This window comes from Peromyscus maniculatus, chromosome 1 (assembly GCF_049852395.1).
Source record: "Peromyscus maniculatus bairdii isolate BWxNUB_F1_BW_parent chromosome 1, HU_Pman_BW_mat_3.1, whole genome shotgun sequence".
NCBI classification, from domain to species: Eukaryota; Metazoa; Chordata; class Mammalia; order Rodentia; family Cricetidae; genus Peromyscus; species Peromyscus maniculatus.
In genome coordinates this window covers 208,343,918-208,920,633 of record NC_134852.1, presented here as the reverse complement: position 1 = coordinate 208,920,633, position 576,716 = coordinate 208,343,918, and the positions used below count along the sequence as shown (strand labels likewise).

Genomic DNA, 576,716 nt, shown 5'->3' with positions numbered 1-576,716 from the left:
ATTCACCCCAATAACTTCAGGTTTGATTTTATTAATAAGAACTTTTAAGATTCCTGCTACAGAGAGCACTAACTGAGAGGCACTGACCTGATCATGGAGGTGAGGGCCGTCTTCATAGGAAGACAAGAAGGACCATTCCAGATAGCAGAGACAGAATGTGCAAAGGTCCTGTGGCCGGAGAAAGCAGCTGTGTGTGGCAGATTTCATTTTCCAAAGACGGCTGCTCCGCTGTGAGCCTTGGCTTTTCTTACATAAATAACTTTATTCTCATCCATCGGAAGGTACAGGGTCCCGCTTTCCTTCTTTCCATGTAGTTAGGTCTATGACTACAGCAGTCAACATCACGCTAAGTACAAGTCCCTTCTGTCTCGTTTTCTTGCAGCCCAGCCTACATGCTGGGTGGCGGCCTCACTGCCACATGGAGATTCTCCAGCTAACACAGAACTGACAGATAGCGGCGTCGGGTGACTTGATTGTTTTTGCCGCTACAGCAGGTGCCAAGAGGAACAGGCCAGGTCCAAGCTGCAGATCTGCAAACAGAATAATGCCATCATCATATTAAGCCATTAAGTGTTGGCAGGATTTGTTCGGTGGCTGCAGATAACTGCACACGGGACACAGAGGAGGCCGGTGGGAAATGACAGACACTCGAAGTGTGACTCTGTGAGCCGAGGAAGGGAAGAGAGCCAGGGCTGACCCGGACCCTGCAGCAAAACCCAGCGATGCCAGAAGAGGCCCTGCTGTGGGCAAAGAAAGGACCGGCTGGTGCAGCCCACTGTCAGCCCTCCCCAACACCCCAGCTGGCATCCCTGCCCGGGCACGCGGCCACCACTGTGGCCCTCCTAGATGCCACAGGAGCAGTGAGCCTGGTGGGGGCCACAGCAGAAATGGTCTCTGTGGGTGCAGAGGCCCCCAGGGCACTCCCCACCGCTGCCTCCCACAGGTTTCAGGTTCTGTTCCCAAGGCGGAGCATTGGCCAGAAAAGTCAGACTTCCGCATTGTTTTTCTTACCAAGGTAAGGACAAATCCTGCCACACACAGGCTTGGCTCTGTGACCGCTCTCAGCACCGGACTCGCTCAGAAGAGCCAACAATGGCTGCAGGAGAGGGTAGTTCCCAGGCTTGCCCTCCTTCCCTCCTTTCCTCTCTGCCTTCTTCCTATTGTATTATTTTTTATTGACAAATCATTTTGTGGTTATAAACTTATGCAACATGATGCGGTGTTCTTAGCAGTGCTGACCAGAGCCTGCTTGGCATGCTTCGGCCGAGCCCATTCCCAGAAGCCACCGTGTGGTCTTTCCATTCATGACTACACTGTGAAATGGTCGAATAAATCTAATCAGCATGCCAATCACATCCGATATTTGTCATTTCTTCATGATGAGGCTCCTTATAATCCTATTAGTTATCTTGAAATAGATTGTACAGAGGCAAGGGAGATGCCGAGCGGGTAGACACTTGCTGCTGGGCCTGACCCTCGGAGCTCAGCTCCTGGACTCACGGTGGAAGGAGAGAACCGACTCCTACCAGTCGTCCTCTGACGTCCACATGTGCACCACGGCAAGCACCCCACCCCCCAGCAAACTAAGTAAATGAAATGTAAAAATGTAAAGAAACGTGGGACACATTGCTTTTAATTCCAACCACCTTGCTGCACAGCCCCGTCCCGGAAGCTCTGTGCCAGGCTGGCCTAGCTTCCTGAGCCCTGAGAGTCCACTCTCAGTTCCTCTCCCCTTCTGTTCTCTACTTCCAGGAGTTCGCCTGCTTCAGCCTCCATACATAACTGAGACAGTCCAGTATTTGTCGTTCTAGGCTTAGTGCATTTCACTCCTCATCATGTTCTCTTGAGTGTGCTGCTGGCCACAACACCCAGGGCCTTAGGCATGAAAGATGAGGTCTCTACTATTGAGTCACACCCCCAGCTCCCACATAATGATGTTCCCTAGATGGATCCAGGTTTTTCCAAGTCACGGAATCTTTTGGTTTTTCTTCTCAAGCCTGAACAGTGTTCTATCATGTCTATAAGCCACATAATATCTCTATCCATGGACAAACACAGACTGATTTCTACATCTTGGCTGTTGTGAATAACGGTTGTAGTTGTTCCACTGCTATGACAAGACACCGGACTCAAACAGCCTAAGGAGAGAGCTCTGTTCAGCGGACAGGTTCTGAGGGTGTGGCCCAGTGTGGTGGGGAGGTATGGTGGCAGGACTGTGGGCCGCTGGCCACGTGCATTGGCAGTCAGGAAGCAGAGAGGTGAAGCCCATGGGTCACATGCTTTGTATTTGGTCTCGGACCCCAGCCCATGGAACTCTGCTGCCCACATTCAGGTTGGGCCTTTCCACCTCCGTTTTTCTTTCTGGAAACACCCTCACAGCCACACTCAGAGGTGTGTTTCCATGGTGATTTCAGGTCCAGGCAGGCTGGCAATGGAGACCAACCATCTCAGTGTTTCAGTAAACATGAACTCTCCATCGTGGCTGCTTATTGCCAACAGAGCTGGAGATCCCTCTTCAACACCCTGGTTCTAATCCCCTTCCCCCTCTACGCCCAGAAGTGGGGTGGGCAGATCCCATGATGATCCCATATTGAGTTCTTTGAGGGACTTTCATATTGTTTTCAAAAATGGCTGTCTTTACCTTTTTAAGTCCTTGATCTGGTAGCATGGTTTTGACCCAATGTCCAGGACATTTTTGGTGTACATTTCTAATCTTCTTGTTTTCTCCTCTACTCTATGCTGCCCCCACTCTGTTCCTGGTCTTTAAGAGAACAGGCTTTGCTAGACACCGGGAGTCTGTGCAGTCCCTGGCGCCTGGCTGGTGCCCTCCTGCGCAGTGAGGCTCTCTAGGATAGAGAGTGATGGACACGCAATGGCATGGACTACTGCCTGGGTACTCCATCATCTCCTCTGGGTCTGGATAAACCTGCTTGGTTCACTTGCCTTAGTGACCACAGCTTCCAGGAACACTGGGCTACTCCTCAGCCTTAGACACCCGAGGTCTGACTGACCGAATGACGACAGTCGTGGTGAGAGGACTGTGTGAGTATACACAAACATCATTCTGCATTATTCTACGTATTTTATTTATCGTTTTAAGAAAGCACTTGCTGTACAACCCAGGTTGGTCTTCCACACGCACTCCCTGTTTTCTCTGTGTCCCCACAATTCCAGATTCTTGAATTGCTACCCAGTTTTCCAGCCATGCTTGCCCCAGAGGCAAGCCAAAGAAGTGGGGCTGGTGGCACCGGACCTCTGCCCCGCCCTTGGCCCTCTCCAGCTTCCTTTTGCCTCCGATTCTGTTCTTGCCTGCCCTCTGCTCCATGCCATCCACTGCCTGTGCTCACTCTGTGATGTGCGGCCTATGGCTCTTAAGGGGCTGACCGAGGAGCCGGGTCTTGGGTGGTCTCTCAGCTCTGACCGGGAGATTCCTTGAACTCGTAATTCCCGGAAAGTCAGGCAAGACAGACCATTTACGCCTCCTGTATGCCCACTTACTCCCCACACGACTCTCCTACAACCCAGGCTCCATCCCAGGAGAGCCTGAGGCACTAGGTTGAAGGTGGACCTCTGTCATCTCCTACAAGCTCCATTTCTAGGTGATTTTGATTTTAGCCATGGCTGTGAATTACTGACCAACCTGGCCATGCTAGGCACCTATGTGTGTGCGTGCGTGCATATAGTTGATGCTTTATGCACGATGAAACCTCAACCAAGAACACAGAGAGTGTGGTTGAAAGTACTTGTTAAACAGTGTTGAGATAGATGCTGGCCATCAGCGAGCTCCTCCCTTGGTGATTGACAAGGGCTCTATGAGTTGGGGATCATGTCCCTTTCAGAAGTTCTCAGACTCTTAAGAATGATGCCTGTAGTGATGTCTGCTGGGGTCAGCATGGGATTCTGTTGTCATACTTCTTTTGACTGACCATCCTAACCTTCCGGTAATCGATCTAGTAAATTAGCCACGTGTCGTACAGTGGCTTACTGGGACAGACATCTGGCCCTAGAATTCCCAGCAGAAGTGGTAAAGAATTCAGACAGGCATTTGCCCAGTGTGTGGATCTGCAATCAGAAACTGCAGTTGCTCCGGGTGGAATTCCTGAGTATGTTTAGAAGTGTTCCTGGGAATGTAGGCTGTCTGTGGCTCGCTCATGCTCTCCCTACAAACCAGTCCAACACAGTGAGCTGGAGTGTGGACTCACCAAGGCTGTGGGGATATCACAACTGTGGAATGTTGGGTTGAGGGGCTCGAGGTCAGACATGAACAAGCTTGGGTCTTCAGATGTGGCTCTGTTGCTCTGGAGACAGAATAAGAGGAGACTACACAGTCACGATTGGGCCTGAACCACCACCCCTCACCCCTCAAAAGAGAATAAAATAAGAAATAAAAAAAAGGTAGGACCTATTATCCAGTTCTCCAGATTTGGCCCTCAGAGCCTGCCTGAGGATTACCTGGGATGGCCAGGATTTACTGGTTCGATTTTTTTTTTTTTTTTTGAGTGGGAAGAAGGTTGAAATAGGATCTTATACTGTAGCCTATGCTAGTTTAGAACTAACTAAGCAAGGCTGGCCTCAAACTTTGTGGCAATCCTCCTGCCTCTGCCTCCCAAGTGCTGGGACCTATGGATGAGCCACCATGCCAAGGTTTTGTTTGATTGTTTTTAAACAAAGTCATGTTATTTAGCCCAGGCTAGCCTGAAACTCAGAATCCTCTTACTTCAGCATCCTGAATGCTAAGATTCTGTGTGTAATGTCATACCAGTGTGTGTGTGTGTGTGTGTGTGTGTGTGTGTGTGTGTGTTTCTTTCTTTAGTCCACTTTTTTTGTATACCCTTGTTACGTCATGATGGAATTCTATTTCTTCATTTAGAGAAGAAAAGGAAGAAGAGAAAGGGGGGAAGCTGACGGGAAGGTGGGGACCTCCCAATTCTGTCTCTTTTCCTTTGCTAAGCCTGTGGACTAATCCTTTATAGCATTTTCCTTTCCCTGAACTGGCAGCCATAAACAGCATCTCTTATTGTTATCCCTGAAGAGTCCTGGGGACCGAGCGAGGGCTCCTTGCGTGCCAGGCAGGGCTCAGCCACAGAATCCACTCCCCCAGCTCTAACAAGTATCTCCACCATTGAAAGAGAGCTAACATCCCTGCCCACGTCACCTTAAAGATGAGAAAACAATGTGAAAATGCATTGGAAACCAAAAACATCCATCTTTATCACAACAGTCATTTTCCAGACGAAGGATCTTGGGTTCAAAATTCCCAGCTAATTTTATTCCTGACTAAATGCTGTGTAGGCGTCATGATTTTGTTGTTTTGATTTTCAGTCCCAGAGAGGCAGGTGCTTCTATACACAATGAGCCATTGAGCCCTAAGCATAAACTCAGATGTGGTGAAGAAGCAGACAGTGGTCATGAAGCTGCTTAGCACATCCATTGAGTTCTGCATGGTTCACATCTACAGCAGTTAGGGAGGAATAAGGGAGGCGACTCAATAGGTTTCCCAAAGCGCATTGTGTCGATCCACAGTCAGGAAGCTGGGCAAGCTACAGTATTTTCGGCAACCAAAGTAGTGTCCACTATCTCTGACTGCTTGCCTGCTGTGGTTTTATTTTTCCTGTGTCAGAGGAAGAAAAAAATCAGGCTGTGGAACAAGCTGATCTGATGCATTTCGTAGCAAATCTTCCCTAATATTCTAATCTCTTAGGCCCCAGACAAGGGCACTCAGAGACACGAGGACTTAGTTCCAAATCTAGTGGATGTGGAAGAACCCTCCGTTTTCCACCTTTGGTGGTCCATCTGAGGCTTTGGTCTGCAAGAGGAGGCTGCCTACTTCCCAAGATGCATTCCTTGATGTTTCCAACAGATAAACGGAGCCCTGTGTTCAGGGGGCCTGTATGCAGTCACTCGCGTCTAGGTACCCAACAGATCTTCAGTACTGTGTCTCTGGCATAATCCTGCAGATGCCTGTAATCCAGGCCTAGGGCAGACAGCCATGGATGCCAGACTTCTGCAGATCCCTTCCCAGGCCCCCTAGAAAACGAGGAAAGGAGGAGCAGGAAGAGAACCAGAAGAGAGAAGGAGGAGAATGAAGCGATTGGATTACAGGAGACCTCACTGTCCTTCTGTTGGCCTGTCATTCATTCATTCCATTTATTTGTTCAGTAGCATTTACTGGAAGCCTCTGAGAGGCTTCTGAAAGTCAGGTACGCCACTGTAGGGGGAGGGACCTACACCCTCCTCAGGTGAAAGTCTCTTGGTTTGTGTAGCTGGCTTCAGTCCTTGTATTTACAAGTTTCCCCCAGCTTTGTTTGGAAGAACAAGGGAAATCCAGCCCCACCCAGCTCCTTCCCAAAGGTTCCCACTCCCATTTGTAGCGGGTGGGGGCAGACAGAGCCAGCCCCTACCCACTGGCTTGGAAAGGAAAAGCCTGGTGTCATTAGACTCAGCTCTGGGGTTCATTCTACCAGGAACTGGAAGCCAGACGGCGCCTTCCAGGATGTTAACCCTTTCGCTCACAAATAGACTATGTATGACCTTCAAGTCACTAGGGGGTCAGACATATTGTCATTGCATGCTCTTGAAAAGCTGACAATGATCCGTGGCTAATGTGCGTATCTCACCGCACCCTCTGAACAGTGCGAGCTAGAATGAGCTATACTGTGGAAGAGGAAGAGGACTGTGAGAAACATGAAGAATCTTCTTTGAGCCGGGCAGTGGTGGCACACGCCTTTAATCCCAGCACTCGGGAGGCAGAGCCAGGCGAATCTCTGTGAGTTCGAGGCCAGCCTGGACTTCCAAGTGAGTTCCAGGAAAGGCACAAAGCTACACAGAGAAACCCTGTCTCGAAAAAAACCAAAAAAAAAAAAAAAAAAAAAAAATCTTCTTTGATCACACAATTAGTAGGTGGTAGACCTGGGCCAGTGTTGGTCTCATTCATTCATTCATTCATTCATTCATTCATTCATTCAGTTTTTCGAGACAGGGTTTCACTGTGTGGCCCTGGCTGTCTTTGAACTTTTCTTTGAACCAGGTGGCCTCGAACTCACAGAGATTCACCTGCCTCTGTCTCCCAAGTGCTGGGATTAAAGGTGTGCACCACCACCACCTGGCCTGTCTTCTTTCTCTGCATTTTCCATCCTGACTTGAGTTATGAAATAATACAGGCTCATTTCTATTAAAAACTTCCGCGGAGCGCTGGGGAGATGGCCCAGTCAGTAAGGTGTTAGCTTTGCAAGCACAAGAACCTGGTTTGATTCCCCAGGCACTACGTAGCGAAAAGAGGAGGGGAGAAGTGGAGGGAGATGGCTCAGTGGATAACAGTGCTTACCGAAGACTCAGGTTCAAATCACCAGAACCCATGAAAAACAACAAAAACGCGTTTTGTTCTGTTCTGAAAACCTGGGTGCGGCTGTACATGCCTATCACTCTGCTCTACCACTCTCCACCTTATCCTCTAGAGTCTCCATATTTTCGAAGGGGCATTCCCTCCCTGCCTCTGGCTCTGACCAGCTCCCAGTCCACCATGCACAGGACCTTGTACTGTGCTCGAAGCATATGTCTGCTTCTTTGTCTATGTTCCTCATGAGACTGTGTCTTCCCACATCTAGTTAGGCACCTGACTTATACTCAACAACTTCTGTGACTGAATTGATGAATGAGAAGATAGATGGCTTATACAGAGACTCAGCAAACATTTGTGAATGAATTGATGAATGGGCAAATAGATGGAGGGATGGATGAATGGCTATAACCTGAATTAATTGGGTGGGAACCAAAACAACAAAAACGAGAACTAAAACATTTAGAATTTTTAGAGTAGGAGAATTGCTTAATGAACGGTGGGCTCCTATTAGAAAGTGAGTGAAGACTAACAGCAAATACAGTTCAGGATGTAAACATACATGAGACTCTGATGTCCCCAGGGGAGCAGTCAGGTTACCCATGAATTAATGCTGGCTCATGCCCTATTATGTGACTACAATAATAACAATACTACTTAGGATGGTGTGTTTGTTTTGATACATGGTCTTGTGTAGCCAAGACCAGCCGTGAACTTGCTAAACTGCCAGGAAAGACCTCGGATGTCTGCTCCTCCTGCTTCCGCCTCTCAAGTGCTGGAACCATGGGCAATCACAGCCGCACCCCATGAATCCAGGGTCTCATGCACTCTGTTGACTGAGCTGTGTCCCAGCCCCCACCTTGATTTTATTTAATCCTTTTTCCTCAGAGGGGTTAAACCACCCCTCAAAGGCCAGCTCCTCATTTTCCATTTTGAAGAACCTGCCCAAGCAGCAGGTTGTTCCACATCATCTGAAGGGAGGGAGGGTGGAGGGTATGATAAAGGGCACCTGGGCAGTGAGGTCAGAAGATCCCTCTCCATTGTTCCACAGGGACTCTGTACAAAGAGAAAAAGGTCTTGAAATATGGCAGGTCTTCAAGAGCAACATGGGGCATCTCCGAAAACAAAGAAGCAATAACCCCAGACAGCCTAAGTACCGCGAAAGGGCACAGAAGGAGGAGGACCGATTGGTCTTGGTCTAGGATGTGGGTGACTCGTGTCAAAGGGGCTCCTGGGGATGCGCTGACAGACAAGTCTTTAAGAGCAGTAAGAAGCAGGCCAAGAATGTTCCGAACAGGCCTGGGGCTTCAGCTCTGTTGGTGAAGTGCTTGCTTAGTGTACACAAGCTGTGTTTGATCCCCAGGACCACACAAACCAGGTGTGGGAGAGGCAGAAGCAGGATCCGAAGTTGAAGGTCTTCCCTGGTTATGTTTTGAGTTTTAGGCCAGGCTAGGATATTGGTGAAATTATTAAGGCCACTCCACGTAGTTAAAAGAAGATTTATTTAGTGGGTGACTTACAAATGAAGGGATAGGTAGATCTCTGGTCTGGGGAAGGTGTATCGCAATCCAGCGGTGTTCTCTGGAGCTCGGCTCGGTCAATCTCCACCGTCCAGGGTCCAGGAACAGAGAGAGCTGGCCCATCCGGATCTCGGGTCTCCAGGTGCCTCCCCTGGCCCTGCCTTGTAGGCGTGACAGTTGCCAGAGTCTCAATGGGGGTTGGAACTTCCAGATCAAAGCTGGAATGGCTACTCACTACACTAGACTGCATGAGATCCTGTCTGAAAAACAAGAAAAAAATGTTCCAAACCCTTTATGGGAGCATGTATCTCCATACACACATACATGTACACCCCTTGGTGTGGACTTCATCCCTAACTCTCTGTCCTTCACACCGCATAGCATGGTGTCTGGTGTGGAATTAAACCTGTTTGGAGGACCAGAGTGAAGATCAGCTCCCCTACCCCTGCAAACCAGAGCATTTTTCCTCATTAACACCTCACCGAGGCACCTTAAGGTGCTTACCATTTATGTAAAGATGTTGTGGGGAATGGGTCCCCTCTGCCTGCAAGGAAACATTACTGATGTTTAAGACCAGCAGTGAACGGATATTTGATGGTGTGTGTCTATTCAGAAAGGCACTTTCGTCTGAGGCCGTAAAATGGTCACTTTTCTATGTAGAGCTGGAAGTGAGTTGGGCAGGTGGTGTGTGGGGGATGAGGGAATTTGGGGAGCTTTGATTATGGCCACTGAGCCACAGGGGAGACCGGAGTCACTTGTGGGTCAACAGATAAGTCTGGATGGCTGAGTCCTGTAGTAGCCTCAGGGAAACGCAAAGAGGAGAGTGATTCGGGGCAAGAGTGTGAGAGCAAACGTTTCTGATAGGCATCTGCCCACTTAAGGTGCCACTTAAGGCCTCCATTGCTGCCGAGTTAAAACTCCAAGCTTCCAAACACGAAGTACTTGGGGGATCTAGGGTGGTGGAGAGATTCCTAGCCACATAAAAAAGCACCCTGGACACCACTATCCACATTTTGGTGACAGCCTCAAACCTGTGCACCCGTGTGTGTGTGTGTGTGTGTGTGTGTGTGTGTGTGTGTGTGTGTGTGTGTGTGCGCGCGCACCCGTGTGTGCGTGTGTTTGTGTGTGTGTGTGCGTGCACGCGTGTGTGTGCGTGCGTGCGTGTGTGTGTGTGTGTGTGTGCACCCGTGTGTGTGTGTGTGTGTGTGTGTGTGTGTGTGTGTGCGCGCGCACCCGTGTGTGTGTGTGTGTGCACCCGTGTGTGTGTGTGTGTGTGTGTGTGTGTGTGTGTGTGTGTGTGTGCACGCGCATGGAGGCTAGAGTTTAACCCTGGATATCTTCTCTCTCTCAACATTATTTCCATGAGACAGGGTCTCACTGGACCTAGAGTTCACCAGTTGGGTAGCCTAGCCTGACTGGCAAGTGAACTCCCAGGATCCTCCTGGACAGCAAGAGGAAGAGAAGGAGAAAGGGAGGGAGGAAGGAAGAGAGGGAGGGAGGGAGAGAGGGAGGAGGGAGAGAGAGAGAGGGAGGGAGGGAGGAAGAGAGGGAGGGAGGGAGGGAGGGAGAGAGAGGGAGGGAGGGAGGGAGAAAGGGAAGAAGGGAAGGAGGGAGGGATGGACCGACGGACAAAACAAAGATGGCTTCCAGATTAAAAACAACAACAATATGGCAGCACATCCCTAAAGGGTAGGAACGGGAGAAGGAACCAGAGCAGGCTTTGTGGTATGAGGTCAGGGAGGAGAGTGCTCCTGGGAGGCCGGAGCAGACCCTGCCTGCCCCTGGCACTCTGCTGAGCCTCCCCATGAGGGAGCTGGGCAAAGCAAACTCAGAAACTCAGCACTGTGACCTAAGCCAGGTGCCAGTTCCAGCCAGGACTCTCCTTGCTTCTCAAATTGCAGCATTTAATGAGGTAAAACATCAGATTACAGGGATTTTTTTTTTTTAATGAGTATTCAAGGAAGTTTCTGGACTAGCATAGAAGTATGAAGTATTTGACCTCTGTTCAGTAGTCTGCCCTTCATCATCATCTTCCCATCTCCAGTTGCTCACAAACTGCATGTACTGAAGCGAGGTCACCGTTTGGCGTTCGGATCTGGTTATAGCCAGACGGTGCGTATCACCATGACAGTGACAGCACATAAATCAGTCTGGAGCTTGATTTAAGGACCAGAGTGTTCAAGGCCAATGTCTGTGGGAAGAAAGAAGCAATGTCACTGCTCTAGGAGAAGAGGGTGGGTACCAGGACAGCAGGCCCCCATGTACAATGACCAATTATTTGATGGAGACCCTCTTCTGTCTTAGGGTTGGTGGTCTAGGATGTCCTCCAAAAATGCTACTGCATACCAGAATCTTTTTATTTTTTATTTATTTATTTATTTATTTTTAGACAGGGTCTCATGCATCCTAGGGTGGCCTCCAGCTTCCTACATAGTGGAAGGTGAACTTCTGGTCTCTCTGCCTTTCCCTGCAGAGTCGCTGAGATTCCAGGCACATGCCAACATGCTCGATGCTGATGTAATGCTGGGTATGGAAGCCAGAGATCTGAGCATGTTGGGCAATCACTCTGCCCTGAGCTGCATCCTGGGCCTGAAGAGCAGCCTTTGAGGAGCAGGAAACAGAAAAAGCACTCTGAGTTCCCAGGGTTGATCTAGATCTCAATGGCTATTTCTGAAACCAAGGAGATGCTGGGGATAGCCAGAGGCCTAGGGAAAAAGACAACCTCAGAGGAACCTTCAGCAGTTATTCAGTTCTGATCCTTGCTCTGGATTTGCAACGTCCATATGCCCCCTCCAGCCCCATGTGTACCCAAGACCTTCGAGCTACATGGAGGGGCTCATGCCCACTGAATACCCCACCTGGCTCCTTCTATTCCTGGGAAGCAGGACTTGCCATCACATTAATAGTCCATGTAGCCAGGCCTTGGAGTATAGGGACCACTCTCTGAGTAGCTGTAACTGAAATATTCCGCCACTCTCCTTTAGCATAAGAGCAAGATTCCCAAAGCATGGAATCTCCATGACTTAGAGTCTGGTACCAAGTCCTGAGGGGTGAAGGACAAACCAACCCAGAGGACCAAGGAGTCCCCAGCGACAGCTGCCAGTGCCTTCCCGCCAGCGGCTCCTCTGAGGCTCCGCTAGCGCTGCACAGGCCACCTTCTCCTCGACTCCTGACTTTGCCATTCACAGGGACCTGACTCCTGACACCTTCCTGGAGGGAAACGGCTCCCAACAGCTGCCTACTGCCTTGGTCTCTCACAGTGGAGAAGAACTCCACTGTGCTATTGAGTAGTCCTGAAGCCTTGCTTCCGTTTTTTTGTTTTTTTTTTGTTGTTGTTGTTGTTGTTGTTGTTTTTTGTTTGTTTTTTTCCCAACCCTGTAGTACTTTAGAGTACAGGTTTTCAAGAGGCCAAGTCTGAAATTTGGTTTTTCTGCCTGTCTTGTGTCTTGGGGCAAGTGTGTTGTTGACCTCACCGTGCCTCAGTTTCCTTGTGTAAAAAACCTGCTTATTCCTCGTGCCTCTGGATCCTTGTGAGAACCCGTCAGGCACATACTGGTGGTCTGCCGTCAGGGTTGCCCAGAAGTGCTGTGTCCAGCGTGGGCAGTGTAGTGCCGGTCTGGCCTGTGCTCTCTCGATGACGGCATCAGTGACCCGCAGAGAAACAGTGAGCTGACCACACTCCATACCCTCCAGCGGTTTAGCATTCGTTCGGGAAGACAGACTATTAAATCATTAGAGAAAACGGTACACATAGTTTCCTGCAATTAAATCACGAAGTGGGCAGCTTCTGACCTGCATGCTGCAGCCCAAGAGGGTCACAGAAGGAGAGAATTTAAAAGAGAGGGTGGGTGGCACCAGGTGCTGGGAGAAGGTGAGGGGACAATTGCTTGATGAGATGACAAAAATGATACTCAGCCAGTGGTCCAAGGAGAAACTCTAGAGAGAACCACCCTCGCCTCCTCATGGAGGGTGCGGGCATGTGGTGGCCAAAGGTCTTCTACCATGTGGGTCCCAGGGATCAAACTCAGGTCCTCGGGCTTGATGTCCAAGAGTCTTAATCTCCAAAAAATCTGGAGCAGAGCATTTTAAAAGATCCTGGGCAGAAATGACGGTGTACACCTTTAACTCCCAGAACTCAGGAGGCGGAGTGGGTGGATGGATTGCTGTGAGTTTGAGGCCAGCATGGTCTGCATGGAGTTCTAGGCCAGCTGGGGCTTCTTAGTGAGACCCTGCATTCTGCTGAGCCCAGTGACAGCCTAATGAGATAGGCATGGGGAGTCTCTCACTGTAAATCCCATACAGCAGGCAGAAAACTAAGCTCAAAGCCTGGTGTGGTGTTGAACACTCGTGTCTTAGTTTTAAATAATGTATTTCCATTAATTCTTTTATGAATTTATAATGTATTTTGATCATATTCACTCCACTCCTTCCCTTAACTCCTCTACAGTCCACTCCTCACCCCTTAGCCCCCTCATCACCATTATTTTGTATAATTTTGTCTTCCTCCTTATCCTCTCCCATTTCTACACCTCAACTCCTCCTCCTCCCCCTCCTCCCCCTCCTCCTTTAGCCTACCAAGTCCAATGTGTATTGTCCATATACTCATGAGTGTGGGGCATCTGGAGTGTGGTTGGCCTACCAGGGGCTGCAGCATTAAGAAAAACTGGCTCTTCCTCCCCCAGAAGCCGCCATCTCTCAGTAGCTCCTCAAGCAGTGGTGGCGCCTCGCAAGCCCCTCTCCCGTCCACGCTGGAATGTTGTCCGGTGTGATCTTGTGCATGTCTCATGCTGGCACTCACAGCTGCTGTGTGAGCCCAGGAGTGCTGCGGTCCTATCATGTCCAGAAGACACTGTTACCCTCTGATTCTCCATGAACTCTGACTCCAGCCTCTTCTTCCTCAATGGTCTCTGAGCCTTATGGGGGCAGGGTTGATATCAATGTCGCATTTGTGGCTGATCACTCTACACTTTGACCAATTCTATGTTTCTGTAAGGGATAAGCACTTGTAACTCAGACACTCAGGAGGCAGAAGTAGAAAAATCATGAGTTTGAGACTAGCCTAGACTACATAGTGAAGCTTTAGCATCGGGGTGGGGTGGGGTGGGAGTGGGTGGGCAGGAATGCTAGCTGAGCTGCAGAGAAGAGGGACTTACCCTAGGTCACTCAGCTGGAGTTTGAACTTTTATTCCTGATGGTAGAACAGTGTCATTTGGTTAGCCATCATCACAACCCCCACCACTCCCCCTCATCCCATCCCCCCACCCCCCACCCCCACCCCGCGCACGCACAGTGAACCCCTTGAGGGCAGGTCTATTTCTGTAAGGCTTGCTCTCTTACATTGTGTTATCTCGTTTTAGGCAGTGGTATGCTAACACTTGATTAGAAGAAATGGCTCTCGGAGGGTTGTAGTGTTTGCCCATTTCTGTAGTGTAAATACCCCATCAAGGCTAATTTTAACTGACCAACGCGACAAAATCCCCGAAATTTGATAACCCACCCTTATAAGCCGGCACGAACTGCTTGGTGCACACCACTGTTTTCAGAGCGTCCTGAGGGTAAAGCTCAGAGACAAGTTGTGAATTCAGTGGTGGGGTTGCCCCTACCTCCATTCAAGGTCACCACTTTATACTCAATGGAAGATGGGGGTTACAGGGTGTGGTGTCTCCTGGGCTTAGTCCCACAGGTCCGGCGACACTAGTCCGAAGTGCACGGTGCTGGCAGGGAGGGAGGGCAATGGATGTGGGCAGCAAGGACTGACAGAGCATGGATGAAAAGAGAAAACAGAGAGAGAGTAAGAGTAAGACAGGAAGGGAGGAGGGAAGTGTGGTGGTACTGTGTTCCCCAAAATATTGTGCACCCTAATAAACTAATCTGGGGTCAGAGAAGAGAACAGCTGCTAGATAGACATAGAGGCCAGAAAATGGTGGCACACACACCTTTAATCCTATCACTTGGGAGGCAGAGATCCATCTGGATCTCTGTGAGTTTAAAGCCACACTGGAAACAGCCAGGCATGGTGACTCATGCCTTTAATCCCAGGAAGTGATGGTAGAAAGCAGAAAGGTATATAAGGTGTGAGGACCAGGAACTAGGGCTGGTTAAGCTTTTAGGATTTTGAGCAGCAGTTCAGCTGAGATCCATTTGGATGAGGCCACAGAAGCTTCCAGTTTGAGGAAACAGGATCAGCTGAGGAATTGGCGAGGTGAGGTGGCTGTGGCTTGTTCTGTTTCTCTCATCTTCCAGCATTCACCCCAATACCTGGCTCCAGGTTTGTTTTTATTAATAAGACCTTTTAAGATTTGTGCTACAAGGAAGGAAGGAAGGAAGGAAGGAAGGAAGGAAGGAAGGAAGGAAGGAAGGAAGGAAGGAAGGAAGGAGAGAGGGTTGGAAAGAAGCAAAGGAGACAGGAAGGAAAGAAGGAAGGGCAGGGAAGAGAAGAGAAAAGAAAGGAAGAGAAGAAAGGGAGAAAGATTATAAGATGTGTACCGAGCCGCAGCACACGTCTTTAATCTCAGCACTCAGGAGGCAGAAGCAGGCGGATCTCTGTGAGTTCAAGGCCAGCCTGGTCTACAGAGCGAGATCCAGGAAAAGCTCCAAAGCTACACAGAGAAACGCTGTCTCAAAAAAACAAAATAAAACAAAAAAGATGTGTACTGAGTAGGATGTGGATGGTACATGCCTTTCATCACAGCAGTGGGAGGCAGAGGCAGGTGGATCTCTCTGAGTTTGAGGCCAGCCTGGTCTACATAGCAAGTTCCAGTCTAACCAAGTTTATCCACAAGACTTTCCCCCACCCCCCAAAAAAACCAAATAAATAAAATAAAAATTAAAAATGAGTACTGGTGAGGAGAGACTCTCCTGAGGCCACCTATAGATGGAACTCTATTTTTGCATCCATAGGTGCTCAGGGAGAGAGGGAAGACAGTCATCAGTATTGGTGGCCTGAATCCAGTCATGGGCTCTCCTTTTTTTTTTTTTTTTTTTTTTTTTTCTGAGACAGGGTCTTTCTGCATAGCCCTGGCTATCCTGGAACTCACTACATAGACCAGGCTGGCCTTGAATTCACAGAGATCTACCTGCCTTTGCCTCCTGAGGGCTGGGATTAAAGGTGTGCACCACCACACCAGCTATGGATATTACTTTTAATTTCACCACAGTTCTGCCAGGGCAGAAAACTGAGGCTCAGAATTTTCAAGTAAATTGTTCAGACTTGCATGGCTATTAAGTGAAGGAGCCAGGATTCAATTCTCTGCTCTTCTACATTAACTTGGAAAGAATGGGCAAGGTTTCTGACAAAAGAATACTGAGCTCATTTTCTCACCTAGAAGTCTCCATTTTCCTTATTTTCTATTGGAGTCATTTTTTTCCCATCTGTCCTAGGGGTCCAAAAGGAACATAAGTCTGTTGGTACAAGCATATAATGCGCATTCTCCAGGCCATCCTGTGTATACTGAAACTTAATAATAAGATATAACCATGAAATGCTATGATCATGAAATAGTGAGAGTGTGTGAATACTCCCTCCACCCACTGAACACAGAGTGGGCCTAGACACTTTTACCTTTTCCCATCGTGAGGTTTATTTATATAGTGCCATTGCCAAGAAACATGGGCGGGGGCATTTTGCCACCCTCTTTTTTACCACCAAGAGGCCTGAAGTTTCTTGGGGTTAAATAATCAGCTATACAGGTTGAGTGTCAAGGACTTGGGGCAGGTAGGTGAAGAGGAAGGGAGACTTTAGGCACTGCATGGACACATAGGGCTTAGTTCTTCAGGGGACTCGATGGAGAGTTATCTTCCCAGTATCAGCATGCACCCCAAAGGATTGAGCAAACAGAAATGCTCGTCCACCAGCCAGCCACTGAGCCTCTTTGAGGGACCTCTCTCTGGCAGGTCAAATCCAGGACACTCTGGTGGTCTGGCTCAAGGACAGGGCAAGTTCCCCTTGTACCCGGGAGAGCCTTTATGTCTTGAAATGGGAGAGCCCCTCGGTGCTGGACAGCTGAGAGTGTCTGCATATATGAAGAACTCCAGGTGAGCTTGAAGGTGAACACCCAGGTGAACACCCAGGTGACGATAGGAGGAGCCTAAGTGGGATTCAAGCACGTGTCTGTTTCATGCCAACACCACTTCCTTCCTGGTGAAGGGCAGGGGTCAGGGGCCAGCACTGAGCCGGGGCCTTGCCGGGATTGGATTTAGTGGCCAAAGCTCAGCCTTTGCTTCGGGAAGGAAGGTACCCCATGGCTGGGGTGACTTCATACGCGCAGGTGTCCCTTAGCTGTCCAAGGCACCTCCATTCTAGCCACATCCGCTTCTTTTTAAAAATTCAGTCTCTTTATTTTAAAGCCTAAATCCAGAAGCTAGAACAATAAAGCAGAAGCAGCAAGTCCACAAAAGCCACACGGGAGGAAAATGAACTAAGAATACAGACCTTCCCCCAGGCCACCCAAGCCTCTTTTGAAGTGTGCAGAATAACAAAATATCCAAAACAAAACAAAACAAAACAAAAAAAACCATGCACAGAAACCAACAGAAGCCAGAGACTGTATTTCTCAGGGCTCCTTAGCCAATGGTGTCGCTGGGCGGTTTAAATGGCACTGTTTGTTTAAGAGCCGAGCAGGTGCTCTTCTGTGTCATTCACAGGGAACAAAGCACAGCCCTGGCCTAGGCCACGGGGACAGCCATTAGTGAGAGCGGAGGGAAGGAGTGCGGGCAGCCTTTCAATGCGGAAAATGTCCTGTTTTGTTTCCTCCTTCTCTCCAAGTAATTTCTTCTTGGCAGAGCTGCCGGGTTGAAATATGACTAGACTCTGTATCCAAATTTGGGAGGGAGAGAGGGAGGGAGGGAGGGAGGGGAGGGAGGGAGGGAGGGAGGGAGGGAGGGAGGGAGGGAGAGAGAGAGAGAGAGAGAGAGAGAATTGAAATCTGAGGGAAAACAGTGAACAGACGTGGCAAGGCCCCTTGCGCCCTTTGCCCCTTGCCCTGATGACCCCTCTCACTGTCCTCCTCGGCCCTCACGGGTAGTTGGTTGCAGGTTGGTCCTTTGAGCTGGGGAAGCCCACCCGGAGGAGATCTCAGAATGAACCAGTCAACATTCCCCTTGTCCTGTTTGAATGAGCATGTGACAGGCCCATGGAGTCACCTGGAGGACTCTAGGAAACTCTTAGCCCTGAGTAGACAGATACCTGGACGCGAAGAACTGGCCCTCACACCAGCTTCTAGTCCCAGAGAGGCCACTTTCTAATAGGGAACTAACATAAGTCCCAATATGGGCCTCAGTTTCCTAACTGTGACCTAGATAGGACACATGTCCACCTCTTGGGCTGTGAGGCATCCCAAAAGTCAGGCTGTAGAAGCAGTGGGGCTTAAGAGTTTTTTGATCTCAGGACCTTTCTGCTTATAAGAACTATGGAATATACCAAAGACCCCAGAAAATTCTATCAAGTACATCTCGATGGCTACCAGATGGCATAGATCCTATGGAAGATTCAGTTTTATACTTAGGATACAGGTAGAGTGCTTGCCTGCCATGAACAGGGTCATGGGTTCAATGCATCAAGGGAAGGAGATGGGGGGAGAGAGGGAGGGAGGGAGAGAGAGCTCTGTAATACGAGGTACTGAGAAAATGTTTAACCCTGTAGACATGCCCCCACCCCTGGACTTTGGGGAACCCTGTACTAGCATTTTCACATAATGTCCCGCACGTGGTAGCTGCCAGCTCATAGTACCAGAAGCCAGTGTTTAGTGTTCAGAGAGTTGGGTTTCTCTGGTTTTTTTAAAGAGATATTTTAAAATATTGTTTATGTGTATCTTCTTTGGTATATGTGTACACACGTGTATAGGTGCTCTCGGAGGTCAGAAAACGATATCTGATCATCTGAAACTAAAGTTACAAGCAGTTGTGAGCCACTTGGTGTGGCTGCTGGGAACTGAACCTGGATTGGTACCTTCCGGCTGAATCATGGCACTGGTGTATGGGCCTCGTGGCCTTAAAGCTGATAGGTCAATGCCAGGAAGAGAGTGCCTGAGACAAGGATGGCACCAGAGAGGGCAGGCAGAGGGTCCGTGGGCAGGACTGGCTAGGCTCCTTCTCAAGTTCCTGTAGCTGCTCTGCCCTTCTGAGTCCTGCTGTTGGCTAGCACAGGAGGCCATGTGCAGGAGGGCAGCAAGGCAGGAGGCCATGTGCAGGAGGGCAGCAAGGCAGGAGGCCATGTGCAGGAGGGCAGCAAGGCAGGAGGCCATGTGCAGGAGGGCAGCAAGGCAGGAGGCCATGTGCAGGAGGGCAGCAAGGCAGGAGGCCATGTGCAGGAGGGCAGCAAGGCAGGAGGCCATGTGCAGGAGCAAAGAAGGGCAGGGCCTGTGTAGAGAAAGGACAACTTGAACTCCAGAGTGGCTGCGTGGATTGAGTGAGCTCACTCCTCCTTGATGAGAGGGCAAAACTGGCCAACAGAACGGACACTATCAGCTAATGTAGTTTAATGAAGGGTTCCCTCTGCTTGCCAAGTTCAACAGGTCACTTTCGCCAGCACCCAGTACTGTATCCAAGAAGGCAGGAGGGGAGGGCTTCCACTTTCTCTTACTCTTTGCTGGGAGGCGTCCGCCTTGTCCCCTCACAGCCTCACTGACGGCAGTTTGGGGGAGGGGGGGTGAAGAGCTGCCTTCTCTCCTCACCATTCCTCATCCACAAAGGCTGCCTCCAAGAAGAGCTGCCGCCTGTGGTGAGCCCAGGCCGTGGGTTTGCCTTCAGGCCTCCTCCGTTACCCTTCACACCTCTGCCTTCTTCTTTCTCACCCTCAGGTTGACATCTGTCAAGTGATTTGGTGGCCACCAAAGTCAGAGCCCACCTAGTCTCTCGTAGTAAGGGTGAGACCCTCCGTCCTCAACAGCAAAGAGAGGGCTAGACCTGAAGTCATCACTGGGATCAGATTGTGGGTGGAGGCAGAGGTCATGAGCATCAGCCTCACTTGTGGAGCAAACAGCATCCTTCTAAAAACCAAGGGTGAGAGCAAGCACGCCTATCATGATATGAGACGCTTAAGCTAACACCAGGCCCCACCTGGACTGATCTCAGGGGTCAGAAATATCGTCAGCAGTACGTCTTTATTTTAGGCTTTACTGCCTCAGAATCTCCACTGGACAGCTCCACTACTGCGGCAGGGAGCAGTCACGGACAGGAAGTCATTCAGTGGGGGGTGTTTTCCAGTTGAACTTGGAGCTGTATCTAAAAAAAAAAAAAACAGGTGTCAGAAAAATGTGGCCCAGGAGCCATAACCTGCCATTCCCGCCCCACCCCCACCACGAACACCGTTCAGGCAACAATTCTGTAAAAGCAGTGTCACCTCAGATCAGGAATGAAGTCGACCGGCTCTGCCTGGGCAAGCCACTTGTGCGAGCTTTAATAGCAAACAGTGACTAAAACAGTGTGGACCCTGTGCGGACTGAGCTCTAAACAGACGGTTCAGCTCCCAAGCTGCCTCTGTCTAGATGTGCCATCAGTCTGAGAACACACTTGGTTCTAGGACAGCCAGCAGAGTGGACGGCCCCCAGGTGAGACCTGAGGGTCCCATCTCCTTTCCTGGGACACCCCAGAAAAGCCAGATGCCATCAGCTACTGCCACCTAGACTCCATGTCTTACCAAAAGGGAGGTGGTCAAGACTGAGTGACAGCTCCCACGCTGCCGGGATGACGAGGCGAGAAGCAGGGCTTGGCCATCAGCTTCCTGGCGCCCAGTTAAACTTTTGACTTTCCAAATTAGAGAAGTTGAAAGTTCTTCTGGGTACTTTTTTTTTTTTTTTTTAAGGGAAACATGTTTGGTTGTTAATTATTTACCAGAAATGGCTCTCCTCTCTCCTGCCCCAACCAGGTTCTGTTCCTTTCCATTTCCCGCCTCCCAGGCATTTAACACGGTGCGCAGAACTGTCAGGGGTTTCTTCCTCTCTGACCAACGAGGGGTGGGTGTGACTAGGGCCAGGGCTGGCGGCAAGGGCTCAGCTCTGCAGAGCTGCTTTTGCTCAGCTGCCTCGAATCTGATGTATAATTTAGCCACCCAGTTCCTCCCGCTCAGTTCCTCTGTTATCTGAGGTATTTTATGGACTCTCTCACCCAGAAGCTACATGGGTGGGGGTGGGGTGGGGAAGACGCCTGATCCCATTGTCACCGAGGTTAAACATTAAGTTGAGCTTGCTTCCTTCCCACCCCCACCCTGCCGCCTTTAAATCCCCTTTTGGGCACACCTCCCAGCCAAAGCAGGAGGTGCTAATGGCCTGATTTACACCTGTGTAAAGTCAAGAGCCGCTTTCTGGGACCCAAGACTATGAGCTGAGGCCACCATGGAGACCCACAGCCAAGCCCAGGACAGAGGCATGGAGCACAGCTCTATAGCAAACCCAGTAAACCGGCTCGCGATTCCCAGGCAGCAGAGAAGGAGTTAAGGCCCCTCCCCACGCAGCTCCCAGGGCACAGGGGCTTAGGCTGGGATCATGTATAATTGATACCGCCAGCCTCATCTATACCCACTCCCCCACGCCGGTAGGTAACGAGGGGACGTCCCATCGGAGGCCGGAGCTCAGCATCCTAGGCTGGGTCATTCACTAAGCATCTTTCAGAACATGAGGACCAAGGGGTAGTAGAAGTCAGGCAGGCCTGGCTGCTCTAGGTTCCAGTAGACTGGCGGGGTCAGATTTCTTTCTCATGGTCTCTGCTGTGCTGTGTGACCTTGAGACAGTCACTACCTTTCTCAGCCCAGTGCCCAGCCTCGTGACCCCTCACTGTTTATGTGGGAGCGGGCTGTGACAGTCCCATCTCTTTCGGGGTGTTAGGGAGATTGTGTGAACTGCTACATGAAGTACAAAGATATTTCACTAAAATGCTTAATTAAAATAATTTCACTTGGGTCGGGATGTGGCTCAGTATGCAGAGTTCTTGCCTAGCATACAGAGAGCTCTGGATCTGGATCCTGTGTACCACATAAACCATGCATGGTGGCGTACACATAGAATTTCCATACCTTGGAGGTGGAGGCAGGAGCATTAAAAGTTGAAGTGGCATTAGTCAGAGAGGTGGTTCAGTGGTTAAAAGCACTTACTGCTTTGGCAGAGGACCTGGGTTCCATTCCCAGAACTCACATGGTAGCTCACAACCACCTATAATTCCCATTTCAGGGGATCTGAAGGCCTCTTCTGACCGCTGTGGGTACCAGGCATTCACATAGTGTACATACTCACATTCAGGCACACATTCATACACATATACATAGTTAAGCTTCAGACACAGAAGGTCATCTTTGGTTTCATATACTGTTTGAGGCTAGTCTGGGCTGTGATAACTCTGTCTTAAAAATTAATTGATACGCTATCATACATATTTATGGATAGAATGTGATATTTTGATACTTTCCACAATGTCATCCAAGTATTTCTAAGGAGACATCCTAAACAGAAATAAGGATAATAAGATCTCAGGGAGAAGAAAAATAAAATGGCAAATTAAAAAAACAAACAGACCCACACACAGCCTCACAGAGAGTCTAGAGGCTCCCCAGTGGGGTGGCTTGGGCTAGCCTTGGATCAGGCTCCCTGCGTTCTTATTCCCTTCCCCTGAGGGTTGCAGGCTTCCTGAGTGCTACAGAGTGAGGGAACTTTGGAACTCATAATCTCTTTATGTGAGGGCTAATTTCGCTGTCAGCACCACAGGGCTAAGAGATGCCCAGATAGCTCTGGGTGTGTCAGAAGGTGTTTCCAGAGCAGACTCGCATGAGTCAGAGGATGAGGAATGAATACCTGTCTTCCAATCTGCTGCGGGCCGGAGGTGAACAGCATGGGGAAGGGCCTGTCTGCCCCCTTCCCATTTTCTCAGGCTTCCAAACTTAGGCCAGGGCTAAGTTCTCCAGTTCTCGGTCTTGAATTCAGACTTGATGATGTGTTATGTTAGTCTTCCTGACTCTCCAGTTTGAGATGGACAGAGGAGGGGATTTCTGAGCCCCTGTAATCACATGACACAAGTTCACTCCACTCCTCCCTACACCCAGCCCCCTCCCTCCGTCCCTGCGTATACAGATCCCACTCCTTCCTTTGCGCTGAGCAGCCATTACATTCTACAAATGCAAGGGGCCGTTATCACGGTAACACAGATCACCCTTCTTTCCTGACAATAATGACCATAGTGATATTCACTGTGTGATTCTTAGTGATATTCTCTTGTGTCACCATCGACTCCTTCCAGAGGCCAGCACACAGGCGTAGGACCTGGGAAGTGGTTCATATCCGCATCAGAACCAGGGTTAGGCTGGCCAGCACTCAGGTGTAGGACCTGGGAAGTGGTTCATACCCGCATCAGAACCAGGGTCACGGTCATAGGCCAGAATCACCTCTCCACAGGCACTGGCAGGGCAGACAAAACCAAAAGCAGCCCCGCAGCCCCACCAGAAAGGTCTGTTTTTCTGGAACTATCTAGTGGCTCCTACCTCTGCTGAGGGCCTAGTGTCTTGTGTCTTCTCAATGGATGATAGCTGAATGAATGAATGGATGAATGAATGCCTATTTGCTGTTACTAATTAAATTCCTTCAGAATTATTATCCATTACCCACTGTTGTACTGTTATACAGCCTTTCTATTACGGGAGAATTTTGTGGGATTTTGTTTGCCATCTTAACGGTTTTTAAAAGACCACAGTTTTGATATTCCCTCTTTCTGAGCGACTGAATAACTGCCTTGACTCGCAGGGTATGACGTGAATGAAGCCTCTTGACTCCGCCCCCTTGCTCTCTTGTGCTTCCTTTTGGACCCTGCCCTCTGGGACCCAGACCCAGGCTGTGCGAAGGGTAGGGCCTCTAGGTTAGACACCTGCTGTGATTCATTCCCACAGCCCCAGCCTGGCTAACTGAAGAGACATCTCTGTCTCTAAGGAAGGGAGATAAACAAATGGCGTCTGGAATCTCCTTGGAGTGTCTCTCTGTTAAGATAAGGAAATAGACCCAAGTGATGTACTCTTCTTGGGATGCGGGTGGAACAAATAACTGCTAACTTGGGAAGCAGATGGACACAGATATGGAAGCCACCACTGTCCCTCGTGAACCATGGAGCCTTGAACAAGATACTTAGCTTCTCTAAGCCCACAGCCGTGACAGCATCCTACAGGCTTGGTTGAAAAGGAAAGGAATGTGTAGCTTTTTTTTTTTTTATTATTATTTTATTTTTTTTATTATTCTTTTATTCTTTTTTCCTTGGGAGCCTGCCACCCAGTTCCCAAATAAATCACACAGAGGCTTATTTTTACTTATGAATGACCGGCCTTAGCTTGGCTTGTTTCTAGCCAGCTTTTCTTAAGTTATTCCATTTCCCTTTTGCCTCTGGGCTTTTATCTTTCCCTATTCTATGTACCTTCCTTTACTTCTTACTCTGGCTTGCTGTGTAGCTGGGTGGCTGGCCCCTGATGTCCTCCTTTTCTTGCTCACAATCCTGCTCCCAGATTTCTCCTTTTTTATTCTTTCTGCCTGCCAGCCCCACCTATCCTTTCTCCTGCCTTGCCATTGGCCATTCAGCTTTTTATTAGACCATCAGGTGTTTTAGACAGGCACAGTAACACAGCTTCACAGAGTTAAACAAATGCAACATAAAAGGATGCAACACCTCTTTGCATCATTGAACAAATATTCCTGCTGTGGGATGTTCTGTATGTCCTGTGGGAGCCCTTCTTGGGTTCTTTGTGGCGTTGCCCAGCAGGTCCGCATAGAGGATGATTAGGACCATGGGCCAGAGTGCAGGTGTTTGAGATGGTCTGCACTTGGCTGTGCTGGGGGATGGTCTGTATGTCAAGTTGCTCTGATTGGTTAATAAATAAAACCTGATCGGCCGTGGCTAGGCAGGAAAGATAGGCGGGACTAACAGAGAGGAGAAATAAAAGGACAGAAAGGCAGAAGGAGACGCTGTAGCCGCCGCCGCCATGACCAGCAGCATGTGAAGATGCCGGTAAGCCACCAGCCACGTGGCAAGGCATAGATTTATGGAATGGACTAATTTAAGCTATAAGCACAGTTAGCAAGAAGCCTGCCACGGCCATACAGTTTGTAAGCAATATAAGTCTCTGTTTTTACTTGGTTGGGTCTGAGCGGCTGTGGGACTGGCGGGTGACAAAGATTTGTCCTGACTGTGGGCAAGGCGGAAAACTCTAGCTACACAGCTTCACAGAGTTAAACAAATGCAACATAAAAGGATGCAACACCTCTTTGCATCATTGAACAAATATTCCACAGCACAAACAAATGTGACACATCTTTAATATTGTGCAACAGGGATGGCACAGTTGTCAAGGACTGGTACATGAGTGGCCATCAGGGCCACCCTCAGGGCCACCCTCAGGGCCACCACTCAGGGCCACCACTCAGGGCCACCATTCCACTCCTGCTCCCTCTTCCCTTAAGGTGGACGACAATTCAGCTACTTTACAAACCCCCAAAGGAGAGTTCTTCAGAGCCGCATTTCAGAGGTTTGAGGGGCCATACTTGGAAGATCTTGGTTTCCCCCAGTAGGAAGTTTGTATTTTTTTCTTAGTGGAGACTCAGCAGAGGATACTAGTTGGAGTCACAGGAATCAGAGACATCTAGGTGCCAGTTAAAATCCCAGCCTCCAATCTGCAACTGACCATCTCTTTCCTGAAGTCAAATAAGCAGATTCCAGTCTCCTCATGCAAGTGAGAACCTTAAATCCTAGTACTAACAAAGCAAAGTTTAGTTTCTGCTGGAGGTGGCCTTCCGTGTGGCTCCACAGTCCTCCAGGATCACTGTCTGGACCCTTCACACCTACAGCCACACTGGAGAAAGTCACAGGCGAGGTTTTTATGAGCTTGTCTGGAACTGGCAGATGTTATCTAGCTGCCTTTGTAGTCCACTGGGCAGAAGCTAGTCACATGGTTACATCTCACTGCAGGGGCATCTGGGAAGTATGGTGCAGGAGGATGGAGATGAGGCATAGCAGTCTGCAATGTGTTATCAGCTAGACAAAGCACATTCTAGGTCCCACCCCAGAGGCTTCTGGGAGCATTCAGTAAGACAGTACATTCAGACGGTAGATCCTGCCCCAGGATCTGTGCCCCCAGCAGTTCCTCTGGTCATTGTGGCCATATGTGCCACCACCATTCTCTATCTACTGTGGAGGCCGCCGGAGTACACCAGCACGGTGTTTAGGGCAGTCCTTGAGCAAAGACTCCCAAAACACTCAGACATGGAGTGGGGGTCCACAGGGGATGAAAATGAACAAGTGAGCCAGATATGGTGATACATGCCTATAACCCAGGCCCCCAAAGAGGCAGGGGATTGCTGAATTTGAGACCTGCCTGGTCTAAGTAGTGGGTTCCAGGGATATATAGTGAGACTCTGTCTCAGAAACCAAACAGAAGGCTGGGGATGTAACTCAGTTGATAGAGTGTGCTTGCCTATCCTGCACAAAGCCCTAGGTCCCCGGCTCTGGTCTAGGTGGGGCCAGAGGGGCAGAAGCTCAAGGATATTCTCAGCTATGACTAGGCTGGGATACATGCTACCTCAAAGACAGACAGAGAGAGAGAGAGAGAGAGAGAGAGAGAGAGAGAGAGAGAGAGAGAGAGAGAGAGAGAGCGCTTTGTTCATACCTAGCTTGGTTTTACCATCAGGAGTGGACAAGGTTCCAATGCTTCCACTACAAGTAAAAGTAAAATGTGATAAGCAGCCAGAAGCAACTTTTGCTTTCAAAGACCAGGGAAGCCATTTGGAGAAGGTGACACCTGGCTTCACTATGTTGCTTCCAAAAGGTGAGGCCTCAGGAAGAAGCACTTCCGGGGAAGGAGGCAGCATGAGAGGGAAGGGCAGGGACAGATGGGCCTGGCAAATGGCTCACAGGAAGCACCGAGCAAAGTGGGGACCAGTAGGCCCCAACAAGGGAGACAGTGTGCCTGTGAGCAAGGCCGGCTGCCTTCTGTGCACTGGGAGCCAGCACTGGCTTGGAGGGTGGCATGATTGTGGATACCAGACAGACACCTGTCATTTCGTCCTGACCCCATCCCGCAGAGCTGGGGGAGGCGGCTTCTGTGTTTCTGTTTCACAGATGGCAGAGATATAGCAGAAACACTCACAGACAACTGCATGGCTCTGTTCACAGACGGGATAATTCCTTCTGCAACATCAGTGGGAAGAGCTGGACGCTCTTTAGGGTGTCCTTCGAGTCAACTAGCTCTTCTTCACCGTGAACAAGTGTCCCCTCACAGCCAGGGGTGAGCAACACAGGTGTGGCTTTTTTTTTTTTTTTTTTTTTTTAAGGTGAAGTCTCACTCTGTAACTCAGGCTAGTTTGGAGCTCACTATGTAGCACAGGTTGGCTTCCTCCTGCCTTGGAAATACAGGTGTAGCGAAGGCATCTCTTGCAGGAGAAGGTCTGAGTCGGTGGGTTGTCCTTGGGACTGCTGGGTAAAGTCCTTAGCACTTTCATGATTACTGGGCAGACGTGTATGCACCCCCAAAACACACACATACTTGTCCAGGAGTGTAGTGTAGGCTCCTGAGCCAACTGAAACAGACGCATTAATTGAGCTTATGCATCACCTCAGCCCAGTGTCTCACGTCGGTCCCAACTGCATGGAGGAGAACGTGAGTCCTGCCGCCTGAAATGCTCAGCAGCTACCTTCCTTCGGAAATCAAAAGGCAAATTGCTTCCCTTTTATTAATCATCTCCTTCCTTACAAGATCTCACCTTTTGTTTTTCTGCACTTTACAAGGAAAAGGTGTGTTTTTATGCCTTGTGTGGAGTTGGCAGTAAAGGAAACCCTTTGATTTTTAAGTAAGGAGGCAAGTCCTGTGTATGCAGAGGAGGCTCCAGCAGGCTGGGGACAGTACCTTTAGGTTCAAGCCTTCCCCGAGCGCTTGGATCGGAAGGATTGGACTGAAACTTTAAACATTTTGAGCAATACCTAGAATATGTATAATTTATAAGCCACACACCGTTGGCTGTCAAATCGGCGATTGATCTGACTCGGGTCTTGTTAATTATCTTCCACATACATTACTCCTTAACAGATCTTCAGTATACTGCGTATCAATATTAATAAGATTATAAAACACTATTGATAATTAGGAACAGAAAGAGCCCCAGCCTTTGATTCTGGCTGCTACAAATGCCCCCACTCTCCCCAGATTAGAAAGCGGCCACTTTCATTTAGTAATATCAGATCAGAACGTCTGTGTCCTAAAGTGGGTTATTAGGAGACAGCTAAGACTCTCACCGTGTGCACAAGGCTGCTTGAAAATGAACATGGCAGAACTCCTGACGGGGAGAAACCTGCCTCTCTTGTCCACAGGAGGCCTAATGGGGTGGGTGAGGCTCAAGGGGGAGCCCAGCTCACTTTGATCAGCCAAATTCTTCATTTTCTTTGTCCAGACTAATCAGAGTGGTTTGGTTTTGTGGGATATTCACCAGACTGGCATTTTATCTTGATTTCTTCCATTGGATGAAAGGGGGCCCCGTTGGGAAGCCAGAGAAAGGGGGCTGGTGAGATTCAAGGCAGATCTCAAGCCCAGCCCATCTCAATGGCACTTTATTTTCTATTTCCCCTCTTTGCAAGAGCCTCCTCTTTTATGTTTTTGTTGGGTTCACAAACTCATTAACATCAAACAGGCAGATCTGCCACTAACTAGGAGAATGCAAGTGATTTCACATATAAATAGAACGCACAGAAGCCAGGGCCAGGCTTCCTCCCTGAGGTCTCACCTGGCTGAGGGAGCAGAAGGGAGGCTCTGGGGACCAGGCTTGCCCCCAGGAGAGCAGAGACGAGTGGCTGGATGTGCACAGGAGGTTGGGGGACCACAGAGGGCCCTGTTTGTGAGGAGTCTTTCTACTTCTAACTCGACCCAAACTGTTTAACAAGATCGGCTCTTGCAACAGTCCAGGAGGAAGTCCGACTTCCTATGGAGTAAGACACAGCCCTGGAGTTTCCACCTCCCAGTTCCATCTTCTCTCAGGATGACTCCTCTGATGGCAAGATGGCTGCCACAGTGCCCATCGGTAGGGAAAACAGAGGCATCTCCTTTGAAGCATAGATGGAAGGCAGAGAGCGTCTCTCCCAGCAGGTTCTGAGCTGGCAGTCACGCCTCTTTGGTCCTATGGTTTTACCTACCTGGGCCTGAACTGTGCTGGTGACTGGTGATGATGGGCTGGGGCAAGTGACAATGGGGTGAAAGGCCCAGAGAGGTCTCCAGGGAGGGCAGGTGCTGTGGGAAAGACCCATAAAGCCACGTCACACTCACGGCTGGGAGACCAGTGGTGTCGACCTTTGCTGGGATCTCTCACTCACTGCCATGTTTGGGGGTGTTCTCTCTCTTAGTAAATTGCCTCTATTTCCACCACTACCCATGGGCCTCTGCTCCAGCTCTTTGTTCCTGGACACAGGAGCCAGACATCTCAAAAGGGACTTGCTTGGCCTTGATCCGTGCCTACAGCATGAGAATCGATCAAGCGTATTGGCTGCAGGTAGAGCTGGGAGATGAGAGATGCATCTCCAAATTACCAGAAGGAGAAAGTGTCCTAGGTTTAAGGCACAAGACTCTGGCATCCGGTCTTTGTAGGGGCATTTCCTGCTCCATAGCTGTCCTTGCAGTCAGTCTTTCTGGGAGCCCCTGCTTGAGTACACCAGTCTGGCTGCTTACATTGTTATCTCCTGTAATCTTCCAACAATGCCCTGGAATAAGCCATCTGGGATCCTGTCACCTGTCTGTCTGCCTGCCTATCTATCTATCTATCTATCTATCTATCTATCTATCTATCTATCTATCTATCTATCTATCCATCTATCTATCTTTAACATAACTTCTTTATTAAATCTTTGGGAATTTCACATCATGCACCCCAATCCCACTCACCTCCCAGTCCCCTCATATCCTCCTCTCCTCCCTGCAGTGCCCCCCCCCCATGAAAAAAAACAACAACACTAAATCAAACCAAAACAAGCAAACAAACAAAAACCAAAAGAACAAAAATAAGAGAGAACAACAACAATAGTTCCTCACTCCTCCATCTTTCCTTCTCTCCAACACCTCTTTATTTGTCCCGGTGGGATTGGGAGTCTCGGTGTGTCACACGGGTACCCTTTTGTCTGATCAGCTTTACTTGCAGATGTTCATTACAATGAGTCACTGGTCTGGTTCAAGGCCTCTGGTTCCTGGTACACCATCCTCACTGGATTCCCACCGGAACTCCTCTTGGGTATCCCGTGGCCACCCTGAGTCACGGAGATCCTGTAGTTATCATTCTACAGGATCAGTCCCTTCATGAGCTCCAACAGGTCCTAGATGGGGCAGATGTTAGGGTGGGCCAACCCAAGGCCTGGCTGTGGGCCTGGGTGGTGGCTGAGCTGGTCAGTCCGGGCCACTGGGCACCCCCACTCAGGCAAGGGGTCGAGCCAGCTACCCTATGCCCATGCCATCAGGGTCAGCTCTCCCTTGCCATGGTAAGGGGTGGAGACATTTCTCCTGAGTGCGGGGGGCCAGCTCCCATGAGGGTCGGGGCCAGGTATCCCAGGGCCAGTGAAAGGCAGAGCCGGCTCAGCGTGGCCCTCTGATTTCATCACGCATGGTTCCTATGGCCTCCTGAGGTGACACAGGCCACAGACATCACCACAGACCCCAGCTGCAGCAGGGCCACAGACTCAGACATGGTCCTTGGCAGCAGCTAGGGCCCAGATGACATCCTGGCTCCAAGTGGAAACACAGGCCACCCAGATCAGGAAGACTCCAGCTGCGAACACCCCCTGGACACCACCAAGGCCTCAGGTTGCAACCCTGACCCCGGGCTTCCATGTGACCTCTGGTGGCAACACAGACCTTGGCTACAGTGGGACCACGGACCCAGACCCAGCAGCCTGGGGTGGACACCACCATTGCCCCGGGGGGCAGTGCAGGCCACCCAGATGCGTACAGCCCCAGGGGCAATGTGACCCTCAGACACCAACATGGCCCCAGATCCCAGGCATTCACATGGTCTTCAATGGCAGCAGGAACCTTAGGCATCAACACAGACCCCGGCTGTAGCAGGGCCAAGAACCCAGGCATGGCCCTCAGCTGCCGCTCTGGCTAGACATCACCATGGCATCAGGTAGCAGCACAGGCCACTCAGATCTGCATGGCCCTTGGCAGCCAACATGGACTCAGGTGGCTGATTTGACCCCAGGCATCCATACAGCCCTCGGTGGCAACATGGGCCACCGATTTTAACACAGACCCGGCCGCAATAGGACCACGGACCCAGACATAGTCCTCAGTAGCAGCCCGGTCTGGGCCTCAGGTAGCTGACCCCAGGTAGCTGAGTAGGCCACTCAGCCTGGCATGGCCCCAGTGGTAGCACGTCCCTCAGACACAGACCCCATGAATCCACATGGCCCTTGTGGTCACAGGGGCCACGGACATCAACACAGACCCTGGCTATATTAGGGCCACAGCCCTGGGGCCCATCTTAAAGATGTATAGGGCATCATTAAAAATGGCTCCTCCCTCTCTCTATAAAAACGTAAGACATTTGGCACCTGATTATCACAGCCACATCCTCTGCTAACTACAACTAGACACATTCATTTATTGGCAGTCACAGAGAGAAAGTGTGTATTTCTGAATGTTCTGTATGTTTTTGTCAATTTGTCCACTTGGTATGTTTTGTCTGAGACAGTGTCTCCTTATGCAGTCCAGTTTGGCCTGGGATCCATGATGGGTCTACCTTAGCCTCCTACGTGCTGAGACTGCAAGTGAGGACCACCATGCCTGGTTATAAAGAGGGTGCAAGTTGATCTTTTTAAAAGCAAAGGAACTAGAACACAACAACCGGAGGATGCCATGAGGACACCAATGTTGTGAAAGGAGCTATTGTGAAACTTATTACCATTGGAATGCCTCTGTCATCAAGGAAGGAGGGATCTGTGTCAAGCTATAGATGTACATTCTCAGAAACTAGTATTATCAATTTAGCAGTACTGGGGATTAAAACTAGGTCCCACAGCAAGGCAGGCAAGCACCCTGCCACAGAGCTGAGTCCAGCCTTCTTCTTACTCACTAAGTTGCCCCATTGAGCTTTGAATTAGCCATCCTCATGCCTCAGCCTCCAGAATGGCTGGAAAGCATTATCGGATAAGAACACAGATGGCCCAAGAATAAACCTGGTTCTTCCTCATCCTTGCTTTGTGACTATGGGTACTTTCTCTAACAGTTTTAAGTCTCAGTTTTCTACTCTAAGAAATGGGTTTGGTACCCAAGGAACTTATAATGGCAGAAATAAATAAACACGCAAATTAGGAGGAAGAAGAGGCCAGGTCTTCCTTACAGTAGAATTCGAATTCTTAATCTTGGTGGAGATGTGGAAACAGGGTTAGTATTTGGCAAACACCACATAGCAATTGTTGTCAAGCTCAATCGATGTTATAATTAGTAGGCAGAGGCCAACAAAGTGCTTGTCTAGCACGCAAGAAGCCTTGGGTTCCATCCTACACCATGAAAACTGAGTGTGGTGTGCACACCTACAGTCCCACACTGTGTAAACAGTGTGGTGTGCACACCTGCAGTCCCATACTGTGTAAACTGAGTGTGGTGTGCGCACCTGCAGTCCCACACTGTGTAAACTGAGTGTGGTGTGCGCACCTGCAGTCCCACACCGTGCAAACTGAGTGTGGTGTGCACACCTGCAGTCCCACACTGTATAAACTGAGTGTGGTGTGCACACCTGCAGTCCCACACTGTGTAAACAGTGTGGTGTGCACACCTGCAGTCCCACACTGTGTAAACAGTGTGGTGTGCACACCTTCAGTCCCACACTGTATAAACTGAGTGTGGTGTGCACACCTACAGTCCCACACTGTGTAAACAGTGTGGTGTGCACACCTGCAGTCCCATACTGTGTAAACTGAGTGTGGTGTGCGCACCTGCAGTCCCACACTGTGTAAACTGAGTGTGGTGTGCGCACCTGCAGTCCCACACCGTGCAAACTGAGTGTGGTGTGCACACCTGCAGTCCCACACTGTATAAACTGAGTGTGGTGTGCACACCTGCAGTCCCACACTGTGTAAACAGTGTGGTGTGCACACCTGCAGTCCCACACTGTGTGAACAGTGTGGTGTGCACACCTGCAGTCCCACACTGTGTAAACAGTGTGGTGTGCACACCTTCAGTCCCATACTGTATAAACTGAGTGTGGTGTGCACACCTACAGTCCCACACTGTGTAAACAGTGTGGTGTGCACACCTGCAGTCCCATACTGTGTAAACTGAGTGTGGTGTGCGCACCTGCAGTCCCACACTGTGTAAACTGAGTGTGGTGTGCGCACCTGCAGTCCCACACCGTGCAAACTGAGTGTGGTGTGCACACCTGCAGTCCCACACTGTATAAACTGAGTGTGGTGTGCACACCTGCAGTCCCACACTGTGTAAACAGTGTGGTGTGCACACCTGCAGTCCCACACTGTGTGAACAGTGTGGTGTGCACACCTGCAGTCCCACACTGTGTAAACAGTGTGGTGTGCACACCTTCAGTCCCATACTGTGTAAACTGAGTGTGGTGTGCACACCTGCAGTCCCACACTGTGTAAACTGAGTGTGGTGTGCGCACCTGCAATCCCACACCGTGCAAACTGAGTGTGGTGTGCACACCTGCAATCCCACACTGTGTAAACAGTGTGGTGTGCACACCTGCAGTCCCACACTGTGTAAACTGAGTGTGGTGTGCACACCTACAGTCCCAGCACTTAGAAAGTAAGAGCAGGAGGGTCAGAAGTTCTAGGTCACCCTTGCCTTAGTTCTAGGTCACCCTTGCCTGCATAAATGAGTTCAGGGGTAGCCTGGGCTACATGACACCCTGTCTCAAGTAAAGAAGTAAAAGAAGGTAAAAAAGAACTGCAGAGTACAAGTGTGATGAGAAGCAGCTGCTTACCCAGGCTGGCGACTTTCCGACCAGCTACTCACTCATCTGTTGCAAAGGGAGGGAAGGACAGTGGCTTTGCAGAGCGGAGAGCTGGCAAACGCCACTGGCATCAAATAATCAGAGTTGACATTCCCAGTAATGACATAAATTGACATCATGTACCACTCAATCTATGCTCTGAAAGGGCATGGCGATATTCTTGCCGGAAACATGTAACCTGAGCCTAATCTTGAGGGAACATCGGACAAAGCCAAGTGGAAGCTTATCCAGTGAATTGTGGCCAGTACTCCCTCTTCAAATTGTCTCAAAGGAAACTAAAGATGTTGTCTAGGGCAAACTAAAGATCCCCGTCTCCACCTTTAGAGTTCTGAGATCACAGATGTGTGCCAGTGTGCCTGCTGGCTTAGCTACTTTTTTCTCTAGGTTAACTAAGTACTGTCGCCATGTTAATTAATTAACTAATTGATTTATTTTTGAAACCAGATCTCATGTATTCCAGGCTGGCCTTGAACTCCTGATCCCACCACCTCCACCTTCCAAGTGCCAGGCTTATAGGCATGAGCTGCCACACCCTGTCGGCATGATGTTGGGGCTCAAACCCAGAGTCATGTGCATGCTAGCTGGCACTATGCCAACTGAGCTACATCTTCAGTCCAATTTTTTTGTTTTTGTTTTTTGTTTTGACTACATTGTGATTGTGTAAAATGTTAGTGTTTAGGTTGTGGCTGGTTGAAGGACAGAAGAAGATTGTTTTGCAACTTTTCTGTAAATCTAAATCTCTTTCAAGTGGAAAGTTCACAAACGTCTAAGTGGGGTAGTGACAGACGGTCCTTCCGAGTGTTACAGAGGAGGCGGTCACAGAGCGTGCCCAGCTGTGTTCCCAGAGCAGCAGCCTGGACTGCACTCCTCCGGTCAAGGTTATAATCTGTCCTGCTGTGCAGGAAGGATCCCCGGCATGAATGGGTGCTAGCCATGCACACCACCCAAGTCCAAGGCCCCCACTAAAGCCGGGGTAGACATTGGAGCTTGGAAGCCAGAGGACACATTGGAGCTTGCGGGAGGAGAGACTGGAGGGTTTCCGTGACAAGCAGAGCTGGTAAACGAGCCATTTCTTGAAGAGAGTGCTGGGGCTCCCGGAGTTCCTGGCAGGGAGCGATAGTTGCTTTAGTGGGTTGGAATCCTTTATTTATTGGAAGAGACCCCAGTTAAGGAAACCTGAACCCACTAGAGCCTATAAATGACGGAATGCTTGTGCAGTGCCCTACCTAGTCTTCAATGTGAAGCCTGCTTCTTACATTCTCTTTCTTAGAGTGTACACAGGGTTTTTTTTTTTTTTTAAGTTTATTTGTGTGTGTGTGTGGTACACATGCTATAGTACCCATGTGGAGGTCAGAGGACAACCTGTGGGAGTCAGTTCTCTCCTTCCACCTTGTGGGTTCTAGGGATTGAATTAGGATCATTAGTGGCAAGTTCCATTATCTGCTGAGTCAAGAATGTGTAGGATTTTTTTGTTTGCTTGTTTCAGTATTGGGAGGCTGAACTCGAACTTTGTCCGTCGAGCTACCATTGAACCCAGTGCACACTCTGAATCTTTTCCCCAGTGAGACACATGGCCCACCTCACAGAAGCAGGGATCACTCTAGTGAGCAACAGTGCCTTTGAGAGAAAACAGCCAGATCTTAATCCGACTGGCCCCCTGTGATGGAAATTTAGTTTATTCTTACCTCCTCCAATTGTTCCTTCTACAGAGAACCTGTGGGCTGGCAGAGAACCCTCCTAGGTAAAGGATTTGCAGTGAGGCCTGCTTTGGTGGCTAGTGGAACAGTGAGTATTTAGAATCTCAGAGAATCCCAGCTCTCTGTGAGGACAGATCTTAGAGTGGGCCCCTGAAGTACAGTCAAGGATTCATGTCTTTTTTTATTATTAATTTTTTAGAATTTATTTTATATGCCAACCACAGCTTCCCCTCTCTCAAGGATTCCTGTCTTAAGGGATCTTCTACCCACTTAGTTATACAGTAGAAGCAGGTTCTCCCTGTTCCCAGGCCCCCACCACTAATACTGGCTTTGCCTGGGTCTCAGTGGCCTCCATGTTGTTAAATACAATGGATGCCACTGGTCCTCTTCAGCCTGAACTGCTCTTCTCTTGCATATTGGTTAGAGTATCATTGGAATGATAGGGAGCTCAGCTCTAGCTGGTCTCAACGACAATGGGATCCATTGGCTTGTGCTTTAGTCAAAGGGCCAGTGGGTGATAATCTTGGGTTCTACAGTTTTCCTTCCTTGGTTTCTAGGTGGGGTTGGCTCTGTCTATACTCTGGGTTCCCAAATTAGAAAAAAGCTAGGAAGGTGCTATCCACAGCAAATAATGCCTTTTAAAAAAAAAAAAAATGTCAGATTGGGGTGTGTGTGTGTGGGGAGAACAGGTCTTTGATCTTTGCTCTACGTGAGCCATCCTAAAGCAACTTATTCACTCAGCTCTAGCCTCTACAACAGGCTGCTAAGTCCCCATCCTAAAGCTACTGTGGTGATTAGAGCAAAGCCACAGGTAGATTGTCTTAGAATTGCTCCGTCTCAGTCCATTGATATGAAAGGAAAGATGGCCACGGCACTACACAAGTCTCTTTCTCTTTCTCTTTCTCTTTGACTTCTTATCAGTCCTTCAACTAGTTTTCCAGATACTTAACCTGTGATGAGCCCTCCACTGTGTTGGAGTTCCTTGTTTTTCCTCTATCAAATTACTCATCGTGCTTTATTAGAATTTGTGAAATGGTAACTCTCTTCCTCCTTAGACTAAGGTCCACGAGTGCAAAGTACTCGAGTTTACTGTTCAGCCTGCTCTGTATCAGAAAGACTGTGCTGTCTTCAGGATTCAGTAAACAGCCTTGCTGTGTTGTCTAAAGGCCTACTAAAATGTACGTAACTGCATTACCAATGCTGGTAACAGCCCCCTATTTGTTCATGGCGTATGAACAAGTCGAGGCTCAGAGAAGTCGAAATGTTGTGAAGGACCAAAGCCGACGTTTGAACCACTGTTCGCACCCTAGGAAGCATGTTCTTTACGATGGCCCTGTCCGCAGAGAACAAAAGATCTGCACTGAGGCTGACACTGTCCCTGGTAGAGGCTGGTTGTAGTGATGGCAACCAGAGGTTTTCATGATCATGGGAAAGGCTTCTTTTTGCTAAGGTTAACTCTCCCCTAACTCACATTATTCCCATCTTACAGCATAAGATGGCACACTATAGGACGTCAAAGGACAAAGGGTTCAGGAGGCGACACTGGCAATTTAAGAATGATAGCACCATAAAACCAGCCCGCCTTCCTTCCTTCCTTCCTTCCTTCCTTCCTTCCTTCCTTCCTTCCTTCCTTCCTTCCTTCCTTCCTTCCTTTTTTCTTTCCTCCTCCTCCTCCTCTTCCTCCTCCTTCTCTCTCTCTCTCTCTCTTCCCCTCCCTCCCTCCCTCTCTTTCTTTCTTTGGTTTTTCAAGACAGGGTTCCTCTGTGTAGCCCTAGCTGTCCTGAAACTCTCTGTAGATCAGCCTGGCATCACATTCACAGAGACCTGCCTGCCTTTGCCTCCCAAGTGCTGGAATTAAAGGTGTGTGCCAGCCCCAACTGGAAAACCATCCTTTTGTATATGTGTATATATATGTGTATGTGATGTGTGGTATGTGTGTGGTGTTAGTGTGTGTGTGTGTATGTGTGTGTGTGTGTGTGTGTGTGTGTGTGTGTGTGTGTGTGTGTGTGTGTTGGAACAGACTGACCATACTCCGTAGGCTATGGAGTATGTAAAATGAAGCAGTACACTAAAGAGAATCATCATCCTCTCTCTTCACCTACCCCTCTCCAACCTTCTTCTGTCTCTAGGCAACAAGTGAAAACCACTATGGTTTGTGTAGATTTCATCACAAAATAAATCTTTACTTTTTGAATTGGCTGTTTTAAAATATTACTCCCATCCCAGCAATCCCTATTTATGAGGAACTTGTTCTAGCTTATGCAGAACACTACATTGTTCCTGGGGAGACAGAAGATCAACCCAAAGAGCTTGGTGTGACGAGCAGAGAGTGAGGTCTTGGGATGTCCCCTGAGAGATGTGCCTTGCTTCAGATGCCAAGGAAGCCAGGAGCTCAGGTTTACCCGTCATTCCTGCTCTTCCCTCCCTCACTGTCCTCAGCCCCACTCACGGGAAGATTATTTAGCCCTGATGGATCTAGAAGCAAACATCTGTCAGAGGAGCAGAAGACATTGATGCTATGGGTCACAGACACTCTTCTGAGCCAGAGGCGACCTTACGGGAGGTGAGTTGGAGCTTACAGGGATGATGGGAGGCGGGAGAGAGCACACGAGATGACTGTAAGAAGGAAAATCAAGTCCTTTGCCAGAGGAAAAAGGGGTAGATGCTGGCCTGTCCCACGTGGTGTCTGCACACCATCACACTGCGCTGGACAAGAGAGGACAGGGAGAAAGCAACATGTCACGATGAGCAGAGAGCGTGTCCTCCTCTTCAGAGTGGCACATCTTGAGTAGAAGGGAGTGGCATTTGGGACTAAAGCAGTTATTAAAAGGGGCCTCCCATAGACCGTGAGGCTGCTTAAAGCTTGAAGGAAAATAACCGGATGGATACTTGGAGAAGAGAGAAGGCTTCCAGTAGGGGGCAGGTAGAGGTGAAGGCTTGGGGAGCAGGGGACAGAGATAATGAAGAAGTAGGGAGAAGAGAAATGGGGTGCATTTGCTGATTCTTCCCAACGGTGAGAGAAATTGGGAAATTGAGCTGCTTCCATTTTTAAAAAAGAATAAATTATTATTATTATTATTATTATTATTATTATTATTATTATCTTGTTTTTTGGAGACAGGGTCTCTCTATGTAGCCTTGGCTGTCCTGGAACTATGTAGGCCAGGCTGGCCTCGAACTCACAGAGATCTGTCTGTATCTGCCTCCGAGTACTGAGATTAAAGGCCTGTACCACCATGCCTGGTCCTCTTTTCACTATTTTTTAAAATTACGTGTACGTGTGTAGGGTGATATGTGCATGTGAGTGCAGGTGCCCTTTGGCCTCACAGGTGCTGTGAGACGCCCACTGTGGGTGTCCTTTGGACACTTGGGTCCTTTGGAGGGTCAGTGCTCCGAACTGCTGAGGTAGGCCCTCCCCCCCGGCCCCCCCCCCCCGCCCTGCTCCCTTCTCGGAACCTCTTTGCATATGAGAAGAAAGTGGAGCACTCTAGGACCAGCGGGAGAGTTCAGTTGGTCACGTGTGGATCTCTGGCCACTACACAGGTACCCCTAGGTACCTGCACTCGCCCCACCCTCCTCACACCCAAATAAGGAAATGTCAAGTGGTCACTAAAAACTCTTGACTTCTAATGATCTTTACATTTAACCAACACTTAACCCTTCCCACAACCCACCCAACATTGGGCCTTTAGACATCTAGAGAACACACAAAGCACACGATGCACACTGTGTAGGCTGTGTGCTGCAGTCATGGCCACACGGGAACAGTATAGAGAAATGACTGTCCTCTGTCACCTTGCCTCTGAACCTGTCTACAGAGATGAATTCAGAAATGACACCGAGGGCGTGGCCTCGTGGCCTGACTGCTGCACCAACTGAGGGCGTGGCCTCGTGGCCTGACTGCTGCACCAAACGAAGGCGTGGCCTCGTGGCCTGACTGCTGCACCAAACGAAGGCGTGGCCTCGTGGCCTGACTGCTGCACCAACTGAAGGCATGGCCTCGTGGCCTGACTGCTGCACCAACTGAAGGCATGGCCTCGTGGCCTGACTGCTGCACTAACTGAAGGCGTGGCCTCGTGGCCTGAGTGCTGCACCAACCGAAGGCGTGACCTCGTGGCCTGAGTGCTGCACCAACTGAAGGCATGGCCTCGTGGCCTGACTGCTGCACCAACTGAAGGCATGGCCTCGTGGCCTGACTGCTGCACCAACTGAAGGCATGGCCTCGTGGCCTGACTGCTGCACCAACTGAAGGCATGGCCTCGTGGCCTGAGTGCTGCACCAGCCGAAGGCGTGGCCTCGTGGCCTGAGTGGTGCACCAGCCGAAGGCGTGGCCTCGTGGCCTGAGTGGTGCACCAACCGAAGGCGTGGCCTCGTGGCCTGACTGCTGCACCAACTGAGGGCGTGGCCTCGTGGCCTGACTGCTGCACCAACTGAAGGCGTGGCCTCGTGGCCTGACTGCTGCACCAGCCGAAGGCGTGGCCTCGTGGCCTGAGTGGTGCACCAACCGAAGGCGTGGCCTCGTGGCCTGACTGCTGCACCAACTGAGGGCGTGGCCTCGTGGCCTGACTCCTGCACCAACCAAGAGCGTGGCCTCATTGCCTGACTGCTGCGCCAACCGAGGGCGTGGCCTTGTGGCCTTACTGCTGTGCCAACCCCTTCTAGGCTTGTCAGGGGTTGGCCCTGGGTGAAGGGGAGGACAGACTTAGCAGCGGTCTCTCCAGGGTGGGAGCAGTGCTTCCATGGTGCTGAAATCTAGGAACTACCATCTTTGTTCCATCCCTGGAACAGTGCCTTGAGTCATACCAGGGCAGAGCCTGCACGCTCAGTGAGGTGGCCCATGTGGATGACTGTGAGTTTCCAGCCCTAGGAGGCAGGACCCAGAAAAACTCTCCCCAGGGGCTGAGGATGGAGCTCAGTCGGTAAAGTGCTGCCTAGAAACCCTGAAAATGCTGGCTGTAAATTCCCAAATCATATAAAACCAGGAACGATGGCACATGGTGAAGTCCTAGTACTCAGCTCATAGGGGCAGGAGGTTGTAGAGTTCAAGGTCTCCTCACCTATCTAGAGAGGTCAGCCTGGGCTATAGGGAGGCCAGCCTGGGCTATAGGAAATCCTGTTTCATAGCGTCCCAGACGGGACTGATACACGCACGGCAGCAGGCACAGGGCCTGCACAGGTTCAAACCCCAGCACAGAGAGGTGGAGGTGAACATAAAATCCCGCCCCAACCACGAAGCTGTTTCGATTGGTGCCAGATGAGAAAAGGAAGCTCAGTTTCCTCCAATGGAAGGTGCCTGGGTTTGTCAGCCACACTTCACGGCAGGACACGTGTCCAGGAGGAGTTGGCCAGTACAAAACGGACTCCGAGTTTTCTTTTGTTTTGTTGTTTTGGGAAGGATATTTTTGTTCCATTTTGGTGTTTCTTGTCATACTGGTTTTTTTTGTTTGTTTTTATTTTCATTTTCTGAGTTTTCTTTTTGAGAGAGAGAGAGAAGAAAACACGAGGTTGGCAGGAAGGTGGGAGGATCAGGGGGAGTTGGGGAACGGGAAAATATGATCAAAATATATTTTATGAAAAAAATGTAATTAAAAAATAAAATTAAAATAACAAAACAGGGAATCCCTTTTCAAAAGTAAAAATGTTCAAGGTCATTCTTGGCTACATCATAAGCTCATGGCCTGCCTAGGATCTATGAGACTCTGTCTCAAACAAACATAGGTAGCCCACCAGCCACCGGCTTAGTTAGAGTTCCCAAACAGCAGAGTTCAGTTCTTGCCAACATCCAGTGTCAGAAACACAAACTGGCTGGGGTTCTCCACTAGCGGGGCCTCCACCAGGCTGTGACGTAATGACTGTAATTGGCAATTCCACTGCAGTCCACAGCCCTAAGTAGAAACGGAACGCGGTCTATACAGGAGAAGACTTGTCTGCTCAGGAGCGTCTGCCCCAAAACAGTGTGTACTTTGGAAGGAATTCCTAGAACCCTTTGGTTTAAGCAAATCCAATAATCGAAAAGCTGACTTTATACAAAAAAAGCTAAATTCAGGGGAATTATCCACTTTGCAAAATAATGCTTCACTTTACAGAAACATTCCCTGCGACATCCTCGTCAGCGTGTTTACAACATGAGATCCTTCTATAAGAATAGTGATGGCCTCACTGCTTCGGGGGGCACTGGTGGTGTGGCGATGAATCCAAGGACCTCTGCTGTCATCAATATGGCTCCCTTGACAGGTTCCGGCCACTCTGGGTGTGTTTCCACACTCATGCCTCTGAAGCCCCAGGGAGATGGCTGTGGGGCAGGGCTACCACACTGGTTTCATAAGAGGAAGGTAAATCCCGGCTCTAGGAGACTGAGTGACTCATGAAAAGTCACCAGTAAGTCACAGGGCAGGTCTCGACCCTCCCTGCTCTAACAGCTGGGCCCAGTGAACAGTGCGTTTTTAAAAGCCCGGAGGCTCCTCCCTCTTATTTAATGTCTATCTTCTTGAATGTGAGCTGGACTTAGTGACCTGCTTCTAACACAGTGAAGATGGAAATATAGTTACTCACAGGTGGAGAGACCCATAAATAACATCTTATCTAAGATTAGTATCAAGGTTCTCATCTCCAGTGATAAAGCCGATTGAGAGCTAGGGAGGTGGTACAATTATAAAGTGCTTGCCTTTCAAGTACCAGGACCCGAGTTCAAGCCCCAATACCCACATAGAAAAAGCTTGGCATGATGGGGTGTGCTTGTAATCGCATCATTTGTGAGGCAGACAGGCAGGTCCCGGCCGCTCACAGAGCAGCTGCCCTAACCTTAACTCGGAGCTCCAGGCCAGTGAGAGATCCTGCTTCAGGACACAAGCTGGAGGTTCCCTGAGGAATGACACCTGTTCGAGTTTGCTGTCTGTTGCTATGATAAACACCTCATCCAAGAGCAACTTGGGGAAGGAAAGGATTTATTCGAATTACAGGTTACAGTTCCATCTGAGGGAAGCCAAAGCAGGAACCTGGAAGCGGGAACTGGAACATGGACTATAGAGGAACGCTGCTCCCTGGCTTATTTGTCATGGCTTGTTCAGCCTGCTTTCTCAAACAACACAGACCTACTTGCCTAGGGGTGGTACCACCCACAGTGGACTCCACCCTCCCACATCAATCATTAATCAAGAACATGCCCCACAGATATGCTCACAGGTCAATCTGGTGGAAGCCATTGTTAGTTTTATGCAGCGCAAGGTTATTCATTAAGCGCCGCTGTTTACTGTGCAAGAAAAGCCACGAGGCACAACAAAACCCACTGTAAGAGTTTATTAGGAGAAGGAACAGGGGAGTGAGCTTAGTTCCATGGAGATTATGCAGGGAGAGAGAGGAAGAAGAGGAAGGGGGAGGAGTCTGTGACCCGCTTTTTTTTTTTTTTTTTTTGGTTATTCGAGACAGGGTTTCTCTGTGTAGCTTTGCGCCTTTCCTGGAACTCACTTGGTAGCCCAGGCTGGCCTCGAACTCACAGAGATCCGCCTGCCTCTGCCTCCCGAGTGCTGGGATTAAAGGCGTGCGCCACCACCGCCTGGCGACCCGCTTTTTTTTTTTATATTTTTATTTTATATTTAATTTAATTTTACATATCAGCCATGGATTCCCCTGTCCTCCCTTCTCCCACCCCCAGCCTTTCCCCCCAATCCATCCCCCATTCCCACCTCCTTCAAGGCAAGGTCTCCCCTGGGAAGTCAGCTCATCCTGGTAGATTCAGTTGAGGCAGGTCCAGTCCCCTCCCTGGTCCCCACACCAAGGCTGAGCAAAATGTCTCAGCATAGGCCCTAGGTTCCAAAAACCCAGCTTGTGCACTAAGGACAGGTCCCGGTCCCACTGCCTGGGGGCCTCCTAAATAGTTCAAGCTAATCGACTGTCTCACTTATCCAGAAGGCCTTGGCCCACTTTGTATGGATTCCCCCCACACACATGTACATATGGGCTCACATAGTTATGCCACACAAGTGCATAGATTGTGTGATCATGCTGTATGCAAATTACTCGATCATGCAGCACACAGATTATGTAGGACATAAGGCCCCAGGATGACCAAGCCTCCTGCCTGGCTACTGGACAGCGCATGACAAAAACCAACTAACCAGAACAGAATCTGAGGTTGTTCTCCAAATTACACACACACACACACACACACACACACACCATGTGCCTGCACAGTGTGTATGAGTACATATACATGCTCATAAGCACGTGACAGACTGATAGCAAGGGCCAGGAAAAGGCACACCAGTTCTATAGTGTTCTAGCAACTCCCATACCTTAGTTTAACTATGAGAAATACCAGACACTGCAATGGGGAGTCATGCTACAGAACACCTCACAACTACTCCCCAAAAGCTAGCAAGGTCACGAAAGACCAAAAGACAGTCACAGACCAGGGACACTGGTATATGACAACTAAATGTCAGTGGAGTCTGGGACAGGTCTTGAAATAGCAGAGTTAGTGGGAAAATAGTGAAAATGGAATTGTGTTTTCTGCCAATGATAATGTCTTTTTGAAGATTTTATTATAAAAAAAAACTAAATAAAATAAGTAGTACATACCAAAATTAACCAGATCCAAAGTCTATAAATTTCAATGAACTTTTATGCAGTTAGGCCAGGCAATGTCTTCATTTTGACAAAGGGACTGTGGTTGTCGGCGCAGGGTACATGAGAACTCTTCCCTCTGTCTTCACAACTCTTCTGTGAATTTGGAAATATTTCCAGAAAAGTCGCTTGTTTCTGAAGCTGACACAGGCACTTCCATTCTTGTTATTTTGGGAAGTTGGGGAGCATGACAGTTGGGGGACTGTTGGGGCAGCTTCTTTCATGGGAGAAACCTGTCTCACTTCCCAGATTCCACAGAATACAGTACCTCTCGTCTCCTGTCCTGAGATTAGCTCAGCTTCCCACTAGACGGTAAAGATGCTGCCGATGGGGTGTGTCAAGGAGGCCTCACCAGACAGCTGGCTGCAAAGCCAAGGAGGAAGATGAACCCAGGCCATGGGGGGGAGGGGGGGCTGATGACCTCCATGGAAGACTACCAGCAACTTCTCCCCAAGCACGCAGACTCTGCCTGGCCCATCAGTGGTCATATGGCATCTTTCTTACATTGATTTGCTTCGATCCCTTGGATGTGGCAGATGGCAAAAGTTCGGCTAGTTCTGCACCTACCATTTCAGAGTTTTAGCAGTTTCTGAAATCTCTCTTACATCCCGTTTTCATAGTAGTGATTCTGCTGGTCCTTAGATTCGGACTGTCATGTTGTGAGGAAGCCTGAGAGCCACAAGGAGATGTCACAGAGAGAAAGGATGAAGTTTCATGTGTGTATGTGAAACCTTCAAACCTTGGACCTCCCAGCCCCGGCTTAACGGCTGAGTGGCTCTGCTGTTATCAAAACGACAAGAACAACCACAGCAGCAGCAGCAGCAGCAGCAGCAGCAGCAGCAGCAGCAGCAGCAGCAGCAGCAGCAGCAGCAGCGTTCTGCTGGTTATTGTAAATGCACACAAGAAGTAGGAATAAATCTTTGGGTTGATTTGTTACACGGCAATGCGTAGCTGAGATGCTCATGCATATTCTTTTCTGTTACTCAACTTTTATATATATTCTTATCAATTTTGGTTCTTTAACCTTAAAATAAGGGTGAAGATGTGTCTCTTTTATAGAAAGTAGTTGTTTAGTACTTCAGGTATATATTAAATAAAGACTTGGAAATCACTCCGAATAAACGGCCTAGGAGACCTCTATGATGAATTCTCCACCTTTTCTTCCCTGACCTCAATTCACGGTTCATTGAAGATGGTGGGCATGGGCTCCTGAAGGACCTGCATTTCTGTTACTGCCTCTGCCTGGAATGTTCTTTTTAATTTTAAAAGACTTGTATTTTTATTCATGTGGATGCACGCACGTGTCTGTGTGTGTATGCCATGTGTACACAGGTGCGGGCAGAGGCCAGAACTGAGCATCAGCTCTCCTGGAGCTGGAGTAACAGGCAGTTGTGGGCTACCTGACATGGCTGCTGAGAACTGACCTCTGGCCCTCCGGAAGAGCAGCAAGTGCTCTTAACCACTGGATCACCTCTCTAGCTTCTGGAATGTTCTTGTAGATATTTCTGCAATGTTCTCATCTTCATCAGGTCAACTTTGAATACTGTCTTGTCAATACACCTTTCCTGGCCCAACTCTAAATTGGAGTCTCTCCTTATTTGACCCTCTGTGTCCTTTGTCTTGGTAAATTTTTCTTCCTCTCCCTTATTAATACACATATGATGTGCTATTTTTCATCTTATTTGTGTTCATTTTCTATCTATAGAAAATCACCTCCAGGGAAGCAGAGTTTGACTTAAAAAAATAAACTGATATAAATCCAGAACTTCACCTTGATGCGCAGAGCTGCCACTCACTGAGTCTCCGGGATGAAAAAGGGAGTTTGTAAGCTCAAAGGCTCCCGTCTGGAGGTTTCAGGCTGCTGCGGGGGGAGCCGTTCCCTCTACAGGCAAAGTGTGACATAGTGTAGTCTATCAGCTGGTTAGACAAAAGATCTCCAGCTTCCAGACAGGGCGTCAGAACCGGAGTTTCGGTAGGGGGTTACACGCTCTCCATCACAGCCCCTCCGCTCTGCCATCACAGTGCCAAGGCAGCCATTGGCAATACACACACAGGCTTGATTGTGCAGGAAAACTATCACTAGAGACTGAAATTCAAATCTCATGTCACGAGTTTGCTTTGCTTTTCATTTTCCACCACTTACAAATATAAAACCCAGGGGCTGGAGAGATGGCTCAGGGGTTAAGAGCACATGGGGCTTTGCCGAGGCCCCAGGTTTAGTTCCCAGCACCCCCAGCTGTTCATAACTCCAGTGCCAGAGAATCTGTTGCCCTCTTCTGACCTCCGTAGGCACTGCACACACACACACACACACACACACACACACACACACACAGAGGCAAAACGCTCATACACATAAAATAGAATTAAATGAATCCTTTTAAAACACACGAACAAGCAAAAAAAAACCAAAACCAAAAACAACCCGTGGCTGGAGAGATGGCTCAGGGGTTAAGAGCGCTTGCTGTTCTTCTTCAAGGACCCAGGTTTGCCTTGTGGGCTGTAGTTAGTAGAACACTGCTCTTGACAGTCTCCAAGTGACTCCAAGTGTGGGAGAGGAATTCAATTTCCAGGCAAATAGCCAGAGACTATTCATTTTTTGACAGAAGTATTATTCATGATATGACCTCATGAATATGCATAGTGATTTCTGCATTCCAGACACTTTATAGCCAATGTGACTGGACGAGAAGGTATCAGGTAGCAGCCAAAGGAAAGGAAGCATTGTAGGTTCAAACTGCTAAGTGCATTAACGAGTCCTCGTTTCCTTCCTGTAAGAAAGGCAATGGGCGTGGTGGGAGCCGCGGCGTGGTGGGGGCAGCGGCGCGGTGGGGGCCATGGCGTGGTGGGGGCCGCGGCGTGGCATCGCAGCTGGCACAGGAGGCGGTTGACCAGGTGCTAACACAGAATGAGCCTTCCACGAGCCAATTAGTTCTGCTAGGCCTCTTGACCGAAATATGCATCCGGGCCCCAGATAGCCATTTCACTCTTCAAGGTTCTCCATAGAAACGCAACGTGTAGGCTATATATGTAATCGTAAACAATTGGCTCACATGATTAAGCCCCATGACCTGCTGTCAGTAAGCTGGACACCCGGGGAAGCTCAGGTTCAAAGCCTGAGAAGCAGAGAGCCATGCCGTAAGACTGGCCTGGCCCAGAGGAGACCATCACTGCAGCCAGGAAGATGGCTCGTGGATCCCACGTTTCTCCACTCTTCTGTTCCACTCAGGCCTTCAGTGGATAGGGTTGAACCTACACACACTGGGAACGACATTCTCCTTTTCCAACCCCACCTCTTCAAGTCTCCTACAAACATCCAAGCAGACACAACCAAAAATAAGGCTATCTAGGTATCTTGGCATCCCATGGCTGTGGAGGCCTGCAAAGGTTTCCTAGTGAGATCTGAGCTAGCTTTACCCAGCAGAGCTGCATTAGAGGATTGCTTGACCATGTGCATGGTTACTAGGTGACTGGAAGGCTCTGCACTTGGTTAAGCTAGGGGGAGGTCTTTGCTCCACCCCTTGGCAGTCCTATAAATAGCCCTTTAGAAGAGACAGGAGGGGCCATTGGATATTGATTCAGGCCCTCCTGAGGCTATCCTGTGTTTCTATTTGTCTCTCTTCCTTCTATCCATCTATTTAATATCTCTTATCTCTCTCTTCTTAAGAGTACCCTATCATAACTATGGGAGCCGGTCACCCAGCTGGGCTCCCACACATGGCCCAATCACACTGACATTTAAAGCTACCTATCCCAACTATCACAGTAAGAAAGGGGTGTGCAGGGTGTGTGTGTGTGTGTGTGTGTGTGTGTGTGTGTGTGTGTGTGTGTATGCATGTGAGACACACACACATCACACACACACACACACACACAGACATGCTCAAACCTAGTACCTTACTGACCACAGGACAGGTAAGTCTCTCTAGAAATCAAAATACAAGACAATGCTAACATGACTAGATACAATGCTCATGCCCCTCGGCTCGCACACTCCACTTCTAGATATGATGTTCATACCCATGAGCTCACACTCTCAGCTTTTGTTTGGTTTCATTTTTGTGGTGCTTGTGGAAAATGTGATTTTGGTTTAACAAGAATTCATTTAGAGTTCTAGAACTACTCAAAACTTATTTTTAAAAGTTAAAGTTGGGCTAGAACAATAGCTCAGCAGTTAAGAGCACTGGCTGCTCTTGCAGAGGACCTGGGTTTGATTCCCAGCACTCACACAGCAGCTCACAGCCATCTATAATACAATTTCCAAGGGGTCTGACACCCTCTTCTGGTCTCCACAGGCACCAGGCATACCCAAGCATACATGTAGGCAAAACACCCTTATACATAAAAAAAAATAAATAAATAAAACAATAAAACACACAAAAATTTAGAGTAACAAAAAAACCTTCTGTCTGGATTTACCCCCATTTTTTCTTTATATCTGACTTCCTGTTAAAAAAGATTTATTTTTTGAAACTTAAAAAAGATTTAATTCTTAATTTTTTATTATGTTTATGTGTGAATGTCTATGTGTATGTACAAGTGAGTGCAGTATCTGCAGAGGCCAGAGGAGGGCGTCATATGCCAAGTTGGAGTTACAGGCAGTTGAGAGATGACTGACCTGGGTGCTAGGAACTGAGTGTGGTCCTCTGTAAGAATATTAAGTGTTCTTAACCACTGAGCCATCTCTCCAGCCCCTATTCAATTACATATTTGTGTGTGTGTGTGTGTGTGTGTGTGTGTGTGTGTGTGTGTGTGTGTGTGAGTCTGTGTGAGTTGTGTGCAGTGCATGCATGGAGGAGCCCACAGAGGCCAGAGGATAACATTGGATTCTTGGGAACTGGAGTTACACACAGTTGTGGCTTTGCATGTGGGTACTGGGTATGACCCGGGTCCTCTGCCAGACAACGGGCACTTAAGCCTGCTTCCCAATCCCCAATTAGTGAATTTCTAAAATTACCCCCCCACACACACACACACTTTGATCACATCCTTGGGGGTGAAAGGAAAAAGAACCCCCAGTTCACATGTCAGAAGATCCCCTTTCTCCATCACTTCCTTTCTCTTTCTCTGGTCAGGAGAAAAGGCATCAGAGCAGAAAAGTAAAGCGAAAAGGGAGGAGTCAGGGGACAAGCCACGCCCCCACCTCCAGGAATAGTCCTTGTTATGCTTTTCTCCCATATTTAAAAACAAAGTGTACCCCTTGTCAGCACAACCTTTGAAATGTGGGTTTTCCTCCTGTACTCAGACACATCTTTGCAGGCTGATAAATGCACACCTCCGTTAACGCTCCTAATGACACTGTGCGTATTCACCCGTGGACAAAGATTTATCTTAATACCATTTCCTAGCAGATATGTGCTGACTTTTGCTCTTATCTTCGAGTTACAAGCTTTAATTTTACCAAAATAAACAGTCCTCAGAGAGACTTATTATGTCATTTCTGATTACTTTTCTTTGGCTAAATTACCATTGGTAGAATTCTTGGGGTACTCACATACTTCAGACCCTTTTATTCATGATTCCCAGACCAACTTTTACTCACACCATACCAAAGCCAAACCAAGTACTCCATGAGTTCCTATCACCCTAAACCTCCCCAATACTGAGTTCAAGCATCCACACAGTTGTAAGTCTGATAGAGAGAAGCACATCTTGTCATTTTGACTTTGACTTGTCATGATTCCTTTGGTCACCAGGGAAGTTAAATATGTTTTAAATGTTGGCTGATCGACCTTGCAGATTAATTTTTTAACTCTGTTGTAGAGGATTTCAAAAGCACTAAAGAGAAATAATGCTCAGTTGTCATCCAGCCTCAATATTTATTAACCAATGGTCAATCTTGTTCCCCCTATGTTTTCCTCATAAACACAAATACATCAGAATATCTTAAATCCCAGATATCATATCCATTGCATATGTATTTTATTTCAAGGCTCGGGTTGGCTTTGAATTTGTTCTGTAGCTGAGGCTGGTTTCTTGATCTTCAGGCCTCAGTTTGCTGAGTGTTGGGAATACAGGCATGAATCACCATGTCTGGCTTCAACACGTATTTTGAAAAAAAATCTTCTTTTAAAAAATAATCATAATGTTATCAAACTTGAAATATAGCAATAATTTGTTTAAAATACCACAAGAATCTAGTCAGTGTTCATATATCTGACTCTCTCTCTCTCTCTCTCTCTCTCTCTCTCTCTCTCTCTCTCTCTCTCTCTCTCTCTCTCTCTCTCCTTTTTGGTGCTAGGGATCGAAACCAGAGTCCAGTCTATGCTAATCATGTGTTCTACCATAGCAGTGCTATGCCTCCAGCCCATGTCTTGTGTTTTTCCTTTTCCTGTCGCACAGCTGATGTACTGAATTGAGATCTGTACAAAGCCCACACATTTGCATGTGGTTGTTGTGTTTCTTTGATTTCCCTTCTTCTTTCTGTCCCCCCCTTTCTTCTGTAATGAGGTGAAACTCAAATCATTACCATCCTCAGAGCCCTTGCTTGCTTGAGAGAGGGTTTTGCTTTGTGTCCTGGTTGACCTGGAACTCAGGTCTCTTGCTTCCGCTGAGCAACCTCTCTATCACTGATTATGATCTCATCCCTGGGTTTGGTTTTTTTTTTGTTTTTTTTTTTTTTTGGTTTTTCGAGACAGGGTTTCTCTGTGTAGCTTTGCACCTTTCCTGAAACTCACTTGGTAGCCCAGGCTGGCCTCAAACTCACAGAGATCCGCCTGGCTCTGCCTCCCGAGTGCTGGGATTAAAGGCGTGCGCCACCACCGTCCGGCTCATCCCTGGGTTTTTTGAGTCAGGGTTTCACTATGTAGCTCAGGCTGGTTATGAACTCACTATGTAACCTAGGTTAGCCCAGACCTTGTGATTCTCCTGCCTCAGTGTCACGAGTAATGGGAGTACATGCATGCTCCATCACAACCAACTGCAATACTCATTTTAAAGAGTGTGATTTGGCGACCAGTTTATTTACAACTCTGTGCAGACACTGCTGACCTCTAGTTTGAAAAGTGTCATCATTCTGGGAAGTACCGAGCACCTGATGGGCACTCCTACCCTGTTGCTCTCCCACCAGCCCCTGGCAACCCTTGGTCTTTCTGTCTTTATGAATTTGCCTATTCTCTTATTTTACACACACACATATGTATGTATGTATGCATGTATGTATGTATGTATCTATATATCATCCTCCTCCTCTTCCTTCTATTGACTTTCCATTTTTGAATGAATTGAATCATCCTCCCCAGTGGGTTCCCCTATCTGGATTTTTCTGATTATCCATCCCCAGTTTCTTGTACTTTTGGCTAATTAGTGATCAGATTTGGCAACAAGTTCAAGTTCAGGTGTGATTCTGTTTTTATTTCAGGATCTTTTGTATTTAGTCCTGTGTATTTGTATGACTTTACATGAGGGGACATTTACCTTACTTTGTTACAAGATCAATCAGTGGGCTCAGATATTATTAGCTTGGTCCACTTAGTATCAAGCCCCCCATTATCTAGGGGTGTGTGTGTGTGTGTGTGTGTGTGTGTGTGTGTGTTCATTCAGGTGCATGCACACACATGTGCACTTGTGTGTAGAAGTCAGGCGTTGATGTTGGGTGTTTCAATTGTTGTGATGAAATGCCATGGCCAAAGCAATTTGGTGAGGAAAGGGCTCATTTGGCTACACTTCACATCATCATTCATCACTGAAGGAAGTCAGAGCAGGAACCTGGAGGCAGGAGCTGATGCCATGGAGGAGTGATGCTTACTGGCTTGCTCCTATGGCTCACTAGGCCAGCTTCCTTCCTTCCTTCCTTCCTTCCTTCCTTCCTTCCTTCCTTCCTTCCTTCCTTCCTTCCTTCCTTCCTTCCTCCCTCCCTCCCTCCCTTCCTTTTTATCTCTTTAAGCCTACAGCACCTGGTATTCCCAGGCAGTCTCCCATCCAAGTACTAACCAGGCCTGACCCTGCTTAGCTTCTGAGATCAGACGAGATCGGGCGCGTTCAGGGTGGTATGGCCATAGACTAGGCAAGCTTTCTTATAGCACTCAGGACTATCTGCCCAATGGGGGGCCCACCCATAATGGGATGGCCCATCCCCTATCAATCACAAATTAAGAAAATGCTCTACAGGTTTGTCTACAGCCTGATCTTATGGAGGAATTTCCTCAGTTGGTGTTCCTTTCTCTCACATGACTCTAGCCTGTGTCAGGCTGACATAAAATTAGCCAGCACAGGTACCTTCTTCTACCATGCTTGCCTCATTTTTCTGTTGCATTTTAACATTTATAAGGTATTCTGTGTGCATGCGTGTGGGCACACAAAGGCCATGGGATGTGTGTGAAAGTCAGAGGTCAGCTCTGAGAAAGGCTCTTTCCTTCTGTCCAGTAGATTCTGGGGACTAAACTCCGATCTCTGGGTCTACACGACCTCTCGGTTCAGCTTCCCAGTGGTGCCTGGCTCACTCCAGTCTTCCATATGCAAAGTCTCAGGTGAGAGAACTGACAAGTTGGGCTGGGTTCAGTGGCTGGTGGGGTGGGCTGGGTTCAGTGGCTGGTGGGGTGGGCTGGGTTCAGTGGCTGGTGGGGTGGGCTGGGTTCAGTGGCTGGTGGGGTGGGCTGGTTTCAGTGGCTGGTGGGGTGGGCTGGGTTCAGTGGCTGGTGGGGTGGGCTGGGTTCAGTGGCTGGTGGGGTGGGCTGGGTTCAGTGGCTGGTGGGGTGGGCTGGGTTCAGTGGCTGGTGGGGTGGGCTGGTTTCAGTGGCTGGTGGGGTGGGCTGGGTTCAGTGGCTGGTGGGGTGGGCTGGGTTCAGTGGCTGGTGGGGTGGGCTGGGTTCAGTGGCTGGTGGGGTGGGTGGGTGGGGGCATGTGGCGTTAGGACTTCTCCAGCTTCTCTGCCCCTTCAGGGCTCCTTTAGGAAGGGACTGCAGGAAGGGATTTGTGGCTTGGAGACATTAAGAAATGATTGACACTTTTAGTACAAGCACTCAGTAGGAGCTGCTTTCCTTTGTTCTTCGGTCACAAGCTCCTAACATTATTTTACCCCCAAGAGCCATCCTGCTTAGGTGCTGGACTCTCTTCCTATCATCCATGCTTATCTCTCTGTTTCAATATCATCGATTTTGTATCTTAAAAAACTTATTTATTTTTATTTTATGCCTTCATGTATGTATGTGTACCATATATGTGCACGGTGCCTATGGAGGCCAGGAAAGGGCATCAGATACCCTGGTTCTGTAGTTACAGATGTTTGGGGGTGCTGGGAACTGAACCAGGGTCCTGTGCAAGCACAAGTACTCTTAACTACCAAGCCATCTCCCTAGTCCCGGACTTTGCATCCCTCAATGAAACTGGTGCTGGGGTCACCTCCCCGGGTCTCTCGCCACTCTCTCAGGAGCAAACGGGTTGGAGCAGCTGCTCTTGCCCTGCTCCCCAAGGTCAGACTCTGAGCACACTGCTCTTGCTTCACTGCAAACTCCTTGAAGATGGGGCATCTGCCCTGCTTAGCTTTCACCTCAGTGCTTTGCACAGATCTCGACAGAGACTCAGCAAACGTGGGTGAGAAGCTTCCTGACCTCTTCTCCCGGCCTTGGAGATCTCCCTCACCTCCTTGAAAACCCTCTTACACCATCTAAGAAGCAAACCAGATTTGTCTTGGCAGTTGATTCCAAGCACCTTGGGCAGGAAGCAAGGCTTGTGCTATTGTTCTTCCTTTTAAGGTACTGGGAGAGGCTCGCTGGTACTTGTTTGTTTATTTTTACATTTCTATTGGATAGCATAAAGTTCTAGCCGCTCAAACAAAACTTTAAAAAACAATGGTGACAGAATCTCCTTGTAGTTCTAATCTAACCATTGGGGCGGGGGGCTGTGACAGAACTCTTTCCCACTGAGAACACAGCACTGTTAACCCATAACTTCTTACAGCCTATTGGCTAGTGCTTTCTACTCAACCATACGTAGCTGCAAGGTAGTCTAGGAAATGAAAAGTTGAGCTTCTGTGGAAGATGATGGAGAGGATGACATCAAGGAACAGCTTTCAAAGTCTCTTATGTACCTAAATATTACGGTCAGGGTCCTTTCTGAGTCTCTTCTTCAATAGACTAATTTTAAAACATTTAAATTCTAAAAGCATGTGCTTTCATCATAAAAAGTTTAGATGCACATAAAGAACAATATAAGAAAATCCCCAGCACCGTCAGCCATACTCCTTTTCAGAGCTAAAGGCAAGTAGCTGTTTGTATGTTTTCCTCCAGACCTTTGAATATGTTTACACGAGTGTGTGTGTGTGTGTGTGTGAACACACACATGTACACAAACACACATTCATATAGTTCCTTGTAGATGGAAGTTTACATATATGTATTTTTAAATAAAGCTATAAGAATAAATATACAATAGAACCATTTATTTTTCATTAGTAATTTGATATTTTTACTTTATAATCTATAATAGATATTTAATAACAATACACAACAGTAGTTCATGATATGGATAAATCTTTATTTACATATTCTTTGTTGGTAGACTGTTTAGAAAACTGCCATGGTATAAAATTTGACCTCTGTAGAGTTCATGAGCTCTCATCTTTCATTAGACACAAAACAGCAAGTCCAACCATTGACATATTATGTGACCAAATCATTATTTCTGCAGCTAGAAGGGCTAGCTGAAATGTCTCAACTGTCTCAGAGAGGGGTCTGGTTAATAATCAAATCTCTCACATTTGCTTAGCACATTCCTTAAAACATTGGGGACTGTTAACTTCTTCCTGTGTTCCTGGAAGAGAGTAGGGCAAGATTCATCATCCCCAAGCCCCAGATGAGTGGGAAGACCACAGGAGGCGTCTGGCTGTTGTTGAGAGCAGACCTCAGGAAGACCCATGTGTCTGGCCTCACACTCCACATGCACGTGGTTCCTGCTCACCTTGGGCTGGTCTCCTAAGTAGTCACACCTGCTTTCAAATCCTGAGGCCAGGAGCACAAACATTCTCATGAGCCTCCCAGTGATTGTCTCCTGGCCGTCAACGACAAATACAGATTGTCTACAAAGAGAGTATTCAGGTTAATGACAGTCTATCTGAAGACAAATAGAAAAAGGGTAAAAGTGAGCTAACCCAATCATTCAGCAACTCTAACATGAATCTTAAAAGGTCTTATTAATAAAAAACCTAGAGCCAGATATTCAGTCAGGGTGAAAGCTGGAAGATCAGAGGAATGGAACAAACCACAGCTAACCTCACCTTGACAACTCCTCAGCAGATCCTGTTTCTACAAGTCCTCAGACTGAAAGCCTCTGAGTCCTTACCCAGAAGGGATCTCAGCTGAACTGCCTAAAAGCCTCTAGTTCCTGGTCCTCATGCCTTATATACTTTTCTGCTTCCTGCCATCTCTTCCCAGGATTAAAAGCATGTGTCCTTACCAAGCAAAGACATGAGATCTCAAGTGCTGGGATTAAAGGCATGTGCCACCATGCCTGGCTCTGTTTCCAGTGTGGCCTTGAACTCACAGAGATCCAGATGGATGTCTGTCTCCTGAATGCCAGGATTAAAGGCACTTGGCCTTTATGTCTAATCTAGTGTCTGGCTCTATTCTCTGATTCACAGATAAGTTTATTAGGGTGCACAATATATTGGAGGACACAATATGTCACCACAAGAAGCTGTGTTAGAGGCCCAAGTGGGCTTGCCTGAATCTACCCTGTATGTTAGCGGCAGAGCCAGGACTATGGCATGTCTCTGATTTCTACTCTAGACCATTTTTTCCCTTCTTTCCTTCCTTTCCTTTCCTTTTCTTCTCTTTTGAGATAGGATCTACCTATATAGCCCAGGCTAACCTGAACTTGCTATATAGCTCAGGCTATCCTTCAATTCAAACTCTTACTGCCTCAGCCCTCTGACTGCTGACATTACAGGTGTATGGCACTACACCAACCTACTCTTGGCTTCCTTTTTCTGCAGCTCACAAATGCACTGGTAGAGGGCATTGTGTACTGGCAACAACAACCCCAGGAGACACAAAGCCCGGGAGGTAATCCAACAGTGCCTTAGGAAGGGCATGTGAGATGAAGCAGCACCGAAGAAAGTCATGTGTGAAGCAATCCCCATGCCGTACAATGTCAACGGGCCTTCACAATGGGCTCCTCAACACCTAGCTGCTCCTGCCTGCTTCCCCCCTGATGGTTTTTTAGCAGCGCTCTTAACCCCAAGGAAAAGTCCCGAAACTCGACAGAATCCACTAACAAGAGTTTTATCAAGACAAGGAGAAAGGGACAGATGTGATCAGGCCTGTGGAAGGACACGTGTGAGAAAGAGGGTGGGGGAACATGGGGCCCGTCTTTTAAAGGTCAGGCCACACCTGCACACACACGCATGTGCATAGATCATGTGGTCACACCTGCACGATTACGTGACCACGCAGTCATGGGGCATGGGTTATGTAGGGTGTATGACCTGGAAATGACTAGGTGGAGATGACTAACTGTCCCCCCAGGCATGCACAACCATGGGGGCATGGTTGGAATTCCTATTACCCCTCATCTAAGAAGTAGGTTCGGGCAGGGCTTGAGCTACTCTTTTCCCATTGGGCTCTCTCCTAGAGAAGGTCCAGTTATCATGTTCATAGACCCCCAATAACCACCTCACTTACCAGACTGGCTGAGGGCTATCATTACAGAAACCACAGTTTCTAAACCCACTATCAGAACCTGAAAGCTGATCTGTTCTGGGAAAGAGAGGAAAGGCCTGTGAAACACAGACATGCTGGGAGTGCAAGAGACATGTTGGGGCAAATGCAGAGGGAAGACACTCATTGAGCTCTAGAGAAGTAGGGAAAGATGCAGTTTCTTCTGCTAAGGCTAAAATCTGTGCTCCTAAGAGCACCCAGAATTAAATATCATCCATTCATCATCCATCCATTATCCATCATATATCATACATCCATCATCCATCCATCCCCCATCCGTTCATTCATCTATCTAGCCATCTCTCTACCCATCTACATATCCATTCATCTATCCATACACACATACATTCATTCATACATATATTTGAGCATCCATCTATCTATTAATTTGTCTAAGTTAGGGTTTCTATTCCTGTGAAGAGATACCATGAGCATGGCAACTCAACTCTTCTTTTTTGAGACAAGATTTTTCCGTGTAGACTTAGCTGTCCTAGAACTTACTCTGTAGACCAAGCTGTCCTCGAATTCACAGAGATCCACCTGCCTCTGCCTCCTGAGTGCTGGGATTAAAGGCGTGTGCCACCACCGCCCGGCGAGCCACTTTCATTTAAACCACCATACTATCCATCCATCTATCCATCCATCCATCCATCCATCCATCCATCCATCCATCCATCCATCCGTTAGTTCATCCATGTATCTGTCCATCTATCCATCCATCTTCACATCCATCTTTTCATCCATCATCCATCCATGCATGCATCCTTGCATGCATCCATCTGTCCATCCACCCAGCCATCCAGCCAAAGATGCAGATCTTCCTCCTTCACAGTGACTGGAGGAGACCCACACATAAACAAGACTCCACACAATGAGATAGTACAGGGTAAACTGATTTCTCCAAGAATCTGTCAAAGGCCTCCAGTCCCAACCATACCTCCCACCTTGTGAGTCAGAAATTAAAACACATTCATTAATCTCACCTGAAAGTCCCAAACAGTTCTGCTTCAAGTGGTAATAAATATTTCATGCCCAATTGTGTGGTGTTCCTAGCTGTGTTTATTAAATAGTTTCTCATAATTCCAGTTATTCATTTTAATAGGTCAGGCCTTGGCTGTGATTTAAACAGACCGCTGAGGAAACAGCCGTGGTTAAACATTGTAACAATATGGATTATTAATTTAATTGGCCGGCTATTACTTGTTTGGACTCTGAGCTAACACATTTAGTTCAGTCTCTAGTGGCCCATAAACCGCAAAGGTCGTGACTTCGACATTCAGAAGGATGGGGAAAAGGCGTTGAGGCTGAGATTAGGAGGAAAACTTAAGAGCAGCGGGGGAAGGCAGTGTGGGGAGGCAGCCGGCTTGCTGCAGGCAGGGCAGGGCAAAGGGGATTCGTTTGTCAGCTCCTCATTAAAGCCTCTTCGGCAGCCGCTGCCTGGGTTGGCAACTGCCAGGAGCCAGTCTCTCCCTGGGATTTCTGAAAGGGCCAAATCCTTAGCTATGAAGATGAGATAGCCAACCCCAGTGAGGCCTGGCCCTTTTCTGGATGCCTGAGCACGTGGCAGGCCCGTGCCTTGTAAAAAGCACGTGACTGGGGCAGGGAGTTCTTAGGGTAGCCCTGCCCACAGCCTTCCAAACCTTACTCTACCAAGCAAGGAGTCCTTCCTGGCCCCCTGGCCTTCCCAGACACCACCTAATGTCTACTGGGTCCCCAAGACTCTGGGATCTACATGAAATTAACTCAGTCCAATGCTCCATGACCTGTGAATAGCCAAAGTCCCGCCTGGAGGGTCTGCGATTGCCCACATGAGCCTTACCTCTCTCTGCTTTGGATTCCTGCTTCAGCTAAGTTGGTTCAATATAGAGAGGAACTCCAAATCCTCCTGAGAGGTCTGGGGAGATGACTTTGTGGGTAAGGCGCTTGCTATGCAAACAGGAAGACCTGAGTTTGAATTTCCAGCACCCACATAAGAGCACAATGATGCCCAACAGTAATCCTAGTGTGCCTAGGACAGGGACTCCCTGGCTGGCCAGGAGACAAAATGCAGGCATCCCCAGGCTTAGTCCAGTGTTGACCTCTGGCCTCCTCATACATTCCATCTTCCCATACACACATGTAATGTGTCTACTGCCCACCATCCGCCCCCCCCCCCCAAAAAAAAACCCAACAACAAAAAACCCTGAGTTGGCCCAAACATGCAATCCTGCCCTTTCCTCATTCACTTTAGGCATCTGAGAGTTGGGGAGACTAGATGGGAGGTTTTGTGGGAAGCCAGGTAGAGGCTGCATAAATGTAGTTCAAATGTCAGGAAAAGGAAGTTCATGGTCCCTCTAGGCAGCTCCAAGGGCTGACAGCATTCATTGGCCTGCCTTGGGGTTCCCCAGGCCACTGCCATCTGCTGACTCTTGCTTCTGCTCTTGGTGTCGGTCACCTCAAACAGCTGTTCCCATTCAGGACCTCTGGCCAGTCTAGGAGTTCTGTGGAGTCTGTGAACTGGGGGAGGAAATTACATCTTCAGTTTTTGTATTGGGTAGCTTCCATCTTAATTTCAGGGTTTCCTTCTCACGTGAGGGTAGGAAACAAACCACATCAGTACCAGGTGTCCCCAGGGCTTTGTCACCACGAGAGTCTGTTTTATATGAAGATCCTGGTCTCCCTTGGATTTACTCAGTTCTTGCTTGTCCTGGACTGCAGCATCTCTTCACCTCTCTTAGATGCTTGCCAGACTAAACTTCCCAACTCTGGAGAAACTCCGGGCTGAGGAGTTTAGCCGCTGATGGCTGGGCTATGAGTTCCCACAACCGAGGAAAAATGCTAGAAACCTTGGAGGATTCATGTGCTCCGTGTACAGCAAGCTGTGCCTTTTAGAAATGCATTTTCAATAATTCATCTTTATGACTAAGACATCCCAAGCCCAGGAAGCACTAAATTAAAGCTAATCCACTGAGTGGCCAGCATGTCATGTGTGTAGCGCTTTCTAGAACTGACCAAGAATAACATCCTTCATATGGATACCTTTGCTCGGTGAGATTCTGGGGTTAGAATGGAGCTCAGTCAGAAGAGTGCTTGCCCAGCATGCATGAAGCCCTGGATTCATCCCTGTGTACCACATAGACTAGACATGGTAGCATACATCTGCAATCCCAGTATTTAAGAGGTAGAGGAATGAGGATCAGGAGTTCAAGGCCATCCTCAGCTACATAGTGAATTCCTGAAATACATAAACAACCTGAAATACATAAGACTCTGTCTCAAAAAATCACTGAAAAATGAAATTTGAAATTATAATCTGGGTATGGTAGAATGTGCCTCCTATCTTAGCACTTGGGAGGTAATGGCAGGAAGTTGGATAGTTCAAAGCCACCCTAGGCCCCACGGTGATATTCAACATTAAAACAAAGCAAAAAACTAACTGCTCTAGTTTCATCTCTGTTGCTATGTTAAAATGCCCTGGCAAAAAGCAATTTTGGGAAAAAATGCTTATTTGGTTTATGATTCAAGGTTACAGTCCATTATTCCTGGGAGGTCACGTTAAGGACTTGGAGCTGCTGCTCACATCCATAGTCAAAAGGAGAGAAATAAATGCATGCATGCTTATTGACCACTTAGATCTTTCTAGTCTCACATGTCTGGGGCCCCAACCCCAGGAATGGTCCCACACACTCGCCTGCTGTGAATTCCAGAATCAATTAAAGCAATTAAGATGATACCTCAAAAACATGTCCATAGGCCAATCAGGACTAAAGAATCCCTCCCTTCTCAGGTGGTTCTATGCTGTGTCACTGACAAACTAACTGTCTGGAGTGGGAGAAAAGTCTCAGTGGCTGATTTCCTGGGGACTCAGGTTTGGTTCCCAGACCCCCAATTGGTAGCTCACAACTGTCTATAAGTCTAATCTCAGAGAATCCAATGCTCCCTTCTGGCCTCTGAGGGTGCTGCACATACATGGTACACATTTATACACCCAAAGAAAACACTCATATACATAAAACAAAATAAAAAACAACAACCCTAACTATTACATCAACCAACTAAGCAATAAACAAAGAAACTGAAGATTATGTGTCAACTTGTTACATAAATGAACTTATAAAACAACACACAGATTACTACACCACAATAATAAAACATTTGACAACAGCATTCTAATAATTGGCTTCCTTTTTGCCCTCTGCGTTTGGTTTTATTCATTTGAGGATATTAATCTGAGAGGGAGTCCCTAGTCTTCCCAGGGAATGGTTGGACCATGCAGAGCAATTCAGCTTCACTCAGGCTGCCTCAGCGTCGCCAGACTCTGGCCTTTCTCTGCGAAGGCTCCAGCTTGCAGTGTGGGCATTCTCCTCCCAAGCCCTTCCCATCGAGTTCCTCACTGGTCAGTCCTGTGCTGATGAAGAGAGGGGGAACACAGAGATGGGAAAATGTGCTCTTTGTGTTTAGGAGCATCGGGCCAGGCATTTGCAGCAGAAAGCGGTTGTTGCGTTTGTCCAAGCATGGCAAAGGTGGAGGGATGGAGCGGAAGCAGTGGTTTGGGGATGGCAGAACTGTGTTCATTTCCCAGCTCCCCTCCTGCCTCAAGGCTTACGACTTTCACAGCTCTTACAATCAAAGGAGAGAGGAAAGCAGAGAGATGCTCGGCCCCAGAAGTGGCACTGCCTGATGTGTGAGTCAAGCAGACTTTGTCATCCCAGCAAATGTGTGACCAGTGCCTGCCACTTGCTGTCTGCGGATCAACGGACAAATGAGGGAAGGACCAGTTAGTGCTGATTAACGGTGTCTACTTGCCTGGGCTAAGGGACCTTCAGGTAGCTAAGAAAATGTTTCCAGGCATGATTGTGAGGACAAGACCAGCATTTGAACTGGAAGACAGTAAAGAAGACAGCTCTCACCTTGAGGGTGGACATCAATGTACGCACGGCCTATGGAGGGCATGAAGAAGAGTGGGTCCATTCTCTGAGCTGGGGCATCTATCCTGTATCTTCTGCTCTAAACCAGTCCTGGCTGATGAGCCAGGGAGGCAGCTCCGTGGGGAAAGTGCTCGCTGCCCAAGGATGAGGTTCCGAGTCCCACAGTGCAGCACATACCTTAGTCACAGTGTTTCTGCTGTGGAGTTTGAGGGTCAGGCAGCCTGGCCTGTGTAGTGGCAAACAAGAGACATTGTTTCAAGGTGGAGCATGAGGATGGACTCCCAAGTGCTGTGGGATGTTCTGTATGGCAAATGTGTTGCTCTGATTGGTCAATAAATAAAACACTGATTGGCCAGTGGCTAGGCAGGAAGTATAGGCGGGACTAACAGAGAGGAGAAAAGAAAGAACAGGAAGGCAGAAGGAGACACTGCCAGCCACCACCATGACAAGCAGCATGTGAAGATGCCGGTAAGCCACGAGCCACGTGGCAAGGTATAGATTTGTAGAAATGGATTAATTTAAGCTATAAGAACAGTTAGCAAGAAGCCTGCCACGGCCATACAGTTTGTAAGCAATATAAGTCTCTGTGTTTACTTGGTTGGGTCTGAGTGGCTGTGGGACTGGCGGGTGACAGAGATTTGTCCTGAGTGTGGGCAAGGCAGGAAAACTCAAAGCTACACCCAAGGACCCCAGGTTGTCCTGACTTCTGTGCACACCCTGTGGTACACGAGTACCTGCACTCACAACACACAAAATACACACACATGCACATGCATGTGCACATCAGAGAGAGAGAGAGAGAGAGAGAGAGAGAGAGAGAGAGAGAGAGAGAGAGAGAGATTTTTTTTTAAAGAAGGAATAAAATCATTGCTATTGGTCTCGGGGCCTTTGGTTCACACCAGGCCTTGCTCCATCCTCTCCCTGATCTCAGGCCCTTGGGTTTGGGTGTCCCTGACTCTCTGGCTTACAAATGACAAATCATAAGACTTCCACAACTGTGAATCAGTCCCCAATAGTCACTATCCATCTACACATGTGTTGTGTATGCTACATCTGGATGGCAGAGGTAACCTGGAAAATGATACTGCCTGGTGACATCATCGTCTTAGCTTGTTCAGTAACTGGTGTTTACATGACCTAAAAACATCTAACATTGTATTTCTCAGAACATAGCATTGTTGCTGTGACACACGACTGTCCACACACACATACACATGCATGATTACACACACACACACACACACACACACACACACACACACACACGTACACATGCCCTATTGATTCTATTTCTCTTGAGAACCTTGACTAATACAAAGGATTGACATCATCGACTAAGGAGAAGTCTATAAGCAGCTTTAACCCTTAAGAGTTCCAAGACTGTCTCCCTTAACATGTATGTGTAGATGAAATGTGATTCCAACAAACACTGCAGATACCAAGAGAGGAAAAAATCACAGTATGGTGTGCACTTGTCCCACATGGGTCCTCGGGACTGAACTCAGGTCAACAGTACCTTCACCCACTGAACCGCCTGGCCCAAGGAACACCGCATTTTCCAACACCACGCTGCCTGTTAGCTCCTTGCTCTACATGCTGTCCACACACCTGGACCCATCGGAAAGGAAAAGCGGGCTTTGGCTTCAGGGCAGAGACCTCCGCCAGGGACTTGGCTCTCAGGATGAGACGGCCAGGAGCTTCCAGCCCAGCTGGGATTGAAGTTGGAGGAGAGAAGGTGGAAAGGAGGGCGGCTTATCTGCATCTTATATGAGAAGTGCCGTGCAGGTGCTCACATGGACACAGATTCCAAAACAAGTCCTCGAAAGACGTGGGACACGCTCACGGATTCCTCTGAGGCAGCCAGGCAGGCCTGTCTTATTCCCCTCAGATCCACATCCGTAGCATGCTAAGTACGAGTGCCACTGTTTCTGGAACGGTCAAGTGCATTGGTCGCTTTTCCTGTTGCTGTGACCAGCTTTGCTCCTGAGACAGGAAGGGTTTGCTTTGGCCCACAGCTGGAGAGGGCTGCAGTCCATCAAGGGACAGGGACAGTCGCGGCAGTGGCAGTGGGAGCTGGCAGCAAAGCTTGTTTGCATCTTGGTTGCCAACCAGGAAACAGAAAGCCCAGGGCAGAATCATAGATGTCAATCACCCTTTGACCCCTCTGCCATAGCCCTACAACTGATGGCTGAGCCTCATGTCCAAAGGATTCTGCAACCACCCCACACAGCATCAGCAGCCAGACACGTGTGTCAGTGTGGGCATTTCACGTTGAGCCTCACCACTGAGCTTCATAGGACTCTGAGGTCCTTTACCCTTCCAGAAAGAGTTGGAGACACGTAAAAGATAAGCCATTCCCAAGAGCACAGCCCTCCACACTGTCCCTTCAACCTCCTATGATGGTGTGTGTGTGTGTGTGTGTGTGTGGCCTGGTGGTGATGAGAACAGGAGAATGACAAGTCATGGAGTTTCTTGTACACCCAGAGAGGAAGGTACAAAAGTGGATAAGGAGGGGGACCCCGTGTGGACCTGAGAACCAGGGCGGCCCAGCCACTTGTTGACACTCTGTCAACAAGAGCTCTTTCTCTCTGTAGGCTGCCATTTTTTTGTGGCGATTACCTGACCTCTTGGTGCAAAGAGTGACTGTTGGCATGGCCTTGCCCATTCCACCAAGAACAGGCTGCAAAAAGTCTCTGGGTTTGGACATCTCCAGGTGTTTATTTGGTTTTTTCTTAGTTCTTGTTTTTAATTGGTTTCAGATGTGAGTACCCAATAGAGGCCCTGAATAAATAAAACAGATCATAAAATATGGCCAAGCAAAATGGGCAGGAGTAATCCCAGGGTGCATGGAAATGCACTTCCAGAAAGGCTCATAAATAATGAGGTGGAAACAGTAGTCTATTTTCTCTTTAATGGAAAGCCAATTAGGAACTCTCGCTGGACTGGCGGGAAGGAGCCAGGTTCCTTTGTTCTGTAATGAGCAGGTGGGGGAAGGGAAGCCGCTAAGCTTGCCAGAACAGGGCAGCAAAAATGCACTGGTCACTGGGCCCCCGTAGAGAATGATGGGCAGGAAGAACTTCCGAGCTCATGCCCACCGCTCTGACTCCTCCCCAGATGAGGCAGCGCGGTCTTCAAGGCCGAGCTGTGCTCAAACAATGCACTAGCAGAACTGTGGAAGTCCACGGCAGGAAAAATCCCTGTGAACTCACACAGTCTGCTCCTGCCCCAGCCTTTGGAGGTCCTGTGCGAGCCCTCAGATGGTGTTGCCACTCAGCAGCCATCACAGAGCATAAGACCGTCCACCCGTATCCCATGAGTCTTATCCTGCCCATGGCTTCCTGTTTGCCCTCCCTGTCTGTCTCCTCACTCCAGTGACTGTCTTCTCAAACAGGCCAGAGCCTTCACAGCACTTCCTTGGAGATCATTGTAGATGAAGACAGGGCAGCCCTGGTGCCTCCCACACTACAAAGGAAGGCTTTCTTTGCAGAGTCCTTTAGCTGCTGGTGACAATCCCAGGAACCGTTCTCTTCAGTCTCAGTGACTTCCAGTGGTCAGTGCCCACCTGGTGACTGTAGAAAAAGGTTATGGTGGCCTCTCCTGGTACCAGATCTACGTGTAGCTTAGTAAGTGTGTGGCTGTGGGGGGAAGGAGGCCTGGTGAGGAGCTTGACCACAGCTCTTAACAGCTGTGTGATCACGGTCAATGTTTCTTTCTTTTTTCCATCCCTGTCTCTGACTCTCTGTCTCTGTCTCTCTGTCTCTGTCTCTCTCTGCACATGCCATAGCATGTGTGTGAAGGTCAGAGGGCAACCTGTGCCTGCTTCTCTTCTCACATGCAGGTTCCTTGAACTCAGGTCATCAGGATTCCATCTGCTGAGCCATCTCTTCAGCCCCGTAAGTTTAACTGCCCTTAAACTGCAGGCATCTACAGTTGTCAAGGTGGTTGGGTGAACTTGGTTCTTACTTGACCGGGCTCAATAAACATCAAAGGTATCACTAGTAGTTAATGTGACAGGAAGCCACTGAGGCTGGCAGACCTCTGGACTAGCTCCTGTGGGTTCCTGCGAAGTCCACCATGGACTTAAGGAGGTCACTGCTTAGTCTACACCAGGATGTCAGCTTTGGGCATGGTGGGAACTGTGCTCTTTGGAGACGTGGCTCAGTGTGATTCTGGTGTGATTCTACCAAAGAAGTAGCTACCATGTTCAGCCACATCAGCTCAGGATGGAGAAGGAGGCCTGGAGACATCAGGGACATCTGTTGTGGCTTTCTGGGGGAGCTGAGGGTCATCGGTGATTGTCAGAGGAACACAGACACCAGGGGAAATAAGGTTTTTGCATATATCCTTCTTAATCAGACTTGGTTGTGCTTTTGCAGAGAGAGAAATCCACAGAGCACAACAGCTCTGCTGTAAGAGCCTGGTGAGGGCATGGACAGGGTCACAGCTCAGAGTCACCTGCATCCATAGGGCCACAGCTCAGATCCACCTGCATCCATAGGGCCACAGCTATCTGCATCCATAGGGTCACAGCTCAGAGCTACCTGCATCCATAGGTCACAGCTCAGAGCCACCTACATCCATAGGTCACAGCTCAGAGCCATAGGGTCACAGCTATCTGCATCCATAGGGCCACAGCTCAGAGCCATAGGGTCACAGCTCAGATCCACCTGCATCCATAGGTCACAGCTTTCTGCAGCCATAGGGCCACAGCTCAGAGCCATAGGGTCACAGTTCAGAGTCACCTGCATCCATAGAGCCACAGCTCAGAGCCATAGGTCACAGCTATCTGCAGCCATTCCACCTGAAAAGTTTTGGGCACATTTCTAAGGAAGGCTGGTTTTCATCACTGACATGGGTCAAGCACTGCCATTGTCTTGTGAGACCCCAAAGAATTCTTTGCAAATCAGAGCAGTCTAAAGGAAGATGAGGTCTCAGGAGAATTGCCTGGGGGTGTTTGCCACCTGTGGAGCATGGCCATGTTCATCACAGTTTTCAGGTCACTTGCTCAGCAGGGCAAGGAGAAAGGAGTGAGCAATTTGTGAGCCCACCATTCTACCGGTGCACTTTGTCCCAGTTTCTCCACGATTCAGGTGCAGAACCCGGGGTTCAGAGAGGTTACGCAGCAGTGTCTGCCTTGGATCCTGCATCCCATGCTGTTGGGTGGGTGCAAGCACTACGAACCCATTGGTACAGACCCAAGACAGCCACGCAGGCCAGCTGTGCAAGGACACAGCTGACATCAGCGTGGGACTTGGAGTCAGCAGGAACCTGTCACTCCACCCAAAGTACACTCTTGGGGCTAGGGGTGCATCTTGGTTAATAGAGCATCTGTCTAGCAAGCACTGAGCCCTGGGGTTTGATTCCTAGCACTGTATAAAATCAAAAGGATCATAAGTTCAAGATCATCCTTGGCTACATGGTGAGTTCAAGGCCAGATGGGCTACATGAGATCTATTTTTAAAAATTACCCATTTGGCAAGAGAGAGGTCCTGGCTTGGGCTGATTCGCCTGGCCAGACCTTGCCCACGAGGGTCATGGTGCTTTGGGGGAGGAGCCATTCCAGGAAGGATTCTGTGCTGGCAGACCTGTAAGCAGGGTATATGTCCATTGGTCAATCAGTTGGAGAGCTAGAGGGCAGGACTGGATTCAAACAAGTGACCTAAAGGCCCATGTGGGGCTAGTCATGTCCACATACCACCCTCCACCCCCGGGAGCCTCGACTTCCCTGTCCAGTCCTGTGGCTTCCTCTTTAGTGACCCCGTGATGCTGGCATTGCTTGGGAAGGGCTGGTGCCCTGCCTGAGAGGAGATCTCTGGCCAGGGCAGAGAAAGGGGAAGCGAAAAAGCATAGAGACAATTTAAGAGCAAGTCAGTGCCATGGAGAAGTGCGGCCGGTCTGTGGCTTTCTCATCGTGGGAAAATGACAGATCACCAGGAAGACTTGTGGGGGAAGAGGTCAGAGACCAAATATAAAGAAGAATTAGAGATCTGGAACTGTCAGAGTCATCTTCAGAAGCAGTCAGCTGGGGTAAAGTTCAGCGGAAGAATGCTCATACAGCAAGGCTCTGGGCTGGAGCTTAGTTATTTGTTCATTTTAGTATTTCTTTTTTCTTTCGTGAGAGAGAATCTCACTATGTGTCCCGGACTGACTTGGAACTTGCTCTGTAGACCAGGCTGGCCTTGAACTCACAGAGCTCCGCCTGCATCTGCCTCCTGTGTGCCACTCACCTGAAAGTCTGTGCTGCATGGCTGCATTTTTAAAAAGGATTCACCTTGTGATTCAAATGTGTTTGCGATAATAAAACATTTAATCAATGGAAGGATCAAGCTGGGGACTGTAAATTTAAAGGAATGTAGAAGGAGATAACATATAATTAAAGACCTATGTTTGGGAAGTTTGAATTTAGCTGAGAGCTTCCCGGAAGCTAAGACAAAAAGGGAAACACGAAACAATGATAGGTTATATAATTTTCATTGTCTTACAAGAGAAAGTGAATCTGAAAGTCAGAAAACAAAAATTTCTCCTAAATTGTTTTAGTTGAACATCAAATAGCCCATGGAAAGACTCCCCACTAATTTCACTGAGCATAAGAAGTATGATCTCTATGGTTGCCACCATGTGAATGCTGCAGAGCATTGTGGGATCTTGGTACACTGTGTGAAGATGTTGTTGTAACTGGTTTAATAAAGAGCGAAAGACCAATAGGTAGGCAGGAGGTATAGGTGTGACTTCTGGTGAGAGGAAGAAAGAGGAGGAGGAACTGAGGGGCAGGAGAAGCCAGGAGACACAGAGAGGAAATGGGGGGTGCAAGATAAAAGAGGTAACGCCACATGATAGAATGTAGATTAATATAAATGGGTTAATTGAAGTTATAAGAGCTAGTTGAGACAAGCCTAAGCTAAAGGTCAAGATTTCGTAAGTACTATAAGTCTCTGTGTCATTATTTGGGAACTGGCTGGTGGGACAGAGAAAGACTCGTTCCTGTGGAGGGTGACGGGGTGCCCATCAAGTGCCTGCCTCAGGCTTGGACAGGTCCCCAGAGGCTCTCAAGGGCACTGGGCCCCTCTCTCCTTTGTGCTGTGATCCTTCTGTGCAGTGTGGGCCTGATTGCTCCCAGACCCTCTCTGCTTCTCACCTCTCGGCCTCCTTCTAGAATGCTTTCAGAAGGGCTGCTTATCATGTGGCATAGCAGTTGGGGGGCAGGGTGTAGACAGGAGCACAGGACAGTTCTTCTCCCACGCTGCCTTGACCAGTGATATTAGCAGCATTCTTTTCTCCATGGCTCCTGCTCTTTTGGATACACCCTTGGAAATGCAGGATAGCCACGGTCCCTGGCTCACTCTGGTAACCCTGTCACTTCTCTTCTGTCCCTCTACCCTGGGGTCCTGGCGGTGGCTTCCTACGTTACCCATCATTAGACTGTCCATGTTTGCCTTCTTAGTTCTTTCATTTCCCAAAAAACCAATTCCTGCGTCCGAGCCCCTCGGTTTTCAGTCTCGGCCTAGTTCCTGTCTCTTGGGGACATGCTACCTGATGCACCCCAATTGCTATGCACCCTTGACCCTCACGACCCAGGGAGGAGCCCTCCCAATTCCCAGTCAGAACACGCATTCAGAGTACTGAATACGGCCCTGCAGCAGAGGACCTGAATCACAGAGTGAAGGCCTTCCCAGTCCAGGCAAAGCAGCACTCAGAGGCTTGCCATTTGTCCTGTATGTGGTGGAATCAGAGACTAATAAAGATATTGTCTGGTTGGAGAGAGTGTTTTTATGCATGGCGTGCAATGTTAGTATTTACCATGGCCTAGCATCTTGGGGGGACTGAGAAAAGAAGTGTGTATGTGCCTAGTCCCTCAAGGAGCCCCCTGGCCCAGTCCTGCTGAAATCTCTGGGACTTTTGATTGGCTCACAGCCTCTCCTGAGGGTGTTTCATTAGAAACCTTGAATAAACAATGGGAGTTTTGCCTGCTGCAGTTTCTGTTTACAGACTCAGTCTTTTGGGAGGAGAGGGGAGGGGAAGGAAGGGGAGGGGAGGGGAAGCTTGCCCAGCACCTGGGAGGGGCAGCCTGTGCTCAGGAGCCCAGAAGGACTAATCTAGAAGACTTTCAGGTGGGTGGGATTTATTTGATTGTTTTGGTAGTTCCTTGGAAAGTTGCAAGTACAGACATCGGTTTCGAAGGACATGAAAGCAGGTTGTCTCCACGGCCTTGTAAGCAGAGCTGTGTGCATGACAGTGCCCTGGGAAGGGACCTATGTCTGGGCTAATGTCTTTCTCTCTTCATGTTAAAGACTTTTGTCCATGGAGCCAGAAAGATGGCCCAGAGAGTAAAAGCTTTTGCAGTGTCAATCTGATGACCCAAGTTCAAGCCCTGGATCCCATGGTGGAAAGACAGAACCAGTCCTGAGTAAAGTTGTCTCTGACCTCGGGTCACATGGCGCGCACACACACACACACACACACACACACACCTGCCTCTGGGGTGGGGAGCAGGGTCTAACAGGCATCTATAATGTTCTTATGGGAATCCTGGAGCCCAGTGGATAAGGTGTTTGCTAGACCCCATCTTTGCGCCCCTGGTCCCAGATTTTTGTCCTCACCCACATAATTCTCCTTTGCTCTGTATTAAGAATTGAACTTCAGGGTTTTTTTTTTTTTTCCCCAAAGGGTCCTATGACTCACATAGTTTGAAAACCACTAGTTAGACACACCACACCAGGCTTTTTGTTGTAGGGATTCAGTCTTATTTCAGAGGGCCCCAGGTGACCTGCTGACCTGGGGTGTCTCCAAAGCTAGGTAATAATAGGCCATGCTCTAATCTGAAGAGACTCCACTGTATTTGCAGAGAGCTTTGAAATGTTCTGGGAAAAAGCTGATCAGATGTTCAAGGTATTATATTCAGGGAGAGACAACCCTCCCAACTCTTTATAAAATGGATTAAGCTGGTTTCTAAGGGCTGCAGTGTGTGTGATCTCAATCCCTCTCTGATTCCTGACTGGCCACCTTCCTCTTTGTTTCCTGAACCTTCCTGGCCAGGGCCAGGATGCCTTCTCCTGCAGCCTTCTCCCTGCCAGCACTTAGGGAGAGCTGAGGGGCACCCCTGCCCTCGCCCCCACCTCACCCAAGGTACAATTCATCCTCACAGGCTCAGATCTGATGGAGGGTCACCCGAACAACTATGGTAATTGTGCCATATTGTGCGCTTGGTAACTCTGACCCACTGGAGAAGTACATGGAAAAGTTGTGGATCACAACCCCAGAACAGTGGTCAAACAGAGTTTGTAGACAGCTACGTTCCTGCCGGTCTCTCTTTAAATGAACCGCCAAAGTTCCTTTTAAGAGACAGAAACAAGCTTGGATTTCTGTAAAAGGGTCATGGCTGCCATGGCTGCTCAGGCTGCCCCACCCATGGGCAGCAGACAGACAGCTCCATTCCCTGTTGTCAGAAGACAGGGTGTAAGGAAGGACCAGCCCAGGTGCGGATGATTGACAGCCTGTGCTGACCAGCGCTCTTCAGGGAAGCCCTGAGCAGGCACCATCTCTCATCAGTTGCTGGTGAGGAGCTTCAGATGTATTTATCCACCATGTGTGTGCATTCCTGTGTGTGTGTGTGTGTGTGTGTGTGTGTGTGTGTGTGTGTGTGTGTGTGCACATTCCTCTGTGTGTGTGCATTCCTCTATGTGTGTGAATTCCTCTGTGTGTGTGCATTCCTCTGTGTGTGTGCATTCCTCTGTGTGTGTGAATTCCTCTGTGTGTGTGCATTCCTCTGTGTGTGCATTCCTCTGTGTGTACATTCCTCTGTGTGTGTACATTCCTCTGTGTGTGTACATTCCACTGTGTGTGTGCATTCCACTGTGTGTGTGTATTCCACTGTGTGTGTGTGTATTCCTCTGTGTGTGAATTCCTGTATGTGTATTCCTCTGTGTGTGTGTATTCCTCTGTGTGTGTATATTCCTCTGTGTGTGTACATTCCTCTGTGTGTGTATTCCTCTGTGTGTGTGCATTCCTCTGTGTGTGCATTCCTCTGTGTGTGTATATTTCTCTCTGTGTGTGTATTCCTCTGTGTGTGCATTCCTCTGTGTGTGTGTGTGTGTATTCCACTGTGTGTGTGTGCATTCCACTGTGTGTGTATTCCTCTGTGTGTGTATTCCTCTGTGTATGTGTGTATTCCACTGTGTGTGTGTGCATTCCACTGTGTGTGCATTCCACTGTGTGTGTGCATTCCACTGTGTGTGCATTCCACTGTGTGTGTGCATTCCTCTCTGTGTGTGTGCATTCCTCTGTGTGTGTGCATTCCACTGTGTATGCATTCCTCTGTGTGTGTGCATTCCACTGTGTGTGTGCATTCCACTGTGTGTGCATTCCTCTGTGAGTGTGTATTCCACTGTGTGTGCATTCCTCTCTGTGAGTGTGTATTCCACTGTGTGTGCATTCCTCTCTGTGTGTGTGCATTCCTCTGTGTGTGTGTGTGCATTCCTGTGTGTGTGTGTGTGTGTGTGTGTGTGTGTGTGTGTGTGTGTGCATTCCTCTGTGTGTGAGCATTCCTACATATGTGAGGGCCGTATACATGTGTCGGTGTGTGCTTAGGTGTGGAGCCCAGAGGTAGATGTCTGGATGTCCTCATCCACTGTGTATTTTATTTTTGAGACACTCTTTCACTGAATACGGAGCTCACTCACTTGGCTGGATGGCCTGGCCTGCGAGTCTCTGGAATTCACCTTGCTTCACTTTCCCAGCGCTGGCCTTACAGGCATGTGTTACTGAACCAAACTGCTGGAGATGAAAACAACATTCTTGTGTTTTTATTTTATCAACTGAACCATCTCTCCAGCCCCAAGATGTGTTGTGTCTATTCTTCCTTAATTCTATTTATCTTATTAATGTTGCCATAGATTTACTCAAAACTCTACGCCCTTTGGGACAAGCCCATTGTGCCAACACTTGGGACTTTGAAGACTGGCTAGTCCCAGGGTCAGGTGGGGACCAGAGATGATCATGAACTCATTTCACTTCTCATCCATCATCACAACTTTGTGCTTCCATCTTTAAATGGGGGGGGGGGCGCAACCACAGACCATGGGCTGTCAGCTACTGAAGAAAGGTGAGCCCGAACTTGCAGGAGCTACAACACATTGTTTACCCTTCAAGACTCATCTCATCGATTCCTTCTCTTGGAAGCCTTCCGGAATACTCCAGAAACTGGCATTGGTTCTCTCAAGGGTGTGCTCTGGTCTGGGTATGCATTTTCATTTCTGAACTGATCACAGGGTACCGTAGCCTTCTTTCCCCTCTGATTCCCCTTGCTGGCTGTGGTCATGAAGCCTTAACAAAATTTTATGGGACTGAATAATGGAGTTGTTTATTGAGTAAGGTAGTAGCCTGAGTGACATTATCCACAGAAAAATGTATCATATCCTTGAACTATGGTGATCTCCAGTCTCTGGCACCAAGGATGATTATATCCATTTCTCACTCATTTCTCATGAGATCCCTGTGTATTGAAAATCTCCCTCAGACATTCCTTCTCTTCAGGGTCTGACCAAGGTCATTTGTGCAAATTCTTGTCTCTTCACATTTGTTCCTCCAGAAGCCATGTCCTTTCCTGTCTTTCCTGCTCACTGATTTACCTGGGACCCTGAGAGACCCATGCGGTGGTGGTGTCCCAAAGGGGAGCAGCTGTGGTCTGGGTCTGTGTCCTGGAGGTTCCTTGGTTCATGAATAAATGTGCCTAAGTCACCACCAGCTGTCAGCTCTGCATGGAAGAATGCAATGGAAGCCTTGGAGGGGACACACAATGTCCGTCCCTGTCCCTGCAAAGAGTGAGTCCTTGTTTTTACACACACACACACACACACACACACACACACAAACACACACACACACACACACCGGGGGGGGGGGGGGGACTGCTGCTGTGATTCTTACCTGAAGAGTAAGCCATGCTTCAAAAGAGCTTGCTGTGTCCCTCCGTGGTCTCCCAAATGGCCGGCAAAATGTGTTTCTTCCTCCACAAGCCCCACCTGAGATGAAAGAGCCTGATGGCTGTCACCACAGAGCAGCCACTCTTATCTGGGGCATCTGGCCAAATGGAAGCATCTGGAAGCATCTGTTCTTCCGGCTTGTCCTTGCCTCACTCACTCCTTGACATGTTGAGGGATTTGCTTCTCAGGTAGCACAGGCAAGTTGATGAATTTTGTCATCACCGTGACCAAATACCCAACATAAGCAATGCCGGGGAGGAAAGGCTTGACCCATGGCTGGTTCTGTTGTTTCTGGGCAGGTGGTAAAGCAGGGCGCCACGGAGCATCATGGCGGAAGGGGATGATGGAGTAGGAAGACACACTCTACCAGAAACTTACTGCTTCCAGCTCTGCCCTGCCCTAAAGTTTTCACTACTTCTCAAAATAGTGCCGTCAGCTGTGGTTCGGGAGCACGTGGGGAAACTTCATAGTGAAATCCTAACAGATAGGAAGCATGTTTGTTTTGGATGAGTTCGGTTGTCACGGCAGCCATGCCTTCAGCGTCTCCAGTGACTGACAGCTAGAGGTGGGGTTCTGTGTCTGCCATGGCCCCTGTCACACTTGCTCAGTCCTTAATGCCCCAGCTGCAAGGGCTCTTGATGAAAGGAGGAGACTGGAGATCAATGGAAATGCTTGTGTGGGACTAATTAATTCATTACACTCGGCTACACAAAGAACTGGTTGGGTAGGTGCTCTCAGCTCTGCACCACAGGTATCTGACGTAGAGAGGATGGGAGGGGCTGGGCCAAGAAATCAAGAAGAGCCCGAAGGTAGGGAAAACAACCCATCTATGTCAGCTGGAAGCTGGGTACAGAACGCTTCAATTATCCTCCATTGTGTTAAAAAAAAAAAAAGATGAAATAGAGAAAAGAAGAGGACCCATCTCTAGTCATCTGACAGAGGTTTGCTTTTTGTGAGTCATCCACCTGGACTGAGCTCGGCTGGAGGTTCTTCTACTCTCCCTGGAGTCTGCTAAAACATCCAGGTGGCAGCTTTATTCCACATGTGGTACCTCAGCGGCAAGATGTGTTTCTCCAGTACTGAGTCCACAGAAGCCTGAGGTTTGTGAGCAATAACAGCCAGGATACCTAGGTGTGTTACACAAGGTGTGTGTCCCGAGCCTGGTCAAGAGAGTGGTTGTGATGATTAAAGATTCACAAGAGATTTAGCACAGAATGGGCCTCACACGTCCAGATCTCCAGATGACGGCTGTGACCTGATCATTGTAGTCTTCCCCACCTCCCCCATCCTCCTCCCCTTCCTCCCCCTTCCCCCTCCTTCTCCCCCTCTTCTTCAAGACAGAGTCTCTCTATATAGTCCTGGCTGTCCTAGAACTTGATATGTAGACCAGACTGGCCTTGAACTCCCAGAGATCTACTTGCTTTTGCTTCCTGAATGCTGGAATCAAAGGTGTGCACCACCACATTCACCTCCTCCTTCTCTGTCCCTCCCTCCCTCTCTCCCTCCCTCCCTCCCTCTCTCCCTCCATCCCTCCCTCCCTTTCTCTCTCTCACACAGCTTGGAATGCAGCCTCTAGGGCTTGCTCAGACTACAAGGCTGGGGGCAAGCAGAGGGATACTGTCACCACAGGATTTTGTCATCATAAGCACCAGAGAGAGAGAGACAGACAGACAGAGAGATAGACAGAGAGACATACAGAGACAGAGAGACAGAGAGACAGACAGACAGAGACAGGTCCTTCCTGAGTTGGAAATGGGATTTGATTCCCATTCTTGCTTGCTCTTCTGGCTTTGGACCCTGACTTTGGGGAAGGAGGAAGGAGGAGAGAGCAAAGGAGGGTGTGTGCGGTGGGGGAGGGGAGGGAAGGAGAGTGCTGGAGGACGTATCTTCAGACCACCCAAGGCCCAGTGCAGAAGGCCACAGGGCAGTGGGAGGACCCAGCCTTAGAGCAGCGTCGGTCACTGAGAATGACCCACACAGCAGTCGGTGACCTGTTGGGCAGGACAGGCTGGTCAGCTGTGGGGCAAAGCATGCTGGAGGGAAGCGGACCTGCAGGAAATAAGCCTGGTCCTCCAGGCTCTTCCCTGTCCTGGGGGTGGCAGGGATCCCCTCCCCCTCCTGGGGGGGGGGTGTCTGCATCTACACTTATAGAAATGACCCAAATGCGAGGCTTAATGCAGCACAGATTTATCATCTTACAGTTCTGCTCTTCAGAGGTCTAGATCAAGGCATTGGTGGGGGCTGAATGCTTCGTGGAGACCATAGGGCCCTCTCCAATTTCTCTAGACTGATTGCCTTCCTTGACTTTCAGCCTCTTTCTGTAGTCACTCCAGCCTGTTCCCTTCATCACTGTCTCCTACCAATGACCCAGACCCTCCTGTCTCCTTCTCAAGAACACCCTTGTGATTTGTATTGGGCTCACCCCGAGAGCTCAGCATAGTCTTTTTTTTTTTTTTTCTTCCCCAAGACAGGGTTTCTCTGTGTAGACCTGGCTGTCCTGAAATTCACTCTGTAGACCAGGCTGGCCCTAAACTCAGAGATCTGCATGCCTCTGCCTCCTGAGTGCTGGAATTAAAGGTGTGCACCATTACCGGCCAGCAAGGGGAATCTTTTTTCAAGATTGTAATTGAGTCCTACCTTCAGAGTCCCTTTTGCCGTCTGAGGTCACATAGTGGCCATTAACTTTGTCTGCCAAATCAAAAAGAGAATGAGGTGGTTGTCCCTGCTTTGAAAAGCCCACACAGACTACCAGGGAACTCTGAGCCACAGGGATTTAACAGAAACTGGAGAAGTCTTGGGCGGGGTTCTAAGATCAGGGACAATACTAGGTGGGGACTCACATCAAATGTCATCATCATTATTATCCTGTGCCCAGAGGCTTACCTAGCAGACTCTCTTTTCCTGGTTGGCTGGGGTGAGCAGGCCACCTCAGAGAAGTCAGTGTGGCTAGGAGACCTTGCCTAGCCGGCATCTGTCCCTGAGACTCTGAGGAAGGCAGAAGCAGACGCCAAAGCTTTGGTCACTTTGATAAATGCTGACCTGGATGCTCCTTTATAGAGAGGACAAGGAATGAGTTTTTGTTTTTTTCAAATACAACATTATAAGAGATAACCAAAGTTGCACCTTCCAGGTCACCTAGTGAGGCCGGTCACACGATGAAACTCCCCAGAACAAACGCTACTGAGCGTCTCCTCAGGTTTTCTAGAACTGTACTGGCCAATATGATGACCAGTAGTCACCATGGCTAGTTTAATTAATTATTTAATTAAGACAAGATCTCGCTTTGCCGAGGCTGGCCTCTAACTCACTATGTAGCCCAGGATAACCTCGAGCTTCCTGGTCATGCTGGCCACTCAGCTGTGCAGTGTCGTGAAGTCCAAACCCTGGGCAGCCTGTCTGCTAGGCGAGCACTTCACCCGTGGCTAAATATTAAACGTTGGTTTCTTGGCGGCACTAACCAGAGTATAAGTGCTCAGCTGTCACACCATGTCACACAGTGCAAATCAGTTCAGACACCATCGTGGAATGTTCTTGTGGACGTGCAGCTCAGTCACCTGTGCCCTGCCCTCTGGTTCTCTAGCTTGTGCACCGTGAGTCTACTCCTCAGGCCAGGGGTTATCCATTTCGGTAAGATGTCACTTGCCAGGGCCCTCCGAGGACAGGGGAGCTCCAACAGGACACGGATGTTTGGTTACAGGATTCATGTCTCAATGTCTCAGGAGAGACCTCAGAGGAAATAGAAGATGCCTCACTTATTGGAGGGTAAACTCTCTTACCCACAAGGCAAGTTGCCACCATATGACACTGCCTGGAGCTCTTGTGTCTTCTATGAAGAGATATCAGGTGTGCTAGTCCTCTGGGGAGCAGCCCCACCCTCGATGAACCTGAGGCTGTCTGGGTAGGGAGGGACTGCCTCTGCTTCCACCTCCACGCCAGCACTCTGGAGACAAAAACCTCACACTCTAAGCAGCTTATAGAAGAGAGACAGCTTCCCTCCCTTGTTGGGTCACTGTGCCTCCTGGGGAGAGGGACTTCAGAGCCCACGGTCACTTGGAAAGTATCCTGATGGCAGCAGGCAGGGTCTCCTGATGGAGAGTCCACAATTAGGTGAGCCTGTTCTCCAGACGCAGACTCCGTTCTCTCTAGCAGCCGATGCCAATCTGAACCAAGCAATGGGGGAAAGTTCTCTGGGCTTCATCAGTCAGTCCCAGCCTGGCTCAGGACCTTCTTGTGAAGAGCTTGGGACAAAGACCTCAGGCAAGGTCAATTCATGCCTGAGGGTCCTGACCATTCGAGTTTTCCCACTTGGACCTGGTGAGGTGTGTGGGCGGGTTTTCAGGTCCAGTTTTCTTCAAGCTATGCCCCCATGGCCTTGGAGGATCCCAGGGAGCATGGGAAGAATGGAGCATTCACTGGACCCGCCTTCCAGGGCACTCATCACATCTGCCCACTTCCCTCCCGCAGGGATGAAAGTGAACTTGTCATAGTCCTGAATGGACATATTTTAGGGCTGACTCAGAGCCTTCTAGAGCAAGTGCTAATGGGACCCAGTGAAACTGCCGCAGAAAGAGGAACAGAAGTGAGCGAACTTCCCAAGATGCAACTTCAGAGCACACGCTGAGCAGAAAAACTAACTTGAGTGGTTCTTCCTGCCTCAGAAAAGAACAGGATAAAAGCCACAGGGTCGCTGCAATGTCCTCAAAGATGGCAGCTCAAGGCAGCTGTTTGTGTGGCAATTGTGCTGTACGGTTGTGGCAAAGCCTGTGTTTCTCAGAGGAAACAAACCCCAGGGGGTTGGGAACCGGTGGGAGGGAGAGCTGCCCCTCTCCTTTGTATGACCTCACGGCGTGGAAGGACGAGGACCAGGCTTCCAGCTCTGAGTTCAAGTTCAACCACAGTGGGGGAGTTCTTTAGGATGGAGCCCTTGCAGTTCGTTGTTGTAGAAGAGGGAGGAAGGAGAGACAAGGAGGAAAGGGGGTGGGAGAAAAGGAGGGGGAGGGAGGCAGTGCCAAGCGGTTCTCTCTCTCTCTCTCTCTCTCTCTCTCTCTCTCTCTCTCTCTCTCTCTCTCTCTCTCTCTCAGTTTTTAGAGAGAGAGACAGGCTGTCCTGGAACTCACTCTACAGACCAGGCTGGCCTCGAACTCACAGAGATCCGCCTGCCTCTGCCTCCTGAGTGCTGGGATTAAAGGTGTGCGCCACCACTGCCTGGATATTCTTGGTCTTTTAAATTTCTTTCTTTATAGATGCTCTGTGACTTACGGTGGTGTCACATGGGAGCGGCCCATCAGAAGCTGGCGATGTCTTAGTAACACTCACACTGAGCACATCTAACTGTGCAAATACCCCTCCTTGACAGCGTGACACACTGGCAAGGGTGTCTGAACTCCTGACATTGTGACATGGTGATCCCACCTATGGAAATGCTCGGCTTCATACATAGCTGCCGGGGGCTGACGCAGCCTGAAGGCCTCAGGCTGCACCCACTCGCTTAGACTGTCATCAGAATATCCTCACAGTCATAGCCCATGGTGGACAGTGTGGCTGACTGGGAGCTGTGCCTTGCTGTCATTGCTTAGCACTGTATCATACTGTGTGTGTGTGTGTGTGTGTGTGTGTGTGTGTGTGTGTGTGTGTGTGTGGTTTTGCTATGTTGTCCCCAAATTCTTGGGTTCAAACAATTCCCGTGCCTCAGTCTCCCAGGGAGCTCTGCCTCCCAGCCCATGCCTCTATGCCCAGATTTTCTTCTATATATTGCCACCTTGAGAAAAGGCCAAAATGCAAAATTCAGAGTGTATCGTGTTCATGGCATTGTAAAGCTGAAAGCCGAGGAAGTTGATCATTACTTGTTCCTATGGAAGCAGAGTCCACCACTCCTTCACTCCAGCTGTGGCTTAGGCAACAGCACATAGTCTAATGCAGATGAGTCTTGGGTTTCCTTTAGCCTTCCTTGGCCCCGGGCTCGTGGGAGCTTCTGGGTACCCAGTCTGCAAACCACAGATCTAACCCAACTCCTACTGTATCACTGAGGAAACAGAGACCGGAAAGGAAGCACACATCCCTGTTCTTCACCAGCAGCTCCCAATTCTGGATTTCCTTCTGAGGTCAAGGCTTAATGGGACTACTTTCACATGTGGATGGTTACAATGTACGCACTTGTCTCAGATGTGAGAACAGATGCAAATAGCAGCCACTGTAGACAGCTGTTCAATCATCAGCTTGGAGCATCAGAGCAAATTTGTTGCATACTATTCTCTGCTTTCATTCCTTATCCAAGACAGGCATTGCTAATCAATCTGCTAATCAGTTGTGGCACTTTTTCCTGCTGAGCCTAGATATGGCCTCAAAAATCATCCACAGCAAAGTGCTTCAGGCGGCCACTATCAGTTCATCGAGAGCTGGTTCTCAAAATGAACTCTCTTGTTCTTCCTGGTTCTGACTGGTTCCTTGGCACCAAGGCCACATACTTCCACAGTCCGTACTTGAGAAGAGACGTCTCTCCCTGCGCAGCTTCAAGCAGGAGTCCATTAGTGAGAGGCACTGCCACGAGAATTTGAAGTGGGTGAGGAGAATCGCTGTGGTGATAGATGTGACTAGTGCTCAGAGCGGCCAAAGCCGGGAATGCAGGCCGCGGCGCTTCGGTCTGGGAGGAGTTGCTGAGTCATTTGCAGGATTCAGTAGAGACCCCGAAGGTCGCTTACCTCTAGAAGGTGCTGGCTGGGACTCCGGCCCCCACTCCTTCCACGCACTGCCCTTCCTAGCCGGGCCCCTGGAACGGCTTTCATTTTCACGACCCACTCCCTTCACGGTTGTTTTCCAGGGGTACTTGGAGTAGGAAACAGCCTTGGCAGCAAGGTGGACGGCCCCACCTTACTGTCTTCCTCTTCCTGTTGTCATATTACTCAACAGTCCATCTCCACAGCGTGCAGACAGACGTTGGAGCATCACAGAGTTTGGAGCCGGGCAAGCCTTTGTAAAAGAAAATGTTGGTTCTTTCCTTTTTTTCCACACAAACAACTGAACCCCAGAGAGGTGACTGAGGCCAATTTGTCCCAGAGCTGGATTTAGAAGCCAGGCCTGACTGCCTGGACTAGTTCCTTGGGACCCCAGAGTCTTGTGGGAGGGTTCTAGAAGTAAGCGGACTGCTTTGGTGGTGGGGCTGTGGGGATGGGGGTAGGGTGGGGAGCTGGGGGGTAAGGGGGTTAGCAGGTTTGGGTGGGGTGGTGGGAGAGGTGGGGGTGGCAAACATCTGGCTGCAAAGGAGCCAAGGTGAGGGGAGTGATGTGTGCAGGTCTCTCAACAGCATGAGCTGTGGAAGCCATATTGCCCAGTTCTAACCCTGCAATGGAAACCCTATCACTTCTCCATGTGGAAACAGACCCCCTGGTCTTGAGCATTGTTTTTTATATCCAGTTGTTGAAAAAAAAAAGTCACAGAATTAAAATTAACATTGTCACTTTTTTTCTTTTTGTAAGTGTCCTCCTGTGTCCACTGTGTTGAGGTTGGATGGAGCATCCTCTCAGAGTCCCGGGGCAAGCTACTGATGCAAAAGACACTCACAAAGGATACAGGGACAATAGCACTGCCAGGGAGGGAGGAGGAGCCACCGTGGAAGCTGTAGATGCTGGCCGGGCTGCTGACATACTGAGGACTGATTTACCTTGTCCCATCGCTGGATGCTGGGCCTCTGATGGAAAAGTCCTTCCCCAGAGTCTGCGCTCCTGAGAGCCAGGTGACTTTTACGGTCCTGTGCTCAGCTGACCTTTCAGGGGCCAATTTTCTTCAACAGGTGGGAAGAAGGCAGGGGATCTCTCCTTAGGAAGGGAGGGAAGGACACAATCTCACTGAGCACAGATTAGCTGCTAAGGCCCCTGGGAGCTAGCCATCCTGGCACTGTGGAGATGATGAGGACTGACCAGCAAATGCAAGCAAGTCTATTCATCCTGAGCTGGCCGGAGTCAGCCACCATCACCAGTGTTTTGCAGAGATTCAAAGGCCGGAGAAAGCTTTTCCATGGAGTTTCAGATATCCCCTGACCAGAGGCCACTGGCCGGGGGAGCCTTGGGAGGCTAGCTACCAGTAGCACCCATGGGATCAGATATGCACTGGTTGTCCTAAACTGGAATTATTGACAAAAGCTGGGAAAACTGAGTGATGAATCAAGGTCTGGGTATATGGGCCATTGTCATGGAAGTTTTTGTTTGGCTTCCTGTATGGTCACTAGAGATGGCTATCTGGCCTCCTGTGGGTCCCATTTCCTAGGTCGATTATTGTAGATAAGAGATTGCTGCAGGTTGTGAGTCAGAATCAGTTTTGAAGTGAGATGCCTAGGGACGAGGCTGGCCTCCAATCCCCACTTGTGAGGGGCTCAGTAGGAGCTGCCCACGTCTACTGCCCCCAGCACACAGTGGCTCTGTAACACCCGGTGAACACACGCCAGTGGCCAGCGAGTTCCCAGAGCGGAGGCCCGCTCTGCTCTGTGGCTCCTGCCCGCAGCATTACCGCGTTCTCTCTTAGCCTGCTCTGAATGTCCCCCTGTGCCCACAGGTAAGTAGCTCCAGTGGAGAGTCTGGGCCCCCACCTCCCTTCCTTCCCTTGTTATTACAGGGGGGACTGGGCTCCAGGGTGGTTGCAACATAATTTTTGACACACCGCATAGACATGAGTCCTGGATGGAAACTCTGGATTCAGCGTCATTCTCGACGGTAATTTTTTTTCCGTGTCACGAGTACATTCTTAATGATTTGTCTTTAGATAATTACACCCACTCTTGCCCTGCACCTCCACGCCGTCCTCCCCACCAGTGTTTTTCTCAGGTTCATGACTCTGTTTTGTGACCCACCGAGATTAACCAGAGCTGTCTGTGTGCAGGTGAGTTGGGGTTAGCTGTTGAAGCCTGGTGGGCTCTGCCGGGGAACACAACTAAAGACAGTAGGCCGTCAATGGCCAATGGTTCGGAGGGAAACGATGGCCCGGTGAGCCCCTCCCATTCCTGACTTATTGGTGAGGGTCTCTTGTGTGGGCCTAGTTCAGGTGAGCAGAGCTGCTGTGAGCCGATGCTTAGAAGGGTTGTATTGACTATAGAGACCAGCATAGCACCGCTGGCCTCAGGCTTGGGGCCTGACCTCCATCTCTCAAGTGTTGAGGCTGCAGGCCCCCATGATCGTTATTTGTTTAATACAGGGTTTTTCTATGGAGCCCTTGCCAACCACAAACTTGATATTTTCCTGCCTCAGCCCCCTAAGTGCTCAGCTTATAGGTGTGTGTCTCCAGGCATGGCACACCTCAGTTCCTTGGCATTTTAAGTATTTCCATAATTTTTTTAATGTATTTATATGTATGGAAATAAGTATTTCCAGTTTTGCTTTGAACAAGAAATGTGTCCTGGAAGTTGTCTACTCTATCGTGTAGAAGGCTCTATCCCCAGGTCCCTAAGACTTCCCAGCAGCCATCATAAGGACCGCAGGTCCCGTTTCAGGGCCTTTCTGGGTGTCGGCTGTGCAGCCTACTGTAGGGTAGAATAGGAAGGTCCAGAGGGGTCTGGTGTTGTGACTTTGCCCTGGACTTCTTGGGGGTCTGTCTTTACTCTGGGCCAGGACTGAGGGTAGCTGAAGCCTGCTGGGCAGAAGGAGTGCCTCATGGGCACTGCCAGGACATGAGAGGTGTGGTTAGAAGTTCCTTGGTGTCTCGGAGGCAAGAACTCAGGTCCCGACAACTGGACCCCGGCTTCAGTTTTCCTGAGAACAGTGCCCTGGGAGGGCACTTGGAGGATAAATAGGGGTCTGACTCAGACTTCTGGCCCTGACCTGGATGTACACCACCACCCAACACACACACACACACACACACACACACACACACACACACACACACACACACACACTCCCATCCTCTGCCAGCAACAAGTGATCCCTCTTCTCCTTCCCTACCTCCAGCCTCAGATTGCTGCCATTTATCAGGATGCTGAGGCAATCCAAATGCAGATGGTTGATCCACCCCTGCTGTTTTAAAGACTTGTAACGCAGGAGAGTGATGAGTTCAAGGCCAGCCTGGGCTCCAATAGTGAGCCCCTCTTTTAAAAAGAGAGTGGATTGGGGAGATGACTCAGCCAGTAAAATACTTGCTGTCTAAGCAAGAGAACCCCAGCTCAACCCCAGACCTGACAGTAGAAAGCCAAGCACAGTGGTGCGGGGCGTGTTTGTATTCCTGGAGACAGGCAGGCAGATTCCTGGGGCTAGAGGGCAGCAAGCCTAGGGGAATTGGTGGCTCCAGGTCAGTGAGAGATCTTGTCTCAAAATCCAAGGTGGGGGGCTGGAGAGACGACTCAGCCATTAAGAACACTTGTTGCCCTTGCTGGGGAACCTAGGTTCAGATTCCAGCCGCAACACAGTGGTTCACAATCACCCATAACTTCAGTTCCAAGGGATCTTCTGACCTCTGTGAGCACCAGGCACACATATGGTACAGAGACATCCATGCCAGCAAAACAGTCAACCACACAGAAATAAAACAAATAAAAATAAAATGTAAACCAAGCAAAGTGGCAGGTGACTCAAGAAGACAGCCAATGCTGACCTCTGGCCTCCATGTGCACACTTGTATGACTGTATACAACTGAACACATGCATATATACAAAACACACACACACACACAAACACCAAACGCAAATATATGCAGAGTTCCCAATTCCCCAAGTTGGGCTTCAGCATTATCTGTGGCTGGGAATCATCTACTTGTTCCCAAGGACGGAGCTGAGACAACGCTGCCTGCCCTGTGTCCCTAATACTCAGCAACTACTCCCCTGGCAAGCCACGCTGACTGCAGCTTTCCAAGACACGGTCTCCCACTTTTCACACCAGCAGACTGAGGCTCAGAGAGGAAAGTCACTTAAGTACTTGATGTCAGGTGACTGAGACAGAACTGGAATCTGAAACCCAGATTCCCAAGGCGAGGGTGCCCCCTTAGGTAGCTGTGGTTCTGGTTCACATGAGAAGAGCCCACCCAGCCTACCTGGGAATCAGGAGCTGAGGATCACTCAGGACTACCTGAGTGAGACAGGACGAAGGGTATCACCTCGTCTGTAGACCTCCCTTCCTTCCCGGGTTCTTGATGACCTCTCTCCTGTAGCAACTTTTCTGTAAGGTTTATTCAATTGGAGACACCAACAGCTGAGAAGATCCTGGATTCAAGGAATTACCTGAGCATGGTGGTGCCCACACAACAGTCTGACACTATGGGTCCCCTACCCACTTCAATGTCCCATCTCTCCAGAGTGAGCTGTATTTTGTGTGTGTGTGTGTGTGTGTGTGTGTGTGTGTGTGTGTGTGTGTGTGTGTGTGTGTGCGCGCGTGTGGCTGTGGGTGCATGTGGCAGCTAGCTGGGGGATCTACTTGTCTCTGCCTCCCGGGCACTGGGATTACTGTGTGTCACCACAGGGCTCTTTTTGTTTCACTTTGTTTCACTTAGGCTCTGGGGACTGAAGTCCATCCTAATGATTACAGATTGCACAGCAGACTTTTTACTGAGGAGCGATGTCCCCAACCTCCGCATTTCATTTTGCAGTTGAAATCTGATTCCTGTTTCTACTTACTAGAGGGAGAGACATATTCCAGTCTTACGACCTACCCACGGCCTGATTCCATGCTTATGTCACCAACTGAGATGGGACACACTGTCACAACAGGGAGCTGAGAGCATGGGGGGGGGGGCTGCCCCAATTCTGCTGTAGCACAGCAAGGAGGGGAGGGCCTGAGGCAGGAGAGACCGAGAGAGAGTCAGGAGATAGCCTTTCTATTCTCAGTTCTGCAGTGAGCTCGCTGTGTGCCCTTGGGCAGATCAGTTCCTCTCCTAACCCTCAGTTTCCTCATTTTCTACAACCAAATGCAGAATCTTCAAGGCTTTCCCTTTCAATTCTGAAGAGGCCACAGCTCTAGCTGGGCTGTGGGCTGTGTGTGAAGAAATCGGAGCCTCTTGGTTTCATTTCGTAACTTGGGCCCCTCAGCACTTCCCAGCTAGGGCTGGGAACGGGACCATCATTCATTGACAAATGAAGGTGAGTTTCAGGGAGGTGGCTGGCAGGCTGGGCTGTCACAAACCTCTGACAGAAGGACAGTGCTGGGGAAACCCCCGTTTTCCTACCTGGGGCTCTGATTGGTGCACAGCATTTGCGCTTCCTTCAGCCTGTGGTCTCCAGCCTTTGCTGGCTCCCATGCCATCAGCTGCTGGTTCTGATCAATGGCAACAGAGTAAGCAACAAATAAGAAGTCCATTTACTGGCAATTTCAGTCATTTGTGGCATTTAATTAGCATAATTGACCCAAACTGGAACTTTTCCTTCCACCTGAATTTAAAAATACATCCCCGCTGACCCCCAGTACATCTGAGGAATATTATTTTTTTTAAATAAGGTTTTAACTAAAGCCCAATATCAAAACACCATATAATACTTTTATCTCATTGAAGACATTTGATGGTTATTAAAATATTACTGCTTTAAGGCTTATTTTGATTTTTTTTTTTTTGCCCAAGAGTGTGTGCAGAGCCTCGATCCTCAGATAATAACAAAGAAACCTTAAACATGAAAAAAACACATGAAAGGTAATATGTTCCCCATTAGTGCCAGTATCATTTCCCCAGGATTACTGCTTTCCAAATATAGCATTAGCTTAAAAATAAAAGACCGTTTACAGTAATGGGACACTCGGTACTACTTTGGAGCATGTGGGCTCTCCAAGGGCCTTGTACAACGGCTTCATTAAGTGGAAACTGCGGGGGAGAAAGGCTGGCTTAAAAAAATCCCAGCATGCCTCCTCAAAGGCCCCCCAGATAGGCCACCTACCCTGACCCAAGGCCCGTGTCTAACAAGCTCTTAATTCTGCTTTCAGAACTGCTTTTTCACGCGTTGTTTCTCCCAGAGATGAAAACATTTTCGAAGCTGACAAGCCATCAGTGGGTACCACCCGGGAAGAGAAGCCTCCTCGGTCCAGAGCTCTGCATTCTGGCCTCACAGGCAGGAGAACCTGCAACCGCCATCCATACCCAAGGGGTCGTCCTGGGCTTGGGAATTCTCTTTTTATCCGGGGAGCCAGCACGCTTAGGAGAAGTTATGAGAGCAGAAAGGCTCGAGGGCCATGCCTACCAGATTGTCTCAGTGGACCTGGAGCAGTGACTAGTGACGGCTTTGCTTGCTGGGGAAGGCTGGAGCCCATTGTACAGTTGGGACGGAGTCATCGTGGACACAGAAGGACCCTCCCAAGGGGCAGCTAGGGCCCCTCTCGTTTTCTTCCATGGGCTAACCTGTGTCAAGCCCCCACTGGAAACTGCCAGTGGACTAAGGGTACCTGAAGAGACTCACATTGTCTGTTTGCTGTTTTGCTCCAATATTGCAGGCCCTTCTGATTTGGGGAGCCAATCTCCTAAAAGCCCAGTTTTGAGAAGCTCCACAGAGTGAGGGAGCAAGTGTCTAGCCTAAAGGGAGAGAGATGTGCTCCCCCTGGTTTCAAATCCCCAACTGGATGCCAACTATACCTCAGCTGTGGGCAGGGAGGAGGAGATCCAGAGGGCACGTGGAGGGGAACAGCATGTACCTATTGCTCGTGCACTGGGTGGGGGTCTCTCCACTAGGCCAGCCTTTGTCCCCGGGGGCAGGTCCTTGGTGGGGATGGGGATGGTGTCACTATGGCCATTGTCTGTTTGCTATGAGGAATCGACTCACCCGGCCGTTATCAGCTGTGGACTTCCCTGGCCCTGCTCAGTTCAGCACTCTTGTCCTTGAAGCCACAAAGGGTCATTTCTCATGTTCCTGGCTCTGTGGCTGGCACCAAGCAGGCACATCTCCCTTGAGGTCAGAGAAGAAGTTAACCGCTCCCTTGTACAGACTATGCCCTGCTGTCCAGGGTCTGGCCAGGCGTCACGTGGATTTATTCTCTCGGCAGTCCCCCACAGGATCACCGTATCATGGCAATCCATGTGTGAGGGACTTGCGGAGAAGAGAGTCTGAGCCACCTGAGGAGGCTTCAGCAGCTAAGCGGGTAGATGGCAGGTGGTACGTGTGCTAGAGCGCCTGCCTGCCTGCCTGCCCTGAGTGCTGGACCTCATCATCTCTCAGAACTCACAGCTCTTGGTGTCAACGGCATCCAAGTCTCTCGTAAGATAGAAGCCAACCCTTGGTCACAACACTTGATTCAAAATCATTGCTTTTTGTGGGCTACTACTTCCTTGGGAGGTGAAGATTGACATTCTGGGGGCCACTCGTGGCACAGGTTGGGGCCGAGTCCTCTGCCCTAGAGAATCTGTAGTTCAGCCCCAGGCGGGGATCCTGTCCTCCAGGGCTCACGCAGTTTAAATGCTTTGGAGTGGGACAATTGCAAAAGGAATTTGCACCTACAGAAGAGGAATGAGCAGCTAAGAGGGAAAGCTATGCCCAAGGTTCAGACACAGGCCTGTGGCCCTGAGTTTAGAGTGCCGCTAAACCCTGGCCTTCTGCTCATTCCTCCTAGCCATACCAGTTGTCAAGTGCGCGGATCAGGTGGGTTTTTTTTTTTTTTTTTTTTTTTTTTTTTTTTTTTTGTCAACTTGACACAGTGAGAAAAAGGAAATGTCAGTTGATAAAATGCCTCCATCAGATTGGCCTGTAGGCAAGTTCGTGGGGTATTATCTTGATTAATGATTGATGTGGGAGGGCTCAGTCCACTGTGAGTGATGGCCCCTGGGCAGGTGGTCCTGGGTTGCATAAAGAAGGCTGAGTAAGCCATGACAAGCAGGCCAGTAAGCAGCGTTCCTCTCTCGTCTCTGCTCCAGTTCCTGCCTCGAGTTCCTGCCTCGGTTTCCCGAATTGATGTACTCTAAGCCAAATAAACACTTCTCTACACAAATTGCTTTGGGTCATGATGTTTATCACAGCAGTAAAAAGCAAAGGAGGAACGTGAGACCCAGAGGAATGTGGGAGCCTGTGAGCTGGAACTGGAGTGGCACTGGAGGGGCAGAAACAGCTCTGGGAAAGAGAGGGAGGAGCCTGTGGGGGATGAGTACCGCCAGCAGATGATGCGGGTAACAAGTCAGGCAGGCAATGCACAGCACCTCCACCTGTTTTCCCCAGGATGAGAGGATGTGGGAGACTCGGGGTGGAAGTAGGAGAGCCAGGCTCAATGACTGATGTCTGTCAGGAGCACAGGGAGAGAGAGGTGGCTTCCTGCCACGGGCTTGGCATCATGTGTGCTTAAAGGACAGAGACGTGTTACCTCTGCTACTCATGCCACACCTAGACACTCCTGCTCACTCAGACCCACCTGTCGCTGATACTGTAGAGTTTGCCGCCTGTTCCATGGGACCCACCAACTGTCAAGGCATCACCGACACTGAGAGGGGAGGACTGGCCTGGCTAAGTCACCATGGGGCCAAACCAGAAGGTCAAAGGTCCTGGCCTCTGTCACTTCAAATAGCCCCAGTACACTACCAAAGACACTGCATTCTTGTTAACTCGTGCAAATTCCATTGTGCAGGAGGAAGAATAGTGCAGGAATCTAACCGTGCTGAACGGAGGGGAAGGCCTAAGACAGTAAAAACCAGAAGCTGGGACTTCAGATTTGAGCACTGGTTTGAAATATTTCTGAAGCCCTGTGGAACCAACATGGCTCAGTGTGGTCCTCCCTTCTAACGAGCAGGGCTCAGTGTGGTCCTCCCTTCTAACCAGCAGGGCTCAGTGTGGTCCTCCCTTCTAACGAGCAGGGCTCAGTGTGGTCCTCCCTTCTAACGAGCAGGAGGCTGAGCCCGACGGGTCATGGGGCCCCTGGTAACTGTGGTGAGGAAGGGTGGGTAACTGTGGTTAAGATGGCTAACATGGTGAGGGTGGGTGGGTAACTGTGGTTAATGTGGGTAACATAGTGAGGGTGGGTGGGTAACTGTGGTGAGGGTGGGTGGGTAACTGTGGTGAGGGTGGGTGGGTAACTGTGGTGAGGGTGGGTGGGTAACTGTGGTGAGGGTGGGTGGGTAACTGTGGTTAATGTGGGTAACATGGTGAGGGTGAGTGGGTAACTGTGGTTTGAGGTGGGTAACATGGTGAGGATGGACTGGTAACTGCCGTAAGGGTGGATATGCACAAGGCTGAAGGAACTTAGACAGAACAAGGTCCTAAGTCTAAATTCCACCGGGACCCTTTCTAGCCCAGCCAGCCTTAAAACTCAGGGTCCCGGGCAGCCCTGGCAGGTCCAGCCTTCCCAGCAGAGCCTCTTCACAGATTTACATATTGTGCCCCCCCCCACCTGTGTGTAATCTGGTCTATCAATGTGAAGGCGTTGGAGTTTTTTTGAACGTGCCCTACATCAAATACATCCCCTCTCCACTGGGAGTAGCCCCCATCCACTATGCCGCAGACTCGGGGGACATTTGATTGTCTAGAACACATCAAACGGCCCAGGTCTCCCTTGTAAAAGTTTTACAAGAAAATCATTGAAGATCAGCCGAGCCTGCCTTTTCCTCTCCTCCTCCTTGGATTTCAACGCCGAGCTGATGTAGCCTCACCATACTTCGGTGCTGGCCTGTGAGAGCGCTGGGCTGGTGAGGCAGCGGCGGTAGGATTCTCAGCCCCCCGGATTGTTCGTTAGGCTTGCAGGCCACGGCTGTGGGATCTAGTGAGTTGGACATATTTTATTTAACCAGCTTAGTAAAAGGTAATATTCAGCAGCTGTGATCTATAGCAGAATTACAATTTTCAGGTCAAGGAGGGATTTTGATATTAGGAGGTTGGGCAGAATTACTATGAAATCTCATGAGCTGTCTTTAAAAATAAATGAGAAAATAGGTTATCCAAGAGTCATTGTAAGGGGAAAATCAATAGGCGGTGTCTATTCACTTGGGCTATCAAAATCCTTGAAATTTGAACAAAAGTTTCACGTTTAGTGTACTGGAGGTTTTGAAATACCAGCAGCGGAGCTCCGTGGCTGCACATCCGTGGTGCCGCACATCCAAATGAGGCAAGCCCCTGTGAAGCGGCGCGGCTCCCTCTTTAGATGGGGAAGGAGCTTGGTGACCGAATGAACCCGTAGAGACTCCTGTAGAGTTCTCTGTCACCCTCCACGGCAGGCTGCTACCAGCCCTGCAAAGAAAGCACTAAAAGGTCAGTGCAGTGCAGTTTGCCAGGTGGCCCCGCCCCGCCCCTTGCCTTGCCTAGAAGAGTGGAGTCCAGTTTGCCAGGTGGTCCCGCCCCGCCCCGCCCCTTGCCTAGAAGGGTGGAGTCCAGTTTCAGGTGGCCCCGCCCCGCTCCGCCCCTTGCCTAGAAGGGTGGAGTCCAGTTTGCCAGGTGGTCCCGCCCCGCCCCGCCCCGCCCCGCCCCTTGCCTAGAAGGGTGGAGTCCAGTTTGCCAGGTGGCCCCGCCCCGCCCCGCCCTGCCCTTGCCTAGAAGGGTGGAGTCCACACATCTCAGCTCACATAACCCACTGCACACACCTTGGGATGGAAACAGCCTCCGTGTGGTGAACTATCACCTGCTTAGGCTGTCAGAAATGACAGAAATTGTCTACCCCCGAAACATTCACCCTTGCAATGTCTATCCCTCCCTCCCACTGTGTGCCGTGCCAATTAGGGGGCAAAAATGGAGGAAAAAGCAGGCTGTGAGAAGGGACTAGCCTCTGAAAGACGATCAGGGAGACCTCCTTGGACTGGGGAGAGAGGGAGCTCAGATGGTATCACCCATCCTGGACCAGGGAGAAGACAGATGGGCTGGGAGCGCCTAGACAAAGGCTCCAAGTTGGGAAAGAGCTTGAAATGTGGGAGAAAGAAGTGAGGTGAGATGGGCCCGAGATTGAGGCCTGGTGGGGTAGGCCAGACCATGGGAGGAATTGTCATTAGAAACATTAGACCAGATGAAAAGATTTTGAATCGTAAGATTCTAAGATCTGATTTTCTTTTTCAAACCGTCACTCCAGCTGTTGTGAACCGATAGGAATCATGAATGCCACATGGGGACACCAAAGACTGGCCCAGGCAGGGGGAGTAGCGGCATGGAATGGGGTATGTGGAGGTGATCTTCCTTGGTGTTCCTGGGAGAGCCTGCACGCTTCCACTAATTGTCAATAAATACGGACACGGGCACTGCTTTCGCTCACTGGTGAGCCTTCCTGATTGGATCTCTCTGCCTACAGATCCCGTGCCTTCCTTCGACACCACTGTGGAGGTGGCTTCTTCAGGGATGACTCAGCCAAGCAGGGGTTCACGTGGAGCCAAGTATCAGGTGTAGCCTGGCTCGTGTATCATATACGTCCCACTTTCCAAATCTCCGTGGATATAATTCTTATGAATTCACTCAAGAATATTGTATCTTAGCAATAATAGTTTTATAGCTTCTATTTTCTCAATTAAAATATTTTAAAGAATTGTTTTAAATGTGCCCTCAAAATTCTCTTTGCTGCTTTTTTCTCTTTAAAAAAATGTTTAAATTAGCTGGGTGGTGGTGGCACTTGGGAGGCAGAGGCAGGCAGATCTCTGCAAGTTTGAGGCCAGCCTGGTCTACATAGTGAATTCCAGGACAGCCAGGGCTACACAGAGAAACCCTGTCTTGAAAAACAAAAACAAAGCCGGGCAGTGGTGGTGCATGCCTTTAATCCCAGCACTCAGGAGGCAGAGGCAGGCGGATCTCTGTGAGTTCAAGGCCAGCCTGGACTACCAAGTGAGTCCCAGGAAAGGCACAAAGCTACACAGAGAAACCCTGTCTTGAAAAACCTAAAAAAAAAAAAATAAAAAAATTATGCTTTGACAATTTCATTCATATGTATAATGTGTTTTAGTAGTATTCACCTCACCATTCTCTCTCCTTCTTCTTTCAGTTAGGCCCCTCCTACTTTTATGTCGTGTGTGTGTGTGTGTGTGTGTGTGTGTGTGTGTGTGTGTGTCCCAATGAGTTTATTTAGGGCTCCTTGCTTGAGCATTGGCCAGGCTTTATTTACCAGGGCACTGGCTGCTCACCAGTGGGAAGTAGAAATTTCCTTTTCAATACATTTAGCAATGGGTAGACTCAAACCAGTCAACCAACCCAGATGGTACTTTCCTCTGCCCCTGGGATGAGCTCCAAGACAGGAATTCCCAGGTCGCTGTTAGGAGACCTGGGGAAGGCAGAGATGATGTTATATGACTTGTGTTGTGTTCCTGATCCCTGATTCAACACTGGCCATTTAGTATTAAAAAGTAGTTTTAAAGCATTCTTAGAAAGAATATATATTTTTAAAACATTTACTTTGTGTGTATGAGTGTGTGAATGTGTGTGTGTGAGAGAGAGAGACAGAGAGAAACACAGAGAAAGACAGAGACAGAGAGAAACAGAGAAAGAGAGAGACAGACAGAAAGACAGAGACAGACATACACAGAGACAGAGATAGAGAGAGACAGAGACAAAGAGACAGAGAGAAAGTAGATGCCCAGGGGGATCTGGAGTTACAGAGGGCTGTAGCTTCCAGTGTGCTGAATTCTAGTCCTCTGTAGGAGCAGTATATTCTCTTAACTGCCGAGACATCTCTAGCCCCTACAAAGGCTATTTTGCAATACATTTTGGTGCTGGGAATTGAACCCAGAGCCTTGAGCTTGGCACATGTTCTGTCACAGAGTCACGTGTCTAGCCCTTGGTTCTGTGAGACAGAGTCCCCTTGTGTAGATGATGCTAGCATTCTGCTCGTCTCTGATGCATGCTTGGCCCAATATTTCCAACTCTTTCCTCCTGTGAAGTTCTTTTCCCCATGAGATAGGGTATCTCAAACTGGCCTCGTTCTCAAGATCCCTCAGCCTCAGCCTTCTTGGTGTGGGATTATAGGAGTATGTGGTGTTCTTGAAGTATTTTAAATCCTTGATCAGGAGGAATCTGTGTAGAAAAAAAACAAAGCCAAACCCCAAAGAGCTCTAAACAACAATAGCTCCACAAACAGTATGTCTCTGCTATGCTACAGATCTACACGTTTATATTTCCTCATGATTCACAGGACAGGGTTGGTCTGTTACATGTTTTAAGGTGGGTCCCAATGGGGCATCTACTGGGATCTTCATCTCTATGTTCCGTTTGAGTGCGATTTTCTCAGAGGCTCAGTGGGGAGATGAATTGATTACCCAAGGTCACCAGTGCAGGAAGCAGAGCTCAGAGTCAGGCCTGTGTCTCCCTGCAAGTTAATGGAAAACAAAATAAAATTCTGTGTTCAAAAAGCCATAGGGGCTGATAAGATGGCTCAGTGGGCTAAGGAGCGTCCTGCCAAGCTGGGGAACATGAGTTTAATCCCTAGGTCCACATGGCAGGAAGTGAGAACCAATCCTACACATTGGCCTCTGACCTCCCTACATATGTTGTGGCTCATATGTGGCCATGTATATAAAACACAATAAGTGAAAAAAGTTAATTAAAAGAGAAAAAAAATCTTAGCCAGGCATGGGAGGCTGAGGAAGGAAGAGCCCAGGAATGCTGAAAGCCTGCCCTATACAATATGGGGAGACGCTGCCTCATAATCATAGAGCAGGGCCAGGGTGATAGCTCTGTAGGTAAAATACTTGCCTTCCAAACATAAGGACCTCAGTTTGTTTCCCCACAACCTATTCAGAAAAAAAAAAAAAAAAAAAAAAAAAAGACTACCATGGTGGCACACACTATGTGTGCTTGGTGAGCTCCAGGCCAGTGAGAAACCCTGTCTCGGTAAGGTGGATGGCCCCTCCACATGGACCAGCACACACAGGTGCACACCAGGAAGACACAAGACACCGCATAAATAAAAGCCAGACATAACCTTGGGCACAAACCTCACAAGTGTCACTGTTTTTAAAAAGCGACAGGGTACTGTATTCACAATCCAGTGACAGGGTACTGTATTCACAATCCAGTGACAGGGTACTGTATTCACAATCTAGTGACAGGGTACTGTATTCACAATCCAGTGACAGGGTACTGTATTCACAATCCAGTGACAGGGTACTGTATTCACAATCTAGTGACAGGGTACTGTATTCACAATCCAGGATACTGAGTGAAGACTTACACCTGCCTTTCCACTGAAAAGAAAGCAAGAGAAGCAGCAGACTTTGGAATTATGCATTTTATTGAACTCACCCAGTGAGACAAGTTAGTCCCAGAAACAACCATTAAATGTGTTACCTGTAGTAATGGTAAGTAGAACCACATTTCCAAGAAATCTAACAAAAAATAAATGCTGAAATAAATTACTTTGTGGAATACAGCAAATAAACAGATTTCTATAAACAACCACTCTGTAAAAAAAAAAAAAACACTTTATATTAGAGATGAAGCATGAAGGAAAGAGGCACTGTGGAGCTGGGAGTCTATGGGACTTGGAACGAATTCCTGAGTGAGATGTAAAAACAGCAGTGAATTAATAGAATTAATAAGCACAGGCCAATCTACTTCCCCTCCTCCACCTGCTTAGTTTCAGTGTGATTTCTCCCCGTCCCCAAGATAGGCTCCGAGCACTGCTCCTACACCCCAGCATAAGCGATGCAGATAATGTAATCGCAGCATCATTAGGAACCATGAAATTGCAATTCCTCGGGGAAGGAGCGCTATCGCTCAGTTACACAAGAAGAGCGATTAATTAGCGGATCTCAGTGTAACAGACTATGTACTACATGGGTTCTAATCCTACTCTAGAGTGGCTTTCAGGCCTAATGAATTACTTTAGGAAAGATGAGCTGCAGCCAGAAGACATCAGTCAAAATGTAATACAGGAAATCATCCAAACCTACCCAGTGCTAACCTGAGAGAACTATCATCCGACACAGTAGGGAAAAATCAAACACACTAATTTCACCTAGTCCACAAGATGATGGTGCTGGATGGTCACTCCATAAACATCATTTTAAAGTGGTGGCCCTTTTCAGAGGGGCTTGATGTCACATTGGGTCTGTCAAACCTTTGAACAATTGCATCCTCAAATGTAAAGCAGATGGCAAGGCTGCCCTGGAACCTCCCTGGTGATGGCATAGAAAACAGTTCTTAAATGGGTATCTTTTCTTGGAAGGGAGCCATAGAATCAGGGCTTTTGCCATTCCCAGGAGGATGACATCACTTGCTCTGAACCCGGCAGGCACTCCCTCTCCTTGGTGCTGGGACATCCTAGGCCTGGCCTGAAAATCCAGTGGCTAGGTGAGAAGTCAAGGCTGGGTCTCTGCACAGCATTAAGGCCTCAGCTTTTGGACCAGATGAAATCTTATTACATCACTTGCTTGGATTCTAAATTGCATTTCTGGCACTTAAAGCCTCTTTGGGGTGTCTGTGGGTGTCTGGGTGGGGTTCCTAGTTCCAGGATATAACATCCAAGGGGAACCCCTGAGGCAAAAGCATAGTTAGTCAGTGGTGGCTAGACCCTCATGAGGCCCTGAGTGTTCTCTGGGTGCCCCTACAGATCTCCGTTAACTTGTTTTAAGGCCTGTTGGGCCACATAGTGAGAGCCTGTCTCAAATGCCAAACAATTCTCAGAACTGCACACAAACTAGGCCAAACAAAGCAAAAACCAACCAAAACAACAACAAAACAAAACATGGAGCTGGGACTCCAAGGCTGAAGATGGGCGTGCCACACTAGCTTTCAAATCTCTTTCAGCCTACTTGTTTCCTTTTTTGAGTTAGGGTCTCTCTCTGTATACCTGTCTGGTTTCAAACTCATGATCATCTGGTAAACACCTCTACACTCATGAGGCTTCTAGTCCGGATCTTACCCATATTTACAGACCTAAAGGGCCCAGGACTTTTGAGGGGCAAGCACAATATTGTGTCAGGTTTTCTGATGGGGTAATAGATGCACAAGAGAGAAATTCATTCATCTGGCCGGTCTGGCTACATAATTTGGGAGACCCAGGGCAAAATAAAAATGTGGGATCGCTTCTTAATAAAAGCAGGCATGCGCAGGAGAGATGGCTCAGGGTAGATGTTCTCTTAGCCCATGAGACATCTTCTGACTCAACCCCCGAGTCTTTTGCAAGGGATCAGAATTCAGTTCCCAGTACCCATGTCTGGGGGCTCACAACTGCATGTAACTCCAGCTCCAGGGGGAACCAACACCTCCAGTCTACATTGGCACCTTCACACACACACACACACACACACACACACACACACACACACACACACACACGGTGATATTTTATTTGTACTGAAATGTGATTTTATTTGTATGTTAATAAATAAAGTTGCCTGGGGGTCAGAGCTAATAGTAAGCCATAGCGGAGCTGGGCATTTGTGGTGCATGCCTTTAATCCCAGCTCTTGGTAGGCAGAGCTAGGTAGATCTCTGTGTGGTCAAGGATACAGCCAGCATTGGAGACACACACCTTTAATCTCAATACCAACCACAGAAGACCTAGAGGTCTGTACAGACAGGCAGTGACAAGGTGGTCGTGTGGTTGGGTTTACAACCAATGAGAAGGCAGAACAGAAAGTCTATATAAAGACAAACACACAGGAAGTAGGTCTCTCTTGGCTGAAGAGGATAGCTGAAGCAGGAAGGGTAAGCTCTGACCTCTTGGGCTTTTATCTTTACATTGGCTCTGTGTTTCTTATTTAATAAGACGGTTACTTCTACACACACACACACACACACACACACACACACACACACACACACACACAATTAAACATAAATCTTTAAAAAAGCAGACATTTCCAGGTTGTCACAGTGCTTTTAATTTGGTGATGTTCTCAGTCCAAATTTAAATTATTGTTGTGGAATGCTGGATTTAACTGAAAATGGGATATTTGACATGTATATGGAGCCATCCAAATTCCCCACTGCTTTTCATGGCTCATCTAGGCAGGGCCCTGAATGGGCCTGAAGAGACTGAAGGACTCGACGTGAACAGAAGAGAAGCCCGGTGGGCTTGGAGCTGGCTGCTGTGGTGTTCCCTCAGACCCTTAGAGGTACCAGGCCAACTTGGGGCACACACGCACTCCCAGCCACTGGACCAGCATGCTATACTACCCATCTAGGTCAGGTAGCCAAGCCTAGTATTTCTTATCTGAGTCCACAGCATGTGGTCAGCCCTCAGGGGCTCTAGCGACACCAGGCACCTGGATGAGGTGGGCAACAGACTCATCTATGTGGAGTTCTCCCAGTGAATGAGCAAAGACATTCACAGTGTGGGTGGGGACAGCTGCCACCAAGTCCCACCCGAACATGTTGTGCCTGATGATACTACCCTCTCTGTATCTATCTCTATGTTGGGGGCATGTTGGAAGCAGTTTGGGGGGCCTAGAATGTGGTGGCTAGGTGGAGAAAGGCTCCTGGCATTGGAAGAATGAACCACTGAGAAACAGACCAAGAGGTGGTAGGATGTCCCAGGTCCTCAGGTCACAGTCACTATCCTATCACACTTCCTTCAAAAAACGCACTTACAAAGCTCAAATTGTGAAGAATTTCAGTCAACCAAAGAGTATTTCTCTGTAAGTATGAGGCCCTTCTGAGCACAGGCTCTTCATGACACTAACTGTATCCACGACTTTTCAGAAGTTTAGTATGCCACAGGTCCTCATTTTCTAGAAGGTTCTATATCTAAGAAGAAGCCCCTTTGCCCCAAACCATGACCCTTATTTTGGAGCATTCCCTTTGTATTACTGTGGATAGCTGGGAGTTGCCAGAGATCTCCCTTCCTAGAGACGTTCCAGCCCCATTTTCCCATTCGCTGGCTGAAGAAATCAGGGAAGGCAGAGCATGACTTCAGAGTCCACACACCAGGACTGTGCATGGCAGGGTCTAGAATCCTAAGATCGGGTCTCAGGCTGGCCCAGAGGAGGTTGGGATGGACAATGACCAAGGTCTCATCGGTCTCCTTGCCAGTCTGTTATAAATGTTCATTTGCTGTAACCACCAGCTATCAGGACCACGCTAGGGAAGCAGCGCCCCTCGGCATTAGCAGTAGAGAAGTTTCCAGAAGTCTGTCCTGGGCAGCCTCACAGTGGAGCCCTAATGATATGAACGGTTTCTCACAAATTTTTAGGTGGGGAGAGTGACTGAGAATACACCACGTGGGACAAAGACCAGAGATGCCCTCCTCAGGGGACCTCAGGAGCTCCCCGAGATGTCAGCTGGGGCATTTCCCTGCTAGTTCCCTGGGAGCAAAGACCTGACAGTCAAGGAAAAGCCGACAGGGACGGAGTCAATGTCTCTGCACACAGTGGGAACTTTAGCACCAATGGCATGAAGGCGGCCTCTACCCAGATCACTAGCTCTGTGGATTCTGAGCCGAGGGTCATGAAAGTCTTAGGCTGTGGCTCCTGGGGTCAGGGAACGGGAGAAGGAATGGAGGATCACAAAGACAAAATCTGCAGCGTGTGCCACTGGAAGGGACACCTCTCTGTGCGGGGGGGTGGGGGGGTGGGGGGGGGTGGTGGACACTGAAGGCCTAGGGTCTACCCATGGCTCTGCTGTCAACTTGCTAGATCTCCAGGAAATGCTGTTCTCCCTCTAAAAGCCATTTCTCTATCTGGAAACAAGAGTGGGTTGGCCAGCTTGGCCCTGCAGCATGCACTGGAACTCACCTGAACACTCAGATGCTGCACGGTGGCCAGCACTGAGCTCAGAAGACACAGATCTGAGGAAGCCCATTGTCTCATCTCCTTCCCCCACTGCCTACCACACACTGTCCAGCTCCGTGGGTCTCTTTCTTCACATAGGAGTTCAGAGAGGATTGACATAGGCTGGAGTACGTGGTTGCATCTGTTGGGGTGCCCAGGCTCCTCCTGCCCCAATATCAGACACCCTAAGACCAGTTCCTTCACACCTGGGAGAGGGGGTATGTTGGAGGCTGATACAAATTCTGGTTCTGCCTCCCCTCTCTGCATGGGGACAGGGAGGAGGAGGACACAGAAGCCTTTGAAATGCCTCTTGTTCCGTTTCCTCCCTGTTCCTCACTTAGCATTAACCTTGTTCAAGCCCAGAAACACTCCCGTGGTGCGCCTCTTAGCCACTTGGCAACTTTTTTCTCTTTTATGATATTTTGGGCTTCTGTTACCCACCAAGTCAAACCTTAAAAAAAAAAAAAAAAACAAAAAACAAAAACCTCACCCTCCAAGTCAGGCCTGATCTAAACATTCCTGTCTCCCTCTCAAGGGTGGGTCCTGGGTGTAGAAACAGAGGCGATGGAGACCAACCCACCTGCAGGCAAAGAAGATTCCTACTTGCTTTCTCGCGGACCTTTGTAGTGCAGTTAGAGAAACCGCAAGGAAGAAGAACACCCGATGTTGCATCTCAAATGTTCTTTGCGTGCAAGTCCTGGGGAATGGGCTCTTGGTATCGGGAGCACTGACAAGGGCAGAGGCCTCTCCAAGACAGTTTGGGATCTTGAGAATGACGTCATCAGAAGGCAAACTGGGATGCTGGGAGTGCAAAGCTTTCACACCCCTGCCTGGCACATGAAGGCTCTCCGACTTCTCCCTTTCAGTGTACATCTTTGGGGCCTGGCACATAGTAGGTGCTTGGTAAATATTCATGGACCAGATGAATAAATCACATTCTTCTTCTCTTTTGAACAGGGAGGGGTTGGATTAGTCTTGTCCGGGACAATAATGAGTTCATTGGAACCACCTGCTTCTCCTCATGCCAGTGCCTCCCTTTTTTTTCCAGAAATGCTGCCTCAGGAGGGGTGGGCTTGGCCAATGCCAAGACATGCAAATCAAGCATGGCCAGGTCTCTCTGGGACAAGGCTCCTGGGCAGCCTGGAGATCTACTCGGGGCGTAAACAATCCATCTGGGACTCTTCTCCGTATGTTGAATTGCACAGTACAGAGGCCTGGGACTTCGCTGACCCTAAGCTGGGATGAGACAGGCTGGAAATGCTAATATGGAGGTAAACAATGCCAGACCCCAGGGCCACCTTTCCTAATCCTGTGACCTTACACCTTTCTTAAGGACCACCAGAGGATCCTCACCCCCTCATTCCTCCTTGGTAGAGCATATCCTCAGACTCCCTGTCAGCCTAGTAATCTGCCCAAAAGTGCAGGTTTGTGTGGGTCCCCAGGGCAAGACAGTGCCTGTTACTCTACTACCCCGAGGGACCACGACAGAGGAAGCTGCAACGTGTTGACTTACACCTCTCATCCCATGAACACCCAAGAGAGGGCCCCAGGAGATGGGCAGACACCTCTACCAGAGAAATATGTGGCTGGTGTGTAGCACGAATCTTAAAAGGTCTTATTAATAAAATCACACCTGAGCCAGGTATTGGGGTGAACGCTGAATGATCAGAGAAGCAGAACAAGCCACAGCTACCTCACCTTGCCAGTTCCTCAGCTGATCCTGTTTCCTCAGACTGGAAGCCTCTGTGTCCTCATCTGAATGGGTCTCAGCTGAACTGCTGCTAAAAGCCTAAAAGCTTAACCATCCCTAGTTCCTGGTCCTCACACCTTATATACCTTTCTGCTTTCTACCATCACTTCCTGGGATTAAAGGCGTGGGTCACCATGCCTGGCTGTTTCCAGTGTGACTTTGAACTCACAGAGATCTGGATGGATCTCTGCCTCCCAAGTGATAGGATTAAAGGTGTGTGTGCCACCATTTTCTGGCCTCTATATCTAGTGGCTGTTCTGTTCTCTGACCCCAGATAAGTTTATTAGGATACACAATATATTGGGGGACACAATATATCACCACACTGGTGCACCTGAGGCCACTTAGGAAGGCCGAATCCGCTTTCCCCAGCACCCTAAGTCAGAAGCCAAGAGTGCAGTGGTGGGATTTCAGAGTTTTTCTGTACAAGTGCCTAGCTGACCTCATAGTAGTGTGTCCCTCCAGAGGCAAAGGTCTTGGAACTTTCTGTATGGAGGTGAGATATAGCTGGGTGGGGGTGGGGCTGGGACAGGGGAAGGCAGAGAGGGTCCCCAGAGAGACTCAATAAGGTATGTCAGGTGCTTAACCCAAGGTAGGGCCTTCTTCAGTCGGCCCAGACACCCCTGTGGCTTCGGCCCTTGGCAGCCCCATGTGGAGAGAAGCTGGCGCCTGAGGATGTGTTCATTCTCAACTCTGTGGAGGCTCATCATGAAAAAAAATCTGTTTTCCTCTAACAAGGGCATTTTGTGGCAAAATAAGTTGAAAACAACAACTTTGAGGCATCGAAGCCGCCTGGGCTCCCTGCGCCCCACCTTTCCGGCACCGCCTCCTTCTGAACACACCTGGGGGAGGCCCCGGGAGGAGCGAGGCTGCAGCGCGGCCTGGTATGGTCCTGCCCGCAGGAAAAGCCCAGGCAGCCCTTGGTGGATGCGCAGGCTGCGGATCAATACTGGTGGAAAGGCAGCTTCGCTCCTTTCCAGCCTCCCTAGCTATTATTCATGCCAAAGGGCCTTGTTTGGATGAAAAGGGGGCGGGGGTTGGGAGTTTGCAGAATCACAGGCCTGCGCTCTGCCTGTAGCCGGTTCCCCCTCACCTGGATTGCCCCCCCCACCCTCGTTTTGTGGCACAAGGAGGCGATTCAGAAAAGGGCACGGGTGAGCTGGGCCCGGGCCCCCCGTTTTCCCTTCACTGGCTCCTCCTGAGGAAGGGCAGGATGGGCTCAGGATGCTACTTGCCGGGACCTCTCTTGCTCTTGTCCGGGATGACATTCCCATCCTGCTTTTGCCACTTGCCTCTGGTAAGCAAGCCCTGACTGGAATCATAAGGCTCCATGGTGGGAAGGATGCCCCTGGCTGCCTCGGCTCCAGTCACACAATCATTTTATGTCGGGCTGGATGCTCCTGGACACCTGTGAACATCTTGGTGTGGTGCCTATTGGCTCCAAGATCTTCATGGAGCTGTTCACCTAGTCACCTTGGCCCACGGATCACTATGTGGACAGACTGGCAGATGCCACTAGGCTGGGCCGGATGCATCACAGGAGAGAGACAGAAACAAGGACATTTATTTAAGCTTTGGGTCAGGTTTGAAGTCAGCGGGTCACAGCATTGGGTGAGGGCAAGATAGAGGACAGTTTCTTGTCTCAGCAGGGGTGGCTTACCACATGATCTTCCTTCCACTGGAAAAATGGTTCTAGTTTGTCTTCTGCTGGGGTATGGAGGTGACTCTAGGGAGGTGAGTTGTCATGTGACTAACGTGGACTAACCCGAGGCCCTCCAGACCCAGGTGTGGACACTATTTCTACATCCACAGTGATTAAGGAGACTCAAAACAAGATCTTACACCTCTTGGCTGGCTCAAGACTCCTGCAGGACCATCTGGGATCTGCCTCTGATAGGACAGGAGAGGGGAACTAGGAACAGGATGGAGAAGAGGTACCCAGCCCTGATGCTGTGGTTTCCATAGTTACACAAACTAAACAAAATGGTGATCAGATACAATAAGGGGACATGGCACGAGGAACCCTCGGACTTCTGATCTCAGGTAGCCATGATAGGGCTCCATCGTCTCTGGCCCCTTGAGGTCGCAGCATGGAAAAGCCCATCAGTGGCAAGTTACAGGAAGGGCTGCTCCCGTCACCCATTAGGGAAGCGTGGCTTGGAACGAGCTCTAGTTGACTGCACAGAGGCCGAGGCACCTCGGCCCACCTCCCGTGCCAGCCATCCAGACTCACACAGCTTCCTTTAAGCCTTCCCTGCTTGCCCTCACCACAGACCACCGTCTCCCATCCACTCACTCAGCTGAAGGGGAAGGCAACGGCCCTCGGGCTGGGGACTCAGTCGTTCCTTTGAAAGCAGTGTGGGCCACAGACAACCCAGAGTCCCTGGCTGTGGACTTCTCCGCTAGACATTTTGCCTCCTTTATTCCCGAGCTGGGAGTGCCCGGAGAGGCTAAGCAGTTCACACCAAAGTGATGAGGAAATCGTCACTTGTACTTAATTCTCAGCTACGTAGACAAACGACTATAAATATTTATGACGGGAAATTTCATTATTTAAAAATTCCCCCTCTAAATTTCTAGTGAGTCCACCGAAGAGTGCCTGCCGTACAGGTTGCAAATTAAGAACAATTATTTTTCTCTTCCGCATTTAAATATAACTTACAGCTGAAGTCATTGAAAGGGGCTAACATCAACCTTAATTAAATATTAAAGTGTGCCTGTACCTGCTGCTATTGCTGCCCCTTCGAATAAGATATAACCTATTTTTGACAAGTTTTCATCTTTCTCTGTGGAAGACACTACATGAAACCAAATCAGTGGCAAAGAGGGAGTAATGAATAATCTATTTCATATTCCAACAGTACCCAGGGCTCGGAGTGGAAAAATATTCAGTCAGATGATGGCAAGAGGCTGCTGGGTACCACATGACACAGCTAATGTTTAAATAATAATAATAGAAAAAAGCGATAAACAAATCATTAGCCCTTAACAGTTGTTTAATGCAATTTGTTAATGAACGTAATGGCGGGGACTGATAATGAAAGACAATAAAACCGTCTAAACAGGCGCCAAGTCGCTGGCCATGCGCAATTATTTCCTTGTCAAGTTTTTATGATTTAATGAGCCCCTCTGGGACTGACGGCTGTCAGTCAGTCGTGACTTTTTGACACCATTACAACTTCAAATACAGCAGCAGGCAGGCTGTTTTCCTCGGATTTGAAATACTGAAATGATCTGACAGTTTTAAAGAAAAGATGTGCAGAAAAAAAAAAGGAGAGAGGGAGAAAGGCGGTGCGCGCCTCTTCCTTTCTTTCCTCCTCCCTTCTTCCGTGAGTTGATAATCTCTGGATGCTGTTTGGTAATGAAAACCCAATCACTGAGGTCATTATCTGATGAGGTTTTTGGAGCAGGCAGGGCTTTTTTCCTCTTTATTTCTTTACTTAATGATAACCCTCAATGGGCTTGCCCCGCATGGGACGGCCAGAGCCGCACAATTTTGTTCGCCATTAATTTCAGCCTTTGAAGCTCAGGGCTCAGAGGCAGCAGCAAAGCAAACCCCCCACCAAGCTGGTTCCAAAATAAGACAATCCAGCCTGCCTGAAACAGAATAGCAAATGGCCTCGCAGCCCAGGCCTGGCCACTGACGTCAGATCCACTGCATCTGCAGGCATCCGCCTTCAACACGGAACATTTAAAACTCTTTACAACTTAAGAGACTTTAATTAAATTGCTTTTGATTCTGGAGCGGGGTTGCATCCGCTTTATTTATACTGTCCCAGAAACTGTTTAGTCTGCATGAATTTTATATGGCGAGGGCTTCCTCCTCTTCTTCCTCCTCCATGCTGCCATTTCGCCCTCCCCCTACCTCCCACACACTCTTAAACAAAGGCTCCCAACTTCACAAATATGCAACAACAGAAGTCTACATAATATGAACCTAGAAAACCTTCCACACAGACACCTGCTTCAGGTTTGCATACTCCTTTCCTTCCCTGGTGGGACGGGAGGGAGGGAAGGAGGGAGGGAGGGAGAGTATTACCCCAGCCCCAGGGCGCTGTGCTCTTCCCATGGCATCAGGAGGACAGAAGGGGGTCAGGGGACTTTCAGGCCAGTGCCCACTGCCAGTGGGCCAGGCCTGAGTGAGGTGGTCACTCTCTAGGGGATGCGATGGAGCTGCTGGGTCCAAGGGTTATATGTTCACAGATTTCCACTCCCCAAATCACTGGCAACAGCCAGAAAAGAACTGGGCAGAGAAAGCCACTGAGAGGTGAGTGGCGATTGCTCCCCTTCCTCCTCATTCATATGCTTCTGTGAGAATGCAGGCCTCAGTGAAATACTTGGGGGCCAGCAAGTGCCAATGCCCAGCTCCGCCCTGCTTGTTGGAGGTGCCTTGGGAAGACGCTGCCGAGTGGAAGATGGAGGCAGGTGGGAGAGACAGCTTAGAACTCAGTACACCCTTAACTGAGAACCCCCATTTCCAAGGAGGCCACCAGAGGCACTGGTCCACTTCAGCAGCATCAGCACTGCGGACGCTCGAGGCTGGTTTGTCTCCTTGTTTTTAATGGTTTCTTTTATACACTCAGGATGCCCAGATTCAGTTACCAGCAGCAGAGGGTCTCGCTGAGCTGCTCTCTTTAGCTGGCAGAAGAGTCAGCACGGCTTCCGGCCCTGCTCTGCTGTCCACTTCGTTCAGCCAAAATCCCACCCTTCCGACACAGAGACTACACCTTTATTTACACAATAATAAATGATTTATCCAAACACATACAGGCCTTGGCCAGTTTCCACAAACACAATTTCTCTGGTAGATTTTGCATTTCCTCTCTACCTTATGATTCTCTTCGGAGTATGTGTGTGTGCGCGCATGCGCGTGCTTGCACACACGTGCATGTGTGTGTGTGTGTGTGTGTGTGGTGGAGGTCAAGTACAGCGTGATTTTTCTCCACGAACACAGGTGGTTAGCATTTTTTATGAAGGGAACAGGTTGGCTTTTCAAGAATTCAAAGCTTCCAATTATATTTTAAAAAGATAGTACAGACCTGTAAGAGCCTATGAAGTCTTAAGAAAAACACATTTTGCTTCATGATAGAGGGAAATGACCTCACTTGGGCAACTTTTAAGCCTGATCACAAATGAACACATTCTGAACACAATTCCTGGTTACCTCAGACAGAAAGAAAGGGAAGAAAATCCCGAAGTGTGGCAGAGGGTGACTGCAGAGAACCGAGGCAGGTTTGCTGACAGTTGTTCCCTGTGGCACTCTGTGGTTCTTCATTGTTTGACAGGGGTTGGCGAACACTTCCCACCAAGGCTTGTCCTAGTGCACTGTCCTACAGGACTCTCTCATTTTATCACCCACCACATTGCTAACTTCACACCAGCAGAGGAGTCCTGCCCATGCTCTCTGAAATACCCATGCTGGAAGGGATGTGCAGAGAACCTTCTCAGACCTTTTGTATACACGAGGGCTGCTGCTGACTGCGCTCAGATTAAAACTGAGAAGATACAGACACGCTTACCCAGGTCAGGGAAGATGAGGTCACAATTAACTATTGTGCCAATTCTCACACTGCCATCAAATTCTGGGGAGTATGGCATTTGGAAAGGTGAGTAAATATTTCTTGCATATATATGTAGACACACACATACACACACACACACATAATAAAAAACCAGGGAAAGTGCTAAGTCAATTTCCTGCACAAGTGACAGTGAATCCTCTCCTTTGCAATAAAGTAGCCTAGGCAGGATGGCTGTATTCATTATGCTGGGAAGGGTGGGGCTGACCTCTGATTTTTCTGGCATTTTCTCCATGGACATCACAGAAAACCTTTCTGGTAAAGAGAGGTACATGACACACAGAAGCTCCTGTGACTGAGTCATCCTGTCCCCTCTCAAACCAGGACCCCAGGCATGTCCACAAGGCAAGGAGAGTGCTACCAAAGCTATTTTGGACAGCAGATGAAGTTACCTAAAGGCAAATGAGCATTCACCTTTACCTACAAAAAACAACAAGTCTGGGCAAAGACCAACCTCAGAAAGGGAATCAACCCACATGCAGACAGGAACAGAAAACATTTTTACACTCTCTGCACTCCAGCTGAACAGTGGGGAGGGAGAGACGGGGTCACCTGGGGCCTGTCAGCACAAAAGAATGATTCATGTGACCATTTTGTCTTAATTACTCAGAACAAGACAAGATCACTGTTTATCAGGGGAGAGCAGATGCATCAGTGTCCTTTGACAAAGAAAGTGATGGCCGTCAGGATGGTGATGACCACGATGATCCCCAGGATGACGAGCAGGATGCGGTTTTGGATGATTCTGCGGGAGAGAGAAGAAAAAGGCCCATGGATAAATGAACAGCATTTTGACGAACACTGCTCAAGCTAAGTTGGCTAAAACTACAGCCTGGCAGGTAGAGTGCGCATACACACACACACACACACACACACACACACACACACACACACACACACACACACACACACGAGCTACCAGTTCTATGAACAACTCCACAGTGCTTGCGGTCATAGAATGCTTACCAAAAAGCTAAGGGGAATCAAGGGCTTGCCAGGATTTGGGTACCATGTAGCCTCTTTACGTGATCAAGGGCCCCACGTGAGCATCTCTTTTTAATTTAGAATGTGAGACAAGCCTCACTTCTTCTTTTTTTTTCAGTGTTTCCCATGAAAGGAAAAGACTCCAAAGAAATATGTGTCAGTGAGGTACTTACCTGAGCAAAAATACCCCAGGAAAAGCGAGAGAGACTTCGCAGGGAGAGGAGAGGATTAAGAAGCAAGTGTCACACCTGCAGCTTAGGCTGTGAAGCCGTCACCTGTCAGTGTGGCTCATGGCTTCGTCAAGCCAGGAGGAAATGTTACATATGCTCCCTGGTGTAAAAAGATGGAAATGAGAGGGAACAGGAAGTCCTCAAGGTGCCTGGCAAGCAGCTGTGGGTGGGCCCTCTAGGGGATGATGGTCCCTTGGTCCAGCCCAGCCCTGCAGATGCTGACCTCAGAAAGACAAGCCGCGGAGACACACGCTCTGGATGCCTGCAGCGTGCTTCCGCTGAAGTGATTTCATAATTTGTTACCTCATTCGGAGAAAAGAGGTCGCACACCACAATGCTTTGTTGAGCCTTTCAAAGGGAACCTGGGTCAAACAGCCTCGCCCACGCTAGCTGCTCTCACAGAGCGCACGGAAATAGAAACCCAGAGAGGCTGGCCGTCTGGCAGGCTGCCCACCCCACCTGCTCAGAGGCACATGTGGGGTTCTGTGTCCTCCTATGCACATGGGACCCTGGACAGGGTCTTCCACAGGGAGGGGGATGTGAGGATGAGTCAGGCCCCACTTGAGCAGGGAGCCGGTCTTTGCATCTTTGCAGAGGAACCTTCACAGGGTCCCTGCAGCTGGGATGGAGGATGACAGCAGGTTGCAGTTTTGGTGGGGTACTCCTCACCCACCCTTCCCTCTTCACAGATGGATGGATGCCATCCCATTAGAGTGGCCCACTCCCCTGTGTCCCCTAACAGGACGGGCTCCCTCTCTCCCTGACAGGTTACAAAATGATCGCCATTTGCTGACACGTCTTCCGCAAAACTGCTTCAGTACCCATGTCCACTGTTCTCGAAGGAGATGAATGGTGTGCTCTGTCCTCATTTATCACATGAGGCTCGGGGAAGATCTGTCTTGTTTATTTCTTCTTGTCCCACTAGAAAGCCTGGGCCGGACATTAATTCTTCTGTGATGACAGCTAATTCAGACTTAACAGGCCATATTTACCCAGGAGGCAGGAAGGATTCTCTGTCCTACCCCATAAGTAAATAAGAACGGGGCGTCACAGTTTATTAAAGTGAAGCTAATTAGGAACACTGAGTGGTTCTACTTAGGCTTCATTTAAAACTCAAGTTGTTTTTTCTCCTTTTCTCTGGAAGGGAGGCAAGTCTTCAGAATGGTCCCCACAGCTCTGTTTGCTGAAGTCATTGTTCAAATCTCTATTTTCCACAGTCACCCATGTCAGATTTACAAAGGAAATCAGCAAAACTGAATCTCAGCAGTGAAACAGATTCAAAGCATGAAAACTTAACAAATTCTGCCATAGGTAAGCCGTGGTAGTGTGTCTTTTATACAGTGTGGGTGACAACTATCTTTTCTGTGGGATGAGAGCCCCAAGCACCCAAGATGGACACCTGAGAAGTTTAATTATGGGGGTTTAATCTGGAACACGGTAGTAAAATAAGCACACAGAAGTCCCCAAATCTTAGCTGTTCTTAATTGGGCTTTCCCCTTCTTGGTATCCCTATCATCAGCCCCCTGCTGCTCCGGGGCATCTGCCTGTAAAAAAACATGGAGAATTCACCTCTGAAGCTTGGACACCATGTAGTGGCCAGCACTTGGGAGCAGGACAGAGAACTAACTCTCTAAGGAAGGAAACCACAGACTGTGGCCTCCGGGAACTGTAACCCTCTCATTCTAAAGAGGATGCAGGAGAAATCTGGGCAAATTTGATTGGCAGGAAAATGTCAGGGTAGGAAAGGATGAAGGGGAAAGTTGAAAGGAGCCCCTAAGGATGGAGCTCCTCCCCACCACAGTGCCCTCTCAGAGCAGCCGTGGCTCTTCTCCCAGAAGCTAGAGGAAGGACTGACCACCCCGGCTCCTGGGGGTGCACTGGTGGAAGACATGGGTGCTTCTGTAGAAAGGGCTGCCAGACATTTGAGACGAAGGGGACAGAACGGTAAAGAGCTGGGCAGAGTAAACCCGACTGGCCGGGCCATCACCCAGCGTTGGGCTGCAAAGGACTTGGGCAAATATGTCTTTCTAGGGACAGAAAATGACCCCCCTGAGTGGATAGGGTTGAGCCGGCAGGGAGAGAGGAAAAGGCTGGCAGTGGCAGACCCCAGCTATGAGGAAGCCTGCAGAAGAGTCACTGGCCACTGCTGCTGGCAGTCCCTATTGCTCTGGCAACAGGACTGGATGCAGAGTTGTGGACTTGGGAGGAATGGGAAAAGCCAGCCAGGTCAAGGAGCGCTGAGAGCAAGGCCGGGAAGAGGTCTGGGGGCAGCCCCAATAACTTGCTCTTAACTCTGCGTAAGGGGCCATGGTGTTCCACCAGGCCAGCAGCAAGCAGTCTTAATCTCCCTTTTGAAAATGCAAAGTGTGTTTACCCAGTAAATAATTTAAGAAAGAGTATACACTTGAAAGAAGACATCCACTGAACCAGCCAGGCTAAATCGCCTCCAGGCAGAAACCCGTGCATTTGCATGCTGTATTTTATCAAGTGAGCAACTGTGGCTTTAAAAGAATGCAGAGGCAAATTAAAAGGAATGTGGGCCTGAAACATCAAAAATTCCCCAAGTTTACATTATGAATCACAGTGCTGTTGATATAAGATGAATTAACCATTTACTTTGAGGTTAAACTCACACAGTATTATTGAAAATACTGATCCCTGTGTGGAACCCAGGGAGCGGTTAATCTTCCATTGCCAGTCTCCTCCCCTCTGGAAACAGCTCCTGTGTGTGGCATGCAGAATCATGGAAGTCTGGTTCAAGTGAAGGAGGCAGGCAGCCACCTCATCTCCTGTGTGAGGGCATGGGACTACAGTGTAGCAGGCGCTCTTGAAGGCACTTCTTCAGATGCCCACGTTCCCCTCTGCATCCAGCACTCACCATCCTGCTGGGCCTTGGTGTTGTGTATTAGTACGGGATTTACTTTGGCCACTGAAATTCAGACACACACACACACACACACACACACACACTTCCCATGAGGAAGCAGCTGACTTCCAGCGGTCCATCCTCTAGTGGGATGGACTCCGGTCTCGCTATTTCAATGTATAACTGAGAGCTCGGTGACAGGACACAGGGCCGCCCCTCAGGCCATCCCCCAGGATTGCTGCCCTGTGGCTTCTCCTGGGCCCACAGGGGACTTGTTCTAAGGTGATGAGGTCTGGGGACTGCTTGTTACTTCAGCATAACTACTGCCCTTCTGAGTCAAGGGAAGGACCACTAAACAGCGGGGCTTGGGCACACATCCGGAAGCCAGGGTTTGATGAAAGCCATAATTCCTTTCTTGAAGATTGATTTTGGGCTCTTTATCTTCAAAAGTTTTTTTTCAATAAAATTCACAATTGCACTCATCTGTCTGTCTGTCTGTCCATGTGGAGGTTGGAGGACAACTTCGAGGAGTGGTTCTTTCCCTGCACCATGTGCAGCTTGGGACCGAACTCAATTTAGCAGCTTTGGCAGGAAGCACCTTTATCCACTCAGTCATCTTGCCAGTCCAAAGCTGGACTCTGTCTGCACTAGAAATGTTCTCACTGAAAACCGGAGCTTCTGCAGCTGGGCCTCAGGCTTCTGAGTGCTCACGAGCAATGGTGCCCACCTGAGGAGTTCTCAGCAAGCTGCCCAGGCCGCTCTGCGTCCCCAGAGTCACAGGTAAGGACTGGCTGCAATACCTCACGCCACCCGGCTCCACAGGTAGAACTGTGACCTAAGCAACGATGGGCAGTGAACTCCGTTTCCCTGGCTACAGTGACTTGAGCCAGCCCAGCATTGTTGTGAAGGCTGGGTCACCCAGACAGCTTGGGATGCCAGTGTTAGGCCACAATCCGTGGCAGTCATTTTACTTTCTGGAGGAAGTCAGCCTAAGGAACAAGCTGGCCCATGGAAGGGCAGACAACCAGGACCCCACCTGAAGGCATGATAAACTTCTATAGCAAGCCACCCTTCCTTTGAACTTTGATTAACATGAGAAAATAAATTAACTTCATTTTTCACGACTGTTTGCTTTGGGTCTTCTATTATTTGTAACCAAAAGGCACTTTAGGCCGAGTCGCTGCGCTTCCACACGGAGACTTTGATCTGCGGCGCCCTCTAACAAGGGCTTCCGGACTGTGCGGTCTCAAGCTTGGATTTCCCTGCGCTTTGCTTCCCACTACGCTAGCCACACAGGTGTCTGCTTTTCTGTTTCTGTGAAGTTTTCTCTGGTAAAAAGTGGCCCTTCCACAGCCTGAATCTCTTTCATCTTTTGTATCCCTCTGACACAGAGCTTGGCAGAGATGTTTTAAAAAAAGAAGAAGAAAAAAAAAAAGAGTTTGTTCAGGGTGTGGCAATATAGGTACCTAAAGTTCTGGCTACTTGTGAAGCTGAGGCAGGGGATCATGTGATCCTAGAAGACTGAGGTTTGAGTCCATCTGGGAGACATACTGTGACCCCAAAGGGCTTCTTGTACACAAGCATAGTGTAAGGATTAGCCACTGTCAGGAAAGGATGCCCGAGATACCCTCACCTGCTGGGGCACATGGGAGTTGGCACACCCAGCACCATCCCTGGACCTGCACTGGATGGGCTTCATCTTGGTTCCACAGGTAGAATATGGCAAGCCTTACCAACTATAAACCTCCATTTCTTGCACAAACACGTGTTCAAAAACTGGTCTGACTCCCAAACCACACAGTCTGCTGGGGATTTCCCTAGAGAACCAAGAGAGAAGTATAGCGTCCGCCCCCCCCTCCGCCCCCCGCTGGGTCTGATTGTGGGGCAACGGTAGCCCAGGGCTACTGAAGACAGTTCCACTCATGGTGCTAGAGAAGCAAGTCCCCTGCCAGTGGAGCACAGGGTCAAGGGACAGCGGAAAAGAGACGAAACCCTGAAGACATCACATCCATCCCTGGATCTGTCTGTGAGCCTGATACCTGAAGGGTCCCATTTAAACTTCTCGGTTATAGACAAGCAATGGCCTTTTGATGCGGGCAACTTCAGTTGGAAATTTTCAACCATACTGACTCTACTGATTGGACAGTGTCCCCCCATCCCTCAAAGCCAGCCCACCTGGAAGCTCATAGGTGACCTCGTTTGGAAGAAGGGTCTTCATTAAGAATCTTGAAAATCATGTATCCTTGTATCAACAGGGTACACAGGGAGACAGCAGTAAGGCCATGGAAGAGTAGACAGAAACTGGAGCTATGCTACCACAAGCCGAGGAACACCTGTAACACCAGGAACTAGGACAGCCAAGGAAGACTGTACTCTCTGAAGGGAGCATGGCCCAGTAAACTTCTTGGCTTCAGACTCCAAGGCTCCTGAAGCCACTTAGTGTAAGGCTTGTTGATTGGCAGCCTTGGAAATTATCAAGCCGGCATGTGGACCTGGGATCTTGTTTTGGGTATCATGATGGTTTTCCATGGCACTGTTCCCTTCGCCATTGCCTCCCTGCACCCTACAATGGATTTATCTCAAGTCCTTCCCTAAAGGACAAGGCAGTCCTGAGAGCATTCTCTGGAACCTTTGTATGCTGCTAGAGCACCCAGGGACTCCAGGAACTATGCATTCTTCTAGTTCTGAATGAGAATTTCTACTCATGAGCAGAGTGAGCAGCTTCCCAAAGCCACGGAAAGGTGGGAACTGAGGGTGCATGATCTAGAAGCCACCTCGGTCTGCCCATTGCTGGCCTGATACAGTTGAGCTGGACCATCCTTCAAAGCCATCACCAGCAGGTAACATTTGCTGACATCAATCATGATGTAGTCCAGGATCTGAGAGCCCTGAGGAGGGCCACCACAAGAACGGGTTTTGATAGATGGAGACACAAGCAAGCTCTCTAGCAAGGAATCCAAGAACAGGAGCTAGGACCTGAGTCCTGGCACAACTGGGCTCAGACCCCATTCCCAAATTCTACAAAGCTTAACGGGGACCTGCAGGCTTGTTCTGTAAAGGGCTAGACAGCAATCATAGTAATTTTATGGAGCTTAGAAATCCAGAGTCAAGGTGCTGTCAGTGCGGGCTCCTGAGGTCTCCAGGGAGACTGTTCCCACTGCACTCTTCTCTTCTTGTGGCTTGTTATCAATCTCTGAGTATCCTTGGTTTACAGTTACACTCTGGTCCCCACACTCCTCCTCGTGAGGTGCTCTTTGTGTGTGCAAACCCATAGGCAAATCTTTATCTTTCATAACATCAGTTACACTGGATTAGGGGGCACCCCATTCTTACAGGGCCTCATCTTAGCAAATGTCACAAGGAAGGTCACACTCTGAGGTATTAGAAGTTAAAAGCTCCACATGTGAACTTAGATGCTCTCAGCCACGTGGAAAACACAACCTCTGTCCCAATTATTCAGCTTTGCTCTTGTAGAGAGTAGATGTGACATAAACAAAAATGGCCTGCGTTACAACAGAACTTTAGGAATGTGTGAATTCCATATGATCTTCCAGTAACAAAAACTATTCTTTGAATGTTTTCAATCACATAAAAATTTAAACCATATCAGGGACCCAGAGGAATGGGCAGTGGGCTGGGTAGGCAACATTGCTTTGCTTTCCTCACACTCAGAGTGTGACCCTGAGCCTCAAAGCTATGAGCTGCTGAGACACGGCCCCTCTCAGCAGTCCTTCTGGATGTCACAGAAGCCACACTGAAAGCTATGGCAAAGTATGACCAAGTACCCCTGAAGAAGACAGGGAACCCAGTGCTCCTAGCACACAAGGGCTTTGGGCACCACAATGAGAACCTGTGACAGACGGCTGACAACAAAGGCTGTAATCAGAGCCTTGCCAGGGCGAGGACAATTTGTCATGTGCCCACAATCCTGGCTTTGCCTGGAGTGACCTGGAGCAAGCTACTTCATGACACTCGACTTTCAGTTTCTTCCCAAACAATGTCAATCAACTCATCAGCTATCAGGGATACTCATTAAAGATGTGACAGCACTTTGAGAGCTAAGGCCCTTTAATGCATGTGCAGTTGGCAAATAATTCTGTAACAGGAGGTGCCATTTCAGGGCAAATGAGAGAGTGGAAAGCCGCCTGGGGAACTTCCAGGGGCTGGTGGGGAAGCAGGGACAGGTGAGGAATTTGCTGCCTGTCCAGCTCACCAGGCTGTTGTTCCCACAGTTGCTGTGTAGTGGGGCCTCGTGTTGACAGTCTCCCCAGCAGGGCTGAGCCTTGTCTCCAAGGTGGGAGCATCAACATCAAAAGGGAAGGGAGGCTGTCCCATTGGCTGGCTCAGGATCCCTCCCCAGCCCGGGAAAGCAGCCAACAAGTACCTGTCAGACACACTGAGAAGTCCAAGGGGTTTTGATCAGTGATGTGTAGCTACGTCAAGCTCTGCATTGCTCAATGTGTACATCAGATTGCAGCCTGGGTGCCACGGCCACTGCCATCCTTAAATCTGGACTTGGTGACAGCAGGAGGCCCGGAGAGCAGCTTTGCTGGCTACCAGTTTCACATAGGATCAAGGCAGCTTGCTTCCATCAAAGGATTTGGAAAGGACTTGAAGAGAATTAAATAATGACCCTCCAGAAAGGCAAGGTGTGTGCAGTCCCTTCCAGGCCTGCAGGCTGCTGGAGTTGGCAAAGGTCTTTGGGTCTAGGCCTAGACTCTTCGTGTTAGAGGAGAGAACAGTGACGCCCTGAGAGGACTGAGGATGTGTCCAAGGAAAGCTCTTCGGAGCCCAGGACCAGTCTTAGTTAATGTGGACATCCCTCCTCACCAGAGTGGCTGGTGCTACTCATCCTGTGCTACTTATGGAAGAGTTCATGGGGCTTTTGGTTCCAGAAGGCTGGAGCTTACAAAGGCAGAGCAGAAGCAGAGGTGTGGCAGCTGGACCAGCAGCTAAGAGCTCACATTGTGAACCACACGCCAGCAGCAGAGACAGTGAGTCGGGAATGGCGAAAGATTTTGAAACCTCAAAGCCCCAGACAGACTTCCTCCAGCAAGGCTACATATCCTAGATCTCCCTAAACAGTGCCACCAACTGAGAAGCAAGTGTTCAAATGCCGCAGCCTAGAGGGGATATTCCCATTCAAACCACCACATGCATGTCTACAGACAATGGCAACTTGAATCTTGTCAGCAGTCTCCACCTCCATATAATGTGAAGAGCATCATGGGGTGCCTGGAAACAGTGGTCTTACACTCCAGGCTGAGGCTGGCAGAGAAAAGCAGAGGAGCTCAGAAGGTACCTTTTTCATGAAACACAGACTGCTCAGTTTCTAAGACATCCCGTCTAGGAGATAGATCCTCCATGCAGACCAGGCTGGTCTTGAACTCACAGAGCTCTGCTTGTCTCTGTCCCCTAAGTGCTGGAATGAAAGTTGTATGTCACCACACCAGGCAGTCTTATGCTCCTCTCAATCTGTTCCCCCTTTAGTTCTTTAAAGGATGAGGCCTGAGGTCTCTATCTCACCATTTCTGCTGAAGTATCCTTACATAACATTCTTGCAGCAAGAAGATTTTGGAATATTTAAACAGATCTTACCAGCTGAATATATTTAATACAAAAATCTGAAATGTTCTGGAATCTGAACCTTTCTGAGTATTGACATTTGTTTCAGGTAGAAGATTTTGGATCATGGACTCTCAGCCTATAATACATATGCTATGACCATTAACCAAAGTCAACCAGCTCTTTCCTCAGTGTCTAATGTAAATACAAAGTAAGTTAAGATGATAATCAATGGCCTGATTTGATACCATAGTGTGTTCTGACAGCTTTTATTCATTTATTTTTTCACTCACCAGCACATCGGTGTGTCCTTTGAGCCTTTCAAGGAATGTCACTCATCTACTCCAGGTTTAGGGGTGATCACCTGAGAGATGAGGATGGGGGAATGGCAGTCATCCTCGGAGGCAGTTCACTAATGTCTTCTCACAAGGGTCTGCACTGGCCTTGTACCATAGCCTGTTTCAAATTACTTCTGCCTAGCTTTTATAGGTGAGCAGCCATGTCACAGGCAGGCTTCAGATCTGCTGAAGCTGTAATTCAACGTGACTGCTGGAGTCAGAGGAAGAAGAAATCAGCTGGGGGAACAGGTTGTCCTCACTGATGACCACGGGAAAGGCTGAGACAGTGTCCTCAAGGAAACCTCTTCTAATTTGGGATGCTGATGCACCCATGATGTCATTTCATTTTCCCGATGACTCTCATTTATTAGGACCCCCATTGGATGGCTTAGGCCCACCAAGGGAGAAGATGACACCCACTACTGGGTGGCCCTGGCAAGGCTGTCAGCCTAGAGCAGACTATCACCAGTGTCTGAGCCAGCATGAGTTCCTCCACACCCACGGGTTTGGTGGTTCTCAGCCTTCCAGATCCTGCTGAGTATCCTGCAAGGGAGTTCCTGAAGGCTCCCACCCACCCCCGGTCCTCGAGAAGCAACCTTCCTGCCCTCCTGGCTTGAGAGGCCCCAGACTCCTTAGACTCCTGACAAGTCATGACTACATATGTCTGTCTGGAGGCTGAGCATTGCTCTTACCCTGGGAGCCAGATTACCTAGTCTACAAAATCTCACATTTGAAATATTGGCAACTAAGTCAACACTTTCTTAAACTGGTGGCCAAACAAAGCACCACTGTAGGGCAGACAGAATGTGTGGGTCTTGTCTGAGACTCCTAATGATGACTGAGAACAAACTGAAATGAAGCCAGGGAGGCTGTGTAGCAGCTGGGCCTTCCCCTCTTGGAGCCTGGAAGCCTAGCCCTCCTGACCCTGTGCCTCTCAGAAGTCAGAGAGGGTGAGCATCAGTAACCTGGTCCTGCATTGAAAGTTTCCAAACTTAGCCCATAACCAGCTTTTAAAAACCATGCCAAAGGCTAGGGAGAGGCCTACAGTATTCACAAACCAACCTGTATATCCTTTATAGACACTCCCAAGGTCATCAGAAGCCCAGACAGAGGTCAGAGGTCAGGCCCAGACTGCACATCAGTAGCCCCTTTGACCTTCACATCATCCTGGCTTGGAGAAGGCCTGCTAGTAGTTTCTAACAGCAGGCTGTTCCCCTTCTATGAAGTGTGTTAAAAGGGGTCTCTACTGACACTGAATGGCAAACAAGGTTTGCAGGATTGCCTCTACCCATAGTCTGTTGAGAAATCTATGTCCCTGTTTCTTTACCTGTAAAGAAAGAGAAAATATAACAAGGAGACCCAGGCATCCTTGAGGACTGGCACCTGGGACCGAGACCTGATATAATGAAGAAACTGAGCTGACAGGGAGGCTCTGTAGAAGTCCCTCTGCTTCTGCACCACGGCCCCATTTCGGCTGCAGCCAGGGGACACCAGTGACAAGTCAGAAGGACGTCTCGTGGGGCTGAGCTGAAGGCAGCCTGCTGGTTGCAAACGTCAACCCTTTGCTGTTCTTGGGGGACTCTGCCCTCCAGCTCCCAGCTTTCCTTTTCACAGTGGTGGGTGAAATCTGAACCCCTACTGGCTAGCAGATGACAGGATAGGCTCTGATGAACACTGCAGACTTGTCGAGGGTCCAGCTGACATAAAGGGCTTGCTGAGAAGCCTGAGGACCAGGGTGAGGGGTGTGTGTGGAGGCAGGGGTGCATCTTGCCTCTTGGAAACACTTGGGAGCAGACAAGCCAATTCTGGATATTTATGTCAGTTCACACATGTGCCCTCATCTGGCTTGGTCCACAGAAGAGCCAAGAACAGGAAGAAGCGACCAGTGGGACTCACAATGTGTCCTCTAAGGACACCCGAGGACACCATTTATTATCCAGCTCAGCACGTGTGCTATGGCACGGTCTCAGAGGAACCCGTTCTCTCTAGTTGTGGAAGGAGAAAGATCTAGATTTTATCTTACAGCTGTTGATTCAAGTAGCTGAACCCATTTCTCTTTGAGTTGGTTGCCCGTGGCCTGGGGATAAATTTGCGGTCCATCATTTACACATGCGTAATGTAGGTACGGCCAGTCCTGGCTTCATTTCCTATATCTATGCTTTCACTATGTTATATATGTATTTAGGCAAATAGCTGTAAATTCTTTTGGGACCAAGATACTACAAAGATCAGAAAATGGAAAGAATTCCTATCATTGTAGGCTGTCTGCTTTAAAGCATCAGGCCTCAGTTTCTCTCACATCCTCAACAGTTCTGCACCACAGGCTACATGGAAGGCCAGCATTCACACTCACCAAGACAGAAGGCCTGCCTACTTTTTCCTTGAAAATCCTTTCGAGGCCAGCATGGAGCAGTTTCTAGAATGCACCTAAAACCTGGGACTATTGGGTAGAGGTGGAAGACCCTGGGTTCACGTCACAGCCGACTGTAGTAGATGTGGAGTCCTCTTTGTTTGGGGGTGTTTACAGCAGTTGTCATAACAGTATGGATCCCTTTAGTGAAAGCTGAAGGCATTCCTAGCCAATGCTGGCCGCAAATACGCTACCTGAAATGTTAGTGGATTTCCGGCCCTTCCTTGAACAATCTGAAGTGTGTGTCTCTCTGTATACACACTTTTGCGGATGCTTTAAAACCTGACAAACAATGAAGCTGAGGCCATCTCTGAGATGCCTCTGAAAGAACCCATTCAGAGACAGATAAAAATAATGAGAATCTTTCTGTCAGGAAAGATTTAGAAAATATCATGGGCATTATTAAAATTTAATTTTTTACTCGGCTTTTTGGTTCCCCTTTCCAGTGATAATGAGCAGGATGGCACACCTCCGCCTCGCTAGTACTTGTTTTGTGCAATAAATTCAGCCTTGCAGTCTGAAGACATTTCAGACAACAGTTTTGACTGCTACAGGCTTAGTTTTCACCCTGTGCTGTGCTTTGCGTCTTCCCATAAAAACCAGTTCAGGAGATAATTTTCCACAAGGCCGGTGAACTAATAAAAATCAATTTTGCCGATCTGATTCAGAGAAAACCTGGGTCTAGCTGAGGCAGAACTGCAAAGTGGGAAGGAAAATAAAAAAAGATCAGTGTATTCACTGACGGTTTAGCTGATGGAGAACTATCAAATTAGCTGGCGAGAGGCGCTAGGCTATAGAAATGTCCCCCTTAGCCCCACAGAGATATCGTTTAAGGGTCCAAGAGCACCATTTTCCTTCCATGGTGGGAGGTACTCAGAGTAACAATTTTTCCAAGGAGTTGCCCATGCCCAGGCAGCAGAGTGACCCATGTCCTGGCAGCAAGGATGGTTTTGTAAAAGGCGGGGCTGGGTTTTACTTGAAGTGTTTCCAGGTCACAAGAATAGCGAGTCAAGGTTCCGTCATCGCAACTGACACCTGAGGTTCTCTCTGTCTTTTCTGTGTGCGCCTGAGCACTTTTTTTGGAATGCTTTTCTACTATCCTAAGTACTTCACACGAATTCATTTAATTGTCATAATGACTCTGATAAAAGCATCACTGTTCCTATTTTTAGATTAGAAAACTGAGGTTTAGGGAGCTAACATATGCAAAGTTGCTACATATCTAAAACCAGATCAGACTGCACAGGCCACATCCTGCTCTCGGCTCCAAGTGGCTGTCATAGCAGGCAGGTCACTTTGCATTTATGAATAAAGTCCGGAATAACAATGTCTGTCCTTTCCCCCCACCTCACGGCTTCTGAGGATGTCTGGATGAGGATCTACGTGCAGGAACAGAGCAAATGAAGCTGCTGTTCAAAGAGATATGGTGAGAACGATAATGTAATATCAGTGCCTTGAGAATCGTTGCAAATGCCACTTAGGTACTGATGACTGTCAAAGAAAAAAGCGTGCAAGTCCACCACACAAACTGAACAAATTCATTCTTGATGATCTGAGAGTGTACAGGGTTTATAGCCCAGTCACAGAGCAAAGAGTTAAGGTTGCACTTGTTAGCATGTATTTTAGGACCCCAGTTTTAGCAAAGGAAAATACATGCATAAATGTAAACCATTAGTTGGAAAGACACACTTGAAATGACTATGTCTGAGTGATAGGAGCATATAGATTTCTATAGTTCATTGCAGTTTGTAATTGCAAAAAAAAAGTGTTTGCATACTATGCAAGAAGGCAGGTCCCAGGAATGCCAATAAACAAACAAACAAACAAACAAATAAATAAATAAATACATAAAAACAAATAAAAATAAAAACATTACAAAATAGATTCTGACTGGAGTTGTTTGAAATCTAGGAAAACGAAACTTAATTTGAAATACATCTGAGGTCTTAAAAAATAACGAATGATGATATCAGGCTGTCTTGGAGAGTTTGGCAGGGTCTGCTCAGGGCTTTCACCCCACATTACTCAACTACAAAGAGCAAGGTCAAGCAGCAAGAAAGAACAGAGTGGACGTGGCAGCCTGTGGCCAGCTGTGGAGGGTATCGACGATCTCGTCACTGGCACAGAGACCTCAGAAGCAAAGTCATGCCTCCTGTTAGAGAACCATAGCTCAGCAGAGAAGTGTCACCCTGGCTGCGAAAACAAGGTTGGGTACAGATTTCAAGTGGTGCAACCAAGGGGGAGATTTTTAGGTATCTGATTACATTTGCAGTACCAGGCATTTTGCATGCTTCATTTTTATGACTTCTGCACGATGCAGGTTCCCCATGACAAACAAACTAGGGAGATTAAGTGTGGTATGTTGGAATCATGTTGAATATCCCTGGCACAGAAACATTCTAATATGCCCTAGAGATTATTCCAGGGCCAAGGGAAAACATTGCCCAATGTATAGTGCCTGAGACTGGGGAGCAGTCAGCAGTAAGAGCAGGGATTTACTTCATTTGTGAGGCTGTACACAGCCTCAGATGCTAACACGCACTGATGGGAAATGCCAACATTTCAACTTAAATCAAGACTGCAGCCCATAACATGGACACTTTGCCTTTCAGCTGAAGATCATAAACAGCACAAACCCGGGTCTCTTCTCCTAATTGGGGAGCTTTTCTAATATGCTTATGATAGCTGCCTCATGTCGAACTAATCTTCCTCCGGTTACCTCCTAAAGCTGTCGGAAATAATCTTCTTACCCCCGCTCTGTCTGCAGCACTTTGTATCAAACCGAACGAACTCCCTTGCTTACGCCGGCCCCAGCGAAACGAAACGGCGGCCACAGCTCAGCCAGGGCTCCAGCATCACCGAGAGGGTGCTGACTACATATGCACTGGACAGAAACCAGGCAAGGAAAGCATGCCACAAGGGCTCAAATGCTGAGATGCAGCTAGACAGCATGGATTCTCAACTGAAGGCCTTGTGTAGTAACGGTTTTGAATAGATAAACCCAGGTTAGCACTGTATGCACTACTTTTAGCACCCAAATTCATTGCAGACACCTTTCTGTCTAGATAGAGGCCCCTCCCCCAGTTTTAGAGACTCACAGAAGCATTCCTGAGTTAGCCAGGAAGCTTCCTTGGTACCCATGGGCGACACCATCTTAGTAGTGATCACTGTTGTATTCTGATTCAGTTTTAATGTGTAGGATTTTTGCAGTTTTAGAAACACAAATGTTCCAGTTTTCAGAAAGGGCCAGGAACTCCAATTCTCATAAAATATGCCATGAGTGTCATGAAGGTGTGTGTGTGTGTGTGTGTGTGTGTGTGTGTGTGTGTGTGTGTGTGATACCAACAAACAAAACCAATGCTAGTTGCAAAGTGAGAGGCACCCCGGTACCCAGAGGAGATCCAGGCTTTGGTCCCAGGAGGGCTCCAGTGTGTGCCTGTGACCTCGGGGAGAATGCCTTCTGTTTGTTGGCCCCTGATTCTTCTGTGTGAAGATGGCGGGGGTTTGCACGGATCAAGGTACGCTAAGGTACACTGTACTGAGGAGCCAGCCTTCCTGCTAACGGAGCTCGCACTCCGTTTTATGCACGTGTTTATTCTAAACAGGCAGGCACCGCGCCGCCGCTGACTTCCCCTCTCTGCTTCCTCAGTTGCAGAGGTGACTGAAGGGGAAGAAAGTTATATTGTTTAATCCTACTTTATAAGAGTTTGCTCTTTTATTGGAGAACAGGCTCAGAAGAGTGATCAGTGAGGTTTACGTACCCAAAGTGTATACGGAGAACTTAGGGGGAAGAAAAAAAAGAGTCTGCCTTCAAATGCCTCGTGGAAATATAGAAAACAAGCAGCGAGAACGTCCTTTGCCAAACACCATCATAAATTTTTTATTTGGCAGCTAACATTCTCACTAGTTTTCTTGGCAGCAATTGGGACCTTTAGCAAGAAAGGTGCAGAAGAAAAATACCTTGTTTAGAGATGTTTTCAGCACTTTCTGGGATTTTTCAGAACTTCTGCCTGAAGCACATTTTTACAACTAGAGTCTCCAATCACCTGATGAGTGGGTGGTGGGGTTTAAACTTTTTTCTTTTCTTCATATGGAGAAAACGAATAAGCAGTACTAACCCCTCTGGCTTTCCATCAAGCACATCTTTCTTGTTTTCTATGGTAGGTATTTTTGATATTCAAGCACTTAGTCTCCTCTGTCTAGACAAAAATCTGAAAATAATATCAGAATGTACCTTTTGTTGGGCCTGTTCCTATCTATTACATATTCCCAGATGATAGAGTTAAATGAAAGGTAAACAAGCTGCTGACTGGCCTTTTTTGTCTTAAGGAACTCTGCTCAGATCAGGCCCTGTCTGTTGCTGCTGGGTGAGTCTCACTGGTAAGGTGTGAGCCTGGACTGGAAGCTGCAGGGTGCAGATGGGTGCAGGGCAATGGCAGGCAAACTCTTGACAGTAGATGAGTGGACCATTACTCATGGGGCACCTCAGGAAGTTCTTGAGCTGGAATGAGGGGGTTGCCTTGGAAGTATGGAAACAAGGACCCCAGATCCATAAGGAGTCAAGGATGAGGTCCTTCATGACAAGCATGTCCTACACACTTTATACAAATACTGTCTACACATTGGCAAGAATCTCTCCATCAAGGAGACTTTCAGTTATAACTGAAGAGGCAGGTTGGCAAATGTTCCCCTTATAACAAGTATGAACTGGCCTGTGGTGTTTATTGTGTTCCCCAAAATATTGTGCACCCTAATAAACTTATCTGGGGTCAGAGAACAGAACAGCCACTAGATATAGAGGCCAGAAAATAGTGGCACACACACCTTTAATCCTAGCATTCCAGAGGCAGAGATCTTCCTGGATCTCTGTGAGTTCAAGGCCACACTGAAAACAGCCAGGCATGGTGACTCACACCTTTAATCCCAGGAAGTGATGGCAGAAAGCAGAAAGGTATATAAGGCGTGAGGATGAGGAACTAGAGCCTGGTTAAGCTTTTAGGCTTTTGAGCAGCACAGTTCAGCTGAAAGGCTTCCAGTCTGAGGAAATGGGATCAGCTGAGGAACTGATAAGGTGAGGTAGCTGTGGCTTGTTCTGCTCCTCTATCTTCCAGAAAAACATGAAGCACTGTGGAAGGATCTCCAAAGCTGGATACAGTAGCACATGTCTTGGCACCAGTGAAGAAGAAAAAGGCTGGTACCTGGGGCTCAAGGGCAGCTGGTCGAGCCAAACTGATGAGCTCCAGGTTCCATAAAAGACACTGTCTCAAAAAACAAGTTGGAGCAAGAGGCACCCAATGACAACTTCTGGCCTACACACACACACACACACACACACACACTCACACACTGTGAATCCTGGAGCAAAGACTGCAAATTACAACAAATACGATAGTTAAGGAAATGATAGGTCAATTAAAATGGTGTATACACACACACACACACACACACACACACACACACACACACACACACGGAGAAAGTGGAAAAGGAGAAACAAAAGAAATAAGAAAGACACGAAGCACATAGAAAACAAATAGTAAAACATCAGTCTTAACTCTAACAATAACAACAAAAATATCACACTAAGTGTTAATGCATTAAATACTGAAATCAAACAGTAGAAGACTGGGGGTGCAGCTTAGTGTCAGAGTGTTTGCCCAGCTTACCTGGGACAGGACAGCTATCTGCAGCACTGTGAAATAATAACAACAAACCATAACCCAATAAAGTGTCTGACTGGGTATATCTTACAAGTGGCTCATGACTGCCAGTAATCTGGCTCCAGGGGATCTGATGCTCTCTTCTGGTGTCCTGGGCACTCATGTGCACATATACCATGGCCATACAAATAAATTTAAAAAATGAAAATGAATCTTAAAAAAAAAAAAAAAGCACATGGGCTTTAAGGTAAGAAATAATTCTAGAAACAGAAAGCACATTAAAGTGTGTGTGTGTGTGTGTGTGTGTGTGTGTGTGTGTGTGTGTGTGTGTGTGTATCAGGAAGGCATGACAACAATGAACATACATCCATCTAACAACCAAGTCTCAATACTTACAAATCAAAAACTGCCAGATGAAAAGAGAAATAAAATTCAACAATTACACTCACAGGTTTCATTATCTTAGTCTCAAAACTGACTTAATAACTAGGCAGAAACCTAGCAATAGAGTTACAGATGTGGTCAACCCTCTCATCTGACTTGAATTAACTAATATTTGTAGAACATGTCCCCACTGGAAGCAGAGCACAGGAGCACACCCTCAGTACAGACTATTTATAGAACAGAAAAGATATCTCAACCAATAAACAAAAAGACAGAAATATATACATATATGTGTTTTCTAATCACAACAGGACTAAATTAGAAACAATATTATAGAGAAATTAGAAAAATCATCTAATATTAGAAATCCAAGCAATATATTTCTAAAGAACCCATTATCTTAAAAATTCACAATGCAAATCAGGAAAATATTTTGAAATGAATGAAAATGAGGTCATAATTACAAGTATTTCTGGATGTAACAAGAGTAGAGCTTAAAGGAAACTCACTGGCTAATTAGCAAGTTTTAAATCAGTACTTTAGACTGTCACATTACATTAGAAAATGAGAAAACTAAGCCACATGGAAACAGGGAAAAATAAAAAGAGTAAACATTAGAGCAGAAATCAATTAAACGGAAAACAGAAGGCAACAAAGGAAAAACATAATGAAGCTATCAGTGGGCTTTTGAAAAGATCAAGAAAATTTATGAAGTTTTGGCTGGAATGGCAGAAACAAAACAAAACAAAACAAAACAAAACAAAACAAAAGGAAGATGATGGGGTGACTGACTTCAGGCGTGAGAGGAACAACTGTGCTGATTTAAAAACTGAAATCACTAGGGAGTATTCTGAACAACTTCATTTAAGCCACAAGATTCAAGACCATATAGAAATCAATTGTGGATTTGTATATTAGCAAGAACTATCCTGTAAAGTAATATAAAAACAATTTACAGTAGCAACAAAAAAGAATTAGAACTTAGGAATGACTTTAACAAAGTAAGTATAAGGCCTAAATGCTTAAGTTTATGATACATTTCTAGGAAAGTTAACGATTCAAACAAGTAAAAAGAAACTCTATGTCCATGAATTGAAGGATTCGATATTGTATGAATGGCAGGTAAGTGCATTCCTCTTTAAAATTTCAGAACGCTATTTTAAAAGTGGAAGTTGAAAAGTGAATATAAAGATACATAGGAGAGCAGATTATTTATAGTCAATTATTATTTGACACAGGATCTAAGTACTTCAACGACTAGCAGCTGAATATCCATGTTCTCAAAGAAAAACATAATGCTGCAGTAGCATACTACAAAATTCAACTCCATGCAGGGATCCAAATGTAAAAGTAACACTGTGATATCCTAGTGTGATATTTCTAGAAGGAAATCCTTCACAGTCAGAATAGGCAAAGATTTCTTTTTTATATGGAATTTATCTAATTTTATTTTATGTGCATTTGTGTGAAGGTGTCAGATCTCCTGGAATGGGAGTTACAGACAGTTGTGAGCTGCTATGTGGGTGCTGGGAATTGGACCCAGGCCCTCTGAAGAGCAGCCAGTGCTTCTAAGCCCTGAGCCATCTCCTCAGCACCAGACAACGATTTCTTAAGTCAGATACTAAGCATAATTCATAAAGTGAGAAATAAACTGACTTCATTAAAATAAAAAAACTCACATTTTCAAACTTTATCACCAAGAAAATAAAGACAAGTCTCAGACAAAAACAAAACAAAACAAAACAAAACATCAGATATCCAAGAAAAGAATTGTAGTCAGAGATATAAAAGTCAAAACTATCAGCACCTAGTATTAAGAATACAAACAACCCAATTAAATATTAGAAAACCAGAAGAGAGGAACAGCATTTCCTTAAAGACTACATAGAAATGGCCAGCAAATACATGGGAGACTCGCCAGCTTCATGTGGTCATGGGGAAGCGGCACACTGAAATGAGAAAGCATGGCTGCAATCAGAGGCTGGTAATCCTGCTGGGGGGTTGGGGGGGACTCACATTACAACCGGAGAGAGAGAACAGCTGCTAGGCAGGTTTTCAAATAGTGTGAAATATTCACACACATATACAGGTGTGTGTGTGCGCGTGTGTGCGTGCGCACGCACGTGCGTGCGTGCATGTGTACACACTACATGAATCAATAATTCTGCCCTAGGTAGAAGTTGGCAGAAACTCAAGAGAACTGAGAACATTTGTCTTTATAACAGTGACATATTTATAACAGTCCCAATTAGAAACAATCCAAGCATCCATCAACTACTGAACAAATAATTAAGACGTGGTACACCCATACAACAGAATACTACTAAGCCACAGAAAGCAACATGTGCTGCTAAATGGGTGAATCCCAAAAAATATTACCATAAGCAAAAGAAGGCAGGCACAAAAGATTGCAAAGTGCAGAAAGGAGAATTTTGTGGTGACAGAACCATTTTAAAATTAGATCATTGTGATAGGTGCGTCACTATATGTTCAGTATAGTTATTGAACTGCATATTTACACTGAGTCAATTTTATGGTATATAAATATTTTCAACCATCTGTTCAACAAGAAGCCAATAGCCACTAACTGGCATTCAAAAGATGCTTGGGTCCTTCAGCTTGAAGTAGTCCACCCCTGTGTTCTCCCCATGTGGTAACACTGCCTGCTTATTTCTTTCAATCTGTAAATGTTTACCTTGTTTCCTTGTCTGCTTTTCTATGAGATGGAATTGTGTAAGAGGAAGGTTCAAGTCCATCCTGGTCTTTCTTGTATACCAGTGCTTGGAACATTAGAACTGTTCAAAAAACACTTGAATGACATAAAGAAATGAATAACATAAAGAAAGAAGACACACACACACACACACACACACACACACACACACACACATATGTGTGTGTGTGCATATATGTGTGTGTGTGTATATATATATATATATATATATAAATTTTTATTAAAAACTAATACACTCTGATACTATGATTATCTATAAATACCTTTACTCTGAATAGAGATACTTGGCTTCACAGCAAAAAAAGTCCTGACCAGGCGTCATGTGCCTAACAGAGAGCGAGACTAACATGGAAATGGGACTGTTCGCTGCCATCTCAGACTCAGGGACTCCAGAGGGAAGGAGGTAGAGTCTTGGGAGCCAGGAGCTCAACAGGCCAGGGGCTGCTGCTGAGCTTAGTTAACGACCTGCAGCCCGGACACCCGTGTGCTGCCTAAGGACTTGGTCCTTCTTCACGAAGATCAGCCTGCAAAGCATCCACACCTCAGCGCACTGTTCTCAAAACGAAGCCCAGCTCATCGGGGCCTTCCAGGGCACTTTCAGATGATCCACAAGGTGAAAGGACTTCTGTGAGAAGACTAAGACACCCTCTGTCTTTGCCATCCCTTTCTTTCAGGAATCTTGAGTGGCATTGTTCAGGGGCACCTTGATCTGTGACTTCACAACCAATTAATATAGAATCAGGAATGAGAGTCTGGCTGTGGGATGTGTGGTGTCTCTCGACTGAGTTTGTTTTGGAAAATGTAAGATTTTATTTTTATTTATTTAAATTTTCTTTTCTGGGGACTTCTACATGAGCACTGAATCTATACCACTCCCATCCCTCCTTCACTCCACTCCTCTTATTTCCCCATCAGATTCACAGTCTGTTCTTCTGTTGTTACTGGTGTGTGTGTGTGTGTGTGTGTGTGTGTGTGTGTCCAGGGCTGAACACTTGGATGGGACTAGGCAGGAAGCTTGTCCCTGGAGGAAGCTAATTCTCCCTGTCTTAGCAGCCCTTGACCACCTGTCACTCTTCATCAAAGGGTGGGACCATGTGGAATTTTTCCCGTCCACACTGACATATCAACCACGGTTTTATTCAGGCAACCATATTGTTGAGATTTCACGGGTGCATTTTTCCTGTCAGGCCGAGGGGACACCAGCAACAGGCGTCCTGGCGTCTGGCTGTAAGCATTTTTTTTAAGTAATGAAGTTTGCTAATGTAGAATAGATCTATTTTTATAATTTTTAAAGGACTTAATAAACGCTTACATTTCATGTTTGTTTCTAATAATGATAAATACCGACAGGCATAATCTTCATAGACAAGAGCTTTTGGGGTTCTCCACAGTCTCCCTCTCCTGACCTCTTTCCTTCCCGTTCTGTCTTTTCTGTTGTCCAGGGATGAAGCCTCCTGCATACTAAGCAGATGTGTGACCCTCGGTAATTTTTAAGAGTTGGGTGGAGGAGGGCTCCTGAGGATGGAGGAGGGCTCCTGAGGATGGAGGAGGGCTCCTGAGGTCCCGCCCCTCCCTCAGGGTGGAGGATGGAGGAGGGCTCCTGAGGCCCCGCCCCTCCCTCAGGATGGAGGATGGAGGAGGGCTCCTGAGGCCCCGCCCCTCCCTTAGGATGGAGGAGGGCTCCTGAGGCCCCGCCCCTCCCTCAGGATGGAGGATGGAGGAGGGCTCCTGAGGCCCCGCCCCTCCCTCGGGATGGAGGAGGGCTCCTGAGGCCCCGCCCCTCCCTCAGGATGGAGGATGGAGGAGGGCTCCTGAGGCCCCGCCCCTCCCTTAGGATGGAGGATGGAGGGCTCCTGAGGCCCCGCCCCTCCCTCGGGATGGAGGATGGAGGAGGGCTCCTGAGGCCCCGCCCCTCCCTCAGGATGGAGGATGGAGGAGGGCTCCTGAGGCCCCGCCCCTCCCTCGGGATGGAGGATGGAGGAGGGCTCCTGAGGCCCCGCCCCTCCCTCGGGATGGAGGGTGGAGGAGGGCTCCTGAGGCCCCGCCCCTCCCTCGGGATGGAGGATGGAGGAGGGCTCCTGAGGCCCCGCCCCTCCCTCGGGATGGAGGATGGAGGAGGGCTCCTGAGGCCCCGCCCCTCCCTCAGGATGGAGGAGGGCTCCTGAGGTCCCGCCCCTCCCTCAGGGTGGAGGAGGGCTCCTGAGGCCCCGCCCCTCCCTTAGGCACTGAAGTTGCTGGGGGAGGGGAGCCCTATTCCCTAGCAGTACAACCACTGTTAAGAGAGAAAATAACCCGGACCCACCTCCTGCAAGTAACACTAATTAAATGCAGACAAACATATATGTGCACACGCACCCCCCTCCCCAAATAAGACGGACCTTCTTGGGAACAAGGGGAGTGAGAGCCGGCTAGGACAATGACGGCGGATGGAGTCAATATGACTGAAGGATTTTGTCTATAAGTATGAAGTTATGAAATAGTAACAACGAAGAGCTCAAAATTACTTTGAGATGTAAAAATGTGGTATCTGTCCTTTGTTCTAGAGGGAGGCAGAGGACGGGATTTAGAGCATGTTGTCAGTGAAATCAAGATGCTGGAGGATATTGCCTCAGAATAACCAAGCAGCACGCAGGTCCCCAGACACAATCACAGGCACCATGAGTCAAGTGGGAGACAAGACCTAAGGCTGTCCAGACCTCACCCCAGCAGGTGTCATCTCGTGGGAAAATACTAGCTGAGCTGTCTGCTGACCCCAAGGACTGCAGGTGCACCACGAAACTGTAGGTGCGACCGCTTTGACAACTGATGAGCAAAACAGATGGAAGAACTGTGAGTTTCTTGAAGTCAGTAATTACCGAGAAACCCTTATACCCACTGCTAAGTTAATGATAGTACAACGGACTGTGAAAAGAAGAAGAAGAAGAAGAAGAAGAAGAAGAAGAAGAAGAAGAAGAAGAAGAAGAAGAAGAAGAAGAAGAAGAAGAAGAAGAAGAAGAAGAATAATTCAGATTAGGTTATGATGAGAGCCAAGAGTGGGTGCTGCTTAGATATGGAGCGTGACCTTCCATGAGGTTCAGTCTTGTTTGCAGTCTCACAACTGCAGACAGGCAGAGCTAGGACTGAAGCTACCTTCACAATCTGGGGCAAACTGCAGCCTCTCTCAGCCTCAGATAGTGACACGACCTATCTCAGGTGCCATTGGCGCTGCAGGAGGAAACGCCACGTTGGGCTGGAACCATCCCTTGCAACTCTGAAGCAGGGGCCTTTGGGCCTCCGCCATGTTAGTGTCTGCCACTGGGAAAGGGCCCAGGGAGTTCCTTGTCCTCACCTACTGCCCCGGGTCCTCTGCCCTTCTCCCTTCCTGAGTCCCAGTGCAGGCATCTGTGGGGAAACATGACTGGCTGTGCTCACATTCGGGGCACAGAGGGCTTCTTCTGTATAAGTTTACGGGCGGGAACAATGGAAAGACTGAAGGCCAAAGCCACCAGGGGCAAGGGGGCTGCCTACACGTTGGGCTCTGCCATGACGTGTAAACACATGTTGGGCCCTGCCATGACGTGTAAACACATGGCTCCAGAGTGTAACATGAGCAGCCCTGAGCTCTCCAGGGTGGGATCTAGGTTTTCAGCTATGCATAAATACTTACCACGGACCTTTAAAAAGTCAGTGGGAGGGCGTGTTACATGAAAACCAAGATAACCTCTCTTAGGCATGCTTTCCCCACACACTCGCAAACCTTTGGTGTCGGGGGGAAGAGCTGCAGAAATGCCCGAGAACAGGGGAAGCGTCCATTTTTCTGCAGCCTCGCTTGAGCTGGGCACTCTGGGGATGAAAGGGAGGCCTGCCATTTGTAGACAAGAATGAAGCCTTTTGTGAACATTTTAAGCACACTACCAACTCCCTTTAAAAGTGTGAAAGCTATTTTGGGAGAACATTTGGTTGGCTGCCACATGGACAGACACAGCCCGGCAGCATTAAAAGTCACAACTTACAAGGAAGACTACTTCGTTTACTCTAAATGAGTTTGTCAACACATTCCAACATGTCCATGGGATGGCAGGAAAAGCGAGAAATACAAGTAGTTGGGAGTGAGTGGCTCCTCAGTGGAAGGCCAGCCACACAGGCTGAAATCTGAGCTGCCCCACGGTAGAGCAACTTCTTCCCCCCACCCAAGAGATGGCTCTTGTTGAAGCTGGGCTCGTGTATAAGGCATTTATTCTCATGTACAAACCAGGAAAGGGTTTTATGGCTTTAGAGTAAAACTAGGATGAGAAACCCATTGGCAGATTCACTACGAATGTGGTCTCTGACATGTATGCATGAGGAATTGGCTATTAATCACGTTAAGACTGTGGTATTATAAAGCACAAGGCAGACAAGCCTTAAGTTCAAGGTCTGAACTGATAAAAATGAAGAGGAAAACATTTTTTTTTTTTGCCTTGTGTGCCTACGTCTGCCATTGTGTCTCAATGCCTTGCTTTAAGATACCAGGGATCCTTTTCCTGGCTTTGCCCCATTTTATCTCAAGGTTGGTCGGTCTTTTGTTTGGTCCTTTCTCTGAGACACAGACGGCAGCTCTCGGGGGAAGGGCAGCCCCTGGCAGTCCCGCTGGCTCACTGGACTAGGACAGGAATGTGCTTGTTCGGCATTTGTGGCATTTGTTCGAGGGCACCCAGACTCGGGGGACCCCGGGGACCGGGGAGCAAGGGGTGCATGCGGGGACCACTCTGCACCTAGGCCCCGCAGGCCTTTGTCAGCGCCTGCCTCGAGGGCTGAGGCGGCCACGGTAATTATGCCAAGGCCATGCATTACTCTGACAAAGTAATCCATCAAATTATTTCTCACAATTTCAATTCGTCCCTTGAATTTCCCTTACTTCCAGAGCCAGCTGGATATTATATTACCAGAGCTGTTGAAAAGGTGGAACACTAGCCACGAAGCCAAAGGCCATGGCAACTATGCAAAGCATCAATTTTTATTGTTTGCTTAGTACTGAAATCTCATTAGGGTCCATAACTCCTCTGTGCACTGCGGACACTTACATCCGCTGATCTGAGAGCCTAGAAGGAATGTACACCTTTGGGTAAGATGTTTTCAGAGGGCATTGTGTGTGTGTGTGTGTGTGTGTGTGTGTGTGTGTGTGTGTGTGTGTGTGTGTATGTGTGCAGGCACACATACACTCATATGTTTTCAGCCCCTGAACAGCTGTGGTTTAACTATCCCTTACACAAGCCAATTCCAACCTGAGTTTAAATACCCCAAAGTTGTTTTCACTTAGCAGTTTTCAGACAAAGACCCACTTTTCTTCGAGTCCAGCTTAATCAGTGTCGGAAAATTCCACTCATTGCGTGTTGGCCTTAATGCAGCTCGGCTCTGCTAATTACATCAGAATTATCTCAGAGATTACACGCCTTTCATTCAACCTATATATGTTTTTGTCTTCCCTTAATTATGACTTTGGAATCTACTGGAGAGAGGACACACAGCCGTGACTGCCTCTCCATCTAGACTGGCGTTCAGTTTGTTGTCTCTCTCTCTCTCTGCTTCTGTCTCTGTCTCTGTGTGTGTGTGTATTTTAACATCATTCCTACTATGTGTGCATTTTTATCAGCATTCCCACTATGTTCTGACCTTTGAACCCTTGGTAGCATTGTAATTTACAGGACTTTCAGCCAGTTAGTGAAAGCTGTATGTTGAGGGTGACAAGCAGGGAGTAGAGGAGCCTTAGGGAGCATCTAGCAGTTCCTGTTCCACGCAGGAGTCCTCCTAACAGCAGCCCGTGACAAGTGGCCCTTCAGGAATGCATCCATTTCTGGAATGAACTTTGGTGGCAGCTGAAAGGCTCTTTGCAAGCACTTGCTAGCGGTTCGGGAAGAGATGACGGGAACTGTACCCGATGAGCAGTGCAGAGGGAATTTAGGTAGACCAAATGTAACTGCCCCACTGGCCTCTGGCTGGGCAGAGGCTCCAAGGGCCCTGCTGTAATTCTGGCTGATGGCAGCGGCACCCGCTGATGAGAGTGTTGTCCACTCTAAGCTGCTCATCACTGGGACTCGGCTACCACACTTCGACAGGAACACCAGACACGGATGTTTCCAGTCAGAAGCCTCGGACATGGCGAAGAGCTGTCTGCCTCTCAAGGAGAAAGGGCATGTGAAAGGGCATGCAGTCCTGGTGCAGGAGAAGGAAGCCACAGACCCTCCACACAGGCCATTTCATCCGAGTGTCATTACAACAACTTTCCCAGCCTGTCCTGCACATTCACGTGGCTTCAGTGCTAAATTCACAATGTAGCTCTGAAGATCTCAGCAAGTAGTGAGAGCCAGCAATGTGGCCCTGGACCCATGGGGTCAAGAGAGCCTCAGAGCTGGGCTGGGAGGGAAATGATTTGGTTCTAATCAGGAACACAGTGACAGGCAGAGTCAGATGGGTTCCCGCCATCATGGAACTTGCCGACCTCCGAAAAAGCTGGCTGCACACACAACACAGTGGATATCATCCTCTCAGAGTCCAGAAGAGACACTGGAAGACCAGGCCTCCAGAAGAGACACTGGAAGACCAGGCCTCATACTGGAGGGGCTGTACTTGGTAGAGGCCAGACAGGGCTTCCCAGGGTGCTGGCGTTGATCTGACAACTGTCAGTGCCCACAGTTATTAAGCAGGAGAATGGTCGACTAGGTAGGTGACCAGCACACGCTAAGGCCCTCTGTCTGGGGTGGCATGGGGAGAAAGACGAGAAAGGAAATGGACGTAGGAAAATGATGGGGGGCCAGGGCAGGGAGCGAGGGGCAGAGGAAGTGGTGACCGGGAGGTTCAGCCTCGTGGACCACTGTAGTGATTTTGTTTTCTACTTATCAGCCATGAGGCTTTGAGTAAACCATCCACTTACTGATATTTACCTTCCCAATCTATGAAATGGGAGCCACAATGCAGGTCTGATAAGCTTAGTGCAGAGACTAAGAGAGAGAGCCCACGTGGAGCCACCACCCTGCCACCTGGGAGGTCAGCAGCTCTGGGAAATGGCCAGGTTTCACGCCTCAACGGACACATGCTGCCTCCAGAAGAAGGCCAAAGAAGAAGAAAGGGCTGACGTGTCCATTTTGCTTTCAAACCGTCACAAGTTGGATTCTGACATAATGTGCACCATTTAAGGAAGCTACAAACAAAATTGCTAAGCTCCTTTCCCAAGAGCACGACACTGCCCAAACACCCAATTATCAACATTCCAGGATCCAGGTAAGTGTGGAATTAAACAGTTAACATTGACAACTCAGAACTGAATGGTAATAAGTAGCTTGTAACTGAAAGCTAGTCTACAAGGAATGTAGAGATCAGGACAACAGCCGTACAACAGAAGACACTGCAGGAGGGGGGTGCGGCCCTACTGAGCAGCAGGGCTCCTGCAGGAGGGGGGTGTGGCCCTACTGAGCAGCAGGGCTCCTGCACACCAGCAATGGAGCCAACAGAAGACACTGCAGGAGAGGAGTGTGGCGCGGCAATGCTGAGGAAGATTGCCTTGCTCCAATCTCACCTACAGAAGGGAAGCAATCATCTGGATGTCTGTTTCAGAACACCCCAGTCCAGAAAGTGACACACACACACACACACACACACACACACACACACACACACACACACACCTGTGCACACGAGAAAACCCCCCATAAATAATGAAAACCACCTGCTGGCTGGAATGGCCGATCCCATTGTTAAAGCAAATGTCTAATCCACTGGTCATTTTTCTGAATCTGTGTGAGCACATGCTAACAGACTAAAGGGCCATTCTGAAACTGCTGGTTATCCCAAAAAAGCTGGAAATAGGTCTGGCTCCCATGCGCTGGCCTCATGAGTGTGCGCATGTTCGCTGTGAAAGGACAGGGAGGTCTCCACTTTGGAGAGCCGCGCCATTTTTTTTTTTTTTTTTAAAGTCACTGATTAGTCCTGCTGGGCTTATCTGTGTGTCCAAATCCACTCTCCATAGAAAAGATCATTCTGGTGGCCACTGTTTTACAAGCTCCAATGCCACATCCTTTACTTTTCAGCACCTGGTAAACAAGGCTATTCTTTCCCACCGCTTATGGCCTTGTTTACCCCACTAAAAGGATTCTGACCCTCATGGGACTGCGTAATGGACAAAGAGCTGCCCCTGGGCACACCTCTGTAAGAGCAGCCGTGGCTGTCTGTCTGTCCTGGTGCTGCCGTCTCTCCCGTCTGGTTATGACGAACACCAGCGAGGGTCCCACAGCCATCAAATGAACGTCTTCTTTGCAAACTGGGTTGTGCTCCACACTGGACTGGGATGATTATGATTTATTTATTATTTCTTGAGATGATTACTAATGGATTCTTTTAGGTAAATGTGCCACTCACTTCTTGAACTTCTCTTTCAGGGTTCTGCCTTCTGTCAAAGCTTGTTCATTTTGATATGTCACAAATGGTAGGACCACAGAGATGAACTTTAGCATACCAGATAGGAATTGGAATTTCTTCATTCAAACAAAACAACAAACAAACAAAACCCCAAAAGCCAGAAACAAAAACATGACAGGAAGATGCCTCTGTCTCCAAGCAGCAGCCCACTGGAATGCTGGATGCTGGATGACAGCACCATCTAAGTTATTTTTTACTTAAAAATTTAATTACATGTACTTTGGCATGCGTGGAGAGGTCGGACAATAACCTGTGGGAGTTGGTTCTTTATTTCTGCCACACGGGTCTTAGGGACTAAACTCAGGTTGTCTTGGTGGCAGGCACCTTCACCCACTCAGCCATCTTGCTGGCCCAGCAATGATCACATTCTTAGGAAAGGTCTGCATGCTTCCATTTTCTGGACGACAGATACCTGGGAGAAAGGTACCATGCTCCTGGACCTGTCACTGACATGCCTCATGCTGCAATTTCGAAAAAGCTTCTCACGTTTCACATTTTGCCATAAATTTCCAACTGATTCATTAAAGTAGGAGAGAGTGGGAAAAATTATCAGTGTTGCACAGAATAATTTTTTTAAAATATAAAGTCCTGTGAGAGATTTGCATTCAGTCTCCATCGGTCACTGGAGAGTCTGGTTGTCTGTGGATAACAGGCTCACGTGTTCACATTTGGGACTAACTCACTAAGGTAATGTCACTCATCAGGAAGACAGGGAAGGCAGACAGCAGCTGTGAGGCATTTGCTCTGCTCGCAGCCGTTTTGGTTCAGGGACACACAGCAGAACAGACCATCTAGTGCTCAGCGCAAGAGCCTGCCCCCCTCACACCAGCCCTGCTCCTGAACTCCCTGAGGTTGCAGCAGATGTTAAAACCTAAAGTTGAAACCTTTAAGCCGTAATGAAGGAGTTCACAGGGTTCGTAATCCCAGTACCCCACCCGATCCTCCAGCGATCCTGCTGAAAGCCTTCAAATGGTCCTCAGCACTAACACGGCGCAGCGCGTGTTGAACACACTGATCTGCCCATGATTACCCTCGGCTGCTGTAAAACAATCTTCCTCCTCCAGCGAGTGCGGGCTGCAGCAACAATGCGGTTATTGACTTGTTGCTCCAGCTCTATTTAGTTATTACCCTCGGGGCCACAATCAATAGACTTTGCACCAAGTCCGCCTAATAAATCCCAGGCTCTCACTGGAGGTTTGCCAAGGAATGGCAAGAAAAATCTATGGCAGGGAAACGCTTAGAGAGCGGAGACAGAGAGAGCCACACTGACAGCTGTATAAATTAATTAACAAGGCACTGTTTATTCTCCTAGAAGATCACATGGCACATTTGCCACCAGTGAAGAAGGCACGGATAGACTCACAAAGTTATCCGGTGATATTTAAAACCCATGAATTGAGATGCATGAACAAGACCTGTGCTCTGTGTTATTGCTTCTGTCTTTATCGTGCTTTAATTACTCACTGTTCAAATTTGCCTCCTTTGCACTAGTTCTGACCAGCCTATTGTTCCCAGTTTATCTGGACTAATGTGGTTTGCCTTGATAACTCCCTAAGCTTGGGGCTGAAAGAGTCAACATGGTGAAAATACAATGTTGATCATTAACCTGGTTAGGCTCTGAAAGCCCCCATTCCCCTTCTTGGGTTGAACCTGCTTGTCATACAGCGATGGAGAGAAACGACTTGCAGAAAGAAGTCCTAAAGGGCTGCTGAGAGAATGCCAGGCCAGTTGAGATCACTGCCAGTGTGCTAGGGCAGTTCCTTATTGAAGCAAGTGGTAAACAGATCTGGTGGCAAGGGGCCCAGGATCCCACTATCTTAGGTCACCTTAAACTAAGCTTGGGTAGCCCGTAGACAAACCAGTTTCTCACCTAGAAAGAGATCAAGAGGACCCTTAGACCCCATTTGCTACCGCAGGGTACCACCCAAACTCTTCCCGAAAAAAAAAAAAATCTTCCCTTATTCCAACACTCCCCATGATAGTTCAGGGTCTACAGCTTGATGAAAATATGTTCTTTCTAAATGCTAAGACATTTAGTTCTTAAGTTTCCTGTTGGAGCAGATAAGGTGGCTGGTGCCTATAATCCCAACACTCAGAAGCCAAGAGGCAGGAGGATTACCATGTGTTTGTTGCCTGCCTAGACTATAAAGTGAGTTCCAGGTCAGCCTGGACTATATAATGAGATCCTGTCTCAACTCAACACACACACACACACACACACACACACACACACACACACACACACACACAAATAAAATTGAAGGTAGTGATGTTAGAAAAAAATCTTCAAATAAGACTGCAGCCCCCCCACCCCACCCCCACAATCCAGCCAGATGACTAGCATTTGCTGAGTGCCTGTCGAGGGCAAGACAGTCAGTCCTGGCTGAATGACACAGCTAGCATTGTTCCCAGGTGTGGAAAACCCATTTCCTTGTTTTGGTCTAGCCTGGGGTATGTCAGTTTTGTTGCATGCTAACACGCTCCTGTGAACACAGAAGGGCATCACAATCCCTTAAACACATACTCTTCCACTTGATGAGTCCCCAGGGTTGGCGGGGGTAGGGGTATCCTACACACAACACATGAAACTCATTTGCTTGTGGGACTTCTAATTGTGTTGTTCCAATAATTTATTACCTCTTATAAATGGTTTCCAGGCAATAAGAGTTAATTGACTCAGACACTTTCATCCATTGTAATGACCTATATTCTGCACTAGGCCCAGGTACTTCCTATGAATCAGGTCAAATGTGTCACCTCAAAAATGGTAGAGCTTAGCATGATTACCCCAAACTTATTTCTGAAGATGCTCACTGCAAGTGCTTACTCTCAGATGGACTTGTGAGTGCAGGCATGGCTTGATGGCAGCTCTGTTAGCCACAGGACTTGGCCTTCACTGCCTCCACTTCCCTCTCATTCTGGGGACTGGAACAACTTGGCAGATGTCGCCAGCCCTGTCTTGCTCTTTTGCAACCAAGTTAATTCTCTCTTCTACCTACTTCTGCCCAAAGGCCAGGAGATGGCAGCAAGGTCAGGGACAGGTGAGTTAGAGATGCCCTGCCCATGGTTATCAGTTTATCTACTGAAGACATTTGGAGCTGTAGAACCACATGCTGCAAGCTCCTAACATGTGGAAATGATAAACGCTGGAAGAGGCGGAGTACATACTGCCCTGAATTCATCATCACACATTGTACATATGTAATGAACGAGCATACCACACCCCATCGAGATGCTCAAATGTTAAGCCTTGGCTAAGAGAAAAAGTATTTTACTACATGGATCACAGCTGGGCTCCTCTGTGAGCACGTGACCCAGCCAGTTCTGCTCTCACTGTTCTTGAGTTCCTGAGGGGCATGGTGCACAGGGTCTTGGTAGATGATGGCCACATCAACCCACAGTTCTCTTTCTTCCTTCAAAACAATGACTTTACAAGTAGGTATCTGTATGAACCATTACCTCACGCCATATCCAAGCACTAACTCTACATGTATCAAAGGCAGGCAAGAAAGACCCACAAGTCCAAACCTCAGGAGAAAACAAAGAACAGATCTTTGTGACAGTGGTTTCGGTAACAGGGCCCTCACACAGGACACTCGAATGCAGAAACATCTAGAGAGAATAAGTTGGTCTTTGCCAAAAGAAAACCCTTCATGCTTCAAAGCGTACTATCACCAAGAAAACAAGAAAGATGCAGCATGGGAGACCATGAGCCAACCATACACACATCTGACACATCCAGATTATATAGCTGAGCTAAATTCTCCAGAGCCATAGACCTGAGAAGTGGCAGTGCCTGTATTTGAACTGGGGTCCCCCTGAACCCAGGATCGGGACAAGTGAGCACTTCCTTATGTGTGCCACCTTGTGGGATGTGGCACCTCCTGCCTCCAGGTCCTGGTTTCCTGGTAGAGCCAAACATGCTCAGAGAGAAAGAATCTAGAAACTTCTCTATAGCCATGTCCCAGCTGTTTGATCCATTTCTGAAATTAATCATTTAAAACTGGGAGTGGGCAGTGCCCCCAAGCCCCAGCTGACACTCTGAAGCCCACAAAAGACAATTTGTGGTTACATGGTGACTTTTAAAATGTGGCAGAAATCAGATGCTAATGATAGTTAATTGCATTTCTATTAAAATAATGTTCCAGGTAAATTCTTCCTGTTCAGAAAGCTGCCATCTTTCAGCCAAATTTTTTGTTTATATGTCAAACAAAACACTAGATGAGGCTGATATTTTTCTTTCAAAGTATTACTTTTTATTTATGTGTGTGTGTGTGTGTGTGTGTGTGTGTGTGTGTGTGTGTGTGTTGGGGGGTATGTGCACATGCATGCTATAGCTGACGAAGACAGAAGAGGGGGTTGGATCCTTAAAACTGGAGTAACAGGGAGTTGTGGGCCACCATGTGGGTGCTGGGTTCTGAACCAGAGTTCTTTGCAAGAGCAGGAAGTGCTTTTAACCACTGAGCCACCTCTCCAACCCCCTGGGGTAGATATTTTGATGTGGTTAATATACAGGTTTCTGTCACTCACTTGCTGTGCAATTTCAGGCCAGCCCTTGCCCCTAGATGCCAGCCCCGTACTGAAAGTCAGTACTGTTTATAGAATAAACTGCCAACTGCAGACATGAGTAGGTTGGGTCAGAACAGAAGGTGCCAGCTGGCAATCCACGGCCGGATATTGCCTATAGATATACATTGCTTTGGCCTGCTCGGTTTTAAATAATAATAAAAAATTGCCAGCATTTGTAATCAGGGAGATTTGTAACACAATACAGGTATTCTGTAAAACCTGGAAGATCTGACCTTATCAGGCTCACAGTACCCATGGTAACAATGGGGTGGCTTCTGAGAAACTGCTTCCAGAAGCTTGAATGCCTTCCTCTTTCCTTCTTATTTCGGGGCTCTTTCACTCACTGTGGCTCCTCCCTGGTACCCATGTGAGAATGCTGCCCGCACAGGCCTTTGCCCAGACACCCAGCTGTCCCCCAAGACTGTGTGCTCCACCAGGAAGGCCGAAGAGACATCTGGTCTGACCCCGTGCTGAAGGCCATTCTGCCCTCTGCATCGGATCCACGGACTGTCACTGCTCTCCCCAGAGGCTTCACCACTCACTTCCCTAAGTGCACGGCCGCGGCTCCACCTGCATTAGACAGAAATCAGGAGGTGCAGGAATGCGGCACCAACCCCAGCGCCACGGTCCCACTGCTACGTCACCCTGCTCCACGACCACAAACTCCATGCCCTTTTCTACTTTGGTATCTCCTCAGTGCCTTTCACTGTGAAATCCCAACTACTCTGTAAAGATGCTTTAGGGCCAGCAGGAGGAGCGGAGGAGGGCAGTGCGGTGGACGGTACACGGTCATCGAGACACCAGACATTCCTGGGCTCGGCAGTCGCTCCAGGCATTCTTCTACTTTGGTCTGGTGCTTTCTTCGGAGCCTTGCTATTGCCTTCTCCAAGCCAGGGCAGCAGAGCTTTGTGGAGCCCTGATTACATCTCCAGGGTGACAGACCTGCTTCCCCAGCTGGAAGTCATTCCACTGTCCCCTAACAATGGGCTGTCACACTGGGCAAGCAATTTGTTTGAATTATGTAAATCACTTCATTCTCTTTGCAAATATCCATGAGGGGCTTCAAGGCACTATAGGTCACCATGGAATATAGAATATGTCTGAGCTGTGACAGCCTCTCAGGGAGGGCTGGCTTGTCCTTGAGGGGTAGGATGAAGGAGGACACTGGGACACAGAAGTCCTTTGAAGGGGAGGAACACAAGAAGGAAGTCACTTAGAGCCCGATGCTGTGACACAAAGCTGAAAGCAATGCTGAGGCTAGCACACTGCCAGAAGCGACCATGTCCTCCTTGTACTGTACCTCTGCAGAGACCCCAAAGCCACCCCACGCTGCGACTCACCTCATCTGTAACAGGACATCATCTCAACAGGCCGCAAGTGGGATTTGTGTTTAAGAGAATGTGGTTAGAGACCCCAAGTCTGAAAATGACCACTGATTTCATCGGCACCACGGGCAATCTTCCCCTCCATTGCGCTGCAGGAGCCACACTGTGGTATTAGTCAATACTGCCATGGCTTAAGGACAAGGACAAATAAAGTTCCTATAATACACTACATTAGTCTCTCTTTTTGTGCTCCCCGCATCTTTTTGGGGGGATGCTTGGTGTAGAACTCAGGGCCTTGCACATGCTAGGCTAGCTGCCTACTGCTGCCATGTGTGTCTACAGCTTTTTTGAGGTAGGGTCTCACTAGGTAGCCCAGGCTGACCTTGAACTCACAATCCTCTTGGCTCCTACGTGCTGGGATTACAAGTCTTGTTTCACCATGGCCAGGCCTGCTTGTGTTTCCAATCTCTGAGACTTTACTTCATTTTAAACACCGAACAGGCCATTAATTTCTTTTATGTATTAAGCTTGCAATTACCTGCTGCCCCCAGGGGAAGAAGGGACCCTCGGGAAGCAAAATGGCCAGTTGATTAAGGTGAGGATTAAAAAAGGGCAATAAAAGGCTTAGAGGCCAGCACTAAGGAAATGCTTGCTACACCTACAGCTGCTCTTGTTACTACTTCAGCAAAGGCTGCAAAGTCAAGTTTGAGCCAGGACTGGAAAGCTGGTGGACATCATTCCCTGTTAGGAAGATTTCATGGCTAAGAAATCAGCAGCTTTTAAATTCCGCTTGGGAGAATATTTAAAATATATGGGGCAAGACTAAAGACCATGTACTTGAACGCAATATTGTTCCATCTCTCGTCTTCTCTCATTCATTCCATGCTTTAGAGAAGCATGTCCTTGCCTTCTACCTCATCCAATTCACCTGCCACTAAACCAACCACACAGCTTCCTGCAATACTGATACAGTCAGTATGTGTGCATATCCACATGTGTGAATATTGCATGTAAGTGTGTATACTGGTATGTGCATAGATCCCTATGTGTGAATGTGAGGGACCCCCTTTAGATGAGGGTCCAAGGAGCAGCCAGCAGGTAAGCATCACATTACCAAGTTCTTACAGCAACAGCTTTGTTCAAAATTACATTTGAGCCTGTTTGTGGCATTTAGCGAAGTTTATAAACAGACATTTAAAGTTATGTTGTCATAACTGTCTTTATCAAAGCACTGGCTGCCACCTGTGGGGTCTTTCATTATTTATGTGCAGTCCCCACACTCCAGGCATCAGTTACAAGCAGTCAGTTTTAAATCTCTGCTCTTGTTTCTTTCTACAAAAGACTTTCTTCATCGCCTAAGGTTTCCTTCATGTTTGGCCTTCATAAAATGCCTTAGTGGTCCTCGGCACATCACAGCACATCACCCCCCAGGTCTGCCCCTCGCCTCACACAGACTCTTCTTTCTCTTGCTTTGCCAGTGCTGGCCTAGTGCTCTCTCTTGCACACTTCCTCCTATCACAGGGCTCTCAATCGAACTCTTGGCCAGGATGTCTTCAATCAGCCAAAGCAATGCTGTCTCTCCCACTCTGTTGTCCTCAGCACTGTGAAGAGTTAATCACACAGTAAATACTCAAGAAGTTAAAACTAAATAATTGTAACATTTCACAGGACATGAAAGAGGAGAAACAGGTTAAAGTAGGGCTGGCAGCCACAGAGAGCTGGCTATTGAGCTATTTTGACAAGCTCAGCCTCAGCTAGAGGAGAACAGCACACAGACATACGCACACGCACATGTTCCTACATGCATACATATACCAGCTACAATAAGGTGATGGATTTCCTTCTCACTGTCAGGTCAGTGAAGATGAAAGTGAATCCTAATGCCCAGTGGGCACACTGGAATAATCACTGGGTAGGAAGAAGGCAAGTGCAGTGTTTCCAGAATACAATTTGGCATTAGTTTAAAAACTTAAAATGGCTCAGTATATGCCAACCAAAATAGTAAGGATTATGATAGTTCATGTGCACACAGGAGTACGTGAACACCATCATGAGCTACAATCTCAAAATAATGCACATATTAATCATAAAGTGAATTATGCACAAAAACACTGAGTACTACATAGCCAACCAAAAATGATGTCGAGATGAGTTAGCAGATGTGGAACAATAATTACAGTATTTAATAACACAAAAGATCTGCTTAGTTAAAATTATACATATGTAAGTCCACAGAAAGCTGTTTTTATATACATTCAGCCCAAGGACTAGTGTTCCAATCCTTATACGCTAGTCTGTATAATATAAAAAACTGAAGTAACATTTTAAACACTGAGGTCAGCTTAAGCGGAACACAAGTAGGAAGGCAAAGCCCTTCTGTAAAAACAGAATCAAATGATGCTAGTTGTCAGAATGTGAGCCTTGCATTCTTCACTGTTTAGGATGAGCTGTGCTCTAAGTCACCTCCATTCCCAGACAGTGGAGAACTAACTGCCCAGACAGCTGGCTACAGCAACAACACACCAAGTACTGCAGGCACAGTACTGCAGGCACAGTACTGCAGGCACTGACTGGGATTAAGTAGCTGGCTCTGGAGAGCGCACATGCAAAAGGGCACAGCTAAGCATTCCAGAGGGCGCCCCTACAGGGTGGGTGAGAAGCAGCCTCCCCAGGGAATGCTGGGACACTGTCATTGCAGATACAGTCCTGACCCTCCCTCTGAAACCCTCCATGTGAGTGGTAAAGAAGAGCTGAGGCACAAAGCAAATGGAGAAACTTATGGAGATGACGTAATGGCTGCACAGGCCCAGGCGCTAGCATCTGATTGGTACCCAGGTCATCACCTGGCCTTGGGGGCACATGGCAGCAGGGAATAAAAGGTGAGGCTAAAGGTCATAAGCTTTAATGACCTTTGTGGTCATTATCTGGGAGCTAAATTGTGATAAGGTATAAATCTAAAGTAGATTCTAAACAAAGGGGACTAAAATCAGAAAATTAATGATAATAATAAAAAATCCCAACACTCCTGAGCACAGGGCTGTAAAACCTTCCAACTGGAAGAAGCAGGTCTCAGTGTTAAAGCAGGGCTGCGCGCTCCCAGCAAACTCGGCATGGTGGAGCACAAAGTTATGCCTGGCATGAGGCTTGTGACAAAGGCCAGTGGCACATTCTCACTTTACCAAAAGGCTGCATGCTCGGTCATTTACTCTCTGCTCACCAAAGTGGCACTGCTAATGGGCTTCTGAGCTCGGTGCCAAGTGAGTGAGCTGTGGCCGTGCAAGACCACCCTCTAGCTAGGACTCAGCATTACCATTTTAAATTATGTGTAGGTGTGTGTGTGTAGGTCTGTGCATGTGAGTGCAGGGGCCCCCAGGGGCCCCCAGGGGCTAGAGGACCCCTGGGGTGAGAGTTACAGACTACTGCAACATGGATGCGGATTCTAGGCATCAAACTTGGGTCCTCTGGAAGAACAAGTGCTCTTAACTCGGAGCCATCTCTCCAGCTCATTGTTATTATTACTAATCATCATCGTCATCACCATCATCATCATCACAGACTAACCTTGTGCAGATCTTTCAGGGGGCTGAGTTGGATCATTGGGATTTAAATGCTTTGATTCCTCACACATGGGGGAGACACACATGGTCCTGACACCTAAGGGAACTGCTGTCAGGCCCAGCACTCATCTCAGTTCTGGAGGCAGCAAGGAGAGAGAATACAAGCTTCAATTTCAAGTAAAAAAAAAAAAACAACCAAAAAAACCACCCCAAACCATTCATTTTCAGGCAACGGTGACAGACTCCCTTCATGCAACTCTCTTCTGGGTAGATATTAATGAGAACCTGGAATGCTGAAGCTAATGACTACGTGTCCCTTGCATAATTACAATGACCTGCAGTCCTTTCTAAATGCCAAATTAGCTGATTAAAATGAGTCCTGTTGAAGTTATAATACCCTAAGTCAAATCTCCTGCCCACTGGTACTTGCGGAAACTAACTGCATTTAAAGAGAGGTTTGGCAAACACCAGGAGACTCAGTTCCCAGTGCACGTAAAGTCATTTCAGACTTGCTCTGTCTTAACTATACTCCTATTCCAACTGTAGGGACCCCACATCAGCTTCCTGTTTCTGGATTGTTCGGTTTTCCATTCAAGAAAAAACAAACCATCAAGCAAGTGCTCTGCCTAGCTTCCTCTACCTTTCCCTTGGGAGTCGCTGTCCTCGAGCCCTGTGGCTGTGGAGATGCTTGGGGACCACTAGAGCCAGCAGCTCTGAGAGCAGCCACAGACACGTGGCTGTGACCTCGGAAGCCGCAGCAGCCTCAGGACCGTGGCTGTCACCGCTCACCCTGAATGCGCTTACCCACCAGCATGGAAACCTTCCAGTCCACTTGATTTAATAGGCTTTGGATAAAATTCAGGAAGTAGGAAGATGGCTCAGTGGGTGACTCGTGCCACCAAGTCTGGGACACACAGGGGAGGGGAGAGCCAACTCTCGCAAGTTGTCCTCTGACTCCAAATGCGTGTCTTAGCAACCCCTCCAGAGAAATAGTGAAACGTACTGAACCTGAAATCTAGGGAATAACATTCTAACATGCCCAGTGCAACAGCTATGGAAGAACCACCATTGGTCTTCTCTGGAGAGGAAGAAAAGAGACAGTATAATTCCGTCAGGCTGTCAAGAGTCTATCATGATGCTCAGGGTGAGACTACTGCAGTCACAGGGGCATGTTCAGAAAACAGAAAATCCTTACAGCAACAAACTTGTGCATGTATATAGATGCACATAGTTATCTTTCATATCCTTCATTCCCATCCATCCATCCATCCATCCATCCATCCATCCATCCATCCATCCATCCATCCATCCATCTTCCTTTTACCTACCTGCCTGCCTATCATATGTCTATTTACCTATCCAATATGTGTCTATGTCTACCCAGGTGAAGGAGAAAGTACTCACTGGTAAGAAACACAATAGAGTTGGAATCTCAGTTGTGTGGAATTGAATCGACTTGTCTAGCTCGTAGGATTAAAAACGCATTTCAACTCAGAGGCAGCGCACTGTACAGACGGTAAGAATGTCAGGCTGTGTAAATATTGTTTTAAGAGAAAAGGAGGCATTATTAGCGAGAGCAAGACATAACTGTTATGTTTAAGAAAGAAAGCCTTTATTTGTTCCCCACACAATCATAACTCAATCAACCAAACAGCCTCCCCCCTCAGCCACCATTATAATGGGAGTTCTGTGTAAAGCTACTTGTTTGTACAAAAGCCTGGTGATAGAGTCTTGAAGGGTAATCCTAAAGCTGTTAGACTGAAATTAAAACACATCTTACCAGTAGATCTGTGTTTTTAAGACAGCTCTGTGTAAGAGGGCCAAGCTGATCACCCTAGGAGATAAGCCCCACACAATCTCAGGGTGATCGCTTTGGCAAACATGGCCATCGAGTTGTAATTTTCTAGCTTTTTACCTCACAGGAAAGCAAAGATCTCATAATCACTGTTAAAATGCAGCAGCTTTATCAGTTTTGAAGTGGTAGACTTTGTTTTCTTTAACATAAAATTGAAAAGCAAAACCCCAATGTTCACATGCACAATTGGCTCAGTTATCACCAAAAAGAATAGGGTTGTTGTCTTAATTTTTTTTATTTATACATAAAATATAAGCTTAATATCATGGATCAACATATGTCTGGACTATTTTCAATTTCTGATTTTTCTTAAAATAAAACCTCATCTCTGGTCCTGCTCTAACAAACACACACACACACACACACACACACACACACAGAAGCAAATCATTGTACCACAAACGTAACCCTATGTGTTGAGTCTCAACACTGTCTTTTAAAAGTTTACAATAGAACAGGACAGACTGAACGTTTCCAAACATTTACTTTCATCTCCTTAAGGCTGTGATTGCCTTCATTTTCTTTTCCTTCCTTCTTTCCTCCCTCTCTCCGTCCCTCCTTTCCTTCCTCCTTTTCTCCTTTTTCTTGAGATAGGGCCCAACATGGAGCAGACTGGCTTCACACTCGCCATGTAGCAAAGTGGCCTTGGACTCCTGATCTTGCCTCTGTCAGCAAAGTGCAGGACGGCAGACAAGCACTACCCCAGGCAGATTCTATTTCTTCATATGGACTCCTGTGTCTTTTCTAGTTTGTCTACGGCTTTTTCTGTGACCTGGGATGAGGTGGCTCCAGCTTGCCTATGTTGCTTCCCGTGGTGCATTTTGTTGGTTGGTTGGTTTGTCTGGCTGTATTACAGCAGCCACAGGCAGGCAGGCACTCAGCACTCTGAGAATTCTGGGAGCCTAGGGTGGGCAGGGACAGGTGGGAGCACGGGGTGGGATGGGGTGGAGAAGCACACAACTTCTTTGATTCTGCTTCCTGAACCATTAAACACAATTCCTCCACACTTGGAGTGGATGATACAGCTGACTGGGAGGATCCGCTGAATGCAGAGGGGTTACTGCAAGCCTGAGACGACACAAACTGAAACCCTTGGGAAGTGTTTTGCAGCTGAACTGTCTGTTGTGTATTTCTAACAAAATGTAGTTTCTATCCAGTGCCACTAAGCATTGGCTCAGTATTGTCTGTGAACAGACTTAGCTCACTAGGGGAATAAGAAATAGATTTGATAAAGTTTATTAACACCTCAAAATAGCTGGAGCTAATAAGTGAAACCTAAAGCCAACATTTCCATCTGAAGATCTTTGGGGTCCATTTTTACACGATCTTGATCCAACCAGGAATGCACGCTCAAGCGGCTTCCGTCAGCCTCAGGGGCCTGGACTTTGTCCATTCCCACTTCTCCACATCAGCCTGACTCTTCCCTTCTGCTTTATCTTAAGTGACTTCCAGCCAAGGACACATTTCTAACAATGAGATGCTAGTGCTGAAGCTTCCCTCTGGCAGCCAGCTAAGACCAGGAACAGGGAGACTCCTCTCGGAGGCCACTTTCAAAGCAGACTCTCACTGGTGAGCTCAGCTGCAGCCCAGATGACAGACAGGCTATGGGTGATGCTGTTCCACGCTCTGGTGTTACAAAGAAAAATGACAAGTGTGAGCTGTGGATGAATTCTCCTAAACACTAGTTGGAACCAACACCTTGTTCCCCCCTCACACACTCTTCGGAAAGGTCTTCTCCTGTCGTCCTTTAGAGGAAGCGTTGCCCTCCTGTGCACACCACAAGCTCAGCATCAAGGCTGAGGCCAGTGTGTCTGCCTGCCATGCTAGCCTTGCATTTCTTGCCCTGGAATTGCCTTGAGGTGTGCCTTTAAAATACAGATTGCTGGGTTCCATCCCACAGGTTCTGACTGAGTGAGTCTGGGCCGGGGCCAGGAGCCTGTCTCTTCAATCTGCATGTAGGTGAAACCTCCGTGGCTCACTGAACTTGAACTTGAGATGTACAGTAGAAAGAAGTGATGGAGGTTGCTGGGGCTGAGCTGCTGGAGGAACAGTGGCTCCTAACAGACACAGACTCAGGAGAAGGGACAAGCTGGAGGTCTGGGACAATCTACAGCAACATATACCTAAGGACAGGACACTTGGCTCATGTCCTGCTCATCTGTGAGACGTGCACTCTGATAGCTCCCAAAGAAGAACTTAATCTCCAGATTTATTCAACTACAATATGGTGATCCACTTCTATTCTGCCCTGAACGGGGCATTTTTTCTTCTGTTTTACAGGTGGATACCACAGGCACACTATCTGCAAATAACTTCGGGTGTGAAGTAAGTGACCACTCTGTATACACAGGTGCTCAGGGCCACACTACTTTTACTGGTGAAAACTGTAAACAGGGAAGGTACCCAGCAGTCCAAGACTAAACCCAGGCTGGTGGTGTAGCTCAGTGGCGGGCACATGCCTGAGCACGTGTGGAGCCCTAGGCATCCATTCTCAGTGCCAGAAAATGACGACTGCTTCAACTGTGCAGACATTCCAAACAACGGTTTGAAGTGTATTTAATGATATGGAAATGTTCACATTATAGGGACAAGTAAACAGTAATTCCATGTATATAGTTTTACAAAAGCAAAAGAAGTAAAAGATTGGAATAAAACTTAGCTAAATGTTGGAGTGGGTGAACCAGATCACATGATTTTTCTTTTTCTTTTTTCCCTCTTCTTTTGTATGTGACTAATTTTCTGCAAGAAACATGATTTTCCTATTAAAAAAATCCCGGGGTGGGGTGGGGGGAGCAGAAGGCTAGAGGAAAAGTGACCGCCACAGGGAGCCAACACTTTCTTTCCCTCCTGAGCAGGCTGGACACGTGGCACACGATGCTAGGCTTTCTCCTCCCCATGCACCTTGACTTCCACCCTGCAACAGTGAAAGTGTGCCTGACCAAGGTCTCCCGCTGGATGGTTTCCATGGAGGCTGTGTCCTACTGGTCACCCCTGTACCTACAGTACCCAGGAGGACACCTACACTTGGGGTGCCTCTCAGGAAACATCTGTGGGGCTGGAAAGGTGGCTCAGGCAGTAAAGGGCCTGCTGTGCAAACATGAAGATCTGAGTTGGGATTCCCAGGACCCACAGGAATAAGCAGACATGGAGGCATAGTAACCCCAGGACTGTGTAGACAGGGACAGGAAGGTTGTTGGGCCTCATTAGCCAGTTAGTCTTGCTGAATTTGTGAGCTGAGGGTCAGTGCAGGAACCTTTCTCCAAAAACAAGGTGGAGACACATGAAGGAAGATGCTTACACTGACTTCAGGCTTCCACATGTACATACACACGTATAAGAACATGCACACACGCGCGCGCTCATTGGCTTAGCTGAGAATTAAGGTCCAGGTCCCATCTTCTTACGTGAGCTAATGGTGTGAGCAGGCTGATTTCATGCTATTTAGACACAGGATTTCAGAATTTCCTTGGATACCTGTGTTGAGCAGATCTAGGGTATTCTACAAATGCCTGCTTTTCTGATGGGGATCCCATCAAAAGGAAGCGTGCCCACAGAGCAGAGCTGGGCTCCTGGATGCTTCTCCTTGAGTTCAGGCACGCCTCTCTTCGTCGTCGGTGCCAGCCTGCCTAACTGTAGATGCTGGGTGGAACTGAATGGCTGATTTTGTTTGCTGAGAGAGCAAGCAAGTTACCCGGATCTTTATCTGCAGAAGCCGCCATGCTGTGACACACTGCTCCACCCCACCTCTTTTGGGGAAAGATTGATAAGCATAATGATGATGTTTTAATGAGCTTAATTGCACATTCCTTATGTTCTTGCCGAGTTGCCAGCCAGCTCCTTCACCATCCAGCAGTTTACCTGGAATAACTCCCCCTTCTCTGGGCCAGGAGTGTAATTATTGTGGTAACCCTGTAGCTCAGCTATTTCTCCCTCCCTTCCCCTCCCTCTCGCTTTTTCTAGCTGTTTTTTTCCCTTTCTGGGAATTACTCTAAATGGGTATCTTTGAAAGGAGGGTGGCAGGCTGCTTTTGGTACAGTACTTAACCAAGAACCCTTTCATCAAAGAGGCCCTTGTGAGCATGCTCTGGACACCAGCCAATCAGATCATCCCACTGTCTGTCTCGGAAGAAACTCAGGCCCTGGTATGCAAGGCAAGCCAGTCTGCAGACAGGCTGACTGCACTCCCAGCCCAACCTGTCTTAGCTGACTGAAAAAAGGCTGAAGGGAAAATTACCTGTTTGGCTCCAGACAGAATTAGCATTTTTTTTAATACACACACACAAGGATGTTTATTATTTTTTGTTTAAAAGCGTTTGCCTATCTAATATAGTCATTAATGTTATCTGGTCAGTACTTGAAACATTTTGAAATATGTGCAAATGCAATAAGGCTACAGGGCCTGGAGGCAAAATAAGATGAATTTTCTAATTAAACGACAGAAAACGGTTTGGGAGTAACGGATGGCAGTTCTGTAATTCATTTATGGGCGCTGCTTAGTGCAGGGACGTTTGGTCCATGTGCAGGTCTGGTGGGCTAGGAGGATCAGTAACAAGGACTTCTGGGCTCCCCAGTCTCCTACCCACAGACCCAAGTCAAACTGAAGGTAGACAGCATGGCCCTGGTCTTGGAGGGCAGTGAGTTCTCTTCAAGAAAAGTAGGGTCATCTTCTATCACATTCTGGTTAACTTCTTGGAGTCCCAACCCCCAGATTTTATGAACACATTGCTTTTTGGCATTTCAAGTAAAAGGCTGTGTCAAGAAATGTACTGTACAGTTTCTATTTGAGACAACTACGATGGATTTCTTTTCTCCTGAAGCCAATCTAAACCGCCGCCTCCCTCTTGGGCAGTCCCAGGTTTGTGGATACCGCACACACAGGTGTCTTCCGAATGCCTGGAGCCACGCCAGCTGTCAGGTGACTGGGACAAAGCCAGAGCTGTGGTTGAAGGGAGTGGACACCTGAGTCCCTTCCTTGCTGCCTTTGGTGTCGCAGGATGACTTGGGATATAACTAACAGCAGCTTGATGGCAGCTCAGCAGCGGCCTAGCTTAGCTGATGGAATTAATCCTGTCACATTTTTATTTTCAATATACCTTTTGTAATTCTCAAAAATCCCTTCCTTCTTTCTTTCCTTCCTCCCTCCCTCCCTCCCTCCCTCCCTTCCTTCCTTCCTTCCTTCCTTTCTTTCTTGGCTGGGTTTCTCCATGTTGCCCTGGCTCTGTAGACCAGGCTGACCTCAGACTCAGAGATCTGCCTGCCTCTTCCCTGCCCCCCACGCTCTGCACCCCCCCCCCACCCCGCCCAGTGCTGGGATTAAAGGCATACACCAATACACCACCAGGCTTCTCTAAAATTTCTAAAATGAACTTTTACTTTTGTAGATAAACAATGTGCTATTACAGAAAGAGGCTTTCTGAAGCCAGGCGTGGTGGCTCATGCCTATAACCCAGCACTCAGGAAGCAGAGACGGGAGAATTGCCACAAGTTCAAGGCCAGTCTGGTCTACATAGCATGCTCCAGGCCAGTCAGGGCTACCACATACTGAGACTCGAATCTTTGTGGAGGAACTGAACAGCACATTCCAGAATTACACAGACAATTGAGAGACAATAGGCAGGCGACAGTTAGTAATGGCAGAAAGGGGCCGGATGGAAAGAGGAGAATTTTAATGAGCAGGGGGCCCTGAGACTCACAGCTGGCGTGGGCTAAATTCCTGGAGTGTTAAATCAAGTAATAACAAAAATATGACTATGCTTTCCATAGGAGATTTCCTGACTTCCTGAGAGGCCAGCAGTCCCTCCTCACTTGTTTGTTCCTCTCAAGGAATGTCTGCGGCTCTGGGCTCAACATTTTCCCAGCTTGTCCTTGTTTATGCAGAAGCCCAAAGCCCCCTACAGAATGCTGCCCCAGCTGTTCTTGGTGGTCTTGCTGACATGCTCCTGTAGAATCAGGGCCATGACCAGTTGCAGGAAGAGATGTGTGTGTCAGGCCCTTCCTGCCTCCACCCTCCTACCTGTGCTGGCAGGATCCTCAGGCTTTTAGACTTGACCCTGGGAAGGATGCTTGGAAATTCTCTGATGGTTTGCTTCGCTCTGACCTAAAGGGTTTCTTCCTGGGAGGGTTTTCTTTCTCTTTTATAATCCCTACAAAGTTATGGATATAGTCTGAAATCGAGGCTTTCCCATCTATGGAGAGAAAGAAATATAAAATTCTTTTTATATAAGAATTCACAGAGAATCTTATTCTGCTCCTGGCTACCTCTACTCTGGGTCAGCAGAGCATAAATCTGAGTGTGTGGGTCTATATTTGCCTTTGTATGGTCTCTTTTCCCAGACTTGGAGAAAATAGCTAATTTTCATCACCAAATTGATTTGTGAATAGTCACTGGGAAAGTGATGGGAAAATTCTTATCAAATACTGCAGAGTATGCTATCAAACCCTTGATTAGATTACAGACAGTACAGGTTTTGTCTTAAGACTGAAAATTTATCCTAGTGGGAAACTGCTTGCTATTTTATTATTGTTGTTGTTTTGAGACGAGTCTCTGCTGCCCAGGCTGGTCCTGAACTCATCCCCTGCCTTCCCTCCCAAGCAGCTGGGCCACAGGCATGTGGACCACGGCTCCTGGCTGGCATGCTCATTTCCCAGCATTTGCCTATAGTCTATCCACCTGTGAGCAGCAGCTTACAAAATCTAAACTCTGCCTTTACAGAGCTGAGGACAGTGGTGTGGGTGAGTGATGTGGGTGATAGCTGCTCTTTCCGGCCGGGGGTTGTAGGTTCTGTTATTATAATATTCAAAATAGACAGGTTTCTGGGCTATTTCTTTTAGATATTAAAACTTAGCAAAGGATTTTTTCCCCCAAACAGCTTGCTAAGCCTTACAGCGATAACTGACTGCACAAAGACTCTATGGCTGTATGTCACAGGCAGAGTGACCATGAGCATCAGCTTTTATGTAAGGTACATACACATTAGGTCATGTCTTACTTGATTTGTAAAATATGTTTTCAGAATGTATAAACGATAGACCTTTCTATCATTAAGAAGGATAATTGGGGGGGGGGGGAGTCCAGGAAAGTGAGCTGAAGGCTCTAAAAGACTAAGCTCCCAGAGTGAGGGAGCTGAACTGTAATATCTATAGGCAATTGGTTTTAAGAAGGGGAAGGGTGACTTGGAGGTAGACCGTCTGCTTCAGCATTTCAACTAACCAGCACAAAGGTCAGGAAGTATTGAAACCACAGAAACGCAGCAGGTGAGATCTGTGGGTTCTCTTACAGCAAGTGCTAGAGCCACAGAAATGCAGCAGGTGAGATCTGTGGGTTCTCTTACAGCAAGTGCTAGAGCCACAGAAACGCAGCAGGTGAGATCTGGGGTTCTCTTACAGCAAGTGCTAGAGCCACAGAAACGCAGCAGGTGAGGTCTGGGGTTCTCTTACAGCAAGTGCTAGAGCCACAGAAATGCAGCAGGTGAGATCTGTGGGTTCTCTTACAGCAAGTGCTAGAGCCACAGAAATGCAGCAGGTGAGATCTGGGGTTCTCTTACAGCAAGTGCTAGAGCCACAGAAATGCAGCAGGCAGGTGAGATCTGTGGATTCTCTTACAGCAAGTTCTAGAGCCACAGAAATGCAGCAGGCAGGTGAGATCTGTGGATTCTCTCCTCAGCAGCTATACCTGGAGAGATAGAGACTCCCTGATAATGTTGGATCAGCTCAACTCCCAAGTTGTCAATAGTAGAATCAAGATAGTGGAGCCCAGGGAGGCACCTGGAAGATGGGAGGGCAACATGGCCTGGGAGACAACCAAGGGGCTGGCTGGAGCTTGGCTGGACTCAATGCTGGTGGCTCCTGTCAGTGGGGTTCCCCAGAGCACAGTGGGAAGGAACTAGTTACACTCTCATGCCTGCATGTTCTTGGGGGCTCCTCTGTATCTCCATCAGTTTGTAGTTCATGGTTACCCATGTGTAGCTATGGTGACATTCTGACTTTGGCTGTTCTTGACTTTTCTTGAGACACTTGCCTTCCCTGAATTCTGTGTTTTAAAAACTCCACTGTTACAGAGATGACTTGAACATCTGTAACCTCTTCTGGGTATCTGACTGGATAAGACCAGGTACATTGGAGCCACTGTAGAATGCTTCCACTGTCACGGGAACTTTCCTGAGCAAAGAGGCTGCCACGTGCATGGATGTATGCCCCCCCCCCCAAATGGTTATGTAAGCAAGAACAGGTGGAGATGGATGCCATTCCTTTCTGGGGACATGGTATGAAACTATGCTTGCCGGTGGCTTGCTTTTCAGAGGTTTTACAGTGCATAAACTCTAGAGCCTACAAGGAGCCCTAGACTCCTGCTCTATGTCTTTGCTTCTGCGCAGAGATGGACCATGCCCATGTTTTAACTGGTCCTAGGTACAAAGGTGACTACAATTCTAAAGAAACCACCTGTTTAGAAGAAACAAACACTTTACATTTCTCACAGGGCTCTTGCTGGGTAGTTTGGTTTGCCACATGGCTGTTTCTCCTCATCTGTTGAGGGCCACATGTCAATAAATAAGACAATGGCTCCAATTACCTAAGTGATTTAGAAGAACATGTTCTATAGATCTGAGGAATGGTGAGATTTCTGTGTGTCTACAAGGACATGCACAGCAGGCACAGGAGTGACTAACCTGTGTTATTGCCCTCTCTTACCATACAGCAGCATCTTTCTTCCCCCTTTAAAGTGCTTTTTAATATTCTCTCAAGGTACACACCTTACTACCACATAAAAAATTGCCTAATGCTATTAAAATGGCAAGGTTTTGCTTAACAATTGCAATCATACTATTAAGTTGTAATTAATGGAATGAGTAAGATGCTTTTCCCTAGTTCAGCCTCAGCGAATCCTGGGCAGAGCATCTTCAGGTATCCCATATATTCCAATGGGAGGTCCCTAGCCTGTAGTTTTTGGAGCCACAATCTGTGGACAAAAGGCTGAGAAACTATTTTGTATTATGGATAAGACTTCCCTTTGGTGGGAGGGTTAACCAGAACATCTGGGGTCACACCAGGGAGGCAGTGATGGACAGAAGGAAGTGGCTGATGGGCTACTGTTTCAAAAAGAGTTTGAAGAGCCCATACCTCTCAGTAATCACTGGCCCACAGACTTGTCTTCACCTTTAAGCTTGGGCTACATTACTAAGTCTTCTTTTCCCTCCCCAGGCTATCTTTGGCAGACAGTGTGAATGTCTTCAACTAGAGACCAGTCTTTTGAGATGAAAAGTATAATGCTTTCAGTGTCCCCTATAGGGTAAAAAGCAATTTCCCTGCACAGATGCCAGTTTAAAACTGGTACTTGGTGGGACTAATTCTTCATCTGCTTTGAACTGGGCCCTCTCTCACTGGGAAAAACAAAACAGAAAAACCCAACAACATATTTTTCAATTAGCTTTCCTGGTAGGCTAAGCAGAAATACAGATTAATGGGCTGTGTGGCTTATCTGGTATTTCTGAAAAGCTTGGACTAGCTACTTGGACTAGATAGGCCATGTTCAGTTTGGTTCAGTGAAAGCCCTCTACCTCCTGCTGTGTGACATCTGGATAGCCTTGTCCCTACATGTTTCTATGTCCCCTCCACTTCTGCAGGCATCTGGCGTCTGATCTAGAAACAAAGGTACCCTCTGCAGGGTCTTTTCATAGTTAATTATTAGGCACTGCCATTCCTATTAGCTGATAGCAGGGAATTATGAGCGCCTACTGTGTGCCTGGCAATAGTAGATGTGGGGTCTCAGAGGTGACCAAGGCCACCTGTACCCTTTAGGGGCGTGTTTTCTGTTAACATCTGTGTTCCCTCTGAAGGAACACAATCCACATTCTCATTAAAAATCACTCCTTAAGCCAGGCGGTGGTGGTGCACACCTTTAATCCCAGCACTCAGGAGACTGAGGCAGGTGGATCTCTCTGAGTTCAAGGCCAGCCTGGGCTACAGAGTGAGTTCCAGGACAGGCTCCAAAGCTACACAGAGAAACCCTGTCTCGGAAAAAAAAAATATCCCTCCTTGGCTTCTGAACAGAAGGTGCCCATGACACTAATTCTTCCTCAGACAACAAGCATTTTCCAGCCGACTCCAGCTACAGCACCAGCATCAATGCACAGGACCACACAGCCCCCAACACCCACATTCACAGCTTTCCACAGACAAGGGAGGAGCAGCCAAGCAACACCCAGGAGGTCATAGTAAGGAAGAGAACAGAACAGAGCATGTATTTAACAACTATTCTTGGAGAGAGAGGGAAGCCAACTGGGAAGTTTTCATCCTCTTCCTGGATGTGTGTATAAGCAAACCCACATGACACACGTGTCTATGGAAACCATTGCTACCTCAAAGATAGCGGGAACTGAAGCCCACCGTTGCCATGGAATGGGCCGTGCTCATTCTTCATCCCACTGCACAGTATCTAATTACACAGATGCTGATAAAATTATGCATTCCTAAGCACAAATTAAGACCATTCTCCAGGAGCCTTCATGTGCACACTTGGTCAGATTTCATTAAAAACCAAACAACCGTGGACGGCTCTGCCGAGTGGGGTGACCAGATGCAGTATTTCCCACACTGGAATTGGGGTGACCAGATGCAGTATTTCCCACACTGGAATTGGGGTGACCAGATGCAGTATTTCCCGCACTGGAATTGGGGTGACCAGATGCAGTATTTCCGCACTGGAATTGGGGTGACCAGATGCAGTATTTCCCACACTGGAATTGGGGTGACCAGATGCAGTATTTCCCACACTGGAATTGGGGTGACCAGATGCAGTATTTCCTGCACTGGAATTGGGGTGACCAGATGCAGTATTTCCTGCACTGGAATTATCTCGACAAACCCCTTGCTTTCCCCAGGCATGCTCAGCGTAGAATTCTTGACCCATTTCCCCACTGGGCGATGCTCAAGACCTGTGTAGAGAAGTCAGTCTTTTTCCTTCCTGGATGCCATAAGCAGTTTGACCGTGAAGGCTAAGCTGCCTTTGGGAAGGAGACTGTGTTACCAACGCAGTCCCTGGGTAACCTTTCTATCCCTAGGCAACCACTAGCGGGAAAATGAGTGTTTCTGCCTGTTTTTAATTTTCTTTTTTTTACTACATACTTATGAATCTAAAAACATGCATTGTATTCAACATGCAGAATGCTGAGTGATCTTGAATCAGTGGGAAGTTTTAGGATGCACCTTTTTTTTTTTTGGACTGGTCTGTGGTATTCTAGTAGGAAGCCCTTCTTGCAATTGATGACTGTTCAGGTCACTTCTAAACGTCTGTTATTCCAGTGTTGCTAAGGATGTCCTGGTGTCCAGCCTCCTGTCAGCTCCTCAGAAGACTCTCTTGAGGTCTGCAGTACAGGTAAACTTATGAGTATCAGTCCCCAGGTCCCCCACCTCCTGACGTATCTGTGGGGAGCACACCTGTGGCCAGGCTCTGTGCAGCCTTCCAGCACCACCTTCTCACTGGGCTGTGTTCTCAGCCCTGAGGTACACAAACACTCAGAGTGAAATGAAGAGACAACATGAACTCCGCTGGGAGTTGTTCAGAAACACAGGGTTGGCCTCCAAGTGAGTCCGTCTCCAAGGACTTCCATGTCACCCCATGGGGGTAAGCGGAGCTCAGTGTGTGGGGCCAGGTTCAGAGTCACGGGTCATCGCTGCCTTGTGAAGGTTCCACTTACAATCCTGATGTGACAATGGTAAGAAAGTGACCGGGCCACCAAGGTGGAATCTGATCCTCTCAGCAGTCAGGTGAGTCAGCATTACATCATGAGGGGAAGGACCAACTCACTGCGTCATGTCCCCAGCCCAGGAGGCTCCCTACACAGCCTGGGTGTATTAAGTACATTTTGATTGGTGATGATATTTTCAGTTTATGAGGGGCCTCAATTGAGGAGCACTTACACTGTGGAATGTGGTGTGCGAGTCTTGACATGCTTTCTCTGCTCCATCTTCAACTTATCTTTTTAAAGAATGCAGCTTTTCTGGGTCATGTGACTATGGAGCAAAGTGAGAAGCTGTGGATGTGGCAGAACCTTGTGTCCCTCGTGACAAATCTGCGGGCAGGGACCATGGATCCGGATGTCTGACTGCCCGTATGTCTGCCTAAGCCTTGCTTGCTTGCTTCTTACCCATGTTAGAGCTGGAACAGAAGTGACATGCTGTTCTCTTGGGCCACCAATTAGTATTATTTAATAAAGAAATGAAGCCAGACTTTCCCCATCAGAAAATGAGTCTACTTTGGTGGCAGTGAAGACTGGTCTTAGTAATAATTGGCTCACACGGTGGCTGCTTCCATAAGTTGAATGAGTTAACTCTAACTCCAAGGTTAGTGATATATTTAAAACATAAGATGAAAGCATTTCCTAAAACATATTCTACTGGCAAAGATGGACTGATGTGAACAATAGTCCAGTTTTTCCAAGCCTCCCCAAGCACATTTGTTTCAGGAGTAAGAGGGTCCTTGGTGGGTGAAGCACCTGCTTGTGTGTAGTCGCTCGGGGCACTTGTTTTCAGGATAAGAAACAAAGAGCTTGTTGAACAATGGGAACCCTCCCTGCACCTCCGCTGTGGACCATCAGTCTTGGAGAAACTCGCATTGGCTCAGGGAACACATTACTTAACCAGTGCTACTGTAGGTGAGTCACCAACTGTACAAGTGAAACAGAATTAATTTAAAGAGCTTTTATTGCTCTCCACTGACACTAACCACCTGAGACAAAGGGCTCAGCCTCTCTGGCAGTCAGTCTCCTCCGTGCAATGTTCTAATGCAACCCTGAGGGGTTACAGAGTGACTAAGCGGGCATGAGGAGGTTCTGTGGGTAGGACCTGTGTGGGTGATGTGCCTAAGGCAGACATGTCAGCTGTCTGCAGTGGAAGAGCGTCTTGGAAGGGACCCTAGTGTAGGTTCCATCCCAGCTAGCTGAGTGTCTCGGTAAGTGACTCCTCCCCAAGCCTTAGTTTCTCAACCTAAGAGATAAGGAGCAGAGGCAGACACTCTCCTCAGGTCCCCTCCCAATGTCTTGGCCTATCACCTCCTCTACATAGGAAGGTGTTGTCCCTTGAACCTGTGGTCTGGGCACTGCAGCTGGGTCACATAAGTGTGTCTGCTCCTCCTGGGATCTTTTCAGAGGCAGCCTGGTGAAACAGTCATGTATCAATGGGCAACACACAGGGAACCCTGCATATGACTGTCAAGGCCACAGGGCCTGACCTCAGCTACTTTGTGGGAACCCAAGTTTTCATGTTCTCTTCTCAAGGGACTTCCTCTCAGCTAACTCAAGACTCTAAGGAGGAACAGAGAAGAACTGAGCCCAGCCAGAGGCTGTCATGACCAATGTTTATTTTGATTCCTTACAAAATATTCTTACATTTTATTCTAGGTGTCCTGAGAGAAAAGGAGAACCAAGCAACAGTAGCTAGCAGTAGCTTTTGTGGTAAATGACAAAGAGTTGCCCTTAGGTACTTCACACACAATGCAGAGGACCATTCCCAGAGCATTTCTGAGCATTCTTCCTTCTAGGTACCTTTTGGAGGCAAGGCAGAGTCCCCAGGAAGGCTGCAGATGGACTTCTCTGTATTACTGGGTCAAGTACAAACTGTCTTGACTCAAGCCTGGATTCTGCCCCTTGGTGGCTGAGTGGCCAGCTGGGGCAAAACTACGAAACTCTCTGAGTCTTACTGTCTTCAAATATAAAATGAAATAGCCCTAGTGGGTTCTTGGGGGGGGGGGCATCAAATGAGATAAGCAATGTAAACACACTTGGCCCAGGGACTCAGCCTTGCTAAGAATGGGACTATTATGATTAACATATTTTTACCATGCAACCTCTATTTTAGACCTCTGAGAAAGTAACGCCCTCGATTCCTGTGGTAGGAAAGTCAAGCAGATCAGAAGTCAGATCCATCATTCATGATAGCAGTGATTGCTGACTTTTCTTCTCTTCGACATTTTTCCATTATAAAATGAGAAGTCAAGTCACATTTGCTCAGTTAACTTTGGCTGGGAGGTGCTCTTCTGACCCCATGAGGGCTGGGCTTATCAGCTCACGCTTGTTAGTGTGAAAACCTCCTTTCCTATCACAGCCCCCGCCACTTCCCTTATCCTGTCTTCCTCCTGGAACAAGGGGCCTTGCAAGCCTCCCCCCTGTTTGGCAAACACTGGTTCTGAGAGACAGAGTTCCGCCCGTGCAGAGCAGGGGCTACAGACATGGAGGCTTTACCAGGCAAGAGCCTTTCTTCTGCAGGTGCCCGCACACTGAAAGCCGGCCACCCCCTTCTTGTTAAGAGTGCCACACCATTCCCACACCATAATAAAGCTAGGAGGCCTTTACCGTTGCTAGATGTTGGGGACGGACGGAGACCTATTCCGAGCTGCAGGAAGTGCAGGAAGGCTCCAGGACAGGTTGGGTGGAAGCCCTAAGTGTCATTTACTACAGTTATCTGACATGCGGTGCCATGAGAAATGAGTTTGAATAGAAGTTAAATCCTCGTCTCCAACGTGGCTCATGGGTGTCTAGGAACAGAACATTCATTTTGAGATTTTTTTGACATCCGTTTTGTGTGTGCATATGCGTACATAAGTGTGCTTCTATGCATGCATGTGTAGGTATAGAAAATGCTGATCAACCGTCATATGCTGAGCACTGAACTTGGACAGGTTAAGAAATGAAGTACAGTGATGTTTTTAAGGCATATAAACTTACAAACATCAGCATAACAGGTAAGAGCATGTCTGGCAAACGCGTCTATTCTCACTTCGTCACTTGCTGAGTGGTCTTACACTCGTCTTCTCTAACATGAATGCACCCTCTCCCATCATCTGTGCCTCAGGGTTGGTCTCTCAAGTACACTAGTCCCGGCGAGAGGCTCAGCACTGTTTGTTTGGTCATATATTTTGTAAACCTTGTGAAAATAAGATCCATCAGCTGCAAAGCGTCAGTCGATGATCTTTCTTTCTTTTGTCCTGTGATGGTTCTGCTTTGTGTCCTTAGGACTGACATGGCTGTGCTCTTTCTGGGACCTCAGTAAGAGGGAAATGGAGTTAGGCCAGTCAGCGCTGGATGAGGTGGGCTACAACTGGGCCTAGCCTCGGCTAAAACACTGCTAACCTCTGGCACTGGAAATGGGACCTCCTGTACTGAGGAACTCTCGGGAGCAGCTCTGGATGCCCTACTCTGACACGGGCACAGAGGGAGACCTGGAACTGGAGGTATTTGGGCAGCGGAGGAAAAGCAAATGCTTGAAGCAGAAATAAAGTCATCTGAATAAAACGCCAACTCTGTGCTTAGAGACGGAAAGGAAGTCCAAGAGGTTTCCTTGATAACAGATCACAGCAGTTCCTTCTTTATAGTTTCAGTCATGTCACAGTCTGAAAATATTAGATGGAAGGTTCCAGAAATAAACAATTTGTAAGCTTTAAAAATTATGATAATGTAATGTTGTAACTGCCTGTTTTTTTTTAAATCATACTACTAATCTCCTACTGTGCCTGGTTTATAAATTATGCTTTTATCATGGGATTATAGAAAAAAAACTAGGGTATATGGGGTTTGGTCTTACTGGGATCTTGGGACATATTCCATAATGGACCTGGAGACAGTCTTGTATTACTTGGGAGTACTTATGTGAAAGAAGCTGTTAGAAACTCTGTGTGTGTGTGTGAGTGTGTGTGTGTGTATGTGTGTATGAGTGTGTGTGTGTGTGCGTGCACACGCATGCCAGATAAAAAAATGAGGTATTATTACCCTTTTCTGTTCATGAACACTATCATAAAATAGTTATATGAAAAAAATAGCCAGAGACTATGTAGTTAAAACAGAGAGAAAAACAATTATAAATATGTATATGGCAGTTGTGGTTTTCTTGATGGTGTGGTGTTTGTAGAAACTTTATTTCTTGACCTAAACAAACATTAACTTCTATAACTGACTTTGAACTTAACTTTTTTTTCCCCAGAAGGGACCCAAACTATCTAGTGTCAGGTCCCACAGAACTCTGAGCTGTCCCTGGAAAGCTCAGGTTTCTTGGGGGATAAGTGAGGCAGCCTGTGTGAGAACATGCCCAGTGCTAGTGGCTTCCTCCTTGTGGCTGGTTTACAGAAGATTCCTGTGAGGAGGGGGCTGGCGAGCAGGTGTGTGACCACACGGGAAGGAGTCACACGGATGGGAGTGGCCAAGAGGCAGGGTGCAGGCACGAGGCAGGAGCAGGAGGCTGGACAAGGACAACACAGGAGCTCTGGGCTAACACTCCTGCTCCCCCATTTGCCTCAGGCATCTGAAATCGAGAACTTGGGAGGGATCTCTTCCTTCCCTCCCTTCCTCCTTCCTTTCTTTCTCTACTCTTAGCCCAGGCTGGCTTGGAACTTACTGTGTAGCCCAGGCTAGCCTTGAACTCACAGCCTCCAGAAGTGCAGAGATGACAGGTGTGAAGTACCACACCCAACTGATGATCACAATGCATATGTCATGTATTCCACACTGACAGTGGGAATGTGGATGACACTCTGTCCCCAAACACTAATGTTTCTACAGGAAATAAACATGTAACCATTTTAAATTGCTACTCAGATTTATCTGATTTATTTGGCTGTGGCAAGAGGGTGAAGTATGAGTCTGAGAGAGACTCAGGGTAGGGAGGTCAATTCTGAGGCTAAGTGAACAACCTAGATGAAAGCCTGACTCCAAATCCTCGTAATGTGCCAGGGCCATCTGTCTCCCTGGTGTGAGGCTGGATCACACAACACCGCCATTTTGTAGGTGAAGGGACTGACTATTGGCCATTTCCTGTGGTTCACATATTTGGAAGAAGAAAAACAAACTGAGGGAAAGCACATTCTCCTGTCCAAGAAAGGCAGCCCCCTGCCCTCTCTCTCCACAGGGTAGCCTCAGTCTTGGTTCTGGGTTTCTTCAGGGTGTGCACGGTTGGTCTTTTGAATGAAGTTGGACCAGGGGCTTCATGCAGTTGTATCAAATATTAAATTCTTAAGCTTTTGGTGGGAAAGGGGTTGCCTTTATATAATGTCTGAAGGTTTTACTTCTGACATATTTTACTAAGAAATACTTCAGTTAAGAAGCCCCTTATAAGGGAGAAAACTAAGAGGCAGCAGAAACATATCTGATTATTCCACAGGGGCAGGAAGTTCAGGAAACTTAGTTTTTTGTGTAGAGTTGAAATCTAAACCTTGGGGACCCTACCTTCTCCCAGGCAAGAGGTTGGGCACGAAGAGATCACTTCACCCCCACACACCTAGCAGGGCACTGTTGAGCCCACAAGGAAGCGAAGGCAGTGGAGAATGTTAATGATTAATGGTTCCCACTTCAGGAGAAGCCACATGGCAGGAGGCTCTGCTCCTGCCCTCCCCAGTCCCACAGCCAGCCAGAAAGTGAAAGGCTACAGAGCTGAGGGAAGTAATGAAATCAAGGAAAAGATTACTGTGTGACTCATTGCTGGAGAGCAGGAAACCTTTTAGGCGGGCGAGTTTCATCTTATGGAAGGGCCAGTGAATGGAGATTTGTGAGGCTTCTGCAGTGTTTCAGGGCAGCACATGGACCCGGGGGAGTGGGGGTGAGGTGCACAGTTAACCTCTGAGCCCTGACAACAGGCTGCTTTCCAGGCAAACTCAGGCTTGTCATACTCTAGGCCTGGAAAGCATAAATGGTATTATCTTTGTACATACACATAAAACCCAATTCATTTTCCAATTGGTTAACTCATCCGCAAAGGGACGCACGCAGATCTATATCCCAGCTAAATCAACAGTGTTAGCGAATCTCTTTGTGCTCATCAAATCAGTATATATCAGGCTCAGGAAAGGTGCTCAGCTTATAAATCTACAAATAAACAGCTGCTTTCTGAACTAGCAGCTTGATTTATTACCTGAGGATGCGTTTCCTGCTCATTTATAATGGCGTGTTATAACTCCCTCTGAAGTACTAGCAAGCAGCATGTCTCGAAAACAAAAATAACTCCAATGACATTCTCTAGACCACCTAATGGGACATTATCTTCCTGGGAAAATGCTCACAGCACAGAAATGCTCCCTGGAAATTTTTCTCCATCTTACTTTGGAAGAAAAATGAAAAGCTGTATTTTTTTTTTTTTTAAGGGACTGGCATCCTGAAAAGGAAAGCCGAAAGAAACACCCAAGTTAACCCGCTACTTGTCATTTACTGCAAACCATCTAGCAGCCTCTCGTCCTGGAACATCTCAGGCAGTTTATGGAGTCCCTTTCCAACCCACTAGACTGGGGTGGGAAGCACTGCGGGCTGGCCGCTCGCTGCTGCCCCGTGCGACTCCAGCCACCTCAGACCCTTCCAGTGACGGCGATGACCTGACCCGGCGGCCGCCGGGGTGAGGAAGACAGGGTTACAGATCAGGCTGTTTACTCAACACATGCCACATCTAAAATAAGGATTGCTTTGGCTCAAAAAGCAAGTCATTTATAAATGTGCATTTATAAGGGCAAAGGTCAAGGCAACTGTGCAAACCACTTGTCAACATATTTAGAGGAAATTGTGTAATCAACTTAACATACCAGTTAGCCTTTACCTGAGAGGTCAAGCTCAGAGTTCCTGTATGTCACCACACCAGCCAATTAATCACTCTGCAGGAAATTCCACATTTTTCTTTAGATTAAACTATAGAAAGTGGAGTGCGGACAGGATCTGGAAAGGGTTCCCTATCTGTCTTTGTTTCCTGTGACTGGCCTGGTGTTTTACTATTTAATTTTTTTACACTTGCCTGATACAGAATTTGAAATAGGTTCAAAATGATACATTTCGATACATGTTGCCAATGGGCATGTTACCACACACAGGTAACTGTAGCTATGAGATGGTTGGGTGCCGCTTACTACTGTAGATTCCAGTAAGACAGACAAGCATGGATGCCGTTAGATGACACCTTTGCAGAGAAAGAAGGAAAGAGAAGAGATAAGCTGCTAGATTCACCACCATTTCCCTTCTCTTTCATGCTGCCAAAAAGTTTAGGTATCTGATTTTTGAGGCTATTCCTATTTTAAGTCCAGTTTTCAAAAAAAAAAAATTATTTCCAATATATTATTTTCTTTTTTGCCTGAAAATGTCTTCATTTTGCTTTTATTTTTCAACAGTGTTATCGAGGTATAATTCACATACCATGCAATCCATCCACTCGAGGTTTAAAACTCAAAGGGTTTGTGTGTATTTACTATGCAGCTGACGTCACAGCCTATCTCAGAACATGTTCATCTCTCCAGAAAGAAACCCAGGCCTGAAGTGCTGCTCAGTGGCAGAGCGCATGCTGACCACGTGCAAGGCTTGGGTTTGGTTCCCAGTAACACCACAGCCCAAGAAGGTCCATATCCACCTCCTCCCCTGAAGCCCTCTACTGCAGGTAACCGCCAAGCTGCTTTGTCTCTGGAGATCTGCCTATTCGAGATATTTCTGAGAATGCATTCATGCAACATGTGTACTTTTGGGTCTATCTTATCTCACTGACCATATTTCTAAGGTTCCCTTATTCTGGATCAGTTCTTCACTCTTGGTTACAGCTGTGTGCTTTGCCACATCGGTCCTTTCAACAGTTGATGGACATTTTGTGTACCATGTATACTGATGTTATGAATATTCATGGCCAAGTTTTTGTGGGGACAAATGTTTTCCTTTGTCTTAGCAGATAACTAGGCACAAGAATGCTGGGTCCATGCTTTGTATTTTAAGCAGCTGCTCATTTCCCAAAGTAACTATCCCAGTTTGCATTCTTTTCTATCTTTGTGTGTGCCTACTGCTTGGGTGCAGGGGTCAGAGGGCAACCTCGGTGTTAGTCCTCGCCTTCCGCCTTGTTTGAGATAAGATCTCCTCTGTTGTTCACTGTGCACACCCAGGTGAGCTGGCTCAAAAGCTTTGGGGGATTCTCTTGCTCCATGTGTCACGGGGGTTCTGAGAGGACACACGTGAGCTGTAACATCTGACTTTACACAGGTTCTGGAGAGTCCAACTCAGGGCCTCAGGCCTGCTCAGCAGGTCCTCAGAACTGCTCAGCAAGCTCTCTGCCCACACAGCCATCTCCACAGCCCTCCTTCTGCAGCGTTCTTACTACTAACTAAGAGGGCTCCAGGTCTCCAGGTCCTAAACAGTATTTCCTCTCTGGCTCTCTATCTTTGCCATGCCAGTACACAGGGCATCATGTTGCCACTCAAACGTTTTTCAGGCAGTGTTCACAGAGGGTTACTGCTCTCCTGTGCCTAGGGTTGTGGCCATGTGGTGGTCACGTGCAGCAGAAGGCTGGGAGCAAGGGAGACACACAGCCCATGGGGAAGCCTGGGGCTACTGGGGTCTTATCTTGAACCCAGAATCCTCTTAATTTTTAGATATTTAAAAAAAAATCGAACCCAAAACATTCAATTTGCATATGTTTGTTGCTATTTAGTATTTTCTTTGTATGACTGACATTTAGGAGAACGAATTCAGTCTTCACTGGAAAGAATAACTTTTTAAAACCAGGATTAATTTCCTCTGAAGGGCCGTTTGGAACTGCTGTGCTGAGTCGCTTCCACGCTCACATCTCCACTCTCTGGGGGACTGGCCCCAGCAACAAGAAAGATAATCCTCCTCTGTGGACATTCCCACAGTTAAGTCCACACACATCTGGATGGCAGTTCAATAGTCCACTGTTAGTCAAACAATTTGTAATGACATGTTCTGTGTGTCAACTAACAAGCCAGGGTGTGTGGCTTCTCAGCATTCCGTAGCATGCAGCACGCACAATTTACAAATAAAATAAAAATCTACAGTAGAGACAATGGCACATTCTTCCCTGAATAACTGAGTGGAAAGGCTGTCTCTGCTGAGACACAAGACACTGCTTGTTACTTTGACGGTCAATGAAAAGAGGTTCGGAAAACCGTATTTCATCTGCTAAGTCCCGTAGATGAGGAGAACCTTCTCTGAGGTATGGCAGGATCTGGAGCCGTATGTTTCTTTAGGCTGAGCTTGAAGCAGAGACGGCACAGCCAAAAGTCTGAACTACAGAGGACAAAATTCCAAAGTCTCGTGCCTGGTGTGCCGAGGAGAATGAACTGATAGCCGGCCATCTTTTCTCTTCTGCTTTTAACTTAGAGGATGGAGGGACAGAGAAGCTGAGTTAAAATCTCCTCTGCCCCCATGGCTGCTTAACAATTTTGGAAATGAAGAGTTTGATAAGGCCAGAGGAAATGAAGTTGAGCTTGTCCTGAGAAAAGTGGCTGGGGACAGATCTCTAGAGGTGTGACTGCTGAGTCCCAAGACAGCACGACAAGGTGACAGGCAGTGTGTGGATGAGCAGTCACCACGGGAGGTGTCAGGAAATGTAACCAGGGACCAGCTGCACGACATTTCACCTGTCTAACTGGCGGCACAGGCACTGCTCACCCTGAAGGCCCCATGTATCGCAGGGCACCCGGAACCCACGCCAAGCCAGCTCAGGCCATAGAATGGCTCAATGAAGTGGGCCACTGCTGAGTTCTGGAAGAGTCTGGGTCCAGATAATGCAGCTCATTTCTGAGAGGGACTCCCCAGGCTACTCTTGCTGCCTTGTTGCCACAGCACAAAACTAACTGTGGCCTTGCTGGAAACCTAAGGCAGGACAGCTCTCAGTCCAAGGTAAGCAGAGCTCTGTCATACTGCAAATGCAACGGCCTTGTAAGAAAATAACCATTAAGACCCAGGTGGGTGTGAGAAGAGGAAGCTGTCACCGGCTAACCAAGGGAGGAGGATCAGTTTCCCTGCACTCCAGGCCTTGCTTTCTTCCTCCACACAAGACGTTACTTGTGACAGCACGAGTGTGCAGTCACATTTCCCTTTGCTTTCCCTTTCTTTCTGGGGAAGAGTTTCAGGTAGCCAGGCTCCTGAGGATCAGGGCTACGGTTCTGCACCATCTGCCCTGCGAATTCTGCAATTCCTCAGGCATTCCATTCTGCGCCAAGCGCTGTGCTAAGACCTGGGGATAAAAAGTAAAGAGGAGAAGCAATCCCTGTCCTCAAGGCTCACGGTCTTGGAGGACGGCCAAGTCTTCATGGAATGATCTAGAACATAAATTGATAAATGGGATATAGAGGGAAGTGAGGAGGTACGGAGGGAATGATTGTTGCTGTTCCCAAGGCCTGGTAAACGGAGTGGGCTCTACCCCAAGGGCAAGACTCAGGGGCTTTGATCAAAAGAACAGTACACTTGACCCAGTCTTCCTCAGTAAAACTATAATCCTGGTTGACAAGAACCCAGGAGAGGAATCCAAACTCCCAGTTCACCCTCCACTGCATCAGTCTCTAGTGTTGACAAGGATAAGAACTCGATTATGGTGCAGTAACAATCCAAGTGTCATTAACCAGACAAAACACGACTCTTGCACCTGCAAGGGCTTGCTAGACATGTCCTGCCATGCTAGGAGTTGCCCACAGGGGTCAGCCCTCCACTCGAGCGCCAGTCTCTCCCTCATACCCGCTGGAAGGCACCAGATCTACGGCTCAGTTAGAAAAGCAATCGTGACGGGAAAAGCAGAAGGCATCACAAGAAAGTCCCACCGCAGCAGCAGGTTATCCACTTAGAAATACAGTTTTGATCTCCAGAAGTATGTCCTGAAAAGAAAGGTGGCCTCAGCCAGCTACAGTTTGCCAAGATCATTGTGGGCCTCAGTGACCCTGACAGCTATCTTCTCATGGATGGAGTGCTCTTGTACTATTTTTGGGGAACCACTCCATTTCATACACAGAGGCTCTGCCTTGAGATCAGAGGGTTGGATTATGACCTTCTGTGCCATCCTGCCACCCCCTGGAAATGCTGGCTCCTTCCCCACAGTGTACCTAAAATACTACAGACCCCTATCTAAGGCTTCCCAGGGAACACACAGGCAAAAGCCTTTACAAATTCAGCCTGGTTATTCTGCTAGGACATCTGTCATCTCTGCCGTCTTCTGAATGAGAAGGCAGCTCATGGGGAACCCCACGTACTTAGAGAGTGTCTTGCCTGCTGGATCATGGCAGACTTGTAGATTTGGGGACGAAGAGAGACCATGATGTCATCTGGAGTCACAGCACATTTGATGCCCACACAGCATCTTTGCAGATAGCCTGTATTTATGAATACATCCACCAACATCCTCCTACTACCTGCTTTCTAGTGGGGGCTGTTCTGTCACCTTACTGTGAGCCCCAGTATGGGCCAGGTCATTTCTAGCCACCAGCCCTAAGTCAAGCGTTTGGGGGCTACAAAGGAGGGTCTCATTGTTCTCCTACAGAGCAACGTTTGTGAAGCTGAAGAACACTTATGTGGCACTGCTAACATCTGTCAGAATGCACCGAGTAGGTACAGATCTCTTCAGTTTTGCAATGTAGATCTGATTTTGGTTTCTTATCAAACCCACACCCTTTCCTAGGCTTTGGTTTTTGTCTTAACCCTGCTGCTTGTCCCAACCAACACAACTTCATCCATCCACCCACCCATCAATCCATCCACCCACCCATCAATCCATCCACCCACCCATCAATCCATCCACCCACCCATCAATCCATCCACCCACCCAACAGGTACTGAACTCTAATATACCGGGCATGGTACTGTTCTAGGGGATAGAACTGGAGGACAGACCGAGATTTTGGCAAGGCGTCTGTTTGTACAACTTATACCCCAGTTACGGGAACTCAGAATGATCAAATAACTATACAGCCAGAGAAGGAGACAAACGTTATTAAGAAAGGGAGAAAAATCTTCCTTCAGAGAGGCCTTGAAGTGAAAACTGAAGGAAAAGAAAAAACCAGAAAATGAAGGGGAAAAAAAGGGAAAATAGCATTCCAGACAAAAAAATTACACCCACATCTTTTTCAGGCTTCAGTATGTGTATTTTAAGTGTGATCGCCACAAATAAAGGCATTTGTAAATTATATGTCTCCCACTTTGTAGCACCTCAAAGCCACTTCGTGACCCCATTTCTCTGTGATCCATGAACAGGCCACTTTTTACCAGAATTTCAGTTAAGGAAGGTCTGGTAGCCCTTGGAGTGCCATAGGGAACTCAATGACCAGACCACAGAATATTAATCTCAACTAAGTCAAGTAGAGGAAGAACAGGATATTTAAATGAAAAGCCAGTTCATAGACTCCATGAACAGGCTTTGTGTATTCTGACCCATTAAACCTTCTCTCATTTTTAACAGCTCTGTTTATGAAGCCTATATTGAAAATTAAATGTTTATGACGATTTTGGGGAGGGGAGGTCCAGGACTTGGCACAGAACTGATTAATAACTTGTGGACAGCTGGTGTGAGGAAACCATTTTGAATCCAGCTGTAAACAACACGTTGGTAGAGGCTCGGCTATTTGTAGGCTTGGGCTTGCCAATTTGTAATTAGTTGCAGATTTTCAATTTTGTCTCTGCAAGAAAAATAGTTTTATTTGCATTGTTTACTTGGCATTTAATTTGAGAAGAATGCAACTGATTGTTTTTAAGACACGACTTTGGAGGGTTAGGAAACAATGAACAGGGACATTTCCAAGTAGGCCACACATCTGCATTTTTGTGTAGAGCGGAGCAAGTGCACAGAACCTGGCCCCGATCCAATCAGCCTTATCAGTCTCAAAACGCCTCCTGCGCAAGCTGTCAAAAAGAAGAGTTCTGGACACTGAATATAAAGCTCTTGAGATTTGTAATGAATATAGTCGGGGTGGGGGGCACGTACAGTTGCATTTGCTACTAATTGAAACCGGTAAACCACTGTGGTAACTTAAATTCAACAAAAGACCAAAATAATTAGGATTTGGAAAGTTGGCCCTTGTTACTGTAACTTAGAGTGGTTCTATCCAGGATTTGGGCTCCTTATGAGCCATAGCTTTTCCTTTGGAGTAGAAAATTTAAATCCTGCAACTAAGTATTTATTGAAGACCTACACAGTAGTTAGTGCTAGAGACACGAAGATGGAAGATGGGGAAAGCAAGATCTGGTGGGCAATGGGCAGATTTACAAAGACCCCTAATTCCAGTCTGGCTATTCAAGTGCAGTGCCAACTTAGACACTGGGCTGCAGAGAGCTCATTCTGACCAGCGGACCAAGAGGGAGGTGAACTGCAGCAGCCGCAAAGGCAAGCAGACTCTTGCAAGAAAAGCATTGCTGGGGAGGGGACAGGCTGCATCAAGTGATGCAGGAGCAGGTGAGCACCGCATGTCAGAGCGCTGTGAGCAGTCTAAGGTGCTCAGACCAGTGTCTCAGAGGAGAGCTGTAAGGCCAAGGAGGGAAGGAGGTGTACCTTGTAGAGTGCTGTCTGCAAAGTGGTAAAGAGCACGGAGTTGGTTCTGAAGACGGGGGTGGGGGGGGTGGGGTGGGGTGGGGTGGGGTGGGGTGCGGGGCGGCCGCTGGAGAGAACCCAGCAGGGCAGTGCTGTGGTTAGGTTGTCTTTGCTGGAGAATGCACGGTGTCTGAAAGAGGGCAGCAGCGGGCAGAATGGAGATGCCAGCTGACTGGAGCGATTTCAGAGCTGGACCCCACACACCTTAAGGAAAACTTAGACAACAGAAGAAGAAGAAGAAGCTGGTGATGACATTATCCAAGTGGAGAAGAGATGAAGAGGAAGAGCTGACTGAAGGCTAAACACACGCACATGCTTCCGTGCACCGCCCCAAATGCCACGGGAAAACTAAGACAAAACAACAACCAAACTCCACTGCATTGAGAAAAGGAGGCCAGTGGCAAAGGTCACATACTGTTATGACTTCAGTCTATGCATCCAGAACAGAGAAACCCACAGAGACAGCAGCTGGTGGGAACGGAGAGAGGTCACGTGTGGGCACAGGGTTCCTTCTGGAGAGAGAAGAATGTTTGGAACCAGAGAGAAGTAATGGTTGTCTAACACTGCAAATGTACTGAATAGTTCACTTTTAAACTGTTAATTAAAATTGTGTTCATGCAATACATTTTGATCATATTCTTTCCCCTTCCCCAATCCTCCCAACTCCTCCCCATCTTCCTATTTCTTTCTCTCTCTCAGAAAGAAAAGAAACCCACAAAACAAAAAAAGAGTCAAAACAAAAATCACAAGAAACCAATAAGACAAAGATAAAATGATTTATTGCAAGCAGTTGTATTTAATTTATGATGTTTAAGTTTAAAAAGATAAAAGCAAAATCAAATTACAACAAAACAAAAGTAAAAGAAATTCACCATGACAACCTGTGGTGCTTTGCAGTCCAGAAGGTCCGCTTAAACCCAGACACACCAACACAAAGACCCGTGAGAAGGCAGGCTAGTGCCCGATGCGGTGCCCGATGCGGCGCCCGCTCAGTGAGCTTCATTTCTGTGGGGTCCAAGGTGAGAATGGCTTTCTCCTTGTTATCACCCACACTTTCCTTGGGAGACAGCATTGGGAAAGGTAACTTGGCAATAACCTTGTTTCTTGTGGTTCACCCTCTACGTGGCGACCTCCACCTTTGCTATATCAAACTCTGGCTGACCTGGTAATATGAGCAGACCGTCTGTCATGTGGAGAGAGACCAGGGTGGGGAGGCACAGGCACACACACAGAGCGGCCTGGCGCAGGGTCAGGAAACAGCAAGCAAAACTTTCTGCCACTCGTATTGGTCATCAGCAGCTCAGGGAGAATAAAGGCTCCCTGATGCTCAGTGCATCGTCGGGAAGATTAATTAACATGTGTAAAGGCCACACACAATGTGAGAGGCCCAGTAATGGATCTCCAAAAGCCAGAGCCCCTGTTTTCCAGAAGGGTCATGAAACAAGGAGCGGACAATATTCCCTAGAAGACAGAGCTGGATGACCCCGGCCACGAAGAACACAGCAAAGAAAGGACTGGGCTTGTCTGGGGTTCTCTTCATTCTCAAGCCGAATCTGATCTGACAGATGTGGTGAGTAATTAGACCCTTGTCCATTCATAGTCTGAATGCTTGCACTGCACGGAGAATGGGGCAGGAATAATGAGAGGCACAGCCCTGTGGGACTATTCAGGAGCGCTCAAATTTGCATGGTCACATGAACCCGAAGGAAGTGGATTATGCTGGCCTGGCCAGGAAGTGGAGACCGCCAAAGCATTCTCATTTGCATAAATCATACGGTGGAAACCAGAGGGCTTACGCTCCCTCAGAGGAGCCCAGCTGCAGAGGTCTGTCTGTGCATCCTGCCTGTCCGAAAGTCCTGCACTTCTCTGTGGCTACAGCCTACTCAGAAAGGCTTCAAGTGTCACGCCCTTGTTAGGTCATTCCATCTGAGGGTCTGTCAACGTGTGCCTTTACAGTTCCAGAAATGTGACTTTTTTAAACAAGTGAGGTCGCTGCACAGTCTCTTAGTGAAGGGATTTCTTTAACCTCACAGGGGTGGGGAGGGGAAGGTGATTTGGTAAGGGTAATGCCTTTCATTATGACTGCTGCTGTCAACACATTTCTAATTGTGCAACAAGGTACTTAGGGAAGAATTGTTTGTGGCTTTAAAAAATAGTTAATGCCTCTCAAAAAGGATTACTTTCATTTTAAGCTTCAAATGAAGGCTACCAATTAATTAGTCCATTTACATAAAAATGTCTTGGATCGGTTACCTGCAAAGATAAAGGGTGAAATCTACCCTCTAATTGGGGGAAAAAAGCAACGTGGAGTAAACACGTAGGAGTCCTGGGCCAAAAGCAAGTGGGAGTTATTAATTAAAAACAAATGTCAGAAACTCATTTTATTCTATGTGATATGGGTGATATCGATATGTTAATTGAATAACTTTTCCTTCTGTGCTATGTCACACAGTGTCCCCACTGCCACGCAGCTAGAGATGACACACCCCTGCAGTCTCGGCAGCAGGCAGGCCAAGACAGAAGGACCTCAGTTTGAGGCTAGCCTGGGCTATAGATCAGGATCTAGACCAGCCTGGCTTACATAGTGAGGCTCCGTTCAAAATGTACACACGAACAAAAAGACACGCGGAGCTTCAGGATGGCTCCAGAGAGGAGATGGAAATCCCCCTCAGTCCTCCATTCCAACACAGAAGACGAGCGGCATGCTACCTCCTCCTGTCATAGGCCTCAGGCCATCATTCTTGGCGAAAGAGAGAACTTTTACTCCCTTCAGCAAGTACTGTGTGAGTCCGACAAGAATTCAACATGGGCAGTCAGGACAGACTTCAAGAGACCTCAAGGGCAACAAGGAAGGCAGATAGTTACCTCTGAAAAAACCAAGTTTCTTAATCACTTTAAAATATACAACAGAATGGAAAGTATATATTACCCAGACTAATTACATGTAATTTCTTGGCATTAGGCATAAATTATTCAGATGATCCCAAGGGGAAAAAATTAAAGATTCTTCTTTACAGGGGAATTTTCATTGTACAACACAGCTCACTGCATGTCCATTTTTCTAACAGCCTGTCCATCTTTAAGATGCACATCTGTTTTCACAGGTGGAGGGGTATTAGGGAAACTGCTTTGCTCATGGGGTTTATTGACATAGGTGACCAAGTAAGATGCTGAGGAGAGGAATGGAGAGAGAGTGAGAGAGAAGAGGAGAAAGTCAGAAGGATGAGCAGGAAAAGCGAAGGAAAAGAGCTGGGCAATGGCTCAGTTGGCTTGCCCAGCATCACGGGTAGGGGCGGGGCCACACAGCTGCACCCCCAGCTCCGGGGAAGTGAAGACGGGAGCAAGGGGTTCAGAATCACTCTGGGATACACAGAGTCTGGGGTCAGCCTGGGCTACATGAGACCTGGTCCAAAGAGAAAGGAAGAGCAGAAATAGAACAAGAAAAAGAGAAGAGGCAAGAAAGAGCAGGGAGGGGGACAGAGTGGGAAAGGAGGGCAGGGGAGGGAGGGGAAGAGGAGGGCAGGGGAGGGAGGGGGAGGGGGAGAGGAGGGAAGGGGAGGGAAGGGGAGGGAGGGGGAGGGGGAGAGGAGGGAAGGGGAGGGAAGGGGAGGGAGGGGGAGGGAGAGGGGGAGGAGGGAGAGAGGAGGGCGGGGGAGGGAGGGGGAGGGAGAGGGGGAGGAGGGAGAGAGGAGGGCGGGGGAGGGGAAGAGGAGGGCAAGGGAGGGAGGGGGGAGGGAGAGAGGAGGGCGGGGGAGGGAGAGGGGGGAGGGAGAGAGGAGGAGAACGGGGGGGGGGGAGTGGGAGGAGGGGGAGAGGAGGGCAGGGGAGGGAGAGTGGGAGGAGGGGATGAGGAGGGCGGGGAAGGGAGAGGGGGAGGAGGGGATGAGGAGGGCGGGGGAGGGAGAAGGGGAGGGGGCGGGGGGATGGAGAGAGGGAGGTGAGGAGGACAGGGGAGGGAAGAAAAGGGGGAGGGGAGGGGGAGGGGAGGGGGAGAGGAGGGAGGGGAAGGAGAGAGAGGGGGAGGAGGAGTGGCCCTGGGGGTGGAAGGAAAGGATTAAAAAAATTCAATAAAACTAACCCCCTAAATTTACTGCAGGCACAAGCTGTACTGGAGTAGGAAGACAAAGCACTCAACCTTGGGGAAGATAGGAAGCGAACTGGCGGTGTCCACAGGTCCCTGTCAAAGATGGCAAGAAGTGACACTCAGGCATGCTGGCCCCTCACCACCCCTCGCTCTCAATAAGGAGAGGTGGAGTGTGTGAAGCTCCTCTTCTGGGCTGACAGGCTCATGCACAAGGTGCCCATCAACAGGCAGGGCTGAAAGGAGGGATGTGCTGACCTCTGGAAGAGGACTCTCAAGTTCTGGTAAAGTCCCCCGAGAAGCCAGGACATTCATGGTGGAATCTCTCTTCCCTAAAGAGCCCGCTCTACCTGTGAAACCGGATCACTCCGGTGTTTTCTCCATGAGCTCCGCATCATCCCACCCTCCCGTTGAAGAGGATGCCCTCTGGAGACCCAGCTACAGGGACATCAAAGAGCTTAACCTGGTGATGCTGCTGGGTGAGAGGAAGACATTTGAAGTTTGGATGCTCAGTCTTTGGCCTCACAACTCTGTGTGGTGGATGGTGGTATGGAGTTTTCTTTTTTAATCCACAAAGAAGGTTAGAAGAACTTTCTGGAATCAGGCAGACACAAGTATCCATCTATTTGTGTGTGTGTGTGTGTGTGTGTGTGTGTGTGTGTGTGTGTGTGTGTGTGTGCGCGCGCGCCCCAGGTTGATTCTCTTCTTCTATCCTGTGGGTCCTGGGGATAAACTCAGGTTGTCAGGCTTGGCAGCAAGGCCCCTGACTGCCTGGGCTCCGTCTGCTGCTCTGGCATCAGTGACAGTGGGGCACAGCACAGGAGGGTCGTTTCTAAGCTGCTGTGCCTGGGGACGGTCCTGAGGCAGCCCCCGACCAGCCCCTGCACACTCTGAATGGTCTGATACCTGGAGGGGAAGCCCTTCTTAGTTTCTACATAGAGATGGAACTTCTTAGTCTCAGAGTTTCAGAATTTTCAATGGTAAATGGGGACAGATGGCAGTTTCTGTCTTTTGGGGACTGTTGACAATTATTGGTGGGCACATTACTTGGCCCAGAAAAGGCCCCCAGCAATGCTAATTCCTGCGATTACTAACACAGAAAAAGGAGCAGAAGTCTTTAAGGCTATGGAAACTGATTATTCCCTTGTTTTTCTCCCCTGAGGCTTCAGCGACTGAGGTCTGTTTGCACTTCTTGGTCTCTGCTGATATGAACACACTGTTGAAGGTGTGTCAGAAACGCTATCCATGAGAAATGCAGGCCCTGCGTCACGACCTTGTTAAGTGACACCTTCTTGTTAATTATTACCTTTTTGTGACTGTACAGTGACTTTTCTATTCCTTCACATGACTTCTGTGAGTTCTGGGGTAAAAGGTGGCTCAGAAACTTTCTCACCAAGGCTGTGTGGGCCCTTTTTAAACCATTAAGAAGAAACAAAAAACCAAACCAGAGAGGAACCCCACGAGGGGCCGCATGATCCTTAAGGCTGAGAAGTTAGACTTGTAGGCTTCTGGGGCTGCATGGCCACCTAAGGGGACATGATCAGAATTTCCTCAATTACAGAGGGGACAGTGAAACCGTCTCTCACTGAGGGCCACTGTGAAGACTTTCAAATGTCCACTGACATCAGCAGCAGCCACATGGAATGGATGCCATGCTCACGTGGCTGTCAGTGTACAGTTCTCATGCAGGAGTCAGTGTTGGACACCACAGGAAGCATGGGGGATCGGAGCCCCACCCACCCCTCAATAGGACTCTCTTTCTCCCATTCCAGGAAAGTGGTGCTTGAAAATTATCATTAAGCTCAGCCCTTTGTGCTGCCTATACTTACAAGGTGGTGACACCGGGGTCATCAGGTTTGTTTGTGAAGACAAAGGTCACCTCAGACCAGTGACAGTGCATGTTCCGACCTGTCTGACCAGGTCCTTCGGTATGCCTTGAGTGGCAATCAAGGCAACTTTCTTCTTTCTTTTCATGAGCTAGAAAAGCTGCCTGGGTAGATCACAGGGGATGCTAACAGCAGAGGCATTTCTAGAAATTTCTTGCTCATTTATTAGTTGTTGATGAATGTAAACTCTTCGTCACTTAGACACATACCAATGACAGTTCCACTGGTTGTGTGACATACTCAATTTTTCTCTTTTCTTTTTTAGCTGGTGTTTCCACTTGTATTTAATAAAAAGAAAACAAGAGTGCGCGCACGCATGCGCGCACACACACACACGGAAGCTTGACTCTCCACAAAGGCACAGCCTGACAGAATGTGAGATGGCTTAAGATGGTTAAGAGTATATACTGTGCTTGTAGAGGATCTGAGTTCTATTCCTTAGGACGCTCACCACTGCCTGGGATTCTAGCTCCAGGAGGGATCTGATAGCTCTGGCCTCTGAGGGTACCTGCACTCACATGCACACCCTCACACCCTCCCTACACACACACTATTACAAATAAAGTAAATGTTTAAGGATGTGAGAAGTCCCGAGGCAGAAATCCCTCTCTCTGGTAGGTGAGACAGCTGGGGACGCTACCATCTCCCCTGCTGCCTGCTGGGCCCAGGGTGCTCTGGATACAGCCAGTCTCACCTGCCTCCAGAAGCAGGGCATGCTGGGAGTGCAGTGAGCTCCACTGGGGAACCATGCTGGCTGTGGGAAGGATGGGCAAGACAAGACTCAGATTCAATTCCTTGCTGACTCCCAGTCAGTCAGGAGGCAGGAGAGCTAAGGTGACTTTCACAAGCCTGGTTTTTAGTGCCCAATTTTGGATCCCTTCGAAGAGTAGGTTTCATTAATGCCGAGTCTTCAGAGAAGAAAGGAATGGCAGAGAGGAGCAAGGGTAAAGAGCAGTAGAGAAGACAGGCACATGGCTTCCCTCCATCGACAGCCTCACTGCGAACACTGAACAGTGTCTTCTCCCTGGCTGCTGTCGCTGTGGCTTTTCTGCCCTGACAATGGGTCACATTTGTTGCTATGACTCATTTCACACAGTGTGAATATGAATCGACACCTACGGAGTCTCAGTGAGGTTCAGCCAATGGTACTGATTTCATGCTCTAGGAGAATCTTCAGTGTTAAAGAACAACTTGCAATTATTTCTTGTCAAAATTTCTTTATGTAAGACATTTCAACTTCCTACAAATGACTAGACCCTTCTCCCCAATCCTTTCCCTAATGGATAGTAACTTTGTTCTGTTCAGCTTTGGTTCAGCTAAGGTTTGCAGATGAGTGCCACAGGTCTTGTTCATAGGTATTTGCTGGAGAGGTCTCTGGTGGAGGAGGACAGATAGGCCACACAGCGTGTGTGTGTGTGTGTGTGTGTGTGTGTGTGTGTGTGTGTGTGTGTAGTGTAGAGCACCCTGGCCTTCCCCGCATCTGCTTCTCAGACCGTCTGAGATGAGTGAGGGGTTCCTGCTTTGTTCATAATGTCCAACTGTGGAGCACGGAGGAGCCTCAGTCCTACCTGCATGAGGGCAGGTGGAGCCTTGAAACCAGGGGTTCTCACCCTTTCTAACGCTGAGACCCTTTAACACATTTCCTCAGGATGTAGGGGCCCCAACCATAAAATTATTTCATTGCTAATTCATAACTGTAATTTTCTACTGCTATGAGTCATAATGTAAAATAGCTGATATTCTGGACATCTAATATTCGACCCCTGAAAGGGTCAAGATACAGGTTGACAACTGCGGCTTTAAAAGGTAACAAGTGGTGACCTGAAGGGGCCCCACTGAACAACGCAGAGCACTGAGGATCAAAAAGAGTAATGGACCACCACATATGAAATGGAGAAAACACAAAGATTTACAATGATTAGCCACGTTAGAGATTCCTGTTTAATTCATTGATCAGTGTTCTAAAAACTGTTAGATGGGCAGAAAGCTGCTTGGGCAGAGGACTCAAGAAGCTGATCACATGTTCTTCGATAAAGAAGAACACCAACAAACGAGAAAGAAGCAGAAGCCAAGTCTACCAGTGCACTGCTGTACTGTCCTGTTGCACTGCTGCACTGTCCTGTTGCACTGGTGTACTGTCCTGTTGCACCGCTGCACTGTACTGTTGCACCACTGCACTGTCCTGTTGCACCGCTGCACTGTACTGTTGCACCGCTGCACTGTACTGTTGCACCGCTGTACTGTCCTGTTGCACTGCTGCGCTGTCCTGTTGCACCGCTGTACTGTCCTGTTGCACTGCTGCGCTGTCCTGTTGCACTGCTGTACTGTCCTGTTGCACCGCTGCACTGTACTGTTGCACTGCTGTACTGTCCTGTTGCACTGCTGCACTGTCCTGTTGCACTGCTGCGCTGTCCTGTTGCACCGCTGCACTGTCCTGTTGCACTGCTGTACTGTCCTGTTGCACTGCTGTACTGTCCTGTTGCACTGCTGTACTGTCCTGTTGCACTGCTGTACTGTCCTGTTGCACTGCTGCACTGTACTGTTGCACTGCTGTACTGTCCTGTTGTACTGCTGTACTGTATTGAAGCATACTACTGTACCATACTGTACTATTATACCGTGATGCACTGTCCTGTTGCACCACTGTACTGTCCTGTTGCACTGCTGTGCTGTCCTGCTGCACCACTGTACTGTCCTGTTGCACTGCTGCACTGTCCTGTTGCACTGCTGTGCTGTCCTGCTGCACCACTGTACTGTCCTGTTGCACTGCTGCACTGTCCTGTTGCACCGCTGTACTGTCCTGTTGCACTGGTGTACTGTCCTGTTGCACTGGTGTACTGTCCTGTTGCACTGCTGCACTGTCCTGTTGCACTGGTGTACTGTCCTGTTGCACTGCTGCACTGTCCTGTTGCATTGCTGCACTGTCCTGTTGCACTGCTGCACTGTCCTGTTGCACCGCTGTACTGTCCTGTTGCACTGCTGCACTGTCCTGTTGCACCGCTGTACTGTCCTGTTGCACTGCTGTACTGTCCTGTTGCACTGCTGTACTGTCCTGTTGCACTGCTGTCCTGTTGCACTGGTGTACTGTCCTGTTGCACTGGTGTACTGTCCTGTTGCACTGCTGTACTGTCCTGTTGCACTGCTGTCCTGTTGCACTGCTGTCCTGTTGCACTGCTGCACTGTCCTGTTGCACTGGTGCACTGCCCTGTTGCACTGCTGCACTGTACTGTTGCACTGGTGTACTGTCCTGTTGCACTGGTGTACTGTCCTGTTGCACTGCTGTCCTGTTGCACTGCTGTACTGTCCTGTTGCACTGCTGTACTGTATTCAAGCATATACTGTACTATTATACCGTGCTGCACTGTACTGCAGTTTTAACCTGTCCAGGCATCGCTGAGAACGTGTGCTTAAAGCCATCTGGTCAACAGGCTGATAGAGGACGCCACTATAGACCAGCACAGTGGGTATAATAGAACCCACTGATTAATCTTGAAATCAATAAAAGTGATGCAACCGGACACCAGGCGCCTCCTGGAATGATGAAATTTGTATTTCATTATGTCTTTAGCAGGCACTGCTTGTTTACACAGAGTACAGAGGAAGAGGAATGTCTTCAACAGCACCACAGAGATGCCATAGGCCAGACCTACAGTGGTGACATTGTTGTAGAGCATGGGTCTGACTGATTCACCAAGTGAATGCAAGGGAAGAGGAAGAGGACCTGCACACTAACACACACTTGGGTGTGTCAACCAAATGTGAAGGAAGAGGACCTGCACACTAACACACACTTGGGTGTGTCAACCAAAAGTGAAGGTATGCTGGATCTCGATTTAAACTGCCCAACTGTGGACAATTTTGAAGCAGAATTTGTAATTAACATTAAAGCTGTTAAGTGTGAACAGGGCACCGTGCTTGAGTTCCTAAGCAGTTCAGCTGCATGCACCGGGGCTCTGCACTGGAACACCTATAGGTAATGCCCCGATAAACAAACAAAAAGATGAAACGGAAGAAAGGAAGGAAGGGAGGGAGGGAGGGAGGGAGGGAGGGAGGAAGGAAGGGAGGGAGGGAGGGAGGGAGGGAGGGAGGGAGGAAGGATGGAAGGAAGGAAGGGAGGGAGGGAGGGAGGGAGGGAGGGAGGGAGGGAGGGAGGGAGGAAGGATGGAAGGAAGGAAGGGAGGGAGGGAGGGAGGGAGGGAGGGAGGGAGGGAGGAATGGAAGGAAGGGAGGGAGGGAGGGAGGGATGGAAGGAAGGGAGGGAGGGAGGGAGGGAGGGAGGAAGGAAGGGAGGGAGGGAGGGAGGATGAACGGAAGGAAGTATGGGAGGGAGGGAAGGATGGGAGGGAGGGAGGGAGGGAGGGAGGGATGGAAGGAAGGGAGGGAGGGAGGGAGGGAGGGAGGAAGGAAGGGAGGGAGGGAGGGAGGATGAACGGAAGGAAGTATGGGAGGGAGGGAAGGATGGGAGGGAGGGAGGGAGGGAGGAAGGAAGGGAGGGAGGGAGGGAGGGAGGGAGGGAGGGAGGAAGGATGGAAGGAAGGAAGGGAGGAAGGGAGGGAGGGAGGGAGGGAGGGAGGGAGGGAGGGAGGAATGGAAGGAAGGGAGGGAGGGAGGGAGGGATGGAAGGAAGGGAGGGAGGGAGGGAGGGAGGGAGGAAGGAAGGGAGGGAGGGAGGGAGGATGAACGGAAGGAAGTATGGGAGGGAGGGAAGGATGGGAGGGAGGGAGGGAGGGAGGGATGGAAGGAAGGGAGGGAGGGAGGGAGGGAGGGAGGAAGGAAGGGAGGGAGGGAGGGAGGATGAACGGAAGGAAGTATGGGAGGGAGGGAAGGATGGGAGGGAGGGAGGGAGGGAGGGAGGGAGAGGTAAAACAAGAACGGCCTGGCGGTCCACACCCGTAACCCCAGCACTTGGAGATGAAAAGCTGGGCTGTGAGGCTGTGTGGGCTACACAGCCAGATCCTGTTATTAAAAAGCAAAGCCACACTCAACCCACGATGATAATGTTAGTCGCTACTGAAGGCGGGTAGTGGAGACATGTGGGCTCCTACAAGATTTTCTGCCTTTTCACATATACATTTTGGAAATAAAGATGTAAAAGAAGCAAGGAGTCTAAGACAAGGCGAACAAAATGAGCAAGCTAATGGAATTGCAGCTCTTATCTACTGGGTCAAGTTCATGGCCACATGTGGCAGGCCTAGGACCCGAGGGAATGAAAGCACAGATCACACAAGAGGACTCAATCTTGCCACCTTCTCTTGTTCAGGACAGCTAGGAACCTGGGGACCAACAGGAGGAAGCAATCCTCAAGAAGGGATGGAGGCTTCCAGAATCTGCCTGGGACAGGCAAGCCTTAAGATCTAACTATGGGCCACTGTTCTTGTTAACCTCATCCTCAAGGAAAACCCGAAACAAGGACCAGCAGAACCATATGGTCCCCAAATCTATGATTTTCAGTTAGCAATATGTTGTGGACAGGATCTTCAGATGGTCGAGGGCCAGTGTATTTCAAAGCCACACGTCTTTTCTACAGCCCCCATCTTCTTGCATTACTATGCATTTCTGGAACTGTAATCAACTTTGCCTTTGAGGGAGTTGAGTCAAAATCACTATCAATATATTTGACACACACACACACACACACACACACACACACACACACACACACACACACAAATCGACTTCCTGGGACCTTTAATATCCCCATGCCAGCTTTTTTCAATTAAGTGACCACAACTAGCAAACAACTATTACCATGGGTACTGTGTGGGGCACTAAGATATGCAGTGTCTGCAACAGTGAACCACAAAATGCTTGGTCAAGAAGGGAATAGAAAGTTTCTCATATAAATTCTTAGAGCATTACTCAGACTTACAATCCTTCTCGCTCTTGCTAGGAGTGGTCCACAGGCTTCCACAACTGCACTGGGAGGCTGTCTTGGTGCAGCTCGGGCTGCCATACCCACATGATGGCCACACCGCCCCAAATTCCCCAGAAGTGGGGACTCTCGGTTACTGTTGTACTGTCAGTGGTGACAGGAGCTTCATCTCATTCCTCCCTCAACTGAAAACTACACAGAAACCACGCCTAACTGTGCTCTTTAGTTTTCTCTGAGGTTATCCCACACATTCAGACTATATTTACTTCTTGCATAATTAGTCACTGCTTCCTAATCAACAGCAACGATATTTTTGGGAAACATGGGTCAAATCATGCAGCAGGAGTGGCCATCTGAACTCGAGTCTGTGCTGGGGATTCAGAAGTCAACCTGCCACACGTGCACACAGTGTGTGCCTCCCTAGTTATTAAGCAGAAGGCCAGCACGAGCCTTTTGTCCAGGCACCCTGGCAAGCTACAGCCCATCTTACTGAAGAATGACGCACTGGATGCAACTTCAGGTTGCCAAGCTCAGGGCTCAGTTGTGGTCCCACCCACACTTCAGCCCTTCAAAGCATTCAGTTCGCCGTGGCGCTGTGGACTCGAGGAAGAGGCCACTGTTGCTGAGGCTCGCAGTTTTCGGTTCAGATAAGATCCTGTTTGTCTCCCTACAGGCCAGGCTGTTTTTCTTTTGCAACGCTGTAAGCGAACAGGATTTATTTCTCCCATCTACCTGTAATTTGGTTCTTGTTGACCAGCTTTCCCCATTTCCCTGGCTTCTGGTAACTGACACCCTGTCCTTCTATTTCGGAAAACATTATTTGTGTTTTGTATTGGCCTGAATGTGTGTATGTGCACCAAAGGCATGCCTGGATGCCTGGTGGCCATGGAGGCTGGGAGAGGTGTGGATTTCCTTGAACTGGGGACACACAAGGCTGTGGGGGAACAAAGCCAGGTCTACCGCAGAAGGTGCAGGTGCTCTAACTGTCTAGCCGTCTCGTCAGCCAGTGTGCACATTGAGTCACTTGGTTTTTGCTCTAGAACTGTTTGAATTCCTCCTTTACTTTCACATGTTCAGTCTACAAACACGTCCTCCCAATTCAGGAGGTTGTCTCCTCACACTGGTGATTATCGGCTTTGTTGTGGGGGAAGCTTTTGTTTTATTTCATTCCATTTATCTATTTTTGCTTTTGTTTTCTGTGATTTTGGGGTCATATCCAATAAATCCTTGCATAGCCCTGCAACATTAAGCAATTCTATACTTTCTTCTAATGGTTTCATGGTTTTCTTTTGTATTAATCATTCTCATTTGATTTTTGGACATGGTAAAAGACAGGGTCTAGTTTCATTCTTTTGCACGTGAATGTCCAGTTTCCCCCAGAATCATTTGCTGAAGAGACTGCCCTTTCCCCAGAGTATGCTCTTAGAACACTGACTGAAATTAGCATCTGTATTCTTTGAAAGCTCCTCTGGTGATTCTTACCAGCAATCAAAGCTGATGGCCACTGTGTTAAACTGACTCACGTTTCCGAAGGACTCCACGCAAATAGAAGGAGACCCGGCACTGCTGCTTCCTCTTCCTCCCAGTCTCAGGGACACAGCACCTCGGGAGATTCCTAGTCAAACTTATCTGAACACGAGGCCACGTACAAACGTCGATTAATAACATAGATGGAAACTGCTTTTGCACCTCCAGGGAAACCAGTAATGAAGGCTGATAACACTGGCTACACCTTTAAGCAGAAAGCCCACACTGTTAAGTGTGAAGGATAAAGATTAAGCCTTTTCCTCAAGAAGGATAAAGAAGACCTCTAGCTATTCTAGGCTCTTAACTAGAGACAAAGATACATAACCTCACAGTTACAAGGGATCTCACATGCTATGTCACACACACACACACACACACACACACACACACACACACACACACCCATCCCCGAGCATCCTCTCAGATGGTCATTCAGCCACAGAGTGAGTTGTTCACCCACAAAGGGATCTCACTCCTTCACAGGACAACACATTCTAGTGTTGGGCAGATCAAGCTTTCTTTATGCTGCCTCACCAGCAGCCTCCCTCTAACCTCTACTGTTCACAGCTAGGCTGGCACAGTAGCGGAAGGCCTCCCTTCTTTCCCACTGGTGTCCTTCAGCGCTCCAGTAAGGTGGAGCATGGCGCACCACAGCAAGCACAGGGCTGTAAGGGGAGCCCAGAGACTTAGATTTGAGTTGCAGCTCTGCCTCAGACTTTCTGACATAGCAACTAAAGCCCTCAGGCTTGACTTTCATCATGAGTTTAAAAACTGCATGAAAACAAAGACAATAGGAAACCGCATACTTGTGAACCCTGAATTAAAAGTGCAAGTCAAATGCTTTATAATTTCCAAGCACTGTACAAAACGAGCTGCTCTGTTTGTAGTACTTTAAGGGACAACATTTTTTACGTTTGAACAGATTTTGGTCAGTTGACTCCTATGTTATCCTTGTCTGCTGAAGCTAGGTACATTCAATGCTAAACAAGATTGTTAACGATGCCCATGAGAGCTCCACAGCGCCCTCTATCGGCCACTTGCTTCACTGAGTCAGTGACTCCCAAGCATGCACATTATTGTGGGATAGCCTAGGTAACTGTGTGCTGATACCACCTGCTAATTTGTGAATAGACTAGAAAAAAATAAAAAGCAATGGTCTCAGAACCAGAGTCGGGACTAGAATCTGCCATTCACTATGTAAGTGGCCTTGGACAAATTTGCTTACCTCAGTTTCCCCACGCATACAAGGAGAGAAGCAAGATATTTTATATGGTACTATTAAAACAAAAGAAAATGTGTCAAGCCCCCAGTAGAAAATTTTGTTCATTTGATTGCAGGATATTTTAACCAGGACAGTTTTTTAAAAAAATCAATGAAAAACCTCTTTGAAAAGTCTACATATCATCTAAAGCAAGCAGAATTGTAGGGCCTTCAACTGCATGGAGACAGAGTTCCAGTTTATTGTCAGTTCTCCGTAGGACCCACATACATCACCTCTTAGGCCCTCCTGTCATTGAGAAGTCCCTCTCTGTAAAGGGGTGCATTTGTTTCCAACTTAGTTCTGCTAACTACACTCCTGAGGTCAGGAAACAGCCTTTGTAAAAACTCATAGCAACAGGTATTTCTCCAAAGAAGAAATACAAACAGCAGTGAACACAAGAAAAGATGTCCTCCGTCATTTGGCCATTAGGGGGCGACACTGGAAACCACAGACCGCCCTGTGTCCACTGAACAACTCTAACAAAAAAGACAGACAGTAGCAAGTGACAGGAGAGCTGAGGAGCTCAGACCCTGAGGTACAGCTGATGGGAGTGAACAGAACATTCTCCTCACCACACAGCTGGCAATTCTCCAATCCTTTAACAGGGAGTTACCGTAGTACCTACAATTCTATTCTTAGGGACACAGGAAGAAGAAATGGAAAGATATGTCCACAAAAAAGCTTCTCAACAACATTAGTCATACTATTCAAAAGGCAGAGAGAACCCAAAAGTTTGTCACTTGATAGACGAGCAGATGAATAAAAATTTTATGTACACGTGTGTACATGCATGCATATATACAACAGAAGGCTATTTGCCAACCCAAAGTCACCCAGTGTTAACACATACCTCAACATGGATGAACCTTGAACAAACTGTGCTAAGTGAAAGAAGTCAGATACAAGAGACCACCACATCACGTGTGGCTCCATGTATGCGGAATGTCCCAAACTGTCAAATCTGTAGACAGAAGACTAGCCGTGGTCAGGAAATGGGGAATGACTACGAGTGGGCACCGGATTTCTTTCGGGTGATGAAAATGTCCTAGAAATGACTGTGGCGATGGCTGTGTGACTAAGTGAACATGCTAAGAGCTAGAGAACTACACATTCTAAATGGGTGAATACATGGTATGCAAATCATATCTCAATAAAAGCTATTAAAAACTCAATGGAGGCACACAATCATTAAACCATAAGGCTCAAGGATCAATTAAATTTGAATCAGAGTGCAGGGAACACGTATATTTTTACAAGGGCATTTTATGTGGATAATTGCTTTATATGTTCAATTGCTTTAAATCCACTTTTTTTTTTTTTTTGCATTTGGATTATTTTTTTCCAGGAGCAGCTGAATTTAAGGAAGTAAATAATAAACAAGGCTATTGTGGCTTAAGAAACGAATTTCTTTTCTTTTACTACCTCGGACTGACTCGATGGTGTAAAAGTCTATTAGGAAAAAGAATGGTGAAGTCTGAATGAGAAAATGTATTTCATCGGGGAAGATAAAAGTCTTTTTTCTCTCTAGTGAATACAGGTAATTTCAGAAGCAGCGACTCCTAATTATTCACTGTTGAAAAGCTAAAAAAAAGGTTCACATTGAAAACAGTGACCTCCAGTTTGCTCTGTGAATGAAGACAGACACAAATTCTCATTTTCCTGGAATCCTGGTTGATAAGTGAGTTGGGGAAATGCATGCATTTCTTCATTACAGTGCAGTCGACTGTTCATTTAAATAACAATAGCTGGCATAAAAGCCACGGAAGCATTATCTAGCAATTCTACTGTGTTGAAACGCATTATTAGAGTGAACAATGCCAAGTACAGTAAATAAATGACTGCCCCTCATTTCAGCATTACTCCTGCTTACTTAGCTTTGTGAGAGGTACCATCATTAGGACTGGTGCATTCAACACCTCGGCCAACACCATTCGCTTGGCTAACTCTTGAACTGGAAGGGATTTTAAAATAGTTATGGTCTTTTCAAGCAATGGAAGGAGAGGGAAAAGTCATCCAATCCAGTACTTACGTATCAGGTATTTTCAACAGAAAATAGTTGAAGAAATCAATGTCTATTCACTATGTCTCTGTAAAAACTAAAGGACAACACACACAATAGACGGGTTTAAAATTGTAAAATCTGCACCAGTGGTTTAACTTGGAATCAGATGCTTAAGAACCAGCTAATAGTTCTGCCTTTTAGGTTCCTTGTGCTCCAAGTAGATGCCTTTCTTTGCTTTCTGTCTTTTTATACTTGAAATGTCTAGCATCCCACCCAAAGCTCCCAGCAAACCTGGTGTATCTTCTCTCTCCCAAATGTAGGACAAATGAAAGAAGCTATTTGAAATCATTTCCTCTTGAGCCCCCAGCTTGCACACAAGGGTGATGTGGTAGACAGTACATGACAAAGGAAGAGGAGGAGGAGGAGGAGGAGGAGGAGGAGGAGGAGGAGGAGGAGGAGGAGGAGGAGAGAGGCCTGAGTGGGAGACACCCATCATGAACCATACAGAGGCCTTGGAACATTTGAAGCCAAGTCTTTCCATCCATGTCCTCCAGACATGCGCATTAAGTCACAGACAAGATTCCTTATAAATCAACAAGCAACATCCTAATCGAGTCATGATTCAGAGTTTATAATTTGTTAGCAGTGAGTCACTTCCCCCACAACCTCTTGGAACCTCTAGGATTTCTATACAGCAAAGCTCAGGGCGAGAAGAGGTACAGGGGCACAGCTCTGAAGCTGTGTTTGGGTGGTGAGAATTGTCCTGTTATTCTCCAGTTTCCAGAGTGCCCACCCACAGGCCCCACCTTGCCATTCTGGGCTCCAGTGGCTAGCCCTGAGCACTACGCTGCACTAATGCTCCCAAGTCCAGTTCCTTCCTGTCAGGCCAGGCATCCGACTAGAGCAAGTACAATACAGCTAAGAACACCTTGCACATGCCTGCTGCTATCCCACACCCTAATTTACAATGTTGTCTAGGGCTGATTCCCACTCGAGAGATGACTGGATTTTTTAGCACATCTTTACTATGTCTGGAGATCCGTGAATGTGTGTGAAAGGGGGAGTAGACATTGAGACAAGTCGGCTGCCAAGGACAAGTGGGCAAGAGCAGCCCGTGCATTTCAAATGCTTCTTGCTCTTTCCTGATCCCAGCTGGAACTTCTCTTTATCCTGTGGACTTTTAGATAAATGGTACATCAATTTCTTTTCTGGTATCTTCCCTTGGATCAGACCTTGTGGGACCAATAACTTCTTCCTTGGACTCATCTCACTTGGGATCCCTAGGTGGTCCACTCCCAGCTGGCGGATTCCTGTACTGATTCACATCCTGACTGCCAAGACTACCTCTTCACAAGTTTGCAGCGTGTTTGACAAAGCCGTGTGCCTTTCCAGGCTCAGTGTATTTACAAAGTAGTTAGTGGTTCAGAAATCTCCTCCCTGGGGTTAGCAGTCTGCCTCCAACAAGTCTACAACACACTGGCCTTAGATATGTGCAACAGGTGACATGAAAATGCACAGAAATGATACAGGGTAACCTGCCAAAGCCTTCAGAAGCTCACTGTGCCCTTGAAGTGGGTCATCCTCAGGAGCTGCTGCTTTTCATCTACCCAGCAGGTGTGTGTCATCAAATAAATATCATAAAATGTCTTCCAGCCTGGAACAAACATCCGGCAAGGAGAAGAAGCTCACAGGCCTGCTGCCTATCGCGCTGACGGAGGGACGCCTCCTGAGATGCCCTTTCTTAACCCTGTGAGGAGCAATATTTTTATGAACAAAAGGTTTACTCTCCCTATTATCTCAGTCTCCTCTCCCATTTGTCTATTCTCCTCATCCTCTCAGCTAAGACGTTTCCAAAAGAAAGCAATCGCAACTCCACAACTCAGTGTTTAACTAATAGGACCCTTGAAGTGTGGTACCACAAATCCTATTTCCCCTCAAATTCTGTGAGATTAAAAGACAGTAACAGTAATAAGTAGGCTAACTGGTTTTCTTAGGCCCTCCTGTTTCATCACCCTGGGTTAGTGTTTAAATTATTGATGCCCTCTCCTTTATGTTGGAAGTGTTAGGAGATAGTGAGATGTAGTAGCTTATAGTTTGCAGAGTTCTGTAATAACAGGCAGGGAGGTAGGAAATAATACTTCACGATTCTCATCGGATATTCTTAAGCTTACCTCATTATTACATGCTCAAATACCCGACATCACTGAGCCAAAACTATTTTAAAAAGAAGTTATCCCTGAGTTCAAAACTATGAGAAGAAGTTACACTAGAGGAAACATTTGGATCCTAATGTGTTTGCCTTGCTTTCAAATTTCTGTGCATCACTTCTCACCCCTGAGCCCAGACGATTCTCACAGGAGCACGGGCGCTGTGCACGTCATGGGAGGAGGCAGGGAAGCGCAGCGTGACCTCGGGCGAGCTGTGTGGATCACTATGATGTCTTCATACGCACGAAGGTTCTCGAGCACTTCCATGGAGTTTCCTTTGTTATTTCCCGGTCCAACGGTGTTCCCCAAACTCTCAGATCACAAGCAGCGGTGGAGCTGTCACCGACTTAACCATGTTTCCTTCATGTCAACTCAACAGGGGTCACCTCTCTCTGGATAATATTATCAATAAATTCATAGGTTTGATGACTCCTTAAAGTTGCTCATTTAGAAAACACTGGGTTATAAAAGCTATGTAGCTTAGAAAGGGCATGAGAACAGGCTGACACTTGTGTGGGTACCAGACCTTGCAGATGGTGAGCTTTTCATTAAGTACTGAGAATTTGTAGACATTGGGCTTGCAGCACCAAAGGATAAATAATTCCTTCTCCTATGGAACCCACATTTTAAATACGAGGTGTCAGTGAACAGATAACTATCCACTGACTTAGTAGTATCCCTTGTCCAAAGTGCTTCTAACTGGAAGTGTTAGAATTAGGATTTTGGGAACAGAATTTGTCTACATGTGAAAAGAATTTATGTTTTATATTATATAAATATATACACACACATATATGTTTTATACACATAGTGTATCATACATCTTATATTCATAGTGAGATGATAATTTTACATAGAATGTTAATTTGGTGACTAAGCAGAGTTTGATGGTATGGAATTTTCCCCAAGGGTGTCAAGCTGACGTCCCAGAGTTTCCAAGTTTAAAGCAGCTGCGTTTTGATTTGGAGGTCTGGGAGCTCTCGCTGTAATATAGTTCCAGACAGTGACATGTGCAGGGGGAGGTGTCAAGAAGGGAGGAGTTACACTGAGCACAGATGCACACAGCACAGAGAAGAGCAAACTGTCTATTGCGTTCCCAGAGGACCTGTGTCCTCTTGAGCAGTCCCTATAAAATGTAGTTATGGCCTGAACTAAGTCTTCATGTGCTTGGGCTTCCTCAGATTGCAGTCTCTCACGGACTAAGAGTTTTCAGCAGAGGATGCAGTTCTGGGACACAGCAATAAATGGGAATAACGGAAGGAAGAAGAGATGCCAAAGACCTGGGAAGGACCAAGCCCTCTTTTGATACTGCCTAGGGTTTCCGTGATGCCACCGCCTTGTGCCGTAAGAAAATGAGTCTACACCCAACACTGACATGCCCACAGGACAACTGCAGCACCCTACCCCTTACTGCAGGTCAGGCTTGGCGAATGTGCTCTGGACAATTTGTCTTAAAAACTAAGGCACAGACTGAAACTAGAACTGCTAATGTGAAGACAACACACCACTGAGGCACAGTCTGACCTCCATACACTTGTGCTTTGACTACATGTAGACTCCTGTTTCTGGAGGCTGACTAGTAGGAGAATGCCGCTGTGCTCCCAAGGCTGATGCACAGGAGCTGCAAAGCTGACTCTGACATTCAGTGGTTATGTCACTGTAAGCAAGTTATGAACTTTTCTAATCCTTGTCCATAAAGGAAAACAGTAACGCCTCCCTTATGAGTTCGTTCTGAGTGTTAAATGAAACCAAATGAGACCATGATTACATAGCAATTAGTGTTTAAGTGCTCTTAAAATAAATGGCAATTAAGAGGAAAGTAATCAATGATAATGATGATTCAAAAATGATTGGCTTGGATCTTCAGTTAGAAAACCGAGGCAGAAAGCCTTGGCATCAGAGAGCTGAGTGTAGAGGAGCAGGCAATCATTTCACGGAAGAGTCTGTGTGTGCAGCGCCGGGGTAAAGACACAGCAACCAGGGAGGACAGAAGGCTCCTCCCTGGACCACGAGCCACGCCTCAGAGCCAGCAGCTAGTGTGGGGCAGGCCGTGGGGCCACTCCAAGGAGTCTCAGTATACACAGAAACAGACAAGGGCTCCCTGACCTGTGACAGGAACTGCAGATCCAGGAGGAATCTGGAAGCAGGACATCATTGGCACGTGTGGCTTTGGGCTCTTTGGAGGCTTTCCCACACTTGCAACAGCTTTTGCTCCTCCTCATTTTCAAGCTGTCCAGTATCTGCCACCCTAAATTTACAAACAACAGCAGCTGCGTGTACCTTGACAGTCTGCATCCATTACATCTGCATATGGCACAATGAGCTGTTATGTACTCAAAATCCCAAACTCACACCCGTCTCCACTGGCAACAGAAGCAGACAAGTTCACATGTTTTGAAAGAGTGGTGGAAAGAGAGGTGGAGGTGGAAAATTGGGGTGGGCATGCATGTCCTGATGCATGATTTCCTTAATCAGACCCATGCTGCATGTCAACACATGCATGTCAGCGCAGGTTCTCTAGGGAGGAAAAGCCCCTCCATATCCCTACCCTCTCTATTTAGTCTGTCACTTTTCCTTTCCTCCCCTTAGGATTATACGTTTAGCTGGGTCTGGGGAGGGAGGGAGGGAGGAACAGAGACCGAGAGAGGGATGCTCTAACAGTTTGCATCATGGAGCCAGGTTGTATCACATAGCCCTCGTAGAGTCTTAAGCACAATGTGGTTGAGTGGAGAAACAAATTCTTAGGAAGGGAGCCTAAGTAGATTTTTTCCTGTCCACAATCACGAGGTTCTACTGAATACACATGTGAGGTATCCACCTTTGTTCTGCTTTGGTCCAATAAATAACAATTTCTAAAGTAAGACTTCAGGTTGGTGTCTGGCCAGCCCAATACAAAGTGACTCTCAGAACCTTCTTTGCAGAAATGGGAGAAGAATGAAGACACCCAAGGAAAAAGGTGGCATCTGAATAAGACAGAGCTGTGTGTAGGTCGTGAACAGAAAAGCAGCCTGGAATGAGGAGTCCTAGGCTTAAGAAACTCGGTCATCCTTCCAAGTACTGAAAGAGTATCAAGGCCAGAAGATCTGGACTTCTCTTCCTGGGCAGCTACAGGGAGCCATCAAGCCATACTCCTCAGTTCTTGTTCTTAAAGAGAAATGTGACAGGTGTCTTGGGCTGGAGGGACAGAGTTGATTAGGATGAAGTCCTATGAGGAATAAAACCATACAGAGGTGACTGACTGTGGGAAGTCCCAAATGATACCGTGTGTGTCTCTCCTCAGCTGTATCCTTGGTCTGGTGAGAGTTTGCTTTCTGCTGTTGTCCAAGGAGACAGCGTGAGCTGTGGACTGCACAGGACCAAGTCAGTGACTCATAAGTCATCACTTGGGGCATAGTCTCCATCCTGTTCCTCACAGAATCCAAAATGGTTTACATGAGCACACACCAGTCATGTGTGAAAGGTCACTGTACTAGGACTTAGCCACCTCTGGTTCCTGAGCCGGCTTTGCCATTAACTTGACTGAATGGCTAGGGAGTGACCTTGAAGCTCACCAGGCCTGTGGACAGTGCATGCAGGAATAGTTTGCCAGTGAGAAGCTGATAGGCGAATACCAAGGATGTTTATTAGTAGTGGGAATGCTTTGTGCTTAATGGGTTAAACAAACACAACTATGATTAAAGTATGACATCCAACCCACTTGACTGGAAAGGGCCCCTAAACCTTAACAGTAGGAAGATCTTGTCCTGGTGAGCAAGGCTTCACTCTGGTCCTAAAAACAGTAAGTAAACTTGTTAAACTGCAAATGTTCGAAATGACTCCCAGAAAGGGCTATTTTGCACAATCTGATGATTTGGGATTTTGTCAAATTACTGTCACCAGATATGCCCTATAATTAGGATAAAATATTTTAAAAGTTTTAAAATGAAGCTATTCATTAACTCATTGATTTTTCTACAGATTGGGAACCTGAATTTAAATGATACCCAAAAATATAACTAGGTACACTCACAAAAAGAAGAATGGGTTATGAGTCTTTAAATGGAATGTAGAAGTTAAAAATGCTATTACTGTTGAGATTCTCTGAGAACATTAAAACTGCCCATTAAATAAAAATCTAGTAATTGGCCCACTGAATTGTGACATTTTGTAACCTGTACAGGAATGTAGGAAATTGTGGAAGAAAAGTCCTTTTGAGGCAGAATTTGATTTGCAGTGTAATATTATTCTAGAAGCCAAGGTCTCATGCACACAATCACAAAAGAACAACAATGCAGACTGCCTAATGAGGCCAAAGAAGGCTCTGGAAATCAGAGCACATGCATACGACTCACGACTCCCCAAGGTGAGTTACATTACTGCTTAAGAAAAGTCAGGCAAATACATGAGCTCAGAGTAAACCCCAACTTGAAACTGGATTCTTATTAGACACTGTTTATAAACATAACCAAGTCAGAGTGACCTACAGTTGACAAGCTTACTCTGCAATACCACTAAACTAGCATGATACAGCGGTGTCGGTCAGGACAGAAACCTGAGGTTACCCTGTGCCCTCTATGTGTGGGGGACTATGTCACGCACTTTCCAAGTATGGAAGGCATATTCCTTGCTCTCGAGGGGCTGGGCATGTAGACAGCACATAAGACAGACAGTACTGATGTGTTCAACAGGAGCAGTAAGTCAAGGCAATGGTGGAGTCCAGCTTGTTAGTGTCATCTGGACACTATAAGTTATGGAGCTGATGTGGGTGAGCTTTTGACAGGAGAAAAAGAGGACAGCAAATGTTCTAGCCAGAGGACCAGCAAGAATGAGACAGAGCCAGAGTCATTTCTCAGGAGGAAGATGGAGTTCAGTCTGGGCAGGCTTAGGAGAAGAAATGGGAGGTGGTTGTAGGAAAGACCACACACACACACACACACACACACACACACACACACACACACACACACACACACACACGGAGCTAGGAGAGCAGCAGTGGTCCTGCCCACCGACCCGCACCACAGACACTGCTATGGGCTTTTTGAATTGGCAGAAAAACTTTCATCTCTCCTTTTTTCTTTTTTAATTCCCCAAGACAGAGAGTTTTGCTTTATAGCCCAGGATGGCCTGGAAGTCATGATCCTTCCACCTTAGCCTGACTAGAGCTTGGATTATAAGTATGTATCACCACACCTGGCTTCTGTGCAGGTTCAACAGTTAAAAGCACTGGCTGCTTTTCCAAAGGACCATCCTGGTTCAATCTCCAGCACTCACATGGTGGCTAACAACCATCTATACCTCCAGTTTCAGGAGCTCTGACACCCTCTTCTGTCAGCACTGTATGCAGGTGATGTGCAGACACACATACAGGCAAAACTAACTTACTTTCTCTCTCTCTCTCTCTCTCTCTCTCTCTCTCTCTCTCTCTCTCTCTCTCTCTCTCTCTCTCTCTCAGTTTTTGTCAGAAAAGCCTCCAGACACTGACACAAGAGCGGACACCCAAGAAAGGCCGATGATCACTAGGGCCTGGCATTAAAGGAAATAAAGACAGGGAATAACCAGGATTAGAGGACACCAGTGAGTGGGAGGTGAGTGAAGGGGATGAAGGGCCACTCTGGAGAGACAGTAAAAGGCCTTTCCTCATGTTCCCCAGGCCGAGTTCTAGGGAAGTTTCTGTAGAGATCAACCACTGGCCACCATGGTGACTACACAAGCCTGGTAGCTATGAACTTCTACTCATGAACTAAGTACTTTCTGCGATCTTAGGAGAGAAACCGTAACAACCACACAGCTTTGCATCAGAATACTGAATGCCAAGGGGAAATGCTCACAACAAATGAGTGGGGATACATGTGCAACATGACTCCATCTTTCTTCAGCTCTTACTTGGAATATTTGCTGAGACTTTTTTGTTAAAAATATTGCTTAATGCTTCAATGAGAGTGTAGGATGCATTTCTTTGGAAACATCTTTGATAAGAATGAAAACAAAGACAGGAGGCAGTTGGCACAGCATAAAATATTCGAGCAAATGTTTCCACTTTCAGGGGATAGTCTTCTGTGTAAGGATATACAAAACCTCAGGTGATAAATCACCAAACAAACAAAACCCCCCAAACAATGGAACTACCCACACAGACACCTTAAGTGTATGCTAGCACTCGCCATCTAGGTGACCTGCTCCCATCAACCTGACATTCACCTTAGGACAGCCCATCAGGTGCAGAGTCTGGGAAGGCATATCAGTGTACGGTGAGGCCCATTCCCTGCCCCACCCCCATGGGAACCTTTAACGCTTATTTTATATTTCATCCAGTTCACAGTAATGCAAATTCCCCATTTCTCCCTCCTAGAATTACTCCCTTTGCTTTCGAGACGGCACACATTGTAAACGTGGCTGGCCCACTGGAAGGGCCTTTGTGAAAAGCAAAGCAATGAGTCTTCATAGCTCATTTCTTGAATGTTATCAGGATAAAACTGTTTAACAGAAGACAAGGTAAATAAAGGCACTTTGTTCTTTTTCTGCAATGAGGAATGTTATCAACTCTTTTTACTTAAATAAACTTCACCAGAGAACAAGGGTAAAAAAGTTTAAGGCTAGGCATGGTGGTGGCACACACCTTTAATCCCAGCACTCAGGAGGCAGAAGCAGAGGCAGGTGGATATCTGAGTTCGAGGTCAGCCTGGTCTACAGAGAGAGTTCCAAGACAGCCAGGATTGTTACATAGAGAAATCTTGACCAGAGGGGGGAAAAAGTTTGGCGACATACTCTGAAGAGAGCAACCAAGAATACGGCCACAATTCTGGTCAGCTGTTTCCAGGTGGAAGTAGTGAAACAAGTATGTGGACGGCTGACCTCAGAAACACAACCTGGCTTAAGATGGATCACTTGCCACATTAGAACAATTTCAAATTCTTATTCAAAGTAAGAGTAAATTATAGACAGGTTGTTTCCCAACTTGAAAGCCAATAAGATGTTCAATTGTTTACATGTAAAATATGCATAGAAAAAGGGAAAATATAAATGAAAATGTTAACAATGATTCAACAGGATGAGTCAAAAAGGTACTTGTATTGTATTGTATTTTTTATGGCTTTCTGTACTTTCAAGACATTCAATAAGAAGAGAGTAATAGGTTTTCAATTGTTTTTAAAACTTGTTTTTTTCCTTACAAGTACTTCAATGTACTTGTCACATTTCTGAATGTAAGTGCTTTGTTTACCTCACACCAGGCCTTACATTCTACCCCTGTTCTGTAACCCAACAGCATCAAGGACAAAGCAAAACCCAAACCACCTCCAACCCCCACACAACGCACACACAAAATCCCCACCCAGACCTAACACAAATAAAGTCTCTGAAGCCAGCTGAGTAATTGGAAGGTCATGGTAGACTTGAGTCCTTAGGGAGAGCTTACACTGGTTTAAGGGAATAGGCTTGTGCTGCTTGACTGTTTCCGAGATGATAGAACAGTCCTAGGGTTGACACATGACACATGGAGAGAAGGCAGGACATCCTGAAGCCACAGAGCAAATGATACAGTGTCAGAGTGAGAGTAAAAGCCCAGTGCAGGTGGGTCTGGGGCACTTAGTCAGGCTTCAGGTGGGTCTGGAGCACTCAGTTAGGCTTCAGGTGGGTCTGGGGCACTGAGTCAGATTTCAGGTGGGTCTGGAGCACTTAGTCAGGCTTCAGGTGGGTCTGGAGCACTCAGTCAGGCTTCAGGTGGGTCTGGGGCACTTAGGCTTCAGGTGGGTCTGGGGCACTGAGTCAGATTTCAGGTGGGTCTGGAGCACTTAGTCAGGCTTCAGGTGGGTCTGGAGCACTCAGTTAGAATTCAGGTGGGTCTGGGGCACTCAGTCAGGCTTCAGGTGGGTCTGGGGCACTCAGTCAGGCTTCAGGTGGGTCTGGGGCACTCAGTCAGGCTTCAGGTGGGTCTGGGGCACTCAGTCAGGCTTCAGGTGGGTCTGGAGCACTCAGTCAGGCTTCAGGTGGGTCTGGAGCACTTAGTCAGGCTCCAGGTGGGTCTGGAGCACTCAGTCAGGCTTCAGGTGGGTCTGGAGCACTTAGTCAGGCTCCAGGTGGGTCTGGAGCACTCAGTCAGGCTTCAAGTGGGTCTGGGGCACTCAGTCAGGCTTCAGGTGGGTCTGGAGCACTCAGTCAGGCTTCAGGTGGGTCTGGAGCACTTAGTCAGGCTTCAGGTGGGTCTGGAACAGTCAGGCTCCAGGTGGGTCTGGCTGTAGGACTATGGTGGGTGATACTCCACAGAGTCTGTGAGAAAAGCCACCCACATACTTCTAAGGATCAACATGTATGTAGGTATGGCTGAGTGTTCCTTATCAAAAATGCTTGGGACCAGAGGTGTTTTAAAATTTGAGACTTTTGGGTCCTCTAATATTTGCATAAACTTACTGGATGAATAATTGTAATCTGAAAATAAAAAAATTTGAAACCTTTGGACTCTCACACAGGTGCTCAAGATATCTTGGATTTCAGGACATTCTGGAGGGGGGGGGCACACCAGAGGACAACTTAGGTGTCCTCAGGGCTGTCCTCCTTATTTTTGAGACAGGCTCTCTCACTGACCTACAGCTCATCAAATAGGGAAGGCAGGCCAATGGGCCTTAGGAGTGGGTCTGCCTGTCTCTGTCTGCCCAATGCTGGGTTACAAGTGCCTGCCACTGCTCCTGACATATCATGTAGGCTCTGGGGACTGAACTCAGGTCCTCATATTGACTGAGCCATTTCCTCAGCTGAGATTTTGGGATTTTAGAGATGCTCAACTGTGTCTTTCTCCTTAATTTAGAGACTGTGGTTTGTGGTAAAACACTAAAGCACAAAATCCCAGGTAGGTAAGACTTACTAAAAGCCCTGCACCATCTGAAACAGGCCTAATGGAGAGGCACAACAGTTATTTAATTAGCACACACTGATTAACTTAACCCCACGCAACCACCGTCTTCTGCTACTGCTAATTTTGATTTTGAAGTCAAATGAAATAAAGTAGCTGAAGAGTAATTAATGTGTCCAGTCCCTTTACCCCATGGCTATGATGACTTGGTGGCCCTCCAGTGCAGAGGATTCCTGAGAAGATGCTGGAAAAGCTTTGAAACAACTCAAAGGCATGTTCTCAGGAGGTGGTGACTTCACATTAAAAACTCTAACCCGAACAGGCCTCTTAGCAGCACATCCTCCAACGATGATGTGAGAGATGAGATTAATTTGTAATCTTTGCAATGATTGGCTAGGAAAATGAAGATGTTCTGTTAAAAAGCCTATTAGAGAAACAAATCCTAGTCTTTATTTCTGAAAAGCTACCTAACATGAAAAGAAGCAGTTAGGAAACACACTGACACACACACACACACACACACACACACACACACACACACACACACACACACACGTCACAAACAGAAAGCAGAGAAGAATGCTTTTCCTGCAACAGTTACAGGCACACTCATGTGATGCCCAGATGAATGGGGAGCTGCCCTAGATGAAGTCAAGTCTGTTCGGTCTTGTTCATTTCCTTAACAATCCTTATGTGGGGCAATTTTAGGGTTCACTGGAACACAATTTGAGAGTCACTATTTTATGTCCCTATGAAGATGTGTGCAGTGACTTCTTCCAAGGAAATTTGATTGTTTTCTGCAGCTTTGTTTTTGACAGACAAACTAGAATTGAAGAAGTACATTCCTAAGATACTCTTGGAACCACATTCTACATTGTAGCTCAGGCTCTGCTGAGTACTGTGTAAACTTGGAAAGTGGATGTGATCAGTGTGAACCAGCTATGCACAAGAGAATGTGTGTGTGTGCACGCACGCGTGCGCGCTCGAGAGAGAATGTTCCTCTTGGGACAGCTCTGTAGACTTCATGGTGTCTAGATCCTAGTGTCATGGGCACCATGTAGGTAGGACTGAGGCAGTGAGACCTCCCAGAGCATTCTGACTGGCCTCTTTTAAGAATGCATCCATTCATGGCAGTGTTACATCCAAAATGCATCACTGAATTTCCAATGTAAGACTTTAATAAACCTCCTTTGTAAATGAGCTGGATGAGTCTATCCTCCTGAACCTAAGAACCTTGGCCAATACTGTGGTGATATATTGTGTATCAAATAAAGCTTGCCTGAGGATCAGAGGATAGAGCCAGCCACTAAATTAAACACAGAGGCCAGGCATTGGTAGCACACACCTTTAATCCTAGCACCGGGAGACAGAGATCCATTTGGATCTCTCTGAGTTCAAAGCCACCCAGGACTACATGAGATTGACTCAGTCTAGGAGAGAAACAGAGTCAGGCAGTGGTGGCACACACCTCTAATCCCAGTACTTGGGAGTCACATGCCTTTAATCCCAGCACTTGAGCTCGCCTGCCTCTGCTACCAGTATTTGGGAAGCACACACGCCTTTAATCTCAGCACTAGGAAGGAAGTGAAATGGCTGGGCGGAGAAAGGCATATAAGGTGTGAGGAGACAGGAACTAGAGCTGAAGCCTTTTTGGCTGAGGACTCAGAGGCTTTCAGTCAGAGGATTCGTGGAGATAGGGATCTTGCCTTCCATTTGGCCTGAGGATTCGGCAGTGGTGAGAAGTTTCTCTAGTATCTTGTTCCTTTATCTCTCTGATCTTCCAGCATTTACCCCAATATCTGGCTCCAGGTTTTTATTAAAAGACCATCTAGGAATTCATGCAACACAATATAAGCAGCTCCTAATGACCTCTTGCCAGACCAGAAACCACACCACCCAGCACCATATGCACCCACGCCACCGTCTTGCGTCCCACTGTAACAGCACCGTTTGTCACATAGACACTGAACAGATACGAGTTAAGACACACTGCTAGAGTCACATTTAGCTCTATTTTGTTTATTTTTAAAGATTTATTTTATTTACCATGTATACAGTGTTCTGTCTGCGTGTTTACCTGCAGGCCAGAAGAGGGCACCAGATCGCTTTCTAGATGGTTGTGAGCCACCATGTGGTTGCTGGGAATTGAACTTAGGACCTCTGGAAGAGCAGCCAGTGCTCTTAACCTCTGAGCCCTGTCTTCAGCCCCCGCAGGTTTAGTTTTAAAGCCATTCAACTGCCTATGAACTAGTGAGAGGAAGCTGAAATAATGTGGGGAATTGGCACCTGAGTAATCATGGGTGGTGTCATTATAATTTTGACTATGTTCACTTATCTGGGTAAAGCAAGACACACACACACACACACACACAACAAACAAACAAACAAACAAACAAACAAACAAAACCCCTCAATTTGTAATCATTTTGGAAGGGAAGACAGAAACAAGTCAAAAGCTGTTTTTAAAGATACAGCAGAAAAGAAAGGAATGTAAAATTATTACGATGCTTAACATGAATCTGAGTTTGACTACTGTAAATGACATGCTCAAACTTTGTTTTGGTGAAAACTAAGATTAAAAAGGGTGGAAAAAGACCTTTATTTAAGTAATATTCTGTCCCCGTGAGCACCTCTGCACATGTCTACATAACTATTTGATTACGTGATTATTCCTACCACAGGCGTTCTTCATTTAGAAAAGACTGACACATTTCTTTCTCCTGTTTTGTACACAAGCTTATTTTCATTTTCTGTGAGTGGTTAGACAGAGGGTCAGATGGTAACTTTAAATATTTAAACTGGTCAATGACAGTCAAGTAGCTAAGACTCTCTCTAGTTTATTGTTAAGTACAGATTGCCTTAGAGGTAACCTCGAGTACATGGCATAGCTTCCTAATGAGTTATTACTTATGAGCTATGAAGTAATTCTGAATTTTAAATATGGCTGAAGAACAGACCTGGGTATAACAAATTAAAAGCACCACAATTATACAACATCATGCAATGCATTAGACAGCCATGATGCATATATAAAATAGGTTAATAAACCTAGCATATTAATAAAGATCTAGAGCTGGACCTTCAAGACCTCAACACTAATTGGCAGGGTTTTTGACAGAATATCTGGAATAACTCTCATTATCAGTTTGGTGAGCTATTTTTGAGCTACCTAAATAATGATTACTTTTGTACTCCATAGTGTGTCGATCAAAACCCAAGATCTGAAAAATACCATTAGAGAGGAGGAGGGAAGCAGCAACGTTTAGATGCCATGGCCTGAGTCTGAATTTACTGAGGTGATATACTGTATGTACGTATGTATGATTTCATTATCCTGTATTTTACTTTTTTGTTGTCCATTCAAAATACAGCATACATCCACAATTATATACACATAAAAATACATATCCTGTATACTGAGTATATAGATTAGGGACCACATTCCAAATTTTAGCAATACTTTTAAGACCATAGATTCTGGCCACCTTAAAAACATTTCAAAATATAATGGCTTAGTGGATTTCTTTCCTGAGGAAAATATTTTCCAACCATACAGGGGTAGTTCAAGCTCACAGTAAGTCATATAAACAACGGGACTGCGACAAAAGGCAGTTTTGTCTGTCAGAGCTCGCTTCTTTCTGCAAGCAACAGATTCATCCACCAGTTCTCTGCTGTCAGAATTAAAGGTTGGATTTTGACAAAGAACAAGGCCTTCTCTTATGAAATGCCTCTGGTCTTTTCTTCATACTTGCCTATAAGTGCCATGTTTGTTGATGGATATTATTTTATAAATATGTAGGCTTTGACTTTCATTAAAGTGGAAGCCTAGCTCCATCTAGAAATAACCTGTCCAGTCATGAAGTTAAACATTAGACGAACAGGACATAGTGCAGCCCAAGCTGGACTGCACCACTGTACCATCCCCACCCAAATCTCTCTGGACAAGGAGGCCTTTGCTTCCTGGTTCTTCTTACTGTGCCTCTGAGTCCCAGGTCCTCTCCTCTCATTGCAAGGCAGTGTTACAGATCAGGCCCAGGAATGATGTCTTTCACCCACTGCCCGCTCTCTCCCCAGTGCTATCCGTAACCATGAGCTGCAGGATTTTCAAAGCTGAGTGATTTGTAATGTAATACTTCTAGAATCTCCAGAGTAATTTCAGCATTAGTTACTAATAAAAGTCGACTCTCTGCATTTCTTAACCTTGGGAACATGAACCTTTAAGACTTAGAGATCAAATACCAACATCCCCCCAGGACTGCTGTGCACATCTGCATTTCTGGATGTAGGAATTTTTTGTTCCTAATCAAGTATAATCTCACTTCATAAGTTCAGATTTTGGCTCAGTGCTACCTAGATTTCCAGGCAAGAAGAGAAATGAAGGCTGAGGAGTTTGTGCTTAGAGGTTTGGAAATCTGGCAAAGACTATATTAAAAATGCACTGATTTGATCTTGAACTTTAGCACAGTAAAGTGTGGCTAAAATACAACAAAACCAAGGCCAGACTTATATATTGCAGAACTGCACCTGCTTCTGGACATTGCCAGGTAGTGGTGCTAACAATTCTATTTTTAGAGCCAAACAGAATGAAGAGCCCCCAAATGTCCCTCTAGGGTCTTGCAACCCTTCCAAGTAATCACTAATTCCCGCTTACATTTACAAGTCAGGCATCCACAGGTGGCTCTTCCTGGCTGATCTTCCTGGGAAGAAATATCTATCTGCTGGTCTCTGCATCCAGATCCAAAACAATTGAATATGGAAAGTGAGTTCAAGCATTCCAGTCTCCTTTACATTATCTTTAAAGCCATTTGTGAAGATAGGCCAGGTAATTGCTATACAATTAAGAAAAATGCCATCTGACTGGCCAAACTCAAGAGCACCATTCCTTACACAGTTTACTCCATTTTGACCTTTTAGAGTCCTGTCAATAAGGTAGAATTCATTTCTAAGTAATTTAATTTAGCAGCCATTAGTCCTCTTGGAAACTCAAAGTCTCAAAATATATAATTTTCTTATGTCCAATAATTTGCAAGCACAAGTTAACCTGAGAAACCGAGCTTGTATGGATATTGGCCAGGACAATGCATGCTCTGGCTCAGCTTGTAAGAGGCACAGGCTAAGTACAAATGCTTTCCCATAATGTCCATAACCTTTACTTTTTGTTACATCGATTCACTTTGTAATGTTAAAAATGGAAAAATCCAATCACAAACCTCTGTAACCAGGAATGATTAGGGAAATAATATATTTTATCCCAAGCTGCCTCTTGTGATCACTGTGGCTTGTCTATGAGCTCATTTATTGTTGTTGGTTGGGAGCCAATGAGCAATGGTTAAGAGGTTGGGTTTGATTTCAAATCGGGCTTGCACTCAAACCATAGCTTTGCAACTTATTAGTTCTTTGACTTGAGAAAGTTTATTATGATTTAAGGCCTTAGTTTCCACACCTGTCAAATGGGATGTTGGGATGATTAAGGAAGAGGATTCAATATAAGTTCCTGGAATTAGATTGACTCAAAGGCTTTCACAAATAGGCATTATTTTGATCACATCTTTCTTGCTCTGTACACTCCTTGATAGGAAAGGCTATTCCAGGTATCTTCTTAAATGCCTTACAAGAGCTGGCCTTGTCAGACAGCAGGAAAATTTTTTGATTTAGATGTGAGGGAACCTCACTGCCTACTGGCTATATGATTTGTAGCAGAGTTCTGAAGCCATCTAGGTCTTCATATGCCATTCTATGAAGTGGAATTTGTGGTGGTTTGAATAGGAATGACCACCTAAAACTCATGTATTTGAATGCTTAGCCCATAGGGAGTGGCACTCTTAAGAGGTGTGGGCTCATTGGAGGAAGTGTGTCACTGTGGGGGTGGGCTTTGAGGTCTCATAATGTTTAAGCTATGCCCAGTACACAGTTTTTCATTCTGCTCTCTACTGATCCAGATGTAGGACTCTCAGCTTCTTCACCAGCACTGTGTCTGCCTGTGTGCCACCATGTCTGGCCATGATGATAATGGGCTAAACCTCTGAAACTGTAAGGCAGCCCCAATTAAATGTTTTCCTTTGTAAGCGTTACCATGGTCATGGTGTCTCTTCATAGCAATAGAAACCCTAAGACAGGATTCAAGAGTTACCTCCCATTCTAGTAGGGATCAAAAAAGAAACAGTGACACATCTTGTAGGCTGTAAAGCACTGCTGAAATGTAGGGTCTGTAACCCTGTAGTCTGACTGGATAGAGCTACTATTTACTCTGCTGTCTGCCATGTGAGAGCTCAGTAAGAAAGTCACCTGTCAAAGAGGAAGTGGACCCTCACTAGACACTGTGTCTGCCAGCACCTTAATGTCGGACTTTTCACACTCGAGAACTGTGCAAATCAGTATCTGTTCTTTCAAGGTACCACTGCCCAAACCAATGAAGACAGCATGGATGGCAAGTCTATGCGATGAGAGTGAGGAGACATTCCCCTTGCTTTAAGTGATGGTAGCTGCTGTTTGTGTGGAAACTGACAAATACGACAGAGAATTTGAGCCAGTGGCTGAAATGGAAGCCTTGTTTTTAATTCTACAGCTGGGCCTGTGTTAGGCTGAATAGCTTCAGTATTTGGAAAAATGTAAGTGGACTAGTTAGGGTGCAAAACAATACTGTGAGACAAAATGTAGCCACCTGTTGAAGCCCCTGAGGAGGTCAATAATCAGCAGGGCACTGACAGACGTCCATGGCTGTGCCCATCTCTAGATGGACTGAAAATGCACACTTGTTTGTGTCATGCAGCAAAAAGAACTGTGACTTTATTAGTGAGGCACTGATCTTGGACTGAATGCCACCAACCGACGAGCCTTTGGAAAAAGAACCCAGACAACAATCTGCTCACCCCTCCTGCAGACCACAAGAGTATCAAAGCACATGTTCTAGCATGTGTGGACAAAGAGCGTAAAGATGTGTGAGGCGGGTGTTAAAACATCAGCTCAAACACGTGTTTAACCATGTGTGAGCAGAAGGGTGCTAAGCCATGTGGTAAAGCAAGTGTTAGGGCATATTCCATTACAAATGTTTCTCGTTTGGGACCTTCAATTATTTTATGCCTAATCCAGGGTTGCTAAGCAATAGCTCTGTTTCCTCAACTTAACACAATAAACTGAAAAACTTCACAAAACCTGAGCTAGAAGTCTTTCTTCATGTCTTGAGTTGATCATGAAGAATTTATGTGTATGTTATTGAATAAATACAGTGGCACTCAGACTTGAGTAAGGTTCCTTATGCAGGATGGCAACAGAGACCAGGGACAGATTGTAGTCAGATGGTGAGAACACAAAGTGTCTTTTGCCCAGGCACAGTGACATCCTGCAAAAACATCAGGTTGGACAAGCTACATAGTCCACCAGCTCAGGTGACTAATGAAACCCAAGTCTTGAGTTGACAGTTGTTCTGTTTTCCATTTTACAACAGGCACATACATAATAGGCGTATCACCTAGCAAACAAGGGTCTTTGGCAGTTCTTATTAATAGTAAAATGTCATCGAGATTGGCTTTAAGGTATGCCTGACAATATTTGCTAAATAGTATAGTTTATGAGTCAACATTGCTTTTGGAAGCTTGCATTCCAAAAGAAATGAGTCATCTGAATTTAAAATATAAATGTACAACTTTGGATGAAACTTTGAGAAAGAATGAGAACAGGCAAGAATCGGGGTGTTTAGATGCCTTCCTACGGTGTAAGAAGAGGACAAAATAAATGTACATGAAGAGAGAGAATACCTCAGGTTATCTATTTCATTTTGTGGCTATGAAATAAAGCTATAAAACAAACCAATATGCCTATTTAAGTCCATACATTTCTCTTCCAAAAGTAGACACACAATCAAATATTGTTTTGAAAAATGCAAAGTACAGAGCTGGGGAGACAGCCCAGTCAGTACAGTACAAATGTGGACTGGAGTCTGGGTCCTCAACAACCGTGCTGAGCCAGGAGGATGTTGGGGTCACTGCCCAGAGAGTCTAGCGGAATCAGTGATCACTACGTGAGAAGTTCTGTCTCTAAATAAGGGGAGAGTAACTGAAGATCTTACATCAACCTTGCATGTGCGTATGCATGCACATACACACACAATCATACACACATGCACACATGTGCACACACAGGCATACATGTGCACACAAACATGCACATACACATACAAATGTGCACACACACGCACATGCAAGGTACATGTATGCACACACAGGAACATGCTCACATACCCATGCATACATACACACAAAAGAAAATAAAAACTTCAAAGAATAAATAAAAGGAGAAAGGGTATTGGATTAGTCTGGATTAAAACAACAACAACAACTTGATCCACCATTAGAACACAAACCCTGCCTTCCCCATCACCTGCTTAGAGACCACCAAATAAAATCCACAGAGAAAGAAGCAAACAACTAAGGCCGTGGCTCCTGCCAGGCACCCTGCAGCAGAGCCCAGTGGGTCCCTGCGGATTCTCTTCCTGTTCACTGTGTCACTCAATGATTTGTGCAGTACACACTCCAGACGCACGGACAGAGCAGACCCAGAGATGCATGGACAGAGCTCTGCTTACTGTTTTCATTGCTCAAGAAGATATAGCCCAAGTCAAGAAAACAGAATCTGATCAAGTAGAAAACAAGAGAAAGTTGCCAACAAGTTTATATTTAATAGTGTAGATATGAACAACACAGACAGGAAATCTGTCCCACAAATACACTGTTTCTTCAGTGTTAAGCCATTTCACTTTGAATAGTGAAACCAAAATACAGTTTCTTAATGCTGAGCTGAAATCTGAGGGTGTCTTACAGAGGCTTGTGCCCAAATGCATGTCAACCAGGCTCAGGAATAAAGCCCTGCTGCAAAAATCATAGACGACCTTAGAACAGAACCTGTGGTATCTGTCAGTCCAGCTCACGGAAAGGCTCAAATTCCAATGGATGGACACTGAGATAACACTCCTTAATTCTCCTCGCTGTGTCCACTGACACATGCAGTTGCATTTCCCTTCATTCTCTTTCCTCTGGCCATGCCTACTCAGTCAACACAACATGCTAGAGGCATGGGGAGGAGAGGGGCTCTGGTAGGAATCTTCCCCAGAGCACACCAGACAGCTACTTACAGTACATGGCACTTCGCAATTTGTACTTTCAATCAAACTTTACTGAGGACAGCAATAAACAAAACAAAACAAAACAAACAAACAAACAAACAAACAAACAAACAAACAAAACCCGATCAGAGGCAGAGTTTAGCCTCTTCTTTCTCTCTGAAGTTATCATTGTTAGCTTCAGGAGTTGGATCACATGTGGAGTGGAAGGGCCTTCTAGAGACTCAGCTTCCCTATTTCCACAGCCTTGGGCATTTCATTCCAGGGCTGCTGGGTGAGGGCAATCGAGGGCATTGTCTGCCTGTGGGCACACTGTGCACCTTCAGTGTGACACCTCCCCCAGCTCTGCGTTTTCCCTTGAATGATCCTGTGAAAGATTCCAGTGTGAGGTGGAATTGTACATAATAAGCTGGCATCATATTTAAACACAAGGACGTTTAGAGTCTGCCAGAGAATAACACAAATTTGAGTGTCCCAAAGCAAGGTTGGAATGTTGCCTTGGATTTGGCATCGCCTCTGTTTTTATGAACAAAACAACCATAGCTATTATGGGGAAAAGTAAGATAAATGCAAACAACAGCAATGATTAAAAAGAAAAAAAAAAGACCACCTCCCTTCCCCCAAGAAACAGGCCCTTCTATCTTTTTACCTTAATCATTAAAGACAATAATCTTTTTTAAGGACAGGGTCTAATGTATACCAGGTTGGCCTCAAACTGCCTATGTAGGCGAGGATGACCTTAAACTTCTGATCTGCCTGCCTCCACCTCACAAGAGCTGGGATTACAGGGGTGCAACACCACACCTGGTTTATGTGACATTGGAGGTCAAACCCTAGGCCCTGTGCATGGAGGCAAGCGCTGTACCAACAGAGCTACAGGCTCAACCTCCCTTACCCTGCCAGTGCCATTTAGAGACTCAAGAAAATGAGGGGAATTTCATGTATCTCTGTCCCTGTCCTTTCCTCCTATTGAACATGGGGCTTTAGGAACGCTTATAGAATCAATCAACTCTCACGTTGAAATCTCCACCTCTGAAAGGAAGATGCTTCAGGGTGGAGCAAACACTGCAAACGTCATGTGGAGAGAGGGTTCAAGGCAAGCACAATGTCAAGGAGCTTCCTAAATGTAAACTTTTCATTTATGGAAATCAGTAGAAAGGCAGACTTCAAACCCTTTCCTGTGTTACACTTTCTCACAGGTGAAACATGAGCGCATCGCTTTGGTCAGCTGACTTCTTTGCAATGTTTGCTCTCTGAGAACAACGTCAAATTGATACACATACTTTTAAGAATGACATCATCTACTTTGTTTCGGGGTGTTTGGAAGTAAAAACCTGCTCATATTAATGAGATTAATACTGCCCCCCTGCCTTTTCTAGTTTACTTTGGGAAGGTGACTTGATGTATTTGTTTACAATTGTATGTCACTCAATGCCCCTAACACTAGGAAATGACAGGAACAGGGGTTTTAGGTTATGAAACGAAGGGATGGGCAAACCAGCCATACTTCACTTCCAAATGTTTGGTACCTACGCTTTCCTTCATGTTTCTGTACTTCAGGAGTTTATCGGAGGTTAGGAATCAAATGAGGGAAAACAGACAGGAAATGTTTGTATTTGCTGATGGTACTTTGCTTGGGCTCACAAGGGAGATATTCATTCATTCATCAAACATTTATTGAATGCACATTATGTACCCGACTCACTGACAGGGTGATGCAGAGATGAAAGCCAGTCCCTGCCCTCCAGGGTCCCAATGTCGAGTGGGGAGATGGGCCAGAAACCCAAGGACAACACAGCAATGGTCCCCAGCATGCTGTGTGAAGACCGCTGGAGGGAAGGCGCTCCTCTCAGGCAGCGTGGAGATGGCTTTTTACGTGACATATTCAGTAGTCCTTCAGACACTTTACTTCAGGTTTTCAACTATGCATTTATTTTGACGTATATAACCATTATGTGCATTAAACCAAGACTCCATGGGCAACACATGTGATCAAGTGGGGAGACTGGTAGGTCGGTGCCAGAGCACTGACGGGTCCAGTGCATAAGGCCTGGCTTGAACCCGACACTGAAGAAGAAAGTGTGTTGAACAGAGATGGACGGACACATATGCATATGAGACGGTGGCCCCTCAACTCAGTGAGGCTTGGGAGATGAGGCCAGGCCATAGGGCAGGTCACAGGGCCATCATGCACAGTTGAAATCTCCGCCGTGTCCCTGAGCCACACTTCCTTGAGGCCACGGAGGGAAGGCTCCACCACGGCCTGGGGTGTCTGCATGCTTTCCACCAAGTGGAGGCCAAGGCATGCGAAGTTCTGACTGCTCAGCACATTGGACCCGTCACATGAAGAGCTGTTGTGTGCACTGCAATTATCCTTAAGAACACTTCTGTTAGAGAGTAGCTGTGCATTAGTTAGTTTTAATGTACACCCTAGGGTGCTGAGTGTTTGACTGGAGTGACCAAATGGGACTACATCCTCCCGCAGGTATTTAGATGATGTTTGAAACACTAATGAAGAGTAGAATTCCAGAGGCAGCTAAGACTGTGTGGCAGCTTTCTTTACCTTATTAATTAGTTACTCTTAATTAGCATAGCTAATAATGATGAATTAATGCATTAGAAATGGGACTGGAATATGAGGACAGGCTTGAGGTAGTGTCATTAGCATGCCCATCTCACGAGTAGAAAGGTTATCAGCATCTCAGGGGACCCTGTTGGGTTTCTATGAAATGCTGTCCTTGACTGGATGGCTTAGTCCAGCATCCATCCACTTAGCAGGAAGACTTTACCACTAATTTTGACTAGAAGTTGAGGTGACTTCTATTTCTAGAATACTCTCCCTTCTGTTTCTAGAATACTCTCCCTTCTGTTTCTAGAATACTCTCCCAGCAGCCTCCAGGGAGTCTCTTGAGCAGGCTGTTGCCACTCCCCCCACCTTTAGGAAAAATGGCAGGGACTTGGATGGGCCTAGAGGACAAGGTGTGTAGAGTGGATTGGGGGCCTGCTTGCATGCTGAAATTTAGCTAAGATTTGCCTGTGTTCTAACATTTTTCTCAGGAAACAGGTATAATCTCCAACCATCTCCAAATCTACCCAGGAAGAATTTAATAGCTGTGGAAACCAAATATGCTAGCATTGGCTGTTTGAAAAATTAGTTCCCAGACAGGGTAAGTAGTTTGTCCAATGTCACATTGCTTTTAGATAGCGTACATCTTTGTGTGCAGCCTGATGATTGGATTTTATAGGCAAGCTGGGGTAGTAGCACAGGTGTGTGGGGTTACTCCGATACACACACACACATACTATGGAGAGTCACTGGGCTATTCTAGACACTTGTACTGTGTTTTCCATGGGCCTGGCCATGTGGTAGGTGCTTGACATGGTCTATATAATTTTATTTTTACCACAAACCATTGAATAACACCTTGAATCTTACAGGTGAACACAGTGAGTGCAGAGAACTCTGTTCGGGCAGTGCATCACTGGCAAGAGACTGCCATTCCAACTCCAGTCTTCTCGTCCCCATAGACCCAGCTCTTGACCACAGTTCCCTGCAGTGTGTGATGAGGATATAAAATTGCTGATAATAACTTGTGTGGCTGAGGTCATGAATGTACAGATAACAGGTGGGCAACATGCCAACAGCATGAATCAGTCTTGTAGTTTGAATGTGAAATGTCTCCCAGTACTGTTCTGGCAAGTTGTGGAGACTTGAGGAGGTGGAGTCTTGCTGTGGGATGTTTTGTATGTTAAGTGTGTTGCTCTGATTGGTTAATAAATAAAACACTGATTGGCCAGTAGCCAGGCAGGAAGTATAGGTGGGACAAGGGGAGAGGAAAATTCTGGGAAGTGGAAGGCTGAGTGAGAGAGACACTGCCAGCCACCACCATGACAAGCAAGATGTAAGGTAAAGCCACGAGCCATGTGGCAATTTATAGACTAATAGATATGGGTTAATTTAAGATATAAGAACTAGATAACAAGAAGCCTGCTGCGGCCATACAGTTTGTAAGTAATATAAGTCTCTGTGTGTTTACTCGGTTGGGTCTAAGTGGCTGCGGGTCTGGCAGGAGAGAGAGGTTTGTCCTGACCGTGGGCCTGGCAGGACTGGAGAAAACTTCAGCTACAGAGTCTCTTTGGAGGAAGTGGTCACTGGGGGGTGGGTCTTCAGGTCAAAATTTATAGCCTTACTTCCTGTTGGCTACTTGAACACAGATGCCATGTGACCAGCGGCCTCACCATCCCTCCCACCGCGCCTGCCTCGCCATGATGGGCTGTACCTCTCAGACTATAAACCAGAACAAACCTTTCTCCCTGAAGTGCTTCATGTCAGGGACTTTGTCATGGCAACAAGTAAGGCACATAGTAGGACAGAAATTCTGGTGATCAGGAGGCCATGCACTATTCAAAAGGTTCTGAGTTGTTGAATTCTACTTGGACACAGGATGAGTTAAGTGTGAAGGGCAACTAGGACTCTCCTACACTGCCACAGAAATACAAACTTGGTCAAGTCCTTGTAAAACTAAACGTGTATTTACCTTATGACACACTAATCCTACTCCGAGATATTTACACAGGGAAAAGAAACCCATGCCTGCACAAAGATGTGTACATTAATGTTCACAGTGGCAGTATTTATACTAGTTCCAAACTACAGGCAGTCTATAGTTCTCATTACCTAGCTATAAATAAATAAATTTAGCACACCCTACTTTGGGATATTACTCAGTAATTAAAAGACATGAAATATTTACTCATGACAAAACAGGTGGATGTCAAAAGCTCTACAGTATGTGGAAGAAGTCATAGCTAAGACTACATATTGCTCAATTCCATTCACATGGGACTCCAGCGACAGCAAAACCGCTGTCAGGAAGCAGCTGTCACATCAGTGTGGGGACAACTGAGTGCAATGGAATGGGGACCCGCAATGGAGGGAGGGACTGTTTTGTCTCTGTGGGTCATGGCAGTTTTACAACTGTACCGAATTGCCAACTTGAACGCAATACTCAAGTTGGGTGAATTTTATTGTATGCAAATAAATTAAAACAGAACTATGCAGATGCTAAGAATGAAAACAAAACAAGAACTGCAGCTGCTTCTGGCCTAGACTTCCTCTGAAGAAATATAGAACAACAAGGACTCCTCGGGTTACCTTCCCCAGGACCAGGCTCAGGAGAGTGAAGTGAAGTGGACATTAATTACCCTTTCTTCTGTCAGATGGAAAATGCTCCAGCACTGCCCCCTGGCTGCTCAGCATCCCCCACCACACACCCCTTCCCACACCATCCTGGAGTCCTCCTCTGGACGCCTTCCTTCAAGGGCCTCCTTTCTGCTCCCTGAGGTGCAGACCAGTTTTGCTTGCTTAGTCCAAGACCCAGTAGGTGGCCACGACCTACAACTGCAATACACTCTGGTACCTGGCAAGCACACACCAGATCCTTCAACCAAATCTAGTTACACCTTCCAGTGGGACGATGCTGACCACAGACACTCTGACCACGGAGTGAATGGCAACATTTGCTTATATATGCATAGTGTCATTTAGGTTATCTGCAAACGCTTACCATTTCTATATGCAGGTGGCCTGAATGGACGATCTAGAACAGGACAGGCATGTCTCAGAAGCCAACCTAAAAGAGGGTCTTCTCAGACAGGCTGGGGACCTCTGAGACATGCTACAGACAGCCCTTGCATTTTTGAAAAAGCCGACGAATGCCGAGCACATGCTGCTGGGCTTTCCTGAGCCTCTATAAATGTCATAATCATTTTATGTAAAAGACTCTACTAACTACAATATCAAAGTAATGTTAGCAGTGCAGGCTATAATGTTGAGTTAAAAAGAAAAAGCCAGAATGTAAAATTCTGTTTACATTGGAATTAGAACCACATAAAGAAAATGTCAACATAGGCATCAATGGCTAAAAAGGTATATGTAGAGAACTGCAGTCATCCTGGGGTATAGCAGGTTTTTTCTTCTCTTTTTAAAAATATTCCCTTCTGCACTGACACTGCTGTATGCATAAAAACTGAAAATCAGAAGAGAAAAGATAAATGCCAAGGGGTCCTAGCAATGATGCCGTGCTACATGCTGCCCCCCCAGTTAGGGGTGTGGACAGCAGTCATACTTCGCCTCACAGAGCTGAAAGGTCGGGGCCCTATGAGTTCTGCCAGGTGCATGCAAGTATTTCATCAATTCTTTAAATCATGCTGATGGGGACTGCAGACTGGGTTCTTCCAGGCCAGCTGTGGGCCATTTGCAAGAAAGGATAATAAAAGCCAGAGAACTTGGTTCACAGGCAGGTGAGCGTGGAGACAAAGCGTCAGAGCCAAGATGACTTTCATCCGGAAAACTGTCAAAAGCTGAGGCCAACAAGACCAATGCTTAACATGTTTTCCCTCACAGAAAACTGTGTTGAAATTTCAAGTCCAGTTAAAGAAAAACTGTTGCTGAAAAACAACAACCAACCAACAGTTGCAGAGCCTGGCCATGCTGCTTCCATCAGGATGGAGGACTTGGACTCCAGTCCAGCCTGCCCAGGTTCTCTGCTGGATTCTTCCAGACTGTAGGTTTGGATCTCCTTGCCCATACACTAACTCAGTCTTAGAGAGGAGAACTAGGATGCATTTGCAGAGTTGAGGGAACATGTCACACCAGAGCAAGTCAAGGTCAGCATTGCAGAAAAGCCTAATAAGACTTCAGCTGCTTGGGGCCTTACCTCAGGATGACATGGTTCCCAAAGAAAACCCAGTGTTTACCAGAAACCCATGCTGTCCACATACATGGCTTATTGTACTGTTCATGATTCTCTGAAGAACACATGAAAGAAACATGGATGGGCTACATGAAGACCATGAAAGAATTCAGCTCTTTAGTACTGTCCAGAACACAGAGGACATGCTTGGTAAATACTGATGTTAATACGAACTGTCATGACTCTACAATAACATGGGGAATCTGAACGTGAAAGGCAAAGATCAGAGACTGGACAGCAATCAGCCAATCAGAATCGCTAGCCATGACCTCCTTATAAGACATTATTTTCCGATCTTTGTTCCTAGTGTTCGGTTGGCCTGGTGTCCTTTCTAACTGTGTCTGTGCGAAGCACAGCCCTGCAGCAAGGGCATTACAAATGCCAACTTTTTTTTTAAAGTATTTTAAGTTTTACATTTAATTTTATTGATTTATTATTATTATTGTCATTATTATTATTCTTTGTGTGTATGTTTATGTGCACGTGTGACCATGACATGGTGTGCTAAAGGAGGCCTTTGCAAAAGTTGCTTCTTTCCTTCTACCATGCAAATTCTGCAGATGAAACTGAGGCCATCAGACTTAGAGACAAGCATGCAATCAGCACCTTGCCCCCAAATTCCGTGTTTTCTATGAAACTCAGTTGGCTGCTTTAAGCTGGCAGTGACCCCCCAAGTCTGGGACTTGCTCACAGAATTCTCACCATTCATTCTGAGTGCTTTTTCTCTGATCAGGAACCAAGTTCCTGGAGGGTGAGGATCTCCTTTGCTGCATACCTAGCAAGGCATTCTCCAGAATGTGCTGACTCAGCAGGACAGCAAGGGACATCAGTTCCTGGAGGTAAGCCATTTTCATTGTTGGAAGAGAGTCTTGTGCCCAGGAAGGCCTGTGGGGCTGCTATTATGGCACATGACAGCCATGCCTCAGCTTCAACATGCATTAGCAGACTCCAACCAGGAATGCCGGGGCTGACTTTGCCAAGCAGAAGAAGAATGGCCTCCTAACTCCTGCTTTGCTGTATCACTTAGAGGGACACTTACACCTCAAAGAAGATTCATCTGAAGAAACTAGAACGTGAGATTTCATTTTCCCTAAGGCTTCTACGCCTTGTGTCAGTAAACCATCAATAATTAAACAGCAACAGTTAAAAGAAGACCACCCAGGCATACAGCCCAAGGGGTGGGCTGCAGAAATGGTTTGTATGGCCCCTTTATTGAGGGCGACTTTAAAGATCCCTCATAGTCCCTAGTTTAAAATGGTACCTGGTCCATTTATCAAAGTATTTCATTAAATTTGAATGAACAACAACAAAAAACCCAATATACTATTAAAGTCTATATCACAAATGGCCAGAATCTGGGAGGGTTTTCTACTACACACACACAATCCAAGACACAAAGAAAGACAATTAGTTTCCTATGGTCTATGCAAAGTGAGAGAAAGTCCTCCCATCCAGAAAGGCCATGGGTAGACTGACTTCAATTCCCCAAAGTGACAAAACTCAAAATAAACCAATGAAACTTATAAACTCACACTAGAGAGCCACAACCTGGTCTACCCTTCAGCTAATCTGAAACACTCAAGGCCAGAAGAAAATAGTTCAACAACTATAGAGTCCTAGAAGGACAGTATAGAAATAAGACAGCCAGCCAAATAAACAGATGTACAGACACATCTGTTATGTGTATGCAAATGCTGGCCACTCCTACACATGAATCACTATATCCCAGTCACGTATCTTCACTTGAAGTAGACTCCAGATGACAAAGTCCTAGGAAGTTAAGAGGCCAAGGATATGGGAGTCGTAAACAAGATGAGCAATTATTCTCTTCACGGATGCCACACTAAAAAGATAATATAATCTATGGACAGAGATACACACCATCAATGTATAGCTATAAGCTACAAACTCTGAGATCGTTTAACACAAGAGATATTCTAGTGAGAGAATACTATAAAAATCATCACGAGCAATGACTACAGCTGTTACTGGCTTGGGAATACATTTTCAGTATAATGAATGCAAAGAGCAGAATATAAAGTTATATGTTCTCTGTAAGCAAAATACTTGGGAAAAAGTTGTAATGAAGTGTACTGAAGTTTTGCCAGTTGTGATTTCTGGCCAGTGTGAGTACAAAGAATATTATTCCAGTTTCCTTTTATCTTAAAGTGTCTACCACCATGTGCCATGTAAATTAATTTTTTAACTGATACATAAAGAAATTAAAATGGACTCTAGCAGGGAAGCAGATCAGTGCCTTGCTTAGCCATCACCAAGATAAGTTTCCTCCTGCAGCAGATGGAAACAAATACAGAGAGCCACAGGCAGACATTACACCGAGAGTGAGAGACCTTGGACCACTCAGCCCTAAGCAGATCTCTCCATCAAACGCTCAGGGAACCCTGCAGAAGAGAAAGCAGAAAGAATAAAAGAAACCTCACCTCTCATTAAGGAAACTTCTCTTTGCAACAGATGGAGAAGACCACAACAAATCAAAATGCAGAGTTGTGGACCTCAGTCCCAGTGGATACATCTACAGTACACTTCAGCACCTCAGCCAGCATCTAAGGCTTGGGGATCATTACTGAAGAGTGGGTGGGAAGACTGTAAGAGTGAGAGGATCAGGGAGTTTTCTGTGAAGTTGTCACCTAGGAATGTCAGAAGTTCCACCCATAAAGTCTCACCAACACGACTGCCTAAACAGACGCTGAACAAGGGGGATCCCAACAGACACAGCCAGCATCCATGACTGTTGTCAGGTCAAGTCAAGAGGGGTCATCCCTACACAAAGAACTACATGCAACTGAGGAGAAATAGTCTTCCCCAGGGAAGATCATATCAACTGTTTACCCAATATCAAATGGTCAACCCTGAAAACATACACACAAGTAACATTATACAGACCGAGCAGGTTGTATTTATGCATTTATGAATATACTCACCACCTCCCCCATATATGTAGATAAAAACAGTTAAAAAAGAGGCGATGAATTTGAAAGAGAACAAGGAGGGGTAGATGGGGGTGTCTGGATTTAGAGGGAAGAAGGGGAAGGGAAAATATGCTATTATATTATAATCTCAAAAAACAATTATGACAAAAGAAAAAAATGTACATATTTATAGGGTGCCATATCATATTTTGGTAGCTTCATGCTTCTTGATAATTTTCCCTATGAAGTAAAACATTTGTTTTAAAAAATCCTTATTAGAATTTAAATAATTATGAAAAATTACAATTATGATAAGTAGAAAAACACACCATTGAGAAAATAAAATATAGCCCTAGACTCACGGCTAGTAGGGATATTTAAAAATCAATAGAAGAGTTTGTTTCAAGAAAGAGGAATTAGAGGAAAGAATTTTAAAATGTAACCTGTTATTATTTTACATTTAGTTGAAGAAGTGTAATTTTAAAAGAATACCCCAAATGAAACCTGTGGTTTATATCTTCATGTGCTGCTATTACAAAAGGAAATGTCTGATGTCAGCAACTGCCTTCTGCCCAGTCTCCCCAAGACCCTCAGGTTCGCTTTCATGTCCAGACCAAGTATGATGACCACACCTTAGCCTGAGCATCTTGAGGGCAGCCCTTCCTACACAGTCCACTGTTTCCAGCACTTAATTTAACTCCACGATTTCAGAAAGCCCCAGTGCTCAAGAAGCATTTGGTGAGTAAACAAAGGACCGGCATAAGGAGAGATTATTGCGTCCCAGAGTGCATACATGGTGCAGAGGTCTCTGCCTCCCACCCATCCCGCATCCCTGCGTCTCCACTATGGGAAGCTGTACTGACTCTGGCTCCAGGCTCCCTCCTTCAGCCTAGACTGAACACTTGACGGAAATCCAGGAGCCCAAACCTGGTGCTCTAGTTTTATTTCTCTTTTCCTGTTTCAAAAGAAAGAGCTGTAGTTAATTCTGATTTTCCTGCAGGAGGGAAGGGGCACTTTTATGTGTATGAAAGAATGGCATCCCCGCCCCCCCCCCCCCCCCCCCCCAGCCATCTGAGGATGGCTCTTCCCAGGAACACCTGTTGGCTCCAACTGAAGCCTGTCCAAATCGAGTCCCCTAGATCTGGAGCTTCTCTTCAAATGCCCCACTATTCTACAATATTTATTCCCCACCTGTCTGATGGCTGTGATAGCTTGGGAATGCTCCAGCCAGGGAAAGCTGTGCCTTGGCCCTGACATGGCAAAGCTAACGGCTGCTAATGTTCTCCCAGAATCTGGTCTGGCCCTGGAGGCCCTTGGGTTCAAACATGCCCTTCTTTTTCAGTCTATGAGGCTTCGAAAGGCCTCTAAGAAGAAGAGGTAAATACTTTTCATCTTCACAGTAATGTGTTACAAAACCAGGTAATGCCTTTCACTCTGTGCTTATTAAGACTGGTTAATCAGCTTTTCGGTTCTGCTTAATATTCAGTATTCTAGTCATTAAATAGTTGCCTGACACTAAAAGTGAGGATTGGTAAATCAATTTATCCAACAAGGGAACTGTTGAAATGCAGAGGGTAAAATGTAGTTTAAAAAACAAACAAACAAACAAAAAAACCCAACCTTAAATGCATAATTTAACATGTAATTCAAAGCAGGAAAAAGATGCCTACATCAGACTCTGGTTTATAATAGTGAAATAATGTTTTATTTTAAAAATTCTAGCCATGAGAAAACTGCAATGGAAAAGCTTACATAAAGCCTTATAAAATAAGAGACCTTTTATCTTCTCCAGATCCATGAGCTTGAAACTACTTTATCTATGCGATTTCAAGGCGCATAAAAAACCCCGGTGAATAAATAAAATGTTCTTTTTCCTTTTTATACAGAAGCTTTAAAAATTATCCATATAAATAGCTTGGCCTTGAACAAACAGATTAAAAGACCTAAAAGGCTGTAGCTTCAGATCATGTCTACGGAACAGAAAATGAATGGCTTTCTTTATTGACTGGGCAAGTTTTCAACGAACTTATTTCTATACGGCCATTCAGTGAGAAATATTTAATTGGAATATATGGAAAAATTCAGTATTTTAAGTGATATACTTATCAAATCAATACTATAACATAATAAACCAATTCACATAGTTTGTCAATGTTCTTTGCATTTTCTCGTGAATCACATGCATAATACAGATGGTCAATGTACAGTACTATTCCAAAGGCCAGGAAGTTTTCTAGATATGTTACTTTAGTTAGGCATGTGAAAATTCCTAATATTTTTCTGACATATAAAAAGGTTTTTACTTTCATAATTGCTTACATTAGAACTATTTAAGTGATTACAAGGGGTCCGGACTCTTGTAGGAAACCTTAAGTTCCATCACAATTAAAAAGCTTTCTTAGCAAGCTAAGTTTAAGGAAAGCCAACCTGAGTTGGATTGTTAACTCTGTGAGCAGATGAATAGTTTCCTACGTGCCCTCAACAAGGTTGCTGCCATCAGAGCTGGCCAGCACCACCCTGGTAACCGGGATCTGCTGCCCAAACAGGGGCTGGTGGGCTCCATATGTGGGTGGAGAATTATGTCGTGATTCTCAAGTCAGGTGGTCATCTGCGTCTCCTTCATGGAGTCTCCTTTGCCTACTCAGGGACAAAGGATGTTCTCTCACTGTCATCTCCCATGACATCTGTTTCTCCCTTGATCTCTCACTCACCAGGTACATCAAGTTACTATGAACTTCACCCATGTACATAAAGTCAGATATTGAGCCACTCAAGGACACAGGTCTGAGAGAGTCTGCAGGGGACACACTGACATCTGCATTGAAGATGATGTTGATGCTATTACAGCGGACACGATGCAAAGCTGGCTGAACCCAAGATGGCTGGACCACATTTTGCCCTACCTTGGTGGGAGGACATGGATCAGACTTAATTTCTGTAGGTGATGTCTGTAACAGCTATGGTTTGAATATGTTTCCCAAAGGTCTATGAATTGGAAGCTTAGTTTCATGTTGGTGGTATTTGTAGGTAAGGCTCTTGGGAGTTAGCCAGGATTAGGAGTCTAGAAGATGGGGCTGTCATGAGCAATTAGTGGCAGAGCAGGAATGAAAGGGACTCAAGCTAGCACACTTGCTCTGCCATGCCACATGGTGCCCTCCGCCTGTTTCAGAGCAGCAGGGCTCCCACAGGTGGAACCTGAGCTTCATAAACTGAGAGCCACATACATGTCCATTCTTTATAAAATTACCAGTCTGAAGTACTTGGCTATCAATATAAATATAAAGATAATAACAGTGCCAGTTTAGTTTTATAAAGACTGCCTTAGATGAAACAATACACAGCCCCATTGTATTTTACTGTCATGACAGAGCTGATGATTCTTCCTGATGGCGAACTGTTCCCAAGCAAGGCCTCCCGCCTCTGCAGAGAAATGGTGAACTTTCAGGACAGAGTAGACACCAGTGCTTCTTTTATTCCAGCACACTTCAAAGGATCGGGCGGGGTGGGGGCATCAGAGTAATTGAATGCTATCTAGCTAGGACATGGGCACCGTCAATGATTCTGCCTCATTTCTCAGGAATTTAGGAATTGTTTGGGACTATTTTGAGATTATGGAAGTTTAGAAGAACATTACTGGAGATGCACGTGGACATGTACACATAGGTGCAGGCACATGCGCACACACACACACAGACACACACACACAGACACACACACACACATCCAGTGCTTCAGAAACTCAGGGAAGCTAGCCCAGGAGAGGAACTACTTTCTTAAGGCTTGAGACAGAGTGTGGTTTCTCCAGGTATGTGGGGAGCTCATTCTGATGCATTAACCCATTAACCGACTGGAGAAGAAAATGTCAGCAGGACTCTCATCATAAGACCATGAAGGATCAGAACACTGAGGGCTTCAGGGCTTTGTCTAACACTATTTTTCAAACTCAGCTCAAATTTATCATCCTAGCATGTTCCAAAGACATTCACATGCCAGATCTAAAGTTCTTTATATAACTTTACCAAAGAAGACTTTTCAGTGTTTTGCAAATTCTTTTATGAAGACTATTGGGGTAAAAAAAAAAATTCTTCTTTCGTGTCATGGCCACCTTGTCAAGGGTTGTCAGAGACATTAAAGAGGAAAAGTCACAACCTCAAAGTTTGTAACTTAAGAAATATTTTAATTTCATTTTTGGATATTAAATGTGTTTCTGAACAAACTGTTGCTTTTTTTTTTTCCTAGCAAAGCAAAAAATTCTTTCTTAATACCTAGATGACAGAGTCTCCAGTGGTCCCCAGTTGTTTCTTATTATGGCTTCCCTGGAAACCATTTCTGGGAAGGCACAATTCCCAGCACTTAACTTTGTTTACAACAGACAAACCTGCTTGTGTGGTATAAATAGGAATCTGTCTTTAAATGCTGCTGAAAAAATAAAAGGCAGCCATGAAAAGGAGCCATTTCCTGCCCTAAAGGTGGCTTTAAAAGATTCTTAGCTACTTTAGGAATGGCAGTGAAGCATAAATAATAATTATCAATTGCCACACAGTAAGATACTAATTTTATAGAAAAAATTATATAAAGAGAAAACAAAACCAAGCCAGAGATGCCCTGAGAACTTGTCAGCGTTAGGTTCCTTTACGCTGTGAGGCTGTGAAACGCTGCTTTGTGCCCCAGTTTGTGATGTATAGCTATAACCCGCTCTCGTCGTCGTGCAGATAAACGTCGCCTTGTCTCCCTAACTGCACTTTGAAAAGCAGCTTCGCAGTTGTTTGACTTTTGATCTGGGTGGCAGCTAGGCTTGACCACCTGCACTGTGCACGGGCCGTTACTGAGCTGCCTTTGTGCCGTCTCATAACACAGCAATCCTTTTAGAACTGATGTATGAATACGCTAATCTACAATGTGAGTGTTCAAATAAAGTGTATGTGGTGGTCGGGGAGGCAGTGGTGGTGGCAGCACAAGGGGGTTGTGGAGGAGACACTCTCACCCTGGATTTCTCCAGTTGGGCTATTGTCCCCACCCGAGCATTTAATGAAACAGGTGTGAAAGGCCTCCCGCAATTACAATGGAGCAGGCAGGGGTGGGATGGCAGGGCCTGGAACTGTAAAATGTTGTTCAGTGATGGTGCATGTTAATAAATAGCCATTTACAAGCGGGGAGGGCGAGGGCTCCATTACTTGTTTATAAGGAAGGCCTAGGGCGCCTTCTTCGAGTTAACAGCTCAAGGCTGCGTTCAAAGAAGGCATTGATGGTGAAGGTAAAGCGCTCGTCACTCAGTCTCATTAAAGAATGGCATGCATGTGGGAAGAAAGGCGGAAGAAAAAGGTAATTCAAGAATCAGGTCAAATTGTGGCTCACAACAGAGAAAAAGTAGAAGATGCCTTTCTCCTGAGATGAGACAGTGGGCAGAAATCTCAGTGCAGAGTACAGAGTGTACCTCCGGATGAACACGTTTACGTGCGGCCAGAGAGCAAGAAGGAGACACTTGCATGGTTTCAACTAAATTAGCCCCATAGGAACTGGGGTTCGCACTCATTCTTCCAAAGGTGGTTGGCTGAGGCTTTGTCATGGAGAACCACGGCCCCATGCTGAGTATAAACTGTCATCAGGAGGAGTGGGGCACTCCTCCAGAAAAGCTCCCCCTCAGGCTGCCAGCATGTTCTCACTCCCCAGTAGACTACTGTCCACCAAGGGCCCACTTCTGTCCTGTTTTCAGCCTGCGTGTGAACCTGCGCTGGAGTCCGGTGGGAATCCACACTTGCTGAGCACTGCCCTCCCCTGGTGTGGGTGTGAACCTGCGCTGGTGTCCGGCGGGAATCCACACTTGCTGAGCACTGCCCTCCCCTGGTGTGGGTGTGAACCTGCGCTGGTGTCCGGTGGGAATCCACACTTGCTGAGCACTGCCCTTCCCTGGTGTGGCGCACTTCTCCTCCATTTTATTCCTCCCTGGCCTATTTCCGTTGGTTTTACCACACAGTGGGGAGGGAGTGGGTAAAACAGGTCTAGCAGAGAACTGAGATACAGTTGCTAATAATACACATGTAGCTCATGTAATGAAGTGAGACGATGCTAGTGTCTTCTAGGAGGATTCAGCAGGACCATGTGACTAAGACCTGGGCCTGGTGAGGAGAGATGGATGTTCCCTTGGAGTATGATGAACATAAGATCTGTGCTGTGTCAGCGGGCTCTCTTGGAGTCCCACATCCTCAGCCATGTGTCTGTACCCAAGACAGGATCTCTTTTCTAGAACATCAGATCATGGATATGACTTTCATCTGATCAGAACCAATCAGATCCAACTTGACTCCACGCTGTTACCTCAGATGGGATGATTAAGAAGAACCACGTCCCACCAAACCTCAGACATAGTTCTTTTCATTAAGTGTCATAGCGAAGATAGAGAAGGTTCCTGCAGAGGGACAGACCCCCTCCCAAGAGAGGTGAGAGTAGCCAGGATCAAGGCCCAGCACTAATGGCACCATTTGAACCTTTAGATTACAGAGCACCTGTTATCAAAGCTCTCGGTCTGTTCAGCCATACACGAGGCAGTATATATATCCCTTCCTTTATGTCTAGCCAGTTTGGTCTGTGTTTCTGTCCCTCACATCCAGAACATTCTGTCCAGTATGGATGACAACGGGAGAGCATTGTGTGGAGGAGTGACCAGCCGAGCAATAAAAATCAGGGAGGAGTCTAACTAGTGCTGGGGATAAAATCATCAGCTGCAGTGAGGACCTGGTGTTTGCCCACGGGTAGCTGCCAAGAGGCTAGTCCCTCCAGATCGTGGAGGTGAAGCTGAGTGGGAAAGCTGTGTCAGCAGGTGCTGAGGGCGGCAGTGGCGGTGGGGGTGCGGGTGGGGGGCTTCTCCAACAGGAAACCGCTGGTTTTGCATTGTGGTGGATAAATCAGCCAATCATACATTAACATATAAAAGAGGAGGGAAGGAGGCACAGAAACAAGTCGGGGGATCTCCCCCACCAAAACAGTTACTGTGGGAAAATCAGGTGCTTTGCTCCCATGGAACTCTGGGAACTCTAGGGGAGTTCAGCACCGTGGCCAGCTGAAGGCCCTAGATAAAGGAAGAGCCATGGCTCCACAGAAGGAGGGCTATCAGGAAAGAATCATAGGATTTTATTATATTACCAGTAATTTGTAATTATCTAGAAATCCTTTGGGAACCCAGGAAGTGAAAAGAAGGACAATTTAAAATGTCAAGTTAAAATTTACACACCTAGAAAACTCTCTTAATTCCCTCTCAGATTTTCGCTAATGCTCGGAGGTTTGGCTGTGTGTTTCCGAAGCACTGATGGTAACAGTGATAACAACCATTTATTGAAATCTTCACAGTGCCAGGCACCGTTACATGCACTGTCTCACTGACTCTCCTAAGGATTTATGAGGTAGAGACCTGTCACCCCTATCTATAAGTGAGGAAGCTGAGGCAAAGAGAAGATGCCCACAAAAGGTTAATCATAGCAAACAGCCAACTGAGCCTACCATCTAACTCTTACGCACATGCCTCCCCAAGCCTACGCAGAATGTCGTTTTTAATAATTAAACAAAACCGGGACTGTTTTCTCCAGTGAGGAAATGGCCCCAGGTGATGTAGCACTAGACACAAAAATAACATTTTCTTACCATGATATTTGCCAAACACTGGCAGGAAGAGGGAGCATAGGCATTCCTGCTACACACTGTTGGTTTTTATTGGCTCCAATTAATGCTCAAAAACAACAACCCTAAAGGCTCCCCAGGAGCAGAGTCGAAAGAGACGCTTCTGGCACACAGGGGCTATAGCACATCCCTAAAGCAGGACCTAGTAACGTTCATTCTATGCTCTTCGCACCCTCACCAAACATCTGTAATGGTCACCTGCCCACCGTGAGGACACGGACGCTCTGCAGAGGAGCAGGAGGGAGATCCAGGCACAGCAGGTACAAGATGCTGACACTGATCTAATGGTCACCATGTCCCCTCCATCGTGTGTGTGTGTGTGTGTGTGTGTGTGTGTGTGTGTGTGTGTGTGTGTGTGTGTGATTACTATGTAGACTTGGCTGGCCCACAATGTAGTATGTAGACCAGGTTGCTTTCAAACTCACAGAGATCCAGCTTCTTCTGCTTCCCAAGTCTCGAGACTAAAGACCCACGCTCCACACCTCTCAATATGTTTCTTAAAACGAGAACAAGAGTCATTCTGAAGGTGAAGCAAGCCCATGTTAACCGGGTATCTACCACATGGTAGTACTGTACCTACTGGTTAGGAGGGACCAGTGAGGCCTCAAGCTGCAGGTGTTGACTACTAACAAACAGGAACAATGTGGCATTTTCAAGACCAGTGAGGATAATAAGAGGAGATGGGGACACCTGCCCACACATACTATCCAGGGGTTTGATTTCCAATTTACGTTAACAGTGTCCTCACTTAAGGGATTTGTTTAGTGTGTAGTTGGTTCACAGAAGAAATGGAATCAGATAAAGCCCTGCAGTGGCAGGAATCAGCACTGTGAGGATTGGCCAGTTTGTTCTTGTTTGCCACTAAGCCGTGAACTGCTCTAAGTACAGCCTGCCATCAGGAACCTCCAGGAGTCTGGACCAGCTGGCCTCACACCCTAGATCTGCTCCGTGCTGTAGTCCTGGGGGACTCGATTCTCTACAGTGGTGACAATGCCAGGTGGTTTAGGCTAAACCACATCACAGACATGAGCACGACACAGGGTCAGACACATGTGAGGACTTGCTCCATGTGAGCTAGCCACAGGAGACAGCCTTAGTGTCTCACTCTGTGAACCTAGAGCAACATTCTGAGGTTAAAAAAAAAATGGTTGTTGCTTGTTTTCTGAGGCAGTGTCTTTCTTCCTCCTCTTCCTTCCCCCCCTCCCCTTCTTCTTTTGGGTTGGTCTCACATGATCCTTGTGGTCATGTTCCCCCAAGCAGCTGAGACTAAGTGTGTGCCCTGGGCCTGGCCTCGTGCACAAGTGGTTATTAGAAGAATCTGAATAAGGAAACAGAGAGTTGTTCTTTAACTTGTTGGCCTTGGCGAGGCCACAGAACAAAGGCAGCAAGCCAACTGATGAGCGGGGCAGTTAGTCCCACAAACAGGACCAAGACGGAGGCCTCCTTTTCTCGTGGCTGCAGGCACTTAGCCCAGGTCCCACCTGGGAAGACCGAGAATGAACAGAAGTTCAGTCCTTTTATTTGGAAGGAGGAACATTTGATTAAGAGCTGAAGAAACTCCAGGTTGAGACCCTGAGACCTTAACCAAGTTGGTGTCCACAGCCGTCACTACTAAGTGAGGCAGTCGGGAAGGGGGCGGTGAGATCAAGAGGAGAAAGAGCGCAGTCCCCTTGGAGAGAGGACACCTTCTACGTGTAAAGCATGACCACATTGCTAATGCCCTTCCTTACAGTCCTGAAAGCCCTGCAGAGCTCAGATATTACAATAACACCTAGAACCAAACCCAGTGCTTCCTGCACAGTGAGGTCAAGGAGGAGTTAACCTCTAAAGCAGCCTACACTTCTGGTCATGGCCTATGTAAAATAAGTCTCTTCACTTTGACCTCACCCCTATCCTTACAAATGTCTGACTGTACATTTATATTTACCTGTCATTCTACTAACCACGTTTAATAGAACAGGTGATTTCAAGGAAAAGTCCCGTTGTTCCCAGACTGAAGTAACTAACAGCAGCACACTTGTCAATGTGTTCTAAACAGTACTGGAGGGCCCTGCATTTGCGACGTCTGCTTTCTTCATTCACAGGGGAGTTGCAGAAGACACACTGGCAACCCCCTCTAGGAGCGGAGTCCTAGATGCCACAAGGATGCAGAGCTCACTGGGAAGGAAGCCTCCCGACAGTATGCATGGTAACCGTTGTCAAGTATATGACACTGAGCTCGTCACACAGGAGCTGTCTCCTGCTGAGACCCTGGCACCAGCATGGATGATGCAGTACCCTTGGCATATAGCAGTAACATGTCTTCCAACTTCATGCCAAGAGAGCTCCCAGACTACACCTTTGCTACATTCTATGGGAATCTAGGTATTGCTAGAAAAGAAGCTGGCAATGATAAATTATGAGTTATTATTTACTTGAGAGGTAAAAGAAATAGAGTCGTAATTTTCTTTCTTATTGAATGAAAGTCTTGAAAATATCTAATTTCATTTTTGTTGACTCTATCACTATTTGATATAGTAAGAATTCCCATTAAAAAAGAGAGAAAAAAATAGAATTCCCAGTGAAAATACACGTGCTTGCTAACACACACATGGACACTCACATACACATACAGGAAGGGACACTTGAGCCCCAGTGATACCCACCACACCTGAGGAGAACCATCAGTAATCACATTTTGGGACAGTCAGTGAAAACTCCATTGCATGGTTCCAATTACCACATGAGTGGCTATTGTTTTGTAGCTATGTTCAGTATTTTCTGAATCTCACTTTATTTAAAGTCTGTCTAGAGAGCCAGGAAATGAAGTCTGTCTGAGGTAGCTCTCCATCTATGTCAAGAGAAAAGAAAAATGACTTTTCAGGAATCAGCAATGGCTTCATTCTGATGTCATGTTTTCCTCTTATAATTCTGAACAGACCAATTTTCTCCTTTGTTTTCTTTCTTTGGCAAGATGGTGCAGCTACATGAAAGAGAATTTCTGGTTGACTGGACCAGTTGTTATCTCACTAACAGATATGTCAATATTTTCTGTATAACTTCATTTTTTGTAAACCATTTTTCACTTTTTGATTAAACCAACCTTATTCTATTTCCCTTATTTTCTGCCATTAGGTTATGTTTATAAGCCATTTAAACCATAGCTTGCATGCCCCCCACCCCCACCCCCAGCTGTTAGTGCTTCTGGGAGTCCTCCTGGAGGATCTGCAAGGAGTCACCTGAGAAGGAAAGTCAGAGCTGCTTCCTCAAGAGTTAGGTGATTCCTACAGTACATTTGTGTGCACACATTCTCTCTACACTGAAGCATTATAAAGGCAGAGAAAGATGTGTTTGTATTTCTGTATCCCTGGGCTGTGCACACAGACATTAAATATTTACTGAAGACATGAATAAGCAGTGAAAAAAAGGAAAGAAAAGACAGGTACATGGAGGGAAGGAAGGAAGGTAATAAAAGATTAAAAGGCATGGGTGGTGGGTGGTTTAGAGGCAGCTGGGTCCTGTAAACTTTGTTGCTTACTTATTTTGGTCAGTCTCATAGATAACTAACTGGACACAGGTAGAGACTCTACAGATGAACATGGGCCCCCTGTCTTTGTGACAGACCAGTCACTGTTAAATAACCTGATGCAAATTATGGATGATGTCCTGCAATTTCTGTTCACTGTACAGATTTAAAAACGAAAATTAAAACAACCAGTAATCAATCTGTATAAGAATTGGCCTATGGCCGGGCGGTGGTGGCGCACGCCTTTAATCCCAGCACTTGGGAGGCAGAGCCAGGCGAATCTCTGTGAGTTCGAGGCCAGCCTGGGCTACCAAGTGAGTTCCAGAAAAGTTGCAAAGCTACACAGAGAAACCCTGTCTCGAAAAACCAAAAACAAACAAAAAACAAACAAACAAAAAGAATTGGCCTATCTGTATTCAGTCTCTGACACACAGAATTTACCATAAAAAACCAACAGGCTTGTTTCTTTATAGGTAAGTGCCCTGCTCAAGGACATTCTCTTCCTTCACACACCTGTGCAGATGAACTGTGGGTGCAGTGTTCCATTCTACACGCTCCCTTCAGTCAGAAGCACCTGCTGCCACACAGTGTGGCTATGTAGTCTTAGTGAGAACCAGGGGTAGAGAACGTGGCTCCCTCCACAGTACACCTCCTCAGAGTTGGGAATCAAATGCCACGTGAGCAGGGTGATGGAATGGGGACAAAGCGTCAGTCAGAGCCTTGAGTGACTGTGGCACACAAAAGAGCACTGGTCCCCAACTGAAGAGACTTACTTTTTAGGAATTAAGTACCAAATAATTAAGTCCCATTGGCAAAATGTTTGCATTTCCCCCACAGAAAATCAACTGTCCAACATGTGGGATAGTAATTAGAAACAGAACCCTAAACCACCACTATGCATTGGGTCCCAAAGTCTGAGTGACAGCACTGACTGCAAGTGCCTTCCTAGTGTCTTGGCTGACCCCACATGGCAGCTGTGTCAGGAAACAGTGTCCTACATGGAACACCAAGAGACCCTAGAGCATCCTCGGCCCAGGCACAGCAAGGTGATGCTCATCTGGGGATTTTTAGTTCTGTTTATCCTCCAGACACATCCTGAAAGGGGGTGAGTCAGTGGAGGACCGAACATGCCTACAAAGGAAATCCCAGGTAGACACCCCAGAGTCATTTTCTCAGCAGGCATGTGAAGCCTCCTTGGGAGTGTGATTTCCCTCCAGAAAGCCCAAAGCCTGCCCAAGTTGCTTGCATTTTCACCCTCTCTAAATGATTTGCAAATTTATTCAAACACAATATGAAAGGATGCTCTATTTGTTGAGGTAACTGTCTGCAGTGTCCTATACTGAGGGGTGAGGTACATCAAGCAGAAACATGGGCAGAAGCACATTGGCTGAGAAAGCCATAAATCCTTATTTGAATCTGCCAACCTGAAAGCCAGGAGTAGCCGGAATAAACTATTTTTCTTAAATGCTACATCTGATTAAGCCATACCATCAAGTGACAGCTGAACTTTAACATTAATATGATATTATTTAAATAACCACATGATTTTTTTTAACACTAAAAATGATGAATGATTTCTGGACAGCTCAATGGACAGAAAGCAGGAGGACTCTTTAATGAGATTTGACAAGATGGAGACATATGCAGAATGCTCGTTACAGCTCACATGGCAGGGCCCTCCCCGGGAAGCAAGAGAGGCAGCTCTCCGTTCTTTGTGTTGTCTCTAGGCACTGAAGCATTCCCTTAGTTGCCACAGTCTTCTCTGTGGACTAGGAGTTGTTTTTAGGTCAGTTAAGTGCCCACAGACTTTTGGTTCTGGGTTGGGATGGCCCTCCAGGGAAGGGAAGGGTGGAGGAAAACTTGGTTGGTAATGTCCTGGGAACTTGGGGCTCACCACTGATGGGGTCATAGAGAAATCACATCAGCTCGAACATGTAACAACCACACATTTACTTGGTTCTTACACGATAAATGTTTAGCCCCACAAACATAGCTTTTGGAAAGTACTGTCCACGGACGCATGGGCAGAGGAGCTCTCCCTTTTTACTACAGTTGTCTGAAGAGAAGAGTTTGCTCTTTCTAGGCTCATTATCAGCACTCCTCATCCATCTCACTCCTCAGCTCCAAACCGACAAAATCACAGTAGACGATCTTTTTACTTTGTATAGCATAAGTGAAAATAGTAAGTTCAGAATAGACTTAGACTATTACCCATCTTCATTCATTTACCTTTTTATATTCTTCTGAATATTTCCTATCAGTCAAAGCTTAGTGACACACAGTACTTAAAAGATTACTCTGATAATTGTGGCATTCTTATAAATCATCTTTAAGTATGTACAGGAAGCCACATGCTTCCCTCAGCAACCTCCTTTTCAGCAGTGAAACAAGACAACAAGCAAAGCTGGTACCCAGAGTTCCCCGGATGATGGCAGGCCTGCATTCCCTGTCAGAACTGAGAGGGAAGTCAGTATGCTCCTGCCATGGGCCTTCCTCAGGCTATGAAAAATGCTTCTTGTCTAACCCTAATGTTCCCATAGCTTGAGGTAAGCCCTCCAGCTCAAGCCTTGTCTCTAATCTGAGTTACTCACTGTGTGGGTAACTCAAAAAAGGGTTAAAACCAGGGTTCTGTATTTCAAAAGGGTGTTGACACAGCCTAGGAGGGAAGAGAAGGACCCAGGAGCCTGTAAAATGCCCCATCCCAGTGGGACAAAAACAGTTAAAAAGAGAGAAACAGAAGATCACTCCCTACCTGGCTCTTACCTTCGCAACATCCCCGTCAGGATCCTGGAACTTTTCCCCAAGTTTGCATCCGTTTCCCGGAGCTAAAGGGGAAAATGTGGTGGGAACAGAAGAACATGGAAGGAACGTCAGCACTCAGAGGAGTTTACAGCACCTGCTGCTGAACGGTAACCAAATTCCACAGCACAGGAGCCCAACAGTAAGATGCACTTGAGACACTCACACAGACAGACACACTTGGGACACTCACACAGACAGACACACTTGGGACACTCACACTGACACACTTGGGATACTCACACAGACACACTTGGGACACTCACACTGACACACTTGGGACACTTGGGACACTCACACTGACACACTTGGGGCACTTGGGACACTCACACTGACATACTTGGGGCACTCACACAGACACACTTGGGGCACTCACACTGACACACTTGGGACACTCACACAGACACACTTGGGGCACTCACACAGACACACTTGGGACACTCACACTGACACACTTGGGACACTCACACAGACACACTTGGGACACTCACACTGACACACTTGGGACACTCACACAGACACACTTGGGACACTCACACAGACACACTTGGGACACTTGGGACACTTGGGACACTTGGGGCACTCATACAGACACACTTGGGACACTCACACAGACACACTTGGGATACTCACACAGACACACAGTTCTTAGATTCAGAGGATGACACAAAAAGATTAAAGGTGGATACTTGAACAGGATATAAAAGCAAATGCCTCATGGACAGTCAGGGTTTAACATTCCTGTGGGAATTTATCTTTAATATATGAATGTGCAAAGTTCTACAACTATAAATGGAAACAAAATGAGGGTGAGGAAGAATGAGGGCATTTTTATAATCTTTGTTCTGAAAGATTGATGCGCTCCAAAATCTCCCTCAGAGGCCTTTTTCTTAGCCATGGAGTTAAATAAAATATTTACCTGAGGGGTATTCTGAGATGAGGGGAAAGCCAGCTGCTTGTTCCTCCATCTCAAGCCCTTGTCTTCTCTTCCTATACTGGGCCCTTGCTCACCCTAGTCATTCTTCAACACCTGTCCTTTCAGCTAAGATGTTGCTATCTTGTGTCCACCCCAGGGGCCTTTTATCTATGTCTTCTCATTTATGAACATGTAACTGATGGCATGATCCATACTCACTCGGTCACGTGCTCGCTGTATCTTTTCTCTGTCATGACTAAGGTTTTCCAACATCTCTTGGCCAATTTGCTCTATGGAAAAGAAAAGAAAACGTAAGGAATGGTAACAGGGTATATGCAGAGCCGACATACCCCCACCCCCAAAGTACCAGAATGATCATGGATATAGAAGCAAGATTAAAGCGGTGTGTCCTTACATACCAGATACATTTTAATTAATGTATTTGAAATATATAAACAGTATTTGATAAATTTACCTATCTTGAGGATGACTGGGTGCAATTAAAAAGCAGGCTGCAGCCATGATAGCATCAATGAGTTAATGGTGATGTGACTTTTCAAAGGCCACTCAAATAAATTCCCAGCAAAATGGAGAGCCCAGGTGTAGTGATTAATTACTTTCCACTGTGGAGTACATTCTTTGATTTTACACACTGAGAGTAACATGGGAGAGTCCTGTCCTTCTCTTATGGCATTGTTTACCTATGTAAGCCAATATATTCATTTACAACAGTTGTGATTTTAATGCATGTAATCCTCAATTTCTTCCCCTACTGCATTTAGTGGTAGTGAGACTGTCTCTTTGCCTCCACTCTCCTGGAAGCAAGAGCTCATTTCATGTGTTATTAGCTGCTGGAGATTCTTGAGTCAAACCAGGCAAGGAGCACTTTACCTTCCAAATGCTCAGACTACTACCCAGCACTTAGCTCAATTCATTAAAAGCCACGCTGTTGACTGAAATGAAGACTTCCCCGTCTCAATGATCTCACTTGCTTGTCACTTGGCAGTCTCTCCTCTGACTACAGCCATTTTATCAGACACGAAGTATGACCTGATCTTGCAAATACACAGCTACTTAGAATGATTTTTTTCAGTTCCATTCACCATCACCAGGAGGTGCCTTACTTACAAAAGAAGAACCTCAAACTGCCTTTGTCAGCATTCGCCACCATAAAAATGGTCACATGCATTGCTGTACATAGATCCCTACACTTTCTCAACTCTGAGCATGCCTTCCCAGCCCATGATTTTCCACATAAAGTATTTCTTCTTGGATGTATTTCAACTCTTTATCACAGACCTCCTAGTTTCTCCTTACGGTACAATTGTAAGACATACATGGTTTCCAGCAGACACATCACAAAAATAAAGACAGTGAATGAAGCCACCAAAGTTGAACATCTTTCATCCTGGTTTTGCATCAAAACTACTAGAAATACTCAACTTTGTCATACTGTTTCTACTGATTCTAGTTGCTTTAATCATTAAAATATAGCAATTATAATTAATTTATAACAAAAATCTATAATATGTATGATCACCACAAAGTCATTATTTCAGGAAAACACTATTCAATACTACTTCCTATCAAAATAGATCATATTATGATACATGATTTCAAACAAATGGAAAAGAGAATATTGATACTGTGTCTAACATCCCAATTAGTATTTATGGAAAGAATAAAGAACCGAAGAATGAGGTAGAGAGAAAAACGAAGTCCCAGCAAGGTTCAGACTGTTGTTCTTCCAAGGCCTGGAAGCACAGCCCCTGAGCAGGCAGTCCTGGATAGCAAATGCAAGAGCCTCAAGCCTGTCAGGTTTGCTAGGGAGAACACCACTCTGAATTGATCTGTAGTCCTCTACTCAAGGTATCAAGGGAATAAGAAGTCAAGAGTTGGGCTGTTCTTGGAGTCATAAGCCACACCCACAAACTCCTTATTTCTAGTAGGTGACTCAGCAGCACAAGTATTAATCCCATCTTGCAAGAGAGTAGATACTTGCAAAAATGTGGCCCTGGTCATCTTTGTTGGGAACAAAATCCTTCATTTCTTAGCCACTATCTTATATTTTAATACACTAATAAAGAAAATCCCAGGTAGATATATTAGAGATGATCAGTCTTATGGACAAAAATATATACAAAGAAAGTAATATTTGTATATCAAATAAAGCAAATTAGAGGAGATTGCTTTTAATACAATCCTTTGTCAGATAGCATTAGATATTTAGGGATTATTTAATTTAAAAATTCTAAGATGGTTAGTTTGACTTTTCTTGAATTATTTAAGTTAAAAACACTCATCAAAAACACCAGTAAAGCATTCAAGAGGGCTGGAGATATGGCTCCGTGGTTATAGTGCTACCTGTTCTTCCAGATGATCAGTCCCCAGCACTCACACTACAGCCTACAACTGCTTCTGTAACCCCAGTCCCAGATATCTGAGCCTACCAGGCACGCACATGGTGCAGAAACACATACAGACAAAACACCCACACACATAAAATAAAACTAAGAAATATTACCTGAAAAAAGGGAGTTCCGGGGCTAGAGAGATGGCTCAGCAGTTAAGAGCACTGGCTGCTCTTCCAGAGGTCCTGAGTTCAATTCCCAGCAACCGCATGGTGGCTCATAACTATCTATAGTGGGATCTGATGCCCTCTTTTAGCATGCAGGCATACATGCAGTTAGAGCACTCATATGCATAAAATAATTAAAAGAAAAAAGGAATTCAAGCTCACAGACTTGAAATAATGGCAAATGTGACATGTCATGTCTACAATTTTAATTCCTTAAATTTTCTTGTGGTCTTTGACAGGAATAGCTAGCATGCACCTATGATGCAGTTAGAGATGCACACTTTATAGTATCCTTGCTGACACTAAGCATCTTCCTGAGGTTAGGAAACAATGGGAAGCACAAAATAATGCTGATTTTTGCATGTTGCAGCTCTACATGTCAGTGTGACATGATGAATGAATTCCTGGAAGGAAGACTTCCTTCCTGTCCTTCCATTTTCTCCAGAGAGGTCCTGGGAATCATCCTGGGGATACAGCACTCAAACACATAAAATGAATTGTTTTTACAATTGCACAGAATCAATCATAGTGTCCACCCACAGCCCTTTTATTTATAGGGCACGCACTTGCAGAGGGTCTTTGGGTAACACTGCATCCCCTCTCCAGCCTTTTGCATTCTGTATACAATAGGCATTCAATACTTTCCTGTCTCCAAGTGAGTAGAACTAAGAAGGAAATATGTAACACAAATCTAGCAGGACACTTCCTGCAGGACCTGCCTGGCATCTCCAATGTAGATAAGATCTAGGCTGAGGAGTGCATATCTCGGAAAGCCTTTTCATTCGTAAAATAATATTTGACAAATTGTATGCACTCATCATGAGGTAAACACAAGTGAGTCTTGAAAAGAAATTGGACCTGTACTTTAGCAATGAATGGATTAAAATATTCCCTATGAAAAGTCAGATGTGACTGGAGCTTACATCATGTTACAAATATAGCCGAAGAAAAAGGTGCCTCCAATCTAATTCAGCACAAAATGTTCCATCTGATAAATTCAAAATATATATTTTTAAATTGAGCCATTATGCTAGGAGCAGAACGGCCCACTCTCCAGAAGGTACTGATTACTCCTCAGCATGACTGTACTTAACTTTCCCTTTACAACCTTTGTTAAGGATGTGGTTTCCACAAAATTATTTTTAAAAGTGAAGGACACCAGTTGAGTCTTCTTTAAATTGCCAAGAGGAGACAAGGTTATTTTCCCAACACTTGAAAATGCCATTAGCAACCCAGGAGCATGGGGAAGGCACCCACAGTGACTTGGCACTTGTCATCTGGACTGTGTCCTGGTGCACCCAGACTTAAGAGCTGCACTCGGTACTGAAGAATCTTTGGTGCTCCTGACACAGGGAAAGTAGTGTGCCACAAAGACAATTTTTCACCATCTCTCTTCATTTGAAACTCAAGACATGTGAGGGGCTTCTGCTTCCACTACGATGTAGAAAGTGCACAAAAGACCACTTATCCAGACTGCCTCTCACTGCCTATAGGCTTTAACACCCTTTCCAAAGTAAGGGAGAATTTCACTTTGGGTTAACTTTAAGGAAAACATTTCTGTGAGCCTTAGTTTCCTTCGAAGTAAAGTGAGGATCAGACTGGATGACCTGGCTCTAAAATATTAGGACACGACGGCTCTAGACACAAGGTAGAGCACGTAAGCAACAGTGTAAGAGCCAAGTCAGGGCTACTGATGCAGGATTCAGATGCATGCCTAGAGAAACAGCAAACTAGTAAATACACTTTAGGCTTGTGTATGCCTGTGTGTGTGCGTGTGCATGTGCGTGTGCGTGTGTGTATGCATATTTTAAGGGAATTACGTTTGAACATTCTCTCCACAGCAGCTGAGTGTATATTCTATTTTGCTTTAGGATGGTCACATCTATCATTAAGCAATTAAAAAATCATTAGTGTTACTTTTATCATAGTCATAGTACCAGAACCTCCCCTCAGTTACTGGTTTCCTGCAGATAATTAACAGATACTATTCCCAGGGCCCAGAGACATCAGTCAGAGGAGCTGTGCTCCCAATAACTATGCACTGGAATGAGCAGGTACTATGTAAATTGAGGTTGTTAAACAAAAGCAACAATGTTAATTACAGCTCCATTCAAAAATAAGAGTGAATGGGCTCTATTCTGTGAACCAAGACCAGGACAGCAGGAAGAACGCTCCTTCTCACAATTCAATAAAGAACATAAAAGGCAGGAGATGAGGGCAGAAAACCTGAATGGGAAGCTGTCAAAGCATTCCAAAGGCTCACATGTGGAATTCACCCAACGTGTGTTTACTTAGTGTGTTCAGTGTCATCCAGCTTCCCAGGGTGAATGAATCACTCATTCTAAAGACAAAAAGAGAGAAAACAACAAAACCCCAATAGAACAAAAAACCCTAAAGTGCTGCAAAAGTACTGACAATTGACTGCAAAGTAATTAGAAAGCCCTTTTAGAAATCATTATGGGCTGAGTCAATCACTTCCTGTACTCCACTGAACCAAGACCACATTTCTGCCACTGCTTATATCGTATTCTAACCATCTGCTCATTCAAGAAGTCACTGTCAGGCTGGCAAACATTTTCTTTTTAAATCAAATACCATTTTAAGCATTTTTCAATTGACTGGAAACAACAATGAATTAAAAAATAAACCTCTCTCTCTCTCAGTGTGTGTGTGTGTGTGTGTGTGTGTGTGTGTGTGTGTGTGTGCATATGTGTGAGTTTATCTGCATGAATGGGCATGCATGTCTGAGAGCAAGGATGCACAGAGGTCAGAGGACAACCTCTGGTAAAGGTTGTGAAAGGACCACCTTTTACTTCCTTTGAAACTTCCTTCTTTGCTACTGTGTCTGTCAGGCTAGCTGGCCCATGAGATTGAGGATTTTCCTATCTTGCCTCCCATCTCACTGCAGGAATGCTGGGATTACAGATGTACACAGCCATTCCTAGCTTGACATGGGTCCTAGAGATCCGAACTCAAGTCCACAAGTGAGTGATTTCCCCACTAAGCTGTTTCTCCCGGCCCCTCAATTTATTTTTTAATGGTAGACCTCATAGAAAATGACAGACATTCAGCTTCTTTGGAAACGTGAACTATCAGGCAATACGGAGTCTCCATGTTTACTGGCAGGCACGAGCCAGGACTGAGAAGGGGTGCCCTGACAGAGGAGCTGATCACGCCCCACTTACCACGTCCTCCTACCCCACCTCAGTCTTTCATGTTCCCTACCTGACTAGGAGGAATTGGAGAGTGTGTCTTGTGGCTTTAATGTTATTTCCATCGCACCCGGGAGCTCCTTTAGAGACAATGTCATGTCTTACTTCTCTCGGTGTATGTGGCAGACCTCAGAAGGCAGGCCAAGGCAGATGTTCAGGAAATATTTGTTTGTGAACTTGGAATATATCCAAGTTGTCTTTATCACACTTATAACAGAATCAAAGGTATTTTAGAAAAAAAAGTAGGTTTTAAAGCAACTGCAGAGATGAGCATAGGAGCAGCAGACGAGAGTGTGTGTGGTGGGGTGGAGATTACCCAGAGAACAGTGTTAATTACTGATAGGGCTGCAACCACGACACACATCTCTGACTGCTTGGGTCAGTGAGCTTTGCAGTTACAAATACGGGAAAAATTAAAAGTCCTCTATTCAAAATAGGTTACAGCGCGTGTGGAGCAAGGCAACTAACACAGACAACAGAAGCATTACCAGTGTTCAAGACAAGCCTTCACAACAGCTTCGGCAAGAGAAGGATGGGGCCAACTCCATCTAGGACTCCATCATTCCTATGAAAGAGTCCAGCATGCTACTGATAAATACTTTCTGTTTCCTGAAAATTATACAATGAACAGAAGAACATCCTGGAAGGATTGAATCCTACCTTAACTTTTTGAGGATCATCCCATGACCCTTCCATCGGGCCATTCATCATGGCAGGTGAAGGAGCAGGGCAGGGAGGGGAGCCGGCTCAGTAAGGAAGCACTTGTTCTGCAAACACGAGGATGTGTTGCAGTCTCCCAATACCAGTGTGAACAGCTATAGCCTGGTACTGGAACAGCACACACCTATTAGCCTAGTACTGGAGATCAGAGGAAAACGGAGAAGCTTAAGGCCTTGCTGCCAGCCAGTCTAGTTAAAATGACATGTTCCAGGTTCCGTGAGAAACCCTGTCTCAAAAACTAAGACAAACTGGGAAGTAATTGAGGAAGGCCATTTATACGGACCATCCACGTGTACCCATATGTATTGTAAGTATCTATCTGAGTACTTGTTGTCAGGCGTTCCAGCTGCAGGCCTAGAAGTGGACTGCTGGATTATGTGGGAGTTCAGTGTTCACCCCTCTGAGGAAGTGCAAATTTGCTTGCATAACAGCTATTCATTTTATGTGATGACCAGCAACACCCAGGAGCTCTAGTTTGTCTTGGGCCTTGGCATGGACTTGAGGGCATTCCCAGCTGAGGAGGACTGGCACTTTACTGTAGTCAGGGATGCTCCCACCTGAGAGCAGCCAAGCACCTTCTTATGTGATTAATGGCCATTTGTAGGTCTTTGGAGAAATGCACAGTAAAGTATTTGTCCATTTAAGAAGCTGTACCATCTTTTTATTCTTGAACAGTAAGAATTACTTATATATATTCTAGAGGTTAGACCCTTATCAAAATGTGACTTGTGAACACTTTCTCTCCTGCTGCTGACTTTTCACTTTGAGTTGTTTTTTGATATGCAAAAAATCTTTAAGTCAGACAAAGTCCGATTTGTCAATATTTCCTTTTGTTGTCTGTATTTTGGGGATCATATCTAAGAATTCACAGCTACCACCAGATTTCGAAGATTTCTAATTCTATATTCTTTTAAGAGTTTTATAGTTTATTCTTACACCTTATGTTTTGACCCATGTCGACTTTACATGGTATGGGGTAAGGGGCCACAGGTATATTTTTGATTATACAAAACATTTACACTCAACTGGAAGTTAACTTTTATAACAAATATTATGTAGCTAGACACAGATATGCATATATATATTCATAGTTATCATGCAAAATAATGAGTTACTAGTATTTTTAAAATAGAGCTTTTATTTTTTACTATAACTGGACAAAGAGATTTAGAAATTAAAATATGCACAGAAAGCAAGCAGATATTCAGACTGATGCAAGAGGAAGAAGCATGTGTGTACTAAAGAAATGGGAAAGAGTTATCAAGCCTGAAGAAATACAAGACAATGGATATAACAGACAATACATTTTATATATTAATGCTGCTGGATTCCAGCATTAAGAAACACAAAGCATTGACCTACTGGACGATAAGCATTGAGGAAATACCAGCTATAACATCGGTCAGACAGGAGAAGAAAAAACTAAAGAAGTGACAAGATGACATTAAAGGTGGCTTAGAAATTAGACAAATGACTAATGCTTGAAAATTACGGGGATAAGTCAGTTTCTTTAGTTTTCCACGAGGCACTATTTCTTCTGAGCACAAGGTCAACAAATACATACCATACAAGCTACCACTCCTTAATACTAAATGTCTGGCAGACAGCACCAATCAATCACAGTACCCTGAAACAAACTCCTTAAAATGCTCCAGACAACTGACTTCCATTGAGCACAGTTGTCTTCAGAGACTGCATCTATTTACTATCCTGGATCTGCAGCACCGGGTATCTTTTCTCAGCTGACAACAGGAACTGGGCAACTGCTAATTCTGTCAACTCTTTACTCCTTAGCTTCCAAGGAATGTCCTGTTCTTGGACTTTCTGCACCTACTTGCTTCAAAAGTCTGAGAAGGGTGAAGTTTGAAGGTCACAGTAAAGGGCCTCGTCTGGCACCATGCAGCAGACTCACCTGTGAGATGCTACAGAGTTACTCAGACTTTACTGTAGGCTGACTACATCAGGAATCCCTAGCAGTAGGTAACTTTTCATAAACCACATTAAATTCTTTACCATGGCCTACTGGCATCCATTTCTCATCAGTCTCTAGCTCAACATGTATGACTCTAATGCAGATATCTCTAAGTTTTGGTACTAAGAAGATTTTCTCAAGAAATTCAGAAACAGGCTGGAAGATGGCTTGGTCAGAAAAGTGCCTGCCACGCAGGCACCAGGACAAGTTCAGGTCTGCAGCATGCACGTGGAAGCAGGTGTGCAGTGTATGCCTTGTGACGCCATGCTGGTGCAGCTGCAAAGGTAGTCTATGGAGACGAGCAGGTCTCTAGAGCTCACTTCCCAGCCATCCTCTCCAGTCAGTGAGCTCTGGGTTCAGTGTCAACAGAGTGGAGGGCAACTGAGGAAGGTACCCAGATTTGATTATTGACCTTCAGTCTCAATACCATACTGGCAAGCACACACACACAGAGAGAGAGAGAGAGAGAGAGAGAGAGAGAGAGAGAGAGAGAGAGAGAGAGAGAGAGAGAGAGAGAGAGAGAGAGAGAGACTGAATAACACTACATGGCAGAACAGCCTTCTATTTTAGGCACTGAAAGTCTGGAAGGTTTTTGAGCGTTAGAAATTAATAAAATTCAGGCCAGCAAAATGGCTCAGTGGGTAAAGGCACTTGCTGCCAACCTGACACCCACATGGCAGGAGAAGAGAACTAACTCACACAAGCTGTCCTCTGATCTCTACTCACATGCATGGTACTCGAAGACTGCCTTAACTAGAAATTATTAACAAATTCAAGACAAAGGAAAGAGTGAAAAAGGGACAGTGACTTCATGGTCTATTTTGTGGAACTTAAAGGTCCCATGATCTCAGCATTATTTCTCAACTTCAGATGTCTGGATGACAGGATCTCTAAACTGAGCCCAGATTACTGTCCTCTCCACCCTAGTCCAGAATGAAAGAGACAGAGGAACCCAAGAGTCCCCTGTGACACTAAAGAAGGGCCAGGTAACCACACTGTTGGAGACTCTAGCTGGTCAGATAGCAACGGCTGCTGACTCCAGGTGATGCACACTAAGTACCTGCCACTCTGAGAACTTAAGTATCAGCCTGAACTCAGAGGGACCATCACAGCCACACAGGTGAGGCTCTTGGTAGAATCCTAGAGTTCGCTCTTGTGTTTTCTTAGCAAGCACTGAGACGGGGGGTTTCTAGAACCCAGAGCGAAAAAAAGTCATTATTGTTTCTAAATACAACAGAGAATTTATTAGACCTCATCAGCAAGGCTCTACAGAGAACTTATTGGCATAGTTGTAGGAAGAATTTTTAATTATATTTGAATAGGCTCCACTAAAATCAAGTCTTTTACTGAACTTCTACACAAAAGTCTGAACAAGTTGAGATGGGAATTTCTGTGGAGAGAGAAAAGGCATCCAGGTTTAAATAAGCCTTTGTGGGTAAAAATGAGTTCACTCATTCCATATATATGCAACAAATGTTTATTGCTGACAGGCTGCACACAAAACTCTGTGATGTCCACTTTGTTCTAGGTTAATTTTACTTAAGTTTTGATGGCTGTTTATTGTCTGCTTCATTTTATGTCATGGCACTGACTCTTCATAGTTTATAGGAAGGAGATTACTATTTACCTGTCATACAGACAGGGTCCTCAGAAGCTCAGAAAAGCTAAGTGATTTATCCAAGGTTGGCCGGTACTCCAAACCCTTGGCAGAGCCCTAAATGGATGGTTTGGGCCGGTGGCAACCACCATGCTTTCACTAGCCCACCGACAGCTAGCAGCACAGGCAGAATTCTGGCTTGGCAATTTGGGGCTGCCCTTTGCAAAACCAAGTAAGAAAACAGGAAGCTCAAGAAAGCCTGGACAATTCAACGCTATAAATCCAATGGACAGAGCACAAGGTAAGTGGAAAAAGCAGGCGAGCAAGGTGAGTTTTCTAAGCACACAGCCTCTCGCGCAGCTGCCCTCAGGCCCAGCCAGCTCATTTTTCTAACTTTCTCCTACCACCAGTGCAGAAGCCCCAGGCCTCTTTTTGGGATTTTGTGCACACTCAGAGACTGCTGACAGGAGAAACACAAGACTCTGAGGACAGAAGAGGGCTACTGCTGCACCATCTTGTGCAATGTTCATGGTGTCCGGGGGGTGTCAGGCTTTGATTTCACTGTTCTAAGTAAACACCACCCAGACACACTCTAACACCTTTACTTCTTGTTCACAGACTCGCTCTTTTTTTTCTCCCAGCCTAAGTAAAGACAGCTCAGCACTGTAGAATTCTTCACAGAAAGCTATTCCCAGTGTAATGTCGTATCCTGGTGATGACTTCCACACTGTAAGACACGGGATGCAGCTTTGTGGACAAAAACTTTTCTTGAGCGAAGCAGTGATGGATACACTTTTTTCTAATGGATCTTTCCCCCCCTTTGGTCAAGGGAGTTGTTGAGGAAGAGTCTGGCTACATAGCCCAGGGTGGCCTCAAACTCATGTCCTTCTGCACAAGTGCTAGGATCACAGGTGCTTATTTTAACTTTTTTCTTTCTTGGAGGGTCCATTCTTCAAAGAAAGACGACAAACTGCTGTTCAAAGCCCATGCATTTCCTCCATGTTAGTCAGCCTTCTGTGACTCTACTCCACACTGGAGATAACCCCTTACACGGAGAAAAGGTGTGATCTGTCACTATACTCCACACTGGAGATAACCCCTTACACAGAGAAAGGGTGTGATCTGTCACTATACTCCACACTGGAGATAACCCCTTACACGGAGAAAAGGTGTGATCTGTCACTATACTCCACACTGGAGATAACCCCTTACACGGAGAAAAGGTGTGATCTGTCACTATACTCCACACTGGAGATAATCCCTTACACAGAGAAAAGGTGTGATCTGTCACTATACTCCACACTGGAGATAATCCCTTACACGGAGAAAAGGTGTGATCTGTCACTATACTCCACACTGGAGATAACCCCTTACACAGAGAAAGGGTGTGATCTGTCACTATACTCCACACTGGAGATAACCCCTTACACGGAGAAAAGGTGTGATCTGTCACTATACTCCACACTGGAGATAACCCCTTACACGGAGAAAAGGTGTGATCTGTCACTATACTCCACACTGGAGATAATCCCTTACACAGAGAAAAGGTGTGATCTGTCACTATACTCCACACTGGAGATAACCCCTTACACGGAGAAAAGGTGTGATCTGTCACTATACTCCACACTGGAGATAATCCCTTACACGGAGAAAAGGTGTGATCTGTCACTATACTCCACACTGGAGATAACCCCTTACACAGAGAAAAGGTGTGATCTGTCACTATACTCCACACTGGAGATAACCCTTACACAGAGAAAAGGTGTGATCTGTCACTATACTCCACACTGGAGATAACCCCTTACACGGAGAAAAGGTGTGATCTGTCACTATACTCCACACTGGAGACAATCCCTCACACGGAGAAAAGGTGTGATCTGTCACTATACTCCACACTGGAGATAATCCTTACACGGAGAAAAGGTGTGATCTGTCACTATATTCCACACTGGAGATAACCCCTTACACGGAGAAAAGGTGTGATCTGTCACTATACTCCACACTGGAGATAACCCTTACACAGAGAAAAGGTGTGATCTGTCACTATACTCCACACTGGAGATAACCCCTTACACGGAGAAAAGGTGTGATCTGTCACTATACTCCACACTGGAGATAACCCCTTACACGGAGAAAAGGTGTGATCTGTCACTATATTCCACACTGGAGATAACCCCTTACACGGAGAAAAGGTGTGATCTGTCACTATACTCCACACTGGGATATCAGTGTACATAGTTAAAACCTCATCTCTAACCTGCCTAATAGTCACTCAAGCATCAAGGAGACTAGTGACAGAAATGCCCCATCTGACCTCCTGCAGCCCAGGACACAGCCCAGACCCCAGCTGAGAGTGGCAGGTCAGCCAGCCTCGAGTGCTGGCTCAGCCTTACAGCAGCAGTACCTAAAACTGTTCAGCACTAAGAAGAGGAACAATGACCTTATCACATAAAAAAAAAAGGACTGGAAAAGAGCCCCACTCAACCCATTGAAGCACTGCCATATGAACACATCAGAATCACAGGAATGTAAGAAATAGCATCTATGTATCTAATGTAAGTCAAATGTCAGTAAACAACAGTAAGCTATTTTAACATGAGAACTCTTCAGTGAGGAGACATGCTTCCTATAAAGGCAGATAACATTTCTGATTGCAGCCAAATTCATGGAGGCATGACTTGAAGAGGCCATAAAAAGTATGTAAGGTCTCTTCTAGGAGAGAGAGTGGGTCTTAGGGTCCTGCACCCACCAACATTTCCAGGGGGTTGATGAGCCTACAGCAGTCCCTAAACTAATAATATACAAGAAACAACACCATGGCCCACTTCAAATTATTGGTACCAGTTCAGTTCTGGGGCTGCCTCACCTTGAGAATCTAGACGATAGTAACACAGAATGGAAACTTCCTTTTTTTGTACAGACAGAATCTCAGGAAGCCAGTGAATGGCTCAGCAGCCTAGAGACTGGCTATGTGCAGCATTCTTTGAATACGAATTAGCAGCGGGTAATGGCAGCATATTTATGAGGCCTCTTGCCGGGTCCTTTCCTCCTGTGAATGCTGTATAATTCATTGCGTGCGCCCTGACCCCAGTGCGCTCCTGTTCTGACAAATCATACTTGATTAAGACAAATCTTTATTAGTTAGCTAGTCAACTTCCCCATTTATCACTGGCAAATCCCATTCTCCTCTTCAGGTGTAAGAAAAGTGACTGAAACCCTCACAAACAACAGCCAAATCACCTCGAACAGCTAAATAAGAATGATGTATTTCTCATAGACACTGAAAATAAACCTAAAGCTTCAGAGTCTTAGATGGCTAAACAAAGAATTCAGGAGGTATATAGTACACATACTGATAGACTCAAATCCCCTACACATCTCACCCAAGCCAAGACACTGTTAATTGTGTAATCTATGTCAGGATTTTTATCTCCTACTAAACTTATTTTAAAAGCAAAATGCTATGTTCTTAAACACTGTATTATAAAGCTGGAGGCTCGAAGCTCTGAAACAGTAAAGGTAAGAAGACTTCCCAGCATACAGAAAGTTTATGGTCCCTACCAAAAAAATAATAACCACCACCACAATCTCTAAAGAGTAGAACTGGATATGGTAGAACGAACTCAAGATTACTGTTGATCCTCTCGTAGGGTGGAAAATGTGTGTACTCTGAACGGTCTGCTACACTCTTGTGAATTTCAGTGTCATTCACCCTAAATGACGGCATGTTTGTGTAAGAGCTGATTCTCACTCGGGTATCTAGTGATCCCAGGACTGCCCTCAGACCCTAGCAAGGAAGCCATTGGTTACAAAGCCATACATCATGCCCCAGGACGGCCACTCAACATTGAAAACAGTGTCCTTCCAACAAGTTTCAGAAATTCTTTGGTCTCAGGAAGGTAAACTCGGTACAGCCCATTACCTTTCATTTCTCAGTGAGAGATGGAATGAAAATGTTCATGCCAGACATTCATTTCTCAAAATTTTACTCTTGTGCCTCATTCCAATGTAGGAGAAACATCACTTTTGGTTTTTTTTTTTTTTTCATGTTACCAAATGATTCCAGATATGTAACGGTGGTGTAATGCTGTGGGATGGTCTGTATGTCAAATTGCTCTGATTGGTCAATAAATAAAACACTAATTCGCCAGTGGCCAGGCAGGAAGTAGGTGGGACAGGGAGAGAGGAGAATTTTGGGAAGTGGAAGGCTGAGGTAGAGAGACACTGCAGCCGCCGCCATGACAAGCCGCATGTGAAGACACCGGTAAGCCACCAGCCACGTGGCAAGGTATAGATTTATGGAAATGGATTAATTTAAGCTATAAGAACAGTTAGCAAGAAGCCTGCCACGGCCATACAGTTTGTAAGCAATATAAGTCTCTGTGTTTACTTGGTTGGGTCTGAGCGGCTGTGGGACTGGTGGGTGACAAAGATTTGTCCTGACTGTAGGCAAGGCAGGAAAACTCTAGCTACAGTGTAATCTCAGAATCCCTTAAGAACAATCCAGAGACAATGTATCAATATTTCATAGTATTCCCATGTGAGCTCCTATATGTTTCACATTGTTAATAAACAAACCTATTTATTACCCACTTTTGCTCCTGATATCATTAACGAAATACCGGTTACACTACATGGCACAGATACAGTATTTTACCTTGTTGATGCTCTTATGTGTTACATGGGAAGCATCACTCAAAACATTTTCCATGTGGGGGCTGTCTTCTGTTTGCCAAAACTTCCCACTTAGACAATGTGGATACATCTTGAGAACTGAGGGCCGAGCTTGGTAGGAGAAACTTCCACAGAACACCCACTGCAGTAGGGAACAGTGTGTTGATGGTTTAGAAGCAGACAGGCTCTGACTGGATCCAGGGCTCAGAAGAGATCACATCTGAACACACCTCCCCTGCCTTACAGGTCTTTCATCAGAATCTTAAAACAGTGAACAACTATTCCAAAAGTGCAAATTGCCGTGGTCTTTTTGGAAAACTTTTCCTTTAGTTGGAGGGTAGGCTGGAGAGTTATCCTCTTTATGATGTGTCCACAGAAATAAGGGGAATGTTTTGAAATTGCTTTTAATCTATTCCATAGATTCACTACTCATTTATATTTATTTATTTATTCATTTAGAAAAGTTGGTAAGAATAAATTCTTCTAGAAAGGCTAAACTACTTGCCCATGGAAGCCAAATTTAGGTGATAGGTAAGGTTAGAAATCCAAGACAACAGAACATTTTTTAGAGCCAACACCGTGGCAGGCTTTGTGAGGACGCTAAGAAGGACCAAGCAAGGCCCAAGAACTTAGCAGCTCACAAGCAAATGGGACGGAGTGACATGAAACCTATCATTAAAACAACGTGTAAAACAAGCTACAAGTGGTCTGTGGGAGCGCGTGTCAAATGTGTTGGATCAGCCAACATAATGGTCTTCTCCATAGATTCCTTCAGCATCGTTGTCTTCAGAATCCATGTCTTAACTCCCTCTCCAGCTTAGCTTCTTGCCACATGAAGCTAATAGACTGACAATGATGTTGACATCTTTTGATATTACTTAAAATCTCAGTGTGATTTATACTCCTCACCGTCCCCCAAAAGGAAGGAACCAAGAAAACAATGCTCCTTCTTTCTTTTGAGAATCTATATCACACTGACCTGAAAGTATAACATGTGATGGGTATTTGGATAATATACAGGAGAGGTTACATTTCTAGCAAAATTTGTCAGTACAGAAGTCAAAAGGCATTTGGGACATACCTATTGAGCGAGACACAAGCCAAAATGAATGATAAGGATGATAAGATATTCTCCAGTTTTGGAGGTCAATCCCTAAAAATGTCTTTTTATACTTTTATCTATCTATCTATCTATCTATCTATCTATCTATCTATCTATCTATCTATCTATCTATCTATCTATCTATCTATCATTGTTTTTGTGTGGTTACATTGTCACCGTGTAACTACTGTGACTACTTCTTACCAGAGACTATACATGGCCCTGGGGCATGGCTTCCAAACAGTCTGATCATTTTGCAATGGTGGGTGAAATCCCGAGGCCAGCTTCTACCAGAGCATGGTCTAGACTCACCGTGTTAGTGAGGCTATCTGAAGCTTGCTGGAGATACCAGCTATGTGGCCGTGCATGCCCTATAATGAGGACGGGGTTGAAACAGGTGGCAGGGAGGGAAGGAATGCACTTTTCCCTCACAGCTCACTTATGTATGGCCTTACTGAATTCTGGGAACAAGTTAAGCAGTGTATCTACTTAGGTATGGTAAACTGATCCCCCATTCACTGAAAAAACTATTAACTGAGTGCTTATTACGAAGCAGGCATGGGAATAGAAACCAAACATGACATCAGGTGATGACCTGTGTGCTAATAGGCAAACAATGATTCTTTGAAAAGTGGAGGTTAAGAACATTTATTGAATACTTTGAGGTCATTTTCTTATGAATGCATTATTAACAGAACAGGTTCACGGGAGTGTACACGAATGCATACATTCCTATGAAGACCAACAAATGTAAATGACTATAGTGTTTTGTTGTTCCACTAAATGAGAGGGAAACAAAACTATTCCTTAGTAGAGTATAATTTTGTCATTGTACCAGTATAATCTGATATTCTATTGCAAACACTTAGTAGAGAAACCTAATTCTGCTGCAAATTTTCAGAATGTGTTAAAATTGATGTCAATGTCTCAGTAATTTCGCAGTTTAAAAAACAGTTAGAATGTAATGACTACACTCCACTTGATTAAAGCATTTACAGCTCTAATCAAAAACTGACAGCAAGATCAAAGATGTTAACTTAAATCTCTCCTCTAATTATGTTTAAAATGCCACACCTCAGGCCTGTCTCTCCTCTTCTTTTTCAAACCAAATTCTGCTTAAGAAAGATCTAACACTTCTTAACAGTTCATTATCCAATAAAACTATTCAAAGCTTAAAAGCAATCTACACAATTAGTCAGGACCTCAGGGAGTCCACCGGTAGTCTTTATTACAGGACTTCATATTAAAACACCTTAATTATATTTGTCAAATGGATTTCATTAAAACCCATCGTCACTTTAATTTTCATATTTTGACAGTGCTGGCATAGGCATTATTACCACCTGCCAGGCTAGGAACTACAACAAAATTGTCAAATTCCTTCAAATCCTAAGCAGTTTCTTTTGTACCTGACTGATGGTTTTCCCTGTGTGGGGGAAGCTGTTGCAATTAGGAAAATTAAAATTTTCCTATGTAAATTCCACTCAGAACACACACACACACACACACACACACACACACACACACACACACACACAATCTATGTATGTTTCTTGCGGTGCCGGGTTGCCAGTGTGCTCTGCAGAGGATGATGCACACACTTTGCCGTTGTGCATCTGAATAGCAAAGCCGAGACATCAAACAGAATGTACTATGATTCAATCACATCACAACCATCAGGACTTGAAAGCCAGGACATTTTTTTTTTTTTACTTCCTATTCATTATGCTGCCATATTTCATAAGATATACGGTGTTCCTGGCCATTCACTTGAGATTCAATTGTATTTTCATTTGCCACCACGACTTACACTATTGAAACAGCAAATGGGAAAGAAAAAGTGCATGCATCCTTCTCTTTCCAGCTATGCCGTGTTTCATGTCAACAGAGATGCAATGTTTGCAGGCATTTTCCTTATTCAGCTGGTTATGCAACTTTAGGAAGATGGAGGTATGCACAATAACATGCAAAGCATTTCTGTGCTTTTCTGTGGATTTTCTAAGTTTTTGGTAGCATATGAAACACTGAAAGAGAATTTCATAATAATCTGTTTTTCAAAATTTCTATGTTTTTCAAGTATTAAACATAGAACAAGCACAGCAAAAAAAAAAAAAAAAGATAAAAAACAAAACAAAACAAACCTAACAGACTTGTAAGATATAACAAAGGAGCTGGACTTCTGGCTTATATCAACACACTTCTGGGCTTGGTGCAATGGTCTCTCGAGTAATAATCACCTTGCTTTATGAATACTTTAAGTCATAGTAAATGGTCTTGGATTATTTTGAGTGGATCTGGAATTTTAAAGATTTACTTACAAATTCAGAAGACATTAAAAAATCATAAATGATCACTGATTTATGTGCCTCAAAATTTAATATCAATGAAATAAAAAACATGCTCTAAGAATTAGGTGTACAGAAAAATGCATTTAAATACAGCTCCACTGCTGCTGCCTGGAAGCCTTCCATGATCAACTTTGATGGCAATGCTTCACCCTCCTTTGGCCTCAAGTCGATTCATTGCCTGGGCCACTGTTGTGGCCCATATCTTCAGGTGTGTGTTTTCTCCTTTTTCTCTATACACAGAGCCTAGCAGAGTGCCTAGTCCTGTATGCACAGTGCCTGTCGTCTGGGCTTCTGGCTGTGTTCCCTAACCTCTCCATAGTAGGGGATGTCTTATTAGTCTTCTTCCACATGCTGCTTCATAAACGGTAGGCATTTGAAGCACATGCATGTATATGGCATGTTTGAGTGTGTATATATACCTGAAGACATGAAATTCTATGGATATAAAATAAAAATCCATGAATCAAAGAATGTAAAAATCATCAATTCTTTAAATTTTTAAATAAAATGTTACTACAATCTACTTTTGAGTATATATATACACACACACACACACACACACACACACACACACATATGTGTGTGTGTGTGTGTGTGTGTGTGTGTGTGTGTGTGTGTGTATACATGTGTTCGTATGCATGTAAGTATACCTGCAGAGGCCGGAGGTCAATATTAGGGGGTTTTTCAATTGCTCTCCATTTTACTTTTTGAGACAGTTGCTTTCAATTAACTTGGATCTCACCAACTGGCCACACTGGCTAGCTGATAAATACCAGGGATCATCTCAGCTGCACTTCCCAAGTGGGTATTGGACATGTGCCCAGCTTTTACATGAGTTCTGGGGCTCTGACTTAGTCCTCACGCTCTGTAGCAAGCACTGTACTGCTGAGCCATCCCCCAGGCCCATAGACACTGCTATACCCTCAAAACAAATCCTTCACATTTGTCCCACCCTTCCATGGTTAGCCCTTTAGCAATTCTGCCTTGGATGGCTCACTAACGGAAGGGATGGAGTGGACACAACAGAGGAATAATTCAAACTCTGTCCAGGAAGTGCCTCGGATGACAGAAAGCACCTTCTATTGCAACCAGTCAATGATTTATTTGAAGATATTATTAATAATAACAGAACACATGGATTTTTCCCATTACAGGGAAAAAAAGAAAAAAAGACTATTTTTGAAATGTTCCTAGATCATTTTGAAAATGAGGCCAGGTGCAATGTCCATTGGAAGACCTGAAGCTTATTTGATAGAAATAGAGGCCTACAGAGGCCTGCTCACATAAAAAGCACTAGGCACATACAAGCTCATGAATCCTGCAACAATGTTAACTTGGTGCTCCAAGCCCAGTTTGGGCAATGCTGAGAATTCTTCTGCATTAGTATGGTGTACTATGTCAGATTTTGCTCGGTGGTGCCCTGGTTCTGAAGACACCCAGCTCCTATATCTGTGTGCAAGAGCAGGAGCTAACTGCATACTCAACACGGTGTGCACAACAGATAAACAGGCACTGTGGACGAGAAAAGTGTAGTCTGTAGAACCAGGCACCTCGGGCAGCATAGAGGACAGCACGTCTGGCTCACCAGTGCTTCACCACACCCAAGTGACTAGGGACAGGAAGGAGTCTGGAGGGATGGCAGGAGCAGATGATGGATACAGAAAAACCACTTACGAGTGTTATTTGTAAGGTGGGGGCTTGGCAGTGAGGCTAGGACCATCATCAGTAGCTTCTGGGAATTTCTTTTGCATGTCTGTGAGAGCGAGCATGCTTGTGCAGATGTTTACAGGTATATATGTGTATTTGTAGAGGCCAGAGGTCAATCTCTAATATTGTTTCTCAGGTACCGTCCATCTTGTTTTCTGAGACAGGCTCTCTCATTGGCTTGGAGCTTGCCCAGTAGGCTAGGCTTGCTGGGCAGAAAGTCCTAGGGCTCAACCTGTGTTAGCATTCCCAGAGCTGGGATCACAAAAGCATGCCACCCTGCTTGGTTGAAAAACAAAAACAAAAACCCTCTATTTTTATTTATTCTTTGAGAATTTCATATATGTATATAATATGTTTTGATAAGACACACCACATCCTCCAACTCCTTCAAACCTTCCCATATGTCCCTCTCATTTCATGTCTTCTTCTTTCCTTTACACTTCCTCTTCCTCTTCCTCACTGATAACCAACTAAGTACAAATCAGTGCTGCACAGGCGAGGGCCACCTACTGGAGTGTGGGCCACTAACCAGGGGCCACACCACAGAGGAGAACTAACTTTACCACTGGGGCCTTCAACTATTAATAAACAGCTCCTCGGGTAAGACTGGGGCTTTGTGAGCCCAGTGGCCCATGACCTCGGCACCCAAAGGTTCTTGGCCAGGCTTAGAGTACCAGACATGAATTCCATCTTGTGGAGTGAGCTTAAATCCAACGAGAAAGTAGTTTTTTATTCCCATAACATTTGTGACACTATTGTACCAGGCTGTTGATGACTTTTCTACCCCCAGCAACCTGTGTAACAGCTTCAGGTACTATGAAAGACAGCAGTCAGGGAAGAGGCTTCCTGGGTAGTATTAGCTTGATTTCTCCATGTCCTGTGACCCAAGTGTGTGGCATCTTCAGCGAAGGGGTCTTACCAATAGGTTTTTGTGGCAACCAAGAGAAATGGCAATAGTCTGTATGGTTTTGGGGTGTTTAAGGGATCCCCTAGCCAACAACTTGAATGAACGTGTCCCACACCTGGTATAGACACAAGCTTTTTTAAACAAGGGTTCTAGGGTCCAGGTTTTCACAGTTAAACAGCAAGCCTTTTACTTACCTCGCTGTCTCCCCAGCCTACTGGTGGGAATTTCTGCTTGGGACCATGCTGCTTCTGTTCCTTAGGTCACCTGTCCTCTGGAGATCATACTCTCATGCAAATCTTCCCTACGTCCTTTTCTCTGGCCTCTGCAGTCCTTCTAGATGCCCCAGTTTTGGAAACATGGTGACATTTTCAACCTTTCTACAGCAAATAAGGAGAGTGGCTGTTCTGATTTGTTTCTCTTAGCATCAAGCTTGGCGTTGGCGGAACGGAGAACTGGGTGGTGATGGGAGAAATATGGGATCACAGGAGCCTGCAGGACTGAAGGGAGTTGCAACGGCTTTCGGCGTTCGAAGCACATGATCAGAGAAAAAGCCTGAAGTGCCCAACTGACAGCTAGCTCTGCAAGGCTGTTCAGATACTGCTTGCCCAACAGGAGGGAAGCTGTGGCTTCTGTGGCTCCCCAGGCCCCTCTAGAATGATTGCCCTGGAAAAAAAGATTGCTTTTCTATACTGGTCTAGAGAGAGAGCTAGCCCTGCACACCGAGTGAGACTATGCCCGATTCACTGTCAGCCAGGACAGAGAGCTAGCCCTGCACACCGAGTGACATGGACGATAACCCAGGACATCTGTCAGCATCTTTCTAGACCCCAGACTGTGAAGGACTCCAAGATGTTTTGCATTCAGACCATCCCCAGGGTTGCTGCTCTCTCCTCCACAAGAGATTACTGACTCACTTTGCATAAAACGATAGCTAATTCAGTAGTTGCCCAGTGGTGATAGGGTGATACTAAAATGCTTTAGCTATTTGTTTCTCTGGGAATCAGCACTGGGCCTTTACCACAGTATGCATCTATACAGCCTCAGTTACTAACCAAATCATTTACAAAGTGGAGCTGCCCAACCCTCTGAAATATTTATCTAGAGGAGCTGGTGGGTTTTTTATTGTTTGTTTCTTACTTGGAGTGCCAAGAACCCCATTACCCACCTCCAGGCTCTGCAAAGCCTGGTCTTCTGTAGCACGAATCTTAAAAGGTCTTATTAATAAAAACAAACCCGGAGCCAGGTATTGGGGTGAATGCTAGAAGATCAGAGAAACAGAACAAGCCACAGCCAACCTCACCTTGCCAATTCCTCAGCTGATCTTGTTTCCTCAAACGGAAAGCTTCTGAGTCCTCACCTCAGCTGAACTGCTGCTCAAAAGCCTAAAATCTTAAAAAGCTAAAGTTCCTGGTCCTCATGCCCTATATACCTTTCTGCTTCCTGCCATCACTTCCTGAGACTAAAGGTATGTGTTACCATGCCTGGCTGTTTCCAGTGTGGCTTTGAACTCAGAGATCCAGACGGATCTCTGTCTCTGGAATGCTAGAATTAAAGGTGTGAGTGCCATCATTTTTTGGCCTCTGTATCTAGTGGCTGTTCTGTTCTCTGACCCCAGATAAATTTATTAGGGCGCACAATATATTGGGGACACAATATCGCCACAGTCCCCAGATGTGGGTCTACTCATTCTCCATCAGAAGTAGGAGACAGGCAAGGAGAGGATGGGAAAGCTTTAGGCAAAATAAGACTTTGGTCAGGTTCAGAGTGATTGCTGATTATTTTCTTCAACTCTCACATTGCATTCCTGAGACAGAGAAGATTTTCTGCTTCTTAGGTAGACAGTATTTTTTTTTTTTTTTTTTTTTGGTTTTTCAAGACAGGGTTTCTCTGTGTAGCTTTGCGCCTTTTCCTGGAACTCACTTGGTAGCCCAGGCTGGCCTCGAACTCACAGAGATCCGCCTGGCTCTGCTTCCCGAGTGCTGGGATTAAAGGCGTGCGCCACCACCGCCCGGCGGTAGACAGTATTTTAATGACTGATAGATATTGCTGCTTACAAAACATCCTAATGTGGCTTCAGCACCTCTGCTGTAGTGTTTATGCAGATATACTTTATACTTTAATATCCTGATTGTGTGTGTGTGTGTGTGTGTGTGTGTGTGTGTGTGTCTGTTGCTAGGGGTCCAACCAAATACTCTGTCACTCAGCTCCATCTGTTGAATTTTGGAATAAGCACTCAAAAATAAACTGCTCAGGAGATATTCTCATAGTCTGTGAACTTCAATTTTGGCTAAGAAAAATAATTTCATCTTTTAATTTTAACTTCAAGAGGCCCTTGGGTCATTACTTTTCAAAGTCTCCAGCAGATGGTGGAAAGCAATGATTGGTCCTAATTGCCTGGCGAAGAAAAGCTACAAAAGGAGTTGAATTGCTGCTTTTCTACTGCTATGAGTCAGAGCATTGTGAAATGCTATTGTGTCTCCTGGTCTACGTTTTAGTCTTCAAAGCAGACAACTAACATGAGCCACCCTGGGACTAGGGAGGACATGGGGGCCCCAGGTGACACTTTTTCAGACTCCCATATTTCATGTACTCCTTTTCAATGACAGCAAGTGTCTTCTATGCGACACAGGGTCCGTGTGGGAGGAAGCAAAGAAGGAGGAAGCGAGTCGGCTGGTTTAGGTTGCTTCGGGCTCGTAGACTGGAAGCATTGGCATGGCCGGCTCTTGTTCTTCACTCACTCAGTGGCAGGGTAGCTTCTGGCAAACTCACTGCGAAACTTCACCAGGGCCTCAGTCAGGAAACTTCTGGATCTGAGGTGAACTGCTGGGGGATGAGGCTCACCGAGGAGTGGAGACAAACACCCTCAAAGCCTGCAACCTGGAAGAGCTGGAAGTCAATACTGCTACAGAATACTTAGAGTTTCCTAAGAGATCCACCAGAAAGAATAAACACTGGAAAAATCAAAGGCTCCAGTAAGTCTAAAAGCTCACTAGTTAAGTAATATTTGCTTTTTTCTATTTTGTCAACTTTGATTATACATTTTATACTGTCAGTAAAATTTGGTAATAAAAAGAGAAAGCCTTAATTGAAATGCTTGTAAAATTCTCTTACTCAGAGAGTTTGTGTGCACTGATTAATTAAGAGACTTTCACAGTTTTCATATTGATTGCCTTTGTGTTTCTGAACTTCTGTCTGTTGCTCAGTACAGAGTAAGAGTAAGAAATCAAGGATGTAACAAGATGTGCGATTTCTCACACAGGCGTCCACTTTGAAAAACAAGGCTTTCCCCTCCCTCCTGGACCATTTCTCTGTTCTCTCATGCTGGCTGGAAGAAATAGGCTCTTCCATGCTAATTTTTTTTCTCAATGTCCTAATTTCACTAAATATTTCTACAAGATAAAATCTGTCATGATTGCAATTTGTATTTATTTTAGTAAACTGTTTAAAAAAAGGAAGAAGTAGTGAAATCCAGCCAATTTGCTCTTAGATCGAAGGAGAAGCTAATATTTCTATTTTAGATCTCTGTTGAAGGAAACAGATCTTCTTCCTACATGTGGATGCTGCAGCGTAACACCTTAACACTAGGATTTTTTCCTAATGACTCCGAGAAAGAAGGTTTGAGGGCTGGGAGCTCAACCCACCTACGAATCAAGTCATCTTTCTCCACGGCGTCACTAGAAAAGGTTTCATGGGTTTTTATGTAACAAATTACATTGTAATGAAAATACAATAGGGCTTTGGGTTTTTAATTAGCCTTTCTCGTCTCATTCTGCAGTTAGTATGTTACTTCAAGCGAAAATAACTAAAATCTGGAGTGTTTCTACAAGTTGGGTAATTTTTAGGATGTCATTAAAGAGATAAACTCACATATTCTCTACTTTGTTTAGGAATTTCCCTGTACCAAGACAAGATCTGCCTCTCTTCTTTTGAGCATTTCAGCACATTTGTCCAGCATTATTTTTTCATTCTCTTTTATCCCCGGGGCTCTCAATGTTTAAATAGCTCCCTCCCACGTAAAGCTTTGCACCGATATCGATCAGCCTAGGCTAGAAGCTACTATGAGGCATTTTCAATAATCAGCCCAGCTGTTCAGAGAGTTGCCTGAATAAAACCCTTAGGTAAATAGCACAATGCTCTGAGAATGCTTTGCCAGCAATCAGACCTTCTCGGCAACCAAGGATTGCTGCTAATGCTTCGCCAAACAAAGGACTAATTCTGACTTCAACAATGAAGGCTACAGGGTAATTCAAATAAATCCCATCTTTGATTCACATATGTACAGACCATGAAGGGTCCTTCCCCCAAACATGCTTGCATAGCTGATTAATTCCAAAGCATTATGTGTCAAGTAAACTGTTTTTACAGAGCTCAAAAAACAAGTCCATGCAAGGTGTTTGCAGTGTTACCATTTTACCATTTACTTCTTATTCTTCACCTTCAGATTTACATCTGTTTACTTGGATCTTTGAGTCAACTATATTATGTACCTTTCTGTAATATGTGCCACACAGCACAGAAATAAAGGAGCAGGTGTACAGTTATAATTTTACCTACCGTACGTTTAATTTCATTTCTCCTGACAAGCCAGATGCTAAGAAACGAGACTCCTATGGAAAGTCCTAATCATGATTTCTTACTGCTATATGGAAGTCTAGAAAGAAGTACCAAAAATCTGACACAGCACAAAGGACAAGGGAAAAGCTGAGGACCATCCCCTTGCAGAGTGGCCCCTCGTGTCCACACCCTTGAGGAGGAGTATGAACACACACACACACACACACACACACACACACACACACACACACACACACAAACAAACAGCACCCAAAGAGATGAGTCTGAAGACATCTTCTGATGCTTTTGGAGCAAAAAAGTAAAACCAAATAAAAGTAGGCACAAACAATTTCAAATGTTCTCAGAGGAAGTGCTGAAAAGGCTTCCAGGTCATTTTTAACACTGAACACATCTTCTGGTCAAAGTTAACCTGTAACATGACATGTGAAACTTCTGAGAAATTAAGAAAGCTAATTTGTTTCATGTGGTGATATATTCTGTACCCTAATAAACTTATCTGAGGATCAGAGGACAGAGCCAGCCATTAGATTAGACATAGAGGCCAGATAGTAGTGGTACACACCCTTAATCCTATCATCTGGGAGGCAGAGATTCATCTAGATCTCTAAATTCAAGGCCACACTGGAAACAGAGCCAGACAGTGGTGGCACACACCTTTAATCCCAGGAAGTACGATGGCAGGACACAGAAAGGTAAATAAAGCGTGAGGAAACAGGATCTCGCTCTCTTGAGGCTGAGGATTTGAGAGGTAAGAACATGGCTGGCTTGTTCTGTTTCTCTGATCTTTCAGCTTTCACCCCAATATCTGGCTCCAGGTTTTTTTTTTTTTTTTTTAATTAATTAGACCTTTTAAGATTCAGATTACAGTTTCATCCCATTTATTATGTAATTTATCATGAATTCTATATCCACAAAAATAAATCTGAATAAACCTTTCCTGTCTTCCTATTATTCATTCAATCATTCATTTATTTATTGACAGAGACTAGCTTAGACTAGTCTCAAACTAATATCCTCCTGCCTCAGCCTTCTTAGTGATATGTACCACCAAGTCTGGAATCATTTTATTAATTTTGCTTTGAATATTGATTGGTTGCTTTTCCCCTTTAGTTTGAGATAAAAGAATAGGCTCTAGCATTTAGTTTGGGGTAAATCCTGTATGTAGCAATGAACCAAAGAACAAGAGGCGATCTATGACAGATTCTGTAATGTATTTAGTAGATAGGATGCCCCTAACCTGCCTTCAACACACTGCTCAGAGACAGAAGCAAACAAAAACAATTATGATAGTTATAGATAACAATATTAATCACAATTTGTACACTTATATAAATTTTTGGCATTAAAATAGCAAATGCATGAGTTTGTTCAGTATTCTTGTTCTGCAAAACCCTCCCAGACACAAAGCATCATCATTCTACAGAGGGAAACATCGTGAAGAGTGCTTGGCTTTGATGCGGACAACCATCCATGTGCAAAGGAATCTATGCCGAGGCTGCTGGGAGAGACAGACCTCTGCCCTGCAGATCTTTCTTCACTGAGGGCGTCACCACCTTACCTCAACCTGTGGGGTGTCTGAACGCCACTAGCCATCTCTGTTCTCACCATGTGTTTCTTCCTACATTTTCCTGGTTTTCTTTGAGAGCCTCATTCACTGTTTTGGTTTTAATATCATCACACTTCTATACTTGAGCCATTAACCTAGGCCAAGTGTTGCCCCCTGGTCTCAGCAGCACCTTAAAGTCAGCAGGGTATCAAATGCAAACCCAATGAAGAGGTCTCCTGGATGCTGGGTGGTGGTGGCAGACGCCTTTAATCCCAGCACTCGGGAGGCAGAGGCAGGCGGATCTCTGTGAGTTCAAGGCCAGCCTGGGCTACAGAGTGAGTTCCAGGAAAGGTGCAAAGCTACACAGAGAAACCCTGTCTTGAAAAAAAACCAATAATAATAATAATAATAATAATAACAATAATAATAATAATAGGTCTCCTGGGATGGGCACATAACAATTTGTTTTGAGTCTTCCTTTATTCTGTTTCTTATTTTGGATCAGTCATCAAATGTTCTCAAATGTGCTTTGAAATTAGTGGTGATGTACAGACCAGTGGAATTATCTCTCTGCCTTTACAGCTATGGCTACATCTTTATCACATAATCTTCCTAGAACAGTGCCCTGGTCATTCTTACCAGAGAAAGATTTACCTGTAAGCTAGCATTTACAAGTGTCTAGAATTTGCTTTTACATAGTCCCGTAGGCTCTCCACCACCCCTCACCCCCTAACCCCCCTGACAATCTTCCTTGGCATCTACATTGGATTAGAATCCAATTCAGCATTTTTCAACTTTTTTGTCTATGGATGTTTTGGGCTCAATACGTTTTACAGTTCGTGCAGAAGACTCTGGTTTGCGCACAGAGGGACAGTCATCAGTATTCCTGGACCCTAAACAAATGTCAGTAGCAAACTCTTCTCTACTAGATGTGATAACTCTCCAAAGTATCCAGATACTACCACCCATCTCCTGGGGAATAGGGCTCAGTTCTGAAAGAGAATTTTCTGGTCATATTGAATTTAGCTATCTCTGAGCCTGTCTCTGCCTACGAGACTTTCTGCAAAAAGCACTAACGGTCTACCACTTCATGAGTCTACTCACTGTTGAGTTCAGATAAAATGTCATGTCTGCCACAGATTCCTTCAAGTATGCCACTCACAAAATGACTCCTCTCTTCTTGTGTCCCCTCCTCTCCTCTCTCGAAGAGTGAACCTAGGACCTCCTATATTTCAGACAAGCATTGGACCAATGGACTTCATCTTTCCCCTGAATCTTCTAAGCATTCTATCGTATTTAATAAGATCATGTATACCAACCAAAGTGCAAGCTGCTTGAAAGTAGAAACTGTGCCCCCCTTTTCCTCTAAAAATATTAAAAATTTGTATGCATGTATCCATGAGTGTTGGCCACCTGTGTGTGGTTACCTCCAGAGGTCAGAAGAGGGTATCAGATTCTGTGGAGCTGGAGTAATGAACTGCTATCAACCAAACAATATGAGTGCTGGGAACTGAAGCCAGGTCCCCTGAAAGAGCAGTCACCACTCTCCAGTTGCTAAGCCATCTCTCCAGGGACAGCCTTCTTTATTCATGCAGAGTGATTAGCCTGTGCATACCAGGAAGGCAGGTACTTCCGGCCCCATGTTTCCGGCCCCAAATGACAAGAAGCCAGAAGCTAGCAAGTGTCCTTAAGACATGCCTAGACTTAGCTTCATCTGTGCTGATGTTTCTCAGCTTGCCTATTTGAAAGGCGAAGGATGACCAGAACAAATTGTGACCATGCAATCTAGGGTTCACTCGCATAAACAAGCAGTTAGACTGTGAAGGAGACAATGGGCAGGGACTGAGTTGATGGCAACTTAATGAAAAGTAGACAAAGCAGCATTAGAAGGCTTCAGTGCCTTTTGGAACATGGCAGGGATATAAAAAAGTCCTAAGAAAGTTTGTAATAAAGAAAAAGAATGTGGAAGAGTGAGAGTCAAAAAAGATAATTACACAGAAGGTTTTAAACAGCTCGCCTATTGGAGATGTTGAGTGATGAAGACAAACGGCTTGCCAAACTACCTGGTCACAAGGACATAAATCTGAAAAAAAAGTGGTGGATTCTCCATACATATTTAATTTAAAAAATCATGGTGTGTGTGGGGGGGGGTGTAGGAGGAGGAGAGAGAAAGACAGAGAGAGAGAGAGACAGAGACAGACACAGAGACAGAGAAGAGAGTTAGCAGGCTGGGGATGGTAAGATGTTGATAATCTTGGAGAGAAAGAAAGCATCTGTATTATCAAATGGCTTGAGACTTGAGGCACAATCCAAAGTGAGAACTGGACAGCACAGCACACTGTAGTCAGCCCCAGAGGAGGGGGTGCCTTCAGGGCAACACACACCGCTGCTACAACACTGACCAAAAAATGGACAATCAGTATCTCAAAAGAGATGAGTCACCCAGAGGGTCTCTGTAGGACTAGTCTAGTCTCTCGGCCTTGAACCGAAGTGGTCTTGCCGCAGGCAAGGAAAATGTTGCTGCTCCACCAGTCGATTGCAGTACACAGGCCACAGAAGCCTTCTCTCCCCAACAGAGAGAGGCGAGGAGAGATGAAGGCTGAGCAGGGAGAGCAAAGGCCCCAGCACAATTGCTTAAGTGGACAAACTTGCATTAATTACCTCCAACAGACAGGGAAGAAAGCCCCATCAGTCTGGAAAAAAAGAACGTACCACCAAAAAGGGAAGTCTGACTGGGAGAACGACATTTTTTATTTCTGAGTTAACTGTGATTTGTTTTTCTTTTGCTAATTGATGGTATATTCTGGAGACAGTCTGAGCACTTTTTTTCCTTTTGAATTTCTAGCTTTGTGTCAATTTGATAAGGCTATTCAAATGACGTAACTGACAAACATCACGCTCACATCCGCAGGTGAGAGAAGAACTGAGACTCACGAGCAGGGATGAGATGGGAAGGACTTAGAGTGCCGCAATGCTGGGCCACAGCCATGTGACAACCTGGGGCTTCTCTGGGTGGGGACCTTTCTTTCTGCTGTAATGTCCTTTTCCTCCTCATGCTTCCTCCAACCCTGTGACTTCCTTTTGGGGTCCCTGGAACCCTGTGGTGTTGTGCCACACATTTTCTTCCTGCTTGTATGATCCTCCAACAGGTGGTGTGGGATCCCACTTCATAGTCATATGCTGGAGGAGGGTGGTCTGAAGTGTGAGCAAGGGTCTCCAACATGCTTAAATGAGGAGAGTAGCTTTCAGGTGACAAATGGGCATTCCACGATTTCCTCAGAGGCGTCAGGTGCAGCTCGCAGCAAGGCTCATGTCTAGGGCTGAGCACAGTCCCTAGTACATAGGGAAGACTCAATAAATGCAAGCCCCTCTTCCTAGCACATAAGTTCTATGACTTTCTAGGACCTACCGTCTGTACTGGATGATGCTTCACAGTTACAAAGTAGATCTCTGCAGCATGGACCCCTTTCAATAACAAGGATTTCTCGATGTTCTGTGACTACACTGAAATGAAATACAAGCCGATATAATCTATAGACACCCATGGTTTAAAAAGTTTATATAATATTCTGGTTGTAATATAAAAAACTCCAGAAAATAATTTATAATAAAACAAAATGTGCTTCCATGTGTCAATATATGGGTAGGGTTATACTAATACATACCCTTAGGCATATGCTTGAATCCAAATATGAAGTCAGTACACAGGTGACACACGTGTTTCAATACTTGAGCAGAGGCATGCAAACATCACAAGCACCCCAGGGCGCTGTATCTGCCGACTCTCGGCCAGTTCCTCCTCCTGAGGTCCTGATGGTCACGTGGTAACGCAACTACTCCTGACCACTGGGCTGTGCTCACAGGTGCTGCTTTTTAGTTCTTGAGACAAAGCCTTGAAAGCATGGTGTGCAAACACTTGAACCCTGCTGAACTGTCCAGCAACACCCCATGGTGCATGGGGGGTGGGGGTGGGGGAGAACACCCATTGAGACAAACACCTATGGGAAGCCTGTCAATCAGGGTCCTTCAGGGGGTAGAGCAAAGAATGCCTTTGCTAATGGTAGGAGGATAAAAGTTTTTTTTTTTTTTTTTTTTTTTTGCTAGATGTATTACACACACACACACACACACACACACACACACACACACACACACACACATGAGAGGGAGGGAGGGAGGAAGGGAGGAAGGGAGGAAGGGGAGAGAAAGAGAGAGAGAGACAGAGAGAGAGAGAGAGAGAGAGAGAGAGAGAGAGAGAGAGAGAGAGAGAACAGGATCTACAGGTTAACTTGTCACTGCAGTTATATCCCATTGATCTTTCAAAAGTTAATCACTTTTTCATCACACAGACTGATTTTGTGTATGTGGAAAAATCATTATATATTAAAACTATACAAACTATTCAATGCTCATGGGGGAAAACTATGTTTAGATATAAACAGGGTGTTTACTTACACAATGCCTACACATTTTTATCTCTATAAGTACTGCAGGGCACCTGAGAGTTTTATATAGGACTAAAAGTGTCTGTGTGGGGAGAGGGTCTTACACACTGCAGGATGTCTGCAGCCTTTCAGTTATGAGGACAATCAAATGTTTAAGAAGATTCAGAGACTATCACCCAACTGAGCTCGACTAAGCTAGGAAAAGACCAGCATGGGCATGACTCACCAAACTCCAAGGCGTGGCATGTCATCATAAGGCCCACAGGCCACAGTGTTTCAGAATGTGGGACTGTGTCTCACAGAATGTGAAAGAAAGAAAGAGGAGAACAAAGTGTTTTCTGGTCACAGACTAACGAGTGAAACTTCAGTTCACGGAGCCCAAGTTTCCACAAAGGGACAAGGAATCCCTGAACTGAGTTAAGCCACACGCCTTTTATTGAAGAGCTTCCTGCAGAATTTCCTTTCCATGGTGCACCTGACCTTTACGGTTACAGAGAGGCTAAGAGGCTGGTGTCACACTGTCCCATGTTAGTGGCATCGCTCCCTCAGAACCTTCGATTACAAACCAACACACTCCGCCACAAACAATAGAGAGCTGATACATGCTGCAATGCGGACACACCTTGAAAACATTCTGCTAAACGGAGGGGGGCAGATGGGAGGTCTCAAAGGTGCACATGTGTAGGAAGTATTTAGAACAGATAAATCCAGAGAGTAAGGGCGACAGGGATGGGGAGAGAGACCTGGTGATCACCTTACAGAGGGGAGCAGCCGCCAAGAAAAGAACTTCTTGTTAATGGCCATAGCATTTCAGTTTGAGGTTTTGAAACTAGATAAGAGTGGTATTAAACACTGTACCAAATAGCATTGGTTAGTACTTTGAAATGGTTAATTGTATACAGTGTGAATTTTACCTCATTAGAAGTAAAGAGGGCTACTAACACTTCCTCTATCCTACGCCCTTGTCAGCTTTCCAACATATGGTGTTTTCTTTTTCCTGTGCTCTCTCCTAGTATTGTTACAAATGCCATTTTAATACTTTCCATTTTCTAGGTATTGGGGGAGGAGGGGGAGCCTCCATCACTGATGATGAATAGAATTTGTGGGGAATGACTGCTGGCTAAAAAGAACGGAGCCCGAGATGGAGGAGAGTGGTTCTCACCTGTCCATCTTAAAAGCCTGAGTCTATTTTGCTAAGCAGAAATTTCAGGGCATAGGGTTCAGATGAGCAGAAGTTCAAATCTCAAATCTACCACTTCATAGCTGTACAGTTAGAGCAAGTCATTAACATTCTCTGAGCTTTGAATTTCTTGTGTAAAATAGGGAGCCGTGCTACCTACACCACTGGGTCACCAAGGGAGTTAAATCAACGGAGCAGAGAAAATGTCTGGAAGGAAACCTGATTCTGTAACAGAAAAATCACCTCAAGCTCCAGTCCCTCCAAATGTGTTATTTCCCTGGCGAGCATACCACTGCCACCTACCATCGCCTTCAGAGGGACAGAGAGGTGACCCAGTCCAGGCTAGGGGTTTTCCTTCTGAAGCCAAGGGCACATTTGGCTCAAGGAAAGGATTTCAGAGAAAATTTTTCTTTGTTCTGTGACTCCATGGGATGCTCTGTTATACTGTGCAGATCAGAAAATGGAAGTGTTGGGCAGAATATATTATGCATATGCATATGTTTATAAAATAACAAGTTCTCTAGAAGGAACTCCTACATAATCAAGTCTGTCAGAAGAAAGGCTCCCTGGAACCGTCATCCTTTGATCAACTGGGAAGGAAGTGGGCATTTCAAGAAAAAGCAAATACATTTAGGCACAATTAATGTGTTTCCTAATACACTCTGGTCCTTCTTACCCGAGCCCCACTTGTAATAGTGTGAAATGGTATTTTGGAAAAAATAGAAAACTGTCTTCACACAACAGTATCCAGGAGTCACACAATTGTGTGTGGTACCACACAGAAGGACTCAGAACCACATACAGTGTGCTTGTGGGACTCAGCTCATGTGCATGGTATCACATGGGGAGTAGCTACATCTCCATCTGCAAACCAGAGAAGTATCCAGGTAAAGGCAGTGTGTAAGCTCACTACCTGCAGCCACCGGGCACCTAGCAAGCTCAGCACAGTGCTGTTTAAGCCATCCCTGAAACTGGAGTGGAAGCTAAATAGACTTCATCCTAAACGGCTGTTGTCCATACTCACTTTCAAGTAACAATTTCCCCACATCAAATAAGCATTTACCCAAATCAGAGTGTTTTCACGGCTCCGTCTTGGCTTTGAAGGGTCCCCAAGGGAGGGAGCTCTTCCTAAGGGAGGTCTAAGTGGGCAGAAGGTCCTTTGTTTCAAACGCTCCTTTCCTTAAGAGTCTAAGATGGGACACTAGAGGCAGCCCTTCAGTTAAAAGCCAGCTCCCCTCTCAGGAACTTTTGGTAGTAAAACAGGCAATGAGAGGATGAAGGGGGTATGAGAGCAAACAAAATTTTCTATGAAAATCTGAAGATGCCCCCTACTGGGCCTGGTAACAAGAGAAGGTCCTACACTGTTCCCCAGGGAGAGAGGTGAACCCTGGCACACATCCCACATGGGGTTGAGGGCTGTGCTGAGCAGGCAAGGTCTACAGCCAAGATGAGAGCCAACAGACAAAGACCCAAGGGATCTCAGTTGAGACAATCTCACCTGCTACCTCAGAAGCCATTCACTTGGCAAGAGCCTAGAGAGTGATGTCTATTAGGTCAACAACACAGAATTGTTCAGCATAATGTGAATAACTGGAAATCGAAAGATGTGAAGGAGCCAGTGGGTCAACTCTTAGTCAGGACCACCAAAAAAGGCTGGTAGAGCTGGGTAGCCCCAAAGAGAAACTTGACTAGTGCTAGCACATGAAGATGTGGCCATATAATACAGTGAAGAACACCTAGGAGGATAGACCCTGAAGGGTCAGCAGTGGCTAACCATACATGATATGGAATTGCATGCATTTCCTAACTATTAAAAATTTTAACAAGAAAATAGTATAGAACAATATTTTCACATATTTTCAGAGAGTAACATGAAGGTACCAATACTAAAGCCCAGGTAGAGATGGTCCAGGCTGGGGCTATAGCTCAGTGGTAGAGTGTTTGCTAAGCATGGCCCAGGCCCAGGTTGAAGCCCCATACAGAAAGAATGAACCAGAACTTCAAGTGGCCACTGCAAGCCTGCAAATGAGAGCCAATCAGTGTCCAGGAAGTTGACAACAACTTTTAGAAGTCCGTTTGATTTTAATGATAAAGACTTGATTCAGCATTCTTCAAAGGCCCAATTTAAAATGAAAAATGGCTAAGTAAATCTTAGTCTATATATATAAAATGAATAATATATGCTAAAGTCAGCCTGTTTTGTTTTGTTTTTGAGAAAAAGTCTCATTATGCAGCACAGACTGGCCTTGAATTCACAGCTACTCTCCTGTCCCAGCCACTGAAGTGCTGGGATTACAACTATGAGCCATCACACCTGGCTGGCTCTTGCATTTTTGAATGGTAACTCTGTATTTTACTGAGAGGATCCAAAAACTTAATCAAACATTGAACAAAACTGCAATATTAATCCTCTAATACCTATGTAAATATTATAATCCATAGAAATTTACTCTAGTATGTATAAATACCAAAAATAAAGAAAATGCCTAGTATTGATCAATGGGGGAGAACCTAGCCCTTGACAGGTGGGGCCATCCCTGGGCTGCTGGTCCTGGGTTCTATAAGAAAGCAGGCTGAGCAAGCGATGGGAAGCAAGCCTGTAAGGAGCGCCTCTCCACGGCCTCTGCACCAGCTCCTGCCTCCAGGTTCCTTCCCTGTTCGAGTTCCTGTCCTGACTTCTTTCAGTGATAAACAGCACTGCTGAAGTGTGAGCCAAACAAACGCTTTCCTCCCCAGCTTGCTCTTTGGTCCTGGTGTTTCACTGCAGCAACAGAAACCCTGACTAAGACAGTGCATATCAGTAGCACATCTTATATTACATCTTATTGATTTTTTGTCTGTCTATTAGAGTCTAGGTCTCATGTAGGGAATTCATTCATTTGGTCATTGTATGTTTAGACATATATATGTACATACAAATGTACTATGTATATATAGCTTCACATATAAATAACTCACACTTATTCCATTTCAGCTTCACCAGTCTGGGATTACAGGTGTGTATTACCACACCCAGCTGGCATCTTGTTTCCTAACTGGACTGATCCACTGAAGATATTTTATTAATAATCTAATATGACTTCAAGTCTATACTTCAGTAACAGTTCTTAATCAGTGTGAATGTGGCACTTATCTAGTTCGTTCAAGTATAGAAATATCAAGCATAAGTACCATCTATACAGACAAGCCCTAACCAGGTGGTGGGAGAATTTGGTTAAGGGGAAAGGAGAAAGCTCATTAGTTCTTTTCTTTATTTCTATTGTTTGTTTTATGTGTATGGCTGTTGGCTTGCATGTGTATATGTGTACGGCATGTATTTCTGGTGCCCACAGAGGCCAGTAGAGGATCTGGATTCTCTGGAACTAGAGTTACAAGATAGTTGTGATCTGCCATCTGGGTGCTGGGAAGCAAAGCCAGGTCCTCTGGAAGAGTACCAAGTGCTCTTAACTGCTGAGCCATTTTTTCCAGCCCCAAAGAATTAAAAATTATTAAAACCCAAACCAATTGTTATGTGAGGAGCAAGGAAGGTTTATTGAATTTACACAGTAACTTCAAAAATATCTGGGGATAACATTTATAGAACTTCCTCCCTCCCTCCCTCCCTCCCTCAGAGTCTTACTGTGCACCTCAAGCTGTTCTTGAACTTACACTCATTCCATTTCAGCTTTTCCAGTCTGGGATTACAGGTATACATTAGCACATCCAGCTAGTATTTCTAGTTTCTTAACTGGACTGATCCTCTGAAGGATTATTAATCCATATTAATAATCAATTATAATTTCAAGCTTATTAATTTAGAAAACAGTTCTCAACTGGTATGAATGCAGCACTTGTCCAGTTAAAATACAGAGTTCCAAGGTCTATTCCAGGGTTCTGCCTAGGGCTGGAGAGCAGGAATTTGCACACACACATACAAAACAAATTAAACCACCCCAAGTGACTCAAAGCCTGCCATTTCAGAAACCTGCCCAGGAGAGAAGATTGTATCAACAGGTATTTAATGAGGACCAACTGTCTGGGAGAAAACTGTGATAATAAACATTAGATAAACTTAATTAATTAGCTATTAGCAGATGAATATTTCAGTTAGCTGTATTGCAATTAAATTCTAAGTGGTTACACACCATAACAGCCTGAACAAAGCAAAACATTCGGAAGTGAAATTTCATGGTAAAGGTATTTGTGGTCCCATTTGTGCAAATTTTTACACACATATACTTAATAAAATTCTCAAACTACACCTTCATCTGTATATATGAAGATGGAAAGCACATCTGAAAACAAAGGTCAGAATATGTTCCCAGTAGGTACTGGGACAGGTGATGTATATTAGGACCTGCTGGGGACTCAGGTCTAGTTTCATTTGTCCAAAATCTATCTGTCCCTAGGCCAGGCCTCTGATTTCTCCTTAGTAAACATAATGGTGAGTTTTAGGCCTTCCTGGCTCTGTCAGATGATTTGTATAAACTACGTAAGTGTTTCCTTTGCATTGCCCAAGATACTTGTAATACAATGTTTCCATGTGTGGTGGTGGCTGATGTGCTTTCACACACACACAGACACACAGACACACACAGAGACACAGACACACACACACACACAGACACACACACACACAGACACACACAGAAACACACAGACACAGACACACACACACACAGAGTATTCACATCCAAATCAAAACACATTCAGCCTTTGTTATAAAATAGTCACTATGATAAATAGTAAGTGAAATTCAATGAGAAATCATTGGGGATTATTAGGTGGAAAGTGTCAGAAAACTGCTGACTCAGAGCTGAGACAGCAGCAGCTGTGGTAAAAGCCTCAGGCCTGAGCTGTTCAGTGACCTCACACTGTGTCTAGGACTTTTGCTAACATACTCGTGACTTATCCTGATTTTTTTGCCCTCACAACCTTTTTTTTTTTTGCTTTTTCGAGACAGGGTTTCTCTGTGTAGCTTTGCGCCTTTCCTGGAACTCACTTGGTAGCCCAGGCTGGCCTCGAACTCACAGAGATCCACCTGCCTCTGCCTCCCGAGTGCTGGGATTAAAGGCGTGCGCCACCACCGCCCGGCCGCCCTCACAACCTTTTAAAGGATAAAAAAAATGAATGTATTAATAAAAAGAAAGGCTTTTCATAAGTGCCACAAATCTCTAGTCAAACGAATCACCGATGGCTACATCACCCCAGGACTCACCCCAGGACTCACAACACTATCTCAGGAGCCGGGACACAGGGCTGGTCTCAAACATTCCCCTCAGTGTCGCCTTCTAGATTACTCAGGGGCACACCTGCTGTGCTACCAGAACATCCCATATTCCATTTAGTGTGGCCGAGGCTGGAGAGGAAGGAGATGAAATGGATGCTTGGGGAAGTCGGCTTGGGAAGATCATAAGGACGGTTAGTGCTAATTAGCAGCAGATAATAACTATGGGTAAAGGCGTGCATCCTTCAACTCTCGAGACCTTCAAGTTCAGATTGCAGACAGAAGTGAAAATGCGTTTGTCAGAATCATGCTGGTGTCCCTCTTGAAAGATGATGGGCAACTGTGAGCTGAGGCTGAAGGCCTGGGCTGAGCATCTGCGGCTGGATGGGCTTTGCAGCAAAGACTGACTGGGGACCACGGCAGCTCCCTCCTCCCTATGTAACTCATCATCAGGAGATCTCAAATCTTAAAACAATCTGTTCTTTCAGCAGAAGTCATCCCCTTCACCCTGCTTAGTGAGCACAGCGTCTCCATTCTGAGTCACAAGTGGGGAGCTCTCTCCAGTAGAGGCCCCAGCCTCCCCTGAAGCACTGAAGGCTTGGGCTGAGGAAGAGGAGTCCTCCAGGAATGGATTATACAACACCTCCAGGCTTGAAGCATAAGTTCAATTTATAGCCCCAATCTCTTGTTCTAAGACAGTGAGGGAGAGCAGCCCCCTGGCCACCTGGGAGCCAACCCTGCATCTGCTTAAGACTAAGAGGGGCCCCAAGGAGAGTTCCTAGCCTAGGCTGTAAGTAACAGTGAGGCAGAAGGTGGGCCGGAGGAAACAGGATTCAGAGTGTTCTTGGGGGAAAAGAAAGTTATTTTAATGCTATTTAGAAGAAGGAAACTCCCCACCCTCCCTCTCTCTCTGTCTCTGACTTCTTTTGGTTGCTCTAATAAAATGGGAACATGGTGTTTTTAGTTTTCTCTTAAAAGCCTCTAGCTTGTCTCTTTCCTGCTGGATTTACAATGCTAAAAAGCAAAACCCCAGAACCTATTTCTGTTTACTTAAGAAGGATAAAGTGTTACCCCAAACAGAGGAGCCTTTTACACAGACTGGAAAACAAATGGTTTAAGGGCATTAACATCTACATATCTCTCATGCCAGCACATTTAAGGTCATCAATCATGCGTGATCCTGAACATACGAGGTGTAAAAGTGCTAAAAAGGCCCCATTAAAATCCGAGTCTTTTCAGGTGCACCACCCGACCCTGAGAATTATACGCATGCTGAAAGAGCTCGGGCTTATACACACAATACCATTAGGGACAATTTATCATGTCTTTAAAAGTGATGTATAGTACATTGTGAAATTGCTTATTAACTCCAGAAATAACAAACCCAGATTGTCTAAATGCACTTGAACACCCATAATTGGTATTTTGAAAACCCAAGTTAGAATCTATTCGTATTTACACAGCCTACATTTTCTACTAATCTACTTCTCATTTTCACTTAGATGGCTTTAAATTCACATTTTTATCCAGCATGAGAAGCTCTTGCTCTTTTCACAGAAAGTTTTGTAGTGTTTGAAACAGGTTTGCTATGCCTAACACTTAAAGTCAACAAAGAAAATTATAAGAACAAATTGACTTTGGGTAAAAATCTAAGAGCAAGTCATTTTTTTCATTCAAATCCACCTTTTAAATTTTTTTTCAAAACATGACCAGTCTGTACTTACTTCCTGATTTTCCTTAGTCTATTATAAAGACATATTTATGTGGCTGTTAAAGTCTTGACTCTTCTACCTGACTTCACTTATTTATTATTAAGAACTATTTGTTCTTATAAATAAGAAATTTCATACACAAAAATAGTCTTCTTGGTTTTGCTTTAAGACTGAGGAAAGTCAAAGCTAAGCAAGGCAACTCCAAGAGCAGACTCCTGGGAAAACAGCTCCATTCTGAGGTCTGTCAGAAGCAGGGCCGGGTTTCCAATTTGGTTTTGAATATATTGACTGGCTTCCTGCTTCCTGTGGAGACATCTCTGTGTTTACATTTAGGTGGTGTTCTTCCTCGAGCATCAGCTTGCCCTAGGACACACCATCTTCGTGTTTCCAACCAAGATGACCCAGCGACATGGTTAAGGCCTGAGCCAGACGTGGCAGGCCTCTTTCTCAACGCTCAGTGCTCTAGAACGCTCTCATTCACATGTTCACTCTAAGAGCAACAGCACTGACGGCCATGCGGGCCAAGAACTGCACAGAGCTGCAGCTGCTCAATGCACAGTGTTTACGGAGCACAGAGGCTGGGAAGTGGGGACAAGTAAAGCTACCAAGGATTCAGGAGTGGTCCGTACTGTGTGAGAGATTGTCACAGATTTAGGGTGACAGTCACGAAGACTGCAACAGTCAGGATAGATGTGACAGATGTAATATATCCTAGAGGTAAAGCCAAGAACCGGGTGAGAGGGGTGTACAATCTCACTCTTGAAAAACACCAACCGGGTATGACATGTACCCTGATCCAACATTTCCTTCATCACATTTTGAGAGACATTAACAAGGTGAGCAGGATCCATAACCAAATATATCTGAACAACTCTTTATTATCCATTGTTAAAAAGAACTTTACTTCTTGAAGACATTACTTTGTGGTGTCTGATCTGAATACCCCAGAGAGGGGAGCACTATTGCAGCCATGCATATGGAAACTGGACTGTGAAGCCCTCCTTCGGGTGGAGTGTATTGCTCTGCTGGAAGCACCCCATGGGGTTAGTGTCACATCTATTAGTGTCAGTGAGCGCAGGGACAGATGCCACCTGGTGAAAATTACCACAGAAAGGGAGACAAGGTCATTTTCTAACAGATTTCATCTTTGATAACAAACAGCCATCAATAGGGTCTCTGATGTTTCTGTTCAGAAACCGGGGAAAACCCACAGTGCCCTAGAGAGCAGCAGGTCCAGGCCCACAGACAAAGACTTCTGCTGCTGGTTTCAGCCCTTCCACTGCATCACTGAAGACAGAGCCTTAATTCTACTTCCAAGGTGGGACACACTCCCAGACCCCATCTTTCAAAGGAGCTCGAAGTCTGCCTTGTCGCTGTGGCTTCCAACAGTTTCCAACTGACCCCCAGCCAGAGTCCACCCACTCTTATCCCAGTGGACTCTCTTCCTTCCTCTCCTATTGACAAATAATACTTTATACTTACATTACAGCTCTTGGCCTACCACGCAAGCCTTCCCCAGAGCTATTCTTTTATTATAGTTTCCACTAAACCTTAAACTCCTTGGAACAGGGATTGTGTCCTTCCTTTTTATATCTCCATTGTGCCTTGTATTGCACATAAATGAGAAATAAAATGCTTGTTGGATCAGACTGCCTCAGCGATCAGTAACAGTAATACTTCAGCGAGTTAGGAGTCCAATACCGAGATGCAAATCCCAGTGCAGTGCAGTGACACTTAAGTAGAAGTACAACATGCACTGCTCCATTCCACGGAGTTCGGAGACCCGGAAACAGCATGTTCTTTACCCATCACAAAGATTCCCACACTGTTGCCAGAATGGCTTTAGTGCAGACTTTAAAAAGTCCCAAGAACACTTCCAGATTGCTGCTGAGTAGTTTCAAAAGTAAAAATACAACCCAGTGGGTTGAGACCTTCCCCAACTACCTGGACAGCTGGATTCTTGGTTCCCAGAGCCTCTCAATCAGGTCCTCGAGCGATGTAGTCTCCTCTTTCACCTTTACGTACACCCACCCAGCCCGTCCCACCACTCACTAGCTCAGAAACCCCTTCCATTGTCAGGAACAAAGGTAAAGGAGGTCCCTGCACACTTCATCCCAAGCCTCACTCACAGGACGGGACCTAATTAAAGTCGCAGGCATTCTTCCCCCAGCTGGGTCTAGTCAGGAGCAAAATGATGACTGTGCACGTCTGGGCCAAACATTAAAGAGAAAAGCTCTGTGAAAATTAGGTATGGTTGGAAATGAGAAACAACGGTCTGTATACTCTGCAGAAACAGCACTAAAGAAGTTCAGGGCCTCCAGTGGGGCAGCGAGGGCTTCCGAGGAGAGTTGCTGGGAAGTCACACAGCTCTTGAGAGGACTGAGGCCTTCTTCCACCCTCCACCTTGGCTCTCAGATGCCCAGGCACGGGTTAGACGGCTGCTGTATCTGTATCTCTCCTATTTCCACATCCTCTGTCTCAGGACGCCCTCTTTCTACTTCTTCCTACAGAACCAGTTCACTCCAGATGCAATGCATGGCTCAGACCACATATGGAAACTTGACTGAGAAGCCCTCCTTCGGTGGAGTGTATTGCTCTGCTGGAAGCACCCCATGGGGTTAGTGTCACGGGAGTCATCTGGAAAAATCCCTAGGTTAGTGTGGCATACATAACACAACCAGTATGACAATCTTCTGAATCCACCACTCGACATACTTGTTATTGTATGTAAAAAGAAGACATTGTGACTGTTCCAGAGGAAGCATTTACCTTTCCTTAGATTATTCCGTGGCATTTCCTTGTTATCTGCAATTAGTTATTCCCTGGTCGTGATGTGCTGTGTAGACAAGGCTCACTTGCATGATCCTGGTGTGTTTCCTCTGATCTATCCTTGGAATCTTGCTTTCTTTCAGCCAGTCAACTGACTGACGCATGGCTTTTACTTTGAGTGTCCTGACAGGATCCATGCAAGACGGATTCAAGAAGGTACAGGAAGGAAGCATGCCTGCAGCTCAATGTTCTCACAGTAGGCATCTTGCTCTACCAGTATTTTAAGGATGGCCTTGAAGACCATCTGTTTCTTAAAGTTCTGAGGGCTCATGTTTCCCTAGACCTCAATTTCTTTCCCCTGTCTTCCAACATTAATCGACTTTATAACAACTATCTGTCTGTTGTGTGACCACGGTTGGGCCCTGAGATCCTGGGCAGTGGGACCATCACCCTCACAGCTTCCAGCATGGTGTCTGATGATGATGGTGGTGGTGAGGCATGGTCTTACATGCCCCATACTATACTGCCATGATTACTGTGTTACAGATAAGAAATTGAAGTTCCAGCCCTGTGTGGTGGTACACACCTTTAATCTCAACATTTAGGAGCAGAGGCAAGTAGATCTCTGAGTTCAAGGCCAGCCTGGTCTACAAAGTAAATTCTGGGACAGCCAGAGCTACACAGAGAAACCCTGTCTCAGAAAAACCCAAACCCAAACTAGAACAAAACAGAAAAGAAATTGAGGTCCAGAGATTAACTTGGCTATGATAACAGCTATTAAGCAAAGAATTCATTCTTACAGGTCTCTGGTTAACATCCGTTCTATGTCACTTCTGTGGCAGCCATGATTTTTTAACTCATTTCTTTTTGGCTATTATATGGAACTACAGTGTTTTTGAGAAATAAGTTCTAAACGCTGACGCTGTACCTTTTACCCTTTAGTGACTGTACAGGGCAGCCCCTCTCCTGCTCATCTGGGACTGAGCTAACTGCCTCACATACACTAGCAAGTGCTCTACTACTAAGCTAGCTTTAGTTTCCAGTTCTTTTTTATTTCAACCCCCCCTTCACCCAATGAGATGTTATTGTTATTAATTTATTTATTTTGAGGTGCGGTGCTCGCGTTGGAATTCAGGGCCTTGTACATGCCAGACAAGCACTATATCACTGTGTGGTAAATCTAAGTTAACAATGGTCTTCGTTAAATTTCACTTAGAGTCAGCAGTTTCTTGGTTGCTTTTTATTCTTACATCACCCACCATCTATCTTCAGTCTTTTGTGGCTTGCTTGCTTGCATTCTTACTTTCTTTCATTTATTCATTCATTCCTTTTTTTTTTTTTTTTTTTTTTTTTTTTTTTGTGGTGGTGGCGGCTGGGGGGCTTATACTGGAGTCCAGAGTGGCCCAGAACTCACTATCTACACCTGGCTGTCCTCGAACTCATGACAATGTTTCTGTCTCAGTGTCTGAGTGCTGCTGGTCTTATGAGTCCCCAGGCTTGGTGATGTCTGTGCTTTCTGAGGACTTGCTGGCGTTCCTTAGTGCAGAGTCCTGGTCATGGCCTCTGAGCTTCTGATCATCTGGATCTGCTGTGTTATTGCTACTGGAAGGCCATTTGCTTAGAAGACAGTTCTAGGCTGGAAAACATTTTCTTTTAGCTCCTGGGAGAAATTACTTTGCTGTCTTTTCAAGTCTCATTGACATTCCACTTTCCATCTAATTTATTGTTTCAAGGTACTGTCTTGTACATTGTTTTTACCTCTCCTTGGCTTTGGTGTTATACAGTCTTGGAACAATGTATCTAGACATGAAAGTCTCTATTTTGCTTGCCCTGTTTTGTATATCTGTTAATTTTTTTCTCTTGCCAAATTTGGGGAATTATCAGCTATTAATTTTTTCAAATAGTACTTCAACTTGACCTCCTGGCACTCAATACTGAGGTCTCTTTACTGCTGTTTGTTTTCTGAGACAGTTACACATCCCAGGCTGGCTTTGAACTCAAGATATTGCTGCCTTAGCCTCCTCAGTACAGGGATTACAAGCAAGTACCTCCAGGTTTTTCACGTGTTATTGTTTTGATCTATCCAATGTCCAGCTAGGTTTAGAGAGGGAGATTGCCTCTGTCTCAATCAACAGAGCTCAGACTCTCTTGTCAGAAGGAGGGCTCTCGGATGGTATAGTAACCACTTCCTGCCATTTTCCTGTTTTCTGGAGACCTGGGTCTTCCTTTACTGAAGAGAATAGTGGGCTAGACTAGAAAGGTACCACGTGATTTTTTATTTCAGTGTTTTCCACTATAGGCATTATTACTAGTTGGGCTAAACAATTCTTTGTCCCATAGGGCTTTTTAAAGTACTGTAAGCTATCTAGCATCCCTGGCCTCTACACGCTAAAGTTAGGTAAGTGAAAAGATAAAAGACCTCTCATGGCCAGTGACCTACATGGCGAGTTTTGATGTTTAAACCTTTGATTTGTTTTTTCAAGATGGAAATTGTCCAAGACAAGGCCCACAAAATCTAAATGTGATCTAGCTTATCCTGGCTCCTTGACAGAGACCAGGACATTCTACCACACTCCAGCACATGGCCCACAAGTCCTTGGTACGCCATGCTCCTTCCCCCCAGAGGCCTCTGAACTTGGCTCTTTCTGCTGATTGAACTATCGAATCCCCATCCGTCATACTTCCGACACCTACTCAGCTCTGATGCTTCTGGTCACCTATCTAACCAATATATTTGAAATGTTCTCCTGGCTCTCAGACTAGAAATAGATCCTGTTATAGATTCTAACAACGGTCCCTCTGGGATCTACTTACTATAAGTTAAAGTTTTTGTATTTTAATGACTATTTGCACCACTAGGCTATGAAGTCCACTGAGGAAAGGGTGTCTATCTTGTTGCCCCACTGACACATAGCTCACGAGTATATGCCATGTAAGGTATCGCAAGTATTTAGTAAACTAAGGGCCTAAGCACTGATGTAGGACTCATCCAAATAAGATATGTGTTCTCTAGGAAAAGTTAACTTGAAGACCTCAGAGATGTCCATCAGGATCGGACGTATAGAACAGTAATAGTCCGTGGGCTAGGGAGATGTGTTAGTTGGTAAAGTGTTTGCTTTACAACTGTTAGGACCTGAGCCTGTATTTCCAGCACCCATCTAAAAACGTGTGATACGTGTGCCTGTACCCCAACAATGGTAAGGTGGATCTAGAGATGGAGGGGTCCCTGTAAGTCTGAAGGCCAGTTAGCTTGGCCTATGTTGTGAAGTATCAAGACTATGAGAGAATGTGACTCAAACGAAAGGTGGGAAAGACACCAAAACTGACATTTGAGGCTGCCCTCGGATCTCTACATGTGTGCCACATGTACCTGTTCAAACACATATGAATACATACACTAAAAAAAAAACAACAAAAACAAAAAATCCAGCATGCATATATAAACAAATGTGCATGCATGTACAGTATAATATGAAGAAAGACAACAAGAAAGGCTAAGTACAAGGGGATGAGGAAGGGCTGAGTGCAGGTGATAGACAAGTTATGAAAGAGCATAGATAACCAATTGTTTTTCTAGCTCTAATTCTGTCATGGAATTTCTGTCGGTGGAGAATACGTGCATAAAATATATTAGATACTGAAAGTGTAAAATTTAATGTGATTTCACACTTTCCATTCTGAATGCCTATTTTAATTGTAAAGAGGTTCATTAAGTTGTACAGATTTTAGGTTGGGTTAATGCTGATATGTGATGTCTCCATTTATTAACAAGTTTTTAAAAGATAATGAGGTTTATACAATTAACAACAAACAAACAAAAGGAAATAGTACTAGATACTGGTTTACACAACCTCTCTGCTGCCACCTGCATTTCCAATGCAGACCACTCAACCTATAGTATCTATCTCAGACTAGAGTATCTTGCCCTTGCCAAGCTGCTGTGACACTTGGTTCTTGCAAACAGGTTTTTTTTTTTAAAAGGCATTCAATACGTGCATATTTGATGCTAAAATCTATCTCCCATAAAGCCGATATCATGGACCGCCATAGCACCTTATCAGAAATCCTTAACCCATTACCAATATGAACTTGGGGAAATAATGGATTTTTAAGTTTTCCGGCTTATAATCTCAACCATGACCCAATTGCCCCATATTTTGGAACTCTGAACTCCATTATCTGTCTACTCCATATGTTTCCTTGGACCGACCTGTCAATGTGGTTCTGTTTAAGAGCCGCTTACCTACAGTGGTGGTGGCTCATGAAAACAAAAGCGCAGCACACATTTCCCCTTCTCCTCTGTGAACTGACCTTGCTCTCTGCTGAGAACCTTGTCTGCTGCCACAGTCCTCACAGGATTTAGAGTGTTGTGATTTATTTCATGCTGTGACTTGTCACCAACAGCCGACAATAGCCTTGTGGGTTAGCCAGACTTTACAAAATGACCAGGTCCATAAAATCTCCATAAACCCTTCAAAAGGTCCAACTGTCTGGATGGCTCACTGTCCATTAAAGTGCACAGGGGTCCTTTGAGTGTTTGATAGGTATCAAGAGAAAGAAAAGAAAATTCCCTCAAAGCTGCCTCTTTAAGTTTTTGAGAATTCCCTTTAAAAGACAATTTCTTCTGAAGGCACTAACTTGGCTGGCTAGCCACCCAGCATGAAGAAGCCATGGGTGGTCTTTCTGTTTTCCCCTTAAACTTATGGTAAACCACAAAACAGTGAACCAAATATAAACTGGTGCTGTCTACACTTTTTCCTTTCCTCCAATGCAGTAAGATTTCATTTTCCTTTTAAAATAAGAAAGCCATCCTCCCTCCCAACGGCAGGGTATGTGAGTTCAGGCTAGGCCCGTACTTAAGCAGCTGACCGCGCTGCGGGTCTGCTTGCTGCTCTGCACTCTTGAGAAGCCAATGGGAAGTTGCTACTTGGGACTCAAAACCAAATTTGGCAGCAGCACACACTGTCAGCTGGGCTGCCCAGCATTGCCACCTGTAAATAACAAACTTGGGTGCTACACTCTTGTGCAAACTTGTGCGTATTTTTGGTGTAAAGTCTGTATCTTGGACTCTGCATGATCGGCTTCCTGTGAAACCCACTTCTCTTTGTAAAGCCTTAAAATACCATGAACACATAATCACCAAATGAAGCCCGGGTTTCTGGAAAGAGCTGAATGAGAAAAAATTGGAAGAGGAAAATAAAAAAAGGAACAAGAACCCAAAAAATGGTTAACAGGAGGCTGCTGAAATTCCCAAGCCCGGTGATATGAGCTTAATTGAGGCTGACGCAAGACAGACTCGAATGTGCGGTGTGGCTGGACTCTGACTGAAGCTGCTGACAGAGGGTAAATGGGGCACGGCAGCAGGGCTCGCCCTGGCCTGGCATGGCCACGAGGAGCACGGAGCCTGTCAGGAGCTAGCATGAGGGCTAATGAAGGGCAGCCCTTGTTTTTAAAATTCTTCTCACTTAGTTTTGGATCAGACTCTACACCATGAAGCCTTCTCAACCTTTTAGTGCTCATTTAAGGATTTGTGACACTTATTTAAAAATTAATGCATTCTAATCAATTTAAAGTTAGAAAGTCTAGAGCCTGCAAAAGAGGGAAGACAAAAAGAGAAAAGGGCAGAAGAGGAAAAGTAAGTCTGGGAGGTAATGGAACCAGGAGACACAAAAAATACCTAGGCTCTGGATATCTTGGAGAAAGAATTTCAGGAAGACAACCATGCAACCCAAGAAGTTGGAGGGTAACAAAATGTGTATTTCTGTATGTTCTACCAAAGGTATAAACATTCTAGGAACCTGCTAACATTTCTATATTTAAAAAGACCAGTTAATTCTCTCATAGCTACAAGGCAGTGTGTCCCACTATAGAACACTAATTATTCCAGTGTGGGCTGTCTTTCAAATGATGGGCTAAGAGAACTAACTGTACACACACTTTAGTAGACAAAACACACTGCATGCTCTGTTGAATCGCATTGTAATAAGGAAAAAGATCACCATTTTAGGAATCACACCTCACATATGAAACAAGGAAGAAAACAGCCTGCTTCCTACCTCCTGGTCATATCTGTGAAATAAACAGCAAACTGAGTATTGACTAAAGATCCACACACAGACAGATGAACGCATGGCCCCTCCCTGCTGCTGACACAGGAGAAGGCTTCTCCGCAAATGTGGCTTGTGTTTTAGGTCATAGAAAATCAGAGTTGTGAGATCTACAAATTTAAACTTTTAACCAATAAAAGTTCATTTCAGAGGAGTATGATTTTAGTAAAACTAGTGGAATAGAGGAAGAATCACCTGGGATAAAATGTAGAAATGACCAACTTGATATTGTGCAAAGGGCCGTCTGAGACAGAACCACTCTGTTGCCCAAGTTTCTATTCATCCCGATTGACCACACCATGTCCACTCCCCAGACCACTCCAAGGACAATTTCTCTGACAACTTCAGGTACATGGCATTAGGATGTGAAAGCGGCCACAACTTGACTCACATCAAGATTGCAATGCCTCTGTCTTCATACTTTGGACTTTAGAAGCTGATAATCACTGAGGCTTGTTCACAAATACTCTCCACAGTTGCCCTTCCTTACAAGCATGCTCTATCACAAGTGAACATTTATTAGGAGAATTTTTTCTTTCTATATTTGGATTTTATACAACAATTTAGGATAATGATATTAAAAATAAATGTGTGTGGTGTTATATGCACGTGTGTGTGTGCAGGTGTGCATCTTTGTGGAGCCCCGAGGACGTCAGGTGTCCCGCCCTGGAACTCTCCACCTTGTCACTTTGAAAATGGGTTTCTCACTGAACCTGAAGCTCTGCTGGTGGCCAGAGAGCGCCAGTGGTCTTTCTGTCTCAGTGCTGGACTTAGGGGCAGTCATCCAAACACGCCCAGCTTCTTTTATGGGTCCTGAGATCTGAACGTGGGTCATCATGCTTGTGCAGTAAGTGCTATTAACCATGTGGGCATTTCTCCAGCCCCCAGTCAAAGTGTTTTCTAATGAAATAATTTTGACTGCTTCTTAATGACTTGAAAACTACTCCCTTGAATCTTACCTTCACTTTTACAACTTGCACCAGGAAAGACAGTACACAAATAAATTTCATAAAAATGACCAGACAGGTTGTTTAAATTTCCAGAGCTCTTTCTGGAAATTTACATGTTGGGTGCAGGAGCAGTCCATCAGCATGTGCAATCACTTCTCAGGTTACAGCTCAACAGCAGAACCTGGAAACAACAGAGCTCAATGTCGAGAAGAAGACAAGAGGGCTGGCAGATGCACATCCCACTGCTTCACCAAGTGTGACTTCTATGTGAGTCACTCTGACCCAACCCACTGGCCTTCAGTCTAAGGCAGCAGTACCACTCTGGGCCAGTACTGTGCTGAAACAGCTCCCATTACAAACTCCCAGTTTTCGTGACAGGCAGCATAAAGAAATTTAGGAGGAGGGTGGAATAAACCCTTCCAGGGAAACACCAGAAATCAGTCTGATTTTCATTTTCATTTCATATTGAACAGTCCATGTAGTCTGGATCCATCTTAAAACCTAGAGGAAGAGAAGTCCTAAAGCATGCATTTTCCACAAATGCTCAATGATAAGCTATCAAGTGCAACAAGAAGGGAGAAATTTATTTTTCCTTTGGTTAAAATGACTTTATTTTTATGCTATCAAATTAGAATCAGTTATCTTCACAAATGAAGGTAGGAGGTAGAAATCGGACTGGATAGTGTCATGGAGCATGTCCAAACCCAGGGCTCTGACTTCTGCCATGGTTTGCTTGGTCTGAGGGTGGGAAATGCTTCTCAAGAAGGCTCATTTTGTGGAAGCCTCTGCCCAAAGCAAAAGCTGTTGGTCCTAGGCCCCTTAATATTTTGTATAGATGCTACCAGGGCTGCCCATGTCTTCCACAGATCTGGCCACAGTGGAGGAACCTAAGTGGGCAGTATGGGGGCATGCCTAATGAAGAAAATTAGAAAAGTATACTTTCCATGATTCCCCCATTGCACTAACGTGGAGTTTAACAGGCACAGGACCAGTTAAGTGCAGTTCATGTCAAACTGACACTGACATGCCTGTGCACAGTAAACACCCTGGCAATGTCCAAGTTGATGCACATGTCTCAATCCTGTATTTCTGTGAAGCGTTAGCCTTTACTTTTGTCTACCAATGTTTACCATTTCTTTTCCTGCTGTGAATATTTCACTTAAATGCCAGGGCTGAGGCTTCTAAAAATGTCAGGAATAAACTGGTTCTAGTTTGTGGTAATAAGGCTAAACTTTGCTGTCCTTTCACAAGTGAAATTCCAGAGTGGAGTGATTTGTTTATGGGTGCAGTAACTTCACTGCAAGCTTGCTGCACAGATTTGGGGTGACCACTCTGCCGGGCACCACCGAATCTTCAATTAAAACGAGGTGCAGTTAATGCAGCAGTGTGGCTTCAATTCTCTCCAACTGAGGGAGACAAGCCTGGAGGGTGGGGCGCACACCAGACGAACATCGAGGATAGCTTTGCGACACACCAGAAGTTTCTTTCTTTCTTTCTTTCTTTCTTTCTTTCTTTCTTTCTTTCTTTCTTTCTTTCTTTCTTTCTTTCTTTCTTTCTTTCTTTCTTTCTTTCTTCCTTCCTTCCTTCCTTCCTTCCTTCCTTCCTTCCTTCCTTCCTTCCTTTCTTTTTCTTTCTTTCTTTCTCTCTCTCTCTTTCTCTCTTTCTTCCTATCTATCTATCTATCTATCTATCTATCTATCTATCTATCTATCTATCTATCTATTTAATGTAGCCCAGGCTGGCCTTAAACTAGTGATCTTCCTGCTATAACTTCATGAATGCTGGAAATAAAGATGAGAGATTCACCACATCCCGAGTTAAGGGTATCCCTTCAAACAAGCAAATTGACTCTGTGCAAATATAAAAATGTATAATTACTAAAGCCTGTCATATTATGTATCTGCCTATGAAATATTTATTATTGCTTCACTATACCCAAGTATTGGATTCAAAAAGTCTTTAAGAATTAATAAGGTACGGGGCAGCATAGATGGCTCAGCAGTTAAGAGCACTGGCTTGTAATGAACCTGGGTTCAGCACTTGGGTGAGCACCTAGATGGTGGCTCACAACTATCCATAATTCCAGTTCCAGGAGATCTGACACCCTTTTTGAGTTTTATGGGTACCAGGTGCACATACACGCATGCAGTCAAACACTCAAACACATAAAATAATAAATATATTTAAAACAAATAATAAGACATGATCTCTGTTTTCACAGAATTTATACTCAAAACACTGGAGTTTTTCTATCATTATTTTAAGACTATCCACTTATTTTATGCGCATGGGTGTTTGCCTGCATGTAATTCTACACAGCACATGCATGACTGGTGCCTGCAGAGGTCAGAAGAGAGTGTTGGATCCCATGGAACTGGAGTTATAGATGGTTGTGAACCTTCAGGTGGGTGCTGGGAATCGAACCTGGGTCTTCTGCGAGAGCAGCCAGTGCTCTTTATCTTTGAACCATCTCTCAAGCTTCTTCATCATTATTCTATTATAATTATTTTTAAACAACTTTAACCACTCCTAAAGAAAATTCATTTTTCTAATGATCTTGCTCTACACCTGAGTAACTTAATCAATATAATAATTTAAATTTACCTTTTAATTGTATTTTATATTTGGTTGTTGTGTAGATCACAAGGGCCGTGCACATGGGAGACAAGCAATAACTTAATCATTTAAATATCTGTTCACTACTAACTCCTTTTCTTAGAGTTGGTGATTTCTTTAATGAGTTTTCTTTCAGAGAAATGCACTCCCCCACTCCCCCTTTCTCTAAAGCACATCTGTAGTTTTCAGTAGGATTGAGTAGGACAACCTGCGAAGAACCTCTTACTTACTAAGATTTAAGTAGGAGTCAGTAATCTTTATTACTAACTAAATGTGCCACCACTCCCTCCCCCCATGAGAATTCTTTCTACAGAGTTTGACCTCCAAGTCTCCTACTCCTTTTTTGGGAGGGAAGGTCTTTGCCATGTTGTCCAGGCTGGCTTGAACTTCTGGGCCAAAATAGTCTCCCAGCCTCAGTCTTTGGAGTAGCTCCAGACATGGGTGCATACCACCATGGCCATGTCAACTCAGGTTTGACCAGGTGAAAACTTCCTCAAATGACTTCCCAAGTACAAAGAGCTGATTGATGGTACCTGGACAGCACAGGGTCTCATCCCCAACAGGTGTTCCACAGGGAAATGCTAATTAAAGAGACTAAAGAGCAGAGATAGATCCTGGTCATCTAACACTGAGCTGTGGGAAAAAAGCAAGTAAGAATAAGAAACATGAGGAGTTGATGTTTATTTTCCTAACCATGAAAGGTCAGATACAGTGGGGCAGAATGCTACATCTTAAGAAAGTCATTATTTTAAATGCTGAGATTCCACTGAATAGAAGAGTTTTCAAATATTAAAATCTCTGTGGTAGGCTTTGACCTCAGAATAATAAGAAAATGGCAGGCGCTTATTTTTCACATATAAAAATGACACTTATTGTAAGGCCATTATATAAAAGGGCTATTTCCCGTCATAAAATAAACAATTGTGCTGATGATTCAATATATCTGCCAGCATGTGTACTCGTGGCTTGAGTGGTTATTTCACAACAGAAATATAAAATAGAGCTACTACCTACAAACTTAAAGCCCATGGTACAAGCAGCCGATAGTCCTTGTGTCATCTTTCCTTCTATCTATTTGTATGTGTCTATAATCACTTTAATTTCAGCAGTACACTCAGTCCTCTAAATGCAATGAGGAAAGGGCCATATATGTAAGTTGAACACTCATAGGACTCTCCAAGAGGCTGAGTAAACGATTTGCTAAGGAAAAATAATACAAGGTTGGTCTATCAAATCAATGAAGTGCTGCAGAAATAATATGGCTAAAAGCAGCCTGGAATACAGGAATTTGCCCAAATATTTCCCCGAGAAAGAGAGTGTTATGTAGACACAGCCACAAGTCTTGAAGGAAAAACACTTGGCAATACCTGAGTCACCTGATTCTCACTCAAAGGCCTGTACATGGGCAGGGGCAGGGAAACATACACACACTTGGCAACCTATTTATTCAAAGGCTGGGCTGGGAAGACAGTTCACTGAGTAAAAGGCTTTCTGAGCAAGCATGAGGACCCAAGTGCAGATCCCCAGAAGCCAGGCCGGAAGGTGTATATCTGTAATGTCAAAGCTGGAGGCAGAGGTGGGAGGGGTCCAGAGCATACTAGCCAGCCAGTCTAACCAACCAGTGAGCCCCGGTTCAAAAATTGAGATGTAAAGTGATTTAGGAAGACACCCAACCTCAACCTCAGACAGAGGAAGAACAGTGAGTCAGAGAAAGAAAGAGAGAAGCCAGGAGGTGGTGGCACACACCTTTAATGCCAGCACTGGGGAGCCAGAGGCAGGCGGATCTCTGTGAACTCAAGGCCAGCCTGGTCTACAGAGTGAGTTCCAGGACAGGCTCCAAAGCTACACAGAAAAACCCAGTCTCAAAAAGCTAAAAAAAGTAAGAGAGAATAGGATAGAGAAGCAGAGACTGCTCTAACCATCCTACATCACAGAAAGCTGACTTTGTGTTCGGTTCTATTATATTCCATCCACATACAATCCTTCACAGTGTCTTCTTAACTGCCTAGGATTTTGTTGAAGTCCATATTATAATGAGGAAAAGTCAAGCATAAAAAGTCTGGACAAACTACCCAAACTCACCCAGCTAGTTTTAAGTAATGCTTGGATTCTGATCCTGGCCGTCTATCCCTGTAGCACGCACTATGTAAAGTCAATAATTGGATTATATGATCTGTCTCAGAGACAATGGCTTACTTATTGTTGAACTGCTGGCTGACCCCAAGACCAAACACCACCATGAGTTTATTAACTGAACCATGTAGGTGTGGCACTGACAGTCTCCAAGCTAAATGAGCTCTTCAAAGCTTTGTGATTGTTACTAGGTACTGTTATTAACCAACACAAAAAGCTTCCCCCAAATAGGTAACTAGCTAGTGGTTATCACTGTTTCAGTTGGGTGGGGGATAAGGGGTGAGTTAGGAGACAGGCGGTTGGTGAGATGGTTGATAACAAGGCTAGTCTTTATCATTTACTGGTCTGGTTTAAAGATGTAATACCCCTTTTAACTGCCCAAGAAATCTGTAAGTATCCATCATATAAGTGGGGAGGAATGGTGGAAAGGCCTAGGGTATATTTTGAGATCCAAAATGAGAAGAAGCTAGTTTAAAGTCAAATAATACTTAGCTTCTGCAGCAGAAAAATACCACAATGAGAAAAGTCCCAACAAAAGTACTATTACTACTGAAATAATGAAAGACCAAGGCAGATATAAAACAATAAAATTAATTAATGGTTTCTTTCTTTCTCTTTCTTCCTTCCTTCCTTTTTTTTTTTTTTTTTTTTTTTTTTTTTTGGTTTTTTGAGACAGGGTTTCTCTCTGTACCTTTGGTGCCTGGCGGTAGACCAGGCTGGCCTTGAACTCACAGAGATCTGCCTAGCTCTGCCTCTCAAGTGCTGGGATTAAAGGCGTGCGCCACTGCCACCGGGCAATTAATGATTTCTTACACCAAGAAAAAGATTAGGCATTATCTTCCATTGGAAAGTTAGACAAACCCCTCTAGATCTGTTCCTCAGTGCCCAAGAGCAGCTCCACACTGTAAGGACCAAGGGTCCTTTGTGGGACAAGCGCTTCTCAGAGCTTCAGGATTAGGAGGACAGGCTGGGAATATGGGTGCACTACTCTTAAGTTCCTGTCTAATCATTGTCCATTTATGTGAGTCAAGCGTGACTGGCTTTCAATTCAATGCCTCAAGGTGCAAACTGCTTGATCGTGTCTTGGCCCCAGTATGCCTGAGTTACACTACCAGCCTGACAAGAGAGCTGAGTGAAACAAGCCATAATGAATTAGCAGAAGCCTGAGAGAATGCAGCCACTGGACCTTCAGTTTACTTACTGGATTAAAACTTGTTTAAGTCTATTGACAAAGAAGACTTTGGACCTTTGATAATGATGTCATTAATAGAGCAACGTCTTAATCATGAACTACACTTAGAGGGTAAGCAGCCTTCCCTAGCAGGCTATTTGGACAATACTGTCAGGCAGTTCCATGTGACCAAACGATTTGTAAAAATATTGATCTTCAATAAGTTTCCATAAAGGTTTTTCTCTAAAGCTCAGGCTATCATGAAAAATCATCCAAATAAATGTTTACAAAATTAACATAAATATTGATGTGAACTAGCTTGAACTCTGCTGTCTATTGTTTGACATTTTGACCACAATTTCCCAGTGTATGCATCCATTATGAACATATGTGAGTAGCTGCTTCATAAAGGCTATCATTAAATACACTACCATAAGTCTATTGGAGTGTTTCAGAAATTCATTAGTGCCAATATTTCTATACTAAGACAACTGGAGTTTCATATTTACTTGAGGTATTTAGATTTATTAAAAGTATTTGTAGGTTTAAGGATTTAGAGAAACATTTCAAGGTTGAAGGATCAGCCTAGAGAGGATCTGGGCTAGTCTTCATCTGCTTTAATTTTTAAAGCTCTTACTATTTAAGCCCTAACAAGCCTTAGCTCAAACTTCTGCATATCAATTGTTCATTTTTAAAAGCAATATCCAGTGTATGAACTCTGCTGTTATGGACCTGCCTAAGCAAAAGACCTGAGAAAGGAAAATTTATTCCCGAAATGAATATCAGGTACTGGGCATCAAAGGATGACTAAGGTCTGGCCCCACTCTTAATTAAGAAAGGAATATGCTAGAATTAATGATTTGATTTTTACTTGCTATTCTGGTGCTCATGCTAACTTTAGAATGTTCACATCTAAGTATACTTCAAGGAAGTCTTTCATTTGCTGTACCTGGAGCGAATGCCTGCATCTTTCTGTTCTTCCCACTGTTTCATAAAAAGTTTATTTTATCTTTCTTTGTGTTTGCGCACATGTACATGTACACATCAGTGTAGTATACACAAAGGCCAGAAAAAGGCATCAGATACCCTGGAGTTGGAGTTACAGGTGATTGTGAGCTGCTCACCATGACCGCTGGGAACAGAACTCTATTATTTGTTTTTTTTAAAAAAGTAGCAAGCGCCGGGCAGTGGTGGCGCACGCCTTTAATCCCAGCACTCGGGAGGCAGAGCCAGGCAGATCTCTGTGAGTTCGAGGCCAGCCTGGGCTACCAAGTGAGTTCCAGGAAAGGTGCAAAGCTACACAGAGAAACCCTGTCTCGAAAAACCAAAAAAAAAAAAAAAAAGCAGCAAGCATCCTTAGCTACTGAGCCATCTCCACAGCCCCAGTTCTTCAGAGGCTTCATCCTCAGAAATGGTTTGCAAGACTGTAAATGATGATCAGAGCTCTGGGGACAGCCAGCTCAGGACATAAAGTCTACTTTATTGCCCACAGACTCTGTGCCCTTGGACACAGTTTTAAAATTTCTCTAAATGTTAGTTTATAATTCTATAAAATCATATAAAATATCCCCATGTGAACATGAAGCACAGAGTATAATTTATTCAAGAATATTTATAGGGTTGCCATCTATGTGCCAGGTTTGCATGTGATTATTTATTATTATTATTATTATTATTAGTGGTGGTGGTGGTGGTGGTGGTGGTGGTGGTGGTGGTGGTGGTGGTAGTGGTGGTGGTAGTGGTAGTATTTTCCTTTTGTGAGACAGGGTCTTGCTACATAGCACTGGCTGGCCTCGAACTTGCAATCTCTGTCTCAGCTGCTGGCGTTAATGAGGTGCGCCATGCCAGGCCTGCTGCAAACTCTGGCACTGAGAACCTTCTTCCAGAGCCCTGTGCAGCGCTGCTGTTCACTTACTTGGCATTCGTGCCAATACCGCATGGTCTCCATCTCCAGTGTCTCACTTAATGCCCTAACTATGCTGCACTAGAAGCTCTGCTGAAAATGAGTGAAAGCAAGCTAGTCTGGTCCACCTGCACCCTGTCTGTTTTCCTACAACATTCCAGCTAAACAGATCTCCAAATCCTACTTTGTCAACTGTTGCCCACTCCAGGCCTTTTGAGCCACCTGAACCTTGGCTTTCCACAGTGGCCTGGCCTCCTACTGCTCTCACTTCTGTTTGTCAGACCAGTCCCTGGACCCTTGAAACACAGTCGAGAGGAACTGGTCTTTCCTGAAGAGACAGTGCACAGGACTGAGTGAGGGGGGAGTGGGACAGATTTCACTGCTGTCTGCCTTCCGGGATCACAGACACACATGGCAAGGAGAATGAGTCTCTCCTCTTTAAAATAAAAGCACAATTCTAGGCAGAGTGGTGCACACCTGCAGTCCTAGCACTTTGGGGCTGAGGCAGGAGGATCATGAGTTAAGCTACACAGCAAGACCTGTTATAAACAAAGAAACAATCATGTCACAATAGCAAAGTCCAGGAAAAGCAAATAAGCCAAGTTATACATGAACACACAGAAGGCCTCTACATGTCAGCACACTACGGGAGCCCCCGGGATCCAGGACACCAATCATGAGTCTAGCTTAGCTAAAAGAAAGAGATCCATGTTTCAACTAATGGTGGCAGCAATAACACAAAAACCAGCTTTGTGAAGTTTCTCCTCATTGTTCTCCAATGATTGGGTCTTTGATGTCTCCTACATTATGAGCTATCAAAGCAGAAACAGCACTAATGAAGAAGACCTTAAAGGGTTAGGCTTTCCCCTAGTACTGCTGTCTTCCTTGCAAATGGCTTTAAAGGTCACTTTAAAAATAGCTCGGAGAGCCACAAAAGCCTGTAAATATTTAAATAACACACTTCAGTTTATTTTTACATAGTGTTGTAAATGCACATCACAAAATCCTCCACAGAAATGTCAGCCAAAGGCTACAGTGAGTAGAAAGACGAGTTGAGACCAACAGGAGAAAAAGGATGATACAGAGAGGAGCAGGGACATTGAGTATGTGAGCCATTGTCTAGCTGCCTGAGTGAAAACGCAGCCACACACTTGAGAGTAGAGAAATCCATGAGGAAAGACTATAGTTGGAAGTTTTTCTGTGTCCCGCCTGGCCCGTGGTCAGGACAAATCTCTTACCCACAGTCCTGTAGCCTTTTAAAAAATAATCAGAGACTTAATATTATTTATAACTGCTCAGCCATTACCTCAGGATTATTACTGACTAGCTTTTACACTTAAATTAACCCATAATTTTTATCTTTGTTTAGCCACATGGCTTGGTACCTTTTCTCAGTTCTGCCTTGTCATTTTGCTTCTTCTGTGTCTGCCTGGTAACTCCTGTCTCTGCCTTTCCTCTTCCCAGAATCCTCCTTGTCTGCTTGTCCCACCTATACTTCCTGCCTGGCTACTGGCCAATCAGTGTTTTATTTATCAACCAATCAGAGCAACACATATTCACAGTGTACAGAACAACATCTCCATCAATTCCCCTTTTCTTTCTATTTAAAATGAAGGTTTTAACTTCAACATAGTAAAATTACATATAACAAAACAGTTATCTAGCAAGAATTACAGTTACAATATCTCGTCTATTTGCATTTGGCAAAAATATTTTATCTATCCTATATTTCTGAGTCTAAAGTTTCATATCTAATATATCTTTTATCATAACCAAGGAAAATTTTATAACTATCTAGTCTTCAACTACATTAAAGACCTCAGAAGGATACAATATTAACTAAGTAAACAGGAAGAACATTGTAAAGCAACTTCCAAAAACCTAGAACGACAGAGACAGCTGCCTGCCTTGACAGTCATCCAAAAAGTTCCTCTGTAACATTGGGGCATCCATCTTCAGCCCATAGGCCTAGTCTCTCAGTCATTTTTTCCCTCTGTGTCCTATAGAATGTCGGGCAGTTTCTTCTGAGAAGCAGGAACCTGAAGGACCATCTTGCTTTGCAAAGTTCAGTGGTCACCTTCCTATGTGTCCAGCATGTCCAGTTTATATGACATTTTGTCAAGCAGTTCAGGCAAGAACAGTTTCTTGCCCAAATGGCTATTTTTGCCAAGAAGAAGATAAACTCCATATAGAGTGACTTTGACGCCCAAAGTTAGTAGGTAGTCATTACAATCAAAATTGTAGTCATATTAGTTACGTTTCAAGGTCAAGCAAAGATATATTTTAGATAGACAGGTCATCTTCAAAACCTTCAGAGATCTATAGAATATGGCATTTAAGATGTTTTAATAACTTAGATTTTTGTTTTTAATGACTATGAGACATGTCTGCTCCTGGCCGCACCAATCTACTTCAAAAAAGATATGGGCATTGAAGAAACTGCATACTTTCCCTGTGGCAAAAGCTAGCCACCACGCAAGAAAGTGTCCTCCCACTGACTGCTGACAGTATGCTGTCCAAAATAGGCAAGATGAAAAAAAAAAAAAGAAAAAAGAAAAAAAAGGACTACCAATCCTTGCCAAGACAAGAGTGGTTGAAGCTTTGGCAATAGGCATCCTCTGAGGCCAGAACACTCTGACACCATTGCTGAAGGGGCTTTGCAATCTGGAAAAAGTACAGTGTCCCTTCTTTCGAAGGCAGCTGAGCAGGCAGTGGGCTGATGGCTCCTGGTGTGCAGTGGAACAGCAGCTGCAACAGTTATTCTTGAAGAGTAACTAGGCTGGCGGAGTCTAACCTCTCAATGGTAGACTGGCAGTTAATAAAGGAGATGAAGCCACCCACAAGCCGTGATGAATGGAAAGCCAAATTCAAAAAACACTAGCAACTTTCAGAATTTAAAATCCTGAATAATTACATGACACTGGCAGAATTCAAGTTTATCTGGTACATGGAATACTCGCACCAAATGTGGGGTCGAGCTGTAGGCCTTATGTATATCCTACTTCACAAATGAGTCTGTCAGATACACTAAGCCTATAGGCCAAAGATGATGCCCCAGCATTGCAGAGAAACCTCTGGTGACTGTCCAGGAAACTGGCTGTTTCTGTCATAACTCATTTTTTGGAAGTCACTTGTTTGCACTTCCTGTTTTACTAGGTAATATTATTTCCTTCTTGGGTCTCTGAGGGAGTTTAAGATTAGATAGTTGTAGTTACAGTTTTCCTTGTTAAGAAATTTAGAAAAGAAACTCACTAAGAGGTGTTAAGTATATAAGTTTGAAAGATATCATAAGAAAGTTTTCTGTTGGTAATACTTTAAGATAGGATAGAAAGTGATTTAGGTACATTTTGGACTCACCAAAATAGGTTAGATAATGGAATATTTTCTCTGAATTTGTCAAATACAAATGGACCAGACATTGTTGATTATTTATTGCTTGTATATATTATATGTAGTTACTGTATTTTTTGTATATAGTTTTTCTTATATTAGTTATAACTTTAATTATTTTTTAAATTTGTATTAGACAAAAAAGGGGGAAATGTGGTGGTATTTAATTTGTTCTGAAATATGGTGATATTTTATTTGTGCTTTAATAAATAACGCTTGCCTGGAGATCAGAGGAAATAGCAAGCCATTTTAAGCAAACAAAGAAGACAGCAACAGTAGCACATGCCCTTAATCCTATCACTTGGCAGGCAGGATCTCTGTGTGTTCAACGCCACACTGGAAACAGCCAGGTGTGGTGGCACACACCTTAAATTCCAAAACTAGTTAACCATGGAGGTCTAGAGGTCTGTACAGACTGACAGAAGTGACAGAGCTGTGTAGGAAGAGGAAATGATGTAGCTGGACAGAGAGAGCAAATCAGATGGCAGAACAGCAAGGCATATAATATGGGTAGACAGGAAATAACTTGCAATGGGAAGCTGCTGAGTTGGTGAGGTGAGGTTAGCTGTGGCTTTCCCTTTTTCCCTGATCTTTCCCAGGCTTTCACCCCTATATCTGGCTCAGAGTTTTTTTTTTTTTGTTTTGTTTTGTTTTGTTTTTCGAGACAGGGTTTCTCTGTGTAGCTTTGCGCCTTTCCTGGAACTCACTTGGTAGCCCAGGCTGGCCTCGAACTCACAGAGATCCGCCTGGCTCTGCCTCCCGAGTGCTGGGATTAAAGGCGTGCGCCACCACCGCCCGGCCAGAGTTTTTTATTTAATAAGACTGTTTAGAAATTCATCTACAGAAGACAGCATCAACCAAGTGGCTAGAATTTACTGAAGGAAGCTCAGTGGGCCCAGAAAGAGTTCCAGACTCAAATGCTACTCTGATAATGTCACTATGAAGGAAACTCTGGAAAAAGTGACTGTATTCCTATTTTGAGCATTTACCATGTGTCAGCCCCCATGTTCTCTACTTTCTATGCCTCCTAGCTAGAACCACACAGGTTCAGATTTACAATTCATTCTTATAAACAGCCCAAGAGAGGTGCCCTAAGTTCCCCAACAAGAATCTCAGATGTGTCTGATTCTCAAACTTCGACTTCAAGTTCACTTCAAAGGGAAACAGTTCAATAGGCAAAATTTAATAAATATCATGTAATTAAAAGGGAAGTGTGAGCATGTTTCTGATCTTATTTAGGGTGGAGGGTTTTCCCGAGCACAAATTCCAAGGGAGATCCGTAAGATTTAATTGCATTAAACTGAACACTCTATAAGAGAGAAAAACAAACCTCCTGACAGGTACACCTGAAAGAGGTTGCCTGTAAAGACCATGTGCAACCTGGTTATTTAGCAGAATTCTTCAGGAAACCAAGAAGAAAAGGGAATCCCTCAATAGAAAAAGGTAACTCGCAGAAGACAGATAAAAGAATCCCAACAATTAATAAACACTAAAGAAAACATCAGGACAGGGAAATGTAGTAGAGACCAAAAGCATGTTTGCTCAGTGTGATTGAAGACTCGGGGAAAGGGAAATGGACTATTTAAAATGTTCAGGCTCTTTGGCTCAGCAATTCTACTTTTCAGAATTTATCAAGAGGCCATCATGATTTATAGAAAATGGACATAGTATTAAACCAACTCCTAATGATTTGTGTTTATAGCCATAGATCAGTGTGTCACTCAACCCTCATCAGAGAAGCTTCATTTGCAGTAGACAGTGATTAACTGTTGAAGGTGCTGAGAATAAGAGACTGAAGAACACTCAGCCATAAATGGAACATATACGGATGCATCTTTCCTTCACTGCAGAAGGGGGGCAGAAAGAGTGTAAGAGCCAGAGGAAACACTGTCTTCTGGACACAGTCAAGCAGATGCATATACACACTCACAGTGGCACCAAAGCATGTATTGCAACACCATTGCAAGCCCAAGCCTGATCAAACCTCAGAAAGCAGAGGGGCTGCGGCATGAAGTCTCATACCAAGCTGAGGAACTATGGGCAACTGTCAGCTTCTGGGAGAGGGAGAGTCAGTTTTCTCACAACATTACAGCCCTGGTGATAAGTTGGCCATATTCCAACAGACCACACACTCAAGAATATCTGAGTAGCACAAATTGGTCTTGATGGGTTAAAACATAAAAGGGCAAAATTTAGGTGGGTAAGGAAAGGAGGTAAGTCCTGGAAAGGGTTGGCAGGAGGCATGAATATAATCAAAACGGGTACGAAATTTTCAAATAACAGAGAGGGGGGTGTTGTTCGAATCTTAGATGGTCCTTTAAAAAACTCAGAGCCAGATATCAGGGTGAAGATCGAAAGATCAGAGAAGCAGAGCAGCCAGACACTAGTTCTTACCTCTATGAAATCCTCAGCCTAAAGAGAGCGAGTTCCTGTTTCCTCACACCTTATATTCCTTTCTCTATCCAGACATCACTTCCTGGGATTAAAGGGGTGTATGCTTCAGAACTGAGATTAAATGCCTGGCTCTGTTTCCATTGTGGCCTTGAACTCACAGAGATCCAGACAGTGGTCTGCCTCCCAAGAGATAGGATTAAGGGTGTGTGCACCAATGCCTGGCCTCTGTGTCTAATCTAGTGACGGGCTCTGTCCTCTGATCCTCAGGCAAGTTTATTCCGGTACACAATATATCACCAGAAGGGGGGGGGAGGGAGAAAGAGAAAGAGAGACAGACAGACAGACACACACACACAAAGACAGAGAGACAGAGAGAGAGAGAGAGAGAGAGAGGGAGAGGGAGAGGGAGAGGAGAGAGAGAGAGAGAGAGAGAGAGAGAGAGAGAGAGAGAGAGAGAGAGAGAGAGAGAGAGACTGAATTACGATGAGTTAACCAGACCCTTTTTATAAAGAACCTTGAACAGGCATCAGTACTGCCTTAGTATACTTAACATGAAAATGAGGAAGACCTGGGGACTAGATCAGTGGGTGAAGTGCTTCTTGTGCAGTCCCGAAGACCAGAGTTCAGATCCCCAACACACATATAAAAGCTCTTCATGTCACAGCTGCCTATCTTTGACCACTAATTGTGAAAATACACTAAGATGCTAAAAACAGTGCTTCTCAGTCTTTATCAGCACCCAAAACATCTGGGAAGATGCCCAACAGCCCATCCTTGGAGACTCAGATGGAGCTGGACCAAACTCATTTTTGAAACCTTTCCCTGACTCTAATGTTGAGCCAGGTGGACAGCTACTGGTCTAACCTCAGCTCTTGGAGGGGAGTTTCATTTCGCTTCTCATTACATCCTTCAGGGGAATGGAAGCAGTCTTCTTCATTGCATCCTGTGTTCAGTTACTGAGTTCATAGTCTGAGTAAAAAAATAGTGTTTCATGAAGACTAGAATCTACACTTAAATAGCACCTGGTCATTAAGGTTTGGTCCTTCAGACCCTGGACACACTAGATCTATAAAAAAGAGAGCCACAGCCACACCTCGAAGGAAACACAACTGCACATCGCATGAAAACAGTCCAGGCTTTCGTAATAGAAACTTTTCTCTTTTTGTGGCTTGAAATTTGTGTGGAGTGATAATTTTCACAAGAACTTAGATTCTGATGTCACATGCTGGTTTACATTCCTATTCTAGCATTTTCTGCAGTCTCACCTTCAGCAAAGACTTTACCAAAGTCTTAGCGGGCTCCTTGCTTTAAATGGGGAAAAGACTAACATTACCGGGGACAGGGTAAGGACTAACACATGCTGGGCCCGTGGGACAGCGCACGACACGTGTCATCTACTCCCACCGCCACTATTTGTAGCTGTAGCAGATGCTTCTATAAACAATTTGTTTCTCTCTCCCCACCCCATTCCCTGCTTATTAAGAAGATAAAAGTTTGGCCTGAGGACATGGCGCAGTTAAGCAAAGTGCTTGCCTTGTAAGCATAAGGACCCATGTTCAAAGCTCAGAGCCTACAAAATCCAAACAACTAAACAGCAACAACCACCACCACCAGGAGGATCCTGGGGCTCAGTGTCCAGCAGACCAGCCTAACCAGCAAGCTTCTGGTCCCACGAGAAATCCTGTCTCAAAAGACAAGCTGGATGGTCCCTGAGGAACTACTCCAAGGTTGACTTCTTGCCATGTATGTAAACTATTCTCAATTTTACACACACACACACACACACACACACACACACACACACACACACACACACACACTTCCCAAATAGGCTTTAGTTCTATGGAGATAAATCCATTTCTAGATACCACACAAAGCCAAGCATTGTCTTTGGGGACAGATACTCCACTTTTCTAGGAGTGAAAGGCTGAGAACTGCAGAGCAGTTCATGGAAAAGAGCACAGATGCTCGCAAAGGAAGCCAGGAGCTCCACGCGGGCCAGGGACGGAATCCCACAAGTGAGTGGAGGTGCTGGGAGGGGTGAGAATGGTGGACAGGCCTGAAGAAGCAGCAATGTGACTATGCAAAACCATGGCACAGTGACTGCTTGCCTGGGTGTTAACGCCACCAGTGATGGCATAACACACTGTAGTCCTGCACAGTGAGCGCCTGTGCATGGGATGTGGCCCTGCCATGCCGAGAAAGCTCATCCATGTTTCCTGCTTCCTGTCTTCAAGGCTGACTTTTACTTGCAGGTCTAAGATTTAGGAGAGACTCCACTCCCCCACCCCCCACCCCGCACAGAGTGAAGCAGAATATACCCTCACTTTGTAAGAGGGTATCATGGTTCCTTTTAAAGGAAGGTTCATGGAGCTTCCAACCTATACACGAGACAGTAACTTCCAAAGTGCTCCCACACACCTCCCTCCAGTCCTTACTGAGGAACTTCTAATGCTCAACAAGTAGTCTTTCCTGTGAATGCTTGACTGTGAAGTTTTACTCTAAAACTCAGGCAGAAATTAGCGATTGGGAGGCTTTTCTTCTTCAAAGGGGAAAGATAGGGCCTAAATACTACAACTATTTAAGATGAGCTAGAAAAAAATGTATTCTATTGTTTTTTGCTCCAGGCTACTCATTCTTCCTTCTCTATTTCTGTTGCTTGTCAATCATTTCCTTTTCAGAGGCTGAGTTCCACATGGAGACACACTGCATAGTGCTTTTAGAATCCCATCAAGACCCCAGCACACATTCCCCCAGCTCAACCTACTCCACGTTCTTTCCTGACACCCCAGCAGCGTGCTTGTTAACTTCATTTCACTGTGGGTGAAGGATCTTTGAAACCACATTCTACTAAAACTAACAAAGCACAAATGAAGGGCAGAAATCTCTCCACCAAGATGATGCCTTCAGAGTGGAGGAAGCAGCTGAGGGTCGTTTTTCTGCTTGTGACAGTGAAGAAAAACATTCTACTGGTTTTTCAACCATTAAACCACTCCCATTATATTACCTGGAACCTAATTGCGAGTCTTTGTTGTATCTGTATATTTTAAATTAATGTTCGAGTTATTGAACTACACCTAGAAAATGTGGCCATCCCACTAATTTCCCTAAGAAGTATTCCTCTAGTTAACCCTCACGCTTTCTGCAAAGGTCCCTTTTGATATGAGTATGGGGGAGTCTATGCAACACCCATCCCCCTTTGCTGTTCTCATCCCCTCCCCAGGCCCATTAGTGTCCAGCAGGCAGTACAACAGCCTTTCCCCGGTATTTTTTCTGATGCCTTTTGTTGGTTACTGTCACATTTATTTAATCTGATATTTAACACTTTCCTTCTCGTACGTTATAAGCTCCTTTTTGTTACATCTATTCATTTGATTGTATGTTTGAGGTTTGGGGCTGCATATGTGTACATGCACCATGTGTGTGCTTTGGTGCCCACAGAGGTCAGAAGAGGGCACGGGCAACTAGAGTCGTGAATGCTTGTGAACTACAATGTGGGTGCTTGGAATTGAAGTGGGGTCCTCTCAAAAGCAGCAAGTGCTCTTAATTGCTGTGCCATCTCTCTTTCCATGTTATAGGCTCCGAAAGGGCAGAGAAGATACAGATTACATGCCTTTAAAGTTTCCATGGTGACTGATGACCAAGGGCAGTGGCACATTAAGTATTACATTCGCTAGGTGAATTTTTGGAAAACTGTGTTTACTCAGAATATTTATAGAGCTAAAGAACCTTAAATACATTTTGAGACACACGACAAATAGAAAAATAATAATTTTCTACAAATTCTATTTGAGCATTTTCAAAACAACTAATTTTTATTGCTTTGAAAAGAAATAAGTATTCTACAAATAGTGTCAGAGCACATTAAAACACTGAATGGCAGTCTGCATCAGCTAAGAACATCAGACAAACAAGTGAAAATGTTAACCTACACAACCATATACAAACAAGCTAAGTTTATGGATGTGCAGTTTCAGAGTTTAAATGTCAAGGTCTGTGAAAGAATAAGACATGTTTGCTACTAAAAACCACAGACCATTTTTAGCCAACAAAATCACCAGTGGTTACTCTGAAACTAAGTGCTGTAATAGTAGGATGTGTAAAACGGAGATGTTGGAGATATGAAATTGAGAGTGTGTTTACTTCGGTCTTTTGAGCACGGCTGTGAGAGTCCCTGTCTGGGCTTCTGAACTGTTTCTAAGGTGACAGCGAGAGGAGGAAGAGGCAGAGAGCAAAAGAAGGGATAAGGTGGACAGGGTGTGAGGAAGCCACTGCCAGTGACCGAGGAGGGTATTACCCTTTGCTTCTGGGTATAAGGGTCACACACAATCTCAAAATCAATCTTTATTTTATTTGGTTGAAAAAAAAAACTCATGAAGTCTCCAATAGAAGTCAGTTTCATTCAGAGTCAAGCAGAAAAACAGTAACGCTCATTTATTCTTATTCATTTAAACTAATTATTTAACAACCCCGATTTCCCACTATTAAATATTTTACGGGCCCTATTAGCTCTCCTGAAATAATTCAAAGTAGATTTTTAAAAATTTTAAAACAAAATAAGTACACAAAGGATCTGTAATAAACATCAACCTAGGAGGGGATGTAAAGCTTCCTTGGATGATTTTTTGGCTGCAAAAAAGAATGCTGCCACAGAAATCTGTTTTGCATCATCTGAATGCTTGAAACAAGAACACATCATTCTGAAGGGGGAAAAAAAGAAAGGAAAGAAAGAAAGAAAGGAAAACCAGTGACTGCACTTAGCCAGAAAGAGCAAAGTTGTGCTGTGTTAGAAATAGCTTCCTATGATATTTTGGTAGGTTTCTGGGTTTTTTCAGCAATCAATGTAATTATGCGGTGTGAGAGGGCAGTGTTTATCCACATTACCATTTATACACTGTACACAACAGAGGACTGATGAACACGTGGGTTTGTGGCCACATCCCTGACCTCAGCCTCAGGAAGCCCAGGGGGTTGAGGAGAAGCAACTGCAATCTTTAAGCTGGAAAGTATTGATTCCCAGATCAGCTTTGTCTGTGTCCAATACCCAGCACTTCCTCCTGCATGGAGGGGGGCCAGAGCTGCAGAAAACTGTCCTTAGCAGGAAGTCAGTATGCTAATTCTTTCCAAAGTTTCTGACATGATGCAAAGGCAGAGTGCTCCCTCCCTCCCCTCCCCCTCCAGGCATCTTTCCCCATGGCTACTTTGCTAAGCTTAGAAAGTCCTTTCTGGGAAGCAGAGAAAGGACACTTTTGCCTATAAGAATATTCCAGCTTGGTAAACCATTGCATATATCAAGAAGAATCTAAATGCTAACTTTATACAGAAAAGTTCTTTCAAGAAAGTGACATCCGTTTTGTTTTGTTTTGTTTTTTTCTGTGTAGAGCCTCCTTCAGATGCAAAACTGGCACAAAGAAAAGTACCAAGCTGCAATGCTGCTCAGTTCAGTCACAGCATAAACCACATTTTAACTTTCACACAGTGCTCTACTAGCTGGCATCCTCGTAAGCGGCATGCCTGTTCCAATGGGCTGATGGCCAAAGTCCTGTTGCTGTGACTGGCGGAGCGGCGGCGGCACACCTCACTCATTCACACTGAGGACTATGGCAGCACCACTTACACAAGCCAAAAGATGTGAATCGGCATTTTGTGACATGCATTTTGTTCTGTGTGGCTCTTTATTAAAAAACTAGGCTGGCTCCCAGGAACATTATATATTCTACATAAGCTGATCCACCCATAACGAAAAGAACAAGCCAGTGGTCTCTTAGGAACACAACTGGTAGGGTGAGATGTAGACACTAGCCTATGATGGCATTCTAGAGCCTTTGACTAGTTTGTATAATTACGCTTTCAAAACTCATCAGATATAATTGTATTGTGGCCACTTTGCTCCCAAACTCTGTAGAATTAAATGTACCATTTCGGCAGACATTTCTTTCCATATATAACCCTCACCTACAGCAAATTCTCTGTATAAACATAGAATGTGAAGATGTTGATCAACCTGCTGGACATGAGCTACAGACCCCTACAAACCTGTCCCCATGCTGAGAAGGACAGTGATTCTACCGTAGCCCACAGGTCGGTGGAGAAGTCAGGAGGAAGAAATGCGTGGCCCACGAGATGTGGTCCATACGCAAGCCGAAGAGGCTCACTTTGCTGTCACTCACAGTTGACGTGTAGAAAAGAATGGAGGTGAATAAGCCGGCATCAGGCCAGGGAACCGCCACTCCAGATGGCACATTCTATACTTCCTAGGCACAACAGACATGGCTCAGTGTGACATAAGTTCTTTCATAAGTGAACCTAGGGCATACTTTACCTTGGGAATGCAAGTCATTTTGGTGTGTTTGGTTTTCTCTTTTCCTATTTTCTTCTTCGTCATTCCACTCTTAAGTACGACTTGGTAGTACCCTGAAAGATAGCTTGACTTCATGAAGTCTTAAACAGACTGGGGAAAAAATATCTAAATTTGTTCTCACTATTGGTTCTATTACCCATCACCTCATGCTCCAGTTAGGCCTCAATTACAGTGACCAACAACACTGTTGGGTTTTGGAAGTAGCAGCAAAAATTGTCTATGAAGTTAAAGTAATAATAAAGAGTGATGATGACGATAAGACAAGCAGGACCAATAAAGGCAAGGATATATGTACTTGTGTCTCTTGGGAGCCTGTGCTGGCCTATGTATTCTTCAAACACACTGCGGACTGCAGGCGAATGGTCTTCTCACACTGCAGTGCACCTGCCTCCCTGACAGCTTGCTGTGAACTGTGACACAGCATGCTTTACAAATGGGAGAAGACAAGAGGACATTATATGTGACTGCCATGTGACAAGACGACTTTGCCTGGGTATTCTGAAAGGGGAGAATAAGCTGTTTGGGCAGCAGGAAAAAGTACTGCCAATGTGCACCCATATAGCTCGTCTGTCACTTTAAGAGCTGAAATAGGAAAACCTGTACCATTTTTGTGCTTCTGTTCATTCTTTTCAACTCGTTCTAAGTTGCCCCCTGGGAGTCAGCCCTCCACCAAAAGTCTCTTTCAGCCCACAACCAGCTCTCTCTATTAAGTGTGCCCACCCCTGCTCTGCTCTAACACTGCCCCCTTTGTACTTGCCTGGTGAACTGACCAGCCATACAGTACAATGGCCACAATTACTAAATTACACTGCCTGTCACTGCCTTTTGTATTACACCTCTAACAGGTGCCATTACCATGATAGGCAAATTGTAATAATCCATTCACAGCATCCACAGCCTTCATAATGTATTTTTTTATTTTACATAATCTGTGTGAATGCCACAAGGCATCTCAATAGTTAGTAAACACACAGGCCTGAAAGACTGAGCCCCATGGAATGCAGCCACCAACAAAGGCACACAGGACAACAGACCTGAATGCAACCACGTTCCTGATAAAGCGGATATACACACAAATACACCCAGTGGAGAAATGGCCTCCAGACTTCAGAGTTTTCTAAAACAAACTTAGGAACCTGAGAGAGTAGAAAATAGGGTATTACCAATCTGAAACTGGTGTCTGTGCTTACAACTCCATATGGCGGGTAGGTGAGTAAAGCCATACAAATCCTCTGCTGTTCTCAATGACCAGTGCCACAAAGCACAAGAGAATGGTGAGGGCCTGACAGGGGCCACTGCTCATGCAGGTCCTGTGAGCACTGCCTGTCCTTCCGTCATGTCCCTTTGGGTCTTCATCTCTGAGATGTGCATGCAGACTCGGCTCCACTGCTCAAGCACTCCTACTTGCCAAAGCCACCATGTCTTACCTGCTAGAATAGTCTCTGGTCTTCTGCAGCATCTGGTTACTCTAACCAGCTTCTTTTTCTTTGGCTTCCATGACACCACCCAGAGTCACCTCCACATCCTCTATCACTTCTTCCAACTCCTCCTCTGCCTCCAAAATGCAAAGTCCCTGGGCTCAGCGCTCTCGTTTCCATTAACACGCTCTTGGAGATCTTGTCTTACCTGCTCCAGGGAGTATAAACATGCCTCCACAAGGCAGCAGCAAAGCTCAGCTTTAAGTGGAGTATGAATAATTTTCTTCCCTTGGCTACTTGTTTAATCTAACCTTGGACAGTGACTAGGTGCTCCCCCCCCCCTTTATTCCACACTACACAGAAATTGGCTGCCAATTAATTTATGGCACAATGCTTTCTTACTACTTAAACTTTTAATTCTAAACATGTAAAGATCTCTTCCTGCTCACTTAGAGAGATTTCATCCTGGCACACACATGAAAGGGGAAATATAAGCAAAACAAACAAGCTGAGTTTTTTCATGAAATACTCTCACACATCAGTGGTCTAAACTTTTGAACTACTGTTCTTCATCAATGTCTCCGAGGCCTCAAACACATCACTCACACCCTGACAAATAGTCACCACTACTGTTTAGGGCTCAAAGTCTTCCACATGCCAGTAAGTAAAAGACTCCTTAATTTCAGAAATGTTAAATTATTAAAAGGTGCTATCTCACAGTCATAAAATGCAGTAATCATGCAGTTCATTTATTGGGTACTTAAAAACTATATGCACCACATATACAGACTTCATAGACATTTAAAATGAGATTATACTGTTAAAAACCATGATATTTAAAATAGTTAAACATTAACTCAGTAAAGAAAATAAGTTTCACTCAAATACAGTAAAAAGTATTCAAGTGATTAATATTAGATGCATTCATTCATCCTGCTGAGGACTAAACCCAGGGCATTGCCTATGTTAGGAAAGTGCTCTGTCACTGAGCCACATGCACAGACCGGAATGCATATGCTTAAGTCATAATCACTCAAAGAACAATTTATATCTAAGAATCTAGGCACCACCTCATCCTCCCAGCTCAAACAAACAACAGCAAACAAGCAAACTGCAAGAATTAGGAGATATCCAGTCTCTCTTCCTGTGTTCTTCATCTGCTAACAGAAATAGTAAACAGCTAACCACCAGGTGACATTCCTCAGATTTATCTGATATGAGTTGTTTCTTAACTTGTTTTTGAGATTTAAATATCTACAACAAATAATTTAAAGTGTAAAATGAGTACTATAATTTAAGTAACTTAGAAAAACAATTAAAACTACAGTATTTGCCAGGAACCTGCAGAGATTCATAAGAATGAATGGGTACACGCAGGAAAAGAAGCTGAACAGTCAGGCATGGGTTTTTATCATCCTCCGAAGGTTCCAGGGACCATGGTAAGCATGGAGAACACTCCTCCCAGAAGCCAAGGGTAGCAGAGAGCATTTGTCTACTCCTCTACTTCCTTCCTTCCTGCCTGCCTTTTATTTTTTCTCTTTCTGAGACAGGCTCTTCCTATATGGCTCAGGCTGGCTAGAACTTGTAATCATCCCGTGTTAGCCTCCTCAATGATGGGATGACAAGTACGCACTATCACACCTGGTCTCTAGTTCATATTTAAGTGACAGAAATCTATCTCAAATAAATGAAAGAAAAACTAAAGTAGGGAGAGGGAATATAGATTATTGGTTAATAATATGTAATATGACTGGTCAGTTGGTCTAAAGGGCCTCTTAGCAACTAGATTTTGGATATATATTACCTAACATCCAACTTTTATTTATTACTGAACTTGCTAGAAAATGTGGGGAATCTTCATGAAAACTAGAAAAGGCCACATATATGGCATAGTGAGAAATGTACCCTGACTCTGTCTGCACCATCCCCAAGTTAAGAAGCACAGCAGCCACATAAATCTCCTTGGCAATCCATATTCCCTTTCCTTGGGGGTCGGGGAGTGGAGGAGGAAAATCTTCACCCACGTGCAAATATCACTGTTCTCTCACGTCTAATAATGAAAGCCAGTCGGAGGCCACTGTTTGGTTTTTTCCCAATAACATACCCTGTGTTGTACCCAGAACTGCAAGGCCACTGAGTGTAGGAACTGAGTAGGAAAAGGGAGATAGAGGAGACCCAAGGTACCTGGTCTACTGTGTGTCATAGGGCAGACTGCACACAAGAACATACACAGAGGTACAGAGCAGGAACTTAGGGCCATGGGCATGACTTGCTCTTGGGGCCGTGGACTTTGTACTGAATGTGGGTTCTAATCACATCTGTTTGGCTAGAACAGCTGTTTAAAACACCAGTGCTTTTGGCGAGGTGCATGCTCCCTCAGGCCAAGGACCCTTTCCCCCACCTGTGTGGGTCTTGTACCATTTGGATCTGTCACCACTGAATACATCAGAAGCACTATTGGTGTTGAAAAGCATCTCACTGGTCTCATATTATGGTGAAACGGAGTATTTAATTTCAAAATTAATCATTTAATAATGTGCCACTAAAATACATTTCATTGCCTCCTTGAATAATGGATACTATTCCCTGTTTTATTGACTTAAAGTTACTTTTACAAATGGTCATCACTGGGCTGAGTAGTACCACTTTTCCCGTAATGACCATTTTCTGACTGTGATGTTAAGGCTCCTTTAGCTCTTCTGCTCAAGATTAAGAGATAAAATAAGCAAACAAGTGCAGGCCTGCAAAAACAAAACTCTTTTAAGAACTGAAATGTGGAGATACCGATCAGCAACACCCAACACCACTTACACCCTCCACTCTGAGCTTATCAGACTCCCAACAACGCTGGCTCTGTCTTCCTTTGATTAACAATGGCATGGAGAGACAGACACCTTTCCTAAAGTCACAATAACTGACAGACCTAATTCTAAACCTCTTGCTCCCAACAGCTATCTGCATTTTTTGTTATGAGCTTTTTTAAGGCATCCTAGAATATTTGTCCAAGACTGGTGTGGTATGTTATAAATGAGCTTCCTTACAATAGATACTGATTATGTGGAATACTCCTAGTTTTCCCTTTAAAGTTTAAATTTGGAAGGAATCAGTGAGACGGGAAGATACTTACATGGAGCTTGGGACGAACAAAACAGAACAGACCTGAGAAGCAGAGTCTCTGCTATCTACCCATTACGGGATGTTGAACAAGCCACTTGGTCTCATGGTGAAATAAAGAGAACTATCCAGTTAACTCCAACAGAATGCTTGGGAAGTCAAGACAACACCGGGAACAGTGGTCTGTCAGCACAGCTCAGCAAATACTAGCTGAATTTGCCCTGGGTTATGCTACCTGTAAAGGTGAGGATAACAGTCCTCACAGGGTTGTTTCAAGTGGGAAATAATACGTGTGAATTCTTTTTAAATTTCTTAATATTTAAATTCATTTATTGTGTGCGTGATATAGTATGTGTGCATGCATGTATGTGTATAGTGCATGTGCACATGTGTGCAGGGATATAGTATGTGTGAGAGATATAGTATGTGTGCATGTATGTGCATAGTGCATGTGCACGTGTGTGCAGGGCTAGAGGAAGAACTGGGTATCCTGCACTATCCTTCCATGCCCTACTCCTTTGAGACAGGGTCTTCCACTGAAACTGGAACTAGGTTGGTGGCCAGCAAACCCCAGAGACCCTCCTGTCTCTGCCCTTCCACCCCTGGCACTGACCATGCCTGGCTTTTGCATGGGTGCTGAGGATTTGAATTCAGCTTCTCATGTTTGCACAGCTAATGCTCTTATCTGCTCTTATGAGCCATCTCCCCAGCTCCAACAAAGTGGAAATTCTCACAACATGGTATCTGATACACAGAAACCACTCAGTATATGTTGCTAGGGCTGCTATAATTGTTCCAATTCCATTCTTACCAGAGTTCTTTTAGGGTGAATGTGCAAAAACAGGATGGGGGAAAATGCTGAAAGACAGATGATTCTTTATTGACCCAGGAAGTGGATATGAAGGTGTCCCAGACAGTGTGCCTCAGTGTTGAAGTGCTTGCCTGGTGTGCTCAGTGCCACTTGGTTCTAGCCTTAGCACTCAAAACATGCATCCAGCTAACAACATAACATGCAACTGGCATCTTAGTCTCTTCAGAGAAACAAACTAGTACATGAACAATAGCTTTCCTTGACGTTTATTTAAATAGTTGTTTTTTCTTCATGAAAGGAACAACTTTAAAAATTGTCCTGTGTCAAAATATGGGCCAATATCCATTGAGCTTCAGTGGATTATATTTTATAGTAATCCACCCAACTGGAAATCAGAATCTCCCAACAGGGCAGTTAGCATTCCTTTCCTTAGCATTCCTTTCCCACCAGGATGCCAACAGGAAGTTTCCTTCCTTAATTTTTCCACAGGAAGGGGAAGCCTTGCCTTGTTCTTTTTGTCTTTGTCTTTGCAATAGGTAAAAATAAGAATTGAAAGGTACCTTACATGTGCAACCTTCAGGCAGCTGCTGGTTTTTGAACAAATTTCTTTTCTCTACTGAGTCAGCATTATACTTTGTTAAGTTCCCAGTGTTAAATTCCCTGCTTTAATTCTTCACAAAAGGTAACTACATATTTGAATATGAGGCTCTTTAGGGCAACATTTCAGCTTACATTTGAAAAGGGACCAACGAATTTAAATTCGACAGTAAGTCACCTAAGTTTGTGGGATCCCAGGCTGTGTGTGTCTGCAGAAGTGACCCCTTACGTGGAGTGTCTCAGGGACACAGCAGAGAATGGCACCAACCCGACCCTCCAGAGTAGACATTTCTCTACAAAGAAGCGGGCTCTGCAGACAGGCACGGTGTGCTGCACAGCATGGCTTCTGCCAGGTCCCGCCACTTTCCCCCACGTCACTGCTTAGAGAGGAGGAGACCCAGGCCACACAGCGAGAGCCCAATCCAGTCCCCTTGGCTGTACACATATGCAGGCTTTCATCTCCTCTCAGAGCCACGTGCTCAGCAGTATCACATGGCTACCTTCCCAGTTGTCCCCAGACACCTGCTTTGTTTGGGAGCCTCATTCTCAGCAGTGTTCAGAGACCCGGGGAAGGTGGGTCGGAGGACACTGTTTCTAGCTCACTCTATGGGGAGGGAAAACACACCTCGGTCTTTTAAAAAGGAGGTGCAGCTTAACTTTCAACTCTGCTCTCTGAGTAGATGTCAACTGGGATAATTAAACACTCTGGCATGCGATAATGAAAATGGAAGAGATCTGACTTAAGTCAGCCCTTCTTTGAGACTGAGAACTTGACCTCCACAGACCTCAGTGTTCTCATGTGTCAAATGGGGACAGTAGCAGCGACCCTAAGATAATTATGAGGGTCAAACGCGGTGCATGACTCTACCACAGAAGCCAACAAATGCTGTTCCCTTTCATGACGAATCTATTTGGGTTTCTAGAAAACACACAGCTAATCAATGGGTTGCACATCTTGAGTGGGTCTCTTCCATGGAATAGAGCTACAAAGATGAACAAAGAAGAGAGAATGTAGGAGGCAAAACATGAAGCCTCTAACCCCCCGCCCCACGCTAAATAAACAGTACAAATAAGTAAAATGTGATCATTTGCATGGTTGTTCAGAGGAAGAGCATTAAAGCAGAGCAGACCATTTTTAACTGTTGGGTGACTGTGATAGGACAGAATTGGTAATTGTGTTTGGAACTCTCCAGACTTTCCAAGGAGAACCATTCGCCATCCTTTAGTAAATGTCCCTTTTGCTGCACACATGGAATGCAGTTCTACTAAAAGAAAAAGCAGACTGCATCACATCTCAGCATATTTAATTCCTCATGGGGCTTGTAACATGGTTCTTATATTTGAGACCACACACTTTCCCCCCTCTGTATCCACAGTATAGAGATATATAGCATATTTCTCTATATGTAGTTTCAGCAGTTATGAATAATATCTTGGGCTTTGAAATGAATTCTGAGTATATTTTAAGAAAGATGATTAAAAACATCATTTCCAAATACTGAAAATCCATCTATTCATTTTGAGATCCAGTACCATATAAATACCAACCTGGCACTGCACATTATAGATTATTGCCCACTCAAACACCAATTCTTTTCTTTATATTCCTCTTTAGTCAAAGCAGTCTGTCTTTCCACAAAGTTCCACAAAATCTAGGGTCATTTCCAGAAACAATTCACCAATACTTGGGAAAAAGCTGTGCTATAAATCAGTGATGACTACTGCATTTGGCTAACTCATCACACAGATATTGTTTATACAGTCTCTCACATTATATATGTGGACAATCAGACTCCACAGATTTAATAAATCAGAGACTGCCAGTGTCTATTATCCAACTGGGTAGAGTCTTAGATAACAGTTTTGGGTACAAGAAAAAAAATCAACTAGTCTCCCCCCAAACCCTCCTGCCAGTGACACTATTGATGCTATGATCACTATGATCCGGAAAACATTTGATGATATAAAATATACTAAGAAGAATTGTTAGCCTGTGCTCTACACTGCAAACTGCCCTGCTCTAATGTAGTTGTATGAAATCATAGACACGAACGTCATCAACGATACATTTCCATGTATTATTTTCACAGTAAATAAGATCTGGCATCATTTGCATGAATTCATAAAGAATTAAATTCTATCCCAACAACTCACACTTTATAAATTGTGTTATAACATTTGAAGCAGATGGTATGAACTATAAAATGGAGTTTTGCAAAAAATTATGCTATACTACAAAGAATATGACTTTATTTGTTCTTAGGAACATTTTAAAATGATAAATTGAGATATCCTACAAGAAAGGGTAAATCAGCCTCCATCTAAGCATTGAGGAAAACGTTCCCAACATATAACTAACCGACTGACATTTTTTTACAAACTGTCCTCTGAGGAGTTGTGCGGGTAATGACAGGTGTTCACAAGGTGGATTTTTGGACTGAGGCAAGTGAAGGCTGGCACACGGGAAATGCAGGCACAGCTACACGTGCCGATTAACACTTGTGGAATTTTTGCCGTGAGGTAACTGTCAACCTCATGCTCACATTTTTAAGCACAGCTTCCACTCTCAGCACACAGATGCAGTTCACAGTTCACAGTGAACGACACAAATATTTACAAAGTCTATTTACACAAAGAGAAGACTCCAGCACACCGTGTTCAGAGTCTGCCAATTTACACGACACACACAGGTGAATTTTCTTGTACATTTAACAAAAATATTTAATTAATCTTAAAATTTGCTTTCTAAAAGATAAAAACTAAAACATCAGAAGTGAGATGTAGTTGAAATGTTACTTTAAATCTATTCTTTTAACTTATGCTTGAAACAATGAATGCAACAGACATTAGCACAGATTCTGCTGTGAGCTGCATTCATGGGGATAAAGGAAAACGTGCTGCAGAACAGCCACGGCAAACAGTCCTTCCTTGCATTTCTTTCAAATTCTGCATTAGGAAAGAAAAAATGTCTGACTTCAGAAATTTGTTATGTAGATATGTTGAACAGATTTTAATATAAAATATCTAAGTACATATTTATGTTGATTATATTTACACTTTACAGTTATTTTACTATTATATTTTAAAATTAAGTAATCTTCAAAAATTAAAATAACTTCAGACATTTAAATTACAAATATTCTTTAAGAGCTAATTTTTTTTTAATGCATTTACTGGTATCTTTAGAAAATAATAATGAAAACATAATGTGTTCTTGAAAGTATGAATTTAAAATGCTTATATCTTAAAATTTGCAGAAGAGTTCTATCAAAATACACTCTTTTGCTATAGTAATTAGAGTAAGACACATTAAAAATGATGGTCATCTTCACTCCATGTACTACAGGCCACACAAGCAACGTTTGGGTGACTGGCAGCTCAATGGCGCAGCCTACGTGTGGAGACGTGTAATAACACGCACAGTGCAGCCGGCGGCCCCAAGCTCCGACTCGGCGTGAGCAGACTGTGGCTTTGGAAACATCATAGGCACATGCACCTTCTACTGCACCACGGCTTCCACTGTGATGTTTACAACTATTTAAAGTAAATGAAAGTAAAGACTAATAAAAACATAGAAGTAAAAAGATTATTTCTTTAGTTTTGAATGGCCTCTGAATAAAATGGAGATTCTTTTCCCTCCACTTAAACACACACACACACACACACCAAACAAAACCCCCAAAACTAAAGAAGCATAATATTTTCTGGCTAATATTCTTTAATAGTTTATATATGTTAGGCTAACAAACAACATTGGTATTTGTGATTTCTTTCAGGTAGCATTTTCCTCAAAAATAGCAAACATACAACACTTACAAATTCTAGTCATAAAATCATTCCAATTTAACAACTCACCTGACTGATTAAACAGGCAGTGCCTGCTGGTTTACGGTACAGGTGATAGGAGGGCTCAAGAAAATCTGTCCTGCTATCTCAGGCATGAACTTGATAAATACATTAGCTTCCCTAAATTCTTTTCATCTCTATATAGCATGGATCTCCAATTAAATATGTTGGGCTTCCATCTAAGGCAGTATAGTCTTTCACTTCCTACAACCTTGTTAAATATATAAATGTATGTTTGAAATTTTAAACTGGCCAATTTTCACAAAATGTATTTACGAACAGCCACTGTTAACATTAGAGTGAGAAAACCAACCTGAAGGAAACAAGTTTGCAGGTGTGCCCTGAGCGCCAGCATTCAGTGTGTATAGTTGCCTTTCTGGTTATTTATTTACCTCTCCCTTTCAGAGCCGGGAGCATCACTTAAAGGAAGACCTCACCCCAGAGCCCCAACTTTGCTCCTGTTGTGCAGAGCTGACTGTTAATTCTAACACCGAAAAGAGTTGTGTGATTAAGATTTGAGCTCATTCCTCTTCTCCATTATTATGAAAAGGGGCGACCCTGTAAATTTACTCAAGCTGTTTAAACACAGAAGCCGCGCAACCACTCAGACAGGCCGCGTTACAGAGTGAGGGCAATCAGGAAAGCTGCCTTAGTGACGCTGCAGCGCCCTGGTTCCAACCTCCCAGTACGGAAGGCTTGTAAAACTGTACTTCAATCACGCAGTAGAGGTCTCATCAACGTGACACGGACTCCAGGAAAACAAACTGGCAGTGGAAACAAGTACCATGTGCTGAAAAACAGTTTCTGCAGCGCACTGCTGCTGCCTTTTCTGCAGCGCACTGCTACGGCCTGTTTCTTTTCTGTTGTCTTGTGAGAAATCAATGAGCGCTGAACAAAACTGAAACAAAAGCCACTGGAATGCTTGGTTACCTATTTACAATTTAATTCCAGAAGCTCTTTCCACTCGGAGTTGTGGTTACACTGTTTGTTTACGTTCTCTCTTTCTCTGGAGGTCAGATTTGCTGATTAAAAATGGTTTGTAAACTCCTCTCAAGACAAAATTGGGATTTATTCCACTCGATCATTTCATGAACCACAGTTGTTTATTTTTCTCAACATTTTAACCTCCTTAGAATTTCAAAATAAACTTGATGATCTCTTACATTTTAAAATTATATTATGGAAGATTCTAAAACTCACAAAGCTACATGCTAAACATGAAAGTTTAGCTGACATCTTACACTGTGCCATAGAAACAAATCTTGTTGCCAGCTCACTCTCAGGTAGGATGGTCAGCCCAAGTCTGATGATAATTCTGCTTTGAAACAGAGCTATGGATATGCTAAGAACAACCCTTGGAACAAATTAAAATGAAATTTACCAGTAAGTCCACCTTCAGTAATTTTCAACTTAACTGTGTGAAAACATAAGGGTGCTAATTCGACGTGAATAAATTCAGACCATTAGAGACAGTCTTTCACTGTTGCTCTTCAACAACTGTCGATGACACTATTTTCTGTTTGCATTTCCTCAGGCGTGTTAATGTATCTTTGTTTAGGCTCACAAGTGAATGGCCAATGTAAACATAGTCAGTGAAACATTAGGGCTGGAAAACAAGTCCACTGAGTGGACCTATGGAAAGGCCATTTGGTCTATTGCCAAGTATGCAATGAGGCTACAGCCCTGAAAGGCTAGAGATTTTTATATATATATATGATAAATGAATCACTCTTTTAAAAAATTCTCAGAATTCTTTGTTTTGCATACAAAGCCCATAAAGGAGGAAGGCGGTCTGCAAGCTGAACTTCGTGCTACATGGGTTATAGTCTTTCTTTGTGGTCTTGACTAGGGATTGTACCTTAGCTACCGCAGCTCAAGCGTAAAAATACTTTGTCTGTAATACTATATACTGTTGCTAGTGACCCTCTAAATCCTTGAACCAACTGTGTCTTCTGGTGTCACAGAAGATAATGCCAATTTATTGCAATGTGTGGCTTTTTTACTGATTAAAATTAAGCCGTAAGCACGTGACAATGGAATTAGCACATTTGGAGTCTGTTTTCCCACATCCCATTTTGCGCCAGTGTGGCTGGTCCCTGCAAGTCTACGCGGGTGCAATTTTAATGACTTGACTGTGTTTTGATGTTCCTATGAAAGAAGCATGGCTTGGTGTTTGTGGAGAAGGTAGATACGGCGGGTGGAGAGCTGTGATGGGGACATGGTGACATCGGTTCTGCTTTCCGATAGGATCGGTGTCATTTTCCTCTCAGCGATAAGACGCCTCCACTGACAGTGGCTGATTAGGGGAAATTTTATTATAAAATTCACTTTTATCGAATGAGGATAGAGTGATAAATGGTTCAGCCTCAGGGAAGGAACAGGGACACATTTCCCTCTCTTCAAATCCCACCTTTCCCCTCTTCTCGCTTTCTCTCTTTGGAAGGAGGATTCCATTTTAGTTATTATTAATGGCCTAAGAGAAGCCCCAACAACATGTGATTGTGAGGATAAAACTACCCGAATCAAGAGGCGCTTAGATGCTGTTATAAAAGAAAGCCTATTTTATATAGTTGCAAATCCTCTCCTCTCTTCTTCTCTAAAAGATAAGGCTCCTTTATAAACCTTTTCCCTATTTTCTGGAAGTTGCCTGATATTTGTTACTTATGAACATCTAACACCCTAAAAAAACCAAACTGAAGCAGTTATGGCTCAGTTACCCTAAATATCCCCCATACCCTCGGAAATAAGTATTTGCCAGGCACAGCTACGCACAGCACAAACAAAAGCAGCGGGATGGGGCTGCCTGACTCTTGCCTGCATTCTAATATTCCAAGGAGAGAGAGGGCAGGAAGACACAGGGACATGTCATCAGGTAGGCGATGACACTTCAGTCCCCAACGGCAGAAGTGACTCACTTACTCCTGGGAGACCTGATCTAACTCTGAAGCACTGTCCCACAATGGAAGTCACCTTGGAAGTCACCTAAGGAACAGAAAATAGGAGGGATCTGCTTTGCTTTCAAACACTTCTTCTGATGAAAAGTTCACCAGTGCCTCAGAGTAACCATTCTACTATCATGAAACATCACACGGTGTCATGTGGCTGAGAACCCCATAGTGGCTGTGAATTTGAAACATTAAACATCTAAATTGGGGGGAGGTGAATATTAATGATAAAAACAATTCAGAAAACTATTTTTATTGTTGAGGGAGACTGCTTTGAGGACTGCAGCCTCCAGGTTATAACTGTCTCCATGTGGTCGTAGGGCCTCTCAATACTTTCTTTAAAGACTTCTCTCCAGAACTTTCTCAAGTGCTGATTCTAGTATGATCCATTCTGGTATACAATTACATATACTACCCCAATGGAGTATTTCAGGGGTCAGTGAGCAGAGTCATTTGTGCTAAGAGAGATGAAAAAGGCATCGGTTTTTCAGAATCAAGCACCATCAAAACCATGCTTACGTTTTGACGTTGGTTAATTTTAGTCTTTTTTGTTACTTTCTTTAAGTAACAAACAAGAATGGTTCTGATGACAAAGTGGCAGTTAGCTAATGGTCCTGGTCCAAGCTTTGCTCTCCATACTCTGTGCCAGGCTTTCTGTGACACAAGCACTATACTGAAACTCATGATGGAGCCCCATTCTCACATGGCACCCCGACTTTCTCTGTTAATTTAATATCCTATAAACAACTTCCAGAGTAAGTCTGGGAAACAGTGAACAAGGACAGCACAACAACAAGAAGCAGCAAACTGAACAGGGTCCAGACTCGCTATTGGCTTAAAACATTTACAATCAAAGGCTTATTGAGAAGCCCATGTAAACGCCTGGTGGGCCGACTTAAGAACTCTTCTCTCAATTGTAAGTTTGCCAAGTAAGATGTATGACCTTTAAAACAACAACAGTATTTTTGAGAGAACTTCTGAAATGCATTAAAATTATTTCATCACAATGAGAGGCACATAAAAATTCAAAAATGCCAAAAAACCCACAACATGCCTCCGTAGAGGTGGTCTGCGGAAGGACTTGGTTGGCGTGATCCGGTGGCGGTGGGAACTGACGCAACATGCACCTCTATCTGTAGTAAAGGAATGCAGCTGCCTATTTCTTTGAATCATCCAATAAAAATGCCCCTCAGGAAGCTCATGATTGTTTGGAGCAGACAAGCAAAAGTGAGCACTGGATTCGCGGCACTTATTAAAGACAGCTTGAGAGGGTGGAGCCAGCTTTGGGCAGGATGGTCATCCCTGACAGGTAATAGTTAGATAGAAACCTAACTAATACGAAGGCTTTCTGTCCAGACCCTGACACAAACAGAGACACACATGTTCAACATGTATGTGCAGCATCATTTCCTTTTAAATGTATTTCTGGCAAGCTACATGTTAACTTTTAATTATTTAAAAAAATTGCAAGATTGTAAAGACTTTACCACTATTATGATAAATCCAATAATAAAATGTCCTAAAAGAAAAGAGCTCTGAATAGAAAATCTCTCCATATTAATCAGCGATTACTATGCAACACTGACTTAGACAGGGGAGGTCAAGGTGTCCAATGGGCTATAATCACAATGGGAATGACCCTGTCAGGAACAATAAGAAATACATCTGACCAACTGGCTTTGCACATCTCACATGGCCTAAGAGCAAGACACATGCTCACCTGTAGGTCCCCATGAGTCCAGTTATATACAGTGTGTGTTTGTTATGCCTGATCAGTACTAGATAAAATGAAGTTTATCTTTTCCAGTTCAGAAAATGTTGCTGTCTTTCAATTGTTTTCTCTCAGGACACCTAAATAAAGGAGTTGTATTTTGGGGGACACATACAAATAAAGGTATATGTCTCAACAGAAGCTTTCTGTTCTGTCACAGGCGTCACCTAGAATGGCCATGCGCATCTGTGTGTACAGGACGAGGATGTCACTGAAGTCCAAAGGCTCCCTGATTGGCTAGTGTCAAGTGGCTGGCGTGAAGGGGAATAGCTGATGCAGAGATCTTCACTGTGGAAAGGTGGCTGACAGGACTGCAGCCCTGGGGGTGCACAGAGGGAGGGAGGGAGAGGAAAGCCCCTTTCTGTGACTGCACTGAAGTGGGAAGAGGCCTGCAGTGAACAAACTTCAGATGTGAAGAACAAAAGGCCAGGTTTTCCCGGCACCACCACTCTGCCTGTTCCTCAACTGAGATGGAGAGGTCTCAAGCTGAAGCCCTGCAGAACTGCCCTTGACAGCCTATATTTATTAGTTAGGTTGTCCTCCAGGAATACAGGGTAAGGTGTTCATTACTGTGTATAAAAAAATTAAATGGAATAATGCTACCAGTCTGTACTTGGAAATTTAGAAGTGCCTCTGCTCTTTATAATCAAATCTGTGCATCAATATAACCCAAAACCAAAACATCAAGTCACTTTATAAAAATTTTAAAATTGTGCTCAATAATCATTAATATGGCTTAGGTCAATTTACACCCCCACTCCATTCCCTTAAATGAATAATTTGGAGGACGGTAGTTCCTAAGCTGATGGTGGATCTGAGGTTACCAGTTACAGGAGTACTTAGGCGCCCATTGGCACAGCAAGATTCAAAGCCCTGGTAGGCTTCAAAGAAACACTTTTCCCCCTCCTTCTAGAACTCTTTGCTTTCTAGTAAAGCTGCAACCACAATGTTCTCTCTCTTAATGCCACCATAAAAAAATCAAAACACTTTAAAACAAATTGATGTCCTCTTTAATACAGCCATCACATCATCACAGGACCCTTGCGCCCTGCATGGGGACAACCGTGGGGATGCAAACCACACATCTCTTTCTTTGTTGCCTGCTTCAATGCTTAAAGAAAGATTGAGAGAGTGTGGGTCTCTCAATCGAGATATGGGCACCTTTGAGTGACAAGACCTAATCAGCTTATCTCGACACTAATAAAGTTGGGGCCTGTGGTGCTGGTCTATGCCCAGCACCAATGAACTTCTAGTAGCCAGAGCCTCCCGGGTCAGGCCTCAGCCTCTGCTTCTTTAAGCTGGTTGAAATCAATTCTTAATGGGGTATTTTCATCTTGATAAATCTCTATAGTCTTCATTCATGAGGGCTGGGGAGGCAATTTAGCTGGATGAATTGCCTAAAGTAATGGCTACACAATCAGTCTATGATAAGTATTTGTGTACATGGAATCAATAAGCTATCTTTTCCAAGCTCTCTGTATGAAGCAAAAAGTGACTTCTTCTGAAATACCATTTTTCTTTTAAGTGACTTTATTAATGGGATTTTTTTTTCAATTAAAGGATGACAAGATCCTCTGCACATTAGGAAACAAACAGATCTGTTTAATAATTTCTGTCAAGTCCTTGCGATGGAGCTCCACAGCTGACAGCCCACACTGTGCTTCCCTGTCTCCATTACTCTGACATTGTTGTGACACAGACCTCCTCACACTAGACATTTGCTAGATGTCCCCACAAAGCTGAGAAATACACATGGCTGGAAGGAGGGGAGGGATTATACAGACACACAGTAGTTTCTTCTTTGAGTTGACTTGTAAGGGGCCCTTTCAAACCAAGGACTAGCCACCTAATCCAAGAAAAATGTGATTTTTTATTATTGCTTTGTAATTGCTATATAAACTCAAAACTTTGCTTGTAAGGTATCAATATGTGAAGCCCTGAAACAGAAGATTCTCTTCAGATGTGTGGGGTGAGAGTCACAGACACAATGGGCATTTTCACTTTACCTTTCCTACACAGTTATCTGAAGAAGTCACTGAGCTCTCTTAATAATGCAGCCTGTTGAGAAAGAGTCCAGTGTTGGCGAAGCACTTTGAAATGATAACAACTGTCTAAACAGGATCACACATCTAGATACGTATGGATAAATATATCATATATACAAACTGGTCCTTGAAGCCATTCAGAAATGCTATTTTCAAACTGTAATCCATCTGAAGAATTATAATCACCTGTATAAGATGCAACAATTCTCAACACGTTCCCAAATGAAGTTTCCACAAACGAAAGGAGACCTTGAGCGGCACTTCCCACTGACTCTACTCTTCACGCCGTAACTGCTTTACACAAAATCCACTCCAGCCTTATCACTCTACACTATCTCTACTACCGAACAGCGGAAGATAATTTTGCAATAAAATTTAATTTACAGAGCTTATTTTCCACTAATCTCCTAGCAGAGGAAAAATGAAACTGGCTGTTACCCACTCCATGCTATGACCTGAATGGTGATGTTTATTTCTTGAATAGTAAGACCCCAAACATATCAATTTTATCATATTGAAAGGCTGGAATATTTTAATTGTCAAAAATTTACATCCTAGGAGAGAAAGTAAAATAGGCTATTAAGAATATATAAAAATAAGACTCTTCAAGTGATCAGGGCCCTTTGGAGAAAGCTTTTACTCGATAAGCTATGAAACAAAATACTTAATATAAAATCCAACAAAGGTATTTTTTTCAAATTATTAGTGTCTCAGTATGGTCAACGATATTTGGAATTTTCAATAAAAATGAAAGCCAGTAATGACCAATGGGATTAAGTATCAAGATTCAGTTTCCTGTGTAAAATGACTACCAGGTTTGCAGTCTGCTGGGCTCACTGCTGCTCTCAATTTTAAAATCTGCATGTACAGACGACACACAAGTTCTGGACGAACAAATTAACAATAGGTCTATTTCAACAGGCCATCGGCTTTAATGGATGCTTATGTTTTATAAAGCATCAATTTCTTTTCTTTTCTTTTCTTTTTTTTTTTTCTTCCGAAGCAGGGTTTCTCTGTGTAGTTTCGGTGCCTGTCCTGGATCTTGCTCTGTAGCCCAGGCTGGCTTCGAACTCACAGAGATCCACCTGCCTCTGCCTCCCGAGTGTTGGGATTAAAGGTGTGCGCCACCACCACCTGACTAAGCACTCATTTCTTAAGGGAACTTTTTAAAAAAAGTATGGTCTCCATGACAATGAACTAATTTCACAGAGTAAAAAAGCAAAGCCATTCTATTGCTCAAGACTGAAACTATGCTGTTTTTGTAATGCTGCAAATATTTGAAAAATTTCTGTGGAAATTCAAATACTTTACTAAAAATCATTGCATAATTTAAGAAAAACATACATGCTGCTCAATGAATTGTGATATTAGTGCTTTATACTGGAATGAATGAGACCACACCTGTCTGGACCAGATTCAAATCCCTTTATCTTCTTTCAAAGTTGTATCACAATAAGGCAACTGAATCATTTACAAGGTCTTTATAGTTGAAATAGCAGAGTCATGTATCAGCAGAACTTCTGTTCTAACATTTTAATTTTGGGAATAGGTAATTCTAAGACATTTTAAGCTATGTGAAATTTGACATTTCTTTATTAATACACAAAACTATTGGTTTGAAAAGCACTTCTTGATCAATCCATACATCTTAGATACTTAATAAAACTTTTGATGCATAAGCCCCTAAGATACGACCACAACGACTTTTTGTTTAAGTGTTTACTCACATGGAAAGTGTGTGCTAACCATTTCTCTACATTGTTGCTGTATTTATATAGGGAAGAACAAAGCATCATCAATCACTCTTCAGATCACACATTTAAAATAACTTAATTTCTCACATATAGTTGGAATACCTTTAAATGTTTTCTGGAATGTTAATTACTAAATTAAATGAAATGCAACAAAGTATATTTCATTTTCATGAATAGCACGAATCTTGGCCAGCTTTGATTTTATAAGACACTAAAATGAATGACCTACTTCCACACCAATCATCTCTTTAAACCCCCAAACTAAAATGTTGACGTAGACAGGGTGAGCTCCAGCAGCAACAGGAAAGACTTTGTAAAAGATGCTGAAATAAGTAGGACAATAATGAAGAAGAAATGAGGGACATTTTACAAGCCTCCAATTGATGAGCAGGCATTGGCTTTTGTTTGAGACCAATAACAGCTCTTTATCGATCACAAAAGTTAATACCTAGTAAGGTCAATATAGGATCTCAACTGTCAACAATTCTACTATGGAGTTTCTTTGCTTCTCCACAGAAATACTATGAAAATGGGCATTATGTGTTTGGAGAAACCAATAAATTATCATCATAATGATAGAATGCTCAAAAGAAACAGGGCAAAGAAGTTACCAATGTAGAGGAGGTTCCTAAGAACATGGTCCTGTAGTTTGAGACACTGATCTTCAGCTACAGAGCCCAGAACTATGAGTTGGGCAGTTCATCAAAGGGAAACAAAATAATAACTCATACTGACAAACGGAATCTCTGTGCAGTGTGTGCATCTGAAAAACCAGGATGTCCATAATTCTCCCAGAGCAGGCTTTTGGCACTATTCCAGTTCCCATGCAGGTGTATGTCAGTATCACACTTGTAACAACACATTGTGAGTGTGTTCATTCCTTCTACCTTTTCCCATTTCCCAAAGAGTTCCTACCAACTTTCACGTTGTGCATGTGCCCGAGCATGTTTGTGATTACAGCAGCCATGTCAGATCCTCAGACAGTGTACTGTCCTCTGGCTTCCACATGCTTCCTGCCTTCCGTGTGCTCTTTGGCTTTGGGGGAGGGCTGGACAAACTGCAGTTTGTGGTGCTGGGGACCATTCAAGCAGGACTTTACACAGGCTGGGCAAATGCTCTACCATTGAGCTATACCCTTAGCCATTAAAGTTATCTTTTGTAATTGTAAAATTTTACAGTAACATTTCAGGAAATTATGAAGTTAAAAAATCTGTAATCCTATTATCCTTAGGTAATCATTTCATTGTTATCATATTGTCTATTGTGTTTTCAATACTGAAAAAGAATGTCAGCTTTCATCTATGTAATGAGTAAAGTGGTCTGTTTATTCCCGCACATCTTAATGATGATACACAGGGAAGAGCTACTAGACCTTAGGACCATGTCTCTGAGAAGTCAGTTTGTCCTGGAGTCATGCAATTGAGGAATCAGCCCATCTTTCTAAAAGTTCACAGTGTTCTTTATGGAATGAAGAGAAGCATTTACGAAAGGGGAGAGGGAAGAGGCTGCACGCAGTGTTTACTAATGCCAGACTCTGGGCAAGACCACCGCATCGGCAAGTTCCCCTGGTTACCGGAAGGAACAAATTATCGACAGAGGCAGAAACAAACCAGAAACCCCAAAACAACAACAAAAACGCTTAAGAAGGAGAGGCCAAGTCAGGAGCAAAGGAGACCTGACAGTACAGATACTGAATAACAAGAAAAGCGACACTTTACTTTAGGACAGTTTTAGATTTAGAAAAATCACAGTTGTAATACAGAAAATTGGAGACATAACTCCACACCCACCTCTATTATCAATCTTGCCTTGCTATGCTACATTTACCCCAACTAAGGAGCCAATATGTGTGTGTGTGTGTGTGTGTGTGTGTGTGTGTGTGTGTGTGTGTGTGTGTGTATGCATGTATGCATCTATGTGTATGGGTATATAATACATGTGGCAGCCAGAGACATCCTCAGGTAACACCCCCAGGAATGATGTCATCACTTTTTTGTTTTTTAATCAAGATAGGTTTCTTACTGGCCAGGAACTCTCAGGGAAAGCTAGGCAGGCAGGTTGGAGACCTCCGGGGTCTGCGTGTCTCTACTTCTCTCGTGCTAGGAGTACAAAGGTGCATCATCACTTTTGAGGACAGTTCTGTATATTGGATTCAGGTCTTCCTCTTTGTGCAATAAGCACTTTACCAACCATCCTATCTCTCCAACCCCAGGTCTATTTTTTATTAACTGAAATCAATATGGTATAAGCATTTCCTTTGTTTTTAACTAATGTCCTTTTCCTGTTTCAGGATCCCATCAAGAAAAATGTATTTCTTTTAGTTATCATGTCTCTAGTTCCTTTTGTGACAGTTTGCAATGTACTTCACACATGCTTTAGAAATGGAATATGTAAATTTGCAGAGTTTATCTATTGTCAACAGTTAGACAAAAATACATGCAGAAGAATTATCTTTTGTTACAGATCTAAGGAATATAAATAAATTTGAGAAGCAAATAAACAGAAGTTCCTGGTAGAAAAGAAAGCAAACAAGATTGGAAGTCTTAATGCATCTATTAATGTAATATAGACACCAGGTGTTAAAGTCTTGTTTGTCACAAATGCTAGAAAAATTCCAACCACAAATATGGCCTGTCATCTATCTACTCCATCCCTTCCCCACTGCACTACTAGTAGCTAGGGTTTTAAGAACTGCTCATAAGGCAATGCAGTAAGCAAGAAATAAATAGCATGTTGGGGAGGGGGCAGTCAACTCCATCTCTTAAATAATAATAATAATAATAATAATAATAATAATAATAATAATAGGTAAGAACGTGGTCTTTCCTACCTCCTTGCTTCTTTGGACACCATTATCCCATGCAGCCATTGCCAGAGGGCTACAGGAAGAACCTACGTGGAACTGAAAAGTACATGCATGTGCCTTCTTCATTCTCTTGGCTTTGCTGTTGGTTTGCCAGGGCAGAGCAGAGCCATAGATAGGAGAAACTTGGGTTCTGAACCACTATGGAAGGCTGTCTGTTCACTTGGAACAATTGTATTGGATTTCTCCAAAAGAGAGAAACAAATGCTACTGTATTGAGCCATTGGGCTAACGACAGTCTATTGGTCATGGCCCCGAGTGCTACTATGAAGGTAGTACAAGGGAGAATGTTTACTGAGCACCTGCGCAGGCTGTTTATAGTTCGCTTTCTCTACCTCGAAGAAAAGCCTCCACACAGGGGACCTGTAAAGCTGTTTCACATACTAGGAAAGAACCAGAAAAGGCTAAGGAAATTGTTGTGCCTCAGCTATTAAGTGGTAAGTCTATCAACTGAACCTGTGTCTGTAGCTACAAAGCTCAGTGCATATTCCACCTTGTTCTCCTATAGGTGAAAGGCAGGTGCTATAACCTGGCACATGGAAGTAAGTCCCATGCTTCCTACATGCACAACTTTAATCCTCAAAGGAGAATGGAAACAGTCCATGTTATGTGCCCCACTTCTTAGGTGGAAGACATGGAACTCCCAATTTACAAGAGGCAGGCGTGAGGCGATTAGCTTGTCTGATTTTGTTAACATTTTTCAGATCAAGACAACGCTATACAAAACTTTGGAGAGAGAGATACACTGCACTTTGTAACCTGCTGATAATCTTATGGTGTTTAATTTGAGCAGAGTCTGGCAACTTGCGGAGGGCACGAAAGAGCTGCTGCTCCACAAGGTTTACAGTTAACAAAGGGGAGAACAGAAAGACGTACTTGTTCTCGCAACAGTATGAATTTAAAGAACTATATGGGGTGTGCATTCTACAGGAAGTCCAAGTAGGAAGAAAAATGAAACACTGTACCGTGCACACAGCAATCAAGATGAGGGATTCATTGTAGTGGGAAGTCACAGCTGGCAGGCAACGCGAGTGAAGCAGTAAGACATCTGGTCCATCTTCACACTTAACTTTTAGAGAAAGGTCTCCTTTTCATATTAACAAAGTCACTCCAGTCAGTTTCTTTAACTTGCCCACATGAAAAATTTGAATGACTTTGTAAGAGTCTTCTGCTAACAAACTACCAGTCAGAAAAACTAGTGTGTCCTTTATCCAGTGCAGACGTCTCAGGATGGGTTGTTACCGGTGTGTCCTCTATACCTGGGCAGACCTCTCAGGACAGATGGGTTGTTACTGGTGCGTCCTTTACACTGTGCTAAAGCAGGGATTTAACCAGGCAACTCCACATAGTGTAACTGGTACTTAAAAGGAGGTTTATTTGGCATAACTTTCAACCAGTAAAGGGGTCAGTTACAGGATCTGGGAGAGGTGATGTGCAGTCCAGCCTGGTTCTCTGGAGAACTCTAACTTGGTCTGTAATCCAGCATCCAGGATCACGAGGAGCCAAGAGGGCTGGCCCATGTGGATCTTGGGTCTCAAGGGCTCCTGTCTCAGCCATACCCCAGGGGCAGGTCATAGGCAGGCATGGCACTTACAGGCTGCCTCAGTAGGGGCAGTGCTTCAAGATCAAAGCTGGAACAGCTACCTACGACATCTCCCCCTTTTGTCTAAATAAGAAAGTTCTAACCTAATACAAAACTATATAGAATAGGAATGATTATCAAATGTTGTCCAGGAGGAATAAAGGATAATGACCTAGACAAGAGGGAACTACAACCAACACGAACAATATCAAACAAGAGACACATATTAAAATCTAGAGAAATCTGGAGCATAGGTAAATGGCATATTACAGAGATCATTCCAAAAGGTGTCCTATCCTGAAGAACCTGAGTCTAATACTTAATACGTTCTAGCTAAGATACAAGAAGATTGTAACTATAACTGTTACTCTTCAATCCCATCAAAGACCTGAGAAGAAATATAGTAATACCTGAGAAACAGGAGAAGGACACAAGCAACTTTCGGGAGTCTTGTAAGAGTAGACAGAGACAGCTGGCAGCCTGGGTAGTCACCTAAAGTTTCTCAGCATCGTTGGTGTATTCAAATTGGCTACAGGCCTAGAGTATCTGTCAGACCATTTTACTGTCAGCAGTCGAGGTAAGGGCAGTTCTTTGTCCAGTAGGCCATTTTGTGCCAAGGTGAAGACAAACTTCCAAACGGAAATGTCTCAGAAGCCCAACATTGTCTCAGGATCAAATTGGTGCAGCCAGGAGCAGTTGTGTCTCACATCAACAGAATTCTAAGTTATCAGAACATGTAAATGCCATATTCTCTAGGTCTATGAAGTGTTTGAAGACTACCTATTCATCTGACATATGTTTCTGTAAGTCTGGAGAGCCTAACTAACATAACTACAGAGATGACAAGCATAGGTGACTATAAATCTGTAAGTCTTATCCACCTAAATAACCTAAGGACTAAGGCTTCATGTAAACAGGGTCAACAGTCTGTAAGCAATTGTACAATAAAAGGACAATGACCTCAAAACTGTGACAATACACAAAATAGCTAAAGCAGAGGTAGGAATGTATACTACAATATGCAATATGACAATAATCCTAAATATGTATCAATATACCAAATATCCTAGACAGAGGTAGAACATACATACAGTATGACAAATATAATTTTATATTTGTATCAATATACAAACATTTCAAGAGTAGAAATATATGTACATTACAACAAATATGGTTCTGTATTTGTATCAATATACAAATTATCAGTCGGTAGAGCATGAGGCTCTTAATCTCAGGGTTGTGGGTTTGTGCCCCACATTGGGCACCAGATAAAGTGGGGATTTAACCAGGCAACTCCACATAGTTTAACTGGTAATTAAAAGGAGGTTTACTTGGGGTAACTTACAACCAGTAAAGGGGCTAGATACAGAATCTGGGAGAGGTGATGTGCAGTCCAGCCTGGTTCTATGGAGAACTCCAACTTGGTCTGTAGTCCAGCATCCAGGATCACGAAGAGCCAAGAGGGCCAGCCTGTGTGGATCTTAGGTCTTAAGGGCTCCCGTCTCGGCCACACCCCAGAGGCAGGTCATAGGCAGGCATGGCACTTACAGGCTGCCTCAGTAGGGGCAGTGCTTCAAGATCAAAGCTAGAACAGCTACCCACTATATCGTGCAGACCTCTCAGGATGGATGGATTGTTACTGTGTGTCCTTTATACTGTGCGGACCTCTCAGGATGGATGGATTGTTACTGTGTGTCCTTTATACTGTGCAGACCTCTCAGGATGGATGGATTGTTACTGTGTGTCCTTTACACTGGGCAGACATGTCAGGATGGATGGGTTGTTACTGGTGTGTCCTTTGCACTGTGCAGACATGTCAGGATGGATGGGTTGTTTGCTTGGCTGTTTTTGTTTTGTTTTGTTTTGTTTTTTGGGGGGAGAGGAACTTGTTTGTTTTAATTACAGGTCTGCACAGAACACTAAACATTACAGATCATTCAAAGACAGACTGGTGGGGTGGTGGTGGTGCATGCCTCTAATCCCAGCACTTGGGAGACAGAGGCTGGTGGATCTCTGTGAGTTCAAGGCCAGCCTGGTCTACACAGTGAGTTCCAGGAAATGCTCCAAAGCTACACAGAGAAACCTTGTCTCAAAAAACAAAAAACAAAAACAAAAAAAAAAAAAAAAAAAAAAAAAAAAAAAGAAAGAAAGAAAAAAGAAAAAGAAAAGAAAAGAAACAAAGACAGGCTGGTAGGAGAGAGGAACAAAACGCCATTTCCTCACGAAGTCCAGTTAAAACTTAATATTCCTTCCAGTTGGCAAAGGGAATAGCTGTTGGGGAAGTAGTTAGGAACCAGTCTACTCAACCTAATTGAACAATTTCCACTTCAGGTAAGTTCACCTGTTGACTGATATCATGAAATAACAGGAGCCTGCTGAACAGGGTTTGCTGCTATTGCGTCCCAACAGGTGCTTCAAGAGTTGACTAACAGGCGTTTGCTCCTTAAGCCCAGGACAGAGCCAGGGCCCGCACCCTCCTGGAAGACAGGTCACTTTCCCCTTGACAGCAGGGCAAGTTTCTCCTCTGTTTCACTTCCAAGTACAAATATGGCTAATAGCATTAACTTAATCAGCAGTTTTCTTGCTATATTAGAGATGAACCATAACCCAGTGGGTGTCTAACCCACTCCATTAAAATTTCTTAGGGCCCCAAACTGCTAAGTAAGTGTCCTACTGTGGTCTGTTTAAGCCCAAGTGCTGTATGTGTGTTGCCAGTAAGTAACTTTGAAAATGGAAATAAGGAAGATCAGCTGCACTGTGAAGATGGTTCCTGAATGCAGCTATGGAAGCTTCTACCACAGGCTAGGACATTGGAGGGTGAAGGCAAAGGTCTGAGAGTGTGGAGGGAGATGGCAGGGTTACCCAGCAACAATGAGCGGTTTCTATTGGCTTTCTCCTTGTCTGGCTGTAGGGTAGTTTCTTCCTTTCTTTAACTCAATAGGCATTTGTTTAACTATGACTTAGAATTGATTCTTGAGACGCCAAGTGGCAGCACAGTGCCGTGCATGACTGCGGCCCACGACAGCCTCTGAGATGAGGACTTTACCTGGAAAGATGCATCCTTCTATAAACAATTTCTTTTGATGTTCACTCTGCTCTCTTGTGACAACGTTGGAAAACACTGTAGCCCAACAGGAAATACAGACGAAAGCTTCAAATGTGGAGCACACATACAAAAAGCTCATGTCCATCAAGTTTCCTACTCCATGTAAGTCATACACGAAGTCTTAGACCAATGCCAACGCACACTGTGAAAACTCTGAAGTATCCACTTCAGAAAACTGTTAAATACATAAACACAGCTGAAAAGAAGACTTCTGGGTCCTAGATGTCAGACTCAAAGAAAATATAAACCTGATTAAAAAAGAAATCCTAAAGAAACTTATATAAGAACTGCACAACAAGGTCATAAGGTCAACAGCCCTTTGCGTTCTATCTGAGAGCAAACTGGCACTGTCACCATCTGCTCTGGCTTTTCTCAGGTCACAGAGACTCATGGAATAAGGATGGCTCCATGTGTACCTTACAAACCAACTGGAAAAGTGAGAGGCATTATGAGATAGGGTACCTTGAAAAATGAGTAGAGTGCTTTTGAATGGATTACAAATAAATGCTATGAATTTGCTTGGACCACCTAAGGAGAAGGGTCTCCAAATAGGGTTCAAATGACATCTGTTTTCTACCAGTATGGAGCTCTCCAATATTCCAGAGAATCTTCTGGAATTCTAATTTATAATAAATAAATTTAAGTCCAGCTTAACAATCCTCAGGGCATCACTCCAAGTGACAACCTCCTCTGTGCCCCCTGTGCTGGTCCCAGTTCTTAGAGGTGGAAGATGTCAACAGTTGGTAATTATAAAGTCCTTGATTAATACAAATTTAAAAATGATGTTTTTGGTTGTTTGGTTTTACAATTGGGTAGACTTTTAAAGCTTTAATATGGCAACAAGCAATATGCTTTTCAGCATCAAGGAAGAAAAAACTCTTTCAGCAGAAATGTTCTTAGGATTCTGAAACACTCCACCATCCACAGTAATGACTTAGGGATCTGAAAACACTCCACCATCCACAGTAATAACTTAGGGATCTGAAAACTCTCTACCATCCACAATACTGACTTAGGGATCTGAAACACTCCACCATCCACAGTAATGACTTAGGGATCTGAAAACACTCCACCATCCACAGTAATGACTTAGGGATCTGAAAACACTCCATCATCCACAGTAATGACTTAGGGATCTGAAAACACTCCACCATCCACAGTAATGACTCAGAGAGCTGAAAACACTCCACCATCCACAGTAATGACTCAGAGAGCTGAAAACACTCCACCATCCACAGTAATGACTTAGGGATCTGAAAACACTCCACCATCCACAGTAATGACTTAGGGATCTGAAAACACTCCATCATCCACAAGAATGAATAGAAGACTTTCTCTACAGATAACTTTCTGCATCAAAGAAAGTTTGTTTCCTTTCTATAGAAAATGATTTTCTCTAAACTATGCATAGTTGGGTAAAACAAATGGCTAATAACAACCCAGCCGTAGAATCCCATTCTCTGTTCTCACCTTACAGAACAATACTCAGTACTAATGTGTTATTTCGGCAATAATTTGGACATGACAGCTTTCTGATTTACAACCTGCGCTCAAATCAAGTGACCAAGGCCAATAATTGGAACCAGTGTTTATGGACATAATACCCTCTACTCAGACAAGCTAGGACTGTAATGCTGGACATGTCTTGTGTCCCTGTAAGTCTTGATGAAAGTTTGACAAATGAGAAATAACAACATTCGCCTTTTCACACAACCTTACATTCTTACCGACATTAGATAATTAGAGATCACCCCTCTACCACATGACAGCAGTTTTGAGGACAGGGCCACAGATGGCATCCCTCTGCCTCTAAATTCCAAGGTCAAGTGCATTATCAGTATACGATTGGGGGAAGGGGTTGACATTCTGAACTTCCTGCAGGAGGTATTGGCTTTGCTACTAGCTAACTTAAAATGGTTTCATAAATTGCTTTCTATCATTATGCTTTATTTTACAAACTAGTCTTTTCTATGGATAATAAATGAATATATCTGATGATTTACTAAACATTTTTTTTTTAACATTTACTTATTTGGGGGAATACATGCAATAACAAGCATACTGGGGATGGAAGACAATTTGTGGGAGTCAATTCTTACCCTCCACCACATGGGTTCTGGGATGTAACTCAGATCCCAATGTGGTGACAGGTGGCCTTATCCACTCAAACAACTCATTAGCCCACATGTGAAGATTTATATTTTTGAGTGAAATCATTACACTGTAAATAAACACACCAGTAAACAACTCAAAAATATTTCTTAAAGGGGAGAATGAGATGGGAAAAGAAAAGAATGAAAATATATGAAGAAGTAGGGGAAAATGTTAGTAAATATGAAGGTTAAATGACAGAGAAAGTCGCTTTAAGTATGGTAAACGTTCTGTCTCAATCAACACTTCTTACCCTAGCTACAATTGCTAATGGCCTTGCAGTGTGTCAGTCAGAGTAGTCACAAGGAAGCAAGTTCAAATCCAAGGAGGCAGGTGGGTTGCAGTACTGTCTCAGGCCCTTCCATCTTCTCTGCAGAACCCCACAAAAGTCTCAGGGAGAAGCCATCAGCTCCTCAGCTGGAGCTTTCAGATGATATAAAGGAAATTATATTGGTTTGTTGTCACTGCTGCAAAATGTCCATGATAATCAGCTTCTAAGGAGACAAGGTTAATCCTGGCCCAGGGCTTCGTCCACAGCTGCCTGTGGCTGGAAGGGTATCATGGCAAGGGTGCGGCCAAAGAACTGTTCACCCATGATGTAGGGCACGAGAGACAGGGATTACCATCTCAAAACCACCCCACAAGATACACTGCTGTGGATATTGCTCTATATATAAATAAAACAATGATGGCCAGTGACCAGGCAGGAAGTAGGTTGCCAGGCAGGAAGTAGGTGGGACAAGGAGAGAGGAGAATTCTGGGAAGCGGGAGGCTGAGGAGAGAGACTGCAGCCACCGCCAGGACAAGCAGCATGTGAAGACGCTGGTAAGCCACCAGCCACGTGGCAAGGTATAGATTTATAAAAATGGGTTAATTTAAGATATAAGAACAGTTAGCAAGAAGCCTGCCATGGCCATACAGTTTATAAGTGATATAAACGTCTGACTGACACACTGGAAGGCCATTAGCAATTGTAGCTAGGGTAAGAAGTGTTGATTGAGACAGAACGTTTACCATACTTAAAGCGACTTTCTCTGTCATTAAGTCCAAGTGGATCAAAGACCTCAACATAAATCCAGTTACTCTGAACCTGATACAAGAGAAAGTGGGAAGTAGTCTTGAATGCACTGGCACCGGAGATCACTTCCTAAATGTAACATCAGTAGCACAGACACTGAGAGAAACAATTAATAAATGGGACCTCTTGAAACTGAGAAGCTTTTGTAGGGCAAAGGACATAATCAACAAGACAAAATGACAGCTTACAGAATGGGAAAAGATCTTCACCAACCCCACATCTGACAGAGGGCTGATATCCAGAATATATAAGGAACTCAAGAAATTAGACATCAAAATACCCAACAGTCCAATTAAAAAATGGGCTATAGTGCTAAACAGAGAATTCTCAACAGAAGAAGCTCAAATGTCCAAAAGACATTTAAGGAATTGCTCAACATCCTTAGTCATCAGGGAAATACAAATCAAAATGACTCTGAGATACCATGTTATACGAGTCAGAATGGAAAAGATCAAAAACACTGAAGATAGCTTATGCTGGAGAGGATGTGGAGCAAGGGGAACACTCCTCCACTGTTGGTGGGAATGCAAGCTTGTACAACCACTTTGGAAATCAATATGGCACTTTCTTAGAAAATTGGGAATCAGTCTCCCTCAAGACCTAGCTATACAACTCTTGGGCATGAACCCAAGGAATGCTCAATCATACCACAAGGACACATGCTCAACTATGTTCATAGCAGCATTATTTGTAATAGCCAGAACCTGGAAACAACCTAGATGCCCTTCACCTGAAGAATGGATAAATAAAATGTGGTATATATACACAATGGAGTACTAATTAGCAGAGAAAAACAATATCATGAGGTTTGCAGGCAAATGGATGGAACTAGAAAAAAAATCATCCTGAGTGAGGTAACCCAGACTCAGAAAGACAAACATGGTATGTGCTCACTCATAAGTGGATACTAGATGTAAAGCAAAGGATAACCAGACTGCAACTCACAACTCCAGGAATGCTACTTAGTAAAGAGGACCCTAAGAAAGACACAGGGATCACCCAAAGACAGAGAAATGGATGAGATCTACATGAGCAAACTGGGGGTGGGGGGAGGTGAGGTAATGGAGAGCAAGAGTTGGTGGAAAGAGAGCTTAGGGGAGCAGGCGGTAGCAAGAGTTGGTGGAAAGAGAGCTTAGGGGAGCAGGCGGTAAAAGTCATTTCAAACTTTAAATGCATTTGCTCAAATTCCTTAGACATGTTTTGAACATGAAACTTGCCTTGATTAAAAAAAAAAATGTATGTGGACACCACTACTCACTGCTTCTTCTGTGAAATCTCTTTAAAGGGAGACAGGTAAGAAACTTACCTTTAAAAAATACTATACATACTTTAATGTAGGCATGAATCCTGGCTGAACACACTCAAGTGCCAACCTGAGTGAGACCCAGTAGCTTGTTTCTAACAAGCCAAGATTGCTGTTCTTGAACCACACTGGGGAGCAAAAGCCATATGTGTTTCCTCTTCAGATCAGTGGGAAATTAACCAAGGGAGCAATATATATTTATACTTAGAACCTTCCACAACCCCAAAGATTGTGGGAGGGGAAGTGCTGTTTTTGTGTGTGATTTCCACACCCTCCTCTCTATACACATCACCACATTATGCCTCTTGTAGGCATCATCACCAATCTATCGTCAACACCTTATAATTAATCTATTGTCAACATCTTATCATTAATCTCATTTCCATACTAGAGCTATCACAAATATTCATCACTTCCAGCTTAATCAGCTTAATGGACTGGTAACTGTTTGGTAAAGATTATGGAGTCCCCATTTATTTGGGGAAGTCCTTACGGAAGAATTGTCAGTAATTCATGCCAGGTAACTAGAACCCATTATATAAATGTAATAAACTGATAAAAATAGTTCCTAAATCAGTAAGTTCCTTGAGGGTCCTTGTTTCTGAAAGCCTTTTAGATTAGCTTGCAATTTCTCTGGTATCTAGTTCATCAAATTTCTCCATCAATGAATTAAGAAAAGAACAAAGTTCTTCGATTCCTGACCTGTCTCTTTGGCTTCCCTCTGCCTGTCCCTCTATTCCTACAATCCCTGTTCTCCACTATGCAGAAGAGGCTACTTGGCTGCTGACAGCCCTCCCAAGATGTCACAGCCATCACAGTCCACACCTCAGACTCCCCTGGCCTCGGGCCATGTCTCTGCTCCCTTCACCCATCTGTTCACTCCCAAACAACACACTGAGGAGTCCTGGTGCTCGCTGTCCTTCCTCCTGGAGCCATCTGCCCCAGACTGTCTTATTGATGGCATCTTCTACTATGTGACACTCAGCATAGAGAGAAAGCTACCTTTTGGAAGGCACTCTCTGCCCGGACTACTAACGGCCTTTGTCAGTGAGTCTTGGTAGCTCACCTCACCTGACTACTATGGCAGCCCATCTATTTCACTTACTTATTAATTTTTAAAATGTCTTCTTTTACTTGACTTTTCCCCCTTATTTATAAACTGTAGCAGGAATCTTAAAAGTTATTAGTAGAAACAAACCCGGAGCCAGGTATTGGGGTGAGTGCTGGAAGATACTAGAAACAGAACAAGCCACAGCTTCCTCACCTCGCCAGTTCCTCAGCTGATCCTGTTTCCTCAGATTGGCAGCCTCTGAGTCCTCATCCAAATGGATCTCAGCTGAACTGCTGCTCAAAAGCCTAAAAGCTTAACCAGCTAAAAGCTTCTAGTTTCTGGTCTTCACGCCTTAAATACCTTTCTGCTTTCTGCCCTCACTTCCTGGGATTAAAGGCTCAATTCTTGGGATTAAAGGCGTGAGTCACCATGCCTGGCTATTTCCAGAGTGGCCTTGAACTCACAGAGATGCAGAATCCTCCAGAAGGCTAGGATTAAAGGTGTGAGTGCCACCATTTTCTGGCCTCTGTATCTAGTGGCTGTTCTGTCTGACCCCAGATAAATTTATTAGGGTGCACAATATTTTGGGGAACACAATACCACCACAATAAACAGTCTGAGAATAAGTACCCTGCCTCTCTTTTTCACTACTGTATCTTTAATATGTGGCACACAGTTTCAATGGATAGTATTCAAATAAATTATAGGAAAAGGAAATTAACAGATGTGAGAATATGACATATTTTGACTACAACAAATCACTTTGGAAAAATCTAGGTATGTGAAACCATTCATATCTGATTGTGGAACAAAATGATCTGGCTTACTGTGCCTAGCTTTATGTATGTGGAAAAACACTATCACTTCTCTGTAACTTCTTTCCTCTTCTTCAAAAAGAAGTGAGTGGGATAAGACTACTGGGGGTGTCATGGGGCCCATGTCACATGTTTATCAGGCATTGTGTCACTTCTCATATGCTTGTCCCTAGCCCACATCAGGAACTGGGTGAAGGTTTAGAGCACTTTGTTTTCAGGCAAAGGCTGGCAGAAGTACAGTTCCTTGTCAGGAGAGCAGTAGTTCTTCTCAGCCTCTGGGCTACCATCAAGTGAAGAGTGAGAGAGCAGATGAGAGACCCAGCCTAGGCAGAGAACTACAGAGAAGAGTGTCAGCACACAGGGCTTGGGGACACAAGAGGGGGTGAAAGCAAGTCCAGCAAACAGATTACATCATGATCTAAGACGTAAGCCATTGAACACCCAAAACCTACAGCTCCAAGATGCTCTGAAGGTGTCCTACACCCATACAGAACTCAGGATGGGACAGTCATTGGTTCTTAAGAGACCTGTTTACACTCGAGGCCTGCATTCTGTCCTCCCATAGCTTTCTTTCAGCCTTTCTTTTAAGGATCACCGTTTCTGATAGTTTTGTGCTGATTGTGACAGTGGAATATTTATTTGAGAGGGGGAAAAAGAATTACAACTTCAAAGTAAAGGGCAGATGACCCAGCATTTAAGTCCTGACCATCAACAAAATGAATACCACCACAGCTAGAAATCATACCTGTCAGTAACTGGAGAAAGGGAGAGTCATTTTTCTCTTCAAAGATTCTGGAAGAGAACTCAGAAGTCACACCAAACTAGATCAACCCAATGCTTCATGCAACCAGAACATGATCTAGTCCACGATGACTGCTTCCAAAGGAGTTTATGACTGTGACTGCTAATCATCTTCCTTGATGTCAGACCAGCAAGTCCCATGAATCCACCTGTCTCCACCACTCCAATGCTGGGGTTAAAAGTATGTGCCACCATGCCTGTTTTTCCTTTGTTTTTTCTTTAACACGGATTAAGGGTTTTGAACTTGGGTCCTTTGCTTGCAAGACAAGCACTTTATCCAGGGAAGGGATCCAGGGAAGCGGCTCAATGGGTATTAAACACACTGCATATCAGGGTGTAAATGATGCTTAAAACCATCTCCCAGTACGAGCACGTGCTCTCTGCTCAGTGACTGCTCTAGAAGAGACAGTAACTGCCCACTTCACGAGATAACTCAAAAATGTCAATAGTGATGCAAGAATTTCCAAAGGTGAATTTCATAATTTGTTAGGAAGCGTGATTAGGTAACACACTCTTATCTAACCCATCTTATCCTAGATATTATTCTTTTTAGGATCTTGTCAATTATCATCAAGTTAATGAACAGAAAAGTTACAAATTTGTTAAAACTTTCGCCAAAAAGTTATCTTGAAAGTTAACTTTTTTTCAACTGATGGCTATCCATTAAGTGATAAAATTTTGGAGCTCTCTTCTTTCTGTGCACTTATATGGTCAGTGTCTTATTTTACCTCTTAACATCTTATGCAACAGGAAGAGTCTAATGGCAAGTGTCCATCTGGCAAGTATGAGCATACACAGAGATAACCAGGGTACCTGGTTCTCAGGGCTACAGAGCTGATCAATGAAGTCTTCAATGAAGGTGAGCTTCTCCCACTTCATTCAGTACATTCAGAACTATTGTTCCTAGATTATTGTGCTCAAGTAAAACTTGGAAAGTATTTCAGAGAGGGCTGGAGCAATGGCTCTGCAGTTATGAGCACTGGCTGCTCTTCCAGAGGACCTGGATTCAGTTCCTACCAACAGATGGTAGCTTACAACCATCTGTAACTCTGGGTCCAGGGAATTCAGTGCCCTCTCATGGCTTCCAGAGGCACCAGCATGTACTCAGTACACAGACATACATGCAGGGAAAATGTCAAACACATAAAATAAAAACAATGAAAAATATTTCAGAAAGCCTCACATAAGGTTGCCACATTTTGTATCTTTCTTTTTTTAATATTTATTTATTATTTATACAGAGTTCTGCCTCCATGTATGCCTACAGGCCAGAAGAGGGTACCTGATCTCATTATAGATGGTTGTGAGCCACCATGTAATTTGTGGGAATTGAACTCAGGACCTCTGGAAGAGTAGGCAGTGCTCTTAACCTCTCAGCCATCTCTCCAGCCCCCACATTTTGTATTTCACAAATAAAGAAATTCATCAAACTTCTACCTACTACTCTTATCACAACATAAACTGTCCTTGTCTGTTTGACCTCATAATACAAAACTATAATTTTTGACAAAATGTCATTCTTAAATTGATAAAATATGCTTTATGGGAAGCCATTATATTCTATGTATGTTCTCATTCTTTAAAGCCCTCCGAGTATGGAGCTAAGTCCAGGCTAACGCAGTTCGTGGAAAGCATACCCTCCCAGGGGTTGCTTTAACAGTCACTAACACTCACATCTTCTCCTTCCTGCATCTCATCATTTTGAAACCCAATGCTAAGTTTTTCCTCTGGGAGGGAGGGATGTAGTTCAGGGGTAAAGTATTTGCCTACCACGCATGAGAGCCTGGATTTTATCTTCAAAATTATTTTTCAACTTTGGGGCAGAGGACAAGGGATGACCTGAGTTGATAAGAGTGCTTGTCTAGTATGCACAAGCTTTGAGCTCAATCTCAAGTACCAGATAAACCAGGTTTGGTGAGACACATCTATGACCCTAGCCCTTGAGAAGGGGAGGCAGGGAGGATCATAAGTTCAAGGCTATTCTGAGATATAGAGTGAGTTTTAGGCCAGTTTGGGCTATATGAGACCCTCTCTGAAAAAAATGTTCTATTCCTTTTCAAATGTTCTTCTTCTACTGCCTATAATGAAATGATGAGTATTAAAAATTTACATACAGTCAAGACACAGAGCAGTTGACCTGACTGCAGTGAGGGCTGGTGAGGACAGCTGACTGACTGACTGCAGTAAGGGCTGGTGAGGACAGCTGACCTGACTGACTGCAGTGAGGGCTGGCGAGGACAGCTGACCTGACTGACTGCAGTGAGGGCTGGCGAGGACAGCTGACCTGACTGACTGCAGTGAGGGCTGGCGGGGACAGCTGACCTGACTGACTGCAGTGAGGGCTGGTGAGGACAGCTGACCTGACTGACTGCAGTGAGGGCTGGTGAGGACAGCTGACCTGACTGACTGCAGTGAGGGCTGGCGGGGACTCAGGAAGCGCCAGTGACATGGTACCTGTCACAGTACCCTGTAGAAACCGGAAGTCACTTCTCCTTTCCCACCCACTTTCAAATGTATCCAAGTAAATGAATTAGCAAGTTAATACCTGACCAAGCACAGTCTGGAGTGCATCTGTCCCAATTCTCATTTGTATTCCTCCGCCCAGACCTAATTCTGTAGTCTGCCTGAAGTTCCCAAGCTTTAGGTGAGATATACACATAATCTGATAGACTACCATTGTGTTGTCAATATATACATTTTGTACATCAAAAGAAATAATTATCAACTCCCACGCTACCTTACAATCATGATCAATGCATGGTCTTCTATAGGCCGCCATCTTTGATGACCTTCCAGTTTTGGAAAAGAACCACATGGATAGTGAAGTGCGAGGCTGAGATACCCACATAGGGCCCCGTCATCCAAGACCCTGAGATCACTGACACAGCAAGACAATCTCTATGCTTAAGCCCAAGCCAAGCCCATGGAGGCTCATCAATGGATGCTTGGCAAGGAAGTCCTTCTTAAATGAATATAAAGTTCAATAGAGATAGTGCCACAGTTCCCAAGAATTGTACACCCTTTTCTATTCCTTTTAAATATACAAATGTTTAAACACAATAAAAATATTTTCTATTATTATGTATCACTAAATGGCCACACAATAATATGTACATTTATATATGTATTTTACAGCACATAAAATACCTTAATGTAATGTATGTTATTATGTTAAGAATTTTCAGATGTGTAATTTCTATTTTATTGAAGAATGAACAGTCTTGGGGGGAGGAGAGATAATTCATTCAGACTCACAGAAACAGGAGTAAGGATTGGAATGTGGCTCCTTCAACTCGTCATATCCTCCCCAAGAGTCTGCTCTTGATTGAGCAAGACTAAAGGAGCCCCATCAGGGCAGAGAGTCAGCCTGACAATAACCAAAGGAAAGCAGCAGCCCATACTGTTAAAAGTTCAGAGGTTGATGGTCTTCTTCAGCTTCCTCATCACCTATAATGTACAATCACCTTATTGGGCTCTTTAGAGCATAGCACATAAACCAACCAATCCAGCACAGCCACAAAGCCAGGGCAAGCACACTGGCCATTCATAAAAGAAAGTACTTAGGAACACTTTCATTATACCCACTCTTCAAAAAAGTGATGTTGTGGTAACACTAAGTTAATTTTTTTCAGGAAAATTGTTAATCACATATTTTTGTTGTTTATATGGTATGCAAGAACACTTCAAACGATTAAAATACATTATTTATAATTTATAGCTTAGAAAACAAAAAGGATAGCCAAAATAGTAAGAAACTAGTAAATATCAAGGTATTAATAATGATACCTTGCTGTTTAAAAATACTCACTGCATGCAATGTTCACACAAAAAAAGTCCTGTCTATTTTGACTAGACTAGTCTTAGAAAAATTAGGATGGTCTTCTTTGAAATGTGACTATTGTCAATTCAAACCAAAAGTTTAAATCGTATAAACCAATGGTAATAAGATAATAGTGAATATAGGCTTTGTTGTTTTATAGATATTTTCATACCTTGTTAGAGGTTCTGTTTGTGCCTTTTATAAAATAGGGTCATTAAAGGAGCTATTTCCAACACAGAGTAAAACAAGCAAACTAGGGATCATTATGTCTTTGTTCCCAGTTCCTACCATTTAGACTGATTAAAATGTTAATTTTTACATATGTGACGAAAACCCAAGTCACAAACAAGCCAGGCTGCACGGTGCACTCGCCATCCTTGCGGGTGGGTAAACTGACAACGTGTAACTGCACATTAAGACAAATGTAGAATTTAGACAAAGTATCCCGTCTGCTTTCAGATGTAGACTTTCAAACCTCAGGAAGGTTTTCAGGAGATGTCATGCCTTTTAACTTGAAAAAAGATAAGCGCAAATAAGCTCCCAATTGTCTCCCCAATATGTAAACCACATCTCGGGCTGCTGTCTCTGCTGCTCCTTTGAAGTTCCGCTGAAATGTCATGTGTTGTGAAGACTGCTGTGCATAAGCAAGACAATTTGCTCACTTTCAGAATTCTTACCGGTCTCCACTGCTATCTGGTACCCAGCCTCTAGTCTCCGCGATGACCTTTCCAGCCTCTCCGTGTTATCCAGCAGATGTGCCCTCTGAAACGAAGGGGGAGTCAGACGGATGGCTGCTACAAGGTTCTTTTTTGCCTTTTTAAAAAATAATGCCTTTGTATATCCAAAATGGGGGGGGGGGTGTCCACAATCCATTACAGTTAAATTTTAGCAGGTAGTTCATCAGAGGAACCACAACAATGGATAGATTTCTAATCAAACATGCACGGATCATCCACTTATTTGTTGTTGTTGTTGTTGTTGGTTTGTTTTTTTAAGGAGCCCCTTGTTGTGAGTGGACACAACAAATCTTACTCCACACCACTGAGAAATGCAGGAAGAGCAGAGCCAACTGGATCTTTCCAATTTTAACACAGATGAGACACACGGTGCTGTGGTCCCTATTTGTGTTTAGTTTTATAAAATGCAGTAATTTCCAACACTACTTGGTCCTTTGCTTTCTGCAAATCATAATTTTTAAACAAGAACTTCTTATTTTTAAGAGAATGCTTCTTACTTTGGATGTGAAGCAAGATGGCACATGGAACAATAACGCTACTGAAACAGAATGCTAAACAGCACTTCCAGCTCAAAGACAACACAGGACAACCACCAGAAAACAGGAAATACACAGGATTTATATGGTATGGCGATAACTGCTAATTTATCCCCAAATTTACAACACTAGGTTAAAGTGAACTGCTAACACATACTGCTTTGTGAACTAAAATAACAATCAACTCTTTGAAATAAAATTATATACAACTCTTTCATATTATATCTCATGAGCAAATTAGAGAACTTCCCCAATATTCTAAACTTTCCTTTCTACATTGAGACTTTATAAATGTTTTTGATCTCACAGCAGATATATATTCACATTACCAAAACAGATTCACAGGCTAGCTATGACTATGAATGATGGTATATGCATGTAGTACACATATATGTATGTTTAGACACCTAAAAACACATGAATATGTGCTCCTGTATATTTGGTTGTGGGCAGCTTAATGTGTATATGTATTTGCATAAATTAGTATCTCTTGCCCTCAAATCAATTTTGGTGTCTGGTCAAAGAGAAAGAAAAACATGCAACCATAACTATATAACTTTGTGTTGTTGACAGATGTCACTTAAAACTGAAGCAATGCTTTCCAATAATAATAAAAAAGGAGGTGCCACATGCATTATCTGAGTGGCTGTCGAGTGAAATGATCTACCTTGCTCTAATGAGCCCCCATGGATCTTGGAGATGCAAGCTGTATTGACATGCACACTTAAGCTAATACACCTAGACCAGTGCCTCCAAGCTCTAGCAGCCAGGGATGCTGACAGAATATCTCGCTTCCATCTTCAAAGAAAGGAAGTGATTAGTATGTTATCATTACCATTCAAAACGTGATTTCCTTATTCCCTCCCGGCACAGGTGACACATCTGAGATGCGGCCAGACGTTAGAGGCAGCTAAAGCCACATCAAAGCTTTCCTTGAAAAATTTTTTGGGGGAAGGGTTGGGGGAGAATCATTAAAACAATGCTTTTAGAACAGAGAGACAAGACCTGATGTGAAGGTCAGGAAGCAGCAAGAGCATTCTATAATAATTAATAGAGTTGTCTAATATACAGTGCAGAAATGAAGAGAAATACTGCCCCTCCTTCTAGAAAATAAACGAAATAAATAAAATGGAGGAAGGGAGAAAAAGCATCTTAGGTCACAAAAAGCAAACTCACTGAAGGCTGCCACAGAGAAGGGAGCAATGGCGCTCTGTGTCCGGCACGACCATTTCTAAACAGAACTTAATAGCACCAAAGCTTGCCCAGGAACGATGTCTTTAATTCTGAGTCTCCTTATATACCGGCTCTGGGGGTAAAAACTGCTTCCCTCCTCTGAGTATTGTCTTCTACCCAAACAAAGGACTTCAAATTGGTGATCCTCTAAAAAAATACCAATCTGATCTGAGAAAGCAAGAGTAACTATGAATTTTAGTCCGGATGAAGACAATTTGGGGCTTATTTTCATGTTGTATGAAATCCTAAATTCAAAGAAGACATTTAGCTTAATAGAGATTAAAAAAAAAAAAAACATAGGCTATACTGGAGTTGTCTCTTCCTCTATGCTCATATATGACGGAAGCACACAAGCTTAACAGGTGCAGAATAAAGTGTTTAAATGTGGGACAATGTGGGAGACTCTAGAGCTACTCGGGAAGCCGAATGTCCAAGTGAACATTAAACGCTGCACATGCTGAACTGCGACTGCTTCTTCTGGAGAGTCGTCCCCCACCCCCACCCCCCACCCCCGAGAAAATCTGCACCCAAGAGAATGATCAGTTCACGGGCAGCTTCCCAGAAGGGTTTCCCTTCGTATTTTGAAACTTCTTCACTAAAGTCAAACTAAAATCAAGTTCTTGTAACAGCCTCGCTGTTACATTGTTCCCTCCGCTGTCCACTGCCTCCGCTGTTTCAATGAAAGCAGCTGCAGTGCAGTGCGCAGAGGCTTTCAACGTGCCCCACACTCCACCCCAAACTCATTCTCTCACCCTCTTCTTGGCCCTTTTCAAAGCAGGTGAGTGAAGTTGTGCAGGAGCTTCAGATGGAGCTCAGCTTGTGTGAGGAGCTGCGCAAAGGGAAAGATGGGGATGCGGGACTCCAACAGCTCGGCACAGCCAACGCCAGATCAGCTCCCTCTGCACTACGACCCTGCCTCCAAGCACTCCCTGAACAGTGCATCAGGAGAAGGACGGCACATTGTGTTTCCAAACACAACAAAACACTGTATTTTGGAACAAATAGGTGCCTGTCTCCTTAGAAGAGGTGCAAGTAAAAAATTGGGGTAACATAATCACTGTATGAGCACGAATAAATCCTGACTAGGAGAAGAGCCCTTCTGAGAAATCTCCATTCAAGCTCAGTGGATCACCTAATCCATAAATATTTGTGTTGCAAACAAATCAAAGACTACTATTCCTGAGATTGTCATTCTATCACCCAAATGATCTAATTCTCCTGATAATAATTCTGCCACAGAACAGTTTCAGAAACATCAACCATGGTACTAAAACATACACAGCTGCTGACATAGAAAAATAAGAGAAAAATTATCAAGCAATGGTATATTACAAAAGAGATGGGGACATGATTTTCAGCTTTTAGAATTAACAATTCCTCTGATCCTGCACCACAGCATGACAACAATCTGGCCAGAATTATACTTGTTATTATAAAGCACAGGAATTTTGTCCATCAGATCACTGTCCATTCAGGATCAAGAGCTTTGTGGAGGTTCTTTGAATGTGGTATATGTGCATGTGGGTTCGTATATGTGTGTGCATGTGTGTGTGCATGTGTGTCCATGTGTGTCCATGCATTCAAATCTACTGTTCACTTCAACATTTGAACATTCAGATTCCTCAGCAAAGGGTAGGGATATCTAAATTCACAAAACAGACAGTCCACCTCTCAGGGAAAAATGTTTGTGTCACCACTCACTCATTCAGAGTAATCAACAGTGTAACTAATTATACTGATTTAGTATATACATATACTTCCATGTTGAAAAGGAAAAAAATAAAACCAAAGTGTGAGAGGCTATTGGTATGCCTTCTCCCTCCAGCTTAGATGCCACTATCCCTTTAGCTAAGCTGGGAACTCACTCATGCGTTTCCATCAGGAGAGTTGTTCAAACCACAGTCCACAAGCCTCGGAATCAACATATCCAACACCCACAGAACAGCAGCCCACTAGAGGAACCATCCAGGAAAGCTACAGTCAATGTGCTCAACCAAACGACTGTGACTCCCGTGAGCAAGAGGACTATTCTATGTCCTTGTGGGAAAACAAAACTCGGTGTTACTCTATAAAAATTATCTGGGAAAAAATGAATCAAAGCATTGTTGGTGGGTTTGACCCAGAGTCATTTGGCCAGAGTTGCAGGTGCTGCTGCGGGGATTTATCAGGCCCCCAAAGAGTCTGGAGCAGCACTCAGAAAGAGGAGAACTCATTTGGGGGCTGTTTCCTACAGAAAGGAAAGTGCTTAGCAGCCACGCAAGACTGCTGCTGTCAGGAGTCCTTGCGCCAGAGCAAGGGCATTGACAACGCACATGTTTCCCATGGCATCTTATGTGGAACCCTGGAATCGAGGGGTGGGTGATGTTTTCAGTAAAGTAACTCAGAATCAGGAAAAAAAAAAAAAAAAAGGAACTCATACTAACTTCATTAAGAAACTCACACAAATAAAACAAATCCGAAGGCCTCACAAACAACAAAGCTCTGCACAGTTTTGAGATTTGCCTCTATTATTCCTCCCTTGTTTTTTGGCTTGCAAATATTAACTTTCTCTCAATGTCAACGAAGAACAGCGCCCCACAAGCACAACTGAAGACAGTTGTTTGGAGAAGACCACCAGAGGAGAAGGTTGCTGAAGTCATAAAGTCAACAGTTTTGTCAAGTGTACATTTCCCTGGAAAAATGAATACAAGATCCACTTCAGATTTAGAAAATAAATTTTATAAGAAACAGCAGAACTAAGGAGAAAAAAAAGTAAGCTGGGAAATACTTACCTCTTCACGTAATTTTATCAACTGCAACATGAATGCACAAAAAAAAAAAAAAAGATAAAAAGGGAAGACATGGCAGGAAAGAAAGATCAGTTGTGTGACAGGATACAGAATTAACATTGACAATTCATCTGTTTACATGTTTAGCATTTAAAAATCACAGACAAACACATTAAAAGAACCTAAGCATAGACTACATGCAGGGGTTTTTGAACAAATAAAGATCACTTTCTCACACTGTCACATTAAACAAAGAGAATAGTGTGAAATTCTCTTTTAAAGTACATCTAAGAACCATCATGAAATAAAGGGGAACGACTTCATAGAAGTCTATATTATAAAAAAAGAAAACAAGTTTACTGCGTCTCTCTTCTAAGAATGCACCATTAGAGAGGCTTTGTATATACAAGATTTCAGGATGTTTCTCTATTTGGAGACTTGACAACTGATTTCAGATTTTACCAACAAATGAAAATGATCAGTAGTTCATGCTTTGGCTCCAATAAGTATTTAAAACAACAACAAAAATAACCTACTATTATTTCCTGGCTTAATGCCCTACTGGCACCCATTATAATGATAGGCTGCAGTGAGTTAACTCTATTTCAGCTGAGAATCAACCAAAGTATATATATAAAGTACCTATCAGAAGAGTTAATGTCAAGAGTCGTGGTTTTTCTTAAATAATACAGCACTCCCTGGGTGTGTTTTTATTTGACTTTTTTTCCTTTACTTTCTAGTAATCTTAACTTCCAAACTGGGACATACCAAAGCAAGGAACCCTCTTACTGTGTTTGTCCTGTAGTCCATTTTCATTAAGTCAAATAAAAAACCACTCTTTTGTTAGTAAGTTCTCCTATGGCAACATTTCAATCCCCTACCTTTTCCTATTTTCGTAACTGTAACAGATTATAGCAAGCTTCTAGAAACCAAGAATCTATGAAATCTATAAATATGGCCCATTCTGGGTATGTGTTTGACATCATTCTAAACCACAGACATAGCTGCATTGTTAAAATTACTACCACGGTTTCTACAATGAACAGAATAAAAGCCCGTGCCACAACAGGCTATGAGCCACACTCTATGTTTAAAATTTGCATCCTCAGCCATTCAGGACTACAACTGATAATTTTTAAACATCCAAGTGTCTGTAACATCTGTTACAACACTTGACACATATAGGCCAATAAATTAAATGATTTCTTTGGAGAAATGTGCTATGAATGGTTCACTATAATTCTCTCTAAAAGTATCATGTTTACCACAGCCCTGAATTCTCAACACTTAATGCTGTTTTAGTCTCAAATCCAAGGAGGACAAGTATGCATTTCAGTTTATTCTGTTATTTCATTTGTTATAGGAAAAGTACTTCCAATCTAGAAGGAAGAGATTCAAATTGTCATAAACCCCTTATAGAAAGGGTTTAGAATTTATTGTATGGCACCTTAGTCTGCACTTAGCAAAAATTTAAATGTCAAAATTTTAATGTCATAGTTTAGACCAGACAAAAAGTTATCGTTTTTAAATATACTCATTCCCTTCCCCACAACCATCCGGTATAGACTGTCTCGTTTCTTCACGTGGAAAGCAACAAATATCCGGTGTAGACTGTCTCATCTTTCACATGGACAGCAACAAAGTCGTTCTCTAGACAAAGTTAAAATTTAAACTAAGATACCTAGCCTAGCACATATTGGAATCTCTCTCTTTGCCATTTGAACATCATGGGAGAAAAACCGCAAACACTAAATCTCAGAGAGAGACGATGTGGGAATTGATCGCAAGGCTCTTTTCTTTCTGGGACACTATTCTTCAGTTGACTATGATACTTAAGGGGCCAAAGTTTAAAACTACTCTTCAGCAATAGAGTCCATCGGGGCATGCCACCCTACCATAAGCAAGGGTGTTTAAAAATGCTACCCATTTGCTTTTTCAATGGGTCCCAAACAAAAAAACGTTCTATCTTGTTTGTGCTGCATGGCTGCATTCAAGCTCCACACCGGATTTGTAGCTAAGCTAGGTAGAGGGAGGTTTCTAAGCTTCAACTTTTTCCCCCATTCCTTTTTTTGGTTAGGCTGAGAGTTATGCATTGAAGTAAACAAAGATGGTCGCTTTTTGAAAATTAACAATGCTTAGACTCCGCTAGAAGTAGTGATTTGGATATTTATCGAGTTCCCAGCTCCATCATAGCCGCCATGAAAGTGTGCAAAACCATCATGTTGGCTTATGGTAATCCACATCTTTTTTTTTTTTTTTTTTTTTGAAACAAAGATTTCTCCCCACAACCCCACCCGGAATGCAGAATTTGATACAAGAGGTAATCTGTTCCTTTGTGGGTTGAAAAAAAATCTGGTTTACGCTGGTTTGAACCAGTGGAATCTCTTGTGGTTAAGCCTTCTGCTGTGACTAAAATCAAAACTGCACTGTGGAGCATGCGAGGGTGGGTGCGCGCGCGCGCCTTGGTGTGTATGTTGTGAGGCGCGTCACGTGACTCCCAGACCTCCCGAATTTTTTTTAAAGCTGATAACGCCACTGCCGTCTCTGTCCGCATACAGATAACGAATAAATGCTGAACTCTATTAACCGCCCTTTACACATTATCGTGGGTCGAACACACAATTTTCTGAACTTATGATGACAGTCTATTTATTTTGCTAGAAACCCCCAGCACGAACGAGCAGATTTGTGCCTGGTAATGATCTGCTCTGCCGGGGCTATATGAAATGATACCGACCTTCTTCAGATCTTGCGGAATTAAATTGACCGACTTCACCCCCTGGTCTGTAGCTGAAGTTTGACACACTTTACGCACAGCAAGCCCAAATCGGAACTTAAGAGAACCTTGTATTAAAAAATTAAGCAATCATTATCTGTTAAATATTGCTTTGCCACAAAAACTTCATCATGTTGGGAACTATTCTACCCTTTATATATTTTAAAAATCTTCTTTGTAGGATCTTCTCAAAGTCACTGGATCAATCTAATTTTGCATATGGCAACAGAGAGTCTATTAGTGTTCAAAACAAGAACTCGGAGCATTCTGTCACCACTTCCATACTCTACTCTGGAAGTCTATGGTTTTGTTCTATAGTCTGTTTTTTGTTTATTTTGAGAAGGGTTCTCAGGAAAGGAAATCAAGTGAAGAACTATTAAGCTCTCCCCTCTGAGGAAATGCTGCCTCACTGCTCCACTAGCTCAGCTCTCACGGAAATGAAACACTGCACACGGAGGGCAGCTGAAGAATGCTTAGGACACTCATTCTTGGGAAGACCGGGACCAGGTCCTCAGCACTTACGGGTGCAAAGCAGATTTTGTCCCCCTTCCCCTTTTTTGGTAAATCCAGGATGAGGTATATTTAACTGAATTAAATAGCTATGAGTCAGAAAGAAATTGCACAGAGGAGTTAATTTTGAATGCAATTAAATGGATATTGTGCCGAGGACATTAAAAAAAAAAAAAAAACTCTTGAAAAATCCTTAGTTGTACAAACAGTGGCATTCCCAATCTTGGCTGAAGTAGAAATACACCCCAAAGTAAATTATTGTCATTGGTAGCCAGCCAGAAAGAAGTTCATAGCCATGTGCATCAACAGTCAGTTGTAGACGTCTAACAGAACTGGCCATAAATGCCAAAGAGATAGAGCTAATTGCTACTGTATTCACACTTGTCCAGCCAGTCACAAGGAAGCCACAGTATGGAGGGGGTGCACAAGGCACTGGAAATGAAGTCAGTACTTTACACGTTTGCAGTCACACTTACTGATTGTTTATTTTGTTTTTCCCCTTACGATCACTCTATATATTTAGTTGACAGATACATGCTAATTTAAGTGACTATGACTAATTTTGTTTATACCCAAGCTTTATGTGTATATTAAAAGTACATCATAAATATATGACAAGAAGGTCTGAAAGCCAGCGTGTCAACAATCCTTGTGAACATATATTCTTTCTGGGTAGAAGAGTTTCTTATATAGATTGTGGGTAGTCCTCCCACCCAGAACACCAACCTTCATAGCTTCTGCTCTATAAAAATGTATACGAAGAGCCATTAAAACCTCTTCTGTAGAGAGACCCTCTGCTTTGACTGCTGAGTCAGAATAAGACTGATAGAGAATAAAAGTTATTTTCAAGTAACATCTGAAGCCACTGGTTAAGGGTGTGCTCATTTAAATTCCTACATTATGACAAAGAGCCTCAACACAGGATTTAATGACTTCATCGTGGTATGGAAATTCTGCTCTGCATGGTAACAAATTATCCAAAAAGCTTAGCATGATCTCTTTGAACTTTCACACCTCATTCGAATTTTAGGCTGAGAAGTTCACCTGAGTCCTAATCTGCCATTTACATGTTCTCACGACTGTAAAGCGCCCTGCTGCATTTACTGGAGTGACAGCCGCTCATTGCCAACTTCCGGCTCCCCAAGCACTTGCCGAATTTCTAAGTTTGATTCATATAAGTCCAGGGGAAATCTCTGCATAATCACTTTAAAGTGACAGAGATATAATTTGAAAGATTCAGAAACTATGAGCTCAAATCTATTATTGTGGAATATGTTTCTTTAGGCATAAGAATCATACTTATATGCACGTAAGGCTAATGTTTTAGGTGTATTAAATGTCCATGAAGAGAAGTGAACAAGCTTTAAAAAGGCTGCTGTCAGGGAACTACACCATCAGTGCAATGGAAGCCTGGGTTAGACAGCACCCCGCCTTCCTGTGCCTTCTCCAGCAGCCAGTGCTCTCAGACAGGGAAGCACAGCTTCCAAAAGAACTACATGGAAGCTACATATACACTTCTGTTTGGTTTTTTCTTCTGCAAAAAAGATAATGCCTTTTTTTTTACAGTCATTAGAGAAGAAAACTGTGATTCATTCATTAACGAGGCATGCATAATTCAAACGCCACTTTTAAAAGGCAAAAAATATTTTCTCCTTCTCACATTATTTAATCTATTATGAGTAAAACTCCCTCACAACATTACCATTCACTTTCCTTCCACCCCACCCCACTTCAGCTGCTCTCACATTTCAGTCAGGGAAGTTGAAATTGCAAGTCAAATCTGAGCGATGTCTGAATTCAGGCTGATACCATCCGAATAGTGAAGGAGGTGAACAAAACAAATGGCCTGCTCGGCAATAATTCTCCCATTTTTTTCTGGTGGATGGATGGGTGCCTTTGTCACACCAGCCTCCTCCCAGGTTACAATGCTCACATGCTGGTGGTGTGTAATTTAGTATCAGTAAACATAAACTCCTTGAAGTGGGAAGTGCATTCTGCAAGTTTTAGCATATTGGGCAGATGTGCTACATCTTCCTATCAAATCACAGTTCTGTTTTACCCAGTGAGTGGTTCATGTAGGCTGAGAAGCAACCCTTGGAGGACCTGCCTTAGTAAACACATTTAGGTCTTACCTATGATGCTCCCTGTTACCCATCAGTCCCCAGGGTTGTGTGAGACTTTTCAAAATCAGTTCTACACCAAGAAAGTGTCCTGAAACACTTTTTAAAAGAGTTGTATATATCATATATGAACCATGTGAACTTATGATATCTGCAGCATTAATTCAAAGAAAGTAGTAGGATGCTAATTAGACTCATGACATGACTGTGCCATCCAATGAGGAACGGCAGACAAGTTGCAAGAACCTTTGAGAAGGAATTGTATCATCTCTTTTTTCCGTCTGCAGAACCTAAGGTGCACACAGAGCGTACCCTACTGCTACTGTCACCACGGTCACTCCACAGAAGCAGGGCAGGCCTCTGCCTGGGTGTGCACAAAGTCCCACACTGGTGCTAGCCATTTGCATTTTGGTGAATGTATTTTTAAGAAGCAACACAATAGGAGCCAGAGCTGTGCTGAATTTTGAAAGCTTACTTTCATTTGTTTTGCTGCGAGTGTTGATTTAATTATGCTGCATTCCTATCAAAGCTGCATTATGTACTTTTTTATTCCTCTTACATGTGTTTGAGGTGAAGACCTTGGCTTTGTCTGCAAACAGCGTGTTTCAAGTTATTCCTTAAGTACTAAATAATAAAGAAAAGAGAAGAAAAGAGTTTTTAAAAGATAGCAGACAGTGATCACAAGGTAAAGGGTTAAATGTAAGATCTCCAAGAAACATTTTGAAGTTGATTAAGACTCCAGCTTTGCATTAAACAGTATCGCTTCCACATGAGTTGCTGCTAATACTGTTAGGGAGCAGCTTGAGAGCCCAGTGTGCCTGTGACCTCCTTCACCCTCCAGCCACCCACCGGGCCTTCCTCATTAGCATTCTACCTGGTTCTCTGAGGAATTCCCATCATCCCCTAGGAGCTCATTCCGTACTTCGTCACTGTAGGCGATCCGTGACCTTTTCTATAAAACAAAACAAAAAGGGAAGAGCGAGATGAACGTTAGAAAGTCAATGCATCCGAGCATTATTGGTATCAAGGCAAGCTGTCTCAAACCCTCGGGAGCCCCCTAATGGAAACCCACCAGCAAAGATGAGCAAACCTAACTCAAAGTTCCAGAGCCCAGGAGCTTAAAGGAAATTAGAAGTTTGTTTTACAAAGAAAGACCAACAATGCAAGAAATTTCTGCTTTGTGCTAATGTTCTATGATTTTTCATAAGCAGACTAGAATTAATTTACTTTTCTGTATGTTGTTTGAATAAAACCACTAAACTGGAAGAAATACAGTTCTATAGCTGTACAGTTTTAAAACTCACGGATTGTAATTAAAACAGGAGTGTATGGGAGTCTCAGTAGGAAATGTACTGTACAATTTAGAGCTCTAAAAATCTCTACTTCTAGGGTAATATTCATCTCCCCAACTGTACACTGGGATGCCTGGACAAGCACATCTATATTTCATCATTGTGATGTTACTATCCAGGAAGAGAAGGGATTGTAAAACCATTCCCTAGCTAGCAGTAATTCAAACGTCTCCAACTCCTCTCTAAATAATGGCCTAAGGAAGAGTAACGTTGGTAAGGGAAGGGAGAGAAAGTGGGGGAAGGGGAGCAGACAGACAGACACTGGGAAAGCAAATACCTTTCCCAATGCCTGTAACTAATGGCAGTGGGCTACGAGTCAACATTTTCAATGAAACTGTGTTTTGTGTGGACCCTACCCTCACCTGTACAGTCAGAGGGACATGGCTCTAAGCAACTCATGTGTTATCTAAATACACACATTTGGGAAAGCTGGGAGGCTCGGAAAATTAGTTGTGAAACTTGAGTCTGGCTATCCGTCCCTACTTCATCTTCACCAGTTCAGGGTTAAAGGTCATTCTGTTGCCTATTCTGCTTCTCAACTAATTAAGTAAAAATGGTCCATTAGAAAATGGATGGGGGAAGCTGTTATGTCTTCCCTGGGCTCCTATAGTCTACAACTTAAAGTTCTTACTTGTTCATCTATGATGAGGGGTGGGGGTAGGGTGGGGGGAGAAAGTATTATAGTTTCAAAGGACTACCTGTAATCTATAAGCAAAAGGCAACAGAAAGTTTCTGATTCGATTTTTACAGTAGTCAATGAGTAATGCTGCTTGGTCTCAATCAGCTCATTATACCTTCAATCATATTATTTAAAGGAACCTCAGACAAGAACAACCACTGAGTTTCAGATCCTTTAAAAAGCTAGCCTTTCCCAAGTGGGTGCCTTATCTGAAGCACAAAACACAGGAAATACTTTTTTGGACTATTTTCGAAATTCTCCCAAGTGTGGCACATAAAAGAGAATTTGGCTTATTGCATATAATTCAGTTTATTGCTTTTCTGGATGTAATTAAGCAAATGATATGCTGGATCTAGCAGAACCCAGTTTTAAAAGGCTTACTGGAATATCAATAAACATGCACACCACCCAGATATTTGTTTTAGGAAAACAATGTAGTGTCATAGAATTCTAAAGGTAACTCTCCTTCATCTGAGCCTAGAATCTCGGGGTCATGATGCTCAGCTGAGAGTTTCTTCTGTCTTATAAATCAGCTCTGATAGACTAAGGAAAACAACACAGAGCTATAGAATACTTCAGGATAAAGGACACAGAGGCACTCACCCCAGCCTGCCCAGTGTCTCCCTCTTCAACAGTACTTTCCTGCCACAAATATCTGTCCTAAAACTTAGCAGCTGCAATAGATCTCTATGAGTAGATAAATAAAATCACAATGGTGTTGCAGGGAGAAGAACAAATCAGAGACACAAGTCCTTGGTACATGGTCAGTAAAGACTTCTATATGCGATCTCTTCAAAGCTCAGGAGTGGCCCAACACATTCATTTGTGAACTCGCCAGACATTTTTTCACCACAAAGAGCATATGCTTAACCTGTTTCTCTTGTTGAAGCTACTATGGATTGCTCATTTCTACTGACTTGATACAGAAGAGTATTTTAAAATGCTAAGTTACAAGGTCAGCCCATTTCATGGTCTTAGTACAATACTTCGATCATGCCAAACCTCTTTGCCTGTTTCAAGAGCCCCACCATCTCAGTCTCAAACCAGCCAGGCAAAAGTATTTTACAGCATTAAAGGAAATAAGAACCTTTAAGACAGGCCAATGTATCAGAGCTGCCTTTTGCATTATTCATTTCATCACAATGGGGGACTAAAACATTCCACAGGATGCAAAAATATCATATGGAGATTGTTTTTGTTTTCTTCCCTTTTCACCAAAATACCAACAAATTGGCATAGACTGTTCAACTCCATTATGTTCTTATTTAGATTTAGCATACTTCAAATGAAGAAGAAATTACAAACGTAGAACCCTGAATATCTAATCTTGTTCTGGTTAGGAGGCACTGCTTTGACAAGCAGCAATTAAGAGAATACTGGCTCAGCCATGAAGGAGGATGCACCCACAGTTATAGGGTGGTATCCATGAGAGTCATTTCTCACCATCGGGACATTAGAGGCTGGTCTTGGAGGGTTTTTCTGGATGTAATTAAGCAAATGATATGCTAAGCATAACAAAGTGGTTCCTGGCAGGCCTGACTTAAAAAATGAAAAGACATTTCATTGCAAATATCAGGAATAACTCCTCATGAGAATGGCACAAAATGTGAAAATGGGACTCTGCACTAAAGTTCCATTTCCAAAAATAAAACAAATCCAGGCTGTTCTTTATTAAGAATTATATTTGGAAGCCCAATACTGGTATTTTCTCATAATTTCTTAACATTCAAATTTTTAAGTAAGCTGGCTGTGTGTAATTAGCCATAATCCATTCTTTGACGTCACCATTGCACTGCTTGAAAATAACAACAACAACCAAGACATAAATAAATACGAAATTCTTTTGAATGACAAATGGCTTGTTTTAAGGATAACTGTTCCTAAAACATCAATAAATCATGTTATCTTTTATGAAATGTTAAAAACCTCATGCTTGATTACTAAGTATCTACATAATGCTTTAGTTTAGAAGATTCTAAGTTAATGAACTGAAACCTTTATTATATCTTTATAAACCTAAAATATTTTTACTTTATTATTAAGACTATAGAATCTGTACTTTAGCCAAATGCAAGCATGAGAATTTGAGCTGGAAATGTCACACATTCAGCTACAGTTTGAAGGAACCCAATTCATAATGCATTTTATAAATAGTTAATGACTTCTATACATAAGCTAACCAGGCAAATCAAGAAATTGTCAACATTTTTAGTCTTGGTTGTCAGTTACCACTGCCTACTGGTGCTCTACGTGTGGCTTCAGGAGATGTCCGAAACTCTGTGCAGTCTGTAATCTTCTGCAATTTCCAGCCCAGACCATAAGGGTGGAAAAGCTTCAAATGATCCTATTTCAAAACACACACATGTGTGCACACACATGCATACATTCACACCCATTTAAGAGCAGTCCTCACTTTAATTGTGTGCTTATGTAAAACTTACTTTTTCTATGATTTATACTTCATACTTCAAATGAACTAGATACAGTTGAAAAAAACTCTATGTCGTACAGATATGACAAAAATGTGACAAATTACCAATTGACTTCTTTCCCCCGAGAAGTTTGAGGTACCAAGTTTCTCTCAATACTCTAAACTGATGACAAAAGTGACTCTGTAGTTATGAAATTAAGAATTCCAGATGTAAAGAGATTTTGGTTGATATGAACAGGATGCTTGCTTACTGATTGGCTGGTTTTCTTAAATTCAAACAGACCAACAGGTTGGTCTAGAAATTAGGCTTGAAATAATCTACCTACTTGACCTACACTTTGACATTTCCCAATTGAGCTCACTGTGTCTGTGGGCACACACTGCAAAACTGGGAACAACATGAATTAACTTAGTTTAAATTAATTAAAAATTGTCATCTCTGGTACTGCCTGTTGTATGACTCTATATGGGACACACAGTATCTGCAATCAGAATGAGGCTCTACAGCCTACCACAAGTAATAACATAACAATGAGGTTGGTTTATTACTAAAGCATATATGAGAATTTAATTTCCATGTTGTGCACATGGCAAAGCAATTGCTTAAATTGCCTCACCTGGGAATTTAATGCAATGTTATCATCAGACCAGCCACATTGTAAATAGATTTATAATGCTTTCCATGTGCTGTGCTCAGTTGCATATGAATTAAGTAATGATCTGGTATTACAATAAAATCAGCTAGTTCCCACACCTGGCAAACAGGATATTTCACTAAATTAATAGCTATACAGCTACATCACAAGGCATAGGAGAGGAAACCATCTCCAAGGCATTTGACTTGAGTCTTACATGGGAAGCAAATAACACCACGGATATGTACAATGTCACTATACTGAATGAGCTGTTCAAGACAATCTGTTCCTAACATCTGTATTACTGAATTAAGACTTTCTCATTCCCATTCACTCTTGGCCTAATTTCCTTCATTCAGTACTCTAATTACTAATCAGCAATCCGCAACATTCACAAACACCGAGAACGCCCTTTATTCTAATCTACATGCTGCAGACAGCCAAATAATTGATACAAAGTGCAATGTGGTTTTGGTATAATGAAAGGAACAGCTTGTCCCACTTCCTAATCAAATTGGTCTATAGCAGCAACAGTTAATAGATTTCTCTATAGGTCTAAAACAAACTACTCATGCTGGCCAGACTTTTCCAATGCTTCCACCATGGTTTTCAGTCTCCTTATATTTAATAATGCCCACAGTTACTAGGTGACACACCTATTAAAACCTGCTATGCTTTCAGAGCCAAAGAATTTCACTGCTCCAAAGAACTTAACTGCTTCTGTTATAATTAACACTTTGGGATATCTACAGAACACTATGAAATTATATTTGTTAGCAAGCCATATGACTGTTGGCCATCACTTCTTACCTAATTTTATCTGGTTCTAATTAAATAACATCACAGCACTATAATGTCCAGCTAGTATGTTTGAAAATACATATACCTCAGCACCAAGTATTCAATTTCTAAGCACACTTCTGTTTGTCCACAGCTAGGTTCATCCTTCCAGCCACAGAGTAATTTCTGTGACACCATCTCATCCTACACAGTTCAGATAAAGGCAAAGCAAACTCACAGGCAAGGGTCTGATTACTGGCAAGTTGTTAGGATGAAAAGGCACAGGGAGCTGAATGAGAAACACAGACACACCTCAGCCAGCGATCCTGGTCACTAGGTCTTCTGAGCATCACATTCCTCATCTCTAAAATGTGATCATAACACTTACTTCTTTTGGTTATTGCATGTATTTAAATACAAACAAATGTAAATCTTTCTTAAGACTTTGGCTAGGATAACCTCAGGAAGCACGTTCCTCTAAATACCACCCGATAAGACACATAAGGATCCAATGAAGCTGATATACACACATGACTAAGAATACAAATTAGTGCATCCTTCCTAAAGATGCATTTCCAACACACCAAAAGGAGCTTGAGAAATTCCACATACTTTGACTCAATAAATCTGATACAAATGGTGCTGTAATTTCAGGTGGTTTGCAAACAAGAAACAAAAAACAAAACAAAACAAAAAAACCCCGAATGTAATTCTTCAGTATTATTCAAGGAAATCAGTTCCTGTTTCTTTTAAGGAATTATTCCACTAAGCATGGCTGTCCTTGCTCAACTCTTTAGACACTAAACAATCTTTAAACTTGCGAGTTAAACATCAAGGGCCTGGTCAGCACGTTGCCAGTACTTAGCATCAGTGATGGAAATAAATATTCTCGTTTTTATAAGATATTTATTTACTTACTGTGTGTGTGTGTGTGTGTGTGTGTGTGTGTGTGTGTGTGTGTGTGATGCTGTACATATGGAGATCAGAAAACCACTTGTAGGTGTCAGCTCTCTCCTCCTACCATATGAAATCTAAGCTGTGTCACCTCAGTTATGCAGGAATTTATACTTTCTATCCAGCACTAACTCAAGGCCAAGGGACCACACTCATACCACCAGAGAGGAACAAGCCCTGCCACTAGGCATCACCAAGTGGGAAAACCAGCTTAGCATGAGATCATCAGATAATTCTTTGTTCTTCAGGGTGAAATATTAGGGAAAACAGACTTAAATATCTACAACTTTTTAAAAAATAATCATTCATTATTTTCACTTATACTTTCAAGTGTATTTGACATATTTAAAGTGGGTTTGTATGTTTTAGCTGTACATTATGAGATAAATTACATCACATTTCTTACTTTCTTAGAGTGAGCCATAATACACACATGAATATTTCTGTGCATATTATGAGGTTCTCTGTGTATATATAAACACAGAGACTCACACAAATCCATATGCAACTCTTATGGAAAAAGAATTCTTTGTGTTGCGCAGTGCTAAAATAGAATTGCTGCTACATCATTTAATGATTTGCAAAACAGGCAATCCCAGAACTCAGGTAACTGCACCTCTTCATCTCCTCTTCCAGCATTTCCAAACTTGGTCTGAGATTTCCATCTAATGCTGGTATTTCAAACTTGAGTTACCTGGGATCATAGCCCCACTTGTTTGCACACACTTGTAGTTTACAACTTTTGACACTGATACTAAATATAGTATGGCCATATCTTAAATTATGCTGCCTTGTCAATTAACAATTAAGTTACCTCAATCAGAAAATCAGCGTATGTTAAAATGTCCAGATGTTGGTATCAGCATCTGGAATTGTCTAAGTATGCAGTGAAAGAAATTTTTTAAAGTCTGAGTGCAAAATAAAATAATTCCACAGACTTAGCCTGAAATATCACCCACACTGGAAATGATACTCTGATAAATGAAAGCCATGCTGTTGCAGAATATTATTTTAAGGTATGTTACATTTATTTATGCTCTGGAACATTTGTTTAATGATGCAAAGATGTGTTGCATTCTTTTATGTTGCATTTGTTTAATTCTATGAAGCTGTGTTACTTTGCCTGTCTAAAACACCTGATGGCCTAATAAAGAGCTGAATGGCCAATAGCGAGGCAGGAGAAAGGATAGGTGGGGCTGGCAGGCAGAGAGAATAAATGGCGAAATCTGGGAGGAGAAGAAGGAATGAGAGATGAAGGAAGAGGATACTAGGGGGCCAGCCACCCAGCCACAGAGTACAAAAGAAGATACACAGAAGACAAAGGTAAGAGCCCAGAGACAAAGTTAGACAGGCTAATTTAGGTTAAGAAAAGCTGGCAAGAAACAAGCCAAGCTAAGGCCAGGCATTTATAAGTAAGAAAAAGCCTCTGTGTGGATTTACTCAGGATCTGGGTGGCAGTCCTCCAAAACAGCCAAAAAGAGTAGAGGAAAAACCAACCAACAACACCATTCAGCAGATGTTTTGTTTGTTTTAAACTCAACTACTAAAGCAGGATATATACATTAATGTAATTAACTCACACAATTATAATTTCTCTATGGAATATGCCCACAGCCATAATTTTGGTCATTTACATACCCAAGAACAAATGATGGTGGGGGCTCCGTGTAACTGACCCAAGGAACCATACCAGGCATCCTGCAGACCATAACAGAATTCAAAAGTGGTTGGTTTTCAGCCAGAAGATGAGTGTTCTACCACACCACAGGACTTAGACCTCCCAAGAAGAACAAGTTTCCTATGGTGGTATTCTTTCCACTACCTTCTTCTATTGGACACACACCACTGAGACAGGCTCTGGTCTTTGGGTACCAAAGGCAAGGGTGGCTACACTACTCTTCTCGTTAAATGAATTTATCATCTATAAAACTCTTAGCTTTTGTTTCAGGTCATCCTCCTCCAAAAACAAATGATAATCATAATAAGTCTTAGCATACACACTGGTGTCAACACCTGGAATATTCACAACAATAACTCTAAGGGTTGGAGGATGAAAAATACTTAAAGTTAAATGTTTACTTGCTGGGCGGTGGTGGCACACAACTTTAATCCCAGCACTCGGGAGGCAGAGCCCCAGGTGGATTTCTGTGAGTTCATGGCCAACCTGGGCTACAGAGTGAGTTCCAGGAAAGGCGCAAAGCTACACAGAGAAACCCTGTCTCAAAAACAAAACAAAACAAAAAAGTTTTACTTGACAGAATAAAGTCTCTGATGTCAGAGGATGAGTCACAGCCACAACTGTGGGTGTTAGTGAACTATGTTTCAAGACTTATTCTTCAAAGACTGCACCATGATCTACTCATGGGGCTGCAAGGAAAGCCACACCAGTTATACAAATGTGTTAAGAACCTAAACTGCCTACAGACACACTGTACAGTTACTCTGAAATTCCAAACTGGACCCAGTCATCTCACAGATAACAATTCTATAATCATTTCCTCTTGCTTATTTTTGAACCACTTTAACAGATTCTTTATTTTAAAATATGCTGCTATAGTGAAGTAATGGTACTCAGTGTTCAGGGCTGCATGATATTTTCAATGCTTTATGGATACAGTCAGTAAATCTGCAGGGCATAGGCAACATCTGAAGTCACTGCTGGAATAATACTTCTGTACACTGTGAAAATGTGTTGCTCTCATTGTTAATAAAAAGATGATTGGCCAATAGCGAGGCAGGGTTTTTGGAGCAGAGAGAATACTGGGAAGAAGAAGGGTAGAGTCAGAGGAGTCCCAAGCCAGACAGAAAGGAAGCAGGACATGCAGGAGAGGTAACAGCCATGAGCCTTGGGGCAGCACATGGATGAATAGAAATGGGTTAATTTAAGTTGTAAGAGCTGGCTGGAGACAAGCCTGAGCTATCGGTCAAGCATTTATACTTAATATTAAGTCTCTGTGTGGCCATTTGGGAGCCTCTGGTATGACAGAAAAGTCCGCCTACCAATGGCATTCCAGTGTGGGGCCTGAATTTTCACATAGGGCCTGAGAAAGCTAAAAACAAACAAACAAAAAATAAAAACAACAACAACAAACTAAGTAAAAACACCTGGCTCAGCACCATCAGGCACCAGCATCCCAGAGCTGGGGGTTTAAATTCAGTTCCTGGTTAAGAAACAGAGCTCTCAGGCAGGCCCATGGGGCATAGAGCTTGTCTCTCATAGATCTAGGTGCTGAGTGGAGCTCACCACCAAAGCTGAGGCAGAGGTCCTAAACATGCCATTTAGCTATTTAAAAGCTCATGCAAACAGAAATAGATAGCAATATGCAGTAAAGACGGATTCAGATAGAAAAAAAACCTCTAAACAAGTTACAAAATGGCATAGGCTTAAGAAAGAAAAGAAAATGGGTATAGACAGTCATAGAAAAAATAGTTTAAAAATAATTAAGTGAAGTCTTTAAAGAGAGTAAAAATAATATATATAAAAAAGTCACTAGATGGAAAATGCACAGGGAGTCTGGGTTTTGTATGATACTATGTTGTCTCTGAATTTTTTGATTGTTGATAGATGAGTGACAACTGAAAGATGAGAAGACATCTTGGATTATAAAGGCTGCTGGATTAAACGAACCTATATATTTTTAAATGTCTTGACTTCAAAATGGAAGTCAAAAGATATGTTGCTTTGGGGAAGAGGTTATGCTATTGTTCCCACAGAAAATGGAAGGCTGTGAATTCATTCCAGATTGAGATGAATCAGGTTTGATCGGGGCAAAACCCCTGAAAACCTGACTATAGACATAAAGAAATGAACCGAGAAAAACTACAAAACATGTAACATATATTTTACCTTCTCAAACATAAAACAAAAAGTCATCTTTGGCTAACTTGTGTACAACATGCAGTCTATACTCGTATTAATACAGAAATGTATGTTACCTTTAAAAGTTTATGTATTTTCAGAACAAGGAGACCAGACACCAATGAAAATGGATGGCCCAGGTGATCCAGCATCTCAAAATGCCTCTGTTACAGTCTCCTCAAAAGTCTGCATCCAGAACATCTTCAAGGCTGTTGGCTGAGATGGTCCAGCCAGCCTCACAAACTACTCCAGCCAAGACCTAGCAATTACCCTGATTTTCTCAAGGTTCCCCCAAAGATACCAGTGCCCACAGACAACAAACAGTAGTCTAGAGAACAGCATCCCTATTCCCAAGAGATGGGGTATGGGTGGGTTTTGGTTATTCAACAAATTATGGATATTTGTCATTGTTTAGGAGGGTTGGTTAAAAACTGTTATTGGTTTTAGTTTTTTTTTTTTAAACGCTAAACAAAAGAGTTACATTCAAAGATATCTTTATAAAGGAAAAAAGGGGGATATGATATAGTAATGATAGTTGAATCTACTTTAATCCAAAAAAGCAACTATTAATCTCAAAATATTTTACATTGGTATAGATTTTGGTTTATTGATACAAATTTAAAGTAATTCTTTATACTATATGTATGTTTCTACTCTTGCTTGGAGTATTGTGCTTATACAGCTCATTTAAAAATATAATTAAGTATAATTAAGAAATACAGGTTAGTAGTTAGTCATCTATAATAAAACTTGTAGTCATATTAGGCATGTTTTCAAGGTTAAACAGATATATTTAGATAGGTAGATGGTCTTCAAGCACTTCAAAGACCTAAAGAAGATGGCATTTAACATGTTTTAATAGTATAAGACTTTTCTTGACAGTGAGACACGTCTGCTCCTGGCAACACCAATTTACTTCAGAGATAAGCATTGAAGAACCTCTGTATGGAATTTGCGTTCCTTATGCCAAAAGCTAGCCATTTGGGCAAAGAAACTGCTCTTGCTTCAATTACTGACAGTATACTGGCCAAACTGGGACAGCAGGACAAAAATGAAAGCAACTGCCAAACTTTGCCAAGACAAGGGAGGACAGTCCTTCAAAATTTCCTGCTTCTCAGAAAAGTCTGTCAGATATATTAGGCCTGTAGGCCAAAGATGGATGCCCCAAGATTATAGAACAACTTTGGGTGACTGTCCAGGAAGCCAAATGTCCGTGTCATTTAGTAACATTTCACCCTTCTGGGGTCTTTGATGGAGTTAAAGACTAAATAATTAGACTCAAAGTTTTCCTTAGTTATGATAAGAGGTAAACTAGGCACAAAACTTTAGACTCACAAATAAGATAGATAATAAAATTTTTTCTCTAAATTTGCCAAATATAAGTAGACTGGATATTGTAACTGCAATTCTTACTTGAGAACTGTTTTTGTTTATATCATTTTACTACATTAAAGTTAAAACCTTCCTTTTTAATTAGACAAAAAGGGGGAAATGTTATGGAATAAATCTTTCTATATATTGTGAAGATGTGTCTTTGCCAAAGCACATGCTCATTTGTTAATGAAGAGCTGACAAGCCTATAACTGGGCAGGAAGACAGTGGACAGGAGAGCCAAACTGGGAGGATGCTGGGAAGAAAAGCAGACTCAATGGAAATCTGAGGAGTCACCATGAGACGTAGAGCCAGCAGGATGAGCAGTACATACATAAGGTAAACAAGCCCCATGGTAGCACATAGATTAATAGAAATGGGTTAATTTAAGTTATAAAAGCAAGCTAAAAACAATCCTAAGCTATCAGCCGAGCATTTGTAATTAATAATAAGTCTCTGTGTGGTTATTTGGAGCGTGGTTGGACAGAACTGATTGATGATCTAGACAGAAAACTCCACCTGCATACTGTAGCCCAAACTTTCTTTTAAAACACTTTGAAAATTACTTCTGTACTAGGCAGATCCAAAAATAACTTAATAAAGTATAAATATTAACATCTGATTCATAAGCAAAACATCTTTTCTAAAACCTTTTCCATTTTAAATAAATTAAAATCCTGCCTACTCAAAGGTTTTGCTTTAGCAATCAAGTAGTATATTTTTTTCATCTCTAATATTTTATTCTCTACTTATTTCTTCCTTTAAATTTACATATACTTCTAAGGGTACCCAAGCTTTCCATATTTTAAAAATTTCTATCATCTTGGACCATTCTTTTCAGCTGGTACCCAGTCTCCCTTTATCCTTTCCTTCTCATCCAAGCTACTTAAATATGAGACTGACAGTAACCATCTACTGATGTCCCATTCGCTCCTCAACTTGCTATAAACAAGCCTGTCTTACCACTCTTCAAGTGTCCCCAGGATGCCCAGAGATTTACTATCTGTCAAAATCTACTGACTCTGTTTATTTAAAAAAACTTTTTGATTTGGATAGTTTTAGATTTATATAGAAGTTACAATGGAAAGAGGGAGTTCTCATTCAGGCCACACCGGTTGCTATCAGTTAAGGAGTCACATGTCCATTCTCCTCTCATATTAGATTGCATGTCTCCTTGGCTCCTCTGATTTGTGATAGTTTCTTGGTCTTGCTTTTGATGACTCTCAAATTTTAAGCAGTTCCCTCAATTTGGATTTGTCAGAATTTTTTTTTTCCTGGACTAATAATCTGGAGTGCTATGCTTCTAAGAGAAAGGACAGAGGGAAGGTGCTATCTACCACATCAAATGAAGGCCATTTACTCTCAACAAAATGTCACTGTTGTTACTCTTGATCTCTTGGCTGAAGCAGTACTTGTCAGGCTTCTCTACTGTGGAGTAAGTTATTCAGTTACCCCTTCACATGCTGCACTCAATACAAGCCATTTGGGCAAAGGAACTCCATCTCCATCAGGACAGTGTATCTGTATAAGTTATTTGATATTCTTCTGTGTAAGAGATTTTCCTACTTAACCACTATTCAATCATTTGTCAGTGTGAACTTGTATTTATTTGTTCTTTGGGTTGTTATCAATACTACTTCATTTATTTGTTGCTTAATTTGAATGAGCTTCAGCCTCAGACTCCTTGATAGGCCCTCTTGATGCAGTGTTGCTATCACCCTGTACTTCACCAGCTTGCTCCTCGGCAGCCTCAGCAGCCTCAGCAGCAACCTCTGAGAGAATCCCAGGCACTGCCAGCCTCTGCCCAATCCCCTTCATCATCACTTCTTTCTCAATCTAGCCATGAAATGTTCTCTTCATCCTTAGGCCATTTCTCACTCATCTGCATGGTCTTATCTGTACCCATCATCTACTACCGAGAAACTGTTAAACTCACAAATCCAATTTCCTCTGGGTATCTTAACCTAAGGCAGTGGTTCTCAACCTTCCTAATGCTGCACTCTTTAATACAGTTCCTCATGTTGTGGTGACCTCCAACCACAAAATTATTTTGTTGCTACTTCATAACTGTAATTTTGCTACTGTTATGAATTGTAATGTAAATATCTGATATGTAGGGTATCTGGCATGTGACTGCCGCCCAAAGGGGTCACAACCCACATGTTGAGAACTGCTGACCTAAAGGTATCTATCTCTAGCTCAACACGGCCCTGGAACATTATCTATCTTCCATACAGATTCTTCCTGTTTTCCTTTACTCAATAGGTGATGTTATGCTGCATATGATATTCTAAGATACGCATATAAAAACGAACTCATACTCCCCCTTATTTCTCTAATCTGTCAATCAGGTTCTAGCAATTAAACCCTTATTTTTTAAGAGTATCTCCACCTGGAGCTTTTTAATATATTTCAAGGATGTCTGTTACCTTTTGCATTCAATCAATTCCTCCTTCATAATTGTGGCTACCACACATTTCATCCTTTGGGAGATAATTCTACAGAAAGACTCACATGTTTTTAGATAGAGGTAAGCCAACAGGGACGAAGTTTCACTTCTTCATCTTGGGAAGAAATGAAGACCCCTTCAACCCGATCTCTAGCAGAATATCAGAGCTGAAGAAGAATAGCAGCCTAAAGATGTAACTTACTTCAAAATGACAATGTTAAACAGAAAGCAACTTCATTCAGCAAAAGCCAATGTGCTGTGGGAAAATGCTAAGCAACTATACTCCTCCAACTTCAGAAGCCTATACCACATTCCTCTTTAATTTCAAGTCCAGGAACATCTCATATCAGCTGTTATTGCTCTCATGAGGTAGCCAGCCCTGTTTTGACTATGAAGGAGCGGTGTGCATGCATATTTCCCTCTGTGTGATTTTAGACCCCAGGAATATGGATCACCTCTGTTATCTGCATGAAGAAGCTCTGCTACAAGCCTGGCATTCAGGTTGCTTTTATCTCCAAGACCCCAAATTGTACTGTTAGGCAACAGAGGGCACTTATCTAGATTGAACTGTCAGACAAATAGATGTTCGTCAGCCATTCAATCTGTGTTGGGGAATATGCCAACAAAAACAAAACCCAGCAATTTAAAACAACAAACCCATCCTCTACTGACAAGAACAAATTGCTGTATTTCAAATGAATAAGAATTACGATAGATCGTATATCCTGACTCTATGTGCTTCAGAAAGAAAAATATTCTTAGAACTAATATTGCCTGTTTGCTTTTTTTTTTTTTCCTGGCAGTAGTGAACATCAAGCAAGCATGGAACATGTTTAAAATTAATAACTATAAGAGAAAAACAACAAGCAGGAATTAAATGTCATCAGAGGAGAGTACAGCTCTCTGGTAGTTTCAAAAGCAGCATTCAGTGGCTGCCAAAGGTGACATGCTCTGTGCCCTAAGCTTGTTCTTGGCCTGTGGTCCTTCCAGGGAATTGGTTCATCTTCAAGGAAATAATCTGAGGAGCGAGACCAAAATTCTTGAACCTAAACTGATTCTGGGATCTGTTTTGCTTTTGATTTTTCGAGACAGGATTTTTCTGTGTAGCTCTGGCTGTCCTGGAACTCGCTCTGTAGACCAGGCTGGCTTCAAACTCATAGAAATCGGCCTGCCTCTGCTTCCCAAATACTGGGGTTAAAGGCATGCACCATCACTGCCTGGCTGGCTCTGTATATTCTAGGTCCACAAAAACAAAGCTTTAATGAACTGACCTCACTGGTTACAGTGTCTTAGACAATTTAGAACAATGTGCTAACAAAGTTGGTGTTAGTCCTAAATATTAAAGTTGTTAATAAATCAATTACATACAGCAATAGAGCTTTAGGAATAAAAAGAACACTGATTTCCCCATTAACTATCTGACTGTTTAACATCTCACTCTATGGTGTCCCTTATACCACATCTTCATTCTGGAACTTAAATAGCTGCTCCTTTATTCAGAATCTAATGTACCCTTCTCCTGCATTTTGGAGCTAATGCAGCTGCTCCTTCAGTCTGGTCTAATGCAGCTGCTCCTTCAGTCTGGTCTAATGCAGCTGCTCCTTCCATGAGATTCAGTTTTGGAGCTGAAGAGACAGAAACTACTGTGACAGATGTCAGTAAACACGAGAATTTAGCCCTATGATCAGCACTCACTTGAAACAAAAAATGAGTTTCTGGCACAAAAAACGTCACCGAGTCCGTATAGTTTTAGTACAAAGAAATTTTACAGTAGAAGATATTTACATTCTGAAATGAGTTTCCTTCTGCTAAAATCATGAAATAACATCTTGAGACTTTGAAAATCCTGTAACAGGCCTTTTGTGTTGTGGTAACAAGTTATTTCAAGACTTAAAACTTTTCTAAAGAACAAACAAAAAAATAATAAAGTCCATACAATAAAATATATTAAAAGGATTTCCCTAAGAGCAGTTAAGATGATAATAGAAAGATCAGGTAATATAAAGCCTCAAGTTGCCTGCATGTTTAGTAAATAATTGAGCTGTGGGAGCTGGGCAGACAGCTCAATAGTTAGGAACACTGACTGCTCTTCCAGAGGACCTGGGTTTGATTCCCAGAACCCACACAGCAGCACACAACTGTGTATCATTCCAGTTCCAGGGGATATAACACCCTCTTCTGGACTCCATAGGTACCAGGCATGAATGTGGTGCATAGTCATACGTGCAGGCAAAATACCCATATACACAAAATAGTTACTTTTTTCAAAAACATTTGAGCCACAGAACAAAAGTTATTTTTACTTTGGAGAGTTAGAAAATTACTTTTAAAACACAATACAATGGTGGTACATTTCTGTAACCCAATAATGGGAAGGACGAGGCAGGAGGCTCAAGTGCTAGAAGCCAGGCTGGACTTATAGTGAGTCCCAGGTCAGCCCGAGCTACAGACCAGACCATACCTCCAAAACCAGAAAGTACCCTTTTAAAACACAATACAATGGTGGTACATTTCTGTAACCCAATAATGGGGAGGACGAGGCAGGAGGCTCAAGTGCTAGAAGCCAGCCTGGACTTATAGTGAGTCCCAGGTCAGCCCGAGCTACAGACCAGACCATACCTCCAAAACCAGAAAGTACCAGGAACAACTCTGACACGTCCCTCGGAAAAGAACCAGATGCTCAATACACACAGCTTACTCAGTGGACTGATATGAATTATGCACGCATGTGCACACACACAGATTTGCAAAAATATGTAAATATTGATAAAGTATGTATCTATGTTCTTTACATCATTCTTCAAACCTTTTTGAATGTTTAGGATTAGGGGCAAATATAGTTTTAGATACTAAAAAAAGTGTGAGAACATTATTGGTGAAAGTGGGGTGCAGGTTAGCTAATTGTTAAATAAATCCTCGATTAGGTAAGTAAGAATGTTAAACAAAAATATAAAACAATCTTTTTTAAGTTAAGGCAACTTCAACTGTAGTTTTTAACATATATTTTCTTTCTTCCTAGTGCATTTTGGGCATTTATTCAGACAGTTGTAAGACAGCAGCATGATTTTGTTTCTTTAGTTTACTTACTAGTATAGATTCCAAAACCATGGCTGAGATACTGAAAGTTGTCATTTTGAAGTAAAAGAACATTACATACTGTATGAAATGTTTGGCAATGAAACATAATCTTTTTCTCCATTTTATTTCAGATTACAAGTTTTGAAGGCAGAATTCTAAATCAGATTGCCTAGCACAGAATACATAATTTATTTATTTATCTTTTTAGAAGTTCCTGGAGGAAAGCAGTACAGTCTCACTGGAGTGTTGTAGCACGGACCTAAAATCCTTTGCGGTGTTCTCAGGCCACCTGCAAATGTTCTGAACAGAGCACACACTTTCAGGCACTTAGACAAATGCCCAGTGAACTCGAAGTTGACTTGGCAGTGAAGGCTTTGCTGATCTGTCTAATTTTGACTGTGATAATACTGGACAGGGAGTGAATGTAATCCTGGTCTCTGAAAAGAACAGAGCCAATTTTGGCGCTCTATAAATATGCAATAATAATAGGACCTCAGGGCTAGAAGGGACCTTGAGAGTCCTCTAATGTGCCTGCCTCCCTGCCTCCCTCCCATCACCTTCCACTGAAGAGATCACATAAAGACCTTAGAGAGGAGGCCCCACGACTTCCACAAACAAGCTCGCTGACAATCACTGGTTGCTGTCGGGGTTGTTTCTGAAATCTCACTAACCAAAGGACTGCAGTTACACACACAGTAAAGACCAGCAAACAGCTGCACACCACACTTGGCTCAAGAGCCCTGTGTGCACAGACTGGAAGACATCTGGCAACTCTGCAACCTTCCATTCAGGGAAAATGATCCCGGGATCTTCATTCATCTTCCTAATTTTCCAACCCTTTAATCATCTGAGGGCGCAGCACAGAATTCTCTCTGAATTATCTTTAGACACAGTTGTCCCAATTGTATACAGAGATGGACAGAAGATTCTTCCAGAAACTAACATGGGCCAAAGGACACTCAGTCTAACTCCAATATGTAAACATAGGAAGGTAATTTATTTTTCTGGTTTTTTTTCTAAATCTCTGCCTTATATCATATGCACATTTTTTTTTCTTCTTGTGCTGGGAATTGAACCACTAAGCTGTGACACTAGCCCTGTACTCCAGTTTGGGTTTTATAGTTATTTGCTACCACTCGGTACGTTAGTTTTCTTGCCCTTTGATAAAAATATTATCAAGCAGACAAGCCTCAGATCCAGGCATTTCATGAGCCTGAGCTCAGATTCTAGCTGAGATTAAGAACCCTGTGTACTTTCAGAGAGCGTGCGAGAAAGCTTTAGGACAGACACTGAGTCTACTGCTCCAGCGTAAGAGAAACGTCACCTCTCTGCTGACAGCACCACTGAGGAAGCCAGGGGCCAGGAGCCACTCCTCTAGCCACCAACAGACTTGTCTGCTCAGGGCCACCCCTGCCTGACAGCAGACAAGGCCAAAGCCTTCCTGACTGGGAGGACCAGACAGCTCTTCACTTCCTCTTGGCTCCTGGAACTCAGTTTGGCCTCTCATTTTTGGCCTTTTAGCTTTGACTCTTTGTTGATGTGTGATCTCAACCTTCTCTGCTTTGAACCTCTGAATTTTCTAAGAACTTAGGTTCTCACTCACCCTTTTGCTCTGTCTCTTAAAGAGAAAATACTTTATCCCAAGCTCTGAAGAACTCACACAGTAATACAACATGAAAGTGTCAAAGACAATGCACTTCATTATCAGCACCCTGCTTCCTAGTCAGAGTTAAATTAACTACGATTCAAATCCCAGCCCTGCTCTGTCTGTGTGACTACAGGGAGGATGCAGTGTCTCTATGTCTCAGTCAACATATCAGATGCAAAGACTGAATGCCATTCTGTGGCCACAGCCTCCTAGCCATTGTTCTTGCTGGTAGATGAGGAATAAGAAAAAATACACTCTGAAATCTCTACTTTGGGAAAAACTAGAAGTAGCTATTATTCACAGACCCACATACAGGAGAAGAGTCCCAAAGCTAATGAAATCACACAGAGGCCACGTAAGGAAGGTGACAAGGCCTGGGGGGAATCACAAGAGTATTCAGCAACAGCCGGACTCAAAAGGCATCAGCCAGAGCAGACCATTCTGAAGCATGAAACCTCCACTTGGGGCTTTGAAATCATGAGTGTAGAAACAGGAGAAATCCAGATGTTGGTAGAAGCATCCCAGACAGGAACTGTTCAACACAGGAGAGGTTGCAGGGCTATATATACGGAAGAAGTCTGCTTCCCAGAGTATGGGAAGAAAGCACGACAGACCACTGTTTCCATGAGCAAACACAAGCTAAAGAAACTACACAATCATAGTTTTGAACACGTACCAGAAAGCCCATGATCTAAAGATAAGAAAACAAACTTATTATATGGTATATAATTAAAGAATCCAAAGACATGTAGGGGTCTTTAAAGCACAGGAAGAAGGTGGGTGCTTGCCAGACTAAAATTTAACACACCAAGGCTAAACCATTAAAATGGCAGCAACATAAATAAACGACATTTTATATAGGTGCGAGCTGAAAGGATTCTTCGCTAACAAAACAGCCCCACTAGAGATGTTGCCAAAGGACCACATACTTGTCTGCCATGCATAAGGCCTTCAGCCTGCAAATAAAAGGGTTATGTACATTGAAGGTTCTTTGAGAACTAAAAAAGACAAACCTCCAGTTAGAATAAATTAGGGGCAAGCATTTTTTTTCTAATCATGTCATGAAGTTCATGGCCTATATAAAGGTAGACTATATACTACAGCAAAAGTCAAATGGACCCTACTGGACATGCCTCATGCTGTCCCTAAGGTAACATGACACCGTTTGGAAGTGGCTCAATGACCTAAAGGTTCACACTATAATTTCTGTATGAGTTGTCAAAAAAAAAAAACAAAACACCAAGAAGTATAACTAAAATTGAAAGAGTATAGAGTAGACAGACCAAATACTTAAAATTGTGTCTTTTACCCCCCACCCAAAAACCCATGAAATCAGGAGCTATTGGCTGAGACTGATGACATACATTTGATGAATTCATACAACAGACTCTCTGAAGCTATTAAAACAAAAGAAAGTCCAAGCTCTTCACATAATGAGAAAGAAAACTCCCCCAGACCACTCAACAATTAAAAAGCAACATGTGGAATTTTGCAGAGTACACCATTTTGTTATTATTTAAAAGAGAGGGGAGAGAACACACACCTGTATTTGTTTATATACCAATAAGAATCTGGGAAATGCATAACAAAATCACTAACCGTAGATACCTGTGTTGGGAATCAGGGAGGAGCAGATGAGAAACTAGGATGGGAAACAGATGTGAAAGGGAGAATTCCCCGAGCATCTTTATAATCACCATGACCACCTTCACCACACCAGTACCACCGTCTCCAGCACCCACTGAGTATGATTTTAACACCATGACAGAGAAATTCAGGTTGTATTTTTAGCACAACTTATCAGCACTTGCCTATGAATATTTTGCTGGATAGCTTACATAATAGGGAAATTTCAAGGTTACAGAATTTTTCCAAAACAGTGTGATCTTTTGGATCACTGAATCATTTCCCAAGGGAAAAGGAATGGCCAGGATGCTGATCAGGCTGCCACAGGAGGCAGTCACATTCTAGACCCTGTAAAGAAGGGACAGGGATTTAATTCTTTTTACCCCTAGCTTCTGCAGATCTGTGACATCAGATGTATATGCAGATCTGTGCATAGGCAAAGTAAGAAGGGGCAACTAGTGGCCCTGGACAATGTTAGGGACCACTATTTTACATGCTTAGCAGCAAGCAATAAAACCTCCCAAACTGGGTGGGTAAATGGTGAACAGTGACCTGAGTACATGGGAGTTAAGCACCAGCCTGACACTTGTCCTTCAGAAGTCTCTCCCATAGCCCATGTGAAGAACACTTCAAAAGCAGATAAAGGGGGCTGCACATGGCTTTAGTCCCAGCACTCTGGAGGCAGAGGCAAGCAATCTCTACAAGCTTGAGGCCAGCCTGGTCTACATAAAGTTCCAAGCCAGCCAAGGATACACAGTGATATCCTATCTAAAAGCAAGCAAACAAAAAAAGAAATAGATACAGAAAACATTGCACACATGCTGTGACACACATACATACACACTAAATAAAGAATTAATTTAATAAAAACATTAAAAGAAATGTGATAATATAGTGCTCTTAAAAATCAAAGAGGACCAGGAGGGACGTCTTTAAAATAATATTACATTTCTTACTTTTCAAAAGATCTATCTTTTGAGCTCTAACCTACAATCTGTCTTTAGAAAGAATGGAGAGATTTACAGTTATTAAAAGAACTTAATCATGAAAGACCAGAAATACATGAATTATTTATAAAACTGAAAATGTTGGAAATTTTTAAAAGACATAAAGGCTATTGCTAGTTTGGGGGAAAATTCTGTGAATAAAGCCACAAGGTTTTATTGAACATCTTATACTCAGAGTAAAGAAAAATAAAATTAATGGGAGAGAATAAGGAGATGACAAGTAGAAAGCAATGACCTGGGACTTCAAAGGCTACTACGGCAGGAGACCGAGACTCCGGTGGTCAGTGAGAACAGAGGGCCAGACAGAGTCTAAGGGGCCACAGCATCAACTTCCATGAAGCCGGGGTGGCAAGGCTACCTGGGAGGGAATTAGGACACAACCGGAAAGGGACCCACACAGGGTCATTTCTAAAGTATGATGTCTACTCCAGCAGGAAGAAATACAATGCACAAAGAAGGTAAACACCTCAATTTTTCCTCATACATATTTTAAAATGCCATATCTGGCTTCCTCTAAATTCAAGAATATTTACACAGACACTAGAAAAGGCCTCTTTCCACAAAGCCTGTGGATTCCTTCATTTTCTTTAAGCCCGTGCTGACACCCAGCAGATGAGTGATGGATAGCGCCATCCTGCCGGCTGCAGTTAGTTCTCTTGGACAGAGTTCTTCTGGGTAACATTTCAGTCCCTGTGGTGAGAATGGAAGAATTCAGATAGAGAGGCCTAGGAGGAAGACATTTATTAAAGTGACAGGCCACCTGAGCAGTGCACCCACCACCTAAGCTTTTCTAAGAAGGCTGCTCTTCTGAATATGCTAACCTTCCAAGTCACGTGACACACGAAGACAAATAACCAAAGGGACAAACTCCAGTCCTGCCCACTCAATCTTATTCCACTTAGACCCCACAGGATTTCTCAAAACTAAGCAATCAGTAGTCTGAGTGAATATATACTCTAAAAGCTTCTGTGTAGTGTGATGCCTAGCTTAAATCTATTCTTAAGGTATAGACATTTTGCTCCTCTAAATGGTCAGAACATCTTAACTTAAAACTTTTTTTGCAAAACAACTTTACAAATGTGTCTAGGAGCTCTAAGAAGTGTTGACGTTATCTGTTGTTGGTAGTGAGGAAGCAGGTGAGCTTCCCAGAGTCCAGAGGTGAATCAGTCAATAAGAGGGAAAGTATCCATTTTTTAAGCATAATAAATCACCTTTCATGGTCTTATAAGGTAAAACATCAATATTTATTGACTTTCATAAATCATACAATAATTGCACTTCAGAATTATAAGGCTCCTTAAGAAGAACTTAACCTAACCTGACCTCCTCACAGATGAAGAAAACACCAATTATGATCTAATTACACAGAATGATTCTCTGCCAGTATAAAATGGCTACTCTGATGATAAAGGCTAATTTTAGCCAAACTTGTTTACACCAAACACTGGCCAGGAAGCATTTTGTGAAGTAGATAATCCAGTAGGGGGGACATAAACAAGGATTGCAAATATCCTGAATCATACTGGAAATTACCCAGGAGTATCTATTGGAGACCTCACAATATTTAACATAAGCAATGGGGAGTTGACTGAGAACAGGGGTATGATTTCTCATCTTAAGAACTATAAATTTTAGGAGAAGTTAAGCATTTTTTTTCCTTTCTTATGGTTCTCACTCACGTGATTCCCCGTGCAGACTCATCTAGATCTATTTTCTGGACATTGGCAAACAGCACTGTCTACCTACAGAGCATCAGTATTAACAGTGTCAGCACAGAGTCGCAAAGGCAGCTTGTGGTCTTCCATCCAAGAAATCTCGGGCCAGAGAGGCTTTCTATTTAAACAGTGCCTTCTTCTGGAAAGGGACAGAAAGTTATTTAAAACTCAAAATTTGTGTTTGAAAAACAGCAGCTGGTATATTTCACGAATGCACTCCCACCGAGGGGCCCTTGTGAGAGCAGAGTTTGCAGACATATTTGCCAACTTCCCACCCCAGCAATCAATCCTTCCAGGCAGACACTAACAGCATTCCCATTTTACAGAAATGAAAATGGGAAAGTTATTGCCCAAGTTCAAACAGCTAGTCAGCATCAGAGTAAGACCACAAAAGCAGCGTTTAAGGTAAATCTCTACACAACTGATCTAAGCACACATGCTCAAATGTTTCTCATCTTTTAAAAAAACTTAGTATTAAAATTACCGTATGAGCCGGGCGTTGGTGGCGCATGCCTTTAATCCCAGCACTCGGGAGGCAGAGCCAGGCGGATCTCTGTGAGTTCGAGGCCAGCCTGGGCTACCAAGTGAGCTCTAGGAAAGGCGCAAAGCTACACAGAGAAACCCTGTCTCGAAAAACCAAAAAAAAAAAAAAAAAAAAAAATTACCGTATGTATAGGCGTTTTGTCTGTATGTCTGTCTGTGCCCTGTGTGCATGCCTGGTGCCAACAGAAGCCAGAAGAGAGAGCATCAGATTCCCCAAGACCGGGGTTAGAGGTGGGGCCTCTGGGGAACACAGTAGGGACCACTGACCGTCACTCCAGCCCCCCCTTCTTTTCCATGGGCCTTTGGGCAGCACTGACTACACTCACTGCACTGCTCCCTCTCATCCCACCCCACCCTGCTCCCTCTTCCCCACTAGCGCCCAGGCCCCTACTTCCAGCTGTGTGCTCACGATGACAACAGCCAGGTCATACTCCAAGTCAGCAGCCCACCTACAACTCCCCAATCCCCAGCTTCCACAGCCCTCTACCCCTCCCCCACAGCCCTCTACCCCTCCCCCACAGCCCTCTACCCCTCCCCCACAGCCCTCTACCCCTCCCCCACAGCCCTCTACCCCTCCCCCACAGCCCCTCTACCCCTCCCCCACAGCCCTCTACCCCTCCCCCACAGCCCTTCTTAGGCCTCAGAGGGACGACATAAATGTTCCCCTTAGGGCCAAGCACCCAACCCTCACTTAGTCTCAGCACTTTAATCTCATTATGAGTCCCTGCTTTGACAGTCATCCACTACCAAAGGAGGTGTCTCTGGCCAAAGGTGAGTGATGCACTAAGTCTATGGGCATTAACATAAATATTCAGAACACAGTTGAACTATATGCCCATTCAGCAAAACATCTGTATGCACTGCCCCATAGCAGCTGTAATTTCCTCGCCAGAGGTTTTTGACCAGTTAGTTCTACAGTGCCATACATGTATTGCCTCGTGGGACGGCCTCCGATCCAATCAGAAAGCAGACAGTCACCTTCAGAACACTCATGCCATTGCTGCACCCATGGGCACATCTTGTCAGGCAGTTCAGTGTTGCGGGAGATTTGTTTTGTTGCTCCGAGATCACCAATGACATTGGACCCTAGTTCAGAAAGTGAGTCCACATTCAGCTGGCCAGTGTGGAACCATAGAGTTTTCTGGAGGACTCAAAGAAGATAGAGGGACACACCAGATGAATAAAGAGGGGCCCAAGAAGAAGTATGGTCTTTTTGATGGGGAAAATGGAAAAGAGGGCAAGATGATCATTTCTCCATCACTCTGTGCATCTCTCATGTTTATTCCCTAAATAATTTAACTCCAGAGTTTTGTTATTTAATAAAACAATAAAAGAGGCAGAACTAGTTCGGTATTTTAGTATGCTGGGTCTAGAGCTGAGTGTGATCATGAGTGACTTTTCTCCTCTAAAAGCCTGGATAACACCTGTCAGTCCCAGGAATGTTAACTGGAAGCGAGGAAGATTCTGGTTTAGTTCAATCTTGGTTTCTCTGTGTCTACATTCAGAATATATGGTGCCACTGGAAACAGGATCTTCCTGGTTAGTTCTGGCAGACATCCAGGAACAATGGCAAGAGCCTGTGCTGTTGGGGGAAGCTTTTCTGATGAATTCAGGAACAAGATGGTGATGTCCACTAGCTCTTCTGCTGCTGTTCAGTTCCTTCTTTATCACCCATCGCCTTCTCCCTTGTTGCTGAAGTGGTAGGCAGATGGTTCTTTTCCCCCGTTAATAACAAATTGTCTACAATATCAGTCCAACTGGTAGCTCCAATGGTTGGAAATAAAGGAGACATAAAGTAGACTACGGTGTGCCTCTGTGGTAAAGTGTTCCCTTAGCTTGTATGAGACTCTGGGTTCAGGAAATGTAAAGAACTCAGCTTAAAACTACAATAAAAAAAAGTACTAAAGATATTTAAAAACTTTGAAGCAGTGAAGACTACATACATCCAAACACTCAGAATTAAGTTGTGTTCTTAGCTGCAATAGTTCACTGTCAGCACTACAGACCGGTCCACCTGGTGGAGACCGCACTGTTTGTTTTATCAGAACATCCCATGCATTCTAATAAACGCCCGCTTAAGTAAAGTAAACTTAATCTAACGTTAAGAGCAGAGTTTTGTGTTAATGCTCTTTAGTTATAAACTGTCTATTGACTATGGTTGAGTGATCAAGTTAGGCTTTAAAAAAATAAAACCAAAACCTGTTGGATCGTAGTCCCTGCCACTCAGGTACAGGTTCTTGTCAAGGCCATCAGTGACTGACACACTAACACACGAGAAAACACTTCATGAGCACATTTTAGTCAGCTCTCTCTCTCTCTCTCTCTCTCTCTCTCTCTCTCTCTCTCTCTCTCTCTCTCTCTCAAGTACTCTCCTTTGTGATCATTTCACTAGTAGCTTTCTTCCTAGGTCAATTCAAATTACTTCCCACTTAAACTTTAATACTATACTTTCTGTGAGCTTGGTCAAGAACCCACTTTTTCAAAAAATACTTGTCTATTTCTAAAGGTTTAAGTACTACTATATTCCGATATCCATCTTGATTAAACTCAAAAACTGCTCTGAACTCAAACATAATAAATCCCATTGGCTATGTGATTTCTCTACAAGGAGACTGCCACAAAGGTAATTAAAACCCGAAATATCCTAAAGTGAACAATAGATTCCATATCCACTATTCACCTCCAACACACACACAAATGAACAAGCAGACCAAGAGCTATTTAAATGGGTAACCCTAATTGCTGTGGATATCATTCTGTATGCTGTGAATGTGTTGCTCTGATTGGTTAATAAATAAAGTGCTAATTGGCCAGTAGCCAGGCAGGAAGTATAGGTGGGACAAGCAAAGAAGAGAATTCCGGGAAGTGAAAGGCTGAGTCAGGAGTCACCAGCCAGACATAGAGGAAGCAAGATGTGAAGGCAGAACTGAGAAAAGGTACCAAGTCACATGACTAAACATAGGTAAAAATTATGGGTTAGTTTAAGTGTAATAGCTAGTCAGTGGTAGGTTTGAGCTAATAGCCAAGCAGTTTCAATTAATATTAGCCTCTGTGTGTTTACTTGGGTCCAAGCGGCTGCAGGACTGGTGGGTGAGAGAGATTTGTCCTGACCATGGGCCAGGTGGGACACAGGAAAACTTCAGCTACACCTAATCTTCTCCCTAGTCTTCAAACTTAATACACCAATTGTCCCTCTCTGAGAGACAGAGAGAGCAAGTAAAGGACACATACCAATTACTACTACATACCAATTACATGCAGGTTCAAGTACAGAGCTGACTCTCGTACTCTTTCGACCATTCTATTTGCTGTTCTATGGTATGGAGAAACTTTTCAAATAAACAAACAAACAAACAAAAAAACCCCAAACCAACAACTTTTTGCTGAACTCTCCTCTTGTGGAATGGCACCAGTAAATGACCCCTGCTTTGAGACAATGTTTTTAAGCAAAACACAGGTGACAGAACAGGTGGCCTCCCTGCTGCACTGAGAAGCAACATGTCTCTATCAGCTCCTGCACTGCACATCTCACTCCCCAAATTAGTGGGGCCATAGGAGTATTTGTCTCAGTGTTGGTGATGACAACAAAAACCTCTCTGATTCTCAGCTACTCAAGCCCATGTTCAAATCTTATTCCAGCCCGGAAGTATTAATCTAGACAGCAACCTGGAAAATGGCCATGGGTTTGCATTTAAAAAGCAACTGGTGGAGGTACTTAGCTTAGAAATGACAAAATAAGAAATCAATAATCTAAGATTCCAGGTCAAGAAACTAGAACAAATGAAACCCAGTTAAGTAAACAGAAGGGGCTAAAAGATTATAGCATAAATCAGTAACAGAGAAAACATAAATAACAAGGAAAATCAAAGAGTCAAAGTTCTTTTCCTTAATGAGAAAAAAAAATAAACTTTTTACTAGACTAGGCAAGAAAGGGGAGCCACAAAATTACAAGACTCAGAAATGAAAGAAGAGGTGCTATCCCAAGTACCTACAGAAACTGAAAGGACCACTGAAGAATAAGAAAACTTTAGCACTGGGAAATTATAGAGCTTAATGAAAGGGATAATACACATGGATTACAGAAATCAACTGGAAGGAGACACAGAGGCTGGGGTAGACCCCAGTGTGGAGCCCTCATTTCACTTGTACAAGGACCTGCTTTCCATCCCTAGAACTGTGAAGAGGGAAATGAAACAGAATAGACAAACAAAAAGTAAACAAAGTAGTCAACAATCTTCCTACCAAATGATAGTAAAAACAAACCATGTGGCTTACTGACAAAATTTATCAGATACTTGGGAAGAAAGCCCTTTAACAGGTCACTCAGAAAGCAGAGGAAGAAGCCTGCCACCTCCCTCTATGGGACCAGTTTGATGAAGCAAATACAAGATGAAGATTTGGTGGGAACTCCTGCAAGGTGGCAGGATACAAGCGCTATGTATAAAGATTGCTTGCATTTTTATATAACAACTATAAACAAACAAAAATAAAATTACAATAAAGTTCACTCAGAATGAATACAATAATTGAAATACATTTCCCCAAAGAGGTCCAAGATCTATATATTGAAAACTAGTAGACATTGTTAAGAGGAACCAAATCTATAAACAAATTGATTGGGAAACATGACTGTTAAAATAGCAACTTCTTCCATAATCAATCTATACTGTTCCTAGTGAACATCTCTATCAGAACCTCAGCAGATATTTTCAGAGACACAGGTGAAGTCATCCTAAACATTATTCGGGAATGCCAAGAACACAGAATCAGAAAGCCAGTTTTGAAAAAACAAAGCTTGAAGACTCACATTTTGTTAGACAACTGTGATGATCAAAATCTGTGGGTCTGGAATAGAGTAGCTACACACAACCCCAAACAGAGCTGGCAGTCCAGGAATGACTCTGCATCTCTGCCATCTCAGTGTCTACAAATGTGCCAAGGGAAATCAACAGAAGGGAGAACAGCCTCTTCAAGAAACAGCTCTCCATGGGCTACCCACTACAGAATAAGAAAAACCTACATCATTTACTCATACTGTACCAAAGGAAAAAAATCAAAGTGGATCAAAGACCTAATATGAGAAGTCAAACTGTTCTAAAACTTCTAGAAGAAAAGTCGTGTGTCCTTTGTTTAGGTAAAGATTTGTAAGATCCAACACCAATAGCATAATCCATTTAAGAAATGGGTACATTTAATTTTATTAGGTAGGAAACTTGCATAACTCAAAAGTCATCATTGAGAAAATGAAAGGACAAGCTGGGTGTGGTGGTGTAGAACATCGATCCCGGCACTCAGGAGCCAAAGGCAGAAAAGGGACTCAAGTGTGTGGGCTGTACTGCAAGTTCTAGACCACCCTGGGCTGCTGATCAGTAGGAGTCTATCAAAAAAGAAAAGGGAGGGTGGTGAAAGAAAAGGAGAGGAGAGGATGAGAGAGGGGAAGGGATGTATGGTCGGGGGAAGAAAGAACTAGACAGGAGAACATTTGCAAATCATATCTGATTTACTCAAAATATGAAGAAGATAAACAATCTAACAAAAATGAGCAGAAGATCTGAATAGACATTTCACTAAATAAATACATGGCTTAAAAAGTACATGAAGAGATGCTCAACATCATAAGTCAATGCAAAAATGCAAACTAAACCTCCAAGATGTCACCGTATGATCCAGCAATCCAACTATAGGCTTTATATCCAGAGGAAACAAATTGAACACTGGAAGAGACATTTGCATTTCCATGTTTAGCGCAATACTACTGACAAGTCAGGAAAGGAAAACAACCTAAGTGTCCATCAACTGATAAATTTTAAAAAAGTACAACATTTATACAATGCAATATGATTCAACCATAAAACAGTGAAATCCTATCATTTGAAAAAGCATGTATCAAACTGAAGATCATTACACTAAGTGAATAAGCCAGACACCAAAAGACAAGTCCTGACTCAAACACATAATCTGAAAAAGTTGATCTCATAGAATTGAGAGTAGAATGCTAGTTCTGAGAGGCACGGCAAAATGTGAGACAGGTTGGGTAGACTGGGAAGAGCTCATCAAGGATTGTCAAGTCAGAGTGAGGAAGGAGGGATGCTCTAACACATTACTGCATTAACACAGGTGATCATAAACAAACAGTGTGCTGTATATGTTTCTAAAGCCACAGGAGAGGTTTTAGAATGTTTCACCATAAAGAAATGATAAATGTTTGAAGAGGCTGACATGTTCATCCAGGTCTAAACATTTTGCAATATACATATGTACAAAAAGAAACATGTAGTGTACAAATATGCACAGTTTTTATATATCCATCAACAATTTTAGAAGGAACACAGGAGTATTATATGAGAGGGGAAAACAACTGTAGCTTTCACTCCACATTCTCTAGATGGCTGTAATTAGGAAGGTCCACAACATCGGGTGCTGACAAGACCGGAAATCCATCCCTGCTTCTTATACTGCTGGTGGGAACATGGGATGGTAAAGCCTCTACACAGACTGCAGCTGATTTCTAAACCACAGCACATGCAGGAGAATCTTACCCCTGGGTAGTAACTTCTCAAAAGAAACACTGCTTCTGTCATACATTTCTTCACTGACATGAATGGATTCTCACAGCAGAATGAGCCATAATACTTAAGAAAATAAAAACAAAACAAGTAACTGGCTTAAATGAAATCTGTGATCATCAACCCGTAGAGAGATAAAAATGTGGGGCATGCTCATTCACCAAAACTGAGCTGCTGCATAAATGAGACTTGGAAATATTACAGGAAATGAAAGAAACGCTACCAACTTGTATGTTTCCAATTTCTAGAAGGGGCAAAACACATACACAAGAAAAAAACAAAAAAACGAGAAAACAGGAAGAACGGAATAGCAATGGCCACACTGGACTGCTCAGGGCTGCAAATGAAGCCCTAAGCCATGCTTATTTTGAACGATTTTTTAATTTTAAAATCCTGGGTTGGATGCCTACCATGAAATGTGTTACAGCATGTAAACTACGCCTCACAAAGCAGGTTTTTAAAGAGAATATCAAACAATACGTAAAGCATTGTGGAAATTGCCTTCACAAAAAAGCATAGACTTTCTGAGAATATATGATTCTTGAGACCAACATCAAGGACTCCCATTACTGTATACTTTTGATGTTACTGTTCTGCAAACATGTCAGTCCATGTCGTCTCTAAGGTTCCACATCCCTACTTTTAGTAAAGAAAAGGTAAAACCCATCTAAGTCCCCTAGTTCATGATGTTTACTAAATGACAACATTTTGGATTTGACTTAGAGAAACTGTGTATGTCATGTGAACAAGAGAGCAACTGAGACAAGGGGTGGCTGAAGGTTACAGAAGCTGCCTCAGTAACAGGGAGCTCGTGTAGAAGACATGGCTGTCTTTAAAAAAATCATATCTGATGCAGAAGTGCTTGGTCCTACTGGGAACGGAATCACCTGAGGAGCCTTCACATATGCTAGGAGGAGTGTCCTGGCTGCACTTGGACCGATTCCTTCAAGATTTCTGGGTAGAGGGTCAGGGCACGAGCAGTGACTCAATCTTACTAGCGACTCCTGAGCTGCAGATGAGAACCAATGGTCTAGAGAGAGAGGCTGACACTAAAGACACTTTGTCTTCAAGCCCGGAAATGTGGTCTGGAGGTACTACTATACATTATGGAAGTCAGTGGCCATGTGTGATCATGAGCTCAAAATATGGAAAATCAGAACTGAAATATGCTAGCGGTGGGCAGGATAAGGCGCACACCAGATTTCAAAGACTCAGTAAGAAAAACATGCTAAGTATCTCCTTAATATTTTTAATACTTGGTGCATACTTAGAATCTATCTAGATCTATTGAACTAAATAAAATATAGTACTAAAATTATCTAGACATGCTATTTTTACATTCCTTTACATGGTTATAAAGTTTAAAATTACATATACGACTCTCCTCACCCCCAGGCCCCTACACCTACAGGATAGAATTTGTCAGTGTTGTCAAAAATAGTCTACAATCGAGAGCATGTGCAATGCAGGAGAGGAGAGAAAAACTGACCATGAAGCATGGAGAGGCTTGATGATGCAGAAGGAAAAGCAGCAGGCACCCGGATTCAGTGCCGTCTGTGTAACTACCACAGGCACTGAGTGTCAGACTGCTGTCCACAGCGGAAAGGAACTCACAGCCATACAGCAGGTGAACTACTCAGCTTTTATGTACAGGTCGGCCTGGCAAGTGCCACTGCAGCACAGTGTGCCGGTGCTGCCGGCCACAAGCTTCTCAGGAGGGCTGGCATAAGCAAAATCTCTGAGGGTCACATGAAGGGGACTAGAAATGAACACAACATGGAGAATGGTATGGCCTTCACCTATGATTAGGAAGCATGTCTTGCCAGAACTATGACCAGCAAAAAAATTCTAGAGGCTCTAAGAGAGCTATGGGTGAAGGGTTATCTAAGCACCAGGGTACCAAAGGATTGCCTGGTCCTGACTGTAAAAGCAAGTTGAATGGAAGAGCACATGGGCTCCATCACAGGAAGAATGTGGTAGACTCTTGGTGCTGTTACTATTGTTAGAAAGAAAGAAAGAAAAAACATTCATTCAACATGAAAGCTCCACAAAATTCCAGACAAGCAGAAGCAAGCTATAAGGAAGCCCAAGCTGCCATGTGAGAGACTCAGTTAAGATGCAGAGCAGCCTCAACTGTCCCTCACCTAGAAAGACTGGGCAATTCCAACCAAGACAAACCTCTTCAGAGCTCAGGGCTGTGCTGCTTCATGCTGATGTGAGCAATCTCCGTGAAGATTTCTCAAAGACAACAATCTTACTGAATCAAATGGCAAGGGGAGGGGGGAGGGAGGGAGGGAGGGAGGGAGGGAGGGAGGGAGGGAGGGAGGGAGGGAGGGAGGGAGGGAGGGAGGCTAGCTTCTGTCATATCTTTATAGGAGAGTGCTGATCTTCAGTTTAAAAAGAATCAGAGTGGTCTTTAGAAACACTCCACTCCAACTTTTCACTGTACAGACGGGGAAACTGAAGTCCAGAGAATGTGAACATGACCTGCCTGGTTAGTAAGGCCCCAGATTCCTGCCATCTAGGGCAATTTCCACCACACTCCCAAAATGATAAAAAACAAAGAGGCCCATCATTTCCTCTCAAATCTGAGGAAATATGTTACTCAGAGTGTTCTCTTCTCCTTCTAGGATGTTCTGGGTGAGTCTAATGCCTACAGCCTTTCTGAGGTTCAATGCCTCGCACTCAATGTACATACACCTGGTGTCAGAAAATAAATCTAGAACCAGGATCAAATCACACACCCTACCTTTGTATTGGAAGAGGTTACATGTCAAAGGGTGCTTATGGAAACACCACAAAAATAAACTTTAGGGAAAGAAACGGGGCTGGGAGGGGGTTAAAGCACAGTGAAAATAATACTTTGTGTCCCTATTTCGAGTGCCTTTCTCAATGCTATATGCATAGCAGCTAGAGGCAAGCTGGAAAGCAGCCAGGTCCTGGCTGCCAGCAAAAATTTTGTCACCTCCTTTGAACATCTGAAGTATGTTTACCCAATAGATTTCATTAAATTACACTTCCATTAGGAAGCATACAATGTTGATACTCATCTCCGAGATCAAAGGGATCGCTAAGAGGCATGCCATCCTGCTCCCCAGCCGATTGCTATTTCTGGGCCAATCAAGGAAAGGAGCCAGAACAATACTTAGTTAGGAAAAAAATTGTAGCATCTCCCCAAGGACTATGGACTAAGAATCTGCAGCCCCATTATCAAAATGAGCTTATCATTAATGACAACGCACACACAGAGAGTTATTTTAATATTACTCCCACACAACAAACATGCTGGATTTGGGTCATTAGCTGAATTTGTAAAACAGCATTTCTGAGGGCTGAGAAACTCTTCAGTAAGAATGCAAAGTTTAAAGATGGAGAAAGAACTATTTATAAAAGTGGAGGGGTAAATTGTGGCTTTAAATAAACCAACAGGTGAACCAGATTGGCGATGTCGAATTTGGCTGCTGGCAGGTTGTACGAGTTTGTTTGTTTGTTTATCCTCATGTCATTAATTTCTCTGATTGGTTTTAAAAAAGAACAGCATTAATATATTTATTTTAAAGGGCAACAAATGATTCTGTCTTGGGAGCCAGTGATTTATGATGAAAATACTTAACTTCCCAGGAACCAAGTCCACGAAGGCTAAAGGACCTAAGACTTAGCTCTTGAAAATTATGAACTAAAATAGGTTATTTCAATCAAAAGAAAAACAGCTCACACAGGCTCGGTGGAGACTTTTGTTTAAGTACTGGTAAAGGCTGTATACCAATCCTTTATTTAACATTAGATAGGTAGTCTGGGCAACAGCTCAATGTTCAGAGCCTAATTTGAAGCAGTGGGAACTTTATGGAGAAGAACTGGCTGGGAACGGAATGGAAAGGACCAGTGCCCTTCTGGAAACAGGGTGGGAAGGTAAATCCTCCACCTAGTGCCACAAGCCACAAGCCAATCTCAGCGGCTCTCTTCTGCTGAGTCGTCAACCTCTCGCTTACCCGTATTTGACACAGAACATGAACTCTAATTATCTATCTTTTGCAATTAATCATCTGACAATTACATTTCCTGCACTTATAAGCATCCAGCTGGGACTGAGTTTTAATCTAAGAGAGAAAAACTATGGTATTCAGGTTTCTAACAAATTACTTCTAATTACCACAACCTTTTATTAGTCATCCCAATGTAAAGATGCCTAAAGCTAATCAAGGAATTTTTATTGTTGGCATTCTTGCTAGTATTTTAAATTTTCATCTAAATTTCCCCAAAGAGCAGTTCTGGAGATGGATTTTGCTAACATTCCTTTCACAAACATCTTGTTTGGCAGTATACAAGGAAGGAGCTGTGGGGACTGGGGAACTTCTAGGGGAAAGGACCTTACACTGTGTTTGAAAAGGTACCAAGCAAAATCAGACAACAGAAATCCAAGGATGGGGTATCAGTGACTTTCTGTTGTTGAGATAAAACACCATGACCAAGGCAACTTCTAGGAGGAGTTATTTGGCCTTTGGTTTCAGACAGGGAGTCACTAATGGCAAGGAAGGCATGACAGTGGACAGCCAGAGGAGGTGGGGAGACCACACTTCCAACCACAAACATGTAGCAGAGAGGAAACTGGCAGCTGGGAAGCTAGGAACTGTCAAAGCCCACCCCCATGACATATTCCTCCAGAGAGGCTCGACCTCCCAAACAGTGCCCCAGCTGGAGAACCAGTGTTCAAATACATTGGGGGGAGGGGGGCGGGTACATTTCTCAAACTCCCACAGATGATGCCCTCAAAGTGAAGACACAAAGACACATTCTGATGAGCCCTTCAGTAGACTGGCTCAGGTGAGTCATAAAGCATCAGAACTCAGGAGAATCTGGGGATCATTTACTCCAGGGGTTCTCAAAGTATGGTGCTGTGACAGGGTCTTCAGCACCCACCTGGAACTCTTCAAAATTTCATGATCCAAGTCCTTCCTGGGACCCTCCAGGTCCTTCCAAATTAGAAACTGTAGGGTAGGCCCAGGTCTATGTGTTAATTGGTAAGCCCCTACTGGGATTCTGATATCCACTCGAGCCTAAAAGCTAGTGGTCTATCCTAACCACTCACTACTATTTAGATGAAGGACCAATGAGACAGCAAGGTCTAAGTTCAGTAGGGAACACCACCACCAGAGAATCGGCCATTATCCTTTCTTACTTTCAACTAAAAAGCTTTGTTTACAGATGAAATACAACACTGCAGTGAATCTGGTAACTTCTGGGATGACTGAGTCTTGGGTTTTCCAAAATTCTTTCATGATATACTTCTAGGATCTGGAAGCTAATGCACATAGTCATTCTTAAGTTGGTGGTCCTAAGATTTTCTAAAGCCTAATACTCCACAGATCTTGAACCAATAAAAAGTGAAGACTAGAGAAATGAGAGGAAGGCAAAGTTTCCCCTGGATTACAGTCTGGATCACTGTGAGAAGTCCACGTTATAGACAAGGAAATAGTATAGTGGAAAGAATACTGCAGTCAAGTCAGTCAATGTCACTTTGAAATGCTTGCTCACCTACAAGCCAGCTCAATAAGACAGCCACACTCGCACAGCAAAAGCCTACAGCTCTGGTTTTAGTTGATAAGGACTACAACAAACTCCTGTATTGTAATCAAGAATCAAAATGTTTACTCAAACTTAGGAAACCTTTACACTGGCTCCATAAGCTAGCCCAACTTGACTCTCCTCCTGTACCAATAGCTAATCTAACAACAATTTCAAATTTGTAGAATATCAGATTCGATATCCTATTCATTTACAAAAATTCACACAATTTGTTTTTGATTGTGTGTATAGTGAGGGAGTATTTTGGGGGTGTAACCTTGGGTCTCCTACATATTGGGCAAGAACTCTACCACTGACACTACACACCCTGTCCTTTATTATCATACACTATTTTTCATTTTTGAGACAGGATCTTGTGAAATAGACCATGCCTCGAACTCAGTCTGTAGCCCAGGTAGTACTTGAACTTGGAATTCTTCTGTGTTAGTCTCAAGAGAAGCTGGGATTCAGGCTTGTTCTACTACAGAGTAGAAATAGGCTCTATGTGGAATGCATAATCATTTACACAGCATAATAGCTTGGCATTCTTGTTCTAACAGAATGTAATAGAGTAGGGTCAGCACAATTAATTGTTCATGAAAATAAAGCAAGTTATAGGTCAGTATAAGGGCTAGAACCACTAAAGGCTTTGGGGAAATGAAGATCAAACATCCAAAGCAGGTCAGGATTAAACTAGGGGTATGTATTCTGATATTCTTACAACATTCTTTTAGTTTCATTTTCGTGGCATGACAAAATGTGGCCCATCCTCCAAATAGCTTGTTGAACATTTATTCCTAAAATGATCAATTTCTCTTCTCTATCAATAGACAAAAGCAGGAAAGGTAAAGACTGTGTCTATTAACTATTACCAAAATGGTCATAAAAACAAGATACATTTTAAGATGACAATTCTGAAACTAAATTATGTAGATAAAAACACGTTCTTCTTTTTGGGTAACCACATTACAAAAGATATTCAGAGTAGAGGCAATGTTATCAATAACAAAGGCCAGTGAAGTACTGATGTTCAGAATGTACCCTGAAGGCCATTAGTTTACAAGCAGAAGGTGAGGACTTCACACAGGATAGCATAATATCGGAAAAAGAAAAGGTGGAAATCACTCATTATATATGACAACAACTTAAGGGAAGTAGGTAAGGGCAACTAAAACATTTCAAGTGATATCTCTTGGGCATTATGAAGTGTCAGAAATGAAGTAAATGCTGGGATGTTACAAATTTGATCCAGGTGGCAGTAACACTACATGGACTCTAAAACTGTAGAGCCCCCCCCCCAACTCCTTTTCTTAAAGTTCATTAATTGTAGTGAATGTTTCTCAACCCAAGCACAGAACATCTGTCAGACATACATTCCTGTATAATTCCTATTCTGAGATCACTTTGCCCTTTAGAAAGTGGTACAATTTCTAGCTGAAATACTACAGTTTTAATATACACATACAAAATGCTTTAGTATATGTGTCAGGGGTTAAAGATGGCAAAGTCAAGGATATGTTGTAGACAGAAAATTATAGATGTGGGAATGCAATGAATCTGGTGAGATGGGATGCAACTGAGTTTGTAGAGTGCTTTCCTAGCATGCACAAAGAACTGGGTTCAATACCGGTACATCATGGTGTAAACCAAGCACGGAAACACACACCTACAGTCCCAGAGTTGGGACAGCAAAAGCACAAGGTTTATAGGTCCAAGGTCAATGAGCTCAAAGGCAACCAGGGTTACATGAGATCTTGACTCAGACAACAACAAACAACAAACGGAAGGAAGGACTGGAAGGAAGGACGGGAGGGAGGGGAGGAGGGAGGGAAGGAGGGAGGGAAGGAGAAGGATGAAAGTATCTAGAAGTGGCTATGAAGGTAAGGAAGGAAAAAGTCTATCTAACTGGAGAAAGTATGGTTTGGGGGGCGTTATGCTACAGTAGGAACCAGTATGTATGTTTTCCTTGCTTGTATGGAACATAATATACATTGTAGATATATGCCATTATTTTTAATAGGTACTACTTGCAAATTATCAAATCTTAGTAAACCGAACTCAAAAATATCCAAGATTCAGATTTCTAAAACTAGCTTTGAGTTTGAGCAGAAGGCCAGTCAATCAGAAACAGAATAAAGACAGACAGGAAGGACACACCTAAGGTACTACTGTAAGAACATCTTTGCAAAATGCATCTGCCAGAGCCTTTCAGTGTGTTACCTCATAATGACCCCAATGTGAAGAAGGTAGGTTCTTCTCTACTACTGCTGCAAGCTGATAAAGGAGGATGGGGACCCCTCAAATGTGAAAATTCTCAAAGATGACTGGTGGCTAATGAAAGAATCAAATCCAGGCTTCTAACTTGTAACTAGGTGCTCTTTCCAGCCCATGCTACTATTGCCTCCTATGAACCTCTCTAAAAGGGTTTCTTTGGTTTGTTTGTTCTACATTGTTACTTGGCATCCTCAACAACTCTCCCCTAGCATTGACCTAATTTAGCCAAATGTCCCAAGGAATGTCTGCATAAAGTGGGAAGAAGGGACCATCAGGAGAGGGCTTCATACCCCATCTCCCTTAGTCTCAGTAACCTAGAAGACTTTGTATAGCTAGGAAGTGAATGCGCACACACACACACACACACACACACACACACACACACACACGCCCCTATCTTTACACTGGCTTTAAGTACAAAGTAGTCCACAGGAGGTCCTGAAGCAGGAATCTTACTGTAACAGCTGCTTTTTAAGTACATGAAATGGTGATGATAACAAACTAAGAAATAATAAAAACTTTGAAATAAAATTAAAAGATAGATGCAATGCAAAAACTAACCTATTTTTCTACCCAGAAAGGTTAAATTGAGTTGCTACGCCATCAGTACTCTATAAGAAAGTATACAAATAAAATATAACCTTGTCATCTATACACTTATACCAAAGAACTCAGGAAAGGGACCTGTTGTGCATTTTAACACTCTCCCTAAATGTCATCTTTTATCAGATGGAAATACAACATATTTAACTTATTAGTTTGGTCTTAATATAAACTTTTAATAATATGTCACTGTGAATACCGATAAGGTAAGTAAGGACCACAGGGAAATGGAAGACTACATTGTGTCTTATTTATCAGCTCTTCTCTGGCAATGAACGAGTCGTATTTCCTACATGTGACTATTTCTGAGGAGATGGAGTCAGTGGAGCACTACAGAACCTTCATTCTTATAAAGTTTTTTTTTAAAGATTTATTTATTTTATGTTTATGTTGTAAATATTTTTTTTCTCCATGTATGTGTATATCTCATGTGAATGCTTGATACCCACAGAGGTCAGAAGAGGACACTGGATTCCCTGGAACTGGAGTTGTGGATGGCTGTGAACCTCCATGCGGGTGCTGAGAACTGAACCTGAGCCCTCTTCAAAGGCTCCAAGTGCACCAAGTGCTCTTAACTGTTGAGTCATCTCTCTAGCCCAGAGTCCTCATTCTTAAAGTATCCTGGTCTGGGAGATTTAAAATCAGTCAGCAGGGAGAAAACGCTCCCTGTAACAAGCATGTTCCAGTGCTATTTAATAGAAACTGTGTTCAAAGAACAACTCAAGCTACATATGACTTTCTCACTGGAAATCTTGGATGTCACCTTGTACCTGTCCCTGCCATATGTGTTTCTTTTCAAACACGGTTTTCCTTAAGATGATAAATTCTGGGTCATAGGCATCCATTGACCATCTACTCTGTCCCATATTTATTAAATACCTGTAAGACATAGAGCAGAAGATGTACTCTCTTCTTGTGAAGATCTGTAATTGTCTGGAGTAATAAAATGCAAGCAAGTAGAAAGTGAAAATCATCTTGGCTCTGCCACAGATATGGTGTGTGAGTTAGCACAGGTTACAGATATAGAACCAAGGTGAGCAAAGAGTAAAGGAAATCCATCATGACAGGAAAGATAATTAGAAACGACTCCACAAAGGAGGTGAATAATGGTCTAGGGATTGTGAAAATGAAGACATATCAATATGAGATTAATAGATTAAGTTGAGCCAAAGGTTCCAAAGCATACTAATTATCTAAACGGCCTGCAGAACAATGGTAAAGCTACAGGAAAACTACCAGCAATCTTGAAAGACCAAGCATTCCACTACTGGATCATTGGGCAAGGAGCCAGCTGCCCTTACCGAGCGTGGAGATTGGCCTTGCATTCTGAGTTGAGCACACTGAGGCACAGTGACTTGCCCGACAGCATTCAGCTGCTTAGTTAGCATCAGAGCTGGTGCTCACAGTCAGAACTCCAGTGTCCGTCCAGTGCCTCTCATGGCTCACAGCTTGTGTTAAACAAACACAGGCTGGTTAATGGACCAACCATCTTTCAACTCTATATCCTGGCTCTAGGAGACTACAGAACTCTTTAAAGACAGATGCTACAGAGAAGTAGAACTTCATAGCTTTAAAGTCCACTAACTGTGGATCCAGACTGTGAGAACTTAGGGAAAGACCTCTTAGTGTTCCATACCTTATATCTTAATTATAAATGGCTGAAGAATAAATGGCACACATCTATTCTGTCAGGGGCCCATAATTTAATTCACATGTCCCCTTCCCTTTGGAAACTGTCAGAAACCATTCAAATCAAACAGCTCTTAAATATCCACCGACCTTCTTCTGATGGTCACAACTGAAGAACAAGGGGTAGCTGCTGGTAGAGGCTTGTATGCTGACCAACACCCTCCACAGCACAGTATTCTCCAGCCAAGAATGGTCCATTCCAAATTCCAACTACCTAGGCTAAGGATCCTGTTCTAGACCTAGGAGAATGCCTATTACTACTATTATTCAATTAAGAGAGGGCATACATCCTTCTGCCCTAAAAGGGAACCATCCTATTCCTACCAAAGCATTAGCATCCAGCAGGAATGCGCCCAATATCCCAGTTTACAACATAGAGTACAAGAAAATAGCTGAGTTAGTCTTCCCTGCTGGATAGGTTTGTGAGTATCTACACATGACAGCAATGTGGAAGTGGAGTAAGTCTTTATACTAACTGATAAAATTCTTTAGGTAATTTCTTTAGGCAAATTTTCACTTAATGACAACATCCATATGTACTTGGAGGTATTTCTTCGAACTTAGATTCCCCAAGGCAAAACATGAGAAAGAGCAGGAGCAGGCAGGCTGCCGAACACACACACTGGCATGGAGACTGGAGTCACAGCACCCTTACTCTGAAGGAACTGTGTCCCCTTTCTCTAAGGCTCTTGCTTACATCTACTCCTACTTTGTTCCTTAATTCTTCCGCCTGTGGTTGGTACCTAGTCATTCACCTGTACAGTTACTTAGTCATGACAGAACTCCAGAAGCCAAAACGCTTTCATTTGGTGGCTAGGTCTCAGCGATAGTTTTGGAGAGATGAGGAGCATGGGAGAGGGTGCTGCCCTTTGATTTCTGCAGTTCAAGTGTTACCCCTGTAGAAAGGTTTTGCGGAGATGTGTGAAAACACCCAATTTCCAAAGACATTGTCAAGATCTCAAGACAGACAGCTTTGAGCAGTGTGTTGCCCGACAGTGTTTCCTAACAGACGCTTTTTGAAATGCAGAGAGCACTTTAATTGTGCTGGGTTTAAATAAACTGTTCAGAGTGAAAAGTAAATTCTTAGTGCAAAGGAGTTTACCTTAGATGAATTTGGTCTTGGAAATTTCTATATCAAAATGCTACAACATGGCATATTTTAAGTATCAGTGGGAGTCACAGTGCCACCTATGGCCATTTTCTGCTCCAGTCAGAAAGCCCAATTTTACTGAGTGGACAGTTTCTGAATGCACTGGCAATGATTTCCCCCCAAGTGTGTCTTTCTGACACACAGGCATACTTCTGTAGGACCCACCTGAGGGTATAACAAAGGACTCAAAAGAGGTCAATTTAATGATAAAAAATACTTTGAAATCATACACTTACTGGAAGAGCTCTCTATGACAACAAAGTAAGGCAAAAAGCTTCAGTAAATATACTATATTTTAAAAACTAGAAAAATAATTAATTTGGTGCAAAATTATAGATTTTAAAATAGCACTTTTTAAAAAGACAAATGGTGGTATTTTTCCAACCTAAGTATTTTTAACTAAATTCTACTCAGAAGTAGTTTTAAATTTTTCACAGTTTAAAATTCTAGCTATTATATCAGCAGTTTTCAATCTGTGGGTTGCCAACCCCTTTGGGATCCAATGACCCTTTCAGAGGGGTCACCTAAGACCATCAGAAAATACAGATATTTAACATTACAATTCAGTAGCAAAATTACAGTAATGAAGTAGTAATGAAAATAATTTTATGGCTGGGGGTCACCACAACACGAGGAACTATATTAAAGGGTGGCAGCATTAGGAAGGTTGAGAACCACGGTATCATGCCATTTGATGATTTAAATTGCAATCATAAGCTTTGGGTAGTGTGAAATTAAAATTTTCCCAGCCTGGCTATATAAAGAACTTCCAGTTTCTCCCTAAACAAGAGGTAAGCAATCTTCTAATAATTCTGTTACTAGGTTGCAAGTAACTTTCCCCATACCAATACACAACTATCATCATTTGGAACCAAGGAGATTTTCACTTTCTTTCTAATCCAAATTCACTTGGCCTTCTGCCAAGAGCAAACAGACACAGGGGAAGCAAAGCAGTTCTGCTGAGATCAATGAAGATGCCGGCCACAACAGAACCCATTTATCCATCACATCCACGCTTCTCTCTCTCATTCGGGAGTACTAGCAATTTCTGTACAATATTAAGTTACAATCTATCTTAAGAGTTCACAGAGTAAAAAAAAAAAAAAAAAAAAAAAAAAAAAAAAGTGTGTGTAAGCGTGTGTTTTCAAGAACACACCTGTGTACAATACACTGTTTGTCCTACTTAATCCAGAAAAAGCACAGGTATACACACATACACAGACGCTTGTATTTCACTTTTAGAGACTTTACACAACAGCGACTTTCTTTTTTCTTTTTCTTTTCTTTTCTTTTTTTTTGGGGGGGTGGTTCGAGACAGGGTTTCTCTATGTAGTTTTGGTGCCTGTCCTGGATCTCACTCTGTAGACCAGGCTGGCCTCAAACTCACAGAGATCCGCCTGGCTCTACTTCCCAAGTGCTGGGGTTAAAGGCGTGCGCCGCCGCCACCGCCGCTGCCCCCCTGGCTGAACCGGCGACTTTCAAAGTGAAAACCCACAAATGAAGATGCTCTACTGGTATTGACTTAAGGCTCGAGGTCAAGCCACCAATCAGTACTAACTAAAGCTCACAGCTTGCTTTTGTTTTCTTCTAAGCTCAAGTGAGAATTTAAAATATTCATTTTGCCACCTAGAGAGAAAAATTATGTATGCATATCTTCTTCGTTTCCTCCAAGTAAAGATTATCATAAAACCTAAGTATACTAAAAGGAAATTAATTTTAAGGCAATTTGATACACATGTTATTATAAGATAAGAGATTTTGCTGAATTAAAATTTTTATTTAAAATCATTTTAGGGATTTGAAAGAAGAAAAAAAATTAAAATTAAACAGAGCTCTAACTCACATGGAAGAACTGCCGTTTTAGGTGCAAAGCTACTGAGTCACCCAGCACATGGAACCCACTAGTAGCCCCTAATCAAAAATGGAGTCAGGGCTGGGCTGTTCAGCCTAACCAATAGGGCTTTGCCCACCTCTCTGGCTTAGTTTCCCACACCAGCTACTAGTTCCCAAATTCAAATGTACAGAGAGTCACTTGAGGAACTGCACTAAAACCACCACTGTGATGCCCAAATCACACCCATACCAACAGAGTCCTAAGTGTGTGAGTGGAAGTCCATCTGGCATCAGCAATGTTTAAAGATACCCAGACTCCAATGTGCAACAACGGCTGGAGACCAGAGCTCTGGCCTCGTATTTTGTGCATGGAAAATTTCAACCAGCTCCAAATTTGTGTCCCCCTCACCCTGGTGACCTTCCAACCCATCCTGCAGTTTCCCACCTGCCTTTATTCTGCTCATTCAATATGACTATGTTCTTCTCTGAAACCCCTCCTTATTTCAAGTCTCAATTTGGATATCAGCTCCTACAAGGCATCTCTCTCAAAGCCCTTCCTTCTACGGTCATCCACAATATTCACACCAAGGTTGGATACGGCTCCCTATTTTCACACACTACTCAAATGACCCCTCCATAATTCTGTGTACTATAGGTCTGCAATTAGTAAGGTTATAATCAGTATGAAAAATATGTAAATTTGGGGTTGAGGATATAGATCAGTGGCTAAGTGCTTTCTCACAACCGTGAGGCCATAGGATCACATTCCCAGGATCACACATCCAAATCAACAACAGCAAACTATTGAGAAGTACCAGATCTAAAACTAAGTTCAACAAAGCAACAAAACGTCACCACCTTGGAAGTTTCCTAATTTGGCTTCCAGGTTTGCTCTTTCCTTTGACATACATGTTTTACTGGTAGGAACTGAACTCAAGTCATTCACTTTCCACCATGTTATTTCTATGTTTCAGACCAATTTCTCGATAGATGGGAAATTCTGGAGCTTTTAAACTACTAGGCTATTTGGTTGTTGGCTTGGGCATGCTGCCGAGAACTCTCCTCATGTTAATGACAACATTTAGGAGAAACTACAGACTTTCTCTGCCTCTAGTCACAATGGTGACTTCTAATGGTTTCTGGGAACTGTTAATTATTAGAAACTGGAGAAAGTATATGAAAGAAAGCCAAAGACATTGCATGTGTATTTTGAACTCCAGATGAAAATTCAGTACAAAGACAATTCTAAATAGTAATAAATGCATATGATAAAATGACATAAAATATATAATATCATAATTCCTCTACCTTTATTTCTGTCTCTATTCCCACAAGGTCAAGGAGAAAGCTTGCTTTCTGTTACCATAGATTAATTTCTAAGATGCCTTTTAAAAAACAAAATGTACTGGCACACAAAAGCAACGCAAATACGAAGGTCACGCCTGAGAATGCAATGGAAGACTTCATGTCTCAGCCTTTGTGTAAGCTCCTGCAGCTCGCCCCTGGAGCCCTGAGGAAGATGGTTTACATTTTTTAGGATTTTCAAGGATCTTCTGACCTTGAGATACTTTAACCTTTTAATTCTGTAATTACAGGATTATTGTCTGTACACAGCAAAGTTGCCAACTAAAACTTAATGCAGCTCTCCCAGTGGTTTCCTATTTATGATCCTACTGGACCTTCATCCTTCCCCCTTCTGTAGGTAGCCTTCAAAGTCCTGCCAGGGGAGTAAAGCACAGCACAGACATATGCGTGCAAGAGGGCTCGGGACCACTGGCTCTGGGTTTTCTCACTACTTCCCACATGTGTCTTAGAAATGAGATCCATGACCAAATTTAGCTTACATACAATATAAAAAAAGTATTAACTACTTCTAGCAAACCTGCAACAATATTTATTTGATATTTTTGAAGTGTAAATAAAGCCTTTGAATAAGATCCCTGGATCAGACAGTATTTGCAGTGACTAACCCTGAGCCACATTCCTTCAATAAGGAAAAGGAAGGAAAGTTTAAACCTCACTAAAATAGCAGATGTGCTCCACACACAATATGCACTGGGGTTAAAAACGTACAATGAGTATATGCAATGCAAAAATATCTAAAAGAAGAAAAAACAACAATTGTTAGCTGGTGAGTATGTGAAGAAGCAATGACCAGTCACAAAGGTCCAACAAGTGTCCAAGGAAAACTTCAGAGAAAACAAAAAAGGGGGGTGGGTGGGTATCTTTGTTTTGACTCACAGGAAGTCATTTTAAGAAACTTGTTTGATTTTTTTTTTGTTTGTTTTTTGTTTTTCGAGACAGGGTTTCTCTGTGTAGCTTTGCGCCTTTCCTGGAACTCACTTGGTAGCCCAGGCTGGCCTCGAACTCACAGAGATCTGCCTGGCTCTGTCTCCCGAGTGTTGGGATTAAAGGCGTGCGCTACCACCGCCCGGCTAAGAAACTTGTTTGATTTTATAAATTAGATGCTTTACAGCAAGGCTAAGGCTGGGCAAAGTGACTTTCCAAAGGATAACTGGATCCCCTCTCCTCATCTTAGGGATGAATTACAATTCTGTCATTACCAACAGAAGAGCTCTCCATTTTCACAGCCGGGTTCCAGCTCCGAGGGGGAGCATTCTTCAGTGGTGAGAGGGGTGAGCTCTGAGGGAGAGCGCTCTTCCCGTGGTGTTCAGGTATTCAACAGTGAGTGGGGTGACAAGAAGCCTGTTTCCTTAGTCTTCCAGGTCAAGCACGCTCTAGTAGCTTGGTGTCTGCTAGGACTGGGGAGATGAAGTCTCTGTCCCTGGTGTCCTATGGTGGCAACACTTGTGCACTTGAGAGACAGTTGAGCACTTACTCCATTATCTAATTTCTTAAAAGCAAGGCAAAAACAATTTAAAGCAATTTGACTCCATATTTAAAATTTTCTTATATCCTTAAATGATTTTTTTCAGCCTCGGAAGGACATAAATTCAAGAAAAATAACAAATAAAAATGAAACTATTTTTACACATGGCCCACTGCCTGCCAGGTTTGTACTAAGTTAAAATCAATAGCAAAGTCTGGCAAAGTCCATCCGAGCCCTACTTTAACTTCTTGTACAAGAAAGCTTAAAATAGTTGACAGAGCACACGTCTTCAACTACTATTACACAGCTTGAAAACCTCACCCTGGAGATCAGATCTGGCACAATCCCATCACCACCAGCTGAATGCCCTGAAAAGCTGTGTGCAAAGTCAAAAGTGCCTAACCCACTTTGAGCTCTGCTCTGAACCTCACCAATGCAGAAGTGGATAAAAGACAGTAAGAATAGCATAAAACGCAACCGAGAACTCATGGAAAAAGAAATGAGACGTCAGAACCATTATCTATCATTTCAAGTTACCAACTTATTTTAGTTTGGCAAAGCACAAAATTGACGTGTTTTATTCAAATATTGTTGTAGCCCTAGGGCCTAAGTATGAAATATCTAGTTCAGTTGGTAGTGCCGTATTATATAGCCATGAATTTCCCTTGAGCATCAACTTTAAGAGGGCAATGAACAGACGGGAGCTGGTCTGCTATGGAGTCTCTTCACAAATGTCACTCCCGCACTGCCCTCCTCTCGCCTTTCAGGTTGAAGTGCACCAGGAAAGCACATTCATAAAAGACATTTCACTTAGCAAAGAATTAGCTGCTGCTATATCCAAGGAATCGAGGGTCACACCTGAGAAAGGAGCAGGATGCCATGGGAACCAAGTGAAAAGATACGAGGTTGATGCCAGGGAGATGAAGCAGTGTGCAGATGGCGACGGGCAAGCTCTGGCCATCCAGTTACAGAATATCAAGCAGATGACTTCTGACCATGACAGAGTTTGTAAGCAACTGGTGAAAAGTTTAGTATTTATGAGCAAACAATTTAACATTAAGACAGAGATGGCTTTGTGACCATGGCAATTAACTTCCTCATGTTCCAAATGCCAAGTCACATTTTCCCATTGATTTTTAAACCAATGTGGCTTTAACTTAAAATAAACTGTACATCAAAAGAATGTAAAATAAACAGCCAGGAACACAATTTGACGAATTGGATTTATTTAGTTTATTTCTCTAAACAGGGACCATTGGCTCTCTTTAATAGGCTGACAGTTGCACTGGGCTGGTTAATAAAACATTCAACACAGTGTCTTCAGCCAATATAGAAATGCAAATCCCATCAGAAATATTTTATTCATGAGGCAGTAATTTCTGTTACTACCATAGATGCTTCCTTTCTTTTTTTTTCCTTCCTCTTTTTTTAATGGCACTCTGCAAACAAACAGTGCCACCTAGTGACTAATGAGAAAACCAAATCTGTCACAGGCTTACAGTTAATCTATATATACAAAAATTTCTCTTATTTTCTAGTGAGATCACGAATACAAGCAAACATCAAAAAGTTAAAAGTAGCTTGCCATTAAGAATAACTGAGATGACTTCTAAAACCAATAAACCACACACACATATACACACACATACACACATTCACACACACACACATCAATTTAGCATTTTCTCTGAAAAATACATACTTTAGCTACATAGAAAAATCAAGGCGCAAAGCTATACAGAGAAACCCTGTCTTGAAAAACTAAAAAAAAGAAAAAAAGAAAAAAGAAAAATCAAAACATTATAAAGCCTAAATAAAAAGATGGGTTCCTTTAATCACAAAATGATTAAATGACAACATAAATTTTTTTAAGAAAGCATTGTTACGTAAGGAAAATTTTCATTTAAATAGCAAAGCCCATCTCAGACTCTAAGACCACAGAAAGATAAGTTTACACAGGATGCATATGTGGGTACACACATATCTGTACCAGGGCACACGTGACCTATGCCATGGCTTCAGTGAATATGGAAGTTATTTTCACAGGTCATAAAAGCCTACAGTACCTAAAGTCAACAGTCTCAAGACTGGGGTGGATGTCATAAAATCACTCACACTGGAAAAATATTAAAGCTTCATAGATGAGATATTTGAGATTAAGGCCAACCTCCAAGTTAGCAGCAGGTAAGTCCAACAAGAAAACGCTTCCAATGCTCAGCTCAGGACCCACTTCCCTCAGGCACACGAGATGGGGCGGGCTCAACACGGGCCTTCCATACTCTTGGAGGGAAAACAGAGCAACACAGGGCGCGGCCTGCCTCACAGAGGGCAGTAACTCCAGCCGAAAGCAGGCTTTTGGTGTCTTCCTACCATGCTGGTTCACTTTCTGTGTTCATCTTTGAAATCAACAAGGCCCTATTAGCAGCGGTACCAAGGTTAAGAGTCTACACAAGAATCTTACAAACAAAGATGGCCAGCTGCATGACAGCTTTCTAATCATTGTCCCTGATGGCACTGACAAAATCCTCTTCTTAAGGAGAAGCATGTGTACACACATGTATGTGAGATATAGACCACTACCTTTCCCCTGAAAGGTCACAAGCATGTACAGATGCCTAAAAGAAACAGTCGACAGTTTCTGATTAAGAAATATTGAAAATGTAAAATGAGTTCAAAGTTCAACCAGCTCTGGGAACCACACACGTCCACTAGCCTTTTCAACACTGTGTGTCTCCCTAAAGGGCGTACCTTAGAAAAGAATCCCAGTGGCATTGCACCCTGGAGTCTGCAAAACCCCAAAGTCACAGTCTCTCCTACAATTGTTTGAGAGTTCAATGAACAATACACATTAAATGTTCAGCCCCAGTCTACCAATGGTTGGTCTTTCTTGAAGCACATTTTAACATGGAGGAGAAACAGAACAGAAATGATCTGATGGTCTACAATAGAAGTGTACAAAGGGTCCAGAACACAAACCTGCCAAGTGGTATTAAGAACTGCAAAACTAGATACTCGTTACTAATGTGCCTTCTAATGATCCTGATTAAAAGCCCATTCGAATGTATTCACTGCAGCACAATAAGTTGTAAAGGAAATAAATAGTAATATACAGGTTTTCATCAAAAGTTAACATCACTGAATAAATAACATGCTCCTATTAAAATGATCTAGAATGTATAGATATCAAAAATGTAAATATTAAAACATACATTTTTTAAATGTGGATGGTATGACAGCATTATTATGGAAAGTTATGCAAAGGAAAGAAGAAATTGGAAAACAACCATCCAAAATGTTTCCTGGAGCAATAGGTCTAAGGTGATTTTGTTCTTCTGTCTACTTTTCTTTGCTTTTCAAAATCTTTTGGAATCCTTTGCTATTTTTACATAGAATGAAGAAGTATAATCTTTGTAAACAGCAGACATGTTATGTGTACACGGTGAAGGGGAGGTTCTTTGCTCAGACGGTCCTGTCCAGTCTGGTATTACTGGTCTGGGGTTGCTCAGGGATTCACCATGACCACAGATAGATGTTAATACAAAGAGACTTTTTATTTAGGTACTGGCATCCAATGTAAGGCCAGGACTGCACACAGGAGCATCCTGAGACACAGCCCCTAACCACACTAGCCCTATGCTTATCAAGGCAAACCCACAAGATTCTATGTATTCCGTCTGTGTAGGCAGAGTCTGACTCGAACACGTCTTGCAGTTGTCCTAGTCATCTTTTCACAGAGTGAGCAAGTTTGATTACAAAAGCAAATACAGCAGTCTTATAACCTACTTAAAACAGCAAATTTTAAAAGTCAATTTAAGAACAGTCTTCAATGTCTGGAAAAAAGATGGGAAGTGGGCTGCTAGGGTACAGTCCTGTACAAGTTAGGGGCCTACATGTCACAGGCATGTTTTGCTTTTTGGTCTCTCAAGTATAGTAAGTCTACACTTTAAATGTAATGTTCACCATCACATTAGCTTCCATATTTCTTGTTAGAATACATGTATGTTCCTGCAAGAAGGTTCAAGTACATGATAATTGCTACATATTAAAGCTGAGACCAGCCACACTTCTAAACATGTTTTGAATGTTTCCTACAGTTCCCACAAAGATTATCTTGGACAGCCACAAGTACAAGGAAGACAGAATGTAAACAGAAGCATCAAGTTCTTCACCTTTTGAAAAAAAAAATTAAATTCCTCTTTCTCATTCCCACTTCTTTAGTCTCAAACTTTAAAAAGAAGAAGATGTGTGCAGGCTGTCCACAGATACTCAAGTTGTCTGTCACCTGGGAAAAGAGACAGTGCAGGTAACAGCAGTAAAGCTTCCAGCCGTTTCACACCATCCTTTGAACCCTGACCTAAGGGACCGACTCCAGCCGTCTGCAGACAGCTGGATTTCTGGGCGCATTCAGCCTCACTGCAGAGACTGTCAATAGAAGTGCCTCTCTCTGATGTAGGCAGCTCTGCTCTGGGAGCCGGACTAACAATCACATCACATGGCCTGCCAGACAGGAAAGGACAGCACTCTCGCACCCTGACCTGGGAGAGGAGTGGACTTAGACTGGGGGACAGAGTGCCACTTCCAACTCCATCACAGTCTGACCCTCCTGGCTGTGGGAGTGTGCTGTCTTAAAGGAAGCTCAGCTCTGCAACAAGAAAAAAAATGCAACTACAGAAATCAACCACAAGATGGTGCTGGCATCACACTGCAATATCAGCTGTCCCAAGCACTCAACAGACCTTTACAGTCTCCTGGTTCACCACACACTTTTCCAATTCCTTGCTATTTACTGAGTCTTGACCAAACATCTTATACAAGTTTGTAACTTTAAAAAGACAACTACAAGGGGGCGTATTTATTGTGTTTTCTTAAGAAACAATCTTAAATTTGAAGGGGAAAAAAACAACCCTCGGCTCACCGTTTTTCTCCTTTCACTGGTTCATTTTCTTTGAATATTTTGACATCATGGCCTTTCTGTGCTAAGTTCATGTGCTCTCTCCCAGGAACTGAACTGCTATCACCTGTTAACTCCTGAACCAAATGCTTCACACATTTTGTTTTTCATGCCCTAGGGAAGCTCACACCAATACTGACACATAAATTCAAAGAGCAACATGACACACCTGTACTTTCATCTTCTCAGGAGGTCCCCTCCAAGGTCCGTATTAGAGTTTCAATTCCACAAAAACAACAACATTATGCTGATCCAAATTCAGGCTGTATTCCAGAACTTAGGACAGGGCCTAGCATACAGTAGGGCTAAAGAAGACTTGATGAACACCTGTAATCCATCTGAGCCTCCTTGGTTCTATGGTTGTATGTTGAAGCCAGTAATCCACAACCATTCTGTCTAGAGACCATAACATGAAATGAAAGAATGTATGTTAAAGAACTTTACAAACTGCCAATTGTGGTGATAATTTATTTGTGCTAAAATGTGATGATATTTTATTTGTATGTTAATAAATAAAGTTTGCCTGGAGATCAGAGGTAATAGCAAGCCATTAACACAAAAGTCAGGCAGTGGTAGCATATGCCCTTAATTTGATCACTTGGCAGGCAGGGTCTCTATGTGTTCAAGAACATACTAGGGAACAGCCAAGCGTGATGACACACACCTTTAATCCCAGTACCAACCATAGAGACCTGGAGGTCTGTACAGACAGGCAGTGACAAGGAAGTGAGGTAGCTGGACTAAGAGCCAATGAGAAGGCAGAACAGCAAAGTAATAAAGGTGCAGGTTAGACAGGAAGTAGGCCCCTTTTGGGTAGCTGCAGAGCTGGAGAGGTAAGGTTGGTGGCTATCATTATTTCCCTGATCTCTAAGGCTTTCACCCCTATATTTGGCTCAGTGTTTCTTATTTAATAAGACCATTTAGAAATTTGTCTACAGCCAATCACTATGAGCTATCAGTGGGAGATGAGCAGAAAGACAAATGTCACATGTCCTCACTCACAGAAACAGATGTCAATCCATAGAAACACAAGTAGAACAGTCGTCACCAGAGTCAGGAAAGGGCAGAGAGAGGCAAAAGAAATTAAGAGGGGCTTTTTAGGTATAAAAAAAAGTGGTAGTGTGGGGAATAGTAGTCATGTGCAGAGAAGGGGCAGGCTTGATCTACACAGTGGGCATACGCATGCATGGAAATGCTCGGATGAACCCTATTAATATGCAATTAGAACATATTTAATCTTAAAAATAAAAAAGGATTGGCTGGGGGCTTGGTTCAATGGTTAAGAGCACCGGCTGCTCTTCCAGAGGACCAGGCTCCCAGCACCACGTGGTGGCTCACACTGTCTGCAACTCCAGTTCTAGGGGACCAACAGCCTCTCCTTCCTCTGCTGACCCCAGGCATGCAAGTGGTGCACAGACAGACATGAAAGCAAACTACTAGTGCACGTTTTTTTAAAAAAATGTTTTAGTACTAGGCATGGTAGAGCACACCTTTAATCCCAGCACTGGGGAGGCAGAGGCAGGGGTAGTTCTGTGAGCTCAAGGCCAGCCTGGTCTATATTCTAAGTTCCAGGCCAGTCAGAGGTGCATAGTGAGACCAACCCTTCCTTCAAATTAAAAAAAAAAAAAAAAAAAAGGTAAGTAAATACATGAATAAAAAGCACTGGTGAAATGTTTCCAGACAAGAGAAGCAAGCTGAAGCAGTGAGTACTTACATACATAAACATGATTACTTAGTGACGTCATAGGGAATGACGTTTAAGTTCACGGTTGTTGGTTCCATTTTTCTTCATAATAGAAAATATAACAGAGAAAGGAACACTCATCCAAAAATATAACTTCTAAATACCTGAAGTAGAGGAGTCTGCCCAAAATTAATCTCTTTGGGGAAACAAGTAGATTAAACACTGGGTTAAGTGATGTGGAAGCTATGGATGTGAGGTAACCTAGCATCTAACATGAGAACATTGAAATGAAACTCAGGGTTCTGGGTAATTTAGTGTCTAACATGAAAACATTGAAATGAAAGTCTGGGTAACTTGGCGTCTCACCTGAAAAGGTTGAAATGCAAGTTGGGGTTCTGCGTTGAGCTGTATGTCCAGGTTTACATGCCGAAGCCCTAGTTCCCATTACACAGCATGTAGAGCTATTTCAGAGACCCGGTCTTCTAAGAGGTGATAAAATTCCAATGGGGCTACTAGTGTGTGCAGGAGATGCTGTAAGGACAGGAAGAAGCCATCCACAGACAGGAGAGAAGCCTTGCAATGGGCTCACCTTGCCACACCTTTTCTGGCCTCCAGACTGTGGCCTTCTGTTAAGACAGCTCTCCTAAAGGATACATTTGTTGCTGGGTTTTAGGGGTGTTTGGGGAAGCACTCAAAAGAAAAAAAAATTACTGCAAAAGTATTCCATAAAAATGAGATAAGCGAATTAAGAATAATCCTTACAGACATTTTACTCTTATTGTCACTAATCACTGGACAGTAATCTTGGAATTTTTTTTTGGTTTTTCGAGACAGGGTTTCTCTGTGTAGTTTTGGTGCCTGTCCTGGATCTTGCTCTGTAGACCAGGCTGGCCACGAACTCAGAGATCTACCTGGCTCTGCCTCCCAAGTGCTAGGATTAAAAGCCAGGCCAGAATTTTCTAAGTATAAATTGGAGTTGACAAGTTCTGTTTTTTAGTGTACTATATAGGATACAAATTATCAAATCAGTGTCATTTTCTTCCTACCCCAAATTTCTTCTGCAAGAGAAGTCAGCCTCTCAAAGAGCAGCTGGAGAAGATTTGACCCAGTGGAACACAGGAACTAAACACTGACATCTGGAACCATCACAGACCCCCCACGCTACCACCACCACCACCACCACCACCACCACCACCACCACCACCACCACCACCACCACCACCACCACCACCCAGTGTGTGTCTTTTTTAAAAATAGGAACACAGTGGCATTTCTATCAGAGTAACTTACGGTTTGGAACTTCAATGTCCCTCCCAAAGCTCACACATTAAGGCTTAGGCGGCGTCTTTAGGAAATGGGGCCTGTGAGGAAGCCAGGCAGGGCGGGATGTCTGCATGCGGACGGGGACAGGGACTACTGCCTTTCTCTCTTTGAGCCCGGCCACCACAAAGAACTGTTTTGCTTCAGCACGATGTTCCAATAGCCACAGATGGAGTCCTCCGCCACTCTGAGCCAACTCTGCCTTTCCTCCTCACCTGCCACCTCTCAGCTCTCAGCATCCTCTCACCGTCCCCCACCTGACTGACCAGCACAGTGACTAATGCAGCCTTCTTCCTTCTCAGGGAGTTCCCACTGAGATATAAGTCAGAATGCTTCCGAGCTCAGAAGCATTTCCCCGAATCCCACTGCCACTGGTAGGAAGGTATAATGCAGTCTAGAAGTGTACTTTCCAAATAAAAAACTAAGGGGGAGCCAGACACAGAAGGATCCTTATAAATTCTTTACCCAGATCCACAAACACAGCAGATTTGTGTGACACTCACAGGTAAGGGACAATTCTTTCTTCACCTGCATGTTCTTTTACTTTAAATGTGAAGAGTATGAATTTTAATTTGTTTTTTGAAATCCTAGTTTGCTATGCCCATCTACACAGAACAATTGTTACCATTGTATTTATTACTTTATCTCTTTATCCTTCACAGTATTTTATCAGTGTATTTATCTGAATCCTAAAGTTGTGGTGAAATCCAAATGACATAGAATGTACTACTTTCGGTCCTTTGGGTGCCTAGCAAACTGAGGCTAGACAAATTCACAGTACTGAGCTGTGGAACTCCACTTCTTGTAGAATGGAAAGTCTACACATCCAACAGCTCTCCATTCTCCTTGCCCCGTTCCCAGCAAGTGCCATTTTACTTTCTGTTTCTGGGTCTGACCATTCTGGAAACTTTGTACAAGAGGATGTACACCTCATCTTTCCTCTGGGCGTGGCTTGTTTCCTTTTGCCTCGTGTCCTCGAGGTCCCGCTGTGCTGTAGCAGATTCAGAAGGCTGACACGCAGCACCTTGCCCAGTTGTCTACATGACTGCTAGGTTTCCAAACTCGGTCCTCATGCATGTGTGGCAGCTGAGCCATCTACTCAGCCCCATGAGCTAGAAAGGAACTGTAACCAATGCTAAATACTAGTACGTACTATGCTGACTCAAGGGCTGTGCATCTTGGATCTAGCTGAGAGCCATGTCCTCCAACTCCCACCATTTGCCACCTCTAATCCTGCCATCTTCCTAAACAAACCTGTGTTCATCTTTGCAGGAGCTCTGAGACTGTATTTAATGCTAAGGCCTGGGGAGGAAAAAGCAAAGAAATGAAGCACAAGTGCCAGCTTCGCACTCTGAGGACAGCAGAGGGTGAACCAAACTCACAAAATCTGTTTCCAGCTTTCCCATTTCTTGCTTGTAGCTTCTCATTCTGTTGCTGTACATTCCTCGACTTTGGGGTGGAATTTCTCGGACTTCCAAATCCATCTGTTCAAGCTGAAGTGGGGAGAGAAAAAGGTGAATCACATGCATATTCTTTATTCGCCCAAATGGTTAGCGCTAAAAGGATTAGATTCTAAGTCCTGGGTTTGCAGCTGAGGAAGCAGAACTATGGCGCTTGCTGATCACGATCAAGTAACACTGGAAATGCTTTAGTGCTTGCATCCTGATTGGCTCAGTAAGTAGCTAGGGAATGACAGCGGGTGCTAAGCTGCTTGCTTTGTTGAGAATTTGTGCATTAATTAAAACCCTCTCATGAACTTGTTCTCAACACCCTTGGAGCAGCCCATTGTTGGGTGCAACCTGATCTGGTCTTCTGACTGTGACTCTCCAGAAAGATGGGAGATTGTTTCCCGTGGCTCATCTATGAAGCAGCAGCATGTCTTGGTCATGTAAGGAAATTTCTTTGAGAAAGTCTTTCCTAATTAGGAAAATCATATACAACCAACATGTGACCTCGGCCGCCAGCCAAACTCTTACACGTTAAAACCACACTGATGAGGCACTAATGGATACAGCAATATGTTAGTTCCACCTTGCTCACTAAAATCATAGCAGGGCATGCTTTGGCCATCTGTCACCCTGTAACACTTTGGATACAGCACTTGAGAGTTTAATGGGTGCCAAGAGAGACATGCAATAATGGTTCAGAGTCCAGGCTTGATAGTGAGACAATGTTCACATTGCAGGCTACTACTCACCAGTCATGGGGGCCTCATCGGAGGTCTTAATGATCTCTGCCTCATTTTTCCTCACCTCTAAGAATAATCTCTTTCCTAGGACAGTCATGAAAATTAACTGAGTAATCCCTATAATGTACTTAAAGCACTGTATCACTAGGTTGGCAATAACTATAGTAATAGTTACAAAGAAATAGAGGAGCAAGCACTCAACACGGCAGCAGAGGAAGCTAAATTATACATGCCCCTAAAAGAGGAAAGACCAGGAACAAGAGCAAATTGGCCCAGACTATTGCAATAACTTCCATGGAAAAAGACAGCAATGCTTTTGCTTCTGAGAGCATTCCAACACAAGCTTATCACCTAGTGTCCACTGATGCAGAATGAATAACTATAGTAGAATACAGATTGACCAAACAGGAAATTGTAACTAAGATATGTACTTTTATAAGAAAAGAAGATCCTTTTAATTAGCCCTTTTCAAACAGTGATTGAACTATCTCATAAATCATCATAAATGTGAAGGCCTAATATCCCTTCCCAAGGAGACATTTAGTGTGTCTGTTAGCTGCTCTTATAAAAATGCTATGAATGTAGGTGAGACCACTTTGAGACTTTGCTTTTCATTCTATCAATGTATAACCAAAAGCAGGATTTCACTTTCTTTTCCACTGTCATTATTAATCATTTTAACATTATGCTTTATATTTCTTTTGCTAAATTTTCTAAAAAGTAGCTAGAGTCTCTCACTGAACCCATTGCTCACCAGCTGGCTAGGATAGCTGGCCAGCTTCAAGCATCTGCCTATCTCCCTTCCCCAACCTCTCAGTGCCAGGTTTAGACATGCACAACCTTGCCCAGTTGTTTACATGACTGCTAGGTTTCCAAACTTGGGTCCCCAGGCTTGTGTGGCAAGAAATGAATTCATCACTATCAAGGCACTGAAGTCTCTGACGGCATCACTGTTTCCGCCTTTTTTAGTTTTTGAGGTTAGCACACATAGTGGGTTTACTGCGGCATTTCCATACACTTGGCTCTCATTTGTCCACACCCCTTGTCTCCCTCTGGCTGCTCGGCTTCCTCCCCCATTTTTCTTCTCTCATGTCACCCTTTTTTCTCTCTCCTTCCCTTAAGAACTCTCCACTGCTCACTGTCACCTTCCTAGTTTATTGTCGTCGTCCCATTCCCCCCCCACACACATACACCTTCTCTCTCCATCTAGGATCTATGTAGCAAAAACAAGAAGTCTCTGTTTTTCTGAGTCTGGCTTCTTCTACTTAAGTTTCCAGTCCCATCCACTTTCCTGCAAATGTCATGATTCCATCTTTACAGGAGAATATAATTCCATTATGTGTGTATCACACTTCTTTATCCATTCATCAGTCAGTGGACATTCAGGCAGCTTCCATGTCCTATCTACTGTGGACACGTGGGTGTGTAAATATCTCTGTGGCAGAACACAGAAGTCCCTTGGATATACACAACAGTGGCATACCTGTGTCATTTGGTATTTCCACGTGGAGCGTTTTAAGAACCCTCCGTACTGATTTCCATACTGCCTCTGTAGTCTTCATTCTCGGCAACAGTGAACACGTTCCTTTCTCCAGCATCCTTGCCATACTGGTTACCTTTTGGTTTGGTTTGGTTTTTTAATTTTTTGAGACAGTGTCTAATACAGCCCAAGCTAGCCTTGAACTTACCGTGTACCTGAGGAGATGACCTCTAAACTTCTGCTCCTCCTGCCACTTCTTGAGATTCCAGCATCTGCCACTCCCCTGGTCCTCGCCCTTGGATGTGCGCCACTGACAGAAAAATGGGACCTCCAGGGCTTTAGTTTGCATTTCCCTGATGGGAACAATGTGAAACACTTTCTACTAGCCTGTTTCTTTGACTGGAAGATCTGTTTTCTTGTGCCTAGTTTTTACAGTTCTTTCTATTTCCTACATACTAAGCCCCACCCCCATCTGAAGTACAGCTGGCAAAGATTTTTTCTCCCGACCCATAGGTTGTCTCTTCACTTTGGTATTATTTCCCTTGCTTTGTGAAGTTTTTCACTTTCATGTAATCTTATCTGTCAGTCTTTGGAGCTATATTCTGTTAGAGTCCTTAGGAAAGGTCTTGCTTCGGCCTGTATCTTACAGTGTTTTTCAGAGCTGGAGAGATGGCTCAAGGTGAGCTTACTGGCTGCCTTGCCGAGGACCTGAGTTTGATTGCTGGACTCTCTGCCAGGTAACTGCAGTCTCTTGTGAGTCCAGCTTCAGGTGATCTGACACCATCTTCTGGCCTCTGTGAGCACCCACGAACATGTATGTGCGCACATACACATAAAAAAAGATAAATATGCTTGTCGTAGCAGTTTCAAGCTTTACACAAAGTTCTTTGGTTCCTTTTCAACTGATTTTTGCGTAGGATGAGAGGGAAGCATCTACTTTCACCCTTCTACATGTGGGATGCAGTTTTCACAGCACTATTTGCCGTAAAGGCTGCCTGTTCTGCAATGGATGTTTCTGATACCTATGTAAAACAAAACAGGTGGCGTAGCTGTGTGAGTTTGTTTCTGGGTTCCATTCCAGTGGTCTCCACGGCTGTCTCTGCGCCAGTCCCCACTCCTTGGTCTCCACGGCTGTCTCTGCGCCAGTCCCCATTCCTTGGTTACCATGGCTCTGTAGTATCACTTGCGATCAGGTTTCATGGTGCTCCCCGCACTGCTGTTTCTGCTGAGGATCACTTTGTACATGGGATCCTTTGCACCTCCATATGAATTCTGCATTGCTTTTTCTACCTTTATGAAGAATGACACTGGGGTTTTGATGGAGAGTAAACTAAACATGTAGATAATTTGCAAAAATATAGCCATTTTCATAATATTAATTTGCCAATCTGTAAGCATGGAAAGGTTTGTCATCTCCTGGTTCTCTTTTTCAACATCTTTAGTGTCATAAAGTTTATATTACTGAGGTCTCATTTCCTTGGTAGGTTTGTTCTTATTTCTTTTTTGAAGAATTGTAAATGGGAATTTTTTTCCTGATCTCTTTCTTGATAAGTTCACTCATTATTTACTGACTTTTGCATAGTAATGCAGTATCCTACCGCTTGGCTGCAAGTGCACACTAGATCTAAGCACTGTCTAGAGGAGTCTTTAGGATCTTTAAAATAGGACCATGTCATCTTGAAAGGGTGGTAATTTGGCCTCTTCCTTCCCTGGTTGTATTCTTTTCAGTTCTTTCTCATCTATCACTCTACTTGGACACCAGCACTGTGCTGAGTAAAACTGGAAAGTGTAGACCCTGTAAGTATTTACTTCTTGTGAAGTGAAATGTGTCTTATTAGAATCAAGACTAAGGACCACATATACTCATTCTGTTTCCACAACGCTCAGGTAGCCACTGAAGAGTAGAACACATGGTAAGTCCAGTAAGTCCAGTGTCCATAGACTACTACAACCATCCTAGCAGTCAAATCAGACTCAAGCTTTTCTGTCAGCTTCCTCATCAAAAGAACAACATATCATCTAAGATATCATTAAAACTAAATCAACTTTCCGAACATTTTGAACAAACAAAAATGCTTATTTTAGATTCAAATCTTTATATTACTAGTAATAAAGTATTGTAAGCTCCATGAGGGCTTAGTTATGTAGAACCTCAATCCTAAAGAGACCAGCTTTCGCCGGGCGGTGGTGGCGCACGCCTTTAATCCCAGCACTCGGGAGGCAGAGCCAGGCGGATCTCTGTGAGTTCGAGGCCAGCCTGGGCTACCAAGTGAGTCCCAGGAAAGGCGCAAAGCTACACAAAGAAACCCTGTCTCGAAAAAAACCAAAAAAAAAAAAAAAAAAAAAAAAAAAAAGAGACCAGCTTTCTCTCATTATCAAGTAAACAAAATGTCTCCAGAGGGTAAAGAAATACAAATAGTAGTTCTGAAGAGGAAAAATATATCAAGACCCCCATACAACCGACCGGTTGTATCATTTATAGTCATCCTGTGGTGGTATTGTGTTCCCCAAAATATTGTGTACCTTAATAAACTTATCTGGGGTCAGAGAAGAGAAAAGCCACTAGATACTTAGGATAGGCAGTGATAGCACACGCCTTTAATCCTAGCATTCCAGAGGCAGAAATCCATGTGTTCAAGGATACAGCCTTCAAGCATGGTGACTCATCACGCCTTTAATCCCAGGGAGCAATGGTAGAAAGCAGAAAGGTATATAAGGCGTGAGGACCAGAAACTAGAAGCATTTGGCCTGGTTAAGCATTTGGCTGGTTAAGTATTCAGGCTTTTGAGCAGCAATTCAGCTGAGACCCATTCTGAATGAGGACTCAGAGGCCTCCAGTCTGAGGACACAAGACCAGTTGAGGACCCGGCGAGGACTTTTAAGATTCATGCTACAGTCATCCCACTAACCAGAAGGAAGAAGTGTACTGATTGAATGCTTTGCATCTAAAGTCAGTGTCTTCATATCAAAGGCAAGAAACTGAAAGAAACAGCTAATATAAAAAGAAAGAGAAGGGGGCTGGAGAGATGGCTTAATGGTTAAGAACACTGGCTGCTCTTCCAGAGAACCTGGGTTCAATTCCCAGCACCCACATGGCAGCTCACAACTGTCTATAATTCTAGTTCCAGGGGATCCGACACCAAAAAAAAGAAAAGAAAAGAAAAAGAAAGAGAAGGAAGGAGCAAAGGATAAAGACAGACAGGCATTAGAAGCTGTGTAAACGGAGATGGAGACTGTGGTAGCAGCCTGCAGCACCTACAAGTCACATGGCACAGAGACAGTCAGTCATTCTGACCACAAGGAGAACAAGAGACAGTGAAAACTGAGGAGCAGCTCTGCAGATCCCAGTCATGTTGACCCCAGGAAAAGAATGCTGTGCAATGGGGGACAACTTCCTCCTTGAACCGCCCAAATCTGCTGCCTCTGGTACATGGCTCCACCACCAAGTATTATCCAAATGTCAGGCTCTTGGACTGCCCTCTAGAGAAGTCTCTGCCTTCCCAGAGATTCAAAATGCCCTTGAACTACCTAAGGGTCCAAGAAGTTCTGAAGAGAAACAACACTCAGGAAGCCTGAGCCCTAGCCACACCTACAGTAGTGCTGCAAAAGTCAGGAAGGAGTCAATATTAGCAGTTAGTGGAAATCTCCAGAAAACTGCCCCCAGGCTACAGTACAGGTACAGAAGGAACACCAAAGGGTGACCTCAGGACTCAGACAAGCTACCCACTCTCTCAGCCCATGATACATAGCAACAATCCATCCAACAGTTTCTACAACACTTGGCTTTCAACACCCAAAACTGGAACAAATACGTGTCCCTCTTTTGCTCCCTTGGATTTATCGTCATGAAAAGGCAGTGTATGAGCCAGGGCTCTAGGTATAAGACACCCAGGCACAAGGCCTATAGAACACACAGGAGAGTGTGGGACCTCGGGCCCCACATTTCCTGCCTTTCTAAGCCTTGGTCCTCGTCTATAATGGTGGTGGCAACAATCTAGACATCACCCTACCATGATTCTCTGATGCTCCTACAGGGTTCTCTGTGCATGAATGTGATTTTCTAATAAGTCTGTCCACATCATATCTCAAAGTCTGTCCTCAGAGAGCAACTGAAGGATGAAATACCACTCGCTGGGACAAAGAGCAGGCTTGCTTCCAGGCTGCTGTATGTGGCTTATTGCCCAGGCTTTCTGTTCCCGCCGGAAGCAAGTGTTTGCATCTCCTCGGTGGAAACTGGGGCTCAGGGACCTAAAGCAGCCACACTGACATCCTGGCAGCTGCTTCCGTTGTAACAGGAGGCTTCAGTGTCTGACTCGGGAGCCTCCCGTCTTGGGAGCTGCAGCAAACAGCTCAGTCAGCAAAGTGCGTGCCACACAAGTAGGAGGATCTGAGTTCTGATCACACAACCACATAAAAGCTGGCTGCGGCAAGATGCATGCCTGCAATTTCAGTCCTTGGAAAAGAGACACGGGATCTCTGGAGCTTGATGGACAGCCATTCTAGCTGAGTCAGTGAGCCTGGGGTCTAGGGAGAGACCTTGCCTCAAAACAGATGGTGGAGAGAAATTGAACAAGACACCTGATGTCAACTTCTGGCCTCCACACCAATATGTACTTACGTGCACACTTATGCATGTACACATGTACACCACACACACACACACACACACACACACACACACACATACACACATGTGCGCGCGCGCGAACATGTACATAAACACACACACCCAAGAAATCTCACATCTTCTGTAGACATCCATAGGGACTGGTTAACTTCTTCAGCTTCCAAGTTGGTGGCAATCTCAGACTTTTATCAGTTTTGAAAGACAAGTTATCCCACAAGGGGTTTGAGAGAGTTAAAGATTATAACACGATGCACTTCCCCTAGTGTGTGCTGTGCCTTTACCAAACATTAGCTACTAAGATCATGTACTAAGAGAGTGGTTCTTAGGCGGTGTATTCTGAAGGAATATAAATTGGAGGTTGCCATTTAATGAGCCACTTTATTAAGAAGAATAAAATCTCTAGAAGCTATTAAATCTCCTTTAACCTGAAAAGCGATGAAGTGGGAAGTGGGAGCATGCGTGCACGCAGCACACACAGCAGGTTCGGGGCCGGCTCAAGGGGCTGTGTTTAACACACCCCTAGGGCTACGCACCAGTTCTCGGGCCTCTTCAAGCTGTTTCTCCACGTTGGCAACCATTTGCTTCTTCTCATCTAAAACAAGCGATATAAAAGAAATGATGATTATACAACATAAACTGAATATGCAGTGTTCTCGACCTTCCTAACGCTGCAACCCTTTAACAGTTCCTCATGTTCTGGGGACCCACAACCATAATATTATTTTCACTGCTACTTCATAACTGTGATTTTGTTACTATTATGAACTGTAATGCAAATAGCTATGTTTTCTGATCGTCTTAGGTGACCCCTCTGAAAGGGTCATGTGACCCCACTAAGGGGTCACGCCCCACATGTTCAGAATCACTGTTCTAAAGCCTCGTTTTTGTTTTTTTGTTTTTTAAGATTTATGTATTATGTATACAGTGTTCTACCTGCATGTACCCCTTCAGGACAGAAGAGGGCACCAGATCTCATTATGGATGGTTGTGAGCCAACATGTGGTTGCTGGGAATTGAACTCAGGACCTCTGGAGGAGCAGTCAGTGCTCTTAACCTCTGAGCCATCTCTCCAGCCCCCAAAAGCCTCATTTTTTAATATACCCTTCTCCTTTCTGATCAACCACATCAAAAAAAATGGAAAGTCAGCAGATCATTCTGTGAGGGCTGGAGAGATGGTTCAGCAGTTAAGAGCACTGGCTGCTCTTCCAGAGGACCTCAGTTCAATTCCCAACATCCACACGATGGCTCACAACCATCTATAACTGTAGTCTCCCGGTATATGATGCCTTCTTCTGGTATGGAAATATACATATAGGCAAAACACCCATATATATCAAGTACATAAATAAATAAATCTTTTTAAAAAATCATTCTTCAGTAGCTTACAAACCATAGTGAATGTTGACTTTGCAGTACGTGGAGATACAAAATCCAACAAAGAACCAAAGTTTTAAGAGGTCACATATTTACAAGGAAGACTTTTTCCCTGGTGGAGAATATGCCAAAAATATCAGATATAGTGGTGACCTGAGACATTTGCTAAGTCACCATTGTAATAAATTGGAATCACTGATTTATGACTATAATTTAAAACTCGTATATAAAAACACTTGCACAAAGCAGGCAAGGTCTTATAAGTCTTTACTATTATAGACTTTCAGTAGTGTTAAGAATAAGGTCTGAGGCTGGAGAGAGGGCTCAGCAGTTCCGAGCACTGGTGCTCCTGCAGGAACTAGGGGACAGTTCCTAGAACTGCATGATGGCCACACCTGCCTGTAACTCCAGCTGCAGGGGAAGCCCAGCACTGCATGCATGTGGTGCTCACACATGCGGGCAAACATTTATATACATAAAACAACATTTTAAAAACCTTTTTTTAAAAAAGAGTAAAGTATCATAGAAAAATTAGATATTTAGTCTTGACTTGTGACTCCAAATCCAAACCCACTGCCTTACTCACTGGTTTGGAAACCTGGACAATAAATAATTTCTTTCTAAAATCTGGCCTGTATTTTCTAAATGGAGTTTTAAAATATACATGTGTGTGTGTGTGTGTGTGTGTGTGTGTGTGTGTGTGTGTGTGTGTGTGTTCCAATGAATGACTTTTAAACTGTGCAGTGCTGAATCTCAATGGTTTACTTAGATACTATAACAAGCCATAACCTCATCCCCTTTCTCTAGCAGGTCATCAAATTCATTTACAGACCCCACCTACACTTCATGTTGACCACTTTCAGTTTCCTGCTCAGCACCCTTTTCTTTTCAGCAAGAACACCCACTTCTCTCAGACTCCCATCTGCCAGCAGGACAGAGAAATGCTGCTCATATACAACTCTACCTTCCAGTCAACAGCTGGACTCATCTTAAGTGGCTCAACCCCTTGCTCAAACTGGGGTTGGGGAGGTACATACTCAAAGAAGCCAGTCAATTTTCTAGAACATACTGATTTCCTTCCAAGTAGTGAGGAGGGTTGGGGCACAATTTACATTAAAAAAGCCTGTCAAACAAACACCACCTCAGCCTGCAGTGGGATATCTTTCTGTATGCTGTGAATATGCGTTGCTCTGATTGGTTGATAAATAAAGCTGCATTGGCCTATGGCAGGGCAGGATGGAGCCAGGTGGGAAAATCCAAGAGAGATGGTGAGAGGAGAAAGGAGAGTAAGGGGAGACGCCATCCGCCATCCAAGGAGCAACATGTAATGAATGGGACACAGGTAAAGCCACGCACCAAGTGGCGATACACAGATTAATAAAAATGGGTTAATATAAGATGAAAGAACTAGCTAAAAGAAAGCCTTCCATAGGCCATACAGTTGATAATTAATATAAGCCTCTGAATAATTACTTTATAAGCGGCTGCAGGACCTCAAGGCCAGGTGGGACACAGGAAAATTTCCAGCTACATCAGCCAGTTGATCAAAATTAACATTAGCAGTGAAAAAGCATTCTGAGTATGTCCTCTTGATATTCTGGGATGAAAATGACCTGTTTGGGTCTCTCTTCTCCAAAACCCATCATCCCAGGCTAAAAATGAGAGGAAAAACGAACAAAGTGGGAAAATCCCAATCAAGGAGTATTCTGCCAGTGTCTTACTGTGACTCCAGTAAACCATTTGCTCATTAAAAGTGGGGCATTCCAAACTTACAGCCCACAGGAGTCTAAGAAGCCATGACAACCTAATCTTTTGTAGGATCCATACCTGGATCCTGGGGCAGCAAAATGACATTAGGTTTAAAAAGGAAAAGAATTCTTTCTAGTTTTAACCAAGACAATGTGAATAAAGTATGGATTTCAGTCAATATCAAAAAATACAGATTCAGAACTTGTAGCAAACATATCAAGGTATGGTGTTAACATGGGCTGTTGACATGGGTAAATGGAATTATTTTTTTGATTTTTATATAATTTCTACTCTTCTAAAAGAAAAAAGTTTAGGGCCAGGATATAGCTGGTTGAGTGTGTGTTTAATGAAAGATTAGTCCTTGGGTCCAACCCACAGTACCACAAATACAAAATGAAGCCATGACTTAAATTGACTAAACTAAGGGTGCAAGATCCCTTTGGATTTTGAGTGTACACAATGTGTGTAAATGTAAAAATGAAAACGTGTATATGCATACATGACACAAGTTTCTATGAATGTCTACTATCTGAAGATGACTAAAATTCCACAAATACTTGTTCATAATGCATAGCTGGGTCATAGGACAACTAACACCTTTTTCCTGATATACTCAACTGAAAAATATTGCATCCGACAACTTCAGTGGTCTCCTAAACCTTCTAGGGTGTGATATAGTTCCTCCATTAGATTCAAGCATCTTCTAAAAGACATCTGCTTTCCTCCATCACTGTTACTCCCCTCCCTCGATTTCCCTCCTTCTTGATACCCTGAATTCAAAACCATTTCCACTTCCACATCCCACAGCCCTGAGCAGACTTCTTCAAATGCAGGTTTTCATCAAAAGACTTTAAGCTCACTCTAGTTTAGGCACAGGAAGGAAGGGAGGATTTAAGTGCAAGGTTCTCTTTAAAGTACAGTTACCGGGACCAAGTCTGCAGAGCTGGGTCCTGGACAACCCCGCCCACTGCCGACTCAAGCACATGGATCAGATGATATCGCCCAGGGCTATTTTGTCATGCTTCCTCGGTTGTGCTGCACGACTTATTACTCTAACTCTATGTCTCTGTGAATGGGGAAATTCTGGTGAGGGCCCTCCCATCTGCCCACTGTAATGGGAGCAGGGCCCCGGTGGAGTACTCTTCTGCTAAGGAATTCACTCCCAACACCACAAAGTCGGGATCTGGAAATGAAGTGAGTTATGGTCCCAGCTCATTGATTTTCCTAACTTTTGAACAAAACAATAATCATTAAAAATCAATCAAAATTTAAATTCAGTAACCACAGAATATTCATTAAGGGACTCAGTCATCTAAAAATCACAGCTATTAAAATTAGTTAAGATTCAAACACTTCAAAGAGCAAAAGTTTTTTTTTTATTGATAAAGCATCACAGAGTAATCAAGTTTCTTTTTAAATTTTCAGAATTTTTTTTCTATTCTATTTGGAAGTCACCTTAATACATATACATGCACAATATAGAGTAGTTCATTTCCACAGATTCTGGGTACTCCAACCTAAATAATTACTGGAGGGAATGAGCTACTTTGACTTTAAACTTTGCTCCAATTTTTTTTATCTTTTTTTTTAAAAAGATTTATTTATTTATTAAGTATACAGTGTTCTGCCTGCATGTGTCCCTTCAGGCCAGAAGAGGGCACCAGATCTCATTACAGGTGGTTGTGAGCCACCATGTGATTGCTGGGAATTGAACTCTGGGCCTCTGGTTAACCACTGAGCCATCTCTCCAGCCCCAACTTTTTTTTAATCTTAATTCAAGTAAATTATGGCTCATCTCCTGGTCTATTTCAGGTGAGTGACACAACCACTCTGATGCTGTGGGGTAGTATAATGACTAGTAATTATAATATTAACTTAAAAGTAGTAATTAAAAATAAAAAACAGTATGCTCCTCTACTGCTTTTACTATGGTTAAATTATTAGTTCCTGTTAGTTCATAAACTCATGAAAAAAAATCTTTTTTCTCTCAATTAGCAGATTAAAAAGGCAGCAAGCACAAGTCATTATTAAGAGGGAAACCACTGTATTTTAAAGAGCTATTTAATTATTCAAGTACACATTTTTTCCCACAGTGCCAGCAATACAATTTCCTTTCCAATGAATATGGTTGCTGTGTTTGGGCCTCACGTTACACTACACATAAGAAGAGGCAGAACAGTATCTTTATTTTTTAAGACACTTAATTCAACTGTTTCCATCTATGTGGTAAGGATTTTAAACACAAAGGCAAGAAAATTCAATTGTAAGAAAACCTATTTTCTTAGGAGTCTTCACAGCTCAGTACCCTGGATGATATTACTTTGTTAAACAGTCTTTCAATACTAAAGCTATTTGCCCAAGAAATATTTCTACTGTTAAAAGTAAACAAACAAAAAGCACATTAAAATACAAAACGAGCAAAATCCAAGGGCAGCTATGAGTCCTGGTGCTCTGAGGCTCTGGGACTCAACTCAAAGGCAGAAGTCTCAGACAACAGTGACAACAAAGTCAGATGACCTTGGGCAGCGGAGAAAAGTGGGGTCGAAGAGAACAGCGAGATGAAGTATCGTGAAGGCAGGAGGCCATCATCCACTCTGTCCACCAAAAACCTCTGAGGCAACACAGCTCCGCGGTACATGCTACCTCGGTTCTCTCCTCTTGTTCCCTTACTTGAACTCTAACCTCTTTAAGACATCATCCACCTCCTTCAGAACTAACTGGGACTTCGGGAGATGAGTGGGGTGTTAAGTTCAGAGGTCCTGGCTTCAAGCAAATATCCCTAGTAACAGAAAACAGGTGTGAGAGGGGGACAAGGAAATAAAGGAAGAAAAATATTTATAACACAAAGACTGGGGGAAATTCTGGAAAGGGGATAAGGAACAAGTTAGATCCAAGAGAAGTTATTGCTGGCATCTTGGACTGGACTGACCAGGTTAAGAAAGTGATATAACACACAATTCTGCAGACCAATGAGAATCATCTTTTCTAGATAGTATGCTCCAGAGCTGAAGTACAGACAAAATCAGCAGCCCAATGGCAGTTCAATTTCCCTAATGAAACTGAGCCAAAAAAATAATAAAACTCATAATTTGTTCCTAACTACTTAAGTCTGTACTTAAAGAAAAATAAATCCTAAAACAATATCTTATAAGTCATGAGATGCCATATTACAATCACCTGCTTATTCACAAAAACATTCTTCTGAAAAGAAAATTCTGAAAAACATTCTTGGAAAAAAAAAATGTCAAGGAAATTAGACCTGACTCCCACCTTCACACTGTTGACAACCTAGCATGAAGGGTAATACCTGAGAGATGCGGAATTTTAGAAGTGAGCGAAATTACCCTGTACCAAGTTTTACATAACATTGGATTATAAATACCCAAGAAGGATGAAAAACACAAAATCGGGGGAGAGGTCTGAAAACTATGAATCCTAACAGCTAACACAAAGGGCTTCACCGAAGTATGTCATTTCATCTTTAATGAGAGAGGTATGATTCTCTCCAACCAAGAAGCAAGACGAAAACTTGCCTAGGGGGACAACTTCTATGTATCAAGAGTTAGTTGGGTTGGAATCAAGGCATTCTGACTCGTCACTCTAATGTGCCGCAAATAAGGTTAATAGTAAAATTTACTAAAACGACAACACTGCTGCATTTGGAGATCCACAGTCCTGACACTTTCATACATTTTCTTTGAATACTCTTATCTTTATAGTTTATAAAAAAAAAAAAAAATCTACATGTAGAGCAATGTTCCCAAGGTTATACAAGCTTTAAAAGACATGGGGTAGGAATTCAACTCCACCCCCAAATGGTATCCATGCAAGAAGCTCTTTGCATTTGAAGCACTTTTGGAGTCTAAGTCAAGACATCCCAGGGACGCCAGCACCGCCCACACCAGCCTCGGGCCCAGGAGACCGGCTTGCCCAGGTGGCGGTCCGCAGCTCCCGGCTCTCCAGGCCGCCCCCGCCCGGCCGGGCAGGGTACTCACCGGGAGGAAGTCGAGGGACCCTGGAGATCTTGCTGGTGATTTCAGCACTGAGCACTGCGAAGTCCTGCTCGTAGCCTTCGAAGTCGGAAGACATGGCAGCTCGGAAACGGGCGGCCGCAGCCGAGGTCTAGCTCAGGGCAGGACTCACGAAGGGCGCCGGCCCTCGGCGCAGGGACCCTGCGAAGAAGCCTCCACAGCACAGCGGGAACCCAGGACAACTCCCAGCCCAGCCGCTTCCTGGTTGTCCTTCGCAGTCCTTGTCCTCCGGAAACTGAGCTGCCTGCGCCTTTTCTTTTCCACTCAGTCTTCGAGAGTAAAACTAAGGGAAAACTTCACTTTCAGTGTTCCCTAGAGAACTATGAAAACCTGCATGCTCTCGGGGATCACCGAAAACACTGCCCCACACTCTGCATTCAGGGAAACGGCTGGAGTTTCCCCAACCTGTGAGTCGTTGCAGGCGCTTGCTTTCGGAGGGAAGATTGACGCCGCGGACCTGCCGGAAGTGGCTGTGGCGGAGCTTGCGCCAAGGGCCTGCGCGGCAGCCGCACGGCGGCCGTGTGAGCCAAAGACGCGCGGGTCGGAGCTGGTCGCGCACTCTTCTCCTTCGGGGCTCGCATTCGGCTTGCTCAGGACTGAAGCGCTCATGACGGAGCTATAAGGAGGAGAAAATCTGTTGCGGGTGAACCCAGTCCGTCCCGGAAATGCGATGGCCGTGGAGCAGGCACGGGAGACCAGACAGGTGGAAGTCACCGCAGGGGGTTCAACCCGCGTGTAGGGTGGTCTTCGTCCCGACCTAGTCGGGCCAGGATCTCCAAAATGTTGAGCCCAATCTTACTTAATAAGACATTTGTCTCGTGAGTGGCGACCCCAGACAGTCCTGTACCACGGCACGGGCGGGAAACTGAGGCACCCGCAGGCGCAACAGCTGAGTGGGAATCCGTTGCGCGTACGTCATACCCATAAATCGCAGGTCTTTCCCCGACTCATTCCACTCCATTCAGAACTCTCTCCTCCAACTATTCCCTCTTCTTCCTTCTTCCCGCCCTCGCCCCCGGAGGGAATTAATTTTTCCTTAATCTTATTTGTGCTCATTCTCGTGCACTGCTTCAGTCGTGCTTTTTCACACACGCGCGCGCGCGCGGCGCTTTCTCGCTTTGCTTTCACCCTTGTTCATGTACCTTGAACCCCGATCGATTGTTAATATTGGCGCTTGCGGAAACAACTGCGGGTTATTAATACACGGAGTACTATATGCGTGGAGCATGTTCCACTTAATTCACAACTCTGAGAGGCAGTTTAGAACTTCCTAAAAGAAATTTGGTGCCGTGGCTTCTATTCTGGGCTCTGCTGTTACTTGTGACCTTGGCCTAATCACTCAGCCTCTCTAAGCCAGTTTCTGTTGTAGGAAGAATTAGATAAGTGATAATTAGATAAGACCTTGCTTCTTAGCTCTCTAAGTCTTTGTTCTCTCAAAGGATCCACTGAGCATGGGACAGTCAATCCTTCCTGCCAGTTTGAACAAAGGAGTAAAATGTGTTTAATGTGTCCGGTTTACATGCAGTTCAGGCTTGGCTGACTGTATTTTGGATTGATAAGATGTCAGCCTCACACTAGAGTGCTTTTGGGGTGCCATTCCAGTGCCTCTTGGAGTTAAATAAATGGCATGTGGAATTTTAAACGGAGTTTTCCCATTTTGTTTTCTTTAGGTTGAGTTTCAAACCAACCTAGATTCTGGACGTCAACAGTGAAAATGCCAAACTCCAAGTTAACACTCTGTCAGCCAAAGGCATGACAGTTCAGAAACACACGGACTTGTTGCGCATAGAAATGTGTGCACAGAAAAAGGAAATCTCTAGTTCTTTAGAAGAAAGAAGGCATCCAAAATGGGCACATTTTGCTCAGTGATCAAGTTTGAAAACCTTCAAGAACTAAAGAGACTGTGTCACTGGGGTCCCATAATAGCCCTTGGTGTTATAGCAATATGCTCCACGATGGCCATGATTGACTCTGTCTTGTGGTATTGGCCCTTACACACAACTGGAGGAAGTGTGAATTTCATCATGTTGATAAATTGGACTGTCATGATTCTTTACAATTACTTCAATGCCATGTTTGCTGGTCCTGGCTTTGTCCCTCGGGGGTGGAAACCGGTAAGAAAACAATCTATTTTGATAATGATCATTGCATAATTTTATGTTTAATTTGCCATGATAATTACATTTTATTTTTGCCTTATCAACTTTTGTCCTAGGAGACACTGGGTGGGCTACTGCGGCCACTGATGATCACTTGTGCTTAGAATTATATCTATTTAAAATATTGATCTGCATTAGCTATTCCAAAGCAATTGAGTACTTATGTGTTCTTGGTTTAAAAAAAAAAAAGAGGCTGTGTGTGGTAGTTCATGCCTTTAATCTCTGCACTGGGGAGGCAGAGGCATGTCATCTTGTAAGCTGCCACACCTGGTCAAAATAGCAAGTTTCCAGAGAAGAAAGAGAAGAGGGTGGTGCCTCAGGGTGAGAACACATATCCAGAAAATGGACAGCCTTGTGTGACTTAAGAAAAAAACAAAACAGAACCATGTAGTGCAGATAAGTGTAAAACAAAGTCAAGTGGGTCAGAATGTGTGGGAGCTGCTTGTACCCCAGGGATGTGTGGAGGTTTCAGGCGAGGCTCTGGCAGAGAGCTGGGTGGGACATTATAGTGTCATACGTAGATTTGGATGAGGGAAACAATCAGGTAGGGAATTACTGCAGTGACACCAAGGAGGAGAGGGGGCAGGCAGTATTGAGGAGGGGGAGATCCAGAAAGTGTCAGCTCACTTCACTCTGAAATGCCAGTCAAGTTGTCTAAAACAGCTGCTAAGATTTGGGTGAGTAGAACCAACTGACACTAGATTTGGGTTGGGTGTGGAGAAAATAAAATAAAAAGGACCCCTGAATAATCTGGAGAAGGAAGCCGTTCTTACAATTTTATCACTTAGAAGTATTTTAGCATAAATACAGGCTTTGAAAATACAAGCTAAGGATCCCTTTCCCCCATCATCCATAAAAGAAATTAATACCACTGTAGGAACCTTCATCTATAAAGCCTGACTTGTTACTCTTTAGGATCAAGTGACTAACATGCCTTTTTTTTTTAATCAAGGAAAATCCTCAGGATAGCATGTATCTCCAGTATTGTAAAGTCTGCCAAGCATACAAGGCACCTCGCTCACACCATTGCAGGAAGTGTAACAGGTCTGTGACTTCCCTCTGTACGGGGGCTGATCCACTTGGTCTCTGCACTTTTGCTCATCTGCTGTTGTGGCAATAGAAACCATTTCTGTTCTCTGCAGTTGCCCTACTTCACTTCTCTATTGTTGTGGTAAACTCTGACCAAGAGCATTTGGGGGAGGAAAGGGTTTGTTTGGCTTACAGGTTATAGTCCATCATTAAGGCAGGCGCTGGAACCAGCAACTGAGAGATATGCTGCCTGCTGGCTTGCTCTTCTTGGCCTACTCAGCTACCATTTTTAGACAGGTCAGGCCCACCTACCTAGGGTGACACTACCACAGTGGGCTGTGCCCTTCCATATCATTCAGCAACCAAGAAAAGGGCACGTAGATAATTCCCACAGTTGAGTCTGGTGGAGGCATTCCTCACTGAGAACCCCTCTTCCCAGGTATATGTAGGTTTGGGACAAGTTAACAAAAACTAACCAGCAAGGAATCCATTTAGTCAAAAATACTATCAAAATACTTGCGTCTCTAAGACTCTTTTGCAGTTAAATGTCAACGGAGATTATTTCATTCTTTTGTTGTTATAAGGAAAAGATTTTTCTAGAAAAATAGATATACCTTTGCTTCTCATCCTATGATTAGCAAAGTAAAAGCTTTCCTTTTAGTTTTTCTCATTTGCTGTATCAGAATTAGTTGCATTCATTAATTGCCATGTTGACTAGCTTCAGAATTATTCTGAGTCTGAATTATACTGGTTTTCTCAGATTCATTCATATGTATTATCAAAAATTTAATGGGAAGAAAACTGAATCTCTATATAAAAAAAATGCAAAATATGCCAGGACCTGGCTATCAGCAACATCTGTTGATGAATATGAAATTTAGGAAATCATGAGATACAACTAAAATCTGGTTTTCCTTTAGCGAAGAGACAGAACACAAGCTCTGTCATTTTATTGTGCTCAGGTTGTTTTAGACCAGAAGTTCCGAGTCTACCACATACTGTGAGAAAGGAAGGAAGTGCAGCTGTGTTTGGGGAGCTTTAGACTCATTCTCTGGAGTCCTGTGTGAACATTAGTCATGGCATGGTGTTTCTGAGCTTAAGAATGACAGCCAGCTTCCTCGTTGTACTGGGACTCTTTTGGAGCCTCCCAGCTTCTATAAGAAATGTGTAGTTGGTGTGGGTGGTTTTTCAATACAGGGTTTCTCCAAGTAGCCCTGGCTGTCCTGGAACTCACTTTGTAGACCAGGCTGGCCTCGAACTCGGAGATCCGCCTGCCTCTGCCTTAGACATGTTTACTTTAGAAGCTATTATAATATCTGCTTGCTCTTGTGCTATTTAGAATTTTAAAGAAGTCACTATAATGTAGCCATAAGTTTCTCTGGTCATACCTGGTCCCGAGGTTCCACAGCCATTTATAAAATAATCACTCAGGGGCTTAATACTAGTTGCAAATTATATGGCCTATGTCTCAGGCTTCTTGCTCTTATAACTTAACTCAACCCATAACTATTAATCTATGTATCTCCACGTGTTCCATGGCTTTACCTGTGTCCCATCACGTGCTGCTCCTTGGATGGCGCTGTGGCGTCCCCCTGTCTCCCCTTACTCTCCTTGTCTCCTTTCACTCTCTTGGATTTCCCCTCCAGGCTCCATCCTGCCCTGCCATAGGTCCATGCAGCTTTATTTATCAACTAATGAGAGCAACACATATTCACAGCATACAGAAAGACATCCCACAGCACTATAACTTCAAAAAACCAAAAAGATTTATCTGTTTTATGATAGTTAACGCCCTGTGCCTCCTGCACATACTGGATTTCTATTTGCTTAGTCTTTTGAAAACTAGAGCTAAAGGGGACAGGACTTTCTGCTTTATGCTTCAAAACGTTTTTCTTATCAGATGTATAATGAAGATGGACCACCACTGTCCCTGGATCAACAACTGCTGTGGTCACCAGAACCATGCTTCGTTCACACTGTTCCTCCTGCTAGTGCCTCTGGGCTGCATCCATGCTGCTTTTATTTTTGTGATGACTATGTACACACAGCTTTATAATCGGGTGAGTGGACATGGTGATGCACTGCCATTCCTGTCAGCCTCAGTGATGGTGCCAAGGTTATTGGTGAGGTCCCTTTTGGAAATACCCTTTTTGTGATTTAGCCAGTACACAGCTTTGCTGCTCTCTCCTTCAGTTCTTCCTTGGAAAGAGCTCTTCATCTTGGAAGTGAGGAAAGGTGGTTTAATTCTGGAAGCTCACCTTTCATGCTCCACTTGAAGTTATGCTTATTGTTTTCCCTTATCTATGGTTCATTACATTTCTAACTTAGTGGTTGTGGTAAGGATGGTGGGCTGAAAGAACTAGAAGAAAAAGACACTGTACTTTCCTTTCTGTTCTGTTCAGTTCCTGTAACAGATTGATTTTCCTTTGTGCGTTTGGTCATGGAGCAAGCACACTCCTAAAATAAACACGTTAAACCAGAAACAGTTAGAGTTGACTTGGACATTTAGCCACGAGAGAAAGTTCAGAGGTTGTACAAATAAAAAAATTCCCTCAATAGGCTTGGAAGTAAAGGAGGGACGCGGGCCATAGGTGCACAGCAAACTGGAGAGTCCGTGTCCTCCACAGAGAGGACAGCCCATGTGTGATTTCAGCCAGGTTGTGGTTTGCAGTCAGGTCCAGCCCTGCAGTGCTGATCTTCTAGTATTAAAGAATCAGAATTTTCATATGAGCTCTCCAGATTTTTAAATGTTAGCACCTAACTTTATGTTGTAGTGACCCTCGACCATAAAATTGTTTTGTGGCTACTTCATAACTGTCATTTTGCTACTGGTGTGTATTATAATGTAAATATTTCATGTGTAGCATATCTGATATGCAACCCCATAGGGGTTTGAGACACACATGTTGAGAGCCACTGTTCTAGAACATTGGACAGGACAGGCACTACACATCTGCAAGATCCGTTTATCCAGCGTTTGATTTGACCGCTGGTTATGGCATCTGCTGTACCTGCTGCTGTGGAAGAAACTGTCATTTGAGAGTCTCATGGAGACAGTGGAAGCATAAGTGTTTCCTTAGTCACAACTATTCACGTTGGTGGGGTCCGTCAGCCTCACTCTTCTGAGGAAACAACACAGACTAGTACTGAAGAATAATGGTGGAGCTGTGCTTGTCTACAGTTCAGTGCTAGAGCTCCTGCCCAGCATGTGTGAGGCCCTGGGTTTGATTCCTTACACTTAAAGAAATAAAGATACTGAATGTGTCAGTAGGAGCCAAGTGTTCAGCAGAAACTGCTGTTTGCTACAGTTGGCTTGGCAATATGTCATTATTGTTATCTTTTTGGTCGTGTTGGGGTTTTATTGTTGAAGTTATTTTTTTTCCATGGGTAGTGTACCTGTGTGCATGCATGTTCACATGTGTAGGGTCCTGTGGAGGTGCATGTATGTGGAAGTCCGAAGCTGATGCCAGGTTGTGGGGTGTCTTTCTTGATGGCTTTCCACTTTGTTCATTAAGGCAGGTTCTCTCAGTTGAACTTAGAGGTTGAGGTAAGATAGTGTGGCTAGCCAGCTTTCCCTGGGGATCCCTGTGCTGGCCTTCCAAACACTGGATGTAGAGGAGATGCCGGTGGCACCTCTGTGTGGATGCTGGGGTCTAAGCTCTCTTCAGACTTACACAGCAAGCTTATTACCTGCCGAGCCATCTTCCTGCCCTGGTTGTGCTGTAAATCACTTTCCACAGCGGTCGCTCCACAAGCATTTCACATGTGCGTTGTTATTGCCTGCAGCTCTCCTTTGGGTGGAACACAGTCAAGATTGACATGAGTGCAGCTCGGAGAGATCCTCTTCCCATTGTTCCCTTCGGATTGGCTGCATTTGCTGCCACCTTGTTTGCCTTGGGATTAGCACTGGGGACCACCATCGCTGTTGGGATGTTGTTTTTCATACAGGTAAAGTTCTTGGTCACCTGTCTCAAAGCTGCCATGCTGTTGGGGCTGATTGCAGTAAGAAAGAGCTAAACCTGCGTGTAAAGTTTCAGTATGTGAGAGGAACTTTTGTTTATCTGTAGATCATTAGTTCATCACCTGTGTACAGTAGATAATTTTGAAGTAATTTTGCCAGAATATCCAGCCACCAATTCATGTGATGTGAAAATATCCACTGGTAGAAACCTTTGTGGTTGAGAAAGCTTTTCTCACCGTACAGTCAGTTAGGATCTTCACATCACCCCAGGAGAGGTCAACAGAAGAATGGTACTGACTTGTCTTCCATACAAATAAATGAATGGATTGTCAAAAAGGTTAAATGATTCACCCATGGTTACCCATTCGTGTGTTTAGTAAACATAATTATTAATGAAAATAAAGAGGTTTCTGAGGAAATGCAGAGATTGGATTTTTTTTCCTAATACTTATAAATTAAGAATCATAATTAAAAACAAATTAAGATCTTGCTGTAAAATCTTGCATGGACCATATTTGCGTGGACTTAATCAGAGCAGAGAAACCAGGGCAGCAGGCAAGCATAAGCTATGTTAGAAACTTTTGTGTCACTGGCACAGACTGGACACAACTAAGGAGGAGGGTTGATTTGGGCTCACTTTCAGAAATTCGGGCTACTGTCATTGGCTTTGAAAGTTGCCTCTGGCCCACGGTGAGACAGAACATCACAGCAAGGAGCATGGAGAGGAGAAAGCTGTCCCCAGCATGGTGGACAAGAAATGGAGTGAGTTGTGGGCAGCAACCAGTAACGATTCAGTCACCCAAAGACACATCTCCAGTGGCCACATCATCCAGCCAGCCCACAACTAGTTTGCAGAACCTCCTAAATTAGTGCTGCCACCTTGGGACCAAGCATTCCAGATGAGCTTGTAGAGGATGCTTCTCATTCAAACCAAACATGAGGGGAATGTGTAGGTTGCTTTGGATGGTCATGATGAGTTTTAAAGTCCGGTGAGCTGCATGCTGACTGCTACTTAACTTAACTCTGCCATCTTTGATGTCTTTATCTCTGGGGTAGGACAATAAAAGCTGTCTTGGAATTATTATGATGATAATGATCTGAAATAAACCAAAGCCACCTTCTCAAATTTCACTGACATTTCCTTTCCAGATAAAAATTATTCTCAGAAACAAAACTTCTATTGAATCATGGATTGAAGAGAAGGTAAATTTTAATAATTGTTTCTTCAGTCTAAAGTACTGAATACTAATTTAGTGGGCGCTGGGATGTGAAAACTTGGGTCATTGGCATGCCACATGAAAGGAGAGCATAGAGAGCATTTAGACCTCTTTCTACCTCAGTGAACTCCCACAGGGATACTTTCTTAACACCCCTGAGCTACCGATGTCTCTCAGGCAGAGAGACAACCCATTTGGGAAAGTACCAAAAACATGAGACTTAACTCGGGCCTGCAACATTTGGCTTGTCAGAACTCTTCTGGTCTCATCTGTTCTTGGGAGCTAAGCAGGGTAGGTGTGGTTAGCATTCAGGTGTGGTTAGCGTTTGGATGGACAAAACAGCACTGTAGTGAAACACCAGCATTATAGAACATGCCTAGGCCCTGGCATCCAACCTGTGGATTTTAACTTCAACAGCAGTTCCCAAACCCTATGGTCTCAGTCGTTGCTGGTCCCAGATTGCCAGGTTTACTAAAGAGCTTGTGTGTGTGCTGTGCTCACTGATAATGGCCATATTTTCTAAGTGAAATAATTCATAAACAAATTTAAAGACAATCCATTCTGTTAATACAACATTTTGTAAAAAATAATTGTATGTGACAACTAAAAATAGAAAAGGTGGCCTTGTTTTAAAGACTTACAAATCTCTTTAATATCTGACTTAACAGACAGTTGGAATCTCACACCTACATCTGCATTCAATCTGTTGAGACATTACTTTGGTTGACGTTTATGAAGAAAGTCCAGCTTCATACAGATAAGTAGGTAGAAAAGATTGGAGTATTTGAGGGACACTTTAGACTATAGTAGATATTCTTTGATTTTTACATTAACGCTTGATGAGTGCTTGCCTCCCACACACCCCAGTGCTGTGGCTGAAACTCAGCATCTCGTGTTGACTTAGCCGCAGACCAGGCCAACAGGGACAGCTCTTGTCAGGGACTTTTGTGTCCTCCTTTATAATAAAATTCACACTATTCACATTTAATTATTTATATATAACATAAAACTTTTATATTAAAAATAGAAATATCTGCCGGGCGGTGGTGGCGCACGCCTTTAATCCCAGCACTTGGGAGGCAGAGGCAGGCAGATCTTTGTGAGTTAGAGGCCAGCCTGGTCTACAGAGTGAGATCCAGGAAAAGGCGCAAAGCTACACAGAGAAACCCTGTCTCGAAAAACCAAAAAAAAAAAAAAAAAAAAATAGAAATATCTTTAAATATGGGAAAGTTGTCAGAATCATAGCAGGGAACATAGGTTTCCCAAAAATTCTCCTTTTCACTTGGAAGCCTGAATTTTCTTCATCTGGCTGCAGATGCCTACAGTTGTCTACCTGCCTTGGTGCTGGTCTGACTTTACCTTTGCAAACATACGCGCCAGACACTCAAGTTCTGCTCCTCTGGAGACCCTGGTTAATGCACTAAATAGTTAGACTCATTGTTTAGGGAAGAAGACGAGAAAAAGATGTGTACATGTTCTGTGCATGTGCAGTATTTATTTTGAAGTGTTTGCATTTTTGAGATGTGGTCTCACTCTAGTCCAGAGTTCTGGGGTCAAAGGTCTGCACCCTTGTGCCTGCCTCAGGTGGGCAGTTTTGTTCCTCCCCATCCATGATTGGTTGAATCCAGGATTATAGACTCTGAGCACAGAGGTTGAGTCCGTTTGCTGACTATGTGATAACTGACACAGGGTTGTGCCACTCTCTTCTAAGTTCCTGGCAGTTTTACCACCATTACAAATGTGAGGAAAGTGAAAAGACAAGTTTGTCCTTCCTGAGCCCTGAGGAAAGGCTTTGGACCGCGTGGACAGTTTGAGTTCAGCCTCCATAGCTTATACGCATTATGGGACTGCTCACAGTGTCCTCTTATCTGCTTCTCCAACGTCTTTTCCTACCCACTGCCCCATCTCATTCTCATAGCTTGTACATCTTATACTTCTAGATCTTTTCCATGTTTCTTGCCTCTGCCTAAAATACTCTTCCCTCTTTTTTTGCCTGATTTTCTGCCCCTCATGATATAGTTTAGGTATCATTTCTTCCAAGAAGTCTTCCTTGACTCTCTAAGCTTGGCTAAGTACCATTTGCTGCCTTTCCCCCCCCCGCTAAGAACACCGTGTGTCTGTGCTTCCTTTTAGTGTATAGTAGCCTTGTCTTTTTTTTTTTTTTTTTAAGTATTTTGGGTTTTGAAATTCGGTCCATTTTAAAGAATCTGGTATTGTCATTTGGCCAGGCAAATGGTTTAGCACTGAGCTGTACTGCAAACACCTGGAGCTTCCGTTCATAAAAACGGGGAAAGGAATTACCCTTTATTCGGGTGAAGGTGGATTTATAAAAGTCAGTAAATTCATATCATAGTTTGACAGTTGTTTCAATAAATAGCTAACACCCATAATACATTATAAATAGCTACAAGAAACTTTTGCATCACATGCTGTCCCTTAATGAACACATATTTCATAATATCATTTCTGGTAAGCATAATAAATATGTTGACAAAGGGGTTTTTTGTTTGTTTTATTTTGCTAATGATCGTGGCCCTATATTTTTATGTTAATCTAGAAATTATTAAAGCTGGCACTTTATCACAGACAAACCTTCATATAAGGAAATGAAATTCATCAAAAACGTATTAAGATTACCAGACACTAATGTTGAATGTGTTTGCACAGGGTCTACACTTGCTTTAAATAATGCATGTTTGTACCACTAGGTGGCAGTAGAATTTAACAAATTCAAAGCTACTTTATTCCAAGAGAAAGCTAGCCATTTAAATGCCTAGAATGAGCTGTGCCATCAGAATATGCATGTGTAAATGAAGATAAAGTGTATGTGTATGTGATGGTATATGTGAGGGGCCATCACATCCCCACATTTCCCCAGAGTACTCTTGAGTAGAAGCAGCTGGAAATAGTAGATAGAAGGATAGAGGGGAGAGAAAAAGATAGAAAATACAGGATAGCCTCAAGAGGGCCTGGATCCTAATCCATCGGGCCAGAGCTTTATTAAAAAGGGCTGTTTGTAACAATGCCAAGGGGAGGGGCAAAGGACAAGTATATAACAAAGCCAAGTGTAGCCCTGAACTAACACCTGATACTCTGGCTTGTGGTCCAATCAGCCTCTTGTGCAGTCCTTCTGAGTTCAGCCACTCGGAAACCTAGTTGGGCTCCAACAGGTATAAAACTATGAACTCTCCCTCACCATCACTGCAAACTGTTTTTTGTAAAATAGTGCCTCCCTATTAACCCTTCCTGGCCGTTGGCTGTCCATAACCTACACTTTCTCCTGAGTCTATTAACAGGAGATTTCTTTTTACCTGTATTCTCTTGTGCTACTAAGCAACCAGAAGCAGGGTTTTCTGCATAGGATACAGTTAGCTAATTCTGTTATTCATAAGCCTTTTGAATGCTTGTTCCTAAGACACACCCTGTCATATGCTTTCTTGAGTGTCACAAACAAGGTTAGTATTCTCAGTCAAATCCCCTCTATACTGTGACAAAAGTATATTCTTTGTCAATATTACCTATATTCTAGCAATAAGAAAGTATTTTTATGAGTAATACAAATTTCACAAGTGAGTATTCTCAGTAACATTACCAAAGCCCGTGCAGGCAAAAGCAGTGGTGATTTACACCTTTGTTTTCCACAGGCTAAAGATCGCATTCAGTATTACCAACTAGATGAAGTCTTTGTTTTTCCTTATGACATGGGAAGTAAATGGAAGAACTTTAAACAGGTATTTACATGGTCAGGAGTCCCTGAAGGAGATGGACTGGAGTGGCCAGTAAGAGAAGGCTGTGACCAGTATAGCCTAACAGTGAGTAGTTTTGTTCAGAAAGCCTTCCTCTTTCCTGGTGGTTACTTTGTTAACTCCCTCAACTTCTTGAAACATCATAGTCGTGCATGTTTTCAATGTCAGAATGAGTCTAATATGAAACGATTACCTGAATCGGTCCAGTATGATAAAAACTCGGGAGTGAGAAATTGAGATAAAGACCTGATAAATCTAAGGAAAGCAGAGAGTCATTTGGCTGACCCTTTTTCCACATTTTCCTGATCTACCAGCCCAGGAAATCCTATGTCTTCTCCTCCTTGTCTATCTAGAAGACCTCCTAAGTCCTCCAAGAACTCTATGGCTAATCCCGGTCAACCAATTGCTGACTTCACCCTTTGATTTAAGGTGGCTTTATTGGTACAGGAGATTGGTTGTATGAACAGTTCTCCTGCCACACTAACATCTATAGAGATTCTTAGTATTATGGCCTTCAACTCTCTCCTGAACACTCCAGGCTGCCATAAAGTCTGATTCTTTAATCCTGATTTATACAGGTCTGGCCTTGAACTACCTTCTGTCCTGCATTGTGACATGAGTGCCTTGTTCATCTCCAGCTCTCAACTACCCCTCAGTTGTTCCTTCCAAGGCCTGGTCCAGCCCCATCCCTCTTGGCAGTCTAGCTTACCCAGGCTAGTTCCAACCTTACTGGACACTAACCACATGCCACAGTCTTGTGTGTAGCTCATGAACTTTTCCTCTTGTCTTTCATGTGGTTTCCATGGCTGTTCTAATACAGTTCTATTTAGTAGTTGCTGACTAAAGGGGCACGTAGCAAGAATTGCTTAGTCAAGACTCATTAATAATGAGTTTTCTCGTTTATCTGTTAGAAAATCAGTAAGGCAGCCTAGAAGCTTTGTGGGAACAGAGACTGTACCTCCCAGTTCTGGTGCCTTGCGAGCACTCAGGAGTGTGCAGAGGTGAAGACTCCAGGGAGCAGAGTCTGAGCAGAGGGCTCCATTCCAGACTGGCTCAACAAATACCAAACGCCAGCGGCTGGGATTTGCTGGTGGGAGGGGAGAGGCTGTTCAACACTGAGACAGAATACCTAACCTTTTCCTTTTCTGCCTTCCAAACAGAGAGAGCAGTTGAAGCAAAAAGCAGACAAGAGAGTCCGAAGTGTAAGTGACTTATTTGCAGCAGTGCTGACTCATGTTCTTTCCAGTCGGGCACTGTGTTTCTGTGTATCTTAAAACAGTTGGCTTTTAGCAAGTAATATTTCCTTTTATTATGTTTATTATTTATGCGTGTGCAGCACAGATTCTTATGGGAGTCTCCTCCCACCATGTGGGCTCCAGGGATCCATATTTCCTTATATTTGTTGAAATTTGATACAATTCCCCCCCCCCTTTTTTTTTAGATAGTCTCACTATATATCCCTGACTAGTCTTAAACCCAGAGATCCGCCTTCCTCTGCCTCCAGAGAGCTGTGATCAAAGGCATGTGGTACCATGCCCAGCACATCCTGTTGGCTTTTGTTTTCTTTAAAATACTTTATTTGAACTGGAGGTTTCCAAAGCATTTAGACATTGTGTATTGCCAACCTAGACAAATACCTTTAGTGCAGCTGATGAAACCACTTAGCAAGCACACTGACCTACTGGTAAAGATGATGCCCCCTGTGGGCCAAAGGAAGTCCAAAGTAAAAATAAATAAGAGTGAAAATTAAGTTCCTGTTTGTACTGGCCACACTGAGCACTCTGTGGCTGCGAGTCTCTACCTAGCAACCCATTCGAGACCACAGACAGAGACATGCAGACACTTTATCATTGCAGAAAGTTTTCCTGGATACAGCACTCTGGAGAACATATTCTTAGCAGATGCGTACTTGAAATGACGGCTCAGACAACTTGAGAACAAGGATCATCATTCCCTTATGGGAAATGGGAAATGGTGGGAAAGATGTTTTATCACTGAATAGTTTGAATCTGACCCTAAAATTTCTTATTTAAGCTTGAAAGAACTAAGATATGGTAAATATTGAGATTGTTCTTCTGACCACTGATGGCAGGTTCGCTATAAAGTCATAGAAGATTATAGTGGTGCCTGTTGTCCTTTGAATAGAGGAATCAAAACCTTCTTCACAAGCCCCTGCACAGAGGAGCCTAGGATACAGCTGCAGAAAGGGGAACTCATTTTAGCAACAAGAGGATTAAGGTAAGAGATGGGAATGTTGCATTTCTTTAATAGGAAACATGACATGAACTTCAAAAGTAATTTAATCTTTTAAATATTTCAGATACTGGTTGTATGGAGACAAAATTCTCGATGATTCCTTCATAGAAGGTATGGAAATAGAAGGATATGCTTAAAGTATGTGACGGTTAGCAATAATTCCAAATTCTGTAAGAATAACTTTTATGTGTAATTACATGTAAAGCACATTAGGGAACTGTGTTTATGTACAAGGATGCTTCTTACAGATCTCTCTCCAGTACTTATGTCTATCAGGTCCTTATGATAATAGCTACCATCTAAGTCCTTACATGATTATGTGGCAGATACTTACAAAGTTCCCAGGAGGCACCTATGGGTAATATAGCAGATTAGAAGACACCTGGGCATGACCCAGTGAAAAGAGTCAAGATAAAAACATTAGAACCTATTTCTAGAAGAGAAACGGCTGGAGAAAGATTAAGCCGAGGTCTGGTCTTCTTTGCAAAGCAGCCAAGCCAGCAACTTATTGCATCATGCTGTTCATGCTGTGGGCCCAACCAACAGCTTCCATGAAGGTGCTGCCCCCTCCTGGGCATGGGTGCTATGAGAGGAATGAGCTGGAGGGAGACTGTCCAGGCTGTGGACATGTAACTCGGGTCTGTGGAGAGATAGCCAGTATATGGCAGGCTGTGGAGACAGAAGTCTGGCACGTGAACTTGAAGCTGCGATTCTTGGTTGGCACCCAGAGCTACTGAATAAGAAGCGAATTCCTGCCACTCTTGTGAGCCACGTGTCTTCTGGCAGGCATGTCAAGAAAAAGAGCTCCACACTTGCTCAGGGCCTCATCACAGAAAGCCTTGCACTTGGAAAGAACAAGTTCCAAAAACCAGAGTTGTAATTGATGAGGGGTGGAGGGGAGTTGTCTCAGGCCTTGGAATTCCAGCGGGAAGTGAGCTTTCCCACAGAAATGTCTCTCAACGGGATGAAAACACTGACGGAATTTGTTTGAAATTTTGAGACTAACAGCCCTGCCCCTACCTGCTAGACTGCTATAAAAGACAGCGAGGAGGAAGTGTTGGCCAGGGCCGGAATGCCCTGTTGCACTCTGCGTGTTTTATTGTTTTATTTCGGCTTCTGTGCTTTATTGTTCTGTTGTGTCTGTCACCTGTGTCTTGCCTGGATAGAATTTTATGGTGCTTCCTTTCTGTGCACCCACTTCTCGGTGACCTCTAGAGCAAGCACTTTCCATCTCATTCCTATTCTACCCCTTCACTCCCTCCCTTCCATTCCCTGTTCATTTCCCTACTTCCTGGCACTCTTATTCTAAAAACCCCAGTGCTGCTGACTCAGGCCCCATCAGGGACATAAAGTCAGCATGTTGCCGGGCGGTGGTAGCCCATGCCTTTAATCCCAGCACTCGGGAGGCAGAGGCAGGTGGATCTCTGTGAGTTCAAGGCCAGCCTGGGCTACAGAGTGAGTTCCAGGACAGGCTCCAAAGCTACACAGAGAAACCCTGTCTCAGAAAACCAGGAAAGAAAAAAAAAGTCAGCATGTGCCTTCCCGATGCAGATCCCCGCCAGCACTGCCGTCTTTACAGCTGTTGCTGAGTGCAGACCCTAACCGGTAGACCTCCCGAAGGCAAAGGGAAAGCAAATACCAGAGGATGCCTTAGTCCCAACAGGTGCACAAACACAGATAAAATGTTGAGACATCAGACCACAGCCACTAGGACACCTGCCCAAGCTTGCAGCTTCTCAGTACCAGAACCCCAGACTAAGAGAAAGCTGAACTGCTGGCCAAGATTTCAGAGTTCTGCTTCCTTGAAGGATCACTGACCTCATAAAGACTCCACAGAGGAGATGAAGGCAATAAAGGAACAACTCAGAAGCTAGACAGGAAGGTTACCAGAGGTCTAGTCAGGCAAAGTGCAGGGAAAGTCAGTAGCTAATTGAGACACCGACAAAGAAAGATCCAATCAAACAAACAAACGAACACCAACAAACAGAACAGTAGAAAGGAAGCATAGCAAAGACCAGGCAGAAAGACAGCTGTTAGAGACAGCTGACGTGAGACAGCAACACACTCTACATACAAAACAAAACAGCAAGGCAAAAGCGTCCAACAACTCGGAGATACAGTCAAGAAACTAAACCTAGGAATCACAGGCTAGAGGGAGACAGTCTAATTTCATAGGCAGTTTAGTCAATGACATTAGAAAGTTTCACAAACTAAGAGGAAGAAATGGGCACCAGATGCATGTAGAACCCTAAAGAGTCATGGCCAGAGAAGAACCCAAGAAAGATGTCAAAAACACAAAGCAAAGAAAAACAGCTGTAAGGGGAATGGCAAAGGCAAACTGGTGGAATAACCAGACCTCTTCTCAGTAACCAGAAGAGTCAAGCGTGTTTGGAATGGTGTATCTCAAGCCTTGAAAGTAAGCAACTGCCAACAAATCTGGGGAAAGTGTGGAGACCAGGAACCCTTAGTCACTGCTGTTGGGAGTATAGAGCTACAGCCCCCTGGAAAGTCAATATAGAGGTTTCTAAAAAAAAAAAAAAAAACTAGAAATGGAACTGCCATATTACTAGGTGTGCCCATCTGTAGTATATACTTAAATGACTCTAGGGTCCTACCACATAGACACTTGCACACGTTTATTGCTGAATCGTTCACAGTGGCTAAGGAACAGAACCAGCCGACAAGTTTGCTGACAGATGATGGGTAGAGAAAATATAGCATATACACACAGTCAAATTTTATTCGAAATATGAAATGCCATTTCCAAGAAAATAGATGCAAATGAAATTCATTATGTGAGGTGAAATAAGCCAAACTCAGACAAGTAACTACAACTTTTTTGCATATGTAGATTCTAGAGTTGGTTGGGTTATGTTTAAACTAGAAATGGGGAAACAGTTTTTTAATAATTATTTTTTGTGTACATTGGTGCTGTGTCTGCATGTATGTCTATGTAAGGGTATCAGGTCCTCTAGAACTGGAGTTACAGACAGTTGTGAGCTGCCATGTGGGTGCTGGGAATTGAGCGCAGGTCCTCTGGAAGAGCAGCCAGTGCTCTTAACTGCTGAGCCATCTCTCCAGCCCCTGAAAACAATTTTTAAAAGGTGATTGGATACAGATATGAGACCAAAGGGTTATTATTAGGAAGGGAACCAGCAGGAGGGATTAGGAGGAAGATGATGGAGGTGGATGGAAGAAAAGAACCATTAAAAATAGTCTATAAAGTTGCTGTGAAGAAACTCATTACTTTGTGTGCTAATTTTAAAAAGTAACTAAATCCTGACGGACGTCTCAGGCAGGAGCTGTCCTTTAGTTATCCATGAGAGAAGTGAAGCCCAGAGACTAAGCAGAGGCAGCTTGCTCCCAGCCCACACTGCAAACCAAACCTGCAGAGTCAGGTCCTGGATACCCTGGGCCATCTCTGCAGCCCCTTAAAGTGAAGGTTGAAATTGAGTGTGTTTTCCTGAATTAATTTCTTTTTAAAGTAAAGATTAACCTAAGATCTTACAGAAAATACTTTGGGTTAATTATAAGTTAACCCTATATGACAGCTTAGGTGATTTTGGTATAGAAATTGATATGCTGGGAGCACATGCCTGTAATCCCAGTATTCAGGAGGATCATAAGCCTGAACTACATAGCAAAACCCCAAAAAAGAAAGAAAAAGAAGGAAATGCATAAAGGCTGTGAAAAGGTCATCCTTAGAACACAATGTAATGGTGTGCCAGAACAATCACCCGTATATTGATAACCCCAGTTCAGTTATGCACTCTCTAAGCCACACCAGCTCCTTTCCCAGTTAATGGGATTTGGGGAGTCTGTTTCCTAGCTTGGCAAAAGCATTTGGAAACCATGCTTTCCCTGACCTGTGTTTGAGAACTAATGAGGGACAGCAGGATGTCAAACTAAGCTTATCTTCATTTGAAGTAGTAGAACTTGCTCTTAGTAATGTCACCTAGTCCTGCCTGCTTCACCATAGCATAACTTTCTCCCTTAGGTACTTCAAGAATAAGAGGGTGGTTCCCTAGAAACTGTGTGGAAAAGTGTCCCTGTGATGGAGAATCAGATCCAGCCCCAGAGGGTGAGAAGAAGAACAGATAGCTACTGTTAATGTGAGATCATTAAGTCTTCATTACTTGAAAAATCACACATATTACCCAAGAATTATGCAACAAGCCTATTTTGCTTAAGGTATTCTTTTCCTCAAAGATGCTCTAGTGCCATGGTTTAAATATCTTGATTACCATTGAAACAGAAGCCACTCTGCATATGCCTTTGAATTCCTGCCATGTTTCCACTTCTTCCTACTGAAGGAAAGTCGTTCCAGCCAACTGAGCAAATTGCACTTTCTCTAGGGTTTCTGTGTGCTGCACACCTGACTTCACCTGCAGATCTAGTTCCCCTTAGCCAGGGTTACCTGCATGTGGTTGTTCTGTTTCTTCCTCAATTGACATTTCTTTCATAATCTAGAGTCTATAAAACTTGTCAGATTCAATATAAACTCAAATTTTGTTACTTTTAATAATGCAGATTTTGTCAAATCCAATAAAGGTCAATGGATGTTCTGTAAAAATTATAGTTTTCACTCAAAAGTGTGTTTTCTTTTTTCTGAGTAAAAAAGTTTCTCTTACGTCCTTATAGAAACACTGCCCCGCTACTATGTGCAGACTTGGCATCTTGAGTCATGAGTCTTAAGACATGACACACTCAGTTCAGTATGTGAGCCCTGTTGTTAGTGGATTGGCTTAACAGCTTTACACCTAGTGGAAGTCACTAGACACTGTTTGTGTCTAATGTCAGAACCTGAAGTCTATGTAAATTCTAGGATCTAAAGGTGGACTTGTTAAGAGGGAGTAAATAGAATTAGAGGGGAGCCGGGCGGTGGTGGCGCACGCCTTTAATCCCAGCACTCGGGAGGCAGAGCCAGGCGGATCTCTGTGAGTTCGAGGCCAGCCTGGTCTCCAAAGTGAGTTCCAGGAAAGGCGCAAAGCTACACAGAGAAACCCTGTCTCGAAAAACCAAAAAAAAAAAAAAAAAAAAAAAAAATAGAATTAGAGGGGAAAGCCCGCTACTCTACCCTTGTGTGAACTAATTGAGCATTCCTTAATTCTTTGCAGTCAGGAACTTAAGGCTTCTGGGGTCACCAGGCTTGTAGTGGGTAAGAGTAAGAAATGGGCACTTGGGGACTCGGCAGTGAGGCGAGCATGGTGTTTCCTCCACTGCAGGGGCAGTAGGTCAGCATGTGTCAGATATATAATCATTTCTGAAGGCAAGATGGTCTTGAGTTGACAAAGCAGTTGAGGAGACAAGCCATGTGCCTGTGCAAGTGTCTGCATTTTAGACAGAAACGGCAAGAACACATACTGTGGTGTGCCTGGCATGTTGGAAGACCAGCAAGGCAGCCACTGAGGTCAGCTGGAGAAAGGGGCATAGAGAAAGTCAGAGCTGAGAAGGCTCTAGCCCAGCAAGGGCCCTAGAAGGTAGTCCTGCCTTCCCTTTGTTTCAGGGGCATTGTTTCAGCCTTGCTGAGCTCAAGGTGTGGAAAAACTATGGATATTCTAAATTCTGGTTAGAAGCCAGAAAGGAATATAAGCCAAGATTATAGTACAGCAGTCAGGCCTGGTGGCACACACCTTCAGTCACAGCACTTCAGAGGCAGAGGCTGGTGGATCGCTGAGTTGTAGGCCAGCCTGGTCTACATAGAAAGCTCCAGGCCAGTCAGGGGTATAGTGAGACCTTATCTAAAAAGAAAAGGAGAGAGAGAGAACCATAGAACAAAGGCAGTAAAGGAAAAATGCCAGCATGCTTAGAGCATGAGCCAGCCTTAAAGGTTAATTACCCAGAACTGTGTAACAGGGTAAGAGCACAAGTGCTATCAGTTCACCCCAGCAGTCACCCAGTCACCACAATCATCCTGGACAGTGTTTAGTTAATTTTGAGACAGGGTCTCATTATGTAGCCCAAACTAGCCTCAGACCTGCAGCAATCCTACCTTGGCCTCCTGAATGTTGTCATTGTGAGTATGTGTCCCCACACCTGGCTACAAAGCTATTTAACTCGGGGACCCCAGAGAAGTGCCCAGTCATCCTACTATTTTCAAATCAGGTGATTCTAGTGTACAGCCAAAATTTAAGAACCCCTTGATTTTCCACTGATTCTCATCACAACCCACACGATAGCAGTCACAACATCAATATCTGCAATAGTTTATTTCAAAGATTTGACATTTACAAGTAGAGACACCACGTGCCGTCTGACAGTAAGATACTGCAGGAATTGGAGTCCAGGGGGAAAGATCCGGACTGTCCTTCACAGAGATGGGCCTGCAGTGCGGAGAGGAGCTCAGTGCTTGCCTCATTCACTGGAAAAGTTCACTGGACATAAGTTTCTGCTTCTTCCTCCATAACTTCCAGCTCAGCAAACTGTAGGGAACAGACAGTGTCAAAAACTGCCACTGCAGATAACACTTTAGAACAACATTCTCTGTCGACACCATTTACCATGTTTAATATTCCCAACTCAGAAGTCTTACTAGGGGCCCAGGCAACACTTTGTTATACGACATTGTTCCTTCATTGCATAAACTTTGATGTACACAGAAGTATGGAGAAGTTTGTCTCAAATATGATTAATGTGGGTGGTAGGCTAAAACTCAAATTAGTAGTTTCGTGGAGTGACTGAAAAACGTGACTCACGCATTAAAAACCTCTTGGTCTGTTAGAGCAGCAGTTCTCAACCCGTGGATCCTGACTCCTTGGGGGTCACATATCAGATATCTACATTTCATAACACTAGCAGCATTACAGTTATGAAGTAGCAATGAAATAACTGTATGGTTGGAGGTGACCACAACATGAGGAACTTTTGAAAGGGTTGCAGTGTTAGGAAGGTTGAGGACCACTGTTAGTGCTGAGCTGCTGGCAAGCAGGGTTTTTATAAAACAGAAGGCACCTACCTAGAGTGCCTTCTAGAACCAGTGATGGCACTGGGGTGATGGTCATGAGGAAGTGACAGGGAAGAACAGCATGTTGATAAACAGCCCTAAGGCCTAAATCGGCAGCAAAGTCTAAGCCGGGAAGAATGGGCTTTTGTTCTTGGCCGGCCTCTCCCACTGTAAGTATCTTACAGTTTGATGGTTCAGTAGACAGACCACAGGTGTGAGGAAGAGCCGAAAGGAGGGGTAGTTTGGATCCATACTTGGGCTCCCGGGAGGCCCGGCCATGGGTACCTTAACCTACTCCGGGGTGCTCTCATAGAGGCTCTTGATCTGGGCCTGGAAGAATCTGGCGAGCTCCACTCGTTTGGCTTTCAGGGTCGGTGTCAAAAGCCCATTTTCAATGGAGAACGGCTCCGGGTGGACAAAGATGCTTTTGACCTGGAAGATGGGCACATGTTGATGGTTGGCATTTCATTCGCAAAGTGTCCTGGCTACTCCACGGTAAACTGCGAAGTTTAGTTCACCGTATAAAAGTAAAGATACAGACCCATGTCCCTTCTGCAGTAGGCCCTCTATAGTCCAGGCTGACCTGACTCACTGTCTAGGTGAGATTGATCTTGAACTTCTGATCCTCCTCCCACCTGAACAGGTGAGGTTACTAGCGTGCTCTACATGTCAGGTTAATGCAACACTGGAGACTGAACCCATGCATGCTAGGCAAGCGCTCTATCAACCGGGCTGTACTGGGCATTAGGACAAATGGAGTGGGAAGAATGAGTAATGGACAGCGAAGGGGGACAGAATACGTAACTATAAACTGCTGTTTTTCAGTGAATCCAAAATAAGGTGGTTGGAAGTTAAAGGTTTGAAACCAGTGTAAGTGGGAGCTTTAATAAAACTCTCTAGTGGCACTTGAGGGAGCAACGTGACATGAGCAGTACAGACCTGTTCAAAGGATTTCAGGCCACCTTCTTTCCCAAGTTTCTGCAAATCTTGTAAAATGGCTTCCTTTACACTCTAAAACAAAAATCATCACTTAGAGCATGTCTGTCTGAAAAGAGGTCTAAATGCAAGGCTGAGCAAGAACTGACTTACAATGCCTAAAAGTAAAAAGTATGTTGAGGTATATCATGTACTTTACATTTACTGAAGGAGACAGGGAAAAGGAAAGGTAAACCCGGAAGCTAACAGGTTCTGTCTATATGGTATTTTCCATTCTCTTATATTCCATTTTCTCTCTCAAGCAGCACATGACTGCTTAAAAACAAAACAAAAACCGGCATTTTGTGTTTTAAACCCTCCATTCTATTTTTCGGTCTAATAAACCATTAAGTCCATCTAGGGTGCAGTTACCTGTTACAGAAGCAAAAAGAGTATCCCTCCAGAGAGGAGGCTCAGAGAATCCAGAGATGCCACAACTGGTAGGGCCTCCCCTCTGGCACAGTAGGCCATAGGGGCTCATTCAGTGTGCTCAGTCATGCTTACTTGAACATTTTAAGCCATGCTTACTTGGTTTTGGCACAGTTCCTCAAAGGATCCCTTCACCCCAATCTTGGCTGCAAATGAGGGAAGTGAGTCTGGGTCAGGAACCACTACTCCTACCAGGAACGACTGTGGGAAAGAACATGGGTTATTGTGACAGGTCAGACCAGCAGACTAATCTGGTCCTCCGTTTTCCTCACCGCACAGTCTCCCACTCAGAACTTCACTGCAAAGATAGTCTGGCCGGACCGGACTCTTCGAAGAGCAGTTGTCATTAATCGTAAAGAATCCCCAGCCAATCCGTGTTGAAACTCACCATCCCCAGCCCCTGTAACACCGGTCTTAGTGCGGCGTATAAAGGACAGTTTGTGTCAGAGGAGCTCCTCAGAGCGGACACAAAGGGTCCCAATGAGCACAAAGTCATGGGAAATAAAAGCTACCTCTTGAAATAGTTGTTTTAATAATCCCAGCAAATTGTTTCATGGATGTTTATGATTCAGAATGTAGTTGTGTAGTATGGGGTGTCTTATCGGGACCCAGCTATACAAATGTGCTATGGCTATGAGAACCAACATAGGCCATCTCTGACACTGGTGTGTTACCTGTAAGCTCTCCCCATGGACAAAAACTTGCAATACTGGTCTGCTTCTGGTGTAAACATTTTCTATCTTCTCTGGAGCAATGTATTCTCCTTGTGCCAATTTGAAAATATTCTTCTTCCGGTCAATGATTTTCAGAGTTCCATTCTGTATGAGGCAGATAAAAGTACCTGCATTGAAGCCTTGGTGATGGTATCAGTAGGAAGGCGGGAAAGGCACTGGTATTGTCCTTATTTAAAATGGTTTCTCTGGAGTTCTCTGTTTCTCTTTCTTGGCTTTGGAGAAATGAAAAGTGGCTTCCACAAAGCCTGTCTACAGAAAGCCAACCAGCAAGCCTCAAGGAAAGTCCCAGGGGGCTGCTGGGTTATGCAAATGGCTGCCTCGTTCAGTGAAGACATGCTGCAACTCTCTGTTTCTAATAACTTATTTCCAACTCCTCCATCTCAAGAACTCTGGGAACGGAGGAGTTATCTTTTACTAAAACTGCTTAATGATTCAGCTCTCCCAGCCATGTTCACTTCCTGTTAAATCCAGGAGCAGGCTAAAACAGCTGCATGCTGCTAGTCAAGCCAGCCAGTAATTGGGCTTGTTAGGACTCAAGCAGGGCTGGCAGGGCTCTGGCCACCATCGCAGGTCATTTGCTGCTTCATTTCCCTGAACTTAAGTTCTCTGAGGAGCTTATCTTCTCGGGGATTTGAATTGTAGAATTGGGACAAAGGGCAAACAAAATCCACATGACCACACCATGAGTAGGGCTCTACGATGAACTAACACTGGAACGATCAATGAGTCAGATTCATCAATCCAGACTGAAAGTGATCAATAATGAACAGCCTTTTATCACCCGTGTGGGGAGCCATATCTATTGCTTAGACTTAGAGCAGGGGACACTTATTAAACAGAAGCATATTAAACTCAATCGATAAAGTATATCATGAGGACAGTGTGTTCTTGCGAGTCTTCGTAGCCAAGCATTCTGAATCTCTCTTAAATCTTTAATAATGAGCAAGAAAGGAGTTTGAAGAGGTAGTATAGCACCATTCCCTTAACTCTTAGTAGATAAAGAAAACATGAGGAAGGAGACCCTTGGGAAATCCCCTATAGGGGTTTTTAAGAAAACAGATGAGATTGACAGCAACTACTGCCAATTGTTTATCAGCAAACCAAGCTATAAAACAGTCTGTGTCTTCCACAGAGACGGACTGAAGGTCATTGAGAGGCAGATATTGGCCTATGTAAATATGGAAACCTTATTCCTTTTTTTGATATGTCCCCATGAATTAATTAAAAAATGAAAACACTCCTTTGAAACTCATAATAGAAAAAAGTTGTAGGCTCAAGAAGCTGTCAAACAATAATGTCTACCTTGAGAAAAGTGGGAAGAAAAGGGGGGGGATTGAAAAGAATACTACACTTACCTACCTCTTTCCTGGAGAAGTCACCTAATTTTTCCCTGGTCATGAGCCAGCCTTTTCCATTGCAAGTAAACTATGCCAACTCTGACGTCCAGGATGATCTAACCCTAAAGCATCCCACTTAGTATTGTATCTGGACACAGCATCAGTACCACTACCTATGGTGTACACATTGCATTTGACAAACATACAAAGATGAAAGCCTTTCAGTTGGTTCACATTCTGGTGTCTTCTGTAACATGTGGTCAAAATCCTGTAGGTAGTCTGGCCTAGCTAGAGGAAGGGCTAGCTTTGGCAGCTTCTAGTCACATGTTAGCCAACTTCTGGATTTTACACATCAGTCCATAAGAGAGCTAGGACTAGAACACAGGTCTCCCAATTCTTAAGCTAGGGTCTTTCAATTGGTACTCTCTTCTCTTTATCCTTAGAGGAAATCACATAAAAGGTGGCTGTAGGGAAATAGGTCTGCAACCGTCCCAGCCAATTAAGGTCACGTTCCTGTTCCTCTTGCAACAAGTAGATTATTCTCCCCAGTCCCATAGCAGAGACTCCGAGAAGTTATAGAAATACCCACCGGGAGCCAGCGACCAATGTCTCCAGTGTGAAGCCAGCCATCCTTATCCAGGGCTTCCTGTGTCTTCTCCGGGTCCTTCAGGTAGCCTTGGAACACATTGTTGCCTTTGATGCAGATCTGTGTACCAGACAGTAAAAGGGGAAGACAATAGAAATGACTTTACTTGCACCTTATAAAACACCTGGTCCAACCAAATTCTCTTGGTTTCCACTACAGTGTGGAGGCTCTTTTAGTCCCCACTGTAGGGAAATGCAGCTCACTGATAATGTATTCCTTCCCAAAAGGTGAGTCAAAGCCAAGCCAGATCACAGGTCTATGTTCCTTTTGGACTAAGCCTCCCCACTGTGGTTACCTGAGTGCTGTGCATGATCTACCCACCTCGCCTTCGTTGTTTACTGAAAAGTAGTTCATGTCAGCCACGTCTTCCAGCTTTACAAAATTGCAGGCCACTGGAGTCCCAACATGACCTAAAATATACCAGATATTCTGGGCTAAGCAACCATAATGCAAAGGTGGTTCTAAGATGTTTATGTGATTGACTCTAAAAATGGAAATAGGACTTAAGTTTGCCATTTATCACATTTATCCAGAACACCAAAATTATCTAAATATCCCTAGACTATGGTTCCTTCTCCCAACCAGCAGGTGGAAAACCTACCTGCTGTCCAGTCCCCGGGTGATGTAATTGTACATCCAGCTGTGCATTCTGTTTGGCCATAAGCTTCAAACACCTGGGAAACCAAAGAAGAGCTTTGAGACTTAAGAAAGTGTTGACTGGCCATGCCGTGACCAAGGCAGGAAAACAAGCTATCGCAACAAGAGCTGGAGATAATTTTGTGAAATCTTGAAGCATGCCCAGCTACTAGTTCTTCACAACTGGGAGTTCATTACAAAGCAAAAGCATTCAGAAACAAACCAAAGCACAGCAGCCTATGTGAAAAGTGCGGCCTATCGAGTAGGTGGGGGATGCAAGTTGTTCACTGAGTGGTGGACAGTCCAGTGGCCGCTGGACTCAGCCTGGCGATAGAGCACCTCTGCAGGAAATGAGAAACACAGCAGTGTGCTTCCCGAGGAAAGAGCCAGCGCTGATAAAGACCAAGGGTTGGCAAACTTTCTGCACAGGACAAGACTTGATTCTGTGCTTTGTGAGACATCGGGTCTCTGTCCCAACAACTCAACTCTGACAGTGTAACACAAAAGCAGCCACAGACCTTGTATAAATGAATGGGCTTAGCTGAGTTCCTGTAGATTTTCAACTATAAAGCAAGCAGTGGGGGTAGTACTATAGTTGATAACTCTCATACAGAGAAGATAATCTTGACCAAAGAAAGGCTGCTGGCCGGAAGCAAGTTGATAGGCTACTGCAGTCAGAGGTGTGGCCTGCAATCGACAGGGCTGGTAGAGATGAAGGGAGAGGCTGAGAGAAGTATTTCTGGGAATGGGCTGGAAGCAGAACTTTCTATTAGTCTTTGGGGCTGAAAGAAAAAGGTACTAAGAATGACCAAGAGGATGGCAGTGTGGAAACCCCAAAGACCCATCACTGACTGGGACCAGTCTCTTGGTAATGGGCACATGTACAAGGAACATTCTCTGAGGGTAAGCCTCTATCTATTTTCTATTTTGTTTGTGATACATGGCTGGCAGAGTCAGCAAACTAGGCACACATTTGGAATGGGAGAGAAAATATCCACATCCAGATAGATGAGGCATAAATGAAAAAATGTAATAAATCCATAAAACTACCAGAAAATGTGGGAACAGACAGTCTTAAGAAATCTCAGAGAGTAGAATGGTTTATAGGAGCTGGAGAGATGGCTCAGAAGTTAAGAGCACTGGCTACTCTTCCAGATCTAGGCTCATTCCCAGCAGCTCAAAACCATCCAGTCTCAGGGAATGCAGCAGCCAGCCTCTAAAGGCAACAAGCATGCATGTGGAAGAATACACATATACATAAAATTTAAAAAAATTTTAAATGTAAACAAAAAGCAACAACAAAAATTCTAAAAGGAAAAAAGGAAAGGCCTGCCTCTGAAATTAAAAAACAACGATAGAAAACCATGCATCAATTGACCTGCATATCAATTCAGTTTTTATATTGCTATAAACAAGGCAAAAGAAAAAGATGAACTAGGAAAAAATGTCTAGCATAGCAGAGATTAATTTTAAGCATATGAAGTACTCTTAGAAACAGGCAAGGGAACTAATCTCCCTTTGCCTGTTTTCTTTAAGGAACTCATAGAGTAACCCATGGAAGAAATGCAAGTGTCAGTGGGCAGAGAAGTTTGGTATTAATAAGAGGAACAGCATGAAATGAAGTATTTCATTTAGAAGCAACTAACTGACTGAAAAATCTTATCATTGTCAAGTGTGTGGGGAATGGTGTGGTGATAATGTGTTCCCCAATATATCATGCACCCTAATAAACTTATCTGGGGTCAGAGAACTGAACAGCCACTAGACATAGAGGCCAGAAATTGGTGGTACTCACACCTTTAATCATATCACTTGGGAGGCAGAGATCCATCCAGATCTCTGTGAGTTCAAAGCCACACTGGAAACAGCCAGGCATGGTGACTCACGCCTTTAGTCCCAGGAAGTGATGGCAGGAAGGTATATAAGGCGTGAAGACCAGAAACTAGAAGCTTTTGGCCTGGTTAAGCTTTTAGGCTTGTAGCAGCAATTCAGCTGAGATCCATTCGGATGAGGACACAGAGGTTTCCAGTTTGAGGAAACAGGATCAGCTGAGGAATTGGCAAGGTGAGGTAGCTGAGGCTTGTTCTGTCTCTCTGATCTTTCAGCGTTCACCCCATACCTGGCTCTGACTTTGATTTTATTAATAAGACCTTCTAAGATTTGTGCTACAGAATGGTACTTCAAGTATTACCTGAACATATGAAAAAGACAAGGCCTGCCTGGTGATGTATATTAACATGCAATAGGCACAAGGCTGGCAAGATAGGTAAAGCCACTTATTCCCAAACCTGGAGACTAAATTCCACCCTTGGGACTCACAGGGTGAAAGAAGAGAACCAGAGTTCTCAAACTGTCCTCTGACTGCCACACATGCTGCGGCTGCGGGTCATCTGAGTGCTTTCTGTAGGCTGTGGTGAAACCATCAAATGATGCTAACTCCTCTTTGTTTGATAACGAGTGTGCGCTGGAGCATGAGGCAGTGGGCGTGTTGGAACACTGATTCCATTTGTGTGAAGATTCCTATGTTTGATGCATGAAGAAATGAGTGGCAGGGTTGGGTATTTTGTCCAAGATTTGGGGTGACCTTCTCTTCAGTACTTTTTGTTTACGATTCATTTTTATTTAAATAGTGTGTGCCATTGATGTAGAGGTGAAATCTTACCGGACACCCCATTGCAGCCCGGAAGAATGTCAAGACTGGTGTGGAGATGGGGGCGGCTCCAGTGATCATGAGGCGAACCTTCCCACCTAGGCCATCCTGTTTGGTAGAAACAAAAAGAGCTGGTGAACCTCCATTCTTGGCTTCATTTTCCTCTACTGCAAAATGGGTGAAATCACGTGCCCAGCCATCTGACTTGGTTCATTTATAAGCACTTACACTACAGCCTGACACTCTGGAAAATCACTTAAAATGCCATGCCACCTATTAGAGTCATCGCCAACCGTGCCTGGGAGACCTTCCATGTGTATTTGTTTTTAAGTTCTTCAATTTGTGTCACTTATAAAGCCAGCGAAACAGATTCAGACAATAATACAGAGTGCTCACACCCACACAGAAGCTGCTGTGTGCTTTCTCGATTCTCTTTAGTGGCCAAGTTGCACAAGCGTGATCTCCAAAGGTCACAGCAGCGCTGAGGAGGTGGCACAGTGGGTGAGGCGCCTGTCGTGCCAGCATGAAAACCGACGCTCACACTCAGAACTCAAATAAAGCCTGAGGTGGTGTTGTGTTCCCCAAAATATTGTGCACCCTAATAAACTTATCTGGGGTCAGAGACAGAACAGCCACTAGATACAAAGGCTAGAAAATGGTGGCACTCACACCTTTAATCCTAGCATTCCAGAGGCAGAAATCCCTCTGGATCTCTGTGAGTTCAAGGCCACATTGGAAACAGCCAGGCATGGTGACACACACCTTTGATCCCAAGAAGTAAGCCTTTAATCCCAGGAAGTGATGGCAGAAAGCAGAAAGGTATTTAAGGCATGAAGACCAGAAACTAGAAGCTTTTAGCTGGTTAAGCTTTTAGGCTTTTGAGCAGCAGTTCAGCTGAGATCCATTTGGATGAGGACTCAGAGGCTTCCAATCTGAGGAAGCAGGATCAGCTGAGGAACTGGCGAGGTGAGGTGGCTGCGGCTTGTTCTACTTCTCTGATCTTCCAGCATTCACCCCAACACCTGGCTCTGGGTTTGTTTTTATTAATAAGACCTTCTAAGATTCGTGCTACAAAAGCCAGATGCTGTGGCGCACACCTGTAATCCCCATTCTCTTCTATGATGAGATGGGAAGTGAACGTAAGAGAATCCCCACAAGTTATCAGGCCAAATGGTAACTTCATGTATGCAGCAGTGAACAAGAGAGAACCGTGGAAGGTGAGGCTTGGCATCTGAAGTTGTCCTGGGAACCTTACATGTACACCATTGCACAGGCTTTCCCCACCACCAACCACGCACACACACACACACACACACACACACACACACACACACACACACACACACAGGAAAAGGTGTGAGTAGGCATAGAAGCTCTAGGATGCTCTCTAGTTAGGGTGCCCCTGAAACCTGAGAGGAGAGGAGGATGCTGAACACCAGCCAGCCCTGGTGTCCAGGACCCAGTTAGCTTACTTGGATCTTTGAAAAGACCAGCTTGTCCCACAAACTGTCCCGCCGAATGATGCCATTTTTCACTTCGTTGAATTTACTGATAATAGCCAGGTTCAACAAGAACTTCTTCAAGGGTGTCTTGGCTTCATTTTGTACCTGGAGGTTGAAAGGACCATGTGTTAGGAGCCAAGATGCTGACTTCTTGCTTCAGAAGGAAGCAGCCCACACTCATGAACTAGGTTGCTTACTAATACGCCCACAGAACTGTGGCCACACTCCAAAATGAGTGAAGTTATTACACAACGCAGGGCCCCAGACCTCACACACTTCGGTCCTGAGAAACAATTTTGATAACTGAGATAAACAAAGCAAGAAAGATGGCCACACCACCACTGGTTAAAAAATCAGATAGGAAATCACTCCACAGGTATGATCACCCTGTGGCTTTTGACTTAGTAGCCTGGAGAAAGGTTTAGGAATCTGAGTTATTTGTTTTCTCCTCCAACCCCCAGAATCTGACTTTTAAAACTTAGTACCACCTTTCCTCTCCCTTGCCTCAATGACATTTTCACATCCTCCAAATCTGGAGAATTACCGTCTTTATAACAAATGTTCTTTAGCCACATCATACAAAATCCAACAGAAGTCCCTAATGACATCTTTCTCCCCTTTGAGCTTACACACTTAATATCATTTTTCCCAATCCATGTTATTTTCATGACCCTGTCATTGTAACTTATCTATCAACCACACTCCTCTATGAGAAGAGCATCCCCATGTGCAGCCCACAGGAACCTCTTTATTTTCAAAATTAAAGCCTAAACTCTACTTCAACCTCAGGACCTTTCTATACTGAAAGTTGCACTCATGGACACTGGAGCTCTTTCCAGTTCAAAATGTGCAGGGTGTCTCCCCTGGCTTGTGCTTCCTTTTACAGGCCTCAAACAGCTGTGGTGTTCATCCTCACCTCCCAGCTCAGGCTGTGGTCCAGGCTGTGAGCATCTGCTCAGGCTTGTGACATCATTTAGCCACATCTCCCCATCTGATTCTGAGGTACACTACATCATGCTGCCTACATCATGCTGGCCTGATGCCTCTCTGTGGTGATATTGCGTTCCCCAAGATATTGTGCACCCTAATAAACTTATCTGGGGTCAGAGAACAGAACAGCCACTAGACATAGAGGCCAGAAAATGGTGGCACACACATCTTTAATCCTAGCATTCCAGAGGCAGATATCTGTCTGGATCTCTTGTGAGTTCAAAGCCACACTGGAAACAGCCAGGCATGGTGACACACGCCTTTAATCCCAGGAAGTGATGGAAGGAAGCAGATAGGTATTTAAGGCATGAGGATGAGGAACTAGAGCCTGGCTAAGCTTTTAGGCTTTTAGCAGCAGTTCAGCTGAGATTCCTTCTGGATGAGCTTCCAGTCTGAGGAAACAGGATCAGCTGAGAAATTGGCAAGGTGAGGAAGCTATGGCTTGTTCTGCTTATCTGATCTTCCAGCACTCATCCCAATAACTGGCCTTGAGTTTGTTTTTATTAATAAGACCTTTTAAGATTCATGTTACACCTCTCTTAACCACAGACTGCTTGACTTTAACAATCACAGGACTAGCTCTCCTGATATCACCTGCAAAAAGGTATGACTGAAATTCATCTAATACAAATTTTCATTTTACTAAATAAGCTCCAGATTCAAGTTATTTATTATGTACTAATATTTCAAAATATTTCCTCTCAAAAATAAAAAAGTTCAATAACACAGACAAAAACCATAACAACCCTAATGATTCCACAGTCTGATAAGGAAGAATTATTAACAGTGCTTCCAGTGTCTACACATCATCTCTGTTCTAATCACTGTCCATTCTTAGTATGGCTCAATTTGGCCTCTGGTAAGACTGAATAGCAATATCAGAATCAGAGGTAAAGCCGGAAGCATATGAATAATGGCATTAGTTCCTTGGGCTCAAGGTCTATGGAATAACATGTACTGTATTATATTGCCTGGCATCAGATCCTAGCTCTCAATGGCCAGTTGCAGAAATTAGCCAATCAAAGATTTAGGTGAAAAACTGAAAGCAAGGAACCCATCATAGACTACTGAGGTCATGTCAAAAGGACATATAAGAATTTTATGGGGGCTGGAGAGATGGCTCAGTGGTTAAGAGCACTGACTGCTCTTCCAGAGGACCCGAGTTCAAGTCCCAGCACCCACATGGTAGCTCATACTGTCTGTAATTCCAGATCCAGGGGACCCATTATCCATGGCAAAACACCAGCATACATAAAATAAAAATAAATTAAAAATAAGAATTTTATGGGCAAACTTGGAACATCAAAATGAATGACTAAAATGGATGGAAAAAATACAAATATAAAGATAATAAGTTTGGGTTGGAGAGATGGCTCAGAGGTTAAGAGCACTGACTGCTCTTCCAGAAGTCCTGAGTTCAATTCCCAGCAACCACATGGTGGCTCACAACCATCTGTAGTGGGATCTGGTGCCCTCTTCTGGCCCTCAGGGACACATGCTGTATACATAATAAATAAACAAACATGTAAATAAATCTTTAAAAAAAAAAGATAATAAGTTTGTGATAATAGAAAAAAATTCTCACTGGCTATTTGAGGATTTCTGGGGCATGAATTCATTATATTTATGAGTGATAAATGAAGGGGAGAATAAAAGAATTATTGGGTCTTTATGGTAGAACGTCAACTAAAGAATATAAAAGAAACGAGAGTTAGAATTAGGAAAACCATCATTTTGCAACCTCAGTGAGTAGTACTCAGTGACGGCCGAAACTACTAAGTGATAGTTTATTCTGGTCCTTCTTCCTTATTTGCTATGGCTGGGAAAAATTTTAACATCCAAGGCTCTGTTTCCTCCTCATCAGAGTTCTGCGAACAAGCATGATTTACTATTTTTCTTAAAGGGGTTAAATAAGTGAACACATCTGAAATGTCGGCCTTGATCTGGCACCTCAGCAAAATGCTGTATCACCAGCACATGCCAATCAGAGTAAGAACTTTCCAGTGTGCTGGTTAAAAACTGAGGTGCTTCCCCAAGTCTGAGTGCAGTTATTCCTCAGATCAGCAATATTATCCAGACAAAGGGGGGTATTATGGCTTCTCATGGTTCTAGTTGTAACTCAGCTTATGTCAATACTTGTTGGGGCTGGATTAGAGGTAGAATTAATGCTTGTCAGGATACAGTCTCCCAGAGCTTCTCACTGTAATCCCCACAGAACAGGGCTCATACCTTATCATACACCCTGTTGAGGAGTCGAGGCACTGTGGGAAACACTGTGGGCTTCAAAGCCTTCATGTCTTCAGGTAGCAACCGGATATCTCCTTGGAAGAACCCAACTTTGCCTCCACAGGAAAATATGACAGCCTGAAACAAGATGGGAGACAGGGCTCGGAGCCATGGATCACTGTAGGTGGGGCCTATCTCTGATGGAATTAAGACAATAAGCTGAAATCCACAGGCACTTTCCTCTGCCTGTCACCTGCTTCTGACCAACCCAGATACCCAGGTATCTCCGGGAGGCTCCCCCCAAGAAAGGATGGAAGCATTACTGTTGGGGTGGCAAGACAGATAACAAACTGTGACACTGTGGGTCCCACCCTCAGGCTCTTCTACAGTTCTGTGTGCCAGTCTAAGATACTACCCTTCATAAGAAACACTCATCTTTTGGCGCTAAGAAAATCTGCTGCCAGTTAAAAGAGAAAAACATGCCTTCAGATAAGACCATCCCAGTTTGAGAAATGCTAAAATGTATGTAAAGTTTTATTAGAATCAATGTGGTTTTTTGTACATTAACCAAATATACTCTGGGTAAAGAGATCCTCAAGGCAGAGAGAGTGAAAAGACCTCCCTACCACAGGACCTGTGGTTTTGAATGGTCAATACTTCTTTTATTCTCAAATCGGCTTTAGAATGGCTGGAAATTTTGGAGATCATTCCCAGAAGGGACACACACTGTGCCTGGCAATACCACCTCACACACTCAAGTGAGGGGTAAAAATGCTCCTTGGGGATAGCTGGCCCTTGATCTAGATCAAATGTTCCTTCCCTGGTCCCTCTGGACACTTTTTTCTTTAACCCTAGATCCTCTCAAAATGCTAACCAATGCCAGGTGGTGGTGGCACACGCCTTTAATCCCAGCACTCAGGAGGCAGAGGCAGGCAGATCTCTGTGAGTTCAAGGCCAGCCTGGTCTACAGAGTGAGATCCAGGAAAGGCACAAAGCTACACAGAGAAACCCTGGCTTGGGAAAAAAAAAACAAAACATGCTAACCAACATAGAAGTAAAAAAGAAGACATAATGTCTAGTGAGTCACCTCAGGATTAAGAAAAGACAGACAGTATGCACCCTGTGAAGCCAGGAGCAAGTATTAACCTCCTTAGGCATGCAGAGTTACTACATGAAGGACCTCAGTAAGTCTGAGGTGCTACCATGATTAGGACGCAGGATCCAATGGCATGCCTGTGCTTGATTCACTAGAGAAAGGACTAGGCCTGTACTGCATCTCTGGCTTTTGAATAAATGTTGGACCAACAAGTCAGAAACCCCCTTTCCTACCTGCTAGACAGACACACAGGACACTCACCTGAACAACCCTCTCAAACATATGAGCCAAGGGAAGGTAGGATATGCTCACATCCTCAGGGGTGGGATGGAAGATAGGCTGTAGATGAGGGAACAAGGAAACAAGAGTGGATCCATGTTAGGTTTCTCTTCCAACAGAGATTTTAAAACCACCATTCTCTCTCTTCTCTGAGTAAGCCTGGCTGACTGAAACCATCCCATCTAATTGAGAGAGTGGTAGGGTAGGGGGAAAGTTGACATTTTGGCATCATCTTCAAGAGTCTTAAAATCCATAGCACATAAACACCTCCCTGTGTGCTCAGTGTATCCCACACCCCGGTATGGTCTGTAACCATTAATTGCTTTGAACTACATGGAATACGGGGACTTACAGGGATCCTGAAAGGCTGAGGCCTGACATGTAGTCCTGAAGACCATGTCAGTGTTTTCCATACCTAGCTACTGCTGTGGTTCACATGCAAAAGGCCCCGTAAGCTCATGTGTTTGAACACTTGATCCCCGGATGGTACTGCTGCTTCCTAAGGTTGTAGATCTTTTAGGAGGTGGAGCCTCACTGCAGGAAGTGGACTACTTAGAGTCTCACTTCCTGTCTGCTGGTTCTCGGTCCACCAAGATATGAAGAATCCCAAGTGTGCACGCCTCACAAACGAGGCTGCCTGGCAACACGCCTTCTCCCCCATGCTGGACTGTAACTCCACAAATGTGAAGCCAAAATCAGCCCTTCCTCCCTTAAGTGTCTTCTTTTGGGTGTTTCGTCACAGTGATGAGAAAAATAGTACAGATTTTTACCTATATTTTCCTCCCTCTGCTCCATCTAAATTCCATAATTACAAATCTTATAGCTGACTCACACTTTAGTGAGGGCCTCATTTTTGACTGACCACTGACCTCCAGCAATCTGAGAAAAGCAGCCATATTTGAAACAACATTTTGATGGGTTATCATAGCTCCTTTGGGGTCACCTGTAGGAAATCGGGGGTGAAGAGAAAGAGCCTTAGTGTGCTAATTGGTAAGCTCTGGCTTTGAAAGAAGCTAAATTCCATTTGGTTCCTTTCTAGAGACAAACGTTTGTCCCCTTGCTGTAGCTGTCGGTAGATATATATGCCTCTGCTTAGGAAGGATTCATGGCCCTGGAAATCCTCCACTCGCTGTATTATTGACCTCTTCCTGATACAGCACAGCCACAATCTCGGATGACAATAGTCAAAAAGAAAATCACAAATAAACCCTCCTTGTGCTGTTCACATGTTTAAGACTTTATACCGAAGATCACCTTACAATACTACTAATAAACTTTATAAACCAGGCATATCGGAATGGACCACAATAAATACAATTAAACCTTCTACTAAATGTTGTTAAGCAAGGACACAGCCATCTGTAGAGAACCATCACTGAGTAACCCTGGCTGAATGAAACCATCTCAGTGGTGTATTCTAGAAAACCATCCCAGTAGTATGTCTAAATTGAACAGCAGAAGGCTAGAGGGAAAGGTGACATTTTGACATCTTTAAGACTCCTGAAATCCATAGCATGTGAATATAGCCATGGGTATTCGATGGAGTCTATTTCCTAAGCTTCTGTTTTTCTATCTGGGAATCCATTCATAAATGCCTCGGTGTAAGCACCCGGGGACAGGGCTAGTGGCAGAGTATGCTCCAGGGACTCGAGCCTTGTTTTCAGTTCCCTGGGAGCTCTGTCAAGGTCTCATGGGCACTGACCTGTGGTCCCACTGGTGAAGCAGATGACACTTAGGTTTTCTGGGTTTGGAGGCTGGGGAGAAGCACAAGGGTGTTAGTCTGCCATAAGCTCAGGGTGGACTTCTGTGAAACTCAGAGTCAGGAGAACACTTACCACTGGCTTCTTGAAGTTCTCTTTGCCTAGATTCTACATGCACCGGAAATCAAGAAGAAGAAAGGGTTGTTGAGGACAGACAAACTTGTGACAAACTCAGCTCTCTCTTTCCCTGTTCCCAACTTCCCAATTTCCCACCTGGATTGGGTCCATAAGCCAGTGTTGATGTATAATGGAAGCACCAGAGAAAAGTACAAAGTTTCTCAAGAATGTTAATCTAAAGAAGGAGAGCTCAAATGTCCAAACTTCTCATCATTCTCTCAGAGTTTAGTCTTCTAAGACCATAATTAAACCTTTCTTGGATGATATAAATAGTGGACATGCCAGGATTTACACTATGCCAATCACTTTGCTGAGCAATTCACACACACTAATTCATTTAACTCTTGCCAACATGTCTGTGAGATTAGGGCCATTTTAATACTCAGTTTATATAGCTAGGGAGAGATGTGCTTCCTAACAGATGAAGGACTAGAATGAGAACCAGGCAACCTGCATCAGGGGCCAGATGTATAATCATCCTTGAGTTCTCTCTATCCATACATTCTCTGCTCAGAAGTGCATACAGCTAGCCAAGCTTGGAAACGTGTCCACCTCTGTCATGAGTTTTATAGTCATCTTGAAAAGATTGTTCTTCAAGCTTCTGAGTCTGATTTATGTCGTGCATGCCATCCCTGGACAACAACAGCCCATATGCTTTTGTGTAGATGTGCTGCAAGCTGCTCATAATGATAAATCGGCTGTAAGCTGCAAGCCATTTTTGACTCATACCTCAGCATCAGACAGGGATAATACTTCAACCCCACACTTCTCTCCTCTTTTCCTGAGGTCGTCATCAAAGGGGTCCATGAGGATGACTGTCTTCAGGCCTGGTGTAAGGCCCTTCTCCACATTTTCTATTAGCATTGTTGCTTTTTGGGGTGTATCACAGATGACTACGGGGATATCAGCTGAAAACACAAACCAAGCCAGAGGTCACCAACCTACTCTGCTAAATGCATGACTGCTTTGCGAGGGGGTGGGGGCAGACTTTAAAGTCAAACCCAGTAGGTCCCTGAATGAGATTACATCCGCAAATGAGATTTACAGAGTTCAAGCCAAAATACTCTATTAATTATGAAAAAGGAAAAGGAAAAGAAAAAGAAAAAATGAGTTTAACTGAAATACAAGCCCCACCCTTTTAATGTTGCTGACACCTTTTAGTTTCTAGAACTATGCAAATCCTTTTGTTTAAGAAAACTCAAACACTTTCTGTTAGGGCTCATTCCTGCTGGTGTGCTTTGCAGAGCAGATAACCCATGAGGAAGCAGAGTGCAGATGGAATGTTTAGTAGACAAACACTTCATGATTCTAAATTTCATCATTTTCTCTGATTCTTATGGTCACAGATAGAAAATTCTGTTATTCAAACAAATCTCCTCAGTCTCAATGCAAAGACATAAAATACTCCCTTAGATATGTGAAAGGGATGCTGCTTGCCAGTTGAACTTGGACTTGTTTCTCTAACAATGGCAGTTTTCCTCTACATATTCACACGCATATTGGTGCAAATTGCTTGGATCTACTGACTTAAGCTTTCAAAGGATGGGAAGGAAACTCTGCAGTTGTACTGTGACTTGAGCAAGCCTATTGCGTGCAGACTTTTAGTCCATGTCTTGTCTCTAAACATGTTACTATCCTATGCCATCTTAAATAATTTCGCTGAACCTCTTATCTAAGCGTACCTTCATCTCATAGGAATTTTTGTAGTTTCCATGTAAATGATATTCTAAGTACTATAATATCAGAAAAATAAGAAAAGAGAAAGAAAAAAACTAAATTGAAGAATTACTCCACATTAAGAAAAAATAAAGTTATAATGTAACAGCAAAGTTTTACCCTTGTTGATGACATATATGATGGCTTCTGCTCCCAAAGTGTCATAGAGGGGGACAGCTACCATGGAATATGTGTAACAGGCCAACTCAGAGATGACCCACTGCAGAGAAAAAGATTAAGGTGAGACCTAGAAGATGACTTTGAAGAACATTGATTCAGACATTCAACTAACAAATACTTATTTGATATGTTAATGTTTAAAAAAAAACTTTAGGAATGGCCATAAGGGCTATCGCTGATCCTGCTATAAGCAATATAACGAGCTAAGGTATGCACAGAAATAACCACCAAACTGAGGTAGACCAGCATACAAAGAAGAGAGCGGCCATTCCACCCATAAGAGATGTGAAAAGCATTAGGGAGAATATGGGAGGCAGAGATCATTTTCAAGAGTGGGGGTCAAGACGATCTGGGACTGCTCCAGCAGCTGGAGAAATTGGACAGAACTTCAAAGGACTGCTATTATTGGATTATAAACATGGAGGTAAAAAAAATCCATCTAAATACAGTGGAAATGAACAAAGAGAAAACCATGCCACCATTTCCACACACTTACTAGCATCAAGAGTGTGGTGCAAAGAGCACCATTATCTTCTAACCACTGCCCTTAAATGGCAGTCTAGGTCTTACAGACTGATCTGTGTCCCTATTCTCTGTACCCAATTCATGTTGAAACCCTAACCATCAGGATGACTATGAAGTTAAATACAGACATAAGAATGTGGTCATAATCCAGAGATAAAGAAGATACCCCAGGGATGCATGTGCACAGAGAAAAGACAGTATGAGAACATAATGAGAAGATAGCCACCTGCACATCAATGGGAGATGCATTAGGAGTAAGTCAGCTGCAGGTACCTTAATCTCTTGCTTTACTGTGGCAGCCATGGAAGACTGTTATACCAGGTTTGAGGTAAAGTTCCCAGATTAGAGTAAGGTCACATGTTCTTACTGAAGCTCCCAAACTGGGGTACACAGCGGTTTTCAGGACTAATTTTAAAAACTAACTGAAGCAACTGGACCTAACAAATGCATGCCCCCCCCCAAAAAAAAATCTCTTCCTGGGGACGTCAGGGCTAATGATTTTATTGTGACTTGGGAAGAAGATTATTTCCAACCATCTCAGTGTATAGCACCGGCTTCTAGCTCACTGTGCAAAGATGGTGATGGCCAGATTCAATAGCCACGGATGCCTTGGTTTACCAGGCCAAGTACAAAACACAAATTCTAGTTCTAACACTGACTTATCCCATTCTTCAACACCTTCAAGATTTTACGTAGTCATCTTTCACACTGTCTTTATTTTCCTCATCTGAAAATCAGACTGACTTAAAATGTTCCGCACAGAAGTAGGAAATACAAGTCCAACTACTCTGACTAGAGCAGCAGACATTCAGCAGGGATTTAAGGAGGCCCTGGAGCCCCACTCTTTGACTAGAAGAATAATATGGAATCTTTAAATAGCTTTGTTAAGTCATCAGCAAATGTCAGAATGCTGTATTGGGGGATATAATTTCACTTAGTTTAGCATCAACATGGTACCTCTGGCCTATTTTGAGCAAAGATGCCAACAAATTGGTCCTGTGATGGCTTGTACCCTTTATACAAAAGACAGGAACCCAGGTACTCTGCTCGATCAGACACCTAGGAGAGAGAAAAAGGGGTCAGGGAGAAGCCAAGATCAAAAAGAGACCAAAGCAGCTCATGGCATATCAGCAAAGGCATTTTCCTAAAGCATGAGCTCGACTTGCCTGTTTGTAGGATATCCATCTGTAGGGCTGGTTTGGCTTTCTGTATCCCAAGCAAGGTCCATTGTCTAAAACATACAACATTGAAAGCAAATCAATTCTAGAGGCAAATTGTTTGTTTGGACCAGACAAGAAAAAAGACCACCCAAAAGAGGCAAAGACACAAAGGATGAGTCTAACGAGAATCTGAATTTCTCTGGTGTCCAGGAAAATTAAGAGCAAACATTTAGGAAATATTACAAGGCAGGGTAGTTCAGTATTGATTCCATGGCTACCATAAGAAGACAGGCATTCAGGCTACCTATATGGACTAGCCCATGTAACATAAACAAACTAAGCTGCACAAATAGATACAAACAGCCTGTATTAAATAAGAGAGAAAAATTGAGCATCTCTATAATAAAAATATGCTAATGACAAAAAAATCACAATATGAATCATGGTCCTTCCTGTACCATTACTAACACTATTTCCTTCCATTGTTCTTATACATGGTTTTACACAGTTGTGGTCATCAGCATATTTGGAATAAACAGAGAATTTTGGTTCTGTGCTTCCTCCCCCAATTTGGTATAAACAATTCCATGCTATTTTTTTTTTCTCTGTAGAGATTTCAATAGCCATCTGATGACTTTCACTGTGGTTCTATATAACAGTTCCAAGTTCCTCAATCCCTCTAAATAATGCTATGGTAAGTATTATCAAATTTATCATTTCAATTTAGAATATTCCTTTAAACACTGTTCCTTGGTATGAAATAAAAAGAGTTGGTTGGTTTTTTGTCACTTTGATACAAGCTAGAGTCATCTGAGAAGAGAGAATCTCAACTGAGAAATTGCCTCCATCGGATTGGCCCATGGGCAAGTTGGGGGCATTTTCCTGATTAATGATTGATGTGGTAGGGCCTTACCCACTGTAGCTGGTGCCATCCCTAGGCAGGTGGGCCTGGGTTGTATTAAAACTCAAGCAGGTAGGCAGCACCCCTCCATCATTCGTACCTTTGCTCCTGTTTGAGTTCCTGCCCTGACTTCCCTCAGCAAGCGACTACAAAGAGGAAGTGTAAGCCAAACCACCCGTTTACTTCCCAAGTTACTTTTGGTCATGCTTGGTTTGTTGTTGTTGTGGTGGTTGCTGTTGTTGTTATTATTGTTTGATCACAGCAATAGAAAGTAAACCGGGTAGAAGGGGTCGGGACTTGGGTCGCCCAGCTCTGTGCTGCTTGGCAGGACTGTTGTAATCATTGACTTCTTTCTGACCAGCTGGGTTTTGGCACCCTCTCATAGATGTAAATCGTGCTGTTTAAAATTGATTTGGGGGCCTTGTAGATCTGAAAAGTTGCTACTTTCATCTGCTTTAACAGATAATGAAACTGGATCTTTGCAAATATTTTTATATTTTGATCTATTCTCATGAATCAGCTGTTCATGTACTTTACTTGTTTATCTGAGAGTGTCTTCTAAGGCGGGGGAGTCTCACACAGACCTGTAAGAACACAGGCTTGCCTTCAGTATTTCTGCAATTTGTGCCTTACGTTGGACAGTAAGAGAATTTAATAATATAAATATAAATAAATTTATAGTATAAATTTATAATATAAGTATCTGAACCACTTGGCCTGCCTTAAAATCAGAACAAGTCTGGGAGATTCTAGAGATGTGGCCAAGTGGTAGAACATGGGCTTGGCATGCACAAGTCCCTGGGTTCAATCCTCAGCACCACCAAAATAAATAGAAATAAATGAGTGACAGTCCAGGAACTCAGCCAGATCACTGAGAGGAATTCAGGTCTTGCCCAGGGAATCCTCACTGAGAACTGAAGGGCAGATTTGTGGACTTCTCAATTGAGTGATGAAGGAAAAGGGGAAGGAAAGCAGGAAAGAGACAGCAGTTCTGATTAGGGAGATTCAAAATGAGGAGACTGAAGGACACACTATCCCTTCCTTTCCTGCCAAAACAGCTTTGGGAGAAATAAAATCTCAAGCCAAAATATTCCCTGGAGTGTAGCAAGTCCTGACAAGCCCATTGACCACAGTCACTGATCGCCAAGGGCGGTGTCTCTGGGCCCACCAATGAGATCCTTTGTCCTGATATGGTCACTAATGACAGGTACTGTTGACGACCTGCATTTGCTATCACAGGCACATTAACACTTGGTCTTCAGGACTATTGTCATTCCCACTGGACAAAGAATTATGAAGGCCTGGGCCACCTTGAAGCTCACCTAATAAGAAGGAGAGTCCATGCATGTAGAGGAGACTCTCCCACACCTTCTCATTACTTCCTGATTAATAAAACTGCTTAGCAGAGGCTCTTAGCCAAGGAGCAAGTCAAATAATTAGCCCAAAGGGGCAACAGCTCAAGTCTCATTAAATTCTGTGCCCGCCAGCTTTTGCTCGCAAACTCCTGACCTCCTTGTTTAACTTACTCAACTTGACTTGGTTGAGTTCTAAGGTGTGACTAACTTCAAAGATTACAGCGGAGAACACCGTCACAGGCAGGTGGACACCCGAAGCTGAGCAGAGTTTAAACTGCGGCAGAACCTCCAGAACTCTTTTTAATTCTTCCTAAGGTCTCATTTTCTGGAATTCTGATTCAATGGAAAAAAGCTTGAACCATGGAGTACACATTTTAACCATCATTCCCAAATGAGTCTGGAAGTTTAAAGGACTGACTGATACATTCAACCCCAGATAACATCAGAACTGCCATTTTCTTCTATGGCAGTGGCCACGCCAGTCCATCAGCCTGTTTATGTAATATGCTCTCTGGCCCTACCACTTGAATTCTAATTTAAAAATTTCAAAAGGTCCCAAATGAGAGGTCTTTTCAGTCCCATATAAAGTGTGGAATGACTTGTTTTTAGGTGAAAAACAGCACACAGTCTAGTCGCTTAATAGAACTTCTGAAGATAGAAAATCACGAAGGCAATCCTGTTTTAGCCATCTACTCTCTGAAGTCCCCAAAGAAGTTAAGCCTTTAATGTTTGATTTGTTTTTTGTTGTCTGCATGGAATCCAAACAAATGCTGATTTAGACCCAGAAGTGTGAGCACAGGCTCTTGTAGAAACAGAAAATTTCCTTAAAATAAACCTTTCATATATGTGTACATGATTTTATATCTACAAAATCTAGGAACCACAACTGAGAAAAAATATGACATTTGCTTCCTGAGACTGATTTGATTCACTTAATATGATTATTTCCAGTTGCATTCATTTTCCTGCAGACAACACAACTTCATTCTTTTCTAAGGCTGAAAAAATTATATTGTTCAGTATTTGTACAATGCATTGTGGATCTGATTTGCATTTTAAAAGTCATAGCATAGACTGTTCTAAGTTTAAAGTCAAAATAAATAGGTATGCCTTTGTGTAAGCAGTGGGTCATATGTGCTTATCTATATATACTCTTTTTTTGTTTGTTTGTTTTGTTTGTTTTTGTTTTTGTTTTGTTTTGTTTTCCGAGACAGGGTTTCTCTGTGTGGAGATGAAGGGGCTTCCTTCACTTACATTTCCAGGTAACAATCCATCACTGAGGGAAGTCAGGACAGGAACTCAAACAGGGTGGGGGTGGGGGTGGGGGTGGAGAGGGCTGGTGGTGGTGGTGGGGGATCCTGGAGGCAGGAGCTGATGCAGAGGCCATGGAGGGGAGCTGCTTACTGGCTTGCTTCCCCTGAGTTGTTCAGCCTGCTCTCTTATAGAACCCAGGACCACGGCCCGGGGGTGGCACCACCCATCATGAACTGGGCCTTCCCCTATCACTAATTAAGAAAATGCCCTACAGGCTGCCTTCAGCCCAGTCTTACAAAGGCATTTTCTCAAATGGGGTTCTCTCATCTCAGATAACTCCAGCTTATATCAAGTTAACATTAGCTACTATACAAGTGCAATATTATGTTTCGATTCTCAGTTTAATTTTTTATTATTGTTTTATTGACTTTCTGTCTTCATCGTTACACACAATAAATTTGAATTGACACATATATCTTTTCCATAAATATTGCAGTACTTACCATGCAGAGTGTCTTTTTCACTCAAATCTTTGGCAGATTAGTAACTTATATTTCTTAAAATAATATCTAAGAATTCACCTGTGAGCATACTTTTGTGTTCTTCCCACACAAATTATTTCTTTACTGAAAGTTGGTATAACATGCTCATGTACATGCCAATATTCCACACATTGAAAATATGCCAAGTCTCCATTTTGAATAATATCTAAAGTCATTTTAGAAACTTACTATCTTACCTTGAATAAAAATTATGCAAAGAAAAAATTGTATATTGTATGTGTCTGTGTACACATATTTATACACACACACACACACACACACACACACACACACACACACACATACTTATGTATGTGTGTACACCACATTTCCTTAATCCATTCTTCTGTTCTTGGACACCTAGGTTGGTTCCATACCTTGGCTTTTGTGATTTTACTGCAATAAATATTGGCATGAAGGAGTCTCTGTGATGTGCTGACTTGAAGTCCTTTGGGTAAATACTCAGAAATGCTGTAGCTGAGTCATGTCGTAGTTTTATTTTTACTTCTGTGAGGAACTGATCTCTGTATTTTATTCTTGGGAGAATGGGGGATGTATATTTTGGGGATTATAAACTTATATGAAAGTGTCCTTATGCAACACTATCATGAACAATGAATATACACAATGAAAATTAAAAACAAGTGAATAATTTTTAAAGGACTAAAAAATAAAAGAAATCTTTCCCATGGAGGAGTAACCATTTTTGTTAAAATATTGACCAATCTATCTAGTAGAATCCATCAGACTGCAACCTAACAGACGTAAGCTTAAGTATCAACCCCAATCTTTTCTACTTCTTTGACCTTGTGAATGTCTTTGATCCCTGGAGTCTCCATTTCCTAATCTTGAAGATGGAGAGTAACAGTAATTAGCTGGTTGTGTCGATAATGTGTGTGCAGTAGCGGTTGCATAGTTAGCTCATCTTGGGGGTTGGCTACTGACTTGGTCATTGATAATGGAAAGGGAGAGAGAGATAACTGCCACACAGGCAAACTGATACCAGGCAAAATACTGCTCATAAGAAGAGAGAGAGAGAGAGAGAGAGAGAGAGAGAGAGAGAGAGAGAGAGAGAGAGAGAGAGAGAGAGAGAGCTATAAGACAGGCAGTTGGGAAAGGAAACATGGGTGCCTAGCACTGGCTCAACAGAAGGAGACAGTAAGTATCAAGACTCTGTTTGTTCCAAATTAACTTAACAAAGCCTATTTGATGTCCCCCCAAGACCCAGAGATAACTACTTATGTGATATCGAACATGATGGCAGGACCAAAAGCATGATGCAGAAGTCAAGAAAGAGCTGAGAACATTTTTAAGTCTCGGTGGTTAATCCTGGCTCAGGTTGTTTACATATAGTTACTGCTAGGAAATACATTATGAAAAGAAGTTCTTAAACAAATACAATGTGTAGTGAGCTCCTCAAAACACCTGCGTCCACAGGTCTGGTCCAATCCTGGGCAGGGAAGTTCCTTCCTGTGTTGGGTGCAGATTTAGAAAGCAGAGTGCGTGGAAACCTGATGTGGAAGAACTGAGCTCCACGCTCTTCCCAGCCACCCTCATTCTGATGTGGTGCTTCATGCCTCTATGTACACTGTGGGTCTTTATGGGCCACAGCCTTCACATTGCTGGAGGTTTAGAAGACAAACAGGGAGGAACAGGGTGAACCAAAGCCAGCTGGGCTTCTTACAGACAAGGCCCGATACCCAGGCTTACCAGACACAGCAAGTCCTCTTTGGAAAATTTCATACACTGTCTTGGCGTCTGAGAAGTAATGAAGGATTAGGTCGTTGTTCTTCTGGAAAGCACCCCTCCGGGCTCCTCCCTAGGACACAAGACCAAGTTTAGGCAAAGTCTGAGTTTCTCTTTATTCTCTCCAAAACTCTATGGACAGATATCATATCTGAAGTCATGGGGACACTATCTTCATTGCAGCTTTCATACATGTATGTGATTTGATCTGATCACACCTGCCCCCTCACCCCCTCTCGCCCTTCTCCCTACAGCCTCTTCTCCTCCTCCTCCCAACAATCCTTCCCCCCCCCCCAGGTCTCATAGGGGCTTGGAATCTATACAGACTGATGGCATGGCTGCCCCGTGATGTGGTTAAGGGAAAGTTTTTATTGTAGATGAGAGAGCGGACAGCCAGAGGTATCCGGAAGATCCAGAGCAGAGAGAAAAGTAGTCAATGAACATGGCCAGGGACTGAGCCAGGCCATGGGGGGGGGGGTGTTACAGAGAGAGGGAGAGAGACAGAGGGAACATATCAAAAAAAGCAGGGTTATAAGGAGAATGAGTGGGAGGGGGAGCTATGAGATGGAGGGAGTTCAGGATAAGAAGGACTAAGACACGAACATGCACTTTAAAATGTGTAACTGCTACTTTTAGGAAAGTGAGGGAGCCTGGAGGCCAGCATGGACATTGGTATGCTAATAGGTGTCACAGATAGCCATCTGGCCCTTGTGCCAGTGATAAGTGAAAGTGAGTCCTTAGGTAGAGGGGAATTGGCTTCACAAGCTCCTGAGGAACACTGGCTTTTGTCTCCTATAGTCCAGGATTGCCCTTTGGAGTTTGGGAAATTGGAGTTTCCTTTGGACGGACAGAGTCCACATGAGTATGAGTGAAGAGCAATCCAGGGGATTGTCAGAAATTTGCCAGTGGCTACATCACGGAGTACTCTAAGTTCCTATATATCCAGCAGCTTCCAACAATTGACAGTTCCCCAAAGGGGAGGCGAGGCACAGCCCCCATAAGCCCCTCCTTCTTCCATGCTCAGACAATTAAAAGTATATATTTTTTATTTATGTATCACATGCATGTGCATATGTGTTGGCATGTGTGCCATAGCACACTTGTGGAGTTAAGAAGGCAACTCCAAGCTGATTCTCACTTTCTACCCCATGTGGGCTCAGCTGGGCCTCAAACCTGGGACAAATGGATGAGGTGCCCATTTAACATTTAACAAAGCAGACCTGGCTGCCAGGTTCTCCCAGCATCCCTCAGTCTTTAAGTGTTACAGGGTATGGCTAGCATAACCTAGCCCTACCCTAAACTTCTCCAGCCAAGGAGCTGGGCTGTCCTTCCCTATATAATCCAGCCACTTTGGTCACCCAGCCCTTTTTGTCTCCCCTTTCCCCCCCTGCCTCTTGTTCTGGATCTCCCCTCTCCTCATGGGGCCGGCTCAGGGTCACGTGTGCTCTGGACTCTCCCAGATGTCCCTGCTTCTGGCTCTGCTCTCCCTTTTGTCTACACTAAACCTCCTCCTCCTCCACACCTAGGAGCAGTCATGTCCTCTTTTTTCTCTCTCTCTCTCTTTCTTTTTTATTTATCTGATGCTAAAACCCGGGACTGGCACATATGAGCTCCCTTCCGAGGAACCTGGCCTCTCTGCTGCTGATCTGACTCTCCTGAGGTGTGTGCAGATCATTTGTTTCTGCTGGCTCCTGCCTTCCATCGAATCTGACCCCAAATTCTAGGGTGTGCCTTCTCAGCTACTTCTCCCCTCCACACGCTCTAACAATTCTTCCCTTTGTCTATGCCATGAGTGTCTCTCCGGCTCCTAGATCCTTCTACACCCTCCCAAGGTGCCAGCCTGGGCACTCACCACATCTCTGAGCTCTGGCCTGCTGCACCCTTCTGGGTACCTACCACAGGCACTTACCACCCCCCTCCCCTGCCCTCTCATCCTCTCTAGCTGTCTCCTGCTTTCCCCTGGGAACTGCAGTCCAGCGGCTTCTGCTTTTAGCTCCCTCCTTCCTTTTTATCTCTTTTTTCCGTTTCTTTTCTTTTAATTCAGGTCCCAGGGGATTGAACTCAGAGATAAACACTTTTACCCACTGAGCATTTCAGCAGCCCCTCAGTCAATGTCTTAAACCTCAAAGTTGTAGTATGGTCATATTACATTTTACATGTATGTGTGCTTGTTCATGTGAGTATATGTATTTGTGTGTGTGTGTGTGTGTGTGCGCGTGCGCACGCACATGTGAGTACATGCATGTGTATGTGTGTATTTTCTTGGGATAATGTCTGGGTGTGCATTCCATGGCACACACACAGGGGGCAGAGGACAACTCTGTGAAGTTCGTTCTCTCCTTCCACCTTTCCACGGGTTTTGGGGATTGAGCTCAGGTCACCAGCCTGCAGAGCAAGAGTCTTTTTTTTTTTTTTTTTTTTTTTTTTGGTTTTTCGAGACAGGGTTTCTCTGTGTAGCTTTGCGCCTTTCCTGGAACTCACTTGGTAGCCCAGGCTGGCCTCGAACTCACAGAGATCCACCTGGCTCTGCCTCCCGAGTGCTGGGATTAAAGGCGTGCGCCACCACCGCCCGGCCAGAGCAAGAGTCTTTATCCACTGAGCATCTCACTAGCAAAAGCAGATGTCTTCTCAGAGTTGGCAGATAACTGTCTGAATCTGTCCTGCCTTTGTTTTTATGAACAAAGTTTTATTGAACACACTCCTGCTCATTTATTCCCACGTTGCTGGTGCTTTCAGTCTCTAACAGCATTAAGTGGCCGTAACAGACACCATGTGGTCCATGACGCCACACAGTTTACTGTAACCTTTGCCTCACAGGGGTTTCCTTGCTGTAGGGGAATCCAAATGCGAAGTAAACCATACTAAGACGAGAGGAAGGAACCTGGATGACTGAGGATGGCTTCCCCGGGGGTTAGGAGGTGTTTCACTGAAGGGTGGAGCTTTGCTGCAGAAAATGGAGGAGTTTCAATATAGTTGAGAGGAAGGCTGAAGGAGGAGGGGTTATAACTGGAGCAGGTGAGGGAAGACCGTGAGAAGAGCAGGAGAGGCCACCTGGCCACGGAGAAGGAATAGGACGAAAATGGACAGTGCCACTCGCGGAGGGCGAAGGAAGAAAGGTAGGGAGGACGTCCTTGGAACTGTCTCTCGGAGGTCAGGAGGGAGCCGAGCATCTGTCTGAAAGACAGAGGAATGAGCCTGGCTCAACTTGCACCAGCGTTGATGAATATTAACTAGCTGAAACTTAGAACTCAATAAAACAACCTCTCCACCATTCTCAAACACGAGATGTTTCCAGGAAGCTGGCCTCCTGGCAAAGTGTCTCTCTAAACAGCTAGACAATACATATCCTAGACTTCATAGAACACGTATAAGCTGCCCTTTATAAACAATTTATCCATTTAAAGATTTGAGCACTATCCTCAGCTTTCCATCTGCAAAGACAAGGGAGTAGTTTGCAACCTGTGATCTCAACCACTGTCTCCTAAGGCTCCAGTCCCTGTTTTATTTTGTTTCAAGGGAAATTTGCTAGAGGAAGAGATTTACATGTGGAGAGTGAAAGTTCACTTTCCCACATTCTTTCCGTTCCTATGTTAACCCCGGGTTTTGAATTGCAGTTTGTGTTCAGTCAAGCTGAGAAACTGAGGATGCTGAGAACATTACCTCAATCCCCACAGACTGGTTGTCCAAGTCAATGAGAGGTAAGACTGGCTGCGGCCTGTTGATCAGCCACAGGAAGATGGCCGTTCCGAACGTCAGGAGGCAGATCAGGGCCGGGGTCGGGAGGGGGGAAAACAAGAAGTTAAAAATAAAAAGCATCTTTGTGAACACCAACAGGAAGTTCAGACCTTAAAAAAAAAGAGAAAGAAAGAAAAAGTTAGAGGAAGTGGGCGTGTTTTATTTTACACTGTTTACTGAGGCGCACACATGTACACACACACTCACACACACACAGTCATGCTCTCCAAACAGAGCTGGGCCTCTCTAGAATTTCTTGCACTGTTTACCTTAGCAATGTCGAAAATAATGGAAGCGTTCTCCACCCTGTCCACTTGACCGTCCTCACACAAGGCAGAAAGAATCAAAGAAGACAAGTTAATCATTTCCCAACTGTGAGAACCACCTGCCTCTTCGTTTGTGGCCCACAGAGGCCAGAGGGCCGCCTTGGCACCCAGTATATGCTAGTAGGGGAGAGTGCGCCAGACAGCTTCCCCTGCTCAGGCAGAGTCCAGCTCTTCCGTCTGGACTTCCCTTGGCATAAACTAAACAGAAGGGACCTCTGCAGAGGTGACGTCACAGGTTTCACAAATCAATCACTGTGCACGAAAGACGTTTCCTGCTGGCCAGATAGGCTCTGCCTGTTGCTTTCTGTTTTGAAGCACCAAGCAGGTCACTAAGATTAACGGTGGTACAACCTCCTGTGTCCACTATCCCCACCACCCCCATCTTAGACGCGCAGAGGAACCATTCTGCCCTGAGACAAACATTTGAAGTACAGAGAAAGGCTGTCAAGCATGTACTCGACACACAATGAACAAAAAAGGATTGGGGCCAGAAAAGGCTCTTAAAGGTACTGAGGCGGACCAAGCTTCCTCCTCACTAGCTGTCCATAGCATTTCCAGCCACATCCTCCTCCCAGCTTTTCTACAGGAAGAACTAACTTGGGGAGGCCCTGCGAGCATCCCTATGAGGGATGTCTGTCCCACCTAACTTTCAGACTTGGTTAGGCTAACGGTAGCTGATGAGTATTGACTATGCCTGGCAATGAGTCGAGGTGGACACCAATGCCATGGAGAACCGTTCCCCAGACAACAACATAGATGCTTCTAAGGGTGCAGTGACTTTTCCAAGTCCACTCACGGTTTCCATTGTTCCTTCTCTAGGAAGAGCTATAATCATGTACCTTGTTGTTTTCTTATCGTTTCTAGGCTCAGGACTCAAGAACCAAATATCTGGGGCCTTACAGATCACAGCAAATGAAGTCCCAGATCTGCATTCTTCAAACTTGACTGCAACGCACGACAGAGCACCATCTCAGAGTCCAGGCCAAATTGATCCTACTCAAAATCAAAGGGGCAAAACAAGCCCAAGAAAAAGTTTTATCAGGTCAGGATCTCAGCTACCCTTAGAGTGTTTTGAGGCAGCTGCCATTATTTGGCACCTGGAACCTTCTTCAGTGAGGGTGACTCTTCATTCTAGTCCGAGAAAAGCCATAAGGCATGGGGGGAGGGGCAAGAACAAATGGCAAGAGGATTCTGGGTCACTGTTCTCATGGGTCGGTCCGCTGCCTGACTATGGAGTGGCTTCTTTCCATTTTATGGAGGAAAAATAACCTCCAGGAGGCTGACACAACAGTCCTCAAGCTCTCTGTTTTCTACATTGAAGTCAAGAGTAGAAAATAAAAGAGAAACAGGAGCCAGAAATTGCCCGGCTGGGTTGTGAAACAATAGGGAGCTATCGTGATTCCCTGGCAGGGTTCTGACAGCTGGGGCTTGGGAATCCAGCTGTGCCTGGGCTTGTACAGCCATGCCGGACTTCAGGAATCAAAGTGTGTTGGAGCAGCCAGGTAGGTCACCATTTTTAGGACAGCCATTCCAACACAGGATGAAAGGGAGACAGCCCCAGGAAATCTGCGGCTTTGCCAGCAAATAGCAGAGCCGATTAGAAATCTACTTGGTGCTTGCCCCCACCTGCCGCCCAGTCCTCTCGTGGGGCTGGGGCACTGCTGTTAGCCAAGCTGGATCTTATCACCTGGGCTCTCTCCCTCTGCCCCAAGCTCACCTGCAAATGAACAGAGCCTTACCTGGCCTCCTTCAACTGTGGGAACAAGTTTGTGGCATTGAGAATGTTGCCATCTCCTCGAGGTGGCAAGCTGACATTAAGTGGGAGCCTTACAAACACTGTCTTCAAAGTAGGGTCTAAAGGTGAAGTTTCTGTTTGGTGGTGGTGGGGTGGGGTAGGGGTGAAAAGGGGGAGGGAGGGCCAGTGGCCTGGTAGGTAAACCACTGGGAGAAAGGAGACTGGGAATCCTTGACTTGTCTCAAGAGGGGCAAATGCTGTCAATCACAGCTAATTGTTACCACATAGTCACATGGGCCCAGGGTCACTGGGTTGTCAAATTTTTCATCCTTGGACAACCCAGAAGACTAAGATATCGTAAAACCTCAGTTTTAATGAGTGGGAAGCTTTAAAAGAAATCAATAAGAACACATCTCCTATGTTAATTCGAAGCACAGTCTGCCTATATTTGGCTAGTCCTTTTAGACCTACTTTGGTCATATTGCCTACAAAGAGAATGAGTCTGAAGATGTCACTACAAACAATGGATGACTTACACATTTAAAGAGAACGAAAGGACCTTGGTATGCTGGCAAGGGATCTGACGAGCAGAAGGTACTGAAGGCTCTATTTGTCTGTCCGCAGAAATGGCTTCCTTGCTCAGCTTGCTATTGCCAGCTGAGTTTCAAACTCAAGAAGTTTCATGGAATTTCAGATGGTTCTCCTTGCTGCCCTCGAATTGTTTTTAAATTGTGACAAAAATCATCCAGCAGAACTAGCCATTTAAAAATGTATCATTCAGGGGCTTGGGAAGATGAATCAATTAGTGAAGTTCTTGCTATATAAGCATGAGTTCCATCCCCTGAACCCATGTAAAAGCTTGGGGGTGGGGTGGCACATATTTGTAATCTTTGAAATAGGAAGACAGAGATATGCAGGTCCCTGGAGCTCACTGCCTAGCCAACCTTCATGAGCAAGCTTCAGTCCCAGCAACAGAGCCTGCTTAAAAAAAAATGAGGTGACTATCTCCCGAGGAACCTCACCCATGCACACCTATGTGTATGTGCTCTCCTGTGATATCTGAATACTCGCATGTACACTCACATAAGCACACTTGCACACACATACACACCCTATGACATTAGTTTAGCACTACATAGGACAAGTAAATGTAGCTGTTTAGGTAGCAAAAAGCCAGAGCCTGAGAGAAGGTGAGTTTCTCAGGCTCTTGGGTCCTTAGGTTGAAACTTCACTGGATGAGGATGCTATGGTTACCATTCTAGCCCTTAGAATCTACAAGCACTCCCAGACATGCTCAGATAAACCGGGGCAAAGCCACCACCCCTCTTGCCCTGAGTTCTGTGTGAAACAAACCGCACTTGGGGTCCCCCCCCTCTGGAATCCCCTGCAAGCATTGGTGTGATGGCATTTATTTATTTATTTATTTTTTGCTTTAATATCATGCCTCTGTGGGGGAAAATTGGGGAGAAGTGTGATCATAGTAACAAAAAGAGGAAAGAGGTGTGTCCTGCTGCACCTGGAATTTCAGTTCCAGGCTGTCTACACAGAGAGCGGGAGCCACATTATACACGAGGACACCCCAACCTGCATTTCCTAGCTCCTACTGTGTTCATGTCTGGGGTGTTCTGAAGCACACCTCCTGCTGCAGACTCCTTACAAACTTCCTGGACCAATGCTGCTGTCCAGGTTATGAGCACTCTACTTTCAGCTTTGGATTTTGCCCTCTGCGGAGTCAGGGCAACATTTATTCATTAAGTTCCTTTCGTTTGAATGAAGTTCTTAAGGGACCTTCTCTACACTGTCACTCAGGCTGCCCTTGTTTGTTGTAAGTCTTTTGGATTAACTCTATAGGCTAATTTCCCCCCTTGATAGTCCCTTTCTTGTAATATATTATTTTTGTGCAAGGGGCCTGGGTTGGAGTCCTAGCAGCACAAAATACTTTTTAAAAATAAACACATACTAGCCTGTATTTGGGGGTCTGGAGGAGAGATGGTTCAGTGGTCAAGAGCATGCACCACTCTTGGGGGCAACCATAGTTTGTTTCCTGGTCCCTTCAGGATGGAGAGGGCTCACGACCACCTGTGACTCCAGCCTCAAGGATCTGATGCCCTCTTCTGGCCTCCACAGGCATCTACACACACACACACACACACACACACACACACACGGCATTCACTCACACAGATAAACACACACACACAATATCATAAGAAGCTGAAGTTTTAAAGATTGAATTGTTCTGCTCCTCCTATTCTGTTCAGAACCTTCCCCTCACGTTCATTCTCACCTCCGAGCCTGCGTTCATCTCACTGCCTGCCGCTCTTCCCAGCTCTGACAGGCCTGTGCGCTGTTCACAGGGCTGGAGTCACCTCAGCCGCCCCTGCTCGCCCTATTAGGCTCTGCTTTCTCCTCTCCAGTCATGGGCCACTCCCTCTTCTCGTGGGGCTCACTATCTGTTATCCACTGCCCCTCCTGAGCTAGTCCCCTCATAGGAATGAGGTTGTTGTTTCATTCGCTCCTGGGCCTCCCGTGTCTACACCATGCTGAGACTCTAGTAAACTCTAAACCGAATAACTCACTTGTTTACCAGTTTAAGATAATCTGTTCTCAATTGTTTCAGTTAACCCGCTTTCTCAAATCTTAGAACACAGAAAAGTCAGGCACCGTGGCATACACCTGTAATAACCCAAGCATTTAGGAAATCAGGACAAGGGGGATACAAGTTCAAGACCAGGCTGGACTACATAGTGAAACACTGCTTTGGTTTTGTTTGTTTTGTTTTAAAGCTGGGCCGGAGAGACAGCTGGGTTCATATAGTGCTTGGTGCACAAGCAGGGAGACCTGAGTAAAAGCCCAGACCTTACATTAAAAAAAGAGGGTAGGCATGGCTGTGCATGCTTGAAGTCCCGGTGCCAAAGAGGCAGAAGGCAGAGATAGGTGGATCCCTGCAGTTCATAGGCAAGCCAGCCCAGCCTACTCAGCGGGTTTCAGGCCAGTGAGGGACTGTGTCTCAAAAATAGATGGATAGAGCCGGGCTCACATGCCTTTAATCCAAAAGAAAAAAAAGATACATAGATAAATACATATATATATATATATGGAGAGAGAGAGAGACAGACAGACAGACAGACCAGGCCCAGTGGGTAAGGGGGAGGTTCTGCTACGGGGAAGTCTTTCCCATGTTCTTGGTATTCCTTTCATTGAGTCTTTTTCCTAACTTTAGTGCTAAAAACCTGCCCTCCAACTCTTCTCCTAATGGAAAAAGGTAAAACAAAACAAGAAACAAGGTATATGGTGCTTGAGGAATGACACCTGAGGTTGTCTTTTGGCTTCCATAAGCATGTGTACACATACACACAAACATACACCACACACATGCACACACACACATACACACCACACACAGACACACACCACACACACATGCACACACACATTTACACACACACATACACACACCAAACACACACACACACACACACACACACACACACACACGCATACACACGCACGCACGTACGCACTCCCACACATACTTCACTCCAGCCAACCTTAGGAAGAATCCTCTCACATCAGTCTTTTGGTGAACTAATGAATTAGAGATGGAACATAGTGGAAAGGGTGTGTTTATAATACACATCAAAACTAGACTCAGAACAACTGGAATTAAATGATCTGTGTTTTCCCATCTGTAGAAACTCTAGCCAACAATTACTATGTTACTTGGAATCTTGGGAACAGTAGACGATAAGGCAGGGCATCTTTACTTTCTATTTCTGGAGAACTCATTATTTTCCATGCAATAATGTTATCTATATTTGCAACTATAAAGTTAAAAAAATCTGCCTTCCAGAAAGTGGACAGGCTCATTTAGACTTAATTGGTTTCTCTGTTTTCTTGTTGCATGTATGGACTTATCCTGTGGTGAGCTAAAGCTCATTAAAAAGGAGACCAGGGTCCCCCAAATTCTCATACCCAATTAGTTAACACATTGTTCCACACTTTGGTGTGATTTTTGTCTCCTAGAGACTATGTCACCTGTCTTACACCTCCCCATGATTCCACAGGGGTCATTAGGATGCTGAGTATGAAAGTTCTGGCCTGGGCGTCCCATTTCTAATTCAGCCTTTAACTTAGGAGGACCCCTTCTCAATTATCAACCACAGAGCCTCTATGTCCAGAAAAAGCAACGGCCAAAGGTCAAAAGGGCACTGCAAGTCAATAGTACCATTTGTATACCTGGAAGGATGGAATAGCCTCTTCATTAATGTGCAATGAAGGTGAGTTAGATGTGTGTACTTTTTCCAGGCAAGTGAGAGATGTTGTCTCAAGGGGGAAAAAGTTGCACAGGCCTGTAATCTCAGTACTGGGGGAGCAGAGAATGGAGGATCCTGGGGGCTGACTGACCACCATCTAGATGAACTAGCAAGGCTCAGTTTCAGTGAGAGACACCACTTCAAAAAAATAAGGTGGGAAGGCAGAAGACACTTGCTGTTGGCCTCTATGTGTTCCCATGTGCATGCATTTCAGCACATACACATACATGTCCAGGCACATACACATACAACATACACACAAAGTGTAGCATCAGTTTTCACTAAAAGCCAAAGCAAAACTTGATGGTGTATACTCATGAAGCAGAATCAGGAAGAATATTTGAGCCCAGGAGTTGGAGACTAGCCTGGGCAATGTAGTGATACCTGGTCTCAAACAAAACAAAAGCTGAAAGGAGATCCTAGCAGTGGGAACAGGGGCCGTCTCGGACTCTTTTACTGGCTTCTGAGACCCTACTCCTCATATTTGGTCACCTTGTCCAGCCTTAATACATGGGGAGGTGCTTAGTCTTACTGCAACTTGATACGCCATGTTTTATTGATACTTATGAGAGATCTACCCTTTCCTAGATGGAGATGGAAGAGGAAGGAATGGGGAGGTAGAAGAGAGGGACTAGGAGAGGAAGTGGGAGGGGGTGTGTGGCTGGGATGTAAAATAAACAGATGGGGGGAAAAGCTATGAGGAGAAAAAAGAAAAAAGAAAAGAAAACCTTCTAAGGAAATAGAGTTAATAAGCACTTTTTTATTTTTTAATTGCTGATATAATCCAGTAAGGTGGCTAGAACACTCAGCACATAGGAAAGTCAAAGTTTCCCATACTTCATACAAATAACTAATTTAAAAATCTTGGAAAAGATACCATTACAGGGGTAAATGTAAATGTTTAGGACTGGCAAGAAGGCTCAAAGGGTGATGGTGTTTACTACCAAGGCTGACAACTTGAGGGTAACCCCTGTAAACCCCTTGGGGAAGGAGAGTTGACTCCTGGAGACTATCACCTGACCTCCACGAGTGCACGGTGGCGTGTGAGTGCACACACAAATAATAAATGTCAGGAACTAAGAGAGACGAGTTAGATCTGAGCCACAGAAGAGCTTGAAGATGGAAGAACATGCCTGGAATAGCTGAGATCTGTCTCCTCAAATCTATATGTCCGCCACAACTCTAAACCAATGTGATTTTCCTGCTAACCTGATACTATCTGTAAAAACACTCAGAAAAATAAAACTCACAAGGAGTCTAAAAGGTTCTGAAAAAGAATGGAACTGGGCAAACATCACGTTTGAATTTCACTAGTGAGCTATGAAAGTTTTCTAGTGGCTACTGAGCATGCACTTTATTTAGTAAAATAATAATGAAACATGCCCAGTAGGCACTATAAATACATACTAAATAGCATTTAATATCAAAATAGATTCTCCTTACTTACAACAAATATACTGGGATGTGCTACCCACTCAGAAAGAAAACATATAAAGCTGATTATTGACTTACTCCAATAAAGCAAGTTGGAGATGGAGCAGACTTCAAACATAACACAGCAAGAAGCCTAAGAATATCTGGGAGAGAGTATTACAGAAACATGGTTTAAAACATTGGTGGAAAAGACTCAAGATGGACATGTAAACTAAAATCCAGAAATGGAAACAATGACAAGCTCGATTACATAACACTTTTAAAAATGATTGACTTGTTGGACCGTAACACAAGGAAATTGTCAAGCACCTCACATAGGCCAAGACCTAACTCCCTGCACTAAGCTCTCAGAAGCCACATAAAGACAAAATGCAGCCCAATGAAACAAGGGCAGGGGCATCAGTAGCAAATGTGTGGCAAAAGAGTCCTGGAAGTGAAGACAAGACACTCAACTTCAGCAGTGCTTCTTGAAAATTACAAACTTCAAAGCCCCAGCCTGTCTCCCCGACTCCCCATTAAACCAGCAGAAACAAGAGAGTACACTATGCAATGTTAATTGTGGAACATAAATTTGGTGCAACCTCTTAAGATGGGGAGTTACCCTCTGCTACAATTTAAATGTTGGTTTAACAATTTGTCCCAGCATTCTACCATCAATTTATCCAGTAGCCATTGTACGCAGCTAAGTGGGACTGTTGTCCATTGAAGAATATGAAAGCAAGCCTGCATAGGTCACTATAGCGTGGTGGAACACTGACGACCAAGCTACGTAAGCAAAGGGACTGGGTTTTAAAGGAAGGGGTGAGTTTTGGTCAGGGAGGCTTGAGTAGCTAGTTCTAACTGGGAAGGAAATGCTTGATGGCCTATATTGCTTAATCTGAAATGCATATTTTGTTTTATCTACAAACTAATATATACACCTATTATCCTGCCTCTGACTCAGGCAGCTGGTGTAGAATGTTTCACCTCCAGTTCAGGCAGCTGGTGTAGAATGTCCTACCCCCGGTTCAGTACAGCGGCTGGGAACACACCTGGGAGCACCACCGCCTCCCAGCCTTGTTTCCATCAGTGCCGCTCTCCCCTCACCAAAACAACATTCCACAGGAGCCTTTTCCAGGACTTGCAGTGTGTAAAGGATGTCTCAGCCACTGCGCAAGCCAGCCTGAACTGCAGCTCTGAGGGTGGAAACTTTTTCATTCATCTCTGGAGCAGATAAGAATCCAGAACAAAGGTGGAGCCTGAGTCACAGTGCCAGAGGAGCTATGAATATGCAACTCTCAACATTTACTCCAAGTAGCTGAGAAGAAAGACTGGTGTGAGATCCTGACCTATGAGCCAGTAGATAACTTCCCAGCCACTTAGCAGCACCCACGCTCTCAGGCCACCACCTCACCTTAGCCATGTGATCAGGCATAGACCTGCTCCTGGGTGTTCTGAAACACACACACACACACACACACACACACACACACACACACACACGCTCGCACGGGCACGCCCATGTGCTCAGAAAGTCAGGAAAGTGGCATCTTGGACTCTTCACAAAGATTTGTGAGCCTTGAATTCACAATTCCAGCAGGACAACATCAGAAGAGGGAGCTCTATTAAAGCCCCCAGGAGGTGGACGGGTAGCGCTTTCCATAGCAAGGAAAGATTGACTTCCATTGTTTAAAGGATTAAGGGGGGAGGGGTAAGAACAAGAACCAAATAAGAACCACCTCCCACTGCCCTCTCCCTTCTGAGCCCAACTGCTAGGATGAGTCCCACAGCTGGGAGATGCAAGACACCTGCCATCGGCAAGCACACTGTAAAGGAATCATAAGACTGTCAAGAAAGATCCGCTGCACACACAGGGCCAGGAACTCAGGAGAGCTGCCATGGCATCTTCTTCTGGATTGGTTCTCAACAATGCTTCTGGAACTGAGGGAACATCTCTGTGATGTGCTGGGAGCACTCCATGTGAAGGTCACCCTAGCCTTTAGAGTCCCGCACACCCAGCACAGACTTGAAGGTAAAGTGGGAACCCACCAACCCATGGAGACTTCGGCACCTTTCTGTTGCTCACTGCTGGCACATGCTCAGAGAAAGACAATCAGGGGGAGGAGTCTGTTAAAGGACACTCATTGAAGCATTCAAAGAAGAAACACAATGAATGCCTGGACTGGAGTCTGCTTGATCTTTCTTGGAAGTACCACCACTGGGACTTCACACTTACACACTTCACACTTACACACAATGTAAATGAGGCCAAGGCAGAGTCCCAAGTATATCACGTGTGCACTGGGATATTCAAACCCACGATATCCAAGTAGCCACAATGTTCAGAACGAAGAAGGTGCACTCGGAATTCTTTAGCTAGTAGGGGATAAAGCCATTTTCTCAGGGAGCTAATGTGCTCTGTTGGGATATATCCAAGTGTTGGCTGTTTGGGGTAGACAAAAGTATACGTTTGTTTACCCTGTGACACTTTTATTTCTATGCTCACTTTTACAAAGATGAGTGGAGCTGGGGGTGTAGCTAGTTGGCAGAGTACTGGGTCAGCATGCATAGAGCCCTGGGTTTGATCCCCAACACCAAATAAACCAGGAGTAGCAGTATACTCCTGTCACCCCAGCACTCCGGAGGTGGAAGCAGGAGAATCTGAAGGTCAGATTCAAGGACATCCTCTGCTATACAGTGAGTTTGGGATCAGTCTTTGATACACACAGCCTATCTCGAAAACAAAACGCCGAAATAAAATAAAAATAAAAATGAAAGACCCCAAGAAAACAGAAAGAACAAGAGGAAGATGAAAAAAAAGAAAGGAAGAGCAGAACAGAAGGAAAAAGGAAAGAGAAGGCAAAGACCTTGGGCCTGTGTGCCTAGTACATCCAGTGTTGATCGATGAACATTGGAATATATAACTCCTACCCTCTGCAGCATTACAGGTCTCTGCAACATGAAAAAACAAAGATGTGGAATGAGCGTACGAGAATGAGGGAGAACAGGCCCTTGGAGACAGGAGTAGAGTAGACAGCCCTTTGGATCACTACAGGCCCAGATGTATGATCCTTGATCTCAGGCCTCACTGCTAAGAGTCTCTTTTCCAGGGCCAGTCAAAGACAGCGATCCAACCAGTGAAGCCCACAGACAGGAAGACACTCTCACACTCTGTTGTCAACCAAGGTTGCTGCCATCACACTCAGCAAACCATCTTTCTCAACTCTTGTCTGTGTCTTATCAACCACCTTCCTGAATAAACCCCATCACCGTGGGTTGGATGGACCTAAGTAGAAGGGAAGAGAGGAAAGGTCCAGGGGTGGCTGAAGACAAGAACGGAGAAAGAGCAGTACTTAGAGGAGGGAACGAGGGAAAGATTTTTCTTCCTTGCAGTAATATTGATTGTATGTAACAACAGGTTCATTAGTACTTTTTCTTTTTTTTTTTTTTCCCCCTGATCTGGGAACTGAACCCAGGGCCTTGCACTTGCTAGGCAAGCGCTCTACCACTGAGCTAAATCCCCAACCCCTCATTAGGACATTTTCATGCAGTTTTGCTCACATTCACTTCTAATACCCTTTCTCCTCCCACTCCCACTGACCCCTGGGAGATGGTATTTCTAATGGAGGTGGAAGGTTCGTTTTTTTTAGTTAAAGAGTGAAGAAAAAGGCCCCAAGAGGAATCAGTGAGAGTGCTCAGTGAGAGCACCACGCCACTGGAGTCAGACTGGGTTCTCAGGCACAGTCACTGGGGGTAAGGTGGTGACAGCCCTTGGCCAGTTGAGTCAAGCGTACTTAATAGGACACCCCTTGTTAATTCAAATCCCAACAGCCTATTAACTCGGTCCCTTAGGATATTTGTGGAGCCACCCACAGGGTGGTGACAGGAAGTGACAAATCCCGAGGGCACTCAGGTTGATAAAACTAACCTTGATCTACTATTATGCTTCCAACTAACCAGTCCAATGGCCCCACCCTACAGAAAAACTTGTCAAGGTAAACACCCCCAAAGGGCAGCCGCAACTTCTTGCTGACCAAGTGAATTTTGAGAGAACAAGTTAAGCAAAGCCAGTATCACAAGTCCCCTAGATTTGATAAGAGGGTCTGTAAAAAGATAGAATGGACAAAGTGCTCGGTCCTCATCATTCCTTCGTGATAAAGAGTGGATGATGCAAGAGGTTGTGAAAGAGACCTTCCTGCCTGGGTTCACAATCAGGTCTCACACTACCTGGCTAGACCAATGGTCAAGCATCACCAGATCTGAAGTGTAAGCAGTGAACTTGACTGCCAGGACTCCCCTGTCCAGAAACAAACCTCCAAGGCCATTGCTTTTGTGACTTCAGAGCAGCAGAGCTGTCATTTATGAGACGAGAGGACCCAGGGACAGTTACTCAACATCATTGCAAGTCTGCTCTTTCAACTGCACACAGCAAAAATGCTGTGGTACCTGGTGCACCATTGGGTATGTGGCAAGTCCTGAGGAAAGAGCCTCTCTTGTCAGGGCCGGGGATATGGCTCAGTTAGTACAGTACTTGCCACACAAACCTGAGGTCCTCAGTTAGGTTCCCAGAACCCAGGTCTGGAAAAACAGAAGTCAGGTGTGGTGGCACAAGTTTGTAATCCCAGCTGGGAAAGGGGAGACAGTAGATGTCTGGGACTAACTTAGTCTGATCATGAGTTCCAGGCCGATAAGAACGTCAGTCTCATGACGAAGATGGTGAGAGCCTGAGGAAGAGCTCTAACGTGTCCTCTGGTAACCAGATGCATTTACACATGCCTACACACACCTACACACATGTGTACCTGCACACACACCAACACAAAGGGTTTCTCTCTTCTGTTTACCTCCATTTTCACATCCTTACTCCTATCACATGATCTGTTATGAGACGTCCCAAAAGATACAATCGTCATCTTGGTTCCTCTTACAGACAAATGTCTTAACAAGTCTTTGTTTCTATTTAAACACAGCGCTTCTAATTGGAGGAGACAGGGCTGTCACCAACCCAGCCCCATTCCCTTCCTCATATCCTCCTACAAGCCTCTCACAACCCCAGTCTTAGAAAAGAATGTCCCAGGAAGACCGAGAGGTCTGTAATGGCAGTTCACGGACTGGCTGACCTTCCAAACCCTATGAACTCATTTATTTATTCACATACCAGGAATGGGGAAGCTAGGAAGAATCCAGCCCTGTGCCAGTGGGGAGGGCTACTGAGAGCCTGGATCTAACACCATGACAGAGCCAGAGGCACTGACCACAGAACGTGGTGTGAGCTGTGAAGGCTGAGGTCACTGCTGGGACCACACCACACTTGCAGCGCTGCCAGACTGAAAAGTCACCTTTGGCTGCACCCAGAGTCACTGCGTCGTCAGCATGTATGGGACACAGCAAGCAGGTACCACACTCCTGCTTTTTAAAAGGATGCCAAACCTGGGACTCGGAGCTCATCTCCCTGGAAGAGGGGAGAAAATACTTCTTCTCGTTCTTTTTTCAAGGTGAATTCACTTTTTAAAACTTAAGCTTTTTTAAAAGGTACATTCACAATGCTAGGCCGCTGATCTTCTATTTAATTCCAAAACATTTTCATCACCTCAAAAGGAACCCCTGTGCCTGTGCCTCACTCACCCCTCACTCCTTCCCCCAACCCGACAACTGGTCTGTCTACATCCAGCCTCTATGGATTGAGGTGGGAGGATTTGCTAAAGATTAACTACCTTACAGTTTCTTGTTCTTTGGCCTATGCATTAAGCCAGCCAGACTCATCAGCATTAAAGCACAGATCACCCTTGGAACTAAATGAGCCCAAGTTCAGATTCCAGGTCCAACCATCCATGATGTGTTGAATGTCTTTCTCAGTCACACTTTTAACCCTACTCCATGGGCTAAGAATCACAAGAAAAGCACCCGTAGGACTCTAAGCACAGTGCTTCCCCAGTGACAGCAGTGCTAATATTCATGGTTCCAGGAAAACCTCAAATAGGGGACGACCATATAAACTCAATATCTGGTATCCAAGTGTCACATACAAAAATCTTCTTACAAGCTAAAATTGTAGGCTATTCAAAAGAAGGCTAATCCTACAAGTGAATGAAGAACAAGTTTTTAAAATAAAATTGTAAACATTTTATTTTTGAAAGCATCAGACTGCCTACAGTTACAAGTGACAACCTACTTGCTCTGTGACCTTGGGGAAGTAGCTTCGCCTCTCTGATGCTACTCTCTTAACCATCAGACAGTGAAACCATCCACCTCAAAAGATTGGCTTGACCTAATATGTTATCTGCTATGTGTTGGTACTTGGCTGAGAGCTCTGTCCTTCTGCAGTGCCCACCCTCCTTGAACTTGCAGCCTCGCCGTGATGTAGCACTGAGGTGCACAGAAGCACACTGATATTGTGGTATGTGTCTTTGCCCTAAAGAACTATCACATAGCTTGGCATCGTGGCACACACCTATAATCCCAGCACTTGGACGGCCGAGGCAGGCAGATCACCAGTCTCATCTACGTAAGGAGTTCCAACTCAGCCTGGACTACAGTGATAGTCTATTTCAAAAAACAAAGCAGGGCAAACAAAGTTATAACATAGCCTTAAGTCAGAATGCTTGGCTGAGACTCTGGACAGTATTGTTTTTTTAATTAAATTTAATGTGTCTCTCTGGGTTCTATGTGCTGCGATTTTTTCTAGCGTCCCCATCACCAGTATCCCATCATACCCCAGCTATTTCACCTGCCTGTGCCAACCGCCTCCCTCAAACCTCCCGCCTGCCTGCCTGCCTGCCTGCATTTACAGCTATTGCTTTATTTAGGCTTTTGTGCCTTCTATTGGCCGACACAGGCACATGAGTGATGCTCATAAGCTTTTATACTGTGTTTCTCCCAAGGTGCATTCTAAAATGACCGGAAACAGCTGGCACATGGATACAGAGGGCAGGGTCAGAATCTATGGCTTCTATCTCCAGTTTTAAAACCTGGAGACAGAAGCTTTACTATTTTAGACCTGCCTCTTACAGGGCACCAGTCACCTACAAGTAGAAAGTTTAGATTCAGTCCTGACGTTCAGACTGTCAAAGGGGGCGTGGGGTGGGTGTGATACCACATGGGGTATCAAAACCCAGCCAAGGAGCCCTTTCTCAAAGCTCACTCTCTCAAAGCCCTTCCAGAGCATCTTAGATCTAACCTGTGCTGATAGCCCCCAAAAGAGACCCAACTTCATTCAGGAGCCATTCAGTCTGTTTCTCCATCTCCTTAGTCTCATTCCTTAGCTTTTACCATCCGAGAGTCAAAGTCCAGTGAAAAGCAAGGTTAAACCCCCAGCCCACCCCAGGGAGCTACGCCACGTGCTCAGGCCCGCAAAACGGTCTCTGTAATCCACCTCCGGAAAAGGGACGGAGAAAGTCCCCTCCCATCGTCCATTCCTTCTTTTCCTCACCTCTCCGGATCCAGGGAGCACGGGTACCCCTGGGAGCCCCTACCCCTACCTCCACCCTCACCCCCGGGGCATAAAGAGCATGGCGCCCACGTGGGCCACAGCGAGCCGCGAATTACAACCAGCTTCCTGAAGCTGGGCAGGGAGGAGGGGGGTCGGATGCCTCTGTGGCACGCCCAGGGGCCCGTCCTTGGATCACACCCCGCTACAGATCCCTTACCCTGTGAGGGGCCGAATGTCTTGGAGCTTGAGTGGGGGGCTTCCTGGCTCCGGCTTCTCGCTGGCTGGAGAGCCCCTATCCTTCCTTCCTCACCCCGGGCTTCTCCAGGGGCAGGGTGGCTTCAGAGCGTCCATGCAGGCAGGCAGGCAGCCGGGCTAGTGTCCGCACTTCTGCCCTGCCCTGAGCCGTCCCAGCCAGGCCATAGCCCGGCTTTCTGACATGCTGGTGCTGGGGACTTCACTTCCTGGTTTTTTTTTTTTTTTTTCCTCTTTCACAACTGAAAGTGGAAGCGCTTCTGACCAGGAGGAGACAGACAGCCTAAGCTACCCCGCCGGTTTTCAAAGCCTTTAGCCCCAGCCCCTAAGGGCTGAAACAAAAGCCACCTAGCATCCACCCAGTCCACCTGCTCCCGCTGGTCTCACTAGCTCTCCTCTAAGACGAAAATCCAAATGAAACCGAGCTGAGGTGCCCCTGGGTTCACTGCCAGAGAGACGGAGGTGACGTTGTTCCCGCTGCGTTCGCAGGACAGGAAAGTCCAGCGAGAGGGACCTCCGCCCTTGGGGCAGTCTCAACAACTGTCTTCTCCATGTAGCCCCTTTCCCGGTCCTCAGAGCTGCCCGGCTCAGGGACAAATGCGGACCTCACAGAGACAACAGAATAAACAAAATAAGCCAGGAACCACTGGGGCAGCCAGCCATTAAATTGACGTGGCTCCTTTTCCTCTGACACACCAGATCCGTCTCTCACTCCGGCAAGTTTAATGCAAAACTGTGTCCTGTGCCTCCCCACTTCCACCTTACAACCCGGGTTCATGGCTGCCTTATTTATCACCCTTTAACGCTCTGATCTCCCGGGGGCACAAGGAGACCTCATTCTCGGATTTGGAAGACAGATGACAGGTCCTGCGCTCCCACCCCCACCCCCAGCAGCAAACTCACAGACAGACAGAATTACACAGCACTTTCCCAGCCTCGATCCCTCCAGGAAGGATGGGGAGGAAGTTCAAGGTGAGTCTGGCTCTTCACTAGAGTGCTAGCTACCTTAGGATTCCTTCTCTCTGCAGAGAGCACCCCCTCCTGCTGGAAAGGCCAGGAAAATGGAGCCATATCTCAAAGAACAGCAGGTCTGTCCCCTTTGGAAGGATGGAAGGATAGAAGGAGGTGCCTCCAGCTTTTGTTTAGTTTCAGAGCTCAGCTTCCCCGGAAACAATTTTCTCCCAAGGAGAACATTGGCAGAGTGGATGCCAAGCCTCAGTGCCTGGGATGCCCCTGGCTTCTCTCTAAGGCCTGTCTTAGCCCGTGGCAGGTTCAGAGGATACCAACTAATATCATTGTCATTGGTCTCCTCTAGAACTGAATGCCAAGTTCAGCAAGGTCTGAGTCATTCTATGCCTTTCTATGCAGCCTCTATGAGCCCCAAAGATTTTTATGGAAGATTCTGACATCACCAAGATTTTCACAGTCTGGTCAGCAGAGACTGACCATCACATCCTCTCTAAAGCCATGCCACACTGCTCAACAACTCAGAGGTGTATCCAAAAAATGAGGCTAGTGCTGCATCCCTTACAGAAGATATCCCCTGAGCCAACACATGGCTCGTCCTTTAGGATGCTTGCCAGCCCCTAATAGCATCACTGCTGATCCCATCCTTCAGGAGTCTCAGTCATCAGCAGTGGTTAAGTGGCTCCTCTAAAAAGTTCTGAATGTAAGATGAAGGGAACCTACATCCTGACTCGTCTTTAACCTTTCAAAAGCTTTATGCCTTCTAAAAGTGAGATTGATAATTCTCTTTCAATCCTTTTCCCCCCTCTCTCTTCTAGAATTCAAATGGCTCAAATATTTCCCTTTCCAATCACTTTCTTTCTTTGCCTCCCACACAAGTCAGCTGAGATTACCACTCATATTATGAAAGAACTTTAAGCAGGTTGAGGATGAATATGCATCCCACCTTCCCCCACAAGCTCCCTACTCCCGCCGCCACCGCCTCATAGACCAGAGAAGGCAGCTCACCTTGTGAGAACAGTCAGTCGAAGTTCTAGCTGGGTCGAGGAACGGCTCCTCTTGCAGCTAGCTCGCTGGTTCAGCACCACATTCAGCTGCCTCTGCCTTTCCACGCTCGCTCAGGGACTAGGCACACCTGAAGCCACTGGATCCTGTCCTGAGAGTGTCCTGCCAGCTCCTCTGGAACCTTTGGACCTGTTGCAATAAAGGTGCAAAGGTAGAAGTTACCTGCTCAAACACTCAGTCACCTCTGACAGAAGTGGAGAATTTGGCAAAAGGTTAAACAAGAGATTGTTAGGCAATGGACTTAAGAGGGAAAATAAAAGAGCGATTGGCTCAGAAAGCTGCTGTTGAGTGGGGTGAGACTTATAAAACCCAGACTTCAGGGGAAGGGGTAGGCATGCATAGGACTTTGCATATGAGGTTTTTCTTTGCCACCATCTTTGGGAGTGAGAAAGGAAGAGGCCAGACTAGACTAATAGGCCGAGAAAGTGTACCTTAATTTCAGGATGACAGGAAATGGGGAAGTCACTGGCACTGACTCAGGCTATGGTTTAAAGATCTGGACAAAGTGGAAGTTTGTGTTTGGAGAGAGCCTTCTAGGAAAGCCAGGATAATCAAGGATATTCCAAGGCAAGCAAGCAAGCAGAGCTGGCCTGAGGTATAGAATGTGAACCAAAAGACCAACCCAAGTGGGCTGTCTTCCGAGAGAGCAGAGTCAGGGGCACAGCCTGCCCTACTCGCCCCTAGCAAGAAGAAGCACTGTGGCTGTTGCCTCATAGTGTAGTCTATTTTCTCCCTTCTGTCTGTGTGGAAGATGCGCATTACCTATGTTGTTCCTAAATCATTAAGGCTGAAAAGGCATCACTAATCAGAAGGAATATAGACGGAGAGATAAAAGAGGATCTGCAGACCTTGCATAACCTCTACTTCAGAGTCAGACCAATGAACTCTTTTCAAGAAGGTGCTAAAAATCTTGCCACCAGGTAGTAGACAACCCAGGCCTAAGGCAGGGCCATGGATGCCCATCACCATGCTTGGTCTCTGTGATCCTACCTCTCTGGTCAATGCCATCAGTGAAACTTCAATGCTTGCCTGCTTTCTGTGTGCCAGCCCTTTAGAAATGTAGAGAAAGGCTTACTTTGTAATGTACCTGGTCAGGTGTCCAATATCAAAGTCAGGCATCAGCACCATTTCCTGCTGGGTGGGGTGGTTAGCATGTTCATGACATAGGGGCTTCTCATTCAGGTCTTAGAGGCATGGACCTCAGAGGTCGCCTCTCCCTAAAGAGCCTTAACACTTCCTTAGTACCAGAAAGAAAAAGGCTTCTAAGAGGCTCTGAAGAGAGCAGACTGATGAGAACTTTGGGTGTCAGTGCCACCAGACTGGACCAGTGCCAAGGTATGTTGATCAGGAAACTACTGACTGAACACCTGCTGATACCACACTCTCCAGAGAGTAAGATATGCCAAGCCAAGCTGTGGTTTCCAAACTTTAGTAAATGTCACAGTTCCCCAGAGGGAATGTTACAACACATTGTCTGGGCCCGTGCCACGGTTTTGATTCTGCATGGGTGCCACTCGAGATGAGTGTTTGCATCAAACATCTACCCTACCTTCAGTAGGACCAGATACTACGATATCTATAGAGGTTGCACTAGGGATAGCCTTGGTTACGGCCAAGTTTGACCCGGACTTGAACTGGTGCTTTTGGAGAATCTGCACAGCTGACTGAGCCCCAGAGGGAGACTTGAGCTGAACAGGAGTCCCGCCACTGGCTGTTCACACCACCTTTCCACACATCTGACTCAAAGTCATGCAGAGTCAGAGTGGCCAAAACAAGTGGGTAGCCTTGTATGAATGAGGAATGAATGAATCATCAATGACATAGCAACCTTGCTTTATTCTCAGGGACATTGGAGACTTCAAAAGGTGGTGAAAAGCCCAGAGTCCAGGTCTCTAACACTCTAGCAGGCCATACCATCTTTTCCTCTCCTAAAAAATAAAATAAAATATTTTTCACATGTTTATGTGATAGGTGTCCCTGTTGAGTGTATCTGCAGGTGTGTGTGTGTGTACATACTGATATTGTTTTGCTTGGTTGTTCTCCACTTTATATATTGAGACAGGCTCTCACTTGAACCCAGAACTCTCTGGCTAGTCCACCTACTCAGCTTTCAGTCTTCCAAGAGCTGGGATTACAGGCAGGTCTCCATTCCACCTGGCATGTATGTGTCTGTTGTGTTTCTGCAAAAGCAGGTGATTTTCCCTCTGATGAACCACCATCTCTGGTGTGTCAGACCGAGCTTCTTTATAGTACCCACAACCATACACTTTAGAATACAGTAATTATTTTTAAATCCCTTTCAACTTGGGCATCCAGCAGCCCCTAAAACATACAAACCTTCATTCTTTTAGGCCACTGACAGGTGAGGTTCTTGAGATGTGTGGTGCCTGACAGGTAGCCTGACACACTCTGCCACGTGACCCTCTGATGGTCTTCATAGACCTTCTTTGCCTTTTCTTAGGGACAAAGGAACCGTACATCCAATCCACCATAGTTCTGGAATCCCAGACACTGACATTCCAGAACTCTATAACACAGCCTCAGAACAACCATGCTGCCTCGTGGGCTCAGGGTGGGGAGTACTTCACAGATAGAAATCAGCTTAGCTTGTCCAAGGGCCTGAATGCAGAGGAAGGCAGACATGTTTATACCACACTTCCTAGCTTGTGACTCTTCCAAGCTGCCGCTTCATATCTGTGAGGTGTGAGTGTCAACGAGACCTTCAAACATCCAGACCAATAGTAAGGGATGGGAATCCGACCCCAAGATGAATATTTCATTTGGTCCTTAAAATTGGCTGGATGGAGGTGGCAATTTGCCTGAATGAGAAAGAACAACTCAGATAGGACATGTCACTTCCTGAGGTCCTATACCTTGGAGATTAGGCTATGATGATGTGGGGAAGGAGAGCACACTTATTTCTTAAATATTTTTAGGTTATTTGTAGCATCTGGTGATTTCCCTATTGTCCTTTAAGAGTCTGGCATGGCATAAAGTGTTATTTTAAAATTTTATTCACTTCCAGCACTATAACAAAAAAATTTATAGTATAAGTTACTTCAAGATTCTATACAATATTGACTCTAATAAGTCATAAAGGAAAACTGAAATTTCTTCTTTTAATAATATTCTGATCTTAGAATCTAGAAGAGTCTTCTTAAGCTTCTAGAGTGTCTGTTTTAGAATATTTTTGGGGTGTTCAGATTGTAGAATGTACACAAGTAATGCTTTCCTCAAGAAGTTTGGGCAAGAGTAAGAATGAGAGGTGGAATATGAGAAAGGAAAGATGTGGGTTGGGGAGGAAGTCCAAGAGCAAGAGCCCACTGGGCATGTGCAAGGCCCTGAGTCCCAGCACAGGAGGACAAGGAGAAGAGAGGAAGGAGAGGAGGAGGAGGAGGAGGAGGAGGAGGAGGAGGAGGAGGAGGAGGAGGAGGAGGAGGAGGAGGACAATGGCTGCACAAGACGCCTGTAATGGCTGGAGATGTGGAGATGCCAACATGTAGATAGGGAGGCTATTAGACTGTGACCGCTTGTCCAAGTCAGGCAGAATGGCCCCAGAGCAGACAGAAGCAGTGTCAGAGCTGAGCATGAAACAACTCAGGACAGCTTAGCAGTGATGGACCAGAAAACGAAGAGCTGGCATGGCATGTCCCAGAGTTCACTGACTAGCAGGTAGAAGTGTCATAGAGTGAGGACTATGAGGGTTGAACTTTAGCTTCCCACATGGCAGAGCTGACGCTGAAGTTTGTCATCAACTGAGATATGGAAAGAAGGGGCAAAGTACCCGAAAACTCTCTCCTAGAAGGGCTCTCCTAACTGGCTGTTGGAATTCCATGCCATTCTGCTTATCTGCTATTTCAAAAGGCTAATGATGCTCAAAGTACATTTCCAAGGCAGCAATCGAAGGTCCTCAGGGAGCTCCTCATCCTTAGTTCAGATCCTTGCAGAGGCCTTCTATAATCAAGGCCCACAGTGGAGAGCATTATGGAACACTTACCAAGTGGCCGCCCTGCACTAAGAGTTTTGCAGCATTTCATCTAATCTCACAGCAACCCTAGGAAGATCTTATTATCCTTTGGACGGAAATGAAAGGGTCCTCTTGGAGTAAGAGGCCAATGAACGTGTTCGAAGTACATGGCTAGCAGTTGGAATAACCTCATGGTTAAACTTTGAGCTCAGGTAGTCTTGGTCCAGAGTGTAAACTTATCTCTGTAGTTCAGTGCCATCAACTCTACAACTCCCTTATTCTTTTGTGTGCACACATGTTTCTCTTGAGGACAGTCAGTGATCTCTTGATAAACATTAAGAACCCTTGCTCTAAGTCAGCAGGACCCAATAAGCCCTTGAAACCAGATGTCAAGCTGATCACCACCTTCCTCTCCTTCAACGGGGGCGGGGGAGGGCACGGCCTTTCTGCTTCTGAGCTCATTTCCCTCAAAAGCCTCACTCCACACACCGGCAGGCACTGATGAGCTAGATGTTCTAGCCGGCTTCTCTCTCCACCAGCAGCTCTCCCTTCTCTGTAATCTGTTAATGCCGAAATGCTTCGGCTCCACTCTAGGGGCTGACATTGCTGCGTCACTGGGGGCTTCACAGAGGACAAAAGGAAACCTGAACCCACAGCTCGATGTCTGCAGCTGCTCATTTCCCTCAGTTCCAGCTACTGACAGCGATTGCTTGGGCATGCATTATCTTGAGGCCACTTGTTCATTCTTTCTGGGAAGGAAGTGTTACCTAAAGATATGCAATTGGCTGGCAAGAATGCTATTTGCACAATAGCAAGAAGAAGAAGCATCCACCAGACAAGGTTCATTAGCAGCCCCCCCCTTAAATGGGGAGCTATGGACAATTAATGGCTTCTAGGGGAAGGACAGACAGTTTTTTCTAGGGGTGTGGTCCCTGGTAGGGTGGCCACACTCCCGTGGGTGGCTTCATACCCAGGAATATATGGGAAGCACAAATTGGACTGGGTGGGTTATTAAAAAATAGGACATAAAGTTGGGGGTGTACGGAGATGGATTAGGCCTGGAGAGAAGTTAGGGGTAAAAATGGGGAATAGATAAGATCAAAATACATTGTATGAAATTACCAACCAATTAATAAAAATATAAAAAAAGAAATCCCCCCAATTTCTAGCTCTTCATCCCTCCTTCCCCCAAACCACAGAAAACAAATTGACTTACAACCTTGGAATTGAGCCTCCTAGTTGGTGATTCATGATACACAGTAGGTCAAGATACACCAATTAACTCTTTACTGAGGGTGGCTGCTGTGCTGACAGACAGCTGTATTCTAGGGGTTCTATTATTCCATACAAACACCATAGTTATCAGTGTCATGGAGTGAACAAATCAGAACATGGAGATATTAGCTACCTGCTCCTTTATCAGCAAGGAATAAACATCCAGACTGAGATCTAGCAATCCCACTTCTGGGTATATATACAAGGAAAATTAAATCAGTATGTTGAAAGGACATCTGTACTCTTATATGCCTTGTGGCATTATTCACAAGAGACAAGATATAAAATTAACTAAAGTGTCAACAAATGAACAAAGAAAGTCTAATGTATAACTAAAGTAGAGGGGCTAAGGCCATAAGCCAGTTGGGAGAATTGAGTTCTTAACTAGCCCTAGTGCAGCCTTGCGTGTCCAATCCCCAGCACTGCATACAACTGTATGTTGGTGGTACATGCTACAATTTCAGTCTTCAGGAGGTGGAGGCAGGAATCAAAAGTCAAAGTCTTCCTTTGCTTTATGAGGAGATTAAAACCAGCTTGGGCTGCAGGGCGGTGGTGGCACACACCTTTAATCCCAGCACTCGGGAGGCAGAGGCAGGCGGATCTCTGTGAGTTCAAGGCCAGCCTGGACTACAAAGTGAGCTCCAGGAAAGGCGCAAAGCTACACAGAGAAACCCTGTCTCGAAAAACCAAAAAAAAAAAAAAAAAAAAAGACAAAATCCTGTCATTTGTGACACCACAGATGGACCTGGAAGACATCATGTTAAATAAAAAGAGCAGGCACAAAAATTTTAAAGCCACCTGATCTCATTCATAAGTGCAAGCTACAAAAGTGGATTTCTCCAGGGAAAGGAAACAATGGTTAACACAGGTGAGTGGTGAAGGGGAAGTGGAGGGTGGGAGACAATGGTTAAAGGGGGTATAATGACAGTTAAACAGGAAGTGCAAGTTCAGTTCTGCTGTGTAACAGAGACTATAGCTGATGTGAAGAGACACCAGGATCATGGCAACTCTTTTTTTTTTTTTTTTTTTTTTTTTTTTTTTTTTTTTTTTTTTTTTTTTGGTTTTTCGAGACAGGGTTTCTCTGTGTAGCTTTGCGCCTTTCCTGGAACTCACTTGGTAGCCCAGGCTGGCCTCGAACTCACAAAGATCCGCCTGCCTCTGCCTCCCGAGTGCTGGGATTAAAGGCGTGAGCCACCACCGCCCGGCTCATGGCAACTCTTATAAAGGGAAAAATTTAATTGCAGTTGGCTTACATGTTCAGAGGTTAGTCCATTATCATCATGATGGGATGCATATCAGCATGCAGGCAGACATGGTGCTGGAGAGGTAGCTGAGAGTTCTACATCTGGATCAGCAGGAAGTAGGAGGACAGAGTGACACTGGACCTGGTTTGAGCATCTGAAACCTCAAAAGCCTACCTCCAGTGACTCACTTCCTCCAACAAGGCTGCACATCCTGATCTTTTCAAACAGTGTCACTTCCTGTGAGCCTATGGGGGCCATTTTCATTCAAATCACCACAGTGACATATTGTATTCTCATGAAATTTTTTATTTATTAGTGTGTGTGTGTGTGTGTGTGTGTGTGTGTGTGTATACTCAAGTGCCTATACAGAGGTAAGAGGACAACTTTTGGGAATCGGTTCTCTCCTTGTACTATGGGCTCTGGGGATCGAACTTAGGTCATCAGGCTTACATGGCAAATGCTTTTACACACTGAGACATCTTACTGGACTGACATACCATATTCTTGAAAAATGCAAAGAGAGCAGATGTGTTCTTGTCACAAAACAATAACTATGTTATGTGAGAGTGAGTTTATTAATTATTAATAGCTGGATTTGACTACTTTTCAACGTTTAAATGCTTCAAAGCATCCATTTGAAGAGGAACAATGCATACAATTTGTATTTATGTGTGTTCATGTGGGTGTGGGTGCATGAGTGTGTACAGGTGCACATTCACGTGTGTGTGCATCTGTGTGGAAGTCAGAGATCAGCCTCAGGGGTTTTCCTCAGGGTTTTCACTTTGTTTTGAGACAGAGTCTGTCACTGGTCTGTAGCTCCCTAATTAGCCAGTCCAGGAATCCTCCTGTTTCAGCCTCCTCTACACTGGGACCAGAAGTACATAAAACACAGCTTTCTATGTGGGTTCTTGGGGATTAAACTCAGTTCTTCATGCTCTCTCAGAAAGCACTTCACCCACCAATCCATCTCCTCACTCCAATGCATTTCATTCTGTGAATGAACACTCACAAAATGTGGCCACCACCCAGGGGCCAGGAAAGACAGTTCATAGAGAAGATTTACACGTTCACTGTCTAGGATTATGGCCCCAGACTACAGGTGGCTCCCAGGCACTTGAATGACGTGAGCCTAAACTGAGATGTAAGGACAAAATATATATTGAATTTTGGGGATCTGGTATGAAAAAATAACAAGTTTTCAAATTCCAATTACATGTTGAAGTGATAATATTTGGGATATAAGTTAGATTTCCACTGCTCTCACTCTTTGTGTGTGTGTTGGGGTGCATTTGTGTCTGTATATGTGTGTATACATGTAGAGGCCAGAGGTCATTCTTGAGTGTGGTTCCTCTGGGAGACTTCAGGCTCCCCAGGTGGGTAGGGTGGCCAGGCAGCAAGGTCCAGTGGTTCATCTGTCTCAGCCTCCCCTTACTAGGATTGTAAGCACCTATCTTTGCACTGGGTGCTAGGGATCAAACTGGAGCCTCATGCTTATGCGGCCATCTGAGTCACCTCTCCATTCTGCTTTCACTTTTTAAATACATCAGTAGGAAAGATGTCAATGACGAATGTGTCCTGCATTGCATAGTTCTGGGATAATGCTGATTACCAGAAGCCAAAGGTTCTTTGACTCAGTACATACAGAACAGTCACACAGGCTGATGTTAGTAACATATGGAAACTTGCCTGCGTGAGCTTTCTTTTTTCTTTCTGGTACCCAGCCCAAGCTTTGTCATTCCATTTGATGCATGCATCACCACTATATATGCACATACATTACAAGCTGTGCCAGAAATGTCCTTTACCTGATCCTCTGGCTTCTGCAGAAGTGGCAGCTCCCCCCCCCTGCCCACCGCAGGAACTCCTTTCAATAGAGTTTATGATCTGAACTGTAGGACAGTCCTTTGTTGAACTGTGTTGTTTATTGGCTATTGTTCTGTGTCAGCCACTATGCTGGGTGTTTTATGTCTCTTATTCCTTTTACTGGCCACATAAAGTCATCCTGGCTAATTATAGATGAGGAAATTGAGGGTTTAGGCAACCTTAACTTGTCCAAGCCAGCTTGTGTCTCATCCCACAGTCTGCACTGCAGGAGGCAGGAACTGAGGAGCACCGCTCCTGTGTGTCACAGGCAGGGAGAGCCCTGATACTTAGAGCAGAATGTTTTTTTTGCACCTCCCTCCTCCTGGGTCCTTAAAGGATACCTTCTGCTTCACAGCTGTGGTTCCCTGAATTTACAGCATGGTATGAGCCACCCTGAGGGCTTGATTGGCTAATCCAGGGTCTTTAACTAGAATTGAGAGGAAATGCCAGGAAGTGGGAGGGCCTCTGTTGTCTACAGACAAGAGGCTGAGGAGGGTGGGGGAGTCAGGAGGGACATCCTGCCTGGTTCTCTATGACTGTCCAGCAGAGCGCTAAGGGCCAGATGCCGAATGCAGGACACAGTTCTGTCAATTGGCACAGACGGGAAACATTTTCTCATGAGTCAAAAGCATGTTATCACCCGAGAGTGATGAACTGGGGTACAGTAGACCGGCCCAGTGTTTGGGATGTGTGAAAATAAAGAAGTCCATGGGGGGTAAGGAGATGCATGGCTCGGTAGGTAGCTAGAGTGATTACTGTGTAAGCATGACAATCTGGGTTCAGAATCCCCATCACCCATCTGAAAAAGCTGAACATGGCCACATGTGTTTGTAATTCCCAACGTTGGGTGACAGAGACAGGCAGATTCTTAGAGCTCCCTAGCCAACAAACCTAGCTGAAAAAGAACTTCTGGGTCCGTGGGAAACCCTGTCACAGGGCTGTAAGGTGAAGAGTGACAGACAAGTACACCTGACATCCTGTTCTAGCCTCCTCTCACCTCTGCATACTGTGTGCACAACATGAACACACAAACATGTGTGCGCACACCACACACATGCACATACCACATGTACACACACACACACACACACACACACACACACACACACACACACACACACACACGGTCTTGGAGGCCTGGCCTGGGATGTAGATTGATGACAGAGCACTTGCCTATCACACAAGAAGCGCTAGGTTCCATTTCCATTAGCCAAGAAAAAGCAGGAAACACGGTGAGCTACCCTGAGAACACGACGACATGCATGGGAGATCTGACCCCACCCCTCATCTGCCATACAGTGGTGTGGATGAGGGAGAGATGCCCTCCCCCACCCCCACCCCTTACTGCCTGTGGCAGGTGGGAGAGCTGGCCCTGAGGCCGTGAGAGTGGTCTCTGCCCCTCACCAGCTGCAGTGCTCTGCAGAGTGGCCCCTGTACCTTGCCTGGGCCACTGGTGTCACCTAGTGGTGTAGGTGTGGGTGAGCTGGCTCTGAGGGTGCGAAAGCAGGACAATCGAGCCACCCCTTGCTCCTTGCTGCATAGGATGAGCTAGCCAGGGCAATGCTGGAGAGCTCACCCTGGTGGTGAGGATGAGGGAGAGCTGGCAGGCTGACCAACCTTGCAACTACCCAGGTCTAGGACCAGGACTATGCATTGGCCCACTCCAAAATCCACCTCATCTATGATCTGCTGGAGCATATGAAGAGTCTGATCCTGCAGATCCAAAGGAGCAGGATCTCCATGACACAGGGCAACAATAGGATGTCCAAGAGGAGTCCCAGTGAGGGCCCAGTACCAATAGTGTAGCAGAAGCCAGAGGCCTCGAATCAGACCAATGAGCATTTGTAACAAACATGTGCAAGTAAAGATATGTGATCTAAAGGGTCACCGTGTGACTCACTGTGTCACACTACAGGGTCTAAGATGAGATTTTTCTTTTCCTTTTTTCTCTGTTTCTTTTCAAACAAATTTTATTGTTTAGTTTATTTTATGTGGGGGAGGTTGCAAGGGCAGAGGGTGGATACAAAGGGACAGGGAGATGAATGGGATCAAGATGCATGATGTGAAAGACACAAAGAATCATTAAAAAGTTATAAAAAGAAGAAAACATTTTTGGAGGTGGGCAGTGATATGTTCAATGTACAATATATGCTTGAATAAAAAGACAATTTTAAAAAAGATTTTAGAAAATCTAAAATCACAAGAAAGTAGTTTGTAATTAATTACCTCACTGTTGATCAATGAGTTTGTTTGAAGGCCACATACTCCTGGAGCAGTCAGCTTCCTCTTCCCGCTGCTACTTCTGACAGATTTTATTCTTCATGCCATGGCTTTAGGGTCAGTAACCCTGGAAGTGGAATCAAAGACTATGAAATAAATATTTAGAACTCTGGACTTCAGGCCAGCCCAACCAGCTAAGCTTGGATTCTGATGATGGCTGGGAGAAATTGTAACTATTGAAGGCCCAGATCTTCAAAAGCTCCTGCTCAGGTGTCCAAGATTCATTCCTTGTGGAGAGAGGTATGGTAGATAACGGAGGGACTGAATCCCCGGGTGGCAGAGCCTTTGGGAAGGAGGGCAGGATTCTCTTCTCCTTGTGTGGGGCCTTTCAGGAACACCAAGGTTCTGTCATTAGCAGTCACTCAGAGACAGTGATTGAGCCCCATCTTCCAGGAGCAACGGACACTGTTTCTAAAGCAGTGGTCTTTGAATCCTGAGCAAATTATTCTGTTGCAGACCTAAGATACAGGATCCCCCAGTTTGGTCTTAACTCTTCTGGCTCCCCAGATCCTTGCTGAGTAGAAGCCTCATCTCAGACACTGGGTCCCATTGGCTGTGGAGAAGGCCTAAGGATAGATATAGTGGAAGGTTGGAGGTTGGCACCCAGACAGGTAACAGCGGCTTCCCTTTGCTCCCAGGACAGTTAGTGCAAGCCATGCCTGAGAGGAACCTGGGAGCCATATCTGAAAAAGAGCATGCACCTGTCACTCAGCATGCCATCCCATAGTACTCAGCTCAGGATCCATCTGGGATCTTAGGGCAAGAAACTGGCAAGCTCATAGGTCTCTCTCCTCCATCCCCACTTCACAGAGGAGCAGACAGACTCCATAGAGTCGATACCTTTCCCCATAAAATAGGCCAGGAGATGGACTTACATGCACCCCACTTCTCCCACATGCCATATTGGAACCTGCCTCATTCCAGGTAAGCTAATTCCTTTTTTTTTTTTTTTTTTGGCCTCTCATCACCCTGGAGGGAAAGGTTGAGTAGACTTATTCCAAACCCTAACCTATTAAATCTTACTGAGTTCCTACTGAATTGGAGGTCTTAGGTTGCATATGTAGGCTCTGGCATCCACACAAGTCAATCTGAGAGGGCTGGTGTTAGCCTCATTGTGAAATGAAGGAAACCATTTCACAGCACTATCTGACTTGCCCAAGGCAAAAGATTGGTAGAGTTTGTTAGGAAGGAGGTGTTGACTCAAGACTGCACACATTAACTCTAAGAGGAGAGAAATAGCCTCTGTCACCCTCTGTAGCGTGGTTTCCTTCTGAGTCAGGCCTGAGTGAGCTGAGGCCGTTTAAGGGATTGTATCTGAAGGAAGAGAAGCAGTAACTGAGTGCTTCCCTTCCTCTTACTTCAGACTGTCAGGGCTTCTCAAGACTTAGTGCATCTAAGATACATGACAACCTCAAATGCGCATTTCCTGGAGCACATTCTGGCTCAGAAAGTCTGGAGTGGGGTCCTAGAGTCACTGTCCTAGCCTTTGGGAGAGACTTCTAGGAAGCTTTGAGAATCATAACGAGTCTACTGTGCTAAAATATCTAAGTACGGATGAGTGTGAGAGGGCAGACTTTTCCCAGATGGAAGCCCTGGGAGGTGAGAAGTTGACCATTTAGATTAGTGTGGATGGGCCTGGGGAATGGCTGGGCCATCTTACCTGGGATGGCTGTGGCCTTCCAAAGGTCCTGGTCTCCCTGTGATGTGTCAAGCAGTGAAGAGGTGACATCCCCCACCCCCATCTGAAACCTTCTTGCCCTTATCTATGCAGAGAGAAGGCCAATATTTATCCAGTACTAATCAGCTCCTGGTCCTCCAAGCCCAGGAAAGGGAGATACAGTATGCCTGGGTTGGCAGTAAACCTTTTCATAAACATTCGTTTACTTTTTCTAAGATTTTTCTGTAAAATTGATTGAGCAAATGGTAACTACCATTGTTACTACGATACTCATATGAAATCTAACTTCTTGTGTGTTGTCTGTGTATGTGTGTGCACACATGTGGCGGTCATCGCAGAGACTGCTCCCCACCTTAGTTCTGAGACAAGGGGTCTCACTGATTCCACTAGACTAGCTGGCCTGCTGGCCTCGGGGCCCCTCCTGTCTCTACCGCTGTTGGGCTGGGATTGCGGGCTCACATCCTCATGCTCAGCTTTTTAAGTGTCTTCTGAGAGTGGAAGCTTAGGTCTTCAAGCCTGCACAGTGAGCATTTAGTCAAATGATCTATCGCCCCAGGCCATAAGACCATTGATGGAATGGTTCTTTGTGCAAGCTTTGTATGGAGGACTAGATTTACAAGCTCTCCTGTAATCCTCCTGCCCACCCCCAAATACCCCTTAGAGAAGCCCTGCACCATTTAGGTCCAAGGTCATACAAATAACATGAAGTGCATTTAGAATGGTAGGGCAGGCTTTCTGAGTGGGCCCCAGTCTTCACATAGGGTCATGTGACTTGTTCAGTAACATGAAGGCTGTAAGTGATATCACTGAATCAACATCCAGGGGTTTTTTGACTTGCCACTTATGCCTGTTTTCTATGAGACTCAGAAAGGGACAGCTTCTGTTAATTAGTGTCACTGACTAGAAAGCGAGCTGTGGTCTCTGGGGACTCTTCACTCTCTTATAAGTTCTGGGCAAGGGTGGTCAGAAGGCTGAGCCTATCAGAGCTGTGTAACGATACTTTGTTAGATTCTATCCATGGCTTCCAGGACAGGCTCTGAGGTCCCACTGATGTCTAGGCTCTGTGTTAGAGCTGAAAATCATACTGGTCACTCATGTTTGGTTCTGATGCTCTTTGTCATTGTGCTAGTGACTTGTCCTGAAGCTGCTAAGCTCACCGTGGGATTCCATGCCCCGTGGAACATCTCTCATGCCTTCAGTGTGCAAAGACTGGGGGCAGGCCTCCAGATAGCTGTGGATGAACTCAACTCAGAGCCAGTGGGCCTCGGGAACTTGAGCTGGGAGTTCACTTACACCAACTCAGCATGCAGCAGCAAGGAGTCCCTTGAAGTTTTCATCGACCAGGTCCAGAGAGCACACATTCCTGCTCTGTTTGGACCAGCATGCTCAGAAGCAGCAGAGGTAGAGTATGCAGTATTCTAAAAATGTTGTCTGAGCCGGGCGGTGGTGGTGCACGCCTTTAATCCCAGCACTCGGGAGGCAGAGGCAGGTGAATCTCTGTGAGTTTGAGGACAGCCTGGTCTACAGAGTGAGATCCAGGAAATGCACAAAACTACACAAAGAAACCCTGTCTCGAAGCCCCCCCCCCCAAAAAAAAAAGTTGTCTGAGTTTCTACTGAAAGGGGGTAAGTGTACAGTTGAAGATACTGATTTCATTCGTCTCTTCTTATTGATTTTTTACATTTTTGATTAAAAGGTTAATTGTATATATTCATTGTACATGGTACTACATTATGTAAGGCCATCTTTCAGACAAGTATGTGCTTACATCTAATCAGTCTCTGAGCAAAAATCATCACAATTGCTGTCTAGGTCTTAGTTTCTGTTTTTTGAGATCATAAAACTAGAAGAGTTAGGAGTCTTTAAAGACTTTTAGGGAAAAATGATTAGTTCATGAACCTTGTTCCTAATGCTTGTTTGACTTTGGTGTTGCATGTAGACTCATATTCATTAATCTCTTATGTTGTCAGCCACATGGTTTGGAGAATTTGAGATTGACAACAATGCTTGTTTTTAAATATAACAGTATCGATTGTTAAAGGCGGCTTTCTTTGGTGTGCATAGTAAATTATTCAGGAATGCTGACAGTCAGCTGGAGATAATGCAGTATGACAGTTTGCTTTAAGCTACAGCAAATGAGGGAGACATGCTATGTGTGGTTAATGGGAGTTGCTTAGTCAATGTCCTGGTGTCACACCATCTGAGAGAGGATGGGGAAGGTGACTAAGGATGAGCATTGCAGATCTCACTCCCTAACGCGGCAGAACTCTCTGGAATTGTTGCTGTAAGATTCAGTTGACCTTTGAGTTTGAAATATCCATCTCTCTGCATTTTACATCTCTCTGGCTATCCAAACTCTACTCCTCCTTCAAGGTCAATTCCAAGTGTTGCTGAGGCAACTTCTACCCTCCTCTTTCATTTTACCTGTCCATAATTCCGCAGTTTGAAGTAATTAATTTATCATTAATTTGTATGAGCATGTTTCTCTGCGTATGTGAATTTGTCTCCTTTTTTGCAGGATGTCTGTAAAACAGACTATAAAATTCTCTTTACTTCCCCCCCAGGCATTGAATTCTATTACTTAAGTTCATTTATAAATTTTGTTTTACAAGCTTTACTGTGGTGAGATTGAAAACCCACATAAATTTCTTCCAAATTAAATGTTTTGAAAGTTAAAAAAGAGATAATTGATTGCTTTCCTAAATGCCTATAAATATTTTTCTATAAATCCTATAGGGCATATTGGTTTCTAGGGATATTTTTATATATCTCAGCTCCTATAAGGGGCCATAAACTTCTTTAAGGTAAAGGTCTTCAAAATTCTTTGCAAAATGTAGGATCTTAAAGAAAATACATAGAAACAAATAATGGATGAGTTCAGGAAGCATATAAATGGAGACACGTGGCTTGAGTTCTAATCCCACTCTAGTAGCGTTGGCTATGTATCTCACATCGCTGCATCTCCACATTTTCATCTTTAAGATGGGAATGATGGCCAAGCAAATCCTATAGAAACCCTAGAAGTTTAAATGAGGGCTCCGCCTTTAAGTGGGATGTCTACATCAAGCTCAGGGATCATCAAGGAAGAGGAGGAGGATAAAATATAGGAGCCAAAGGCAGTGGGTGACCACACCCAAACCATGCTGTCAGGACACAGCAGGGAAGCTGGCACAGGGAAGAGCTCACTTTAACTGTCACAGCATTCAGAAGACTTAGTAAGATCTAGCCAGGAAAGTCTAAACACTCATGGGGAGGCACTCAGGGCTTCCCACCCCAGCTGAGAAACTATTGGCAATTGTTGGCTTTTTTCAGAGAGGGAGTTAGTTTCCTTCCAGGATGAAACTCCTGTGAGGCGACAGCTCCTGTGAGGCGACAGCTCCTGTGAGGCGACAGCTCCTGTGAGGCGACCTGCATTCCAGCAGACGGCCCTGTACCCATGCCCATGCTACCAACGCTGAGTGGGCTCAGTGGGTTAAAAGACAAGAAAGAAGAAAAGGAAAGGAAGGTTGGGAAGGAATATTTTTGGAGGAGAGAGAATGGGCTTGGAGTTGATTAACACACATTGTATTCATGTACAAAACTTTCAAACAATAAAACTTCAACTTGAAAACCATTGCAGCCAATCAAGTTTGATTACAGTGTTTGATAAATCCTTACATTTATTGTTCCTGTCCCCTGAGGTCCCTGCAGTGCAGACTGTATGGAGGGCATTATCACTGACATTCCAGTAGAGAAGCTGCAGAAATGGCCCATAGGTTTCCTGCATCTGAGCTCTCCGCAGACATTGACATGGAGTGTGGTGTGGCATAAGCTCTGTTATGGAAAGGCACTCCCTTGTTCACTTTCAAGGTTATTGGTTTGCTGGCCTCTGAGTGGAACATCCCCGTCTTCGACTTTGCTGGACAGATGGCAGCCCTGGAGGACCACTTCTGGTGTGATACCTGTGTGACCCTCGTGCCACCCAAGCAGGACATTGGTGCCGTGCTTCGGGAAACCCTATGGTTCTTGGGCTGGGAAGACATCGGGCTGTTTGGAGGCTCCTCTGGGGCTTCCTCCAGTGAAGGCGTGGATGAGCTGTGGAGAGCTGTTGAGGATGGACTCCAGCTGCATTTCACCATCACTGCCAGCATGAGGTACAGCAACAGCAGCCCAGACCTTCTGCAGGAAAACCTCAGAAGCGTGTCATCTGTTGCCAGGGGTAAGCAGGCAAGATTCTTCCTTTGCTTGTGTTTGAAGATTGTTTAGAAACAGCTTTGGGCTCTTTGTCTTTATACTTATTTTTCTATAAGTATAAAAAGCAAGTAGAAACAAGGTACAAAATTAATGATACATTAAAGTAATTTATGTGTGTGTGTGTGTGTGTGTGTGTGTGTGTGTGTGTGTGTTTGTGTGATAGAAAATTTTGGCTGTTATAGTGTTGTGCTGCACAGAGGATTCTAGAAGTATATTTCTGGTAATCTGGGTCTCGGACTTTATTTGTTACTGAGAACATGGGACACACTTAGTTTTTATTTCAATCTCCCCACTTTCTAGCTGTGTGTCCATGGGTGAGAATCCTAACCTCTCTGTGCCGTAGACACCTTCTCTATCAAATAAAGATGACCATCATATTTCTTTCCCGGGAAGGTGGGGACCAAACAGGGTGATGTGTGGGCCAGCTACCCACCATGTCCAGGTGGGTAGCTGGCCAACAATGCAGCAGCCACTCTGGTGCTGCCGAGAACGTCTTCATCAGTCACCAGCTCCTCCGTGCTCTCAACGAACTCATTCTTTATGGCCATGGGACACTGGGATTTGCCAAATCCTTGTCCTCAGAGTGACACCCATGGCCATGCTTTGGAGCTTGCCCTCAGCCTTGCAGGCTCAGCCCCAAGTCCCCCTCCTTAGGGATGCCTTCTCTGAATTCTGTCTCCTAAACTGGGATCAGATCCTTGCCTCTCTCTGGTGAGAGTGTTCAGTCTTCTCCTAAGCTCTCAACTTTCCACTGTCTGGGACTCAAAAAATGTCCTCTGTCGGCTCATGTGTCTGATACTTAGTGTCCACGTGGTGGCTATTTTAGGAGGTTCTGGAATCTTCAGGGCTACGACCCTTTAATACAGTCCCTCATGCTGTGGTGACCCCAACCATAACATTATTTTCATTGCTGCTTCGTAACTGTAGTTTTGCTGCTGTTATGAATCATAATGTACATATCTGTGTTTTCTGATGGTCTTAGGTGCCCCCTGTGAAAGGGTTGTTTGATCCCCAAAGGGGTGAAGACATACAGGTTAAGAGCCACTTCTTTAGGAGCTGGGGCCTGGCTTCAGAAAATAGGTCACTGGGAGTATGTTTGGAGGTTACACCTGGTTCTGTTTCCTCCTCACCCCCTCCTTCCCACCACCATGATGTTCCAGCTCAGGGCCCTGAGACCGTGGACTGAACTCCCTGAGACTGTGAGTCCACATGAGCCTTTCTTCTTTTAAGTCATTCTCCATGGTAGCTGTGTGAGAGTGATGAGAGCCAAGAGCTGATGCCCTCCCGACAGGGGAGCCCAGTCTGTCTTGCCCACAGCTGTTTCCTGTGGAAAACACAGTGCCCGTCACACACTTGAAGATTATAGAGGAAGACAATAGCTCATCTAAAAGATAGGCTGTCAATTGTGTGACTTCAGAATGAATGATGGTGTCACTGAATAGAAAGAAGCAAGGCACCTTGGCCATTCCTCGACACCCCAACTCAGAAGCCCCAAATGACCTTGACTCCAGGTCCACTTTGGCTTCCTCGTAATTGATGTACAGCTGAGGAGTCACTGATTTGGGGGCCAGTCAAATAAAATCAAGGAAGAAAAACAATCTCAAACTTCCTGGACTTGTACATTGTGGTGGCAGAAGACTGTAGCAAAGATTAGTTTCTGAAGGGCAAAGGGTGGCAGCTTGTATGCTGCAGGCTTAGTTTAAATATACTGTCCTACATTAGCATAGGCATTCCTATTTCCTGAAGTATGTCCAAAGAAACAAGAAGGCTGTGTCTTGTTTGGAGTGTTTTTATTTTAGACATAAAAAGAATGTGTGTCCGTGAGTGGGGGTGTGTGATACACACACGCATGCATGTGTGAGCAGGAGCAACTGTCTGACTGTTTTCCCTTCTTTTAGTTATAATCCTGATCTGCAGCTCAGAGGATGCAAAAGGCATTCTGCAAGCTGCCGAGAACCTGGAACTCAACACTGGAGAATTCGTTTTCATCCTTTTACAGCAGCTGGAGGTAGGGGTCTATCTACGGTCAGTGGCTCCTTAGTGAGAGGTGATGAGAAGGGCCAGGCAACAGGATGTGTATGGAAACCAGGTGCTCGGTACAGCTCAGTACTCTTGAAGGTTTATCTTAACACCAGGGCTGAGGGCCCGGGGGTACAGCTTAGCTGTGCTTGACACACAGATGTGAGTGTCACCTTGGTCCTCAGAACCCACTTTAAAAGGCTTGGTGGCCCACATTTGTAATCCCTGTTCTGGGGAGGTGAGGAATAGATTGCTTCCTAGGACTTTATTGCTACCCAACCTAGCCTGGCTGGTGAGCTTCAGGCCTGTGAAAGACCCTGCTCAAATATACAAGAGGATGGCATCGAAAACAATACTCAAGGTTGACCTCTGGCCTCCGCACATACACACACAGGTGCACATGCTTTTGCACACACACACATACACATATGCACACATGCATCACATCAGCATGAATGTATACACACACACACACACACTAAAGTAGACTAAAACTGAACTGAAAGCATTTACCCAGAGTTTCTCACCACAGTTAGTGAGGGACTAGACGGGCTGGAATGAAGTTAGCTGGCCTCTGCCCTCCAGGTGAGCACACACCAGCCAAACTCTCATTTCTGCCAGGTACATAAGCCTGTCTGAAGGATTGCAAGTGGCTCTCATTTCTCTTCTTCCATAGATTTCCCCATGTCCCTGTTGAACCTAACAAAGGCCTGTAGAGGCCATCGCACAGGCCCGGTGAGGCAGTTCTCGGGTGGTTTGGTTCTTTGATTAATGGTGGACGAAGCTAAAGAACCACACACTTTCCACACTACTGTTAGATATTTGACCTGGGCTGCTGCAAGGCAGATGTGATCATCCTTCCAGCTTTTAAAACCAAGACTTAGGTAAGGCGAGTGGGATGCCCCATCTGTCATCTCAATGCTCCCGAGTGGCACTGCTACTGTTTCAGACTGAGTCTTCGGTTGTTAGCTTCTTTTACAGAATAAGAAGTGGAGGCCCAGAGAAGTAAAGCTAGCTTACTCACTGCTGCACAGCCACCCCGAGAGTATTCCAGCCCTCAGTGCCTGCACATACCACACTGAAGACATCCAGAAGGACCACTTGCCTTTCTTTGGCTGTGTGTCCACGGTGTAGTTTCCAGTAGGTTTTGCTTTCTAAATGAGCTTGTTTTATGTTGTCAGAAGGAACTAAAATGGGCAAAGTGGATGTAGAGAGGGATAATAATGACCACATTTCTCTTCCTTTGTCAGGAAGTATTAGATGGCAAAACTGCCTCTGATTTTGTTGCTTGGCAGCTGGAAATCTCTCTCTCTCTACTTTCCAGGGTATCTGCCTTCCTCCTTGTTATCACTACCCCCTTTCTTCACTTTCCCCTCATCTCTCCTTACAAAAAGATGATGAAAGGAGAGGATGGGGCAGCCCTTAGGATTTTCAGAGAATCCCTTCCAACCCTTCTTTCTTCCTCATAAAACTCTGATGGTCAATTCCAACTGCTTTAGAGTATAGGAAGAACAGAATGTAAAATAATATACCATGAAGTATCTATATAATTGAGTTCATCCTGCATCTTAAAACAATGCACAAATCCATTTGATAAAGCCAGTTAGGTTTATGTTGCAAAAAATCAGTCTGCAGATCAACAGTGTAGTGTAATATCAGTTATGTAAAATATGTATATTTTGTATGTATACACACATACACAAGCATGTGTGTTTCTGTCCTTGCTTATACTAGGGAATGTGGGATACACTCAGTGAGTGGTATGCACTTGTCAGAGTAGGGATAATAATATAGATGATAGCAATGGTGATCAACACTGAAACCACAAGGCGAATGGAGACCAGACAGTCCTAAATGTGTTCAGCTTGGCAATCTTTGCTGTTACCGAGGCTTCTGTGCCTTAGCTGCTTGGTGCCCCACCATGTTCTTCCCTCTTTGCCCTTTGGCTTCCTTCCTGCTGCCTGTGTGCTCACTAGCAAACTCGGACCCAGTATTGCAGAACCTTCTGGAATTACTGTATTTCCAAGAATTAGCCTACAACAGTTAAAGTTCTGCGCTGTCGTGAATGTAGTTGGACTCCATGGGTCATTTCCTACAACATGGTGAAATTTACTTTGTTACTTTTCAGGACAGTTTTTGGAAAGAAGTACTGACAAATGGCACAGTGACAGGCTTCCCCAAAGTCTATGAGTCAGTGTTTCTCATCGCCCCCAGCTCCTATGGAGAAGGCCCTGGTGATGATGACTTCCGGAAACAAGTCTACCAAAGGCTGAGGAGGCCGCCCTTCCATAGCTCCATTGCCTCCGAGGAGCAGGTCTGGTGTGGTTTGTGCCCAGTTGCTTTTGCATTTATCTTTCTTATTTCTGCCTGTCCCCCAACCCCAGTCCCTACAACCCCTCACCACACACACCATTGTCTTCCTTCCACAGCCCAAAGTAAACAGTGGTTTGGTGTTCTTTTGTGAAGTCTGTACCCATGACCACAGAGGAGTCGGAGTTATCAGATGGAAAGCTACTGGCCTTTGCTTTCTGCTATCTGTGGAGTCTTGGAGTGAATTACCTAATTTCCTCATAGCTGGCTTCCCTCAAACGCGAACTAGAATCATTAGTGGCATCTACCTTCCAGACTGGCCCTGAGTGTCCGACAATGCACTATGTTGATGTAGCAGAAGAAACACCAGCGTGCCCTCAGGCTATTCTGATTGCCTTTGTCAGGAGGACAACAGGACTAATAGCCAGGATGGAACAGTCAGACATGGAGCCAGCACAGTTCAGATAGGCTCTGTCAGGACAGTCATGAGAGGGGTATCAGCCAGCAGGAATATGAGTCTATGTAGAAGAAGAACAACATGGGAAATATTTTATAGAGAATGTTGGCAAGAGAGAAAGCTACCTCCACTCTAGGGCCATGCTGAGACACTGAAGACAGGGCTTGATGAGGAACGAGGCTGAGACTGTGGCTCCTACCAGGGTGAGAAGATGCTTATTTCTAGGTATTGTTCTGTTCCTGCTGCTGTAGGGGAAAGACGCCTAGCACTGAAGAGGCACTTACACTTTTGTTGATTAAATGAGCAGGTACTGAAGACCTACTATGGACATCTGGCCTGTAATAGTTTACCTATTCTCCCTCATCTAGTGCTACAACTGTTTCATGAGTCATTTTATCTCTATATTATAAATAAGTGAGCTGAGGTCTGGAGAGGATACCGAACTTGCCTCTACTTACAGCCAGAAAATGGCAGACATTCTAGCTTCTGAATATTTCACTTAAGGCACACACCCCCTCCTAAAGAATAGCTGATAGCATCTAAAGCTGGTCTTGGTCTGAGCATGTGATCCAATTGGACAACTGGGGCACAAGGAAAGGCAAAGACTTGGACAGCTAGGCTTGATATCCACCGGGCATGGCCGTGAGGTATCCCCTGCTCCTCTCAGTTAGGCTGGGCCTGTGCTCAGGTGATAGAGAATGATTTCTTCTAGTTAGGTGGTGGAAGCTGGGGTGTATGAACACTGTGTTTGCTTCTCTCTTTGAAGGTGAGCCCTTTCTCTGCCTACCTCCATGATGCCCTCTTACTCTATGCTCAGACTGTGGAGGAGATGATCAAGGCTGAGAAAGACTTCTGGGATGGGCGGCAGCTGATTGACACCCTAAGGGCTGGCCAGATCACACTGCAGGGTAAGGTGGTCTCTGAGCTCAGGCTTCTTAGCCTCATCCCTGTGGACTTGGAGGTGCTGGGCATGCGCTATAGGCTTCCTGTGTTAGCCTCATCCCTGTGGACTTGGAGGTGCTGCCATGCGTCATCAGCTTCCTGAAAGTCCCACCTTGCTCTGCTACAGAATCTTTGTCATCTCAACAAGATTCCAGTCTTCCACAGGGTACACGGGCTGAAAGCCTCCTGACTGCTCTGAGTTTCCCCAGCTGGGGGAAGAGGCCTCTGAGCATTTTATCCTCTTCTCCTGGGCACTCTTTCTCACTGCTTCTCCTACTAATACCCTCCTAAGGAGACTTGCCTGTACAACATGTCTAAACAGCAAGGCAGTGTAACATTCCAGGAAGAAAGGGGCACCAGGCCCCTAGCCCTGAGTTGCATGCCAACTCGGCCTCCCTTGGCTCTGGAAGGCAGAATTGGGACCCTGTGATAGGACTGAGATTCTCCTTTTCTGAGACCTGATGTGTGTGGTCACCAAGGTCACAGCCAAGGCACACAGTAGGTACTTCATAAATGACAATATTGTGTTCTGTCTGCAGCGGAACCTAACGTCAGGGCATGGCTGCTGGTTTGGGGCATGTGATAGGCATTCCCTTTTCTGAAGTCTCTCCTTGATAAATGGAGTTTAGCATGTCCCAAGCAAGGACAGCAAAACTGCTGGGTGGAACTGAGCACCCTGCCAAAGCTTCGGCGTTCACCAGAGTCAGAAGGAAGGGCCCAGAGAGAAGGAACCTGTGTCTCGGGGATGCTTACAGGGAGGAACCAGCATGCAGGGACCAGAGAGGCTGCTGTCTGTCTTTCATGCCCACCAGCTACTGCCCTAGGGACATTCAGCTTCAAGTCACCATATGTTCTGAATCCATAGGAAGTGGTTTTTATGTGAAATGCATGCAAGATGGCTTCATTTTTCCCCTCAACACTGGATGAGCCTCCCCATTTGGAGCTGAAGAGATAGTTCGCCTTCCCAGTGTGACTCTGCTTCTGAGTCACCTTCTGCCCCTCAGTGTACATGTCGACCCTAGCTCAGATTCTGTCAAATGGCAGAACCTGCCGTCCATGTCTGGTGGGGAGTGGGTATGCCCATCAGAGCTGGTACGGGCTGCTGTTTTCAGTCACGAGTGTCACTTTGTCCTTACCTGGTATAATCTCTCTTTTCAGGAATCACTGGCCCTGTGCTTTTGGACTCCCAGGGGAAAAGGCACCTGGATTACTCAGTCTATGCTCTACAGAAATCTGGAAACAGATCCGTTTTTCTTCCTATTCTTCTTTATGACAGTTTTCAGAAAGTGATCAGGTATTGGTGGTCACTTCTGTAAGATTGATCATGCTGTAAGAAGAAGCTGGGGTGGGGGGACCAGAGCTTTGGAATCCAGTTCTAGAGTATCCCACTACACAGTCTGCTCACTAAGGTATGTCCAACCAGTGGCCCATGGGCTGCATATGTTTCGGGACAGTTATTGTTCAGCTGGAAACCCCAGCTCACTCTTGCTTGATTTGGAAAGTTCCATTCCTCTCTCTCAAACCAGGCCCTCTCAGAGAATTTCCGAGAAAGAAAAGGCACCAAAAAGCCCAGATACCCATTGTTGGTGGCTACGGCAGCTCCTCCCCTGAAGTTGCCAGCAGCCCGAGTCCCCGCCTAAAGCGCTCAGCTTTTGACCATACCTGGACACAAACCCAGCTTGTGGCAGACAAATCATCACCTTGCCTACAGGCAATATAAGCTCCCTGCTTTAGTTCGGGGTGTGTGACTTCTCCTGCCTCCATCTCTGGGGCTGGAGAGCTCACCCAGGAGTTGCTTTGCTCAAATAAACCTGTTCTTTTACTTTTTAATTCAGCTTAATGTGGCTTACTGTGTCAGCCGAGACACCTATTGTCATGATACAGAAAACCTATTAGTTATGAATGCAGCCCAATATAATACTGTAAATGCACACAAAACATGAGGCACTTTTTGATATATATGTACACACACACACACAATCAATTCTTCGTTTGTGCTTGTGTTTTTCTGGACATAGTCTCTCAGTGTAGCCCTGGCTATCCTGGAACTAGCTCTGTAGACAAGACTGGCCTCAAACTCACAGAGATTCACCTGCCTCTCCCTCCTGAGTGCTGGGATTAAAGGTGTGCGTCACCACCATCCAGTCAAAATCAGTTCTTGGGCATGGACTTTGTAGATAACAACATCCTGCTACTATGTCAGAGCTTCTGAACTCACAAAGGTCAACTTTGGGGCTTTAAGGTGGTTTTGCCCAGATTGTGGGTATGGACTTTTCCGGATGCCGGGGAGAACACAGAAACGCAGTACCCCAACTGTAACTCCATAGGGGTTTTGCCTCCTTTGACGCCCCAGCTGAATCCCATTCCCAGTGTGTTCAGAAGTCCTGAGCCCCCAAGGCAGTGAATCATGGGGTCACCTACAAGCCCAAGCTCACTCACATTCAGTAAAACAACTCACCTATAAATCTGCCTCCCTGAGACTCATATGGACATCAGGGCCCTGTGCTGTGCTGGGCTCCCAGTACCAGGAACTCCTACAAAAATCCATTGTATTGTTTTCTCAGCTACAACCCAATGAGGAAATGAAAAGGAATGCTAGTGCTTAATTCAGTGTCCACCTGTCTACTGCCACCAGCCCAGATTCCATGTGAGACATTTCCCCTCCCTTATTCTTTGAGAAAAGTTAAGGTCCAGAATAGGCCAGCACAGAAACAAAGTAACAAACCAAATCCTCAGTTTGATAGGAAGGGGTGCAGTCCATGCAGGGGGCAACATTTGGTCTGTGAACTATCAAAATACCTGCTATGCCAAGCACGGCTGACACCTGTAGCATTGGCTCATGACCTTTTAGTCAAAAGAGACATGGTTTAAGTTACAAGATGTGGAAGCCATTCTACCTGGAAAAAAACAGAAGACATTGCTTTCCCTGAATTACATGGCTGGAGGCTAGATATGAAGTTTGAAGAGCCTGAGGGAGGTAGAAAAACACACGTCAGGCCAGCAGAGGATTGAATTAGTGACCAGAGCCTGTTTGCCTTGTTGTTGTTGTTGTTTGTTTACATTTACTCCTCTCTGGGCATTCATGCATGAGGGACATGTTCATATGCATGCATGCATGCATGAGGGACATGTTCATGCCATGGCATGACTGTAGCTACAAGGACAACTTTGGGCAGTTGGTTCTGTCCTTTCATTGTGAGAGTCCCAGGGATTCAACTGGGTCATTAGACTTCACAGCAAGGGCCTTCACCCATTGAGACATCTCTCTAGCCCCCGTTTTGTTGGTTTTTTAATGTATGGCTCCGCTGCTCTTGTTGTATGTGAGGTGAAGACAAGTAGAGTAAGTGCACTGAACACGGACCTTTGTCTTTTCTGCTTTAAAGACCCTGGAGGAATGTCTCAAACATCTCTTGGCGCCATGGCTCCCTTCCTGAAGACAGACCCAGCTGTGGAGTTCACAACAAGCTTTGCAAACCTGAGCCTTCTCCTGTAGCAGGTGGGAGCTGGGAGAAGGTAGCAGGGACGGCCTCTCAGCAGCACCGTCGTTAGGGCCAGAAAGCCTTTCTGTGTGAGAGACGTCCCATGCTTGTGGACAGTGAGAAGTAGCAACCTGCTAGCTGGAACTGAAAGTGTTTTCAGACACCGTCAGTACCGCCCAGGGGCACCACTGCCCACCTTCCCTGTTTAGAGCCAGCACTATAAGGAACCTCTTGAGATGTGAGTCCTAGAACTCTCTTCAGGGAGGTAGAAGCAGTCCAGGCAGGAGGATGTGGCTGAATAACCAGTTAGGAGCCGGGTTTTGAGTTAGAGAGGCTGTGCCGGTAGAACAACATTATGAGAATGCATAGTAAGTGTTCAACAGACATGTTGGAAGTCGTTACTGTGTTCTTACTATAGAAGTTTCTGTCAACAAAAAATGAGGCTACTATATCTATGACATTATCTTTAGATTTTCTATGAAATTCTTGCCGCGGTAGCTGGGGTGGGCTGGGGTGGGGGTGGGGCTAGCATAGTGGGATCCCAGCAGAGCCAAGTCTGAATGGCTTCAGCATGTCACAAACTTATACCACATCTGGATAGCCTTTGAGACACCTGCTTGGCAGGGATGTGCTTACCTCTGCTCATAGGTGGGCCTGAGTAACGATTGCCTCTACCTCCAGGTATGACCACACCTGCTGTGATTCTCACAGCCACACTTCTGGCTCTTGCCTCAGTAGCTGCCATTGTAGGTCTGGTGTTACAGATGCTGAGAGGAAAAGTACAGAGCCATCATGGAAACACCTGGTGGCAGATTCATTACGACAGCATCACTGTTCTGCCCCAGCACAAGGTGAGGCCACACACTTTCCTTTGGACTTGCAAAGGGGACTTGCTAGGAACTCATGAGAGCAAGGGGGTGACTCACTGATGAAGTGAGCACTCAGAAGAGTCTTAAGACCTGAGTTAAGTTTCTAGGCTACATTTATCTGAGAACACTACCCTGCCTCCCCAAAACTCAAAACTTTTTTAACATTAAACATTTTTGTTTATATCATACATCCATGTATCCATTAAGTATAATGTATCCATTATATCATACATCCATGTATCCATTCTTTCCCAACTTCATGCCCCCCAACACTAAGTCCATATGCGAATGTATGTGGGGTCATGGGGAGCCTACTGGTGGCCACCTTCTCCACTCCAAGAGTGACTCCCTCTTTCTTCCTCAGCAGCCAAAGCTTCCAAGAGCGCCTCTGTGTTTCATGTTGGATTTTTTAACTGGCTTGATCTCGTGTTGGGCTTGTGCTGGTAACCATGGTGTCTGTGAGTTCACCAAGGCCAGCCTTCCGCTCATCCAGCCCTTACATTCTTTCAGCCCCCTCTTCCACAATGCTCCCTGAGCCTCGGGAGGGGAGGTTGATGTGTGCTTCCTTCCATTTGTGACTGAGTCTCAGCTTTGGACTCTTTGGAAATGACTGGCAGCCCTCTGATGCTCAACTCTTCTGTGGGGGTTCCTGTGGAGCATCTGGTCCTGTCCAAAACAGTAACCCCTTTAACTGCCAATGAGTGCTACAATCAGTTCATTAGCATAACAATCATAGAAATCTACCATCCAGGGTAGCCCAGGCACAGCTCAGACCTCCAGGATGCCCCAGAGAAAGGCAGAGGGATGTCTCCATGTAAGGTGGAAGCCTCAAAATGGAGAGTAACTTGAAGGCTTCTGAGAAGAGCTGCCATTTAGGAAGAATGACTTGCCAACAGTGACAAAGAGAGAAGTCACACAGAATGTGTCGGGATACCAGAATATTAGAACATGTCATGCTGAAGGCTGGAAAGATTGGTACCAAGTCTGGGCGATTTCAGGGTCCTGAAACCAAGAGATGGGCTTCTATTAGTCAGTTACTTCCAAATGTCCCCAGGGATTGGAGTCTCCTCTTCCCTCTCCACACACAGAGCTGTAATCTGATTTGCTCGGTTTTGTATATTAGGGTGCCATTAATATTCACTTTAAACAGGAGTAGGCTCCTGTGCTCTGTGGGTGTGAAGAAATGCTGGAAATATTAAACACAGAGGTAACCCAGCCTCACTCAGGAAAACAGCTCCATCTCCACCTCTACAACAGGCAGTCTGGCCTTAGAGCCTGTGCTGCCCCTGGAAGGGCTGAGGCCAAGAGTGAGGCATTCAGCAAGCAGGTACATTGTGGATCAGAAAGATCAGAGTTCAAGGCCTGAACTCTGTTCCCAGGTATTGACTATGTAACCTCATAATTCATCCTCTTTATCTACAAAATATAGCATCCTGTGGGTACTAGGCCATGCTGCTGAGAGCAACCAGGTTGTGTTTTGTTTTCCAGCTGTCCCAACGAGGCACACCTGTGTCAAGATACAACATTAGTAATGCGTCTACTGTGAATATTTCTGCAGATTATAGCTCCTTTGCCAAGAGCCAACGGGGTGAAGAGATGTTTTATGCTCCTGTGGGGCTTTACCAGGTACTCCTGTGCATATGAGTGTCAATGTGGATTTCTGTCCCATTCTCCAGTTGAATTTGGTCAGGCCGGGCTTTATGAATACAAGAACGTTCTCCAAGCAAAATCCTGGGTGGTTTCGTGTCTCTAGATTGGTGTTTCTCTAACTTTGAGAACTGAAACACAGTAAATTTTTAAAAAATACAGGAAAGTATGCACCAATACTACGTCTTACTTTAAAAAGAACTTAAGATATGTTTCTAAAGGGAAGATTTTGGGTCAGCAGGATGGAGGCTGAGATTTTGCATTTGCCACAAGCTCCCCTGTGATTCCTGTACAAGAGACTCAATCAGACTTAGAACTCCCAGTAGAACCTTCTGTGGTGATGGCAATATAGCCCCTAGCTATAGGTGACAGAATTCTAGTGTTTCCAGGGGAGCTGAGCGTTAGAGGTAATTACATTTAAATAACTAAGGAGCTTTGGGATGGCTCAGCCAGGAAAGCTTTCTCTGTGTAAGCGCATGGACCTGAGTTTCAATCTCCAGCACCCAAATCAAACAGCAATTGGGAGGCAGCATGTGCCTGTGACCCCAGCACTGGACAGGTGAGACAGGCTTATTAACCAGCCAGTCTAGCTGAACCCAGAAGCTTCAGGCTCAGCATGAGACCCAGTCTCAAAAGTAAGGCGGACACGGACAGATGAGAACACCCAGCACTGACTCTGGTAACATATGCATGTCCAGCTACACACACACCATTTGAATAGTCCCTTGCAGTTAGGGGCAAACTTAGTAGGTAGCCCAGTCTCAGAGTGTGGATTTCTTTATCCGGGACTTTAATGACTCTGTGCTGGGTACTGATACATCTGCTGTGTAAAACTGGCAGCTATTGAAGCGCAGACATCACTTCCCCCACCCTTTCTCAGCCGGCCTGGAATGCCCCAGAGCACATGCTTAGTCACCCTTTAAGAGCTCAGCTCCCTTTGGGGAAAGTTAAATAGGCCCTGGGAAATGGAGGCAGAAAGTGCCAAGCAAAGCCATCCCTGACCATTGCTCTGAAGTGTGGTTTCAGTTTCTGGCAGTGTCCTGTCCGCTCTGTCTTCTCCACCCCAGCTGGAACCCTCTCACTACCCTTCAGGTTTTAGTACGGGCATCACTTCTTCCAAGAACCTTTTCCTCAGTCCCACAGGTGTCCCCTCCTCCGTAGGAATCCTGTCTCCATCCCAAATCCTTCGCAGTTGCTTCTACACTCAAAGAGGCGGACCCGGGATGATATTCAGCTGGTCTGACTGGGCCTTGTCCTTCCTCATGTTTGCAGACTACATCCTTCCTTCTAATCAGCTCCTCCCTCATTATTGCATGGTTTTGTGCTTGGGGATTGAGTGACTCTAGAGGCAGACCCAGTAGGTAACAAAAGTGAGATCTGCCGTTTCACAGAAGCTTCATGTGCCAAGTGTTGCTTTAACTGATCCCAACCTTCCCCAAACCACAAAAGTTTGGTGGTGGTGTCCCCTGACATGTAGGGGACGAAAGAGAGGCTGGGAGAAATTAAACTGAACTGTCACATGGGCTTGAACTTGGCACCTGACTCTAGATTTAGGGTGTCAACTCACTGTTTCCTTGAATGATAATAAGACGTAGACGAGATATTCCGATCTGGCTGCACCACTACACACGTGCCACCCTGGACAAGCTACCCAACCTCAGTGATCCCATCCAGAACGGGGCCAACCACAGCTACCGTGCAGGGCGGTGTTGACAGCTGATGGAGACCTCACTGCTGAACAGCCAGAGTCCTAGACCTGCCGCAACACATGGCTTTCGTCTCCGTTTAACGTTTCTGACTCATCCAGGGTTAACTTTGGGGCTAGAGAGATGATCAGTGGTTAAGAACAGAGCGAGATCCAGGACAGGCACCAAAACTACACAGAGAAACCCTGTCTCGAAAAACCAAAACAAACAAACAAACAAAAGAACACTGGTCACTCTTCCGGAGAACCTGGGTTGGATTCCTAGCACACACATGACAGCTCACAACCACCTGTGACTCCCACCCCAGGGGATCTAACGCCCTCTTCTGTTCTCCTCAGACACTGCACACATGTGGTGCACAGACACACACGCAGGCAAAACACCTATGCATTCAAAATGCTAAAAGAGAAAAAAAGAACTTCATACTTTGTCTCCGATTCCAGGGAAATCGCGTGGCCCTCTGCTATATGGATGACGGAGCAGAAGCACGGCTTAAGGAGCCAACTGTGCTTCAGGAAGTCTGGCTGGTGAGGCTCCTCTCTGCCCTTCCGGCCCTCTGTTCCCACTGTGAGAAGTGGCCTCCCTCCCAAAGGTTCAATGACAGAAGGGTGTTTCTCCAGCTTGATGTACTACTTCAGAGTATATCCTTCAGAGATTACTCCTTCTCTGCGGCAGGGGCTTGGACCTCAGACTCTCGGCCTTAGACAGGAACCTGAGGTCTGGCTCCCTCCTACCTCTACCTACCTCCTTAACTTTTCCTGGCCTTTTTCAGCCCTTCATCCTCTGTCTGTGATGATTGTCTGCTTCCCTTTGATGCTTTGCCAATGACCTATCACATGCTGGCATTCACAGCCACACCCAGGGAAGCAATGCAGGGTCCACCTGGGACGATGAGGTGTAATTACTAGCCATGGCTTGGACTGGTCTTTGATGACCCCCTGGTTTGTTTGCCGGACTCCCTGGGTTTACCTCCTAGCTGTGCCATTTGTCAGTTGTATCCCCTTCAACAAGCTACTTCACCTTTCGGGCATCTGTTCCTCCGCCTGTAAAATGGAAGGAGTTCTTCTCTCCTAGCATCTTGGCAGTTAACTGAAAGCAGACGAAGCACACAGTATGATCACTATGCAAGGCACTCTCCATACATAATGATATTGCCACCATTATTTCCAGATGTGTGAATTAAAGCATGAAAACATCGTCCCCTTCTTTGGCGTTTGCACAGAACCACCTAACATCTGCATTGTCACCCAGTATTGCAAAAAAGGAAGTCTCAAGGTAAGCAAAAATATTAAGTCTTATGTCGGGCTTCATTAGACAGTGAGTGGGAAACCTTGTCTATGTCCCTCCCATTCATCCATGCATGGTTCCTTTTTAGTCTCATTGAAAGTCCTGAATTATCTTAGCCTTCTTCCCAGGATCAAAGTCGTGTGACTCCACCAACTATTGGTTTCCTTTGCTCTTGGTGAAAACTGCATGAACTTGATTCGTTATATAATGTCACCCCTCTTCTTGAATCCCACTCCTCCTCTGGCACATGGCCATCAGTTTTCTGTCAGGGAAAAGACATGTTGGTAGAATTCAAGACTGTATCCTTTCTCCACACTGAGTGAGACTATGCAATCTTCTGTGAAGATTTCCACTTACATGTCACATGTTCCTCTTTACAATAGTTTCAGCTGAAAGGACATGAGTGATATCATCTTCTGTCCTGCTCCATGTCAGAGGCATTGATCACTGTGTGTCAGCTTAAGTCTGGGTGATATTGAAATAACTGTGTTTTCTAGGATGTTTTGAGAAACTCCGATTATGAGATGGACTGGATATTCAAGCTCTCATTTGCATATGACATAGTCAATGTGAGTACAAAATAAACTAACTTAAAGAATAAATATCATAGCAATTTTAAGTTTTCCTCCATGCTGAGTTAAATCTTTGCTGGCTCTCTTTAAATCTCTTTAAATGGAATGACTACAGGTTAAATTTGATCACGTCAATCAGATGTTCCATGATTTTTTAATTCTCTAATCACATGTCAATATGGAGGGAGAAAAGTGCTTTAAACCAAAGATGGAATGAATACCAGGCTTGCCCAATTTGGAAAGAGCAGGGCATTTAGACTTTGGCAAGAACTTCTTGTCCCAGAGAGAATTCAATCACCAGACCACAAGTTGAGCTGAGGAAGATATGCCCGTCTTCTCTCTAGCTCTTGAGTCCTTCCCAAGAACCTGGGGATCAGTACTACAAAGGTAAAAATGTGGGGCGCAGGTGTAAACATCAGAGGGTGAGAAAAGCATAGTTTTTACTTGGGGCACAGGGGGCTATGACAGCTGTAGTTGAGGGAGAATGATAATAACTGTAACAGCACACACACATTTCCCATACCACATGATGCAGCATGAAGAACTAGAGATTTCTGCTATGCTTTATAAAAGGGAGGAATACAGTCTCCCATATAGGTTCCCACCAGGGTCTGGCAAGGATCATTCAGAGGAGGGTAGAGAGAGATCCATTTCTTCCACGGAGGTAGGGAGTCTGCAGAGTGAGTGGCTAGATCCAAAAGCCCAGATAACTCATAGTAGGTGTACTATGGTGATGAGGGATGAGGAAGGCAAGCGTGTAGTTGAAAAGATGAGCTATGGAGTGTGCCATATCCAGGAGACAGGATCCAGCAACTCGAGGCTGCCTCCTTAAGCTGGACTAGCATGTAGCTGTCCTTGGTCTGCTGTGTACACCTCTGCCATTTAAAAGAACCAAGAAAAGCACCTGGAATTTTGATGTCTAGTTTCTTGAGTTCTTTATATATTTTGGAGATCAGCCTTCTGTCAGATGTGGGGTTGGTGAAGATCTTTTCCCATTCTGTAGGCTGCCATTTTATCTTATTGACCGTGTCCTTTGCCTTACAGAAGCTTCTCAGTTTCAGGAGGCCCCATTTATTAATTGTTGTACTCAGTGTCTGTGCTACTGATGTTATATTTAGGAGGTAGCCTGTGCCCACGTGTTCAAGGCTACTTCCCACTTTCTCTTCTATCAGGTTCAGTGTAACCAGATTTATGTTGAGGTCTTTGATTCATTTGGACTTAGTTTTGTGCATGGCTATAGATATGGATCTATTTGAATTGACAGCTGGGGAGCCTACATGGGACTAAACTAGGCCCTCTGAATGTGGGTGACACTTGTGTGGCTTGATCTGTTTGTGGGGCCCCTGGCAGAGAGACCAGGACTTATCCCAGGTACAAGAGCGGGCTTTTTAGAGTCCATCTATGGTGGGATGCCTTGCTCAGCCTTGATCCAGGGAGGAGGGGCTTGGTCCTGCTCCAACTTGTTATGCCAGCCTGTGTTGACTACCCAAGGGAGGCCTTACCCCCTATGAGGAGGGATGGGGGGTGTAGTGGGGGAAAGGGGGGAGCAAGAGAAGGGGAGGGAGTGGTAACTGTGGTTGGGATATGAAATGAAAAAAAATTAAATACAATAAGATGTAAAAAAAAAAAAAAGAAAAGAAAAGCACCTGGAAATAGATCCTAGAGAGGAAGGTATTTCAACTTACTCATGGTAGAAACTGTCAGAGCAACGTCCAGCCAGCATTCAGTCGTCAATAAACAAAGTCCTTAGAGGACACCCTGCTGGGCTTTGGAAGGACCACAAGCATGAAAGCTAAGCCCTGTCCTTCCTGAAGCTTGGGACACTGACTCACTGAATGTCCTTGCTAATCTATCCCTCTCTGCATTTTCCTGTAAGGGGAGTGCAATGTTGGTCTGGTTGGCTTCAAAACCTTCCCTTTCTCAAAGGTTTCACTGCCCTTTGTTTCTAAGGAACCAGGTTGGTCTAGTGAGACGCTGGCTCCCAGGATCTGGTGGAAAGCTGGTATCTTGTTGCCAAGCAAGGTAGACAAACATAGTCTTCTCCATGGTTATGTCTCCAAGGGCAATCCGGGAAAACTACTGTTATTATGGCCATAAACCTTGAATGAGTGTCTGTTAAAGGTTTATTTTACAATGTTGTATGATATTTTGTTTGTGTTCTGACAAATAAAGCTTGCCTGAAAGGTCAGAGAAGCAGAGCAGCCAGCCACTAGAGAGACTTCCTACCTCTAGAAAATCTCAGACAGACTTTTGACTGTCATATACCAATCATAAAACACAAGTCTTCTCTGGGCGTGTATTTGCCAGCATTTCCTCTGTATCGGGGAACAGGGAGAGAGAGAATGAGCAGAACTAAAGGGTTGAGTCTTTACTCTGGATCTGATTGTAGTCTGAGCATGGAAGGCATGGGGGAATGAGCCTCATTTCCTGCCCCCACAGCAACCGGATCAGTGGGTGATCCTTGCAAAAGGCTTTGGAAAACACAACAAAGTCTGCAAGACTTAAAGCTGGTCCTTCATTTCTAGCTAGAAGAAGCATCCATGAAGTCTGAGGATGAGGGACCGTTTGACATAGAAATTGGCTTAGAGATTTAGACTTTGCCTCTCTATCACATACTCAGACAACATCAAAAGCCATCTCTGAAATTGATTTGAGAGCTGAAGTATATAACGTGCTTAGCTTTGCAGCTACCCCATAACAGATATGTAATAAATGTTCATCTTTAGTACTAACATAATTATTAGTACTCTCATTTATAACTCTAGTATGGGTATTAAAAACTTCATTCTCTTATTGAAATCTCTCAAGAATTCTGTGGAATAATTCTGCTCTGTCTGAATATGGCACCTCAAGGTACATGTGCTAACAATGACCACTGATAGTCCAACTTGAGATATGTCTCAATTATGAAAGAAATTCACATGCAATTTGAAGTCGTAGTGAACAAAAAAATCCCACAGATTTTTTATGTTGGTTGTATTTTGGTTAAAAGATACCAAATTAAATTCACAGTATTGTTAAAATTATTCTCACTCATTTAGCTTATCTTAAGATGGCTGCTGAGAAATTAAAGACACACATGTGACTAGCCTTATGTTTTGGTCAGATGGTGATCTTACCCATTAGTAGTAGTAATTACTCCATTTTCAACAGGAAATAAAACGAGGCCTAGTCAGGTGAAGTCACCAGCCCAACTAGTAAGCGTCAGGTTGGGAGTGTGGATAGTTTGTCTTTAAAGGCTGCGCTTTCTCTCATGCTTCCTGCTAAGCACCAGTGAACACAAACAGGAGAGTCAGATGTAAGAGCCCTGGGGGACCTTCCAGAAATTTCCAGTAGAGCAAGTAGTACAAGTCATGGTCAGGTGGTAGTGCCTAAGTGCATGATATCTATCTTGTGAGTCATGGACACACTCGTAGTTCTGGTTGTTCTCTGACACTATGCATTATCATACCATTGGGAAGAAAAATAAAAACAAAAGTGTGCATGCCACCTTGTGGAGAGCACTGTGTTCCCAGAACCCCACCATCCCTAGGCATGTTGATTTTACACATGTAATGAGCTCCATGAAAGCCCTTGCCTTCTGCGGAGCACTTACACTGCTGTTTCCTTATTGTGAGGCAAAGAATGAGAACCTCTGTGAAATTGACAAGTCTACTGCCTGAGGCTGGACCAGCAAGGGCAGAAGGAAAACCTTGTGTGTCTGCCAGGCCAGGGAGAGCTCTGCACTGGGCTCAGGTCTCAGCGGATTGCACGCTTGCATCTTAGGCTGCTGTTGTGAACTGGGCTTCAGTTTTGCCATCTCAACAAGTGTGCTGCCCGGGTAAAGCCACCCTGTCTCCTGATACGGGGTGGGGCTAGGGACATAGCCACTCCCTTGGCCATTCCTACTGCTGTCTGTGTTAGCCCACATTTCCAATGCAATATTGGCCCTAGGGTTCTGGCGGGAGCAAGAGGGGCGCACAGCCTGTCAGCATCACTTGAGATGGTAGCTAAGAGGCTCAAGGCTCAGGGGTCCCAACCTTTAAGAATGGCTCCCTCAGATCCTCCTTACTGTGCCACCCAGCGCCTCTGAGCCAACCTGCCTCATCACCGCCTCCTTCCCAGCTGGCCCTGAGCCTAATGGGATCTTGTTTGCTCATGTGCAAGGGTGTTGGAGGAATGTGGTCCCTCCTCCTCTTTCTCCCACTGACCTCAACAGCCCACCAGAGCACTGGAAGCAGAGTGGAGCTGAGTGACTGACGAGGCTGTGAAGGCTGTGAAGCCTGGGGTGGTACCCGCTCTGTACCGGCCTCATGTGATCACTAAAACTGCTTTGTTCTTATTGTGAAGCAATGAATGAGACTACTAACCTGCCTCAGAAAAGGCTAAATATGACGACATGTGTAATGCACGCTTAGTATGAGGTGCTCATGAATGTTTATTGCTGTCTGGTTGCCCATCACAAACCAATCCCACAGTGTGAGGTTCCACAGAAGCCTGTGGCTAGCAGCCATTGTCTGTCTGCCTGTCACTGGCTTCTGTCCTCAGGGAGGGAGCTGGAGCTGGTCAAGGCCGTGGTTGGAATCTGACCTCAGAGTACCCAGCCTCCTCCATTACTGCTGCTGCGCTGCCTGGCGTGGTAACTTCTCTACCTCCCTCCACTCACCCGCAAGAAGAGGCCGCCATGATGATGCCACCCTCCTCTCTAGGATTGTTCAGGAGTGTTGCGTGAGTTAGTTTACATAAAGGGCTTGTAGTTACACCTGACAGTATTCACACCTGACAGTATTCACACCTGACAGTATTCACAGCTGACAGTTATCCTTAGGAGGAAAACCAGAATCCTATAGGGCCCTTGAAAGAAACACTGTCCTTTGGTATTCTCACCTGGACACCTGTTTCCTGAGGCAGGTGGGAGGGGCCCGGGATACCCAGGCCACCACAGGTTCACATGCTCTGTGACCTTGTACCTGGACATACTGAAGTTGTTAGTTTTCTGCCATCTTCTATTAAAATTCTAAAAATGGACAATTCAGAGATCCTGGCTGAAAATACCCAGAGCTTTCACAGCAGCACCAAACAAACAAACAAACAAGAAATTGGAAATGCTAATACATGCTCTTTCAGTGCCTCCCCAGTGGTAAGGAAAACAGGACAAAGACATTTGACCCTTCCCCTTTGACCTTCATCTCGCAGCTCCAAGTCCGCCTTGGGATATTACAGACAAATGCAAAGATCCATTTAACCAACCATGTCTCACGTATGATATTTTTTTTTCCCCTAAAAAGTTACTCCTTACTCCCACCTGTCTTCCTAAAATATTTTCTGTTTCAATCCCAGATGCTCTTTTGAGGCCCTCCCTGCCTATGGAAAGGCCCCAGTACTCTGGAAAAACACTCCTTCCTCCCCTGGCTGGCTGGCTGTTTTTCCTGCCTTGATGAGTCACAAGTATCTTCCACATTAAGCACTGTCTCCCCTAGTTGAGTACTCTTTTGCCTCTGGGCCCTAAATATTCAAACTCAGCTTGAGGCATAGATACTCTGCTGCTAACACTGGCTCTTAGATCTGAGGCCCAAGCATTGTGTTTGTTTTGTTACTAGTAACTTCCCCCTCTGCCTAGTAATAGAGCTGAGATTTGAACTCAGCTTCCTGACCATAGGATATTCTAATTTTAAGCCCCGTTTGCCTTCTTGGCTTCTTATTGAGGAGTCATAAGAAGTTTTCTCCCTTTTCTGCCTGGATTGGCTTCATAGTCAAGGAGCTGGTGGCTTTTCTAAAACAAGCACGGAGCTGGTGTGTCTGTGTGTTGCTTTGAGAAGCCAGCACCCTCTGGCCCTGTCTCCACGCTTACCATCATTCTTGCAGGGCATGCTTTTCCTCCACGGGAGCCCGCTGAGGTCTCATGGCAACTTGAAACCTTCCAACTGCCTGGTAGATGGTCGTATGCAAGTGAAGCTGTCGGGATTTGGGTTGTGGGAGTTCAAGCATGGCTGCACACACAGGATCTACAACCGGAAGACCACCAACCATTCAGGTAGCCACTGGCAGATTTTAGACCCACTTGCTGTAGGTTAAATAGTCAAAGGGTGTTTGTCCATCTTTGCTTTATGATGCTGCCTTGAAGGGGACCCAAGGGTAGTTTTTCCTTTCTAGGTGATGGAGTGAAGTCGTTCAGTCCATCCGTGGAGAGTGAGAAAAGAAATCGCCGTAGGGGTGGCATGACTCCACGGTGTAAGGCCTGGGTTAGTGGACTGGTTTTCATCTTGCCTTAACCGGGCCCTGAAGCCACCACTGCTCTTCTCTGCTGTCATCTGTATTTTCCCATTTCCATTCCATGTCCGGTGTCGATGATAAGGTCTGCAAGGTTGTCCTAGTCAGGGTTACCATCGCTGTGATGAAACACCGTAACGGAAAGCAACTTGGGGAGGAAAGGGTTTAGTCAACTTATGCTTCCACAGTGCTGTTCATCATCAAAGGAAGTCAGGACAGGAACTCAAACAGGGCAGGAACCTGAAGGCAGGAGCTGATGCTGAAGCCATGGAGAAGTGCTGCTTACTGACTTGCTCCTCGTGGCTTGCTCAGCCTTCTTTCTTATAGAACCCAGGACCATCAGCCCAGGGATGACCTCACCCACCATGGACTGGGCCCTCCCTCATCAATCGCCAATGAAGAAAATGCCCTGCAGCCAAATCTTATGGTGCTTCAATCTTTTCAGATGACTCTAGCCTGTGTCAAGGTGACATAAACTAGCCAGCATAGAGGCTGTTCAAAGATAACTTAAGTCCAGGCATGCACTGTCTCTTAGGCCAGACATGCTTGAATTTTTTCTTTCATGACCCTTTTCATTCAAATTTTTACGTGACTCCAGGTGTATAGCTATATGCAGTAGGCACACAAATGAAACATTTACTGATTTTTATAAATCACATAAAATTTATTTTAACCAATTATTTGATTTACATATAAATTTATCATTTAGTAAATAGAAACCATCTATTGTATCATGGTACTGGGTAAACTATGATGAACTTATCTGAGAGCATTCTCCTTGGTTATTTTCTCCGTGGTCTTTCATATGGATATTGTGAGCTTTCCCAGGCAGATACTCATAGGGTCTGCCATCCTATAGCTCCTGCAGGATGGAAGGAGTTGGATGTAGCTTTTCATCAAAATGGCACCCATTGTCTTGCAGAACTCTACTGGACAGCCCCAGAGCTGTTGCGGCTTCAGGAGCTGCCCTGGTCTGGCACCCCACAAGGAGATGTTTTCAGTTTTGCTGTTCTCATGAGGGACTTGATCCACCAGCAAGCCCATGGGCCCTTTGATGACCTTGAGGAGGCTCCTGAAGGTAAAGCTGGAGTGTGCTGCTCATGAGAAAGGGAATAGGGGCTTGTGTGTGGGGAGTGGATGGAGGGATGGAGTGGGAGGGAAAGAAGAGATCAGGGGACAATAATCGGAAGGTACTACCTCTACTTTGCACACACACACACACACACACACACACACACACACACACACACTCATGCATGCAAAATTATTAAAAGAACAACAACAACAACAACAACAAAAGATTGGTCTTTAGACTATCATCCTATCCAATGACTTTCAAAGCCTGAAGTTTCTGTGAATGTAGGTGGTTTCTTTAAAACCAGACTCCAGTTTCTAATTACTAGCTCAATGAAAGGGTCTCAGAATGAGGGCAGTCCCAAGAGTAGTAGCTCAAGAGTCAGCCAGGCACTCCTGAATTTGGAGCCAAGCCAAATGCACACATGCCACTGGCTGAGTCCAGGTGGAGGCCGCCTTCAGTCCTGGAAGTCCACTCCCATCTGCTCTTGGCCACAGGGGTCTGAGTGCACCATGAGAAAACTCCGTGGCAGTCAATGTGTCCCTCATGGTAACAACTGCAGGCTGGTCACACGGGCCTGTGTCTTCACAGTTGTGTGCTTGGGTTATAGACAAATGGTTATCTATTTGCTTCTCATGCTTCCCTACAAATAAGCCAGGTTCTATTTGCATAGCAACCCAGTGATTCTCACATTCTACCCGGTGCTGGGATAGCCCAGAAGTTTGCTAAAGCACAGACTTGCTGCTCTCCCCTACTCTGGCCCAGGTGTCTGGCTCAGTAGGTCTGCAGTGATGCCTGAGACTATACACTTGCATCAGCATCCCTGCTAAGGCACATTTGAGAAGAACTGGTCTTGGTCCTCCTTGTCTTTGGACCAGCAGCAAGAGTAGCACCTGGAAACTTAAGCAGCTCTGTTTCGAGCCACTCTCCAGAGCTGTTGTGGAACTATGGAAACAGGCCCAGAGTATTTACTCCACCTCTCCACCCCAGGCCAGTGTCCTGCCTATTTGCCAAAGACAAAGAATGACTGCTTCAAAGTAGCTAATACACTGTAGAAGTGATGGGATGGAAACAGCAGGCTGCATGTTGCTAGGTAACAAGCCTACATCCTCTCAGGCATTGTTATTGTCTGATGGACTCTAAATCCAAGGCAGTGGACAGCCCAGCTGTCTCTATCTCGGCTCCAGAGGCTGTTGCTGTCCCTCAGGTTTGAGTTTTACTTTGGGATATAAAACATAATTGCTTAAAGTACATTTTTAAGGAATTGTTTCAGAATATATTTTAGGTATTAAAATGTAGACTTACAGGCATAGCTCATATGCAATTGTGTTTTGTTTGGTGTTAGAGACAGGATCTCATTATGCCACTCCGGCTGGCCTGGAACTCACTGTGTAGACCAGGCTGGCCTGCAACTTGAAGTGCTCAGTACTACACATCCCCTGCTCAGTACTAAACACCCCCTGCTCAGTACTACACATCCCCTGCTCAGTACTAAACACCCCTCTGCTCAGTACTACACAACCCTGCTCAGTATGAGAAACAGATCCTTCTCCAAGCAGCCCTGGCTTCTTCTTTAGATGGTGCTACCTGGGCAGTAAGTATGTTGTTTGCTCCTGGAGTATTGTTACTTCTGGAGTATTGTTACTTCCAGCCCCTCTTCAGCAGATGGGAGTGTAGCTGTGTGTAGAAACCCATAGGTACACAATGAGACACAGTAGACATCTGCATCTCTATGAGCTAAGCCTGAGTTCATAGTGATGTGGCCAACTTGACCTCACCACCACTGTGCTTCGCTCCAGTCTCCATCCTGTGACCTCCGCCTCCAGCAGTGTGAGCCTGGCTCCTGGACCTCACAAGAAGCAACAAGAACATGGCTGTGGGTGGAAGAACTGTGAACAGCTCCTTTTTATTTTATTTTTTTATTTCAGACATCATGTGGGCCCAGACCTTTCCTCCACCCTACTTCAGCAAAGTCACACACACACAGCACAGTTAAACCCTTTTCTTATGGCCTGGGTCCCACTTCCAGCATTCCTCACGTCCTGGTTGATGGTGTTACCAAATATTCAATGCCCTTGTGGCCACCGTAACAATGTCAAACAGAATATGAACCCCTCCTCCCCACTTACCTCCCCCCAACCTCCGCAACCCCCTACAAAACTCACAGCCGCCTCCAGACTATAATTTTGCTTTTCTAGACTTGATTAACAGACCACACGCGTACACACCCTCTTCCCACCAGCTCCTTCTACTGAGCGGTGTGCACTCAGTGTTCACTTCTGATGCTGCCGCATACATAATTTTTATATCAAAATATATGTGCATTGTTCTCCAAGTATTTCCTTCTTAAGAGGAGGGAATGGAATCCTTGACAAACGTTGGTGGGAGTCAATGGAGAAGCGGAAGGAAGCAGGGCTACAACACTGGGCAGTCAGGGAGATGGCAGCATTTGTTCATTACAATGGCCTTCATGAAGCAGAGGATATAAAATTGTATGGAGCACACTTTGGAGAGCTGGCACCACGTGCCTCTCCACTTGGGAGGTCAGCCAGAGAAGTGCTACTTTCAAAAGCCTTGGTTTGGAAACTGATGTGTCATGTTTCCATTGGACTGTTTAATTTTCTAGACGAATCTAGAACACTTACGCACATATCTAGATTGTCCTGGAATTCAAATATGTTGTTTATTTTAAACTTTGTTTTCAAATTGGTGGGTCCCATCACCATTTAGACGGCCTGGGTTGAGCGGCAAAGCTTTGTAGCTTGTTCATCCAAGCCCCAAATGATTTCAGAAATCATCAGCCGCATCAAAGACCCCAGGGCACCAGTTCCACTTCGACCATCCCTGTTGGGGGATAAAGGTGATGAAAAGATCGTCGCCCTGGTGAGGGCCTGCTGGGATGAGTCTCCCGAGCAAAGGCCCACCTTCCCTTCCATCAAGAAGACGTTACAAGAAGCCAGTCCCAGAGGGTGAGTCAACTGTGTCATCGGTTCTTCCGTCTAGTCTTTCAGCCAAAGGAAATTGAAAAATATCCACGGCTATGACAGGTTCCAGGTGGATCGTCTGTCTGTCCTTCCTTCTCCTCCCAACACTTCCCTTCTATTCCATTCCTTCCCTCCCCCTCTTCTCCTCCCCCCTCCTCTCCTGCCTCTCTTACTCATCTTCCCCCCCCACCCCCGTCATCACGTACCCATTTCATGTCCACCGTACACAAAGTATGTTCTACATGCTGGTTAAAGTGCAGTGATAGAGTCTTCACTTGCTTTGTGAACATGAATCAGACATGAATAATGTCACTGCTCACTGGGCCCATTCAGACATCTCTAATCAGTTCAGGCTCTCTTTCCCAGGGAGTTTGGACACTGTCTTAGTGTTCTTTCAACTGTTATTCCAAGGATCATAACTAACACTTGTGGTTGGACTACAGGATAAAAATCATTCCCCAACTTTAGATTATCACTCATTTATGTTATTCTACAGAGCTGAGGATCAAATCCGGGGCCTTGTGTGTCTGGGCAAGGGGATTCCACTGAGCTAACTGCCAATCTTATAATTGGCAATTGACTTTGGGTTAAGCTTGTCTCTCAAATCCATTTTTCAATAGCAGCTTCCTACATATTAGGCTGATGGTATCATTTCTAAAGAAGTATTTATTTATGTGTATGTGTGTGCCTTCTTAATTTATGTGAACCAAGTGACTGTGTCAGTGGATGCCAGAAGTTGGTGTCCAATTTCCTGGAACTGGAGTTAGAGACAGTTGTAAGCTGCCTTTTGGGTACTGGGAACCAAACCTGGGTCCTCTGCAAGAGCAGAAAGTGCTATTAACCACTGAGCCACCTCTTCAGCCCCATGATAGTATCCTCTCTCTCCCTCCCTCCCGCAACTCCTCCCTCCCTCTTTCCCTTCTTTCTTCCTTCCTTCCTTTCTCCTCCCCCTCTATTTTTTTAAATTTTATTTTGAGATAAGATTTACTGTGTAGCCCTGCCTGGCTTGGAACTCGCCGCATAGACCAAGCTGGTCTTGAACTCACAGAAGCTTGCCTGCATTTGCCTCCCCAGTTCTGGGATTAAAGGTGTATGCCACCACCCTGTAAGACAAATTGCTGAACAATCTTATTAATAATAAAAAAAAACAGAGCCAGATATTGGGGTGAAAGCTGAAAGATCAGAGAAATAGAACAAGCCACAGCCAACCTCACTTCACCAACTCCTCAGCCCCCAGAGAGAGCTACTTCCTGTCTACCCATGTCTGTATGCCTTTCTGTGCCCTGCTGTCTTACATCCTCTCTCCACCCAGCTACATCATTTTGCTCTTTGCACCCAGCTCTATCACTTCCTGTCTGTCTGTACAGACCTCCAGACCTCTATGGTTAACTACTGGTGGGACTTTAAAGGGGTGTACCACTATGCTTGGCTCTGTACCCAGTGTGGTCTTGAACTCAGAGATCCAGATGAATCTCTGCCTCCCAAATGCTAGGGTTAAGGGTGTGTGCCATCACTGCCTGACCTCTATGTTTAATATACTGGCTGGCTTTTCCCTCTGATCTCCATGCAAGCTTTACTTATTACTTATAAAATATCACCACACCACCCCAGGCTTGCAGGTATAATTTTTAATATGTTGAAAGTTTAATTCCCCAGAGGTAGCTTGAGGAGGCAGAAAGAGCTCTGGCCTGAAAGTGTCTACTTCTAATTTTTCCATTTAATTTGGCATCTTTAACGTAACAGCCTGTGTTCTTTTCCAGGTTACAACAGAACTTTTAATTTCTAGTTTTTATTTTATTTTAATTGATATATGAAATATTGATAGTAATCATATAAAATATGATGTTTCAAAATATATATTACTTGTCTTATGGTCCCAACATTAGGACAAACTTATTTCCTACCTGAGTCTTAGCCTTCTCATCTGAAAGGGGAGAGAGTTAGGTGATCTCTTAGGGGCATGCTGAAACGGAGTCTAGACACGATCCATGTTGAGCAATCTGAGAAATGCCCTGTTCTGCAATCTGTACTTTTTCACTTTGTTGTAACTGTGGCATGGAGCATGCTGGGAAGTGAGGAAGAGCCATCAAAGGCTGTTGATTGTCGGCTGGCCACAAGATTCACCTCTAGGCATTTTATACACATTAACTCCTGGAATGTCTGCTGGCTGTCAGATTCACTCCCTAGGCATTTTATATACATTAGCTCCCAGAATCCCCAGAAAACCACATGCAAGTTACATTTTTCAGATGGGTAAACTGAGGCTCAGGGCTGGACACAGTACCGTCTTCCTGTGAAGCTTTGCCAATGTTGTCAATTCACTGCTGCCATGGATTGTCCTTCCAGAACAAGACAGAAAGGAAGTGTTTTCCTGGGCTATGTGTCTGGGAGTTGTGGCTCCACTGTGGCCCTGAGCTCCTGGAAAAGGATGCTAACACCTGCCTTCTTTTAAAGCCATGTGAGCATCTTGGATAGCATGATGGGCAAGCTGGAAATGTATGCCAATCATCTGGAGGAAGTGGTGGAAGAGCGGACCTGCCAGCTGGTGACAGAGAAGAGGAAGGTTGAGAAACTCCTGTCCACCATGTTGCCAAGGTATTTGGGAGCAGTGGGTGGACAGGCCAAAAACAACACAAGGAAGAAGAAATCTGCTGTCTTAGCAGCTCCACACGAGGAGGGATAGTTCCACTGCTCTTTTTCTGAGAGAATATCAAGCTATGTAAAAGGGGACCAAGCAGGGGAGAAGTTATGGGTAGTGGGGTGGGCAGGGAATGAAGGAGGGAGGGAGGGAGGGAGGGAGGGAGGGAGGGAGGGAGGGAGGGAGAGAGAGAGAGAGAGAGAGAGAGAGAGAGAGAGAGAGAGAGAGAGAGAGAGAGAGAGAGAGAGGTGTATGCATGCAAAAGTTGGCAAATTGGCCCTCCTTATTAATGAAAATACAGGCAAACCTCCCGAGTCCACAGGAATGGAAGCTACTGTGTGGTTTACGTGGAGGATGGTGGATGCAGCAATAGGTACAGTCACTAGATGGCAGTCTAGCTTCATGTCTAACCGTTAATGCAACAACTGCTTGCCTGTGAAATCTTTGCTTAGTTCAATAAGTGCCCGAAGCATCAAATTCAATAATTACTTCGACTTTTGTTCTTTTTCATCGGTGCATTCTCTGGACACTGGGAAAATCATTTGCTGTTAAAATTTTTGTACATTTGAATGCCAAGTTGTAGATGTAACCAACCGTCTTATTAAATAAGAAACACAGAGCCAATACAGAGATGAAAGCCAAGAGATCAGAGCAACAGCTAAGAGCTAAAAACCTTACCCTTCACTGTCTCTGTTGCCCTACCTCTCCAGAAGAGACCTACTTCCTGTGTCTGTCTTTTTATAGAGTTTCTGTTCTGCCTTCTCATTGGTTATAAACCCAACCACATGACTGCCTCGTCACTGCCTATCTGTACAGACCTCCAGGTCTTCTATGGTTGGTATTGAGATTAAAGGCGTGTGTCTCCATGCTGCCTGTATTCTTGAACACACAGAGATCTACCTAGCTCTGCCTACCAAGTGCTGGGATTAAAGGTGTGCGCCACCACCACCCAGCTTCTGTGATGGCTTGCTATTAGCTCTGACCCCAGGCAACTTTATTTATTAACATACAAATCACATTTCAGTACAAATAAAATATCACTATACCAAGTAAAAAGTGGGAGTGGGGAATATTTATTTTAAGATAGGGTCTCAATATGTAGCCCTGGTTGCCTTGGAACTTCCTGTGTAGATAAGGCTGTCTTTGAACTCACAGGGATCCACCTGCCTCTGCCTCCCAAGTGCTGGGATTAAAGGCGTGGTCCCTCATATCTGTCTAGAGCAGTGCTTCTCAACCTGTGGGTTGTGACCCCCTTAGCAAACTGCTATCTCCAAAAAATTTACATTGTTATTCATAACAGTAACAAAATTACAGTTATGAAGTAGCAAAGAAAATAATTGTATGGTTGGGGTTACCACAACATGAGGAGCAGGACTCAAGGGTTGCAGCATTAGGAAGGCTGAGAACCGCTGGTCTGGAGCACAGGGGATTTGAATGCACTCATGATAAGAGGACGGTTGTTGAAGTGAAAGCACTGGTTTGTGGATTGGTGAGTGATTACATTCACTTCCACACGCGCGCACCAAGTCTCTACCATCAAACTCCATAGTCAACAGACAGGAATAGATGTTTTCAGTGAGAAAATGTTTTTAATGAAGCCATTTATGTGACTTGTCCCTGACCTCCACCCTCTCTTACAATTTATAACCACCACTTAAAGTATCTTTCTAGAGAAAATGCAAGTGAATAAATGCATGTCACCAGGCTCCCTCTGTGTGGTGAATTATTAGTGAAAACCTGGTCCACCAAAGCCAAAAGGTCTGTAGAAGGTTGGCTTTGCCCAGAACCGTGGGAGTGCAAACACACGCGACTTCGCTAAGAACTGTCCTTGCTCTGATTGCAGCTTCGTTGGTGAGCAGCTCATGGCTGGAAAGTCTGTGGAACCAGAGCATTTCGAGTCTGTCACCATATTTTTCTCTGACATTGTGGGATTCACAAAATTGTGCTCTCTCAGCTCCCCCTTGCAAGTGGTGAAACTCCTCAATGACCTGTACAGTTTGTTCGACTACACAATACAAACCCACGATGTGTACAAGGTGAGCTGTGACCTGTGCAGATTTCTTATCTGTTGTCTCGGGCTGACTGAGGACAGATCATATCTCAGTTCATCCCCATTCATGGTAGAGACTCGACATTTTGTTTCTGTTGTCTTCTTGGGAAGGGGCTTGATCAGTCCCAGATGTACATGCTTCTCCAAAGTCACTGTGTGGGGGCAGCAGGTGACTCAGTCACTAAAGTGGTTGCCTTGCAAGCTGGAAGACTTGAATTTGATCTCCAGAACCCACATAAAAATAAGCAGGGCTTCATAGTTCAAAGTTCTCAGCACTGGGGAGACAGAATCAGGTAGACTGCTGGATTCATGGGCCAAACGTCTTAATTGGTGAGTTCCAGGCCAATGAAAGGCCTTGGTGTTTCAAAAACCAAGGTGGGCAGCGCCTAAAAAAATGATAATTGAGATTTCCTCTTGCTTCCATCTACACGAACTCTCTCTCTCTCTCTCTCTCTCTCTCTCTCTCTCTCTCTCTCTCTCTCTCACACACACACACACACACACCATTGCTACCAATACTCTGTATCTTCACCCATTATTTTAATTTCACAGTAAACATGTTTGTAAAGAAACATTGGCCAGTACTGAACATGTGTCCTTCAGTTCCTGGGAAGCTTATAGTCACTACCTTTAGATCCTCTGTGAATCTTCCTTCTGTTGGTATAATCCTTAGTAATCCAGGGTGAAGGCAGACTCTTCAAATTTAGTCTGCCAGGATGCAGCTAAAGGGGAGATGGCAGCTATGACCTGTGGTGCTATTGTGTTCCCCAATATATCGTGCACCCTAATAAATTTATCTGGGGCCAGACAGAACAGCCACTAGACAGACATATTGGCCAGAAAATAGTGGCACTCACACCTTTAATCCTAGCCTTCTGGAGGCAGAGATCCATTCGGATCTCTGTGAGTTCAAAGCCACACTGGAAATAGCCAGGCATGGTGACTCACTCCTTTAATCCCAGGAAGTGATGGCAGAAAGCAGAAAGGTATATAAGATGTGAAAACCAGGAACTAGGCTGGTTAAGCTTTTAGGCTTTTAGCAGCAGTTCAGCTGAGATTCATTCTGGATGAGGACTCAGAGGCTTCCAGTCTGAGGAAACAGGATTAGCTGAGGAACTGGCAAGGTGAGGAAGCTGTGGCTTGTTCTGGTTCTCTGATCTTCCAGCATTCACCCCAATACCTTGCTCCAGGTTTATTTTCATTAATAAGACCTTCTAAGATTTGTGTAGCAATGACCTGCATGGTGCTACTCAAGGGGGCATCTAAACATGGTTCCCCAGAAAGAGAAGATGGAGGAGGACAGCAAAAGCAGCAGTGGTGACTTGGTGTGCATAGTGGTGCTGATGCTGCTCTGTGGGTCATTAGAACTCTTTCTGGGCAGGGTCAAATCACGGTTAAGGGAGTACTCTGTGTCTATGCCTCCATGTACCTGCTAGGCAGCCACACCAGTACCACCCTGCCCATGACTCCAGAACTCCTCCTCTACCTCTACTCATGTCCAGGGACAGACAAGGTTTGGGGGACACTGTGACCATATCCCTGAGTGGCAAATGCCAACTGGGCATCCCCTAGTATTCCCCATAAATGATGATGGGACAGAGAGCCTTTGGGAGCTGATCCCTACTCCTGCTCTGCCTAGGGTGGTGTCCCCTGGAATTTTCCTCCTAGCTTTCTCTCCACCAGGGCACTTGGCATGGGTGGCCATTACATCTGGTTTGTGTTGGTGAAGGTTGTTCTCAGGAGGGGACAGTGGCCTAGAACAGGGTCAGACGTGTTGATTTTTATAATTTGGGGGTCACCAGAAGAGAAGTGTTCCCACAGGCAGAAGTTTTCTATTATTTACTAATATAGTGGCCTTCCATACCTTCTTTGGGTTCTACTGGACACAACTGTGTCAGCAAAAGGCTGGAGCCTTGGGCTTCTAGTCTTCAGTTACTTCCATGCCAATGAGAACTCTGGACTCTGGTTTTATTAGGACTGGTGGAGAGGAGCACAGATTAGTGATCCAAATGTGTGTATAAGTGAGTGCATTTTGAATGGTATGTATGTGTTTCTAAGTCCTTGTGTGGTGTGAGGACATTTCGGGTTGGCTAATAATGAACTCTGTTTGAGAGATCCACTGGATCCTTGAGGATTTATGTGACTTGTAAATGGCTGCTTGTCTAATTGGTTCTGACCTTGGACTAGGGAAATATGGCACCAGGTTATCAGGTCTAGAGATGCAGGCAGTGCCTGTGTGAAGGAGAAATGGTTTCTGTAGGAACCAGGGCAAGAACACACCAGGAGAAATGCTGGACTTAGGTGGAGTGGAGATCCATGCGAGTCGAGCTTTGGAGCGTGGGGCCTCAGGAGAGGGGCTGGGAATATGGTGGTCTTGTGTAAACCCATCAGCTCATTTATCCAGGGCTTCCCTCGTGGAAAACTAAGAGCATTTCTTTGTGTCATTTCCAGGTTGAAACCATCGGTGATGCATACATGGTGGCCAGCGGGCTTCCCATTCGCAATGGAGCTCAACATGCAGCCGAGATTGCCACCATGTCCTTGCATTTACTCAGTGCCACCACCCACTTTCATATTGGGCACATGCCCGAGGAGAGACTCAAGCTCCGGATAGGCCTCCACACAGGTAGACATAACTGATGGCAGGTGGCAGACGGTCCCTGCATGACCACAGGTGCCTCTGGACTTGAGCTCCATGTCTGAGGCTCTTAGGAGCACTGTCATTAAATGGCTACAGTGCCAGGGGACCACTGAATGCACATATATTTCCAATTAGATTTATGAGAATGGGGATATGCAGAAAGTCTGAGATGTTTAAAAAAACACACACACACACACACACAAAAACGGGCAGGCAGAGCGAGGGAGCCATGCTGGGCTCCATTTCCCTCACGTTTCCCTTTCACATTCCTTTGGTACCTTCTCTTTTTGTCAAACTTATGGGCTTGTGACTTGCAGATGAGTGACCCCTACTTGGTTTAATCTTTTATTAAAAAAAAAATTGAGAGAGTCTTGTAGCTGGGAGTCACAGCTGAAGTTGGCCTCAAATTTGTGGTCTTTCTGCCTCAACCTCCCTGAAGATACAGGCAGACACAGGTCTTGATACCCTTTGAGCAAATGCTTCACATTTTCCTTCTGCATGAGTCCTCCCCCTGAATTATGCACCCATGCTCCTACTATCCAACTGAAAACAAACCCAATCTCCAGCCAGAATTAATTCCTCAAGTTCATGCTGCCGTGAACTTTGTTTACATCTGCAGTTCAAAAATAGCGTGGTTAAGGTTTGACTGTTGATTTCTACAAGAAGTGAGCATCCTGTAGAGGCTTTAAGGCACTCTACAATACATATACAATTGTCAAGCATTGCTCCAAAAGGGTACTTGATAAATGCTTGTTGTGTTAATTTCCTCCATGGACTTGATGGCCTGTGTGGAGCCCAGCCTTGGGAATGCAGGCAGTTAGACCCTTCTATTGTTCCCTCCTTAGGTCCTGTGGTAGCCGGTGTGGTGGGAATCACCATGCCCAGATACTGTCTGTTTGGAGACACTGTGAACATGGCATCCAGAATGGAAAGCAGCAGTTTACGTGGGTATCATTTGCCGAGCTCTGCAAGCATGGTATCCCTGCCCCCCAATTCCTCTATCTTTAACCAGTGGGTATTTTAAGAAACTCATTTGCATTTTGTCTCATTTTCCATCTGGAAGAGAAGATCATTATTCCCAGGAGACAACCTGAGTTCCTAGCTGTGTAGACAGTATTTTCCCCATGTGCCCAGTGGAGCTACATAGACACATACGGCTTCCTCCTTTTAAATCAAGCTCTCTCTCTCTCTCTCTCTCTCTCTCTCTCTCTCTCTCTCTCTCTCTCTCTCTCTCTCTCTCTCTCTCTTTCTCTGTAGAGGACAAATATCAGGTATTTTTTCTACTGCCCACCTTACCTTTTGGGACAGGGTTTCCACTAATTGACCAGGCTGGGTGGTCAGTGAGCTCTCAGAATTCACCGGTCTCTATCCCCCAACATTGGGGTGATAGGCATGCACCACGCCCAGCTCTTATGTGGGTGCTGGGGATCCGAACTCAGGTCCTCAGGCTGGCATAGCAAGCACCTCACCCCCTAAGCCATCCCTTCAGCCTTTCTTCCCACTCGGAGCAAACTACACACATGAAAGCATATAAGAACAAAGCACAAATTAGGAAAAATTATTTTTGTAGGGCTAAACAGTAAATATTTTATTTTAGGGGCCATCAGTGTCCATTGCAACTACTTTTTTTGGGGGGTGGTGGTTTCAAGACAGGGTTTCTCTGTAGCTTTGGAGCCCATTCTAGAACTCACTCTGTAGACCAGGCTGGCCTCGAACTCACAGAGATCTGCCTGTCTCTGCCTCCCGAGTGCTGGGATTAAAGGTTTGCGCCACCACCGCCTGGCTCAGTTGCAACTACTTAATTCTGATGTTGTAGTTCAAAAGTAGCTTTAGAAAAATGTAAATGTATAGCAAGACCCTGTTCTAGTAAAACTTTATTTGCAAACAGGCAGACTGGCCTGTGAGTAGTAATGGTTCCATCTTTGGTGTAGAGTATATTCCTGGTGGTGCAGAGGAAATCTATGACCAGAACTATAGAAAGCACCATATTCTTGTGTATTTTTTAGTAACTTTGTTGAATTAGTGATCACTTGAGGTATATGATGTGTTTGTGCATGCTATTTTTCAGTTGAAACAGAAAAAAATTCCTCAGTGGTTGAAGTTTCAAAGAATTTAGGTTTCCATTATTTTAAAGGTACTGATTTCTCACAATGTATAAACACACACAGTTACCTCATTGTTCAAGTTAATCAACCAACTTGAAAACACAGATTAAACCTATCAGCTTGTGAGGAAGGGGCTGGAGTAAAAGCTGGCTGCTTAGGCAGGCTCCAAAACTGTTTCTGTGTGCACCTTCAGTTATGGTAATGTTCTCAGTAGTATGTCTCCAGTTCATCCCAGGAAGTTTGAGAAACCCAGGGAGCCTCCATTCATGGGGATTGTCAACTTGCAGAATGAGTTAGTTCTCTGTGTTCCTAAACCAAATGCTGACAAGCATCCATCAGTATCCAATACCTGGGTGGGGACACATCCTAACCTATGTGTCCCAGACACTGGGTATTATTTGTGCTTTACATTTATCTATTTGTGTATGTATGTATGTATGTATCATCTATCTATCTATCTATCTATCTATCTATCTATCTATCTATCTATCTATCTATCTATCTACACCTACCTACCTCCCTAACTTACCTATCAATTCAAAAAGTGTCTTACTTCATCCCAGGCTGGCCTAGAACTCATGATGTAGTCAAAACTGGTCTTGAACTCCAGATCCCCTGTTTCTCCTTCCATGGGCTGGGATTATGATACCCAGCTACGTGTTTTGTTTCATGAGAAGTTCTGGAGAACAAAGAGTGAGAGTAAGGTTGGTCCCCTCTCCAAAGAGGCCTTCACATACCGACTCCTCGGTTAACTCGATGTTAACTAGGCAACGCCTGGTTTCTGGCAGCTCTCCGGATCCATGTTTCTCAGAGCACTGCAGGAGCTCTTCTAGCAGCCGGAGGGTACCATCTGCAAAAGAGAGGCACCATTGCAGTCAAGGTAAGGCCAGGTTGACTGTGTTCCACTTCCCCGGTTTGTGTCCTTGATGGACATGTTGAAGAATTGGAGGAGATGAGGGAATCTCTACTCAGAGATGCAAAGAGACTTCCGGAGCTCTCTGAAGGCTTTGGCAACTGCTGGATCTGTCTCCTGAGGAGATGACTCAGACCCCTCAGTGGTCAGATATGGATTTCCAATAGGAAATACCTTAGCTGTCACTCCTGAGGGATGCCTTTTCTGCTACCAAACAGTCTTTCAGCTTCCACTTGAACACTCCAGCGAAGTCCTTCACACAAAGTCACAGTGAACACAACCCTCTTTCCTTCTGTGTCCCTTCCCCTGGGACCAGCATGTCCAGACAGAGGGGACAGAAATCTTTGGTTGGCCTCAGAGATGCTAGGACCTCTTTCTTCTCTGTGTAATACAAAACGCTCTTACTGTTGTCTGTGTCTTCTTCATTGCGGCTTGTTACCAAAATGACTGGATGACACATCCTCATCACCCACTTCAGACTGCCCTTTCCTGGGGTGGGGGCGGGGACGAGAACCGCTGCTCCTCTGGAGATGTTCTCAGTATCATCTTGGAGATGTGCACATAGCAGCAGTGGCGGTCACCATGACACCGGCTGTTTGGGTAGGGGTGGAAACCTAGAAGAAGAGGTGAAAAGGGAAGGGCATGCATGGGCTGTAGTTGCCTAGCATGTCTGAGGGTCTGGGTTCATTCCCCAGTACTGCCAGAGGGAGGGGCACTGGGAAGTGAGAGAGAGGCGAGCAGCATCAGCTCCCTGCTGCCAGGGCACTGTAGCCCTCCAGCAGGTAGACGGGGACCTTTTGCTGGCCGTTCTGTAGCCTTCTTGGGATGATGTCCCCTCCTGATTGGTGACTGGAGGACTTGGTTGTACATGTGGAAAACCGGCATGGTGGTCATGCTGAGCATGAGGATTCTATGTACACAACATGTGAGGTGTTCTCCTTGGCACCCAAGTCACACTAAGAATTCAGATTATATTTTTAAGATTGGGGAGGGGGGCAATGGAGTTTATTTCCACAGAAGAACATGACTGACTGTCCATGTAGCCATCAGGATTTTATATACAAAGAGGTTATTTCTTTCAAAGAGGTGGCTCCTGCTCTCTTGCCCAGTGAGGCAGACCCAGCCAGGCATCCATCCATGTCAGCTGCTCACCAGACCCTTTTTGCTTCCCACAGGGCAAGGGAGAACAGACGACCTTCTGGTTGACAGGCAAAGATGGCTTCACTGTCCTGCTCCCCGAGTTTACCGAGGAGGAAGAAGCTAAAGGTCCAGAAATCTTGTGAGGTGGGTATGTTCTTTCAAGATGTTTGGGGGAAATGCATCCATTATCCATCCCTCTGAAGAGGTGTAGTTCTGGGGCATTGAGTCGATCTCCCACTAGGGGGCACTGTCTGACTGGTAGCCCTTCCTGCTTCAGCCTTTGCTCCCAGGCTGCCTGTGCAGTTGGAAGAGGTGGATAGAGAGTACTCATTTCCTGGGATGGCCGGCCACAGAGACTCATGAATCTGCCTAAAATCTGTTTCCTCCTAGAAGAGGGAAAGAGGAAGATAAAGCCTGGGCAAAAATGCACCCGACCTTTCTCTTGCAAGGCAGCTAACCAGCTTAGAAAAAACTAGGAGTCCCTCCTCCCCCTCAGCATGAGCTCAAGACAGAAACAATCCCACGTGAGCACCCAGGCCCTGAAGCTTGTGCCTGGCGGTTACAGAGGAAGACTCACTGTGAACTAAATGGCCTAGTTCTCAACTCTGTGAGTGCAATGGATAATATCCTGTTATTGCCTGTTTTTCCTACACACCAAATTACAACTCTGGACCAAGCAGCATCTCTGGAAACCAAGACTTGAATTTTAACTGGAATTTTCCACTCATTTATGCACAAAGAGTATAGTTTAAGAAATCCAGCTGAGGAAGATGAGCCTGTCTGGTCCTGTGGTGATTATTTTCCCTTTTGCACAAAAAAATTAAGTTCTGTGTTGAATTGTTTGGGGATTATTTTAATGGCTCTCCCGACCAACTCTTTGTTACGACACTTCTTTCTTGGCACCTTGTATCTCCCTAGCTCACGTGGTTGCTAGGTAGTGCAGAGAATGTTCAGACGAAATGCTGCTTTTGGACCCTTTTTCTGTTAAAGTTCCCAAGAATGGAGAAGTGAGAGCAGTTAGATTTTCTCTGTTGCTGGTGTGTTCTGTGGCTATATTTTTGAGTACTGTATTAGGAAACAAACTACCTTTGATTTATTGGGGTGTTTTCATGCCCATATTTACAAAAATGTTCTGTATAATGCTTGCCTTTCTTCATAACCAAGAAAAGCCCTCCTGGTATTACCCATTTCACCCCCCCCACCTCCCCACTCCTCTCCAGCATTCCCATCTGCTGAACTTGGTTTCTTCTCAGAGGTGCATGGCTGATTTCTCTGACCTTCAGAGACGTCTTTTCCTGGGTAGAGTTCTGACGAGAGGCTCTTCTTCCCCCCAAAGCACTCTGCATCAAGGGCTGATGTCTTAGACTGGTACTTAGGAGGAGGGGAGGCAGAAGGCATTCATGTTAAGGAGTTTCTCCCTTCTCCTCCAGCATGGAGACAATGGACCAGAGCGCATCTTCTCAGGCTTTCGACCTTCTTCCCTGGTTGAGCAGCATGGGTTCCTAAACACTTTGCTCCATCATGAAAGAAAACAAACTATAATCTCTTGTGTAGTTCTTAGATTGATAGGTCAGGCTCTTTACAGCCATCCATCCATCTATTCACCCACCCATATGTTCAACCATCCATCCATCCATCCATCCATCCATCCATCCATCCATCCATCCATCCATCCATCCATCTATTCATCCATCCATGCATGCATCTTTCCATGCATCCATCCATCCATGCATCCATCCATCCACCTACTAAACTATCTATCTGTCTACCAATCTGATATCTATCCACCTGACTATTCCCCAACTCATCCATCTGAGAATTTCATGAACTCAAGGACCATGTGTTAAGTTTTCACTCTGCTAGCTGCCATGCTGGGAGTATAAGAGAATATGAAACTTTCATCTTTATCTTACAGTTTAGTTGGAAGGAGACAATTTTAACATACAGCAATGCAACATTAGGGACTAGTAGAGCTATAAACAAAAACTGAAGTAACCAAATAATCTAATATTGTTATAGTAAAAGGGCATTAGAAAATGCTATTCAGTTCCAGAGATGGGGTTGAATGAGGTAATTGTCTATTGTTCCATCTTTGTTTTTGTATCAGTGATGTACATTTGCTTCTAGTCCATCTACTTACCTAATCATATTCATATAATAAAGACTTTGTTAAATCTGTCTTCATTTAATATTATAAACATTTGATATCCAGACCTGTACATATACACAAAACACACATACATATACAAACACAGACACCCACATGCATAACCATATTCATATACACACACCCACATACATACATATACTAGGTATATGTGTGTATATATACACATGGGGAGAGAAGAGAGGGAGGGAGCGAGACAGAAAGGGAATGAATATAGATATCATAATTAGGAATTTTTATAAGAGCAGTTTCCACAAATCTGTATCTAGTGGTGTGTGTGTGTGTGTGTGTGTGTGTGTGTGTGTGTGTGTGTGTGTGTGTGTTGTGTACTAATGATACCTAAGGGAATGTGTATTTTTTCCCCTCTGGATGTCTGTTTTGTGTTTAGTATGAATTAGAATTTACAGCAGACATTACAATGAAGGCCCTTTCTCTTAATCCCTCATAGAGAAGTCCTAAGGCAGAAAGGGTAACCAAATACAGTGGGGGGGGGGGGCTACCAGCTAACCCTAAGCCAAATAATCTAAGAGACACTAGAGTTTCACAGGCAGGGATGGCCCAGGGGATCCTCCCACTCTCTAATGTTAGTCATACAAGATGGCTTTACCCCTCGCCTCTTGGTCTGTAAACTCCAGGAGTGTTTGAAGTACAAATGATCCAAAGTTTGTGGAATATTTGGATTCTATGAAGTCTAGAAGCCCTTGGAAAGGTTGTGGGATTGGCTTCTATCATAATACATGAACATGTAAACTGCAGTCATAGGTTATCTATTCCAGGCATTTTATTTAGTCCACAGCACCAGGTAGAAATACAAGATCATACATCATGGTGAGAAATTTAAACATTGTTTTATCCTGACAGCCAATGACATAAACTTGGCTATATATGTGCTATATAAGAGTTTCTGACTAGAACCAATGAAGCATGTTTTTTATATTTCTAGATTACAATTAACTCTGACTTTAGGAAGAGATTCCAAACTGATTGGAGCACCAGTTAGATACCACGTTTAGACTGCATGGAACCATTGTACCCCAGTCTATGGCTAAACAAAACAAGACTTGGTAACTGGGTTAATTTCTAAGTTCATTTATGCAAGTTGTAAAAAGATCGACAAACTGCAGACCTCAAAACCTCTCAAGGGCATTAAATACAGAGGACAAACTGGCACATGATCTCAAATGTTTGTACTTGACAAAGGAAAAAAAATGTAGAACTTGGCCTATCCTGTCACCCCACAGCTGAGGCTCCGGCAGGCTTGGTTTGCTCAGTTTGTTCCTTGTTGACAAGTGTGAATCACTGACATTGGCATGTTCTAGACCACAGGGCTGTCCAGTTTTGAGAGTGTGCCGTATGTGCTGTCATTGGCTATATTTGCATTGTGTTTCTGATGTTTTACTGGTTCAGTTCTCACAGTCGTAAGTGAACAAGCTGGAAGCAGACACAGGCTTGAGTGTTTTCAGGGAAGGTGGAATGCATTAGGCATCCCAGACAGGAAGACTTCCTAGAGCAGATGAGGCTCATGAGTCCACGGAGCATCAGGAGCTCTGCGGGAGGACTGGCTCTCCAATCTCAGAGAACCTGGGCCCAGGTACAGTCTTCCCACTGTCGTGCAAATGCATTTCATGTAGGCAATGCCACATTATCGTGTGAAATGAGGATGAATTTTACTCTTTCCGTAGTCTATTTCCTATTTACTTTTGATTACAGAGAAATATAATCAGTTATAAGGATAAGGCATTATAATACCTACCTAATATTTATATCTATTTAAGAAACCCTATAATAAAAAAATTAGTGCTAGGGGCTCTTAGGAACCCACTTCTTGTCTCTTACAAAAGGTTGAATGAATATATTTTATTTAACTTGGATTTCCACATTTTCACTTGAAAATTGGAATCTCCTGCCTAGGAGCTCAATTCTGGTCCTTAGAATTAGACAGTGCCTGCTGGGTAAAGTTGGCTATCCCTGTGGATTCTGTATTTGGCATTGATTTTTTTTTTGTGGTTATGGTCTGTCTTTGCCTCTGAATGCTAAGCTGCATGTTATGTATGTGTGAATCTTTTATGATGAAGTAGCTTTTGAATGCTGCCCTAATTTGAGTAGAGAGAAGACTCCTCCCCACCTTCGTGGAGGGGGATTGGCAGGACCTCATGACCAGAGGAAGGAATAAGGGGAAGTGTGGCTCCAACGGCAGTGGATCACCAAATTCACACACACAAAATAATCATGGGGAACACATATTTGGCAAAGCGCTGTTCTCTGCTCCCCAGCAGTGAAGTCTTCTATTTGTTCTTTTTGGCAGTGTGTCATAGTTCAGGGTGGCCTTGAAGAGAGTCGCTGCAGCTGCCCAGATCTCTCTTATAGCACAGCACAGATCCCCAACATCAGGATGAGGTGATAAAGAACATCTGTGGAGCAGAGGGGCAGAGACACACTGAGAAACAGCTGCATAAGGTCAAGGAGAATCAGCCAGAGTTAACGCAATAAGGATGCTGAAAGCTTCCAAACTTCATACAGTCGTTTCTGTTCATCCCCTGGGGCTCGCACTGTCCACTTCTATCAATACCGAGGTCCTGATACATAAGCTTAGATTGTGGACCATTGGCAAAGAGACATTTGAACTTGGATGGCACAGTGATGGCATACACCTTTCACTGTAGGATGCTCTCTGGAGCACTTCCCTTGAAAATGAGAAGTGGGCATTGAAATCGATTTACATGATTTTCTTCTAATGATGCAGTGGTTTCCGTCTGTGAGTCTGCAAACCACTGCCATAGCCCCAGCCCGTCTCCCTCATTCTTATGTCCCTGTCATCTTGCAGCCAGACCCTTGTGCAGCTGGAATGGCTCTTCCTCTAAGAAGTGGCTCTGGCTGTTGCTATGCCGGTTCCCCCGGCCCTCACTCCATGACCTTGCCTTGTCCACTGTATTGTTTAGTGCTGACCTATAATTCATAGCACACCGTGTATGTAGGGACAATCAAAGCCCAGTTCACACACAGGGCCAAGCTGAGAGGGGAGGCTGAGGCTCTTTCTTATCGGAGTCACTCCATTAATGAACAGCTGAGTCATAGCAGGGCCGCAGATATTCGCTAATGAGCAGATGATCTGATCAAATCTATGTTCTGCAAACTCAGGAACCTTAGGAAAGCCACCAAGTGATGGCTTTGTTCAGAGGGTGCTGTGGGATCTGATGGTTTTTCATCCATTCGAAACAGCTCCTGTCTCGGGTCACAGGCTGGTTGGAGTGAGACCTCTTTGCCTCTGTGCCCCTCTGCCCACTCAGGTGTACTTCAAGGTGTATATTTTCAACGACAGATTTTGCTGGGGTAAAGTAAACACCTCTAACAGTACATCTACTTCACAAAAGCATTGCCCCATGACACGTAAGTGCCTCTTAGTCTTACCTGAGAAGTCACAGAGACTGGAAAGTCCCCTGCCTGGAGTGAGCAAAGAGAGAGAATGCAGGTTGAAGAAAGTCATGAAAGAAGTACCAGGACTGTTTCTGAGCCACAAAGCTGACCATGTCTGACCTCCACTAAATCATGAGCCATTACCTTTTAGAGGAAGCATATACTGAGGTTTACAAAGACTTGTATTACAGCATCATCTCCTTGGCTATCTAAAGCAGGGGCTGCTAAATATTTTGGAGAACACAAGATACTAAATACTTTTAGCTTTGCAGGGGGCCATGAAGTATTTTTTTTCTTTATACTTTTGGGCAGAGTCTTACTATATATCCTCGATGACTCACAGATTCACTCTCCTCCTGCCTCAGCCTCTTGAGTACTGAGATTACAGGTGTGTACAACCACACCAAGCATGGCCTTGTAGTGTGAATATTCCTGTAGATAATGCCATCTGTGTTCTAATAAAGCTTTGTAGACACTGAGATTTTAATTTCATTGAATTTTTATGCACCACATTTTTCTTTTTAATTTTTGGAACCACGTGAAAGTATACAAAACCTGTTTTAGTTTGTAGACCCCATAAAACCAAGAGGAAGCATGGGGACTTTGCCCTGGTCTGTGGTTCGGCACTTATGCTTTGAGGTACAACTCTAAAGTGCAGTAGAATATTATTTTAAGGTGTGTTACTTTTGTTTATGTTGCATTTGTTTAATTCTGTGAAGCTGTGTTACTGTGCCTGTCTAAAACACCTGATAGTCTAATAAAGAACTGAATGGCCAATAGCAAGGCAGGAGAGAGGATAGGCGGGGCTGGCAGGCAGAGAGAATATATAGAGGGAGAAAACTGGGAGGAGGAATCGAGCAGCTAGAGAAGGAGGAGGACTCTAGGGACCAGCCACCCAGCTACACAACCAGCAAGCCATGGAGTAAGAGTAAGATTTACAAAGGGAAAAGCCAGAGGCAAAGATAGATGGGATAATTTAAGGAAAGCTGTTGAGAAAGAAGCAAAGCTAGTGCCGGGCATTCATAAGTAAGAATAAGCCTGTGTGTATGATTTATTTGCAAGCTGGGTGGCAGGCCCCCTAAAAAGAGCAAAATCAAACACACCACCAAAGTCTGGCTCATCCTCCGCTCACAGCATTCTCCAGGTCATACTGACATTTTCCAACAGTCTATAAGGCCTCTACTGGGTCAGTTCTCGTGGCCACACACTCCTGCATCACCCTATGCATCCCCCACCCCTCAACATTCCCTGTCCCTCAGTGTGGACTGTCTGTCTCCTGGCTAGAGGGTAAACTCCTGAGACAGGGTCTCCATGAGTCTTGCTCATTTCTGGAACTCAGTGTTCAGGCCAGGCTTGTCAGGGAAGGCTTGCTGACATTCCCAGGACACCTACATTTCCATTCCCATTGTTCACTGAGTGGCCAGTTTGGAAGCTCAGCTCTGCACTTCTTAATCCCTTAGGGACATTTGGATTTGGGCCCCAATAAGACGTTCACGGCAGTCAACAAACCTCTCACCTCCTTGGGCCCACATGATCAGACCCCCCGCTACTCGAGGAGCAGGTGAGTGTTGTGTCCACAGGCACGCCTGGTTTGACAATTCAATCCAAATGCTCAAACCTGCCGTGCCTGTGGACACAGCCCAGAATGCACATGACTATTGGGCAATCAGCTTACTCCGCAAGGACAGCTCCACAACCAGGACACCCCCTGTCTGGTCACGTAGCATACGCTTCCGTTTGTCACAATTCTGAAGACCGGGAGGAGAAATGAACAAAGGAAACAAGAAACAAACAAAAAAACAAAATGAAACTTCATGGAGTCCAAGTCCCCAGTCACTACATACATAAAGTGTACACACACACTCACACACACACACGCGCACACACACACACACTCGAGTGCCTAGAATTCACTGGCTCTTCAGGGCGGGAAAACCCTGCTGTAGTAGTTTACTATCATTCCAGCAGAGGATGGGTACCATGCCTTTCCATAGGGATGAAGGCTTTTACTTTCCTCTTAACTCAGTGAGAGGAGAAGAGGACACTTGCAAAATGTGTTCTGCTCTATTTTCTTTGTTTAGAAACTACAACTCGGATGCCCATCCTTTGATCAAGCACTAACTGGTTCTCCTCCACCCTCAGCCCTGCACCCTCTGGTTCTTTTTTCTTTCCTTCCCTGTGCTTTCTAACCACATGACTTGATGGAAGGAGAGATTCAACCTCCTTTCTGCTGATTCCTCCAGGCCCCGTGGGCTGGCAGCCTCCTCAGAAGCTCTGAGGCCTCCAGAGGAGGACATGGGGACAGTTTGGAGCTCAGTACTTTTAAGTTCCCAAGGAGGTGTTCTACAGCTCTGCAAGGCCCAGGACCACAGGGACTGGTCCTTCCCCTCACTGTGCAATCCATCCTGACCTAGACTTTCAGCGTTGCTCTGATGATGGTCCAATCCAGATTACAATCACCTGCCTTTAGAGTTCTGTCTAGATCTTGGATTCCTTGACACTTTTAACTTTTTCAAAGCATTTTCATGCCTGTTACTATGTTCATTTTTTTTTAATCTTACATTGTTCTCTGAAAAGGGAACAGCCATCAGAATTGATGGCCTCTGTTCAAAGATGATGAGACCAGGCTCTGTGGGCAAGCAACACAAACCAAGTTGGTAAGTTTTGGTAGCAAGGTAGACAGGCCCAGACCTTCTGCCTCTGCACCCAGGGCCCACATCTCTCAGATCAAATCCAGCTCCTCCAATACCAGCCCTCTGGGGGTAATATCTTCCTTCCAGAACCAGGATCCTCACCACTGGGCAGGAAAGCTTCTCACTGTCACAGATGAATGTCTCACAGTGTAACCAAACCTTGGAGAGTTTGGGGATGTTCTGGAACCGGAAGGCATTGAATTGAAAAGTTGCCCTGTGATCCTTGCCGTTCTCATGCACCAGGACTGTTTCATCGGTGGGGCAGCTGGCGCACATGGGGGAAGGGAGAGCGAAATATCACACCAGAGAACTCCAAACAGGCTCTAAGGCAAAATTTCACACAGCGTTCTGTGCACAGCTATTTGTCCTTTCAAAGAACTCTGATTCCTGAGTATGAGGTCAAACTGAAGGGCTAGAGGGGTGGATGGGATTGTCTCCATCCTAAAACAGAGGGTGACTTCTGAGAACCCACACATCTGGTAAGTTAACCCCTGTCCTAAAGAAGTGAACTCTCAAGCCCTCTTTAGGACTGGCCCCTGGAAGACCCCAGGGTAACACAAGGTACGGACCAACATGATGGATGGGAGCAGTGTGTTCCAGTGTTGCTGTCGACACCTACATTCAAGTCACACCACTGCTTATCCCTGTGTGCATCGTTAGGTTTTGCCTGAAATTTATGTTCAATTAATTATACGTATAATATATAGTAACCTTTGTAAAAAACATAGTCATTTTCCATATATTATCTAGATAATGGAAAGAAATATCTAAATGTATGTTTGCTGAGACAGAAGCAGGAACTAAAAAATATTATCCCAGAATTCTCTCTCAGGAGTCATGAGCGAGAAACAAAAGTTGTGCCTTCCTATCTGGGCCAAGGGTCAGAGTTATTTCTGTTTGTTGTGGCCTTGGCAGTGATGCGTTGTGAGAATTTTCCAGCTTATGAAATGAGGCTCTAACAGGATTGTTTGGTCAATAAACCTGAGATCCTTGCCTGAACTCAAGACACGGAGCCTTAAAATAGCTCTCTGCAGCCAGGGTGCTCTGGCCCCGTATCGGCCAGTGGAAAGAAATGTAAGGAGAGTTCTGTGGTGGGGGAAGGGAGGCAAATAATGGGCAAGCCTAGATGTCTTGGCACCACCATCCCTTGGCACAGGCTGTGGCACCTGCCTCTCAGTGACAGCTCACTCTGGTTGGATGGTGGCAGCCGTGGGGAGATCTCCATCTCACCCTGAACAAGTCCCTTGCCCCACATGGAATCACACTTTGAGGGGGGTGTGCTGTTGCAGTTGTGCTCATGTGTACAGGAAAATAGCTGATTATATATATAATATATATTTTATTATATATATAATATCACTAAGGGCTTCCACCCAAAGGATCTGGTATGAACAAAAAGTTTCTTCCCAAGCTATTCTAAGCTACAGCGGAAGGGACCAGGGTACACTAGGCCACTGCTCTGCATTGACTCCAGGGAGTAGCACCTACCCCTTACTGATCAGCTGCCACTGCAAGGGGTACATGAAGTCCGCCGAGGGGGTGGCCCAACAGCTGTTCAGGACGACTTTAAACCTGGAAATAAAACAAGGAGATGCCACTCTGAAGCAGTTTAAGCATGCAAACATCTGAAGGCTGGAATCTGTTGGCTGGCCTTTTTTCCCTTTGTTCTTAAAAAGACACAGAGTAAAGGAACTCACCGAGTGCTTAGCCCTTTGGCTTCTACTCCTGCGAACAGGTCCGAACCGATTTCGGATGTTTCCAGAATGAAAGGAGCTTCTTTCTTGGTGGAAAACTTGGCATTCTTAGGAAGAAAATGGGGACACTAGGCATTGTGACCTCTCAGAATGAATAGTCAGTTCTGGCGGAAGCAGAAACTTTGGGGATAGGATATAGATGGAACTAATCAACCAAGGAACTAGCACATGAGACCATTGAGAAAACACCAGAGCCAGAGAAAATGCACCTCTGAGGACGCGGATGACATCTTAGAAGAGGTAAGGACATTGCTGGTCATAGTTTGACACACATTGTCTCAGTGATGCCAATAAAATTGACTGATAGAAAAATAACCAAGCATGGTTTCACAAATCACTCAAGGCCAAGAGCAACCAAATACATAGCCCCTCATGATTCCTGATTCCCCACACTCTGTCTGAGCAAATGCTCGCCTAAGTTCTAAAGTTTGTGACTTGATTACCAGTGTGATTATCAACGGGCATATGCCATTGGTTGCCTGCAATGTATTTAGGTATTGTTCTACATGTTTGGATAGTTTCTATGTCAAGATACTCTGTATTGAGATACAATATTTGTGAATGAAGCAAGATCTGTCTCCAAATGATTGGATTTTCTAGCAGGAGATAAAGACAATAGAAAAGAAGTAAATTACACAGTACATTGGACTAGCATATAGTATGTAATATTGGAAGCCATAAAAATGGCAAAAGGGACTAGAAACATGAGGAAGGGCAAGCTGCATTTAGTGTGTGTGTGTGTGTGTGTGTATTCATATGCATGTTTGTGTGGGCATGGGTACATGAGTGTATAAAGGTATGCATGTATGTGTATGTACATGTATGTGGAGGTCAGAGGTCAACCTCTGGTTTCATTCTTCAGGCAACTGTCTACCTTGAGTTTAACACAGGGTCTCTCACTGGCCCAGAATTCACCAAGTGGGCTCGGCTGGCCAGCAAGTAAGTGACAGGGACCACCTGTCCCTGTCCCCGGGGCTGGGATTACAAGTGCCCTCATGCTCAGCTTGTTTCTTTAGACGCAGGCTCTGGAGAGTGAACTCGGGTCCTCACGGGCACAGCAAGCCCTTCAGCAAAGGAGGTTTATTTTTCTGAGGTTACATTTTTGAGGAGGGCAGTCAGGGAGGCCTCTTTGAGGAGGAAGTGTCTGAACAAGGCTTGAGTAATGTGAGGAAGGGGCTGTGTAGACACACCAGAGAGAATGTCTGCCCGGGGGTAATGGTGTGGCTGACAGGTCAGCAAGGAGACCAGGTCTGGAGGAGGCTTAGAAAGCAGAGAAAGGAGCAGGGGATGGGATTACGAGGCTATGAGGTAGATCGAGGACAGCAGGCCTTGAAACCTGAGTGTGCCAAAGCGTCACTACCATGACAGGCTCAGGAGTGTCAGGGTCTGGTCCCTGGCCCAGCTTTGTTCTATCCATGGCTGATATGTAAAATTAAATTAATTATAAAATAAAAATATTTTTAAAAAAACTCTATCATCTTCAGATAACGCACAGTGAGCTATTAGGAATTACAGCTGACTGACTTCCTCAAAGGAGGCTCTCCATTCTGTGAGTCTCCTGTTCAATTCACTTAAGAAAGAACCTGGAACTACTCTCTGGCGTTAGCCATGAGGGACAGAGACATTGGCCTCTGGGACACTGTAGAATAGAAACATAAAGTTTAGGGTATTTCAAAACCTGAATTTATAAGCTTGAGACTTGCGACTCGGTAGGCACCTTAGGAAGACTTCCATTATTCTACTGAAGCAGGTCCAGCCGAGGCGCCCACAATAAGTCACCTAGACGCTGGTTCCCTTCTTTCCATATTAGGCCTCTGCACCACGTTATTGGTTGCCACAATTAAGCAGTAACAGTCCCTGGCATAAGTGATCTGCATAGCATGCGGCCAAAGTGACACCTGATCAGAAGTTTTTGAAGTGTTTTTGGTATTGCCTAAAGTGTATGCGATTTCAGGGGACATTTCCAAACACGGAAACTAACTTGACGATGGCAATTTAGTCCTCAAGTCTCCAGAGATGCTTCTGTGAAGCCTTTCTTCTGGAGACCAGCTGGTAGAGTGGGGGGTCTCTACTGATGGAACAATTGTCCAGTTCTCCATCAGAGTGGAGATGAGAAGCAACACTCTTCATTTCTGATAACTACAATAACACTTAGTATGATTTCCCCTTCCCTCTCCTTCCCTCCTTCCTTCCTGGGTCTTTCTATACAGCTCTGACCACTGTGAGGTTCAGCCGGAACCTCACTATGTAAGCCAGACTGGCCTCAGACTCCCAGCAATCCTGCTGCTGCCCCTCGTGCTGCCTGACAAACAGGAGCCACCATGCCTGCTGTCCCCTACTTTCTTTTTAACATGAAAATCAGAGACCTGCCCCTGACAGCTTTTCGTTGGTAAGCTGCTCTATGCCAGGGAAGTTTATCCTAACACCCCTAAAAGCAGAAAGATCACAAAGACTCCTTCGCCACCCTAAAGGATAGAGGAGTCCGTTGAGAAACCATGTTCCAGCATTCCCTCTCTTGACCAGAAGGTTGACTCACAGCTAGCTAGTTACCCAAGCTAAGGATAGGCATGCCTCAGTGAGCAGTTCATATGGGGAATGTCATTGCTTTTGTTCATAGATGAGATAACAACAAAGAAAACTAACCCGAAGCAAGTACTTCAGGGCATATTCCTAGAGTTTTCCAGAACTTAGATGGTCACCTGTGGCCCCCTGTGTCTCTTATTGGCTCCACAGAGGACTAGAGTAGACCATTTCAATTCTGGGTCCCATTTTGTGACAGGCACTGGCCAGCTGGCTTGTGCTCAGGGCAAAGCATTAGGATGTCAGAGAAACCAATGAGAAGATGTTTAGTTTAGAAAAGATGGGGGCTCTGTTGGAGAGCTGTGACCAACATAATCCCATAGAATCATTTTAGTAGTCCGAACCAACACGAACAGGGGTCCAGGGGTCAGGTTCCACATGATAATCTAGAACAAAAGGCTCCGCTCACCTTTGTCACTGGAGGAGGTGGGTGGCCCGCCCTCAGCAGTGGAAGCTCTGCGGACTTCATGTGGGAAGTCAAGGGTGGTCTCTGCCGTTTGTTCTGATTCTGGAAGATCTTTAGTCTTTCTTTGCCTATGTCCACCATAGGCCTTTTCATTTCTTTCCATAGCACCACTAAGAAGGCCAGTGCTGTTTTGATTTTAAGAAGCTAACCTAGTCTCACACTGACATTGATAATGATCTTTATAAAGGCAACAGTTCTAAGAACATTCAGAGCATCCATGTTAAATGGGGCCTGAATCTACACTCAGGGAGAACAGCTGTCTTCTTGGGTACTTACCAAGTTCACCCACCATGCTGAGTACTTAAGGATGATGTCACGACCGAGTTTCCTAATAGCTAAGGATACATGTCACTAAGTTCTAGTTTTATGGCTGTAGAGCTGCAGGGAGGCTCCCTAACTTTCCCAAAGTCGTTTAACTAGTAAATAGTAAAACCAGGCCTTGGGGCACGGCCCATTTTTTTTAATCCATAGTCCCAGGTTACATCTGTAAACCCACAACCTTCCTTTGTCTTCAAATGGGAGTCATAACTTTCCCCTGGGAATATCAACTATGGGTCCTCGGCCAAAGTGAGTGGGAAGGGCTGGAGAGAAAGGAGAGAGGACACATGCTGAGTAGGAGGAGTGTATGTGGGGGCCCAGGCTCTGATCTTCCCAGAATCCTAAGCAATTAGCAGTGTGTTGGTTCTATTGTGCTATGTAGGGCATGGTTCTGTTTCTGGTAATTTGATGGAAATATATGCAAGGGGGCAGTTGTTGCTTTAGAAACGCTCAAAAATGCCCTCAAAGTGGAAAAAAAAAATACATGGGCTAGGCGTAGGAAACTGAGCCCAGTGAGGAATATAAACAAAGGCGTCTGGACAGCGGAAACCGCTCTGTGCTGAAGTTTGTTTGTCCCGGAGAGGCTTTGATGGCAGGGTTTGGGGACACCTTGGCTTCATTTCTAGACAATTCAGGAAGGAATTTGTCCCTCTGTTTCTGCAGATGGCCTGCTGGTGAAGGCTGATTGATTGACTGAAGGAATATGTTCCTTCTACTTCTGAGGTTATGTTTACGTCTGAAGCTCAACCCTATGTGGTTGATGGTGAGAGATGAGTTTTAAAAACCCTGGTCTCTATCACCAACTGTTGTAAACATTCATAGGATCAAATCTTCCACCTTATCTCATGAGAATAACAATAACTAGCTAGCTTCTAGACGGGGCCTTCCTATGAAAGACTGTAGTCTCTCTGCAGGAAGCTCTGTCAGCCTCATTTGATCACCCCTGGTGACCCACAGTGCATTGAGCTCTGGACACAGGTCAAGTGGCTGTGGACATTTATCTCTGGTTCAGCCACTTGTGATATAAAGCCAGGGCTGGTCTGTATTTTAAGGAAACTTGAAGCAAATGCATCTTAGAGATCCTTCTTTAACAATAATTTTTAAAAAGAGTAAAAAATTTGAATGCCACATTAGACATGGGCTTTGTGGGTGAAGGGCTATGACACTGTACTTTATGCCTTTCCAGGCAGTACCTCAGTTGGGGAATCTCTGTTCCCACCAGAGGCTTCTCCAGGGCCCCTGTGTGGCCTTCCTTCTTTTGGGCTTCCTTATCTGCAAGACGGAGTAGGTTGTTTTAGGATTCTCTAGCACTCACTGATGAATCCCGGTGGATAATGGCTTCCGGGCAATAGGTGAAGCATTCAGTGTTAGTGAGGTTTCAGATGAGATGCTGTTTTCTCTTGCAAAACGAAATGGGTCAGATGTGCTGCCCTCTGAGGACACTTCCAACGCTCCACACAAAGGTTTGTGTTTCTGCCTGCCTCTTCCTCTAGCCAGCTGGGCCAGTGTGCCCTCTGTGTGCCTGTGTCCTTACTGGAAGCTACAGCTTAAAAACAAAATGCCCTTTCTATCGGGAGAGCCGCTGGGCCCATGGCCAGTGCGTATTTGGTTTCTCTGCAGCACTTAATTTTGAGAGAGACCAAAGTGTGCCTTTAACTTTCCATGTCAACACAGGCAGCAGATCCAATTAGAACAGTGAGGAAATCTTATGGGATGAAAGAACTAAAAAGTAGAGGCTAGCCCTAAGCCTTGTCTTTAGCTCTGGACTAGTCAGGGAGTGCAATGCTCTTGAATAATGGTTTTGAGATCCTAATGGCAAATAAGTCTCTGGAGAGTAATGTAGTAGAAACTAATCTTGATTAGCAGTCAGACATGGGTGTCCTCTTGTCTGGCCTGTGACCTTGCCTTACTTTTTGTATTGGTGAAATGGGAAGGTCAGGCACACCTGTGCCGTTTAGCTCTTCCATTGGCCTGTGAACCAACCTTCTGTTGCCCCACATCTGCAAAGCCAAGTTAAGGCAGTATGCCACCATTGGAGTTCCGGAGTGGGGCCCTGCCCTGAGGCCGGGAGAGGGTGACTCCCGTGGACGTAAGTGCCCTGGGGAGGGCAACCTGGACTTACAGTGTAGAAGTTGAGGGACAATTGGCTTTCAAATGTGCCCATGCTCCCATTCTTGACATGAACAGTGGCCACTCTGAAAAGGGGAGAGAATTTTGCATAAGGACTGAAACATGCCTGATTGACAGGGACTGTAGCATCCTCATGGTGGCCAGCCCTCCACCCCCAGAGCGGCTTACCTCTGGTCAAAAGCAGCCTGGTTCACCAGGTAGGTAGAGTGGTAGGTGCAGGAGAAGGAGTAGTTGACCGGCTGGTTTTTCACAATCACCGTGCTGTCGTTGGACACGATGTGGCTGTAGAAGTGGTAGATGGGGGGCTTGTACTGGAGGGAGGAAGAAGGCAGTTAGGGTGCACGCTGTCCCCTGATGGGACTGAGGAGTCTGGGGAAAGTGGTTGGTGATGACTTCATTGAAAAAAGCCTGGGAGAAAGCTGGGCGTGGTGGCACATGCCTGTCATCCCATCACTTGGGAGGTGAATCTAAGGGGTTCCAGGCAAGCTTCAGCTACATAGTGAGTTTGAAGTCAAGACCCTGTCGAAAAATAAAACAAACAAACAAAAAAACCCAACGAGGAGACAGAAATATTTATCAGGAACAGTAGAACCCATTCTTTGTGGTAAAAATATTAGCAGAATTCTGGAATCCCTTCAACGAGGTCAACATTATATGTGTAGGAAAAGGCCTACTGGACTCTGACTGAGGGACTACTAGGTCAAGGGTCTCTGTTCCCAGCCTCAACTTTTCTTCCACTCCCCCTGTCCAAAGTCCTATGAATGTCTTTGTCCATCTTCCACTCTAGACCATAAATCTGTAGTTAAAACATCTTTTAACCATAAAGTACCAGTTATGAAATTCTTCTTTCTCGCAAGTTGGTCTCAAAACTCCCCGGCATTAGAACTGTGAACTCCCTTTTTAAAGGAAATGGCCTGAAAGCATGGAGATGTTTCCCACCTCAGCTCACCAGGATGCAATCACAGATATGATGCTCTGTTCACCTTGCTCATGGTTCTTCCCATCAAACCTAAATCCTTCTGGCACTCCAGGAAGAGGAGTTGGCTTTTTTTTCTCTGAGGCATACAAGCACATACCCTTCTGGCAGTCAAGGCAGTAGGAATTCTGACCCATGGTGGCAGGGACCATGCTCCTAGTACTTCTGTGGCTGAGAACTGATGACTCTGGGGGAGGCCTCAGATTTCTCCTCTGTCATAGAAGAACATCTGTCAAGAAGCTGTGGTTCTCGTGATTCCATGGTCCCCTGCCGTGAATGCTCCACATGACCCTGCTTAGATCCTGTTAGCACTTCCCCAAATGCACCTGCCCTTCCAATTCTTGGGGAAAGGATGGCCCATTGATTTGGGTATCCAATGTGGGGATGAAAGTACCAAAGTGAGAAGTGTGCTTTGTTCTACTCACAGAAGGAAGCTTTGCTGCTATCCCCATGCCCCAACAAATTAGGAAAATGAAAGTCAAGTCCAAAGAGCCACCTGGGTTGTGGAGGTGGCTTGGTGGGTCAATGACAGCTGCACAGACATGAGGACCTGAGTTTGCATCTCTAACGTGATTATAGAATGCTGGGCACGGTGGGGGTCGCATGCCTGCAATCCCAGTACTGGGAGCTGGAACAGGGAGATCTCAGGGGCTCTCTGGCCAGCCTGTCTCACTGAATCAGCAAGCTCTGGGTTTAGTAAGATACCTATCTTAAGAGATAAGGTGGGGTGTGACAGAAGAAGACACATTTTTTTTTTTTTTTTTTGAGACAGGGTTTCTTTGTGCAGCTTTGGAGCCTTTCCTGGAACTCACTCTGTAGCCCGGGCTGGCCTTGAACTCAGAGAGATCCACCTGCCTCTGCAGTCCCGAGTGCTAGAATTAAAGGTGTGACCATCACCGCCCGGCTATAAGAGGACACAATGTTAATGCAATATCAGCAGTGTCTGCACATCTGTACATGGGCACACACAAAGAGTCATTCGAATTAGGTGAAAGAGAAGACTTTAGTCACTACAGCCTCCTAGGGAATTTGAGCGACAGGAGGACATGAGTGGGAGCAATGAATGGCCAGGGTCGAGGGAAAGAGAGCGGGAGATCCCAGCTGGATCAAGAACAGAGAGGGAGAACAAGGAATAGGAGACCATGGTAAATGAAGACCACATGAGAAAAGGAAGAAACAAAGTGCTAAAGAGGCCCACAGAAATCCACAAAGATACCCCCACAAAAGACTGCTGGCAATGGTCGAGAGACAGCCGGGACTGACCTACTCTGGTGATGGGATGGCCAAACACCCTAATAGTTGTGCCAGAAACCCCATCCAAGGACTGAGGAATCTGGATGCAGACATCCACGGCTAGGCCCCGGGTGGAGCGCTGGGAGTCTAATTAGCGAGAAAGAGGAGGGTTTATATGAGCGAGAATTGTTGAAACCAAGGTTGGATAAAGCACAGGGACAAATAGCCAAACGAATGGAAACACATGAACTATGAACCAAAGGCTGAGGGGCCCCCAGCTGGATCAGGCCCTCTGAATAGGCGAGACAGTTGATTGGCTTGATCTGTTTGGGAGGCAGGCAGTGGTACCAGGTCCTGGGCTGGCTGCATGAGTTAGCTGTTTGAAACCTGGGACTTATACAGGGACGCTTGGCTCAATCTGGGAGGAGGGGACTGGACCTGCCTGGACTGAGTCTATCAGGTTGATCTCAGTCCTTGGGGGAGGCCTTGATCTGGAGGTGGTGGGCAAGGGGGGTGGGCTGGGGGGAAGGGGAGGGGGGCAGGAAGGGGGAGAACAAGGAAATCTGTGGCTGTTATGTAGAACTGAATAGTATTGTAAAATAAAATAAAATATAAAGGAATTTAGGGTGTTATGAATCCTCGTAAGGATGGCAGCAAACATCCCTCTTGTGTGTCATCCCTTCCACTTAAGGATCCCTGCTTAAGTGGGCTGGCCTTACCTCGGACTGGGTTCCGCAGTAGGACCTGTTCTTAGGTGATAGGTCTGGGATGACAAACTGGTAGTAACCACCTTCATGGACCCCATTGTAGCACATCCCCCCGAGTGCCAGCTGATGGACTTCCCAGCCATAGGGACACTCAGGGATCTTAGTGATGATGGTTTTGGGGTAACAAAACACAAGGATGACATCTGGAAGAGTACACACACGGTCTGAGTCAGTCACGCAGAGGCAATTAAAATCATATTCTTGCTAAGTTGTGGTGGGCTGTCCCAAACTTCAGCCATTGCAATTCTTTGTCTACAACTTATGCCACATGTAATAGCATCACTATTTAGTATTTATTTAATTGGATCCACTTTTAAAAAACTGTCACTGTATTTTAGAGCCAATGTTTTGTTGCTGTTGTTCAGCAATACTGGTTATTAAACCCAGAGCCTCAGGCTTGCCAGGCAAGAGCTCTACCACCAACCTGTAGCTCCAGCCCTAAAACTTTTGCTTGATCTTAAAGAATATACCTGGGAAATCACAGACTGATATCTGTATTTCCATGAAAATGAGATTTCTTATTATTTAAAATGTCCACTGCATCATTTCGTGCTCAATTCTGCAAAATATTGTTCAGAGACTCACAGCATGCATTGCGTAGTCAAACACATAAAAAAGGGGACCCATCACATAGAAGAGGAAGGAAATATCTTCTAATTTGAAAAAAAAAATGGCTCATTCAGTACACTTTTTGCTCCCTGTGGGGGAATATCTGATTGGTACTGGGGGCTTCTGTGCCTCCACCTGCTGACAGTTTACTCTTTCCCAACCAGCTGTCTTCAGCTCGGATCACAGCAAGGTGGAGACTAGGGGTTTCCTTCTGGGAAAGCGGTGTGGCCCTGGGGTACCTGCTTTATTTGGAATGCATGATTTTGCCGAGGCTTCTGCAAAGAGCGCCAACAGGATGAAGGTCCTCGCCAGCATTGCTTCTCAAAAGCCGGTCTCTACCAGGTGACCAAACCGAACTGGCCGAATGCTCACCTTCCCTCCAGACCCCGGGTCTCGATTGTTCTGTATTGGAAATATGAACGGAAAGTTAAAGTCAAGGGTAAGAATAAATTATCATCCAATCTTGTGAGGGAGTTTCCTAGGGTGACCGGTGGTGCTGTCCCTGGCTCGTACCACTGGAGAGGTTAATGCCACAGGCGGTTGCTCATGTTCCTGCCTTTTTCATTCTCTCTGGAGCGTAGATGCTGCCGCCCGGATGCTCCCCAGATCTCCAGCCCCTGTCCTACTTCCCCCTTATATATCCAGAGGCTGTAAAAGAAACCAACTAGAGATAAGTCACAATGAGCACACATTATCCACTGCAGGGCGAATAAAAGGGAACTTGGTACAATAATCCGATGGCAGCTCAGTTACCACCTGAATCTAATTTCTTCTTTGGAGAGTTAGAAATCCCACCTCACCCCTGGTACTGCTACAGTCAGGATTGGAGAGGGAAGCTAGAGTTTTCTTTCTTATGCAAAACATCAAAATAAAAAACAAACAAACAACTCTCTGATGGAGACAAACATTTTCTGTACTGTTCCAGGTAGTAATTCTCTTCTTTTGTATTTTTCCTCATTCTATTTCTTGCTGTCTTATTTTTATATAGGAGAATGAAATTTTGAATCTAAAAGGATTCCAGTTTGGCATAATTACATCTGGAAGCCAAACAAAACATAGGTTATATTAATGTTAAAAAAAAATCTTAAAAAAAATTTCCTCCAGTGTTTCTTGATGTCTATAACTTCATCCCGAAATACAACTTTAAATGGCAAAGCCTTTAGGCTTTCAAGCTTTATTAGTCTCCTTGGAAAAAAGAATTTTGAAAGACTCTCCTATGAATCAGTTTTTAATCACCCAACCAGACCTTGCTCTAGTCAACGCTGGGGATGCCACTCTGGTGGGTGTTCCAGACATATCGGTGGGTATACGTGTAATTTCATGTACTCAGTGACATCCGGGTGTCCCTAACAGTGTGGACAGAGCTACTATAATAGAGTTCACTATGATAGCGTCTAAGGATTAAGGAAAGAGCTCCATGGGAAGCCATTAAAAATTCCTGGGACTCAGCTTCCTTCTCTGCAAAATGGAGGCCATCGCCCTGGTCATACCCCAGGGCAGAGCAGAGTGACGAGATGATTACCTTGCCAAATGGTAAGACAGCAGACACACAAGCTTATGTGAAAAGGAAAACACCAGTTTCTGACCACGTGCATGGGCCCTGTGAGCCATGTTGCTTTCTCTTAGAACAGCTGAACGTTGAACCTGACTTCAGGTTCATGCAACAGAAGGCGTGTCTGTATTGAGAACACACAAGCAAAGTAGTTTACAGACATGAGCCAAATGGACTGAAGAGGGTGGGAGGAAGGGGTGAGTTCAACTGTTTTCACACTGGGATGGCGCTCAGAGCAGCCTGGAAACAGCAGCAGCAGCAGCTTGTACGTGCCCATGCCCATTCCCGAGCAAACGAAGCTGCTGAATCCCACATGTGTGGATTTTGAGTTTCTTTTCCCCAGGGCTTAGCATTGTTTCTCTATGTGTCTTCTTATCTCTTTTGTATTCAACACCAGAGGTGGCCATCTGGTCAGTTGCCAGCCTCTGCACTTGGCCCTGGAGGACACGGGTAGCTTAGAAGTTGTTTCTTCCTTGTCTAGGAACTAGTGGGTAGAGCAGTGCACAGGGCAAGGGGAGTGTGCGTTTGGAGTGTCGGGAGGGAAGAAGGAAAGAGTTCCCCAGCACTTGATGAGGAAGGAGCAGGAAAGCCAAGGCACAGAAGCCCGAGGCAGCTTGGCTGCATGGACTGGGCTCTGGTTTGGAGAAGTAATTATCCATCGCTGACAGTTCAATGGCATCCTTCTGCTTGTGCTGGGGTGCATGTTCCCATTGCAAGAGGATGCTGTTATCTTCAGATGCATGCTTCTTTACACCCAGCTCTGACCCAGCCAGGTCAGCAGTAGCTCCCATCTCTGGAGACAGCTAAGCAGAGAGATCACTCACAGGGAGGGTGGCGGTGGAGCTGCCTCTTTCCTGTCTCTGGTGGAAAGGTGGGATGGAGGCTGAAAAAATGCTGCAAGGTGTGATGGGATAAGGCTGAGTCGTAAGACACCTGCCTGGAGCCCAGAGACCACTTTGACCATTTATTGGCTGTATGTTTGTTATTGGGCAGGTGTTAGGTTCTGTGGCCTAAGTTTCTTCCTCTTTTGGAAGGGAATATTAACGTCTGTAATACAGTGTTGGTCAGAACATTAAGTGAGTAATGCTAATGTTCGTTACATGCGTAGACCCTTACTCATCGAGGACAAGGCTCCCAGAGAGCCTTTGTGCCTGTGTTAAGTTCTATTTGGGAAATGTAAGGTCTGCTAGGAATGGGTCCCAGTATGGGGAAGACATTAGTGTTACCAGTGCCAGGTGTGTCATACGCCACCACAAGTGTTGGTCCTGGAATTAAACGTCATGGCTCCGTCAGAGTTCCAGTGGTGTCTTCTTGGGCAAAGTAACTTGACCTCTTTAAGCCTTTGGTTTCAAATTTGTAAAACAAGGCTTCTCATCTCCTGTGGCTGGTCCAAGTGTGTAAAGAAACAATCCACATAAATTGCTTAGCATGATGCCGGGCGTGGACTCAGCAGTAAAGGCTCCTTGCTGTAAAGTATGAGCAGGCAAGGCTGGTATCCTCAGGCTGGGACAGCATCTCCCCAGTGCTCCCAGATGAACCCAAAGTGTTTCTATGGTAACAGTCTTTTCTTTGGAAGCCCACCCTAACAAAAGAGCAGGTACTTTTGATTTGTAGAAAGGTCTCATCAGGATAAAATTTGGGGACAGAGAAAGAGATCTCTCCTATGATTTCTTGGAGCGGAGAATCAGCTAACAATCAGGTACATGATACTGCTTTCAAGGGTGAGAGGAGTGAGTGGGGTGGGGCAGTGATTCCACTTTTGTGGCAGGCTGGTCTCTAGATGTTTAATTTGCATAAGAGACAGAAGGGGACCAAATGTGCTTGGGCCAAACAGTATTTGATACTGTTCTTGATAAAAGGCAGGAGGCATCTATTTTCCGCGGTAATTGCCTTCAACTCTTATGCCCCACTCAATCCTCTCTCTGCTTTTCAACTCTCCTCCACCCCATATGCCCCTGGAGTGAGAGAGGCACCCCTCAGATGGAATCCAAAAGCAGACCTCTGGCTCAGACCATTGCAGATTCTTCAAACAGGAAAAATGGGTTAGAAGGTTTTATCAATCCCAGGATTTTGAAAGAGCCCATCAAAGATAGTTTTTTGGAAGACTTGTCCAAAAGATGAGCTCATTTTTCCTGCATCTTTGTTTTATGAATTGCTAGGCAACAAAGGGTACCTTCCCTGTTTGAAGGTCCTGAGTGATTTGGGAGAGCTAGCCAGGGCACAAAAGGGATGCCCTTTGCAAATGCCAATCAACATTTTGAAATGAAATCAAAGGCAAGGGTCCAGGAGCAAGGGGCTGGACTTTTGAGCCAAGGTTAATAAGTATGCATTGGTGTTTAAAAACTGCTTTATTAGCTTATTTTTTTTTTAACAGCACACTGTTTTGAGTTCATTAAATGTTGGGTTTGTTAAATGGACCCTGTTGTTCCTTTTAAGCTCCGAATCAAGCTTTCTTCCACTTTGTGGGAAGCTGTTTGCCAATTCGCAGATGAGTGGGCATTCCATTCTAGACTCCACTGGATCTAGCCTCCCAGAAGTCCTCGAGAATGAGCAATTCTCCAGAGAGAAAGTGCACTCAGGAGCAGAACTTGAGGACTGAGGGAGGACCCCCTGCTGATAGAGCCAGAAACTCCTCCTCCCCATCCCACATCTGACTTAGTCACAGAGGCCAATGGTGTCTGTGAACTGAAGTGCCCAAGAAAAAGCTACACCTGTTCCACTGTCCCCAAGGTCAACTGAATGGTTAAACCTGTGACTGTGCAGAACTGTAATGTTACAGGGTGGGATGCAAATGGTCTTGAGTTTCTAGCCCCTTAAATAGCCATTGATTGATCACCTCTGTGTGACCTAACATCCTTTTGACTATTAAGTAAACTTTCAGAAAGTACAAACAGACTTCTGGCTTCTGCTAATGTAAAGGCTCAGAAGTCACCAGGCAGCAGCCGAGTCCTACAGCACAGACTTCCCCATTGTGTTAGAACTGGTATGCCGGGTGCGTCCACTTTCTTGTCTTGATTTATAGCTTTCTTTGCTCTGCTACTGTAGAACTACGTGAATTACCTCATTGGGACATCACATTTGGGGTACAAAGCAGAAGAAAAAATGTGAAGACTCTGCCACTCAATGACCATGGTGTTGTAGCCATGCTTCACTTCCTTCTCAAATGCCCGCAAGCTCCAGATGGACCATAGTCAAACGAGTACACAGAACACATATTGCCATCTTCCTTTACATCCATGCTAGATATCACTAAGCAAAACATTCTTGCCAGGTGGTGGCGGCACATGCCTTTAATCCCAGCACTTGGGAGGCAGAGGCAGGAGGATCTCTGTGAGTTCGAGGCCAGTCTGGTTTACAGAGTGAGATCCAGGACAGGCACCAAAACTACACAGAGAAACCCTGTCTTGAAAAAAACAAAAAGAAAAAAAAATTCTTTCCCTCTGATCTTTAACATGATCCCAGGAACATTCCCAACACTGCTCAGACACTAGCAATCTATGGAAATAATCCAGGAATAGAAACTCATTACTTGTTCATAAAACAAACCAATGTGCTGCTTCTGGGGTTGAACGGGTCACATTAGAGTGCCATCCACTTCCCCTTCATATGTTTTGTGAGGGCTCAGGTAGCTGTTGTCTTTTTGTGCAAAGACCCTTCCAATCTGACTGAAAGCTTCATCAAGGCAAGGGATGCACCTGGGCGTCTGCTCAAGGCCTGAGCTTTAGTTCCAATACAGGTCATCACATGTAGCTGACTGATATGTAGTAAATAATTTGCTATTTTTAAGAGGACAACTTGGGCATCATATCTTTTTTATTTTTTTGAGACAGGATCACCCACTGCACTGGGACTCACTGAGCAGGTTTGGTAGGTTTGGCTAATGGCTGTGATTAGGGAGCTGCTTAGCTCTGCCTCCCAGCACTGGGATTGCGAATGCCAGCCCTCAGTTCCTTTTTTGACATGGGCTATGGAGAGCAAACTCTGGTCTTCCTGCTTGCAAGGCATGCACTTTATCACCAGAGGCATCTTCCCAGTTTCAAAGTACTTTGTAAACTGCGATGCCACTGTGCTAATGCTAGCTTCCAGTTGAAGGGCATTTGGTCTGTATCAAAACCAGTGCGGTAAGCACGATTGGCTGCAAAGATGGACTGGGGAAAATGAGACTCTGGGTCTCCACATGCGAAGTTAAAATGTGAGAAATACGAATACATGGACATTGGAGAATTACAATGCCCGTGTTAAGCATTTTTGGGAAAGTTGAAAACTTGGGAAATTACAAAGGTAGGTTTCAGTTGTTCATCTCAAATAAACTCCATTTTTAAAGACTAAGAGGCAATAATCTTTATTATCAAAAAAACCCAAGTTATAAATCATAACAACTTCCTAGCACATAATCTCTAAGTCATTATTTGGCAGAGGGGAATAGGATCATTAAGTTTATGTTCCAAACTTTATATGACAACAATTAAAGAACTCTTCTTTATGGGTCAGGCCTTTGGCTCTAAACTTTAGTTCTCTGCTTACACAGTCTTGAAGATTACCTCCCCAGTCACTCAGAGACTATTTCTTGGATCTCCCAGCTTTATATGTTGGGTCTAGGAAGATCTCTGTGTTGAACCACCAGACAGGGAAAGATATGAAGGATCTCCAGTTGGCATTATCAACTCTCATCAAGTTCATTGGCTGGAACTCAGTCATATAGTGACCTTTAACTTGTGTCTGCTCAGAAAGAAGAGCAAAGAATTTTAGTGAACAGGGAATAGTCTAATCATATATAGAGAGCTATTTTTTGGGGGGAACTCTATCTACCATCTATCTATCATCTATCTGTCTGTCTATCATCTATCTATCTATCTATCTATCTATCTATCTATCTATCTATCTATCTATCTACCTATCTATCTACCTACCTACCTACCTATCATCTATCTGTAGATAATCTATCATTTATCTCTATTGATCCGAGAGAGGGTTTTATCCTTCCCACTTTGCAGACAAGAAAATGGAAACCCGGAAATCATGTCTACTGGAATTTGACCCATAGTTGTCATTATACTAAAGTCACCATACTGCATTTACTTATTAAACTTGGTTTCCTATGCTAGCCCCCTTTTTTATATTTTCTTATCACTATTCACATACAGGCCTTACAATAGCCAAATTGACCTGTTGTAGTAACCCCAATCTGCTCTTCCTGATAGCATTAACAAGGAAAAATTGTTGACGGAAAAATCTTTTTTTAAACAATCATGTATTTGTTTATCTCTGCCTTTGACCACGTATGTAATTCAACCAGCTGTCTCTTGTTCCTTCTGCTGTGACCTTTTCACAGACATGAACTTATTAACCATAGAGTTCATTTTGTAATGTTAGTACTGGGTATGGTGCCTGCCCGTAAGTGTGGTTTATATACCCAATGAGACTCCCTAGGAGAAACTAACCTTTCCTTTGCAAGTGGATGTTAGCTGGAAAGAGCCACTTGGTCGGGAGTGGGAGCTCATATCTGCTTCCCATATCAGTATGGGGACTCGGGTCTGTGCAGGCCTTGTGCGTCCTGCCTCAGCCTCTGTGAGTTCATATGTGCTGAGTTCATATGTGCACAAATCCTGTCGTGTCTGGAGGAAGCTGTGCTAGAAACAGTTTTCCTTGGTATCATCTATCCCCTCTGGCTCTCACAAACTCTCCACTTCCTCTTCCTCTCTGAGCCATAAGGGGAGAGATTTGATGAAGACAATCCATTCTAAGGTCTCTTACTATCTGTACATTATCCAGTTGTGGGTCTTGTAGCTAAAAGTTTCTCCGGTCTTACCTGGGCCCTGCAGTCTCATGGCCTGCTTATAAAATAATCACACAGAGGCTTAATATCATTTACAACTGCTTGGCCATTAGCTCAGGCCTACCACTGACTAGCTCTTACACTTACATTTCTGTTAATCTATATGTTGACACGTGTTCTGTGACTTTACCTGTGTGCCATTATATGCTGCTACCTGGATGACAGGATGGTGTCTTCTGACTCAGCTCTTCCTCTTCCCAAAATTCTCCTTGTCTGCTTGCCTCTCTTATACTTCCTGCCTGGCTATTGGCCAATCAGCATTTTATTTATCAACAGACATTCACAGCATACAGAACGACATTCCCATAATTTCCCCTTTTTATTTAAAAGGAAGGTTTTAACTTCAACATAATAAAATTACATATAACAAAACAGTTACCAAGCAAAAATTACAGTTATAATATGTATGTATTCGGCAAAATTAAAGAAAATATTCTATATATCCTATATTTACGAGTCTAAAGTTTCATATCTAATTTATCTTTTTTCATAACCAAGGAAAATTATAATCAAAACTATCTAGTTTTCAACTACGTCAAAGACCCCAGAAGGATATAATATTACCTATGTAAACAGGAAGAGCATTGTAAGCAACTTCCATTCCCATCAGGGTCTCTGTATTAGTTCCCCTATACTGCAGGAGAAAGTTTTCTGATGATGGCTGATTGAGACATTGATCTATGCATAGAATGTCATTAGGAGTCATTTTATTGCTATATTCTTTGAACAGAACAATAGTATTAGTTTTTTCCCTAGGTCCATGGCCTATCTAGTCTCAGATTCTTGGCCATCTGAGCAGTGTCAGGCAAGGGTTCTGTCTCATGGAGTGGGCCTTACATCCAGTCAGTGGTTGGTGACTCCCACAATGTTTATGCCACTATTGCACAGGCATGTCATGCAGGCAGGTCACCATTATAGACTGAAGGGCTCATAGCAGGGTTGATGTTTACCTTTCTTCTCTGGTAGCATGCAGAATGCCTCCCAGTCCCGTGAGCACTAGGCAGTAGGGGTAAAGGCTCTGGTTGGGCACCAGTTTGACTTCTCCATGTTAAAGGAGATTTATAAATACTGTCTTCAGCAATATCTATAACAGGGCCTTACCGTCGGTTTGTGGTGAGCAGCCAATAGCCTTGGCAACAGCCTTTGTTGTTTGGGGTTTTCCATGGGGCTCCCTTGGCCGACAAGTCAATTAAGTGTAACTCATTCTCAGCACTGGAGGTTTCATCTGGTGGTGAGAGATGTCTAGTCGGGACTTTGCCTCCCCCATTATTCGGTGATTCCATTTAGATATCCTTCATATATGTAGATATTTTAAGAAGCTTCTGCTGTAGTAAGTTTCCATGTGACCCCTCAAGTGACCCTTAGTGTTAGTTGTCCCCCCCCCACATTCCTTCCCTTGCCCCCCTTTTCTCTCCTCACCTCCATTTAATCCCCCCATTCCAGCTGCCCCCACAACTATATATTCCATTTCTCCTTCCTTGGGAGATCCTTCCCTCCCTCCTCCTTACTCTACACCTAACCTCTGTGGTTATTCAAATAATAACATGCCTATCAAAGGTTTAAAAGCTAACACCATACATAAGAGAACACATACCCCATTTGTCTTTTGGGGAACAGATAAATCTTAAAACACAGCTCTGATAGTCAATTCACAGTCTGAAAGTCTTCAATAAATGTTTAGTAAGCATTTCTTAACTAACATTCTAATGAATACAGAATAAAGGCCTTGGCCTGTCCCTAGGTAGAGCTATCTGGAAATGATATGGTAGTATATACTGGATTCCAGAAATTCCCACACTCTCATAAACCAAAGAAGGACAGGACAAAAAGGCTCCACTCTGCTCTGCATGGTAGTGTACACCTTTAAACTCAGCACCCAGGAGGAAGAAACAGGTGGGTCTCTGTGACTTCCAGGCCAGCATGGTCTGCATAGTAAGTTCCAGGCTAGCTAGAGCTACATAGTGAGATCCTGTTTCAACAAAACAAAACTTTAAAGAATGTGTTAAAGATTGACTTCTTTGCTGATTCTGTTCTGAGGCTTACTCCTAGAACTTTTTAGATCACACAGGCTTCTCTTTTCATCAGGAAAGAATGGTCTTGGGATAGGCCATATGGCAGTTGGATCCACGCGTCCATAAGCCTCTACACTGGCTGTGAACAAGGAAGGGGTCCCATGGGATTCCTGAGCCTGTGGAGGGGAGTGCAACTCATTAATCTGGTGATTTAGCTTGAAAAACTGGTTTATACACAATGGTGGCAGCAGCTTTTCAGTAAGAAAGGGCTTTAAGGTAGATTCCAGCTGGAAAATGGGGGCCCCTGGGTGATTAAGGGGACCTTACATAAGACTGACAATAATCTTCATTGTTCATATCAAAGACTGAAATGGTTCAAGTAGATTAGAGTAAGCTGAGGTTTTCCAATCCTCCCTGCCTTTTTTTTTTGTTCAGCTACCCGGGAAAACCAGTGCTGAGAGCTCTCCCTTGTGTCCCTCAATACCAGCTAAGATCCCCGTTTCTTCTGGGGGACCATGCTGGGACAAGGCTACAGCCCCAGCTGCATCAGAAATATCCCCTGGCAGCTGCCCGCGGGCCTCTGGCCCTGCAGAAGGACAGCAGACTGTGGCAGTTTCGTTGACGGCAGCTGAGATCCTTCATGTGTGAGGGGAACCGTCCAACAGCTGGAGCGGTCCTTCCCATCTTCCCTTCTCTGCCCTGCCCCCTTGGACTCTAAAGAACAGGCCCCATAAAAGTAAAGGGACAAAATGCCGTGTAAAGATAGTGCCCTTCCTGGGCGGCTTGGACTCTGACTCTGACATGCACACCTTCTTACTCTGAGTTCTGGGCTTTAGGCTGGAAGGGTGGGAAGGGCACAGATGTGTGTGGGCGTCAGAGCTGGATGAGCAGTTGCCAGAGTTGGCAGGACCTTGGCGATCATCTGTTCAGAAACAGCCAATCGTGGCCCAGTGCTGCCCAAGGCAGAGACTACCAATTCTGCTGCCCGCAGGCTGACATCATCTGTCCATTCCTAGCATAGCTGCATAGGAAAACATGATTGGCTGGCTGATGGCCTCTAGTTACATAGAGCCTGTAGATGGACCAATCCCTGTCTAATCAGCTAAGGTCGGAGAGTCAAGTTCAAGTTTGGTAAAGTGTGGGCAGTTTCGGAGAGAACTTCTTCCTTCAGGGAAGGTCAAAAGGAAGGAGACCTTTTGAGTGGTCTGCCCGGGACACTGACATGCTCTTTAGTAACTTGTATGTTCATCTGCAAAATAATTCTATCATTAAAAGGGATTTTTTTCAGAGCTGGGGGGATGGCTAAATTTGCACAGTTTGCCAGGCCTAGGTCTCCAGCACCTACATACGAAAACCAAAGCAACAAGAGCTACAGCACACCTCTGTAGCTGCAAAGCGCAGGAAACAGAGACGAGGTGGTGTATTTTAACAGGCCTTTTACGGTAATTGTGGGTATTTTATTTTAATCATGTAAGGGAAGCTCAATGAACAGCTCCTTACAGATCAGGCCTCGTCTTCCACTTTAATTGGTCTTTTAGTTGGAGATGTTCTATCACAACACCCTACCTGTGGCTTGGTCTTTTGGACAATGTTGGTTTTCTGAGTTTTGCAGAGTTTTCTGGTCGACAGGTCATGATACACTGAAAACCATATTCCTTATTACCAAATATCATCAGGAAGCTCAGGGAGTACTGAAGAAGCCATTCATGGCACCAGACACTGGATTTGGAAACTCTGATTCTGTAACTAAGCTCATCTTTTTGTCGTCTTGTTTAGAAACTGACCTGGCCTCAGACTCCTGACCCACCTGCCTCCACCTCCTAAGGGCTAGTTGTATGACACCATGGCTGGCTTGAAAGCTCAGCTTTCATCACTGAAAGCAAACACTGTCCGTGGTTACCGGCATTGGCAAGCTCCCTCGCTACCTTTTGGGAACATCACAGAGCCAGGTCTGAACATTCATAACCTGCTTGTCTGTTGTTCGCTAAGTCAAAGGAATGATCTAAAAACACGTGTGAGTTCACCCGTGAATTCAAGCACAATTTTGCTCCAGATAATGACCAGTCACAGTCTGGTATGCGGTTTTTATTTATTGTATTTATTTGTCGTGTGTGTTTATGTGTAGGCCTATAGGAGCTCATGTACCACTTCTCCATTGTGGTGGTCAGAAGACAACTTCTTAGGACTGGTTTCTTCTTTTTGCCATGTGGGTTCTGGGGGGATTCAACTCAGGCCCTCATGCTTGGTGGCGGGCGTCTTTACCCACTGAGCCATCTCACTGGCCCTGGTATGTAGGGTTTTTTTTGTGTGTGTGTATTTTCCACTTTTCTATATGCAATGTTGTTATTAATAATCTATATGCATGACTAGAAAGAACCTATTTAAATTAATAATGGTTGCTTCATCAAGGATTCATTTAAGTAAAAAACAAAACAGGGACTTTAAAAATCCCTGGAGGTACGCTGTGTTGACAGAAATGACCTTTGTTATGGTCTGGCACTCTTGCCTAACTTGGTTCTGGTTAAGGTGACAGCAGTTTTATCCACTGTGGCTGTCACACTATTAGTGCAAATGTCAGCCTGGTGAAAGAGACGAATAATGTCTTGGTCCTGTTAGGAAAGTGGTTTTGAACTTGCTTCTCCCTGAAAGGATCCTAGGGACTCACAGAGGCTGTTCAAACACCTTGGGGAACTGCTGTTCCAGCTCATAGACAACCTCTGTGTGCCACCATTTTCTAAGCCCTTGGAAGGTATCCAGTTTGTGTTACTGGGCATGCTCTTAGTATTTCTTGTTGCATATTGGCCTCCCACACTCTGCCTTCAGGGGTGGTGATGGTACTGTCTCTGATTTAGAATTCCCACTTTCCCTGCTGAACCCCAACATGTAACATGAATGTTAAATGAAGACACAAAGTAACATGATTTCTGACTGAGTCTTCTGCCAATCAGGAGAAAGTGTCATGGCCTACATGATTGTGATATCAGTGTTCCAGTGATGATGGGTGTTGGGGTGGGAGGAGACACGGAGGTGGGAGGGATGTCCAGACGGAGTGAGTGTTAGGGTGAAAATCTGTGTGTGATGCCTATGTGTCTGGATATGAAGGTAGAGGGTGCTTAACATTGAAATCACATTTATACCATTAGGGTTCTTTCCATAGAAGTTCCTCAGGCTTCTACTGGTTAGGTTTTCAGGGACTCATCATGTCTGGGGACTTGAGTTCGCTTTACCAGCTATCCAGAGGCCACTCTCAAGAATCTGAGTGCTTCCAAGAGTCCTACATTGCTTCTGACCTCACAGCATTGTTTTTCTCACACCACTCTTTCCCTTTTGCTTGTTTGTTTTGAGACAGGGTCTCATTATGTAGCTGTGGCATTACACTCCTGGAACTTGATAGATAGACCAGGCTGGCCTTGAACTCACAGATATCCACCTGCCTCTGCCTCCAGAGTGCTAGGATTAAATGCATGTACCACTGCAGAGGTTACTTTTGCTTTTAAAATGGCCTGAATCACCCACCATATCTACCTGATTGACCTCTGTCTGTTCAGGTGACTGGGAAATACATCCAGCGAAAGCAGAGCAATCAGGATCAGAGCCAACAGGGAGAATTTGGGTCAACCCTTTATACTGCCTGTTGCCCGCACTACTGGGGCACAGGCACCACTGGGGCACAGGCAAGGTGTTCTTCTGGTTGCAAGCTCACTGTGCGTTGACCAACTCTTATTCCGGAGCCAGTGTTGCCAGTGACGAAGGCTGTGGAGTATTTTCCCATCTCACCAACAGCTCACGGTTGATGGGTTTTACTGTGCCCTAGGGAGGAGGATACATTGTTAGTTTAAACAATGATTGATGTTTTGGGATCATCCAGACTTGGGCATGTGTGTTGCAAGATTATGCATGGGAGAGCATAGTACAGTGGTTTGATTTTCTTTTGAACTAAAAAAAATCAACAATGATCCATTAAGTTCAATTTGAGTGACTAAGTTGTTACGTGATTGAGCCTATATTTTTTCCTGAATGCTATAAATACTAAGTGGTGCTGTTTCTCCCCTCCTGGCTTTGTGCATGTGTCCTCTCCTGGTTGCTTTGGGTCATTCAAAGTCTGCTTTGGAGTCTTATTTGAAATCCTGTTTCTGTTCTCTTGAAGGCCAGATTCAAAAGCTATGGAATTAATCTATTTAGCAATTTTAAACAGGTTTTTAAGATAGGAAATCCATATACCACTCTGTTCATACCTACAAGATCTACACAGTTCAGAATAGACTGCTTTGGAGAGGCAGAGGGCCCTCCACAACAGAATCTGAGCTTAGAAAGCAGTTAGACGGCCTCCCACCGCGCTGTTCCTTTCCTGCCTGTAACTCTGTATGACCATGGGCAAATGGATCTGCTTTGGTCATGAATGTCTATCAAGCACCTCAAAAAGTTTTAGCAAAAATTATGAGAGAGACATTCAGAAAGTGTGTTGAAATCCAGGCTAGTACCATTACTCTTGGTTATCCAGCAGAAGTTGATGGTGAGACCCTATTTCCAAAGACACCAGGGAGCTTCCTGCCTGCTGGCTAGCTTTCCTAGTATTGGGACCTGCTAAACAGGTTCCTGGGGGAATAAATAGCATGAAAAGTCTTACCTAGTAATTAACCTTGTTAACTGCAATAATGACCATGAATTCCACTCCTATGTGAAAGGAAGGGAGAAGGGAAGGAGGGAAGGGTAGAAGGAACGAAGGAAGGAAGGAAAGAAGGAAAAAACCCCAAAATATTTATATAGGAAATTGTGTCAACCCACATCTGTATGAATGTGTCTATCTATCTATATCTGCCTGTCTATCCTCTGTCTACCTATCTGTCTTCTATCTAATCATCTCTGTCTCATATCTTGCTAAGCACAGAGGCTGGCAGATGGGCAGAGGTTGTGAAAGCATTCTCAAAGCTACACGGTCACCCATACAAGGCATTTCTGATAGTGAAGCCAGCCTTGTGCCTGATGGTACTTTTATCTCTGGTTAAGGTGCTGCTGACTACAGTTTCTTGGATATGCAGGTGGAGACAGGCCTTGAGAAGTGACCCTGAGCTGAGGTTTGCTAGCACTGGGCTGGGACATTCTCCTAAACTGTTCAGGTCCCTTCCAGTCTTCCTTGTTATATTTCCTGCTCTTGTCTTTCCACCTTCTCTTCTTGCTTGTTGTTCATACAACAGAAATAATACAGGGTTGTTACAGAAATATTAGGACATTCACATGCTGTGGATATTGTTCTATATAAATAAAACACTGGTGGCCAGTGACGAGGCAGGAAGTAGGTGGGACAAGGAGAGAGGAGAATTCTGGGAAGCGGAAGGCTGAGGAGAGAGACACTGCAGCCACGGCCAGGAGAGGCAACCTGTAAAGACGCCGGTAAGCCACCAGCCACGTGGCAAGGTATAGATTTATAAAAATGGGTTAATTTAAGATAAAAGAACAGTTAGCAGAAAGCCTGCCACGGCCATACAGTTTATAAGTGATATAAGCGTCTGAGTGATTATTTTATAAGTGGATTGTGGGACTGCGGGGCTTGGGGAACCTGGAGAGAAGCCCTCCAGCTACATTCACAAGTATAAAATACTGAGGAAGCAGAGAAAGGCAAATACAGAGTTCTATCCCCTTGAAGCGACAACCTCTGTTCAAACTTTGACCTAGTTCTTTGTTTGTCTTGCTGTTACTATTTTTAACTGTGCTCTTCTAGGACATCCTTGAGAGCTCCCTGCTTGTAAACCACTGTTGCAAGTCTCACTTCTAGTGGTAGCACGGTAGAACGTCAGTGACCTGCAGGGTGTGGAATCTGGACCTCCATTCACACCTTCATCTGCTAACACATATCTGGATCATGAGTCGCTGCTGAAACCTCTCTCTGTATGTTGCCTTCCTTGCTCCTCACCTCTGCTGAGGCCATCATACTCTCTTTCCCACTAATTAGTACATGAGTGATAGCAATTGTACTGCACTGCCACCCACGCACCTCTCTCCATCACTGACTGTGGCATTGGATCCCATAACCCGGGCCTCCTTCACAACACCATCTCTTTGATGGTTAGGATCACTAATGAATAATTCCAACCTCAAATATTCAACAACAGTGATGGAAAGGGGTGCAGTAGTGGAAACCACATGCGTGAAGGAAGGAAGGGTGCTCTGACCTCTACATCAGAATGAGAACAGTGGTGTGTGATTGTCTCAACTGCCTCTCTCTCTCTCTCTCTCTCTCTCTCTCTCTCTCTCTCTCTCTCTCTCTCTCTGTGTGTGTGTGTGTGTTGTATGCATGGACATGCAGAAGCTAGATAGAGCAGGACAT

General features: G+C 44.8%; 5 protein-coding genes, 2 long non-coding RNA genes and 1 other non-coding gene across 39 annotated transcripts; 3 read left to right on the top strand and 5 right to left on the bottom strand.

Moving 5' to 3' along the window:
• Positions 1–52,008: 52,008 nt before the first annotated feature.
• LOC121827041 (5S ribosomal RNA) lies at positions 52,009–52,127 on the bottom strand. The gene has a single exon (XR_006069185.1). It is a non-coding gene; the product is annotated as a 5S ribosomal RNA (ribosomal RNA).
• A 5,322-nt stretch (positions 52,128–57,449) lies between these two features.
• LOC143271184 (uncharacterized) lies at positions 57,450–73,580 on the bottom strand. Of its 2 annotated transcripts, none has more exons than XR_013048409.1 (3): positions 73,310–73,580; positions 72,362–72,455; positions 57,450–61,911 (listed from the first exon to the last, which is right to left on the bottom strand). It is a non-coding gene; the product is annotated as an uncharacterized LOC143271184 (long non-coding RNA). The 2 variants fall into 2 exon arrangements; XR_013048408.1 differs by having other exon boundaries at positions 57,450–59,274; positions 61,668–61,911; positions 72,362–73,577.
• An 844-nt stretch (positions 73,581–74,424) lies between these two features.
• LOC143271183 (uncharacterized) lies at positions 74,425–88,534 on the top strand. Of its 9 annotated transcripts, none has more exons than XR_013048402.1 (5): positions 78,769–80,222; positions 80,481–80,692; positions 81,136–85,713; positions 86,190–86,258; positions 86,546–88,534. It is a non-coding gene; the product is annotated as an uncharacterized LOC143271183 (long non-coding RNA). The 9 variants fall into 9 exon arrangements; XR_013048400.1 differs by having other exon boundaries at positions 78,769–80,370; XR_013048407.1 differs by having other exon boundaries at positions 78,769–80,692; positions 81,136–82,531; positions 85,548–85,713.
• Positions 88,535–103,930: 15,396 nt separating this feature from the next.
• Positions 103,931–421,187, bottom strand: Vti1a (vesicle transport through interaction with t-SNAREs 1A). 12 transcript variants are annotated; one of them, XM_076563324.1, is made up of 9 exons: positions 420,922–421,187; positions 414,337–414,395; positions 406,891–407,001; positions 351,794–351,871; positions 345,517–345,537; positions 340,917–341,001; positions 234,313–234,383; positions 233,142–233,203; positions 103,931–107,276 (listed from the first exon to the last, which is right to left on the bottom strand). In XM_076563324.1, the coding sequence occupies exons 1-9, from the start codon at positions 421,013–421,015 to the stop codon at positions 107,183–107,185; spliced, it is 675 nt and encodes a 224-aa protein (XP_076419439.1). In that variant the 5' UTR covers positions 421,016–421,187; the 3' UTR covers positions 103,931–107,182. The 12 variants fall into 12 exon arrangements, with proteins under 12 accessions (XP_076419439.1, XP_076419437.1, XP_076419444.1 ...); XM_076563322.1 differs by having other exon boundaries at positions 340,902–341,001; positions 420,922–421,184; XM_076563329.1 differs by having other exon boundaries at positions 233,131–233,203; positions 420,922–421,184.
• A 37-nt stretch (positions 421,188–421,224) lies between these two features.
• Positions 421,225–439,903, top strand: Zdhhc6 (zDHHC palmitoyltransferase 6). 7 transcript variants are annotated; one of them, XM_076563312.1, is made up of 11 exons: positions 421,225–421,867; positions 422,628–423,071; positions 424,069–424,160; positions 426,046–426,205; positions 427,932–428,093; positions 429,256–429,309; positions 432,968–433,135; positions 434,230–434,271; positions 435,162–435,307; positions 435,390–435,436; positions 439,323–439,903. In XM_076563312.1, exons 2-11 carry the CDS (start codon positions 422,805–422,807, stop codon positions 439,424–439,426), a joined length of 1,242 nt encoding a protein of 413 aa, XP_076419427.1. In that variant the 5' UTR covers positions 421,225–421,867; positions 422,628–422,804; the 3' UTR covers positions 439,427–439,903. The 7 variants fall into 7 exon arrangements, with proteins under 7 accessions (XP_076419427.1, XP_076419428.1, XP_076419429.1 ...); XM_076563313.1 differs by having other exon boundaries at positions 421,432–421,891; XM_076563314.1 differs by having other exon boundaries at positions 421,468–421,867; positions 433,055–433,135.
• A 1,612-nt stretch (positions 439,904–441,515) lies between these two features.
• Positions 441,516–490,766, bottom strand: Acsl5 (acyl-CoA synthetase long chain family member 5). Of its 6 annotated transcripts, none has more exons than XM_076563311.1 (24): positions 472,825–473,062; positions 471,986–472,078; positions 471,029–471,082; positions 470,685–470,869; positions 466,989–467,097; positions 461,233–461,297; positions 461,024–461,125; positions 459,482–459,581; positions 458,375–458,553; positions 457,604–457,636; positions 457,471–457,522; positions 456,638–456,711; positions 455,751–455,828; positions 454,397–454,531; positions 451,148–451,282; positions 449,688–449,783; positions 446,991–447,063; positions 446,711–446,799; positions 446,333–446,449; positions 444,347–444,490; positions 443,772–443,873; positions 443,208–443,279; positions 442,554–442,700; positions 441,516–441,747 (listed from the first exon to the last, which is right to left on the bottom strand). In XM_076563311.1, the coding sequence occupies exons 4-23, from the start codon at positions 470,838–470,840 to the stop codon at positions 442,560–442,562; spliced, it is 2,052 nt and encodes a 683-aa protein (XP_076419426.1). In that variant the 5' UTR covers positions 470,841–470,869; positions 471,029–471,082; positions 471,986–472,078; positions 472,825–473,062; the 3' UTR covers positions 441,516–441,747; positions 442,554–442,559. The 6 variants fall into 6 exon arrangements, with proteins under 6 accessions (XP_076419426.1, XP_042121316.1, XP_015852579.1 ...); XM_042265382.2 differs by having other exon boundaries at positions 470,685–470,739; positions 472,825–473,033; XM_015997093.3 differs by lacking the exons at positions 471,029–471,082; positions 471,986–472,078; positions 472,825–473,062 and adding exons at positions 488,205–488,390; positions 490,599–490,766.
• A 37-nt stretch (positions 490,767–490,803) lies between these two features.
• On the top strand, positions 490,804–544,063 carry LOC102924232 (guanylate cyclase 2G-like). Its single transcript, XM_042265356.2, has 26 exons — positions 490,804–491,002; positions 494,243–494,371; positions 498,947–499,130; positions 499,701–499,814; positions 501,698–501,969; positions 504,418–504,766; positions 506,700–506,809; positions 508,949–509,134; positions 510,354–510,495; positions 511,688–511,823; positions 513,913–514,025; positions 514,690–514,859; positions 516,366–516,503; positions 518,674–518,757; positions 519,401–519,505; positions 520,015–520,086; positions 525,934–526,102; positions 527,261–527,416; positions 530,205–530,382; positions 532,852–532,992; positions 534,879–535,071; positions 537,537–537,711; positions 538,572–538,670; positions 540,620–540,711; positions 541,920–542,028; positions 542,275–544,063. Exons 4-25 carry the CDS (start codon positions 499,766–499,768, stop codon positions 542,025–542,027), a joined length of 3,237 nt encoding a protein of 1,078 aa, XP_042121290.2. The 5' UTR covers positions 490,804–491,002; positions 494,243–494,371; positions 498,947–499,130; positions 499,701–499,765; the 3' UTR covers position 542,028; positions 542,275–544,063.
• Positions 544,064–544,774: 711 nt separating this feature from the next.
• Positions 544,775–561,306, bottom strand: Tectb (tectorin beta). The gene is made up of 10 exons (XM_006978415.4): positions 561,231–561,306; positions 560,335–560,525; positions 557,575–557,717; positions 557,399–557,471; positions 551,856–551,959; positions 551,647–551,730; positions 550,261–550,423; positions 549,141–549,213; positions 547,460–547,492; positions 544,775–546,462 (listed from the first exon to the last, which is right to left on the bottom strand). Exons 1-10 carry the CDS (start codon positions 561,304–561,306, stop codon positions 546,413–546,415), a joined length of 990 nt encoding a protein of 329 aa, XP_006978477.1. The 3' UTR covers positions 544,775–546,412.
• Positions 561,307–576,716: the final 15,410 nt, after the last annotated feature.

Excerpts from the sequence above, each read along its gene's own strand:
- Vti1a (XM_076563319.1), bottom strand. The coding sequence starts at position 421,015 with ATGTCTTCCGACTTCGAAGGCTACGAGCAGGACTTCGCAGTGCTCAGT. Across the intron at positions 407,002-414,336 it reads TTGAAGAGGCCCGAGAACTG|CTTGAACAGATGGATTTGGA; the intron begins GTGCGTAGCCCT and ends TCCCCACTTCAG. Across the intron at positions 345,538-351,793 it reads GGAATTCCTCAGAGAACCAG|TTGATAAAATTACGTGAAGA; the intron begins GTAGAATGCTAA and ends TTCATGTTGCAG.
- Zdhhc6 (XM_076563312.1), top strand. The coding sequence starts at position 422,805 with ATGGGCACATTTTGCTCAGTGATCAAGTTTGAAAACCTTCAAGAACTA. Across the intron at positions 426,206-427,931 it reads ACACACAGCTTTATAATCGG|CTCTCCTTTGGGTGGAACAC; the intron begins GTGAGTGGACAT and ends TATTGCCTGCAG. Across the intron at positions 434,272-435,161 it reads CAGACAAGAGAGTCCGAAGT|GTTCGCTATAAAGTCATAGA; the intron begins GTAAGTGACTTA and ends CACTGATGGCAG.
- Acsl5 (XM_015997093.3), bottom strand. The coding sequence starts at position 470,840 with ATGCTTTTTATTTTTAACTTCTTGTTTTCCCCCCTCCCGACCCCGGCC. Across the intron at positions 457,637-458,374 it reads TATCCCTGTCTGATGCTGAG|AATCTAGGCAAAGAGAACTT; the intron begins GTATGAGTCAAA and ends CGGTGCATGTAG. Across the intron at positions 449,784-451,147 it reads TGGTCTTTTCAAAGATCCAA|GATGGCCTAGGTGGGAAGGT; the intron begins GTAAGCTAACTG and ends TCTACCAAACAG.
- LOC102924232 (XM_042265356.2), top strand. The coding sequence starts at position 499,766 with ATGCACCCCACTTCTCCCACATGCCATATTGGAACCTGCCTCATTCCA. Across the intron at positions 526,103-527,260 it reads GAAGACCACCAACCATTCAG|AACTCTACTGGACAGCCCCA; the intron begins GTAGCCACTGGC and ends ATTGTCTTGCAG. Across the intron at positions 538,671-540,619 it reads AATGGAAAGCAGCAGTTTAC|CTCTCCGGATCCATGTTTCT; the intron begins GTGGGTATCATT and ends GGTTTCTGGCAG.
- Tectb (XM_006978415.4), bottom strand. The coding sequence starts at position 561,306 with ATGCTGGCGAGGACCTTCATCCTGTTGGCGCTCTTTGCAGAAGCCTCG. Across the intron at positions 551,960-557,398 it reads TGTCCCTCAACTTCTACACT|AATGCCAAGTTTTCCACCAA; the intron begins GTAAGTCCAGGT and ends TTTCTTCCTAAG. Across the intron at positions 546,463-547,459 it reads CAGTCTCTGTGACTTCTCAG|ATGTTCTTTATCACCTCATC; the intron begins GTAAGACTAAGA and ends TCTGCTCCACAG.